The sequence below is a fragment of the Anser brachyrhynchus genome, assembly GCF_964034855.1.
Source record: "Anser brachyrhynchus genome assembly, chromosome: 3".
In the NCBI taxonomy this organism is placed as follows: Eukaryota; Metazoa; Chordata; class Aves; order Anseriformes; family Anatidae; genus Anser; species Anser brachyrhynchus.
The window spans coordinates 99,716,431-100,185,978 of record NC_137696.1 but is presented as its reverse complement, the minus strand read 5'-3'; the positions used below and the strand labels follow the sequence as shown (position 1 = coordinate 100,185,978).

At 40.1% G+C, this 469,548-nt stretch overlaps 6 protein-coding genes and 2 long non-coding RNA genes across 51 annotated transcripts; 4 read left to right on the top strand and 4 right to left on the bottom strand.

The window, feature by feature from the left end:
• Positions 1–28,788: 28,788 nt before the first annotated feature.
• On the bottom strand, positions 28,789–31,613 carry LOC308191925. 2 transcript variants are annotated; one of them, XR_013948389.1, is made up of 4 exons: positions 31,566–31,613; positions 31,041–31,096; positions 29,447–29,488; positions 28,789–29,362 (listed from the first exon to the last, which is right to left on the bottom strand). It is a non-coding gene; the product is annotated as an uncharacterized lncRNA (long non-coding RNA). The 2 variants fall into 2 exon arrangements; XR_013948390.1 differs by lacking the exon at positions 31,566–31,613 and adding an exon at positions 31,315–31,547.
• A 3,919-nt stretch (positions 31,614–35,532) lies between these two features.
• Positions 35,533–341,948, bottom strand: DST (dystonin). Of its 31 annotated transcripts, none has more exons than XM_080584837.1 (100): positions 341,573–341,948; positions 341,266–341,327; positions 326,304–326,492; positions 309,130–309,337; positions 249,354–249,415; positions 229,543–229,632; positions 226,627–226,704; positions 223,907–223,999; positions 205,797–205,963; positions 189,935–190,047; positions 189,697–189,803; positions 189,188–189,307; positions 188,511–188,606; positions 188,302–188,429; positions 185,510–185,603; positions 185,009–185,163; positions 183,678–184,140; positions 183,462–183,590; positions 183,179–183,256; positions 182,900–183,061; positions 182,688–182,792; positions 180,842–180,937; positions 179,413–179,538; positions 178,826–178,978; positions 178,419–178,573; positions 178,065–178,191; positions 176,749–176,932; positions 175,601–175,758; positions 175,333–175,511; positions 174,987–175,125; positions 174,026–174,219; positions 171,631–171,793; positions 170,888–170,971; positions 170,690–170,797; positions 170,349–170,447; positions 167,290–168,861; positions 159,071–159,205; positions 156,531–156,619; positions 155,380–155,515; positions 144,565–144,717; positions 143,905–144,138; positions 143,357–143,638; positions 133,601–134,146; positions 131,953–132,129; positions 129,152–129,275; positions 127,143–127,351; positions 126,565–126,882; positions 126,226–126,392; positions 125,357–125,513; positions 124,216–124,342; positions 121,721–121,783; positions 120,622–120,857; positions 118,754–118,883; positions 117,049–117,248; positions 115,061–115,556; positions 112,592–114,066; positions 103,186–103,347; positions 101,899–102,069; positions 100,460–100,626; positions 98,347–98,506; positions 97,767–98,093; positions 97,508–97,592; positions 96,159–96,400; positions 94,958–95,164; positions 91,132–91,251; positions 90,851–90,958; positions 88,906–89,124; positions 85,692–85,895; positions 82,561–82,792; positions 81,989–82,215; positions 81,166–81,288; positions 80,425–80,526; positions 78,351–78,452; positions 77,255–77,428; positions 76,292–76,447; positions 73,699–73,896; positions 73,075–73,203; positions 69,758–69,928; positions 68,266–68,421; positions 67,834–68,040; positions 66,040–66,159; positions 61,526–61,695; positions 60,817–60,976; positions 59,154–59,348; positions 57,834–57,962; positions 54,206–54,349; positions 53,157–53,345; positions 52,275–52,404; positions 51,302–51,465; positions 50,836–50,998; positions 50,048–50,080; positions 49,322–49,476; positions 49,044–49,118; positions 48,167–48,184; positions 44,999–45,116; positions 42,524–42,592; positions 41,569–41,768; positions 41,009–41,119; positions 38,155–38,278; positions 35,533–36,784 (listed from the first exon to the last, which is right to left on the bottom strand). In XM_080584837.1, exons 1-100 carry the CDS (start codon positions 341,751–341,753, stop codon positions 36,519–36,521), a joined length of 18,753 nt encoding a protein of 6,250 aa, XP_080440963.1. In that variant the 5' UTR covers positions 341,754–341,948; the 3' UTR covers positions 35,533–36,518. The 31 variants fall into 31 exon arrangements, with proteins under 31 accessions (XP_080440963.1, XP_080440953.1, XP_080440975.1 ...); XM_080584827.1 differs by lacking the exon at positions 167,290–168,861 and adding an exon at positions 163,081–165,840; XM_080584849.1 differs by lacking the exon at positions 167,290–168,861 and adding an exon at positions 163,081–165,840 and having other exon boundaries at positions 341,293–341,327.
• LOC308191918 (desmoplakin-like) lies at positions 159,237–163,043 on the bottom strand. Its single transcript, XM_080584871.1, has one exon. It carries the CDS (start codon positions 162,710–162,712, stop codon positions 160,622–160,624), a length of 2,091 nt encoding a protein of 696 aa, XP_080440997.1. The 5' UTR covers positions 162,713–163,043; the 3' UTR covers positions 159,237–160,621.
• A 189-nt stretch (positions 341,949–342,137) lies between the features above and the next one.
• BEND6 (BEN domain containing 6) lies at positions 342,138–365,691 on the top strand. 3 transcript variants are annotated; one of them, XM_080584876.1, is made up of 11 exons: positions 342,138–342,272; positions 344,244–344,416; positions 346,578–346,731; positions 354,574–354,802; positions 354,898–355,043; positions 355,536–355,634; positions 355,971–356,148; positions 357,474–357,691; positions 358,932–359,124; positions 360,918–361,056; positions 363,723–365,691. In XM_080584876.1, exons 4-11 carry the CDS (start codon positions 354,607–354,609, stop codon positions 363,988–363,990), a joined length of 1,437 nt encoding a protein of 478 aa, XP_080441002.1. In that variant the 5' UTR covers positions 342,138–342,272; positions 344,244–344,416; positions 346,578–346,731; positions 354,574–354,606; the 3' UTR covers positions 363,991–365,691. The 3 variants fall into 3 exon arrangements, with proteins under 3 accessions (XP_080441002.1, XP_080441003.1, XP_080441001.1); XM_080584877.1 differs by lacking the exon at positions 346,578–346,731 and adding an exon at positions 344,543–344,734; XM_080584875.1 differs by lacking the exon at positions 346,578–346,731.
• A 2,528-nt stretch (positions 365,692–368,219) lies between these two features.
• Positions 368,220–410,967, top strand: ZNF451 (zinc finger protein 451). Of its 4 annotated transcripts, XM_080584867.1 has the most exons (16): positions 368,841–369,008; positions 369,251–369,334; positions 374,939–375,022; positions 375,880–376,005; positions 383,112–383,223; positions 383,990–384,140; positions 386,278–386,404; positions 387,787–387,940; positions 389,916–390,063; positions 390,638–392,289; positions 393,436–393,570; positions 397,277–397,407; positions 398,535–398,721; positions 407,419–407,487; positions 409,142–409,191; positions 409,822–410,967. In XM_080584867.1, the coding sequence occupies exons 1-15, from the start codon at positions 368,874–368,876 to the stop codon at positions 409,156–409,158; spliced, it is 3,312 nt and encodes a 1,103-aa protein (XP_080440993.1). In that variant the 5' UTR covers positions 368,841–368,873; the 3' UTR covers positions 409,159–409,191; positions 409,822–410,967. The 4 variants fall into 4 exon arrangements, with proteins under 4 accessions (XP_080440995.1, XP_080440993.1, XP_080440992.1 ...); XM_080584869.1 differs by lacking the exons at positions 368,841–369,008; positions 409,142–409,191 and adding an exon at positions 368,220–368,834; XM_080584866.1 differs by lacking the exon at positions 409,142–409,191.
• Positions 410,968–417,351: 6,384 nt separating this feature from the next.
• BAG2 (BAG cochaperone 2) lies at positions 417,352–424,491 on the top strand. Its single transcript, XM_080584889.1, has 3 exons — positions 417,352–417,654; positions 422,670–422,779; positions 423,613–424,491. The coding sequence occupies exons 1-3, from the start codon at positions 417,488–417,490 to the stop codon at positions 424,011–424,013; spliced, it is 678 nt and encodes a 225-aa protein (XP_080441015.1). The 5' UTR covers positions 417,352–417,487; the 3' UTR covers positions 424,014–424,491.
• Positions 424,492–426,776: 2,285 nt separating this feature from the next.
• On the bottom strand, positions 426,777–443,183 carry RAB23 (RAB23, member RAS oncogene family). Of its 4 annotated transcripts, none has more exons than XM_080584886.1 (7): positions 443,041–443,183; positions 441,711–441,943; positions 440,805–440,890; positions 435,157–435,313; positions 433,599–433,681; positions 432,235–432,327; positions 426,777–431,352 (listed from the first exon to the last, which is right to left on the bottom strand). In XM_080584886.1, exons 2-7 carry the CDS (start codon positions 441,863–441,865, stop codon positions 431,213–431,215), a joined length of 714 nt encoding a protein of 237 aa, XP_080441012.1. In that variant the 5' UTR covers positions 441,866–441,943; positions 443,041–443,183; the 3' UTR covers positions 426,777–431,212. The 4 variants fall into 4 exon arrangements, with proteins under 4 accessions (XP_080441012.1, XP_080441011.1, XP_080441014.1 ...); XM_080584885.1 differs by having other exon boundaries at positions 443,045–443,183; XM_080584888.1 differs by having other exon boundaries at positions 441,711–441,907; positions 443,041–443,179.
• A 204-nt stretch (positions 443,184–443,387) lies between these two features.
• LOC308191926 lies at positions 443,388–468,441 on the top strand. Of its 5 annotated transcripts, XR_013948391.1 has the most exons (9): positions 443,388–446,040; positions 446,951–447,034; positions 447,893–447,938; positions 451,629–451,720; positions 452,465–452,557; positions 453,152–453,175; positions 454,060–454,418; positions 463,306–463,637; positions 467,471–468,441. It is a non-coding gene; the product is annotated as an uncharacterized lncRNA (long non-coding RNA). The 5 variants fall into 5 exon arrangements; XR_013948393.1 differs by lacking the exon at positions 467,471–468,441 and having other exon boundaries at positions 463,306–465,211; XR_013948394.1 differs by lacking the exon at positions 467,471–468,441 and having other exon boundaries at positions 451,629–451,835; positions 463,306–465,211.
• The last annotated feature ends 1,107 nt before the right edge of the window (positions 468,442–469,548 follow it).

Here is a 469,548-nt window from a genome sequence, read left to right as displayed (position 1 = left end):
TGTAAGATTCTGCTGGACCCAATGAGACATTTTATAGTAACAAAGATGCAATGTTTTACAAGGACTTGGTAGGTCTGAGACAAATACATCAGCTGCAGATAGAATGGATTTTTGAAGTTTTTTTTTTCCAGCTGGTTCTCTTTGACTTCTACAGATACCAAACAAAAAAAGAAACAATTAGTGTCATAGCTGAGTGGCCCATCAGCAACCATTTATCTATTTCTCCCTCTTATCCCACCTTAAGGAGTCTCCAGGGCGATGTACATGTTAGGCTATCCTGGGACATCAGGACAGAAGAATGGGACACTCTATGTCTGACCCCAGAAAGAACCCCAAAACAGGCCATTTGTGTCCGTCTCGGTGCCCCAGAATCCCCAACAAATTATGCTTGGTATTTTATTTACATGAGTATAAGAAAACTGAACAGTTGCCAGTAACTCAAAACATCTTTTTTTGGGTGTTCCCTGGGTTATATTTTGTCTGCCTGGGTAACTAACTGCAGCACCAGGGGACCAGGTAACTCTCACCAGTACCTGGCTGTATCTCCTCACTCAACACTATAATAATTCTCAGAGAATACATGTGGTAGTCATTACTGTCAGCTTCCATCAAGACTTAAAATGCCCAAAAATTCATTTCTTCCTGGTAGACCAGATACTTTAGCATGCGATGTCCAAGCCTGTGCTTTCTGTGATAGCTGCCCATCCCTCCAAAAGGAAGCAACAGCGTCTGATCATGCGGTTCATCAGAAGCTCCCCATTCTCTCATCCAGGACAGAAATCTCCTTCTTATTTTAACCAAATTTAGTGGTAGTGAACTTCTATTATACACCACCTACATCAAAATATAAAATCATTAGAGAAAACAGAGAATTATTATGTTTAAAAAAATAATACTCCCCTGATACTCCTGATTTACAGGCTTGAACTGAGTGCTTGCTGCATGTTGCACCCTCAGCAGTTACAAAGCTACAATGTAATATTCGGTAATTTCTTGACTTAAAACACTACAATTAACGACCTTTTTTTTCACAGCATATTTGTCCATAGGTTTGAGGACTGTTATTTTGTCTCCTGTACCTCTTTAATGAAGGGAGAGAGATCTATTCTTCTTAAAATTATCAGTAAAGAGTACAACACATTTCCACAGATTACTTGTTATCTCAGGGAGAACTCCTTGCAAAAAGTTAGCAAAATATATCATTTGGAGAAGCAGTGAAGCAAAAATTGAATCAGACTATTGGCATGCCTTGGTCTAATTGTCAACTGAGATAAATCAAATCCAACACAGCAGCTATTAAGCAGCCTTCAAGCTAAAACTTTAGCTGAAACCTGTTCAGTAGTAACCCTTCCAGTTACAATACTCAGATAACAAATGCAAATCACATGAACATTTGAAAAAACCTTGGGACATCCACACATGAATAACTACCACCAGGTTTCAGGCTCTTCAGGCTTTGATGATCATGTGGTCAGTTTTTGTTGCCTGCTAAGAACCACACCTCATGTCTTTGGCTGTAAACAAACAGATTAATGTTTCTCATTCTTGCTTCCACGTCCTCTGTTTCATACTGAAATGTCAGAATAAAATCTTCAGAATAAAATATTCACTGCCAAACACCAAAACTGCCCCTTGCAGCCATGGTTCATCTGTATCTGTGTTCTGCATGATAAGGATGGAAACCTAATGAGTTTTGTAGTACTAAGGTTCCCGAGGAGGTCTTCTACACGATTTTGTTAAACTAGAAAATTTGCTGCAATATACATGGTGAATATCTCTTCCAACCATCTTAGCAAGCTGGTCCTCACAAATTCTGTTTACCACGTCCATGCTAGTCTGTTAGTAGTTTGCTAGCCTTAGTTACTACTTCTCTTCTTTGCAAATACACAATCCTTCAACAGCTGTCCTTCCTCCACTTCTTACGAATTTTTTCCCCTTCATCTCCAGTGGCTGCCTCAATCTTCTATTTGGATAAAGTGACTCAAACTCAGTACGGGAAACCATACCCAACCTCAGGGCTGCCTCATTTGCCTCATTTCAAAACTGAATTAAGCAATGGTCCCCCTCACCCCACAAGCTCCTCAAGCTGCTTTCTCCACTGAATACGAGAAACCTGACTTCTAACAGAGCAAACCTAACTTCTTCAGGTAAAACATGGTGCCTCAATTATGTTTGAAGTAAAAGGACCTCACTTCTCTGTGGCACATGTATTAGCAGGGGATTTTCTCTTACTGGTCCAGTGGAGGGCAGCAAAATATTTTCTAAAGAGATTCCTCATTTAATAGTTTAATCACTGAGTTGTCCCAACAACAGGTTTCACAAAAACCTTGGAAACGTTCGGTACTTCTTTGTTTGACTTATAATATCTTACATATTTGTTTATTTTAGTTGGACTTTTAGTCCAAGTTAAGCTTTTAGAATGTTTGAGACTATTTTTCACATCACAGATCGTGCCTTAAAACAAACAACGCTTCCTGTATAAATAACTCTGTGGTGCTCCCATTCTTTCCAGGGCTAATGACATCCGCACTTGGAGGAGGAGGGTAGCAATGCTCTGCCTCGCAGCCGGCTAGTCCGCTCTCTGGAAAGCTTGCATAAATTTACCAGTGGTTTAAATCCAACTTCGTATCTCCAGCACAGCAGTATTGGCACACTGATCATCTTGCATCATTCATTTGCTATGAGCGCATGTTATCTCAGCTCTTAGTTTAATATAAAGGGGAGTCAGCAGTACTAATGGAATAGCTTGGAGTCTGTGTCCTAAGCTTGAAGCCAAATTCAAAAAGGAAAATATTTTAATGTGCCTGTTAATGGATTTTATACAATTCTCTTTAGTAAAATCTGAATATCAAATATATTAATTTTACAGTGATGTTTCATGAAAAGTTACTGATAATAGTCTTCCACGTAGGAACAGATTGACTGCGGAAAGATTGCTGATAAGAAAATACAGAATGTCTAAAAGTCTTCAGTCTAAATCACAGGACCTGTAAAAGGTCTTTAACTAAGGAGTGCACAAGTGTTTTATAGGCCATAAACTATTCACTCTCTTTACCAAATGTTTCGGGCATTCTCCTGGAAATGAGATTTCCTACTGACTTTTACAATGACAATACGGCAGAAGGCAGAACAAAGAAGCACAACATAACGATATGGAGTCAGGAAGGGAGCAAAGGAGGCTGCGCCATGCCTCCAGCATCTGCTCGTTCCCTACCCGGAGCTGGCGATACCTGTGCCACAGAGCGGCTCCAGCAGGAGCAGGGAGCAGATGCCAGTGTCCGAAGGGTGACAACTGTTGTACTTCTGGTGCTGTGTGCTCAGCAGTCAGCTCAAGATCTCATGCTGCAGCACTGAGGAGCACAAAGGGAATGGTGCAAACATTACAGTGAGAAATTTGAATCCCGCAGGTGATCTTTTTCCTGGCAAAATCCAGCGTACAACTTTAAAAGTGTATAACTTTAAAAGTTATAACCAAAGCTAAGAGCTATCAGGTAGCTGGGCGCAGGTATATACTGAGTGCTTAGACAATAGAGTGAGTGCACTGGAGAACCCCAGAAAATGGGCTGTAGGGAAAACATGACGAAATTATTTCCAGTTATACCACAGGAAATTCAGAACAGGGTAGCCTATGCAAATCTAGCAACTGTCAGAAACAGAAGGGGTTTTGCTGTGTTTCTCACAAAGGTATCATCAGCTCCTGGTACAGGCAGACTGACACAACTGCAGGCAGTGAAAGCAAAGAAAATCATCATACAGCAGAAGTGCAGTTTGAATTGCAAAGAGCAAGGACAGCAGCTGAGGGATGCAGCAAGCTACCAAGGCTGTCCTGCAGGGTTATCATGCAGTAAACTCCAGATTATTTGCAGCAGGTTCTTTCGGGCAGGTAAAATTCTTTACAGCTCAGGGAAAATACAAATTAGACAGGAGATCTCTTATTGAGATGTGATTTCAAACAGGAAAAGGGAAAGCACTGATGGAGGGCAGAATTTTATGCAGCATTATTCCTAAATTAATAAACTTCTGAGGTAGGATATTTCAATATAAAGCCAATTTGCAACTTCCTCTTGGAGCTGGATGACCTATCTGTAATAAATACTTATTGGATAGGATGTAACTGTATGTAGTACATCGTGACTCACAACTATGCACAAAGTACCTGCCTGTACGTATAAATTCTACTTTATGCTCACACTTGGCTTGTTAAGCTATTTTCATTGATACATGCTGTAGTAAATGTAATTACAGAAAACACAGTGCTCATAAAGCAAACCTTGGCACCAGAATGGAAATCTTGCAAAAGAAAACTGCTCTGCTGTACTGTATGCAAAGACTGACAGACTACCTGACACAGATCATGCAGCTTTCAGAAGACGGCAGAGGTCTGCTGAAGACCAAGAGTACAACCAGGGCAAGTTTCATCCAATGCAGTTGTTCTAAACTGGAAAACATCGATATTATTTCTAAAGCATATGAAGCTGTCTTAAGTGGTTGTTTACAGTAGTATCAATTGTTGTGGAGCCTGATCAGATGGAGATGTTGAAAGGAACAAAGCCGGAAAAGTGAAACAATAGCAAAGAGAAGGAGCGGCCCAGTGCACACAATAAGCAGGTTCACAGCTGCTAAAAAAGCCTCCCATGGAGCCTGCTCCCTGGGACTGAACTGTTTGGCCAAGGTTGTCCAAGAGACACCAATGCAAACACTTGAGATGGTCTTTCCTTTCCAGGTTTGTTGGCTTCCCATCAGGTCTGGAGGAAACGCCCTGTCCTGCTCACGGCATGCATGTTCTCTCTAGCTTCTGTTGTGAGGTTCTTCCGAACTTCCAGCGTTAGCTCCCAGGTGGCCCATCTCTGCTTGCTTACATCTAGTGCCTTTTTAGCACCACACTCCACTAAAGGGTCAGCAGCTCCTTCCCATCCTTGACAAAACACAAAACATTTGTACCGCAAGGATGACAGCACAAGATTTCTTCACAGCTGGAAACCTGGCTGTTGTATATTGCGGTGTCTCTTGTGTTGGTTATTGTCCGGACTGGTTCCCTAACACCTTCCCTGTCTTAAAACCCTAAATTACCTCACCCTTTTGCAAAATATGGGCAAAAAAAGGTAACGTCTTTTACTGTTCTCCGTGTTACTTGGCTCCACCTCTGCAACTGACTTACACTCATTGCCTTTTTCTTATACGTATCTTTTTTTTGCCCAATATTTTTGCCAGGACGCATTTAGAGCAATAGTTCTGACCTGTGATATAGCAAACTGACTGTGTATGTGCTTTAAAGCTCATCAGGGAGCTCACAAGCAGGTCTGGCAGGCCCAGCACACATAAAGCAAATTCTAAAAGCATTAGCTGCTGTGCATGATCAACCTCACATCACAAACTCACCTATCTTTCTACCTGGAAATTTCCAGGCACAAACACAGAATATCTGCTAAGAGTCTCTCAGATGTATTTATCCCTGTAACTGTGGTTGTAGACAACAGAACAAGAAATATTGTCAGAAGTAACATGAGGGTGATTTATACTGTTTTCCTGCAATGAGAGATTAATACCACTGGGGAAAAAACACACTAGGTACAATTGTATTTTAATAAGCACCTCATGGAGAGCCCAGAGACGAGCAGTAAATAAGGGACAAATAAGATGCTTCTTGCATTTGTTGGATGCTTGGGCAACATAGCACAGTCCTTTTTAGCGAAATTACTTGTATGGCAAGGGAGGGTCCAGCAGGGTCAAAAACAGCAAGGTCTCACCAGGAGGTGAGGGAGACAGAGCTACTGCCCTGGTGGAACAGCACCTTCCTGTTATGGGCTCCATTTCCTGAATTATAAGCAAGAGTGGCAAAAGCTGCAGCTGGGGAAAAGAAAAGCAGCTTGCCAAGCAAGGGAGTGAATGATAGCTGGACAGGAGGCACCTTGCAGCTGGGACAAATAATGCGCGTATGTGCAGGAAAGCAAGAAACCCTGCAGAATGGTGAGCAGAGAAGCAGCAGACAATGCCAGTTCCGCAGGGGGCATGCATGCTAAATTATTGCCCCAGCCTCAAGGAGGGAGGGAGATAGAGATGCCTATCTAACCGCTTTTGTACAGGCTTGCAATCCGAACTGCAGAATGGCTCCTTTGTCTAGCCCTCTGGCTGAGGCTAAAAGCCATGAGGCATGCAGCCAGATGGCCAGGGCAGACTCTCAGGAAAAGGAGGAAAGCTTCATTCCTTAAATTTGTACTGATCCCTGAGGCTTAGAGAACAAAACTCCATGGAGCATACAGCCTCAGGGGATGATTTACAGACTGAGGTTCTCGGACAGCTAGAAGATACTTGCGAGGAAGGAGCAGAGATGAGGATGTACCTACCTGACGTGACATATATAGTCTTAGCTGCTAAGATTTGTCTTATGAGATGTGCATGATTTCATAGTGCAGCTGGTGAATGGGATCTCCGTTCGCTTAACATGCCATGTGCATACCAGCAACAAATCAAGTTGTAAAGGAAACTCCAATATCCTTACAGTCCCCAGAGAGCACTCACTCAGGGAAAATCCCAAAATAGAAACTATATAGTGGGTGCCAGAGGCAGGGAGGCAGCGTAACCAAGAAAATGGATGAAAAACAAGTGCGGAGCAACAAAGAGGTATTTTTGTATTAACCCTGCCAAATGGATTATTTATACCCTAATCATCTGCTGTAGGTATGACTGAGCTTTTTGAAGGAGAGCTGCAGCCAGCTTCTCCGGTTTATTCAATGAAGCAGATAAGCTCACACCTTCAAGCAGTTCTGCCAGCCTTTCACTGCCTTTCTGCACATATGGGTTTTAGGATAATTCTTAAGGAAAGCAGAAGGTGGCAGTTCACAAAGAGATATTCTGGTTAAGAGTGTCTAGACTATAAAGAGACGTTAAGAAGCAAAACAACATCAAGCACTGCAAGCATGTACCTTCAAGAAAGATGTCCGTGTTATGAAACGTTGATTGCAGGGCACATGGCCTGAAAAGGGGTGGAGATTGCCCAAAAGACTGCCCCTTGCTGCCCAAGGGGTGTCAGTGCAAGCTGAAAGGTGGGCAAGGAAATACACGTAAGCAGGACAGGGTGTTCCAGCAATAAGACCACTACTACAATGTTTCTTGTTACAGCCTTTTCCCATTTGCTTTCATATCTTTGGAGAACAAAAGAAAAGAGAAAGAAGCTGGACTCAAGAAGTCACCTTGCTCGCGTCAAGGCAAGGTCATTTCTACCCTGAGCAGCAGCATCTGGCCTGCTGCACTCACGGAGCGGATACCTACCTGTGGCCCAAGGCCTGCCTCATTTCACAAAGGCCTAGAGCCCTTCTTCTGCATTACCACAAGGCAGGTGTTGCTCCCCCAGTGACTGAGAAGCACCTAGCATGGGACAAGGCCCTGCCTTTCCCTCGTTAGCTCTGTTCGTGTCATGGTAGAAGAACAGTCGTCCTCAAGTGTCTCCTTAAGAGACTATGCAGCTCACCACAGCTCATCGCTGAACTAAACCCTTCCGGTCAGACTTCGGATATTTATACATTCAGCATGCATGTATGTGTGTATATATGTACGGACATTTATTTTACACAATTCTAATGAGGGGATCCTACCACCTCCCAATACTCCTTACAAGAACTTCCAGTACTTTGCTATCCTTACCATTAGAACATTTTATTTTTCCCTGAAATTTAAGGGAAAGTTCCCTCACTTCTAGTTAAGACCATTGCTCTTGTGCTTTCCCCACTGAAACAAATAATTTATTCCCTTCCTCCTTGGAGCATCCTTTAAACTATTTTAACAAACACTGTTATCACACCTCCCCTCAGTCTTCTTTTCTCTAGTCTAAACAGCCCCAGTGCCTTCAGCTCATAGGGCATGATTTTTCATACCCCTGTCATTCTTTTTGTTTGCTTATGGACTCTGTCCAATTGGCCACATCTTTCTTGAAAGTGTAGTGTCTGCAGAATCACGTCTGAAACGTCACCAGTGGGTTAAATACCAAAGTAGTTACTCCAAAGATCTCATTATTCAGCACTCCTGACTTTGCATCTCAGTGCTGAACCTACGCTTTTAAACTTCTTTATTTTCAGGTCTTCCCCGGGAAAAATATAACTGGGGATGCTACTAAGGTAGTTGGGGACTGTAGCACAGAAGCCCAAAGAAGAAAATCAATGGTCCCGTGTAGGAAAACGGGCTAGTGACCCACGTAGACTTGGGAGAAGAGATATTACCTCTTACTAGGTGATACAGACTTGACAGCAAATTTAAGTTTACTTAGAGTAATGTGCACTATTGCTGTAGAGCAATTATTTCACTACATTACAAGTGGCAAATTAGAGTATTTCTGTTACCATTACAAATGCTTTGGGGGTTGGGTTTTACGTCTTCCTATCTTGCCACTATACCATTTCTTGTCTTCTTTTTATAAATTATGCCAAGTGAAAATCTAAGGAGGAAGAAGTACAAATAAAATTACTTATACATATATAAGTGTATGCTGAAACAGATGCCTCACAGTTACTTCATGAGGAAAATATCAAGACTATTAAAAAACTGTCACCATAACTGTAACAGAGAATTAAATAATATAATAGTTGGTTTAAGACTGAAGTTTAGTTATTCACTTTTACCAATTATCTAGTCAACTCTGGCAAAATCCACAAAGAGTCTTCACCCACTGATATTTCAGATACCTTTCTTTAGTACTGTGAACTGCAAAATTACTCCACAGCTTGCAATTCTTCTATTTCTTCCAGTTTGTCAAGAAATTTAGCATCCAATTACACTTTTTAAGTTTGGCTTATGATTGCCTACCAAACTTTTTTTTTTTCCCCCCCCCCAGGGCAGTGTCTGATTCATACAATCTGGCATCATAGTCCCTCCACAACTGCATGCTTGTCTCAACCAGCTCATCTCCACGATAAAAGCTTTTAAGCTTTCTTCCTTTCTTGGTTCCTCCCCTTTTTCTGACCCATCTCCAAAACTTCATTTTCTGGGGTGTTAAGAGTGTGCAGAATCTACGTAGTAATACCTAAAAACCAACCTCACATTATATAGACTGTCAAAAATATCCACTGCTACCAATTCAGCAACACTCAGAAAATTACCTATGTTTCGCTTCCTAAAGTATCTTCATTTGCCCTTATGAAAAGGCAGATCTCCCACTTGAACTACTTACACCTGTCAGTAAAATTTTTAGAGAATTTGCACCAGAATTGTAAGTTTATATATATATATATATTTCATTCACCATATGTCTCCTTCCTTTTCGGTTCCTTCAATGTCTACACTGCTTTCTTTCTGGTCTTGTTCACACTTATGCTGGTCTTGATCACATTTCTAAGTGGAGATTAATGAGGAGCCCAAGTCGGAATTAGCAAACAGGTGGGTTAACCACTGCTGAGGGAAGATCCTTGTGGGAGGGAGAGGTATGTACCTGCATGAGTCATGCCATTAACATCAACAATCTTTAACAACTAATTTGTACCAGACTACTCCAGGAGCGGGTTAGATTTCTGCTTTTAAATGATTGCATACCTTTGCACTCCAGATTTAGATCCTGGCAGAGTTACAAGCTTTACAATCTCTCCTTCTAATATTAGCTGTTTCTTCCACGTTTTAGAGAAATATGTGAAGTTCACACAAAGCATACAAAGATCTTTCAAAATCAGAGCACACATTAGCCTGAAGGGAACACCGTAGTGGGAAAACCCACCTATGTCTTGACTTAATTCAGGAGACTTGCAATAATCCAGAAGTAGACACAAAGACTAGTGTTTTAAATTCTCGGACATAACCAATCCTACTAGATTCTAGCTAGTACCAAAATAAAAAGAAAATAAAACCAATTAAGTAAACAAAAAGCCCTCTTTTCCTTCAAATTTAAAATTGAATGTATACCACACAGAGAAGTAAGCATCTATGTTGAACAGGCTGGAGATTAAACTTTCCATAGCCAGCACACAGTATCAAGTCTCCTCTGAGATTTTACATAATTAAAATAAACTTCACCTAAGGAAATGAGGGACTACTCAAAAGAATGAAAAACCTAAATAGTATACGTCTAGGTAGAAGGAAGAAGGAAAAGGAACGTGCTGCGCAGACACTGAAATGGCTTGTGGAGCTGGCTCCAGCTCAGCACTGGCTGTGATGAGCCCTGCCAGCTCCTCCAGCAGCACACGTGTGTGTGGCCAGCTCAAGGCTGGCAGAGCACCAAGGCTAACACACCCCGAGTGCTAAAAGTGTGTTACCACAACACCTACCTGGCTCTGAGGGAAGCAGCTGAGGTACGGATGGAGTGATGAGTACTGCCTACAGAGGTGCGCACGTTTGGCATAAGCCTCAGCACCCTTTACACCTGTCCTGGTTTGGCTGGGATGGAGTTAATTTTCTTCATAGTAGCTTGCATGGTGCTATGTTTTGGATTTGTAATGAAAATAGTGCTGATATACCAGTGTTTTAGTTGTTGCCGAGCAGTGCTTACACAAAGTCAAGCTCTTTTTTATTTCTCAAGCTGCCAGGGAGTGAGTGAGTGGTTGTGTGGTGCGTACGTGCCGACTGGGTTAAACCACACCACACCATTCCATCCAAAGCAGTGCCCAGGAAGCTCTGGCCTGCAGCCAGCACAGGGGTTGTTATCTTGTGTGGGCACAACAGAGAGAACTGACCTGCTTCTGGGCCAACAGAGATCCTGAAAGAAGCTGTTCGTGCCACTGTACCAGTAAGCTTCTTCAAAGGTAGCAAGTGTATCAATAGCAAAAATTGAAACCCAGAACTGCGTGGACCACAGAGGGTGCCAACAGCACCGTAGGATGTACAGTCAGGTCATGCCCCAGCTTGTAATTTAACATTTCTACCCAACTTGTAGAGTGTAGGGCAGCCAGCGTAAGCACTGCTTTGCAAGAATTTTCAGTGGTTTAACATAAAGCAGTATTGCACTCAATCCTGTGATCCAAATTTGTCGTTGTTCTTGGAAAACACAGCAGCATACCGTGGGAGCAGCTGTTCTAATTGCTTCCTTTTATTACCATCTATGGATTCTTCTGTCAAGCTAACCTCCTTTACTGACTGGGCTTCTTTACAGCTCTTGACCTTCAGCTTTGTGAGGGGGTTTGAGACACCAGCTACATTGTCCACTTCTGCCACAGTCTATTTTTTATCACCCTCTGCCCTGCCTGGTCATTCACATCAGTTACCCTTTTCCAGAGCTCACCATGTCACACAGCCTAAACTGCCATATTCCCGAAGAATGGTCCACACAGTATATTTTCATCTTCAAACTGGCTAGTAGCCATTATTTTTATTTGGCTTTCCATGGATGTTTGTGTTTTTTGTTTGTTTGTTTTAATTTCTACAGGGAAGAATGCATCTTTGGTGTGGTAGACATGGCAGAGGAATCTCCAAGGTTGTAAGAGATTGCCACCTCCTCCCTCATTCCCAGTACTCCGACTTGTTTTTACCAGTAATCTGTACCTAAATAATGTTTAGCAGCATATCTATAACACTTGTGGTGGAAAATCACTCCCCATGAAATATCTTGAGAAAAAATAGCAGCATTAATGCAAAAATAGTGCGGCATTAAGTCATTTATTGAACTCAGAACTGAGTTCAACCGGTACTGTTTTTCTAGACTTTGCAGTGGCCAATGGTTAATAATCAGCCATTGAAATTTGTGTAGTATAAATTTTCTTTCCCTTGAGCTCTATTTTTATTTTTTGACCCTAGAGAGTAGACTTGTTTCAGATCCTCAGTCCAACATCATGACCTGATTCCAGCAGAGAGGATACAGCAGTCCCATCAGCCAGTAGTGGTGACCCTTCAGCCTCACAGGACTGTTTTCTTGGGGCACCACCCCTCAGCTTCAGCAATTTCATCTTTGTCCTTCGGATGCCAAGAGAAAAGTGGCCAAGCCTTTCAAGGAGGCAAATTTCTCAGGTTCATCTGCAAAGCCAGTGAATTTCGGCTCCGAAGATGCTTCTGACAGGAAAGCTGTCCTCCAGCTGCAACATCCACATATACAAACCTGGCATGGGGACAGGGGACGAGAGGGCCAGGGGCAAGCCCACAAGGCCTGCACACGAGCACCATGGTCTCTCACCATCTCCACCCCCACACACTGCTGTGTGGTCCCCTCCCCTCTGTGCCAGATGCCCCTGCCAGAGGCACAGGGGCCAAGCAGTGGGGACGGAGCAGGGCTGGAGCCAGGTTTCTGTCATAACTGACAGGGTAAGTGGTGCCTGCAACATTGTTCGGCTGCTGTGTGCCTCCAGCACTCTGGTTCCTTAGGAGTCCATGTGCCCATTGCACGGTTTGTGTGCCAGGACGTTCCTGGAAGTGCCTTTGTTGTCTTGGTTGAGGTTTTGCAGAGATGATGGCAGGGAAAGTGCTTGCTTTTTTCACTTCTAAAATGGAAATGCGTCAGGACAGAGCACACCTGGGGCAGGACAGTGTTAGAGAGGCATCTGCAGGAAAGGTGTCTTACTGATAGCCAGGCTCCCTAAGGGAAGGAGACACGCACGATTCTTGAGGCTGTTGATACCAGCTGCATCTGGTGAAAGAGCTGGGGTCTCACAGGCATGAAATTCCCGCAAGTTTTGTAAGAAAGATTGAGTGTAGTGGGAAATCAGTGGACAGATCTGGTCAGCAAGCTTGGCAGTGAACAAGGAGAGAAGGGGCACTGCGGGTGACTGCTGCTCAGCAAGGACAGCTCCAGGTTGGTCTGAGGGCAGCAGCTTGCCTCGCTCTTCCTTTGTGCAGGCAGGCAGGTCCAGGCTGTCCATCTGGCTCTCAATTAACACAGACTCACGATGAGCACCACTGCTCACGAGCAGTTCTGCGACATGAAGCTATTGCCTCTGCTGTAATCCATCTGCTGTCCTTCCAGTCCACCAGAACATGCTGGACTTCACCCAGCATGTCTCTTTGCAAACATCTGTGTGGTGAACACCAAAGCTGACAAGCAGCTCTTGGAGTTTGATGTGAAGATTAGCCTCCACAGGGACCCTCCACCTGTGTTTGCCTGCTGGGATTTAATGAGCTTCTCCAGCAGGTCATCAGGGACAGAGCTTCCAGTTTTGTAGTGCCTGGACATGCGCAGCAGTGGCTCCTTCTCCCACACCCCCCACACCCAGCTCTCCAGCATCTTTGATGGTGCCTCGGCAAAGTCGTGCTCCACCTGTGTCCTGCTGAACTTGGCAAACTCTGCCTAGGAGACATCCAGACCATCAACACAGCCAGCTCAGAGTGGGGAATCATTTAACCCTACAGGGGAGCACAGCAGGTACATGACCCAGGCACGTAGTAGGCTCTGCTCCCACTGCCCCAACCCTCCTCCTTCATTTTGGCTTGCTCAAGGCCTCACCACAGCTACAGGTCTGGGTATAACTTGCTGACGGTCCCCCCACAGAAGGTGTCCTTCACTGTGTAAAGCTGGACATCCTCGTGCCAGACTTGAGCCTTCTCTTCCAAGTGGGAGGCGAGCCCCAGTACCTCATGGGAGATGGCCAGCACGCCCATGGTGACCACCTGCATGGGAAGTACTCCTTCAGCAGATTGTTGTCCACAATGTACTTGGTCTCCTCCACCTGATTCACGTGGCAGCACACGTTCCAGGCATTGATCCAACTGCTGGACTCCAGGCCTCTCTTCTCACAGTTTCTTTTTCAGGTCCAGGACCATATCCTGTTCCTTCTCCCTGAGGGATTTCAGCTTCTGAGCTAGCTCACCCTGGAAAGCCATGGGAGGCAGGTTAGTGCCCAGGGGAGAGAGCAGCACACCCAGCCCAGCCCCTGTTCCAAGGGCTTGCATTTGCACTTAGCACCTGAAAGCAATAGCATGGCATTTTTGTAAGGCTGGAACTTTTCCAGTTTAGATAGGAGCCACACCAGAACAAAGCAAGAAGATAGAGTGAAGGCATGAACTTAAAAATAGATATAACAAAAATAAATAAATAGATAGATAGATATTAAATCTACGTTTGTGAAGAAGTCCTGATCAGAAATGCAATTTGTTAGTGATCTCATAAAACTCTATCTTCACGTTTTTCACATATTCAGCTAGACAGCAGGTTGCAAACAAATGGAGAATTCCTCTCATGTGGCAAACCAGCAAAATGAACTAAAAGGCAGAAGTTGAATTTGAATCATGAGCCAATAACCCCCAAAAGCAAAACCATACGATTCCTCCAGTCAAGTATTTCCATTGCTAAGCTTGTGGAAAATTGCTCTATAATTAGAAAAAAAAATATGTTTTTTTTACTATTTATGTAGTAATACATCATTTTTCTGATAAGAGCATTGAAGAGACCTAAGAAGTTTTCGTTTTATTTACAGATTTGCAGAGTAAAGTAGCCCGACCAACAAAAAAGTATTATAAAACCAGAATATTTTAAAACACTAAAAAAAAATAATATGCACAAAGCTGAAAAGCTGGTCTACCTTGCAGAGTTTACACTCCAGCTGACAGCTTGAGGTGACTTGAGGTGAGAGGTGACTGAGAGATCCATGAAAAGGACTATGTGGGCACTACATTATTTTTGGAGAAAAAAAATCATTTGCAATAATAGTCTGGCAGGTTGAAATGATTTGTATTACAGCAGTACCCAGAGGGTCTCTTAGACTATCTGATGTGTAACGTACTACATAGTGTTGTTTTTCTTTTTTCCATGGATCTTAAGTTATGTACTGAACAGTAAACTGTCATTTTAGCAACACCAACTAACTCAGCAAGATGGTCAGGATATAAACATCATTAGCCAGAGCATCTGCTGTTGGCCAGTGACAGACAGGATATGAAAACAGACAAGTTTTGATTTTATATTGTAAGGCCAACGGCCTGCATAGAGATATTAGTTTGGGTCTCAGGGGTAGTTTAATGCTTCCAGATTGTCCATTAATCTTCCTTTTGGGCTGTACACACTGGCCAGGCACAGCCACACGGCTGCTCTTCTTCCCCTCCGGAGCCAGCACAAAATGTCCCTGCTCTTCTGGTGGGGGTCAGCCCTCGGTGTCCTCCCACTGCAGCTATCCCACATACTGCAGCACCAGCACGTGATGGAGGACAATTCAGGTCCATTAGCTGCTTGAGAAGGAGAGAAAAGATGCTTTGGGATATCTCTCTGGAGTTTAAATCTTGCTAAATTTAGGCAAGTGGTCTGGGTGGGAAGGACCTGCCTGGGGGTGCCTACGCAGGTAGCTGCTGCTTTCTGTTGTATGGAGCAGTTGTTGGAGGCCCCCTTGCAGGAAAAGCAGCCTTGGTAGGTGAGCTCATTCACTAGGCGACTGGGCAAAGGGTGCTGCAGGGAAAAAGACATGGGGAAAGAGTGAGAGAAAGTATCAGCACAGCTCAAAGACTTCTATTTTAAACACGTGAAAATGAGATGAAACTAAGGATTCTCGTGAAGAAAAAAAAAGGCTCTCTAAAACTATCGGAAGTATAAATCAGTCAATGCACTATATTGGATCTATAAAACATTATGAATGTGAGTAGCACAGTCAGAAAAATGACACGAGCACAATAATGAACACAATCACTGTGTACAAGCACAGCATGAGGATGGGAGTGTTTATCCCAGTGCATCAGGGCAGAACTAAGGACTCTGTAATCAGACTGAACAACAGGGAAAAATCAACTGAAGAGACCAAGTACCAAATCCAAAACACATGTGGCCCCCAGCTGAGAACCACACGCATGCAGCTGGCGCTGCCGGAGGACAGCGAGGCACCTTACGTGGAGCAAGGAAACCACGCCGATGAGCAAGGCGAGCAGCTACACGTGCAGACGAGCACCGTGCAGTGGCAGCTTTCAGGAGAAATCACTGTACAGAGATGGGGAAGAAAACAAGAGCCAAATGAACTCTAACTAAGACTCTGAAGTATAAATAAGACTGCAAATAAACCATAGTGCACTTGGCTGTTCGTGGGAGATGTGCTGGGATTTTCTGAGATGTTCTTTGGAAGAAAAATGAATAACCCACCACCCATCAGCTGTTGTAGGCCGCTACCCAGCAGAGTCCCCTGCATGACACGCTGAGCACTGGGCCTATGGCTGTATACTGGCCAGAACTGGGACTGTTCCCGACACAGCTGCCATAGAGCAGCTCCCAACCCTCCCACTAAAACAGCTCTCCAAAACAGAAGGCTGCATCAAAACCAGCTGTTAGCATAGGACGAAGACTGCCCCCAGCTCCCAAACTGTGACCAGGAATTGTTTACGAGGGTAAAAGTTATCTGAGGCCAAAACCACACCAGAGACCTTCCCAACAGCTTAACACTATGGATGTGACTGGCTACTGGTTCTCAGGCACTGCATAACTCTGGTGTAAACACAGAGAGTGACTCTCGGCAGAAGTCTAATTCCTGCCATGCACTGTATATGCTATAGTTCACCTATATACTAAGCTATATGCAAAGATCATATAAATCTTTCTTGGGAACTGCTATATAGGGACTAAAACAGTTCCTTAGCGGTAACAACCAATTTCAGCTACTGCATGGAGCAGTTACATTAGCAGAAAAATGTGAACTGGCAAATTCAGGGTTAATTTTTAAGAGGTCTGTGTGGCTTGAAGAATTTCTAACCAGTAAATTTGACCCCTGGATTTGAGAAATTGGTAGAAACTGCAGCAAGAAATAGAATCGGCGGACACACTGCCAAATACGATAGCCTGAGGAAGAGCGTTCCTAGAAAAGAGGGAAGTCATACCTCAACAAACTCCTAGAGTTACTGCTGGGGCGATGTACTTGAAGCGGTTCTCTTGGATTTCCAGGCTGCTTTTAACAAGGTCCTTCACAAAGAGTCCTAATAAACCCAGATTGGCATTAAGGAAGAAGGGAGATCCTTTATGAATTATTATTATTATTTTTAGGGGATGGAGGAGAAAAGGTAGAAATGAAAAAACAGCTTTTGCAGTGGAGTTATATTCTTGTAGTGACACGTGCCTTTCAATGCATTTGTAAATGGTATAGGAAGAGAGGCAGCTGAGCACAAACAAAAGTAAAGAGTTGTGAGGATATCACATAACCCAGCGATGAGGCAAGACAATGAGAGCTGAGGTTCAACACTGAACAGCCAGAGGATGTCAGGGACGCAGTTTCCCATGTGGCAAAGAGCTTATAATCAGCAAGTCATGTTAAGCAGCATTGTGAGGCTGGTAAATGACTACTGAAAACCTGGATAAGTCTTGTTATTTATGTATTGTATTATGTATTCTGAGGGTACCATAGAAGAAGGCAACAGCACAAGGCAGTAGAGCAGATGATAGCCATGCCCTCAAATCTGTGACTTTTCTGGGCAACTCTGTAAGGGTACAGCTGGAAAAAATAAAGCACTTATAAATCTGGCACCATAAATAATCCTATTTTTAGACTGTTGTCAAAATACAATGCTTAAAAACATTAGTAGTAATGGAAAGTTCTTCATGAAACCCACCTCTGCCCTTACTCATTAGCTATGTCATTGGCTGCAATACAATCATTTTTCATGGTTTTATTAGATTGAATTGATTTAGGATGGTGCGATTTTAATCCTCTTCCTCTCTACTCTTCTCTGGTAAGATCTATGACACGTCACATGCTCTTATCTCCTTATCTCCCCTTATGTTTCTGATCCTACTTTTCCAAACGTCAGTTTTCTTTCCCCAGTCTCCGTGCCCTGCTAATGACCAGTGCTACTTTTCCTTCTGTTACATCTCTACAAGAAGGGATGGGTTTCATATTCACAGGAAACATGACTTCCTAGTGGAAAATGTTTTTCCCAGTCACACTTAAGTAACAAAGGTACACCACCTAGTCAGGCAAATATGTTCTCTTGCATTTAAAATGTCTACCATATAACATTTTCAAGCTAAGTGGATTTTGCAGATACATGGAAATACTAAGCATAGCATCCAAATGCAGAACCATTTCTGTAGCTGTTATTTCTGTACTTGGTGAAATGCAGAACTTCATTGCCAGAAATTACCATTGCTCACATTGTAACCGTGGAATCAGAGTGACCCAGTCTTGAATAATTTGCAGTGAGATCCCCTTGTCTTTACAAACAGCTGAATCCTTGTACCCACTGAACTCTGCAGACTTAAAGTACATCTAAGAAATGTGCATAATGTAAAGACAGCAGAAATGTAAAGTGTCACCTGTGGCATTTACCCAATTTATTTGCTTTTATCCCGTATTACTCGGTGCAAGGAGAGAGGCGCTAGATATCCAAAATTCACTTTGGTATCAGAAAGCATAGGAGTGTACATAAGGCAAATTGGAGTGGAAAAATAATATTTTCCATTAGCAAATCTGAAAACAAGTGCATCTTTTGTTTTCTGTTGGAATAGGATCCAGATCAGGCTAGTTTATGTTACATTCCTGGAGGGAGCACGCTGTTGCAGCATGTCATATATCAGATCTAGGCATGAACCCATGAAAACTAACACTTGCCACAGGTGTTATAAATTCTGCATCTTCTGTGTTCCAAGGGATTCTTTTTCCAGCTTTTCTGGTAAATATTATCTGACAAAGCCTGAAATCTAAAATCCCGTGCTTGCAGAGGAATGACACCAAGGGTGGCTACATAAGCCCCAGCAATGTGAAGCCCTCCTCACCTCCAGCACTGTGTACCATACCCAGCTGGCTCCTGTCCTGGCAGCTGACCAGGCTGCCAAGCAGTGCTACTTGGCATTTTAGGTTTTGTCCTGCAGAACTCTGTACTAAAACCATTTGGCACAGAAGCACTGCCAGAGTAAGCACCCTATCTACTCTGTACTCATGCCTTTCCACCAAGGCTGAGGGGCACTTTAACCAGCACTCACTTCCTCAGCAATCCAGTTAGCTCAGGTAAATCTTCAGCATCCCAGGAAGACAAAACAAAACAAACAAACAAAAACATATCAGAAGAAGAGCAATCCTGCATGCTGGAGAAAGTACCATCTTCCCCTACTCTGCACCTCCAGAAGAACTGATCTAGGATTACAAAATGCCTCTGCATGTAGCAGCAAGACATGAGATGTGTGTCAAGCACATGAAAAATCATCACCAAAATTTGACATGACGGATAAACATAGGAGGCATTAACAATAGCCAGTTTTTTCATGGGCTGCTTAGATCCCTTGGATAAGAGCAGGCACAAGATTAACCTAAAATTCTAGCCAATAGCTGATGTTATTTCAGCATTTTTCAAATGCTTCAACCAGAACCTTGTCAAAATAAATGGTGGATTTGTGCTCTATGTGCTTATATGGCAAGGTTGATCCACGCTGATACTATTACAGTGTTGTAAAGCATAAAATCTAGTTAATGGTTTCTGCCAAACCATGAATCAGTTACAAAATAATGACCTGAAGTATGTTCTTTTTTCCATTCTCTAATATTTCTTCACAGCACAACCCAAACAATTGCTCATAATTAAACTGATTGGAGGAGCAGACACTGGCAGGAAATACAGTGCTGGCAGCGGTCCGATAGCACTTCATTGTACTGAATTTAGAACAATTACATCAGTTCCTTTCATTTTGCAGAAAAAGAGTAGGGGGGCTGCTTTTTTATCTTCTGCTCTTCACAAGCAAAATCAATGTTTATCAAATCTCCTGAAGCAGAGTTGTATATTTTTAATGAACAGCGGAAGTGCATCCTTTGGTACCCTAATGCCTTTGACCATCGTTGCTTTGCATTATTAGTCATAATCCATCAGGGTGGGAATTTTTTGTTTTTGTTTTCTAGAAAAGCATGAGTAGATCAGCTTTTAATAGTGGAAGAACAGAAAATGAAACATGTTGTGCAGTAAGCAAGCAAAAATATTGAGCGAAACTGAAGTTCACGTTTAAAAATACATGGTGACTTGTGAATTCCTCTACAACTAAGGATCAGAAGTCGTACATATGTATTATAAATCAGCATGATTTCCCACAGCAGTAAAGGGGAACTAAAGCCAAATTTTGCTCAAGTGGACATGTCAATTTCCAATGAAATTCAGAGACCAAAGAGTACATTGTCAGTCTATAGCACTTCATCTCTGCCGCTCCCTCACGGTCACTCCCTGCCCCTGCTCCCCGTGGGGTCCCTCCCACGGGATGCCGTCCTTCCCAAACTGAGCCTGCGGGGGCTGCCCACAGGCAGCAGCTCTTCAAGAACTGCTCCCACACGGCTCCGTACCACGGGGTCCATCCCCCAGGAGCAAACTGCTCCAGCACGGGTCCCCCACGGGCGGCAGCTCCCCCCAGACCCCCTGCTCCTGCGTGGGCTCCTCTCCACGGGCTGCAGCTCCGGCCCGGGGCCTGCTCCTGCGGGGGCTCTCCATGGGCCGCAGCCTCCTCCAGGCCACATCCACCTGCTCCACCGGGGGCTCCTCCACGGGCTGCAGCGTGGAGATCTGCTCCGTGTGGGACCCATGGGCTGCAGGGGGACAGCCTGCTCCACCAGGGGCCTCTCCACAGGCCGCAGGGGAACTTGTGCTGTGTGCCTGGAGCACCTCCTGCCCTCCTGCTGCACTGACCTTGGGGTCTGCAAGGCTGTTTCTCACTGCTCTCTCTCTCGCTCCCCCAGCTGCTGTTCCCCAGCAGTGTGTGTCTCTGTGTGTCCCATCTTAAATACGCTCTCACAGAGGCACAAAATAACATTACTTATTGGCCCGGCTCTGGCCAGCAGCAGGGCCCGTATCTAACATGGGGCAGCTTCTGGATTCTTCTCATAGAACCCACCTCTGTGGCTTCCTGCTACCAAAACCTTGCCACATAAACCCACTACATACCTAGAGAGACAAATAGTCAAAAGAACTCTGTAAAGCCATGAATCTGTCACTTGCCTTTCACAGCAGTTTGGTGCCCCAGACTAACCTTAAACCCCAGTACTTTAGAAACTTTTTTCTTAAACAAATGTAAAGACATCCAACTCTATTTGAGTACCTACAGCTCTGTACATACATAGAAGCTGTATTTAGGAGGTGCTTTAGCAGAATGAATGCTCTCTATTACATGGAGCCCTGTTTTCAATTCTCACAGCTACTCATAGAGAGGAAGAGGACCAGATGGCCCAGCAGTGGCTTCTTGCTCCCAGCAGAACACGTCCAACTTTGGGCTTGAACAGAGGTCAGTCACAGTCCGGCAGTCAGTTAGTTACTCATGCATTCAATTAGAGTGATTTTCTCTCACACATTCTTGGAGATGTAGCACTTCCCATGAGTGGCTGTGAATAGATCTTTGAAGAGGTTCTTGCAGCATGAATGTACCTCTGTTTCTGCAAGCGCTGAATAGAGGGCAAATTTGGTTCAGAAATATAATCTCTATTAGTATATTTATAACAAGTGAGATCTGTGCATTCATATCTCATCCGTTACCCATGCGGACCTTGAAACAAAATCCAGAGCATACTTTGAGGGGAAAAAAATGGTGTTGTGAATGGAGCACTGTGCAAGGAATAGGGAAGATAGGGCAGCTTACCTTCAGCAAATGATTTTTTTATTATTATTCTTTTTTGTAGTCCTAAGCCCTGTCTACTTGACTGACAGCTCATTACAAGCCATAACTGTAGCTGGTGCTCCTAGCTTTGGTATCATGATGAATATCAAATATTATTAAGAATATGATATTGTATGTTCTAAAATTGATGGTAAAATTCACAGAACCAGAGAACCTCTGAGGTTGGAAGAGATCTGTGAAGACCATCTGTCCCAACCACCCCTGCTCAGAGCATGGCCAGCTAGAGCAGGTCACTCAGGACTACTTCCAGTCAGATTTTGAACGTCTCCAAGCATGGTGACTCCACAGCTTCTCTTGGCAACCTCCTCCTGTGTTCAGTCACCTTCACAGCAAAAAGTTCCTTCTAAGTATTCTTCCCGTATTTCAAATTGTGTCCCTTGTCCTTTTCCAGGATATCACTGAGGCAAATCTGCCTCCATCTTCTTTATCCCCATCATCTCTCAATCAGGTATTTATACACACTGATAAGATCCCCCCCGAGCCTTCTCTTATCAAGTATAAACAGCCCCTTCTCTCTCAGGCTTTCCATGTATGCTGCAGTCCCTACATCATTGCAGCTCTTGGCTGAACTGCTACATCTATGTCTTATACTTGGGAACCCGGGCCTGGACACAGCAATCCAAGTGTGACCACACCAGTGCTAAACAGAGCAGAAGGGTCACCTCATTGACCTGCTGGCAGTGCCCTTCCTTACACAGCTCAGGAGGTTGTTGGCTTTCTTTTCCATGAGGGCACATTGCTGGCTTACAGTCAGCCTGCTGTCCAGCAGGACACCCAGGTCTTTTTCTGCAAAGCTACTTCCCAACTGCTCAGCACCCAGCCTAGCCTAGTGCCTGGGGTTATTCCTCTGCAAGTGCAAGATTTTGCCCTTCCCTTTGTTGAACCTCATGAGGTTCCTATCAGCCCATTTCCCCAGCCTGTCAAGGTCCCTGTGCATGGAAGCACAACCCTCTGGTGCATTAGCCACTCCTTCCAGTTTCGTATCATGTGCAGAGCATTTCCCAGAAACAAAGAGACGTGATATGGATTATAGCACAGGAGCAGCAGTACATTTTGACCTTACTAGCAGATTCTGCTTGTATGGTTTGCACAGCCACAAAGCTGCTGAGGCCACCTAGACTTTAAGATGAACCCATTTCTGTGGGCTAACCATCAGCTCACCCATCAGAGGCACGATGGGGCCACTGCACAGAAAGGCCATTTGTCTTGTTCATGCTGCACCATGCTGTTCTCAGTCATGAAAATAAATCAATTACATGGGAAAACGAAGGAAAAATAACAGCTGTTTTTGAGCAGAAGTGTGGCAGCTCTGAGATACAAGTAAATGTCAGCATTTTTAATTGGATTTTTTCCATTTTGTGAACAATCTCCTTTTGGAGTCTATCTTTCTGTATAACAAGGAGTGTGCCTACTTTCTATTTATAACTTTGCTGGGAAAGATTCAGTGTTTTGATTTTATTAGAACGCTATTAAAACAGAAACATTCCAGAGTCCCAAACTGAAAGATAAATTCATATTCCTGTTTGCGTTCCCTTCTAGCCTGTGTTCCCTAGCAGAAACACTTGATGGGCACAGTGTAGTGTTACTGCTTGACTCGTACAATTGCACCTAGCACATCCAATGTCTTCTTTATCAGATAATCCTCTACAAGCAAACGGTGACATTTAACTTTTTTTCTTTTTTAATTAAGTATAATTTATCTTTCCAGGTAACTGAGGATGTGTTTCCAGACATGGAAGACTTAACTTAGGTTTCTAAACAGACATATTAATTAAGATTGTGTTGGAAAGAGAGGGATGTTCTTTACAGATTGAAGACTCAATGAGGATTAGTGTACCGAACCAGTTTCCTGATCTACCAGCAAGTTTCCTGAGTATTCCCAAGCAAATTGCTTAATCTGTTTCTCCATTTCCTATCTGCAAAACCAGCATATTTTTACTTCCCTTCTTTCTACTCTTAAGCTATCTATCTTGGTTATAAAATGGTAAGAGAAGGCCAGTACTCTGCAGAGGTTAGAATTACTAAAATAAGAGACCAGCAGTGCCACAATGATCAAAAACGCATATTTACAACACTTCTCATAAGGACTGAGCACTTCTACCCTGTAGACAGTTTTGGCACATGCTAGCTTTTGCAAATGCTCAAAGATGTTGTTTCTCTTTGGGCCACATTTTTCAGATAGGTATTTTTCTCTTCTCATCCTCTTAATTTTAATTTTAAATATAACTTCGGAGCAAAACTTAGATAACATGATATCTCTAGCATAAAAGAAAACTTGGAAATGCACTGAATACTTATCCCTTTCCAGATCAACCACCAATTGGTCTCACCAGACAAAAAATAAAAAGTACTTCAGTACAATTTAAATTCCATTCTTAAGTTGAACTTTGTTTGTGATGTACTGGGAAGACATATGTATGAACATGAAAAAATAACCTGAGGCATACTATTGAAGATTAAAATTAGATCTGCATTTATCTGGAGTTTTTCAAAGCACTTACGTATATTGACTCATATTCTTACATAGAATTTCATTCCTTGGTTTCACTCATTAAAGGGAGCAGAAGTACTAAATACTCACTACAATTTTTCCACCCAGAACCATGAAATCCAAGAATAACAGCCCCCTATGAGCAAGAAATGTCCTTTCTATTCTTGCCAGCTCTGCTAGTCACCACTGTAGATACAGCCTTCAGTTTAGAGAGAGAGGAACAGTGCTGGCAAAGTGCCGTAACCACTTCACCAGAGAAGACAACAAAGAGCTAGAGATTTGAGAGAACAGTCACCATCAGAAGCACACAGAGTGTGTTTTATTATATTAATGTTTGTTGGAAGCATAGCATCACCAAAGCATTTTTGAGGCAAACCAGTGCGAGCCAGGAAACTATCGCATACCATATTTTTCAGATTTCCAGTAATTTGCCATTTATTTAACTACAGAATTATCACCAATATAAGTACTTTATATTGGTGCCTTACTGCACATAAGAACTGCATCAAGAAATACCAACTCAAGAAACGTCCTGAGAACTTTCAGCCTGAAACACTAGCCTGTGTCTTTACACCATTCTGCAACATCACTGAGCAAAGAATCTCCTGATGCTGTATCAGCCTGAAGAAGCACTGTTCATCTTCTTTACTGCCAGAATAGATCCCTGCCAAGTAAGAGCTATTGCAAGATATGACATTAAATCTGAGACTCCTTGTTTTCTTCTGGCCGTTGTCTCCTTCTGAAAGGCAGAAAGAAGATCTTGACAGAAAACACAATTAAACACTGACTTAAAAAAATATAAATAAAAAAATATAAATAAATATAAATATAAAAATATATATATATATATATATATAAAATATATAAAATATAAAAAATATAAATAAAAAAATATAAACTCGATTTTTAGCCATCTTTCTCCAGGCCTGATGAAGTCAATCCCAAACTCACCCCCAACACACCCAAAGCCTCAAAATCAAGAGCATAGCTTTGTGCTACAGTACTAGCAGCTCATGCTTTGACTGACAGGTTCTGTCAGTTATTTCTGCCTGAATTGCACGCTTATTTCAGTTGTGAATTAGAATTTATGCTTTAATATACTTTTTCTTTATCATCCTTCACAAGAGTATTTTCTCACTGTGATATAGCATTCTTGGACAGGATACAAACTAGGACAAAACCTTTTGTCTACAGGCACATGGATTTCAGCCTTACTTCTGCTATTCTAAGAGGTATGAATAAATTATACTATAATTTTCTCTGACATGCATTGTTCACTAAATCTCTTCAGCGATCGACACAGCTGGTGTTCCAGTCTGGGACTACATATGTGAGTTTACACAGTATAATTTACAGCAAAAATATTTCCTTGCAAGTTAATATCACAACAACAAAACTGTGTTCTCCTCTTGGATTTTAATCCAACTGATTTTTATCTCTAACTCTACCTTCCAAACCATGTACACAGCCAGGTGCTGGACTACAAATGACCTCACTCTGGTAATCATACGCACATGCACTTAACCTGAAAAAACCAACAACAACCCCCAAAACAGAACTCGACAAATCAAGGCTGCATTAATGCAGCTGCCTAAAATACTGCCCATTCAACAGGTGTTTCTAAATGTTTTCAGTACTTTAGCAATTGTGCCTATATAATTACTGCACAGTGATGTATTTTTTCAGAGTTTATTTATTTTTTTAAAAACAGTTGAATGACATCACTCTGCCTGGACTCAGACTCTCTGGAAAACATTTAATTACTGCACTCAGTTGAAAATGTTTGCCTTTATTTATGTAGATTTGGAGGCCACATCTTATACCCTAGAGTTTAATAACAGAAAATAGCATTCAGGGCCAGAGGCAGACTACTAATATCTAAAGACATCATATAAAAATACACTCCTATATAGAACAAGCCACGTATCTAGGACAAGGAAAAGATTCCCATCTCTGACATTTTGACAGCAAAAAAACTTAACTCCAGGCTGGTAATCCACCTTTTCATTTTGCATTGCTATTTAGGAAATTCCTGGGTAATATTCTAGTACTACCAGTGTTTCACTAGACAAGCTTAAAATAAAACAGAGGAAAACTTAGGAAAACAAAAGCATAGGTCTGCATTGTATATGTGCCTTCTCTGCCGAAACTAGTTTAATTCAAATCATGGTTAATAAAATTACAGCAGATGGTTCTGCTCTTTCCCATACAATGGCATTTTCTGCAAAAAGAAAATTTTATCTTTTTCACAGACAGCTTTTAGAGGAATTCCTTCTAAATTTGGGGCAGGTTCTAAGAAGAAAGGAAAAGAATCAAAGAACATACTACCTTCCATTTGGAGAAAAAAATGAATGCATCTTCAATAGTCCTTTCAATATAAAAATTAAGAAGCTTTGTGTATAAATAAACACTACTAAATCAGAAATCTGTACCACACATACAGTCTTGCCTTTGATGAAAGATTAAAAAAGAACAAGCCATATCCTACAGGGCTGAGTCCCATTACTCAGTCACTCCTACAAGGTAAGGTACACCTGGGTGTTTTGATTAACAGCAAGCTGAATCTGAGTTGGCAGCGTGCCCTGGCAGCAAAAAGGCCCAACCATGTCCTGGGGTGCTTCAGGCACAGCACTGCTAGCTGGTGGAGGGAAGTGACTGTCCCACACTGTTCTGGGGCGGCCCCACATCCAGTACTGTGTGCAGTCTGGGGCACCAGAGTACAAAAAGGACAAAACTATTAGAGAATATCCAAAGGAGGGCTGTGAAGGTGGTGAAGGGTCTAAAGGGCAAGACATATGAGGAGCAGCTGAGGTCCCTTGGTTTGTTCAGCCCAGAGCAGAGCAGGCTGAGGGGAGGCCTCATGGCGGCCTGCAGCTCCCTCACGAGGGGAGCGGAGGGGCAGGCGCTGAGCTCTGCTCTCTGGGGACAGCGACAGGGCCCGAGGGAATGGCATGGAGCTGGGACAGGGGAGGGTCAGGCTGGGGGTTAGGGAAAGGTTCTGCACCCAGAGGGTGGTCGGGCACTGGGACAGGCTCCCCAGGGCCTGCTGGAGCTCAAGAATTGTGTGAACACTCTCAGACACACAGTCTGATTTTTGCATGGTCCCATGGAGCCAGGAGTTGGACTCAATGATCCTTGTGGGTCCCTTCCAACTCAGCATATTCTGTGATTCTACAAAGTAGCACAAACCCTGGTCTACTTCCCTAAAACAGCAGGACACACGAGGTGATCGGATGGTCCTACTTTCATCTCTTCCAAGAGTAACCTGAGCTAAGGACTCACTACACAGTCATACATGTGCACCTTCAGGAGACAAGACGATTTCTCCCAAATTACCACGTACCGTACTCTTTCAGAAAGCCTCTGTGGAGGACACAAAGAGAAGATGCTCAGAGGAAGCAGAAGAGTAGCCAATAGCCTATGTCATTATTGATATCTAATCCTAACTAATTACATAGCTCATTATTTGCAGACTTTGGTAGTTGCTTGCTCTATAGATTGCAATCACTTAGTGATACAGCGACTAGCTGAAAGAAGAAGCCAGCCCTGAGCCCAACAAATCCAACTCATGGCATTTAAAAAAAAAAAAGAAAAAAAAAAGGAGGATGCAAGGATCCAACATGTGCAGAAATTTCCCAAGGTCTGGCCAGGGGAAATAGGACCTCTTATTGCTGGGGGTGAGAATGCCCAAGGATCTCAGAAGTCTTGCACCCATGAAACTGGGCCAACAAGAAGCTGACTGGACTCACGCCTCCCTGCAGAGCCACCAGGTCTACCCACAGTACCACATTCCATTATCCTCTACCCCTGGGAGGACAAAGTTTCCACTTGGGCTGACCTAATGGCATGGCTTCTGCAACAGAGAGTGTGTTTGCTGGCCATAGCCTCCTGCCCCTGTAGCTGATACAGCCTAACTGAGGATTTGGGCCAACACTGACCAGGGCTATTTTATGGGATGAGATCAGAGCAATATTTCTGGAGAGTTATACGCACATCGCTGGAAACAGAGTGGAAACTCAGAGGTGAAGAGGAGCTCTCTTGTGTGGAAAGTTTTAAAGGTACCAAATACTAAGTGCTCATACGGGGCTGAATTTTTCATCAGTAATTAAGAGCTTTACCACTAACGAGAGCTGCATTAAAATTCTTTTGCATCATTAAGAACAGTCCCCTCCCCTAAAATCTGGAAAGATTTAGTAAGACCACATAAGCCAGGAAAAAAAAAAAAAGAAAGAAAAAAAAAAGGAAAAAAAAAAAAAGAAAGAAAAATGGGGGAAAAGAGAGGAGGAAAACAGAATAAAGATTACTTCTTCACAATTTCATCTCCCCAGCCCCCATAATTAAACAGCAGGCAAATGCAGCATATAAGAGGTAAAAAAAAATGCTATTAAAAAAAAAAAACACACAGAAAAGCCTGTACTGGTTAAGTGACAACATCAGCCGACTTTAAAGACTGAGAAGTGCTGTGGTCAAGCTAATGCTCTTCCCCAGTATCGGCAGAAATAATGAGCAATCTCCTCCCAACCGGCCGCTGCTTTCCACACGGCCGGGCCTCCCGGGCTAGGAGGCAGCTGTGCCGGCAGCCTACGCAGGGACTATAATAGCATCATTCTGCACCGCGAGGTTCAGCCCGAGTTCAGGAGCCGCAGCTCACACACCCTTGTTGCCATCTGGCTGGGGAAAGCATCACTTATGCTTTTGTTGCAGAGCGACGCATACGGGCTGGAAAATTCAGTTTGCTCATTTTAATAGGAAGTGCTACAGGGTTGCAGTACGGTTCAAAACAACTCGAGCAAGTATTTGCAAATATACTCCGTGAGGAAAAAACACTAACACAATGAGTGGAAACAGAACGCACTGCGAGCATTTTGCCTTCCTTTTGAAAAATAAAGGCACTGGATGACTAATTTATTTGTGGTTTGTTTACTGCATCTCATTGTATTTTTACAGAACAAATTAAATCTGCTTTAAAATGAATGCCTATGCTTTGCCCCTAAGTCCAAACATACTAAACTGCACCCTGAATTCATTTCTAACTGAATGGAAAGCTATTCAAATAGTTTTAAGTAAATATTCATTACACCCAGAACTTAACAGTTATTTTTATTTTTCTTCCTTCCAGAGAGAGAGAAATTTATGAATGGCCACATTCAGTTGTGCTTATTCAAGATGCAAATAAAGAAAACAAAACACACTAGAGTAATGAATAGCTCATGGCTTTTTGGGAAAATCCCATTCCGTTATCTTCCTCCAATGCATAGGACACTTAAAAGGAAGAGAAACACGCCACTGTGGTATTCTCGTCAATGACAAAATTTTAAGTGGCTTGGATCTTAAGGACGCGTGTGGCCTGCCAGCATCCCATGGAAGATGTGTTTGTTTACTGCGTTGCACATGGGTCTAAGAGCTCCTGGTACGATGAGTTATCAGGGAACCTAAAGGAAATAGGATTTGCCTGTGCCTTGCAGAGGATGCACGACTGGCAGCAATACAGAGGGGAGGAATATGCTTGCTCATACCTGAGTTTGCCGCTGAAGGATCAAAGGAATGCTCCAAAGTTCCTAAAATATTTCAGAGCAATGACATGAGTGGATTCTCTGCCCCTCTTACATGTTTGCATTTCCTAAACGTGACTAGAAATGGTGCTAAATTTTGGGATGCTTCATGATTTGCATATCCCTAGAACACACGTAGTCCACCCAAAGGGTGTGTAAGCGATAAAAGCCAGCAGCAGACCTTCCAGACCGTTTGTGAAAAACCCCATCCCCTGCTACACTTGGCTAGAAATGAACTCATTAATTTGGGGTGGGATTCGTTCTACCAAAAGTTAGTTGGCGAGGGCTGAGCTAGTCACTGCGGGACCCTGGTAGTCAGCGGAAAGCAATGCGTGCCTCCCGGGAGGCGAGATGAATCACAGAAAGGCAGCGATGCTTTTTTCCAGAGCACCCTTCCAACAATGTGCGCTTCGGGAACTTCTGAGCCAGCGCTTGTAGCTGTGTGTTAAAACCTGTCAAGGGCTCCACAGCAGGCCTCTTTTTTTTCCTGTTAAAACTATTAAAATCGGTGTCTCCTACACGGCCTTTCCTAGCTTTTAGCATGCTATTTACCCTCATTAAGACCTTTCTTCTGATCCCATAAGTGTTTGCTTCAAGAACTCGTGGTGAACAACCTTGCTGAATTTTTTTGGGAAGCCATGTGGTCTATCTCAACCTTTGTCCTCACTAACTGAGCCTTTCAAAGGCTTCCCAGGCAGTCTGTAAGGCGTGACTTCTAGAGAGAAGTTAAACCAATTCTTCCACAGCATATTTATTCAGGTTTCCACCAATACATCATTTATTATTGCTTCTAACACTTTTTTTTTTTCAAGCCCAGACTGATCAGCAGGTCCCCAGATCTTACCAGAACCTTTTAAGAAAAGAGCTGGTATTGCATGTTAGACGCTTTCCAAACCTCTCCTACCAAGTCTGTACAAGATGAGGACTCCAGACAGTAGCTCAGGTACTTCACCTTTCAGTTCCTTGTAGCAGCCTGTGGTGACTACTATCTACCCCTGATTATTACCTTGTTTCACTGTTTTATTCTACTGCGTTTCTACCAACCCACGCCTGAAGCTCTTCTGATCCACAAACGTAGAGTTCCTTAGTATAAATACAAGCCTATTTTTTTCCTCCTCATTTTGAGCTCACTTGTTTCCTGTCTCATCCTTGGATCATTGGCTTTTAAATGAAGGGTTATTACTTTATCCTATAAACTCATTGCCTTTAAAAACAGCCCAGACAACGCAAACTCTTCCATAGGTCCCTAGATAACCATTACTCTGCCAATAAAAAAGGGATTTGGAAGTGCCATGATCAAGCCCAAAAAGAGAGGGGAGGGGAAATAAAAAAGTGTTGGATATTTTTCTAACCATTGGAAAGAGTGTAATGACCCCCACAAAAAGCTTCAAGTCAGCTTCTCCTGCCAGGACAGAGCTATCACCACTCGGGTTGCCTCTTCCCAGAGGAGCAAAGAGCACTGTGGATGTTGACAGGGCCTGATTTATGGTTTGGGGTTCTTACTCATATTCGATCACCCAAGTGTTAAGAACACATCTATTAACTTGCTTGTACTTACTCATCCAGGATGCCAGCTGAGTTACACAATTCACCTTCATCACTCCTTCCTTAAACCTTCAAATACAAAAACGCAGATTTAGCACCACAAGCTGCAATTCAGACTATTTAAACTATCTCACTTCAGAAGAAATACTTAATTATGAAACTACATCCCCCAAGACTCTTTTAGCTTCAGGTCAGATACCGCTTCATCTGCGGCAGCCAAACTCTGAACAAGTCCTAACAGAAGGCCTTACATCTGCATTAAAAAAAAAAAAAAAAAAAGAAAATACCTTAACAGTATCAGCCACCAAGCATTTTCATGCAAGTTACATGTAGCTTAAGCTGCTGCCTCATCCATTATTTCTGAACAGCTCCTTTTTCCTCTGCAATATTCCCCTTCTTAAAAAACATGACTTCCTTCTTTTTCTACGGAGATGACTAACCTATGGGCACTTAACCTCCTAACACTATTGTCTTCCAAGAACACTACTACCAGGAAAAAAAAAAAAGGGCAAGCAAACAACCCAACCATCCCTCCCACCTCTGTGCCTGCAAACAGGTTATTCAAATTCAGCAGATAGCAATTTTCGTTAGGAAAGCACCTTTTCTTTGTTCTGCAAAATCCCACTCAGCTTGTGTTGAGCTATAAACCTCCTAACACCACCACTCCCCACTCCAGCCCACAGCAAGAGCAAACATCCAGCTAAATTCCACTACCCTAGCACGAGATCAGGTGCTAACACACAGCTTAAGAGCTGGAAACACCTGGGAGCTGTTGGGGCAGCTGTGCTGAGATGAGGCAGGCCAGGTTTGTATTCCCAAAATGCTTATTTTCCGTCCCTGTGGTTATTTGTGCAACAGCACAGAGGGTGCTCAGCAGCATGTCCTCTTGCCACATGCTGTGACCAACCCCTGCGAGTGCTGTGGCTCCTCTCGCACACGAGCTCTTGGCCGTGGGTTGTGTTGCTGTTCCTACAGGGTGGATCACAGAATCACAGAATTGTAGGGGTTGGAAGGGACCTCGAGAGATCATCGGGTCCAACCCCCCTGCCAAAGCAGGTTCCCTAGAGCAGGCTGCCCAGGTAGGCATCCAGTCGGGCCTTGAATATGTCCAGAGGAGGAGACTCCACAGCCTCCCTGGGCAGCCTGTTCCAGTGCTCCGTCACCGTGAAGAAGTTCTTTCGCATGGTGGTGCAGAACTTCCTGTGCTCCATCTTGTGGCCATTGCCCCTTGTCCTGTCCCCACAAACCACTGAAAAGAGGTTGGCCAAATCCCTCTGTCTCCCACACTTCAGGTATTTGTAAACGTTAGTAAGATCCAACAAGGATGTGGCAGAAGCAGACACTGGTTGAAATGCTGCTGCTGAGTACAGCATAGCTGCTTGCACCAGAGTTTATTTTTAAGAAATGCATTAATTTTTAATTTAAGATCACACATAACCTCATCCCTGTGCTTTTGTAAAAGGATGTGCTGCAGGCAAAGCCTGAATTACTGTCATCCAGTACATTAGCATGTAATTAAGAGGCTCGCTGTACATCAACACCGAGCGAGCTGAAGCTGCCGAGGCCACAAGGCATGCCTAGTTCTTCCACAGGTGCATTTCTTACTTACTTACAGGTTTCGTCTGTATGTTTTACAATATCCTGTAGACACTCTCCCTTTTTGAAGGCAGCAAAACAGAAATGCAGAAAGATAAAAGCAACTGGAAAAGTAAAGGGGCTAAGAACCGAGCCAACTTTTCAAAGCACTAAATATGCCTCATTCAGCGGACAACGTGGATCTCACAGCCATTGGTCTTCCAACCCTTCTTTCCTCCCCATTACCTCCGTACCATCACTTTACTGAAGAATCACCGAATTTCTAGATACAAGAACCCAGGCCGTGCTAAAAGGTTGACTTCATGATCGGCTTCCGATATGGTTGTGGGGCTGATCCTTCCTGTATCATTTATATTGGGAACACAGAAATAACATTTTTGAATTACAGGAAGGTGGAAACAGAATAGCACTGCTTTCTTCACAAAGTGAGTTCAATAAGACTGTGCTATTTATCTCTTACTGTGGTTTGACAGCCCTTACATCCTGCTGGTAGTGTCTCCTACCACGGAGAACTTGCCTGTTAGCTGAGACCTTGCCGATTCCATTTTCTTCTTTTCATGATGGGACCCTGGCCACTAGGACGACGTTCAGATAATCCACGTTTCTATGCATGTTATTCTTAGTGAAAGACTAATAATTAAGCACGTTCCCAGAACACAGTGGTACCAAACCCTAGAGCAGGGCTTGTTACCCACAGCCGTTTGCAATAGGAGCCCCTCTTCAGTGAACTGCTCAACCTACTTGGGATGCAGAGCCCCACACTAATGGGGGCTCAGTCAAATCCTGGTTTGTTTTTGCATCACGAAAGTGCAGAGGATCCGATATTTATTTTCAGACTTCTGTCAATGTCATTTTTATAACACAGGAAACACAGTTTTAGAAAGCCTCTAAGTTTGGGGAATTCTTACCATCAATCTAAAGCATTTAAATCTTTTTTTGGAAGAAGGTAATTATGTAAAGTACCAGATCTTAAGAAAGATTTGGGCTTTTAACAGGAGAATTCCTAATCCCATTTCATTTACTATTAATCAGGTTTCCAAACTGGAACGATTCTCAGAAACCCATATTTTAGCTCCTCCACTTTCCCAGCCCCAACCTCCATGGTTTTGCCATAGACAACAAGTTACAGAAAGCGAGTTGGTCGTTCTTTTAGTCTACGCTGAATTTCTCAGAATCTGGTCACAGCTTTACTATTTCTGTGAAGTTAAAACGTAGCAACAAGTAAATTCCAGGTAGCTGTATATTTTGTGAAGTATTATAAACATGTTCAAAGCTAAGACCACAATATACATAGAGGGTGTTTCAGGTATATGCCAACGCTACCCCAAGAAGGTCGAGCTCAAAGAATCAAAGAATCACAGAATATCCTGAGTTGGAAGGGACGCACAAGGATCAAGTCCAGCTCCTGGCTCCACACAGGACCACCCAAAAATCAGACCGTGTGTCTGTGAGCATCGTCCAAGCACTTCTTGATCTCCAGCAGGCTCAGTGCCATGACCTTGTCCCTGGAGAGCTTAGGGAGCTGCTCTGTCCCTTTGGGATACAACAACTACACACCTATACTTCCAAGGCAGCGATTCAGAGCAGCCATCCCTACCCTTTCCTCCAGTGGTTATAAAATGCACCGAGAGTATCACGTTGGGCACCACCCCTCCTCCAGCCAAGGCAGCCATGCAAGTGCCTACATTGGACTCTTCCCCTCCTTCCTACAGCTGGCAAGTAGAGATGCTTCAATGAGCACCTGTAAAGTGCAGATTGCTTCTCTACCCAGGGGTGCTGCGGGGTTCCGAAATGCTCTGAAGTCACCCTCATTTACTTTAATGTTGTGGGAGAGCAATCGCTGGATGAACAGCAGCAGGAGGAGAGATCAAACACGGAAAGGTTACAGCAGAGACCGATGCTGTAACATGGGGTCAATGCGCGTGCCTGCTCCCAAACCTGCTGCAGCAGGGCTTATACCCACACTGCTTGCCCTGTGATAGAAGCTGCCCATCCCTTCACTGCTGCCTCTCCCAGTCCACGTACTGCTGGCAGGCAGGAGGTGCCCCTGGTGCAAACGGCTTCAGGAGGTGACTGGGGCTCAATCTGAACCGTGCAGCGACATCTGTCCTTCATACACCCAGCAGCGGCTAAGCGGTGAAGAGCAGTGTGATTTCTTTCCAAGCCCCACCAGCTGCAATCTCACTCAGGATCCCATCAAACTGCACTTTTCCTTTTAGTTCTCAGTGGAATTTCCTGCCTGTTTTCCACAAACACTTGTACAGCTCCTGCATGCACGTTGGGGGAAATCCTGACACAAGTGGATTTTGATTGATTGATCCATATTTTGAGAATTGTTTTTCAGTTTCTTATAAACCAACTCTGGGTTCAACTTCTGTGTCTGCAGAAAGCTCTTGAGAAAACCTGGAAAAAATCCTCTTAGTAATACTTGCAATGAGCGTTAGCAGAGAATGCGGATGTCACTGTTACCTACATGCAATCAACTGAACTTCTTCATTTTTAGCACGCTAAGGGACCAATCCTAAACCAGCCTTCCCCTAAAATTCCTAGGTACGGCTTTTTCTGGTATATCGACAGTCAGATCTAGATTATTTGGTCTGGCATATTGGCCAAATTTTAAGTGATTTTTCTGATATTATCAAACATTTTGCATTTCTAGGGATTCTGTTACTACAGCATCTACCTAGCTCTTCTGTAGCACTCCTATTTGAAACGACATCCTTGTCAAAAAAAACACATTATTATTAATCCTTTCAAAAGGATCCCTGAATAGCAAAAATGTTTCACTGACAAAAAAGTAGCCAAATTACTCTTTATGCCTTTCATACATGGTATATAAATGTCACAGTTTAATATGGAGAAAATAATTGTCACCACACAATAATTACAGATAATTTCATATGATCTGATATGTGCAATTTAGTGTTTTATTAAACAAATACAGTAGCTAACCAAAATCTGACTGCAGATAATTGGAAATTACATTAAAGTCTATGTTCCTATGGCAATTATTGGTCATTTGAAATAATATATGCCCTAAATCATAATGCAGAAAATGATCTTCCTGTGAAATAAGAAATACAATAGAAATAAAGTTAAGGGACATGTTTATTTCAGAGCTTTCTGCAAGCAAAATTGCTTTGATACAAAATGAGTTCAATGATACAGTGCTACCATCCACTCAAGCAAAAGAAAACCTCACATTTACATGAATGCACTTTATATTGATATTCTCACAGAATAACAGTTCGAATATCCAGAATGTGTCTGGCCTCGTTGAAAGCAATGGCACAGAGATGCTGCAAGGTATTGGAGTATCATATCACTGGCGAGTGCTTAATTAACTCTGTGAGTTCTCTGAGAGATGCTGTATAAATAAGGGTACTGTGACTGTGGTTTTGTATTCCTTAGTAGTTTGGACATACATCCTTTAGTGTTTGTTTTGTTAGCTCAAAATGTGTAATTGTGTCTTTTGGCTTTTTAGTTAATTCTTTTTTTTTTCTTTTTTAAAGAAAAATCTTGAGGTATCCTTTACTGTTAACTAATGACATAGTGATAGGCCCATTTTATTCAGGTTGCAGAAACTTACACTGTACATTCAGTACACTGTACATTCGGTAATTATTTTTAGTGTACTTTCTACACATTACTGTGTACAACTGTTAGTTTACATTAGAACTCTTCCCCCTTCTCACAGGATATGGGATAAACAAAAACAAATCTGACAAAAATTATACACAAAATAAGAAGACAAATACACAAATAAGGCCATCTGCAGAATTAAAAATCCACCTCTTGCAATATTTCACAATAATTTCTACATAATATTTTACATCTTACGAACTTAAATACTTAATGCAAAAGAAAAAAAAAAAACTTTACGTAGCCAATCTTATTATCTCTTCAAGGACTTGTCCAATTTGCTGGCTAGTGGCCTTCTCTGGGGAGTTGGAATTTTGGAAGGCTTGGCTGATCCTGGCCGAGAACCTGCTCGGGGTGTCGGTCTGCTTGTAGGTGGAACAGTCTCTGACATATCTGAGCATACAGACTGGATTTCTGAAATATCAAAGTCAGATGCATCACTGCCTCGGCGGCTACTTGACCTGCTGCCAGCCTTGCTTCCTGCTCGGCTCCCAGGTCTGCTTGGAGTTCTTCTGGTTTCTAGAAAGAGAAAAGATACCCAGCAGCATTAGGCATAAGGATGCAAAAGGTGTGCAGGCCTTTCCTAGGTCTTTGGCTATCCCAGGCAATTCTCATTGCACAAACTAAACTTCAGACCCCTGTCAGATAAGCTAGACAACAATCGAAATTCCTCTTGATATTAACAAACAGCATAAAACAGTACCTCCCACTATATCTCCCCCTAAAAATAAATAAAAGTGTTCACTAAACAGCTAGGTCCTTTCTTCCTTATGTCATTTTCTCAACAAACTCCAAGAATTAAATATCTTCTATGGACTCCATGAGTTCAGTATCTGGCATCTTCACGTATTCAGGTTTTCTGAATATGTAACTTGGAGATGCAGAAGACAACCCCAGTTTCTAAATGTGTGCTTCCTTCCTTCCCCCCCCCCCTTCTTTTTTCTCCATCAAAACCATGAAGTTCAAAGCTGCAAGTAAACAAGGGAAGAGTATACATGTACACATTCTCCCAAACAAAGGACTGAGTAAATGAGCTCTCAGCAAGCCTGCTAAAGTGAAAGCTTGCCCAGGCAATGTGCTATGAAGAAAAAACCACAACAAAGAATCTTAAACAGAAAAACATTAATGTGGTTTTCCATAATTTTCCAATTCTTATTGGATCTTTTTTGATCTTGACAAATCTGGATCCCTGTGTGTGCAAAGAACACCAAGTTGAAACTGAAATCTTAGGTGGCTCATTTTTTCCAATCACCCGTAACTTAAAAGACCTGTACTATTTGAACAGGATTTTCCAGTACTGCTCAGTCAGCTCTGAGGAGCTGAAGACTTGAGGGAAAGCCAGTGGTGCTATCTTCTGCTCTAAACACCCAACCCTCCCCCTCACACAGAGCTGCTCCGAGGATCCTGGAAGAGCACAGCGTCACCACTTTCTATTTTTATGTGCTGTTTTAAAAATGTCTATGGGATATTCCATTAATAAGGTCATACACAGCTGCTCGCTGCCATTCTTCTTTCAAAAGAAATGGACAAGTCATGATGAAATGAGCCCTTTGCTCTATCACAGTTGAGCATAACTTGGATACTGTGAAGTGAACCTTTTCTTTTTAAGCAATACTGCTTCCCTACTTCCTCAGACACACTGAGATAGCATTGTCAAGAAGTTTTCAGTCACGAATTTGTAAATCCAGGGCTGAATGTACCTGCTGTGCAACCATGTGAGTGGAGGACAATTATCCTGATTACCTGCATCCTTGGCAATTACTTATGTGGAGACAGCAGGACTCATCACTCCTTCCCACTCACCTTCCTCACACCCTAACATGACTCATAAGTATTCGGGTAGAAACCAAAGCAAGTGATAGATCAAGCTCTAAGGCTGAGACACTCACCTGCAAACTGAGCTCTAACTCTGGTAGCTGCAGTGGACAGGATGCCACTGTCTTCTCCAGAGTGGAAACTCTTCCCTGATAGGTATCCTGGCAGTCTGAGTTTACTTCCTTGAATAGGTGTTCCCTATTGGGAAAAAAAAGAAAAAAAAAAGAAAGAAAAAGGTTGTTTCAATTGTCACAATTGAAGATAAGGTCTGGTATCAGGTACGTAGCTTGGAATGTGATCATCTTAACAACATTCACTGTGAATCTGAAATACTGGTTTGGGTCAGTACGAGCATTATTCATGACGTAAAGGTGTGAACATTCCTTTAGCAGTTAGTTTTTGAAATAGTCTAAACGTAAAAAAAGAACACTAACAAGCTGCTTGACAGTAACTTTTTTGTCTTTTCTCTGTGTATTGCAATGCATATATAGGAAGAAAAATACTACCCTCTTACAGTTAGTCAAACACATAAGATTAGTTGATGGTACGTGACTTCAATTAACGACGACAAGTCGCTGAAGCTTTATGTCTACATTGCTTGACTTTCCACCATTCTGACTCTTGCTATAGGTGGTGAGTGCATGTTTCAACTTTATAAATACTTGATGGCAAAACAAAACTACCTGATTTCAAAAATTTTTGCCGCAATACAGAAGAAAATATAAGACTAATTCAAGAAGTCCCTGTTGTCAATACATTGCCTGAAATATCTGTACTCCACAGCTTAACCTTGCCTTTCTCATTTCTGAAATAAAGTGAGCCTTGATTTACAACCAGCCCCAAACGAGAAGATTTTTCGGTGCCACAAGAATTAAATCCTCAACTCTTAGATCTCCAAATGCACATAACACACTCGATAGGAGGTGGAAGAAAACCACAGTATTCATATTAATTTAATCAACGGTAAGTATCTGAAATGAAGACACAGTGCAGTGACAAATCTGGCCCTTCAGGTGGCCCAGATCCCAGGACGTGTGCTCCGTGCCTTTGATCCCCAGACAAAGGTGGGGTACTGAAAACCAGGCCCCAGCAGAGTGAGCTGGGAGCTGCCTCGGGCTAAGCACCGAGCAGGGGCCCAGCAGGGGCTGCCTGGCAGCTGCTTCTGGCCCTCTGCCAGCGAGGACCACTTCTGGCACGTCTGAAAAGAAAGAGCATATGGATACTATGGAGCAGACAATCTGCTGGCTCCGGCAGTGATGGTCACAATATTAAACTCTCTTTAAAGCAAAGTATAAATGCTTAGCAGGCTGCAAGTGTCCATCCAGCCACACCTTGGAAACCTCTGCTGTACGGAGATTACTGGGGATGATTAACAGAAAGGGAAATCTCATTACCCTGCTGAAGCTGCTGCACTGGGAAAGGCCTTGGGATAGAATCTCTGAGGCAAGAACAAAAAGAGATCAACCTTGTTCTTCAGCTTAGCCCTAAGCCCAAAGCCAATCTACGTGTAAAACACACAACTGCTCAGAAAACTGAAAACACACAACTGGTCAGAAAACATTGCAGAATGCCTCAGAAATTCTCTACAAGCTACCCCAACCCCACCCATTCCATCTATAATCTTAAACCACAGTGTTTTACATAAATGAAACTCACTGAAACTACTGACAGTTAAAAGAGCACGTGAGAAATATGGTGCTCCCATTTGAAATCAGTGCCATCTGCTTTTGCTTCATGCTAATTCAAAGAATACAAGACACTTTTCCATGTCTGTGAACACTGAATATTTCTCACAAATCTTTGAAGTACCATCAATTAATCTTGTAATTTAGTTACCAGCTAAGAGATGAAAATACAAGAATCTATTAGAAGCTGACAATTTTGTGCTATTGTTAATCATTCTAAGCAGCAGTCTTGTGCACTCGAAGTGATGTATACATCCAGACGCCTGCAGTGTGCACAAATAATGCGCCCAGTCGCACAGGAGGAAGTGAAAAGTTCATTATGCATCTTTGAGCAAAGCCACGCACAGGTCATGTAAACTTAGCACTGGAAGGTGTCAATGAGTAGCAATAGACGTCAAAGTGCAGACTTGTGAAAAGCAGATACAGCAGAAGTGAGGGCAGTGCAAGCTTCTCCACGTTAAGCCCTCTATCTAAACCAGGGCAAGAATAACTCCTACAAGTGAAAAGTCAGTTTGCAGCCTGATCCAGCTGCAGCCTTTTCACTGGCTGTAATGACACGAGAGAAGACGCTGGCTCCAAGCCCATTCAAATTTTTGGTCATTCAGCTTGACTGCCAGCACAACCCTAATTGCTATACTAGCAGTCTCTATGTAAGTCATGGGCTGGAAATAAGACCAAAGCTCATTTCCTGTAAGTCATCAAATAGCTATCTTATTAGAGCAACGACTGGTCGTTGCCCCCCTAAACAAAACTTTCAGCTGTTGGAAAGATTTATATATTGCCGTCAGTCTTTTGTGCAGTCTTGTTCAGAGAGATTGGGTAGTTCTCTATTTAGTGGTTTTTGCATGGGAGATAATTTATTAATCTAATTCCTGAAGTTCATGAATATTATAGTACATTACACACTCAAAGTAAACAATTTAAGGAAAGACAACCTGTGAAGTATATGAACAGCTATGTAAAAGAAAGGGAAACCACATATACTCATCCAGTTTATTGCATACTGTTACAATTTATTAATCATTTGCACTTTAAAAATAAATTCATTGAGGCTGAGTTTTTTCTAGAATTCAAAAAGTAACAGAGAACAACAAAAAAAGGAAATAATTTGCAAAGATCTAAAATAAAAATGCATTAATATGCAAGGGATGTTGCAGCACTGAAGCACTGAAACTAGTGGTTGTTAGTGAAGTGACAGTTTTAGTGAAAGATCATGAGACTAGAGTCTCTGTCCTTACTGTACCTCTGCAGATGACCCTTGATAGTCTGAGGATTCTGCTGGCTTAGAAGGAGTTGACGTTTTGCTGTTTGTCAACCATGGCTTACCATAGTTGCGTGTTAAATGATGGGGTGTCTGTATGAAACAATGGTAAATCAAAATATGAAGGACAGTAGATGGAAAACAATGTCATGGAGAAGGATACCCAGGCTTTCACAAGCAGATCAAATTTCATAGTAGAAATACAAACTAAGCAGAAAATGTTGATGAGAAATGTTCCGAAACAAAGAGATGGCAGAGCTTATTTTTTGTATGAAATAGTTCTTTTTTTTCTCTTTCAGACCTTATTCCAAAATTTCCAGGTAGCTCATGCAGCACCTTAAATGTAAAGAAACCTTCTGTTCCCGTGTTGCAAACAAACAATAGAGGAAGAACACTGAAAAGTCTTCTCAGATCCTCCCAGAATATGAAATAAAATTGAGATACTTCTTCCCTATCACCTAGGGAAAGTACCAATATTGTTGGTCGACGAAAAATCTATACCCCATTTGTTAGCCCATGCATTTTTGTATGTTTCTTCTTACCTTCGGCGTACTTGTAGCAACTGCTTGTGGGACAGCTGCCTGGCCAGCCTGACTCGACAGAGAAGTAGATCTGTTGGGAGAAGCTCCCCTTGAAGAGGGTCGTGATCGACGGCCTCGTGGTCGGAAAGCTGCCATGCTCTGACTGGCACCGTCTGCCAAAATGAACTTCTCACGCAGCTCCACGTTTGTCCTCCCTTTAGCTGCAGCAAAGAAAGATGTCGATTTAGTCAGGTATGAAAACCAGCCGCAAGGTTGCTGATTGTCATGTTTGCCATGCCAATTCCAACACATTTTTACAATAAATAAAATGCATTACTGCGCAATGCATTTATTTTGGACACAGAAGAGTTATGTGCAGAACTTGCTTATTCTAATACTTTATGCCAGCAGGAATGAACCACTGTCAAAGGAAGTCAGCGTGATAATGGAATGCTCAACGTGCTAAGTCACTGTTAATCAATCAGCTATCAATACAGAGACACAACCTGATGAGCAGTTTTGCTAACTCTACAGCTATTCATAATAAATAATACTTGCTTGGATGGCCAGGAGAAATCGCTAAATTCAAATTACAGGAAAGCAGCAAATATATTTATTCAAAACTATGAAATTATGTAGTTTGGCAACATGCAATGATGAACACAAAATCCAAACTATGAGGTAATTGGTGGCTAAGCACTCACACACACACACAAACAGATATGAGAGAACGTTCTGCAAGAATAGGTGCAGGAAATGTTAGCATTTAACTGCGTCAATGTGAATGACAATTGGTTTTGAAACACTCTTCAAGCGTGTCAAAAAAAATTAGCTCGCAAAGCACCAGCCCATGTAGAAACACATTAAGCTAAAAATGATAGGTGAGGCTTATTGTTAAAAGTATATATATTAAAAAAGTGGGAAGGAAATGAAGAGAAAGGAGAAGAGGAGGAGACAAAGAGAGGGATTTGCCAACCTATAGTAGGCTGAGTGGTAATTGAAGAGTTTGATTCCGAACGTAACATTTTACTCCCGTGATGATGAACTAGAAAAAATGACACAGGACATGGGTCACATTAAAGAAAATCGTTAGCAGGAGAAGAAATCAAGTATAGCAGCTGCATATGCAAGAGACTCAGAGCACCAGGCCAAAGGACAGGACTCAGAGCAAAAGCTGTCTCTCTAAGTGCTCTGAGGTGAGCTCTCAACGTTCTCCTAGGGAAAAGGAAATAGCCCTTGGATAGACTCAACTGCACTCCCCAGTATACTTGTGTAACAAAGGTATTTATCTGCTGACATAAAGAAGTAATATAAGCTAAAACTCTTTTACATAACTAGATCCAATACACTTTTTAAGCTGTTTATGACAACAGTTCTTTAAAATGTGACTTATTTGAACACACAAGAAGCTCTTGGTGGAAATGCAGGTTTGCTAGGCCAAGTGCTGAAGGAAAAGTCTGAACCTGCACCACTAAGAACAACGTCCACTTCGCATCACTGACTTCACCTCAGTCAGGATGATGCACCAATGTACAACTTCCAGCATCTGACTGATTTTACAGAGATCAGTATTCTTTTAGACTCACTGTGTTGACTTACACATCTGCTCATATACTTCCCGTGACAGAGAGGCAAAGTACAATAGTACATACTATAGAGGTACGTAAAATACAAGGTTTGTTAAACAAGAGGGGAAGGAAGGGCCAGTGACTAAAGTACCAAAGGACTCTTTATCTGAGGATAGAGTAATAAAGAAATCCAATAAATTAACTAGATATTAATTATTGTAGCTTTCAGCATCAACCCAAGTAGGAATTACAACAATCTACCTGTCAACAGACGTGAGAAAAATGTTTGCTATACATCAAAACTGACCAAGTTAACCCTGTCATAAAGCCTGATATTTTGAGAGACATTCATTTTCCACAGCCTTGCATTTTTGATCTAAAAAGCCATAAAGTAAGGATGGCTCTGCAGGCATAAATGACTCTGTAATAGTAGCAGATGCAGAATCAGGTGCTAAATTTCAGTTAGGCATGTGGTCTAACACTAATAAATGTAATATAACTGCTACATTTCTTTAACAAACAATATATGCAATACGTTGGTAAGCAAAATAACTATTCTTAATACTGCTGAAAAGCTCGCAGATGTCACCAGCCAGTTACAACAGCTCTTTTATGATGCTATGACCAGAAGTTTGATGGGTACCTTTTAAGCCTGTGGACAAAGGTTTCTAGGCCAGAGTGGCGTACAATATCAGCTCTCATGGCATTCTGTGGTAGCTTCTTTTTTGTTTTTACATCCTTGTCTTAACATGGCAATTGATACAAATACAAGTTGCACACCCTCTTAGGGTCTATGTTGAGCTGTTTAGAAATCTCAGCTCCCAAACTGAATTTGTGTCAGACGGCTGGCACTTTATCAAAGTCTACAGGACAGTTAATCTCTGTCTTCACTACTTTGCTCTTCTCCCCCCTCAAACTCATCTGTGCTGTTTTCATGCTGTTACAAACACTGATTGCAATTCTACAGACCCTCTGAGAGGTAAATTGGAGTAAATTAATGCTGCTACTTAAGAGGATAGAATTACCTAGTTACACAAAGTTAGTTCAGTCTGAATGCTGTAATTACAATATTCTCTGCAATTTTACCATTTTGGCTATTATTTAACTTACATCTCTTCCATTACCTTCAGAAATGGCTTCTTTCTTATCTCCCCTTATTCCTCCAAGACTGGTACCAGACAGAGCCTACTTTCCCACTACAGAAGTAGGTTTTCCGACAAACTAAGACACCATTAAGTTTCTGAGTACTAGTACAACAACCCATTCGATACAATGCCCTGGAGTGTTTGGTGATAGAGCACTCCCTGCTTCCTCAGAACACAAGGTTCTCCTGATCAGAGCAACTTCTACTTGCTGTGTAGAGGGCTCAGGGCTCTGCAAAGTGGTGCTGGGGAGAACACCAACGAGAAGAGCGGGCTACAAAGGCAGAGCCTAAAAGTGTGGGTGCAGCCACCAGCCAGAGCCGTTTTTTGTTGTCGTATTCTTTTTGATTCAACTGCCTTATTTTGATTTATGGCCTTAACATTTCTCTCTCGCTGAGAAGCTTTAATTGGATGTTTCTGTGTGTTATTTCTGCCAAGTCATACAAGCAGCTTACAAGCATAAACTCTACTTGGGCTAGGCTCAATTCTTAATTACATCACTCTAACACTGGGGAACTGCACCGAAGACACCACAGTTATTCTAGACACACATCAGTGCAAGTGAAGAGATCTTAACCATGGGATTTAAAGTTTACAAAAACAGATCATTATGGGACATTTAGTGAGATGTTGTTTACAGAACTGGCATTTTATACAATTCAATCTCCTTCTTGAGACAATGACTGGTGGCTGTATCCAAATAATTATCTGCATGTCCATTTCAACAGTTTTGTTACGTACCCCTGCAAGGATCATTTTTCACTAAGAACTCATCAAGTGCCATCCAGCCACCTCCAACACGCACCATGACCGTACTTCTTAGGATACGAACAAGGCGTAGTTGTTGAGAGTCACCAAACTGCAAGAAAACCAGACAACAATCTGAGGATCTCAGTCGTTCAGATACACTTCAATGCTGATAGGTTAAAAATCAGACACTTCAAAAAGTTTATTTTGATATTTGATTATTAGTAAATGGCAAAAATTCAAGGTTTATTTATGCAGATTATTAAAGCTGTTAAGGTTTCAAATCAGATGCTGCTGCGTTAATCCAAAGGAGACGGCAAGGTGGTAAGAAGAGAATCTCTGGTTTTATTTTATGCTTGATTCTCAAATGTCTGATTTCATACAGGAAGCACAATTAGTAACATATTATTTAATTGGTTACAATCTGCATTTGTGCAAATTAACGAAGACCTATTTGTGTTATTTTATTGTTAAAATCTTAAGCAAACTCTTCTGCAACAGTCTAGTTTTTAATGATATCAGCTGAAAGGAAGGCAGTATCACTTGAAACAATCAGTACATGGGCTGGGAATCCAATGCATTATGAGCGTTGCACTGTTCCATCAATTGACTCGTTACAGGGATTTTTTCAGGTATAGCATCGACACTGCTCACCTATAGCTAGGTACATGTGAGGAAGGGAACATTAAAGGAGCACTGAGTCATCTTTAGGTATCACAACTGTCCTTGGCTATAAACTCTCACTCCTCTGTCTACACATCAAGGTTGTTCACAGTTCAGGGATGTACAAAAAGCCCATTCCATACTATCTCTTGTACTAGATGATTCTTCCTTTGGGCTGATGGCCAGGCCTAAGGTATGTCCTGCTCTTTAAACCCGTATACCAAACCTGTACGCAGTATCGCAGTTCAAATCTGAATCAAAGAAAGTGTCCAAAATGTTGACCCCACAATCTCATGAAAATTAACCAGAAGAATTCAGTATTTTTTAGCCAACGCCACTAAAACATTTCTTTTGGTATCAGATCACCAGGCCAAGTGTAGGGCTCTCACACGCAAACATGCAGCGTTCTCACTGAAACCAACAGGAGACAACTACACATTTTTGGGACAACCTTTGACCCTCAGAGAAGGCTGCCGTGTAGTTCAACTGTACCTACTTGCTCCAATAAGGAGACTGAAATTCTTTAAAATGTAAATTACAAAGATGTACTCTCTACTTGTTAAATGACTTTAGTTGTTTGGTACTACTTAAGCCAAGGAGAGGGAATAAGTTTAAAGGAATATTACTTTTAGGAACCAAACAAAAGCAAACTTGCTGTTTAATTCGATAACAAAAAAATTTGTTATAAATAAGAACATTCAAATGATAATTATCTCTAAAGGCTTTTTAATAATTAATTCAATATCTGCATAACAAAGAATTGTTTTAAAAATAAAGATTAAAGAAGAAATGGCATCCAAATTGATAATGTTTACTTTCATTGACTTGTTTCTAAAGAGAGTATTTTCTAGTGGTTCTAAAAATCCTTTTTCTTTTCCATTCTCTTTTTCCCTTTTCAAATTAATTCTTCATTTAGTCCCTATCAGGCAACTGTACCAAGGGTCAGATGCCACATCCTTTGGAAATTACCTAGGCTGTAGTTAATTCAGACAGTGGGACTTCTGGAGAATACCAGAGGTGTCTCTCAAGGCATTTTTCCTAATAGTAACTCAGTCTATTTTCTTCTCAAAACAGCCTGGACACCAGCTTTCCTTGAACAATATTTAGCATCATTTCACATAACTGAAAATCAGAGGTAAAAAAACAGGAGGATAAAAACTTAAAGGAAGCCAAGTTTAAGCTACAAAAACCCCTACTCTTGATAGTAGCCATATAACATCACTGCCACTAGAGAAATCTTGGCCAACTTGCTGTAGGTGCTTTTCACTGTAACACTACTTTGCACCAGTAAGAGTTAGATGCTCTCAAAAAATGCTGTATTTTTCTCAGTTCTGAGAATACAGATGGCAGATAAGAGGATTAACATAATTTCAAATAATCTTTTCAAATCAAGGCATGTTCTGTATGTGGAAAACATTTTAAAGAATTACTTAGATATATTGCTTGAGGCACGTGGTAAGATTATCCACCGCTCTTTGTGCTTTCTTCCATACTTCAACAAGCTTTGTCAATAAATAAGAATGCAACTAAGTTTTCTCAGCATCTCTAGATTTTAAACGACTAATGCTTTTAACACTAGGATATCCAGAATGGATTCCACACAGTATTGCCTTAATAAAAACATGAAGAAGTGTCTAATGAGAGCAGATACTGAGTGCCTAAGGTATTTCCATTATTACCAGGCAAAGATGATTTAACAGTTTAAGAAGCTATGTGTCAGTATGTGCCACAGGAGTAAGCACCAATTAGTGCTCCCCCCCACACTGTACATATAGTGCCACTGCAACCTGACTCACTGATCACTCAACTGACCAGAAGTATTCTTAAAAATAGGCCCAATCATTGTCGATTTGCTCTTTGAAAACACTTTGGAAAAGGGAATAGCCTAAACTGGAATAGCAAGCTTACTTTGCCAATTTCCAAAATATGTATTTAATAATTCACTTGCGTTAGTTTACAATATACCAGCAATCAATTAGGTTCTTAATCAGTCTGCTTGATTGCACAGGGGTTTTATTAAAAATGAAAGCACTTTTCACCTTGAGTTGCAATAAATAACTGATATCATAGTGGCATATGTGCTTACTGTGAATGGCTTTTAATCTGATAGCCTAAAAAAACAAAACAGAGAATTTTGAGGCATTCCACTATAAAACTGGAAACTGATGAAATAATGTTATTCTAAACTTGCAGTTTAAAAGCCCAAGATTTTTAATACTTGAATTACTGGTAAGGACCATTATCTGGTTCCTTTAAAAGTAATCTCCTTAAAAAGGAAAATGGCCAAGGAAAGCAGATGGGGGGTGCTGAACAGAAGAGATCCTGAGGCAAGGAATGATCCATAGCATTTAAAGAAATACCACAGCTGACCAGCAATGAAGTAGCTGAAGATGAAAGGATGAGAAGACTGACCATTGCAAGCTTAAATCACTATGCGTTAGAGGAAGGGGGGGAAAAAAAAAAAAAAGAAACTTCATAACACATTCCACTGGTTTATACCTGATTTCCCAGGAAGAACTGATAAGAAATGAAAAATGGAAGAAAGACACGATTAGTTTACAGGAAATTCTCTACATGACTCTAGAACACATGCAAACTAACACATTAGACATTCTAAATAAAGTTTCTAGTTCAGAGATGAGCAGGTAGCTAGCTATCCGGAGTCTGAATACTGAAGAATATTCAAGGCCTTCGTTTCCTTCCCACTGCTGTTTCTGTGATCTTTTAAAAATCATCTGCAAGCATTTTAGTATTTCTTAGCCAAATATTGCGTCTTTCATCTGAAATTGTTCTGGTTATTGAATCTAGGGGTAGCAGATTTTTCTCTACAATGTGATACTTTTTTACTGTGATCTAAAATTGTTCAGTAGATATCTAACACATTTCTTGTACTTCTTCAGACGTACAGTGTGCTCCGATAAAATGATAAGGGAGGGTAAAAGTGATCAAACACACTTTTGTTAAAGATTTTTGAAGTACAACACAATACCACAGGAAAATATCAGTCACTATTTTTATGATACTAATAGAACACCAGCTACAGAGTAAACACTTTGGGTATCCAGACAAAAAGTTTGCACTTTAAGGAGCTGTTGTATGTATGTATATACATGTATGCAGAAATTCCCATACATTGAAAATAGTTTCTGTAGTTTCAGTGAAAAATACATATACGAAGCAGCATTTTCTGTATTTTTAGCCTATATGTTCTAATAAGAAAGAATCACATTCTAAAATTGAGACAAACTTACAGTAAGAAAACATATAATTGTCATACAAAATTCCTTTATATGAATATAGTCTATATCCTTGCAGAACCATATCATAGGAATAATCTTTAAGCTGAAAAAACTAAGAAGGTCCTTAGGAGACTTACCCTGTACTTGTTATCCCCAATCTGTTCCACTTGAAACCGTTTTGCACATTTACATTTAGCTACCTGCCTTGTAACCTGAAAAAGAACACCACTGGATGATTATTTTACCACTAATGTCACATTTTTAAATGATTTATATAACTGGTAAACTTCAAATTATATGGGGGGGAAGGGAAGAAACCAAATAATTAATAATTAATTTGGAAGAAACCGAATTAATTCTTAATGAATGTGACTCCAGTAGAATAGACTGCAATCTAAGAAAACAGAGAATGTACCTCATCTTCAATTTTGTCAGCATCTGTGAGAGGCTTGTAAGCATCCTTGTTTGGATGAAGAGCTGCTACAAACTCGTAATAGTCAATATACCCATCACCATCTCTATCAAAAATATCTGCAACAGCACTCATTTCAAGTCGGCTTGTTGGGAATTCTGTAATACAAAAACAACAACGTAGATAAATTGGCTTTTCTATTCCAATACAATGAATGGCTTTATCAAAAATCTTAACAGGTTTTCAGGTATTAGGTGACTTTCAAAAGAATAAAGGAATTTTTCTGAAAAAAGGCAGGATCTCCAATAGATTTTGGCCAAAAATGAATAGCATAGTCTGCCTTGAAGACAGAAACAGAAGAGAGCGCACAGATTAAACTACGCACTTCAACATTTTGACCTTCGAAGTGCATATAATACCCATGGATTAACAAGATAAACTGTTAGTGAGGAAAGGTCAAGCGAGAATTTCAATGATAATTAAATTTGGGATGCAAGGCCTTCCCACTTCAGAAACATGCATAGTGTGTTGTGAAATCCTTCTTTAGATCAAGTTCACAGCAACAGATTATTAATCCATACAGAGATTCTCTATGAAATGGTCAAGAAAAATTTTAAGATGGTAAACAGGAATTAAATCATGAGTATTTAGCAGAAACGGGAATTAAATCATGAGTATTTAGCAGAAACAAGATTATATCAACTGAGTTAAGTAAGTAAACTGTTTAACCTCTTGGTCGTATCAGGTTTTTCCCCTCAACTTCTGGCAATCCATGCAAAACATCAAAAAGCACACATCAGGACAGTATTAGCACATTTACCAAAGCAGGGGAAAAATGCATCTACTGCTGTATTATCCTACCAAATAACTTTAACGTGAGGTGCTAAAAGCAGCCCAATTCTGAATCTTCACTGCTCAAAGCAAAAAGTCCCCACGATTTGAAGATAAAGGATAACGTTGAGTAGTAGGTCCTATCTGTTATGAGTCAGGCATATGAACATGGCCATGGTTCATGGAAACACTAGTTTCAGAAATTACATGGTTTCCTTCCGTAATTGAAGCTATTCCATGTTGGCAAGTACTTTAATAAAAGTCATAAAAATCACATGAACTGGTTTTGAAGTTATCTGTAGGTTTTATGAGGTATGTTTTACTATTCTGAATAATCAATGAAAAGTAACTATCTGTTCAAGATAGTTCAAGTAATCTGTTCAAGTAGCTAGTGCATTGTGGAAATGATTGTCAGAGTCCAATAAACCAGTAAATATTAATTAACCAATAGTATAAATGTGCCATTTGTAATCTGATTAAGAGAGAAGATTCCCTAGAACTTGAGTTTCTACAATCTAAAAATGTTTTCAAGTAAAATAATTAGTTTAAATTAATCATACCTAATGACTTCAAAAAGGAATCCTGACCTTCTGACATGATCAACCCCATAGTGTACACCATACAGACAATAAGTTTTAATTAGATGTTTCTTCTAAGTTCATCTTTAAATTAATTTCAAAACTTACTTGAAGAAAGAATTCCATCAATAAATTCCTGTCTCGTTATCTTTCCATCCTGATCTTTATCAATCCTTCTAAAGAAGTCCATCACACGAGACTTCTTATGGTTCATCCATCGCATGTACTTTTTCCTCCAAATATCAAAATCAAAGTTGGCAAATTCTCTCAGCTTCATTAAAAAAAAAAGAGAGAGAGAAAACTTCTTACAGTTGAAATCAATTAATTCAGAAAAACAAGGAGAGAGAGACCATCTGCGTTCTTTTAGTTAGTTATTTAAAATGTTAATGTAGGTCCTCAAAAATCTTACCTCCTCACATTTAAAATGAGAATGACAATCTTTAAAGCATGTGTCAATGTTTTCAGTTAGCTGTATCATGCAACAAATACGGATGGTTTAAAGTATTGCCAATTTAACCCAGGTTAAACAAAATTATACAAAGAATATGTGCATTCTGTGTAGTCCATTGCTGACCTCTTCAAGTCTGTCCAAAGCATCATTAAGTTTTCTTCTTCGTTCCAAGGCCAGAAGCCAGACTTGCTGCCATTTGCTGACTAAAAGGTTTACCCGTGGATTTTTGGTTTCAATTTGTGCCTGGGCTGCTGACGGATATATGCCTGGTGTGGGGGAACGCTTTCCTGTTGAAACACGATAAAAAGTGTAAGTCTTACCCAGTTAAAACAAAACAAACATTCACACAAAGGGTACTTGACCCTCCTAAAACCACTCCTCCTTGCCACAAATAATGAGCCCAAATCCTGATATGATTCCAACTAATGAGGTTTTCTTTAACATTGCTGGGGAAGGACCAGGGCGGTTTAAGTATTCAGCTTCTCTTTAGCCCGCAGCAACTAGTAGTTGCTGCACTACTGAAACTGCACAGACTAAATAAAATTTTTGCAAATCCCTTACAGAGATCTACAAAGTAATCAAGCTGTTTTTTGAAGTAGGTTCCATATAGGTACAGGCAAATATAAAATGCAAAGGGTAAGTATATCTAAAAATACAAAAAACAATTTCCTCATTTGAAGATTTGTTCTCCGTTCAACTCCACTGAACAGAAGACTTTCTACTTAGTTCCATATAATTTCACAGACATTAAAAGCAAAATTTTGTCTACCTTTATGTAAAATAATTTGTTTGCACTTTTAAATAATGGTAGGTTGGCAAAGACTCGCTGTGTGCACGCTCTTGGAAGTTTAATAGCACAGGAAAATCTGAACACTATAAAAATAAATACTCAAGAAGTATAGAACAAAATTTAAAAACAGAAGTGTGCTATGAGAAGTTCCCTCACAGTGAAAAATACAAGATAATTAGAAAAATCCACCCTATTTCATTAGAATGTTCCATTGCTAATCAAACTTATTAGGTTATTAGTAGTCAGTTATCTTTGTAGACAGAGCGATGGTGTATATGACCTGCCCCAAAACACTTCATTACTTACTTCCTGCTCTCCCCTTATCAAGGACAGGAATATGAGATTGTACAGGAGTGGGTTCAAGTGCCTTTCTTTTATAGGTCTTTGTAACTTTATCCACATCAGGTTGTTTTCTGGTCATTTCCTCCATGAATGTCTGCAATCAGGTAGAGGTGGTTTTAATTAACAATACACAAAAGTGACCACAAGAATGTAAAACACATACAATATCAAAACACCAAAGTTACAACAACAGCACAGAAAGACTCTAATAATGCCAACTGAACAAAAAAGACAGATGAAATAGAGGTTTTGTAGGTAAAAAATAATAACAAAAAAACCCAGCAGTGTTAGGACCGCTATGCCCTGGCTGTTAAAGGAAGTCTAAATCTATAAACAGTTTGTCAAACTGTGTATGGTGAGATGCTGTACAACACTTTTAACTCAGGAGTACTCCTCTACTGTCCAGACTGCAGCTCACATAAGTGAGATACTGCTGTGCCTAAGCTGGGCTAAGCTTGCAAGTATTCACTGCACCAGCAGCATGCTCTTCATAAATATATTTTAGATAACCAATCAGTAAAGCCACACAGCAACACTACTCCTAAGCCAGCAGCACTATCACATATTTCACATGGTTACTACTATCCTTGTTCTTAAAAGGAGTTATAAGTTTGCTTTTGGAACAATACAGCACTAAATTTTTTATTGGTTGTTTTCTCACATCTGTGTTGAATAAGCTCCAAGCATATAGTATATGTAGTGAAGACTCAACTGAGCGTTTGAAAAATGATTCAGTGATTAAGAGAGAAAACAGCTAAGGAGGATTTGCACTTAATTATGAAGCCTAGCTGAACAAGAGCATCTGTTTGAACGTGTAGGACATATATGTCACTTAACATGCCTTACCTGGTGTTCAGCTATAAGTGCTTTAACTTCCTCGATCTCCTGGGGGATAACCTCTTTATCTTTTTCAGTGAGTGTAGTCTCTGCCCACTGCAACCAGGACAGCAAAGCTTCCAGCAGTTCCTGGTTAGCAATAAGTCCAGCCAGAGCTCCTGCCAGTCTTTGTTGATGCTGTTTAGCCCATGCTAATACCTTGATACAAGAACCAACACATCAATATCTGCACATCTGAAATTCTTCAAAATGTATTTAAAATTGCCCTGCTAACCGTAAACCCAAAGCTTCCTCCCAGTGCTGCTGATATTTCAATATCAAAGGTGCTAGGTGTAGTGGCTGACCACTAAATGTGCTAGGCAACTAGAATTTCCAGTTCAACCACATTTTTGCACAAATACTCAGGTCTATGTACTACTACATGCAGGAAATAACACATTCTGGTAAAAGACTAAGAACTTGATCAAACCATACTTATAAGTTGGTAAATCATATAGGATCTGGGGTCTGTCTTCCTCGTGAACACTCCTGAAGCCACACTTTGCTAGCAGCAGTATTTATAAAGTTTTTCTTTAAACTTAAAGAACACACAAAAATGCACTTTAGCAACTAAGAGTTTGGTGCACCCTCTGAGACTTACTTGTAGCCACTTGAATGATTTGGAAATCTCCTAGATTAAGAATATGTTGTATTCAAATCCTCCTTAATGCAATTAGAAAATGCTTCAAGTTTGCCTTGTATTTTTTTCCCTTTGTAACTTTTAGATTTCTCTTCCTAGAAACTATTGGCTTTTCTCAGATAGGAAGTGTCAGGCACTATTTCCTTTAATACATACAAACAAAGAAGCTTGACCATCTGCTTTAATTCTTAAAGGCCTATAAGTTTTAAAATAAAACCTGGGGAAGTATGGTATTCACATTCATCATTGTGGGTATTTTAAATGTTTAGTTCTTAACAGCTGGATCATTTCCTCCCAGTACAACTACCATGTTAGTAGTCAGCTATGTTCCAATCAAAGATGAACTGTTGCAAAGAAGACGGCTTGAGATAGTACTGACCTCTTCAAACCTGGCTCTGATGATTGTTATCCAGTGCTTAATGGTGGTGATGGAGTCTGGGTGGCAGATAGCCAGGATAGCTTCTCCCATACCTGTTGCTTTATTCAGTTCTGCCTTTTTCTCTTCCAGTTTCTTCATAAACTCCTAAATCAGAAGCAACAGTTTCAATTAGGTGTTGGCAAAAGTTGAAAGAGAAATCTGAATAAATTCTGCATAATCTGAAAGGCTCTGGATCAATCAAAGCCTGAACAGATTCAACAGACAAGAGAAAGAAGAGAGAAAAAAAAAAGTTTCGTTTCTTTGAGAAAAGTTAAAAATTGCTCAAAAAGCCTATTCCACACAAAGCATTAAATGAAGCTTTAAAATCTTTACCCCACCTTGCCACTCCACCATACTGTAAGCACTTGAAATACACACGCCCTTATTAAAAAAGAAAGAAAATCACAGCACTTCAGAAGTGCTGTAAATCAGCCATGCAACGGTTAGAATCATTACTGGCAACATTTCAGAAGACTTAGTTTGTCTGTCAGTTACAGTAATTCTTGATAATAAACTATCAGGCTCCTAACAGAGGCTGGAAATGTCCAACTATAATTACATGCTCAGACAAGATGACAGAGGACTTCAGGAGCAGCTATACTAACACAAATATGAAAAACTCAGCAGCCAAAGGGGAGAGACAGAGAGAACAGAGACAGGGACTGTTAATTAACCAGCTGTTTTCAGAGGTTCTGCCATGTGGGAAAAATCTTGTAAAAGCAAAAGGATGTTTACAGCTCTGACCATCCAAGTTCATAGCCATTGATGTTCCTAGGGAGTCTGGCAGAAGAAAGGGTGGCAAGATCAGAACTGAAGTGAGGGGGGAAAAAACAAAAAACTAAAACATTTTCCATCCTTTCTATAGTTCACTTTTTTCTTATTATTACTACAGGGGTTTTACAATTCTGCCTACTTTGTTATGTCTAAACGTTGCGTAAGTTTGCATGTCTTTGTGAGCACTGAAACTGCCAACTACTCTCAGTGCCTGTTGGAATTGTTTTTATTTATATTTTAAGATCTTTAATTGGGCCACAGAATAGAAGCATGTCTCTGAAAGTTTAACTTAACTCCCTTTCTCTCCCCCACTATGGGTTATTTTAGATTCCAGAAATTAATGATCAACCAAACCAGATCTTAGAAAATTCAAAGTCGCCAGAACATTGTAAAAACAGCTTCTACAAGTCGTAATTACATTATCCTGTGCCACTACAAATTAACTATGAAAATATCATGAAATAAAAGTGTAAAAAAATCTCTTGTACCTTGTTCTAAATGCCTGGAATAGGTAGGCTGTGTATACAGGGATTCATTACTAAGTAATTTTGAGTTAAGTTTAACGTCAGAGTTTAAGACTCAATCACGATAGCAGTCCTCTCACGAAACCCCGTGAGTTCTTACAGTATTTCAGCTCAAAATGGGTTTGAAAAAGTTGAGGTGGACTGTCGTGACAGATTACCAAAATAAACAGGCCAGGAGGAAAGCAGGCAATAGCAACACTTGTTTTCCCTGCACAATTCAATCTCACAGTCTGCAACACACGTTAAGCTTTCCCTTGGTAAAGGATACCAATTGTATCGAACTCTGTGGCAGTCCAGTGTTACAGACACATTTACAGGAGAGGAGATGGGATCCTCCTTACTAACTAATGCAGGGCATTACCTCGCTACACCTTTCAGTCCCTGGAGACAATAGTGAGTGACTTATCTCTCTGGCTGAGATAAGTAGAAATCATTAAATCATTCGCAGTGTTCAAGGAAAAAAACAAACAACACCAAGTAATGGGCATGAAGATAGACCATTTGGATAAAATATGTTAATGAAGAAGCCTTTCAAGAGGTAGCTGGATACAAATGCATTAAAACTATTTTCCAAGAATCACAGAGTAATAAAAAGAAGATACATTTCATATTTAGGCAAACAATATCACAGTAATCTAGTCTATTTTTTAGATTAATATTACAGCATAATAATACAGACATGTAGTATGATACTGGTTTTAAGCACCATTTTCCTTTTTGTTTCCTCCTTAAAAGCTAATGTTAATTAGCTTACGAGCAGAGACCACACATTCAAGCAGGACTTCTCACATGCATGCTTACTGAGTGGCAAAGAAGCAGTGCCACAATCTTTCTTAGATTGACAATTTCTGCATTTCTATTATTTGCCCTTTAAAAAAGAAAATGTGGTTGGCAGAACTTCTTCTAAAGTCTACCAGAAGATTTTAAGTATCGTGCGGTCACATCTAACGCTGAGGTTGGTTGCGTTGTTCTAGTGATTATTCTCCCCAGCTGGACAGGGTTTCTCAGAGACAAACTCTGCTTTGGTTTGAGGCTCAAAGTTAGGCTTCAGTTTTGGCAGCACGATTTCAAGCTTTTGTACAGAAATATTTTGTTAATTAGTCTACATTGCAAAGGGAGAAATTTAACACTCCATTACCACCAGTGTGTTTTTTTTTTTCTCATGTTTCAGTTTTCTAACTAAGATTTCATTCAGCTCTTTCCTCTGTACTAAGACAACCAAAAAATGTAGCAATGTGGAGGAAAGGCAGCTAACAGACCAATTTAGTTGCATCAGAGAGTGCGTTGCTACTGCCAACTTCCCCACATGGGCATACACTGGCATCTACATGTTTGCCAGCTAAAGAGTAGCACCCAGTTTTCAGGGCCCTAAATTAAGTCCGAAAACTTCTTCAAAACGTATGCTGCTGCAATATGAATACCTTCAAAATTACCTATTAAGAACAGTTAGGCAGTCATATTCTGCGTGCGCTCAGTGTACTGCTGTTCCCAAACTCAAATTGAACAGGATGCTTTTCCACTCTTCATTCCCTAAGTTTATAATGGTTACAACTTTCTTCATGGCATTAACAAACAAATCCATTATTATTATAATCTGGTCTGTAACATCATATGTGATTTTATTTTCACTTTACATTCTTTGTATTATTACTACTGCACTTAAAAGTTTTGCATGAAAAATGCCTACGTGTAAGAGAGGGAAAATACGAACTCTCATTTCTTTAGTTAGGCTCCCGACTTAGCCATTTTCCCATTTCATTACTGCAAAATCAGTTTGGTGACCTGTAATCTAGTATCTGCAGTACCTAATGCACTGCAATATTTCAGTACCTAATGTACATGAGGCATGACAGCATGCTGTTTCACCGTGACAGGAGGTTAATGGATGACAACATCATTCTGCTGACATTTACAAATGACCTTGAAAGTATGTGGTCTTCTTAGCTCAATGGTGCTAAGAAGACGGATATACTTTTGCTATCGTAACAGCCCGTGTTAGAATTGTCAGGCAGCACATATTCCAGAGGTTTTGAATTTATCTCTAAATGATTACAGCAACTTCCATAATGCCCGTTACTTTCATAACAAGCGAATATGACTCATACAGCAGCACAACACAAGAATGGGCACCAAACTGTCAAATTCATTCAATTTCTAATTTCCCAATAGAAAGAGTTGCAAAAACAAACCTTGGATGCTGGATATGATTACATGAGAGAAACTTTGCCTCCTTTCCTTTACATTCTAGTAGAGTATTAGAACAAAGAGACCCTCTTCACTTTCTTACTTACCCTGTGCTGGTCTATCAGGGTACGCAAGGCCTCTTCATCATCTGGAAGGACGCCGTGGAAGCGAAGAGCCTGCTCAGCCTCTGCCAGCCACTCCAAGAGGACATGAACAACAGAGTGGAATTCCTCTGCCTGTTAAACACAAGAAGTCACGGTCACTGATGAAGGGACCTGACAGACACACTGCAGCTTACACAAGGAGACTGAGCCCAGATTTGGAGCCATTAATCATGCAGCAGTACTGGCACATTAACTTTCCATTAAAAAGTCAGTGATATACGGTACTACATTTTCATAACCGTAAAAATATCTCATGCTTCCCAAAAAATTATAGGAAGCCTAAAAGCCTGCTCATGCTTTTAGCTATCTGATTTATAGTGTATTTGCAGCTCAGTTGAGAATGTCATGCCTTTATGCTGACAAATTACATGGGACGTGCTTTCATGGACCAGCTGGAGAGATGAGAACTGTATTTTCTGCAGAGCCTAAATCACTGGTTAAGCAAAATTAACCGAGAGCCTGTTGGTGACTGACCCTTTCAAGACTGGAAAGAACAAGAAAGTCGCACCTTTGGGCACAGCCACATTCAGACACAATCAGTGTTTGACGTAGCTCAGAGCTGTTCCTACTGAGATACCAGGCAGCCAGGTGAACACGGTACCCTGGGAAAAGCGGGGCAGGAATTCTGTACACAGTGGATACATCACTGTTACTGGAACCCCAAGCAAGCATCAACCCAAGCTGTATGTCTGCATGAGCAGTGCAGACGTAGGATCTCAGGTCTGCAACCAATACAGACGGACCTATTCATCTGGGACTGGTACCTGCCAATACTGACATGCATAGACTATTCTAGTTCTTGAGTGCACTCAGCAGGGCTCAATTTCTTCTGTAATTGTGCCAATGTAAACATGTTTCTAGTATATAAATTTACTTCTTTCTAATAAGGCACAAAGGGCGTAAGTATGACTGCAATCTCCAGCTTCCTGTGAGGGGGTCATAGTTCTTAATCAAACTTCATGCTTGTCTGTAACTTCAGTGATTTCCTTAGATGGTAAGGTTTTTGAAACATTTGGTTTTTATTTGTGGTATAGACTACTACTAATAGTAATAATAAGTACCAACAGGTATTATTTATGTGTTGTGGTAAAGGGGCAAAGACAAGGTAAACAATGCATGAGCAAGAAAATGAAAGTTTTCAAATGAAATTAAACGAAATGGAATGACATGAAGTGAAAATGAAATGAATTTTTTTCAACTACACTGTGCAGTATTTTCTCTGCTTCTCACACAGAAGACGTGGAATCAGCAGCACTCTTTTACCTGTCGGAGAGCCTGTTCCAATCGCGTTTGCTTGGATACTGACAGGGCACAAACTGTCTCCCAGCGAGTGCTTAGCTCCTGCATTTGGACTTTGACCCAGGAGGAGTCATCACGACTGCCTTCTATCAGCTCTCGGGCAGAGCGCTTCAGAGCCTGGACACTGCTCGTTCTTTTTCCCAGTTCCTTCTGGAAAACCTAGGACAACCAAATACATTTGGAATGTTTAAATCATTAATGTAATTATTATAGATAATAATAACAATTGTAGAAAATAACAAAAAAAACAGCCTACTGCTCATAAGAAGAAATCAAAATATGCATTAGTTCAGTCCATGCACAAGTGACACAATGCACAAGTTCTGCTCATTATATTTCCTATGAAGATATTTACACACTGGAATATAGTAGGGAAATGTCAGGCAGATCCTGGGAACAACGCATCCTGATGCAATGCATGGGAAATCTAGCCTTCTTACCACACTGGCTTTAAACTCTTTATCAGAGCAATTGATCTGACACAGTGATGAATGTGCAAGACTGCCACAGCACAAAAAGATCAGATAAAATGCTAACAATCAAGGAGAAGGTTGAAAAATCATAAAAACAGAAATAAAACCTCATCTGGGGGTCAGACTGTAGGGCTATAAATCTGTACATATTCATATATTTATGTGAGAGTATGCTCACATTCATGGCTGGAACAAGCTCCATTTTCACAAAGGAGCCTCTTAAAAGGAAATAAGACAATACGGAAATTGCAAATATTGTACCACTGACTACGATGTAGTTATGTTATCCACTTGGACTTCAGAAGCAATTCCAGCACATTTCAGGCTAGTTTTTACAGATAAACTGCATTTCCAAATACTTTCTTTCCTCAAAAGAGACAAAGTTGTCTTCTCACCAAGCAGTGCTCGGATACTGGAAGTCACTGGTGGAAGAACAGGGAGACCTTCATCCTGTAAGCCTCCCAGACCCCAGAGCTCTGACTGTGTCAATACTAGTAACTTCGACAGCCATTTCTTCTGACGTACTGAACTGGAACTGCAGAACTGCGATTCAGAGGCGCAGTCCTAGACCCCCTGTATGCTCCCTTCTCCAGAGACACTTCGCTGACAACATACTGCAGCCAATGTAGGTTTCCTGGGATGGAATCTGGTTGTGTACGCCCATGCAATGCTTAAGTTGTGCAACTGCTTTTCTCTGTGAATATACAGCAGCTCAGCAGGTTTGAAATGCTCACTGCTGCCTTTTCAGAAAGGCTGCTGGAGTCACAACAACTGCACTGGACATTTGGTTAGCAGATGTACTGAATAAAACCCTTTCTCTTCTTCCCCAAAAGATTTCCAGTAAAATCAATTTTGACACTTCTTTCCATATACACACATTCATAAATGCACAGTTGTGCTTTTTGACATGTTCATAAATATACAAGATAGCAGCATTAAATTGAATATCTCAAAGCTAATTGGTGCCAATGAGTTATTAACAGGTTTTTTGCTTCCAAGTCTGTTTTATAGCATTTTCCATTGTCAACATGTTTATGTCATAAATATATTCCATGTTTCTAAAATTACAGAATAGCCAAAAAATGAATTAGCATTAAAAGACTACACTTATGAGCAGTCTAGTAATTAAAAAAGGAGAGTATATTTGGAATTACCTTGTGATTGTCAATCAGGTTCATCACTAAATCAATGTCTCCATGTACCGGCTGATCTTCTGCTAGCTGGGGTTCAATTTTGTATAACCAATCAATGAGAGCTTGCAGAGCATCAGTAAATTGCCCTGAAAATAACAGGGCTTCCTCTAGTTTATTTTGTCTGGGAAGAAGAAATGAACACAAGAAGAAGAATAAACTTAGTTAAAAATCATAAGGAAAAAAAGTTTTAGCATAAAATGATAACAAACGAGCTTTAAATCAGTGTTTCCCCTTTTTAAATAGCGGGGGAAAAAAATGAAAGCTTAGGTCTGCAGTGGGATGAACACAGTGCTTCTCTGGGCTCTGAACTGTCATAGGCAATGTACACGTTCTGCTGTCTCCAAAAGAGGCAACATTCTCCTGGCTTCCCCATGCTACCCTCAGACACCGTGGCTCCTGAGGGAGACACGTAGGAGACACCGCTCAAGTGGGAATTTACCAATTAGGTTAATGGGGCTTTATCCAGTCTGCACTGACCAGCACAAAGCAGGTTCCTCAAACAGATGAGGAACTCTCATCTGTTCCTCTCCCCCTCCCTCCCACTCTTGATTATGAGACACGCTAGCCACTCTGGTTTTACTTTTGTGCAACAGAAGCCAGAACAGAAGCCAGAAGAATTCTTGTAAGCCTTATTCTTATCTGCTGAATAATTAGATTGGCTTTCATTTACCTTTCTACTGATTTTCCACAAATTGTGTCCCATTTATCCCTTAGCTCACTCAGCATATCATCAAGTTTCAGATTGTCATCAGCCAAAGTAGTTTTCTCTTTCAAGGAGCGTCCAGTCCTGTTTGTGGTATCATATACAGAGTGTTTGGCACCAAGAGATTTCTGGAATTCCTATAAACATGGAAGAAAAAGAAAACATCCATATAGCAACAACTGCTTACAGTCCACAGTTAATCAAATTTTGCCATATTATTTGCAATGTAAATAATAAATGTTGCTGCAAGAAAATGTTAAGCTTAATACAAAGTTTTTAGTTTGCTAGTGCCATAGCGCAGCTGAAATTATACAGAGCCTGATGCTAGCTGAGGCCACGCTTCATCCCTCTCTGGGAATAGAAACAGCTCTACACCTACAGGAACAACTCTAGGAAACTCCTCCCCTCCATGAGTGATTGTTCCTGTCTTACCATAATTCCTAAAACCTAAATTTCAGTAAGAGGCTGAGTTGACTGTTCAGAAGAATGTGAAAAGACTTCTAGTCTGGGAACTATGAACTGAGCACTCTTCATACTAAATTTATATATTTTAAGATTTCAAAGTAGTCTAGAGCACCCTGGAGGCTACAAACATTACTCTGTTTTATCTCAGTGTGGACAAGACAAAATGGGGAACTATCCATGAGCATTTAACCTTCCTAAGACTGAAGCCTACTACAATTGGGAAGAACTGTATGCCAAAATTACACAGATCTAGGTACAAGAAGCAGCCAGATGGCATCCCAAATAACACGGTTTGGGCTGGAAGTCATGATCACAACCAGGTTACTGTAATCTAGGAACTCTGGAAGATGATGGTGACACAGCAGCTGCATTTGCCTGCCTGCTCTGATAGCTCCTTCTGCACAGAGCTTCCAGAAGCTTTGAACAGGCACAGAGGAACACACAGAAACTTCTGATACCAGCAGAGAAGTCGACAGAATGACAGAGTAAATAATGAAATAAATGAACACTACCAAAAGATAAAGCTCTACACAGTAGTTTTTGAATGGTAGTAATGCCTGAAGTGCTTTAATTCACACCTTCATGAACTGCTAGTACGAAACCAGTATAGCAAAAAATCCAAACATCGCTTTAGGAGCTTCACATATATAAAATTTAATAAATATCCTTTTTTTTTTTTTTTTTTTTTAACTTAAGAAAAAAGGAAAGAAAAAATACCAGGCCGAAAGAGTTTGTGCTCAATGTTTGCTAAAATGGATTTTCACCTGATTCTCAGAGCAATGTTTAATATCATAAAATCCAGCATGGAAAGATTACCACTTAAAACTCCTCGTAATTCCTAAGGGCACATAAAGATTGCAAAGACTTCACATGGTCACTGCCAGCACATGCACGACTGCTCATCTCCAACTTGCAAGCTGTTCCCAGCTGCTCTGTACCAGCCTGTGCTGTGGCAGCTCATGCCTCTTTCACCAGGTTTCCTATCTGTTCACACAGTCATCTACTCATTTTAGATGTGAATTCATGTCAGGGAAAGCTCAGGTGCAGTGGAGGTGTGGGAAGTACGAGTAGGTAGGCATTGGATTATGACACGGGGATGGTATGCTAACTTTACCTAGGGTGATTCAAGGTTCCTTACTTAAATCTTACTCGATATTTTGCACTGCACTGTCCTGATTTTATGGTTATTTCAGAATCCAGAGGGAACTGAGGATTAGAATCTATCAAAAAAAAATCAGCATTTGTTTTGTAATCGAGTATCTCCCTATTGTCGTTTAATTTTCCTCATATAAAACAAGGAATCGTGTTTTAAGAAAGAATACAAACACCACTGTCAACCTAGAACTACTATAAAAATAAAAAGCCTTTTCAAAATTAAAATAACCGGATTCTTATAAGAGTTTCTTCAAAACAAATGACGCATATGTTAGTGCTCCCGTTGTTTGATGGGGCTCATTAACTACTTAAAGCTACACGCACAATGTTTCTTGATTTGCACAAAGAAACACAATGAAATTGTTGTCAGAGGAGGAGCATACATTAAAAACAGATTTAAAGGTGAACAAAGGGTTGCAGTCAATTCACTTTTTGAGACACTGCACACTCTGTACCAAATCTACTTTCATTTGATTTCACAGAGGTATAACTGAGAGTAGATTTTGGTTTAAGACATTGCAGCTGCCAAGAGCAGACAGGTAAGATGAATGAAATCTCAATAATTAATTATTTACCTTCTTCTAATGAAGACAGGACCATACAGATAAAATTAGTTAGGTTCACATAAATGTACTGTAAGGAACATTCAGCATTAGCGTAGGAATGGATTGGCTATCCTAGTAAGGGATTTTCCACTCCTGACTTCTAAAAATGAGGAAAAATTGCAGATAAACAGACCATGAATAACCCCCCAAAAGTCCCTGGCAATGCACTAGATATGACCGAGAGAGAAAACATATCTTGGCTTTTCTCTTTCGGGGCATTTTTTTTTTGGCAGTAACAACTGGCAAAGAGCAAGTCCAAATCATTGCTTACAGCACACGCAGAGCACACATTCGGTTTAGATAGTAAAATCACTAACTAAATGGAGCAAGGAAACCTTCAAGGCTGGACAGAAAAGACAAAGACAGACAAAAGAGGGTAGATGTGGGAGTGGAAGGAAAGGATTCAAAATACAAGGAAGGACATTGCAGTGTTGGGAGGTTTGACAGCTCATTAAAAAACAATTGAGTTGATTTCTGGGGGTGGGGGGGGTTGTTTGAAGTTTAAAGTCACAGAGTTCACCAAACTCCCTCTCTCATACACATTCATCTTTTTCCTCTGAATAACCAGTTTCAATCCTAATGCCCCCGTGCTACATTCCAGCCCACTCCTTACAATAAAGGAGAGACAAGCAACTTAAGCAGCTATTCTCTGCAGGTATGCTATATGAAAAGAAGCTGGAGAAAATCTGTCACTGAGAGAACTGATGAATCTGACAGCCTGTTTGAGGAAGTTTGGGCTCATAAAATGTACTGCTGTAGGTACAGAGAACAAGTAGGCTATCAAATTTAAAACTTCAGAAGAGAGGAGGAGAATTAAGACAGTGTGTCAATCCCCAGGGCCAAAAAGGACCTCAAAGCTAAGTCACAATGTGTTCACCATATTTGTGAGGAGTTTGAACTTTATATAATAAAGAAGGGAAAAAAAAAGAGTGGAAGGATTAAAAGATTGATATAGTCAGACAATACAAGAAAGAAGATCTTAATAGAGATTTTTCTAAATCCTCAGAGCTGACTTCAAGTTCTGGCAACACCACCTAGCCCAGAACAAACTGAAACTGCAGAGTTAGCATAACAGAATGTTATTGCAGGTTTTATCTAAAAGTTTTAACACCAAATGTAGGTAAAACTATTTTTGTTTGACCTGCAGCCAACTTTCCCATATAAAGTAGAATATTATTATCCTGTTTGATAAAAAATACTTAAATCATCATGGAAGCTGAGAGATGATAAAAATGCGAAGCAGACTGATGCAGTAACCAATCATTAATGCTCAGAGCAAAAACTTATCAGAGATAAAAGCAATCATGAGAAACTACACACAGAGCGTGCAGAGAGCTGAGATGCAAAACCTTGGGTATATTGTGCAGAATGAAATAATAGGAATAAATGCAGTACACTAAAGTCAACATGAAAAGTGAAAGTAAATATATGCCAAAATCCAGAAAAATAAGTGATCTTACGATACTTTTCTCTGATGAAACTGCTCCAAGATAAATCTTTAGACACAGCCCGTCTCTGAAGATTCTAGAAGTCACCCACTTGATCCTCCCTAATATATTATTTTAGGCTGTTTACAAAAGTAAAAATGAAGTAAAGACCTGTCCTTCATTTTTTTCTGTCTGCTATAACTGTAGAGCTTCCTTCACTTTTACATCAACTTTATTTGTTTGAAAAGCCATGTCAATGGCAGAAATTTTTACACTTTCTCCTCAGTAGTTGGGTTTGTGGAAAGGTGGTCCTGGAATTTTTAATCCTATACAGAGAAACTACCTTTTCTACTAACAGTGTCGCTGTACTTTCTGGAGGATTTCATCAATACTTCCACTCGACTTAAAAAGCAGCTGTCGATCAAAATACAAGATTGTTTTTTATTTTTGAGGTTGTCCTGTAGTATTAAAAGGAAAATACCAAACAAAGTAACTGGATGGTAAATCTGTGTTGTAAGGACTGAAAAAAAGCCTATAACCTCTTCAGGGATTCCTCTTCTGAGAGAGTATTACTTTCTTTTTTTAAAGTTTCCCTGGTGCTGTATTTTTATGTCTTTCCTCTTCATCATTAACCATTCTACCACAGAACAGGTTCTGTTAAGGGCTTCGTTGACTCCCCACCTGTAACATGTCACCATTTAATTCAATGCTAATAAACACTTCATTGTAGTGAGGCCATAAGTTTATTTCCTTTGCTGACTGAACAGTACAAGGTTGAGACTTACTTACATCTCAATGGGCATCTTGCATTTCGTCAGTCGTGACTCACCTTATGCTGCGCAAGCTGCATCTTTATTTTGTCAGGGTCATTTGCAATTTCAAGATCAGAGTCCAGAGATTTCTCAGATTCTTCCAGCCACTCCATAAGTTTGTGCCAGGCTTCATGGAACTGCAGGGAAGTGAGATTTGCATAGATGTAAAAATGCAATGGTACATAAAATAGTTCATAAACATTAAACCCTGACCAGTTCTTTACAGGCCAAACAAGTACCCTGCAGACTTGGGAAAGGCTTGGTGTGATTTTTCTCCCTGGCCTCTCAAAGAGGGACTGGCTCAACCATCGGCTCTACTAGACTTAGCCTCCTTTTGCCCAGTAGAATTAGCAACTTTTTATGTACATGATGTGTATGCCTAGTGTGCATCTTTCACAGACACATTGGTAACTTCTGTTGATGTGTTGGTCATTTCGATCCCTACAGTTTTAGTAATGAATACAAAATACAGCAAGAATGGGATTTAGCTATTGCCTGCATGGGACGACAGCTGTAAATCACTGGGGAAAACTGCCTGGATGATTGCCCAAGATTTTCCCTGAGACATTCATAAATGCTCTCATTATATCAAGTACTATCTTGACGGGCACAGAACAGATTCTTGATCTTCCTTCCTTTCTCAACAACAACAGTGCTTCAGGGAAGGAAGCAGAGAAAGACTAAAGATTCAACCAGCTTTCACAAAGTGGCAGCCCTTTGGGACAGGATTTTTCCAAGCCTGTCATTTCTCTCTCCAGGTCTCTTGAAATTTTTTCTTGCCTGGGCTGCCTACACATGAAAGTACAAGAAACCAGTTCAGAAAACTGTTAAGTCTCTATGACCCTGGTGTTCAGGGCTGTGGATCAGGCATAAGTATTCCTCCCCTGCTCTGCACAGATAGTTGTTATCCTAAATGAATAAAACTCATTGTATTCAGCTCTGCAAATGGATGCAGGGATGTAATTTTCTCTACTGTCCATCTCATTGCAGAACGGCCACGTGTGTGAATGCACAACAGAAACTGCCGGAAAATGAATAATGTTTGATTGGTTTATGGCCTAATTTATTGCTCAGACGAGTTCTTATTCTGTGATCTGAGTGGCAGTAACAGTGAACATGAGAATGTGGTTTGGCTGCGAACATAACCAAAGCTCCATGTGATTAAAAAAAAGCTCGAACTTCCTACTGACGTTTCAATATATTACATTCCTCTCACACATTTTGCGTCTTATCATTTATGTTCTTCAGTGAGGGAAACATGAATCTAAGGAAAAAATGAATGCTCCCTGGTGAGGAGAAGTCTGTAAAAACGTCTCGGGGTTTGTAAGGAGATAAATGCAGAAATCTTACCACATGGAAGATAGTGGTCTAGTAACTACCAAAAGAAATCGAGGAAGTGGTGCGTATTAACTAGGGCAAAACATAAACCCAAGAAGAAAATGCAAAGCAATATTCTCACAGACTACTAAAAGGGGTTTGACATGTTCTTTAATAGCTACGGGGTTGATTGTGTAACTTCTTTTTGAGGACAGATGGCACTACTAATCTACATCTGGAAGCCACACTGTAACTTTCCTCTTTCAGACCATCCCGCACTGCAGACAGAAGTCACTGCTCAAGTTGAAAATGAAGCTTTCACCTTCCAAACGAAGTGCTCCATGATTGAATCACTGAAATTGCTCCACTACCCAAGAGTCTGTTACACTAACCCAGACTTACATGAAAGTGCTTTAAAGCACCATATACTTCAAGAGTCTGGTTGTAATTTCATCTAAGTTCAAAGAATTGTACAACAGCTGTTGTTCGATTACCTGTTTGGCTCGTTTCCTTGCATCATCCAAAGCTCTTCCCCTTTCAACTAAGCGTTGGACTACTTTTTCCCATCTACTCTGTACACTAATCAGCAGATTCTTAATAAGGACAACATCCTGTTTCTGGCTGAAGTATTTCAAATGGGTTCCAGTTTTGTCCAGTTCTATGATCTGATCTCGATGAGAATTCACCTCTGTGGCAAAAACCTTGGGGAAAAAAGTAGAAAATTACTCTAAATATTATGTTGCTCATATGCAGGGTAAACACTGAAAAAACAGTCCGATATAGAATGATGCAGCAAGACTATATAAAATGCAATTTTAAACAAAATAAATGTTTCTGAGTGCTAGTGTTACAGGGTTCATTTGAACATTGTTAAAGTATCTCTGCAGAACTGGAGAAAAACATTACACATCTGTTTCTTTACATACCTTGTGTTCATCAATTTGAAACAAGACAGTGTCCAAGATAAGACTTGGCCGAGAAGCTGCAGTTAGAGTTTGCTCTGCCTGAGTAAGCCAGTTGATGAAATCTTGAAGTGAGTTGTGGAACTCCATTGCTAAATTAAGAGCTTCTTCCAGTTTGGTCTGTAAAGATAGGTAATATTTTAATAGCGTTTGATATTGTGCAGGGGCTTCAGCCAAGTAAACTATTTTAGTTTAGCATTTTGGAGTAAACCATTTTAATTTAGCATTTAGTTTAACATTTTAAAGCATTTTCCCAACTCGAAGTTTCTGAGTTTTGTATTATTATAAAATAATAGCCTGTATTTGAGCATGTTAAAGGAGATAGATAGAAAAGTAACAGTGAAACTATGTATGATATTGTTCTATGTTAGAACATTTCATCTAGTAGTTAATCATAATGGGACATGTGGATTTAAAATTTTGTATGCAAAGCCAGCAGAATATCAGAAATCTAAGGTGGCAGTACACTTGGAAGAGCCTCAACGAGGTCATCTTATTTTTTCTCTTGCACTAAAGAAAGAACAAGTTTGCCTAGACCACTTCTCTTTAACAATGCACAATTGTCATTTTGTTTGCCTGAACTGAGACTACTTTTGGATACAGGGTTTTTTGTTGACTATGAAAGAGCAGTCAGATTTTCAGTTGTACTGCTGGCTCAGCTGAGCACTCCAACCTTGCATCTTCCTGCAAGAAGGCACTCATGTTATGCATTAGTTAGTCTGATACTCTTCCATTATACAGTTACCTTAGTAGACATCAGAATTCTCACTTTAAAATATGGCTAAGTTGTGAGTTAAATATTTGTGCTTTACACACATCAGGGCTGTACAGAGAGTTTGAGTTCCTGTGTTTGTAATTATTGACTTTCTCCGTTGTTTGACTGAGGTAGAACAAATGCACTATACTTCGTGAAGGAATGAAAGCAAAATGAAATTAATAATAAGAAAACGTATGCTGCACATCACTGAAATCATGGTATTGATCTACATTAGAGCAGAAGGTAGTCACTTGAACTAAGTGGCAGAAGGCCAAGTGTTTGGGATTTTTAAGAAAAAAAATGGATAAAAGCTAGAAAAATTAACACAGCAATTCTATACAGAGAAGGAAATAAACTTGAATGATCAAATAATTTTATTCCTTCTCTCATGTCTATGATCACTGTAGTAAAAACCAGAAAAGCCCTCACCCTGTAAAGTGAGTATCATCAGTATCAGTTAACATATTTCTATGGAACAACCTTCTGCCCTTCTCACCTGCCCTCACCCTCAGAGAAGGATAATAAACATCTTGAATCCCATTTTTTCCCAGTACTTGCTAAACATATCAATGAATTCTGCAAAAATGTCTCTACAATTTTAGATCTAAAAGACCAAGCAAGTATGCATGTGTAAAAGGACAAAACATTAGCAGTCCTAAATACATGATTTACACTTCTATTTTTATGTAAAAAACATACTTTTCTTTCACTGAGCTTTGTTTGTACTGATTCCCATTTTTCTTTTAAGTTATTTATGTCCTGCTCAACATTTGTTTCGGCAGACTCTGGGCATCTTGCAAGCATCTGCTGGCCTTTCTGCATTAGACACTTATATGTCTCTTCTTTGGCTTCAAAGGCAGCACAAAGTTCCTAAATAAAGAAACCAACAAAAAATAAGTCAGGTAGACATTCAATACTCTTTACAAATGTTAGCATAGTATCTATTCCTCCCCCAACATTTTGTGGGTATGATTAAGACTAATAGAGGAAACATATGTAATTCATAAAAAGCCAAATGAGCAAAGAAAGGGCCCAATTCTTCAGGAAATGAGAACTTGTATCGTCTGTCAGATGTTTCTTCTGAGATCCAAAGCTTGGCAAAGAAAGTACTACGCACTTATCTCATTGCACAAGATTTGCTATAACTCTCTTAGTTTGCAGTCCATCTGCAGCTGAAACACAAAAAGTGTCAGCATTCGCAGCACACTGAAAGCCCAGACCTACCCACACACCTTTGAAAGCACGTGGGACAACTTGGGAGGGCTGCTTTATCGTACATCGTCTCTTTTGTTTTGCCTGTATCTTCCCTCACTCACTAGGCAAGAGCACTGAAGACATCTTATACAGAGAGCTAGAAAAATAACGGTAATAACTGTTTTACCTGCTAACTATTTGACTCACTGTTCTCTTTTAACCGTACTGAAGATGAGGTGGCATGAGAATCGGAGCTCACGTATGTCCTTCTGACTCAAAAAGTCATTTTCAAAATTTGCAACAGACTTTCAAAATGCACCAACAAAGTTGGTACAGGTTCCCAAGTGAGGAACTTCTTCAAGGAGATGAGCAATTAAGTGGCTTGCAGATGGGAGGAAAAGTACTTCTTCCTCTTACTCCCAAGAAAAGAGTGTAAAACCAACATTTACTCTAGGGTAAGAGATACTGGACAGAGGGCTGTATCTGATTACAGAGGAGGGCGGCAAAGCAGAAAGTAGGTTGAATCATGAGCTAAGGCCAGAAAGCTTCCTTCCCTTCTTCCTGCAAACCATGAAAAACTGTTGTCACCTAGCCTGATTCTTCCTATGTTCCCAAACTCAAATATTTCTGGTTTCCCTAACTCCCCAGAGCACCTTATTCTACTGCAGTGCAGGAACCCCTCAGAAGTAAACATAGGGAGCACATCGCAAGTGAGACACAACATGGCAAGAGTGGCCCCAAACACTGGGGCTGGGCTCAGTCTGAGATGGGAGGCCTCTTTTTAAGCCCCTTTTCTGTTGGTCTCCTTTAACATTGCTTCATCTCTCTTGTATTCCTGGAGCTGCCCTAGCTGGAAATGCTACCCAATCGCAACTCCATTTGTGAACTGATTACATTTGAGGGCTCTCTTATTCAGAACTGTAGAAAGAGACCTTATACTCAAGACGATGATTCATAACATTATTTCCAATGAGAAGGACAACAAAACATAGAGCAAAATTTTCTTTTCGGTTTCAGGTCACAAATGAACATGGTTTGTATCCCTTAAGAGCAATTTGAATTTGGAAGTTACGACAAATTGTTCTCAGCCTGACAACTGGCCTCAGCATTTCAGCTGCCAAAAAGCCAGAGAATTCACACAGAACTGCACAGATGGACTGAGTTTAACTAAACTGAAATCAAATCCTATTTTTTAAAGGTTAAATACATTAAAAAATAACATGACAATGTTTGCAGTTGTATGACAATCCACAGCATGGTATTGACCTGTAAAACCGTACAGTTAGCAAACAATTGCACATATAGGTTACTATTACATTCATGCTTATTCTAACAATATTACATTCAGTTTTAAGATTCCTTAACTACTCAACCTGTAAATGCAAGAAATATAGAAAACGGCTTCTTGATTTGCATAGTAAAAGAATATACCCTAAACACCCTGAACTTTTTCAGGGAAAAGCTTTTGGTCTTAATCTGATTGCCCAGAGAGGTTGTGGAGTCTCCTTCTCTGCAGATACTCAAAACCTGCCTGCATGCCACCCCATGCAACGTGCTCAAGGTGATCCTGCTTGGCAGGGGGGTTGGACTGGATGATCTTCAGAGGTCCCTTCCAACCTCAGCCATCCTGCGATTCTGTGTGTGATTCCAGGCCCAGGATGAAAAATGGAAAGAACTCCACTGACTCCCACAGGTTCTTGATTAGACAGCCCCCACCCTTGCAGGAACAAGAACGGTTGATTGTTTCTTTACTTTGATTCTGTGGTGTGGTTTTTTTTTTCAAAACATAAAATTAGAAGGATTTGAGGGAAGAGGGATGTCAAAGAATCAACGTTATTTCTGTGTTTTGTGCTGGTTTCCTGTCATAACTGATTCAAAAACTGTAAGTAATGTCCCTTCTCAAAAATAGTTTCTGCTCAATTTTGAAAAAAATGCCCCACATTTGTGGGCAATGACCTTTAGCATCATTCCAAAATAAAATCTGATTTATGAAGCTGTGACAATGCAGTGTTTTAATGGAAACTGTGTCAGGCATGTTAGAGCTCAAGGACAGTTCAGAAAATATCACTATTACATCTGAGCCAGGAGGTCAGGAGTTCAGATCCCTGGGTTTGGGCTTGTATCCAGGCCTAGCAGCACAGCGTGATTTTATATAAATGGAGCACCAGGAGCCACCTTCGAGTTACCTCAAGACTTCAAGTTAAGGCATCCTTTATCAAGCTCTATGGTTCTACAGGGGAAAAAAATCCATAGGGTTTTTCTTATAAAGGAAGGAAGTGAAGGAAGGGAATAATTCAGGCATCCTGATCAGATTTCCATTTCTAATTAAAGCAGAGTTTATGTGACCCATTAGTCCTTATTACATCTGTGCTAATGATGATTTCAATGCCAGCTTTGGTTAAAGAAAGAATAAAGGATTGAGCCCCCTTAAGTCAAGGTCCAAATGAATGTGGATCACTTTTAGATTCATCTTTGTATCTGAGAAAGAACATCAATTCTAGTTATGGGAACAGAAGGGAAAAGAAGCATACGAATTACCAAAAAATCTGTAAACACTTTCTGTTTTTGTTTCTGAAACTATGGATGAAAAAAACTTTTTTTATTGTCTCAACACTACTAATGGCTCTGCTTTGGGCACCTCCCAAATTACTACTTTCACTACACTGAAAATAACAGTGTTGTTTTGAAGGCTATTAAATTTTTTTAAGATACTGTACAGACATTGTGATATATAGAACATGCTCTGTATTTACCATAAACACTCATGAAAGATAGTTAGCCCTGAAATGCAATTTGCAAAGCATTCTAATACTGATACTTACCATATGGGTATTAAGCTGTTCTCTTGCTGTTTCTGGTAAGCCTCCAACAGGTTTTGATGCCAACAGCTGACGTTCGGTGTCTGTCAGCCATTGCTGCATATCTTCAACTTCACCATGGAAACCTTGGGCCTAAATTACACCATATCATTTTAGAGCTTACTTATATGTTTTGTATTCTAAATACTAACTCAGATGCAGAAGTATACTGGCAACAGATTCAATCAGGTATTTGCAATAATTGGAGGAAATGAAAGAAAAAAAAGCAAAGGAAAAACAAAATTTAAGCTAACTGCATTTATCATAAACAATAAAACAAAAATTATGGAAATCCTGAAAGAAGGCTAAATGAGCAACTGTGAGATCAATGTTTTCCCTGAATAATATACCTACACAGAAATTTCACCCTTTAAAAATACATAGGTCAAAGCTGAAGTCTTGATGCAGCACTACAAAAGACAACGGCCAGCTGTGGAAGATACAGTTGGTTCCAAACTTTCTCCAAATTTAGGAGTGTCTGCATTATATTTTTTTTTATTTAGGCCAACTTCTAATACATGCATCTATGTATTTCATGTAAAAAGACACTTTTTCTGAGTTATCTCTATTTGATCATTTCCCGTTCACCTGGATCAAGGCACTGTCCAGCTGCTGTTTCCTTTGTTCTGTTTTTTCCAACACATTTTGCCAGCGCTGATTCAGAAGTTCCAATTTGCTCCGTAAATTACTTGCTTCTTCAACAGCACTTGATTCAATCAGGTCACTTCCAGCTTTCTTAACTGCTTCCACTGTAGACTGGTGAGCTAAAACATCATTTTGTAGCACCTACAATTGTAACACACAGCACCTATGACTGGCCATGCTGGTAAGTTATGGAAGGAAGACAAACATAGTAAACAACCTAGTTCTAACCCAGTGACATGGCAATAGGTTAAGATCTGCACGAGTATTAGCAATTAAAGCTAATAACTAATCTTACTTTACTCAATAGCAATAACAGACCAATCTGCCAAAACACTGTATTTTATTGTTATATATTTGAAAAAATAATGCGTTCTTTATGAATAAATAACTTCCTGAAATTATGAAAGCTTTCCGGCACTGCTAGTGAAGAATCACTTCTGAGGCATCCAGTATCACCTCACTTTCCTTCATTTACTACATCCTTTTCTTTAATAACACTTTTCTTTGGTTTCGAGGGCAAGGTGTGAAAACAATGCTATACATACTATTGCTGATTACTCTTGGAGCAGTAGGCTAAGAAGAGAGAAGAGAGGGGAGCAAGAAGACAACAATCTTCTGATTGCCACTATGTCTTTTCAGGCCTTTCAGGTCTACAACCAATTTCGTGTTATGACAGGCTAGCAGGACACTTCGACTGTCCTAAGAGCTGGGGAATGACTGTAATACTAACATGATAAAATCTCCTCCATCTGTTTTAAAACCTGTTACCACCACCCACAGTAAAACCACCAAGGACAAAAAAGTACAATTGGGAAAAAGACACTGTTTTCAGGAAGATTTCATTAAGATTAATGGAAGGCTTTGAAATACTAGGAATAAAGAACAGAAAAAGAAGATGTGTGAAATGGTTAAGGGAATGAAAAACCCTACTTAAAAAGCCAAACTTTGTGACTGCTCTGTTCCAGGAGATCTGGTTCAAACTTATCTCCATCAAAATGCTAGCATAAGGAAAAAAAAAAAAAACAATAAAGCTAAATACGGAAGGACTTTTAAATAAAGCATACAAAGCACCTGATAAAAAAGCAAGTCACAAGTAGTCCTGGTATCACAAGGTGCACAAATGTGTATCACACTTGCTTTAATTCTTCTAAGCTAAGCACTAGAAGGTATTTGTTGTTTTATTTTCCGGACAGGAAAAAAAAGGGGATATTCACACAAGCAGATGAATCTTATCCCTTCCTTCCTACTGAGGCTCACTAGGAACAAGGTTTATTATGTCCAAAGTTATTCAGGAGATGGATGTTTTTCCAGACTACCACAGGATGCACTACTGTGTGAACTTTCTAACCTATAAACTCTGTTTTACGAAACGGAAGTAGATTGGCTCATGTGTTTGCTGAACTCCTTCAGTACTGAAGGCAGATGAAGTCATAAATGATGTCTGGATGCTTCTTCAGTAGTAAAACACATATAAAAGGTTCACGGAGTGGAAGCTGGGTTTGTAATTATTATTATTATTATTTTTTGAAGGGCTTGTTTCTATCAGTAGTCACACAGGGCATGCATATATTTTACTCTGCCCAAGTTCCAACTGACTACCCAAAAGGCTGCAGAAGCTGCATAATGGCACTGACACAGATAATGAAAATGCCTTAATTATCTGTGTACTGTCAATTTCAATCTATTCTCTCTAAGCCAAAAATTAACTCTGAATGAGAATGCTTTTCTCATCATATGCAAGCCAAAAACTAAATGGCAGGAGAGGATTTATGAGGTTAACATGAAATCTTCAGGCCTACATAAAACACATCATCATGAACAGCACTTAGCCACACGAACAAGTAGAGAAGATCTCTTGCTCTTTATATATACTCTTCAAAATAAATGAATAATGGAAATATTCTTCCATGGGCTTCAAAGCCACATTAGCTAGTAAATATACTGAAAAAAAATAAACAAAACAAAACAACCAAAAAACCACCGCCATCACCAAACAAAACCCCTATGTTGTATGTAGCAAGGAGAAAAAGATGAAGACATGGATATGCCTAAAATTTGCTAAGAGATTCAGAGCAGCATTCTCTGTTTTAGTTAGACCCAACTAAGATACAATTTTGCAGACTTCAGAGCTAAAAATCAAAATATTTTTTTCTGACAAGAAAGAACAAAGCTGTATAAAGGTGATGTGTGTTTTGTAAGACGTGGCCTGAACAACTAATCAAGAGTGTATTGCTTCAGGAAGAGTAAGAGGTTCAATGACTTTTGAGCTCCCTGGATCAAACAAAGGTGAATAAAGGGGGAGGCCAGGGTGCGCTGCTCGTTTTGGCTAAAACCTACGCCACTTGTGTGGTATATGCAAGGAAGAAGGAATACAGAAAACTAAACGAAAAGATGTTAGTTATTCGAAGCCTGAATTTCAGCATCTTGAAAATCTCTACAGAGAATTATTTATCAAGTGCAAAGTTTTACTACAAGACTCATCTCTAAGATAAACCTCAAAAAACATTTCAGTTCATATTCATTAATAATTACATACATGATGTTTGGCAAGTTCAATTTCAATAGCCTTGGGGTCTCCACCCACAGGTTTCTGTTCATTCAGCAAGTCTTCTGTATGCGTCAGCCACGTCAGTAACTCATCCAGGGCATGCTGGAACTGCCCCAAGGCTAACAAGGCACCTTCCAGCTTGTGCTATAGTAAAAATAAAATAAATTAACAATAAGATGGTTTCATGATGCTATTGAATCAGCTTAAATTACCATTAGTCACCATACTCTGGAGTGGAGTCCATGCACATGACAGCATAAAAAACAGAGACAAACAGTTATCCAACACAAGGAACTGCATTATAGTTAGAGCTGAGCTAGCAATTCCCTTGTAAAGCCTGACATCCTAGGCTTAAATTCCTGACCTCTGAAGATCCCATGTAACCAGAGCAGAGTTAAGATTGAAGGTCCTCCCATCAGAGATATGACAGAAGTTTTCATCATTTACAGTGTAATTTAAGTATAAATGCATCTTGGTGCACGGTCTTCTTAAAACTTTTTCTTTGCAGTTAAATGATTCAATTTAGGGGAAAAAACACACTTCAAAGCACTGCATCTTCAACTCTTTCTGACAATTTAATGTTGTGTAGAGTAGTGAAACAGTACTAAGGTTTTAAGAAAAAGTGCTTGGTTCAGCAGCTATTAATGGTTTTGCACATATAAACATGTTTTCAACTGCTACTTAAGATGTCATTAAATAGCCAAAATGAAATAATAATGATTCGACATGACACTGCCAACAGAAGAAGTGACAAAAAATACTAAGGGTTGAAAAAAAAACACATAAAAGCAACTCAGTAAATTATGAAATTCAAATTCCATTATACATAGTTCTGTAATTTCCAAACCAAAAAGACTAAATATGTAAATTGACACAAACATTATGCATAAGGAGAAGCTTTTCTCATAAATCTAAGTCATGAATGAAGCCCCCACCTTCAGGTTTATTTACCTGTCTATTTATAATTTTTTCTTCTAGGCTATCCCACATCAGTTTGAGCTCTGAGAGAGGGTCTTGGACAGTGTGCTTGTCACTTTCCTGTGTTACTTTCTTCAGCAATAGTTCTGCTTGATGGTTCAGTCTTTCCATTTCTATCTGCTGCTGATAAGCTTCTGTTTTAAATTGCTATAGTAAATAGAAAAGAATACAAATAAACATATCATAAGTAATGATCTTGAGTATAGCACAGTACAGCAATATTTACAGTAATAATGCATCGCTGTCAACTTTCATAAATCTAGGGGTTTCTTTTCCTGGGTCAAAATGCATATAAGATACTGATAAACCACTTGATTCCAGCTATGTGAAAATATGCAACGTCTTACTATCCCACCAGATATTTCTAAGTGTGAGCAGAAGATGACAAAGATTTCCAATACGAAAATCCTCTCCAATGATCTCTCTTGTTTGTATATAAAAAATATTGTACAATTCAGGAACAAAACCAAGGACATCCCCCCGGTTATTATACACCTCTGCTTTTTATTTAAAATTTGTAGAACAAACTACCAACATCAGGAGTGTACTTAGTCATAGACCAATACAGACAGGTTTCTAAGCCTGCAATTTTGATTTACAGCTTGCTGGATGTATTGGGAATGATGTGATACGGTTAGACATTTAGAGAAAGTCAGCAATGACAGCAGTGAAGCTCTGGAGGCTCTCTCCTAGAGCATCAAGGAAACTGTTTATGTTGGAAGCCAGAAAATTTAAATGTCATAGCAAAAGAACTCTCTTCATAACCTTACAGCCTTTGAAAGGGAAATAATGCCATTACAAGTATTTTTTGACTATCTGAACATAGTCACAGAATAAAACATAGTCTCATCAAAGTCTACTCCAAAGCCTTGAGTCACATATTTTAAAATGAAAACTTTGCAATGAAACATTAGTTGGAATTGTCATACAGTTACTTTTCGTTTTTTTTTTAAACTAAAAATTGAAAATGAAAATTGCTTCTCAGTCTTGAAGAATGCGGAAAACACTAAACAATGCAGGAAAATTCAGACAGATGAAAATACAAATGAAATAAATAGCTAAGTCATACCTTAAGTTCCTCTGTTTGCTGCTTCACTGTCTCCAGATCTGTTCCAACTGGGGACATAGATGCTAACTTGATGCCAGCAATGTCTACCCAGTCAAATATTGCCTGAAAATCATAGCATGAAATTCAAGTGTGAGCAGAGACAAACAGTATCATGGTTAAAAGCTGTAGTAAGTAAAATACCAGAATTTATTTTACTTCAGAACAGTATTGCTATGCTCTTTGAAATAAAATAGTTGCCTTTAATGCAACCTACAACCTAGACAAGGCAAGGGATCAAATAGTACTCCATGTAGTGGTTACAAGAATGTATATACTGCCAAACTGAGCTTCTGTGAGCAGCAATATTCCACCAGTACTCATGCTAAGTAGCACTTTACTCCTTGAGTAAGATCAGCAATTTTTATGCACACTCTGAGAAGTAAATACAAGATCAACTCCCAGTTCCATGTTCCATACTCTTTTGGAGCTAAGATGGCAAGTTGTGGCTGAACAATATAACATTTTCAACTATGATTATTAATCATCATTAAGAATCGGACTTTTATTGAAGAACAATGTTATCTGTGTAAGGAACATGAAAGGAGACCCATTAAGTACATATTTGGTAGTAAGAGCCATAACTCAGCTTGACTGAGTCTCTGTAGGATGACACAGTTAAATTTTCAAACAATAAATGAAGTGCCCACAATTCTGAGGCTTTGTGGGTACTATTTTTTTTCCTGATACAACACAGAACAAGCTCAAGGATTGCCTACTTACACATTACCAACAGCTACATACGTCTGGGTAATAGTATAATAGTATTGGGAAAAAACACCTCTGCTAGGCCCTTTTTCCCCTGCCTGTTAACCATGATCCAATATGGAAAAAGGCTTAGCAGTGCTCATCAGAGCTGCCTATAGTTGCCTGAGAAAATGAGAACTGCCCTCACCCAACAAGCTCAATAAGATAAGGCAACTGCAGTACAGCTAGCAATCTGTCCACAACACTTTTCATATTGTCTACTGCAAGGAGCACCAAAAGGCATTTAAATACAGTTCTTTCACAAAGTACCAAGCCTGTACAATGTTCAGCCACAGAAAACAAAAAACACTTAAACCAATGGCAATGTTCCTAATATAACCCTTCACGTCAGCCTCTGCACAGCATGAATATAAGAGTACTGGGAGAAAAATACATAATGAGGTGTACTGGAAAACAGGCACATTGCATTATTAGTCAGGAGTGTTCTGCTGCTAGATCTGCACTGAACACACAAACAACTTGCTCAGTGTCATGTGAAACTGTAATTTTATATTTCAAGGATTCAATGAACCAAGACAGACATTAATCCCACTGAGAAAAAATAGTTTTGCAAAATTCGATTATGTTTGGAATCTTTTAAAATGTTTCAATCTTCTAGCCACCCACTGACAGAAGATGAGAGATGTTGCTAAGCCAAAACCTACAAAGAAACCTGCAACCAAATATATAGCACATAAAGACAAAAGATATCTTTACTTACAGATTTAAAAAGTGAACATCTTCTGAAGATTTGTGATTAGATAAATTATACTATGAATTACTACTATAATAGTCCAGCAATGTTTTTTTTCTTCAAATATTCAAACTTATGTATTTAATTGACAAACAGTAAAGATAAGTTCTTTAACTGTCCTCCATTCAAGGAGAATAGCCACAATGAGTTTATAGACCTATATTCTGTTCCTTTCAGATCATGCAAATGTGTCACAACTTGCCTATCATGTGAATGGCCTATCACAAGAAAATATGAGCGGGATTACTATGAACTTGTGTGGTATCAGTAAAACTCTGGTCTCGTCAATAAACAAGGAGATTTTATCTTGGAATCTCAACATCGTGCAATGTATGAACAACATGAAGAAAAGAAATCAACAGATTTCATGTCTAATTTAAAAAAAAATAAGTAAAGATACCTGCCTGCTGAAGAAAATAGTCACTATAATCAGAGTGATACATTACGTGTAACCTACAAAATCCCATCGCATTTTTAATACAACCACATTAAATCCCATTAACTCAAGACTGGGTTAAGTATATCACACCAACTTACCTGCAGTCCATCTTGGTACTGAACAGCTGCCTGCATGGCTTCAGCAAGTTTGTCCACTCGCTCTTTCCATGTTTTGTTTAAGGCATCCCAAGCAGAGTTCAGCTGCAAATAAGTGCAATTTGCTCCAATGAACAAAAATCATTTTACTGCCATGTAATTTACATTCACTAAATAAAAAGTCACTGCCCACTAGCACCAATAAATTAACGAAGAACATTTCATATTCATTCCATATTAAAACTCTTGTTCTCCCTATCGCTGCATAGTTAGTTTCCTTCAGACTATACTACATGTTTTGTATTACAGAAGCTGTGTAATTCAATACTGACTATATTTTTATTGGTATAGGGATTATAGTGAATACGGGAAATATTAAGAAGTCATTCGGAGTTGCATCATTACAATGAAGGTAGCTTAAAAGAAACTTACATTACTTGACATGAGAGAAATCAAAAGTCCTTTGTAGTCATGTGAACAGAATTGTCTCAGTTAAGATGTCTTACTTGGCACAAAGCAAATACACATGCAGCTTATTCTAGCATTACTTTTGCAAGAAATAGTCATCTATTGTATTAATCAGTAAATATTTTTTACCAAAAAAAATTGTCTTCTACAAAAAAATTGAATCCATAAAGTAATAAAAGGAATTTATTTTCAGAATTTGTTGGGGGGGCAGGGAATACTATTTTCAGCTGAACAAGCATCTAACGTAACAGATTTAAGCATCTGCATTTCCCATACCTCATCTATACTCTTGTTGACAATAGGTTTGTCAGGCTCCCCACAAGCAGCTCTAAGTTCAGAACCAAGGCTCACAACTGTTTCTAGTTCTTCTTGCAATCCATCAATTTCTTCTTTAACAGCCTACAAAGGAAAAAAAAAAAATCCAACACTGCCAATACTAAATTTAATAATCTATGTAGAGCTTGCTTTTAAGATAGACACACCAGTATGTGACTTTCGTTTCTTTAAAGTTGCCCGGACTTTTGGATGCTTGTATTTTAAGCATCCTTAACCAGCCACTGACCTTTGCAGTGTCAGAGTGAAATCAACTGACATCAGTCTAAATTATAACAGTGGATAATGATGTCATTTTGTATGAGATGGGAGAAATAAACAGGAAGTTTTAAATTAGATTTCTTTAATCAGAATGTTTTCTTTTTCAGAGGTTATCATTCAACTTTCAAATTTTTAGCTATCAGCATAAATAATTACAGACTTAGAGCATAATACACACGTCTGTATCCCTTTCATTTAGACGTTAGGTTTAACTCGGAATCTAAAGTATGTGTAACTTTTAAAAGTCTCAGTGACATGCGTATTATACATGTTTATACACAGATATGTAAATATAATGACAAGCACAAGTTGTATGCTCATTGCAATTAAGCACTGATACGTATCATTTGCCATAGACTCTTGAGATATCATTATAGTAAATTTCTATGTAATTATCCCCCTTTGTCTCTAAAAAAAAATCTCCTGTGGTATTCCATAGCAATTCCATCTTTTCCCTGCATAGTGTGAATAGAACATTTTAAATCAACAGAACAATTGTACTGACCTCAGCAGCTTCTTGCTGTTGCTTGACTACAGATGGGTCAACTCCAGGTCCCTCCAGTTCTCGAATGAAGTCCTGAGTATCTTTAATAGTAGCTACAAGAGCCATATGATCACACCAAAACTTTTCAGCTAGTTCCATTACGTCCAACAATTTGGCCTCCCTTTCCTCAGTCAAGGTCTGGATGTCTTGCCAAATGAGGACCATTTGGTCTAGTTTATCTTGAACAGCTAAACAACAAAGGAACTAAATTACTACCTTGGCAAACAATTCTTGGCCATAAATATCTCTACAGTTCTACAGCAGAAACATATGTGAACATTTTAAAATTTAGACTTTAAAACTGTTTCTTTACAGGACTTTTTAAGATGTTAAGTGGAAACAACCAACAAGGCATTTAAAATTAAAACAAAGGTCAGGTCCACAACTATTAAAACAATGCCTTGCTTTTTTATATCTTTCACAGCTTCTTCAGAAGAACACAATCCCCAGATTAGTGAGCATCAAAACTGAAGAGCTTTATGTGATGCAGCTTCCTGCATTTCCACTACATGAACCTTTCCTCACTCTACTACCTTTAGCAGATATATCCTTGTCTGCTCCTTCTGAGCGCGCAATCATTTCCTCCCCTCGCTGTTTAAGCGTCTCATAGACCGGCTGAAGTTTTTCCAGATCCATTGACACATTCTTATTTTCACTGATTTGCTCTTTAATCTTCTCAACCTCTGCTGAGATTGAAGGTGGCTGCCTCAGACGTTCAACTATGCGTTTCAGACTCTCAAGAGTTGGATCTATCTTGTCATGAAACTGGGAGGGTGGTGAAGAACACAAGTAAGGGATAGAAGAAAAACATTTGAAAAATTGCATCTGAAAGTTCTCTTGGAATAAGGTACTTTAAAATTGACATATTTAATATCTCTTGTTATATACATGCAACTTGCAATACCCCCCAGTGGCTCTCCCCCTCTTTTAATATCTAAATTAAAAACATGACCTTGCAAAACGGTACTTCCTCTGAATTTTAGTATGAAGTCTGGGTTTAGTTCAGAGACACTCCATCTGAAAATGCTTTACACATGGCAGCACCTACCTGCCTGTAGTCCTGCAGAGTTAAAGCATCACTTTCTATCTTATTTTGGACAGTCCTGGCTTTCTGATTTCATCATTTTAGAAATATATTCACCTTAATATTAAATACATGTATTTCCATATCAGGACCAACATATCTCATATAACCACTGGTTAAAATTTGATATTTAAGGTCATTCAATAAGACATTTGCCTGGTGCCCAGGTGGTGCTCATTAGTGAAGCAAATGTGCATTTCCTTCTGCAACTAAAAGCACACAACAGCAAGTATTGCCTTCACCCATATTTGACTCAGGTCAAATATGACTTGAGCCCAGATGCCCAGAAACTCAGCTACATCTTTGTTAATTAGCATGGTTCATCCGTACTGGTCCCAAGTTAAGTTCTAATACATGTCTTCGGATCCATACAGATTGCTAAAACCAGCTTACCACCATGCCCTTTCCAAGTAACAGAAATTGGTAACTTGTGGGTAGAACTACTGATCCAGCAGGATCTACAAAGAGCACTCTTGACTACTCTTGGGAACGGTGCTAGAAAAAGTACAGCAAAACAGGGTTACCTACCCTACACAAACAAACAGATACAGCCTTTGTTTTTAGAGGAATATGGGCAAAACAAATGTAATTGCTTATTCCCAGTGTACAACCCGCTTCAAATCTGACTCAGACTAGTGTTACAGACTCAGACTGATGCTACCTGTTTTCACCAGAAGTGTGAATATCACACAAGCTCTCAAAATGCAATAATACGTAAAGGTAAGCAGATTTCTTCAAGATTTCTGTAAAACTGATTGTGGCAACAAAACCTTACAGAAGTGATTCAACCTGAAATTAAATTGGCAATATCCAGGTCTAATTCTAGGGCACACATATTGCATTTTTAAATTGTCAGTGCACTCAGTGGGCCTCACTTTACTCTTCAATGACTGAGACAAGGTGTTTTAGAACTTAAAAGGAAGAAAGGGAAGTCATTATAACCTCTCATTCTGGCTCCATAGTTCACATGCTGCCTTTGATACATAAGGCAATTTAACATAATTTGAAACCTGAAGATTTAACTAATTATTCTTCCAGGACTGTCTAGACAAACACTGACATATCCACCATGCTATAGAGTATGGTGATACATATTTAATAAAAAAGAGATTATATAAAATTACATTCTGGACATTCCAATGTTTTGCTTTCTCATCTGTGGATACATTTATGTACATGAAATACTTCAAGGTTCATTTTATAAGTAATTAAGTGTTCTTTCAACATCTGATTCTAGCTGTTACCAAAGAATGCATTTTTATTCTTGCTTTCTGTACCTAGCCTTCTGCGCTTCTCTGTACTTAAGCTCTTCATGTTAACATCTATCACATACAAAACAACAGATCGAATACTGAACAAACATCTTGGTTTTCAAACGTACAGCTGCAAACTGGGGGAGGACTGAGCATGTATGACAAAGAAAAACACTGAATCTAAATAATCAGGCTTCTTTCAGAGATGTGAATAAGGAGGCTGTTTAGAACTACTGAAAGTACAATATAATAATGTCTATAACCAGGTCGAAAATAGGATGACATCTGATGTCACCTTTTTCCCTTATCTTCTTAGATTTTGTCTATAGTGGTTAGTTAACACAGTGTTAAGTACCATGACCTATGAAGACAATTATTTAGAATGCAAACTTGATGAGAACTTTAAGGTCTATTTCTTGATTTAGTATTTTAGACCTGAGCAGAAATATAGCACTTAATTTCCAGCCAACAAAATAAAAGGGGAAGTTATCATAAAAACAGCAGTACAGAACACAGTATTTTTATTCAGGTTTTTGTGTTCATGTACACAGTTTAATGAGGTTGGGTTTTTTTTCTGAATTTGTTGTCAAATGAAAAAATTTCAGTTAGGATATAATGACAATTAATCTAATATCTAGTAATCTCTAGGATCTGATACCTAACAATACTCTATCAAGGTTCATTCCACAGAGTGATGAACCTAAGATGCACAGCAGTTAGGGACTTGATCTGAATTTTCTGCTTACGATGACATTTTGTGAAGTCTAACTTTGCTCACAATACTTTTATAAAACAGTTCAAGCATAAATTACAGTAAGTTCCTGTAGGGTCTACAATAAAGAGCAAATGCTGTTACCGCTGAAGTACCCTCTAGTTCCATCGGTAAAGGACTGTAACTAAAGCTGCCAAGTCCTAGATATAACTTTATGTAAGCTAACTGATTAATAGTGACAACAATATCAACTAACAAAGCATCAGCTAGTAACAGACCTGTAAAAAGAAACAGAATAAACTGAAAATCCCACACTTTTAGACTAAATGTTCCTTTTTTCTTTTTTTTTTTTGTTTTTTAACTTTGACATTGAGAAGCAGGAACACTTTCAACTGCAACAGAATCATCATAACAGTGACCAATATATAAAATTATAAACCCTCAAAAAAAAAAAAAATCAGCGCCATGAGCAGTGATATGAACATTCACAGGCCATTTAGTTGAAAAATCCAGATAAAACAGCAGTTTAGTCTTGATATATACATATAAGATGATAATGTCTGTGTATCTTTCCATTTGAATGAATCCAATTATATTTTAAACTTAAACTGATACCTGGGTACACTGAGAAATGGCTTCATCCAGCGCCAAAGCTCGCTTTTTGACATCTTCCTTAATTTTACTGTAAAGGGTGTCAGCTGCCACATATTTCTCTTGGATAGAAAAACCTTCTCCTGGGCTCAGCTCCAGCAATTGAGGCCCGGTTTTGTTCATCTTATCTATATGAGGCTTGTGTTCAGCAATCAGCTCACGCAGTTGCTATAACAAACGAAACAACTTATCAGTTTCTTACGCTTACACCACCACATTACAGCTGTCCACACTTCTAACACATCCAGCTGGCAAGAAATTCCAAACAAATACCCGTCATCTTAATGTAAAGCACAAATAGCATCAAATAAAGTTAATGACTGCTCTGCCAGTGATGGCGCCCTTTCCAACACCAAGCTAGCCAGCCGTGAAACATCACAATTACAGATGCACTGGCAAGGCCCAGTAGGGCATATCCCTCCTCCTGTAGGGCTATCATTACGTGTAGGATGCAAGGTGCCAGCTATGCACATGATGCTGGCAACAGGCACTCCTCGTCGTTTTTAGAAGCTATAATGACAGAAATGGCAACCATATTCCAAACATTTGCATAACACCACTATGTTTATACATTTTCATGTTGATATTTGCTACTTATCACGAAGACTTCCATTGAAGAGCGTCAGAGAAAGAGGTATTGACATTACAAGAATATTAATGCAAATTGTCCTTGACTTAAGAACAGGAAACTAGCACAAAGAGGGGGTCAAAGAAACCAGTGAAAAGGACAGAGGATAATGACAGAGGACAATGAAGACAGATCAGCAGAGAACAGTCAACCAGGTTTAGCAGTCTCCCCTGCGGCCACCAGACCACTCTGTCTTCCCAACAGTGCTGTTACTTCAAGGACGCAATGTTTAACAAGTAATTAATACGTACATTACATTTGATCTCATCTACCTACTCACTCTCATCGTCCACCCCTGAAATAAGTCAAAACTGCAGTAAACTGGGTAGAGACTGGTGGGCCTGAAAGGTCACAAGGTAACCGTTCTGTCTGCTGACTTGACTACTTATTTTGGTTTTGTTTACTTGCAACCACAGATGTGACAAAAGGGAAAGATTTGGAGGGGGGAGTAGCCCAACCCTTCCCTCCAGTTTTATTTATTTGCTTAGCTCATCCTTTCCTTTTCTGAAAAATCCCACTGTCTGTTGAGGCACTGTCCCTCTCAGTGCTGTGAACTCCACGCATTTCTAGCCTAGAGCCACTGCGCAGGAACGTGAGAGGCTGGAGCAGGCACATGCTCTGCTCCTCCTAGCTTAGGGTTTGTTTAAATTAATGAAGACACAGAAAAGGGCTTGTATCAGTCTCAGTGTAAATAAATCCTCTTCTCCTCAACTGAGGTCCTTCCCTTAAAAAGGAATCCTGTTACTGGCTTGCTTCCTTGCTCCTCCCTGGAAGAGGAGAGGTTGGGAAGATTGAACAGACATTGACCATGACAAACCACTGTTTCCTGATGAAGGAATAGCAATGAAAATACAAAAAAAAAAATCTGACCCCAGATACTTACTGAGAATGGAAGTCTACATGTATGTCTTGCACCAAGACAAATAATATTGCTTAGCACAAGAGGAAAAAGCTAAACTAAGAATGGTTGTAAAGTTTTTAGAAAATCATCTTATGTATTTTATGTTTGTGCACAAATAGATCCCCAGAGTCCCCATTTCGAGGTCCAAACCTTACGATGCTGGTACTGTCACTCTGCCAAAAGCTAAATTCAAACCAATTAACTGCATGATAATATAAGTGAATATATATGAAATATAAGGGAATATAGAAAACTATTCATATTCGGAACCCTTTTTTTTTTTCAGTATTACTACAAATGATCTGGTCTTTGCCATGATCTATGATTGGGTAAACAATTCCAGTAAACAAGCATTTCAGATCAGATTACGTGTTAAAATTGCCAGACATTAATCTTCTACTTAAACAAATCTCTGCTAATGGCATAGCCCAGGGAAAATGCAAAAATACAAGCCCAGATGAAGGGCCTCTCAAGCAAGCAGAATGATTAAAGTAGATGGGGACCAAACCTATAAGTAAAGCAGTGCGATTTGGTTCATGGTGACTAATCAAGACAGTTCGTAAAACTCCTATTATATACCTAGTGTTTGCAGAGAATGTTTGTTCTTTGTGGACACAAACGAGTGAACCCCGTGTTTACCAGTGTATCAAAGTGGCACATCTTCATTCACTGGTCTCAGAGTAAACAAGAATTTGAAGCCAGGTTTCACCCTATCTAACTTGAGTCACTTAATTGAAACAGCTAAAATTAAAGAAGCCCACAAGTAGTCACTCCGTGCTCTGCAAGGAGAGCCAGGTACCTCCAGTAGGAATATGGGCTTTGCACGTGCTAAAATCTGCAGGCTTTTAACACTGGTGGGATAAACCTGATGCCATGTAATACTAGTAGCCATCTATGAAGCATACAGATTTTTATCCCAGCTGACTGATTATTCCTCTGTGTAAGAAAGCCCATATGGAGGCCAGCCCACAACAACATTCCCTCTATTTTGCGATGTTATGTTAAACAATTATTTCTTTTCATTATAACATAACAAGCATACTATATGTGAGAAATGGTTATGGGGCTGGCTGGAGCCAAAGCACTGAATTCTTGGGCCTAGAATTATCAGTCTTTAGTTCCCAGGATATCAACAAAACAAATGCCACTTTTCAAAATATGTACATGAGGTCAATATACATGCTTACTTGTATACAGATTGTATACACAGACATTTCAGTTTCAGCAGGCTGACAGCAGGTACTCCAGTTCTTTCTGTAGTCTCCTATTACCTTTTCTTGGTTCTTTCTACATCATCCAATTTCTGTTCTTTCTGTTTATGGGTTCAGTTTGTTCCAATACTGCTTACTTTTAAATACACTTCTAAGGTATCAGCTTTTGTATGCTCAGATCTGTCACTATAATGGCATTTTTTCCCCTTTAGCCCTCTTCTATGGTTATACATTGTTTGCTCTCTTCCCAGACAATCTTGTTTGCGTGCAGAGTTTGGGTAACAGTAGAGTTATTTACTATTATTATTTTAAATAACTTTCTTCAATAGAAGTATAACTGTCTGGGTTATAAGTACTCACTAGAGTAACTCCACAGTTCTAAGCAGAATACAACTTAGCCTTTCACACTTTATTTTTTTTAAACAGCAAAATTCTTACCCGATGCTCTTCTTGTTGTTGCTTTAAAGTTTCATATTCAAGGGCTGGTGCAGGAAGCTGAGAGATGATCATTTCTGTTTCAGTTAACCATGGCCAAAGCTCTTCATAAGTCTCCCAGAACTGATTAACCAGAGACTGAGCCCGTTCCAGCTGGAGGTTTCTCTCAGAGTTCATTTGACAGACTGTATCATATTTCTGTAACAGGCTTTCCAGTTTTTTCTGTAAAATAATATTAACAAAAAAAATAGCAATGTCTGTCTTTCCACATGTCTATTACCCTGATTTCTAAACAGTCTTTGATAATTATAGCACCAAACCGCAGCGAACCAAATCTTTGTTTTGATTGTATTTCTACAGGACCAGAGTGTTTAGAGGAAAGAATCAATATCGTGGGAGATCTGAATTTGGCACGGTGCTTTCAAATTAATTAAAATATGTTTAACAATATCTGATATTTACAAACAACACCATTCACAGGACTTCCAGTCAAGCTGCAGATTATCTGACTGCACGTTGTAGCCCCAGTTCCTTACAAAAGGCACCCATCTTCAGCAGCACTTGGCAGAAGCTAAGTTTTCCACAGCATTTCTGAATCAAAGCATCACGAACAGTGCACAAAAATCTGGCTTTTGAAAATCTGATAAGAGAATAGAGTATGCTGTCCTGCTTGTAGCTTACAAACTTTCCACAGAAACCACATTATTTTCCAGGTTATCATACATTAATTAATGAGGATGTGTTGCCATTAATAATATGATGGAACTACAAGGTTTAAACATTACAAACCTACTCTGTTTGGGGATATGATAACAAAAGCATCAACGAGCTATACATTCTTCCTGTGGAGGACTGCCCATGTTATCATTTCCATGAAATATAACATGCAGCAATGCATGTAAATACTAGCCTTGGAAAAACTAAACATATAAATAAGCCATTGAATGTGAAGCAAAAAATATTTTTTGGCAGAACAAACTATCGTTTCATTTGTTATGTCTTGCATGTAAATTACGTATAGAGATGCTATCCAAAGGACAAAACAGCCTAACACACACAGTATTTTTGACTAATGCATATATTCAACAGGGACCCACCTAAAATTGCTCTCCCTTATGACTACATTTTAATAGACTGAATATCTCATCTATTTTAAATTCACTTAAGAGCAAATCAAATTTATTCAGAGATGCTGCAGCAGAGCACAATTAGTGAAGTACTGTTGGTCACTGGAAGGGCCCAATTCACATAACATATCCAGGCACATCATTCACATAACATATCCACAACTTAGCACCAAAAAAAAAAAAATCCATTATAAAATGCCAGTAGGAAAGATCTGCATGTGTGTATGCACATGTATAGATACGTTTATATGTTCTGTCAGCCCCCAACCTCAGGCTCTGTGTGTACATATAAATAAATGCATAAGAACGCCTTTCACAGTCTGTGTTAGTCAACAGGATGGAATATTCTTGGCAAAGAAGAACAAGGCTCACACTGAAATCATCAGAAATGAAAGTAAAGATTCACACTGAGGTGCCAGCCATTGAATGGGGCACAGAAATGCACACGCCCAGCCGGAGCTTCACAGACCCAAGAGAAGCGAGGACGACAAACAGCCAGATTCCACACGCATCACCCCAGCTGACTAATACCTACTCACTCAATCATCTCATTGGCTAAAACACTATTTACCACGCCAGAGACAAATGGGGCTACAAAGCAGTGTCAGACAGTGAAGTAAGTACGCAGTGCTTGCTCTTTGAACATCCTGAAGGAAGAATAGAGATACACGACAGCATTTCTTCTGGTGTTACAAACCTCAGACTAAAAGTGGATGTAATTAATGCTTTTTCATTAGTATTTCAAAGGATACGTAATAGGAATCTTCCTACTTATATATTATCTTCACGTCCACTGTAGCTGCAAACTTATGGAACTTTACCTTTATGGTCTGTTTCTCTTCTTCAGTGCATGTGTTCATTATCTTATCCCCAGATTTAACAAGTTCATCTATAGTATCCTTGTGTCGCAAGATCTCCATGGTAAAAGCCTTGAAACACAATAAGAACTGGTCAGCAATAAAAAATAAAGAGTACATGGAGCAAAAACTATTTTTGAAGTGCATTATGATGGACAGAAAATTTAATCACACTAGTACATTTTCTAGATGGAGAGCGTGCTGGCCAATAATTAACGTGACAGTTGGAAATGCATTTCTTTTACCTTTTGAACTTGTAGCTGAGCTGTGGTCTGGTCTTGCTCAAGCCTAATATCACCCAGAGACATCAGTTTCTTTTCTGTTTCTCCAATCCAGGCGAGCTCAGCATCAGCTGCTTGATCAAACTAAATGAGGGAGACATGAATTAGTTCGGTGATTCTATATACGTGAAATTAGAATGACTGTTTCAAAAATTTTAAAGGAGATTAAAAAGCATACTTTTGAATTGGTAGAAAGATGGCAGTTCACTTTCCATATAAGTTTTTTATATAAATTAAATACAAAGCCCAAAATGGTTCTGAGGGATTGTAATAAAATCAGCTTAATTCATAAGCATGACAAAGCAATGGAAGTGTATTTTTCCAAAGCCTACAGCTCTCTAACAGACATACGAAAATTAAAAGGGTTATGATTTCATAATTTTAACTGAATTGTTTCTTTTTATTCAACTTTCATGTCTTTACCATCTCTGTATTTATTATTACTGCTCCTGTTGTAATTACCCTAAGAAATAGCTGTTTGATGGTATCTTTTTGATCTTAAAAGCTGCCTTGATATTAAATGATTAAGGTGAAACAATCACAATTCAACTAAGTCAATGAAAAAAAAACACTGAATTCAGAAAAGACAGGATTTCATCTAAATCTAGACCATGGATTAAATTTGAAAATACTCTGGGGCATTTGGGTGCAGCCAGTCCTTTCACTAAAAGATTAACTTCTGAATCCTGTTAGTCAACACTTCAATGTTTCAAAAATTACCTTGAAGCACTAAGGTAATTAGAGGATTTAGAGGATCTTTTTCTTACTAATTTGAAAAGGAGAGTAAGAGATCCTGAAAAGAAGTACCTGGGGATCCAATTCTGCTGAAAAGTAAGAACTTGCTGAGAAAATTTTTAAAAATCATGTATTATATCTTATGCTCAAGTTTCTAGGCATGCATCTTAGCACATACATATTGTAATACTCGAGGCAGCTCTGAGCTTCAGCCACGTTATGCAGGATGGTCAGATACACAAAACAGTCATCACAGAAACTACAAAGAACTAACTACTTTTTTTCTAAAACGCTGATCCCTGCTACAGTTAGATGAAGATTATCATGGCTCTGAGTTATTCTGAAAGTCTGTTAGGACATTTTAGGTCAGAACTTGTTACTTGTGTTGTTGACTACCACGCTTTCTTCAGAAGTCTCTTTCTGACCGCACTCAGTCCCTCTTGTCTTTTAAATCTGACGGTCTGTGCATTTGTGGCTGTAGAACCATGACAGCGTTGCTCCTGGAACAGAGCTGGAGTTCGCTTTACCACTAAATCACTCTTGTCTTAGTGGTTAATTATGAGTCACGCAAAAACAAAAGAAGCAGTTCTGAGATTTCTTTCTTTATGAGTCAATCTTTTTCAGCCTTATTTAATCCATTTGTTACATGAAAGAGAGCACAAACATTCTTTTTCACTATATGTCATTTCTCATTTAAAGTAAAAGAAAGAAAGTTTTGTCCTAAATATTGTGACTTCCCAACAGAAAGGTATGTTCCGAAACAATTAGCACTGTAAACATTAGCACAAAGCACATCCACCAGTGGTGTTTAAATCCTGACTTTAGAAACTGCATTTCACAACCAAGCTCTTTGGAAGCCCATCTATTTATGACCCGAGTAAATGAAATGAACATGATGTCAAATGTGTTAGAGGTACAAACTAACTGCAGTGTGATTTGCTGAGACCAAATATTGATGGGCATCTCAGTAATATTGATCAAATATTGAACGGAAATAATAAAATCAAGGCATGGCACTGAAACATCCAGATTCCATAGAAGTGAGGAAGGACTGGACTCTAAACTCCATTTGATGAGGGTAGAGGTTTCAAATTTGCAATGTGCACATATAAATAACATTAAGGAACAAAAAGTGTAAAATTGGTGCTCTCTGCATCCAAAATTCAAAGAGATTTTTTTCCATTATGCCTGGCAGAGTTATTTTTGAGAGCCATGACTTCATTTAAGTCACTATAAAATCATCTATTTCATCCCTACACAGTTTAACCAACCATAGTTCATTGTGGTACTACTTCTTCTAACCAGGAAAGACTGTCTTGTGAATATGGCAGCATTGTGATTTGCTCTCTGAATGTTTTGTAAAGCATTCTTTGTGGCTGCTTTAGAGTAAAAAACAAGTAAGTCAACCGCAGAATATGACCTTCTGTTTCCTTGCAGCACCCTTTGCGCTGGGGTAAGATGCTGACCAGTACCTTTAGCATTGAGAAATAAGGATGAAAACATGCAGCTGAATTTCTCTCTTAGATAATTCTATCCATTTGGGAGGATCTGCATTGGTTTATTAAGCTTTCAAGCCTCTGCTTACAACACGAAACAATATGCTTAGCCGTTCATATAGCTTACTGCGTTTGTCACCTCAGCCCAGTAATGTCTATCAGAAAAACCACACTAGTTCCATTGAGCCCTCATGTTCTCGGTGGCTTTGTCCTCCACCCAGAAATTTTTAATAGTATAGGTACTTAAAGTAGCTGCAGGGTAAGCTTACAAAGCATCAGCTTCTCCAAAAACATTTTTTATTATGCATGGTCAATCTCTGAGCAAAATGGAGAGCAGCTTGTCCTTCACTGGAAACACGTTAAGCCACTTAACCATGGGATGTAGTACATGGGAGTATACCGGGGTGGTGTGAGTTGGGCTAAGTGGAGGTTAGGGGGATGCAGCAGTAGGGTGCAAGATGCCCTCGCAACACCAGCTAGTGGAGCAGCAGCGCTGGACCTTTCCATGCCTGGATTTGAATCTGCTGAACTGGTGCTAGGGGATGCAATGTACTCACACTATTAAGTAAGGTTGAAGGAGAGCCAATATCCACTCTTCTATCTCGCCCTATCACTCACCAGAAAATCACCCTTCATTTTTGAGGGTTTAGTTTAATGAGATGAGATAATATTCAGAGCATACCCTTTAAAAAGTTAAACACGAAGTTATTTTTAACCTCGATAATAAGGAGATCTGAGTTACTGCCAGCCTCTTTCAGTCGGCTTTCAACAAACTTTGGAAGTGTCACACATGCTTTCTCCTTGTCCCATTATAACCATTTACAGGAACTATTAGGAGAGAGAAAAATCTCCACCGATATTTTTATGTCTGAACTGTAGGCAGACCCTGCGAAATTGTGTCTCCACAATGCTTTTATAAGCACAGAGCTTAAATATGGGTCTATTTAGTGATGAATTTAGAGTGGCAGTTTTCAAAGTGTACCATATGTATACATCTGTGTGTGTTTAGAAACTTTCATGTATTTAATAATTCAATTTTTGTGTCCCAAGAAGAAAAGTGTTGTGGATATGAGTAAAAGCAATTGTTATTTAAATTCTCCTGGGCAGCTTGGGATAAGATGATCCAGCTTTTAATTGTCAAAAGTACCAAGGAGCTAGATAATCAACTGATGCTTGAAGGTATGGCAACATTAGTGATCTCGATGTTGCATCCAGGAAGATTCGCTGGGGAACTGGACCATATTTTCCTTAACACAACCTGATCTGTGAAAGATATGAGCCATTCAGTTCTTACTCAAGCAAACTCCCACTTAAGAAGCCACAGGATAGTTAGAGCAGTATTAGCTACAGGACTGAGGTTTGTGTCAACAAAAGTCAGATGATTACACCAGCGTACATTCTGGCATGCATACCTTTACAGTGGAGTCACATTCCATTCAAACAGGCCTTTTGCTGCTCGAGCACAACAAATATTTGGCAGCACTATTAAAGGACATCTTCTGTTCAGCTACAAGTTGCCAGAGACAATTTATTACGGCCCAAACCCCAGTTTTCCGTACCTGCTGGGATCTCAGGATGGCAGCGTCAATCTCATCCACCTTCTGCGAGATCGTGTCGCTCACTAATCTGTATCGCTCGTTGTCCTCTGTTATCATCTTGTCGAGCCCCTCTCTGGCCCTCCATGGCACCAGCTCCAGGAAGGCACTGCCGACTTCATTCAGGGTGTCCACTAAAGCTTTGTTGTTCTTTGCTTCTTTTTTCAGCTCCTGAAAAAGGCCATTTAAAGTAAATGTGCCAGCACATGAGCTGAACACACACACAGCTTGCACATGGTTTTTATTCTCTCAACTACCGTGTTGAGAACTGAAATGTGTTCCAGGCACACCAAAGGGATAAATTAGCACAATTATTTTCAGCTCAGTTTTATGAGCTTTTTGATACTTGTCAGTTGTTTGACAGAAAAGTGAGTGATGCTTGAAGGTTTCTATAGAATAATCCTAAAAACATTTCTCCAGTCAATCCAATACTCTGAAATTCTCTGGAATTTATTAGAGTTGTTAGTACTTAACGAAGCAACCAAATAACATAAAACTAACACATATTCTTTGCACCCTGCAACTCCATAAAGAACTAAATCACCACCAGAAGTATGAAATGAAGCAAAATATGATGAATTCAAGCGATTCCTGAAATGAGCAATGACTGGATTACATTCCAGTCAAATCATCATACAATCCTTCAGGAATGACATTTTCCTTTACAGGAAACCCTATTGCTGATTCATTTATTTTCTTTATATAAATATATGTATCGGAAATCTAATGGATTTTTTTTTGGCTTTTTTCTCTCAAAACTATCCAGCTTATGCTACAATTTAAAAAAAACACTTATTGATAAACGAATTAGTAATATATTTAAATGCTGTCTTTTTTATACTTTTTAGGATTTTATCCATGTCATAACTAAAGAACCAAAATAACTTTGTTTGACAATTTAAGAGTTTTCCCAGGATTAGGCAGCTGCTCGAACAAAAAGGAAATGTTGTGCTTCTGTGCTAAAAATAAACCTCAGCCCAGTTTCGTAAGTGATTATAACAGATGACTCTGGAAAGTGAGTTCGATTCTTAACTGCTGCTACATTTAGTCAGATGAACTGATGCCAAATTAGTTATTCACAAAACAACTTCCTGCCAAACAGAAGTTAACACAAAACCTAGTCAAATCATTCAGCAATAAATAATTCACAGGTTCTAAAACCTACTTTTTGTCTTTCTTGTGCTTGGCTTAATTCTTCACCCTGTGGTATTTGAGTTTCATATGACAGTAACTCCACTTCCACTTTATCGAGCCATTTGCAGAGCTCCTCATGGGTTGAGTGCAGTTGACCTGCAAGCTGCAGAGCCTGCTCTAAGGTCTTGGACACGTCAGAGCTCAATTTTGTAATGTCTTTGTACCTCGCTTTAATGCCTTCCAGTTTATCTTGAATTATTACAACTTCATCACCTAAAATATCAGAAGGATGTTATTTCCTGTGAACACAAATCCTTAAAAGAAAAAAAAATCCCAAACATCAACCCACACCTATTACAGCAATCTCAATAATTTAATTTATAAAATGACCCCAACAAGGTGACAGGGCAAATCCTCACCTCTTGTAAATTATTCTACTTCACTAAAAGTCTACAGAGCTACAAAGTTTACCTCAATTCAGGATCTAACCTTCTGTGGTTTTTTGCTTTACTAAAGTTTCAGAAAGTAAGGAATGTGACCCAAAATTTAATGCAGATGTTCTTTAGAAAATCACAATACTTCTTAAAAAGCCCCCCCTCAAAAAAAAAAAAAAAAAAAACCCAGATTATAAAAGTCACTGAAAATACTAAGAAAAAAATTCAACCGAATATTAACTACAGTAATATTTTATATCATTCTTTAACATGTACACTCTTTACCATCTGTTCAAAACAACTCAAAAGGCTAAAATAAAAGCAACCTCCTGAAATGTATCAGTATATATTCAGTTTTCATTACAGAATATGCATAATGTTTAAGTGTGGAATAGAAAAAGGATTCCCCTCCTTCGGCTGTGTCTTACAGAGTTCAACAACTATAAAAGTACTGGAAAATCTGGACAGATGTTGATCTACAGAACAGACACGTTGTGTACAACTGGAATGCAACTTTTCCCACAATATTAGCTCCAATGGTCAAAGCTTTCCTATTGCAGTAAAAGGTAGTCTAATATCTCATTCATCTGTGAATGGCTCCAGGGAATTGACTGTGTCCACTGCCAAACAGCCCTCCATTCTGAGTAATGCTCGTAACTTCCTATTAGGAATGGAATGCAGGTTCACTAAAATAATTTTCCACTAAAAATAATAAGGAATTCAAGGGCCAAATTCCCTACAAGCATAAATGGACTTTTGCTCACATACATTTGGTCCAAAACATAACCTACCTTGACCTCAAACCTTTATTAAAATAGACAACTGCAACCGCTTTAAGCAGTAAGTATGGACTAATATTTACAAGTTTGACTTTAATCTTCTCATAAGCACTTTCAAGTACAAGAAAAAAAAGCCTGGTGAATTGTAATTTTCTAAAAGCTCTCACCTGTTGTTTGCTTGAGAAGCTCTAAGCCATTTTGTATAGCCAAATCAACATTTTGTTTTCTAAGAAGAATCTCCTCCTGAAGATCCTAAGAGGAAATGCAATTTGTGTAAGCATGGACATAATAAATAATACTATTTTTATGTGGAGTAAGCATGTTTCCATTTTAAATAAAATATATTAATGAAAAATAAATAAAACATGGATATGTAAATCATATGCAAAACAAAATTAAATAATAAATGAACAGAAATCAAAATACCAGTAGTTCAGAGTGCTGTTTCTCAATCAATTCTGCGTTGCAGTCTTGGACTGACAATTTGCTCAGTTTATCATGGACTTCATTCAGCCAGTTCATCAATTCAACTTCGTCCTCCCCAAAAATTTGAGCATTGCAGTAGGCTTGCTGGAGAAGTTCAGACCTGCTGTTGCTCTTCTCTTGAATCTCAATGTATCGGGCCTGAGAAGAATCTAGCTTTTCCTGCACCATATCTTTATCTTCCCTGGAGCTCATAGTCTTTAGAGACTGACCAATACTAATGGCCTGATGTAAACTCTTATTGTGAGCTAGAACATCATCTTCTAGAGCCTATATATTTTTTTAAATAATGAAGAATAATGGAAAAGAAAATGAGAAAAACATAAAAGAAACGTAAGTGGAACTAAATAAAAACTGAATAAAAAAAGGACATATTGCCAACATAAACATACAAAACTCAAATTACAGAAAAAAATCAGTATGGTAAAACAACGGTACACCACAACAGCTTTCCCATTTGTGCTGTACTTTACAGATGAGTTTAGAAAGAATGGCACAAGCAAATTTGTGGTTTGTATCTTACTTTATGCTGAGCAATCTGCTGTTGCAGTTTGGAGGCCTGCGTTCCAATGGGTTCAGCATTTGCAAGCCTCTTCTCTGTGGCGGTCAGCCACTCCACCAGCGGCTCCAGAGCTTCATGAAACTGCTGTGCTACCACTGAGATGCCTTCCAACTGGCGGTTCCTACAAACAAGTTGTTTTTTTTTTTTGTGAGGAAGTATATATTAAATAGTTATAAAAAAAACGACCCTTGAATCTTTGGAAACAAACAAACAAAACCCACAATTCTGTCTTGTAGGAACTACAATATGAAATAGAAATATATGAAAATGAAATAGAAATATATCCACAATAACCAATAAAAAAGCAAGGTGAACTAAACCCAAACAAAACCTACCTCCAAAGCTGTTTGAAGTTCTTATAGCTGATAGGTAAGTTTTATAAGTAAAAGGATTAGCGCTGTATTCATATACTTTTTTTCTAGCGCTCCATTCAGCAAAATATTGCTTGATACACAATTACGGTGGTTCTCAACTTTTAGCTGTCTTTAAGCATTAAGTTACATCCCCCTATTACAAGTTTTAAAGTTACTCAAAGGCTTTATTGAACCAGAACACATTATCATGCTTACTCAGCATTGTAAAATACCTCTTAACATTTGTTCAGTGATGTGAGCAGAACTACTTGGCTCTACTCTGTATCTCTTGTTCTGGATAAAAGCTCCCAATGAAACTAATGAGACAATGTTAATAAAGCACAGAGACTTGACCTCCAAAAAAAAAAAAAAAAGCAGTATCTAAAACATTTCTGTTCCAGATTATTACATTTCAGAGAAGATTCTTGATTACAGGAATAGTCTTCTCTACCACCACTGGTGGTAGAAAGAAATCTCCCTCAAACACGCTTTTAAGAGAGATTTTTCCTACATGAAAAACATCACAATATTGTCTTTCAACAGGGGATCTTATTCCAGGTAAAAGCTATGTTTACACATGTTTCACAAGGCTTATAAACAAGGGAGACCTGACAGACCTGGCACAGTTAGCTATAGAATGCTCACAGAAATACTCTATCTAGTTTTCAAAATCATTGTCAGATCTCCTTTTCATTTTGAGAGACCAGCCAAAGAAAAATGGAGACAAGCTTCCAACTAATAGATAGCTTGGAAAAAACTGCAATTTGATTTTTAATTAAATATCACCAGACTGGGAGAAGAATATTAAATTAAACATGACATTACCCAGCTAATGAGTCAGATACCTTCAATAAATTAAAAAAAAAAAAGGAAATAATTGTCTATTAGCGGTTGACTCTACTAATTAAATAATTTTATTATTTGTATGAGGCAATTAAAGAGGCTCAGAGTAAAGGAACTATAGAGAGGCTACCAGAAGGAGTAGAAGACAACATAGGTGAGTTTAGACTCGTAGACAAATCATAAAATATCTAAGTGTCTGTATATGTGGATATTGTGTCTTTTTTTTTAATTCGAACTTGAATTGGACTGCAATCTCTTTAAGAGTGTTTCGGCATTGCTAGAATATATCTGCATAACTCAGTGGTCCTTCTTTTCTTGAGAACTAAGGCAGCTCAGCACCCTGCATAAGTACATCAGAAACTGACAGCATGAGGGTTACTAAATGGTAGAAATTGACGACATAGATGACATCAAACAGCAAAAGAGAGGAAGAGTTGAGTGCCCCCTCTGTAGCAGCATGTCAGAATTTTTAAGTTTTGAGGTAACATCATTATTAAGTGTCAAGTATGCACTTGATTCTATGCAAAATAGATGTGTTTTTTTTAATCAAGAAACTTCAATTTAAATGAACCAACAGAGATAAAATGTTCAGAGGATACACATGCAGTCAACCCTAGCAGATTGTCACACCTTAGGCTAAAACATTATTAAAACAAATTAAACATTTGTTAAAAGCTTTTGCTCTGTTCAAGGCATCTCTCTCCACTTTTTCTTCAGAGGACCTATTATATCAACATCGAGACACAATAATGTAATGTACGAACAAGAATGACAGTAGTTAAAAGGATTTCACATTAGAGTTCCACTTGCTGCTTCTAACCATCTATCTAACCGTGCTATGTCTGTATTTTTCAAAGCTATGAAAGACTTTCAAATACCTTGTTTCAGCTTTACTGAGCAATGCATCCCATCGACTGTCCAGGAAACTCAGCTGTTTCAAGATTTTCACTTTATCAGCAGGTTCTGCTGACTCTGCAATTTTCTCCCCTTCACGCTTGATTACCTCAACAGTAGGCTTGCGGTCATCCAGCAACCTCTGGAGAAGCTGGAGAGAAAGCAATCAGACAGCAGGTTATTAAGGAACATCGTAATATCACAAGTGTAAAAACAGAAGGAGCTGGACTTCTTGAAAACCTCTTACAGAAAAAAAAAAAAAACAATGCTATTTTGATGGAAGTGTGATGTTACATTGTGATGGTGTGAATAATGCTAATCAAAAAAGAGAGATGCTCCCCTCCTCCCCACCCCCAGATGCTCATTTTATTCTCTGAACCATTTTGAGACAAACAGCAGATTCTCCAAACCCAAAAGACCCCCTTGGTTTCTGTGAGGTGATAACATGTGGCAACCCTAAAGAGTGAACACAAAAGGGAAAAAGTTACATCTAATACCACTGAGGGAAACACCCTATCTGAAGTCTTTGATGCATTTTGAACATTTATGAGAAAGCTGCATGCTCTTCTAGATTTGGCAAAACAACGGTAATTCTCATAGATATAGATAGGTGAACAGAAATTAAAAAAAAAGTAAAAAAAATCTATAATCTGTTTATCACTTGCTTGACATATTATGGAGTTCATTAATCTAGTCTAATAAATTATCTTCCTCAAGAAAATATTCCACTTCTGCCTCAAGTCTTCTGTGCCACTTCTCTCCCCATTCTCTAGTAACCTTTGGTAACACGACCATTCTCTCCTCTGCAGGGATCCCAAAACGACAACCTGTTTTGGCCACAGATTTACGTTAAATATCTGCATGGGAGCCGGCCACACAGTCCAACTGCACAGACAATGTTTCATGAGCTACAGTGTGCTTCTTTTTTCTGTGACCATTCTGAAAATTCACAGAAGGTGATAACTCTGCTAGTGTTTTTATATTAGCCCAGGCCATTCCCCGAGAGCACTCCAAATAATTACTAACAATGATCAGATCACAACAGGATCAAGATCCAAGTATTTATGTCCATAGCCTGCAATATTACCTTGGAGTTATTACAATGAAAAACTTTCTGTTTTATTTCCTACTTTTGAGATTGCCAAAAACTGGCTTTTACGTTGTCTCTTTTTCCAGTGGACCTTTAACATTTCTTTCCAGAGGGTGTTAATAATTCCAGAGCTCAGATTGCAGTGTCATACGCTGCCCTATGCTCCCAGAAGACAAGCCCTTCTCCCAGCCCTGGGCAGACCCTGGAGTACCAATGGATGGCTGTCTTAACCACCTCAGTACATTTGAAAAGATTTCATGCTTTGACAAAGACTGGGAATTTATTTTCATTGCTCCAGTGAAAAGAGAGAGACTCTGAACGGATTTTACTTACTTTCTGTTCTTGTATTTGGGCCTTCACGACTTTGAATTCGGCAGATGGTGGCTTCTGATTAGCCACAAGTTCTTCTGTATCAATGAGCCAGCTAAGCAGAGATTCAAGGGCATCCTGAAATCTCCCACAGTGAAGGAGAGCTTCCTGCAATTGTGCAGCACGCTGGGCAACCTGACGAAAAAAAGAACATCTGACTGTACTCACCTCTTTTTTTATTTCCTTGAAATAAGCAGCAAAAATCTGCTCGACACCTGGCAATATCATTAACTTGTGCTCTCATTTTCATAGCTATTTGTAGCAGCACTATGGCACAATGTACCATTAATCTCTCCAGTCATCCAACGAAGAGAGGTTGACTCTCAGTAAACTAGACTGCTCTAGTAGTCCATTACAAGAGATGCTCCTGTTTTATATAGCTACAGTATTATGAAGTACACTGACAGGATGTTTGTGTTTCAGATGGTCTTTATTTTCCTTATAAAAAGACTGAGCCAGGCACCCAAAGCAGCAATTAAGGGGCAATAAGCCCTTCAAAGGAAAGAAGAAATAGGAAAGGAGAGGACAAACAGGTGAATTACAAGTGTCTGTGGTCCTTCCACATCACCCCTTCAGGAAGACAGAGAGCAGAGGAAACCAAATGCAGTTTCCACTTCCCACCCTTGCCATTTTCAACAGCAGCTACTTCAGGAAGAGAAGTCTTCAAAGCATCGGAAAAAAGAAAATCTACAGAAAGTTTTCCAAAGCAGTGGTACCTTCCAATGGCTCAGGCAACCCTCAAGGTATTACAAAGGAATTGTGCCACTAGTCACACAAAGCTGGGCTGTATCAGTGCTGCACTCCACAGGTATGACCAGTGCACACAAATACAACAGAGGGAAAAAGCATGTGAACAGAGACTGAAGAAGAACTACTCAAAAGCAGCTATCTACAAATGACATTGCTACTTTTCCCACGTATGTGTCAAAACTCCTGCCTCTTTCACTGGGTTATCAAACTTCTCTGCTTTGCTTAAGCAGAAAGGAACACACAGCCCTGGAGGAATCTTTCCTCAATGAAAAACCATGAAGGACCTACAGAAGTTTGACAAAACCTTATAAATGACAGCAATACCTCTGGCAACAAGAGATATAAATCTTATCCTTAGAATTACTGTTGAAGGTATTGTGTAAACCAACGCAATTCATAGTCTCACTGAATATTTAATTTCCTGTGTTTTGAAAGACATCAGTAAATAAGTAATCAAAATATAGGACACGACAAAAGCAGAATAGTATACAAAATAATAACCTTCTTATTAAGAGTCTTCCACCGGGTGTTAACGTCTTCAAGGTCATGTTCAAGGTTCTCTGTGTTGGTACTTTTAGCAGCGCTCTGAATAAGGCCTTGGCCCAACCAGTTTACCTCCTGTTGCTTAACTTGCAGGGGTTCAATTTCTTCTTTCTGGAATACCTGCAGTTGGAAAAACAAGGCACACGTGACTGTTAACATAAAATGCATCTGGTGCTTACATCACATTATGCAATAAAAAAAAGCTGAATTTGCTGAGGTGGTACCTAAAAGAAAGGAAACCATTCCTCACCACCACCCTCCTAAAAATAAATCAATAAACCTAAACATAACTGACTTAATCTAAACAGAATAAATGTAATACACCGTTGAGGTGAAATGATGTACATTTCCATGAGTAGTTCTAGACAGGAAGGGAAGGGAAAAAGGGAGAAAGAATCAAGGAAAACAACTGAAGACAAGGAATGCATCTATCTGTTTAATTATCTGTCTATAAACTCTACCAAAACATGGTGCAGAAGGACCATAAATTGTCCTTAAACAAACAAACAAACACCAAGACAGACATTTTTTTCCAAATTAGGGCAAAGACAAAACTTTCAAGTTAAAGAAGCAGTGAAGGAAGAATGATTTCAAGGCAGGTTTTACGAGAACATAAAGGTAAAAAGTGAGGAGGCAGCACAGATGCTGCTGAAACAGTATCACAGCGGACACCCATGAGAATGGTTTTTAATTCTGAGAGATACTCTTGCAAATTGCCAGGGCTTTGACCGTACCCAAAGAGCAATTTGAACAGTTTTCTGTTTGCTTTATTTTACTCTCTCAGGTATTTAAGGCTTTTCAGAGTCAGATTATTACCATTAGCAACAGCAGTGTAAATCTCCACTTGTATTCAGCTGAATGAGGCTGAGCTGACACCAGTGTCAATGAGATCAGAAAATGGCCTGAAGCCCCTGAATTAATTACACAGGCCAGTGAAAAATAACCAATGAATAAACAATGCTAAAGAATGCTCAACTTTTGACCCTAAATCCTTCTATTTCTATAGCAGCATTCAGTAACAGTTTTGGTGTACATTTAGAGCATTCAAAGCAACCTTTCTCAGCATCCTGAAAAGCAGAAATCACTTCAAACATACCAATGACTCCTCTTTTGCACCAAACACAGTATGGCAAGTGATTTCTTTTAAAGAGGCAGCCCCCAGCTGGCTGAGCACACTTCCAGGAGCTTGACAAGTCAATCTAGAAGCTAGAGCAAATATACTGAGTGCGAGGGGTAAAAGCAATTAAGCATCCATACGAATTTTGCTACTATGGACCAAAAAAACCTGGAAACTGTAGGACTGTGGTTCCACAAAAACTCACAGAGCACAACCAGCTGGCTGTTCCCAGAAAAGGGAAAATGCTTGTCTTTTTCTTCACTTTAGGGTAGGGAGGAGCAGAATAATCTTTTTACACAGAACCGATAACAAATTCTTCTTTTACGTCCCATAAAGCCTCATCTTTTGAAAGCAATGCCCTGCCACAGAGAGGACTGATCTCCATAATCTGCCCTTTACAAACACAAGCGTTCTTTGCAAGGAGAAGCTTAAAATAAATTACAATTATTGCTGAGGCCAAAGTTTACCAGAACAACTTAGCAACAAAGTTTGAAATATCTCAGATTTCAACCAGAGTGGGAAAAAAAAAATTACAGACCTGACAAAACACCCTTTACTTATTACCAAGCTTCGCTTTTTACTTTCTTACCTCACCCACCACTCACAAAACATTGTGAGACCCGGTGCTTGTAAAACACTGCCATGCAGTCAGATCGACTTTCTGGCACGCAAATGCAAAAGAAGGCTTTCAGAACATGCGGTGAGCCTTTAATCTACATGCCTTGGAAACCACAACAATCTGATACTGTTGCTTATACCTTTATGAGTAAGGCGGCTCAGCCTGAATAAATGGGCTGTAGCTGCCCTTGAATGGCATTGCCTTTAACCACAGCCTGTGTAAAAACTGAACACGAACATCGGCGCGCAGTGGAGGCTCTCCAAATCAAGGGTAACAGACACCATCTGGACAATAAATAACCATACACCCAACAGCTGGAAGTAATCAGCCCTGTCAGCGATTGCCCCTCGTGCATTTTCGGAGCTGACCATCTCACCTATTTTGGACGTCTTGGGTGCGCTACGCCAATGACACTGACTGCTACATCTGCTGAATTAATAAAATGTACAACTTTTCCAACGACAGCCAAGCTTAAAGACTTCTGTAAACAACTCTGTTTAAGGTTGCATTACAACTATTTCACAAATGGATTTTTTTTTTAATTACCTTATTAGACAACAGGCCATTGCAGACTGTATCCAAGGTTTCTTGGATGCCTGTAGTCCAGATATTGCCTCTACTTTTCCCTGGGATAGCTTTTGGACAGTTTACAGTGCTATCTAATTCAAGCTGTTGAACAGAAAATGCCATTTCACTTGAGCCGGTATGTGCTGTACTTGATTCCTCTGGATCAGATAAAACCTCATATTTTGCTAAATCCACATCACCAGTATTTACAGCACCATTCGTATAATAAACATCTAACTGATGAGGTGCATCATCCACATAATCCCTCTCCACTGTTGTGGCTTGCGTTTTATTCTTTTCATGAACTTCATATATATTTTCCACTTCGTTTTTGTTGAGGGAAACAATTTGTCCATCACCTTGAAGAGGATCTCCATGTGTCAGAGTTCTCTCTTTGAAACTTTGTAAGTAAGAGTATTTCTCCCCCATCTCTTCCTGATCGCTCTCACATTTGTGTGGACTGCTTTGTTTTACTTTTCCAGAGGGCAAAATGTCACATGAAGTCAATCTGCAGCTTTCTTTGACAGGGATACTGCTGCTTGCAAGCACTGGGGCTTGCTGCTCTCTGCAAAGAGCAGGGAAAAACGGTCTGAGCTGACCAACTGCCTGGATTTCTTCTGCAGAAGATAAACTCTGTATTTGGGTTTGCTCCCCTGCTAGGAGTGTATCTTGTTTTTCTTCCCTTTCTGTTGGAGGGCTGCACAAACCAGAATCATCCTCTTCCGAGGTAAGTGAATTCGTACCCCATTTGCATTTGCCTGATTTCGCTGTATCTGACATATCAGCAGTTTCATTAAATGAGCATTCGCTCTTATTCGTGTAATCTGAAAAGTTGGGCGGAACGAACATCCTCCACGAACGCCGATGCTCCTTCTTTTCTGTGTGAGACTTGGCTTTGGGCAATCCCCCTGTTCGAATTATGTCGCTGTTCAGCTTGAGAGCATCGAAGATCATTTTTTCATCCAACTTGTTAGCTTCACGACTTCTGAGCTCAAAAACACTGGAAGACGTCAGGGCGCCGTTGGAGCACAGAGTGCTGATATCCAGCGTCCTGTGACTGTAAGGCAAGGTCCGGTCCGTGAAGTGCCTCGAGGAGAGGCTGCCCTTGGAGCCCGAATCGATCTGCTCATTGAGCCGCACGGTGTCGTAGATGGACCTCTGGGGAACGTAACAGTCTTCGATGTTCAGATCTTCATCTTCCTCCCCTTTGCCTACACACGGAGGATTCTGACGTAAACAGTCCGGCCTGCTAAGTGGCTTCCCCATTTTGAAACTGTCCACACAAGGGTACCACTACGCCTCCGCTTTCAGAGATACGAGGGAAACATTTAAAAACCACTACCAGTCCGAAGAACTACAGTAAACTTGCCCTTAGCATAGGATGCATAGATACAAAATACACATCATAACTTATGAGGTGGTTAAGGTCAGAATCAGTGCACCGGTTTAAATGCAACTTTACCTGGATATGAGTTACTTTTTTTTTTTTTTTTTCTCTCGCTAAAATATAAAGTGCTTCAGTAAGAAAGGAACAGAAATCTTCCGATATCACAGGAAAACCAAGTATAGCAAACCCCAGCAGCGGCTCAACCACTTAAAGCCCTCCGTGGAACATTCCACTTATATTTTTCAGGTCAGAATTTGTCTCTTAAATCTCCAGATTAAGCCTTCCAAACGAACAAGCCTTACAGGAGGCAGCACATTATCTTCTGTAGGTGCCTGATTAACTGTAATCCATTTAACCGGCGTGCAGAAATCCATCTCCTTTATAAATAAAACATGGTACGGCAGCCCCAAAGCTCAGGCTCCGCAGCGGCTGCGGACGGTTCAGACCAAAGGCACAGAGAAAATCTCGCAGGAAAAAATAAGTTAAATCCAGAACGGCAAGAAGCATCGAAGAGCCCTTTACTTTTTTGGCAGCAGCTGTAAATAAGCCCGGTCTGAGGGGCAGCTCATTCTCCCCTCGTCCCAAGCTCTTCGGCGGCGCTCCCAGGAGCCGCACGGGCAAGCATCGCGTCCCAGAGGCACGGCCAAAAAAAAACCCCGGGGCTGCAAGCGGGCGGTGCTGGGCTGAGCTTCCCGACACCGTCCCGGGGAGCTGCACCCCTTTCAAGGCAGCGGCGGAGGGGAGCAAACCCCAAAGCCCAGCCTCCCCCCTTCAAGGCACGGCAGGTTTCCAGCAGCTCGCCCGCCCCGCTACGGCCCCTTCGCCCTGAGGCGCGGCGGCGAGGCGGCGGCGGCGGCCCGGGACGAGGGACCCGGGCAGGGCAGGGCGAGGGCCGCCGCCATCCAGCGGAGCGGAGCGGAGCCCGGCAGCTCCCCGGCGGCTGCGGGGCGGCCTCCCGCAGCAACGCCCCTCCGCCTTCCTCTCAGGCACCGTCTGCCCCCGCCGCCCGCCCCGCCCGGCCTCCCCGCACCCGGCGGAGGGAGGCGGTGCCCGGGCACCTCCTCCCCGGCCCCCCGCCGCCTGCTGCCCCCCGACGGCGACACCGGGGCCGGCACGGCGACAGGGACGGTGACTCGGCTCGGCTGGCTCCCCCCGGGCGGTGTGTGCCCCCCTCGGGCCGGGGATCCCGCCCCTGCCCACCGAACACCTCAGGGACAAGGCACGAGGCAGCTGAGGGCTGACGGCGCCGTCGTTTAATTGTGAAAGTTAAATCGGACATCTTTACGGATCCGCCCCCAATTTCACTCTTTATGGATCCCCACCATCACCACCACCAATTTCACTTTAATGTTTTTGAGTTCTGCTGAATGTTTCACACAGTTTTGTTCCCGTTCGCCTCCGGTGTGTGGCTCACAGGCACCAGGCTATGGGCATCAGGGGTCCAGCTGCCCCTCTGACCCAGCTTTCACCGAGATAAAAGCAAAAATGAAAGAGTAAAACTGCTTATATGTGGAAGATGATTTTTACCAGACTGGGAGCAGCACGAAAGCAGTGACACAGGACAGAGGATCGGCTGTTGGACATTTCCATCTCTTGAATACTGCTCAGCGCTTTGCACGTAGCTAATAATAATGTACGGGATGGGTTGGGAGACCCACAGGTAATTCGCCACTGGTACCCGAGAAGCAGCCTGCTCCACCACTATAAACCATCCCTTCGTGGCCAGAGGCCTCCCTGCCTTGGGAGAGGCGCTCTCGGTGCAGTCAGGGTTCGGAGCTCAGTTTAAGGACAGCATATGGCACTCGGTGTTAAAACTTGAGGCAGGGCATTAGCAACAATCAGCCGAAGCTTTCTGAGTTAAGCAGCGAGCAGGATGCATTTTATGCAAGACACACAAACGGACCACACTTTTTGTTGATTGATTTCTCAGATATAGTCAGCTACGCATCGAAATATTTAAGTTACATGCGGCAAATTCTCTCTTGCCCCATCTCACAAATTCTGCCTGCTCCATGAGCAACCAAAACTTACCAAAATTACGTCAAACAGAAACTCACCTCTGGGTTCTCTAGCTAAGAATCCATACTATAATAGTAAGGATGAGTAAAGCATTTGCGAGGGCCTGTCATCCGTACTTATTCTCACACCAAACAGTCACAAACAGATCTTATTCAGTGCAAAGGGTGCTGTATTGTTTTACAGGGGCAGTATATAGCTGAAATCCTACTTTTTGCATTGCAAAATTGTTTTATTAACATTTAAAAAATATTTTACCATTTTTCACCATATCCACTGAAGGCTTGCATGAGATGCACCAGTCACCTTCAAAAGCAAAACTTAAATTAAAACAGCTTTCTTTTGCCTTTGCTTTTTAACACAGACCCTAAAAGTAGTAAATTCTGTGGAAAGTTAGTAGCTTATTACAGTATTTGTAAACCAGCTCACGGGAAATGCAACACTTCCAGTTTCTTATCTGAGCATACAGAGAAACCTCAGATTATTTTTTCAACATTATCTGCCTTCAAAGTGAAAATCAGAGGACAGACACTCTCTACACAACTAACGTAAGCCAATTAAACTCTTAGCTCAAGCTCATTGGCAGGAATACTCAGGCTAGCTAAAAATTCCTATAAAGTCAAATTAGAAGGCAACCTCTTTAACAGCTACATCTACATTTCTTCTGAAAATAAAAGCAAAAATCAAATGAACCATATACTGATGAAAGCTGTAAGAGCTCTGTATAGTTTTTTTACTAAGAAGAATACCTCTTTATGGCAGTACAAGGAATTGTGCAAAGGTTTCGAGAAGTAAAGTAATTCAGCTTCTGGGGTTCTTCTGTCTCTTTTGGAAAACCTAGCTGCAATACTGCTCCAAGTGCCAACATCCCAGCACTATGTAGCTACCCAAACGCAGGGCTCTCCGTTCAGCCCCATTTGTAGAATTCTTTTGTATTTCACTTTTCGAGAAGGGAGGCAGACTCAGCGTAACTGAGCAGACCTCATTTACTGAAATTTTCTTTACTACCAGTATCTGCGTTACACAAAGACTTTGGGGGAGGGAACTTCCAATAAAGCTGAATTAATCTGTAATTAATTTTGTGTGTTTTACATTAATTGAGACAAATTCTTTGACTGATTATACTCTTCCTGGTGTATTTTGTGAAGTAACAGTCTAATGAAGTCTACTTTCAAATGAACTCCACCGGGGATTTTCATTTACAGAAAGCAAGTTTTATATCTGCATTGTAAATAAATGCAGTTTAACACTGACAATAACTACTTTCGATTTAACATTCCATCCTGGCTAGAATAAGTGGATTACAAAGAAGGAATATAAATAAAACAAATATGGATGTGTGTACGTAACAATATTTATATAAAATACTACTCAAAGTCTGTTTATTTTTTTTAAATAACTATGCATTTTAATGTCATGCCAAGAAGACGCACAAAGCTCTACTCTTATACATAAAAACTAGTCAAACCACAAAAACCACCTCTGGCCCATTACACAAGATCCTTCCCTGAAGAGACTGAAGACATCATGTGAATAAATCTATCTACCGAAGAGCATTTTGCTTTACTCCTGAGGAACAGAAGTTGCTTGTACTTGACCACAGGAGCTAAAGACATAAGGAGCTAGACTGGGGTTTCGTGGCCAGAGCCACATTTTCAGGTTGTGTGTCTGCCTACGTGCGCAAACCTGTGAGCAAGAGCACCACGAGTGGAGCAAGACTGATGGGAGCCTACAGTTTGCTGCCTCGGGTAAAACTGCTCTCTGGAAGGACAAGGGGTATGAAGAGGTGCAACACCTCCTGTCATTTTGCTGCCATGCATGCCACTAGCGCTCACAGATTAGGAGAGGGATCACTGACCCCACGCTCCTCCTCTCAGCATGCCTTTGGTACCTACCCTCACCCAGTAACACTCCCTATTCTGTTCTCCCTATTTCCACTCGTAAAACGCTCTGCTTTTTATTACCGCACTTGCTCTTTCCTTCTTTGAACAACCCCTTCACCTCTTCATCTTGTTTACCTCCTGTTTAATGGCATTGTGTTTTCACTCAGAAACAACGACATGGCCTGAAATAGTTGTTTCAAACAAAGTACACTTCTAAGCTTACAAATATCTAATATAAATACAATCCTGGAGCACTCATATAAACACTCTGCTATCGCTGCTTTCCTTTTCCCTCTTCATTTTTTTTGGTCTTTTTACCATACAAGCTCTTTGTTTACAGGGACACTTTTCCTCCACAGGCCAGACAAGGATCTCACTCCTGAATTTTGCAACCGCTGTACATCTTTTCCATTGACCTTACAAAGTACAACACCAAGACAATGCATAGGAAACTGCACTGACTATGTTATTTTCCAATTTCCCAAGTGTTTTACTAACCATATACAAAGATAAGCCATTTGTTTCCCTTTTAGATTGCGATAGGTTGGCATACGAATTTAACAGTCACAATCTAATGGAATCTCTTAAAAATGTAACCATTTGTTCCAGATTTCTGTCTCTACGCACTCTAAAAGGTCATTTCAACCGATAGGAACTTTCAGCTGAAACTCCCAGATTGAACCTTTAGTTTTCGCTTTGCCTCTCCAATATGGTTTAGTCTAAACAAGCAGAAGGCACCCTCTGTTGGGCCAAGCATGTCATTACCTTTTCTCCAAGGCTCTCTCTTCACCAGCATGGTTTATCAAATCACGTTGTGGAGGCTTGTTTTAGGATTAATTGCGTACTAATTTACAAGTCACACAAACATTTGAATGAATATTAGATTGGCATGACTCCAAAGCGGCACATGACACTGAGTGCTACTATACAGCCAGTGGGAGATCTATGAGCTTTTTCAAGTACTGCTTACGCCTGTGTAATTTATAAATCTTCTCAGTGAGCACTGCAAATTCGTTTCTTGTAGCCTAAAATCTGCAAAGATCTGCACTTCATTTCAGCACTAAAGCACCATTACACTTTACACCCATTATCGCCGCGATGCATTTTTCTGAGCTGGACAACAGTTGCCAACTGGCATATTAAAAAAGCTACGCACAGAAGCTCCCAAGTGCATTTTGGATAAGGATGCTACAATAAACTCCTTCTGTAAAAGGAGTTTCATTTAACCTGAATTCTTCTTATCAGTATATTTCTAGGTAAGGATGGGATTTGGTGAGGTAAAACTGGACAGTGCTAAGGTGTTAAACCTACAAACACTGCTGCCTATACCCGTGTGGAAAAAAAAAATAAAAGCTATTCAGATAAGTGAAGTGAAGTGTGGTATGTGAACACCAGAGCCTAAAACTCACACCACACAGAAGAGGAAGTTTGTGTGATACATGGACAGCGGAATAGAAACAATTTGGAGTTCTCAAAAACAGGTAAGGCAGATGGATTGCACAAGAAGAAAGATTAGGAAGAGAGGGAGACCTGGGTTAAAGGGACTGCAAAAATTGGGTTGCAAAGACACCAATGTCTAGCAATCAATAGCAGAGGAAAGCTCTGGAGCAAGAGAAGATATCCCATTTAAAATAGACAAAAGGCGTACAGGTAGAACTGACTGATGTGAAAGACTTGTCCAAGGTCTCAAATGATTTTACCATTTTCACACTGATATTGAATAAAGAATTGCATTGTGGTAAAACATGATAGCAGTAAGAAAGAAACCTTCCTACCTTGAACGTATCCAGCTGCTGATTGATGGTTTCTGTTTCCATTCCAACAGGACCTTGTGATTCTTCGTGCTCTTCAGCTCTCCCAAGCAGACTGGAAAATTCTTTTAACTTACTGTAAAACTCCTCAACACGGCTAATTGTACCTTCCACTTGATCTTCCCTGGCTTTTGCTCTGTCTAGGAGCTTGTTGCACTGTTTATTTAATGCTTCCAAGTCCCGTTTTATACCAACAAGATCAGGAGAAGCTTCAGCTTCTGTGGCTAGCATCATTTTACAGTTTTTATTAGCATTTTCATTATTCATTATAAGATCTTCCAGTTTTTTCAGGAAACATTTTATATCCTCTCTCTGTGATTGCAGTACAACGAGATCTCTCCCCACTGGAGCCATGCTATCAAGTTCATCATCAAACTCTGCAAATTGAGAGAACATCTCTCTGATGCTGTTTTGGAAATGGCCAATTCCCTGAAGTTTTGTCTCCAAGAACGAGCACCTATCTTCAACCTGCTGGTTCACTGCACTGTATTCCTGCTCCAAAGATTCAGCTTGGAGCAAAAGGTCAGAAACACCAGCTGAATCAGAAGCTTCTACCACCAGGTCTTGGGCAAGTTTTTTTACTAAATCAACATGAGGCTTTAAAGTCTGTAAAGCTTTCTGCTGGGCCTGCATCATTGTCAGGTGTTTGTTACTGAATGACTGAGGTCCAAGTGAATCATGAGCTTCCAGATGCTCTTTGGCACTTTTAAGCTGTTTTTCTGTTTCCTTGGATGATTCCTGAAACTCTTTCAGCCTTTGTGCCATATTTTCCAAGCACTCTCTCTTCTTATGCAATTGTTCTGTGACCATATTCACTTTCTGATTCAGTGCCTTAGTTTCTTCTCTAACAATTTCTTTATCTGTTTCACTTGCACTGAGCAAACTTTCAGCAGTGTTATTTAATAGCTCCACCATCCCATGGTGTTTATCCAGGTCCTTCTGCCAGGCCCTCACCTGACCAACAGAATTCTCTATTTCTGCAGGGTTTATGCCAACTTTTAATTCAGACAGGTTGCTTTGGCATTTCTCTATCCATGGCTGCAAATTTTCTACATGCTGCTTGTATTTGAGGGCTTTCTCCAGACAGTCTGTTAATTTATCTTGCCTTTCTTTTACCTGCTTATCCATTTCATCCCAGTTACTTCTGAGTGTGGCAATTTGGGACTGTAATGCTGCTTTGTCAGCTCCTTGAGTCTTCTGCAAGATGCTTTCTCCTTCTGCAACAATTTTTTCGTACGAACCGATTTCGTTGGTCAGAGTCTTCTTAAAATCTTTCTGTTCTTCAATTAGGGACTGCAAGGTATCAAGTTTGGCTGATATAGGACGAGCCTGGTTCAGCTCTTCTTTCTTTTTGTCTAGCCAGGCCTGGAAGTCCTTAGACATTTGCTGGAACTGATGAGAAGTGGCATAAGCTGACTGAAGCTGCTGAACATGGTTATCTACAGAGAAGAGAAGATAGCACAGAAGCTTATTATCAGAATCTCCTAGTATTCAGTGAAAAAACAGTAATATTGATTTTATTATGAATGATCTTCAATGTGAGGAAAGCAGGTGCTTAGTATGTAGCGCTTAACTTGCCGACAACCAAGCTTCTTGCAAGGTATAGTCTTGTATCTGCACCACAGCAGAGCAGCGAAGGCATTTGGACATGAACCAAAGCAGCTGAGCTCAGCCAGTTTGTGTCTACACGAATCCCACTCAGGCAGATTTGGGGGGTAAAAAGCACACAGTCATGTTTAATGGTATTATGAAGTATAAGCAGAGAATATCAAGTAATCTAGCCCAGCAGGGTCTAACTCAGCCTGCAGGCGGTACATGTTTTTAGGGAGATCGTTTGAAGTTCCTTGTGACCAGAGGAAATGAACAAGCTAAAACTGAGGCTGTTAGGAAGAAAAATGTATGATAGTGCTTGCACTGCATTATTTGCTGAGCTCTGTTGTTCACAGGATAGGAAAGGCGGCACACTACCAGCTCAGTCTTCTCATAGGCAGTTGTATATCACTTTTATACCACAGTTGTATATTACCACTACTTTTTGCCAAGCCAATCACTGGCGCATGCCTAAAAGTTACAATTTTATCTCCCTCTCTGCATCTACGCAGTTAAGTAGTTCAATGAACAGCATCCTCTGTTTTGGTATCCAAATTCAGTAAGGATGCACCTGAAGGCAGAGATGAGAAGATCAGCACTTTTATCGTGTTTCAAATTCTCTTCCAGACTACTCACTAGAGATATAAGTATTGTTTTTGCCTTTTCAAGGTACGGCGACTCTCTCCTAAATTCTAATGTGCAATTGGTTAGGGTTTGGACTGAATAAAGAGCTGGCATTAGGCTCAGCTTACTCAACATATCACTACTGACTGTAAAGACAAATGTGAAAATGATGCTTAATTTTATGCCTTTATTGCTATTTCTTTTTAAATAAATACTAACCTGATTTTTGCTCAATATCCTTAAACGATTTTAGGATGCCATCTAACTGTCTCGTAAGTTCTGCTTTCAAATACTCTTCTCCAACCAGTGTTGACAGCTCTTCACAAAGAGCTTGAGCTGCATTTATATTCTTCATTTCCCGTTCTATTTCCTCCTTCATTTCTTTAGCAATTTCCAGTTGTTGTTTCACAGCATCAGGTTGTGTGCTCACAGCCAGGCTGCTGCTCAGTTTGCTATCCAAGGCACTTAGCTTGTCAGACAGACTTCTGAGTAGGCTTTGGTACTCTGTGCTTTTCACAATGGCTTGGTCAATTCGGTCACATCTGTTACTCAGCTGGCCAGTTAGGTTGTCCCATTTTTGTGCCACAGCTGCCAGTTGCTCTTTCACAGTCTCATGAGAGGGAGGATGTTCACCAGGTCTCTTCAGGATCCCTTCACCAGCCATAGTTAACTGCTCGTACTGTGGCTTTCTGGTGTCAAATTCTTTGAGCAGAATCTGGGAAGAAAGAAAATTGTAAGAAGCATTCACCTCATGAAAAAGGAAGCAAAATGCTTCTGACAAGAACTATGTAGAATTTGGTGTAGCTAAGCTCCCTTACTGAGTAATCCATCTCTGGGTTTAAAAAGCCAGTGAAATAATTGCATCTTCTGCACATAAATTGAGTGTTGTCTCTGAGCGTTTACATCAAAGAACAACAACAAAAAAAGTTAGTTTACAGATCATCTAATGGAAATTCAAACAGTGGACACAAGTAAACAATGAATTTTGTTAATATTACAGCAATTAAGTAACTGTACCAAGTAAAATAATCACTATTTAGTTTCAAGCAGTGTCTTCTTTCCTAGACAGTTTTGATACTTGTCTTAAAATAGGACTTCAAAGAAGGTGTATAGTGACATAATATTGCAATGTATTATTACAGCACAGAGAATATTTGGATGATTCACAAAATGACAGAATGTATACTGTAAGACCTTTACAGTTTATATCACTGATTCTCAGTACTTTATTTTTTGACAATAAGTCAAACGTGCCTGTAAAAAAAGGGACAAATATCATGGTTTTACTTTACAGAGCGTTCCAAACCCTTTCTTTTTAAGTCAATGAGGTTCAACTTCTAAGGACTGCTAAGTGATACATGATGGTCTTATGCCAGCTGTCTACATTTCTGAAACATTTACAAACCAATTTTAAGTCATTTTCACATAGTGTTAGAAAACAGTTCACGTTTTAAACACTTTATTTTAATCAATATGGATACACCAGCTTTAATACTACTTTTTCAAAATAAGAATGTTATTTCTTGTCACAGTTCAAATTAACTGGCAGCAATAGAAACGTTCGCAATTAAAATTTATAGTTTCTTCAACTTTGTCTGATTCAACTTTCGTTTCTTTTGTCTGTGGTTTGCTGTGTTTCTGTAGGCAAACACTTCACTTTTTCTTTACATTTTTCATCTATCCTTCATTCTCTTGGCTCCATACATACTCAATACTACATTTCACTTGCTTTCTTATTTTTATTAGCTATTGGCACCGTCAAGTGAACAAAATCTCAAAAAACTACAGCGTAGACTGTATATGAGAACTGACCGCAAAATGTTACATATACACACTCAAATTAATAAAACTTCAAAGGACTGCTTTCATTAGACTACAGAGAAATCGCAGGACAGTTAAAACAAAAAATACATCTGAGGATCAGTATCTCCTCAAGGGTAAGTCCTGAACATTTTTTCTTTAGCTGTTCTGATCTCCATTCTCATGGTAATTTTTTCTTCTAATTGCTGTAGTCAACTATAACTTAAGCTGATATTTGCTGATACACAAATAACATAGCTTCTATTGACTGGGCTGTACTCTAAATGCAAAATACTACTTTCCAATAGCAAAAAACAACAACAACAAAAAATGCACAAACCAACCAACCAACCACCACCAACAACAAAATCTTAAATCATTAATGCATGTTGGCAGTCCTTACTCACCTGAACCTGTTGCTTTTGAGTATTCAGCATATTTGGATCGATTGACAGGGGTCCCAACACACTGACCATTAGCTCCTTTTCTACAAGCCAGTGCTTTAGCTGAGCTTCTGCTGTCTGGAACTGGGTCAGGTAATTTGAAGACTCTTCCAGTTTTTGTTGTCTCTCAGATGTAACTTGATTGAGCTCTTTCCACTTGGAATCTAACAATGATAATGTTAACATATTGCATGCATGCTCTAGCAGATGGGCTGTCAGACAGCAGACTATATACGAAATGTAAACAGAGCACTCTAAGAAGGCTTCTTGCTGATTAACTCCAGATGCCTTGTTGCAGTGACTCGGCAAATAGATCTTTTAACAGGCAGATCCATATACACTTGGATAAGGGTCTGCAGTTTAGCACTGCCACATGCAGCATTTTTAGAACAATGAATATACAACATGCAATAAAATTAGATTAGAATATTACTAGGTGAAATACCACCACATTTAGGCTTTGATTCCAAATGACATAAAAGCTGAAGGGCTGTACTCACTTATACATTAGGTGCCTGACTTAGGTCGTCTAGCCTTCGTTTTTAGTAAGTGGACACAAACAGATACCTTTCCAAGGGTGAATCTAAGCCATAATTTAGGTTTCTGCTCTGAAATGCCTCCTGAAGGAGCACACCTCTTTCAAATGTCTGTATTAGGAGCCTGTGGAGATTAACTGATTTATTTAGACTTCAGAACCAGGTACTTACGACAGGCAATGAGGATACTTCTTTACACGGGTATTTCAAAAGTGCTGTGTGAACTTAGGTTCACCTAGGCTGAACTATGATCTCTTCCACTTGTAGCAAGTGGCTTTCAAGGCAGCCGCTGAGTCTCATGGTCTTTTAAGTTCCCTCTTCCCTCTGTGATACTGTCAGTGCTTGGTGACTCAGCTCTGGTGGTTTGCTAATGCTCCCTGTCCTTGAATTTTATGTCTGTTTTTTCATTTTCTTGTGCCACTCCACCGTCTTTGATTCCTGTTCATTCTGAATTAATTCTCTTTCAGCACTACTCACATTTTCTTTGAGAAGAAACGTGCTACCTGAACTGCTACCTGCTACCTAAACTTTTGGAAGTACACTTTTAAAAAAGACGGATTTACCTTCACAATTATTATTGGTGCAGCTATTATTATTATTGGTGTATGCCTATTAGTATGAAACACTGACTGACCTATGATTTATTTAAAATATGACAAACCTAAGAAGAGTTTTTAAAAGCTTGCAACAATTACACACCGCATTATCTCAAAATCTATTGTACAAGCATGGCAATTTCCAATTTTTTACGGCAAAATTTATGAAGTCAGCTTTAGAAAATGGCAGAAAGCCATCAAAACCACAAAATGACAAAAGCCCCTAGTGCATGGGAAAGGCATTACCAACAACTCAAAGTGTTCTTTATATGAAAATAGTATTAACTTAATTTGTTTGTAGCACTTTTTGTAAGAACAACAACATATGTATCTGGAGCAATAGCTGACCTCTCAAGTCTTAGCCACACACTGTCTGAAAAAGGTAAAGCCCTCTAAAACATGCAGCCAAGCTATAGCCTCTCTTAATTGCATGGATATAAATTCAACGTCCACCAACTTCAGTGGAATTACTCCAGATCCATATAATAAAACAACTTCTAAATCAGTCTGAGTTATAATACAGCTTTACTGAAATACCTATTTTATCCAATGTTTGTCTCCATTTGGGTGCCTCGGGAGAGTCGGGGTTCTTCTCCAACAGCTCTGTCACTTTGTCCTTTAGTTCCTGCACTTTATTCGCACTTTGCTTTAATTCAGTTTCAAATAGCTGTAAAATCAAATGGTAAAATAAAAATAAATGTAACACTAAAGATAAACTGCAAAGTATTTTTGAAGTCCATAATTCTGAGATACCAAGCATGAAAGTAAACCATAAATATCTAGCACTTATATACTGCTTTTCTGCTGAGCCTCAAAACCCTTTCTAATGGCATGTATTGGCTGGTCATATTTTTTTGGAAGAAGTGACCTCATCTATGTAAACGACATTAATATTAACAATTACTGTTTAATTTGAACAAACGAAAGGATTAGAATAATTCAGATAAATAGGATCCACTAAATCTCATCCTACTTGCATATACCTGGAATCTGTTCTTGTACATAAGGCCAACTGACTAGTGCACAGTAAGGTTCAAAGCAGAAATTACCCGACTAAGCAACAATATATAAGAGCTCTGTGTGGACTCATTTACCTTGTTGAAAGTTCTGCTGTCACAGACTGACTGCTTCTTGTAGATAATCTAGAACAGCCATTTAGAGAGCACCATAGCTTAAGTGCAGACTTAAGCTCAGGGGATTAAGATGCCCAAGCAGCTCCTTGAGAACACTTCACACAGCTCTTACAGATGGAAGTGGACAGTCTTATGCCCAGGAAAGGTTTCTTATATCAACATTCTGAAGTCACAGAATTTGCACTGAGGAGTTTCATTGTAACTACCCTCCAAAAAAACAACACTACACTAAAATAAGCACTGAACATATCTGTGCTTGGCTTAGAACTTTTAGTAAAAGGTCCAATTGCATCAAAAGGATGACTCTTGCTTGAGTAATCACTCAGTTCTCCAACTGGCTAGGAACACTCTTCTGTTATTACACTGAGAGTAAGATGGTCTTGTTAGCTTTGAACAGTCTTTGTTACAAATGAAGGAAGAAGGGTTTTCCACATATAGTCTGAGTTCTGTGACTGAATATTAACCGAGTCTGAGGAAAGTCAAACTTAAGGAAAGTCAGAGGGTGTTTAATTTTTAAGGGTGAACCCCAAAATGTGTAGAGAAAAAAAAAAAAAGTACTTCAGCAGGATCAAATTCTGCCCTTGTTTATCCCCAGTCACAGACAAGGAAAGAATTTTCTCTTCAATAGCTTAGCTACCCATTACATTTCACTTTACATATAAACCTTTATATGTGTAAATGTTGTCCTTCATTGTGAGTAACATATCTCCTCAACGCTTAAGCAGGACAGAAGCTTACTCCTGATTCAGTGATTTTCTCATATCAATTAAAAAGAAGGGAGGAGACGTTTGTCCAGCTATATGACTTAACAAGCATGACATGGCTGCTGAAGAGAAACACTGCCTTGGAACAGACGTAAGCCTCTGCAGCTGCAGAGCTGGGAAGGTCTGTGGAGCGTCAGTGAACCAGCAGCTGCAGAAACAGCTTTTGGATAGATACAGCTGTACAGATCTTATGAGCAATCCAGTAAATAGGTTTAAACAACTAAAGATATCAAAAAAGTAGACTGCGCAATCAATATACTCTTACCTATTTAAATTGGCCATCAGAATTATTATTTTTTGACATGCAAAATTCATTCTCTCTGACCCAGTGCTCCTTTTACTGCACTGACACAGTTTGCCAGATTTGCTCTAAGCCTGACTGGCATGTTTACTGGATCATTTAAATACTCTCTGCAACATTAAGCTATGCTGAGACATCGATTGTTCAGATAGAATTTCCTCAATAGTTGCAATAGAGTATTTTTTTTTTTCTGAAGACATGAAGTACCTTATGTTGCTCAACTTGAGCTTTAACAGCTTCACTATCAGTTGGAGCAGCTTCCCAATCTGATGCAGTTTTGTCCATTTTTTGTAACCACTGCATCATTGAGGTTGATTCTTCCTGAATATTTTGCATTTTTGAAAGCATACTTTCTAGTTCTGAAATCTTTTCCTTCAGTAAAACTCCCAAATCTTCATAACTATGATTTACATCAGACATGGCTTGTTGAACAGCTGTCAGTTCTGTAAAAGGAAAGATGAACAAAGACTACATTAGAGATTACATATACTTCAAACAATACTTAGACTTCAAGAAATTCTAAACAGTACTTCAAGTTACCAAGGCTAATAGTTCCCCAAACGAGAAGCTGCTGAACCCATTAAGAATTATTTCTTAACTTGTTATTATTATTTCTATTATTGTATATTATTATTAATTATTTCTTAACAGTTACTAGTTTGACTGCCTAACCTTACTGCAGCAGAATCTTGCTCACAGTCAAGTACCATTATAAAGGTGTGTTATCAGCGAGAGAGCTGAGGAGGCAGTCAGTGTACTAAGCAGGCTGTAATTTAGAAGAAGGAACACTGCAGACTTGAAAAATAGTACATGGCTATCCCTAAGCATATATGAGTGCCTACATAAGGTCCTTTTTTTCTGAAAAGGAACTGGTCACATACAGCGATACAAATGTATGTAAAACGTGTGTCTTTGCATTACGTATACATACGTGTCTGTTCATGTTGTATATGTTGGTTGGTATTAAAAAGTTTCAAATCACATAAACTTCAATAATTTTCTCAAAATCCGTATGTCATATTAGAATAGCCCTCTCTATATATGTTTATAGAAGTACATATTGTTCAGAAAGCAAAGATTTGATCTGTTTTCAAAGGACATACTGAAGGCAGATATTTTTACAGTTGATTTTAATATCATAATAGTCAGCATAGTTTCCTGATGCAACAGTGACATGAAATCTGTCTAGTAAAGATTGTTGCAATCAGATCTGTATACAGCATTTAAAAATATCAACATATTTAACAGTAGTTCATAAGCACATTTCTTTATCACATCCTGAATTTTTTACTTAGTGATTACTCACCTTTATTTTTCAGAAAATCCTGAGTTCCTGGAGCTCCTCCTTCACCATTTAACACTGTGCCACCTACAGCCCAAGAAAGACTAAGTCACATGCTTAGCTGGGCCTTTTCCCACCAAAACACCAGCATTACACTTCCTCTTCGAAACAACACGATGAATAGTTCTCATTATAACATTAAAGAAAAATGTGCATGCTAACCACGTAAAAACAAACATTTTATTTAGATAGTTTTATATATTTGGAGGTTGTTTTATGTTTTAACCTGTTCCAGCCAGCTAATACTGTAAGTGGGATCACATATGCATAGCATATGCAGAGTGTGGGGGGGTGAACACATGCACATATAGTATGCATGATGCATGAGCAGTCTTATGGCTTACAATACTACGCTAAATAAATATAGTGGACAAAGGTCTACGGCCTAGCTGTGAGGCCTACTCATACCCATATGGCTAATGTCACTTCTTTGTCCCAAAAAGCAATCTGTTCCCTACTGCTCACTGAGAACATTTTTACCCAACCATGTCTGGGCATTGCCCTGGAGAGTGGCAAACACTGAAACCAAGAGGAAAGCACTGAACACCGAGCAGCAAAGAAACCCAAAGCGGTCATTGCAGACAACACAACCAAAGACACAGCTTGCTTAAGACACCTTTACCCACTTAAACAGGAGTGCACCTCTGCCCAAAAAAAACTCTTGGTATCAACAGGACAAACCCCTTCCTATCTCATCATTAGCAAGACTTGACAATATGTTCCATGCTGTTTCAGGGATTGCAATGTGGAATCCTTACTGTCACTCATAAATCCTGTCACTGTCTCTCAGAGGCAGCCAAGAAGCCCTACTAATCAAACAGCATTTCAAAGCCTCTGGACTCAGGGCTACACGAACCTTGTGAAACACCATCAGAGCACAGAGCTGGGACACAGAGTCATGGCACAGAGAAGGGCCAGGAGAACCACCTCCCGCTCTCCTGCACATTCGTATTCCCACGTGAGCAGTTAACAGGGAAAGATTAACGGTTGCCTTGGAGAAGGCTGTGCATCCAGCCCACGGTACCAGCTGGACGGTTAGGGCCACCTTAGTGGCAGCTGGAAGATGGCAAGAGAAAATAAACAGATAAGAGAAGTCACAGCCCCCAACCAGAGCCTTGTAAATCTTCATGCTCTTATTAGCCAGACTGTGTTTTTTTTTTAAACTGTGATTAAGTGATACACAGTACAGCTCTTGTCTAGGAGGGTGAATACTCTAGTCTGAGGATTGTGACTGCTCTTACATGCTATTTATTTAATTATTTTTTTTTACCTGGACACACAGAAGTAGAGAAAGGAGCAGAGGCAGGTGCACAAATATCCTATATAAAGTTCCAAAATGTTTTTTGAAGATTTTTATTTAAAATTCAAACACAAATGAAACCAGAAGTAGCTACTACCGAGAGATGTGAAAAAGAAAGTGATCTACTCTTGCCAGACAGGTATCCTCTGGAAGTCCCCATCCTTCCACTGTCCTTTGCAAATGACCACTGAAGGCCAGCACTTGAACTAACAAGGTCTGGAAATAAATTAAAGAACTGACTGAAAATGTGCTTATGGCCATCGAAATGCCCCAGGTACCACATGCTTTAAGTTATGGCTTCAATGTTACTTAGCAGAATTACTAGATTCTGTAAAACAAATGAATGGTTAAACACTAGAGTACAGAAAATCATGGAAATATATTTGTTTTTCTTTAAAATCAGATTATAGGTAAAGATAAGTCAGTCAAAGCTTCAGGCTGGAAGCACATTTTGGCCCAGGAAATTCATACTGGGATACAAAGTTGATTCCATTTCATGTCACTTTAACTAAAATACTGACTAGCATTAATTATGCTATCATCATTTGGATGAGCTAGTTAGTCTAGGTAACTTCTTAGGTAAGTGATGTCCTCATCATCTTTCTAACAAAACCTTTGTGATTCTGCAATTATGTGCTTGTTTGAAGTCACACAGAATAGCCATGAAAAAGGTGTCTCTGTGAGCAAAGATGTGCAGGTGCATCAGTGTTTGCAAAAATAGGGTTTATATTTGTCCTACTTGCAGACTTGGCAGGTATACGAAGCACTGAACACCGATCAGATTAAGTCAATTTCTCATTATCAGAAGTTTCCTGGGATGAGGTGAAAAAGACTGTGATACTGTTCATTTTATTCATTCTCTGGGAATTATGGACACAAGTAACAGGTTTTAGGACTTGTCAATCATTTACAAAGTGCTTTTACACTATTTTGGCAATGTAAAGCAGTAAGAATTTGTACTGAATTATTAATGTAGTTAGACATAGCTGAAATGAGAATCACAACAAATGATCGTCAGAGTAGACATGGCTAACTGACTTCTCATGTGCCATAATATTCAGAAACCTAATCACAGGACGCAATACATGATTGATTTATTTATTTAAGGACTTTAAAAACTCCTTAGATGTTAGATTTACCTGATTATATGAATGCATACCTGATTTTGCAACTGCTCTCAGTTTTGCAGGAGAAGTCACAGCAGTAATCAGATTACACAACAACGTTCCTCTGCTATTCATTTTCTGCACTTCAGTTGCTTTTAACGTCCATTCATCTTTTAAATTCTGGTTAAGAAAAAGCGACAGTTGTTCATCACAAAACTGAGTTCAGACTTAAAATATTTACTGTTGAGAACGGAACAACCTTGTTACTTGGGAATCCCTGGTAGTACTGTATTGGGTTTACGTGGCAGTTTTGGTAGGCTGGGAGCTGCTGGGGTGTTTTCTGGGAGAACAGACCAGAGGCTGCTCCCATGTCAGACACAGCCAGTTCCAGCCAGCTCCAAAATGGCCTTGACTGAGCCCATCAGCGATGCTGATGGCACCTCAGTTATAACATATTTAAGAAAGGGCAAAAACCGTTGTGCAGATATCCAGAGTACAGCCCATGCCACAACAGTCGGATGTGCCCCGAAGGAAGCTGCAGACAAGGGAGAGCCCACGCAGGAGCTGGCTCCTGGCAGGAGCTGGGGCCTGTGGAGACGAGACCAGACAGGGGCAGGTTTTCTGGCAGGAACTGCAGCCCATGGGAAGGACCCCACTCTGGAGCCAGGGAAGAGCGTGAAGAGGAAGAAGTGGCACAGACAAAGTGTTATGAACAACCCTACTTCCCATACCCCTGTGCCACTTGGGGCAGGGGAGTGAGAATAGTCATAAGTGAAAGACTGAAGTTGAGCCTGGGAAGAAAGGAGGGATGGAGGGACAGTGTTTTAATTTAGTTTTTGTTTCTCAGTATCCTACACTGCTTTTAATTAGCAATCTTTTAATCTTTCCCAAGTTGAGCCTGTTTTGCCTGTAACACTAATTGGTGAGCGATCTCCCTGCCCTTCTCTCAACCCAAGACCTGTATTTTCTCCCCCTGTCCTGCTGAGGGGAGGGAGTGAGAGAGTGGCTGGGTGGGTGCTTGGCAGCCAGCTAAGGTTAACCCACCACATATATCCAAACATGCCAAGGAAATGGGAATGTAAATGCAGACTGCAAGCTCCTTAGTCCCCATCACTGTGGCTGCCTATGCCTTATGTTTGTTCTTTGCCCTATTTCCTTTAGCTGTGTCTAGCCGCTTGTATCACAGTGTCTTACCAAGGTATCTTCCAAAGGCTTCTTTAACTCCTCTGTATTCAGAGAGGGTTGTGCTGCTGGAATACGTTCTGTTGTCTCTTTTATCCATTTCTTTAAAGATTCCACAAGTAGCTCAAAAGTATCCATTTCTTTCTGACAAGATGATACGTCCTCTTCTCTAGAATATTGAAAACAAAATAAGTTCAGCACTGGATGTCAATATTCCTTCTGATAATTAAACCAATAGATGTTATCAATCCAATAATGCCATTCCTGAATTCAGAGACAGCCTCAACGCTGGCTTCAAAGACTACAGATACAGATCTGTGAGTTTTCTGTATGAACAAAAAATATCCGTCTTTGTGGCATTTTGATAGAAAATGCATAGATGATTACAAAGTAGGTAGAAAACTAAGCTGTCTTGTGCTTATCCATCTAACTGGAGATGATAAAGTTACAGCGGTACCAAGGAGAGGCAAACTCTTGTCAGAGCACTTGTAACTTGCTTATCTTCTAACTGAACATGAATTGAACCTAAAGTGATACGTTGGTAGGGCTGGTGAACTAAGTATACTCAGTCCTGTACAATAAAAGCAAAGACAGTATTTCAAATACCATCAGATCAACTCTAACTCAAGGAATTGCATGACTAGAACAAGTAGCAAAATAAATACAAAGAATGCTTAAGTGATGAAAGCAAAACAGGCTAGATAGACTAGCTACAGATGTATTTCCAAACAGTTGGGCTTTTTTTAAATGAAAAAGCCTCTCTACTCTGAAGTTAAGTGTACTCTCTTGAGATAGCACGCAAGTGGATAGCAGTTATCATAACATTCACACAGTATTATTAGCCTAGGAGGTGGAAACACTTCAATAATTGTTTGACTTACTTTTCTTTTACGGTCTCCTCTACCTCTCTGAATTTTTTTGACAAAGCATTTACTTTTTCTACCACCAATGCTTTATCCCCAGGAAGAGCGTGGAATGAAAGTTCTTCGAGAAGCTGCTGCAAAACTTCCAGATCTTTCTTATGTTGTGCCAATTCTACACTAGCCTCCTGCAAGACAGAATTATAACAGAATTATATTCTTCATATTAGACTCGGCAATTGGCTGTTCAAAATTAAATGTGATTTTTGACAACCAGCTGAAGCTGTGAAATAAGCATGTCTTATTTATAGTTCAATCACTTAGATACACACGTTGTATACAAATGGACTGGTACAGTACCTGCATATACTGAGATACTTCACTAACATCCTTTCTCGGAGCCTCAGTCTCACTGAGAGCCTGGTTTTTCTCATCTAGGAACGACTGAAGTTTTTCTGTCAGACCTTCAAATAACTCCACTTTAGTCTTCAACTCCTCCATTTTCATAAGCTTTTCTTTATGCTTCTTACTTGCTGCAGAAAACCGTCCTGCAAGTTCACTCATTTTAGCTTGCAGTGAGGATGCAGTGGATGGATCTGCTGTTTCCATGAACTTCTTCACTTTCTCATTCATAGTGTTTATACTGCTTTGGCGACCTGCAATGTCTTGTTCTAGCATCTGAAACAAGCAAAAGCCACTCTGTATTGCTTATAATTAAAATTTAAGAAGTGGAACTGGTCCACCATATGAAGTAATACAATAAATCAGTATAGCAGGACCATCAGTGTAAATCTATTTCAGCTACAAAAATCCTTATGCAGTTTCAGTTCATGTAACAGTCTTCTTTATTAAGTATTCTGAGCCCATTAAAGTAAGATTTTAATTCTTTCTGAAACCTTAACTTCAAACAAATATTTCTTTCAGAGTGTGATACTTACAATACTTTTACTAATGATATCCTGAATAGCAGCAGAATTCAAAGGCACTTGATCTTTTTCTTCAAGGCTCTTTTCAACACCTTCCATCCAATCCAGCATTTCATCCAAACCATCCTGCACACTTAGGGATCGTGTCAGAGTTATTTGGAGCTTCTCATTCCTTTCATTCACAGACTTTGATAAATTGTCATATCTCTCCACAATATCATCTGATAGAGAGAAAATACATTTCAAAGTTTCCTTTAGCCAAACTAAACTTTTAATTCATTTTATTATTTGTCACCAGGTTAAGTGTGAGTCAAAAATTGCCTGTATCAGAAGTAAGCAAAACCATCAGCTGTATTCAGTAAAAACATACAACACAACAAAAGAATGGAATCAGACACAGCCAAGAAGCACATACGACAAGTGAAATGAGGGAGCAGCTTACAGCTGTGCTCCCAAATTTTTAGAAGTTGGTTCCCATGCAGCTCTAGCTTCTGGCAGCTGTTGACTGCTCCCAAGAAATAAAATAACGGTATTAAGTGAGCTACTCTACAGCTATGTCTCTTATGTTATTGTTAGAGCTGAATGGCTTTTCTAGACAGTTCATCAACACGCTGGGGATAACCCTCTGAAAGTTACAAGTTCCACATACCTCCTATGGAGTTTCATCACCAACTCCAAAGATGCAAGTTTTTTTATGTTGTTGCTGAAAGTTACTTATGGGATTCCAGTACGAGATAGAAATGTGATATACACACACAGCATTCAAGCCTCAAACTGTGATGAATGCCATGCTGTACTAGTTCTCACAACTGACAGGAAAGAGTATTCAGTGTGGGTGGCAAGGTTTGGTAGCAGCAAGGTTTTTGGGGACTGGCCCAAGCTGGATACAGCCAGTTCCAGCCAACTCCACAATGGACCTGCCACAGGACACAGCCGAGCCCATCAGCCACGCTGATGGCACCTCTGGGAAAATGTATTTAAGAAAGGGCAAAACGCTGCCCAGGAGTGAGAAGTGAAACAAACAAACAAACAAACAAAACAAAACAAAGAAAGAAAAAGAAAAAAGAAAACCAAGTGGGAGAACAACCCTGCAGATACCAAGGGCAGAGAAGGAGAAGGAGGAGGAAATCCAGGCACCAGAGCAGAGATTCCCCTGCAGCCCAAGGGCCACAGTGGAGCAGGTATCTTCACGGTAGCCCATGAAGGACCACAAGCAAGTGCAGGTGGACACTTTCTGAAAGAACTGAGGCCCACAGAGAGACCACACTGGAGCAGGCTTACCCTGAAGGACTATAGCCTGTGGAGAGGTCCCAAGCTGGAGCAGGGGAAAAATGTGAGAACAGAGCAGCAGAGATGGAACTGTACGGACTGACCTCCCATTCCCTATCCCCCCACATAGCTTGGTGTCAGGGTAGAGGAATTGGAAATGAAGGGGTGAAACTGAGTCTGGGAACAAGTGGGTGGGGGGAAGGTGTTTTAATTTTTTCACTTTCTCAACCCACAAGCTTTTCCATAATAATCTTCCCCATCATGTTGAGAAAGGAGAGTAACAGAGAGGCTGTGGGGGCATCATGCAGCTGGCCAAGGACAACCTGCCACAGAAAGTTACTTGAAATCAGAAGAAAAAAAGTTCGGCCAAGCAAACTTCAAATAATTGGTTGGAAACAGATAGCTGGAGTCACATTCCTTGAACCAGAACATATCCTTTCCCAATGGTAAACTTATGATCCTCAGCAAATCCCTAACTCTGACACGCTCATCTGTAACATGGGAATTAAACATAATCCCTCCCTCTGAAAAAAACAAGTTAAAAATAAAATGACAGGTTTTAAGTGAAAAGCACATGATCAAACATAGGAGACAGCACAACAAAGGATTTACCATGTTGTAACAGCTTATATCTCAACAAAACACAGACGTGAGCAGTGACACAGAGATGTGGAAACCCTGTATTTTGTCTCTTCTGGTATCTGCATGCCACAAGTGATAAAAATGGGTATTAAGAAAAGCAAGCATTTTACCCAGTGTTTTCTGAATCTCATCTTTGTCTGGTGTCAACTCTCCTCTCGTATCCAGAAGCACTTCAGCAGCTTTTTTAAGTTTTTCTACAGCAATTTGGTGGTTAGACACTTGTCCTTGAAGAACCTGCAAAATTCCACAATTGTCAATTATACTGTTCAGTATAGGTACAACATGTAAGGCTTGAAATATACCACACAACCTAAACTTAGTGCTGGGAATAAACTAACTTAATTTGTGACCTCCCCACAAACATTCACCACTGGCTTTGACTAGTCTTGGCCTTCTGGCCCTTGTTTTAATTTATTCACCATCTTTTTATCTTCTGTCCTACAATACACCTCTGACTCAACTGGTTTCTTGCATGTAACTTCAAAACGTGTCTTTTGGTTAATTGTTTTTTAAAGACCATTTGTACTGACTCAAGTGTTATTCATAAGAAAAATAAACTTATTTTTCAATTCAGCATCAGAGAACAGAGGGAAAAATATACAGTCAGCAGCAGTTACACACTAACCATCAGTTGTACTAACAAAGGATCAGGCTGATATTGTAGCACCAACATGAATACCTTGAAAAAAGGGCATCATCTTTACAGTTTTTAAAACCTCCTGGAGCCAGCAACACTGAATTTTTCCTAGGTTTCTCCCTCCAACCAAGGAACACAGGTTTAGAGACTACCCCAGCTATAACTTGTTCCAGAGTCAACAGAGACCGAATCAACTTCTGAAAGTGGCTTTCTCTCTCCGGTGTATAAAACCTGTTTAGGGTGAACAGTCTCTAAACTACTTCAGGTCTCTGTGCTAGTGTGTATGACGTATTTTTGTCTTGATTCGCTTGAACTTTGCAGAAGTCCAAAATGAAGGGACCTCTCATTTTTTTCTGATACACACTAATGCTATGAACATACAATTCAATCCCATCTGCTATGCTGGGACAAAGAAGTCATGTCAGTGCATTCAGCACTGGTAGCCAGAGCACAACATTATGCCAGAACATAGTGTATCTTGCTACCCTGTTGACAAAATAAAATTCAGACAGACCTGAAGAGAACTTTTCCTTACACTAGTGAAATATACTGTACTTGTACAGAAGAAATAAAAGAGAGAGAAAAAAAAAAGGCATACCAAAAACGTTGCAATGCTGGCAGAAAGCAAGCAAACTTATGCCAGAGGCACTGAAGATTATTCTGAAGAACAGTTAATCCCCATAAAAAGATTAGACTCCACCATACTGCCAAGGCCTGTGTCTAGCTGGATTATCAGCTGCATGTGTTGGCTAGAAGGGACAGCTTTAACTTGCAACACCTGACTTCTTCAGAAATTCTCTTTGTTTTGCTTTCATTAATTGTCTTCCTTTCTTCAGCCTCCTGTTTTTTCTCTTCCTTTGAATCTTTTGAATCCTTGCATCTTTGTAGTCTCTCCCTTCTTCCCTGCTCATATTCAGAGTGCTCTTTTGTGTGGCAAGTAATCCATGTAGGCATTTCATAAAAGAGCCCTAATACTCACTCCTTTTGTATTACTTGCATGAAAATTGGCATTATACAGGACATAATTCGTTTTGGCATAAGAAACAAAAGTTTAAATGGAGCTTCAAATTGTAATTGGTGTTATTTCTACCTTTCTTGTGCTTGGAAGTACAAATGCACCTCAATTGTTCCAATGTCTTGGAGTCCAAAATTTACACTTCTATTTATGAAAGAACTGCTAAGTTTCTTAAATCTTACATAATTACTATATTTTTTTTATTCCTGTGACGTGTCATATACCAAAGTGTTGAACAATTCCAGTGGCAGATTTGAAAGATAGCATGTAGTAAATGTATGACTTTCAGACTGTTTTAAGGGAAATAGTTAAAGCATCCACTTTCCAAGAGACATTGATTACTGTTTGTCAATAGCAAACATACCAGACCTGCACAGAAACTCCACATAGCACAGATCAAACAGCAATGAGATGTGGGAACAATAACCTTGCTTACTGAGAAATAAAGAATTTGCATTTTAATTATAGTATAGATAATAGAATGTGTTTATGAAAATACAAGAGTCAGTTCTAAGATAACAGACTGTATGAAACTTTAAACAAGCCACTTTACACTTGGGTTCCTAAAGCCTCCCGTAAGCCTACCCTTTATGAACCTAACTAGCGGTTTACCTTCACAAGCTCCATCACTATCCTGTCTTGCCTATACTAGGATCGACATAAAGTTGTGAGTTACTTCCTCAGTGGAAAAACAAAAAAACAACAAACACCTGTTTTTCTGTGAAGTGCAAATTATTTTATATCTGCTTTTAGTGGGGCATGTAGTGTTGGTTACAACTGGAGAAAGTAAACAGACTAGAAAAACTGTGTACTGCTGATCCAGTACGATCCCTTACTGGAGATAATGCAGTAAACAAACGTGAATAGAAAAAAGTAAGAGTCACACACAAAAAACAACATATGGTCTTCTCCATCAGGGACCTGGTCACAAGCCCTACTGTGACAATGAACTGGAATCACTAAATCCTTTGTTAGTTCAAAAACTTTCCAGATTTCACCTACTATTTGCTGAGTGATATGAAACACATCTAGTTTTCATTGCTGCTAATGGCATCTTGGTCCCTCATTTTATTTTCACCCTAGTTCTTTTCAGATAACACACTAGACAGCTGAATTTGAGAACTATAAAAGTTGCATGCAGACTTGCAAGGCAAGAATTTGGCCTGCAGCCACTTGGATTATATTAGATTATCCAGTTTTTCTGACAGAAAGCAGTTCTTTTTAGGACAGAAGAACTTCTGCTTTTTAAAGCTTTTTACCTTCGTTTCTTCCAGTTGTCTTTGGAGATTTTTGGGATCCACTGCAATTGGCTCAGATAGTTGTTTGTTAACAGCTATTTCAGAGGCCTGAAGACCCGACAAAAGTCCAGATGAGGCATCTTCATAATGCTGGTATTTATCTGCCAGGTCCTTAAGGTTATTTCCAAGGATGCTACACTAAAAGAGCAGAAAACAAAAAAGGAAATACTCAGGCATTGTACTGTGTGTTGTGTTTCATAACAATCTCACTGTCTTACTTTCATTTCCTGAAATACTGAATGATTTTTTTCCTGTAGTCATTCCACTGACTAATAGATTTTTGAACACAGGTAAGACAGTTGGGCAGGCTAGACAGTTCTTCCTAGTTTGTGCTCCTCAAGCATGATTTATGATCAGTTCAACAATACAGTCAGCAAACCAGAATTTAACCCATTGTACCAGAACAGGAAAAACTTTAGGAAGACTTTTTGATCCGCCAACTTAAATATTCTTTATCAGCGCCCTGATGCCAAAAATCTAGCCAGTAGAAGCTAGAAATTTTCCAAAAAAACAGAAGGTATGTGCATATTCGTTAAAATACAGAGAACAAATAATTGTTTTCATAAATATCTGCCTAACAAATCCAAAGCGATATTGCTCCATAAGGCACATACGCTTTGTTTTGGCAACTTAAGGATGTCACCTAACCAAGTTCCTATTAGATCGATATGTTAGCATGCTCCCAAAATGAACACAGTGAATCATCACATAAAGAGGCCAGTGGAACTCTGTTTTGGTCTTTTCAGAGATGGTTTCACATAAAGAATCTGACTGTACTGAGTCCTAATATTTATAAACAATTATGTTAATAATATTTATAAAGTGTCTTTAAATATTTATATTTTGAACCTTAGATACGCTGCATTTTAGTATTTACATTTGGTACTTCAGCTCCACCTGGTGGGCAAATATAGAATGCACTCAGTTATACAGCCAATTAAGAACTGATTAGATTCGTTCAATATACAAGCCTATAAACTCCTGTATGTGCACACAAATGCATAAATATGTTACTATTAAATACATAATATATATGCAGTGTAAGTATATAATACGTTAAATATTTTATTACAGACAACAAGCCTTTACAAAAGGCAAAAAAGTTCCTGCAAGCCTATCTACAACTTGGAAGATCTCGCTTTTTAAAAGTCTGCCCTTCAAGTTCTTGATTTAGTAAGACAAGTCTACTTTGTGTTGGTTTTGCTCTTCATAGTTAGGGTCAAATATTTAAGGTATCTCTATTATGTCTGCTAAATGTATATATGTAAAGGGTAGAATTTGGCAAATTGACCAAAGTGAGATCACAAATAAAGCTGCTCTAATATAATTTTTATGTGGATAAAACTAAGTTCTTTGAAAATTTTGCAATTAAATCTTTACATTCACACTCAAACTAAACACAAAGTAGAAAATTTAAACCATTCAGACTTTAGGTATTCTGGCACTCAACTAATGCAGACATTGTAGAAAAGCCTCTTGTTCTGTTATCTAACTTGAAGAAACAAAGAATTTACAACTTCCCACAGTAATTTGTTTAACCAATTAGCCCCTCCTTACGCAAACTGCCAAAATCATAGCAGTCTTTCCTATTTGGTATAAATAAACTTACCTTAGTATAGAGAGATTTAAAACGATCTGAAGCACTATCCAGTTTATTTTGCACTTCAGCATAAGTAGCCGAAGTATCAATACCATCTTTGTCAACCTTGACACCATCTCTTTTGCTACATGACCTTGCTGCGTCCAAAACTCTTTGTCCAGAAATTGTAATATACCGTAAATCACCTTTGTGAGATATAACGTCTTCTGAAAAACTCTTTTGCCTTTTCAATTTGACCATAATACCACTGAAGTCAGAAGCACCAGCCTCCAAATTGTCGAGCTCTTGTTCTGCCTGCTGCAGCCAGGTTTCAAATTCACTATAGTCTGTATCAAACTTCTCAAGTTCTTCCCTCAGAGAATGAGTCATCTTCATTTTCTGTTCAGATTCAGCTAAAGCAGTCTCATACTGAGCCTTCAGCTCTTTCATGTTCCTTTGCATCTTCTCCTTTTCTTCGGGGGAAAGGTAGTGGCCTTGCTTCTCAAGTAGTGCCTGAGCAGATTGAGTTGCTATTATGACAGCCTGCTGCTGTGAAATAATTTTCTCATGTTGAGCCTGCAAGAAAAAATAATTATGACCAGCGCCTTCTCAGATGATTCCATTAGACAAGTACTGTCTTGAAATCTCTGCTGAATTCTGCTTAGAAATGACAAGTAAAAAAAAGTCCATCAAAATGATTAAAAGCTTTTAAAATTTTCCTGTTATTTATTAAAAACATTTTCTGACTAATTTAAGTGAAAGCTTGACTCCTGGTCAGCATATTTCTTTGCAGTTTCAAAATTTTAAGAAATATCTGATGGTAATTTTAACCAGATATACAGTCCATGACCAAACGGAGTATTCAAATACCACTGGATATATAATTACACAAACATTTCCTCCTATAGCTCTAGAAGACAACTCTGTGTAGTTAAACTATACATTATCAATCTCTTTAGTTTTGTTTTTCTTCCTAATAGAATTTATTTGCTTATTACTTAATACTTAGGATGGTGTGCTTAATGTAATCATTTTTTTCTGGTTCTCTGTCTCAAAATTTAATAAATTAAGTATCTGAAGGTAGGCAACTTTCTAAATCAGAAATGTTCTCCTTTCTGTAACATATACTGTAGCAAGCTGTCCTGGTTCCAGTTAGGACAGAGTTAATGTTCCCTCCTAGTAGCTGGTAGGGTGCTATGTTTTGGATTAGGATGAGAAGAGCGCTGATAACATGCTGATGTTTTAATTGTTGCAGAGCACTGTTTACACCAGGCCAAGGACTTTTCGGCTTCTCGCTCTGTCCTGCCAGCGAGCAGGCTGGGGGTGCAGCAGGAGCTGGGAGGGGACAGACCCAGGACAGCTGACCCAAACTGGCCACAGGGGTATTCCATACCATCTGACGTCATGCTAAACAATATATAGGGGTGGCTGGCCGGGGTGGGGGGCCGGCTGCTCGGGAATAGGCTGGGCATCGGTCAGCGGGTGGTGAGCAATTGCATTGTGCATCACTTGTTTTCTTACACATTATTATTGTTAATACTATTACCATTATCACTATTATTATTATTATTGTTATTATTATTTTCCTGTCTTAATAAACTGTCTTTATCTCAACTCACCGGCTTCACTTTCCCGTTTCTCTCCCCCATCCCAGAGAGGGAGGGGGGAGGGTGAGCGAACGGCTGTGTGGTGTTTAGCTGCCAGCCGGGTTAAACCACAACAGTCTTTTTGGCGCCCAACGTGGGGCCCGAAGGGTTGAGATATCGACAAATCTGACCAGAGTGTGTTAAACTAAAATTGGTATAAGTATTGGACCTGCTTAATAGTTGCTAGTCACGATGTTGATTGCCTTAATCTCCAGTCTGCTGTACCTGTATTCCAAATTGAGTTTTATGGTGCGTTATTTTCTGTATGTGCTCCCTGTTGCACTGTTTATCCTTTCCGGGCCCTGGTTTAAGATTGTTATGGTACTGTGCGGTGTAGCAATGGCTTATGAAATGATGAGATATCTGGTCATGACTTTAACCTGGTATTTGTACTCAGCACTGACGTCGACTCTATACTTTGGAACCCATATCTCGGAAACTATTAGCAATTACACCTATTGCCTGTTTTCGTTAGGGAGCCAATCTGTGAAGGGGACAGGGGAAGACATGCTTCCCTACCTGTTCACTCTCCCTTTCTCCTTCACCACCACCCTCTTATCCCCCGAGTTAGTTACGGTGGTTCTCCGAGATGTTGAATATCCTTGGGATACTCAGACCAGCCTGCTCTTGTTGTTATGTCTCCTGAATGCGCTTCAGATTTTGTGGAGGGTTAAACAACTACTTAGGAATCTCATCCGGAGATCTGTCTTGAGGCGGGGTAGTTGCGAGTGGCAGGGAGTGTGGGAGGATATGGGCAGGTTTCTAGAGCAGTGGTCACCTCCAGTGTTTTGGACATTCACCCCTGAACAACTGCAAAATCCTAAAAAGCTGGCAGAATGCTTGAAAAAAAGGTGTCATGACTCTGGCAGTTCCAAAGTGACACAAATCACTGTAGCGTGCTGGGGTCTGGCTTGTGCCTATCGAGCTGCAATTGATGTTATTAGCAACCTAGCTCCAGCTCCTGCAGCCGCTCCAGCTGCAGCTCCTGCAGCCGCTCCAGTTCCAGCTCCTGCAGCTACTCCAGCTCCAGCTCCTGCAGCCGCTCCAGTTCCAGCTCCTGCAGCTACTCCAGCTCCAGCTCCTGCAGCCGCTCCAGTTCCAGCTCCTGCAGCCGCTCCAGCTCCAGCTCCTGCAGCTACTCCAGCTCCAGCTCCTGCAGCCGCTCCAGCTCCAGCCCCTGCAGCCGCCCCAGCTCCTGCAGCTGCCCCAGCTCCTGCAGCTGCCCCAGCTCGTGCAGCTGCTCCCACTCCTGTGGCTGGGTCAGAGAAACGAGCTGTAGCAGTGCAAGTTGACCCCGCAGAGGGTATCCCAACCCCTGTGGCAGACCCTGTGTCTGGGTCAGAGAAACGAGCTGTAGCAGTGCAAGTTGACCCCGCAGAGTGTATTCCAAGCCCTGTGGCAGACCCTGTGGCTGGGTCAGAGAAACGAGCTGTAGCAGTGCAAGTTGCCCCTGTAGACAAGGTGAAAAAATGGTATAGAGGCTCAGGTCGTTTAAAACGCAGACAGTCTTCTGCTAAGTCTGGGCGTAGTGAAGACGAGGCTGGGCCATCAAAGGTGCAGGAGACTGAAGATGAGGATGAGGATGGCGAAAAATCAACAGTAACTACCCGGACTCCATACCAGCCATCAAAGCTGCAGGAGACTGAAGATGAGGATGAGGATGTCGGAAAATCAACAGTAACTACCCGGACTCTACACCGGCCATCAAAGGTGCAGAAGACTGAAGATGAGGATGAGGATGTCGAAAAATCAACAGTAATTACCCGGACTCTATACCAGCGTGAGCTACGAGATGTGCGAAAAGATTTTGGTCGCTGTATAGGCGAGCAGCTTGTCACCTGGCTGCTCCAGTGCTGGGACACGGGAGCCAATTATGTGGAATTGGAGGGCAAGGAAGCCAGGCGGCTGGGATCCCTTGCTAGGGACGCATGCATTGACAAAGCAATTGGAGATGGAGCACAATCTCGCAGCCTCTGGAGGCGTCTCCTGTCAGCTGTGAAGGAAAGGTATCTCTTCAAGGAAGAACTTGTATGTTTACCAAGCAAATGGACCACCATGGAGAAGGGAATTCAGTACCTGAGGGAATTGGCCGTACGGGAAGTAATTTATAAGGACCTAGATGACGCACAAACATCCGCAGGTCCAGATGCAGTCCAGTGTACACCACCCATGTGGCGGAAGTTTGTACGGAGTGCCCCATCATCATATGCCAGCTCATTGGCAATGCTAGCCTGGAAAACGGAGGAGAATCCCACAGTGAATGAAGTGACTAAAATACTCCGGCAGTACGAAGGAAATCTCTCCTCTTCCCTAAAGGCCTGTGTCTCAGCTGTGGAGAAACTCTCTGAAGAGGTCCACCAACTTAAAGAGAATTTATCTTCCCCTCCACCTGAACGAACCAGTGTCCACCAGCTAAAAGAGAATGCTTTGGAGAAACTTTCTGAAAAGATCCACCAACTTGAAGAAAGATTATCTTCCCCTTCACCTGAACGAACCAGTGTCCACCAGCTAAAAGAGAATGCTTTGGAGAAACTTTCTGAAAAGATCCACCAACTTGAAGAAAGATTATCTTCCCCTTCACCTGAACGAACTAGTGTCCACCAGCTAAAAGAGAATACCTTGGAGAAACTTTCTGAAGAGATCCACCAACTTAAAGAGAGTTTATTTTCCTCCCCACCTGTACAAACCAGTGTCTCAGCTATTAGGGGTAAACGTTCATCTATGCAAGGAAGACAATATGGTGGGCACACACACCGCGCCACCCTGTGGTTTTACCTACGTGACCATGGAGAGGACATGAGAAAATGGGATGGAAAATCTACTGCGACCCTAGAGGCACGGGTACGTGAATTGCAAAGGAAAACAATTGGGAAAAAGGAGTTCTCTGAAAGGTTTGCTGCTCCAACTTCCAGCAGGCAGTCCTTTAAACACAGAAATGAAGATTCTGACCAGGACTAGAGGGGCCCTGCCTCCAGCCAGGGGGAGGAAAGGGACAATCGAGTTTATTGGACTGTGTGGATTCGATGGCCTGGCACGTCAGACGCACAGAAGTATAAGGCTTTGGTAGACACCGGTGCACAATGTACTCTAATGCCATAAAGCTATAAAGGGCCAGAGCCCATCTGTATTTATGGTGTGACGGGGGGATCCCAGCAGTTAACTGTATTGGAGGCTGAAGTGAGTCTAACCGGTAATGAGTGGCAAAAGCACCGTATTGTGACTGGCCCAGATGCTCCGTGCATCCTTGGCATAGACTATCTTAGAAGAGGATATTTCAAGGACCCAAAAGGGTTCCGCTGGGCTTTTGGCATAGCTGCTTTGGAGACAGAGGACATTAAACAGTTGTCTACCTTGCCTGGTCTCTCAGAGGACCCTTCTGTTGTGGGGTTGCTGAGGGTTGAAGAACAGCAAGTGCCGATCGCTACCACAACTGTGCACCGGCGGCAATATCGCACCAACCGAGACTCCCTGAGTCCCATCCATAAGCTAATTCGTCAACTGGAGAGCCAAGGAGTGATCAGCAAGACTCATTCACCTTTTAATAGTCCCATATGGCCAGTGCGAAAGTCTAATGGTGAGTGGAGACTAACAGTGGACTATCGTGGCCTGAACGAAGTCACGCCACCACTGAGTGCTGCAGTGCCGGACATGCTAGAACTCCAGTATGAACTGGAATCAAAGGCAGCCAAGTGGTATGCCACAATTGATATCGCTAATGCATTTTTCTCCATCCCTCTAGCAGCACAGTGCAGGCCACAGTTTGCTTTCACTTGGAGGGGAGTCCAATATACTTGGAATCGGCTGCCCCAGGGGTGGAAACACAGCCCTACCATTTGCCATGGACTGATCCAGTCTGCGCTGGAGCAGGGGGAAGCTCCTGAACACCTGCAGTACATCGATGACATCATTGTGTGGGGTGACACTGCAGAAGAAGTTTTCGAGAAAGGGAAGAAAATAGTCCAAATCCTTCTGAAGGCCGGTTTTGCCATAAAACAGAATAAAGTTAAAGGACCTGCACGAGAGATCCAGTTTTTAGGAATAAAATGGCAAGATGGACGCCGTCAAATCCCAATGGATGTGATCAACAAAATAACAGCTATGTCTCCACCAACTAGCAAAAAAGAAACACAAACTTTCCTAGGTGTCGTGGGGTTTTGGAGAATGCATATTCCAAATTACAGTCTGATTGTAAACCCGCTCTACCAAGTAACCCGTAAGAAGAATGCTTTTGAATGGGGCCCTGAGCAACGACAAGCCTTTGAACAAATTAAGCAGGAAATAGTTCATGCAGTAGCCCTCGGGCCAGTCCGAACAGGACCAGATGTAAAGAATGTGCTCTACACCGCAGCCGGAGAGAATGGTCCCACCTGGAGCCTCTGGCAGAAAGAACCTGGGGAAACTCGAGGTCGACCCCTGGGGTTTTGGAGTCGGGGATACAGAGGATCTGAAGCCCGCTATACTCCAACTGAAAAGGAGATATTGGCAGCATATGAAGGAGTTCGATCTGCTTCGGAAGTGGTCGGTACTGAAGCGCAGCTCCTCCTGGCACCCCGACTGCCGGTACTAGGCTGGATGTTCAAAGGAAGGGTCCCCTCTACGCATCATGCAACTGATGCTACATGGAGCAAGTGGGTTGCACTGATTACTCAGCGGGCTCGAATAGGAAACCCCAGTCGCCCAGGAATCTTGGAGGTGATTATGGACTGGCCAGAAGGCAAATACTTTGGGATATCACCAGAGGAGGAGGTGGTTCGTGCTGAAGAAGCCCCCCTGTACAACAAGCTACCGGAAAATGAGAAGAAATATGCCTTGTTCACTGACGGGTCCTGTCGTATTGTGGGAAAGCATCGGAGATGGAAAGCTGCTGTATGGAGTCCTACACGACGAGTTGCAGAAGCTGCTGAGGGAGAAGGTGAATCGAGTCAGTTTGCAGAAGTAAAAGCCATTCAGCTGGCTTTAGATATTGCTGAACGAGAAAAGTGGCCAGTTCTCTATCTCTATACTGATTCATGGATGGTAGCAAATGCCCTGTGGGGGTGGTTACAGCAATGGAAGCAGAACAACTGGCAGCGCAGGGGCAAGCCCATCTGGGCTGCGGCATTGTGGCAAGATATTGCTGCCCGGGTAGAGAACCTGATTGTAAAGGTACGCCATGTAGATGCTCATGTGCCCAAGAATCGGGCTACTGAAGAACACCAAAACAACCAGCAGGTGGATCAGGCTGCTAAGATTGAAGTGGCTCAGGTGGACCTGGACTGGCAACATAAAGGTGAATTATTTATAGCCCGATGGGCCCATGACACCTCAGGCCATCAAGGTAGAGATGCAACCTACAGATGGGCTCGTGATCGAGGGGTGGACCTGACCATGGACACTATAGCACAGGTTATTCATGACTGTGAAACATGTGCTGCAATCAAGCAAGCCAAACGGTCAAAACCTCTTTGGTATAGAGGACGATGGCTGAAATATAAATATGGAGAGGCCTGGCAGATTGATTACATCACACTCCCTCAAACCCGCAACGGCAAGCGCCACGTACTTACAATGGTGGAAGCAACCACCGGATGGCTGGAAACATATCCTGTGCCCCATGCCACCGCCCGGAACACTATCCTGGGCCTTGAAAAGCAAGTCTTATGGCGACATGGCACCCCAGAGAGAATTGAGTCAGACAACGGGACTCATTTCCGAAACAACCTTATAGACACTTGGGCCAAAGAACATGGTATTGAGTGGGTGTATCACATCCCCTATCATGCACCAGCCTCTGGAAAAGTTGAACGATACAATGGACTGTTGAAGACTACACTGAAAGCAATGGGTGCTGGGACATTCAAAAATTGGGATACACATTTGGCAAAGGCCACCTGGTTAGTCAATACCAGGGGATCTGCCAACCGAGCTGGACCTGCCCAATCAAACCTGTTACGCACTGTAGAAGGGGATAAAGTTCCTGTAGTGCACGTAAGAAACATGCTGGGTAAAACAGTCTGGGCTACTCCTGCCTCAGGAAAAGGCAAACCCATTCGTGGAATTGCTTTTGCTCAGGGACCTGGATGCACTTGGTGGGTAATGCAAAAGAATGGGGAGGTCCGGTGTGTACCTCAAGGGGATTTGATACTGGGTGAGAATAGCCCATGAGTTGAATTGTAGTATGTTAATTATTATATAATAATGTATGTCATCACTACCATGATTGCTATATATCATAGATGAGAATGGTGATTAATTAGAATGTATTGGACAGAGTGTAACCTGAGCATGACATAAATGGTATGGAATAAGGGGTGGATATCTGTCCTGGTTCCAGTTAGGACAGAGTTAATGTTCCCTCATAGTAGCTGGTAGGGTGCTATGTTTTGGATTAGGATGAGAAGAGCGCTGATAACATGCTGATGTTTTAATTGTTGCAGAGCAGTGTTTACACCAGGCCAAGGACTTTTCGGCTTCTCGCTCTGTCCTGCCAGCGAGCAGGCTGGGGGTGCAGCAGGAGCTGGGAGGGGACAGACCCAGGACAGCTGACCCAAACTGGCCAAAGGGGTATTCCATACCATCTGACGTCATGCTAAACAATATATAGGGGTGGCTGGCCGGGGTGGGGGGCCGGCTGCTCGGGGATAGGCTGGGCATCGGTCAGCGGGTGGTGAGCAATTGCATTGTGCATCACTTGTTTTCTTACACATTATTATTGTTAATACTATTACCATTATCACTATTATTATTATTATTGTTATTATTATTTTCCTGTCTTAATAAACTGTCTTTATCTCAACTCACAGGCTTCACTTTCCCGTTTCTCTCCCCCCATCCCAGAGAGGGAGGGGGGAGGGTGAGCGAACGGCTGTGTGGTGTTTAGCTGCCAGCCGGGTTAAACCACAACACAAGCATTTCAAACCAACAGGCCAAAAGGAGTGAAAGCATCAAACTTTAACAAGAATTCAGTTATTTCCTTCTGATATTCTGAGTGAACAAACATTCTTATAATCTGATTGAACAAATGTATCCGAAGTTTTTTTATTTTGTTTTTCAATTTCAAGAGCCGTGATTCTTATCTAATATATCCCTAAAACAGGGCCTTTTGACATTAAAGATCTAGCCATATTTTGCACATGTAAATTGTTTCAATATCATCAGAAAATAGTAGATCGTAGAAACTAGAACCATATGCTAAATAAAATCCATAATTTAGGTTATGTCTTTCAAAAAAAACACATCTCCGTTCTTGAAGGTCCTCAATTCCCATGTAAAATGGCTATGTAAAATAGACTAGTATGCTTCTCTTCTATATCTACACTGGACAATTATCCTGTAGGCATTAGATACAGAAGAGAATTGCGAAAGACGTGAAAGTAAATTTGTTATGAAAACAAAATCAAGTTATTTCATTTCCTTCATTTTTTTTAATAAGAAAGGAAGACCAAAATAGTAACAGCTATCGACATTACCAGTTTCAGCTACACTCCCATCAAACAACATATGGAAGTTTTTGGTTGCTCAACTGTAAGTAAACAAAGGCCATAAAACTGAGCTCTATTATTTTAAATGCCTCCAATTAACTTACCTGGAAAATTTGTTTTTAAAATGCTGCACTGTGGTTTTATGTAACTCATTCCTATGAAGCCCTGAAATAGTGCTTTCCAATGTGTTAAAGGGATAAGAAGTGAAGAGTACAATTTCAGCAAACTATTAACTGTAGCTATTTGTAATCAGTATTCACAGGGAATTGCAGGGGATTAAATTTGGCTACTACAAAGATTTTTGAAAAAATCTCATAGAGGATATGAATTTATGGTGCTGCTTCTTGCATTTTATTACCTGTAGTACTGATCAAAATGTGACCGCACTGCATTAATTTCTCACTATAAAACTTAAAAATAATAGACTCAGCATCAGATTCTCAGAATTTGCCTTTGAAAATATGCTCTTTTCTTATTTTGCAGTAAACAACCACGGTAACATTGAAGAACTGACAAATTTGCAATACATTCTAACTACTGAAATTGCTATCACTGTGCATCACTAACTTCCTAGTGACCTTTCCAAAATCTATTACAGAAAGGGTGTAATTGAATTCACTCAAGTTGTATGAAGACTGACAAGTTTAGCACATCAATGTAAATAAATGCAGTAATAGTACCTTGACTTTCTGATACTGCTGGTTCAGATTATCTTCTGTGCTTTTTACTAGTCCATCCACTTGACTTTCAATGTCTTGCTGAATATCCAACAGATTACCATTGACATCATCCTCCTCTCCTTCCAAAGCCTTCACATCTCCCTCTTCAAAGTGTGTTCCATTCTGTTCTATCGCCTGCTTAAATTTCCTACCGTGCTCTGCTTCTTTATCCACATTTGACAACCAATCCAAGAGATTTTCTATTGTATTTTTACTTTCTTCCAGCTGTTCTATGGCTGCAACCTACAATGAAATTATACACTTTTAGTTCAGAAATCTTCTTTAGGCACTACGTAATATTATATGCAAACAGACCATTTAAAATACATTAACATTAAAAATTGGCATATATATTGCTGTTTATTTTATATAAAAAACAGGAAGCAGTTTATTAGTCACCCAAATTAAATACTTAATCTGTCCTCAGTATATCAATAACAAATTGCAAGACTAATCCCTTAAAAAACATAAAAAGTTTGAATGAAAGTACGAAATGGTTGCCTAAGAACCTTTTCTGTTTCTTGCTTAATTGCTGTTGTCATAGCCTTATCCAGTTCTTTTTTGGACTCTTCTGCCTTCTGGCTAAGGAGCAAACACTTTGTCTTAGCTTCATTCAGTTTCTGTTCAAGAATAGCCTTGTCTTCTTGTGACAACTTCTCTCCATTTTCTTTCAAAAAGGTTTCAGTATTTTTCACAATCTCTGCCAACGTCTGGGCACTTGCTCTCATGTCTTTTTGTATCTCCTTTTGAGAAAAAAAGATTGCAAATAGAAGTAAGTAAATTATTCACCAGATCTTTCTGATTAACCTTGTTATAACTTCTGCTCTGGGAGCAAACACCTTTTTTTTTTTTTTTGTCTTTGTTCAGCAGCTCAATTATTTTTTCCCACGTACACAGTCAAAAATGTGCGGAAGAGGATGCTAAAAGGCAAGGTCTCAAGAGGAAAGCAAACAAACTGAAAGGACTCTGTTACATAAAGACACCAAGGAGAGTGCAAGTATTGCTAGAAGATAAAAAAGCACAGAATTGTAACCAACCCCTTGTGCAAAAACTCCTCAAAATGCTGTAAGCAGGTATAAGCATTTCAGTCTTGTTATTCAACAAGGTAGTCTAGTCACTCTCTTCTGCACTTAGTCTTTTTTACTTCATGTAACTAGAATTGTACGTACCTCTTGTTTGGTCTGGTATTGTTCTAGCTCAGCCTTGCTGTCTCCAATAATGAGAGATTCTTGCTGTCCAATGAGTCGATTTTCAGTCTGTCTAAGCAAATCACATATTTCCTGCAGCTTCTCTTTGCATTCCTGCTGCCGTTCAGCCACATCCTATATTAGATCCAAATACAATTGAACGATAAAACAAAAACTTCCCCACTATAAGAACTAACAGACACTCTAAGAGGAATTAACCTTTGAACACCAATATTGCAAAGCAATCTTTTTTAAAGTATGCTGTAAACATGATAGCAGTGGTACAAAGAGCAAGATGAACATACAGAAGTTATGGATAAACCTCAAATATGTTGTAAGTAAGAGAGACCATGTTTGATGGAATTGCCCAATAGAAGTCTGGCCATGCACTTATGTGAAAGATGAAATCTCCAAATGGCAGGAGTGAAAATCCAGTCTCTTAACCGCTTGAAACCTGTGATAAACACTATTAATTCTGCAAAAAGGATATCAAAACAGAGGTTAGTTGTGATTGTGAGTTAGCTCTTGTTGGTATGCATAATATGTTACCTGAATAGAAAATGCTGACTTCTTAAGCAGTAGAAAAGAACAAAACATGCAAGAATATTACTGTTACTACATCCTATAAAAGTATCTATGTTTCTCCTCTATTTTACATTTCTTTGGCAAAGTATGATGGAAACAAACTTTCTTAGAATGGTAAAATAATACAAAGCCCTCAGAACATTGAAACACCTCTCATTATGCATAAACTGGCGGATGAGGTGGCAACTCTGAAATTTCACCATGCTTCTGCGACAGAAGAGGAGATGTAGTTACACAGCGGCATCTATCAGCCTTCTTTGACTATGAAGCTGGCCTGTTTGCCAGCTGCAGCTATGCCAGCTGAAGAGGTAACTGTACCAACTTGACTCATGGCGCTTCTCAATGCCCATGCCTAGAATTACACATTTAATCATATTTCTGTCCCTCTAGCCTGTCTCAGTCAAAATGAGCTATGGTAGCAAAGATTTAAACAAATCTGGTACTCGCCTATAAAGACCTAAAAAAAAGATCACACAGCAGATGACATGGCAAATCGAAGGAAAAGAAAATCGTCAGCAAGACAGAAGTGATAAGCAGTGGTGGAATAGTAAACTTGTTCATCAATATAGCTGCAGCCAGAAGAGGACATGAGTTCACTGCTTTATTTAAACAATATTTAAAAGAACTGATTATAATGCCTAAAACTGTACCTGTCCATAATCTAATATGCTGTTTCTGTGACCTGTGATTGTACCAATGAAAGACAAAAATGACAATTCGCCAAACTTCAGAGGATCATAGAATATCCTGAGTTGGAAGGGACCCACAAGGATCATCGAGTCCAACTCCTGGCTCCTCACAGGAACACCCAAAAATCAAACCCAATGTATGAGAGCATTGTTCAAATGCTTCTTGAACTCCGGCAGGCTCAGTGCAGCAACCACTGCCCTGGTCACCATGTTCCAGTGCCTGACCAGTGAAGAACCTTTTCCTCACACCCAGCCTGACCCTCCCCTGTCCCAGCTCCATGCCGTTCCCTCGGGTCCTGTCGCTGTCCCCAGAGAGCAGAGCTCAGCGCCTGCCCCTCCGCTCCCCTTGTGAGGGAGCTGCAGGCTGCCACGAGGCCTCCCCTCAGCCTGCTCTGCTCTGGGCTGAACAAACCAAGGGACTTGAGCTCCTCCTCGTATATCTTCCTTTCTAGACCCTTCACCATCTTTGTCTTTTGGACACTCTCTAAGGGTTTTATACGCTTCTTATATTGTGGACCTCAAAATAGCACACAGTACTGGAGGTGATGCCTCACCAGATCAATGCCATCTTTGCAGAATTATGAATGTATCTGCAGTGAAACCAAGAAGATAAGAATACACTTAACAGTGCATGCTGGTATTAAAATTCCTCATCCCTAGACAGAAACACTCAGCACACATTTACACAGAAAGGCAAACCTTCTGATCACCCAGCTCTTGCGCTGCCTGTAACTGAGTCTCTAAACTTTTCACTTGAGATGTTATTGCTTCCTGTACTTCCTGAAAAGATTTCTGTGTGGCATTTAAGAGTCTCAGAAGCTGTTTGCTCTGATTAGGAGAAAGATCTTGGGTGTGTTCAGAAATGAAGAACTGAACATCAAACGCAGTGGACTCCAGTTGCATTTTTGTACAGCCAAGCTCTGCAGCAGTGTTCTGTAAATAAAAGACAAGGAAATGGCTAGCAAGGAGGACAAATTCAGTACAAATAAAACATAAATACCACTATCTTCTGTACTTAGCCCTTGTTCCAAAATGCTTTTGAGAGACATTGTAGCCACAGTTAATAAAAATGTGTAAGGATCATTCTGACACATTCCATTAAGGGTTTCTGAATTTGTGTATGGTTTGCCTCTGGTACAGTCCATGTGCAAGTAATAAATAAGATGATCTTGAAAATTTCTTTGTTTTCTCATGGATGTCTGTGAACATGCTGACCTTCAACACTGAAGAATTTATGGTGAGCATGCGCTGACTGAAATGGCAGCTTTGGTTTAAGTTTTCTAGATTCTTTATCTGAAGACCTAGAGATGGTAAAATATTTCCTTCAAAGTGTTCCCGTTCTTAACTCCACAATGAGAAGCCCTATTTCCAGCAGCATGGCAAATTCTGCCCACAGTTACATCCTGTTCAGCCCCTACGACAATATAACACATACTGGAACACTATTAAAGCACAGTAAAATAATGTCATTTTTAACATTCATACATACCAAGGTAATACACACATACAGTAAAATACTGTATGAACACCACTAAAAACTTGATCTGATTTGTTTTTCATAACTCGCTTCAATAAAGTGGGAAATGAAAAGGCTTTTTATCTTTCCCCATCTTCTCTTCTCACATGTAACTGATTTGGAAGGTAGCTAAACTTCAGTATAGAATCCAGCTCTTTGTTTTAAAGATTTAATTGTAATAATTAAAATATCTATAACATGAACTACATTTTCAAAAAAGGGTGAGATTTATTACAACAAATATAAGGAGAACCAATAGCCTTCTCATTAAGCCAAACTCTATTAAAAAATTTAAGGAGAAAAAGCAAATCAACAATACTTTATTAATGGATCATTGAGTAATTGTATTCTTAAGTAATGAGCTCCAAATGTTTGATTAAGCAATAGAGGTTAATGAGCAGCTATACAAACTAGCAAAAAGTTCATAATAAGCAGTAACATTTGCAGGAAGCACCAACATCTGTTATAAAGAATACTTACTTTGAGTAGTTGTAAACTTTGCTTCATATCTTCTATGTCATTAGCATTCACTGTGAAGTCATTCATGATTTTACTGTGTTCTGTGATCCAGTCTGAAAATCTCTGGAGTTTGCTTAAAAGTTGCTGGTGTGATTCTGCAAGCTTAGACTAGAAAGGGAAATTATATATTTATTTATGCCCCCAGAGTCCAGTCACATTTTCTATCATGTTAAATGGAATCAGATGTACTTTATGTTCAGATAAAACAAAACCCTTATTTTTTAGCTGAATTACCTTAAGAAAAGCAAGACAAAATATACAGATATAGAGTGATAAAAACATACCATTTCCGAGTCAATAGCACAGACTATTTGTTTTGCTCGTTTTGAAGATGTATCACAGACCACCAGAAATGCTTCCTGCAAATAGTCATAGCTTATCTTTAGCTCTTTAAGTTTCTCTTTGGGAACATCCTTGTGATTAAACTTTAAAAATTCTTCTGTCAACTTTGTGTCCTTTTTTAGGATAATTGCAAAGGTAGCCAATCCGGATTCAAATGACTACGAAGAGAATATATATAAAATGTATTAAGCTACTATGCAAGAAAGAAATTTAAATCTGATTTATTTTAATTATATTTGAAATCTCACTTTTTTTTCCCCTCGTCTGAGGTCTTTTTCTAGCTCCCATCACTGAAGTGCTAGCATAAAGAACACTTTACTGACCTCTAGTTGTTCTAATTGTTCTTTTAGTATTTCCAGGTTGCTACTAATAGGTTTCTGGTTATCTAAGTGGCTTTTCATTTCTTGAAGCACCATCAAATGTTCTCTCATTTTCTCTGTTAACTTGAAACATTTCTGTACTCCATCGACCTAAAAATGGGTTTTAACAATAAGAAAATGTTTTCCAAATTGGCAGACTGAAAATAAGCAATAAAAATCCTTCTTTTAATTTGTTTTAAATGTATTTATTTAATTTTGCAACCATTCTTCCAGTTTAATTGTTCTCTCCAGCAATTAGGAAGATTCATGCAATTCCTTTAACACAGGAAACATAGCACACACCAGCTGCTGCTACTTACCATGCTAGTGAGGTTGTCATCCACGACTGCTTCTTTGCTTTTGTAAGCAGGTTCAGTAACGCCTTTGGAAAGGCTGTCTGTCTTCTCATACTCCTGGTCACTTTTCCAAGCAACAGCTATGTCATCTGCCAATGTTTTCTCTTTAGGAATTTCAGATCCAAACTCTGGTTGTTCTGTGGAGAAAAGAGTACAAAGCCCATCTACTTTGCCTTTACCTTCATGTCCTGTGGTGATGCCAGCAACCTGTGAGCTCGTAAGCAAACCACTTATCAGCTCCTCTAATTTGCTTGTACATTCATCTCCAGATGACATTTGAAAAATCTCCGTAATTTCAGAAGTCCTAAGTTTTGCAACAGGACCTTTCACCTCTTGGTCTATTTCACTCTTCATTTCATTTGGATCATCCATCTTTTGCTTACAGGATTCCTGCTTCAGGATATCACGAAGAAGATCAGGACTTCTGCAATCAGGCCAGAGCAAGGAAAGAGCATCACTGTCCTTTGGCTCTGTGCATGGTGCAGTAACCATTAACGCTGTTCTAGCAGTACTGCTTGTTTGACTAAGATTTGATTCACAAGACATGCTGCTTCCAGGCTGGGTGCTTCTAACCATTGCAAGTAAATTTTGCATCAGAGTTTTGGTATCAGAGTAACTTAGGGGTTCACCCTCTTCCTTGCAGTAAATATGTCCCACCTTCAATTTCCTTTGTAATATATTCTTTAAGTCTTCCATTAGTGTGTCAGACATTTCTGGTGACTGTGAAAAGCCCTTCTTTACTTGAAAATCTTTGCAAGGTCCTATTTCCGTTTGTAATGATTCCATGGGCATTTGTTTTTTGAAACTGTTTTCAAAGGAAGAAGTCTCACTGGCCAGGAATTCTTCTCCCTTTGTGTTTTTCAGCCCTTCATATTCTTTCTGGTCACCATTATTCAAGTCAGCCCCTATGCTGCTCAGAACTGCAGAAGAAGCATCAGTGGTATGTGCATGATTCCCAGAAGGTAGCACAACGATCCCATCCCCTGATTCTTTGGCATCCTCAGTGCTTCCTAAAGCACCTGCTTTTGTAAGGGTAAGTTCATTATCACTGCTGCTCCTGTTTTCTGAAATGTCTTTATGAATAATGTCAATACTTTGACAGACAACTGTCTCTCCAATGTCAGGCAAAATCTGACCAATATTTACTTTTTCTTTACTTGAAAGAGGAGTTTCTCTATCAGCTTTAGATGCTGATGCATCAAATATTTCCCCAAGACTTTCCATATGTATGGGACTTTTACTTAGCTCCGTAATATCACATTCCTTTATAATATTTACTCTATCTTTATTTTCTGCATGAAATTCAAAACCTTTTCCTATCTGATCATGCTTCCTATTGGTAATTGGATCTACCCGGTCATGAAGTGAGCTATCATCACTTGGATAAGGCACATCTGTGAGGAATTTACTGTCCTTTTGGGATGAACTTGCCTTTAGCTGTTCCATACCAGCCATGTCATTTAATATTTTTTTCTCTGCAAATACTGCTTCTTTTTGTCTTTGTCCATGACTTGAGTGTAATATTGGCATAGTATTATTGTTTTTATTCATGCTATCAGTAAAGCATTCTGAGAGAAGCATATTCATCTGAGTACTTTCATCATCACCATTAGGTTGCTCTGTAATTAGGAATGGTGTTACATTAATGTCAGATGTCACAGTATCATCAAGAATCTGTGTTCTCTTGCTTTCTTCACTCTTACAGGACATCCATTTAGTGTCAAAGGTATTTTCAGACTGAATATGCTCTGTAGTATCTTGTGACATGTGTTTACTTTCAACACAAATCCCATATTCGTTTTCTGTTTTCTGTTGTCTTTCTTCTTTGCTTGTGCCTGTAACACCGGCACATCTTTCCTCATAAACATCCGAAGAAGTTTCACATTTTCCCAAGGACAGTTTACTATTTCCATGGTTAGACTGGAACTGCAAACTGTACCCCATCTGGTGGCCTAAAGAATAGCAAAAGTCATCAATATCCTGATTATTTTTGTCACTATTTTCTATGTCTCCTACAGAAATTAACAGCTGCTCATCTTTGTTTTTACACTGATGGTGTGAGTAAAAAGTATCCATTTCTTCATCACTGTCAGAATCAGTATCAGAGTCATTGTAACTATCATAATCAATACAGTCATAATCATAATCTTCCTCCTCCTGTGTTCCTTCAGATTCATCCTCACTGGAGGTGCTTTCTGCTTTCATTTCATCTTCTTCATTTCTGTCTCGCTGTACTTTTGTTTCATACAAATTCAATAAAGAAGTGAGGCATCCCTCCTTTCTTCCTTCACTCTCTGGAGTAACTGGTAATTTTTGCTTCTCTCCAAAGCCCCCTGTTCTTTCCCTTTCCTCCTCAGGGACTGTTTCCAGCGTTTCAGCACTTGCAGAAGCTGTATTTATGCTGTCAGGTAGACCTATCAGATTTACATCCCTTAAGTAATGGACACTCTCTCCAGCACTAGCTGGAAGTTCTTGAAAAGAGCTGTTCTCTTCTCTCAGAGCTATTAGACCACCCCCCTCCTCTGTTCCTAATGGAACATTCTCTGGCTCTGGTGTATCAACATCCCCTAACTGCAAGGTATCAAAATCATCATCCCCTTGAGGGGTGTCATAGGACTCATCATCATCAATTTGTGGAGAACCATAGACATCACTGTCATCATCATCAACCTGAGGAGTTTCATAGGCATCGTCGTCGTCATCATCAAACAGCGAGCTGTCCTCTTCAGAGGCCACCTCACCATATTCATGCTCCAAGTGGTTACTTTCAAACTGTGGGATGCTATCACCTCCTTCTAGTGATGAGTCAGAACTACTGTCACCCAGTAATAACCTGTCAAATTGCAGATCGCTTTCTTCTACTGCTAGACTTTGTGCTGTGCTGTTACTGTCCCCCACAGAAGGTCCATCGTGTGCAACAGTATTGCTTTCCAACAAAGGCGTCCACTGTATGTCTCTACCATCTTCTAGACAAAGCTTACGCGGCAAATCAGTACAACCCTCCAGAGACAGCCTGCCATGTCTGTAAGGATAGTCCTCTAGGGATGCCCTGTTACGCACATCAGTGTAGCCCTGTAGAGGTTGCTCACTATATCCATTATCATCAAACTGTAGCGTGTGACCACATCCACTACCTGATTCTTCTCGAAGTCTGTATTCATTATCTGCACTGACTGATGAACCAAAACTTCTCTGAAAGTCGTCTTTCTTTCCATTGTCCAGTACCATTCCATAACTGTCAGCTTCTAGTGTGTGAGGCTCATATTCCATGCACCTTTCCATGCCTCTCCAGATTTTATTATCTGACAAGTCATTCACACTCGAGGACTTTTGTAAGGTTTTATCATTAATGTTTTCCTTACACAGACTGTCTGCCAAAAGAATATCCTCTTTCCCTGTTTCTGAAATAAGATTTGGATTTGAGTCATTTAGAAGAAATCCTTCAATGTTTCCTGAATTTGCTTTCTGATCATTATGCTTACACAGCTCTACTTGCGTCCATTCAGAATCCTCCAGAAGACCTTTGAGCACATTTCTGTCTGTGGAATTTTGAGTGCTACTTTCTACATTTCTAAGTTCTGGAGGTTTAGTTAACAACATCTCCTGTGCATATTCTGATTGCTCAGTACCACTAGTATTGCAAACACCTGATCTACACACATAGAGATCTTTTCCTTGTAAACATTTATCATTCCCTAAATCATCAAACTGAATTAACTTTCTGTCATTAGAAGTGCTTTCAACACCTGAAAGATCACCTTGAACATTGCTTGCAACATTACTAAAATGGACATTGTCAGCTGACTTTTGATTAATTCCTATTGGGCTTATGTATTTGTTGCTAAACTCATTTTCATCAATATTGTACGTAGAACTACCCCCTTCCAGCAACATACTGATGGCTTCTTGCAGTTGTCCGTCATACAACAGAAGTCTTCTTCCAGTGTTTGCATCCATATAACTATTTACCATCAGATAAGATATGAATAACTTCTTAGCTTGATCTGTATTACGACATACAGGGTCTTGTGTTCCAGAATCTTCGTGTTCCTCCTCACAGTCATGAAATACAGATGGCAAGAGCTCATATGTTGATAACCATTTTGCAGCATTTTTACAAGGGGATTCTAATTCTTCTACACTGGGCATTTTATCTGGTAAAATCACACTGTTCAGAACAGACACAGTATTGATGTCTATTAACCCTGATTGTGCAGCCTGATCTAGACCGAGTACTTCACAAGTTTCTGGAATGTAAAGTGCAGCTATTTTCTGCCTATCATTTAGTATTTTGAATGCCAGCTCATTTGTTATCATCTCTTGGTGCAAAGAAGTTGATATTGGGAATATTTCACCCGTGTGAGGCCATATTAGTCCAACAAAGCCTCTCTGTGCTTCTAATACCAGCAGTGCACTGGTAGATGATATTAAATTGCATTGTACAGCTTCATCAACAGTCAAGCGTTGGCCTGAATTTGGACAAAGGATTCCACCAGCCTGAACCTGATGCGTGAGGATCCCACAAGCGGTGTCCTGATCTATCATCCCTTGTCTCATGGCCTCTTCCACAGTCAATCGCTTCCCTGAGTCAGGGTCAATTATACCTCCAGACATCATCTGAGCCCCCAGTAGCCTGAACATTGTTTCCCGGTCGATGAGTCCTTCATGGGCTGCCCTCAAAATAGTTATCTTCCTTCCACATTTGAATGTGATTCTACCTTTTTCTTGTGGTTTCACAGGTAGGAGTCTTAACCCTGTTTCTTCATGTATTATGCTTCTATGAACCATCTGTTCAAGGGAAATCTTTTCAGCACAGTTAGGGTCTATGAGATCTTTACAAGTGTCTTTTTCCAGAAGCTTTGCATATAATGTTGGAGAAATCAGGTTTCTCTGGAAAGCACTCTGCAAAGTCAGGTGCTCTCCAGTAGATGGCAAAATCAAGTGCCCACTTGAAAGCTGATTCTCAAGAATCTTAATAGCTAAAGGTTCTGAAATTAGACCTTGTTCTAAAGCTGACACAACTGGAAGGTTTGATAATGATGATTCTGAAATAAGTTTCTTTGCATTATTTAATTCCTGCAGCTGCAACAGAGTCTGCTCATCAATTAAGGCACGAGCTTTAGCTTCTTCCAAATCATAACATACTCCTAATTCTGGAGAAATGATTCCAGTGAGGATCAGCTGATTTTCGAGCAATCTAACTCCAGTGTCATAGTCAATAAAACCTTTTAGAACAGACTTAAAAACTGAAAGGACTTCTCCAGTTGTTTGGTCAATGATACCAGCAATGACATTATTCACCTAAAAAGGAATATAAAAGAACAGCTATCACTATTTTTAGACGAATCTTAATTATTTTTTAAATTTTTTTTTTTTTTGCTTTTGAATGCATGATAAGCATAAAATCGTGTACTTACCAGGACTGGATGAATGCTGTGAATGTTAGCAGCTCAAACGCGCAAGTGATCTATGTCAGTCATTGAACAGCACACGATGTGATAAAAGGTTTAAAATCAACATGCATCTGTGAATTGAAAACCTATGCTTTGCATACATAAATAGGGTTAGTGAAAGACAATAGAAGAGATGATTGCAGAGTAAGCAAACAGAACATGTACCTGAAAGGCAAATTGTCATGCTCTAAATGTCTGTGAAAGGTTAGAATATTCAGAAACAGTATGTGATTCAAAACAACCATGCTATTCATGTTTACAGCATACAGCACTTCTGTATATACGCTCAACAATATGGAATCAGATATTCTAGCACCAAATACTGCATTTAGTTTGCATGGAAAGTATGAAGTCAGTTTGGCAACATTATTAAACTAATTACACAGACGCTGCCCGTAAATATATATGAGAATACTCATTTGCAACACTTTTTTGAGAATCCCATATTTATGATTGAGATCCATTAACATATATTCGTAGATCCATTAACAAATGTATTTGCAGTGTCTCACAGTTATTAATATTATGCAGTCCCTTATTTATGTCCAGATAAATTCTAAGAGAAACTGAAAGTAGATCCCTTCTGGGACACTTCTGAGTGATATATTGGAAAGATTAACATGTTATTTTATGGTGTCCTTTTTGCAGCACACACGCAGACTTATACAGCAGTCAGAGAATGGCTTTTAAGAGAAGAGTTAAGAGATGAATGATTTGTTTATCTTTCTTCATGCAAGGCACACGTTATTAAGACTCTTCACAAAAAAAAAAAACCTGATGAGCAGAATATTCATATGCGCAGATAAGGTAACACACAGTATTTTATACCAAATACACAAAACCATCAGTCAGTTAAATCTCAAGTTCCTTTACACACAGGCAGTTAATTACAGCTTCATCTTTTACTCATCATGTATGGTTCCACAACCATGCACTAACACTCAAGAAAGCTTGAAATGTGATTTTCCATCTTGTTACCTTTTCTTCCATCTTTTCATCATCCAAATACTGTGCTTCCTGTAGCTGCTTCAAAGCTTCATTGGATAATAAGCTGTAGCTCTCCTGGAGGGATCTGACTTGTTTTTCCATTTCATTCCTCTCTTCATCTGTCATTCTATTAAAACAGAAACAAAAAAGGGGAAAGGAGATCTCTTGATAACTTGTGACAGAATCACAGCATGGTTGAGATTGGAAGGGATCTCTGGAGACCATCTAGTCCAACCTGCCTCCCCAAGCAGGGTCCCCTAGAGCACACTAATCAGGCTGAACAGGCCCAGGTCCCTCAGCTTTTCCTCATACAAGAGATGTTCCACTCCCTTAATCATTTTAATAGCCTTTCACTGGACTTGCTCCAGGGGCTCCATATTTCTCTTGTACTAGGGAGCCCAGAACCAGGCACAGTACTCCAGGTGAAGCCTCACTAAGGCCGAGCAGAAGGGGAGGATCACCTCCCTCGACCTGCTGACAATGTTCTTCCTAATGCAGTACAGGATGCCATTGGCCTTAGCTGCAGGGAATGATCTCGTTACCTTTTAAAAAAAAAGGGGGGGGGGGGGGGGGGAGGTGAAGATTGATAAAAGTAGTCTGAAAAAATATAGTATAATTATGAGGATGTTCAAGATAGCTACGGTCTGCTTATAGCTACTCAGGAAAAGAGGTTAAAATCATCTACAATTTACTTTAAATGCCTTTGCTAAGGCATTCACCACTTGCATGTGCCTTTGTCTACGTACTACCAATGAAGACATGAACTATCCCAGCAATTTAGCAGTATCTTAAACAATATTTTTGATGCAAATGAAACAAACTTGTGATATATAGTACGTAGTACTGATTTGTTAATTATTTTGACTTCAAATGAAAATTACAATCTAACATTTTTAAGTTGACCAGAGGTGCATAAATGTAATCAAATTCTTGAAATAAATAAAACCAAATCAAGCTTTTACCAGAATGGGAAATCAAAATTATAAAACAAACAAGCAAACAACAACAAAAAACACATGTATTTCTACATATAGCACAATTGAAACTGTCACATGAGAATTTGATTTCTTTTCAAGCAATCAGTACGTACTGATTATAGTAATTTACATTATTTGAAAAATAAAAGCATAGAAATGGCATACTTGTCACTGTGCTTAGCTAAAAATGCTTGAGTAGTCTGCAGAGCTTCAGCTATTTGTTCTTTCTTGGTTGACATTTCATCAAGGGAAATCTGAAAAATAAACAACCTATGTTTAAGACTTCACTATGCATATGCATAAAAAAAGAAATAACGTAATATTTCAACGTGCAACAAAACTCAATAGCGTAGGAACTTGAAATTTTCATTAAAAACAGGGGCTATTCTTAGAACTAAGTTGTATCATATACATATGGATAAGTCATTACACTAAGCCTCTTGGTAAAATAACCTGTTGGAGTTGGAAAACTGTTCAGTGAGACAAACAGAATTTATTTTAAAATGTTATTGTTTGAAATTTAATCACTTAAAACCACTTAGTGTTTGGTACAGTTTAAAGCAAATTTACAAAGATATGCATACACTCGTCACGATCAAGAAGTTGCGCACCACCATAAGAAAGAGTAATTTAAAAAAAACAACACAACCATAGCAGAAGGCCACAGACTTTCATGAAATTCAATGACAGAGAGAAATGTAATATTACTTGGGAAAAATGAATTATTGAAATATTAATAAATACGAAATAGTTATTAATACTCTCCTCTGTCATTTCTGTGTCATCCCCACTCAAGTACTAGTTCTGGCAGAGGAACTTGTAAGAATTTCATCTTTTAAGTTTTCTGAGAAACTGCCTGCAGTTCTTCAGACAAAAGCACTACCTTTGATTTTGGTTAAGCAAAGAGAAAGGAAGTACTGAGGGGCGTCCAGTAAGTTCAGTGCAGGTGTAAGTGAATGCTAGTAAGGCGCTTGGGTCCTGTTTTCACATGGGTTGGGACATAACTGATCTTCCACACAGCCTCCCTTTGCATTCAGTACCAGTGACCCACAACGCCACTATTCATGCTGCTTGAACAAAAACACAGACAGAAAGCACAGTATGCATAATATGAGATTATATGAGCAGGATGAGGTAGCAGGTGGGGTCATGGGCTCCCCTTTCCTTGGGGCACTGGCATCACGGCAGCTCCTGCTTGCGCTGTGCCACTACTGGCAGCAGCTTCCCCACCCACTTCATGGCTACACCCCATAGCCCCCAGGCATCTGTGCGAAACATATTTCAGCTAACATTAGCTATCAAAACAAAACATAAAAAGATCAAAAATTAGTTATCAAGTTTTTACAAAACTTGTCTAGGCACCTGTATTAGGAGGCGCCTTTGGAAGGTGCTTTCTACCTCACAGGCCGTAATGGAAACGCCCTCAGGAAATGGCTGCCACCCCCAGGCAGGAGGAAGCCCAGGCTGCTAAGTCATAGGTTATTTTCTGAGGGCTAAAGCTGGACAGGGAAGATGCCACCTGCAGTCACCGTGGCAGACTGAGATGCTCTAAGTTGCTGGACACTGGCCCAATGCTGACAAGTGGTTTTCATCAAAGCCATCAGAAGTATAAAAAGACCAGAACTGAATGTTTTCTGTCGCTAACAGAACTAGCACTGGTGCCTCAAACAGGTCTGCACTTTGGTAGTAGAGTGAGCACAGCCTGTATGAACAAGCAGCACGCTGGGACTGGTGGCAGGTGGGGACTGCACAGCTGCCATCCTGCCCGATGGCAAGCTTGACTCCTGTACACGCTGCCCCTCTAACTGGCACCAGTGCCCATGACCAAAATAAAAACACAGAACAGGCAGCTTAAAAGACAGGCCAAAATCACATTTGCCTGACTACATATCCAGCCTACACCCGAGTGATGTGTAAAAGACAGTGCTTCATTTCTCTGCTGTGAAGTGGGCAGGTGGACCTTCACTTGTGGAAATCCTTTTAGGTGTCACTAAGCTATTTTGTGTGACAAACCTGGCAGGGGAGCTGCTAGAAATGTCATGAAACTTCACAGATGTAAATGCACGGTCAGAGTAACAACTGTGCACAACAACAGATCTACCGAATACAAAGGCGGCATGACAGGCCCCTCCAGCAGCCTGTGGACTACTAGCGTGGTAGCAAAGAGGGCCCAGGAGTATGCATCTGTTCAAAGACTGTCAACTACCATCTCATAAGCCAACCCATAAGAAGACCCCTCAAGATAACTTTTTAATAGCAAATAAAAACAAACCTGGCCCACAGGCCCCTCCTGCCAACTCTCTCCCTCCAGGTGCTAGGGTAGAAGTCAAGAGGCTCATTCACTGAACTATGTCAGGACCAGGCAGCAGACCTACAAAGTGCCATCTTGCCAGGACACACTGTCCCTCTACAATGGCTGGATTATGGTATGCAGGGCATAGTTTCTCTAAATTGAGATTTTGTACTGTCAGAATATAACACACTCCGGGAGTGTGAAAGGCAGCTTGCAATTGTTCCTGAGTAACGTGTTTGTGTGAACATTTATCCAATCCTCCACTCACAACAAAATGTGAAATTACATCCTCAGTAAATTGTGGATGGTGATTTGGAGAAAAAAAAATATATTTATGGAATATTTTATCATTTTAATCAATACAAAAAACTAAAAAGGGGAAGTGCTATTTTACCAAAAGACATCTATGTACCTGCTGCTTAGGCAAATCTGTCTTTTCAGCCTTTTCTCCTCCTTCTTTGCTGAGTGTCTTGCTGAGGTTTGACACCCATTTCAGCAAATCCCCAGCTTTCTCAACATGTTCCTTCTTTTCTTCTTCCATTGACTTCTGACGAGCACCACAGATTGTAAAAAACATGTAAATGTAAATTGTTGAAATATTTAATATTCACATCCATAGAAACACAATTCTACCACAATGGCAGTATCACATAACCGTAAAGCGATTTCTTTTTATTTATCACCATATGCATTATTGCAACACTTTGACGTAAGAACAAAAATGCCACATAATTATACACATTAAGAGAATAATTCCTCAAAAGATATGTAATTATGATTATGGTGCTTAATCATACACATGTACATTCATTATAAAATGATTGATATCAAAAAAAATATATAGCTTCCCAGCCACTACTCAGCAGATAAAATCTAAAAAACATTTGCATATAAACTATCTTTGAATTGCTGCCTTTGCATTACCCTCAGATATGGATATCTAAAGCTAACACAGGATACTGGTATTTTATAATCTATGAACATGGATTACTAAATTACAGTTAGGAAGAATACATTGCTTCTATGTCTACAGAAACAAGGACAATAAAAGTAAAATGCTGACACATTTCATATTTTTCTGCATGGAAAAATACATATATATTTTAATAGTAACATGACCTGTTAGTAGTTTGAAATGTAATAGTACTTAGAAAACACATCTAAGCACTTCCATGTAAAAATGAAGTGCTTCCGCAAATAAAATGAAGACCTTGAAGAAGTAAAAATGAAGACATTCTATTTCAGTGGTATTTTTATTAATTGGATATGTAATAGTAATTCATTTCCCTATTAAAGTTTTGAAAAAAATTACCAAAAAAGTTACCCGAAGTGTGAAAAAAAATGGATATGCAATTTTGTGATGTGAGTAGCCTTTTAAAATTAATTAAATACTATCATGGAAAAAGCTACTTATGCATTAAGTGCTTACTTGACTGCAGATTTAGCCCTTGTATAGTACTTTTTCACCTTTGTACAATAAATTATATTTGCATAGTGATTTTTAATATTAAATGAAGTGCGTTGTATGAAATACTGCACTGTCTTCATTCACAAAATGGGCAATCTCAGTTTTTAATATAAAAATCTGATTCTTGTCTCACCTAAATATACGTATTTCGCACTAATGTTAACTCCACCAACCTCGGTATAACTTCTGTTTTGTAACACCTACATGTACGTTACGTCAGATATGGCCTTCAGGTAAACACTGAACACAGTCTGCATTTTGAAATTATGAATTTACCTAAGTTTACCTAAAAATTTAAACTTTATGAAAAGTAATAGCTAATTACAGGTTACTGGTTTATACTAATTAGTGGTTTATACTAATTAGTTTTAAAGCAACTCATGACTACACTAGACGATACCATCTATAACTTTTCATAAAAGTAATCATAGATCTTTTCCTTGACTTGAATTGACTTTAAATCAGGCCCCAAACGAGCACTAATATCTTATTCCATTACGAAGCATAATATAGACTAGAAATTCCCGTTTTCATGGGTTGAGCAGCTTCTAATAATCGTAGTCCAGTGTGGCAATCAAAAACAGCTCTCTCTAAAGCTTCTTTGTAGGTTAACTTCTTCTTTGTTTTGGGGCATGTTATAACTTTAACATACATTTTTTCATCTTTCATCTTCGTAGCTGTGACAGCATCAATAACACCACTCTTAATTGCATCTTCCATTGTTAATCTGGAGTGAGATTTTGGATCTATCAACCCACCAGTCAGGTACTGATACTCCAGGCAGCGCATACCCATTTCCTTGTCTAGGGCATTTACACTCATAGCTTCAACAGCTGACATAACTGTATTCCTTACAGGGTGAATGATCCCAGTAAAGATTAGTTCACATTGCTGAATTTGCTTGGCACAACCATCATCAATTAACTCCCTTTGCAAAGCTTCTGAAACGCTGTACTTTTTCCCAGTAAACGGATCAATTATGCCTCCTGTACTAACCTGAGCTTCAAGACACCGGAGAGCAGTAACTCTATCTACCAGGTTTTTGCGCGAGGCTTTTAAAACTGGAATTCTTTCATTGGTTTCAGAAAGCCAAAATCCTGCAATAGGACTCTTTAAATCTTTATTTGGTTGTGAACTGGTAAGTAAAATATCTCCAAACTCATTAATTGTGATTAAACCCTCCTTATATTTATTGACTACTGCTCTGTCAATTCTACCCTGATTTAAGGTCTCCTCGATATTAAACTGTACACCAGTTTTAAGATCTGTAAGCAAAAGAAAAGAATTCCCATCTGAGTCAAAACATGTAGACTCCTTCCAATCAAATTCCTGTTTTGAAAGCTCAAGATATGTAGCTTTATCGACACATTTTTTCTGATAAGCCTCATAAGAAGACATTTCAGCTCCTGTTTTGATGTCTACTACAGAAATTTTATGACTTTTCTCTGCAGATGGGCTGCTTATTTTCCTTTCACCAACTGGAAGCAGAAAACATTTACTGCCTACACTGAATAAAGACATTTTCAGCAAATCACAGTAGTACATAGCTTTCCTGTTATTTGGATTGTGAAAGCATTTTGCATTACTAGAGGGCTCATGCAAAAATTTTAAAATTGTGTTACTAAGCAAGCCAAGCTGCACTGCAGTTTCCGGAGGTACACGAACACCTCTTATAGGATCAATGACCCCTCCACTTGCAATTTGAGCTTCAAGGATATTTTTACCTTTTTGTCTTTCTACAAGTCGAGCTTCCATAGCCTGATACACAGATAGCACTTTACCAGAACAGCAATAACCCAAAACAGCTTTCTCTGCCTCATGCAGTCTACTCTTGAATTCATTATCTGCCAGCTCCCTAACAACTGAATCATCAACAGAGAATTTCTGACCTGTTGTAGGATCAATGATGAAACCAGTAGCTGCTTGGGCCTCTAAAAATGCTAATGCCAATGCTTTCCCTATGATTCTTTTCTTTACCGCTAAAGCAAAAGAGAGTATTTCTTTGCTGGATTCAAGGTACAGCCCAGCTATAGCTGTAGGTTTAGTTAAAAATTTTTCAAGACTTTTCTGAACCTCATTAATAGTTTTCTGCCCAGAACGGAGCTCCTCAATTGTAAGCCTGTCTAAAAGTTTAACTTCGGCCAACTGTCTGGCAGTCACATCATGTCGGAGACCTTGAAATTTAATATCATCATATTCCTCTGTAAAATACTCCAACTGAGTATCATCAGCAGTTCTCAAAATCTCTTCCCCTAAGAAAGAATTCATCTTTGCAAAGTCTTCTCTCCTAAACCCTTCAGATGTTTTGTATCCCTCAAACATTCTGTCTTCGTTACCAAAAGTCTTGTCATTTTCTTGTTTTAATGTTGTAACTTCAACATGCATGTCATACTGCTTGTTCTTCACTATCTGTAAATAGGAATTTTGCACAGTGAGAAACAGATCTGCAGAACTATGCTGTACATAATTCACTCCTAAATCCACCACCAGAGCAACAAAAGGCAGAACTTGAGTATGTTGGAAAGGGGAGCTGCTATTAGCATTGGACAGCACAGAAATATAGGTAGCTAGAGTTTTAAAATGCATTCACTGTTTCAAATATTTATTCAACAACCAGAATAGGAGTAGACTAAGCAACACTTGTTGTTACTATGTGAACTTACCACTGTTAATCAAAGCTCATTTTGACCAGTAATGATAGAACGGTGTATGTGAATTCCTATTTCCAACAAGGCATGAAAAATAAAGTGTTTCATATATATTAACGAGCCTGCCGCAAAGATTTAATGAAAAGCTTGTGTGATGTGAAAATGAAGGGGTACCCTTCACCAAGGTAAGAACACAAGAAACATGAAAGAGAATACAGAATACTGTAAAGCACAACTAAAAAAAATGAAATAGAGTAGTAAAAAACAGTATTAGGAAGGCAAACCCTCACAAAATGTAGTGTATACCTCCAAGGGGTGCAGTTTTACTAATCCTAATTCATGTTTCATGTCTTCTCCAGGCCTAACAGTTTGTCTGGAACTGTGTAGGTTCCTGTTTCTTAATTTGTCTCTCTCAGATGTTCCACTGATTTCGCTTGCTTTATCAAAAGTTATCTGGAACTGCGTACTTGTTTGAGAAACAAACTCTGTAAAAGATTGTGGGTTTCCATCTTCTAGTGATTGGTTTATTCTCGACATCTGGAACTGCACCTCCTTTGGTATCGTATCATCAGCACTCACGTACAGTGTATTTTCTTCTATTTGACCAGTCGTAAAGCCTGACCTCTCCTGTTTCTGCCTGAACAAAGGTGAATGAGGTTTTGCATGTGGAAGAAGTTGTTCAAATTCTCTAGCTGAGGTGTCATTCAAGTAATTCCCTCTTCTCTCACAGCTCAAGTTAAATCCACAATCTTTGAATTTATTATTTTGCTGAACTTCATTCTGAAACAAAAGAAATCTGTGTTCACTCTCCTTGACCTGCAAGTCCATTTTTTGTTTCAAGCCCTCAACCAAACGCTTCTGCACTTCCAACTCTTCCTCAAGTTTCCTGCACTTCTGGTGATAGTCCATTTCAGCATGCTTCCCTTGCTGCAGTTGCTCATGACATTTTTTAAGCCTTTCTTGCAGATCTTCAATCTGTATTTTGTACAACATGATGTTTTCCTCAGCCATATGCTTTTCCTGCTGAAGAGCAACACACTCTAGTTTTATGCCAGAAATGTCCTTTTCTGTGTTGCTATGAGATTCCAGTAGTTTTTCCACTTTTTTCCTAAATTCCTCTGCAGAGTGTTTAAACTTGATTGATTCTTCCTGAAACAGAATCATTTTCTTGCGTGCCATTTGTTCATCCAGAGTCTTCTGGTGGAGTTCATCCTGTAATTTTTTTAATTTACTACTTAGTTCTTGTATATGAACTTCCTGTAGTTGTATTTTCTGTTCACTCACTTTCTTTTCTGTAGTTAGAGCACACATTTGGGCATTTAGATTTTTAATCTCCAGGTCAATGGTTAGGGTGGAAGCACTTTGCTTATCACATTTTTGTTTATATTCACTAGCTAAATCTTTTGTTTTTGCTAGATCATCTTCTAGACTTTTGATTTTACATAGGAATTCTTGCTCCATTATTGTTTGCTTGTGCAATTGTTCGTTTGTTGTACGCAGTTGCTCTTTGAAACCATCTGCTAGGGTTTTTAATGCCTCATTTTTCCTCTGAATACTTTGTTTTTCCAAAGTCATCTTCTCTGATTCAGATTGAATTTGCTTCATTAGTAGTTTTGTTTCAGTGTTCCATTTATTAAGGTCCTCTATCTTTCGTTTCAATGTTTCTGACACCTGATTACTTTTAGCTAATTCATTCTTCAGCATCTGGATTTCCTGATGGTACTCCTTTTCTACTTTTGTTTTTTGAAGCAATTCTTCCTGTATTTTCTTATATTTGTCCTGAAGATTACTTGCTTCTCCTTTGCATGACTGTGTTCTGTGTTCAGCTGCCAGCTTCTCTTTTTGAAGAGAACTGATTTGTGAATTTAAATGTTTGATAGTGATTTCAGTTTTTGCCTGTGATCTAGTTAATTCTTCTACTTCTCTTTTTAGATGTGCCTTTTCCTGATGAACAGATTTCAGCTCCTCCTGATAGTTCATCTTAATTTTCCTAAGATCTATAGCTTCCTGCATCACCTCTTCAGCTTTACCCGTAGTTCTATGTAACTGTTTGTCAAGTTCTTTCAACTGTTGCAAATATCCCTGCTCTACTTGGTCTTTTTCCTCCAACTTAATTTTTAGGCATTTAAGTTCACTATTGACTTCATCTAATTTTTCTTTTAATAAACGAGACTTTTCCTCTGTTGATGATTTTTGAAGCTCAATTTCATTCAGTTCATATTTGAGGTCTTTAATAGTTTTATCAGCTTTCTTGTTAGCAAGATTTAGTTCATCCACCTTCTGCTTTAGTTCTTCTACTATTTTTGCTTCTTGTTTCTTCTGGAAACTTGTAATTTCAGAATCAGTCTTACACTGGCTGCTTTGCCCAGCTGTGTAAATTGGCAGGGAAGTTTCTCTAGTTACAGAGTACCTGCCTTCAACAACCTTCCTTCTGGCTTCAGTTTTCTCTTTTTCTTTCAGCTTTATTTCTGACAGATTCCCTTTACATTCAAGATCTTGCTCCATTTGCTTTATCAGTTTCATAAGTTTCTCTTCTCCTTCTGTTTTTTTCTTCAGCTCCTGCATAAGGGATTTTTTTTGTTGCTCTAAATCATGAAGATTAGTATCCTTTCTTCTCAGATGTTCTTCAAGGTTTCTTCTGGTAAAGGTGCTTTCTTCTATTTGGTTTCGAAAAGCCCGGAGGTTTTCTTCCAGTATACTTCTTTGAGTCTCCGCCTGAAAAACAAGCTGCCTTACACACTCCAACTCCTGCTTTGCATCTGCTTTCTCTTTCTCAATGCTCTCTAGATCTACACGACACTGCTTTGCCTCTTGCTCAGCCTTGGTCTTCTGAAGACAGATCTCTTCCATATCCTTTTGCTGCTTTTTCCGCTCATTTTCTGCAGCTTCCCTCAATTTGGGGAGCTCCTGCTCCACTTGGAATTTTTGTTTCTTCATATCCTCCAACATCTCCTCAAGTGCTTTAACCTTTCCCATGAGTTTTCTGTTCTCATCAGTCGTGCTATTTTGCTGTGCCATTAGATCTGAATATGCCTCACGCACTGATGCCTCCTCCTTCCTTAATATCTGTAGAAAAATAAGACAAGTTATAATGTAGTTTTTCTAATACGGCGTATGAAACATTAGGCTCTTTTAAAAGCAAAGTGGAAAATACTTACTCATATTGCATGGTACATCCAGAAAGTAGAACGAGCAGTTCCCACCACCATCACCTTCTCTTGATACAGTAAGCTTCAGGAAGTTACCATTAGCCAGATATGAAACCCTTCATAAAGACATCCGCATAACGAAGAAGTCCTGAAGCCTCTCACTTCAGTCAGATGCCTCTTAGTGATTAGCAGAGTCAAACAGCTTGCATACGCTTTTTCTCCAAACAAATATGTAGAGCAAACAGTGAGCCAAACACTATGCACAAGAATTCCCAAGCAGAAACTACCGCTTTTGGATCAGTACAGCAGGAAACGGAGGAAGCTTTTTATGCTCACAAGCAAAAGTAACTCACAAGAAGTTTGGATGTCTCCAAGAAAAGAAACAGCATTTAGAGCTAGAGTCAAGATGTGTCAGGACCACGAAGGGAACTATCCCCCAATATATCTATGTTCTGTACTGTGCTCCACAGTATCAACACATCCACTGTCTCAGCTGGGGGACTAGGAGCACAGCTGCTCTGGGGTGTAGACACAGTTAGAACATAAACATGGTAGTTAGAAAAATCCTAGTGAAAACCAGACAGTAGTCTCCGTATGTTGGCAGGTGAAGGCAAACTCTTAGAAGCACTGCATAAGAATATAGTTGAAACCATACATACCTCACCTTCAGTAGCACAATTATGGCATTAGGTACCTAGTGTGAGCTAACATGAGGTAAGAACACACCCATATTCCTATGATCATACAGATATGGCATGGAAGAAAATTATAGCAATATTTTCAAATAAACGAAATGTTGTAGTTCAAATTTACCAGATTTACCTGACTCTTCATATGATATATGAAACTAATTTCCTAAAAGGCTAATGCAAAGGCAGCTTCTTCAATTTCACTCTGTATTTCCCCTGACCCTCCACAGAGACAATCTTGAACATATCCTAGCCAACACAAAACATTTACAGTGATTTCTTATCCGATCTCCTTTTATGCTCTTTTAGGCACTAAACCTAATGTATTATGCTTGAAACGAACTGAAAATACAGATTAGTCCCAAATTAAATTTTGTTAGCTTCCATTATTTCTAACTGGCATGGCTGAGCATCAGCTGGGTGGAGAAGAGGATGGCAATTAAATAGTAATATAAAATGAACATATGGATAAATTTATGAAAACTAAAAAATAAAAATAAAAAATCAAAATGCACAGTAATTAGTATATCATTAGTATATTCATTGTTTAAATTATATTGAATCAACTTTAAATCACTTGACCTTGACATATTTTGAGATTCAAATGTTGATTTGGACTGGTTTAGAATCATTCTTAATTTAACTTTTCTGTTTGCATTGCATAAAAACTCTGGTACCTCAGTTATACTTGTGCTCCTTTTATCTTCATTACCACTGTCTTTTGTCTTTGTCTCCCTTCTTCTTTCAAGTGAGTTTTTGTTTCCTGTGTTTTCACAGAATGTTTTCTGTAGTTCAGTGGTTTTTCCAGGTACCTTTGTGTTATGACCTTTATCCTTGCTGTCCATTTCTGCTACTAGCAATAAATCTTTACATTTCTGATCCTGTTCTAACTTGTCCTCTCCACTCAGTTTCTTCTTGCTTATATTTATGTTGTCCAAACCATAATTTTTACCCTGCGATATTTTCTTCTCACTTACTTCCTCCTCGTGACTCAAAATCTTTTTTGCTAATCCATGTTCTGAAAATGGAAAATGATTATCTCCTCCAGAAATAATTTCTGAGAGGGAATTTAAATCACCTGCATTTCTCAGCAATTCTGTACTGAAACTTGGATCACTCTCCACTGGTTGATTAGATTGAGAGACTTTTGTTGTATGCTGATTCTCTGAAATATTTCCTGATGAAAAAGCCAAAATTTCTTGTGTTGTACTCCTGGCTTCATTTCGATTTAGAGTTGATTCTTCTAGGGTTTCACTTTGTTTTATGAAGTAACTTTTACCCAGAGATGTTCTGTGCAGTTTGTTTGCGTCCCTTTCAATACTACCAGAAATGCCTGGATTACCCACAGACTGCAGACTTAACTTCATTTTTTCACTTCTGTTGTGCACTGCCAGTTCTCTGAAAGTAGATGCAACTTTCTCTAAAGGTACAACATTCCTTAGACCTGATAAAGAGTCACCATCTTCACCACACACTTGAAACTCTTTGCCTTCATTACTTATGGTATTGTTGCTGCTACTTTCTGTAAAGCAGTGTTCTTTACTCTGACATTCAAAAAATGTTTCTGCTGAAAAATGTTGCTGTTTGTGAGGGCTGATGCTCTGGGCATGCTCTCCAGTTTTTGTAATAACTTCATCTTTCTTCATTGTTAGCTCAAAATTAGTTTCTGATTGCATCTCATATCCTTCCTTTGCTGGAACATTGCTCCCTGCCTTTCTTGAACAACTTTTTTCTTGATTTTCACATATTATTTCCACTTCAGATAAATTTTTTGACACTCCTTCTATTTTCTGTCTCTCTCCATTAACGATTTGCTGACTTAACCTTTCACCAGGATAATTATTCGCACTCACAGAGATCTCAGCTGAAACAAAGGAATCTTTTCTATCATTTTTGTTTTCTTTACTTTGATTACCAAAACCCATTACATTATCTTGCTCTGTATGTAGCTTATTTTCTCTGTTGCCACTAATGCTACTTTCTTGATCATTGAGATATACAACTTTTTTTAATGTTCTATCAACTTCGATTTTATCATCTCTGTGTAATTTTCTTCTGTGAATTTCCAGTGTATTTTCTGTTTGTTTAGCTTTATCCAAAGAGTTATCTTTTTGCATATATTCCACATCCATCATGCTTTCATTAGGTGCATTTTCCTCTCTGAATTCAACTGCTTCATTACACACCAACCGTTCAAAGACTTCAGTTGACTTCACAGGTTGCTGGAGTTCACTGTCATCTGGTAAGCTCTGAGCATGACAGTAACATGGATTAAACAGAGATATCACGGAAAGGATCTTATTTTTCTTTATTCTGTGCATTCTTAACGCCATTACTGAGAGTTAAGAAGAAAGACTGTCATGAAAGAAAATCTTGGAACAACCACAGATTTCAGAGGTTTGATCCGAGGAAAACATACTATTATTCCTCTTTTGAAACCTATTTAGGTTACCTTCGAAGAAGCTATCAGAAATTTAGAAGAATTCAGGAGCAAGACAGGGTTTGGATGGAGAGTATTTGATTTCCAAAAGAAAAAAAGCAGTCCTGGGGATTCAGAGCAGATGGAGACTCAGAAGCATTTAAAAGATTCCATTTGTTCTTGAGGAACATGAAGCCTATCAGCATTCACAGGATTCTTGGTCCCCATTTCAATTCTTGCTCTTTGTTTCACTTTTTATCCATTATAAAGTTAGTATTGTTAGTTAGACTAAATACTCAGTTATAGTGGCTACGTATCAAGAAGCTTATCTATTTCCATTTGCACACTCCACCACTTTAACGATGTACATTAGTGCAAAGATGCATTCTATTAGCATTAACAGTTTGTTCAAAGGTATTCAAAAGCCAGAAAGGCAATAAAAACAAAGCTAGCACCAGAATTACGTAAAATTAGTTTAAGAACTCTGTGTGTTTTTTTTTCTGTAACAACATTAAAATTTATACTTCTGAATGTTTTCCAATTTTATGTAAGTTACGCAGGACCAAATTTAATATGGGCACAATTAATCATAAGAGTATAACAGGGCTTTATTTTAGAGATTTGAAGTGTATAGATTATATTAAAACACTATAGCCCTTAAGAAACTGAATTACTTTCTGAGAGAAACAGATTTATGAAGAAAGTGAAATTTTTCATTTTTTTTCTCAATTATTTGGAATGGTATTTCTGCAGCAAGAATGTATTCTGAGTAATTTGTCTGTTTAATTTCAGTAACCTACGCTTGTTAATAAGATTCAACACTAAACATGAATAAAATTCTATTTGACCCTAAGGAATCAATACAGTAGAAAGGCAGAAGGAAAAAAATCTAAACATGTCAAAAATAATTAAGAAATTTGAGAGGACACTGCATCTCCCTGTTTAATGGGCTCTTTTATATATTGTAAGTGGACCAGAATACATACTCAGCTTAATGTCGGCATATATCCCAAAGATCGAGCCCTAAAATAGTGCAGTATTAAAATGCACTGTATGTAACTGCATCTCCAGCAGAAATTAGTAAGCCATATGATCCTTCCAGCTGGAAGAACTGGTAAAACGTATGGGTGATATGGTTTTGCTTATCTGAATGTTGTAATTTGATACTCCTACATTACTGTATAGAGCACAGTATATAGGGAATTCGGTCTTTTGTATCTGCTGCTAACTTTGTGAATAATTCCAGCAGATAGATAGATTGCTCTTTATTTGCTTAGCTGTTCTTTTTGTTTGGTTGTCTTTTAGCAGATGACCTACCTCTTCCTCTTCCAGTCTTTTCAGAGAATCACCTGCAAACTTTATGTACTGCGTCATCAGGGTCACTAAGGCAGTATAACGAGTCCGTAAATCCATGAACTGCAGAGAAACAAAATGGGAGGGCGGCAAGAGTGAAACACTCACCCTGAATGCCACGTAATGTAAAAAGACAACTACCTAGAATTAACCTTTTAAGAAGTGATAAATACTTTTCTAGAACCTATCCCAACTTTGAATCCAATTTCATTTTACTAATTAATAAATCCTAAATCTCATTCTTTTGTTTACTCCGTTTAAAGCAAAGATGCATAAAGCTTTCCTATCATAAGAAATCCGTTTACCTCTTGAATAATGAAGTCTGATGAGCTTTGCATTCTTCGACGTTTCACTGGAGATTTTTGTTGGGAGTCAACCATAGCTCTGTATGTCATAGTCTGCAATTCATAGTCCTATAAAAAACATAAAATACACAAAATGGTCAGCATTCCACATGATACAGACACTAATAAAAGGATTCTAAGTATACCAGTATTTATTACCTTCACAGCAGCTGAGTACTGTTCTGCATATTTCTGGCATTCATCTATTTTGCTTTGTTTCATCTCAATCTCAGAAACCAGCATCTGCAAAATATGAATCTACATCTTTATCTTAAAAAGTGACTCTTTTCTTATGGCTGTTGTTATTAGCATTTCTATTTTATCTAACAACATCAAATTACATAATACACACATTTCCACATGTGTACAAGTAATTGTAAGCTCAAGCCCATTTCCTGGTTTTGCTTGGTTTACAGTACAAAAGTAGTGGAAAAAGTCCTGCCAGGCTTAATACCTGGTGAGCAAAGCTCAAAAAGAAATTAGGGTTATACCATTTCACACATATAATTTGTTACATGAAAGTATTTTGTTATATAAATACATTATTGTTATAAATATATTTCTATGTCCATAATTACCAAGAGTAGCACTAAATAAAAAAATGAGGTGATAAGCCAGTAATTTTAGGCACTCTCTAAGGTTTTATGTTTGCAAATGTGAGAACTAAAACTGGTCTAAAAAATAGTAATAATTAGTGATATATTAAAAATGTTAGCTGCACATAACATATGGGAACATAAAAATGTAAATGCTGCTGACAATTTGGATTTTTACAATAAAGGCTGAGGGATATAAGCACCTCAGTTCAAGAAATAAGACTGACATCATTGGGTTCAACTGATATTTTAATTCTTCTCCAGTCATCACAGCAGCAAATTCCTACAATGAGATCCCTTACGTACCTTATGCTGGTTCAGCTGTTTAGCCAGTGCTTTGCTATTTTCGGGATGAATTTCTTGAATCTTTCGCTGAGTATCTTCCACTTGTTGAATCCAAGTGTCCAATGAATTGTAAGTATCTTTGTAGTACTTCAGAGATTTATTAATACTTTCTAAGTCACGCAACCTGATTTTGTGTTAGAAAATATATAAGGAGTAAAGATGAGTATAAATGATAAAAAGCACAACACTAAATACAACCTTCAAGGCTTTGGATGTCTTAGCTCTGCTAAGCTAAGTATAGTATAGCATACTATAAACATTGTAAAATAGCACTAACTGAACAGTAAATTAACTTCTCAAACACTGAAATCCCCAGCTTGATGAAGCCTTTTCATTTGTCATAAACAACACCCAAGAGAGATTCTACTACAGAAAAAAACCTATGCATATATTTCTCATTAGTGAGCTAAATTGCTTGAAACTCCATGAGCACAGGAATCCCCAGGCACACTGTAAGAGGAAGGTCTCTGCAACAGTAATTAATTCTATGAAGTCGGAGAATTTCAAATGTGACTTATGTGAATTAAGAAGGCAAAAAGCTGAGCTGGAGTTATGTAGCGGTTCACCATACCCCATACCTCCCACAAAACAACAGCAGTTACACTTGCTATGCTAAAGCAAGAGATTTTGTTGACCATTAAAAAGTCCCTTTTAAAATTATGTTTTTGACCTGGCAAAAAGTACGATGTATTTCTTTAAAGTGGTTCCAATACTGACAGTTATACTTTCATGATCCTTATACTGTTACTTCAAGTATCATATAAATACCACTCATCCAAAACACTGCACAATTACAGAGAAACTTACTCAATTGTGAATAAATACTTTGAATTGTGAATTGTCTGATTGTGAATTAATACTTTGAATTGCACTACTGTTGTTCTCAAGATGCCAAAAGGAGAGTAAAAAAGAGCAAGCAAAGGATAAACTATTTGTCAGGTTTCATACTTAAGCATAGTTTTACGCCAATAACCATGAAAGTAAGAAGGAATCGTGGTAACTGCAGCCAATATTTGTATATGCTTTCCATATAATGATCATCAGTGTCAAGCTGTTAGGAAGCAGCAGAGTGAACATTTGCAGAAAGCAGTTTGTTTACAGCTACATGCTGCAACCACCACAATCTGTCCTATTTACACTAGAAGTCACTTTGTATTAACAGCAACTTTTCAGTACGTTCTATTCAGAACACAGAGCCGTAAGGAGATCATTTGGTTCGTGTTTGTCCTATGAGGAAATAAGGACACTTCAATACCTCATAGAACTATTGTTTTATCATTTAATTTTTGTCACGCTATCAGATGATGAATCATCTGAGTTGATTTAAGGCTAGCCATTCTCCAGTCAGCTCTAAATCAGCCAGCTTTTGCCCATCTGCCTTTTAACTACTGGTGATGTTGAACAGAGCCAACTAAGTTGGTTAATTGCAACCAAATAACTTCAGTATTACATCTGAGCGGACACTCATCCCTTAGAAAAGGAGGACAAAAACGTGAAAGGGTGTTGTGTGAAACTTTACGTAAACAGCGCTGTATTTGATGCTCCTGTTCAAGTTATCTGTAATGACAAATTAAAGTAGATTTTAAAGGAAATAAATTCAGACTGTGTACTACAGACTTCCTTAACTTCTCCATACTACAAAGGAAACAACACTAAATAGATGTATGGACATCTCCTTCAAAATTATTGACAGCCGTGTTCTGTGATATCTGTAAATCTGTAAAGGCATGTGCATTTGAGTAACACTCTCCAATATAGTCACAACAATAAAATTGAGAGGCTTAAATTAGAGCAACATTGCAATTGCGTAAGGAGACTTCATGAAACCAGTTGCACACCAAAAGAAAATACTGGCACTTCTCCAGAAGTTTTTAATCTGGTAGCTATTGCAACAAAATTATCACAGAAGTCAATGGAAGCTAAGGGCTTCCAGACTTAGCGCTTAAGTCATTAAAAGCAAGCAAACATGAAGCCAGTCATAACTGATCAATCAGCTCATGAGTTTTGCCTGTCAGAACAAATTATGTGGAGAAACAGATGGCATTTCCATAGGACAGCAAGCCATGTCTGTAGGCTTTTTTTGGAAAGTAAAAGGACAGTTTCTCTCTACTGTGTCTCAGTAAGTTGTTAGAAATAAAACAAAGTTTCTCTATTTTGTTAATCTTTTGGTGTTCAACAGGCAGAGACAATCCCTGTGGAAACGACAGACAACAGTGTCAGCAGCACAGAAAAGATAAGAATCCCTGATCTTAGTGCATTTAGCAAATAGCTCATTAACATTCATTCTTGATTATTTTTCCTCAGAAACAAGAACATCAAAAAACACGAACAGATTATAAGAAAAAGTTATACAAACCTATTCTCAATTTGAGAATGAATATTTTGCCACCTCTCGGCTAACTGATCAACTTTTTCTTTATGCCAGTCGAAGTCAAGATCACGTTCCTTGTGCATTTTAAACATCTGATCACTGATCATCTTTGCCTTCTGCAGCTCATCCTCCAAGGCATGGAATACTTCTCTTTTCTCATCTACTTCAGATCTCCATTGCTAGTGTATGATAAATTAAATATTTTAAATAATTCCTAAATTATGACACTACTTATAAATGAATATTTTACATAAGCAATTATTTCTGGTTGCTCAAACACTAGAATGGCACCAAAATGAGTTTGAAGCAACTAATTAGCCGTGAACTGCAAAATAGTTCTGAATAACAGCATCCCCCACAACACAAGCACCAAAACACAGCCAGCAAATCAACATCTTTATCTGATAAACTACAGCTTTCACAAAATTAGGTAGGTGCCAATCGCTAACAAAAAAGCATTACTTATCATTTGAGATATTGAAATAAGCTGTATGCAGAGTATTAAAAATGCTGAACTTCAGTTTTAGCCTTTCTGAAAGATAAATGCCAAACCTCCTAAGAAATCCCAGTTAGTATACCACAGCAGTAAGAGGAATCATACTGTGGACATGTTTATATAAGAATATGTTTATGTTACCTTAAGCATGCATTACCTTTGCAGAGACAGAAAAATAAGTCTTATTGAAGCATTAACAATTGGCATTCTTCGAAGTTCGGAAACTGCAAAGCATTACCTAACTGCAATTATACACATGCAAACTATCCAATTCTCAATGTTTCAAAGTCTGTTTTTGTTGAGGTATCAGTCCTAATGCAGACTTTCCTCCAAACACATATGCCAACTTTTGATAAACCATACAGTAAAGCATAACCAGAACAAATGTTACAAGATGGATCATTTCCCGTTTATTTTTTTTTATTTGTCCAGGCACCTGTAGACTCTTACCTTTAATGTACCCATAAGATTTTCAATATTATTTTTGTCAGCAGTTACTGCCTCTTCTTCACACAGCTTAGTTTCATAAAGTTTCACTAATGATTCTGCTCCTTGGGTGTTCTTCAACACCAAATTTACAGTTTTTAATCTGAAAAACAGTAATCTCCTGTTAACTGAACAAGCAATAAAAATACTCAACACACTTGTGTTTTTCAGTCTTTTCATGTCACAGATACCCCTTTATACAGTGCTAAAATATTGTTAACTCCTCTTACTTGATCATTATTATTCATACTAATATTTTTAATTTATAGTAAACTACAGTGTGTATGATGGGAGATGGCCTATTACATACTTATCTATGTAAATGGAAGACATAGAATAGACTTGGTTCATATTCTGAATAACAATATTTAGTTCAGAGCGCAGAGTAGGAACTGAAGGTGAACCAGCAGCTTGACTGAAAAACTCTTCGCATTTATCTGTGATGCCTCCCAAGTCATCTTTCAGTCTATCCAACTCCTTCTTCAGTTTCTGTAAAAATGAACAGTGATTGACAGTGTTTTTATACTATATCAATCTGATGTGTACTCTAGGTAAAAGAGCCTTTCCCAAAGGCTTACCTCTTGCTCTGAAATCCTAAACACACTTTCATGTAGGTCATCCCTTTCCATTGGGGTTCGGATCTGTCGGATTAACCGCTCCTCACAGCTCTCCAGCCGAAGTCTGATATTTCTGACTTCTGAGATGTACAGGTTGTAAATAGACTCTTCCTGCTCCTCTGTTGAAAGAAACAAAGAACATTTTAGCAAACAAAGCCATTGTGACACTTTAACCATGTCTTCTCACAGAAGACTTTATAGAGTCACCATTCGACAGGTCTTTTCAGGAATGACTGAAATCCCATCAATTTCCATATTTTTTACTACAAAACAAATTTTAGGAACCTTTAAATTTTAACTATCATTAGATCACCTCCTCACACTTTGAAAATTAGCATTTATCATCAATTGTCCATCCCAGACACAGGCATCATCCCTTATGCAGACACTGCTAAATTCAGTAGCTGAATCTTTCAGCCAGATGATGTCAGGCATGATTCTCTAGGAAATCTCAAGGGATTTTTTTTTTTGTAATTCTCCTTCAGAGGCACAAGGCAACACATCTTTCCTTAAGTATAGTGAACTATGCTAATGCAGTAATCAGCTTTGCACTACTGTATTCCTGTAAGTGATTAGCTACTTGACAGTATCAGAACAGTTATTTTAAGCTTTTTGTGCTTGTTGTATTTAAAAACAGAGTTAAGAGAACTGTAACTACAGGTATTCTGTGGAGCTACAAAAAAATCTAGGACACTTCTCTTGCATTAACAGTGTTAAAAAATTTAATATTGTTATGAACTCAACAAAGTACTGAAGCTGAATTCAAACATTCAGAAACAGCAAGGAAACACTTACTAAACAGTAATCTGTAGTGTACAGAAAAATTTGGGGGAGGGCTAATTTTTTTCTACCACTTTGTATATTAACAATATTTTTACATAGATTAATACATGCAAGCTTAAAAAAAAGGCTTTGATTTTTCATACAATATAATTGTGCAAAATGTTAAAATGACAGTTCTTTATCCATTCAGAGGAACTATAACATTAACCATATCAATATGATAAAACAGTAATTCACTAGAGCTTGAATTTATACAGAGAATATGTATTGAGAATTACAATCTCTCTTGCGAGGGCAGCTTTCTACTTTTCTCAGCAAAGTTTTACCTCTTTCTGCAGATTTCAGAAGCTCTTGATAGTATTGCTTGCAAATATTAACTTCCCTTTCCAGTTGTGCTGTATCAGAGCTTGTAAAGATTTTGGACTCCTGGCTGTCTTCCACAAAATCATCAAAGCGGGACTGCAAATTGCTTAGAACCTGCTGATGTTCACCTGGCAGCATTGTTTTTATCTGCAACAGATCATAAACCCAAGGTGCAGTCAGCAATGATGCAACACTCATGCAGTTACCTCTAACACTTTTTATTAAAAAACAGTACTAACCAATTACTAAGATGGCAAAGTCAAAGAATTGAGGTTCTGAAAGCTTGCTGTTCCTGGACTGGGGTTCACTTGACAGGTATCAGAGTAACACCAGATAGATTATATTCAAAATAAAATCCTTCTCCAACTTTAACACCAGTAATGGGCTGTGTTAAGCCAACCCCACATCAGACACCATTTCTCCATCTCCATCTATGCCTTGTAGCAACAAACAGGCACCCAGCAAGAGTCACAGGAGGAGGAACGTTTCAGTATTATCTCAGATTCCTTCTTTCCAGTAACAACAGTGGGAAATTAGGACTTAATATGTCATTTTGGGTATTACAAAAAATTTTTGCAACCGTTTGAAGCCAGAGATACTCTGATGCTGTATAATAAACTCCTATACTAAATATCATTATGCTGTACATCCAACACTGGATAATTCAGTGATCTCATACATTGTTTTAGCTAGACAGAATAGTATTTTGATCTCTATCTCTATTTTATTTCTGACAAATTTATCCTAATTATCTACTTAACTTTTCAAATTACAGACACATGAGAAGAGGAATCAGCATTCATCTGCCTTCAGCTTGAAAAACTAAATGTAACTTTCACAGTCGTCCAACTGTTAGTAAGAAGTTGCAGCATAAGGAAATAATGGGGAGTTTCACTAACATTAACCTTAGCCTAGAGAAGCTAACCTCCCCAGACATCTTCAAGATAAATCCAAGCCAAAATTCAAATTTAGTCACTGTTCAACTGCTTTCAAGAGATCCTGTCTCTCTGCTGACAACAAGAGACTAGAGAGATTAGCCCAAAAAGAGTACTGGTAGTTTCCATGATACAATCTCTCTGCTCTTTCCCCATGTACATCTGTGTAAGTTGCTCAGATAAAGGCAGAATATTGCACAGTGGTGCACTGCCAGCTATTTCCAGAAAATGAGGATAACTGCAAAATGATTAATTATGCACTACCTCTGTGAAGTGTAGCCTACGCCTCTTAGCCTTACTTCCTAGGAAGTGGCTAGGAGGCCCTTGCTAGACATAGTACATACCGAGGCAACATTGCCAGCTCGAACGGCTTCAATTTCATTTGTAAGGTAATGCCAGGAAACCACACTCTTCATGTTTACATGTGACTCGTGCCAAAGGGCCAGTACATTCTGAAATTGCTGTTCAATCCTGAAACATAAAAAGAATCCAATTTAAGATAAGAGAATGCTGTTTTACATTGCAGTAATGTATGAAAAAGGAAAAAAAATACATTTTAACCTGAGTTCCATATTAATGAATTTAAAAAAAAAATCTGCTTCCTTGTCTCTAACCCAAAGGAAATGTTTTTCTGTGTAAGAAAACAAAAATATTTATATAAAAAACGTATTTTAAAGCTGTTTTTGTTTTATCCCTACCTGTTGGCTGTATCTATTGCTTCTTTGTTTGGTGGAGGAACTGTAAAGCATACAGATGGAACCATGGCCTCATTACCACTTGGGCTAATGACTTTCCATTTAGCACGATGGGAGTTGTTTGCTAAAACACACTCATCATCCTTGTAAATAGTTATCTAGTATTAACAGAAAAGCAGAATAATTTAATGAGCTAAGCATTACAAAATAGTTGTACAAAGCTCTTTTGTAAATGGTGTCACCAAATAAGCAACAGAACAACAAAAACAATGTTCAACACAAGGATTTGCTCTTGTTTACTAGGGTGGAAGACATTTAGAGCCCAGCATTCTCCAGGAACATGGTAATTAATGAAACTTCAGCTGAATTCTCACGTCTGTAATTGATTTGAGGAAATTCAAGTTTCTAACCTCAATTTGTCTATAGTCACAGATGGCTTTAATTGGGATGGATGTTTTCAGTATACAGTCAGGGTTCCTTGGCTTCAGCTGAATTATTGCCTTTGCTCTCCCTACAAGGCCTGCTACTGTGCTCTTATACTGCAAGAGTTGTTCCTTTTCTTCCTAAAACAGTAAAGAAAAGAACAAAGAACACATCATGAGAAGTGGCCAGAATACAGTTCTGCTTCTTTGATCCTGTTAAGCTTTTCTTTTTCTGACTTCTTTTACTGTGTTTCTTAAAAGTAACACATTTTACAAGAACGATTTATCCTTCTGAAGTCACTGGTTTCCCACAACATCTGCTATTGTAAAGATAAAGTAATAAATAATACTGTATTTTAAGGGTATGAAAAACAGTCATTACATGTGGACGGATAAAAATATTTAATTATAACTTCTAAAATATCTAAAAATATATATAAATTCTAAAATATCAGTCTTATTTTCTTATCTGCCTTTAAAAGACCAATTTTATAACATGGCTTTTATATCCAAGTACAATCTACACATATCTTCTTTAACTGTAGCTCACATTAACAGGATCCTTGAATTCTTACCATAGACTCCTGGACAAGGTCTTCCAGTCTATGAAGGCTGCTTGTTCTATCACAACTGTATTTTCGGTATATGGCATCTTTCAAATTCTTTAAATATTCCATGGCCTCTTTGGCATCACTGAAAAACTAGGAGGAGACGAATATCTGTGTTACTATTAAACAATCTAAAAAACATACAAATAGCTACATCATGAAGGTTTTTTGAAGCGTTATCTTCTTAAAGATCACCTTCCCTAGCAGTTTGAAGTGACCACTGTAGCACACAACAATATTCATGATCTCATGTTTGAATGTACGCTTAAGGGAGGCACATGTTGTAATGTCTTGGAACAGCAGTTGGTTTGAGTACTATCTAAATGCAAAACTGACTCAGCAGTTATTGAACCTTAGTTAATTATGGTTTCAGCTAACAGAAGAATTTCTGAATTCATTCTTGCTTCGTAATTACGAAGCATTATTCTTGGATTCATAATTACTTTCACATATAAAGAACAGATAGAGCTTATAAACTCTAAGAAACTAGCTGCAGATTTAGCAAGCACACCGGAGTGAACATTTTGGGAGGAAGGGGAAGTGAGCAACCACACTTGGCAGTTCTGCCTCAATCTAGGGCGCTGGTTAAGAATGACTGGGAAGGGAAATGTCCTGTGATAATTGGCAACTCATTCCTCAAGTCCAGAGTTCTCCTTTTCTTACTGTTACCAGTAGGAGCCCAAACCACTCAACTTTGTCTTCTTCAGCATCCATTTCCTAACTTTGGGCTGTTGTTCTTCTCAATCAAAAGACATTTAATCCCAATAGCCTTCCTATTCAACTGCAAAACGCAGAAGACACTAAGGACTGCTATTTATAATTTAAATATAAAATAGGAGTAGAAAATGTTTTTTCTACAAAACAAAAATCCTTAAATCTTCAATCCTCATGCATATTTGATGGGTAAGTAAAAGGGTGATAATCAGAAAGATGTTTTGTTGGACATGTCTGCTGTCAGGGTGCTCTCTGCTCTGTTCTTTATTAATAGTGCCCATTCCATTTCTGTTTGTGTTCTCCTGGAACAACAACCTGGAATATGTTCTGCCTTGGCCATCATTAACCTCTACATCCAGCCACAAAACCTTTATTGACTGCAGTTCTGTATGACATGGAGAGAACACGGCTTCTTTCTCAGATTCTCTGCTTGTTGTTATGGCATTGTTTAAAACCATCAGACCAGATTTCCATCTGTTCTGAACTAATGTAACTACAGGCAAGTCAATGCAGGTGTGGTAACACTGTGGGAGTACAGCTCATCATCTAATAGTTGTACATGATAAATTCCAATTCTACTACTACTGAGAGAGAGCAACTAGCATTTTCAGTCAAAATGGAACTTTTTGACTGTGGGCACAACTTAAAAACATTTCACACTTATATTGACTTATTTCCTTACCTCAAAATAGGCAGCATTTTCTCTCAAATGTTGTTCAACACAGTGACAGAGCTGAAGAATCCAGCTCCATTGTGTCTGCATTGCAGCTCTATAGGCCTTTAAGGGAGACAGATTTTACAAAAGGAAATGAATATTAAAACATAGATACATTTACAGAATTTAGACAACATAAAAGTAATGTTGCAAACACAAGCATCTAAACTTGAACGCCTTACCCAAGAAAAGCAAGCTGCAACAAAGAAAATTCCTAACAAATGTGCGAAATACCCTGCCATTACAGCATGGTCATATATCAGAAAACCTTTCCTGAGGGACTGGGGAATCACCATCCTTGGGTGCATTCAAGACTCAGCCCTGACACTGCTGTAAGCAGGGACTGGACTAGATTTCCTGAGGTTCCCCTAGCCTAAAGCAGTTTATGACTCCATTGCTCTATTTACTTGTTTGAATATCTGGACACCTGCCTCCATACAAATCAGATATTAAAGCAACACTGACTGCACAATAAAAATAATAATTCAGGACATGCTGCAATATGCAATTCTGTATACGTGTTGTAAAGATTTTCAAGAATGCAGTCCTGTTTGAATGATGCCTCCTATACTGACTGCAGTGCTGTCACTACGGATGTACTCTTCTAATATTCACCAGCAGAGGGGACTCTTGACTTGGTAAAAGCAGCTGAAAGTCTCAGTTTGGTAATTCTGTATAATTCTCAGGGAATTCAAAGATTTTCCGTTGGCTTCAATGAATCTCAAGTTGATCCATTAACGCATAATTTTTTCTGCACAGAAGGCATTAATTTAAGAATTTTTTCATGTCCTAATATAGCATTATTGCAGACATCATAACCTACATATGCATCTTCACTGTGATGGCCTAGTTTCATAACATGCAACTTTAATATATTAAGTATATTTATATTTATATACTGATTACCCATTAGTAACAGCATATACTTTTAAAGAATATAATTCTACAGATTAAATAAAAAATCATGCATTATAATAAAAGTAAACGCAGTGAGAAGGAAGAAAGGAAAAATTTTCTTTGTCTGTTTCCAGTTTACATTGATATAAACTCAATGAGGTGAAGAAACATAAAAATCCATCCTCTCTGCCTTTTTTCATTCTTATATAATAACACTGTTTTTTATTCTTTCCATTTTTACCACACACTGTCTGCATTTATTCTTTTCTTGAAAATCTGTAGGGAAAAGTATTCAACATTTTCCTGTGGAAACTTGTTATGTCCCTACAACAGCTACAATAAATTTTCTGTAAACAGTATAGAGCTTAGTTCAAACCCACAGTAATTCACATCACCTGGTCAGATTTTTAATATCCAAACACATTTCGTAACTTACTGACAAGAAGGCTATAAAACCAACCCTAAACCATATCAGGAAGCAATATATACAATAAGTGACTAGAAATGCATTACTGAAACTCCTTTCAGTCCAACAGGAGAGACACCATGTAAGGACTGTTCTGCGACCTCAGTCTACCAGTGCAGGTTGCATCAATAACTACAGAAGCTGCATGCATGCCCAGCAAGAGAAATGTCTGTACAGATACACTTCTGAAATTTTAATTTTAGACTTCAGTGGGATTTTATATAAGCAGTCCAAAACATAACCATCATTTTACAGAAATGTTTGTGCTTTTTGGAAACTGCAAGATGGAGTTAAAACAGAGACACTGAAGAGGAAATAAAGGCCCCATTATTCAGAGTTTTGTTGCTTAACTTCCTATGAGCAAGCACTTTCCTTCTTTTCCTCCAAAATCTATGGTCTATTAAATCACAAAATTGTTTTCTTGTTTGTGTGCTGTTTTTACTAACTTACCTCAATGGTTAGCCTAGCTGGGTGATTTTCAAGAAGCAATTGCTCTGCTATTTCTTGTACTGATTTAATTACTTCTTCTTTCTGATCAAGTTCTCTCATTAATTCCTTTTGCCAGACAAAAACAAAAAACAAACACAGAAACATTTTAGAAACCTGTTGAATTATTAAAGAAGACTGAATTTTTCCCTCTGGACTATACTAGTAATACATACTGCATGGTATTCCTTTTTTCTTGTTATATTGGGGTTTCTTTCACTCCAATCATACGCAACCTCTTCCTCTTCTTTTTCATTCAGCCATATCAGCTCTCTAGTAGCACGAGACACAAAATTGTGAAGAGTATCTAGATGCCTCTCCTGATTTCTTGAAGTGTTCTTTATTAAAAAGGAAAAACAAATAAGATTAGGAAAAAACAGAATTTGAAACTCATCCCTTTTCATAGATGATGTATATGGAAAAGCTGAACCTCAAAGACATATTGAGAAACTTACCAAGAGTTTTGAATATTGACTCTCCAGTTTGTGCAATTTTTCTGCATAACTGAGTTTAAGAGGGGCAGTCATTTGGATCTGTATTTGGTATATGAGGTCAAAAGACAAGAAAACAGACATGATAAGTTACTCTCAACCATTAGACCTCCTGATTTCATGATACGTCATTTAGAGATCAGAACTAAAAATAAGTAAGACTGTGAAACCCAAACACAATTCTACAGCACTTTATGGGTCATTCAGTAAGAAAGTAACTGAAGAGATAAAGAATATGGAGCTATACCTCACTCATTTTAGCTTCTTTAAGGCTGGATTCAAATTCTTCAATAGCTTTGTGGACATTTTTGTGATTTTCTAAATGGCTTTCAACACTTGGTAAATCTGAACCCCATTCTGCCCGATCAAGTTGCACCTTACCAAGAAGAAGGAAAAATTAGCCATGATCTATAAGCAGTAAATATAACAATTAGAAGCAGACCATTTCTACGAAGATTGTTACCTGCATTTCTTCCACCCAGTTCAATAGGTCCTGGACAAATTTCATGTTCACCTCTTCTTCTGTTAAATTCTGATCCACAAAAGCTGATTTCATAAGAGGTTTTCTGATTTGCATCAGTTTGAGTGTTTGAAGAGTCCCACTGTCTACTCCTGTCACATAGCTTTGGATTAACCGTGGTGGGATGCCAGGTGTGTAAGCAGGAGTGATGGCTGGTGTCAACCTGGAAGTAAGACCTGACGAGAGGCCAGATGTCAAGCTGGAAGAAGTCAAAGAAGGTGTTAAACCTTGGGTCATTGCAGCATTTAATTCAGGGGTTAGATTTGTTGTAAATCCTGAGTTTAAGCTTTCAGTTATTCCTGATATCATCAGCTTTGTCTGCTCTGTTGTCAGTGCATGTCCCTTGCTGTACACGGAAGAACATTCGGTACGTATGGCCATCAGCTCATCACGAAGTTTTGCAACCCTATTAAAATAAAAGAAAAAATTTAAATAAAAGAGAATGATTTCATTGAATGCTTATTATAGCTTCATCACGCTGAACTGAACAGCAATATGAATTCACATGATCTCCTATACTTCAGTTGTACTTAAATATTTATAAATAAGCATTTGTATCAGAAAGTATAGACTATGTCAGCTTTGACTTCTATGAATACAGATAGTAGGTGCAGAAGTCAGGTAATGACACAAAAAATCAGCATGGTATGGGCATTAGGGCGTACCATACACAATACCAGGGAACAATCACCCGAGCAAAAATTATACAAGATACTACATGTTGTGGTAGATAAAATTACTTGCAGTTTGCTGCTAAATAGCTGCTATGTACTTGATCTTACCCCGTCCAGAATGAATCCTGACAAACTTTAGAGCTACTTCTTCATAAAACTGAATTATGCTGCTTAAACGTATCTTTCTCCTAAGACTGTACACACTGACACACGTAAGCTAATGCTACCCCTCTTACTACCTGCTAAGATACCTACAGCTATCATGAGAAATCTCACCTCCATTTTTAAAGCCAAAGTTAGTGAATTCTAAAACCATTTTGTCTGCAATAAAACCAGCTAACATCTTTACACTCAGATAGCAGGAAACTTTAACATTTAAGTCGTGGTGTTTTTGTGAATTACTTCATTTTCACAGATGATCACAAACAGTTCCTCATCTTCAACAAAGTTTGTGGGCGATGTAACCACCTGGAACCTTTATTTGGGTACCAAGTGACAGACCGAAGCTTATCCACAGACATGAAGATTTGAAAATTATGTCCATAATGGGTATCCATATTTGGGAGATTTATTTATTGATACAAATGTATTGTAAAGTACCTCTGCACGAGCTGGTCTGCCTGATAGTATTTTCCATCAATAAGAATTTGGGCATCAATCACTTGCTGGCGGAGAAGGTTCTCAGATTCAAGAAGATACCCAGCTATCTCTGCTTCATGTTGGAACTGAAGCCCTGACTCTAATCGCTTGGTGTCCTGAATGAACAAAAGAAAGCTGTTAAGCCCTGCAGCTAGACCAAAGAGAAATAAGCTGTAAGAAACATATTTTTTTAAAACTTTTTTTCTATACTTAAAACAACTGTAAAGAACTTTATCTAACTACCAAGAAAAAATTTAACAGAACTCACTCTAGGTAATTTTGGTATTTTCTTGCAGGAATGATAAACTGATTGTAACAGTACAGCAAAAACAGAAGTATCAGTTATTAAGTATGCACTTAAAAATCCTAAAGATTTTTATTTATTTATTTATTTATTTGAAGTAGCCATCCCATTACAGCAAGTTCATGAACACAGACAAGTAAAATCACTGACTGACTTACAGACTGCAGAGCATTCCGGGCAAGTATCAGTTTGTCCTCACAGCTCCGGCTGTCCCGCTGAATTCTGTTTGCAATCTGCTGCAGCATTTCCAACCTAGGTGATGCCAGGGAATTTTGGAAAAATAAGTATTAATGCTATTTATATTTACTATACATATATGACTTCAAAACAAACAAAGAATAACAAAAACCAGCAACCACAGAGCACAGATATATATGCCAAGTTACCTGTTTCCTTCTAAGGTGGCATTACCAAAGCTTATACAAGATTTAATCAATGTGGGACCACAATTAACAGAAAGAAAATTCTCATTAGAGTCAACGCTGGTTCGAGCACTAGTACTGTTGCTAAACAGCGAATCGCTGCTATGATAGCTGTAACTAGTGCTGTTCATTTTCACATCCAGACCACAGTCCTTCTGGCTGTTTACATTTGCTGAAAAATGGAAAAAATAAAACTCCTACAAAATGTACAGCTTCTAGGGATGAAATTTCACTACTGGCTTTTGAAACACCTAGCACTCCTTCTTTAAATAGGCTTCAGTAATGCATATTCAAAACCCAGTAATTAATATTCTGCCAGCTCTTCAAAGTATTTTACCTGGGGCTATGTATGCTGCCTCACTTTTGGCTTCCCTAACCTTGCATTAAAGCTTTGCAAGTACAGACTAGGCAGTAACACTAGGGCGTCTCTAGGAAACAGATGCACCAAATATTTTATTTAAGTGTCACAAAATGTCTATAAGCCAAATAAGAATTTAAAGAAGTCTTTAAAGTGTTTCTCAGACTCTTGAATGAAAAGTTTGAAGAAGGAACAAAGTCAGAACTCCACGCTCCACTGCATGGTGTAGAAACTTCAGGCTGGGCTGATTCCTTTTGTTTCAAATGGAACTGCACAATAAAACTGCAGGAATATCACAGTTAATCAGCTCTTACCAAGTTAATTTTAGACACCTGTACACCATCCAACCCACCATCATTACTCCACTGTCCAAGTATGCATGTTTACTAACTGCCCTGTTCCACTAATCCATCCTCCTGCAAATTTCCCTTTAACTTCTTCCATACTCAGAGCTAATTGCTTCTTACTGTTTTGACCACAAAACAAATAAGAAAACTCTGATCACTGCCCTTAAGTTTATATTTTAACTTGGATTTGAGGGTTTGGGTAATTTCTTCAGTAATTCACCTCCTGCTTTTAGCACCTCCTAAAAAGCTCACCCACAACATAGATGACTGTGTTCAAGCAGAAGAGCATGGCAAAGGCACAGACACACCCCTGTGGCAATTTCAAACCCTGCTAGTTTTGCAAACTGGAACTCAGTCTGGCACTCTCCCCACTGACATCGTATTAACTTCGATCCCACCCACCAGTCTGGCCACATGCTGTTTGTCTCTGTTGATACTTTTGGATGTATTCACCAGACATGGAGGTAAAGTTTTAGTGGCTCTCCAAATTTCTTTATTAGCTAAGGTCACATTTTTGCTTGACTATCACTTTACAATCTGTCATTTTTAAGTGTGTTCACCAATCCTGAAATATGGGAAGGAGTTTATGCGCATTTATATTTATCTGTGTTCCATCTATCTGACTAGTAAATAAATAAACTAATGTCATTTATATACTCTCCCAACTAAAATAATCCAGCTTTCTGCAATTATGAATAGAATTCCTTTTGGTGAAGGCAGGCACTAACTTTGCATTGGCATGTTAGAACAGATTAGCCTACAAGATCTAGCAGGCCGTATTTCCACCACTGCTTTCCAGTGTTCTGATCCACACGGTGGGGATAACTTTGAATTCCTCTATAGGAATCTCTTTCATAGCAGTTACCACAGGGATACTGTAAATCAGTACCCCCCATTGAATCTGCTATTTCAGTCATGCTCCTGCTTTTGTAAGGAAGACACATATTTTGTGAGCATGATCCGTATCTAATCAACTCCAACTGTCTTTGAGATCTCTTCTTAAAATCTGTCTTTCTGAGGACTTACTACACAGTGGTCTCGATTCTTCACACCTAACTACAGGTGCCCAAACCCTATTATCACTCGAACGTCAGTGCCAGATTTCTCTATAACGTGATTTAGATCTTAGGTGTCTCCTTTGGATGCTTAAATTTAAGCAGAATGAACACAGAGCCAGGTAGGAGCCCAAAGAATCATTTAATTTAGGGTTAAATAAAATGATTTTTTGAATTAATGAATGGTAGCCTCTGTTTCTGCCACAGAACTCAAAAGAGGTACCATTAAAAAGCAGAAATGCTCTAAGGCTGCATTAAGATTTTAAACATGCTTGGTACGTTATTAATGATGTACAAAACAGCGTCACACATTCCTCTGCCATGGAAGACTACTATGCACTTTGCATGTCTGAACACTTTGTGTGTTTTTGAGTACAATCAGTGCAAGTGAATTACACATTTTATGTAAAGAATGAGGGTGTTGCTTATATGAAATAGAGTCCAAGCGAGACAATGAAGTGGTATCAACCTGGCCCTGACCATTTGTACAAAGAGGACAGTATATTTGTGATTAAGTGCTTTGACGATCTGAGGCACATGTACTATTTATTCACTACGACCTTCTGAGATCATCCAAGTATATCTGGACCCGCTTCTACAAAACACATAGAGAAGTTCAGGCTTGAACAAAATCAGAATTACTCAACAGGAATAGAAATAGAAAAATAACATGGATATTACAATGGAATAAAACATTCATGATTTTCAATACAGGGTAAAATAACAGAAGATATATTAACCAATCCTGTCAGATGTTCACTAGCATACCTCTCTACTTCAGGCCGAAGGGTCTTCTCTCTTTCCAGCATCGCAATAATAAGCTTTCCCCATTCTTTCTCTATATCATTTGGATGATAGCCTTGAGGAAGTTTGATGCGTCCAAATTCTATCCAGACCTTAAAAATTCATACATACTTGTTATTTTAAGCCTTCAAAAGGGAACTTTTCTATGTATTTCAATGCATGTTTAAACTTACCTCCAGCAGTTTATATAGACGTTTAATTTTTGATTTATCTATCTCCTTTGGTGGAATTTCTGTTTCTTTAAACTGTAAATATTGATTATAAAGTGCCTACAGAAACAAACAAAAAAAAAATCAACTTTTACTTACAGTGAATATAACCTTACTCCCTAAACCCTCTTTATAAGGTTATTTCATAAGATTCTTTATAAGCTTATGTTCTAATATTGTTCTACATAAGTTTTGTGAAAATGATCTGTGACAACCTAAAGATTTGCTTTTGATCGTTCATATATTAACAATGCTTTTATTGTCCTTTGAAAAGTTTAGGGAGTAGATTTTCAAGTGAGCTTCAGACAAGTGAACTTCAACATGATACTATTTTTCCTCTCTTATTCAAAAAAAAATTAAATCTAGCTTACAAAACTATCTAAGGACATCTTAAGAAGGGTTATAAAATCTATCTATAGACCCAGCCTATCCCATCTCTAACATTTTTAACATTGCATTTCAGAAATCCTGCAAAGGTCACCTAAAAACTACTTAATAAAGAACTATATTGCTATGATGATACTGTTCTACAGCTGATTTGATTGTATAAATCAACAGGCACTTCATTTGTTCAACCATGCTTTAAGTAAGTATGATAAAGTGCCATTCCAATAAGGAGTCTAAGACGCTATATATCTTACCTTCAACTCCACAGGATTGTTGGGAAACGTTCTGTCAGACATTATTGTAACATGGTGTCTGATCCACTGCATGAGGTAGTTCACCATATTCTGATACTCAACCCATTTGACTTCAACATCCTACCAAAGCACAACACAGATTACAGATCAGAAGAAAATCATCCAAGAACTCCACTTTGTTTAACCTTTGAAGTCTGAGGACTTCAAACACATAGAACAGAGATTTCTAAACCCCGTAATTCTGAAACATGTACGTGCTCATTACACCTCACCTAAAGTTTCCAAATGCCTCATTTGTACTATTCCATGTTAGTCCCAAATATTTCCACAGAAAACATATTTTTTTGTTGTTTTCAAATTTATAAGAATCAGAGAGGCACAACTTAGGTCTAAATGTAGGAGTGGAAAGTAAGAACTTGGACTATGGAAGATCCAGCTATCATTCTAGAGCTGAACCAAGAATCATTTATGATGTTGGCACACTGCACAAGTATTTTTCTCCTACTTACATTTGCACCAATGCCTTCACCACCTTCTGGTACTTTGGGAAATGCATCATAAAGTGATGACACATAAGTTATTACTGATTTCTCATCAGGTGAGGAAACATCAACATCTAGAAGAGCAAGACAGAACAGTACTTTACAACATAGTTGTAAAGATGCCCACAAATGTGCAACAACCAGCAGTTTGGACTTTATTTTACTGCTAGGGTTTTAGCAACAAAGTCCTTTGCAGCTATCTTACCTTCAGGATCCAGAAGTCTGGCAACACCGAGTTTTTCTGCTACAAAAAAAGCATGTTCTAAATTTGCAAGGTTGCTTTGAACAGCAACGGTATTCATGTCTATCAGGTCCGGCCTGCCAAACAAAAACAGTAATACTTGATTACAACTTTTTTCCAGTTTTAAATCAGTGCAGCATTAGTAATTCAATCCAAAACCATGGAAGGATACAGTAACACAGTTTTCATCAAAAAAGGATTTCATTAAAAATATGTGAACGAGCTGAGGTCAGAGCTAAGTGATAAACACAAGCAGCAGACAACTACAATATTGTCAGTTCTTCCTTCCATCTACCAGCTGACCTTTCTAACCACCCTTTTTATGTATCCCTTATGTTCTTATTTATTCATATGCATTGTACTGTCTTGCCTTGTCCTTTCCACTGCTCTTGAGGAGGTTAAGCTCACTTTTCTCTTAGGACCCATCTATATGTAGAAGTTCAATTCTCCTGCCTTTACAAGATTATAGGCGTTCTGCACCAAACTCTTCAGCGCACGTTTCTGGTCAGAATCCATATGGAAATTAGCTCAGTCACAGTAACATCACTTTAACCTGGCGGCAAGTATTCTTACCGGGCTTTGATGAAGTCCTGTTCAAACTTCACCGAAGTCCTGCTTTCAGATAAATGTTGCTGCCAGCTCTCTTGTGGACAACCCTCAGCCCCACGCGCTAGCACCTTCCCACCTTCCTCCTTCTGAACTCTACTGCCAGCCGCAACACTTTTGTTTTAATGGGATACTTGTCCTAGGCAAAACCCACCTATACACAGTTTTAAGGTCTGTAAATATTATCCTATACCAACATCACTACTTTAATATTTTAAATTGATGCAAAATTCAAATTAAATTAATTAAATATTAATACAATCCTTTAGGTTTGCTATGCGATGCCGGGTTTTTAGATCTTGCAGTTCTCAGTGCAGACAGTGGTACTGTCTGCCTTCTGCACTAGCTGCAATCCTGTTAGCCACATCAAGTAAAAGGAAAAGGGGATTTTTGAAACATACTGAGCACAAAACTCATCCCACTTAAGCCAAACAGTCACAAGGCCCTGAAAACTTTGTTACTAAAATTCTAAGCTACTGAAAACCAGACCCACATTGGGGGAAAATAAAACCAACAACAAAACCCCCAAACAAAAGATATATATATATATATATATACATAAACTTTAGTAATAAATAACTATTTTCTTAGTTTTACCTAGCAGAATCTTTAAAAAATTGCAAAACAAGAGAGAGAAATAATCCTGTTAAAATAATTACATTTTTCAAAACTAACAATTACATTTCATTTGTCAATACCCCAGATTGCCTCGATCCCCAAATGGCATTAGCTTTAGAAAAATCGATACAAGCTTGTCTTTAAATTAACTATAAGGGTACTGTAAGTAGAAATTTCTTTCCACATATTTAGAATCACTGCTGTCCTTGTGCTCTGTAGAAGACAGGTCTGTAAGACAGATACTAAAACTGCACCTATTCTTTTTTGAAAGAATGTTTAATTAATAATAAAACTTAAGCGGTGTAAAAAGAAATATAATCCTTCTAAACCAGCGGGAGTTTCCGCTTTCAATATGCTTAGTGGGAGCATGATCAAGCTCATGCCATTATTCTCTGAATTTCATTGCAGTGAAAACAATGCCATGAAAACGTTATTGTCTGTTAAACTTAGCAGTACCGAGATGCCAGGAGAAATTAAAGACAACAGTAGAAAAGGAAATGGAGGGGTCCAGTCTCCTATTTCAGCAACACTAACAGAGATGGTACGAATAATAAAGGTTGCTTTCACAACATAGTTTTTATGAGGTAAGCAGGTTTCTGTAAACACACACTGTTGCCTTCGTTATTTTTTTCACCTGCTTTCTTCACATTGGTTTCACGCTTGGTAGCAATGGCCCAGGCGTCATTTATGCTGCCTGTTCAATTGCCAACTCTCAGAACAAGAAAGGACAAGTTGCTGAAAAAGCCTCGTCTATTCCCAGAAAACAAGCTGCAAACTGCAAGCGCTCTGACATCAGAATCTCCTTTGGAATAAAGCTTTAAATTAGATGAATGAGAGGTAAGGTTTTTCTCGCAGTGACACAGGTTAAAAAAAAATCAAGAAAAAAACAACTGTCGTCGGTTGTGTTAAGACATCATTCTGGGTAGCTGCTGTGGCTTCACCCCAAACTTAACAACAGCATCCTCTGTGAGATGCCTCCCGTTTCAAACGCTTTCCCATCCCTGCAGATCGCACCAGCCAGAGTTATTCAAGTTCCCCTTAAGAAACAATGGAAACTTGCACTGGATACCACACTATTTCCAGTTAATTATATACTTACCACAGAGCATTCTGACCTAGATTTACTAGTCTATATTTGTCTCAAGTCTTGATCTACCAGAAAATACTACACAAGACAGCATTCTCTATGTCTTAGTAGCGTTTGCCTTGAGTTTTGTGAAGCAGAAACAAGGCTCAACAGCTGGTTGGGAAGAAGCCCACTGATGGCATATAAAAAGGAAAGGACAGGTATGACTTAAATGCAAAAACACCTGGTACTTGGCAAAGTGCAAAGCATACAGAAAAAGAGGAGGGTACCTCTTTTTTGTTTTGACCTCTCGGTAAAAGACTTTTTCTTAGCCACTAAAAACTCATCCAAAATCAGGGCTTATGAAATCAAGAACTGCCACGTTGTTCATTTTGTTTAAGAGTGTTTTCTCATGATTTTAAATACCAACAATTGCTTTTTTTTTCTGCTGGAAGCCTGCAGAGAGCTGTGCCCACTAACTCAGTGCCTGGGAATTTGCCTTTGAGCATGCTCGCAGGGATCTCAGTGCCGTGATCGCCGATGCCCATCCTCCTCTGAAGGATCGGTGTTACTGAGCACAGGTTGTGCACAGCACTGCTGTGCTCTGTGGTGCTGCATTAGGAAGCCTCACAAATATTTTCCAGTATCTTCAATACTTCATGTCTCAGGTGAATTCTGAAATACTGCAAACTGCATTAATTGCAGGTATGGCGAGTAACCTAATACAATTTAATTGTATTAATTTAGTTGTGTTAATCGAGGTAAATACTAGATTTAACAGCATCACCCATCATGGAAAACATTTTAATTTTTAAGGCAAAAGTGAAAACAAGCAAGGTTTGTAGATGACTGTTATTTGTCATTTATCATAACTGAATTTTATATTAATTTGCATAGCCCTATTAGGTGGTTTTATACACAGTTTAGAACAAATTAAATCCTTTTCAAGTAAAAGACAGTGACTCTAACTTCTGTCATAATATTGTGAGTCATCTTATGGCAGATTTTTCAGCAGCTGGGGCTTTGCCATCCAAAAGCACACATACACATCCCAAACACAAGGAGACTTGGAACATTCCATGCAAAAGAGATGCTCCTGCTACGGCCCCACCTAAGTCAAGGTGTTTGCTTTCCAAGCAGTGAGTCACTAATCATTTAACTCATAAAATGTTTGGTGTCTGCCGTTCCAGGTCTTAGAGTAGGTGTTAGAAATTAGACTTAATTTGTATTAGAACTGAGGAAACAAAGGTGTGGTTAATGCCACTTCAACTAGGAAACTGACCAAATTCCAAACAATTCCAGAAAACATTATATAGCACCACAAAGATAAGCAAGCGATCATTATTTGCATAAGAGCATAAAAAACAAGGTTTGTTTTTTAACGAAAGAGCTACATGTATCATATTCAAGCTTTCTACTCTGCAAATGCTCCTTGAAATGAAAGAGTTATGCATCATAAGGGAAGTTGGACACACAGATTTTCCCATAGTCAGAGCTTAGTACCAAGTAAAACAGTTCAAGATCCAAACTAGAAACTACAGAATTTGTCCGTTAAACCAAAAGGTCAGATTTGAATGAGATCTGATATTTCAAACTGGAAAAAGATAATTGGCTGAACTTTTATTTTCCCAGTCAATGATGAAAAAACTACATCCTCCTCTTCACTGTTCCCTGATGACACTTTCCCAATTAAAACGTTTAACTTTATTACTATAAATATACATCTGAGCAATATTCTACACGAAAATATGGTTAATGAGTTTAAAAGGATTTCTGACCATCCTGGAGTTATTTACACGAACAATCTAAACTGTTTAATCTGCACAACTTTGCTTTGCTCAAAAATTTGGATGGTGTCTGAGTAATGCTCAGTGTTAAAGGATGTTTCTTTCCTGGCTTACTGAGTGTAAAAATTAACACAGTAAGTTCCAAGCTGAACTCACAGAGAAAACAGGACTGAAGATGCAGAGTACAGATGCATGTGTTTCTGTAGCCTAGTTAGCTTCTCCATTGCTGTAATTAGAAAATGTCTATAAAAGTAAACAGATTCTTTGTTTCATTGTTCACAGACATTTGAAAGGGACACATACCAGAAAAAGGCATGCTTTTTTCAGGGTTGGGAGAACTACTGAAACAAAGACCACACCAGAATACATAGCCGTTTAAAAAAGCCCTTAAGAATAGAGAGACTTCTCAGTCAGGATTCACCACATGTTTTAGAAGGAACCAAAGAAATATATTATCTAGAGATTTTGATTCATAGCAGAAAGGTAGCAAACAAAGGAATTAGAAGATAAGTAATGTCTATGTAAAACAAATGAAATTTTAACTCTCTCTTAACACATCTGTTACTCTCCCAGGAACTCCACAGATGAGATGATGAAGCAAAATACATTTATTACTTATAGTAACTCCTTCCTATTCCTTAGGTTAGCTAGAAAACGGAACATGAAAGATACAACAGGGAGCCAAGTGTGATGGAGTATCTAAACGAAGAACTGGCTGCATCTATCCTTCAGAGCAAATAGGCGGTGAGAGGACAGGCAGGGCTTTTAATCTCTAGTTACAACACTATGGGGTGGAGTTGCCCAGAAAGAAAGGCTTGTGCACAATAATGTACAGCCAGGTCTTATCATCAGTAATCAGCCTTGAACATTCACAAGATAAGTAATTGTAGAACATAATGTTTATGGGGACAGGTTTTGGTTCTTATTAAGTTTAACAAATTCACCCAGACGTGACAAAAAAAGAGAAGGATTTGAAGGTACCCAGCTTTTATACTTGCCTAAGAGACCCCAAGATCTCCCTTATACGTATATGCAGATGAGGAAGGTGACAAGGAGTGGGATTCAGCTCCAGATCCAGACACCCAAACTCAGGTGTCTACCTGCCAGTGTGCATACACATTTCATTACAGTCAGCGATCAACACATCCAGTACAACCTACCTAGCAAGCTATCCAGTATCTGAGTATTACTTAGAGGGATCCAAATCCATCCGTATACTCCATTGACTGTACTGAGTAGAAGTTCAGATAGTTGCAAAGCCCTCATGAAATGTTACGCCTCACTAAGCATGCATGTTTTGAGACTGACACATCTCAGAAACATAAGAAATAAAAAGCATGGCTATACATTTGAAATGCAGAGAGCAGCTCTCAGAGACTTCATAACAATGACTGTTGAAGATTTGCTTATGACTTCTTGAAGAATTAATTTCTCATTCAATTAATGAAACAAAGTCAAAAAGGCTACCAAACATTTACCACCAAAATTAAATAGATGCATGATACGTCTTATCTAGTAGCTCATCTTTTAGCACTTTACTGGAAGTCTAAAGGTGAAAGCAGGTGAAAAGTACTCCATAAAATCCTTTGATATTGGTCAATTCACACAGACATTTTGAAGTGATTTACATAAATATTCTATTACTTATCAGAAATATCATGTTTTGGGGGAAATATAGACAGTATTTCATGTCATCTCAAATGCAAGACTAACAAATGGCTCTTCAACCATAGACTTTACAAGATCCCTAGGACTCAATGATATACTGTGCTAACTTATTCACATAATCATTATGACTTGCATGCTTTTTCTTCTTTTTGTCTTCTCTTCTGTTGTCATGGCAGGAATGCCTGTACCATTCATTATTTTATGTGCCCCTACAGATTTCATTCAATGCCTCTAAAGATGAACAATCATGTCTTTTTATGGCCTCAAGAGTTGTAAAATTCTCACGTGATCTGGACTGTTCCACCCTCATTTGTGTGTCTTTTTCTTAATTTTTGCTCTAAATTTTCAGGTATGTTGAATAATTCCAAAAAATAAAAAATAAAATAAAAATTCAACTGATGGTGACCTGCAAGTACTGTAATAAAGGGACACCACCAATACATTTCCTGTCTATTCCACAGATATCCCAGCGTGGTCTATTAAAACTTCTAATTGGAAAAGAATGTTTTAACTGCACCAAAAAAAGGGCATGTGAGGGCTGTTTTTCCTTATTTACTTAGTCTCCCTAACAATACATGCAGATAATTCAGACTATTCATTCTATTGTGTATGTCCTTAATTTGACAAGCACTGAGTTTAAAAAAATTTTTTTAACGTGAAAAAAATTGAAGCCTCATGCCCCACCTTTGTTAGCACAGCAAAACGTTACCTGTAACTTGTCATATCAATTGGTCTAGATAAAGACACAACTGAGGCATTGTAAGATCAAAGTCCTATTAGTTAAATGTGGAGCTCAGCTTTAGCAAAATGCCTAACAAAACGTGATCGTAACTTGGCAGTAGGGTTGTGATGAAGGTTTCAAGATTGCTATATGCATGAATGAAACTAGAAAGGATCTTGTTCCTTCTTTTCACCATCTTTAAAGCCAGATTTTACATTCTCTTTGTAATATGAGATAAACATCATTACAGAAACCATACTGGTACAGCAAGTTTGCCAATTTTTTGCCTATGATAAAATTTAAATAGGAAAAAGCTCATAGCTTTTAACCTCAACCCACACTGTACAATCTACAGAAATAACCATAAATCACATACTTTTCCTTGGCGTGTCTGAATACCAAAAAGACAATGAAGAAACTCAACCAAATGATTTTTCTCTCCTGTTTGGTGAGAAAACTCCTTCCAGACCCTGACGGTGACTGTCTGATACATTAGCTTGCCAATGGGATTAATACAGTTATCAACACGGAAGAAGGGTGAGTTACCGCAGTGAGTTCAAACCCGAGATTTTCCAGAGACTCCTTGTGCCATCCTGCCTTGGAAGCAACCATTTCTCCATGTGCCACAAGTTTGTCAAAAGCATTGCCAGAAGACCAAGACCTCTCCTTTTTTATTGTAAGCACATACACCATCACTGCTCAGATGCCATGCCCTTTTGGACAAAGGCTTCTGACGCCCTAAGTTGTCCTGCTCTTTACTGATCAAAGAGTAAGAGACATGAAACCTGAACCAGATACTGTCTTTTCAATCCAAAACTTTATTTTTCACTTTACCTCCATTTTGCCAAAATAAGAAAAAAGCTTTGACTTCATCCCGATATGACTTTTTCAGTTGCTGCAAAAATTAAACTGTTATCTTTCTTTCAGCTGCTGCTTCGCAGTAGGATCCAGCACAACATACAGAGGGATCATTTTAAGTGTCATTCTCAGTTAACCAACTCAACTGCCTGGAAGTCTTCCATCTAGTACCCATGAAGGCTAAACATCACCACAACACATGATGTTAAATTTGCGGGCTAGTTTCCAGTACTGTTTTAATACAACTTCTACCAGTAGCCATCCCAATTTTTTTCTGAGTGCCTTCAATTAAATTGTAGCTGAGGTTACTTGATATTTCTAAAACCATTAGCTACGTGCACATGAATACTCAGGAAAATAACATTAAACAAACATCTCTTTGTCCATATCTTTAATTATCCTAAATGCTGCTCATCTTTTCCCAAATTGCCAAGCCTTAATGCCAACTTAGTTTCTCCTATGTAACAAAAACCCTTAAAAACAGTAGCAGGCACATTTCTGAACAATGGTGGAGGGGCAAACACAACCAAACTGACATTTTCTTTTTGTTAAAGGTGGGTAACAATAAATCACACTTTACAAAATGGCAAGCCAAAACGAGCAGAAGCAACTAATCTCTTTATTTAAAACATATCCCCTAGCATTTTAAGCCTTGATACTGTGTAATATTTAGTTTCTTTCACATTTATTCCCCCAGGGTGCTCAACATGTTACTGCAAATTGAGGTAGCACTATCCCTCCCCTTAAGGAATGTATTCATGTCAGTACCTGATCTGCTGCAACATGTTTTAACATCAGAGGGATGCCATACGCGCTGCCGTCCAGGGGCTTAGTGTTCACTTAGCTATACATACACGTCATATTGTCCTGTGTAAGGCTGAAACAGCTTGTCCTAAACCAAAACAGTTGTTTCACACACAGAAATCTAGCTCACTCTGTGCTATGCCACATACTGATAAACATCCACTTCGTAATTTTCAAAGTACAGAGTTATTATTGTACTATTTCCAAAGAAAATTGCTGTGATCATGCCAAATTAGCCTCTTACTTTATTTAGCATTTATGGAGCAGTCACACTGCTACTTCTTTTTGTGACACGCTGTTCAGTGCAGCTTGCATTCCTCCTTCTTCCACTACTGCTTCTTCCACAAGAAGTATCTGTTGCAATCTCTGTCTATGCAGCAATCATTGTTAGCCTCTGTTCCTTTTTTCATTTTGGGATAATAACCATTTCCTCTTCACTCTCTCTAAATCACATGCAACTTAGAAGCATAGGCACAGGGTGGGGTTTTTTGGGTGGTCCTCTGGGGACACAGGAGTTGGACTCGATGATCCTTGTGTGTCCCTTCCAACTCTGTTATTCTATGATTCTATGATTAAGATCTTGCATAAAGTTTACCATTACCAAAGGTCCCTTTCAATCAGATCCTTGCATTTCTCTACAAAAAAGGAGTAAAAAACATTTTTCTTCTAACTTGTGCTCAAACTGCATCTCTTTAAACTACATATCACTGCTTTCCTTCTCTTGGAGCTTATCTAATACTTACCTGTTATGTTGTGGCAAAATTTGTAGACAACTGTATGAATGAGGTCTTTGTATAAAATTATATGAAATAACCTTGCTTTTTTATTGTCTCAAACCCTTTACGTGTGTGCTGCAAGCCTGTTCATCAGAATTGCTGCCTGCCCTAATCACCAAGTTTTAAGAATTCAGTTTATCCCTATCTTTTTCCTAATCAGTATCTTTTCATTTTGTATGGTTGTTGAAACTCATTTAAGAGCAAAAATGCAGACATAACTGGACATGTCTGCACTAAGAGCATAAAGAAGGCCAGATCAAGGGCCTGTGACTCTTGAATTCCTGGTCCTTCCCGCAGCATGACCCTGGCCTGTGCCAACATGCATTCTCCCGGGCAATACTTGGGCACAGTTCAAGGGACAACACTGACCCAGGACTCCATTTTAGGATCAGTTCTCTTTAATACTTTCATAAATGACTTGGCTGTAGGACTTGGAAGGTATACTAAGTAAGTTTGCGGATGACACCAAACTGGGAGGAGGGGTTGACCCCATCAAAGGTAGAGAGGCCTTGCAGAGAGATCTTGACAAATTAGAGAGCTGGGCAATCACCAGCAATATTAAGTTCAACAAGAGCAAGCGCCAGATTCTGCACCCGGAATGGGGCAACCCTGACTACACATACAGTTCTGGGGGTTCTGGTCAACAGCAAGTCGAATATGAGCCAGCAGTGTGACCTGGCAGCCAACAGGGACAGTCATGTCCTGGGGTGTATCAGGCACAGCACCACTAGCTGGTGGAGGGAAGTGACTGTCCCACACTGCTCTGGTGCAGACTCACCTCCAGTACTGTGTGCAGTTTTGGGTGTCACGATATAAGAAGGACATAAAACTATTAGTGTCCAAAGGAGAACTACAGGTGGGGAAGAGTCTAGAAGGGAAGACCTACAAGGAGCAGCTGAGGTCCCTGGGTTTGCTCAGCCCCGAGCAGAGCAGGCTGAGGGGAGGCCTCATGGCGGCCTGCAGCTCCCTCACGGGGGGAGTGGAGGGGCAGGCGCTGAGCTCTGCTCTCTGGGGACAGCGACAGGACCCGAGGGAACGGCATGGAGCTGGGACAGGGGAGGGTCAGGCTGGGCGTTAGGGAAAGGTTCTGCACCCAGAGGGTGGTCGGGCACTGGGACAGGCTCCCCAGGGCAGTGGGCACAGCAACAAACCTCTCAGAGCTCAAAAGTGTTTGGACAACGCTCTCAGACACAGGGTTCAATTTTTAAGTGGTCCTGTCTGGAACCAGGAGCTGGACTCGATGATTCTTGAGTCCCAACTCAGGATATTCTGTGATCCTATGATTCTAGGACTGCTCTCAGGAGGTTGCTCCCTGTGTGGGTGTAGTGGAGAGAATTTGTAACCATGTTGTACGATGCACCATTGGGTCAGACAGCATGGTCTGGACCCAATTTATTTGCTGGAACAAACCCAACACCTGAGACTAGAACTTAAAAACATAAAATATAGAAAGGAATGCATGCATTTTTACAAATATGGTGTGTGCCTGACATTAAATCTTTTTTTCCAACCTCTGTACTTCATTTTTTTTCTTAGAAAGTAATATGAACTGGTCTGTAACCATGTCAGTGTTTTCTGAGTACTGGTAGCTACCACTAACAAAGTGTCCATAGGTGCTATGGAGTATAAATTTTATATAATTCAGCTATTATTTTTGCTGTTTCTTAACTTCTTCTATTTTCAGACACTTTATAACAGAAATTGCCTGCAGTTTTTGTGCACCAGTGGCTCAGGTCTGTCTGAGGTCAAAAAAAGCAGCTTGGTACTTTGATGTCACTCCTGGTGACTTTTCATTAGAATTTCATTTGCTTTATAACACACGTATCTTCAAAGTATAATGTAGGTCTATAATTTAGATGATTAGCTCCAATCTGATATACAACTCGTAATGAAATAGGAGTATAGTTCATTCTCTACAGACACCAACTGTTTCTATGTATCTTAACAAGAAGGTACAGTTCTACAAAATGAGTATTTCTTCGTCCTGGGAGACAGGCACGTACACAAGAAAATGAAAACACAAATCAAGAGCATTTACCTAAAGCGCATTCTAGTGTCTAGATATGCAAGACCAAGATTCGAGTGTATACACAGCAGTATCTTTGGGAAAATCTGGGCAGTATGTGCTGATTAAAGTCAGCTTCAACTTTGAAGTCTGGTTTACAGGTTTTTGCTACGTATGATGAGATGGTATGAAAGAAACATCACGTACTTTTTAAACTGCCTGAAGTCAGATTTCTTCCAACACAATATACTGAAGCAAATAACACACGTCTTCAATGAAAAATTAAGCTATAAAAGGCCAATTACATAACAGATGAGACATACAGAATTTTCTTGAGTCTCTTGGGCTTACGTGTAACTTTTCCTAATGGACCTGATCACATTCAAAGAAAGCTGTGGAGGTTCAAAAAACAGCCTGAAAGCTGATACATTTAAATAAAAGCATATAATCAACAAACATCATATAGTTCAGTATTAAAACTGACTATTTAGTTTGATAATTATGTTTGGTGTTTCTGTGTAAAAACATTCACACAGAAGAACAACATGAAAAACAAAACCCAGGACCCGCAGTGGAGCTCTGAGGCAGTTCTTGAAGCCAGCCAGGAGCCCCATTAATGTCCCAGGGTTTTAATCACATACAGGATGTTTTAAAATGGAAGCTCTATATATTCTTCCAAAGTATAACTAACTCGTGTGCGTGATCTGGCACATGCACACTGCTCGCGTCCGCAGGCTCCTCATGGAAAGAAAAGCAGTGCCGGCATGGCTGTGGGTGCGCGCTGGGCAGGGAGGAGAAGGAATCCAGCTTGCCCAGCTGCAGCACATCAGCCTGCTGAATGCATCTGAGATGCTGCAGAGGGAAGTTAGTCATGCCAGGGAAATGTCAGGCTTACCCTGCTTTTCCCATGCACTGTGGTGGAAGCAGGGAGCCATGGTAAATCCATGCATCATTTCCTGCATTTCTGCGACATGAATCTTAAATGATTTCTACCAAAAGGTGCCGGGATCCTCAGCTGGGAAGAAAAAAATGTAGACTGCTATCAGCAGCCCAAACAAAACACTTCTCACTTGCCATGAAGTGCTCTCAGCCCCAAGGAGGGGAGACTCCCTGCCTGCTGGCAACTGATTCACAGCTCAGCTCCCTGCCCAGCCCTTGGCAGCGTTGGGAAGTACTGAAGCTGGTGCACACCTGAAATTTAAAAATTCACTTATGCCTAGACAGGAAATAATTCTAACCTGCCGCTCCAGTTCCCTGTCGCCTAGAACTAGACAGCAACATCTCCTAACCTCATGGATGACCAACTGCAGTGATAATGTTGGAGCCATATGGTTCAGGTCCCCAAAAGCACATCCAGGAAAGGCCTCTCAGTGATGGCAGCAGGGCTCTGAACACAATCCCTGTCATATTCCTGCAGTCATATTCCTGCTGAGGAGCCCCATTCACCTAGCTGATTCATCTAGCGCCTGCTGTAAGCTGACATTCCTCCTAGCCCAGGGTGGGGCAGCTGCATAAGGCAGAGGTATCTCCGGTGAGCACAGCATACCTGGCACAGGAGGAGCTGCCACGTTGCACTGTGGCTGATACACGTGCTCTCCAGGAGCACCCCATGCCCACAGGGAGCTCTGAGGTGTCAGCACCGCAGCCTCACCCCACTGTCTGGAGCACAGAGTCACAGAAGGGTTGAGGTTGGAAAGGACCTCTGGAAGTCACCTGGTCCAACCCCCTGCACAAGCAGAGATATCTACAGGAGGTTGCCCAGGACCATGACCATGTGGCCTTTGAATATCTCCAAAGAAAGAGACTCCATAACCTCTCTGGGCAACCTGTTCCAGAACTCCATCACCCACACAGCAAAGAACTGCTTCCTGATGTGCAGCCTGCAACTCCTGTGTTCCAGTTTATGCCCACTGCCTCTTGTCTTGGCACTGGCCACCACGGAAAAGAGCCTGGCTCCATCTCTTGGCACCTTCCCTTCAGGTATTTATAGTCATTGGTAAGGTCTCCCCCTTGAGCCTCCTTTAGATGGAATAGTCCCAGCTCCCTCAGCCTTTCCTCAAAGGAGAGGTGCTCCAGGCCCCCCATCATCTTAGGGGACCTTCATTGGACTCTCTCCAAGAGCTCCATGTTTCTCCTGCGCTGGGGAGCCCAGAATTGGACACAGGACTCCAGATGTGGCCTCACCAGTGCTGAGCTGAAGGGAAGGATCACCTCTGTCGAACTGCTGGAAACACTTTGCCTAATGCAGCCAAGGATAACACTAGCCCTCTCAGAAGCAAGGGCCCACTGCTGGCTCATGTTCAACTTGGTGTCCACCAGGACCCCCAGGTCCTTTCTGCAAAGCTGCTTTCCAGCCGCACAGCCCCCAGCACGTACTGGTGCCTGGAGCTTCTCTGCCCTGGCGCGTGCCAGCCCCAGCCAGCAGCATCTGCAGAACACACAGCCTAACTCCTGAGACCACCTGTGATCTGCAAAACGGAGGCTGGGAGGTACTAAAACAGACAAATAGAGCATATGGACAACCACAGCTAGAAATATGTGCATTTGTTAGCATTTAACCTGCTTATCAATCTGAACATAAGCTAAGTTTATTTTTATTCTCTGGGATAAAACACTGTAGTTAAAAATACCAGGCGACTGTTTGGGAAGACCATTCCTATCTTGTGAGCAATAGCTGGAAATTATTATCTCTATTTTAATGGCACAAAACTGCAAAGGAAAGAAACATAGAAGCTCAATGAAATCAGTGGAAGAAACTCATTGATTTCATCAACAAGAGGACTGTGTCCAAGGACTATAACCTCTCAGAGCAAAAAAGACATCAGATAAGGACTGTAAACATTCCTGTGAAGGACACACTATCCTTAGGTATAGAAGATATGTTTACAGGAACAGGAGAAACTAAATGGACACTGACATAGAAGGACGCAAAATGGGGAGTCTGCGCTTGCTCAGGAGACACTGAACCTCAGCCACTGAATTGTGTGCTCGATGCAAAGCACTTCTGTCAAAGGTGCCTGTTTTTCTCAGCTGAAAAGCTGTGAATGAACTCTCAGAGCACTGCCAGAAACAGTATTCCAGCAGAGCAACTGCAGGTAGTCAGTAATACCCTGAAGCATTAACATTTCTGCAGCTGGAGGAAAGAATTCAAGGTTTTAATTATTTACTAATTGATCTGTACCACAACTACTAGTTGCTAAGCTGTAAGGGCTATGCTGCTCTGCATATGAAGACCTGGTACAAGTCTCTGAAGTTCTGGGAAATATTTTTTTCTTATCCCATCTTACTATGCTCTTTCCTTTTTCTTTTCCTCCCCTCTCTCTGTATCTTTCAAACTGTTTATTTTTTCAAGCAGTTGCCTGTGCTATGTTCATTCTTTTGGCTGCTCTGTCCTGAAGTAAAACAGCCCAGTCCCTTGCCAGTTATTTCCCTTTGTCTTGCCAATGTTACTAAAAGAAGACTTTCTTGTTGGCATGCATCTCCTCCCTCACTGGCTACCCAGAACAGAAGCATTAGTTAGAAAAACAATTCACTGATTCAGATGCAACTTCATATTGCCTAAAAGTTATGCGCTGCCACAGCTACCTTCCCCGGGACTCAAAGCACTACGTTATGCTTACAGCCTCTCTACACAGTGCTTGGGGAATAGGACGCATCTGCTTGACTCATTTGTCTCCCATTTTACTTTAGTCTCTTAGTCTCGACACTGCATGCATGCTGGCTCTTCCTAGGCTTCCTTCTGTGGTGAGCCAAGTGGTCCCACAACAGGAAATCCAAGAAACAAATAAATCTGCACTAGAGAGAGCCAAATTTGATGTGTTTTATTTCAGACACTCCTTCAGCATTATACCAAGGAAATCCCGTACTCTCAAGCTTAAGATATACCCAATCACATACTGCACAAACTCTTTACGCGTGCTGTAATAAAACCCAGAAGTTGGAAGCCTTACAAGTGAGGGATGAATCTGTTCATGTTAATTAGCCCAGTGGCCAGAAGACTCTCCCCTGTGTGGTCCTTTAACACACAAACCTCCGAACCTCCTTGTTCAAGTCAGGAACAAACAAATATACAAATACAGCATGATGCCACCAAGAGGAAGGAACGCTGAGCAAAGTTGCTTAAATCTTGTTCCTCTGCTGAGCTCTGATGCCAAAGTCAGCTTTAAGAAGAGACACCTGTTCTTACTTAGAATCCAGATGACACCTTCTCTCATCAGTAGACATCTTCAACTGGATTTTAAGTAAGTTGATTTAGTGTTTAAGTAAGTTGACCTAGCTTCTACCTGCAGCCACCAATGGTTTTACCAATACCTGTTTATAAGAACGGGGTTACAAAAGTACAGAAAGAGAGGGCAAGTAGCAGCCCAATGCCCTTCTCAGACCGGGAGCATTCAAGCCAACTGGTCCCATTTTCCAGGAGAATGCCCTACCATTTTCTAGGAGACTCATCTTAGAGTAACCTGAGCTCCAAGCAGAAACAGTGCAGAAGCACTCAGCTCCAGAGGAACAGTAGAGTCAAATGGAGAAGAACATGGGGAATTAAGACGTATCTCATGTTGTAAGGCATATCTCAGTAGTTTGAGGGCCTTTGTTAGCAGTGCAGTTTTGGCCTGTGGTGTTTAGCTCTGCCTTGACCCTGCCTGTACCTTGATGTTACAGTATGACCAAAGGGACACTCTGCTCAGTTGGAGGTGCCCCATGAAAGATGTGTAGGATTTGTGGAGGCTCACCTCTGAAGAATGAGGGGCACCAAAGGGCTAATGAGGCACCTTTTGGCTGCTAGAAGCAAGGGACTGCCCAGGAAGGGACATTGCCATCTCCACAGCCACAGTGCTATTACAAGCAGAAACCACAGAACTCTATGTACATTATAATATTGTAATTAATATTTCTCAGGAGAACAAATGGAGCACTTACCTGTATTTATGAATGATGGCATTAAATAATCTTCCATCACGCCAGCAGGTAGTGAAATTTTCACAACGGATTCCAGCATAACCCTCGGTTGTCTGCTGCGACCACAGGAGCAATCTCTCTTTAGCAGACATGTCCTCTGACTCTCCAGTAACGTGGATATCAGATATCTAAAATACAATTAATGTAAGTATTACAATTACATATAATACTCAATAGTATTTAAAGGATTGCAGAAAAACACTCTTCAGTAGTGAATATTTTTCTTTCTTTGGCATCTGCATGTATCATCATAAATGAATATAATTATTCACATACTAAGTTAATATTTTTTCTTGTCATATCCGTATACACTCTTCTTCATTATGAAATACAAAGGGTGTAGTATCACCATTCTCGTCAGCCAATTCTCAGCCTCAATTTCTGGGGACACTATAATACTCTTACACAATGAGAAATACTTAAATATGTCTACTTAATGCTGATAATGTGAATAATAATCTATTTTTATATGTTATACCCATTATACATAAATGTTATATAATTATATATAATACAATATGTGCTATATGTAGATAATCACACCTACATAATATCCATATTTATACCATACATATTATACATATTTCATTTAGCTATAATAACCAACTGTTTCTCTCTTAATACAGGTTAAATTATATTCATCAGTTCAGTGACAAAACAGTCATTAATATTAAAAATGACATGAATGATTTTAAGAAAACATTTTCCAAGAAACATTTTAGGAATGATTGAAAGATTATAACTGAAAATTTTACCCCAGATATAGAGGATTTGGTTTTGTATTCTCTAAGTATTACCATCTTTGTGTCAGACAAAGCAGGAAAGCTGGATAGTACCGGTAATTTTACATACAAATGCTATTTTCTAGTAGATGGTCATAATGACGCTTCCTGGCCTTGAAATCTCTGAATTCAAAGGTTTCTTCCATCTGGGATCTTCCTGGGGGAATTCAGACAGGCCAGGCTGCAAATTACAGTTTCCTTCTCCCATTAGAGCCACACAGGACCCAGTGGCAGGAACAAAGAGATGCAGCTTTCCTAGCGGTGCTACCCAACACCTACCAGGAGGTGGTGGGAAGCACTAGGAGGCAGGGGACAAAAGGAAGAGACCTGGAGATGTCAGGGCAATAAAGTTACCGTGCTTGAACCACGTTTCACACTTTCAGGGGATGATGAGCATTTACAGCCACCTGGTAAATTTTAAGTTTAATGTGGGGAAAAATTAACTTCAATTATTTTCTAAGTATCAACAAAATCACAAGTTGTGAAACCAGTTCTTCCGATACTTATCGAAAGCCATCATATCTGCTGGCTCAAGGTAAGGGAAGGATATAGATAACCACTGCTAGAAAGCAAAAATCTTAACTGTTAAACTAGCCCATAAATAGCCTCCGAATAAACAAGAGCAGTTTTGCTTCCTAATGTCCACAGCTTCAACACCAACCATTTTTAAGAAAAATCAAAGGAAAAAAGTCCTTTCTTTGTTTGAAACACTGAAGAGAAACACTTGCAGCTGTGATTGTTCATAAATCTTTAGGTGTCAAAGTGCTGCATGGAATATTTACTACATGAAATCACAGGAAGTATAGGATGTATGAGTCTTAAATCTGAAATCAACAGGGAAAGCAATGTGGCAAAAGACCAACTTAAAATCTCTTTGAAAATTTTCTTGTAAAACTCTATGAAATTCATCCTCAGTGTAAAAGTTCCTTTCTTTTGGTTACCTTTATTCCATGGTACTTCAAAGCAAGAAAGCAAACCAAATATTTTTTCAGTAGCTTTAGTTTCTATTCATGACAGAACAACCAGACCACAATGTAAATGAAGTCAAGCATTTACCACTTATCCGGCCAACGCTTCTGAAAGAGATGATGTCATCTGGAAGTGCCAGATGTCTAACAAAAAAATAAAAGCGATATTTTTTTCCTGTCTTTTTCAGAAAGCCCTCTGTGTGTAACCCTTAAGAATCACATTTTTCAATGTATTTTAACATAAGCAAGTGAGCAATGTAATTTGCTAATGGCCATTCCTTGCCGCTACGTTCAAACCTTTGGTCTCCTTCACGGTTAATTGAACTGCGTTGGCTATGTACATTTCCAACTGTAGAGAGTGCAAACACAGCATATTTGAGTGCATGTTAGATTCCTCCAGCAGAAAGTGATTTCAGATATCAAGGCAATTTCTGAAGGTCATGCTTGTATCTGTTATTACACGTAAACAACATTTGTAGCTATAGTCAGAGACAGAAGGAGAGCAGTTCACCTGAAAGATACCCACTAAGCAAGTTTTCAGTCCAAGTTCTGGATGGCTAAAGCATGAATTTAGCTCATTACCCTAAGATCAACAGGATTTTGATCAAATATCCTCCGAGTTACCATTTCACAGCCTAGCTGGCCAGCTGAAGAAAAAGGAACAGACTACACTGGCTTCAGAAACTAAAGTTGTTTTATACTCACGGAAGTAGCCCCTCTCAACGTGGGTTAAGGAACACTAATATTATTAGCTTTAGATCTGTAACAACCTAAGAACTTCTGTTTCTTAATTAAAATATTTCAGATACTAAGGCTGAGATTTCAGACTTGGTCATAAACACTGAATTCATATTTTAAAAGTGTAAAAATACAAAGGAGGGAAACAGTGACTCAAAGAGCTGTATTTTCTTATGCTTACAAATAGGAGCCGTAGTTTGCAGGACACTCTGTTAACTCATAACACTTAACAGATAAAATACTACTCCCAGAAAATAGGGTATCAGAGAGAACACATCTTCCCTTTCATACACAAATAATGACAGTATAGATATTTTTCTACTAGCTATGCAATATTTTATATTTATAGTATCATTTATCATAGGAAAGAAAAAGAAGTATTAAATTAAGGAATACTGGAACTGAAAATAGTTAGGGGCAATCAGATCTTTTATTGTACAAATTTCATTCAGATATCCCACAAACCTAGCAAACCAACCCACTACAATCCATTAGTAGAAGACATTTGTTCCTTGAGCATGGAACAAATTACTGAGTTTGTGTGGGCTTAAACAGTTGCTTGCTGGGGATCCAGCTCTCCAAATTATCTCATAAAGCCTGTGAATTACAAGTTATACAAGAAAAACTGTCAGAGGTAACTCTCTGGACAGCCCTAGTATCTCATGATCAGTCTTAAATGGCACTAAACACCTTATCTCTCGTTTCTAACTAACTAGTTCACCTCTGCCACTGCAAGTGTTTGTAGCTCTGCCTGTAAATTCTCTCTGCATCACACAGTACACGAAATCTGTACACCAAAAAGCCTCAAGATCAGAAGTTGCACTGATTTCAGTGATGCAGTTTTGAGTCCAAAGAAAAGAGTAGACTAGTATAAATTGCAAGGAGTATTTCCTCTGATTCCACCCTACTCCAAATATTTTGCGGTCTAAACTGAACATAATGGACTTAACTATACAAAAGTATAGAATCAGCTACAGATGATAAACAGATGTGTGATTGTAAAATGAATAAAATGTATTTGGATGTTAGCTAGCCCTAAAAGAGAAAAGTCTGAAGAATATAAAGAAATGAAAAAAAAATACATTAATTATGAAGACATTTCAGACTTTCAAGGCCAGGCTGGATGGGGCTTTGAGCAACCTGATCTACTGGGTGGCATCCCTGCCCATGGCAGGGGGTTGGAACTAGGTGATCTTTAAGGTCCCTTCCAACCCAAACCATTCTGTGATTCTGTCATTTTAAAAAGCTTACTTGAACCAAAACATTCCTGACTATCAAACAGAAGGTGGCAATATTTATGCCCTATTTTCCATCTAAGTCGTTATGCGTTGTGTTTGAAAAGGATTGTTTGACAGCATGTTGAGGGAAGTGCAGTTATACGAATGGAATTTGAACTTGCATGTGATCACAAGAACTCATCTCCCCTGACGTTACTGTTGGACTTTGTGAATTTCCATTTGGCCATAAATGTAAATGCTTCTATTCAGCTCTATGCAAGTACTCTCTGGAGCCACGCGTCCAGCTTTGGACAACACCCTCAAAAATTTTTGGATCAGTTGGAGAAGATTGGAAGAGAAAAACAAGGAAGACAAAAATCTAAAAATGCATGGCCTGTTAGGAAGGATTGAAAAAATGTGTTTAGTTAGTCTAAAGCAGGGAAAACTGAGGAGAAATATGACAACAGTCTTCAAATATGTAAAATGCTGTGTAAAAAAAAACAGTAATAAATTAAATCTTCTGGGAATAGGAAAAGAACTGATGAGTTTAAAATGGGCGTAGGTGTTTTCAGCTTAAAAGCCGTTATAATACAAAAGACAGATAAGCACTAGAATTAATTACTCAGGAAGGATGTGAAAGGAGCAGCATGGCAGACACAGAAGATCAAGCTATGCATAACAGTCAGGAATGGTTTTCATGAAGTTGTCTTGCCTTCAGGTACAGAGATGACACAGATGACCTCTCCAGAACCTTTTCACTGCTAGTTTTGTAGTTCCATCAATTATAAATCTCCTTCATTCACCAGCACCAAAGGGGGATTGCATCTGCTTCATGTTTTACAAGGGAGAAAACAATGCCAATAAAGCAGAACTTCTGACTTTTGCACCCTTGCTCTGCAAATCACATTGCAGAACAACTGACATCTCTCCCTCCCTTAGCTGTACTACACGAAAACACCAGATTACATGATGGTGGGATGTAGTTGGAAGGTGTCTTGCTGTATTACAACTATTTGAAATGATAACTGAAATAAACAGATGACTACTTAACAAGAAGTATTTTACTGAATAAGCTGGTTACAAAAAAAAACATTTTTTTAAATTCCGAAGGGAAGTACATTGCCTCTAACCTGATCCAAATACATTTTTCTTCTTGTAGATTATTATTAGTACCACAGAAAAGACATTCACTCTGTTAGACACTATGTAGGTAGCAAAAAGTTGTCTTGGCTGTAATCTCCTCAGCTAACAGTTGACTAGTGGAAGTAGGTTATTCTGTTTATGTATTAGTTTAACCATATCCTTCCTAGAACAAAATCACATTCATGAACTGTAACTGAACCTACCCCAGATTAAGCTGGAAGAATAACAGTGATGGCAGATGCTGTGATACAGAGAAGCCATTGGTTTCTACACAAGTTGACAACATAAAAACTGGTGCTAACACCAGCTGGTAGCTATCTTTTGCTGATACTCGTTGAAAGTCATGGCTTGTTTCAACACAGTGACTGTATCCTCTATAGAGAAGCCAAAACTAGAGACTTGGTTTTCTACTCTACCTGCACTTTGCTAAAACATCACTGACAAGGGGGCTGTCATAGGAAGCCTGTTTCAGTCTTGAGTGTCAACTTCTTGATCTTAGTGCAAGCTGCCATCTGCTCTAGAACAGCCCCAAGTTAGAACAGTATCAGAGAATATCTTGCTTGTGGAAGTCAACCTCTCGTACTAGAAAAAAGGGCTGTAGAAATGAGGCCCAGGCAGAGCGTAAAAAAACTTATATCTCCATGTTCTCAGTGAACAGTCAAGAATGAACAAAACATCCCAATTGCTTGAGTTCTGCAAATAGGAAAACAGAGCTAATGCAATAGAACGTGTGTGAACACAAAATCATAATTGTGTCATATGCATAATAAGGAAAGACATATTAATGTGTCACAGAAAGAGGCTCTAAGGACAAGGACATATTCAACATATTCCAGTAGTGGTTATCATGCTGTTTCAGCAGATAAAATGTCAGACCTCTGCTACAGTGCAAATTAGCTCACTGCACTAATCCGTTTCCTCTAGTACATGCCTCTTGGTATGGCAAGCCAACATGCTTCCAAACATCAGGCACAGCTGCGGCACTGTGTAAGCTGAGCACACATTACAGCCTGAATAAGCTGACAAGGTGAGTGTGTGCCACTGATCTCTGCAATTATGGCAAAGCAAATGGTAAAACCAGTGAGACTGGTAACTGCAAACCTTGTGTATCAGCTCAGGCTGCTATCAGGAACTTTGTGGATTTGTATAAACAACAGCTTTACTGTTCTATACTAAAATACAAGATATTCAAATACCTGTTTAATTCTCAAAAGCAATCAAAGAGAAAATGGTCATGACTTTGTAAACTAAGCTCAGGTCTGGAATTTAGTTTTCTTCCTGGGTTTCTTTTCACGTCAAAGGTGGGTGCTTTTAGGATTATTTGCATTCAGAATTCTGAATGGACAAAGGGAATTAAAGTGAAAACCAGACATTTCAGCAACTCAGGTGTTTAGCCTGATGTGCCGGTAGTTTCCATATTCATATAATTAGGCAGTGTTTTACCAGTATCACCAGCACAAGCCTCAGTGTTGATGTAGGGCTCAAAAGAGGTCTTTTTTTCCCCTTTTACTGCGGTATCAAGGAGTATATGCCTGGTCGGAGTAATAGCTGGAGTGATACTAGAAGTTGTGTTACGCTGATTATACTGGAAGAAGTGGTCATGCTTGGCTGAACAGACACGGCCTCATACTCCTCTGCTCAGTAATGACGTTTTGTTCAAATCAAAGAACATCCCTAAGCTGTTCCTGAATTCCAGTTAAGATTAAGAGGGCAAAGACCTCCATTAGAGTTCTGTATTAGAAGGTTATTTGTACTAGCATGCACTCCGTATTGTAATTGAGGGCATTATCTGTATTTAAAGCCTAAGCTTGGAAAAAGTATGAATTGTGTCATGTTACAAAAGTAAATTATATAAGCAACACATTTGCCCTTAGCTTTTTGCTGGGAAGAGCACCTTTGGCATAACGCCCTTTCTCTCTGTTCAGACAACTCAAAGCTCAGATGTCCCTGTTCAGGAAGGGGAATCAGTTTTGGACCAGATCCTGGTACTGGCATTTGACCCACACTTGCAGATTTCAGTTGTACTGAAGATGAGTGGGGCAGGAGTGATATGGGTACCAACAAACAAAAATTTGCTTTCCTTCACATATTCTGCAACTAAGCTTGCACTTCAGATATACTGTAAAGCAAAATTAATCCTACCCTCAGAGGAAGATGGAATTTGAGTAATTAATATTAATAGAGCACATAATTTTGGAGGAAAGATCTTTTAAAAGTGCAGAGCATTATTAACATGATTTATGTCTGCTTTTTCTATTTCAAGCTTCCTACATTTTTCTATCATTCTTCAGTTCCTCTTGGTCATAACTAAAAAGAATTAGAAATATTCCCTTTATCTCATGCAAGACTAAAAAGTATTACAAGACTGTTAAGTGTTGATAAGAAAATCTACCACAGATATTAAAGGTGATCTAAAGCAACTCTCCAGAATTCACTCCACCTCCTAGATTTTTAACATCAAAATCTTTTTTTTTTTTTTTTTAAATTAGGAAAGACATCTAACTACAGGCAGCAAACAGCACAAGGATAAATCAATACTCCTGAAGTACAGAGGTACTGCTTAACCTATGAAAAAGATCAAGTATATATCCTGTCCTACGATTACCTGTAGCATCACAGCATGTGTTAACAGTTTACATACAGCACAGTGGAGGACATTTCTATAACACAACAAAAATACTGTTCCAGTACTTATTCTGAGCTAAATTGCAATGTTAATGTACGGTGCCAAAGTATTTACCTTGCTCCTGTTTGGTGAAATGCTATATAATGCTTTTTCTTTTGGCAATTGGGAAAACACATCATCAGAAGAATAAAACCTCTTTTGTTCAAGCAGTGGATCACTTTTGCTTTCAGGAAGAAAGTGACACAACTTTTCAGATTTATTGCTTTCTTGGACATCTTCAACAATTCTGCGAGAAGTTTTGTTCAACCCAGTTTCTTCGTGCTGTCTGCCTAAAAGGTTGATAGCAGAACTCAAGCTAGCAGCTTTTTTGTAACAAAGACCACTTGCTTTCTTCTGAAATGCTAATTCTCTCTTGTTGTCACAGTCTGAATATTTCCTCTTCCAAGCACACCGTTCCTCTGAACTCCTCTTGTCTCGTTCATTTAACCGTGCCTCTGTTTCATTAGACTTGGTGAGCCTCTGATTATCACCATGAAAACTGCCCCGACAGGGAGAATCACTGTTTGTTTCCCTCGGTAAAACTTCTGCTTTAATAAGTTCAGCCGAAAGGTCTGTACTCACGGGCAGAGCATTACCATCCACTGTTAGTCTCTGTGGGAAGGAATCAGCCAATCCCATACCCTTTGGAAGAATCTCGATGTTTTCTGAAATCCCCACTTCATATTGACTTTCTTCTTCACTTTCTTTAGGTGGTACAGAATCTGGTCTCCCGTCCACTGATTTCTTTCTCGATTTTCTTCTGAAATATTTTCTTCCAGGGGAATGTTTAGCTGGACTTAAGGGAGCTTTGGCAGGATCCAAGTACTGTTCTTCCTTTTCAGCCCTTACGCATCCACAGACATTCCCCATTTGGTGTTCAGGAACTCACAGACACACAGCCTCATTCATCCCAGTATATTTACATACACTTAAATCCTCCTCAGGACGTTAAGAACTGCAGTTTGCACCGTAATTCCTTCCAGGCTTTCCCTCCATCCTCCTCAGTACGTAGCCATTTTGCTTATGAGAAACGCACACGCAATAAATGTTGTGGCAGGGTGCCCAGGCAGGGCCTGTGTCTGATTAGACACTGTGGCTTATTTCTGGCCACCAATCCTCTTAAATAAACATCACCACGGCAGCATTAGGCTGGAAAGCTGATGGCCTTTCACAGAGATGACATAGCATTTATGAGCAAAAGAAAAATTCTTGAATACATTTAACTTCCTGTTTCATTCGGTAACTCAAACAAGATAAAGTAGGAAAATATGCAGCAACCTTTGAAACTATTAGCTCCACTCCAGATCCAAAGCAAGCAGGACAATAAATAGCTACAGCGATTTAGTTGGCAAATTTGTTTTTCTCTGCTTATGCTCTTATTATGTATCCAATGATCCACGGAAAGGAAGATTAAAGTAAACGATCAGAGATTGCTTTGGCAGCGTGTCGGGGGTCAAGCTCCTATTTGTATGTGGAGATTTCATAGCAGCTTACGTGATTTTTACTGATCTGTCAGCTATAAATAACCTGCTGCTTCACCATTATCATAAGAGCTCAGGACAGTGGTGCTGTGTACTTGGGGCTGGAACCTTGCTGCCAATTTAAAACTTCTGGCAGAGAAAGGTGAAGCAAAATTGTAAGAGCCAGTCTGTCTAGAAAATTGTCTACAGTTACTGTAAAAAAAAAAAAATGTAGCTATAATACGTCCAAATTAAACTCTACTGGTATTTTTAAAGTCAAGTTTTTTCCTCCTCCCATGCTCCTGTTCTGTAGCTCTGAAAATAATAGCCAAGAAATACGAGCATACGTATGAAAACTAGATGGAAACGTAAACCATTAAAATGCAAGCATGTCTCATCACCAACATATTTTGTTTGGAAAATATTTGTATCTACTTATAAATTAAATAAAAATGCAAGCTTCTGCTTCATTTTTGTTACCAATATACAAAACCTACTAAAACAACACACATTGGCAGGGGTAATGTGTACGGTTCCTCACAGAGAGAGAGCTACCAACTAGCTTGCAAAGCATCATCAGGTGTTGTCACTGAGTTTCCCTCATTTATTTTAAAAGGAACTGCAATAATGAAACCCAGGGACTTTATCCCCCAGGGACAAGTTCCACCAAAATATTCTACAGTATTTTACAGACGGGAGCGAAAGCAATCATGTTAAGAAAGTGCTGTCAGCAAGCAAAGAATTCACAAGAATAGGGATGCTCATTTCTGACTATTCTCAAGGCACTGAGGTAAAATTTGCTCAGAAAATTTTATACTATAACACTAACAGAGTATAAGGCTGTTAAAGAATGGTATGTACCAGTGCTAGATAAGCAGCTACATATTGGCACATTTCTTCTCCAAGCAGATGTTTATGCTATGACCACATCCTATTCCACAGCCTTGATTTCTATTTGCATTTGTAGTATGCTCAACGTAAAGGTGCGGCTGTGACATTTGCTCCCTTTACTCACAGTAAAAAGCTGCTCTCTAGCCAGCTTTGAAACCTGTCTTCCTGCCAAGGCCCAGAGGACTCGGTGATTTAAAACACACCTCCCCATGGGACTGAGTTGGGTCCTGACTTGGTCCTCCCCAGCTAATACAAAAAGCACATCAGAAAAATAAAAATATAGTCCTTGTAAAGGGCACTCTTGTGTTTGTATAATCAAACAGCTTTTACACTTGAAAATATGCCTCTCTTTCTCCCCTCTCATCAGGAAAGAAGATTGAGGACTTTGCAATGCAATTGACCAAGACTGACTTCATTTCACACAGATACAGCTTTTGTTTTAATAGTATGTATATGTATATTTAATAATATGTATAATTATAATAATAATTTATTGTACAATATATCATAACATAATAATGAAATATTTCATTATGGACTCATTAAAAAAATGACTTATTATGACTATCCTGCTAAAACAGAAATTATGCAAAAGATTAAAGATAAGAGTCCATCATTTGTATGAACAATTACAAGTTTTCATGCCATATTAACTGTAATTAAAAGTGTACTTAACATAGCCTACCACAAATACACCGCCAATGTTCTTCCTCCACAAACTTTGCAGGAGCTAAGAAACTGCTTAGAAAAATTGCACATTTAAATTTTCCAATGCAAATACATATTTAAATGAAGGCACGTGAGGTTTCTAAACAGTAACTGTATTAGCTAACTGATTTTTAACGAACTGTGATTTACTGCATGTTTATTTTAGGCTGATTCAATTTGTTTAACAAGCAGTATGACACCACCTTCTTCCAAACAAGAACCATCCCTAAAGCATTATTCACTACTTCAAAACCCTCATTAGAATTGGTGGCACACTGACTGACATAAAAATGTCAGCATAAATTGATTTCAAGACAGGTCAGAAGAAACACATGGTTATTTTACAGCTGACAATCTGTGCTTTGTAATGTCAACAGTATTTCAGAAAGTTTCTGATTTAGCATATCCCCATATATACCTTAAACTTTTTTTTTTCTTAGTAGTTGATTGGCTTTTTTGTAAAATGAGATGCCTCTGAAGTGCAACTAAAACTTGAGGCAGCAAAAATACAAGAATCAGTTCTGAAACACTGGTTACAAGCCCATCGCTTTTCCTCTGCGTGTTCCAGGCCAGTTTAGATGAATGCAGATGGCTTATCTGCAGCTATTCACAGAATTTATCTATTTCTCAATATTAGCTAGGAGTAAATTCATTCCAAATATATCTGTACAGATTATTAGCAGCATTTTTATCTCCCAGAAAAAGATAAGAAACGTGTATTTTTGATACTTAATCAATTTAACAATACTTACCAGCTGTTCCTTAGTGAGAAGGCTATCACCTCTCTTAACAGTTCTTTCTACTATTCCTTGCATTTTCTGAAGCAAAAAGTAAACTTTATGATCCCTTACTTATGTCCTCAAACCAAATAAAAATCAAGGACAAAAAGGTTTGGAAAACTGCACCTACATCAGTTGTTTTTTTAAAAAAACTAATTTATGTAAAATCACATTCAGTGTTAAGGGAAGACGTTAAGCGGACGTGCAAGCAACTAAGGACGAAATGACCGCTTTCATCTAACAGAAATTCTGTAAAGTCGTTAGCTTTTCTCAGCGAGAAAGAGACAGAGACAACAGGGTTAAACTGGAGTCTTGGAAAAGGGAAATTTAAATTTCTTCTAAAACGTGTCTGCTAGAGCAAAAAAATATGTCATCCAAGTGTAGTAGGATGCTGACCAGGCCAGGGGCTTTGTCCCAGACATCTGACTAGACCCCAATGGAAGCTCAGCCTTGGCTGAGGCCAAAGAAACAGATAATCAAAGCTGTTAAAATACTTACATGGATTGCTCTGGTGTTAGGATTTTTTGTTTTGTTTTTGTTTGTTAAAGAAACACCCGAAGATCCAAATACCAGAATTTGGATCAACAATACCAGAAAGTTTTAAAGGGAGATTAGTGAAAGACTTTTTCTAGCACATAAACCCTTAAGAAGTATAACATGAATAAAGGATTAGACCAACACTTGTCTGCAATTTGATCTGTCTTAGAGGCTGCTTAATCACAAACAAGAGGTTAACATTAAGACATAGCAAACAAACAATTAACATCAAGGCATGAAATAGCTTGTGAAGAGGTGTATGTTTTGCGTGCATTTAACCATAGGTCTCTGTAACTAATCAAATGTGGAGCTGTGAAATGTTCTTAACATTGAACAGGTGAATCACACATTAAGGTGGCAACGCTGCCAAAATAAACTAGAATCCACTGCAGGTAGTTTCAGATCTATGTTCCCTCCCCCTCCTTTTTTTTTTTTTTTAAAGCAACACAGGAAAAGCAATAGAGCTTTTACCATAAAGGTTACGTGTCATTTCATGGTACTAAAGCAGCATACCAGATAACCAGAAAGCGTTTTATTGCACAGTCCAAAGGTCATACACAGAATGACAGAGAGACAAACTTAAGTCAAAGAGAAAGTGAAAATTAAAACACAACAAAAGATGGAGAACAAACCAAGAAATAAAGGCTTTTCAGCACAAACAAAAGGTTATACTGTATAGACACTGCTCAAAATGTGAAAGAGCTGTTCAGCTACAAGGTACCACTGAGGTACCAAAAGTATCACCTGAACAGCAGATCTGGCAGGGGAGAGGTTTGATGTCCAGTGAGATGACTCTTAGCAAAGTAAGGAAAGAAGAATTTGTTCTTTGGTGGTGGTTTTATGGCATTCAGCGTGAACAGAATCAACTGAATGAGCTAACTGCTCCTAACTCTTAGCCAGCTACAGATATCCCACTATTATTAGATGTAAAGTATAAATATGATTCTGCAATGAGATTTAATGCTTCTCATCTCTGTGAATCAGATGAATCCCAGAAATTCCTAGAATTTCATGCTCATTTTCCTAACTGAGATTCAGCAATTTTCTTCAACTGCTGAAGAGTTCTGGAAGAGATAATTGGGAACTCAGCTGAGGAATAAAATACTGGAAAAGCATACCACATCAGATACGGAGTGACAGGTCTGCCGCTGGGAATCTCAAGTCCCAGGTGGAATAGAGTTTATGACCACTGACAGTCAGAGATTATACAATTAGCCTCATAGCCCCATCTTTAAATCTTTGAGAAGATCAGACCTGGAACTGTTCTAGCTATTTTAAAGCAGAGGCAGATTAAATGTCCATCTTTGGGATCCAAGCCCCAGAGCTTGGACAGGGCCCAGAGGCCAACTCCACATCCAGCTGCTCCTGGCAGACTAGAAATAGGTGGCACAAGAATGGCAAGTGAAGGTCAGACCCAACTCTCAATTCCATGTTGCCATCCCAGGAACAGAAAAATAGGCAACATGTCTCTTACCCGATGACTCTTATCACGGATTTAACATCAGAGCAACTGAAATAGAGGAAGGTGCTGAGGTCCCAGAATATCTCATTATTCCTCTTCTTTTTACAAGTCATTTGTTTGAGTGGGCCACCACCTCTGAGTTGTCTCCTTCTCTGGCCACCTCTCAGACCCCAAGTGAAGGCCAAAGCCTTCATGACCAATGCAAGAGTGCTTCAAAATAATATTATTTGTACTGCAGCCTCCAAACACCTAACTGGTAAGAGGTATCAGGAACTTGAGAAAGGGCTGGATAGCTATCATCTATCTCCGCCAAGGAACCTACAAAGAAATCCGTGCTTCTTGCCTTTTTGCCCAACAGAGGCAAATGTCTAACCGCTGACCGCTAGCCCAAATGAACAGTCCCAGGACTGCTTTGTGGCGGACTGATAACGAATGAATTTGGCTTGAAGGCTTACAGGGAACCAACAGCAAAAAAAAGTATTTGCTGGCTGACACGAGAAATGTTAAGAGGTAACACGTGCCCTAAGGAGGCCTGGGAAAAAGAGCCCATCTTCTCTAGGGGGGCTGGACAGCAACGTAATGTCTGGACAAATGCGTTACAGGCTGGAGCCTTACAAGCAGCCTTTTGTAAAAAAGGCCTGATTGCAGGGAGATGGGGAGAGTGGAAGAAAGAGTGTTTCACAGGAGTTACTGAGCTGCAAAATGATGGTGAAACAATAATAAATAAATAAACAAACCTACTGAGTCATGACTTGGAAGTTCCGGAAAATTGTGAAGGCCTCAATTCACAGAGGCCTTGAATTTAAGATGCTTAAAAGCTTCAGGTTTCTGTTTTTGCTTTGTTTTGTTTTTAAACAATTACAGATTACTCTAAAAGACTGTGAAATTAAAGAATGTTTGCAGTGGTTTGAGAAGAAATGATCACTGATTTTCACAAGAAATTATCCTACTGAAACTTAGTTACTTTCTGAGGTCCAGAATCTGCCTTTATCTATAGTTGCTCATCTCTAATGTCACCAGTGAAAATGTACTGGGTGTTGAAGAAAAAATCTTTTCAATTATTAATTTGGACATTTATACATGCAGCATATAATCATAAAAACAGTGCAATCTGATTTAGCAGGTTATAAAGATGCCACAAATAGTAACTACTGCATTATGAAACTGAAATAAAAAACAAACATATTACTAAAAGCTTGTGAAATACATAATTGAAAGCTTGCCTAAATCATAACAACACGTCTCAGGGATTTTCCATATCTACAGGACAAATTATTTTCTAATATAATTAACTCAGCAAACTACTGGATTTCCTATTCTATCATTTCTGTACCTTATATACAATTACTTGGGCCACAGAAGAATGTACATTTTTTGGACTTGTGCAGCTGCAAAAGCCAGTGGTGTAATGCAGAACAAAGCTTACATTTATCTAATTGTGGGTACCGAGTCAGAAAGCCATAAACATCTCTAGACATAACTCAGATGCAAGAGAAACTTAATCCTCAAATGCTTATCATCTCATTTTTGTTCATCATGTCCTTCCCCTAAATCATTTCTAAATTCATTCCAATACTCAGAAGGATTTTCGGTTTTGAAGAAATATTATCCCCCAGATAAGTGCCATGACTCAGAGAAACAAGAAACCACAAACAATAGGCAAAAGAATCCCTCACCTTTTGATTACATCCCAGGTAGTGATGGTGTTAAGATTACCGACAATGATGAAACAGAGGCAATAACATCACACAGCAAACAGACCCTTAGACTCGCTGAGAAACAACTACTTCTGCAAATGACCAGAAAATTTAAAGACACCTGGTGTAGGTGTCTTTGCATAGGTGTTTATATGCTGGCCAGGTCTCTAGAAGCCCATTTTATTCAGTTGAGGCAGGTTCCTAAACACGGGCTTCTAGAGCCCTGTGAAATACCTTGCTATATCCCTGCTGGCCTCCAGCTGCAATTCTAGAAGAACGTAGGTCTCTCACAGATCTGGTGTCTCATCAGAGAACTCCACATGCACGTCCTAGATACTCTCATGAACCTCAAATGACACCTATCTTCACGCAACTGATTCAAGCCTGGCAGATCTAGTTAGTACAGTCATCAGACCTCTAGCAACAAGCTATCATACCCTGAAGTAAAGACAAAAGGAGAAAGTCAATTGCCCACCTAGAACATCTGAGTCACTTAAAACCATCTAGGATATCTACATGGGGATAGCAGATGCAACAATGGACCTAAGGTAACTCTCCTCCTAGCTGCATCTGCACCTACAGGTGAGGCAGGATACGATGCATCATCTCAGACCACAGCAAGAGCCTACGCTGGGCAACTAAATTGCTCAGTAGGTACTCTAAGCACCTACTACAGGAGTCATGTCAATTGCTCCACCAAGTTCCACCCGCTGTATTGACTGGGCCCCAGGTCTCAAATCTGTTGCTAAACATGTTTACTTCCATTTAAGATGTAACTTATCCTGCCTGATCTCAGTCTCTCCCCAGCTGACGGTGTGCCTCCCATAAAACCTGTCATGCTTTTCATACTTATGTGGGCGTCTCATAAATCTCCAACGAGAACAGATGTTTATGTTTAGTCAAATGGAGAGAGGCTTCAGAAGGTGGTTAGCTGAATCACTCTCCAGGCTATACCAGCTGTATAGACCAAACCTCTATCCCTCAGATTATCAGATTACAGGGAGAATTTAGAATTGAATCTCACCACAACTTTCCCAATATATATATAGGATTACTCCATGCATAAACACTCTTATTGTCACGAAGCTTCATCTCTTTCATTAAGACTCTGCTGTTAGACATTTCAATTCAGATTTTTCCCCCATTCAAAATCTGAGTGAAGACAAAAAACTGTTAAGTGTAAGTACGCACATTCTTCTGAATTTCCTTATGTATTCTAAACCTGAATCTGACATACACAGGTGCCAACAACACCAAATTTCCAGATGCCTCAAAAGAAGTGGCATACAGGCAAATGCTAAGGTTGCACAGATAAGCACAGAGCATCCATCACTTTTCGAATCCCTTCTGCATTCAGTATAGATACTGCAGCTGTTACTACTAAAAAGACAGAAATAATTTTATAAAATCCTTTTCTTTGGTTACTTCATATGTACTAATGTGGTTTAATATTCAGTCTAAGAACTATCCATTCTTAAAAATATTTTAACATAGATTTTTTAACAAATTATTTTGAAAAAATGAAATCTGACAGATTTACAAGACCTGAATTACACTGGTAGAGATTTACGTCATGGTTATTGAGGGTCAGTATAGAGTGAAGTAAGTGTTTCAGCTACAATTTAAATGGTCCTACATATTTCACACAGAGCTGGCTACCTTACAGCGGAAAATCTTTGTCACACCAGCTCGCCTAAATTAGACACTTTATGTTTTTCTTTCTTTTTTTTTTTTACAGGTGGAAATAGTAATGCTAGCTTTCATCACTTTCTATAAGCATCCAAAACTGTACCAGATGTCCCATGCATCAGTTAGCAAGAAAAAATAAAAATTTAATCCTGCAAAAACCTATTCATGAGGTTCAAAAAGATAAAACACACATCAGTTAAAAGTTTCATTACCACTATCTGCTTCTATCCATGTTTTTAATAATCTTTACTTCTTAAAACGCAGCAACATTCATCCATGGCTTATTCTGTGGGTCATGCTCAAATATACTTATGCCCAGACTTCTTTCTCTATATACCACGTAGAAGTTAAGCTAAAGACTGAGATAACAGGGAGGTTGAGGGAACTTCAGGGCCTCGTAGATGTTGAACAGTTAGATTCTCCTTTACCCTGTGCATTGGCCTTGGCTGAGCTGCCTACCATGGTTAGACCTTTGCCACATTGGTCCTATTTGTGTCTTTTGTTCTTCCTTACAATTTACAAGAAGGGAAACAAGACCTTAGCAGCTGTTTGTGTTTTTGTTTGTTTGTTTGTTTAAAAGGTGTTTTTTTTCCAATCATAAGTCCAGTGCAGGGCATTCCTAAGTGAACCATGCTTTTTCTGTACAATCGTGTAATGTTTCGACCATTTAAAATGACTGCACAGCACCAAGTCTATTGCTAACAATGCTGCAGTCAGTAAATGGGAATTATCTGTCATCTGAATTACATCATCTACAGCCACAGCCATTGTGAAGGCCCCATTTTGAGGAGCAATTTAACACCACAGACTGTAAGGCTGCATTATACTGTACACAATCTGCCCAGTGTACAACAATTGGAGTGCCACCTAGTGTGACCCCGTGTTACCATCACGTTTATTGTACTAAAAACAAATGCTGAACTGTTACCAACTGCTTGAAAATGCTGGGAGTAGTGCTTGCCACAATACTCATATCAGAAAAGAAATTTAGATCCAGAATGAAACAAGATTATTAAACTCTTTATTTCAATATTCAACAAAATCAGTCTGTAGAATAAAACAAGGCCTATTTATCCAAGTGCTGAAAGAAATACACCAATCTCTGTCTTAAATAATGTTCAAAAACCAAGGTATTTTCTATGACTGCACAGACAAGAAATTAGACAGCAAACTACACCTTAAGATTTAATTTATATCACCAAAACAGAATCATCAAAACCTTCAAATCCACGTTAGAGGCATAATGTGTATTTTTGCACAGGCTATCTGGAGGTCCTAAATAAAGGTATGCAGGAATCTTAGTGAAAACATATTGCCAAGCAAAACTAGACTTACCTGAAAGTGCAAAATTATGGTCCATATCAACCCCAAAGTCAACTTGGGATTCCCATCTGTTATGTCATCATTTCTAATGTTAACCAGTTTCACCTGCCAATGAGGGAAGAAAACACACAGAATTGAAATAAATATGCCAAGAACACATACCGCACTACATAGGCGCGACTATGAAGGAAGCATTACTCACTTCCTGAACCTACTCCGTTATTTTCTTTAGTTCTCACAAGCTGAAAGGAATTAAATTCTGGCCGCCTGTGGCCTGCAAGGAATCACCCTCTCCCACCCACGCTGACTTGAGGAGATCCCTCAGCTGTCACTATGCCGGCAAATCCGGTCCCTGTGCCAAATGCCCTTCATCTCAGCCTGTGTCAAAGCAGGACGGTGTGATAGATGGGGAAAGGATAACAAGGACATGCAGATCTGTAACTGTGGCACATCAGTCTCAGGGCAATGCTGAATCTCAGGAAGTGATCACTGGCTTTCCCCATGCTCTCCCGTACCAAAGACAGAATCCAGCAACAAGAGAACTCGCCTGTTAAAAGCACAACAACCTAGCTTGATAAAACCAAGAATTTATTATCCCAAAAATGCCATAATAATGACAAAGGTTATTATCACCTCTGCTGTTTTACTCATTCACAATGCTGTAAACATGAAAAGGTTAACAGGGTTAAAACAAAGGTTGGTATTTTTGCCATTCCAATATACTCACATTCAGAGTAAATTTAATAATTCTATTTTCTTTGTTGTATTTTATTATTCCATTCAATTTCTCCCTATGTCTTCTTTATCCAGGTAGCCTAGCAATTAATGATGACTCAGATAAAAGGTATTTTATGCTTATGCTAGTAAAGCTACATGCATATGCTTTATAACATATGCCCTGTTATCAACACTAAACAAGTAAAGGCATGTTCTCTTTTTGCTCTGCAGACATAATCTCAACTATTAGGAGAAAAAAAAAAAAAGAAAAAAAAAAGAGAAAAGAAGAAAAAAGAAAGAAAGGAAAAAAAAGCACTCTCTCTGGAAAAAAGTGTATTCCCCAGTTCAAAAAAAGAAATGAAATACATCCAAATGTTTTCCTCTCACTGCATATGAAAGCTGTTTGTGTTTGGCAAAGCTCAACATGATAGTCAAATATGCTTCTTCTTTATTTTTTTCTTTGTATTTTATTTTTTCCCCCCAAGTCAGGCTCCAGAATTATCCATATATAGACTCTTTCTAACCTAAGTAACAATAAAGCATTGTGTCTGGAGGTTATACATCCACCCTGAGCAAGTTACCTCCTAAATATGGTTTAGAAAGAAATAACAAGAGTGCCACACCTCTTTAACTCTGCCTTTCCTTCCTGAGCTGAACCCCAGTCTCTGGAAAAGTCACTTTGCCTTCAAAACCTTTCACAGCTCTCACTCCAGGCTAGGACCCCCTCTATAAGAAGGGGAGGGGGAGCTGAAACTTTTACCCAAGAACGACAACAGCATACAATTATTTTGTAAGCTAGGGTACAGCTTACACCTTCATGAAACTGCAAGGCTGAAGAAAGCACAAAAATTCTCAGATCACAGTCAAGAGCCACATGATGGAGGCCTGCTGTTCCCAGGGAGAGAGGCTGATCTGATTTTACATGTCCTGTGACATGTACCTCAGGTCTGGCATACAGAAATAAGGCACGGTGCAGCACAAATCCAGAGGTCTCACTGCATAAAAATGCCCTTGTGATCATCAGTTCAAGTAGCCTTTCATTTACTGAGTAGCATTTTTGTTCAATAGCCCACATAAGTTCCCTCTGAATTCAGGGAAGCAGGATTGAGTTCTTGGTGCACAAATATCACCCCACAACCTAAAGTCTGTAACTACACTCACAATACGGAAAAGGCAATCTGCTTAAAAAATAAAAATTAAGTATCTGCTTATGTTTTTTCTACCTTACACTTTTTCACACTTTTAAAGTAGCAAAAAAACCACAAACCTAATCAATCAAAATCAACCAAAACAGCTCATTTCCAGTGTCAATTCATAAGGATGGGTTAGACAGAGATGTAGTTTTAATTTCCAAAAAATTTTTTGACATTTTTGAATGTTGCCATACTGCAAAAGGAAAAAGCGAGAATCCTAAATTTCTAAAAGAAATGTAAAAGAAATGTAAAAGCAGAAAGAAACTCATTCCACTGCAGTAGAAAACCACCAGGGAGTGCAGTTTTCAAGTGTTTGGTCCAAAGGTGAAATTAAACCCGAACCTTCTACAAGAGTTCTGGTTTTATCAGGAACAAGGCTCGAAAAGGGTTTTCCAAAAGAAGTACTGTCAAAACGAGTGACTCCCATACAAAGTTCTAATTTCTCCGAATCTGCATTTTGCACTAAAAAAAGATTTTGTGAAAAAAATAATACATGCCAGCTGGTGTTTGAACAGCTTGCGAGATTTTTAATCTATTATAAGCAATTCCTGTGGATCTTCCCCATAATTTTCTCCTCTTTACCACAATCTTCTACCACATGTGTTGATGTTATTGCTCAGAAAAGACTGGTGTAAAGCTACTTCTGAATACATCCCTCTTTACTGTCTCAAGCACAAGATCAAGCCAGCCCTATACCAGCAGCTGTTATGTTACAGTGTGCATGAATGACCAAGGAGGACATTTTTTTTGTTATTGTTTTTATTTATTAGTTACTGGTTATGCAACTTTTGTTAACATCTTTTATCAAAATGTTCACCGTACCTGGCGTTTTTTCAAATAGTCAAGTGCAATTTGGACGTTCTGGAGTCTGTGAAAACGCATCCGACCTTTTTCTCGGGGCTAAAATTGGAAAACAATAATTGTGAGATTTCCCTTTCAGACAAAAGAACAAACAGTCTGGCTCAAAAAATACCACATATAATGTTCTAGGCTCTACAGTTTTAATGAAGCCAATAGCCAATGTCTTTGGTGGAAAAGTGTGCTTTAATGACTTTCCTTTTTTTAAGCTGTAGTTGAAATTTTTTAGTACAATGGATGGAAAGGAAGATCAGTGTCCCAAGGTGCAACTTTGCTCCATGCTGGCAGATAGCTGTTTCCCTGTAAAGTACTACTTTGGCCAAGAGAGCTAAAAAAAGGCCCCACGTGAATCTACAGAAACCAAACTACAATATGTAATTATAAAAGACAGCATATTAAGCAAAGTAAAATATAAGTAATGTCATGGACGTTTATGTTGCTCTGGTAAACTGTAATGGAAAGCTTATCTCTGTACACACTTTTATGATTTAACACCATTTATTTATGATATGACTGCATAATCATTGTAACAGCAATACATATTTATTTAAAGGCATCTAATAAAGATAATACCTTCCTCCAAAAAGACATAATACAACATATACAGCCCTAGAGTGTATATTTAAACTCTTGACTTGGGTAAACATTATAAAGCGTGAAAAAAACTAATCACTCTTCTCAAATCAAAAACATATGAGCAAGAATCTGTGAAATGAGCGGTGTGTTAATGGAAACATGGAAAAACTGCATGCAGTTAGTGTAAAATCACCAAGAAGAATCACACAGAAAAAGAATACTTTACTTAGCTGTCACAGATCAACAATGGGAAAGCAGTTAATTTTTTATCATCATATTATCCAAATCCTTATGTTCTTCTTCCTTATTTCTGATTTTTCACAAACTTTCACAGCAATAAATTGAAGCAAACTATAATTGCTAGGGCTCAGCCATGAATGAGAGTATTTCCTCAGACAATCGCTGTGAAACGCAAAGATAAACCCAAGCCTTCCTCACTTGACTTTTTTTCCCCCTGTGGAGTATCAGATGCTTGCCAAAACAAAACATGGGAAAATGGAGTTGAATAAGAAGCATAAACTGAAACACAAAAAACTTTAATTTCCATTGTAGAACCTTTGATTTAGCTCCTTCTTTTTCACACTAAGAGCCCAGGATCAGTCCCTGCAGCCCTTGCTACTGAATAACTTCCATGGATGCAATGAAGGACTGCAGACCTGGAACTTTGCTTTACAAAACAGAGAGAGTAAAATAAATCCCAAAGTGTCACAAAATAAAGGTCGAGGATCTCAGAGGGGAAATATTTTTTTTTCTACTGTATAGCTAAAACGCAGCATTGTGAGGGATGTTATGCCTCTAGAGAAAAGCACACATATTCCACTGAAACCACAACTGCAGCACGACACACACAGAGCCAAGAACATAATTAGGCCCTATGACAACAAGCTGCTGTAGCAAACACTGACAATGCAGGTTCTACAAAGGCATGGAATGGCTTCTTGGACTAACAAGCACTCAGCATTTTATACTTCATAGGTAGATATTTCCCTTCTGGATGGTTGAAACACAGTGAAACAGTAATTCAACATCTGGTGCCAGAAAGATAAATCCTGCAAACCATCCATATACTTGGTAGCCCTACACACAGTTGTCACATAGCTTCTACTTTGACTATCTGCTTTGAAAAAGTAACTATTACATTTGATAAATTCTAAGAAATAGATTTGCGCTTCTAAATTACCTCATTTCAAAATATTATCCAATATTACATCAAATACACTGTGTGTGAGGCTTCTAACTAAGACAAACTGATTTTCTGCCATCATTTTAAAGCCTTCAAGGCTTTTTCTGAATTAATTGTAAATTGGCAATAGAGATTGCATGTATAAAAGCTTGGTTTAATGGAATTTCTGGAATTACTGTAATTCCCTAACTGAAAAAAATAAAAGTCCTATAGGATTTTGATAATGTTGCACCTTGGTTTTGTACAGCTTAGTGAAAGTAACAAACAGCTACATTAAACCTTAGCATTTTAGCTGTTCATAAAAAAGGCCAAATAAATATTTGTCCTTACCATACCTCCATTTTAAACATACGTGTCCTGGTTTACCAACATGCGTTCTTTTGTCCTTTCTATGGAACTACTGCAGAACACTGAACTAAGAATCGACTTTTACATTAGCAGACACCACACTTCAAACACTATGTTAGTACAGTTATGGGGGTCGGCACCTACCCCCTTATCCTCATCCTCCACATCCTCATGCTGTTCATATGCGCATGCTTCTGTTGAACTCACCAACCGTAAGGTCTTCAAAAAATCTCGCTCTCTTGGCTAATGAATATAACAGACAGGAGACAGGACAGCAAAGACACAAGACAGACCACAAATGAAAAGAAGAGCATGAAAAGAAGAACATAACGAAGAGAACAAATACCAAGCAAAGGAAGTAATGCTCACAAAGAAAGGAAATGACATTTGAGGAGTGTGTTAGACAATTTAGGGGACATTTTACCCTTGCTATTTGTAAGTTACTCCCTCTAATGGGAAGCGATATTAAGCATCCAGTACTTGTTAAAAGAAAAATTATAAAGAAAAGGGAAGAGCAGAAAAACTAGTATATTACCCTATTAAGAAAAGAAGTCTCACTGACCACAAGAAATGAAGCAAACAGATTGCATTCTCCTACAGGATTCATGGTGCAATATTTTACCAACAGAAATATAGTAACTTGTGTCTTTGGTATCAAGTCACAGGTTATGGGAAATATCAAAGAAGTTTCCAGCAGTCAATACCCTAAGAGTTAACAGAGTGTATGTATATATAACAAACTGGAACTCCTGCATTCTGATTTAAAAGCTTACCAAGGTGTCTCCAGAAAGGACTTCTAGAAGCGAGATTAAGTTATGTCCATCTCTTAGGTCTTCATATAGGTCATTCACATGTTTTCGAACCTGCACAGATAAATGCAAAAGTAAAATTTAAGTCCCCCGTTTATACCAAAGAATTCAGTCATATAAACAGTTATCTTTTAATATCCACGCATACACATACATCAACTTTCGCTTTCATGACAAATTTACAAATCTAAATTCTTTATAATAACAGGCAAAATTCACACCCTTGTCTGCACTCATACTGTTCCATTGTATTTTATTTAATTTTATTGAAAACAGTGTCAAGTTATATGCAACGAATGCATATAGCAACCAAAAATCAGTATCTGACAGTTTAAACGATACCAGATATTCACCTATTTTGACCTAAATCTTGATCACTTACAGATGATGCTAGCTAGACTCTGTGAACTGTGAAAAAATGCACAGAGCAAAATCCTGTCTTGGCACATGTATTACCCTCAGCACGCACGTTCACTGTTGTCAGGCCAGAAGTCGATGCACATTCTGCCTTTAAACATATTACTAATCAAGCCATATGGCCCACCAATTAACAACATGTTTCCCAGTGCTGAGTGAGTTTTCCCAACAGCTCACACATCCTTTTACAACGTTCCAAAGAAATATGATGTTTAGTTGATCCGGGGAAGCCAAGGGCACACACAGCCCTTCCCACCAGCTGCAGAGGTTAACCCTCCTGACGGCTCTGCAGTGCTCCTGTGCCCGTGGTCAGCGACCCGTTGGATCCACTTCCCCTATGCCCCCTAAGAGACAGCCAGCCTTTGCCACTTGACCTCTTTTGACTGAAACGGGTTGAGAAGAGCTGATAACCAGCAGATCCTGGGAGGCCAGCCATGAGTGAGGGAGCAGAAGTAATAAGAAGAGAGTCAGCTGAAAGCCTTCACTTTTCTGATGGGAACAACAAAGCTGAAAGATGTCTGCCCATAGGCCAACTTCTCGGTTTTTAGCGTTAGGTTAGCTAGCTCAAGTATAATCTTATTTGAAATTGTTAAAAATTTCAGCCACTCGCTCTTTAAAAGTGAAACAAAGGGCCTCACTTCTCAGATGCAGAGCTTCTTGACACTGTCAGTCAGGGCAGAGGTTGAGGGCTTTTCAGATACAATTTAATGTTGATTCACTGATGTTCCCAGTAAGGCCAGGTCAGAAATTTCCTAAGCTTCCAGATGATAAAATACAACATCAAAAGGTTCTTCTAAAGTTTTCACATCTACTAGAGGCAAACTGCGCTTCCAATACAAGATCTGTAAGACGATCCCCTGACTGCCAGCATTTCTGTGTGCATGACGAGGACAGCAGGAATCAATCCAGACCTTTGGCCTTATGCAACAGTTCTGTTTACCTGACTTTCGGGGAGATTTCTAGATCCATCTTATTGATTAAATCACTGCCTCCATACTGGTGATCAGCTTGATAAATGTTTTTTAATTCAGGTTTTCTTACTCCAACTTCTAAACTTGAAATTACCATGTGACCCGTTTTTACAAAGACCATCATCTTAACTGGGAATAGTATCAGAGTATATTTACGTTCGTGTTGAAGACTAGCCAGAACAAGCCATCTAGAAGACTGTTCCATACAGAATTACAACAGATAATATTTTCCAAACCATTTATAAAGATTCTGCAGATGCAATCAAGGTACATGCACAACATCACTCTTATACATAGCTTTATAGACTCACACACATATACAATGTAATTTAATTCTAATCCCAACTGTGATTAAAAATCCAATGTGCAATTAATTTTTAAAAAATGACACATGAAAAAATCTCTGGGAATGTGAACTGCTGTTAAGCTAAACAAAGAAACAAATGTTCTCCTAGTATATATGTGGCAGAAGAAAAGGAAAGCCTCAAAGATAACATGAAAACCCCTAATACTAGATTTCATTATGCTAAATGCTGAAAAAACTAAAAGCACAAGGGTCTTCATTTTTTAACCCAAAACAACTGTGCCTTTTTAGTTTTCTATTCAAAGAACCACGGAAAACTGAGTGCTGTACACTTTCCCACAAAAGCAGGCAATTTTTCTACAATAAAACCCTGTGAGAGGGTCCCTCTCCTCCTTGCTCCTCTGGCCAGGACGTGTCACTCTCCAGCTCCCTTAGGAGAACTGAATCCTAAGCCAGACCAGAGCCACAATGCAGGCTGGCGACTAGAGACAAGGGAGGACATCAGGTTAAGGACAGAGGAAAGGGGCGTACATCTAAAAGACATGGGACCAGCACTGCTGAAGAGCCATCGCAAGCACACAAGTCAACGTCTCCCCTCTTTTCAACACAAAACTCCTGACAATGGTAACGTGCAGAATTGTGAGATAAGAAAATTCAACAGTTTCTAATCTGTCTATTTTATTTTCTCATTAGATGCAGTATAATTTTGTGCCTTAAAGATGATTTATCCTCTGGCCTGTCTCTCACAATGTACACTTGTTTACCTTCTATCTGTTTCTTACACTCTGAGGTTTCCAAAGTATTTCAGAAACTACCATTTTCCCCAACTCATCTTTCTGGAAATCACAGATGTTTCAGAGACGAATCCATACGGTTTATGAAGAAAGTGCCGTAGAGGTCTCACAACAGGAAAACCAGCAATATGCCTTAGACTTCTTTCTTAGTGCCACCACTGACTGACAGTTATTGAGAAGATTAATTAATTAGGACATACTACTGTGACATGCTAGCTCAGGATAACATAATACAGAATTTGTTCCAACGCCCTGAGCAGCAGATGTGCACCTGAAAAGATGTATTTGGGCAATTGATGTATAGCAAGTGCGTTCACTCAACGCAGGAGGCCACATCTAGAAGAAACACTTTGTGCTTCTCAAGAGATCCTACATTGCTACTTGAGGAAAAGCTCAAAAAACCTCTCTCTCAATCATCGCTCAGGCAGGTTTTGCCTCTCAACACATATAATGAATTCTTAGATCTTTAAGCACACAAAAACCAAGTATTGTTTCACTGCTGTTTTCCTGACACATTCAGACTCCTTCAAATTGTGTCATACCACACGTATTCAGGTTCCTGGATGGATCCGCAGGATTTGCAGACCCCCCTTGCATTTCATTAAGACTTCTTGTGGCTTTTCAATAAAACAGCAGAATTGTCAGCCCTGCGCTCTGCAAGGTCCACGTGCAAAGTAGGTTACATGCTGCCTCAGGCAGCTTTTTGCAATATACCCATGTGAGTGTGGGAGATTTGATAATTTGGGCATGACAAGAGATTCTTTAAGGAAGATGTGGGAGGTATTTAGTGGCTATGGGGCATATGAAAAATGAGAAGCAAAATGGCTTCATCAGTCAAAAGGAGACAGGGAAGATTTAAGGTACTGTTTCAGAGATGATTCATCTTCTGATCTTCTTCTTCTGGCATGCATACTACAATGTTTGTGTCAAGTAAGGCTCCCCCCCCCCTTGATATGAGCATGAGATATTTTTCATATCATATATTCCCAGTAAACTTAAGCTCTGCATTGAGGAACCTGCGCTACCACTAATAAAAACAGCTTTTAAAATTGGAGCAGACACAGAACTGTAATCCTGCCCCAGACCCCAGCACATTAGGCACTCTACAAATGAAGACCGTAAAGATGGTTGCTGCCTCCGAAAGCTAGTGAATTAATACTCCACATAACTTGCATAGCTTCATCATACTGTTCAGCTGACGCATTTGGTTGACCCTGCAATCGAGTTGTTATCAGTTACAACCCAGTGAACAGTACAATTCCCCTTCTGCAGTTAAAGGCCCTGAGCCACAGGGCTTGATTTCCTTTTCTGTAGGCTGGTGTCACAACAAACCTGACACCATTGTCTTCAGTCTGCCTGGTTCTCATTTCCAGTGACAGAAAATGAAGCCGTGATTCAGCTGCATGGGCACACACCCAAGACCATTTCATGTGCTGAGGGTTATGCCACTTGGCCCAAAGCTGCTTCTCCAGAAGGATGAAGGTTTGCCGAAGTCCGTCCAGTCCATCTCTCACAAACCTGTCCTGAATACCCTCACACATCTCAACAGCCCTAGACATCTACACATCTGAACTGAATCTGCACACAGTGACCTCTGGTTTGGCCATGGGCCACAGCAAAGAACAAGCTACAGGCTGTGACTATAAGTCTTGGCAGTGAAGTCACCTAAAACCTCTTTCACTGATGCACTTCACGGAGCCATAGCCAGGTAGAGAACCTGACAACAACTGTACAAAAGAAAAAAGCGGGATGAAACTTACCCACTTCTTATTTTTTTTTCTTGATATTTTTAGTTGTGCTGTGCTGACTATGGAAAAAATCTGGCTGCTTATGCCTGTATGGATGAAATGGGAAAGTCTGTCCCTGCTCTATCTGCAAGCAAAATCTGCTTGGTGTTGAAAGGAAGGAGAGAACATGCACTGCTAAAACTCTGTGAAAACAAAACGATCTCTACCCTTTTTCTGCTTCAGAAGAAAATCTGGCAGGAAAATAGTGTTGTGGCCCTTTTTGTGTATAAAGTGGATGCACACCTGGCATGGAGACACCTCACAGACATTGGTTCAACAGCACAGCGTGCCTCAGCCCAGTACCTAAAATGCTAAGGGATTATGTTCTCAATTGAAACAGTGTAGGACGGAAAGGAAATAATGTGTTGCAGAATACTGAGGAGAAGGCAAAAGAGGCCAGAGAGAGAGAGCGTATGATCAGATAAGGCAGGAACAGGCAGCAGCTACTCCCATGTGCCAGAGGCAGCCAGGAACTCCCTCAAGGAAGTGAGGCAACTGCGCGACCCTGGGGCCGCAGGCCTTGGAGCCAAGGCAGACTTTGTGCTCACACACTTGCAATCGTTCCAGTTTGTACAGGCTGACGAAAGCAGACGATTGTAATCAGGTATCTTTCTTAAAATATTGGGATTTTTCTTATCTGTGTTACAGGTAAGCTGAAGAGATCATTGAGAGAACAAGCCAAACCAGGCCTTTCCTTACAGTTTTCAGAACTGGCAGTAGTCGAATCAAAACTGATTCCTGTTTTTGAGAAACTGAAGTTTTGCTGACAAGCCTTTATTAATAAACAGCGTTATCCCCAGGCATCATCAAGAATTACAACACTACAGAGCCAAGAGAGGCCTTTCAGGCTACACAGCCTGGGAAAGTCTTTTCAAGTACCACTTTGTTCGCTTGGGGAAGTGAAGTTAATTAAATGCACAGCTCAGATACAAAGCACTACCAACTCCTCGGAAGGAAAATGGGATAGGACTCAAAAGTTAGAGCTGCAGTGGGTGTGTTTGGAAAAAAGAAGGTCAGGCCTTAATTACCGCTGAGGTCACTGATAAATCCTGACTCAATGCCCGTAGAAAGATCATTTAAGACTCCCATTCACTTCAGTACATTTTGGATCATGTGAAGGGCTTCAGATTTTTGGCTAGAGTAAAACATAAGATAACAGACACAGACGGTTAAAAGCTGCTGTAATTGTACCATTTCACAGAAAATGTCATCACTCAGACCGCTGAAACATTGCTGTGGCCACTGCCTAAGATCCTGACATCTTCATGAGCTTCCCTAATTTTTCAGCTTCTTAAAAATGTATTGAAGATTGTTTCTAGAAGACAAATTGTACAACAAGCACTAGTGAGGAATGAGGAAACAGCTTTCTGTAGGTTTTTAAAGTTTGTATCTTTCAGTCCTTTCACCTTTTGAATACAAAGGAAGCATACTGCCAGTTCCAACTGCATGGCAAATAAATGTAAGATATGAATAAAGAACTAAAAAATCTTACACAAAGTTTTATTTTGTTTTTATGCAAAAAGAAAGATTTACCATGCCAATACACACAAAGCATGACTTATGCCATTCTTCCTAAAAGCTCTGAACAGGCTGCAACAAGATCCTTGCGAAAATGTAGCGTGTAATTGTCAGAATATCGGATTTGTCGAAATTTTCCCATGGGACTGATTTGCCAAGCAAGGCTGCTTCCTCCAATGTCTTCAGTACTACTTATTTTGCTCTGCAGACTTCTTAGATTGCCCCACACAGCATACATGAGTGTTGCTTGATACACCCCAAGGCCACTCCACCTCGGGTAATTCAGATCCCTCCAGCCTGCTCAGCACAGCCAGGCTCTGAGCTGCGGTCCATCGCCAACCCAATGGCACCCCTAAAGATCAGGGAGCAGAAGCTGTTCTGTGCAGATCAACATCCTCTCTCTGGCTCTCTCTTATGTTCTTTAATCTCCTTATTTTTAACCAAAATTTTATTTGATAGAGATTCTGGGGAAACAACAAACTCCAAATACATACCCTGGTCATGATCTTTTGTACTGAAGCCTATACTAAGCTGAACGCATTCTATTGAAAATAAGCAAACGCAAATTCTGGCATAATTTAATCACTGGGTAGCCCTGCAATGGTAACCTTCAGGCATAGCTTTTCCCCAGGGGACAGCAGTGGGTGCAGCCAGCACAAGCACTCAGCTGCAGATGGTGCTGTTCCTCCGTCTCTGTGTGAATGTGCTCGTGCTGGACATGCACGGCCAAGCAGACACTGACTTGCTTCCCCCTCGCCCAACCACAAGTGTGTGGTAAGATGGCACAAAGGGAAAACTTGTGCTCAGTCTCTTCTTCACGCCTGTTCACTGGCAAGCAAACCCTGGTCAATCCACTTTCAGGTCCAGTTGTCAAAAACTCCCTTTCACTTCATTCTTTTCCTCACCAGTCTGATAATCCATTGTACTGAAAACTTCTCTTTTAGCTACGTTGGAAATAAATCATTCTTTATTTCATACTCACAGTTTTCTAGCCATTTGTTTTTGTTCTGGATATTAATTTTCCCAAACAGCAGGCTCAGCTAATGGTACTCCATTTCATAAAATCCCTTTATGATTTCAAATTCTTTTACTAAGTTACTTTTAAACAAGTCTCCCACACAAAGCGAGTTCAATATCCCTGATCTTTATAACAGATATTTTAGAACAGAAGATTCATCCTTGGCTGCAGTCTTGGACTGATCCTTCACTTACTCAACTGGCCAACATTGTACACACTACTAGCATTGGTACTTTGTGATTTGAACACACTTAGTGTGTTCCACCCCTCTGAAACCCTGTCCTTGTACCTGAATTTGAATCAGTCAAAAAATAAAAATAATTTTTTTTTTTACATTAACCTTCACATCTCTTCCAGACATCTATATTGCCTGATTAACCCACTGCTTTTGCATACTCTGTTTTGCATCTTATCCCCCACCTCCCATAGTTTCATATGTCTCTGGATAACTCTTAATAAAGCAACATAATTAAAAACACACACACACACACACTTGTATGACTTTAAGGTAAATATACTACTGTTCATATTAAAAAAAAAATCAGGACATTGCTAAACCTTGTCCTTGTATTTATCATGTTCCTATAGTTGGTTTCACGAAATGCATTCTAATGGTCTCCTAATCCCCAAATCAGCAAGTATGCAAGCAGGTGCATAATCTTATGTATGTAGTAAGCAAGAACTAGGACACAAATATGCACATTTATCAGTTCTTTTCTGGATTTCAGTAGTTCTGTGATATCTCAAACAATTATTGTGCAGGACAAGTTTAACCAGAAGTCTTGAGTCTTTTTTTTTCCCCAAAATTCTTATTTCTGCTTATTGCAGAAAAATAAATCTTGTCTCCATTCCAGCTCCCATCTCAGATCTTTCTGAGGTAAAGGACTACATCAATTAATATGGGTTGTCAGTACTAGAACCAAGGTCTGGCCATTAAAAATACCTCCACAGATCCCACTGCACTTAGTCATCATCTTTAACACGGCACTACCTCCACTGCTTGTAACACTTCCACAGTCTTGGTTGGCTGCAACTAACTTTGCATATTGGGATCAGCAAATACATCTGAATGGAGCCCATGTTGTACAGATTCACAAGCTCAGCAGAAATGGTTATCTACTAACACAAAACAGACATCTACTCCGTTATTGCCACAATTTAAAGCCCAAAAATATTAAGTTACAGAGCTTTAGTACGTGTTTAGTACCTGTTACCAGCTTTAGTACCAATTTCACCAAAGTAATCTTCACCCTACGAACAGCTCCCAGTGAGCACGAAGGAGATGCCACACACTGCAAGTCAGGGGAGGTCCTGTGCAATGCCACGCACGCTCCCAGCCCATTAACAATTCTTGTACCAGTTGTGACCAATGCCCACGATGTCCATCCCTCCCCTGTTTTGCACCTCAGTAGCCCTTTATGATTTTTCCCCAATGCCATGCTCCTTGTTCAGATGCTTTTGTGTATAAGACTATGTATAAATCTTAGAATAATAAAAACATTAAAAGTGCATTATAAAACCCTCTCAAAATCTCTTATTTTCTGGTTGTTATGAGATGCAGCCTCAGCATATATTACTGGTGATAACTAAAATGTGACTCACAACCTGCTTAAAGCCTAATTTGTAACTTTAATTCTGTTCCCTTTTAAAAATATTTTACTTACAAATGCATTAATACCAAGTAATGAAGAATACAAAGCAAACATCATTAAATTTCACATTATCTTCACGTTGCCCACTGAAAGCAGGCATTCCCACTGAAACTGTAGGATTGATGCAGATTGAAATCAGTAATTTAATGAAAATATAAGCTTCATAAAAAACTTGTCATTGGTCAGCTCTAAGACTCAAAGTTGAAAATTATTTTCATAACAGGGTTGGTCTGTATTAGGCTTGTCACTATCCCAGAATAATACAAACGTGAGGCTAAAAAGGACTAAACAGATCATCTTATTCAATTCCACGGAGTGGAGCAGATTAAGTTTGGTGTAAATGCTCCAGAGATGCTTGTTTAACTTATTCTTGAAAATTCAAATGAAGGAAATTTTACAATATGATATGTACACTTCAATGTTTTACTATGCTTACTATCCTTTGGGGGGGGGTACTTTGCCTTGCTAATCTTCAAACTAAATCATGTGTAAACTAAGCCAAATTTTTTGTTGCTCCCTCCTTAGAGCCTGACTTTGGAAAAGACTTGTCCACCCCCACCTCTGCATAACCCCCTTTTTACATACTGAGGACATGTTATCATGTCTCTGTTCAGTTTTGTGTTTCAGACTCAATAAACACAGTTCCTCACAACCTGTCCTTGATTTTCCAAGAATACATATCTTCTTGGTGCTTTATTACAGATGGCTGCAAACTTCTTGCCATCATAATGATGAGGTGTAGCGCAGCCACATGGAGTTTCACAACCGCATGCCCACAAACGTAAGGGAGAGCTACACGTGTCTACAAGAAGGCAGGGTTATGAGCTGTTTCCTCGTCTGTGCTGGCCCACAGAGTTAATCTGCAGCTATTGGAGCTTCCTAGGCATGAGCAAACTCAGCCCAGTAGAGGAGATGGACCCTGTAAGAAGCGTGGCAGGGTGAAGGCCGCACTTCCTATTGACAACGTGACACCAGGCCTGAGCCAGAGAAAGGTGCAGCCACAGTGTTACAGAAACAGGGTAAAATTGCAAGGATGAAGTGACAGAGCTTGAGTCCTCACTTGAGGATGCAGCACAGAAAGGTGTCCAGACCCATCTCTTGATGGAAAGGACAGCAGGTCCTTGCTCACTGTATGGCCCCCCCGAGGCAGAGGACGCTGTGGCAGCACCTGATGGCAGCCATGACAGCAGCCACAATGGAAGGCCATGGCTCTCGCTAGCTCCAGGTTTGGCTGCAGTCACAGCTGTTAATGATGGCAATACCCAAGCAAATTGTATCCCAGAACCTTTCATTCAAGCTTTCTGATAGTAACCTGCTAATGAGACTACATGTGGGAGCATGTCAAAAACTTGAGGTACACCATTCACACAGCATCCCCTGCATCTGCTTGCTTTCAAAGATCAGTCGTCCAGCCAAAGGTTGGATAGATGATAGTTCAAGAATTTGCCTCACTGCCTTCCCACGGAGTGAATTACTCTGTAAGACCTGTAATTCCCCATTCTTTCCTTCTATTTGGGAGACAGGTATTGTGCTTGCTATACTCCGGACTCCTAGGAGTCCCCAGTCAGTTGTGAACTCTTAAATAAAATGATAAAATGCTATAAATGACTTCAATTAGTTTCTAACTGCTGGGTGAATAAAACTGCACAACTAGAAAGCACATAACTTCTCTAAATATTCTTTAAACTGACCTTTCCTTATCTTAGTTTTACTCTAATCTTATTAAAATGTGTTTCATCAAGTCAGTGTTATGCAGTCTAAAAAGGATGGAGTACTTCAGTCTTCTCTACACCATTCAATAATACATCTCATTTTTTCCCCTCAGTAATGCATCTGTATTTCTCCTTTCTTCTTCATATTCTGACATAATCACAGAACCTTTCACTTGTGGACTTTTATGTCACTCTCTTACCATAACTCGTTCTGGACCTTTGCTTGTCTGACTGTATCCCATCAAGTTTTACTAACTCTTTTATACAAATCTTTAGTCCTACTACCTTTATTTCCATTTTTTGTACGGCTCCTTTTCATTCGACACATCTCTTACAAGCAGCAATATGTTCTATACTGTGCCTCCTATCTGCGCTGCTCGTCTGCAGCCTGCCTTTGTGTCTTCAACACAAGCGCGTTCAGCGACTGCCAGACCTCCTGCATTCCTTCCTCTCTTAGATTACCTCCCCAGGAGACCCTACCTATTGGTTTCCCGAGTTTGCGGAGTTTGGCTGCTTAGAAGCTCGCTGTCGGTTTTTTTCTTCTCACTTCTCTCTTTTCTTTGAAAGGTGAGCCTGCGGTTTTGCAATCACTTGCTGTTAAGTGACATTCCCCTTTTATGTTTTGAAGCAGTGCTTCCCCACCAGTGGAGACCTAACTAACCAGCAGTTTCGCTAGCAACTTTATTAACCTGCTAAAACAAGTGTTATTTCCAGCATGCTCTGACAGGCTGAAGGTCTGTCTCTGGGTGGCACTTATCCCACAACACACATGCCCACACCAGGGTTAAGGGTAGCCACTCTCACTCCTGCAACAGGCCGGCAAAGAGCACACAGTGAGCCCCGACCTGTTGGGCACACCGAGCTGAGGATGAGCTGAGTTGTGCCAAAGAAATAACTCTTTTTTGCACAGGCTACAAAGGCCATGCAGACGACCAGTTTAAATGCAGACCTCTACACCTGTTTTTTCTGTCGGTTATGAGGATAAATGATTGCCACAAAGTCCTGTGCTTTGAATGCTAGATGGTGACCAAAAAACCATTGTTGACCTCCTTGTTCCAATTCAACACCTCAAATCAACAGCAGCCACAACCACCTTTTGTCTCATTTTATCTTTGGCCGGAGACATGCTTCTGTCTCACAGTGCAACCAGTTTTCTTCACCCTTCATCCTTCCAGTTTGCCCTCTCCCTTCCAGCCTTGGACCACGTGCCACCAAATACACCTCATCATGGATGAATCGTTTAAAATATTGAAATGTAATGTTAATAGCATGTATCAAACCCAACCAATAAATCTGGCTTTCACAGCTTAAAACTGCAAGGATACATTAACTCAGACGAAAGGCAATATACTCCACACCTGCCTAAAGCAGGTAAGAGGTAAGGCTGGCAGACTTAATATTCTGATTAGAATCCAGATTCTGTATCTCAGTAGGTAGATGAGGATTTCAAACATTACATTACTACTACCTTTAAATCTCCCTGTTCAAAGCACCAAAAACATCTTTAACAGACAATACATGCTTCTTTACAGGAAAAAACTTGTTTACTCAGATGTATTCTTATGTCCCCACGCAGTCACACACCTATATTACCTCAGATCAAGCCTGGCATCCCAAAGTATACAAAATATTGTTGTAGAACAAAATATTTTGGAATGTTTATGACTGAATGTTTGCGGTTGCTTACTGTCTGGAGTCCAGCTAGAGGGACAAACGTTACTCCCACTGGAGCCAATGGCACAGTTACACTGGCCCCATGGGGGCAAGATCAAGCCAGAGTATTTCTAAATTGGTATATAAATGGTTATTAAATGTGGACACATCAAAAGTATATAGATAAAATATAATTCCATGCATAATTTAACAATTAATTAAAAAGCCAACACTTAATTGCAAATGGTAGAATTTTATCTCTTATGATCTCTAAGGATAAATAATTAAATATTGAATAAAATCTGTGCTGAGAGCTAATTGCAAACAATAAACCCACAAAAAGAGAATGAATTAATATATTAGTCTATTATAGGAAACATATTGGTTCTAGTGTTTCTAGTCTACCATAGAATAACCTCACAGTAGACTTAATTCTCCTTATACTCATCCTTTCTCATATAAGAACCTACATAAAACAATTTAAAATAAATAAATAAATAAACAAAAAGGATCATAAAAACATACACTCAACTGTTCCAAAAGTGCTGCATGCCATAAAAATATCAATGCACTTAAGCTATATTTCATGCATATTTAATTTACTGTTTTCAATTATTCTCTTTCCTACTCCCAATTAGTCATGAAGTCTGCATACATTAAAGAGGATCAAATAAACTTGAAGTCTGTGGCGTAGTTTTTATTGACTTGATTTATTTATTTGCTTGCAGAGAGATTCTGTGATGTGGTTTATCACCAGCCTCTAAAACTTTCACATTTTGTCACTGCCTCACCATCCTCACCAACCCCTGGTTACCTTCCTCCTTTGTCTAAACTTCTCATAAACACCTAAAAAGTCCTGAGTTTGCTTGCTGACCTGCTTTGCAAACACCTATAGATTATACTAAGCAGATCACAGATGCTGTGTGGTTTACTTGTCAGTAGAAGATTTTTGAAAAATTTGTATACGCCATGTGGTATGAGTCAATTATAATTGTACATATTTCCAGGGATAACAACAAAATCAAATATTTCTTTACAGCATTAACAGCTGACTTTTTAAAAAATTTTGTGAAGGAATAAATCTCAAAGGAAAAAATACTTCTGCTTAGGCAAGATGTTTGAGTATAGTCCTGAACACGAAATGGTCAAAAGTTTTTAGGAGAAAAAATGAAAGAGCCTGTCTACCTAGACACAAATAGGTCCTGCTGAACACTGAAAAAATGACATAGAGGAGGAAATCCTCATACCTCAGCCACACCCAAAGACTAAAGCAGTGAGCTCAGCAAGCTGCATGCTGTGTTTGAAGTGGGGCTGTACAGTTTACAACAGCTGTCAGAAATAACCAGGAGGAACACGCAGAAGATTCATTTATATGCACTTGCACAGCAAGCAATCTTCTTACTATTTTTATTAACACAGAAAAAAAAAAACCCATGCTTTTTCAAAGTGTATTTCAGATATGAAAGGCAGTAAAGCTCTTTAAAAAAAAAGTCTGCACAGTCAGACTAACACCAAGGATTTCACGCCTTAAAACAAATAAAAATGTAGAGCTAAAAAGCGTTCATTTCTAAAAGAAGAGGTGGGGAATGTTAAATAACAGATTAACTGCATGGCTAAGAAGAAGATATCGTAGAGTAGAGCTATGTCTAACGATAACCACTAGTGTCAGTGAAGTGCCAGCTTTCAGCAAGGGAATGACTGCATCGGATCAGAATGGCTCCTCTGCCATTAAATGCATACCTGAACGTTTCACGAAGGTATTGATGCAAGATGCCATTTGCAAACCATGAGCTGTCTGAAGGACTCACAGGAATCAATAACGCTGGGTTTCTATTATGAATTATGCATTTAGTCTTTGCACAACAAAAAGCACTTATTTCTACAATGTACTACCAATGTATCACTGCAACTCAGCATGCAATTTTGAACACAGAGCTTTAAAACAGTAGTTTTAAAAGCATTTTGTCCAGCTACTTCTAAAAGCCTTCTTGACCATAATACCTTTACAAGTGACTTTTGGAGCAACTAATGACTGTGCAGGGATGCTGCCCACTGCTCCCATCGCCTGCACGCTTCTTTTCCCAGGTCTCACTGGTTGAGGGTCCCAAGCCGACCCACGCTGCTGGGGGCAGCAGGTGGTGGCACCCCATACAGTGCCACGGGCAGGACAGGCTCCCTCTCAAGGCAGCTGCTCAAGGCACCCCAGGGTCCCATACTGCTGCTGGAAGGTCTGTTAAGAGGTGCTCTACAACCCTTCCTTCAACGAAAAAGGGAACCACTTTTGCCCAGGAAAGTGGTGGCGTCACCGTCCCTCGGGGTGTTAAACGAAAGGCTGGACCTGGTGCTTAGGGACATGGTTTAGTGGGTGACATTGGTAGTAGGGTGATGGTTGGACCAGGTGATCTTGGACATTTCTTCCAACCTTAATGATTTTGTGATTCTATGAAAAGAGAAAAATCATTTTCCCTTTCCACCTTTCGCTAGGTGTCCATTACAAATATCTGTTTTCCATCAGAGCACTGATCTAACCAGCCTCTGGTCACCTTGCCATTAACCCCATTTTCTGTACGTGATAATTTCTGATAAAGAAACTAAGTACTTCAAAACATCTTGTTTAACCTGTCAAGACTAAGCTGTGGTGCTACAAAACAATTTTTTAAATTGATTTGAAAAACGAATTGAATGACAAATTTGTCTGCTTTTACTAATTTTTCATCATTACCTTTTTTCTTTTCCCTCTTTTATCTCATTTCTACTTATATTTCACACTTTTCATTCTTTTCTCGGGCTTCAGGGGATTCAAAGGAATTTAAGGAAAAATTTCTGGGCTTTAAGGGAAATCAGATTTCACTTCAGACTCTTTAACCATGTGTGAATGCTACACCAGAATGAAAATCTTTTTCTTTCATTAATTTAGCCAGTTTTGTTATGTCAGGTGCTACTTACTGCTATAGCAAGTACTAGAATTTAACATACTATTTTGACAGCAGCAAAGCGAAACACTAGAAGCAGAGGCACATTGTGAGAAGTTAAAAGATGAGATCTCTACCCCATTGCCACCCTACACTGGAATGTGAGTTTCTTTCTGGAAGCTCATACCACAGCAGCAGGTAAGGCCAATATCTCACCTCTCCAGCCTGTATGTCAACAAAAAGTAAAAGATAGCGTATAAACCAGAGCCCAACCATCAGACATTAAACAGTAGCCTTAATGAGTGCAAAACTCTTACCATCCCAATGAAAAATTATTAAAAATTATAAAGAAAATATCAGCATTTTTTAAAAAAAATGTGGTGGCAGTCCATTTGATCATGAACTGTGGTATACAAAGAACAGCTGAATTTTCTAAATAACTATTACTTATCTATCTCTAAACCTACATATCTAGAGATTGTTTGCAGGAAATATTTCTGCAATGACTGTGGCTCTAGTTTAGTAAAGTACACAAACACATGCTTAACTGGTCAGCTGAACTGCCAAGGGATTAATCTCACACACTGAGGTTCAGTACGCACTTCTGTGCCTTGAATCCAGTGCAACTAAAGATGGACAGCAGAGGGCAGAAGGGTAAACATTTCTCAGCCATGTTGTTGTTTGTGGTTACTCAGCAAGTCCCTTAAAAGCAGAACTTAATTAGAAGAATGACAGTAGGCTTCCATGCCATCCACCCAACAAATGATGGTAACCCATAAAAGCATCATGCTGTTGACCTAGAAAAAACTCTTTTGAATATACTGCTATAAAGGAATTAAAAGTCCGGTACTTCCCCAAGGACATTAGGTTGCAAGAGAACAGAAGATTAATTAAAATGGGCAAGGAAAGAACTAAACAAGCAGGGAAAAAGTAAAAAGAGGCAAGAGGAAGAAAGATGGGGAAAAACAGAGAAAAGAAAAACAAAAAAGGAACAGGGGAGAGAGAAAAGGAAGCAGGGTAGATAAAAAGTAAAGAACGTACATAGGATGGAAAAAAGATTAAAGAAAAGTGCAATCCATCCCCATGTCTGTAGCAGGAGTTCTGTCCACACACATATTGTGGTCAAGCTTTCCACAGTCTCTCCTAACTTCTGTGATCACCTTTAACCTTTCCGCAGTCTCTCATAACTTGTGTGACCACTTTTATCCTTCCCACTTCTTGTTGAACCATAGCTCAGTGACAGATAAAGCACACCGACCTTTTTCAGTCAGTGGGCTGAAAGCACCTCTAGGACACAACTCATCTGCCCCTAAGGTACTTAGATCACCTACAGACAAGGTGGTCCAAGACACACAGAAGGGTCTCTTCTTTCTGCTAACCATAAAAAAAAAAAGTAATCTAGACAACTAGCTGAAATAAATCTAGTGAGATGCCTGAAACAGGTTAGTTCTCACTTTTTCTTTTTCCTCTGCAACAAGCTATCAGCAATCTGTGAGCATGTATGAGCTGCATGTATTTTGTATTAAATCCAAGGTAACAAAGCAGAAAGCTATGACCCAAATTCAATGTAATGTATAGACCAGGAGAGCTCTACTAACTCTGCCAAAAGTGCGTTCATTTATGGTGCTACTTTCCCTGCATTCCAACCATCATAGAGTATTTTCTAAATATGTCCTTGTGTCTTAAGAGAGAGCATCTGAACGATTAATTTAATTTCCATGCAAGTCATGGTCCTAGAAATAATGCTGTAAGAACAGAAATTGACAACTGTATCATCAACTGCTTTCAGACTGAAAATTTCCAAAAAATAAAGTTGAGTTGCTACATAAATTCCCAGTTAATGGAAGAACCAGTGTCAAATTATCATTTTTTTTTGTCAAAAAGCATTAAGCCACTATCCATCATTTTGGCAGTTTAACATCTTTATCGGTGAGGTGGACAGTGGGATTGAGTGCACTCTCAGCAAGTTGACACCCTCAGCAAGATGACACCAAGCCGTGTTGTGCAGTCGACATGCTGGAGGGAAGGGCTGCCATCCGGAGGGTCCTGGACAGGCTGGAAAGGTGGGACTGTGCGAACCTCATGAGGTTCAACAAGGCCAAGTACAAGGTCCTGCATCTGGGCCGGGGCAAGCCCAAGCACAAACACAGGCTGGGTGGAGAATGGATTGAGAGCAGCCCTGAGAAGGACCTGGGGGTCTTGGTTGATGAGCAGCTCAACATAAGCCGGCAATGTGCACTTGCAGCCCAGAAAGCCAACCGTGTCCTGGGCTGCATTGAAAGATGCATGGCCAGCAGGGTGAGGGAGGTGATTGTCCCCCTCTGCTCTGCTCTTGTGAGACCCCACCTGGAGTGCTGCCTTCAGCTCTGGGGCCCCCAGCACAAGAAGGACATGGAGGTAACGGAATGAGTCCAGAGGAGGGCCATGAGGATGATCGAAAGGTTGGAGCACCTCTCCTATGAAGACAGGCTGAGGGAGCTGGGGTTGTTCAGCCCGGAAAAGAGAAGGCTCCGTGGAAACCTTATAATGGCCTGCCAGTACCCAAAGAGCGCCTACAGGAAAGCTGAGGAGGGACTGTTTGTCAGGGAGTGCAGTGATAGGACAAGGAGGATAGGGCAAGGAGTAATGGCTTTAAATTTGAAAAGGGTAGGTTTAGATTAGATATTAAGAAGAAATTATTTACTTTAAGGGTGGCTGGTGAGGCACTGGCACAGGTTGCCCAGAGAAGCTGTGGATGTCCCATCCCTGGAGGTGCTCAAGACCAGGCTGGATGGGGCTTTGAGCAACCTGGTCTGGTGGGAGGTGTCCCTGCCCATGGCAGGGGGCGTGGAAATGGATCTTTAAGGTCCCTTCCAACCCAAACCATTCTGTGATTCTATGAAATTGTATTTGTGTAAGTTAACAATCCTTTACTTGAATTCTAAAGTGAGCAATCTGAGATGAAAATCAAGGCCAGCAATACATATATATATATATATATATATTTACCTCTAACATCACTCACACCAAGAACTATTTGAAGATGAAGGCCTAATGCCACTGACCTTGTCAAGCAAGTCAAAAGGATTTAGTATGAACTCTTCACCCGACTGCCTTACAGGTTTAGAGTCTAAATCCTTTCTAAGCTACTCCCAAGAGGCAAAATGTATGTCAACGATGACTGTGCATATTTTAAAATTGTTGAAAAAAATGGTGTGTATAAACGTAATATTCGTTACACTGCTCATCTGTTAAAACAGGCATTATTTTAAACTGGTATTGAAGGATTGTTCTCCAAAAAAGCTTCAAATGGGGTTTTCCACATTCCACAGAAAATTAAACCTGCATCTTTAAAAGGCATCTTTAATACAGAAAAAGATCAGTAGCCCCTACAAACACAGTCACAATTATCTTCAATTATGAGGAGAAATGCATGATGGTTAATTTGGAGATTGCATTTTGCTGCCAGACTAATGACAATCTTCTTCTGCGTGTTTTTTTTTTCTTTAAATCTAATTTGCCTGAAGTACTGTACAACAGATAAATTTCTTATGCTGTAAATCTGGAGTAAAATCCAGAGAACTCCCAGAAGGAGACAAAGCAGGTCGGCAGCCTCTTTGTCTTTTCTCATTAGCAAGCAGACTTCCACAAGAGCACGGGACCACTTGGGTATCCCAAGACCAGGGTGAGGAGGTGTCTAAATAGATGAGGTACTGGGAGCAGCTGTTTCGACACAGCACAATTCCTTTGGGTCTAGGAAACCCATAAAGGAAAACCTATTGGTATGAGCAGTATTTAGTGCCATTCTGAGGCTCCAGACTCACCCTTCTCACAGAGAGGTTATGCAGAGCAGCTGCTCGGAGGCTGATGTCAGGACCAATCCTGATGGCTCAGTCATGGCAGCAAGAACTGAAACAGCACTTTGCAAGAGAAAGTTCTCTCTCTATTGCTAAGAAAAATGGGGAGCAACTTAACGTCTGGGCTTTGCTAGCCCACAAAGTCATGCCATTTCCAAGAGATACCCTGATTTCAAATGTTTAAAAGATGCAAAACTAGAATTCTGCACCTTCTAAAGATTTAAGGAGCCATAAAAGTTGATTTTGAACATCCCTGAAGAAATTCTGGTACGCTTCAGCATCCGATATTTATCAAGTAGCTACAAGCGCAGCCACAAGAAACAAAGAGATAATTAAGTCACCCCCTTAAAAAATGCATTTTTCTCTATATATGAACACAAGCAAATCTTTCCAACAGTGTCTGAACATTATACTCATTAATTAAATCTCAACTCTGACAGATTACAGTTATGTTTTTATTAATGGGACTTCTACGTGAATTCAACCTCTGAAAAGAAATCAAAGCCAGTTATGTTAAGTAATTATACAATCTGTTTCTCCAGAGAAATGTCTGGGCTCGACAGTTGGCGCTGAAACAGCAGATTAAATTTAGAACTGAAGGACCATGCAGTGAAGGTGAATTCACAGCCTTCAGTTCTGTGTTGACTAAAAGCTGTACATGTTGTTAAACTGATGTGCTCTGTCCCTGAGACCAAGTTCACTACTTATTCAAAAGAAAGATGTTGAAAAGTGACTTTCATCCCTAGAAAGTCTCTGTTTCTAATCCATGAGCAGCACACTGATGTCACTGGCTGATCTAGAGATATTCTTCTCAAGGTCACTTCCCTCTCCTCAACACAGTACTTAAAAATTATTTTAACCTTGTTTTTTTTTAATTTGCCTTAGCTGTGTTGCTACAGCCATGGCAGTCTAATGCTAGAAAAAAAGCCAAGCATTGCAGAAAGAAATAGTGTCCCTTAAAACTTTGTCCCATTTTAACTTCAAGTGCAAGTATTCAAACAGATCACCCGGGGTTATCAGACAGCAGTATTTCAACTCCCCCATGACTCCTCAAAGACAGAAACCTTGAGATTTACATCTTGCTAGTTTGACTTCCTTACTATATGCAATGCAACTGCATACTGAAGTCAAACATTTAGTAAAATGCATGATCACTGCTGCAATAATCAATCATCCAGACATCACAGAAATATCAACTGACCTTCATCAGATGTTGATTTATCCATTTTGTGAAGGTCTTCTTTTGTACTTTGTCCCGTTCATCTGCAGGTAAAAAGGAAAAAGAAAAGGGTTTTCAACAGCTCTACAAATGATGCAGAAGATTTTTTAATAACAGCTTTAAAAAATAGCATTCTAATAAGGTTTAAAAAGAGAATAGCTTGTAAAAGCTCTGAAATATCCAATTAAAATAATAGCATACAAATGTTTTTGGCGGGACATCGCAGAATGTTATGCAGAGGTTTCCTGAGCAGAAGTTCCAGCTGAACACCTCCAGGGCTACAGCCCTGCTGTCAGAATAGGAGCACTACTAACGGAAATATAACTTCCTAAGAAAAGTTGACCATCCGTAAGATGATTAAAAAGATCAAAGCACACTTTTAAGAGCTATAAATACCACTTCCAGCCTCTATAATCTGATAAATTATTGCAGTATTTACCAATAGAAAATCCCTTACAATATGAAAGCTGACTTTCTCATCATTGTGCTTTTTGACCGGAAGATCACCCTTGTTCCAACATGCTTTAGTCAGAGAAAGCACCTTGTTTCTTTTAAACCTCTATAATATAAACAGAGGGTTCGTTAACCTAGTGCTGAGGCCCAGCTACTGCCAACAGTTTGCTCCGTGGTGTGGCAGTTAGCATCAGTGATTGCCCACAAAATACCAAGAAGAAATAACAAGAGCAATAGGGTAAGGAAGCATCCCACCACGGACGGGATGTATGTACAAGTATTGTACAGAGCCGTGCTAAAGAAACAGCGATGCTACCCCAGCTCAGGAGTTCAGTTACCTCCAAAAAGCCTCGCGTGGTCATTAGGTGGTACGACTGCTATGGAGCCGCGCGGTCCCAGAGCTCCCCAGAGCAGGAGCTGCACTGCATTAGGACCGGGACCATCTGTGCAAGCCTAAAATAGCCAGATCCCTTAAGACCCTGTACAACAAAACTGCAGCTGTTTCATTGACTTGGGCTATTTGCAGCATGGCTGAGGAGGAGCAACGAGCTCAGGTAGCCAAACAAGACCCTTTCTTCAGCTGTGGCCATCACTAGAAGATTGAATCGCATCCTGAATTTTACATTAAAATATTGTTTTCATATTGGTCAAAGGTAACAGAAGTAAAATAGATAAATAAAAAATCGTGGGAGGTGCACATCCATGGACGTTCAAGTTGCTGGTGTGGTACTGAGGTCTTTCAAAATGGCCTGTGATCACACACGAGTCCATCCTGGGCCATGAAGAGCATTGCTTGCTGCTCCTCCCACTTGTGAGGAAGGAGTTCTCAGGAACTAACTCAAAAACAAGGCAAGCAAAAGCCTGCGAAGCTTCCTACAAGCTTGTACACATCTTTCCATGTGAGATCCACAGATGATTTTTTTGGTCTTTTTTTTTTTTTTGATCCTTTTATAACACCTCTAATTTCTGCATTCGCTGTGGTGATGAGTTCTGCAGTTAGTCTGTGCAGTGTACTCGTACATTTGGCTCTGTACAGAGCAGGAACTTTTCCCAAAACACCTTTTCCATACCACTCATGATCTCTAATTTTCTGGCATATTCTGTTTCCCTCTTCACAGCTCCACACACACTTATACTAGTCAATGACCCAAAAAGAGAATTAGGAGACCACCTAAGAGCAAAACAAGCACTGCGTGAGGGAAAAATCTGACAGAGTAAAAAACCTTTTTGCTATGTAGATGTTTTCCTATAGCCTTCATCCAGGAAGGCAGCATTTCCAACATCAGTAATTTCTCCTAGTAAGGTAGAAGCCCCGGCTTGGCAGATGTAGAGAACAGAAAAACAGAGAAATGAAAGATCCAGAACTAATTTCCCTTACAGCTGTTCCATTATGGGTAGCTGTTGTAAAAGGAACACAACTTTTCTGAACTGCAGAATTTAGTAGGTACCAGTCCACAAGCGTACAACATGCCTGTTTTCCTAAGGTAACCTTCAGCTAGTTTTGACTAACCACCACGAAAGTTTACAGTTAGGAAAATGTTACTGGGACAACAGGAAAAAAATAATAATCCCCAAAAATCCCTTCCATGCATCTTGTTAGAACATGTAGTGACTATTAATTTCAACCCTACCTTCAATTAAAATGCCAACAGAAGTAAAAAGTGATGCTTGCTCCCCATATTCCTTTTATATATGCACATATATATATGTGTGTGTATATATATATGTATATATATGTATGTATATATATATTACACTTTTCTACACTTGTAGAAAAATTGTATAGCTATGACTTATACAAATGTGTAACAAGGAAGAAAACTGCCACCTGCAATGCCGAGAAAAACACCAGAATAAAAACCACTTGTGGTTTTTAATCAAAAAACAAACACAGAAAACGCCGATTAGGATGAAGGTGCAGTGCAACAGTATTTCATGTGCTCGACCTCCAAGTAGAGCACAGCGAAGCCAAGTGAAGGAACTAGCAAACAGGCAGCCTACTGCCAAAGTAAGGCACAGCTACGAAGCGAAAGCCATTCAAAGTCTCTGGTGAGAAGTTTTCCCCACGGAGAGCCCTGCTATCTACCAGACGTAGCTCTAATGCCCTTCCATTACAAAGCAAACCCGCTGCTGAAGCTGCAGAGCTCCCAAGCAGCGATGCCGCGCTACTGACCCATGCAGCACATGAGCTCCACCAGCTTTGCTCTCCGGTCCTTTTCATCTTTAGCGAACGGTCGCATTCTTCACTTCAAAACCTCACAGTTCCCTTTCAGGGAAAAGCAAGCCAAGCCCAGGGCTTCTCCTAGCTGTCAGAAAGTAGTAACTCCCCTTTAAAAAAAAAAAAAAAAAAAAAAAAGCATGAGCAAACAGCCCATCTGCTGTTACAGCACGGAAAAACTGCGAACCCTCTGGATTTAACTCACTATAGGCATTAAATGAAGCATGTATGCTTGTTTGTTCTGAACTTTGAGTGCAGTAAGGCACATTTGAGTACAAACGTTGAGCTTTTCAAACCAGGAAGTCTGTTTTGCCTCTGTCAACAGCGAGTGGCAAGGCAAGCACGTCACCACGAAATGCGTAGTGGCGGTGCCGCCTCAGCCAAGGCAGGGTACAGGTGAGGCGGCTGGAGAAAGACAGCTCATCTTCTTGGATCATCTGATCTGTAGATCATAATACGAAGCCCTCGATGGTTAAGTAATCAACTGGAGCTTCTCCGCTTTACCTGTTATTGCAGACATGTATCAGACATACAAATTAAGTCTCCTATGCTTTATATGCCTCCGAAACTACCCCAACAAAACATCCACGGTCTTAACAGGCTGACACCTACTTTACGGATCTACACCACAGCACAGGTCCAAGTTAGCACATCTGTGGGTAAAAAGCAGTTGTCAGTACTAAGGCATCTCATTGTGTGTTCCAGGACAACGCCCTTGGATATAACCCTTGGATATAACAACGCCCTTAGCTTAACCCTTAGCTCGCCCGGGGTGAAGCCAGGAGTTGGACTCAACGATTCTCACAGTCCCTTCCAGCTCAGGATATGCTATGCCTGTGATCGATCCAAATGCCAAATTCAGAGGCCAGATCCTTCTGACACTGATGCCCCTTCCACAAATCCTCCGTGCCTGCAAGGGCTGCTGCACCTGCACATTAGAGCAGCTTCTCAGGACAGTTTTCCTACTGGAATTACGCCAAAGTCAACACCTGACATTGACGACTCTTGCGATGCCTTCCTGGAGAGCAGCAGCCGAGCATTCCTCCACGCCTAAATGCAACCCAAACCCATCTTTATCTGTCAAAACCCCCGGTTTTCTAGATGTGCTGCAAATTTCTGTACTTGTTTCCTCTTTCCAGTGGTGACAATATCAAAGTTGGGAGTTTCTCCACTACTGACAGACTTGAAAAAAATTATCTCCTTCGCTTAGGCAGCTTTTTGCATTGATAAGTTAAGTTTGCTTCTCTGCTGACATTTTGTTTGCCTACATGAATGGCCAGATATGCAACAGGTTTGTCTACATTTATCCAGGTATTTACAAAAGCCCTGACATGAGTTATTTCTTACTTATGTATTAACACACTAATTTTTTTTGCACATATTGCTTCTATTTACAGGACTTACATTAAAACTCAAAAAAAACTGTGTTGAAAGAACATTGAACATTACTAAAGTTGCAAAATGAGGCACTCAAAAGTAGAGTGAAAATTGGAATTAAAACTGGCCTTAATAAAACCCTCTTGGGAATATGCACTATAACATTTAATTAAATGACCACTTACTTTTCACTAGACTACTGTCTAGTACATAGAAGGGACGCTATTCATTTAAGGAGCAGTTATTCAATAATGTATTTCATGTTACTGTTGCATACAGAGCACCAAACCTTTTCACTGTTCACTCTTCAAGCTAGGAAGACAAAATTTGCTTCATTATAGGCTTTCCTCTGGTATTCCTAAGTATATTGATTGAATACACAGTACAGGACAATTTCTTGCTCAGAACTCCTAAGAAAGGAGGGAGATATTATTCCCATTTTGTAGAGAAAAGAAGAAAAGAAAAAGATCTAAAAAGCTGAGTACTGAGACACTGAATATCCAATTTTTCAGAGAAGTCTTCTGTTCAGGGGTTAGTTCTCATCAAGTTCTGTTGCTCAGCACTTCCACAAACTAGACCCTGCTATCTCAAATACTGCACTCTGAGCATAATTAATGAATCGCCTCTTGAGAAAACATCTGTCTTATGATGCTTCCCCAGAATAACATAGCTACAGAAGACACAAGGGGACAAATCCAGATCTCCAGGCAGTGCTGAAATGCTTTACCTAGGAGGCCTTCCCCTCTGCTCCTGCAAACTCAGCGTTACCTTCTCACATGCCTCCCAAGGCCTATACCAATTAGTCATTCTCCCTCAGGAATTAAGAGCCAGAGGGCACCCAACAAACCTATCAGAGTCGGGAGCAGTCTCCAGGAGGCAAAAATCTCAATTCAACCATGTCGAGCTTGGAGCCTGGATAGTTAAAAAAAAAAGGGGGGGGGGGAATTTCTACAGGGAAGCGTTAAATAACCTTACTAATACACAATCTACCAGCTTTCACATCGTTTGTGGGGATTCCTAATTACAGCAGGTTTTTAAAGTACACATAACTCTAGGCCTTGTGTATCAACTTGGACTATCTGAAATAATAATTCAGCAAAACCTACCCCTGTTACAAAATCTGGGATTATCTTTGATCCTGTACAATATCTTGAACTAGATAAATTTAAGAATGAACTAGAGCTGTAACATATAATACCGTAAAGTGTATGAGTACAGACCTAACACTACGAATTGTGTGCTACTGCATTACATTTTCATCAAGACATGCAGCATATAAAATCCTACCATAGTTTGACAATGATTTCTGATGATTAAAATATGTATATCCCTTCTGCTATAAAAATTTCAAGGCAGAATTAGCATTCATGTCGCTAACAAACTGGCAGCTATGGTGAGGTCTTGTTAAATTGCTAACAAGTTTCTGAAGAAGCAGTATTAGATGTCTCATACAGGGATCTCTGCATATCCAACCTGAGACCAGAAGCACTGAGTCTGGAGGTGTCACAGTTCCAGGGCCTATTTCAATGGGGGCGACATCTACTATATGATAAGAACTATAGGAAATCAGGGAACTCCCAAATTATTTTTTTTTCAAAGGTAGAAACTATTGAAAAACAGACCTCTGTGAAATAATTAACAATTTAGTCACTCATAACTGGAGTGGTAATAAAAATTCAGTGTTTGTCATGATAGAGTAACTCCTCAGCTAAAGGATCCCTAAGAAGTTCTTGTTACTTACCCGGGATTTGGGGAGGGGATAGATATGACAAGTTTTCTCAGAGTAATCAGCTCAGTTGGCAACCCAGCCTTCTATCAGTTATTTGCTTCCTTCACAAAGTATGCTTTGCTCCACAGTGTTTTAATTTTTATATTTCAGAAGGACTACCTCGTGAATTTTAATATAGAATGGTATTGTTCTTAAATCAGCTCATCCTGAAGTGCAGGAAATGTTTGTCAAGCTTAGAAGTAACATTTTATATTTTATCACCTTTATATTTTTTTTCTTTTTTAACAGCTTCCTGTTGGATTTATAAAATCAGCACTTATAACACTCCTTGTTTATGCCTCTGTTGGTGTTCCCGTAGCAGGACAGCTTGGGGAGCAGCACTAGCTGTTTGCAGGAGTTTGCCTTGGCGACAGCATCACATTACTGCTTTTTTTAGAAAGACTGAATGGAGGCCTTGTCAGCCAAATACAAAATAAGAGGATAAATGCGGACGGACTGGTAAGGTATGGAGTTTAGATACTACAGAGGAAGCCAGAGAGTAAGGGCATGGAGCAAGGGAGAGACATGGTCCGCATGTGAGAAAAAGAAATTAAAAATAAAAAAAACACGTTTCATGAGTCTAGACAAGGAAACTTGGATAGGAGAGTTGAGGATAGACATAATGATGGGATTTCACTCTGTTGGAAGAACAGTCAAAAAAATCAAGCGACTGTAGGTCAGACAAAGATTCTTACACAATGGATATATCCTACAATTTAAGAAACACAAGCAGAAATGAATGCTGCTAGACATTCGTAAGGCACAAACGGCAGAAATGCATAGCCTACTTCAGATTCACTTCTTAAAAATGATGAAAATCTAAAACCCTCTTAAAGTCTCATTTCATTCAGGCGAAGTAACTTCATTTCTCTTTCCCACTTACTGCTCATTGCCATCGCTTCCTCCTCCGTGACAAGTTTACATTCCAACTCGCCTGGCTCGCAGATGCGAAGTTTCAGCTACTGAAGTGTCCCACACATACACAAAGGTGCTTGAATAATGATACCATTGCTTATACACAAACGGAACTTTACAGGGAGAAGGACAAGGCACAAAGTGCTTCTGTCTCACTGTGTTACTCCCAAATGTCTATAAGCTGGAACCGATGCAATGGCACACAGAAAGCGAGGTTATGCAAGAAAAATACCTATCAGCAATCAGAAAAATCTAAGGGAAAGTGTACACACCCAAAATATCGAATATTTATGTTTAAACCCTAAGAGAAAAGCCTGCATTATGTGCTGGTGTTCCCATCGCTGCTATTCTCTAGCAGCCCCGAGCCACCTGAGGAAGGGAAAAGAACCACTGCCTCCTTCTCCTCCTTCTCCAAAGCATCCACTGCCAGCTGCTGCCAGCGAAGGGCCCAGGGAAGACGAAACCCTGGGCTGCCCCAGTGGGGCTCACCAACAACTGCTCCCCACACAGAGAGATGCATTTGGCAATTGTCATCATCTGACCTAGGGGGTTTTGTGCGTTTTTTTCCCCTCCAGAAAATGTCTCCCACTCAGCTACCACCCACTCTGCCAAGGTGTGCATCCACGCAGCAGGATTCTTGCAAAAGTGGCTTCTCCTCCGCACCTTCCTGTCAGGCAAGGCAGTAACGAGGCTCCGTTTTGTATGCCACGTCAGATCATATATGCACGTAGTTATGGAAGTGATTCCAATTAACTTCTATCCTGAGGTTTGCATTGTTAATTTAAGTAGCAATAAAATAGGAACCTCAGTTTAGATCTTATCCTAAACCTTCTGGTTGCTCCAATTACTCCGTTAAGAATTTATGCATCTCTCCACTTCAGTTTCTTCTCCTTGGAAAATCAATCAATTTTCTTACACTGTAGGGGGAAAGGTCACATATATAAGTTGGTCTCATTACAAGGATGGATCAGGATAAAAGTTTTGCCTGGTTATTCTAAAACCTGATGCTCTGCTTCATGCTCCGCTTCTACTAAACTGCATGGTCACTGCACTCAAGAGCTGAAGATGAGCTAGAAATTGTGTGTTGTTCCTGGAGCTACAGCCAAACAAAACTAAACCCTGACCCCACTGAAGCTGACAGTTAACCTTTCCTGAAATAAAGCCCCCATTGACTTCTACGTGATTAGTGTTCAGCCTTCACAACATAAAAGCAACCAATGTTTAGGATCTACGATACATTCTTCAAAAAGAATATTTTTATTTCTCTACCTTTCAAGAAAAAACATTATTTCAAATTAAATTTGTCAAATCATTTTTCTGGATATGCCTTTAGCTATAAAAATGCACATGCTCTCTGAAAAAATGTTCTTCATGAAAAAATGAGGCATGTAATTTGTAGGCAGAATGTGAACTCAATTTGCTGACAGACATAAATGCACCGAAGACCGGGAAGTGCTCAAATACTACAGAAGTTGCAAGAAAAACCACACGAGAAAGCATGAAGACTGAAAATAAACTGGAGAGCTTCAGTATTTGATTTTGCATTACACTCGGTCATCCCTTAAGAGGGATTCCCAATGAAGTTATGTTGATTGCAACAGCTGCAAATAGCATCCAAAGATACCAGCCTTTCATCTGCGCTCTGCTTAATGCGTGTTTGCTCACTGAACTCCAGTGACCCACGTCAGCAGCTTCCCAGCCTTACAAGTGAAGCAACGAAACGTTAATACAGATTAATTGGTGGAGAGAAGACTAACACACATACTACAGAAGTTAAAATGCTGGGATTTGGAACGACGACACCCGTCTTTGGAACTCTGCAATTCTTCATAACTAAATACCAGTACAATGTGGTTTATTAGTATGTCTGTTTATTAAAATGGACAGAATAGACCACAAAGTTGGAAATTAATAGCCTGGATATAGCAATATATAGAATATAGTAATATATATATACTATATATAGCAAGTATGTAGCAATATACTGCCAATAAAATTAAAGGACTTATAAAAAGAAAAGTCTTTAGTCCCTTGTAGACTTGTATTTGCTTTGTCATCGGCTCTTGTACAGGCTCTGAAAGACACAGCTCTCTGTCTGCAAGGTCCATTGCTCCCCTGCTATAAAATGAAATTTAACACTTGGACATTTACATCCCCACTGCCATCTGTTAATGATTAGATGGGCTTATCAGGACTCAAACAGAGAGTCAACAACAAAACCGTAACTTCAGTTGCACCTTCCCCTCCAGCTGTACACACACGGGCTGTTCAGGTATTGTTTCTTCCACAAAAGACCCAATTCCATATGCAAACAAATAAGCACGGTCCCCCTGAATCGAGGCAAGACAAAGCTCCAGCACAACTCCACGAAAGGAGGAAGGGCTGGAAGGGACCCTGGGGAGAACAGGCTGCTCAGGGCACACCTGCCTCCCGGCCACGTGCTGAACATACTCGGGGCACCCTTACATGAGCTACTTCGGGTAACCACAGGCAAATGGCAATGCCTGGGAGCACCACTGCACACCCTGGGCCACGGACACGTTTGTCAGTTCATGAAGACCTGGGCTGCTGTGGCTAAACTCTTACCAGCCTCCAAACTCCCACATGTATCAGACGGTGCATGACAGCATGAGTTTCGACATGTTTGACCGTGGCATCAATGTTCATAACCAGACTGATATAGACTAAGAAATAGATTTGCTGAAACAGAAAGATATAAGGCATAAAATAGAATATTCTTCTCTGTTATCACTACAGTGTGCTAGAAACAAACTTTTGGATAATTCTGGAAGTCTGAGTTTAATCCTCCTTGCAGATGGAGGAGCAATTGTCAAACTCCCACTGATTTGGCAGAGCTATGACCATCTCAATAATCAAAGTAAAAACCACATGCAGACAAAAACACACACACGCAAATCCTAAAACAACGGCTCATCATTTGGGTTTGTGATATTCTGTAATGCACTGCACCCCAACCCTACAAATTCAGGAGAATATGAAATCACAAGAGACCATACATGAATGCTTTGTGTCCTGAAAATATTCAAGAATTTGTTAATTGCACACCCATCTGGCTCAAAAAGAAACTGCACTCACAAAAATCCCAAATGAACCTGTTTTCTGCCACTGCTTTCCATTTATCCTTGAAGCAGAACAAAGAATTCAACTGGTCTGTCCCTGAACCATGTGGGGATAACTCAACTGCGTAAAGCTGTGCGGGTGTGCCTGGGTTTACCATCCTACATAGCAAATGCTACGTAAAACCTCAATGAGTGGAACACAAACTGTACTTCTGATATGAACTACAGGTATGTAAATTAAGAATAACCACACCTGCATGGAAGAAATGCTGTCATTTGAGTGTGTGCAGGCATCAAAATGGAGAGGAACCCCAAGGAATCGCTTGGTAATTTTATTGTTGTAAGCACCTAACTTGGATCTCATGAATGACACATGAAATAAACTCAAAAAATTTTATTCTGGTGTCTTCTAATCCCAGCAATGAGTGGTATAAAGGGGTCAGAAACACAAACAAAATCCAGGTCCCAGCCCCCAAGAGTTTACAGCTGAAGTATAAAGCAAGGAATCAACAATGGGTACATACAGCCCACAGAAGAAATACAAGAAAGTAATGGAATAATAGCAGTTGCTTGTAAGCCTGTTCCATTCAAGGGGGGGAAAAAAGTCAATAAAGCACACTGCTTTCTTATTCAGTAGCTAATTTGGTTCGTACTGTTCTCCTTTGTCTACGATCCCCATGCACTCCTACTTACATTATATAAATTCTCATCCAACTACACACCACACATGCTGTCAGGACTTGCGTCAGCAATGAATTCAGAATATCTTCCTCTACTGTTCCAAGTAGTATTCCTCTTTTTATTCAATTTCCAGCTTAAAAACCAGAAAACATGTGGAGGAGAAAACTAAAATAGCAGTTGACCCACATAACCAAAATCCTCTTGATGTAAACGTTAGTATATTTACTCATTGCAAAGACTTGTTTTGTGCAGCCCTCTCTCCCAAGCCCTGTAGCAAGACAGGTGCTGAATTTTAATTCAAAGAGCACAGCAAAGCAGAACTCCGCGGATGGCAGTGAGCATTGCTGAAAAACTGACAAATATACCGTTTTCCAATTTGCTTCAGTTTTCAGTATTACTTGATTTCTGACTTATATAGGCAAAAACAGCCATGTCAAAACGCCACATCCAGCTGTCAAGACACACACGAGCTGTACACAGCCTAAAAGAACATCTCAGTAGATGTCACGCTGCCCTGCGAGGCGTATCATAGCACTTCTTGGCTTCTGGCTGTATCACCTTTTTACATCACCACCTCAACCAGAATTTAAATTCATTTAGAAGAGGAATGTTTTATGTATTATTTCAGTGAGATATCAGGAAGCGTTGATAAAATCGGTTTTCTAGATTGCCAGTTTATATGTTTTAAAACGCCAAACTGTGTTTTAACTAAAATCCAATACTGGAAAGATCTGACTACTGCCCATCTCATTGATGATAATAAGCAGCTTTGCACTAAGAAAATCGCTACCACCTTCCTCAGCCGTCCACAAGCCAGTGGAGATGTGCACCAATTCTGGTTTGCCTTTCACTCAGCACACATCATGTCCTGCTCTGCTCACTGTGCTGTCCCTTGAGGGAAAAAACAGAGGAAAACATTCCAAAAGATCCACAGAAAGGTCCCGAGAGAAGACATTTATGGAGGGAGAACAGCAATGTTTGCATGTAACACAATAGAGCCTGTAAGCATCACAGTTTACATTGCCATTTCCTCGGGACAAGCTAAGGCCACAAAACTTACTGCAGTGTACACAGTGCACATGAACACACTCACAAGCAGAGTATGATTGTCACACACAACACTACACATAAAAAGGAGATTAATTCTGCTTGCACACAGCGTCAGGATAACCAGAACAAGAATCAGATTCACTTGACATTAAAAAAAAAAATCTCATCTGCTGATGTTTACAGCACAGACATCTACAACGTTGTCCCTGCCTTCATCAGCACACTCACCCCTTGTTCTCCCTCTGGTCTCACGAACAATAACAGATTCTACTCGACAACAAAGAAACATAAAAAGAAATACTTGGATGCTTTCTGTGGCACAGGAAGGCGAAGGACACATGCACTCTGAAACTCCTATCAGCCTCGTATTCCAGCCAATTTCAGCTGAAGACTTGGCTTGAAAGAAACTTTTATGTATTTTTTTTAAATATGCCTATGATGATTTGGAAATTTCCTTGACCATTTTTCTTGACTGCTAGGCAAAACCAAAATAAACTCTGAGTTGAACCGGTTCAATTATATTTGCCATTTCACCAGGAATACCTATACTCTTAATCCACTTCACAAGGACTTATTAGCAAAGCAATCTTTACATCTAGTAAATCAAGTAAATAAAGTAAACAAAAAGTACTTCATTGAACACTCTTGTTAAAATGTGTAAAAAGACGTTGAGCGGAAAACTATGTAAATTAACTGGAACAGTGAGATGTGACTGCTTGTCAACTGCAGTGTTGCCATACAGGACAAATAGCTGTACCAACGTCTGGAAAAGCAGTGGGAAGCACCTGGGAACTGCACGTGTGCTTAACTGTGTGCTGTGGGGGGCACGTCTGCCCAGGCAGGCAGGCAGCCCCGATTATCAAGTTATCCTTCCCATCTTAAATCCCATCCTTTCCATCTTAAACTATCCTTCCCAGCTTAAATTCTTCTAGATCCCTGAAAGCATGCAAACTTGCACTTACCAGCTTCTGGGTCTCCCCCATTTAACCAGCAGAGCAGACTTACTATACATATTCACGGTCTAAATTAGAATATACCTCTGTCTTTAATGTTCACAAAGAGATATGAAAGCTTTGTATGAGGTTTTGTACAAACACAAAATTCCTGGTTTTTAAGAAACACACACTCTACCTATGCTAATAGAAGAAGTAAACCACATAACTTCTTTATGTGGCTATGCTGGTGCTATGATATGTTAAATTTAAGAGCTGTGATCTCATGATGCAGAGAAAGGAATAACAGTGCTAATTTAATCACGTAAGAAATCATCCCAAAATAACTGTCACACTTTTTTAAAGTGAATTTCCACACCTAAACAATCAATTAAAATGGTGTATTTTCTTCCACAATCTGTTTCCTTCCCCTACCCACAGCAGCACGTACAAAGAAAATACAGCATCATTTGAATTATCCATGATAATAATATAAAAATGATTTATCGGGTCCTGCAGTAGTCCTAAAGCTTATTGAACAAAGGGTCAGAGGTGGTTGGGGGTGATGTGGATAAGGGCTGGTACCCAACTCTTCACTACTCTTATTAACTGCAGAAATGCCCCCTCCTGTCTGATCTCACTGCACAGCCTGAACCAGCCTATATGGGATTTTAATTTGTGGTGCGGGCACCCAGATAGGACTGGAGGATCTGGGGCTCTGCCCTCCTGATCCCCTGGAGTTTGGGACCACTAAACCCACCCCAGCGTGTCCTCTCCTCCTCTACCCTTCCTCATGGGTCCGTGGACCTCCGATGGCTTCATATGCACAGCAAGTATGCCACGTAGATGAGAGAAGTGGCATCTTGGAAGGAGATTTTAAAGTCACTTCTGGGAAGGCATTGCCATGTACAACGAGCAGCTGAACAACAGGCAAAGGCAGTTTAGAAAACGGCACTGTTAGAAAGAAAAAAAAAAGTTTAAGGAATGAAAAATGATATGGCAGAGAGGGCTGCGTGTGGTAGTGAAGACAAAGACGACAGGCTTGTACATATTACAGTTGGGTGAAGAGGATTCCAGTACAGCAACATAGAAAGATGATTATTTTAGTGAAAACACATGTTGAAATGACGGGTTAAGCATGGCATCTGGAACAGCAGAAGGATGGATCCTACAGCAGTCAGTACAATACTCAGACCTCTGGAGGACAGCTTACGCTGTATGGACAGAAAAAAAAACATGTTTCAAAGAAAAAGAACAGGAGAGGAAAGGGAGTGCAGTCACTTGCTTGAAAGTAGCCATGGAGGTCAAACAAGGTGAGGAAGGATTTAAAAAAGGAAAGTGGATACAAAGCCAAAACATTCCCTGGCATTAAACAAAACAGTCACACATACAGTCACTGCTAAATGCTGGATTCTCTGCAGGTGTTATTTAAATATGATATTTAGAAGATTTAATTTTTTTAAACAAAAAAGCTAATGAGTAGGAGCACGCTGTGCAATTGTTCTAATTTTCTTCCATTTAAAGATGGAAGGATTGCCACCTTTACATGTTATAATCAAACCAGGCATATAAGCAGAAAGCCAAAGCCTGGCATGTTCCGGTTGCAGCCGAAAGGTTTGTAATGAGAAAGTTTTGCTTCACTAAAGCTCTTGAACTTGAACGATTTCTCCTGCCAGTAAGGCAGCCAAAGCTGCCTGTCCCTAGAATGAGCAATACAAGGATTACCGCTGAGAGCACAGCTGGGTGCTGGTGAATGTGAGAGGTGTCACCACCACTGACGCTTCTGTCCTGGCACTTCGCAACTTCCCTCCAGGAAAAACTCTGGATCAGTAATACCGTTCACAGCTAACCCTGATGTAAGGCACAGACAGTCCAGTACTATCAAAACAAAAAAAAAGGAAAAAGGAAAAGAGGGAGAAAGATGCCATGACTGTTAGTAGAGGCTGATAATCTATGACCAAGTCATTTAAAATGCTGTTTTACCTCTGAATTTACCTTCTTTGAGACTTTCGCATCCATTCAGGCTGCATGAATTTTGTAATGCCTATATCCAATAGTTACCACTCAGATTTAATGCGAATTATTTAACAACAGTTTACCTTAAGGAAGTGTTTTTATTCCTGAAATACATGCTGACACTTAATAAACAAAACTGTCGGCGCTCCCCCCCAACATAACCAGCTACTGCAGAACTCAGGCACCTCTGCCCGTGCTGCATTTTACTAGGCCTGTTGACATCATTTTCAGAAATACCTCCCTTCAGCTATTTTATTTACCTTTTTTTTTCAGCATTTTGCAACTTTGAGCTGCACCACGAACAGGAGCATTTTCACACGTCCAGAAATAAAGCCAGTGGCATCTCCCAGCAACCGTGCAAAAATGTCATCTCTGTTACAAAGTTTGTTGGCGAAAAAAAAAATAAAACAGCATATGTATAAATCTTAGCCCACCGGTTAGCAACGACACTCATCTTGACTACTGAGAGGTCACAATTTTCTTCTTTCTTTAAGTAATTCTTACAAAGCAAAGAGGAAGTTACTAAAATGGTAGTCATATTGCTGATGCAACTGAAGAAGAAGCATGGGGAGCTCTAGTACCTGAGGCAACCTACTTAACAGAAGAGCTATCAATAAAAAAGAAGACATAAAACACATTTTAAAGTAATGGTATTATATGAATAATAACTGCAGGGTTCTCATGGTTTTCTGAAAGATTCAGAGAGCTTCAAACAAAGAGCAGAAATGAAAAAGTATTAGCAAAAGGTGCAACTGTATACTTGAGATATCCTTTTACACATGGCCGTGATCTTCCTGCCAACTTAGTCCGTGTCCTCATATGTGACCACAGAAGCCTGCAAAAATCAAGTGCCAGGCTGACATTTTGCACTTTGAAATTTAATAAGGGAATTCTGGATCTCATTTGAGGTACTGTACCTTTCAGCAATAAATGAATACATCTAAAATAATCTTCAAAGTTATAGTAATACCATTGGTCATAATTATCCTCACCTCCAGTAGGCACAGAAAAATTAAAAAAAAAAAAAAAAAAGCCACAATTTTTCCCTCCTAAGACTATTCCTTAACACCTCTGCCATGGACCATTGCAAAAGTGGGAGCAATAGGACCACGATTCATCTCGCTTAACTGTAGATGTCTACTGTGTGGATGTGTTCAACTGAGTAACTCACAGTTAGATTTCTTTATAAGCAATGGAGGAAAAAAGAACCTTTTCAGGACCATCTTCTCCCCACTAACCACAAAAGGGACCTACACAGCTACCTCATATTAAAATACCTCCATTTGTTCTCATGAAGCCAACCATAAGCCCAAGAGATACTCCAGCTACTGAATTGGAAGGCAGAACCGAGTTAGGCAGCATCGCTGTACCAGCAGAGTCCAGCTGGTTCTCTGGCACGTAGCTGCCATATGCCAGGAAGCGCCTATTTACACTTAGCAGCGGTACAGGAAGGAAACACTGCCCCCAGCGACAGAAACTGAGTTAGCCTGGAAATAAAACGCTTAAATCTTTACAAATTTTTGGTTTGGGAATTTGTACACATAACATGGTTATCCATTTCATAACCTTTGTTCTTGTTAGATGTAAATTAAGTCAGTTGAATGTCTTCAGTAAAAGCAAAAATCAAAATCAATCAAATCTGATTTCCAAACACAATGCGTACAGATACTGCATTTTTCAGCTGTGAAGGAACTTCAGTTATCTGAGATGCTTGTGCACATAGGCTGGGCATCCATTAAGCCAGAGCTGGAAGGAGCTTCCAGCATCCTTCCAATCTGGAGACCTGAAAGCATATAAAAGGTCTGTTAATCTTGTCATACCTTTCCTCTGACAAATTCTGTTACAAATATTACTGATACACCACCTAAGACAAGCTTGCTTCCCAAAAAGCACTGTACAAAAACAAAAAAACGAGCGCACTTCTGTAGTTCCTCTTTTCTGGAAGTGACTGCATTCATTTCTGAGCTCCACCCCCTCTTGCTCTGAAATAATTAAGCCTTTTGAGCCTTTCATCCCCAGAGGCTTCAAAAGATTTCTGTAGCCAATCTTCCAGCTACAGCCTTATTCCCATGTTTTAAAAGCCACCCTCTATATTCTCAACTCAGCATAACATAAATTATTCACTAAAACCTTGACGGCCGATTTCTGTTCTCATAGAGCTAAAAATGCACATATGCTGACTTCAGCGGTAGCTGATTTTCTTTACCCTCCCTAATTCCAATTTCTGTTATATTTATCTCACGGGAGGGGGATGGAACAAACAAGATGGGAGAGCACTGACAATTATCATTTTCTCTTGGAGCTGTGAAATATATAAAGCTGTACTTGAAGCTTACAGATAAAAATAATCTTGCAGGTAGAGAAAAATTGTGAAAAACTTAACTAAAATTTAAGTATTTCAGGAAATGCTAAGTATTGGCAAGAACACCAGATCAGAACAGAGGCTGAGTGGTAACTTGGTAACAAAAATCACCAGAAAATTAGTCACTATGATGATGTGATTTCATATTTGCCTGTCTCCCTCTCAATCTTTAAATATTGATAATCAATAGGACGTTTGTGCTGTAAGGGAACATGAAATACAACCTCAAGAAGCCCATGTCCTCTGAGCCGGGGTGAGCCAGCGCAGCAGACAGGATGGCAGCAGCAGGGGCGGCCGGACTGACGGACGTGGCACCTGTCTGTTGCAGACGGAGGGATTGATTACTGCCCCTGGGGCTGCCAGGCCAAAACTTGCACCTCCGTCCAAGTTAGGCTATATTTTTAGTCTTTGCAAATAGTACTGAACTATATATGGATTTTGTTCTAATAGCTTTTATAATAACACTTTATTATATGCCATGTAGAATTAGCAGTGCAGTCCTACAGAGAGGCTTAAAATCCTAAAAACAGGGATTTTACGCTGACTAAAAAGCATCACCAAGGATGATTGGTGTCACGGACGTGGGCAGAATTACCAGTATGGGGGCACAGGGCAGCTGTTAGTCCATGACCCGAAGAGCTCGCGTACCGAAGCACATGAGACAAGCGCCCAGCCCAGGCAGGTCCGTAGCTCACAGACAGAACGAACACCGTGAAGCAGGAAAGCTGTGGGCGCTCGGTATCTTGGGTGCTGGCAGAGGCTGTACGGCCGAACCGACTGAGTGAAAGCAGATGACAGAAACGAATGGGTTAGAGACAAGGGGCTCCCAGAAGAAGGAGCTGAGAACCTACCACAAGAAACAGTAAGAAACTGAACCAAACATCCACCAAGAGAGCACATTTGCCTTTTTGTTTCAGCTGTTGTCATTAACTGTTATTCCAACACCTAGGAAGGAAACGTGGTCCTACGACAGCAGGATGGAAAAGCCACCCACAGAGGAAGGGCCAGGTCCGCCCCCAAAATGAAGCACGAACTTCTGTGACAGTGAACAGCAAGAGGACTGGGTTGAATTAGGTCTGTTTTAGCTCCCTTCGTTATTTCCTCACTGTATTGAGGGACAAATCAAAGTGTTGTCTGGTACTTGGGGCAACGTGTATAAGGAACACCACAGATGCATGGTCTGCCAGGCTAAAATATGTTTTGCAGCTCGCAGACATGGCCAGGGACAACCCAGCCGCAGGGGGTGAAGGTGTAAGGGAGGTCGGGTGGTGGCACCCAGCCACACGTCCACCACCGAGCACCACGCTCCCCAGCTGAGCTGTCACGTTATCCAAACCACCCCGCGAAAACGCGAGCTCCGGTGTCACCTAAGGGAGTGCCTGCCAGTCTCCCTGTCCTCTAAAAGGCGGAAAGCTTTTTTTTTTTTTTTTTTTTTTAAATAAACCAAGAGGCCAAAGCTTGGCTTGGAAGCCTCAAATAGTTACTGTCTGAGATAAAAGGATCAAATGAATTACTGTCTGAAATGACTGTAACGAAATAAGATACAGTCTGCCCAGTCACAAGACGCTGACAAGCTGTGAACTACTCAATTTTACAGTATTGCAGAAGCAGTGAGACTACAACTTTGGGGGAGCATGAAAGAACAAATTTATTCTCAGCTGAGTGGGATTTTGTTAACAACTGACTTGTCTAACGAATCAGATTTGTCCTACACTCACTGCAGCAAATTCACCCTCATAAAATCTGTACTCTTTCTTGTAAGGTAAAAGCTATACTAAAAACGATAGCCCTGATTAAATGATCCACTAGGAAATCAGCAAGATGTTCTGCTCATGAAAATTAAGGTGGTATGAATGAACCTCAACTTTGACAAAGATGCTCCATCAACCACACACAGACGTGATCCAGCAAAGCCCAAACACACAGATCTGCAACTGGCCTGGTGCCAGAGTAAGACTGTATTTCGTCCACATAGATTACCACAAGCAATATCAATTTCTATGAACCTCATGGAGGAATACTAGATCCTCAGTTACACAGACCATAAACCTTGTAAAACAAGGAGTAGTTGGGTAAGAGCTGCAGCAGTGGTCCATGACTGACAAGTCGGTGAGCAGGACAAGATTTTTCAAGCAGAAGTCCAGGGCACTTGTGCTAGGAGAGATTTTTGAAACGCTACACTTTATGACTAGAGAAGTAAAGACGACTGGATTTTAACAACTGACAGGTAAAGAATAAAACTGAATAAAAGGCAGGCCTGGCACCGTTACTCTGCAGAGGCCAATGTTTTATAGGCTAATGGCTTAGTGAGGTGGCACACCGTCACAAAAATAGAGTATTTATTAACATAAGGAAGTTTAAAGGCAGGATCAGAGCCCGGTCTCCCAGGCATATCAGTATTTTTTTTGGTCCATTTACCTACTGCTGAGGATGGCATCTGAAATCCCTGCGGGATACGTGACCCTACCACTGAGGGAGAAAAAGTTAATTCAGAAAACCTGGATTTTGTAAAATATTTAGCATGGCAGCCCTGATAGAAGTCCTAGCTTCTGTGGAAGTATGACTTTTCATGAAGGGACAAATTTCATAAGATTGGTTCGGACAGTATCTCTGGGGAGGTTTAAAAAAAAAAAAGTGAACTCATTTTTTAATTCTTTGGTTCAGTCTGACCAGTGAGCGTCCGGGCCAAGTCAGCAGGACACTGGCTGTGTTTAAAAGCAGAATTTTGTCAAGTCGCAAGAATATATTTTTTTGTATTTATTCACACAGCCCACAGCTGGGACATTCCTCGTTCTCAGGGATGCACAGACACCGTAGGTGTGATGGATTCTGTCTCCCCAGATCCCACCCAGAACAGCTGCACAAAGCCAACTGACTACTAAAGGGCAAGAATGTCACCCGACATCACCAGCTCCGATTACAACAAGATAATAGTGATTGTTAAAATATTCAATTTTAGGCAGCTTGCTGGGTTACAGATATATCACCTAGACTTCCAGGCTGATGGTAAATAAAGGGAAAAAAAATGTAGGAAAAAAATAATAACTTAAAAAAAAAATAAGAGAATCATGTAGGAGAAAAATACATTCACATTTGCAATGTTAAAAATAACATATCTGAGTCATGGTTACCAACAGCAAACAGGAGCTCATGCCCTGTTGTTCTTTTCAAAGTGGCTAGTTCACACATCGTTCAGCAAGAAAAAAAATGAGTATACAAACACACCCACACTCAAAATAAATAAAACCATATCTGAAATTTAAATCAGAAATAAAGTGATGATAAATGAAAACAAGTAGCATCCCCATTGGTCCTTAGCTGTAAATATTTAGGAAACTACCAGTACAACCATACTGGCTTGTGGCCACATGAAATGTTTTATGGTATTTTGTGAATATGCTGCAAAATATCTAAGTTGCATCTAACACACCTAAATAAATAGGTAGTTAAAACGAAGTATTTTTATATGAAAAGGAACAATAACAGACACCAGAACTATTCACATAGTTCCCCACGATGTGTCCTCCATTCACACCTGTGAGGGCTTAGCTGCATCTGTCCTGTTACCCCACTGGAGCCCGTGCTTCCACTACAGCATGAGCGGCATTTCACCCTTCTGTCTTCCCATAACTAAGTGGGGAGAGGGAAAGTTAGGAGAAAGACGGGAAGAGGATAATAATGTATTTGACTGTGTGTGTTTGTTTATACTGTGATAGTCACTGATTGTTCTCTATTGTGCTATGTGCTGCATAAACACAGGGATAGACAGCTATTGCAAATGTGCAGGGGGCGGTTGTTGTCATTATTTTTGTGAGGTTTTTTTTGCCATTAGGCAACCCTTCCAAACTGTTTTAAATCAAAGCCCCCACAGAAGAAAGGTTAAAGGAGGTAAATGGAAATAATCTTCCATCCCCATTCGTACATCTCTTTGTACCACCCAATCCATCAGCAACGAACATCAAAAGCAAAGCAAGATGAAGTAACACAACGTCTGCACAACAGAAGATCAGAGAACAACCTGAGTTGGAAGGGACCCACAAGGATCATTGAGTCCAACTCCTGGCTCCACAAAGGACCACCCAAAAATCAGACCGTGTGTCCAAGAGAGTTGTTCAAATGCTTCTTGAACTTCAACAGGCTTAGGGCCATAACCGCTGTACCTTGGGGAGCCTGTCCCAGTGCCCGACCCCCCTCTGGGTGCAGAACCTTTCCCTAACACCCAGCCTGACCCTCCCCTGTCCCAGCCCCATGCCGTTCCCTCGGGTCCTGTCGCTGTCCCCAGAGAGCAGAGCTCAGCGCCTGCCCCTCCGCTCCCCTCGTGAGGGAGCTGCAGGCCGCCATGAGGCCTCCCCTCAGCCTGCTCTGCTCTGGGCTGAACAAACCAAGGGACCTCAGCTGCTCCTCATACATCTTGCCCTCTAGACCCTTCACCATCTTCACAGCCCTCCTTTGGATATTCTCTAATAGTTTTATGCCCTTCATATAAAAAGGTGGTGCCCAAAACTGCACACAGTGCTTGAGGTGAGGCCGCACCACTGCAGAACAGAGTGGAACAATTGCTTCCACCAACTAGCTAGCAATGCTGTGCTTGATGCATAGATATATAGATATAAATAAATATATACATTCTTTTACACACACGCACACATGTATGTATGGTACAACAATTATAATCCCACATTTTCATGCAGTGGAATCACAGGAGATAAATGTAAATCCAGAATGAAATAGCTAAGGCTATACTCCATAAAAAAATCACAAAGAACCTCTCTCTCCAACATTTATTTTAGCGTAGCATTTTATACTTCTAGTAACAATAGTGCAAGGCCCATCAACAGGAAAAAAAATGACTTGGGAAAGAAAGCTCTGGCTCAGCCATATACCTACACATCCTCATTCGGAAGGCACCTACAGTATCCATGCTGCACAAGGGTCAGCTACAATCCCTCTGAACTAACTCTTAAGTGAGATTTCCATACTACTGGGAGCTTTGCTATAACTTTTAAAAAGGTGCAATCTCAGAAATGCTATGTTTTTGTGTTTGTTTGTTTTTTGTTTGTTTTAATGATATGCCTAATTCTCGCAGCTACAAAATAGGGAGCACTGGTTCCTGAAGTAGGCGATAAACAAAATAAATTTATGTATATTTAAGCAAATCTCACCTAACCTGATGAATACCATCACCTTACGTAACTCCAGTCAAAAGTGAACTAGATTCCAATGGATTAAGATCAACAGAAATAAAAACATTCTTCTGGAAGCAGCCCCTCCACCCAAAGAATCCTGGAACTGCATGTATAGATAAATCCTTTAAATCCTGCAGTTAAATTTTAAAGGTTGCTATTAACACCTACTTAGTCTGTTTTAAAGGCTTACTTATGTACTATTTTGGCCAGACCTAACTGTAAAAATCTTATCTCGGATTTGCAACTTCAATATTACCATTTCCCATTCCAACTCAGAGTGCTTGTTTTTTTAATAATATTGTCTTTTAGCACAGACTTTTAAAAAATGAAATAAATGCAAAAAAAAAAAAAGAAAAAAAAGTTCTTTACAGACTGTGTCCTGTCTTTCCTACCACTTGTTTTATTAACCTAAATAATGAGAATAAGAAGACCCTTATCTTCTATACAGAACAGCCACTAAAGGAGGACGACACACTCTGTCTGCAGTTTCTGTGTACTTTTGGACAGAAAACTCATGTACAGACCAAGTATTCTTAGATTCTATCTTCCAGTGTGCTCTCCAAAACCCTTTCTTCACCTGCTACTCTTCTCATTCCTCTTCTGCAACTGCCTGGCCCGTTATGGCTCTCCTTCCTTCCCCCTGCCACACCCCATCTCCTCCTCCTAAATGTCCTATTCTTTGTCTCCTGTCCTCCTCCACCCCACTGACTATTTCCCGTTTTAGGTTTTTGCCAGCCAACATCCATTTCTTCTGTTTGTTTCCATCCTGTCCATGCACTCTCAATTTTGTCTCCCTCTCATTACTATATTAATCTCTCTGTCCACTGTACTGCTCAGCCTGTGTCCCTTTTCCTCCGTGTTGCATGGAAGTCAGCAGAAGGAATTGATCCACAAGAGGCAATCTTGTTAGTGTAATGCAATCAAGCAGCATCTAAGCATCATGGCTCCACCTATAAAATACATTTAACTGCATCTTCTAGGGGGGTGTGTGAGAGTAGTCTTGCTCTGCCAAAGCCAACAGAGAAGCTCTCAAAGACATCACATCTTTGTCCTATGTTTTACAGACATGAAATAAAAAGTTAACTGTCTCAGAGTAATCCTTTTATTATCATTTTTAATTAGCTGCAGCACAAAGTTCCTTTGTTCTGACTTTGAGAGCTAGTGTCTTCCTATTATTTTGTAAATGGTTTACATATTTACTGTATGTTAACTTCAGCTACTAATTTTAGTTCACTGTAACTGAACATCATCTGGCTATTCATCACATGCTGTTATTAAAAATGACAGCAGCAGTGTTTGTTACCAGCAAAGAAGATGAATTGTTTACATTTTCTTTGTCACAAAAGCTTTAGTAAAAATTGTCATCAGTCAAGTCCCTCAAGTTCTCCAAACCCAATTCTCCTACTTGCGAAACTAACAGTTTTCTTTACCTCTTTGAACAGCTTTGGCTTAGTAAGTGCATTTGTGAATACAATTACAGCTCTTGCACTTTTCTAACCGTGAAAACAGCCTGCATCAAGGGAAGGGAAGGCTTCTGACATTGCTCCCAATAGCTCTCACTGCCAGGGAACTGGCTCTGTACTGATAAGTGGCAGCCATAGCATGGCTCATCTCACAGCCAGCTACCATCTTCATTAAAAATCCAAATAAAAAGACAAATCAAACTAAGTCAAGGCAATTTTTTTTGCCAACATCACTTATCTCAGCAGTTTTCGTTAAAGTACAGCATTCAGAATGAGACAATACAGGTAATAGTATAATTAATAGAGTAAGATAGTATAAGCAGCTGTTATTCAATGAATATCTACACAGGCAGCTGATGTGAAATTAGCTTTAGTTATGCTAATAGGAAGCTGTAAGACAAGGAGCAGCAGGGACAAAGCAGCAGAACTGAGCTGATGGGATTTGCATGGACAGGAAAACCAGAACAAGCCCTGGTGCAGAGCAGGCAGCAGATACGACTGTGATATATGGCCTGTTCCTGCACCATGTTAATAGTCAGGCTTTGCAGTGGCAGCGAATCTGCGCAAGCATCTGTACATACTCCAATATCCTCCTTGAGCATTAGACTCCCAAAGCAAGATTTACGTTCATCTCTGGATCAAATCTATTGAGACTGATAACATACTAAGTGTAGTAAGGGTAGAAAAATCCATCACTTAAACATACCACTAGAGTAACAGCAGGATGTAAATGTGCAGACAGAATTACTTTCAAAATTGTACTCGAAGAATTAAGCATTATCACGTATACTGTTTCCCATTCATGATAAGCCAGTGAGTAAGTATCAAGGATTCACCTGTATTCTTATGGATATATTTCAGGAAGTTGTTTTGCTAGGATTTATGGAATTGTGGCACTCAGAAAAAAAAGCACGTACTCTAGAAACTGGAAATCACTGAAAGTTACAGCAGAGATTACTTTTGCATAGATATATGTACTGTTGACATCATTTTCTACTCCTCTTAATCAAATCACATGGTGTTCAATCAGAAAGGGAAAAAAAAAAGGTGTGACAACTGCATTAGCTGAGGATATCCAACATTCAAAACAACCAGGATTAAACATGTACCACTTAGCAACCAGACACCTGTAACAAAATTGGATTCTAGCAAATACTACTTTTACAGGTTTGCCTTGGACAGGCATGCTCGAAACAGCATGGTTTTTGTTGTTGTTGTGCTTTTTTTGGTGTTTTTTTGTTTGTTTGCTGCGGGGTGGGGGGGGGGGGGGCATATTTTCCCCCTATTGATGCTTATCACCTAATTAAGAGTTAATTCTGCTGTTTACTTTGTTTTCATAAGAGCAACAATACAGCCCTGGCCAAAATTGACAGTTACTTAAAAACATAAAATTAACTTTCAGGTTCTGCAGGTACATTAACAAAAAGCTGAAAACAAAAGGGAGATTCTCACAAAGAAAGGTGAGATGAAGCGAAGACAAACTGTGCATTTTCTGTAGAAAATAAAAAATAAAGAGCTGTCCTTATGAACGGGCCCAATATTGTATGTCGTGCTGCAAACCCTTGGGTTCAATTCCTTTCCCTGAAACAGTGCGCTGACCTTTCCACGTTGCCTAGCAGGAAGACTGAAACTTCCTCAGCTGACTTTCAATCGGGCATGGAAGAATCTGAACGTATGGCTCCATGCTGGAGACCAGCCAGGGAGAGGAAAAGTACCCACATTGTACAAAGGTTGCCTTTTCACAATCATAAAGACTGTGTTAAAGAAAAAGAGTTTCCAGAAAAGCTGCACTGAGAAAAATGACTGTTCTCCCCATCCAGATAATTTTATTACATTTTCTAAGGCTTTCTGCTAGAGTTGGATGAGTGGTGTTGAAACTTGATGTGAATGAACAATAAAAAGACAAGAAAGCTATCTAAGAAACGGTGCCTACATTTTTCCTGTATCTCACTCTGACAGTCTTCTGTTCACACATCTGAAATTTTAAAAAGTCACAAAGCATGAATGAAAAAAGGCTAAGAATTAATGTTTTCAAAGAAATAAAGATTATGAGAAAACACTTTATATTATTATAATTACATAATTTTTACGTGTGTAATCTTCTGGTCAACAAATCTTTTAATTTAGTGATATCCGGCTGAAATCAGAACAGGCACTCATCATAACAAATATGCAGAATTACAAGTAACAACGGACACCAGAATGATATGGAGAATGTTTATGGTTCTTGTTCTGCTTTTAAAAGAGATCTTATCTTGCAATTACTACTCAAATTTATCTCTCCACTAAATATTCTGAATGGGGTTGAAAAACTACAAAAAGAAATTTTTTTTTAGTTATACTGAAAAGTTCATTTAACAGTAAATGGAAAACAAAAACTGCCAGCTGGTTTTTAATTTATTACATATTAATATTAAACAGTTTTTTAAGAAAAAAAAATCTTTCTTGAATTTTACGCTAATTCCCATGCGCAAAGATGTTGTCTTTGGCTTCTCAGCTTCGTGGTTATTAAATACAAAACACAGGATTATGGAGAAAGAGCGTAGCCAGTGTATGAATGAATAAAAAGAAAAATTACTTTCAATTTATAACGCCTGCAACCAGAAGATCTTACCTGATGAGGCAGGTCTTGTTCACTAGCAATATAGCTCTTGTAAGAGAGATTTTAAAGTAACAGATGAAACACGTGATGACCTACTACATCGGGTGGATATGAATTTTTGTATTAATAGTACGTATTCATCTTCTGTAACAATTAATCCCTATGGTAAACAATATTTATTTTTTTCCTCCACAAAGCTTACAGAAAAGAGAACATTTTCATGTTGAAATGTACAGAGAAAGTAGACTTCAAACTTGTTAAAACAATGTATTTACTTTGTTTCCATTAAAGAAAGGTGTCTTTGTTCAAAAACTGTATAAACAATATTTGCATACACTGTCTGTGTGACTTACAGGACTAGCTTGCCAAATCTGCCCAGATCTCTTTTCACATTGTCTTTTTATCCCATTACTCCACCCATTTCTACGCCCTTTGTTTCCTTCATCCAGGACACAGATGCATCCTCACTTCCTACCTCTCCAAGTGGTACTGAAATGTAAAAACTTCTGGGATAACGATGGGCGAGTCTTGCATCCCCACAGCTCTCATGTGGCAAAGTTAAGTCACCACTGAAACCGAGGGATTTGCATCGCTGCTGAACAGAGGTAAAACAACAACCAGCCACGCCAAAAATGATGAAAAGAAACGGACTGTCGTGTCCCAAGCACAACAGCTGCATTTCCCTCCGAGCTATCACATAAAATATTAGGAAGATTCATACATTTTTAAAGAATTTTCTGCTTTCAGTTGCACTTCTTCAGCTCTTTCATAAAACCAGGTCCTGCACGGGATCAGGTTCCTCCTCCCCATGTAATACACTCAGCGTTGTATAAGGAACACGCTGCATAGTCAGCTGTGTTCTCCCCCTTCTGTGGCAGGTCACAGCAATAATTTTGCATGATGTATGTAATACGTGCATCGTGTAGAGTAAGATGAAGCCATGTTGTCGCAATGACTTTTGAACCGATCTTCCCTAAGTTGCTGAGCAGTAAGAGATTTGCCCAGCACAAAGGATAGATCTTTACAGGCCATCACACTCAGTGCATCATTATTACAGTCTGGGAATGGTCGGAGACAGGCCGAAGACTGAGAGCACGCATCCTTGTAAGACATTCCAGATTTAAAAGCATAACAGACATTTCTTCCAGGCGGCTGCTGCCAACTCCATTAACTGAGGTGTAACAACGAACATTACTTCAGGGCAGGGTTACAGACTGTAGCTGCAGTCTAGTGAGCTGGTCAGAAAGAACTTAGGAGTCTGACAGCATCCTCTGCTGCTGCAGCAAGTATACCAAATGGCTTCTCTTCCTTTAAGTGAAAAAATAAACTATGATTGTTAATTTCCTTTCATTTTTCAGCAACATCTTTAAAATATTACACTACAGCTTAGAAATTCAGAACGCAGGTCATAAGACTGGTCCAGAGATCAGCAAGAGTTTCATCTCTTAATCTCTTTCCAATCATCTGTAATAAAAGTATGAAAAGCACCTCCAACGATCTGGTTTTTCCATCAAATTCCTAATAACAAATGCCCTGAGTCTATTCCACAGTGCAGGCTATATAAAACCTCAGGCATCCCGTTATTCAAACTGTCTGCATAGTAAGAAGTCCACGTTTTAGATAAGATTAATAATAATAAAAAGAATCAAATTATCTTTCTGACTGTTTCTCATCCTTTCCAACACTACTGGTTTTAGTTATCTGCCACAAATGGGAAATGTAGCAAGTCCCCAAGTATGGTGCCCAAGTTATTGAAACAACACCTACCACTGCAAGTATTTTTGGCCTTACTTATCACCAACAATAAACACGCACTCTGCCAAGCCTCCCCAGTACATCTAGCCTTAGCTTTAAATTGTCATTATACAAAGACTCCATAGATACCCAGGGCAATCTCTTTTTGCAATTCAACCTGAACCTCCGGGCATCAGCTGCATTTTGGTATTTATTTTTTTTCTCCAGTAACTCAATTTAAACCATTCCAACTGCCTGTGATCTGCAGCTCATCTAGGTTTTGACTTTCATAGTCCTTCTAGATTTTTAAGCTTTACCGATACCCAAAAATAAAAAAATTCCTGGTTTAAAATTCAGAAGGTTCCCCTCTCCACACCCCCCTCCCAGCCTCTCTTCCCTTGGTTTCAATTTTTGGATCTTTAGGATTCGTATTACCAAAAATTTCTCTCACCCAAGTCAAAATCTTATTTGTACATATAAACTGGGATTCCTCTCTCCTATGGAGACAGGCTGAGGGAGTTGGGGTTGTTCAGCCTGGAGAAGAGAAGGCTCTGGGGAGGCCTTATAGCGGCCTTGCAGTACCTAAAGGGGGCCTACAGGAAAGAGCAGAGGGACTCTGTCAGGGAGCATAGAGATAGGGCAAGGGGGAATGGCTTTAGACTCAAAGAAGGTAGGTTTAGGTTAGATATTAGGAAGAAATTCTTTGCTCTGAGGGCTGTGAGACACTGGCACAGGTTGCCCAGAGGAGCTGTGGATGCCCCATCCCTGGAGGTGCTCAAGGCCAGGCTGGATGGGGCTTTGGGCAACCTGGTCTGGTGGGAGGTGTCCCTGCCCATGGCAGGGGGTTCGAACTGGGTGATTTTTAAGGTTCCTTCCAACCCAAACCATTCTGTGATTCTATGATTGTCATGAAATCATACAAATCCAGAAAGACAAGCTTTGATAAGGGCAGTCAGTGTTCTAAGGCACAAAACAAGGTGACCAGTGATAGCAATTTTTTATTTTATTTGAAGACATACTAGGAAAACCCCTAGAATTCTTATCTCAAAGGATGAAACAAGGAAGTATCACTTACTGCATTTATGTGACAAGTGCAATACAAACTGAACAATGGGATTCAAATCATCTCAATTAATACTAACATTAATATAACAATGAAATCCTTGTACATGGCTATCTCCTTAAAAGCCTGAAGTCCAAACAAAACCTCCTGCAATCAAATGCAAATACTTCCATTAACTTCAGTGACTGGGACATTACTGTGCTATTTACAAAAACCACTGCCTGGGAGCTGACTGTGACTCAAGAGCACCATCCATGTAACAACAGCTGTGTGGCCACCAAGACTGAAATGCCCAGTGGCAAAACCCCACTCCCATGACCACAGTATGATGGGCATCCTAAAATGCTCTGGCATTTTCAGAAGTGCCACCAGCCCTAGAGATCTTATTCTGATCAAAGAGAGAGAGTGACCAAGAGGGACAGAGTGAGAGGCCAAATGCCCAGCATCTGGCTTCAGTTGAATAAAACTGGGAAAACTGAAAGGTATGTTTTCAATTACAGCCATTGGAAAAGGCAGATTGTGAACAAGCAGTAATGCTTCAGAACTAGAGGCATATCTAAAGTGAAAAATAATAACATCAATTTTTAGTGGTGCCCTTTTCAAGTAGCTAAGAAATGGAATGATGACTAAGACAAGAAAAAGCAGTGACAAGTGTAAATCCACCACGGATTTCAATACTATATTTAAATTATATTTTTATGGCAGTGGAGTAATACTGATAAAAATGAAAATATTTTACACTGACAGCTGAGGAGCATGGAAAGTTTCTCTCTCTGATAATGAAAGTTAGCACCTGAGTCAGAAACCTGAAAGTTTCAAGTCCTTCAACTACCACTTCTCAAATGTGTCGCATACACACCTGGTATCTTGGGAGATGAATGGTGAGGAGGCCAAAATGACAAAATGACTCTGACAAAGAGTTTTCCCTGCACAAGTACACTTCAACAGTAAACCTAGCAGAGAGAGATTTTCCAGCTTAAGTATTTTCCGGAAATTCATTTCTTTCTTTCTGTTAATTTGTGAATTATTTTTTACAGTGTATTATTCCAAAGTGCATTTTTCGATAAAAGCAGACCATTTGTCTTTGTGTACTATTAGGAAGTGGTATTTGTCTGAATATACAGTTTTCATACGCATTTATTAGAATGATAATGAAGATGAAGTAAAAATGAGAATAATCTACATTACCACTGCTCTCTTGGTGACAAATTCCTGTCAGAGAAAACAAGGATTCGGAATTACGTAGGGAACCACTGTGACCCCTGGGTACCGAGTTGGCTAGCTCTATGGTACATCAAAGCTTAAAGACAGATATAATACAAGCAAGGCAGAAGAGGCTTGGGAACACACTGCTCAGTTGTTGTTGAGTTTCTAATGAAAATACACCTGTTTTTATCTCCAATTAGGTAAAATGGAGGCATCCCAGTTTGATATAAAGAAGCAGAGTAGACATCAGCAAGAGGACATAAGCTACAGAGTCACCCACCCTCTGAAATAAAGCATATAACCTTTCTAAAACCAAATGACAACAGATAAGCAACATAATTATACAGTCACCTGGTTCAGATCAACTACTAGTTCACACGAATCTACATTTTGGGATTAGAAGACAGTGCGCAAGCACCACATGATCTAATACCAAATGGTGTCCCACTATCACACAATTCATACACATGCTTCTGAGCACATAAACAGTTAACAGACAGACACAGTTAATAAATGTAGAGGAGACACATTTGGAATCCGCTGCGGCAGCCAAGAAGGAAATGGGATTTGAAAGCAATTTTGGAAGATTTAATCTTCAATATCTTAAAGCTTCTCTTTGGAGTATCTAAAACCTGGGTGCCAAAGTAAGCACAATTAATTCAGCTTTTTTTTTTTTCCTAAAGCAAAAAAATAAAGCAGCTACACTTTAATGTATCTTGTGTATCACCTTAATGCTTACATTTTAGAAAAGAAGCCCTAAAATACTTCTGTGATATGATGACAACACATTTCAACTGAATAAATTCACTTTCTCTTCTATCAATCTCAACACTGTTCATCTACTACATATTTCAAATTACTAGATACTGACTAACAAAACCCTAAAGTTTTCCTGTGAGGACAATTCAGTACACAGAGTGTTATTGCAGGAATTACTTTGTAAGAAAATATTTTTTTAAATTTGTTTTAAAAACAAAAACAAACACCTGAGCCTTCTGATAACCATTAACTATTACCATCTAATAACATGTTATACCGCTCATAGTCTCTCATTTTCTGGAAATCATTTCCAAAAATACTGCTCAACATTTTTATTATAGAAAGCTGAGAAGTAGGGTTAATATTATTAGACTCGTCTATGTTTTAATCCAGCGGAAACCTGGCATTGATCTGATACAGTTCAGGATGATGGAAGGGATGCAGAAATAGCCAGAGAATGAGATTAATTCCATGTTCAGGAACCTGATCTGAGCTTCCTGAGCCATATGTGAAGTAGCAATGCCAGAAGGCAATAAGCACTCCCACCTAGAAAATGGATTCTGCATATTTAAAAAAAAAAAATCAGCAAAGAGGTTAAAATGGCCAACTTCAACTTTTCTCTTCCAAGGATGAGAAACTGGAAAGTGCCGAGGGATTTTGTCTCATTACCTAACCACTTTTAGGAGGCATCCCGTTACAGAGCTTCCAGAACCAGAATTGGCATTGGGAGAGCAGTCTGCACAGGAGCCACATAGCTAGCAGCAGAAATCTTCCAGCTGTGCAGGATGAACAACACAGTTGTGTTTTCCCAAACTGGCCATCTTCCTAATTCAAATTTCCTCAAGCTTCACCCCTAGACCTTGAAGAGCACTATCCTAAAGAGTAGGGCAGGTGAAAGCAGGGACCACAGCTGAAAGTTTATGCTTTTTCTCTTTTGTTTTTATTTGTATTCATATTGCTTTCAAATAGCATTCAAATTAGTGCTCTAATTCAAATTGCCTAAAAGACCACCAGAGAGAAAGAATGTAAATGTTAGTGATTTAGTATTTCTACTGCTTCTCCTGAAGAAGGAGGGTATCACAAAGCACCTGTGATAGGTTCAAGTGGTCTTCAATGAAAGTATATTTCTAAGGACAAAACAAAAACAGGGAAAAAAATGCAGGCCTTTGCAATCACCATAAATGATGAATTACATTATGAAATAAATGACTGGGGAAACAATAGAATATTAAAGGTTTAATAGTTGTTGTAATTATGTGATTTTAGTTCTAAGATTATCTTTCATACAGGCTGATTCCCTCAGCTATCTGACTATCTGATCCCACCAGATACACATTTTCATGGTGTTTTTTACCCCTTAAATCTCCGCCTGTCTACAGAATGACAGAGCAGTATCTTACCTCCTCCAGCCAACTTGGTCTCCCTGTTTTTGTGCCCCTCCAAATAAACTGGAAAAAATCTGACAGATAATAGCAATTACTTCATCAGTCATGCGCTCACGCTGTAGTTGCACTACAGCAATAGACACTAGGCTCTGCAAAAAGATTTTAAAAATACAGTGATATCATGAGATTAATAAGAGTATTTATAAGCTTAAAATGAACAAAACAGAACAAGCTCATGATACTGGTTTTGAACTTTTTGAAACTATTCTGCAATTGAGTTTGTGCTATTGCCACAAGGCCTAAGACGACCTCTTGCAAGGTATTTATCCAGAGCCAGATGCAAGGTGAGGAGCCAAGGTTCATCTGGGACACGTAGGTACCGAGGAAATGGAAAGCAATAATTAAAATAAGGAAAAAGATTGAACTATAAAAAGACAAAATCCACTTTAAGCCTATATAATCATCAGACTTAGAACAAAAAAAGGATGTCTATCACTGATGGCTTGCTGTATCAATCTTATTTATTGTGCCTTGGCCCAGGGTGTAAATCAGTTGCAGAGACAGGAACATTCCAGTCTCCAGACTGATGGTAAAAGGCTGTAAACGATTTCCCAGATGCAATGAGAACGAAGTTTGTATCCCATCTAGACACACAGAGTGCTTTTTCCAAAGGTACGGGATAGGTCAATGCTCCTTGCCAGGAAGCTCTGTCTGGCAGTCTCTCTTTTCCAGCCCTCCTCTAGCCAACAGAAAGGCCAAAACAAATTTGTCATATTTACCTGCCAGCTTCTGCCTTCCAATTTTCCTAGACTTTTCATTAGCAGATTGAAAATTCATTACTGCAGGCAGCATAATGGGAAATCAGAACGCCGGTGTCGTCCTCTTTACCCAGAAATGCTTAGTCTCAATGTGCACCAGCAGGAAGCAGTGATCTTTGCCATTCTGCACTGGCACATTAACATGGTGTCTAATATTTAACATGTCGACTTCCAAAGTTACTCTGCCAATCAAAAATTATAGAAAATATAAATGCTTAAAATAGACATGTTTGTTGTTTGTTTTTTTCTTAAGACAACCTGGGAATCAGAAGCACAGGGAATTTTTTACAGAAAGTTGGAAGAAATTTTTTTCATGGGTGTGAATGAATTGGGAAACATCTCTATTCGATATTAATTAAACATTAAAATACTTTTCTATGAGCAAAACCTAGAGTCTTTTCCTCGCTAAGGAGGAAGAGAGAGCAGTCACGGAGATGAATCAAACATCTCACATGACAAGGGGGGCTACCATGCTTATAAAAGTTAAAGGCACTTACTCCTAAAGAAGAAAAAATTACAGGTGGCCTGCAAGCTCCAATACCCCAGTCAGAACAATACAACTACTGTTTCACCGTTTTCCAGTTTTAAAAAGCCAGTCATTTTGTCAATTACTATTTTTCAAACTCCTGACTATCAAATACCATTAAAATGGTATTACTTTCCAACCATTTAAAAGAGTAAAAAAAGACCACAGCTTCTTGTAAATAGTCTTAGCAGAATTAAAGAGTATCATCCAGGATTATCACAGTCAGATGAAATACAGACTATATAGGACTATATAGGTCAGTGCAGTGTATTTGCTCTCTCTGCTCTACTGTACTCTATTTTTCACTATGAAGTTATCTTTCAAAACATAACCAATATACTTTCAAAGTTTTCCCACTTCTTCTTTTCTAGAAAAAAAAAATAAAATCCCATTTTACCCTTTGGTGCCAAGTTTCTGTCTCTCTGTTAAACCACTAGAAAAAAACCCTCAATCAATGTGGTGAAAAAATCACCTTTCACAGTGAAACCCAAGTATTTAGAAGGTCAAATTTCAACGTTAAAGAAGGAAAATCATAACAGACCTTTGTAGCAGACAGAATGACCCAATCAATGTTTTTCCCCAGGACAATGGAGTTGCATGAGAACACAAGTGAGGTGCATTATTATTTGGTAGGCTGCAAAAAAAATGGCTACTGGAAAATGATAGAGTTTGAACTTGAAATGATTTGTTCGTGTTTCACTAACAAGGGTTCTCTCCTTTTTGCTTGTATCAGTTTTCTTCTCTGCTTGGGACATTTGAGGTTGTTGTATTCTTTTGTTTGTTTTTTAATAAAATTTCTTTAAAAAATTTTAAAGAAATTTAAAAAAAAATTTAATAAAATTTCTTTAAGGAAAATCAGATATAACTTTGGAACTAGATGACTACGCTATTAGTCTCCCCATGAAACACAAGTGAAAATAGTTAAAGAAATAGACAATTAGGAGCATACTTTGTCCAAAGTCTGCTGAACACGTAACCATGAAAGGTATTGTAGATGTAACGTATCTCAGCCACTGATGTGTGTTTCTGAAACAGAATGCCATGGGACCCCACTAGATAAGTTTAAATGGAAACAACACATATGAAAATGGCTTTAAAAAAAATCACTTAATCACATGATAAACATTTGAGTACAAAAAATGTAAACTGTGTGGTAATAGAGATGTATAAATTAAACCAGCAAAATTCCAGATCATAATCAGCAAGAAGCACCTGATAGTGTTTTAGAGAAGCTGGGAACCTCCCAGCTTTTGTCCACTGGCCCTGAGGAACACAGGGAAACAATTCTTGTCTACTTGCCCTGTCTAATGCCTAGCCTCCGCTTAAACCATGCAAACATTTTTTGCATTTGGATGCTAAAATACATAACCTTTTAATTCAAAGTATTTGTGAACTCATATCACCTGCCAGATAAGAGTCAAAAAAGTATGCAGCAAGTGGTTTCAATGCAGACTAGCCTAAGTGACACATAAATAAGGTCTCAAGAGGCCCTCCTCTCCTGTGCACGTTGCAGTAAAATAAAACAAGGTTGTTTCCTGAAAGGTAACCTATTCCAGCACATCACAGAATTGTAGGGGTTGGAAGGGACCTCAAGAGATCATCGGGTCCAACCCCCTGCCAAAGCAGGCTCCCTAGAGCAGGCTGCCCAGGTAGGCGTCCAGACGGGCCTTGAGTATCTCCAGAGAAAATATCTTACTATTTGCATTAGTTATATTTTCTTCCATTTCAGAGTTGCCTACTTTAAGGTTTTACATTACTGAAATTCTCCTGGGGCTTAATTCTGCACCCTCCAGGAATACAGGACCCTTTGTGATGGGGCATAGGCACGCCATCGTAAGCAAAGAAAAATCTGGAAGTTCTTAGTGGTATTCTAAATGTGCAAGTGGAAAACCCCAAACATACAGCTCCTTCCTTTGGAACTAGATTTGCCCAAATCACAAAAAAATTTCTGGTTGTTAAAATTCTTTCTGAGTTTGGTTATTGAATAACTTTGCCTTGCTTCAAGATGGAAAAATCTAGTATTTCTGGATGTTAACTGAAGCAAGTTTTGTTCACAAAGCACATCTCTTCTACTAAGACACAAATAATTATAAAAAATGAAAATATTACATACAACTCCGATCCTCAAGTTCTTGTTTTCTCCCTTTTAGAGTTTTCAGAGAAACCTGGTCTGTCATTATACTATTGGGTTTTTGTTGTTGTTTTTTTTTTTTTTTTTTACACGGATTGACATTTTTACCCCCTTAAAAAATATATTATTGATTTTTTTTTGCCTATTTACATGTTGTAAGGCATAGTCATATAATTTCTGTAATTGCATCCTACATTTTCTGTACTTGACATCACAGTGATGATGCTGGACTAAATAAAAGACAGACCAGATCCCTCCAGCAGTAACTTCTCTGCAAGTGCCCTGACTTCCATTGTGCTGAAGACAAAATGTAAACTCACCAGCTCTCAAATTCTCATCTCGCATTTATTCCAAAGGAACTGATCAAAAATTTGGGGAAGAGAATGATGGACTTTCAAATGTTTGCTAATAATCTGCAAGAATATTTGGCAATTACAAGTTAAGTTGCAGCACTCAAAATTGCTATTGGTACTTAAAAATATAAAGGTTCTAAATAACATGAAATGCAAACCTTACAGAGATCTCTGGAAATATAATACTTCCTCATATAAAGGGAATACAAGGATGAAAAAACATATGTGCAAGTAAGAATGTCTGTCAGCCTGTAGAGAGATGTCATTCATAAGGACTAGTGGCAAAATTAGCAATTCTAGGTATTCAGATACTTTTCTCCCACGTGTATCTGCCACAATTATTAAAGCTACCATAGGAAAAATTTCCAGGAGTAGGCAGAGAAGTCAGTTCACAATTACAGGCAGATGTTTCCCAGGACAGAAGCAAAACCCAAACTGTTTAAGTTAGCAGAGAAACACCAGGTTTTCAGGGCTGAAATCTTCCATGCTGAAGACTTGCTTCTTTGTATTATGTTTCTATAATAAACACCCTGATGGCCTTTGAACATCAGCTGCTTCCTGTGCTCAAAATTCACCATCACCACCTACTTCTACAGTCCTCCTCTTTTATGTTCATCAGCCTCATGAAATATGTTTGGTAGACATCTGGTCTTGACCATCCTAACTGAAGCACAACCATGTTCTTATATTACCTCAAAAATAGCACGTGAGATCACTTCCTCAAAATAAAGATTTTGTTCTTCCGTACTGATACCAGCAGACTAATAGCAAGTGCTGTTCAGCAGCCATTTCAAGGCTGAATCCACGGTTCTATAATGGAAATGCTCCCTAAAATTTAGGCACCACACATTCTGCAAGTGCATGGCTTTGCCAAACAGTGAAATAGAAAATTATTTTTTTTCCTCTGCCAAACTCATTGTATTTGCCTGTTATACCATCTTAGTCACCATCGTTCTCCATTTTCAGTGGAGATCTTGATGAACGAGAAAGAATCAGCAGACATCCCTGGTTTTCAGGCTGTACCTATGCTGCACAGTGCCTGTGTTCTCTGATGGGCTGTAAGATCATTCAGACTGAGGACCTGATCTGAGCACAGTATGGCTTTCTTCTACCTATATGCCCAGACTGCCTTTCATTGGAAAGCAGGGTTCAAGTTGAAGGGAGAAGAAAATGCAGAGGAAAAGAGTAGTGCTTGCCCAGGGCTCACCCCAACACTAAACGAGGACATGGACATGCTGACAGGCAGGGCCTGGGAAGTGCTCCTGAGTCCCAAAGTTCAAATATCGCCAAAACAGGAGAACAGTCAGAAAGCAGAGAGAGAGGGGCAGATCCAAAGAGTGGCTAAGAGTTTAGGTCCCACACTCTGCATGCTGACAGCTCAGTGAGCTGGGATTACTCTTGATCATGCCATCCTTGTCTTAACCCTCTGTATGGCTCTTGATATCATCATAAATGGGAGAGTGGAAGGGGATCTTTACAACAGCAAGCTCAAGAAGAAGCCAAAACACATCCATTTACCCAAGCGAAAGACAAAGCTATGAACAGAATGGAACATTTTAGAGATTAATATTTTAGAAAAGTCACAAACACTGACATCAGACATACCAAGGTCTTTCATTCTGGCTATAATTCTGGCTTTAATGCTGGCTACCTATACTGCTCAAAGTGGCATTCCCTAGCATTCTGCCAACAACACATAGTTGAAGTATAAATATCCAAGCAACTTTTAAATACATTAAAACATGAATTAAATATCTTAAGAAAAAATTAATCTGCAATGAAGTGATTTAATATCAGTTCTTCTGTAACGAGTATCACAGATGTTTTTAAAATCCCATGTCTGAAACAGTGCTTATGTGGTTTTTTTCATTATTAATAAAGACCTTCAGAAATATACCTCTCAGCAGCACTACTTAACATACCTTCCTCTCAAAATGATTTATACAAAAAGGTTAATTACATTCTTCTACCAAAGAAAGTGTCCATTATGGAGTATTCTTACCACTACTAGATATGAACAAAAAGAATTATTTGTTATCAGATAGAGCAAGAGCACTTTGGGGCACCTCAATCTTAAACTATGTATCACAGTAAGTCATTGAAAAGAGATTTCAAAGGCAAACAACAGTTTTAACTTGAGTTCAAATACCAACTACGTACACTAACTTCAAAATGCTTCTCCAGAATGACTTCTCCTATGATACCTACAGGAAATCAGCCAAAATTCAATGACTAGACAAGGGAAGTGAAGCAGTGTTATTGAAAGTCTTGAAATTTTCCCGAAATTCCTCATTTATTTATATAATTGCAAAGCCCTTTTAAAATATCTACCAAAAATATATCTATTTTTGTAGGTAGAAATGCACGTTGTCATGATCTCACTCAGGAGAGAAGAAAGCACCTACCTTTCCGTTGCAGCAGTCCCTGGGCTGCCCTTTCTAGGACAGCCAACAAAGACCAGGTTCTCGACCCAGATGAGCTCGATTCTACAGAAAGGCTCCTTTTCCAAACCTGAGAGAGGAGGAGGAGGAGGGAAACACCTCCCTTTCCTCACCAGAAGAAAAGCAAAGCAAAATGGCTACTTTTACGAACCTTCCACATAATCTCCTCCCTCATTTGTACAGCCGAACACTTGCATTCTAGCTTTGCCTCACCACATCAACCACCAGGACAATAAAAGCCTCTCTATATACATACCCATATGCATAATTTCATCCTCCCCATCTTTTAATTCTTGGTCAGTTGTAAACTCTTCATGTAAGGATTATATTTTTACCTTTACAAGACTAGCAGTAGCAGTACTATGACATTTCTCAAGGTCTCCAAGTGATGACTGAATTTAAACACCTCATGACAACAGGGATCTGTTCAGCCTGCAGTGTGGGAGCCCTCTACACCACCTGATGATTACATATGTCAGGAAGATATATTTAAGGAAGACATTCTTTTCTATGAGGGTGGTGAGGCACTGGCACAGGTTGCTCAGAGAAGCTGTGGGTGCCCCATCCCTGGAAGTGCTTAAGGCCAGGTTGGATGGGGCCCAGGGGAACCTGGTCTGATAGGAGGTGTCCCTGGCCATGGCAGGGGGGTTGGAGTTAGATGGTCTTTAAGGTTCCTTCCAACCCAAACCCGTCTTTAATTCTATGATATATACTGATAGTGCACCTTTCACACCTCCTGTTAAAGCCAAGTATCAGATGAACAGAAAAAAAAAAAAGCCTAAACTTACACAGAAACCCCCTCCTTCTGAAAGCACTCTCTCAGTTGTCCACATAGGGAGCACAAGTGCTTAAAGAAATTCACAACTAGAAGTAAGGCTGACTAGATGCCTGTTCCAGTTTCAAAAATGAACCTTGTCTGCTTATTCCTTTAAAGATTTTGAAACCTTTTTATTTGAGAAACTACTGTGTTCCTTTTTAGAGCTTTCCTTCCCACAAACTCCTGGTTGCACGATTATTTACCTTCTCCTTATAAAGTCTTGATGAATCAAAGAACTGATGCTCAATTAATTTTTCCATTCCTTCTACAAACTTAATTCTATGCAGTGAACATGTCATAAAGGTTTTTCAATTATGCAATGCAATTGTACATCCAACATGGTACAAGAGTCACAAAGAAAAAAGATTATTGTTTTAACAGATTTCTCCTACCCACTAAAGAGATAAGCTTTCCTAGAAGTGCCTGAATATCACTTTGCCACAAGTATCATGTCAACAGTTGGTTGCATGACGTCTTCGTTTTCAAGGGCTCGCTTACACAAACTCATATGCTTTCAGAGTATTCCACCTTAGGAAGAGATTAATTGATCCTCTTGCTTCAAAAGGACAACCTAACAGACAAAATACAGTGGGGTATAAAAGGGAAGCACTGTGAGTTGTGTAAAGCAAGCACTGCCTTTGGTCTTACCTGCTACAAATTTAGCTACCCCGCATAACTTCTGAGAGCGGGTTCTGTGTTGTGGAGCAGAAACAAGGTATTCATGTGAGGTCCATGTTTCAGCTAGCAGGTGACCTCTGCTGCTTGGTTCACACAGGCATTTAATGCTCTTTCAGCTTGCAGAGAACTACTCAGGAAAAAAACCTGATTAAAATGATAAACAAGCAAAAATCTACAAATTTAAGATCCATGTTACTTCATATTATGGTTAGATTTTCCAAGTCTGCCACGTTTCCAGTATGATTTCAAATGCTTGCATTCTTTTACTGCTACTACATACGGCTCTATAAGCATAACAAACACTTCAGAGTAAATATTAAGCTTTCCAGCATAGCGTGATATTCTGAGCTCAGATCTATTCACTCACGATAGCTTTCAGATCTTTGTTCTGGTATTTTTAAATGGATCCTATTTTGCTGAAAAAGCAATTGTATTTGTGTATTCAGTACCACTTATCTACATTTTCATTTCCTGCTGATTTAGCTCCATCTTTAAATTGCTCACACAGTGCTGGCAATTCCATCTAATTTAGGGCTTTCACTGCCTTGGAGTAGATTAGTGTAAAAATTTTCCCAAAGCCAGTAAATCCACCAGCAGCATCTAGAGCTGAAGAAACGGATGATTGTGCATTTGATCAGATAATACAAAGGTATCCAAAATCTGGATACATGCATTTGATGCACTCATAGCCAATATGCTCTTTGGTCATCTTTCTTTATCCCCCTGTCTCCACCACAGAATTAACTCATGTTGAAGTCAGTGTTAACTCTAACTGACATCCTGTGCATTGAAACCATTTCTTCTAAGGGCCTAATGCTTACTACTCAACTCATCTAATCCGTGAGAGGATACAGTGCAAACCAGTGCAACCCATTGGCTCCTGACTCAACACCTTCATGTAACAGTAAAAACAATACCTCTGAGCAGTAATCCAATTTCACCCTTCGCCTCCTACACTATTGTTTTCTTTGGCTGCTCTCATTTTAGCTAGGCTAACTTCTCACAAAGTAACGCGAGCAATTTAAGCTTTCTCTCAAGTTATAACTGGGAACCAATGTATAACCTGACTAGGACAAATTATATGTGGCCAAATGACAGGGTCAGAATGTAAAATTAGGTAATCAGAACAAAGTTAGGGTAAAGAAAGTATTTCCTACACCTGAATGGCAGGGATGTTACAAAGCGCCATGCCACAGACCAGCTGCAAAGCAGAACAAGTAAATTTAATAGCTGAAATTCACGCACAAAATAGTTACTATTCACAACTAAAATAAGAAATTCCATCAATCAGGCCAAACACATACACCTCACAAATCAAGCTACGCTAAGCAGGTACAAAACCAACAACCATGGCACAGGGAGCGAACTCCTGTCTTAATTTATGTACACAGTACAATAAGAAAAAAAATCTACCTAAACATGAGAAGGGTCCTTCCAGATCCTTTTTGAGTTATGCCTAGAGAGCAGCACTGGCTGCATTTAAGGTGTGCCCGTGCTCCCTACCATTCCTTGCAACCCAAGGCACATTCCCAGGCCCCTCTTCATGTCCCACCCAGCGACCGCTAATCCCTGAGTACCAGTGACATCCTGGCAGGTATTTCTTTAACAATTTTATTATTAGGGATTTTTTCAGTCTACAAATGCCATCTCAGGCATTTCAGCACAAACAAGTGCTCTCTGAAGGACCACTGAGGAAGCCTTAAATCACACTTATTCTGCTTTAAGCAGATAAAAGATTTTTAGAAAAAAAATGGTTTTCCATTTTCCTCAATTTTGAGGAAACAAAATTCATTTCTTCCATATGAAAAAAGGCTACAAAAATCCTTCTTCCATACAAACCACCGTTCTTTTAGGAGGTAATAAGCCTCTCAAAAAACACAATGTTTTTCACACTTTGCAAACTCTGATTTGGAAAAACAATCAAGGAATACGACGCTCCATCAACACAACCAAGACAAAATTACTTCTGGATTTTTCATACCTAACCCTGTGAAAGGCGAGGGGACTGACCACGACAGACCTGCTGGTAAACAATTCACATCCTACAAATTTTTTTGCTATGTTACAATTTGCAAACATTCATCATCTGCAAGGCCTGAACTTTTAACTCTAATACAGACTGCTAAGTATTCTCTTTTCCCCTCTAAACTATTAGGCATCTTTCCACTCCGCTAAGCTCACTCCAGTGTGTACTTAACATACTTCAACGTTAAAGCAACTTTTCTACTACTGGCAGCATCTAATTATATGTATGTAGGTACAGATGCTTGGGGCGCAGCCCTTTCCCTCCGAACCTAAGTAGAAAGCCAGCACCTCTGTTCGGAGCAATCTCATGATCCTATGGCAGTTTCTCAGGCGTGCACCCAGCTTCTTCAATGCTCGTTTATGACTTTCTCAACTACTTAAGCATTGCTTAGAAACTAACACTTGTCTGACAAATTAGAGTACTCACTTATAAAGCATCCATTTTTGCTCTGATTTTTTTCAGTCCTACCATCAGGAGTTCTCCTAAAAATATGACATCAGAATTTAGATTGCTTGCTTAACGTGAGTAGAAGCCAACGTTCAATAATGACACTAATTACAGTCTAATAATTCTGAAGAACTAAATTTGTAAAATTCTTTATAGGACAGCTCTCAGACTACATCTATCCTAGCAAACCTGCTTAAAATGTTCCTGGGCACTGGAATTAAATCCCCAATTCTAACAATTTTTTGCCAGCTTGCTTTCAGCCTATGCTGGCTGTTCATGCCCCAGACAATCCTCAGGCATTGTTCAGGCAGAGCGTGGGCCATGCACCATTCCCAAGAGAGCTTGCCTGCAGCCCAGACTGGAGAAAAATGGGATTTCAGAGTATGGATGCAGCCTCCTCCCTGCCAGTGGGCATCAGTAACACAGAATGGGCCTCATCCCATTAGTTTACTAGTATGGATGTAACCACAGGACAAGTAACTTTTGCCTCAGCTTTTTAATCCAGGTTTCAAAATACCTCAACGACTGTCCTCAAATCCTTACCTCTAATCCTTGCAAGTACCAGTCATATTCCTGCTGCATTCTGAAAAAGTAGAATATGCCTTCCCAAGGCAAGGAGGTTACTCTGATGTCAGGCAACAAAGGGACACTGAGCGTATCAGCTCCACTGGGGTTACTTTGAGGCAAATGCCAGCCCATTCCTAAAAACACAGTCCTCATTGAGAGAAGAGTAAATTAATCACATTTCACCACTGTGCATGTCCAACACACAAGGCCGTTATCAGAGAATAGCCCACATGCTGTAAGCACTCATTTTATCTTACTTCAGAGCAACTCACCCGTTTTCCAACACCGTAGAGTAACTAAAGTCCCTTCAGACATGGCCAATAGGTGCATAAACCTGTGATGCTTGCGATGCTGGGTATTTCTGAACAGCACACACACAGCAGAGGCAGACAACTATCACTTGGTCTCCTCAGAGCTTGAAGCCTGAGGATTACTGTACGCAGGGCTGGCCAGGTTCCCTAGGACAGGTAAATGCAGCAGCTGCTCTCCCGGAGTGAGCCCTGATGTTCAGCTGGAGGAAAAGGTTACCAGACAGCTGCTATCTTGGCAAGATTAACTAGGTTGTCCATTTTAATATTCATCTGTGAAGACACAGCTGTGCCTTCTTAACTTCCAGACGCCATAATAAATAGATGAGGCAATAGGCGGTAAAAGAAATCAGAATCTTGGGAACGTTAAACCTGTTTCTATTTATTCTGTACTAAATGTGGCTCTAAAAAGCAGGGAAGTTTTACAGGAAAATCTATCATCCAGGAATGAACCATGAGGGACTTTCATGGTCCTGGTGAAATGATGTTACTTGGGAATTCAGGTAGAAATTTGCGGCTGAAATGACAGCTACCAAAATAGCTCCAGTGATATTTGATTCGGCATAAGGTCACAGAGACAACATTGACACGTGAGGGAAGACTCATAAATTTCATGATCACTGGATCCCAATCTGACCTCACATTAAAGGACTTTTTGATGGTTAAGAGAAGCTTTGCTATCATGAGATGAGTACAAGATGCAGAAAGTCTGTAGTATTGGGTAGCAAGCTGAAATCTAATAAAACTAAGAAAAAAAATTTACTATTTGCTTCAAGCAACAAATAGTCAAGGACTGTCAGTAGCAAATCCTACATCCAACAGTTGCTGCATCTACTCCAGGTCTTGCTGGAGTACCTCCCACATTAGGATGGGACACCAGGTCACGACTGTCAAGGAAGCGTATCAGGAGCCACAGAGACAGAATGAAAGCATTTTCTGTTCACTTCTGTCAGCCCTGATCAACTTGAGCCAACTAAACCTTTCCCTCCAAGCTGACAGGAAGCTGCATAATGGTCTCAGGTCCTCTGTCCAAAGAACCTGTAACAAAATTGGAAATAACCACTCCATGGAGGGGAAAAAACAAACAAACAAGGACTTGGTATAGGGCAGTGGGGGAATGAGGGGAATGACATGCAGTCAGATTCATCAGTGAGGCATTTATTAGCCTGTGCTGAAGGGAAGCCAGCAATGGCACTACTGGAGACTACTCAGCTACGATAGCTCTGCAAGGGCCCTGGGCACATCCCCAGCAAATCAGGGGATCCGAATTGTCGACTGAATCTGGCTGTTATTCCCAGGCCCACCCAGTGCCTGAAGGCTGTGGGGCCAGGCCCCAGTGGGCAGGGTCTGTGCCTCCGCCAGCCTTGTTATCACACCCGGCTCCCAGCCCTCTGCAGGGCAGTCAGCGCTTGCTGCTCCCTGACAAGCTGCTCAGAGTTTCCATCCTCTTATCTGGATGACAGATTAGAAGGTATTACGGAGAAGAAAAAACATGGTTATCTTCCAAATCCTCACTATTGTTTTTCTAGAAGTTCTCCAGCTGCCTGCCACAGCCTGATTCTGCTGGAATTTGTAGTTTCCCAGCACAGCTCACTATGTGATCCCCCTGCTCTCAAAGGAGCCCAGGACACTGTCAGTGCTTCTGATGAAGGTCTCTACCTGTTTGAATGGGAGCTCCATGAACCTCTGTTGGTATTCCTGACGTTCACAGCAATGTTTTATACGAGTGGCCAGTGTTGAATACATCAGTGGAATTTTCTTGCTTTAGCTCTTTGTGGAAGTGTTAACATATCCTAGAGTTCAGTTCAGTGTTTCATCCTGTTCTTTGAATTTTGTATGTATATAAACATCAACGAACAAAAAGCAATGACAGCCCTAGAAGCAAAGACCAGAACCGACACTTTCCTCTCTTCCATGCCCATCTAGAACTTGCTTTTCTTTCACCCTTCGTACTCCTACATGTTTGCACGGCTACTCAGTTTTAATAGAAAAACTCTATATTCCTACCCAAACATCCCAAAACTTGTAGCATTTCGGCTTAGATATAATCAAAACGCTTCAAGCTCAAAGAGGCCTGAAATTAGTTCCAATTCAGGAAAATGCTCAAATCACATTTATTCTTATGCAAATGTACACAGAACTGTCACTGCAGCATTCAGTTTTGGCTCAGGTTTCCCTGGTTAGTAAACCAGAGAAAACATACAAGCAGCTTTTTATCTGACCCTTAGCTTACAGTTAACCTTAGGCAGAAGATGAGAGCATAACCCCCAAGAATTCATTCTTTTTGAGAAGACACAGATACCCAAAGGCCTTTTAAGCCAAACACTGATGCTCAAAGCAAATTCAGATCCCTAAAAAATTTGGCAGCAGTGGAAAGCAGTTAACCTGGACTGTTGTATGGAACATCCCAATTTAGGATGGATTGGATTTAGGACCAGATTGTGCTCTTTGTCTTGTGTATGGTCAGGTTACAGCAGCCCTTACTGTTCAGCTTCGCTCCGTTTGCACTAAGGCTTTACCACCTCTCAGCCCTCATTTCTTGGTTACACTGGACAAAGGAGTTTTCTGTAGAGTGGGTGGTCTGAGGCCTGGGTATCAAATTAGCATAACAACACACTGCAGAGCATTTCTTCCAAGGATCACTGCATTTTCCAAACATTAACTAATTATTTTGCCAACTAGTGATACATATTCATGAAGAATGAGGCTGTCCTAGCTCCTGGGAGAGGTCTCTTCCTAGCTCCTTAGTGTCTGCAAAAGCTTCTTTCTCGGTAACTTCTAATTGGTGCAATGAACTTGCTCTACAACTCTTCCATCTCCATCACTGGTTGCTCAGGCTGAAGGCCGAAGTAATTAAGCTCTGCTAATAACAATAAAGGCATTATCTACAAGCACGTTTGACTGATCTTCCTGTCAAGCCCTCACATGAAAGACAGCGCCCTTGTCTCAATTGTCCACACTCCCTTCTAAGGCTCTCATTGCTTCATATTTTCCTAAACGATTCCGAGATCCCAAATGAAATATTTTACTGGTGTTACCATTTAGTCTACTCAGAAATTGAAAGAAAAAATAATATAAAAAATTAAACACCAAAAAAATATTTAGTCTAATTTACTTCATGAATAATCCAAGAGTCACTACAGACACTTCATAACTATTCCTAGAGTACCAAAGACCAACAAGAGCCCCCCACTGCGGCCATGCTCCCTTGCACATCGCCCAGGAGAGCCATGAGAGCTGCTGACCACCGGGTCTGTCTGTGCACAGCGAACACTGAAGTCACAGATCAGCCCTAAAGCTGGACTTCTACTCTTTTCTGACCGAAAACTCAAAAGAACAAAGAGAAGGGAGAGGCCTATTTTTCTTCCCCCCTTTTCTTTTCCCCCAAAACATCCATAGTTCAGAAAGTCCTACATAGATACCTGTCAGAAAAATGGAACCAAGCTTTACCAAGGCTGGATAAAGAAAATAATTTTATATCCACAGAAACTGCATCACCACTGCTGTCCCGACATCACTCAAATGGCCTATTTTCACTGAGCAGTTCCTCAGCCACACAATTTTTCCAGCTCCCAAATCATTTGCAGAATGGCAGGCATTAAGCAGGCCACGATATCACATAACTGGATCCAGCCGGCCAGGAGCGTACAGAAAGCCAAGCACGAACCACTCTCTTAATATGAAAAGTTGCCATGAACGTATCACGAGGCCAGGAGAGAAAACCACGTTACGAAGAAAGGAATTAAGAGTGAAAAGCCAAGTTAGAGAAGTGAAGCCAGGTGAAGCAAGCAGCGGGCCCACACAGAACCGTCACGGTGCGGCGGGGCTGTGAGGGCAGGGCCCGGCAGCAGGGCCAGTCCCAGTCCCACCAGGAGCAGGGCAGTGGGGGTACCGGGGCAGCCCCAGTCCCAGGCACCCCCTTGGGGCCAGGCTGAGGGTCCCTGGGTCGGCTCGGGCTGTGGGGAGCTGGAGCCCGGCCCTGCTGTGGTGTAACTGGGGCTGGCAGCCCTGGGCGCTGAGCTGGGGTCCTGGGCAGGTGGGAGTCCTTAATGCAGTTAAGGTTTCACAGGGTAAAACAGTGATGTTGGATTTCAAAGAGGCAAATATTAGTGTCTCTAAACTACTTACATTAAAATTAACTGATATTTTTTAGTAGAAAACAGAATAAAGCATATAAGATAAACTATGTGCAATGTTGATCCTTTTTCACATGAACACTATGGACTACAATTTACTTTGGTACCAACAGGCTAGTAATCTAAATGTCCAATCCCAGCAAGTAAATGGGCACACGCTATAAAAGTTTACTGTGCCAGAAAGGTTTGCTTAGCAAGACAGAAACCCTGCCCAAGCAGTGGCTGGAAAATCAAGATAACAAACAAAACCAGAAAGCAAACAATATTTTTTTAAACAAGTAAGACCATAATGCGCATGCTCGTGGATCATCAAAACCAGTGACACAGAACCACATCATCAACTAGGTTGGAAAAGACCTTCAAGATCACCTAGTCCAGCCATCAACCTCACCTACCAAGTCCCATCATTAGCCGTGTCCCTTAGTGCCACATCCAGGGGTGGGGATTCCAGTGCCCCAGGTAACAAGTTTCAATGCTCGATCATCCACTCCATGAAAAAAAAACTTTCTAATACTCAATCTAAACCTCCCCATTTAGTCCATTAAGCAAGCCATTACAATGGCTAAATATCTGAATAAACACTTCAATTAGCAAGGAGCCAGTCTTTAAGAAGATAATTTGCTCTTCCTTTTTCTCCACAGCATCCTTCACAGAAAAATTCCCATGTTCCATCACAAGAAGGAATCTCAAAGAAGAAATTATGGAGCAACACAAAAACCTAAACACAGCCACCTTTAAGCAGCTTACATAGACTGCCACAATCACCTTTACAAATTCAGAAAGAACCAAGATATCAAAGTGAAAGGCTGCTTATAAAAATAAACCCTTAAATATATCACTATCCTCCAGATAGTGATTTTCAAGAAATAAATGAAGAAAGAAATCGCTGATGTAGCTCATTCATTCCACAGGAAGTAACAGGAAAGCACAGCTTAAACCAAACCAAAAAACAACAACAAAATACTGGGAAAGACATTCAGAATATAACACCAAACTCCCATAATTTCTGCAATGACAAATCAAATTCCTCTATAATTGTTTAGCCTTTTCTGAGTTAAAAACAAAAAGGTGTGTATATAACACACACACACAGGCACACATACACACACATATACAATTTTATATAAAGAGAATGGACCAAAGGTTTTCCCAAAGGTTTTGGCAAGACTTTTATGAAAAAGCTAAATACAACTAAAAGCAACTCAGATATAGTGTGTGTGAATGACTTACAGAATAACTAACATCCTGAATCTTGGCTGCCTCCCAGTTAAAGAGTGGTGTGGTTTTCCAGAAATCATCAACGCATTCTGTATTTATTAAAGATTTGGAGAAGGAAGCAAACAAAAAAATGGGATATTCTGTATGGGATGATACAAATGTTTTCTGACAGGATGAAGTCCAGAATTTAAAGTCTTAAAAAACAGCCTATCAAATCTGAGAAGATTATTAGACAGAATTATAGGAAATGAAATATAATTTGAACAGAAAGTAAAAAAGTATTGGGGATAAAAAACAGAAGCTGAGCATTACTGAACTACCAAGGCCATCACTGGAAAACTGTCCACTAAATGTAAAGAGATCAGTAAAACACTACCTGCAATATAGAACTATCTAAAAGAACCAAAAAAAATAAACCAGAGGGAATTCTTGCATACATATCAAAGACATGTAACATAAAACAGTAACACAGCAATGCACTACATACAATCATGCTGTTTCATCTCACAAGGTACATCAGTAGGAGGAGCATTAAAGTGCACGTACAGTTATTAAATGCTTGGCACTATGGCATGGAGAGAATTTGCAACTGTAAAGAGACTGCAGATGAGATTTATTTTTTTTAATCATGATGTACTGAACTAAAAGCCTTTTGATTGAAATACAGAAAATAAAAAGACCCAAAATGTTAATTAGCCTCTCTTTCTCTTATTTGCTAGCCTGACAAAACCAAATTGCAAAAATAATCCAGTATTTCACATACCATCTAAGCCATTTGTCAACGCTAAGTGCCAAAACGATTCGGATAAATATTGTAACAGACTGTTTAGTTGTAAAGGAAAAAGAATAAGCAAATAAATAATCTCACAATTATTTATCCGCTGAGTCATTACACTAATACATGGAAAACAAGTCTTGGGCATTTAAAATGCAGATGCAGACGACCTTTTAGTGCACTGCATAATCAGTTGGCGTTGCTGCACACAGCAGGTAGGGAGCGCTTGCTTTCACTGGCACTGAGATACAAGCACAGAAACAGCAACTCTCATCCTAAAGAGCAATGCTCAGACATCCAGGTGTGGGTTAGAGTACTGAAACCAAGAGCAAAATAAATACAACAACTTCAAAAGAAGTGGTGATGCTAACAGCATTCCCAGTCGTGTCTGTTGCCTGGATATTCCTCTCTCAGCACTTTCACTGCGAGGGATTAAACTCAAGACTTGAAATGCTCTCGCAGTAGGACACCAGCACGTCAGCACACAACCTGAGACTCAAGACCCAGCCAGGCTTTACTCCGGCTCTAGAAACTCGAATTCACGGCAGGAACTAGCACACGGGCACATAACCTGAGAAGACTTGTCCCACATACATGTATTTTTTACTTTAGATTGATGAAAGCTGAAACACAATTCAGGGAGCGGGCAGACTTCCAGCAGGAGCAAAGCCCGTGTTGCTCAGTCTCTTGGACTAGGACTAACACTACTGATCCCCACTCCAGCAGCAGGCAAGGAGGGGACTAGAACAGAGGTTTCCTCTTTTTCCACCACAAATGGGTGAAAAAGTCTGAGGAAGAAGTTCATTCCACTGTGAAGATGGTGCACAAGGAACCCAGCCCAAAAGGTAACTTGAAAGGAACAGCACGAAAAAAGGAAAAGCAAGGGTAGAGTAACAGGAGTCAGATTGTATCTTTCATGAATATTATCTTGGAACAAAGCTTCTTTTTTTTTTTTTAAAAAAAAGGGGGTATTTTTTTTACTAGGAAAACAGAAGTATGCAACCTTCAATGAAGAAATATGCACTAAAGAAGGTGAAAGAGAGAAGACCAGAGGTAGGTGAACTCAACAGAGCATACCGGGTGGAGAAACACAAAGAAAAATTCCAACATCCAGCAGAAGCTATACAAAGACCTATCAATATTTTAGTCATGCATCTAAACCTCCAACAGACTACAAGAGACCATTCACAACGCTGCTCGCTGAAACGACTATGTGAATTCCAGACAACTACTTGTAGTACCAACTACAGAACACATTTCATGCTCAGAATAAAGATGATCCCCCATGATCAGAGATGATTCTAACGCTGTTTAATCAAATCCATACATTTGGTATTAAATTGCAAATTATTGTGGACATGCACATGCTCTCAAAGTGTAAACTTAATTCTTTAAATTCCCTTGAGTATTACACGGTTTACAAAGACAAAAAATGCTTCAGTATGATAGCCAAAATATCAAGACACAAACATGTATTGTTTTTCAGACACAAATGTAATCTTTATAAACTAGACTAATGTAGATTAAAAGTCTTTGATGCTGCTCGGTGCTAACGTAAACCCACTTTGAACAGTATGTTGGACTGATTCAGTGACAAGACACTGAAGGAAAGCCATATCCGTGAGAAAGCGAAAATAAATGTACGATGTAAGTAAAAACACATACACTTCTATGAACCGACTTGATTTCATTTAACACACGTTGCAACAGAAAGAAGCAGCAAATTAGAATTTGGGTTCATATTCTCAGAGGTTGGCTAGATCTGGCCTCACAAGGAGTATATGGATTCCATTAACAAGGGCTTTATTCTAGCAAATGGAAATAGAACAATGCAAAAGTATCCTGTTAAGCATGATAAAATTATAAGGTAATTTCATCAAGGGACCTAATCAACTTTGGCTTTCTTCCTGTAACTCATCTGTGTCTCTTCTTCTCTCCTTTAAAGAGATACTGAGCCAAATTCCATTTCGGCTCTACTGTAAATTGGAAGTCAACAAAAATTATCTGCAAAGAAGGGAAAAATCTTTGCAATTGTTTTGTTAAAAACTGAATCAAAAGATAGAAGTCACAGAGCCTGAGAAAAACGTTTGCTCTACAATACAAAGGCAACATCAGCAGTAGTTTTGAAAACGTCATTTTATTTCTGAAATGAACTTTCTGAAAATTATGGTGAATTTACCTCCAGATTAAGATTTCATATTAAAATCCTTCCAAAAGCTGAGTTTTAGATGCAGAACTAATCTATAATACAGGGTATTATGATTTGGTTCCAGGCACTAGGCTATAATCTGAACAATGTAGTCACTGGGAGAGAATTTCAAAGGCACAAACAGCAGCAAAGTGCCTAATTCCTATTAAAAGTCAGCGGGGCTAGCAATCTAACTGCAAGATCTGCTTTTTAGAATATGCTACACTGAAACCAGATCTTAGCAAAAATACCTTATTCCCAGAAGTTATGGACAACTACACAGTTGCAGCTTCTCCAGACAAATGCTTAAGTCATTTCCTAATTTCTAGGACATAATGTAAATCCTTTATCTCTAGATTAAAAATTTATCTAAAGGCAGGGTAATTTAAGGCATTAAATATTTATAAACGTCAATAGCTAAGTTCCTGACTCCTACCAAAATTAACAGAAGTTTTGTTTGAGTAAAAACCACAGCATCACAAATGCTGTTTAGGTCTCAAAAAAAAAGGCTCTTCTGCAAGAACTGCTCAGGATGCATTATTATATTATTGCTGTAAAATGTCTGTCCAAATTACTACACGCATTTTCTAATGCTGCTTCTGCTGTGCCTAAGAGACCGTGTCACATGAGGAACGCAGGGACTGTAACCTGAGCAGGCAGAGCAAAAGTCCGTGAGCAGGACGAAAGGATACCCTGCTCAGCATCCAGCAAACGACTTTTGGGGTCTTCTCTGTTCACCCATATTCTCAGCTGTACCTCCTCTGAAACGTCACTCCGGAAGATGTGCGAAGAGTCAGACTCCTACTCGTTTTGCGCCCTAAAACATGTACGCTTCTCTCTAATCCCAGTATAGAAGGGCTCTACTAATTTTAGATCCAAGTGGTGTAAAGTGTCATAGCTGTCAGATAGCTGGATACCTGAATCTCAGTCCAAAGTAACTTAGTTTTCCAACGCCATTCGACTTTTAACCCCACTTAACTGCTGACCTGTATTTATATGAAGTTTAAATACATGAAATATAAATCTGTATTTATATTTATCTGCAGTAATTTTGAAACCAAACTATTAAAATATATGTAAGAGCCAACCAAGTTCAGACAGGCCATGTGGCTATAATCAACAGCAGATTTTGGCCTATGCTACTGAAAAGCCCATCAGAGGCCTAATCCTCCTTGTCTTACAGAAATAGTTACACTAATTGTGTAATTGCAATGTGCAGAATTTAACCCTCGATATAGTTGCTCAGAATCCTTGTCCTTTCTCGGATTTATTTGCAGATATTGTTGGTGTAACTGTACTTGCTTAAAATGCACCCTAAAAAATAAAAAAGATGAAAAAGCTGATAGATGACATTCTGCAGCAAAATGACGTATACACAAGCATAATAAAATTAAATCCGGAAACATGCTAACTTACTTTCATTGCAGCTAAGGCTAAAGTCTAATGTCCTAAGGGATAACTGACCTCAGCAAGAGTATGCCCTGTTAAAGACGGAGCTTTTACTCAGGCCCCGATCTTAGGAAGGGGCTTGTGTGGGTGGATCACCAAAACTCACAAAAGCACCGGTGTCTGCCTACACGGATCGACTTGTAAGATCTGGCTATTAACGTGCCCTTCAGGATCTGACCAGTGGACTGAGTTGTCTTTGTGAGCATTGTTTCACCTGTTTGAAAGCTGGGTTGACTACCAGCATTCAGCACATGAATATTTTCACCCACCACAGAAAAATCACGGCTTTGTTAAATTAAATGGCTTTAATGATGTTTTACAGAAAACATTTCAGGCATGCAGCAATAAGCCGCATTCATATTTGACATTTACAAAACTTTATTCTTTTAAGCCTGAACATATAAAATACTTGCACTTAACTTTAAGCATGTGAATAAGCCCATTTTTATTCAGTACAAAGCACTGAATTCTAAATACATGTTGAAGTTCTAGCAAAAAGGTGGAATAAATTCTTCAAAATAGGCACCTTTTAAATAGTGTAGAGGAAAAAAAAAGAATGCATAATCTGGTTTTCATGCAAAAGATCACTAGAGATTAGCGAACTAGATCACAGCAAATAACTAATCCCCCCTTACCCAAAACCATAAACTGGGCCAAAACAAGCCTTTTAACACAGCGATGACTGAAATTTATTTTTTCCATGCTTCAACATCTCCTGGTTTGGACCAAAAAAAAAGCATAATGGAATATTCCTGTGATTGCTATTTAAAAGGTGTTTCTGACTCAGTGCAAATTGGGAAGTACCAGAAAGGCAATACAACAGACCTTTACTGATCTCTGCCCCAATTCACGTACCAAAGATACTTGAACCGATGGCCAAATTCTGCCTGCCTTAGTCATCCAAGCAGGTATCTTTTAAAGCCAGAGAGACAGAACCACAGCTTACGCATACCATCCAACCCAACTTCAGAAACCACCATCCAAACCTTGAGACCTCTACACAGACAAAGCCTTGCTGAATTGGCTAGCATTCAGGTTCTCAGTATTTTATCCCCCCAAAATCAAGACCCCTTCGACTTAATTCAAGTGAACACAACTCCACTCAGCAAGATCTGCTTCATATTTAGGATGAGATGCACTGAATAAAATCCTGTCTCTACACAGTATGAACCAAAACGTCAGTGAGAACTTGTTGCTTAAAGAAGAAGGAATGTTGAAACCAAGGAAAAGTGCATTCGTACATTTTTTACACAGCGTCCATTAATTTTGTCTGACTTCATACCACAAACGCCATTACATTTCCATCCTTAACTGAACCGACTTTCTGTTGGCTCAAATTTGTTCTCAGGAGGCTGAACTGCTGTAGGACACGTGCAAGGAACAGGTGAAACTACGTCACCATGATGAATACCTGGGTGGTGGCAAAAATAGGATTAGGTGATGTGCAGCCAGATAATCCACGCGCACCCTGCACTGTGCAACAAAAGAACAATCCTATTTGTCCAAATAAAGAGGTGATCGGTTTCAAGGCTAGAAGCTAGCAGCACCTGAAATGAGGTGTGACAAAACCACCGGAGATGGAAATTCCTCATACACCCTACAAAACTAACACCTATATGCCACTGGTTTTTGTTAATGCCACAGAAGAAAGAAAATAAATTAAAAGCGTCAAGTCAATTACTCACTCGGGTATTTCTGAATTCAAAATCAGAAGCCCTGAAGCAGAAGGTTTGATTAGTTCAGAGCCTGGAGCATAGAACAAGATTTCTGCTGGCTGTCGCTTAAGGCCCTTGAGTTCAGAGTATAAATAAGGAGTCTCAGCAGTTCACAGATTTCAGAATTAGGACTAAGTCTGATACTGAACACATTTAGGAGCCTCCAAATTCCTGAAACACTGCAGCTTTTTGTTTTCAGACATACAAAAAACTGTTCTGAGTAAATGGTCCCTTCCTGAATTCAGGTTTAATCCTGGTTAAAGGAGACAGATGACAAGTACCCCATTTTCAATCTGAATTCAAAAACCATCCCCACACAATGTCAGAACAGCTTTTCTTGAAGCTACCCTCAATCGAGCACTATGACAGGCAGATTGTGTTACGTCTGAACCCCTCACAGGCAACAAAGCACAACAGATCACTTGCTAGCTCTTGCCCACCTCTGACTTGCTTCTCGGAGCACAGAAAACAGACCTGCTTGCTATGCTTCAGCTGAGTTCGTGGTGTGACAGATTTCTTCAAACCAAGAAACACCAATACTGAAACACAAAACACATCTTAAACAACCCAACCTGAGCTGTGCCCAGTCCCAGACCTGCCCCTCCTGCAGCAAGCAGTCTAAGGAAGCAGCGGTCAGGCATCCAACCTAAGGAAAACATTTATGCGATACCTTTCCTGTTGTCAGCAGCTAGTTAGGCCAGTCCTATAGAGCCAAAATTCACAGCTGTAATAAGTCTGCATGGACCAGAAAGCCTTACATATTTTAAACTTCTATAGTTCATACAGTTGAAGAATATTCTTGAATAACTGTGATTTAATACTTAACACTATGAATTAGCTCTTTTTCAGAGACAGCAATCACAGGGTCATTATGAGGTGTTCCTATTTCAACAATGATGTCAAAGGGAGGCAACTTGATTGTGTAATTGTTCAAAATTTTGCAGAAAAAGAGGGCTGTTACAACTCCTATTTAAGTATTTGTTACCTGCACTGAAAAATACAGTTTTGGAGGGGTCGTAAGTTTAATTCTTGGTGCATTATTTAAGATTTATGCCAGAGCAAATCTAATGAATGCACTGTACTTAAAGACTCTGATCTTTAAACTGGAGATCTTCAAACCTTTAATGCTCAAATCATGTTGGAATGCAACAAGGCATACTATACCTACCCCATCTGGTTGAGATGGCATCTAATATTTTTTAAATTAAATGTATACAAAATACTACTGGACATTTGCTTATCAAAAAGTCAAAGGGAGAAGCTATTTACCAGGAGCAGCTAACAATAACTTTATTAATTTTTGTTCCCAGGCAATGGTGGTATGACGTACAAAGCACCAAGACTAATTTTTAAAGTTCATTACAACCTCCTGAGCAATAAAATAATAGTTTTTGAGACAAAGCTGAACTGTTAGTTATATTTGTGTTACTTCTCCTCTTCCTATCAGAAACAAGATGTGAAATGTGTCAAATATTTCTGATGAAATATACCAGACATATCATCGCTCCTATCGCAATAGAGGCTTTGCCTCTGAATTTCTATAGATGCTACTGACAAAGCAGCGATTTTTGCCCTAAATATGTAGCTTGATTCAACACGATTTCTGAATCATCTGAGATAACGTGACTTTTTTTTTGCCTCTCCATCAAAACGCTTTGAAATACTGCCAGTGAGTTGCTATGTGAATCAAGAAGAAAAATATGATGGCCAGTGACTGAACTGACCAGGAATCAGAAAACAACGTTTTCTCCCATAGCAAACAGCTCCTCTGTGCTATCACAGACCTAGCGAACAGTTGCCTGATTATTTACTGTCACAGCCAGGGATGTGGTCAGCAGCCAGAATTTGGAGACATAAAAATATCCTGGTTTCGACAGTTAAAGCAACAACGTCCTTTGTTTTGCACAGCCTTTCTGACCTGCAGCCTACTTTGGCTGTAGAAAAAGATGGAGAGCAAAATCTGACTTCTCTACATTTGAACAGGACTGTTATTTTTTTCCCTAAATCAAAAGGCCCACATGTCTTAATGATGAGGCATCATATGATTCCAAGCCTTCCAAGACAGGCAATGAATTTTGTACAGCTGACTCTGCTAGTTACAGTACTCAACAGCTGGGGCATAGATAATTTGGCACCCTGATAATGCCCCAGATGAATACAAGAGCATTCTGCAGACTGTAAAAAGGAAAAGGGAAAAAAAAAAAAAAAGAAACATTAGCATTAATATTACTCATTGAAGCTCACCTTAAAACCCTAAAATCAATATGTTTTGCATTTGATTAAGAAAACAAATAAAGGCAGTGTTTACAAAACTGGGAAATTCAGAGAAATGGCACTCCCTCTTCAAAGCATATATTGTAGCAATTCTTTTCTGATTAGATCAGCTCCCATAGCAAGTCGTCAGAACAACAATCACTGTAGTGAAGTCATACTACTGGGACTCGATGGGAAATCATGAGCGGCTTGGAAACACATTGTGAAAAATAATGCATTTTCCAGGCTTCCAATACATTGTAATTAAAACAAGTCCAAACCTTTACCTTTGCTCCCAATGGCTGAATAAAGCATACCTCAAACAGCAAAATAAAGCACACTGATGCACTCAAAATGACACTAAAAATTAAGACAGCAGAAAGTGGATCCTTCTGAACAATTTCAGGATTTAGCTATCACCAAAACTAGCACATTGACGGACCTGACATGGCCCCCACAATATAAAAAAAGTCAAGTATTTCCCGAATTTATTTCTAATAAAAACATGAATTTGTTTTAGGAGTTTATTTTAACTAAAATCCATTTATCCACTAACACTTGAAAAACAAATGTTTCAGTCTCTACACAGACAAAACTCTCACTGAAATTGGGAAAATTAGGCCTAATATCTTTCCCAGATTTTTAAGCTAGTCGACAAACTGGTATGAGACCAAACCTTATTAAACCTGAGTACAGCAGCAAATCAAAAGTAATCTAAAGCAGAACAGCAGTGCTTTAAATTAGAACCAGGATAGAAAAACAAGTTTTCTCAGTGTTCTTTTTTTTTTTAATTTACAATGTGATGTCTACTTGCATTTTTTTTTGTTTGCAAAAATTAATTCAGCCTCATATGAAGTAATTGATAAAAAATAGGGACAGCATAGAATAAAGATGTCCTTTTGAAGACGATCTGTTCCAAACCATAATTATTCCTCATCTAAAATGCACTAATGCATTTCAGTACTGAAATAGTGCACATGCTCCATAGCTGCATTGACACAATGGGCAACAGACACAAAGAAGTCATTAGTCAATACTGTTAATGACACACGAGATTGCAAGTGGCACAGGTATAAAGTACTCTCAGACCTGAGAAGTTCCCATTTCACGACAACCATCTGTAGGTGTTTGTTTTTTTTTTCAAAATCTTACCAATGACAACCAGGATCAAATAAAATCCACTATCGATATCTTCGAATCAAGCTGTCTTAAACTGTGCCACTCCCATTCCCATCAGTGGGAACCATTTACCTAAAACCTTCAGAACTGCCTGGAAGCACACAGCTGAAAAACCACGATCCTTCAAAATACATGCTTCAGATATAAAATCCAACCAATCTTTTCCCCAAATATCGCAGAAGGACTCAGCACAGCAACTGTCAGCCGTGACACGCTGTGAAAACTATTTCTGGGACGCGGATCCAATCTGAACGGTAACTCCATACCTTTTTACTTTAATTAAAATCAGACCCGTAACACTTTTGAAAAAACGCTTTCAGATTCAGTGTTAGCGAATGTACTGCAAAACAGTCAGCCATCACGTCTCCTAAACCGCCTCCTCCATCCCAGTTAATTAAAAAAGCAATGTAATTTACATGTCTAATAGGATAGATTTAGTCGCATGCATCGATGTTGTGGCAAACGTTTCTATTTTCCCCTATTTTTCCCCGCATTCAGCGATAACAGAAACCACCTCAGGTGCCATATAAACCAAGATCCTTCTTCGCCCGACTACCAACGCAAGGTGAAAGATAAGCTCCAAAGATAAATGGCCACGGAGACGTAAAACACTGTCCGCGTTTCACTCGGGGGAAAAATCACCATCATCACCGCGTCTCAAGGCGAGGAGTCACACACACGTCGCCCACCAGAACTGGTTTGGTGTGGGACCCGCAGGGCACCTGCCGGTGTCCGTGTGTCTGTCGGTGTCCGTGGGGCCGCCCTACCTTTGTATCTCTCCAAGACATCCTCGTAGGCTTGCAGGTACTCCTGCTCCTCGGCGTAGAAGTACGCGCCGGGGGAGAGGTAGCCGGCCATGGCTGGGGGCTAGCGCGCACTGCCCGCTGCCCAGCTCGGCTCCAGACAGCGAGAAGGGAAAAAAAAAAAAATAGGGAAAAAAAAAAAAAAAAAGAAAAAGAAGAAGGGCGGGGGGGGCTGCTAGCGGCAGGAGGAGGAGGAGGCGGCCGAGGAAACGCCCATGCCCCCGCCCGGCCGCGGCGCTCGGGTTTCAGCAGGGGGCGGCCGGGCTGGGGCTGGGGCTGAGGCCGGGTGGGGGCCGCCCCCTGCTGCTGCCCTGGGGCCGCTCCTCGGTCCTGGCCCCGGCCCCTTCCCCTCGTCTCCTCGCCAGCCCCCGAGTGCCCTCCCCGGGCGGCTCAGCGCCTCCTCCCCGCGGCCGGCGCCGGCTATCGCCATGCCGGGCCGCTGCCGTGAGGGGGGACGCGCCCCGCGGCTAGGAAATGGCCGCCCCCGGGGGAACGAGGGGGCACGGGGGAGACACAGAGGGGGGCTTCGGGCTCGCCCCGCGCCTCGCCCGCTGCACCTGCGGGCATCCATCCATCCGTGAAGGCCGGGCAAAGAGCTTAGTCACCCCGCCTCGCTCCCCGGCTGTGTGGGGGTCCCCCCGCGCCCTGTCCCTCCCCGTCCCCCCCCCGTCGCCCCTTACCGGCGATGCGCAGCACGGCTCTCTCGGCGGGGTCCAGCACGGAGCCGCCCTGGATCTTGCGCTTGGACCTCTCGTGTTTGGGCAGGTTCCAGGGCAGGGTGTCCCCCGGAGCCGGCGACACCGTGCCGGACTTGTGGCTCGAGTCCTCCTCGTCGGAGAAATCGGCGGACGACGACATGGAGCAGCGGTGGGACGCGTGGCCGGAGCTCTGCGCGGGGAGACACACACACACACACGGGGGGGGGACGCTGCGGGGGCGGCCCCCGGGGTCCCCCCTCCTCGGGGGGGGGAAAGAGGCAAGTAAAAATAATAACGATAATTATAACGAGGGCAGGGGACCGCCGCTCACCATCGCTGGGAACGTGGTGGTGATGGAGGGGTGCGTGTGAGGTGTCCCCCCCCCCAAAAAAAAAAAAAAAGCAGCCTCTAGGGGAAGCGCACTGGGGAGGGGGGATGCGGGAGCATCGTGGGCGACCGGCTGGCCAGCGGTCCTCCGGCTTCCCCCACAATGAAGCCAGCAGCAGCGACAACAACAAGAAAAAAAAAAACCTTCCGGGCTGCGAATCGGCAGCGTCTGGCTCCCCCGCCAGGACGAGGGAGGGCTGCGCACCCGCGCCTCCAGGCAGCTCCGCGGGCCCTCAGCACCTCCCCGGCGCTGCGCTGGGCGGGACGCTGGGGGCTGGGGGGTCTGGGGGCTGCCCACCTCACGGCACTCGGTTTTTGCAGAGACAGCCCTCCTCCAACCCATCTAGATTCCATTTATATATATTTTTTTAATACTAAAGGTGCTAGGATTTTAAGGCTTCCCTTGTTGCGTAGCCCTCTGTCTTCTGTGGGGAGGGCACCTTAAAATTACAGAAGAAATTGTGTTGTGACTAGGATCCGGTAAAATTTACTGTTGCCGTCTGAACAGATCCACTGCTGCTTTTCATGGGATAGAGAAACAAACCTTTATGGTTACACTGGGGGTATTTCACCCTTAGAAAAATTGCATAACCCAGAGTAACAACTCTGGGTTATATATAGGTGCACGCTATGCTGCGCAGAAAACTGCCCGTGATATACTGGTAAATAATCTGCTGAATAAGAGGGTCTCCCTTATCACTGGGTGCTCCTCGCCACGTCATTCATCTCCACGCTAATCCTTTTTTCTCTTTTTACAGTGCTTGATGGTAAAGTTCAGAGGGGAGGGAGGGAGGGAAGGGATGCATAAAGACAACAGCTAAATTTCCATTCTGTACGGTGACAAAGGGAAAACACCAGGTAGCACAGATAAACAGGAACAGGAGATGCCTGATCCCAGCCCCAACTAGCTTTGCAATTAGTTCAAGGAGCCAGAAACATTTTGCTGCCAGTTTATACAGGAAGGTAAAACTCTTCATCGAATCTCATAAATCGTGAGGGTCACAGGCAGGTGTCTTGCTGGCAGCCCGCTGCGGGGCAGGGAGGGCAGCCGGCTGTGCCGCTGCCGTAACGGGGCCTGCGATGTGCTTTGGCACAGATGGGGTTTCCTGGCGCCTGGCCGTAGCTCCAGATTTTGCAATGAAAGAGAAAGTGTTCCCTTTAATCCCAGCGCTGAGCATCCCTCTCTTGGCTGCTCAGTAATCCTCAGTATTTTTGGGTCACACATGAAGACGGAGACAGATTTTGCCGTGCAATGTCTTCACGTTCTGCATTTCTAGCTTTTAACATGCAAACTGTAAAGAGCCCAGCCATGGTGTTGGGAGGGTGCTGGAGTGATACTTTGTTAGTATTTAGATAGCAGCTGGGAACATACAAGGACAAAGTAAAATACCAGTTGTTACTGAAGCTTCAGAGAAAGAAATCTCAACCCTACGTTTACCTTTAAAAGAACATGTTAATTTTTATCCAGTAAGTATCCCTTTTCTCAAAAGAGACCTTAATAGTCATTCTTGTTTGTTTAAATAACCGATTTTAAAGCTCTTTCTACCCTTAGAAACCAAGAGCACCGTCAAGGGACGGTTCCATACGTACCACTGAACGTGCCACACCCTCTATTGAGAGGTCAATTTTAGGAAAAAGGAGATTGTGCTTCTGGTCAGCTGTGCTGCTATACTGGAAGATAAGCTCTGTGACAAGACCCAGCTCCCACATTTTTGAGAAATTAAACTCAGCAGGCAAAGGTAGAACAGTCTTTGGCATCCATGTGCATTCCAATTAGCTCTGCTCTTTTAAGTTGTCCTTCAACCTTACTTAATGCACGCACTAACAAAACTAATGAACAAAACCCAGTTTAGCTTACTAACTCTTCAGGAATCACGTTACCTCATTTTCTGAAAAAAAAAAAGGTAGGATTCTTGGAAAGAAATTTTTCATAGTAGGGAGGTCTGGCAAACTTGCATCTAAGAAGCCACGGTAATGCCAACTTTTAACTTAATTACAGTCTAAATTTTTTACTCAGCATGGAGATATTTCTGAGTAATGCATACACAGAGCTATTGAACACCTGAGTATTTTTAAGAATCTGGACTTTGCTATTACAAAGACGTTTATAATGAAGTTGAACAACTGCTTAGCTTTGCTTGAGTAAATTTACAGCTTTGATAAGAAGTCTGTAATTATTCTCTTTTGCACAGCCGCTGTTCAAAACATGCTTAACAGTCCTTCTGCTGGATTGTTTGTTTCTAGCAAACACGTCTTCCATGCCATAGCAGTAAGACCTGAATAAGCATTCCATGATTACAGCAACATGTTCACCAATTTAAAGAAAAAAAAAATCAGAAAACCTGCGATATCCTGAAAAGGGTTCCTGGCTGATTAGGATCGAACAAGAAAAAAATTGGTCATATTGTATTAAAATCAAAATATGTAAGGCACTTCTGTTATTTTTCTATAAAGCACATCACTGTATGCAAGGGGAAAACATACCTGTTAGTAATACATGACGCATTTTTTGGTCACGGGTGAAGTGTCTTTTATAACCACCAAAATATTGATCAGGCACATCCTTACTTAGCCTACCCTGAGACTTAACAAGGGTCAGGGCTTGACCCTGCTTAGCTGGAAGGCCCGTAGGGTCACACTCCAGCTGCTATAGCTGCTTATTCTATGCCTCCGATTATGCATTCCTTCTGCTCATTAGACTAAGGATTTATCTGTAGCCTCTGTTGTTGGTCAGGGGGAACCAGTGAATTTGCATAATATTTATGCATCTAACAGCTTGTGCATTGAAGCCTGTTGGTCATACATAAGCAAATCTAAGATGAGTTTTGTCCGCATTAGAAGTACAGGATTAAATTTAATGCATCGCCTCACCGTCAGGGCCACAGGGGGGTGCAAAATGCACGCAGTCTCCTCGCTGCTGTGTTTCAGGAGGCAGAGCGGCTGGGGCCACACAGCATTCAGGAGAGCAGCATTCGTTGCTGCCAGTATCTCGGTTTTTCTCTGAAATCAGGTGACTTGCAGCAGCGGAGAGTCAGGCCTGCTACTGTGCTATAAAAGCACGGCAGTTTCCAGTAATGGGGATGATTTCAAAGAAGCGTTAGTATGCTTCTTGTAAAAGGGATTTGGCGAGGTATCAAGTCGTGATTTTCCTTTGAGGAGGGAAAGAAGGATCGTTTGTTGTAGGTAAGGCACTGCAGATGATCAAGTGGAAAACAGGTGAAAGATGGTGCAGCTGGAAAGCAGCGTAAGCTAACACACAGCACCATGTACCGGAGAAGCCACACCTACAGGATCTGATACCCTCCAGAACACCAGTGGGATTTGCACTGTCATTCCTCAAGGGGGAAACAGTAGCAGAGATTTACTTTAGCAGTTTTTGAATTCTGTCAAGCAATCGAGCTGGCAAAAGCAGCTAAGAGGCTGATACCGAATCATACTGGAAATGTTCTCCATCTTTATGACGTTGGAGATTGCGCTGCCAGCTGAATTCTGATAAAGCAGTAGGAGTTATCGGTATGCTGTACTTTCCCATCTTATCTTTAAGAAGGATTTCCACTGCAGTGGGTCCTTTCAGGCTGTTTTTTGGAAGCTGTTGGGAAGTAAAGCTCAACATTGCTTCGTGTTTCTGACTGAGATTAAATTCTCAGTTTAGTTAAGAGTTATTTGTACTTCATTCATACTAAACTATCGCAGAATTCCAGGAATACATTTTCTTTTCCTTCATCATGCTCACTGTGGACAATGAGTAAACATGAACAGATATAAAGAAACATGGTTTTACTGAATGTGTTTCAACAAAATTCCTCCTAATTTAGAATAACTTAGATATCAGTTGAGTATAACATGCTATTTTTGTCTTTTAACATCCCAGATTGAATGATATTAAAGTGGATCAACTTTTAAAGTGAAATTACTTAGTAAATTTAAGACAAAATCTAGGGCAACTGAATGTTCCCATTAGTAAATCTTTACCAGTTTAACCTGATTAGATGATAATGCCATGCAGAATACAAAACATCCAATGTATGTAATCAGGCTACGTGAGCCCCTTGGGACTGTATGTTGTCAGAAATTATCAAAATTCAAAAAAGACACAGAAATGAAAGTACAAACAAGGGCAATGTAAAACCAACTATGCTGACAAAGAAAGGAAGAGAGAAAGAGAAAGAAAATCCACCAGTGGGGTCTCAGTTGTATTTAATAAGTATTTTCCTTCTAGTTCTGTGTCAGTCATTTAAGAGGACATCCATGTTTGAAAGTGCCTACACTACCGGGATATGCAAACATAACTAGTTCCTGGCTTTGTATATAAAGTTATAAAGTAGAAAAGTGGAGGGCAAATACTCTAAATACCAACCTCCTAAGCATCAAAGGTCTGGTTCTCTGTTAAACTACCTTAGTGAACAGTTAGGTTTTTCATGAAGACAAATTATTGCTTTGTAGAGATAATTTACATTGTCTGTCTTTCTTAAAGGCAAGAGGAGACGGAAATAAGCATTCAGTGTTTATTCTATCACATGCATAACATGTATTTTGAGCCTGTGATTGTATTTATAAAAGGAAATCCTGATACTTTCATAGGCTTTCAAAAAGAGATGGGTTCTTTTCTAGATGCTTGTCAGTCAACTTCTACCATTCCTCCACTTTGGAAAAAAAAAATTAAGGAGGCAAGAAGAAAATAAGTGTGTTATTCAAGGACATGAAATTCCACGGTGCATAAAGGACTAGATCCACATATGTACTTGGATATTACAACACATTTTTCTAACTTCAAGCTAATTGGATAACCATCGAAAACTCAAGTGATGCAAAACTGAGTTTTTTGGTCAGAACTAAGTAGACAGAAAAATGTGCTCACCCAGGACAACACAGTACCTCGTTCAAGAGTTCAAGACTTCTTGGCGCAGAAAGAGAAAAAGAGTGCAGCGATCTGCATCAGAGCCATCAAGGCTCTCTGCGGGAAGAGGAAAGTGCTGCGTTATGATCCCTGCTCCCACAACTGCTTATGCAGTCTGCTTTAAGTAATAATCGGATAAAATACTGAAGTAGTCGCTGGATGAGACGTGCAATGGAGGCAAAAGAAACCACAATGCAGCTTGTGTATCACTTCTCTCTACTACGGGGATACACTAGATATCAAGTACTTATGGTCTGAAGTGATACTGTCTTCTGTAACTTAACAAAATAACAATAAATTAGTGAATATTATGCCACAGAGATTAGAGTTTCTGTTCCATTTACTTCAGGTATTGGTGATCTCTTTCAGGAGCAACAAGTTGAGAGATGCTCCACATTTGTAATTCCCTGCTAACAGTGAGATGAGCTGAGGGTTCACATACTGCCACAGTAATCTCCACAGGTCTCAGCAATTTCTACCACTGACAATGGGCTAAGAGAAAAGTAAAGCAGAAACTTTTCTGAGTAAACTCTCTGGAATTTGAAGTATGTTGCTGTGCAGGGAAAACCTGCTTGGTTTTTTGTTTGTTTGTTTCTTTTCTTTTTCAAATCAATAGATTGGAAAGCAAGGCATACTTCATTCTGTGTAAGTAAGAAGATCTGTACACAAGTGGAGCCAAATATGTTCAGCCGAAAGTAGCCGCTTTGTGCCAAAGCCCGGTTCTCCTGAAGCACTGTTTAGTAAAACCGTGCTAATGAAAGTCTGGATTCTTTCTGAATGTAGCTTGAAAATGAATAATACCATCAGCAAGGCAGCCTTGATGTATTCCATATTTAATCCATTCCCCTATTTCTCATCCAATTCTCTACTCAATTTTTCAATATGAATTGCAGAATTTAGTCCCAAAATAGTGTATCTACATTATAGAATTAGGTACTGAAAGGTACTGAAGATTTTGCAGATGGGAAAGAAATATTTAGAGCTCTGAGCATCTGGGAAGCACGTGGAATAGGTATTTTAGTTGAGGTTTATGCTAAAACCATCAGCAAGACAGGAGTGTTACTCCCTTTAAAATTATCTTTTCAAAATCAATGCTTCATAGATATTAATATGGGAAGTACCTACAATGTCGCAATTTCACAGCCTCAAAATTCAGTCTCGTGAATTATTTTTGTAGAAGAAATGCATATACCTTAGATGACTGCTGTACACAGCTGTTGCAAAAAAACCCTCTCATTTTCTAAAAATAAACTTTGTATTAACTTATATCTATCTTGCATTCATTCAGATCCTCCTAGTCTGCCAGACACAAAAGAGAATAAAGTGACAGATAAGCTTATGGTCTGAGGAGGGCACACGTAATTTTATCTGCTTACTAAGCCCACAAGACTGATCGTGCAACAGACAAAGAGTCTGGAATAAGAAATCACCTAGCCTCAATTGCTTTTCTCAGCCTTCTATACTTTTCACTGTAGATTATATATATTGCTTTAATAAAAAACAAATTACTCCAGCTGTAAAAGGTGGATCAGAGTATGAAAGCACTATGGACAGGAAAAAAAGCAAATTAAAGTTTTAAATGATTTTAGAATCTGTGATGGGCACAGGTTGTTTCAAGGGGAAAAAAAAGGAAGACTTAGAAGATTTTTTTTTTAAATGACATAATGAAAATCTAAAATAGTAGTATTGATATTCTGCTTTTAGTCATGAATGTTAAAATTCCTGACTGATAGGTTACCCTCCTCTTAGGATTAAACATTCATTTGTTCTTTTTAAGCTGTTTTAATCCAGTGTTTTAAAACAAAGTTTCATAACAGCATTCAATCAACATTTAACCATTTGAAAATATAACTTCTTACATTACACAACAGTAGTAATACTGTTAATAATTATCAACTTGTTTTCTCTTGTAAAATCAATTTTTAGTTGCCTCATCTTATGTTTGGTTGAAAACATTCCCTGCCCAAAGCTGGATTTTCCCCAAAATTTTCAAAGACTGACTCAGAAGCCTGAGAGCAGGACTGATGAAAATATCCAGGAGGTTTTCTGAGGACTCGGGGCTTCGGAACAGATTTCAAATCTCAATATTCTTCATGCTAGACACAGACCTTTTGTCCTCCTTCTTAAAGGCTTGTCTAAATTTGCCAGTGCTAAGTCTTTAAAATATAAATATCATCTGCTAGCCTTGGCATCAGGGAGTATGAAGTAAAGCTCTTGAAAGTTTGGGTTTGATCTCACTTCTCTGACTAGAAAGCTGATCCAGAACTTACTGTTCTCTTGATTAGATGTAATTTTCTTTTAGTTGCCCCCTGAAATTCATACCTGGTCTTTAGCTTTTGTGACAACAGTGTTCATTTGCTTAAATCTTTTTTTTGCTTCCCTGTGCATTTGTAGCCTGCACTGTACCTCCTCTCAGTGTTTTTTGTTTTTGCTGAGCACGTCAACTTCTTTTAATCTCTTATCTGCTTGTCCCTGTCATCTAGTAGGCCTTCTCTGCAATGTTAAGTTTCACTGTTCCTAGGGCTCAGGTGACTACCAGTCTGATTTTACCAGAACTTAAAAAAAAAAAAGAAAAAAAAAAGAAAAGCAAGGCCAAATTGCCAAATTTAACGTTTAAATTTATCTATACAGCTAAAATCTCTTCAGGTTGGCACTCACTGAACAAAGACTCTGAAGACTCCTACAGCTGCCGGGCCAATGCCCCACCATCACGGCCTGACCACCAAGCAAAGTCCACCCTCGCAGCCCTTCCCTCCGATGTCAGGACACCTACCATCCTCGCTGAGGAGCTGAACGGGATCCTTCCAGCCTGGAGATACGGAGACAGAACTGATCTCTCCATCTAACAGCTGCCTGCTGCGGTTGCAGGCTGATGGCAGCGTGAGCAAGAAGCATGGAGAGCAAGGGAGGGCAGGCAGCAGACCTGACAGGCGGGAGGCTGTTTCTTTTATGCTCCCGGTGATTTGCTCAGCCGTGCTCAGGCAGCAAGCGGAAGAAGCCGTATGATCTGAGCGCAGGGAGGACAAACACCGGAACCAGCACGCTGGAGGAAAGGGCTGGAGAAATACACCAGCACTGACAGCCTGAGGGACAAACACTGAGACTGGCTGACTCCAGAAATAAAGTCCAGGAGCTGGAGCTGGAGAGAAGTGTTCAAGGGCAACCAGGCTGGATAAAGACTAGAGGAGAAACGGAGACGTGAGACAACTGCTGGGACAAGTAACCAACAATGCTGGAGAGAAGGGACCAGGGAGAGCTCAGGATCTGATGTGCTGGCGTGAAACTGGTATTGCCTCAGCAAACGGCTCTGAACAAGGTTCTCTGAGGAACGAGGAAGGTAGGAACTGAGGAGAGGCAAACAAGAGCCAAGGAAGCTAACAAGGAGCATGCAGCCAGAGGCCACAGGGAGAGACAGAAATCAAAGAGCTGGCTGAACAAATAAGTGCCTCTGAGCATCCAGCTGACTGAGCAGGTGAGCCTGGGGATGTCACACGCAGAGGATGTGACACAGAGGAGTGATTCAAGGGCTGACAAGGCGACAGACAAGGGCTGAGGTCGGTAGAGGAGTAAGGACGGAGGAGCAAGGCTGAACAAGGAGGAGAAAGGAGCCAGTGGTGGGACAGAGGCAGGTCAGGAGCAGGCTGGAGGGGACAGGATAGAAAAATGGAAGCTTGGGAAGAATGTGCACAAAAAAAGCACGTTCCCCTAAGGGGCCTGTAGGAAAACTGGGATTTCACCTAACTCCACCACCTGAGAGCTCCTCTAGGAACACTACCTCCATCCCTTTGGTACAGATTCACGAGGAGGAATACAAACGTTGTCAGTCTCTGCCTGAGCTCCAACAACAGAAATTTCTGTGGTGTAGTTCAAGCGTCAAAACCTGCTGACGAGCCACACAACAGAGCTTTCTTTTTAAGTTTACTTTTTTTTTTCCTTCAACAGTAAGGAGTTAGACACAACGTTCCTGCTAAAGTACTGTTTTTAAGGTCAAGCACTAAAATGTTACCGCATCCCAGACTCAAAGTTCACCATGCAACTTTAATTCAGCCTTTTTTTTTTTCCTATCATGGTACAGTCATAATGATGTGGTCATATGCTATTACGTCCACAGTCTTTTTCTCCTATTTAGTATAAACAAAGAGTGATATTCACTCCATAAACAGGTGTTCAGTATTTTGTTTTGTCATCCTCTGTTCAAAGGGCAGCCCCTAAACTTATTTCACACTATTCAAATAATATGAAGAAAAAATTATTTCCTAGACTTTTTGTTGGGCTCATCACTACAGTAGTATCTCACTGCTTTGTAAGTATGAATGATCTTCCACATCACACAGGGCACAAACTGAAAGCAAGAAGACAGTTTTGATACCTAGGTCATATTGAGATACCAGGGATCTCATTTTTAGGAGTTATTAGGATTATGTATCAGTAACACGCAGACCACAGCAAACGGGGAGTTCAGTGGTGAATGGCAGTTTGAGAACTTTAGTAAACCCAACTACATGCTTTAAATCGTGCCCTTAGAAAACGGAGAATAAAAAAATGTTTTAAGCCAGTTGTTTGGCAAGTTCAGAGTGACCTTGTGCCCATCCTTCACTCTTCAAGGCAGCACTCGCTGCTTTTTATAGAAATAAAAGATCCTTTCTCTTCTCGCAATCTCCTGTTTTATTCATTTACACACTCTACAACTTCTGCAGTAGAACTCCTACACATAAGAGTCATTCTAAGAGCACTTCCATCCTGCAATGAATACAGCGTACATCCTGCGAAAAAACAGTATGCCATCATATATTTAAAGTCTATATGACAATGCAGATGCATAGTCGACCGAAGTAAAGCTGCATGGGTTACCTTAATTCCAGCATTTCCTAACATTTCAATACTTGCCTTTGCCAAACTATTCTTTTAGCATAATACCCATGTGCAATGTTATATATAAATACTAATGGATAAGGGAGTCCCTTGCTATATAAAGATGCAGTGTTTATGTGCCACAGTAGGATGTTATACAATAGAACTCTGAAGACTGACTCCTGAGGCAGTGAAGGAAGAGGAAACATCTGCATTTAGACTTTATAATTACTAGGCATCTGAGAGACAATTACTGGTCATTTTTAGTCGTGCAAACAACACCATCATAACAAAATCATAGCTGATTAATGATTTTTTTAACCTGCCTTCTGCTACTGTACAGAATTTAATAGCTGTGATCATCTACATAAAACTCATTTTGGTACTACTAAGACCACTAGCATATTTTAGCAGCTTGGGTTTACATTACCATCTTGCAAGGAAAGACACTGGGATTTAAAAAAAGAAAAATTCTGAACAGTTAAAAATTTAATTTCTCAGTGAGGCTACACTGCATACACGTAGTGTAATTTCACCATTGAACATAAAATCCCAGTTGCTATAAATCACGGCGAAAAGCAACAGTGGCAAAAAAAAGTATGAGATGTTTTTCAAGCAAAGATTTTACAGCTCTATTTCTTTGATACAACAGTTGAAGAATATTTTATCTCATTCACTTCTAATTTAGTAGAAAGTTAACTTCAGCTCCAAGGACCAATTCTGAAAGCAATATAATGCAAACCCAGGTTTATCATGAAGCTGTTGCAATTTCAACAAAAATATAATCTACATTTTAGAAAGGGCAAACCACCATACCGGTGAGTGATGTCTGATAGGTGCTAATCTGACAGTAAGCACTATTTGCTATTTTTACATCAAAAGAACGTGATTGGCTATGCTGCTTTTTTCTTTTTTTTTTTCCTCTCCTCCAAGACTGTCTATGCTGCTTTCATTTTAATACAATTGTAAAAAAGAGAACAGAACACAAAGTCACGTCCTACAACAAAGACTGCTGTCTTAGCTTCATGCTGATGGTGCACTTTGACCCTCTTTCAACACCTCAGATCAAGCAGAGACTTGGTTTAAGTTCTCATCCCATTTTCACTAAATAAGAATTTGCCTTGGGAATGAAAATTGATACAGACAAAATGAAAATTGTATGGAACCAATTCAGCTATCAAGAAAAAAAACTGTCATAATACAGGACTTCGCCCACTAATGCAGGATGATTTGAAGCTGTGTATAGAAAATTAATATAGATTTGATGCTATTTTCAACCACAGAAGAATAAATTTAAGTAAATATACTCCAGACAAGCATGATCATGCCACCATAGTGGACAATTAATTCAAATGACCTTAACTTTCTGAATAAGAGTTAGCACCGAAGAGACAATTCAGGTACTCTAAATGTGGAGTTGCACAGTTACTGCTATCACTACACTTATGTCTATGAATTTTTACATACATGTATCATCAATAACTATTTTATTTCTATGTATTTTTACATACATGTATCATCAATAATTATTTTCACTACTGCAGGTAAATACTACTTCTGCACTATGTTTAATAGATTTAGTAACTCATGCATAGACGAAAATCATTAGAAAAGCAATAATCATTTCAAAACTCAAGTCTAATTCTTAACGCTTTACCATTGTGTTTTAACAACAAATATTTTTCAATTTGTAAAGTCAAAACCTTCCTGGCATACAGGAACCCACGGCAACATGCCTTTAAGAAATCCCTTCAAAACGCTAAAATACCTAGGAACTGGGCAGAAGGAATGGAAGAAACACGCAGTTGCTAGCATGCAACAGATGAGCTGCAGGGTGGAGACGGAAAAGCAGCCAAGAGGAAATCAGGAGCAAGCAACAAGAGAGGAGATCACAGAAACTAGCAGAACAGTGGGGAAATAAAGGCTTTGCACAAAAGTGTTTCAAGAGAAGACTTTATCAGTGTGGATATTTATTTGCTGTAAGAAAAGCAATAAAACGCAACAGTCCAAGAAACAGATGCGAACACTCTCTTGGTAGACATGCATATGTTTGGAACAAGAAGAGGGACCTTTAAAGTCAACCTAATGCCCACTGAAGGCTTTTGATTAATTTCAGAGATGACTGGACTTTACATTTACAGTCGTATATGCAAAGATCCTACACACTTAAAATAGGGGCCTAGAGGTATGTTTAAAGATGCTTAAGATGACCAGACGCTTAAGTCTTGTTAAAATCTTTCCAAATCAATCCCCCAGTAAACCCTCTCAGGTTCTTTTCAAAATCAGCTTCAGTATTCTTTAGGTATTGAAGCAAAAAATAGTCATTGCTTCATCTTCACACATTTGGTGCATTTCTTCATTGTGGCTGCACTCAAATTATCCTGAGAGAGAACACGTGTGTGTGTGCACTGTGTAACTCAGATTTGTCATACGTTCTGAGAACATTAATATAATGTTAATACAAATGCCGAAGGTGAAAGATGATATGATTATGCTCTGCCATATTTGCTTCTAAATGTGATTCACAAGAGACACAATCCAACACAAGCAGATGTCTGCAAAAGAAAGCTATGAATGTAATCTACAGATTAAATAGCTAATACTTGGAATTAACCAAATCTTGTGCAGGGTAATGAATAATTTTTGTATGATGTCTGTGTTAGGTCACTCAAAATGACAAGTAAAGTACATCGTGATATTGGAAAAACAGTAAATAACATCAGATTAAGAACAAGTGGAAACTAGCAAAATCGGATGGACATTATTCAATGACACTTAAAAAACCACCACGTAAAAAGCCCTTCAGAACAATTTTACCCACACGAAATATTTCATCTCAAGTAACCCAAGTGTCAATTAATATAGAGACTTCTATGAATGATTTTGTATCAGACATTTAAAAAAAATCATGTTTTTCTTAGAATATTTTAATACTGTTTTTTTCTCATAAATTTGAAGGCTTAAACACATAAAAGCAAAAATCAGGATAGCTGAATAAGACTAGATACGACAGTTCACAGTTTCAGATACATTATAAACTGATTAACTTTGCTTTCAAGTTTGTATAATCAGACTTTTTACAGTGTAAGCTTCACTTCAGTCACGGGAGTCTCAGTGGAGCCAAATGAGGCTGCTTACATCAGTAGACTTTTTATACGTGCATCTGAAAGTGGAGGCACCAGGCTTATTTATGCCCCAGGCTCCATAGTCTCGTCTGCCACTTGTAGCAATACTGTTATGACATATGCAAGTGCAAATTTTGGTACTACATATCATCTTAAATAATCTGGGTGGCTGCATGAGTCAGGCAATTTAGAAGCCCTTCAAACTGTTTAACAATGAAGATGTCAAAAGACACTGCTTTGACAGCATCTCATTTCAGCTATGTACTTAGAAACACAGGTGAGATTAGAACTGGCAGAAGTGTATGTCTGACTGACCCCACAGCACAGAAGCCAGGTATCTTTACAGAAACTCAGGGTCATCTTTTGGTTCCAGGCCATCACAGGCAAAAAAAAAATTAACAATTTACAGAGTTTTACACTCTTGCTTCAGATTGGGCCACTATGTAAAATACAGATAATATTTGCAAAACATAATAAAACCCCACCATTTTAACAGTTTAAAATTTGCCCTGGAGGAGTATTGCTAGACAGCAGCAAACTCATAACAGGATCTATTTTGCACATCCTTCTGCACCTTCAGAAAATTTAACTACCATACAGAATCAGCTACCTGTAGGTATGGCTCCTCTGACTTCCCTGAAGTCACGCTAATTTAAATATCACAGTCGTGCTTCTCAAGAGTCCTCCATTGTGTTCAAAAATTCAAAGCACATTTCAGTAATAGAGATCTGTACTCTCCTTGGTGTGAAGTTGACATAAAGTGTCACCTATACGGAATGTCAGCACAAATAACGCAGCTACCAATGAGGAGAAGACCTACAGGGCATGAGATTTAACACCGTGTCATAGAAGAGGTAAGCTACACAACATTATGCTGATGTTGCACTGCAGTAAGATGAATGAAATGAAGTTGAAAGGGTATGAACTCTGTCTTGTAAGGTTCACTTTTTGGCCAAAATGTATTTAACAGCTTCATTAATGTCCTGGAAAGTATAAAAAATAATAAGAATTTCAGAAGAAACTAATGCTCTATTTCTGCAAGCATCTGCTCATGTAGATTTTCAAAGAGAAAATTGTATTCAGTGGGATTACTCCCATACACACAATTACACCTAGTTTAGTTCTGACACGATACTGGAAAGATCTCAGATTACTACACAGGAAGTGAGAAATAATCCAGGCAAATTGAGATAATTATAGTCATGGCTAGGAAACTGCAAAAACAAGATTTAGATACAATAATATCAAGTAAATACAAAATAGCCTGAAATAGCAGGAATACCTAGCATCTAAACATCCAACAGAAAATTTAAAGAAATATCTGAAAAATGTTTCAGTGTATAACTTAACACAGCAGCAAAACAGGCTAACATACTTTAAGGCTAATTAAGCAAAAATTTCCTGGACTAAAGAAACATCTTCCCATAAGGCTGTTTCATAATTGCTTTGGAAATACCCTTCTCTCTCTGCAAAATATAGGGATGAAAAAGCAGAAATAGACAAAAAGCAACACAATCAGAAAGATAAATGTTTTCTGAGGAGAAATTATATCTTTTGATTAGCAGACATCATACATCATTTTTTCAAGCAATGACTAAGCAGGATATAGCCATATCTGCCTACAAATAGTTCCATAGTGTAAACATCAAGGCAACAGATGATTTATTTAAAGTGGCTCAAGTGGGTAGAGCTAGGAATAACAGGAAAAAATAATGGGGAAAAAATATGCAGGCTAACAAGAGCATTTCTGGCATTGAGTCACATAAAATTGTGCAAAGGCAAGGGCCAAAAGTCTCATATTCGAGACGTCAAGACAAAGCTGAACAAAGCCATGCTGAACTGAGGGATGGATGACACTGTGATTCTGAGAAACTTTGCAATGCTGCAGAGATTTGTCATGGCATGAACCTTACTCACACTATCACCATGACGTTAATAATACATTGAGAATAACTTAAAATGTCCATAAGGAATGAAATCAGTAACTTATGTTTTCTGGATCATAGTCTAATAAAGATAATGATATATTCTTTTTTGTATGATGTGAGTTCATCAAGGCTTTAGAACGAAACGCTATCGGAAGAACTGTATAACACTGCGTAAGAGATGTACTGCAAAAGCAATTTCCAGATAGTGACATAACGCTGACAGCTCTGAGAGAAGTTTTCTCTAAATCTGGGATTTATTATTGTTTCGGTGCTAGGTCTTGTCAAATACAGCGTAGACCCATGAATCAATATGAAACTGAAGTTATACAGTAACTTTCCAGGCTTTCTGTTCTTTATCTTTGCCGGTCCTGAAGTCTCCGACGTGTTTGATTTAGGGGAAAAGCAGGGCTTTGTTAGCCTCACTAAGCCACTCTTCAGAGCCTGTTCTGCTGCCTAAACCATTTCCACAGTTTTAGCTCTGTAATTTAGCACCACTTGTTGCTTTTTTTCCCCATTCTGGTAGTCAGCAGCAGCTGGAAATAACCGCAGCAGGTACAGGTGAGCCTACCTTCAGCACAGGCCTACCATGGAAGAAAATTAAGAAGAATCACACAAAAAAGAGAATGCAAAAAACAGGGGTGGAGTGGAAAATAGTAAAGGAGATGGAAGAGAGGAAAGAAGGACAACAAAGGAAAGGATGATAAGCAAGTAATGAACAGACAAGAGCATGGTTAGAGGCCGGAGGCCTAACAAGAACAACGGAGTCAGACAAAGCAGTCTGGACAGCAAGGTCGGATGGGAGTGAAAGGACACAGCAGAGAGGCAAAGGAACATGTTTTAAGAAGAGGAAAAGACAAATCAGCCAGATCAAACTGCACAATAAGAACAGCAGCAGAGTAAAACAAATAACGGAGAAGCAGAAGCATGAGAGAACAGAGAAAACTGGGGAGCAGCAAAGTGAAAGCAGAAAAACTAAGTGCATCAGGTAACAGGTAACAATTCTGGCTGGCGTCTGCAGCTCTGGCTTTCTTTTCTAGGCAGAAGTTTCTTGCTCTCGCAAACAACGTATTTCCACCAGGGAATGCTCTTTTTCAAACCAACTTCAGACCTTACTGATAATTCTTGGTGCTGAGTCAATAGAAATCCAGGAAGGTTCAGTTAGGCTGGTGCAACCTTGAGACAATCTTTTTTATGGTATGCTCAATGGTTACCTTTTTAATAATACTGGCTTAATGTAGTAGTAGTAGTAGTTCTTGAAGCAGTACTTGAAGTAGTTCAAGCCCCTTAACATTGGTACAGATAGGTTAGTCAGCAAATGCATCAAAGCGGTGAACTCTCATTAAAAAGAGAAATGCATTATGTCTGCAGGAAGTAACTTTATATGCATTCACATTAGGAACTGTACAAATGTTTCAATGAATAGTCATATTTCGTCACTAAAAGTAGGACGTCAATATTAAAAGAACTGTGTATATATAGATCTAGCTGAAGAGCAAAGAGCAATTACAATTCAATTCAATTTTTGTTGAGCAGAAAGATTGTAAAGACTGTATAAAGTAGAAGAGACCTCAAAAATTGTATGCAGTAATGAGATTTAATATAAATTGGGTTCAGTACATAGAATCTCTGATAAATCTGGGTGAGGAATTTCAATAATGTGTGCTATAAAAATCTGTTAAATAATACCAGTGTAAAACTATCAAATGAAATATATGAATATTGACTATTGACTGAACATTAAATCAAAATCAAAGTTGAAAAAACCCTCTTCAAAATTGGATTTTTTAGAGTTACAAATCAATGTTAAATATAGCCTAACCCACTTATATCTAGATTCACTGAATATGAAAACTGAAAAGCTTTTTAAAATTGAGGAACAGCATATGCATGGCCCAAAAATCAGAATTATATTACATGCCTCTATAATATACTTTCAGTGCTACTTATCCCTAAAGGTAGAATACTTACAGGTTTTCGAGTTGGGGTAACTTGAACAGAATGATAGAATTCTGGTTGTACTCGGCTGCTTTTCTTGATTTTCCTTTTTCTTACAGAGGTTTCCTGCTCGCTTAGATGGTGAGCTTCCACTAGAGGTTGTGTTTCCTCAAGGCGAGGTGCTACGCGTCTTCTGGCATGACGAGGACTTGATCTAAAGCCCTGTAACCAAAAAAGCAATCATCATGTTTGACACCTCACAGAACGGAGCCACGTAACAACAGAGAAATCACAGAGGACCTTAACAATTACAAGGACTTGAGGTACAAGCATGCTCACCTTAAATTAGTATAATGCCCATATATAACAATATGCATGTAACAATAAAGAGATGGTGTCAAGTGCTGCAAATGACACATTTATTTTATACTTCTCAGTTATGTATATTATTGACACAGCTAGTAGCAGTAACTCCTGTGGCTTTTCTTTATAAGCCCACACTCTTAGTTGTAACTGAATAGTTATAATCTAAAATTTATAATTAAAATTTTCCAGGTTCATTCACTGCCTCAAGAGAAATTGTTTTAGGGAGTATGAGCAGAAAATACCCATTTTCTTTTCTGAGAATTAAAGTGAAGAGAAATCAGTAGCTAGCAACACAACGATGACTAACTGTTCCTGTTAAGAGTCCTGATGCTGCTAGATCTGGGGGGAGACCTTGCCATTTGGAATAAAATAATTAAGAGAGACATCTGTCTTTTGCTATTGTCTGGGAAATGCATGCATAGTTGGCCAAAATAATAATCTCAGGAAAAGCTGCCCTTCACAAATGCTTTATAGAGGTTTGCTGTGAAAACCTCTGAACATCATCCAGAACCTCTCAGCCTTACAGAATTTCATTTACTTAATGGCAACAAGCACAATGCATGCCCTGTATTGCTACCTGCAGAGCATTTACACAGAGCATTTTCTCATTTCACTAGGTTCCCTCTGCACCAATCACCACGAGCATGCAGGAGCCTGCCATGCGTCATCTGTACTGAACGCAACGTTGGTTGATATTAAACCTGGCCAGGTTGTAAATAAGAGTTTCATTTTCTTGGTCCTATCAGCTTTCAGAATAAATGGGCCAAACCTACGTCCTTGGTGACAGTCTGCAGTTCAAGGGCTCCATTCCCTTTCAAAATCAAGAATAGAAGCAACAGTTCCTATTTTTCTACTTTCTTTTTCCTTCCACTAAAATATTTCCACCAAAGTCTGTTTTCAGCAATGACTGGATCAGAAATGACTGATCCATATAAACAATGCAACTGTTACAAATAGAGATTTTAGCTAAAACTGAAGCCATCTATGATGAATTTCAATGTCCTGAGCTCCAGCCAGTTGAAAAATAGGGGAAGCGATACATTTCCTTGTAAAGCTGATGGTTTTTTTTTTCTCCTTCCTTTTTTTATTTTTTAATTAGAAAATCAGCATACAAAAACTATGCTCAAATGTTGTTATGGTCATAGATTGAAGTAATCAAAAGTCAGCTGCATAGCTCCCTGTGCAAATTGGATTTATTCGTATAATGTTCATGCCACTGCAAGTGGAGAGAGATGCAGTCTATTCTGGGCACTACAAGAGACAGGCAGTTGGTTTAGTTCTTTAAAGGTATGCTCTATCAAGTAACAGCCAAAACACACAAACACATTTACGTACACATGCCAGTAGCTACTACAGATGTATACAGCATGCAACATGATGTGAAAAGGCTGAAGTGCTAAGATGAAGCATCAGAGCTTGTATGCTGATCTAACTTCTTGTAGCAACATTCGGCTTCTGGACAGGAATGGAGTCCAGCTCTACTTAGTCCATGCAAGAGGTTAAGTTCATACACGTGCCGAATTAAGGCTATGAAACACACATGATGAAAAGATACAACCAAAATTTCCTGAATCCTGATATACAATCCCTCCTTATACCACTGAAGCAAGAGAGCTGTTCAGGCTATATGTAGGACCCAACTTTGATTCCCAGTATCCTTCATGGATGCAGGACCTTGCCCATATCAGCCAAGACAAGCAGCAGGAAAGCTCCTGCAGCCAACAGACCTGCGGAAGATCTAGGAACATCTCTAAACATTCAAAGATGTAAATCTGTGAGATGCTCCATCATACTACTGCAATGGGAAAAGCTGTTGCCCCTTTTTCTCTACACACTGTGAACAGATACTCACAGTGCATATCCATGGTACGAAGACATTCAGGATAACAGGGAAAAATACAACTACTCTTACAGAGCTTACTTGTTGCAAAAAAAAAATATATGAAAAAATGTTAGCGTGCATCAGGGATTATTCCGTAGTAAAAGAAAATCCTCTTTAAGAGACCAAAATACTCAGCAAATCTATTTTGATTTTCTAAATGTTAAACAGATTGTGATTCATTCACACATAATGGCTACTGGGTGAAGCCTGGTTACATACGCGACACTTCAGATGCTCCCCTACCACACTCCCATCCCCATTAGCTAGATAAAACTCTTTGGGAAAGTATGTTTACGTAACAGAAGAATTTGGTGGAAGCTAAGCAGCTCTAAAAGTGCTTAGAGACACATGCCAAATAGGGACTTATGTATGTGGGTCTCTCACTGAATGACTTCACTTCAAAATACTTCAGGGTTTACTAATTGAGTATTGTGCTTCAGTTCTGAAAAGTCACTTGTGACTTCCAGAAAAGTCTGTTTATGGACAGTACTTCTCCGTTGTATTTTCTAGATTTTTTTCTGTTTTGCTGTTTATTACTAGCGAGAAAATGGGATCTTTATCTCTTTAAGAGCTCATCTGCTTCTACTGCTGCAGCTTATTCTTTACTTGAAGTCATAATCTGTCTGCAGTATCACAAATGGTCGCTCTGGAGAGGATTATAATGCGATAAAGGCCGAGGATCATGATTTCAGGTGGAAAATTAATTCCTTATCAACAAAGATAATGTTACGAGGGCAGAGTCCTTAGGCCAAAACCTGAAATGCTTACTCATTTCTGCAACAAGACTTTGCCAGAGCAAAAACCCAAATCTGGAAGATTTCAAAATCTGGCAATCAAAAATGCAGAAATGACTCAAAAATGATGTAATGCATGGGAGCCGCTACTCCCAGGCTCAGTGCAAAACCAGAGCAGCCAGTGATGCCTTCAACAGCTAAACGAACAGATGCTCAGCGCGTCACCTGCATTTCTTACCCTTCAGTTGAACCCAAAGTTGAAAATAGTTGAAAACTTGTCATACTAACATAGCAATCAAAATTAAAAAAAATAAAAATACAGTGAAAATAACAAAAGTATCTGTGCAGTGAGACAGAGCTCACACAGGAGAGCAGAAAAGTAATACAAAATATTCAGGGGGACACACAGTACACCATCTGACACCAAATCACTGAGGAAATGCTAGAGATCTTAAGATCAACCAGGCAATACGAGGCTGCTGTAACACCGATAAGCAACTGGTAGTTTCGGGTGTCGTGTGAATGCTGTGTCACTGGACAGTGACAAACCTTTTCTCGTTCTTTGCGTTGAGAGTGAGCTGTTCCTAGACCCTGCTGCCTGACTCATTTTTTATCCCTACAAAATTACGACACAACAAACCGAACAAGTACAACTTCAAATTCACATTTGTGTTGTGTTTTTTTTAACTCTCTTTTCTTCTAAATACTAAAATAACCACACAAAGGGCATAGATTTACACCACAGGATATTCTTCCTTAAAGAACTCAAATGACCACCAGAACCAGTTTTAGGTATCACAGAGGAAGACAAGAAACAAGAACGATTTGGGATTATCTTCTCTCCAAAATCACTCATGCTCATCCTTCTGGTTAACTCCCTCAAGGGAGCATTTCTGCCTCTGGAAGGAGGCTAGGAAGATCTGCCTTTTAGCTGAACTTTGTGAATTAATCCTTTTATGTCTTCTCTACAAGTTGTTTTTTTCTGGAATGAAGTGTGGTAATATTGAATAGACCTTTTGTGCCCGTCTTTTCATCCTACCCAGTGATGAATGCTCCAAATCTGGGCACCGCGTTCCAGCGTGCACAACCGACTGGTTGTGTAAAATGAATTCCACAGCAAGATGCTCAGTTTAAAATAAATAAATAAATAAATCTTCTTATCCTGCCAAATTTTAGCTTCACACCTCTGATTCAGTGCCTGACTTGTGTACAGAAACACAGTGTGTGATCCCTCTCAGCAGAGCTCCCCGGGCTCCCTTTGGAGCCAGCAGGTCAGAAGAACGGCGACTGCTCCCCTCCGCTGGCCATAAAGGCAGCCCAGGCTGACTGCTTCGCTCTCAGACAATCGATGCTGCAAGCGTCCAGAATTAGACAGGACGGATCTGACCTATGATGATCACACGAAGGGTGCAGTCTGCCTTCTACATGATATTCATCTTCCCATATATTTTTCCTCTCTCTACATGAAATAATTCCACTCCCTTGCACCGCTTTTTTTGTCTGAGATTTTTACACGTACTTATTCACAGACATAATCCTTGCTGGATCCCCATTCAGCACTGTGTTCTTATAAATTAGTATTACTGATGTAAATATAATAGTATTGTTTAAATATTCTGTTTAAATATTTCCCATTCCATCTTGCTTTTTGATCAAGCTATACATCCAACAAAGCTCATCACTGAATTATCAAGAGTAATTCAAAAGGCTCTTTCTGGAGACCATAAACTTAAAACTTGATAATAAAGTGTATACATCACTTTTTCCTGTAATATGCCCAGCATTCCATTTATTAACATTGAACAGCGCATGTATTCATTTGTCCTGTTCCTCAGAATTTCTTTGGTGTGCTCTGGTGTTTGACAACCAAGTACGTGACACACTGCAGGCTTTGTCAGGCCACTGCCTATTCCCCCTATTTCCATTACAAGACCATTAATACAGAAAAAAAAAATAATTGAAACTTTCTAAACAACTTGTTTAATTTTTGCTTTTATTTATATTTATTTACAGATGGGGACATTTTGGATAATGTGGTAAACCTTTTTCTCTCTTTTCTCTTTCTTTATTTTTCTGTATCTCTTTTTAGTTCTTCAGCTGCTACTTTAATAGAGCCATATGAATACAGCAGTGCTATCTCATGAGTGCGTTATTGCTTTGGTGACTTGAATCTTTGACTGCTCCATTCCTTTGATGTGCTATTCTGTAATTCACCAGATCCTTTTTCCCTCTATGCTAGTTTTTTTTTTTTTTTACTATCCCTACTGCTTTCATCATGTTATCTGCTATTTTTATGCTTGATAAAAAAAAATTACTGATCCTTCATTTTTTCCCAATCTGTACTTTATGCAAAATATATCAAGAGTCTGAGTTCTTGTAACCCCATCTTTCCAACAGGTATGTGTTTTCAGAGTCACCAGGCATTAAGAGAAATCCGAGTGCTTTACAGGAAGTCCAGCTGCGTTAATTTCAGCAGACACTGGCCTGTGACCCAGTTTACCTTCTGGCAGAGCTTCAGTAAACTGCAGAAAAACTGCTAGTCAGCAGTAAGCAGCTTTTCATAGCAGGAATGACAACACAACTCAACTGTATTGGCAAATGCCTTTACAGATTTTTGACTGAGTTCCTTAGATAAATGCACTTTAGCAAGTACACTAATGAACATCAAAACCAAAGGAAGCTCAGATAGGATATCCAAACTTGAGTGCTTGCTTTTTTTTTTGACAGTGGCTGCGTATGCATGAGAATTGTCATCTATTACCCTTGTCAATTAATGGCCTCAGGAAACAGTCTTTGAATTGTCAGTTACCGTCTGCTTAAAGCTTGGAAACTTTCATGTATATGCAACCTCCAACATCTCACGGCCTGGAGACATCAGTATGCACAGCACCAGAGCCCCTCTCAAGATGCCAGAGTTTTGAGCTGTTTGCAGACAGGCTAAAATAGAACCCAACCCTACAGCTGACCTGGCTACTGGAACTCAAAAAGCAAGTTTAATTAAACATTAAATCAATTTATTGTATTAAATTCCCCTGCAGGCTGAGAGAGAGAGCTTTGGAGTATATTTCTGCTTCACCTACATAGGTATATATGCATCTGTGTTGTAAGACCACCTTTAACTTTGAAAGTGACCAAGACTGTGTTATCTCCCTTCTTCTCCCATGGTTACTTCCATGTCAAATATCCTCAGTTTACAAACTAATAAAGAAACAAAACAGAACAACAACAACAAAAAGGGTAACTATTTAATTGCCAGTCCTGAAAATTCAACTCAAAATCCAGGATTCAAACTAAGTCCTCCAAACTAGTAACACAGCTTGTCTAACAATAAAGACTGCTAATTAAGGCTGGGTCTTCGTTTTCTATAGCAGGAAGACTGCCTGCTTTCACTCAGCATATTACCTCACAAACATACACAGAGGGAGCAATGGTATTTGCTCATTCTTGGTTCTAACAGCTCTCAAAAAATACAATGCAATTTTTAAAAAAAAATTTTTGATGCTTCCATTGACCTTTTTCTTTAATCTTAGCTCAGGGTTACCCCTATAAAGACCTGAATCAAGAGTTAAAACATTAAATGCAAGATTTCACGTTCAGTTTCCACTCCCTGATTAACAAGCCTTCACTGATGCTTCTTTGCATGTATTCAATTTATTTTAGGAGATATTATTCTTATCCTCTAAAGCCTAAATTCCAAACGCTGCAGGAACTACTTCTCGAATATTGAAGACTATGATTTGGCATGTGTCATATAATATTAAATTTTCCAAGATAAACCCAAACATTCAAAGGGGATTACGAGCTATTGTCTTTTACGTAACCTGAGCAAGATTACTTTTCAAACTGGGTTCATGAAATACAATACCAATAACCTGCTTTCCAGCTCCTAAATGGGCCCCCAAGTGTATACATAAAAACCTTTGTTTGATCCCAGGGTTTAAATGTGAATTGAGAATGTAACTTTTAATAACCCCTGCTGTATCACACTGCTGTTTCACATGTTTTGTTGTTGTTGTTTGTTTAATCACGGGGTTAGGATTCCTATCAGAGCAAGTAAGATTTGATAGAAAGACTTGATGTTGTGTAAGCAAATAACCAGTGTCCCCAGTCATGCCTCAAGATACCCTTTAAATACTCTTTCCTGTCTAAATCTATAAACCACAGAAGCTGGCCTGTTCTCTCAGATTCCCTAACAAGAAGGCTTGCAACCCTCCACTGCTGTCTTGCCTTTGTGATAGCTTGTCCCAGTTCCTTCCCTATTACCTCGGGGCACCACAAGCCTACAGGAGGAACAGGACAACTCTCTAAGAACAAAAATAAATCAGAGTACTGCTTGATCAGTGGTCTGCAAGGGCCAATGGCATTTAGAATATACCAGCACATTTCCCAAGCATGTCCCTTTTCCGCTTCTGCTTTCTCTCTTTTCCACCTCATCATTTCTCCTTAGCTTGGATGGTATATATCCTGAGCCTACCAGGAGCAATTAACTAGGAAAATGACCTTTTAAATATTAAAAATACAGTAAGAAGGAGAGTGAGAAGTGACACAGATTGCTAAATCACACAATGGCTGCACAACATCTAATAGAAAGAAATCACTCATCTGTCCAGTGCACTTGTTTGGAGCGCAAACTGGAGAGAGAATTTATGCCACCTCAGCACGTGAAGACAGGTGTCAAGTGTAAAACAGACGCATGACAAATGAGAGATTTAATAGGCATACATATATATGTATGTAAATAAAGATAGCTGGGGAGGAATTTGGGTGTCTATTAAGATACCTAGATGCAGATACCAACATTTTCTCCTGGAGCTAGTCTAAGATCCTACTACAGCCAATGAAAAAATCAGTCAACAGAGTCAGTGAGGCTTGAAGACCTATTCAGTTTCTCCCAAGGCAGGCACCTACGCCGGGTCAGCTGAACAGCTCTGCAGACTGTAAGCTGTAAATGCTTACAGGGAGCTTATCCTGCTGTGTAAGAGGATGCTGTTCTCGCAAAGTCACTTTCCGACTCCAGCTGCACTTTACACGCATGAAGGTGGCAGCAGCAGATCAGAAGGGAACGATGCCTTGACCTAGTTGTATCATTTCGTTCTCTCTAGAACAAAGGAGGAGGATAAATATAATACCTCAATCTGACATGATTATGCATTTCAGCGTAGTTTAGATATCCATAAATTAAGCTCTGTAAGATCTGTGCTTCCCTTCCCGTTTGCACTACTGAAGCTGAGCGCTGTCATTCAAACTGCTGAGTGGACAGGGGCGATAAGGACGTTGGCACGAGCTGCGAGAAACGTGTCTTTGCCCAAATGTCAGCTGCAGTTAGTTCCTACAGCTGACATGGTATTTTCACCCTTCAGCTGTAACTCGTGTTTCACGGCTGCTGACGAGTCAGGAAGAGCCAGCCACTGCCTCTCCTTGATGCAGGGCCGGAGGGCACAAGGGAGCACAGCTGGGGCTTGGAGGCTTTGGACAGAAGCAGCACCGAGATAACAGGTACCCAGGCACACAGCTCGCAGGTGAACGAGAAGCATGAGGAATCAACTCAAATATGACCGGGCAAGATAGCGCTAGGTCAAGATGAGCCGTATAAGCAGTGGGTGTGAAGAGCAACTCAAGCATCTCTGCAACACAGTACTGTGTCCTCGTCCAGGAGACACGGAGGAGCCCAAGCACTTCTCCTCGAGCCAGGGCTGGGGCCTGATATGCCCTCCGGACCACGCAGCATGGGAGCAGGTTGGGAAGCCGCAGCTCTGGATCTGTTCACTTTTGGCATGGCTGAGCCTAACAAGCCAAGCTCAACTGAACCTGCTTCTGCACGAGAAGAGCAAAGTGACCTTACCCTCAGCACGGTCTTCCACAGCATATCCAAGGGGCCTCTCTTTCAAGAAGTCCACAAGTGGCATTTCCATGCCCTAGGAAAACGCGTACAATAGTCCAGGAGCTGGAACAGCCCCGAGGGTAGTGCTACCCTGTCCATGCACTGCTTTCTTTCATCGGATAACCTCAGCCTCAGCTCAGTACTGAGCTATTTCTGAAAGTGCGTCCACAACCCAACCTGTTGCTCTTACAATCTAACCACAGTAACCGAAAATTGGTGTAGATGGTTAGGCTTTTCTGAACGGCATGTGGTCTGTGGACCCCTGCACGATCCTTTCTGTCTGTACAGGAAGAGTCGTTTCTCCAGCTGATGTGGTAATACGCGTGGTCACCACAGGTATGGCCTCAGCTAAATTTAATTTCAGCCAGAAGATGACAGTTCCCATTCAGCACACCGGTACAGACAGACGCAGGCAAGCCGTGCTCCACCTGCAGCCCCTTAAAACCAGGGCTCTGCTTGCTTGCAAGCAGCTGCTTGCATGCACCAGGACTGTCAACTGCAAACTGGCATACAACATACCTGAAGCTGCAACCACCACTAAAACCTACATTTCCAGAGAGAGCAGGGGACACCGAGCCCTAACCTAAGTATGTGAATACCTACGTGACAGCTAGGAGGCTGTTGATACGACTGTATTAATGGGAAGTTAAATAAGAAGAACTTTGATTACGCAGCAGATCTCTATGCAGTGGTTATCCCTGTCCTGTCAGAGCTGTGAGGATGTGCTCATTTGAATGCAGGTCCCATTAGGCAGCGCGCTGAGACCATGTCTTACCCATGGATGCAGACTGTGACACGATGTCAGTACTCTATCAAGTGATTGATGGAGCTGAGAAGAGATCCCCTCAGCATTTCAATGCTCTGCCTACCGTCAGAAGCTTCAATAGAGCTGCAGGAAACCGGGTGGCTACAGAAACATATAGGGCATTTCTATACTATGCTGTAATGCAGAGTAAAGGCACCTGGGTTACCTCATACAGAGTTAGTTTGGGAACCCAAGTGACCTTGCTGCAGCAGCCGGGGAGTTGCCACTAATTTGTGATAGGACTGCCAAGCAGGCTGCTTCACAGCTCAGCCCAGCATCAGTCCAAGTACAGTTCTGCCGTGAATAAAACCAACAAACAGTAATGGACAGACAACGTACAATAACAGAAACTCAGCGGTAAAAGCTGACACATACCTGCTATGTGATAGCGCAGTGTGACTTATTCTGTTTGGGGCATGTTACGAAAAACAGATAGGAGGACTTGTCCTTATACAGTACAACCTGCATTCGTAGACCTCCATTCATTCCCATACATGTGCATTCATACATCTAAGAAAACAATTTCTTTTTGTCTCCAATTTGTTGTCCATTGAACTTGTTCCTTAACTCTTAAGAGAACTAATGGAAAAACAGTTAAGATAACCTGGGGGAAAAACATGTCAAACACAAAGGTAAAACATTTTCAGACTGATGCAGCTCTGCAAAGACAAAGAGACAGCCTTTGAATAGGTGAATTAATGTATTTTTCTGGACAGCCCTGTACGTTTCTGTAGCTCTTTGAATGCACTTCCTCCAAACAAACAGAAGAGGAAAATTAGAGGCTTAGACCCAGCTTAGAGGGTCTGCTGATTTCTCTTTTCAGTGGAGCAGAGCATATCTGGAGCAGTTTATAAATAACTCTACAACGCTCATGATGAATTATAGCACAAGTCTTCAAAGACTACTCATTATTGTTTTGTAAGATATCAAGAACTGTATTTTTAGGCAACTGTCTCACAATCAGCCCGAGAAGAAGGGACAATTATGACAAAGCTATGCTTAAGGATAAATACACGAACACCTTTTCTGGGCATCCATTGTTGGCAAAGTCAATACATGCATATACTGGAAATTGTTGTGCTGTAGCTTACTTATTGTATGACAATAGATGAGTTAGCAAATTTGTTTGCTCTTAAAAATCGTCATTGGACTTGGCTGACCTACGAAATCTTGTAGCGACTACTCAGTAGTCTACATAGAAAACAGGAGGTCTGCAAAACCCAAATGACAAAATGTTATTCCTTCACTACAGCTGGGGGTTAATATATGCTGCCATCCCTCCCCAGAGCCTTTTCATAAAGGGTCAACTCCTGTTTGGTTTCCTCATGTGACTAGTCCCACCTGGCATGCACCTGTTTTAAGTGAAGTCGGGATTTACAGCAGACTGTAAAACTTGTATGAATTTGCTTCCTAGTAGGATTATACCTGCAGGTCCCAGAGGAACCATTCACATAAAGCTCGCCCAAAATATACGAGTCAAAATAAAATAAATAGAGAAAGATACCATAGTGTTCCTGACTGCCCACAGACGCTGAGACCTTCTGGTCCTGACATCGTCGTATTTCTAATTTAAAAGGTGAGATAAGGGAAAACTGTAAAGCTGAGAGAGAATTTCAGGCTAAAGATTTCTACATCTATTGGATGTTTTCCCAATAATATGATAACCATCAACAACTGGTTTAGCAATTAGCACAATTATCCCTTAACAATCCCATAAAAAGCCAACTACTTAAAAATCCTGAATGAGAACCTACCCATTCACGAATTCTTGCCCTTGAATAATGAAGTTTTAAGACTTGTACCATTTGTATTAATTCTATTAGCCAGACATTTGCAGCAGGCTAGTCTTCTAAAAGCTTGTGAGAAGCTTCTGACCTGCGTATGTTCAAGATCTCTCTGCAAGCAAAAGAGCTAGAAGCTTACTTCTTTTTTTAATTGAAAGGTAGAAATCTCACATAATCCCATGACTTCAGAGGCTTAGAAAATAAGGAAAACTCATTCAGGAAGGAACGGAAATCACAAGAAGTGGCAACACAAGCACATTAAACAATGCTTTTAAATTGTAAAGTACAGAAAACATTCAAACCTTTTTGTAAAGTAGAAGCTGCTAAACACTTAAACCTATCAAGCCCCCAAAGTACTCAGAGAAAATTCCTATACTTCATGAAGAAACAAACTCCTACAGAGAACAAGGGAAGCACAAAGTAACTGGATCACTAATATCAAATTTTTCAATATGCAAGGAATTTAAAAAAGGATCGTAGTCCTTATTTTGGCAACACTCTCACTGAGTTAGTTGTTATTTTGGTGTGGTTTTGGTACAGCACAGACATTAAATTCTGCAACTGATTCTCAAAATAAAGAAGGGAGAGAATAGTTCAAATAGCTACATCAAAGTCTGATTTGTCATGTAAGCAATGAATATTTCTGCTGGAAATTTACTTGTTTTTCTTCTTTACAGCTCTGGCATATCTAGGTCTACCTCAGATTAGAAACGTTAACTATTCTGGGTGCGATTCTTGTCTTAGTTCAGGGAATATCTCTAATGCCTGAGAAATGGAGGGGAATCCTAAAAGCAGTTACAGTCATAAAGAACTTTAAGGACTGAAACAAAGAATACATAAAAACAGGCCTGACAAACTTCAGATGGTAGGAAATTAATGTTAGTGGGGAGGTGGAGACACAACTGTGCTATCTTGTAAACTCTTGCATCTTCTTGCTAGTTAATTCTGCTGTTATGAAGCACCTTTAACAAAGCCAGACTTTAACCTACTTGATATTCATAACAACTCAATGCAAATTTACCTCCTTTTGAGGCAGGGGGTCAAGTGTTTCAAGTTCCTTCTACAGTAAGGAATATCTGCATAGACTTTTGCGGTATAATAATGAGACGGGTTTCGCAGAGGCACTCAAAAACAAGACTCACAAAAATGGGCAAAGTAATGGTGGATTAAATGCCCAGTGGCATATAAAACTCAAAACAGGATATCTGATAAGGCTCATAAATGCATTTTCAAATATAGTATTTACTCTTCCATGGTCTTTTTACTATTTTTATTTTTTTTTTTAATGTGGGGTTCAGGACTAACGTGATTAAATAGTTCTCTGCTGTAGACAGACAAAGACAATGTAGGCATGCACCACGACAGCTATGGCTCTGGCAAGGAACTTGAACATAAATTTGCTACACATCTATTTTTCCAAATATAAGGCTTTCCTGGCTTGCAGCCAATCATGCAGGAATTGCCAACCGCTCTGTAGATAGCGCAATTATAATTCTCTGTGCAGTGCCACTAGACCACCTGCACGTTCATGTGCGATGCAAGTCGTATTTGAACACAGCTCTCAGGAGATGAATGCCAACCCATTGCTATTTACCATCAAACTCTTTTTCATCACCTTTTATCATCATCAAGGAACACCACTTATAATTGCACCTGACAAACAGCTAAGCGTAGTGGAAGCTAGCAGCTGGACCTTGTGCTATAAAATTTGGAGTTGGGATGCTATGTTTATTTTTGGAGGAAAAATAAAAAACCTATGCAAAGCCCACATTTTCATGTATTGTGCTTTGCTTTCATTAACGTCCTATTGGAGTTGGAAGCGCATAATATTTTGTGCTGATATAGAACGAGAATGTCAAATTCTGTTTCAAATAATGTTGCCAATATTTTCATGAGAGCATGCCTGTAATTTGTTATTAATCAATTCAATTAGATTCATTAAAATAAGGTTTTACTTGAAAAAAACAACTGGAAAATGAAAATTTAATGATGTCAAATGAGTCATCGTTTTCTCTTAAGAATAAAAAGCTTATGATCAGATAACGATTGGGAAAACAGCTCCACCACTTACTTAAACGGGCAGCTTAGACCATTAGCAGTGGCGCTACTCTGTTTAAAGATAATGTAGAAAATTATGAAGGAATCCAATAGTTCTTTTTGGTCTGTATGGTCTAGTATGGTTCAGTAAATGGAAATATCTAGGAAATATTTTGAATGCGTCTGCTTTTTATTGCGTGATAGACAAGTAACCGCACACCAGATTACTAAAAATGAATTAGTCACTTTGCAAACTTCCCTTTTAAGAGTCAGCATTCAGGACCACACGTACCTCAAAACAGAGCAACGCATCAACCTTAATCTCTGTCCAGGCTCAATGACAAAATAACCTTACATGGAAGCCATGTACTTCATATTGGAAGTACTGAACCATGAAAAAATTTCTTGACTTCTGGAAGGTCATGTTTGTTAGCTTGCTTTACTGCAGCACTAATCGTTCAGTCATAAAATCTACAGAAACAGACTTCTCAGGGTTTAAAGACATGAGGCCTCTCCAATGACTACGCTCCATGAAACAGTTAGGAGTTCCAACTGATTTCCAACAGAAACCACATCACAAAACCGTACCACATGCACGCTTTTGAAAACATTACTCATAATCAGGTAATTTTCTCACCCACAACTGGGTAAGGAAAAATGCAAATAATTTAAAACAAAAGACCATTTTAGTGCGAAACTCTCTAAATGCTTCCAGGATTGCAGTCAGCAGCATGAAGACATGCCTTAAATGAATAGCAGGAAGCCAGGCAGGAGAAATATCTAGGCAGGAGCTCTACAGAGCAGCATGGAAGCAGAGTAGGGGCTAAGACAAATATTATTTTCCATGTTTTCCCAGCAATTACGGTCCTCATTCAGAACCACTTAGGAGGTGGCTGGGTTTTGTGTTGCTCTTCTACCTCTGGCATGCAAGACCTTGGACTCCCCTGACCTCTGAGGCCAGAGTTGTGCAATGAGGTGTCTGCCAAGCGATCTGGGGCTCTGGATCCCTCCAGGATCTCCCGCAGCGGCGCTCGAGTGAGGCGTGCAACTTTCCTTCCTGACAGAGACACGCAGGTGAGGGCTGAGGGCAAAGCAAACGCGAGCTCTGCAGCTGCACAAGGCACCAGCTCTGCACATCCTTCCAGTGTGGTCAGGAACGGGGCTCGGGGATGCTTTTTGGGTTCTTTGCGGTGAGGTGAGGAAAGGGGCTGGGGGGTGCTTTTTGGGCAGAGGTAGGTCTGGCACGTAGAGCGAGCGTAGCTCCTCTGGAAGCGGCCGATTGCTTTGGAAATAGCACGGATCAGCAGGCCGGCCGGGATGGTGCAAGTGAAGAGCTCGCGTTTGGCGCGGAGGGTTTTATTTGAGACGCAGACATGAAATAAAAACCAAAAGATGAGGGCATTGTGTCGCTCGTGCAAAACGAAAAGCGTGCTACGCGGTTTTAAAAATAACACAGAACACACGACGATAACGGTAAGTACTCGGGTAAAAAGAACAACTTCTGACCTTGAAATTGCGTGCTAAATAAATTACCTCAGAGCGAAAGTGATGGGTTCTCATGACAGCATCTGGAAGGGAAGCAGAAAGAGGGGGGCTGCACCCGGCTGCACCTCGGGCTGGCCCCGGGCTACGCCGCCGCCGCCGCGCCGCCGAGCTCGGGCTCCCCCCGGGGTTTTATTCATATTTAATTCCCCGGCACGAAGTTGAGCATAAAGTTGCGCTGTAGTGGAGACACCGGGGGGTGTTCCCGGCCCCCTCTCTCCCCTCCCGGCAGCCGGGGCCCCCCTGTCAGCCCCCCTCCCCGGCCCCTCACCTCGGCTCCTGGAGCGCCCCGAGAAGACGGATTTGATGGGGTGCCTCCCCTTGTGCAGCCGGCGGTGCCAGCAGCAGAAGAACACAATGGTAGCGATGGTCCCCAGCAGGAGCAGGAGCAAGAAGAGGGCGCACTGGATGCTGTAGGGTCTCAGCAGCACCAGGAAAGCGGCGGCGATCATGGCTCAGGCGTGCGGCTGCCCCTGTGCGAGCGAGGCGCTGCGGCGAGCCGCGGGGGGCCGGGCAGCGTCTCCCCCCGGCAGCGGAGCGGGCATCGCCGCCGGCAGCCGGGCGGGAGGAGGAGGAGGAGGATGAGGAGGAGGAGATGGAGGAGGAGGAGGAGGAGGATGAGGAGGAGGGGCCCGAAATTCGGGCCGTGACTCAGCAGCCGACCGTTGCGGCGGGGTTCCCCCTGCGCGGCTCCGCGCAGCGGGCGCGGCGGGATGGGCGCCCGCGGGCACCGGCGGGGCGGGGCGGACGGCCCCCGCCGCGCAGCGCCGCATGGCAGCCGGCAGCAGCAGGAGGAGGAGGAGGAAGAGGAGGAGGAGGAGGGTGCCTGCAGGGAGGGAGGAGGAGGAGGAGGAGGAGGAAGGGGGCACTTCGCAGCCCCGCCGGCGCGGCTGGGACTCGGGGCTGGGGCCGGCCGCTGACATCACGCGCTGGAGCCGCTGCAGAGGGAGGTGGAAAATGGCCGCGGCGAGGTACCGGGGGTGTGGGGGGGCGGCTTCACACCGGCTTGGTTTCACCTCGGCTTCGCCCCGGCTTCAGCCCGGCCCTCGGTGGGGAGAGGGGAGCCCCCGGCCCTCCTCCGTGAGGGGGGAAGGAGCCGCCGCGAACAGGTGATGGCGTGCTGAGGGCTGCCTGTGCCGGGTTTCCCCGCGGGCTGGCTGCGAGGTGCCCCCCGGTGAGGCGCTGGGGTCTCTGGATATCCCTCTGCTTGGGGCTGGGGCTTCGGCAGCGAGCCCTTCGGTGTCCCCCTAACCCCCCTCCTTCCCCGGGGGGACCCCCCGAGTCGTCCCCCCTTGTCCCCGCCGGCTTTCAGAAGAAGATGGGGTCCCCGCCGTCGCGCTGCTCCCTGAAAAAAAAAAAAAAGGAAAAAAATTAAAATCTTTACACGCTGAAAGCATCTCCAGGGAATGCTCCGCACTACGACGGTGTAAAAAAATAATAATAATAAAAAGTTAGGATTGATTTGTGGCAAAATCCGTGCACCTTTCGTGCCTCTTGGATGGGAGGGCGGGAGGAACGGATCTGAAGCTCGACAGAAATAATAAAAATCGCTGTGTATACATTGGGGTAATATTGGGATGTTTCTGCTTTATAGGATGGCCATAAAACATACATGGAAGCATATGAGATAACATTGGGATGTTTCTACTTTATAGGACATCCATAAAACATGTATGGAAGCATATATCCGAATTTAAATTGCAAAACACGCAAGCAGGAAGGAGAGGGAGAGAGGGATGCGCATCTGTGGTAGCTTAAATAAGAATGGGAAATGGATGATCTGTGTATTGCTAAATTTCACTTATCGCTGAAGGAATATCACTGACTCGTTGCCCTTAATGTCAGGGGAAGACTTTTTTGGGGGGAGATTCCCTTGATACCAGCTCTGGTGGCTACTTTAAGAAAGAAACAAAACAGCCTTGTTTTTAGGTCTGCAATGTTTTACTCCAGGAATCTTGTCCCATTTTATAGCATACACCGACATATTGAGACGAAACAGTCTGTCATTTGACTTGGTAGCATGGGAAGTTGCTATATGGCAGCTTTTGATTTAAAGCTTTCCTTCACTGCCCAGGAGCTGACAAATGCTGTGAGGCTGTGTTTTGTCATGTGATGCGATACTGAAATCTCCTAATACCGCAGTACACTGCAGTAAAATGGTTTTAATGCAGATTACCTGGAGATTATTAAACCGCTTCGTGTCACCTCGCTGTAACATGAAGCGAAGCAGAGTGATCTTCCCAGCAACACGGAGCCTTGCTGCAGTGTTTCACTGCAGTCTGTTGCAGGGACAAGAAACTTTTCAGCACCTTTCGCTCTGCACTGATTTATATTATTTCATAAGGGGGTATTCCAGGAAACATAGCATAGAGGTGGCTGCATAGTAAACTGCAGAGAACTCGGGGAATTTTCTGCAGAATTCACGTTTTCTATGCAGTTATCCAAGAACAACGTTTAGACTAATGACAGATCTCTAATTAGTCACCCTGCTTGTTTAAGGTTTACAGCTTTTCCTTTCTAAGTCTTAAGGCGCACTGGTGTCCGGAGGATAACATTTTGCCAAAAGGCTATGATAAATTACTTGACAACAGCTTAATTTTTTTCAGATTCTGAAGAGAATACAGTTTAGTACAAGAAACGCTGACGTGTGATTTTTTCAGAGAGCCACTGCTCTAGGCTTCTGAGTCAACGGTCTCATGCATATGAAACTGCTGCTATGGTTTTCTTTATGCTCATTGCTACTCTTTTTTTTATAAATGCAGTGGGTATGGGCAGTGTGGTTAAAATGTTACTTCAATGGTGAATACAGTTTAAGTAAATTAAGTGATTTCATGTTAAAAATAAGCAAACAATATGCAGCTAGCTTATTCCAAATAGTAATAAAGAGAAATTACAGTAAGTTTTATATGTATGGTGTTTTTTTAATATAAGCTTCTTTATAGAATGTTTTTCAGGGAACTTTTCATAAATCTTAAGAATGAGAAACAGAGAAGAGAAAAGGAATGAAGAGAAAAGGTGAATAGAAAGCCGTTGGCTCTCAGCTGAGATTTGACCTCAGAAGGAGAATCCTGGAGGTGAATAGGAAGCTATTTCGGAGAAGACGAAGTGAAAGAAGGTAACCAAGTTTTTAAGACTATCTGTGGCAAGAATATGTGGTGAGGAAAGGCAGGTCAGAAAAGAGATCTGAGTTGTTGAGAGTCTGAAGGGGTCTTACAAACTTTGACCCTGAAATCTTTTGCAGAGATGTGAGAAGATGGGAGGTAGCATCCTGTGGATGCCTGTTTTGATAGGGCTCATGGAGCAGCTGAGCAGCCACAAAGTCACGAGCACAGCTGCAGTTTGCAGCAGGCAGCTTGGAAGAAACCTTTTATTTGGGCAGCACTGAGGGAGGAAGCAGTGATACGTGCTTGGGCAGCAGAGGCTTCATAAAGAGGTGACCCACAAACATCTGTAGTGAAAGGGGACAGGGCAGTACAGGAGGATGTTCTTCAGGTTGCAGTTGCTCCTCAGTGCAGCTTCTTACCGTATTTTACAAAGTTGTGTAAAGCAGGGGAGCAACAACCTGTACATCAAAGTTCTCCAGTATAACGGAAAAGTTGAGCAGGGAATGTGATGCAGCAACAACAGCCTTCCTGCAGGAAAACAAGTCAGTGTTGACCTAAAATATTCTCTCACTCATGATAGCCTCTTCTGACTTAGCAGTCTTGCTAAGGCAGAAGGCAGGGATATTTTCTTCTCTCACCCTTGCCCACTATGCAGAATTGCAATGCAATCTATGGCCTAATACATATTCCTCAATAATTTACATGAGGTTCAGCAGCTCTTAGAAAGAAACTAAAAATCATAGCTGAGTACAATGGGTTAGGCTGAAAGGAGAAAAAAAAATGAAAAAGAAAATATTACAGCATTTTGAATGGAGAACCCACATCAACAAAGATCTGACCTCCTGCAAGGTGAGCTGTGGAGTTCAAGGGCACTCAACAACTCTGAGAAGGCACCTCTCTGCTCCTGCAGGTTCAGGCTGTGTGGACCTCATTTTACAATTACAAGACTCCCTGTATCAGTGAGCCAAAGGAAAGTCACATGTTAGATCTGGTGGTATGGACCTAAGAATAGGAGTTTATATAAGATACGATTTTGGAAGAGTAGCAAAAAAGTAAAAATTTTAGCTGAGTAAGTAAGTGAAAGAGTAAGGTCGTTTCCTTTCACCGGTATGTAGATGTGCTTTAAAGACTGTGTTTCTACTACTTAATTATAATTAAGTAAAATATTCTGCTTAAATGACTACTTAACTGGTTAGAAGGATTCTGTAATCATGTAATACTTCTTAACAAAATATTTAGTTTTTCTCCTAATCAAGCAGGAACCTAGAAGCAACCTAAGTAAATAAAGAAAGTACTCTAGTGTCTGGGTGGTAGCAACTTAATTCAAAGACATAATTGACATTTCCTCTCAATATTGTAGTTCTCGGGTCACATACTGTCCTTAGTGCGCTGTCTGTCAGTTTTAGTATGATGTTTGAGAATATGTTGTGGGAGTTTCTGGTGGGTGATTAAATCTTATAAAATACATTCTTCATCAACAATCTCTAGCTTGATTTAAGCATCAGGTTTCAAAAATCTGTTATATGAAATGATATGTTCTAAGTTCATCAAGGGTATTGCAAATATTTGTTCTGCCAAACAGGTTAAATTGTTTGCTTCATGCAGTGCTTCGTATATTTGCATGGCACATCAATTAGTTCTTGCAATATCCTCGAAAGTTAGGTAAATACGTATTATTGCTTCAAATCCTTTGAAAAGAGAAATTAAACTGCAAAGGTTATATGGTCCACACAAGACCAAGCTGTTTGATTCAAGCACTGCAGATTAGACCCCAGACATGACTGGAAAATTTTGCAGTTTTAGGTGTTTCAGGTGACGATGGAAAACCAAATACCTTTCTCCTTTATATATGCTGAGGTAATTGTTCTTCTTTTGTAGGTTCATTAGCTCACACAGCTTGGATATTTTGATTCCCTCTGTTTATTGGACTGAATGTAAATCACGTGGTGTAGGAGCCATGCAGTTGTGAACTCACAGCATAGAGCATTGCTGGAAAAATGCTGGCAGGAATTCTCTGGGCATAAATTGACTTTGCAGACAGACAAGCTGATCTTGAGCCTAGATGGAAATATACTGCTAAAGCTCTTATGGCTTTTCTTTTTTTTTTTTATTACAGCAGTGGTTTGCCCCTTTGTCCTTGGTTAAAATTTGTTCTCTGTTCATTTTTGGCAGTGTCTAATGTAGCAGTTGTCAATCTGAATATGGCCTTGCATCCCAGAGGGAATCGCACTTCATTAGTATTATGTATATAATTGGAAGTTGCTTAAGGGTTTCTTCAGACCAATATACAGTATTGGTCTTTCAGCTATTGCCTTAATTTCTAAAGGTAGGTTGAATATTATAATATACTGTGAATGCCAAAATGACGTTTAATTTTACAGGAGGGGAAAAAATAGGTATAATAAGGTCTGAGGTTTTTATCCTCGCAGGGAAAATACCTCCCCATAAATTCTCCTAAGTGCATTCAGAACTAATCTTGGTTGCAGCAATATTCCCTGGAGTAAGAGGACAACATATATGTCTCTTGTTCTAGCTCATGACCTTTAATAGCAATAAGGATTATTTTTTTAACAGGAGATTATCGAGTTCATTCCCTCCTACCAGTACGTAGCAAAACCAGAGGGACCGAGTAAGAGCTTTGGAGTAAAACAGCAAGTAGTTTGAGTATTATCAGGCATGACTTCTAATCTATCATCACTCGCCTATGACAGCCAATAAAGATGTACAAGTAGAGATAAGTTTCCACTGGATTATTAAATACTGACCCAAGATCAGGCTTGGAATTTCTAGATGTTTTTTCACTTCTGTGCTCTTATAGTTGAAGGGAGAATGCCATTGATAGTAATGCTTTGGTGCAGCACGGTTTATCAAAAGACAAAAGATATAGCTTATGCCACCAAAAAAGTGAGATGCCTCCTCTTACAAACTCTCACAATGGATTACCAGTGGGTTTCTTTGAACAAATCCAATTTGAAACTGCATTAATTGCATATGAAAAGTACTTCTGATATTTTTTTCAGCCTTTTACACATCTCTTCAGAATACATTAAGAAAATGGTATTTGCCTGCTTGGTTGTTACACAGAGCAAGTGCACAATTTTTGCACCTCAGCACAGATCTGCGTGTGGTCAGACTTCCCCTGATGACATCGGCTTCCCGTAAATGCATTTAGACAAAATAAGTAAATGCATTGCTCCTCTTTAACCTTCATCATTTGGGAGCTGTTAAGATGCATTGTGTTGAATTACCCAAGCCAAATCACGAGAAAGGCCAGCTGTTGAACTCTATAGATCCGTGCTGATTTGTTTCTCTTCCCAGACTAATTACTACATCTAAGAGTTTGGATATATTAACTTGCATGGAGAGAGCTTTCACGCGACTATTCAAATTCCAGTAGCTTAGGTATCTCCTCCAGTTCAATAAATAGACTATTTTTTGTTGGTCTGTATATGAGTACGTTTTGTTGCGCATGGTGTTTGTGAACAAGCAAGTGAAAGTGGGTATTAGTTTTCCATCTGTCAGCTGTCTAATAAAGATACTAATCCATGATGGAGAATTAAGGCAACTTCCTGCATCTTGTTATTTGGCATCTTGCTGTCTTTATGTGGATCTTTCATGGATGGGGAGATGCAGTTCAAGAAGCAGTTATAGGCATGTGAGGTATCTGAGCTCCTATTTAAACTTGGCTCAATCATTGAATCCCAGAGCATAATTCTTTTCCCTAAATTTTTACATTTAATGCCATTTGAGAAACCTGGAGTTAGTAACCATCCTCATGAGCCTGGAACAGGGTCCTGGCCCTATGTGAGGTATGTGCCCATAAGAAGGAAGGGGCATTCAGAGGACAGGTGTAACAATTTGTGATCCCTTAGCACCATACATTTATTTTTAGGCAACTGACTTGGGCCTTAGAGCATCTGAAATGAGCTGAATTGCCCTCCATATGGCTTTGATTGTATTCGCTAGGGTCTTGACTCTTCTGACTGATGGAGGCGCTCTGCGCTGAGGCATCTACAAAGGGATGGCAGTTGTGATGAGAGACCTATGGGAGATTTGCACAGCTGGAGTAGGTGCTGAAGGCCAAGCAGAACAGAACAGGACACTGGCACTAGACACCTATGTTTAGGCAGCCAAAATGATCCCTAAAAATCCACAGATTACAATGAAAACTTAGATACCCAGTGCACCCGTAACTGCACACGTCAGCAACTGAATCCTGTTCTAAAAGCCCAATAATGATCTCAGGTTGCTATCTTGAAATTTAGTAAAATCAACACCATGTTTCAGTGTTAGCTGAGGAAATTATTAGTTAGAACTAAAGTTAGGTATTCCTAGAGATATTAAATATATCTGTTCACTGAATTTATTATTCTTCCTTTACTGTCACTCAGTATTACACAAGAAAAGTACATGATTTGATGTGGAAATTAGAGCATTTCCAATCAATTTCTGTGAACTTGTAATTTAAGCCACAGTCCTATGAAGATCTTTGGCATATTTGGGTGTTGATATTATTTTATAGAACTTCTAGGTTGCTAAAGCTCACAGCATGAAGGACACTACTGTGAAAAATAATAATTGCTTCATGAATTCTGTGGGCCAAACCCGTGGATTTTAGCATCTGGGACGAGATATGGGCCAAATTCTGCATGTAACCGTGTGGATTGCAAGTGCTGATGCGGTTTCGAAGTCAATTAGACAAGCTATGTAAATAAGGCCAGAAGATGTTGCTGAACTATGAATACCACCACTTCTTAGAAAAGTATCTGAGGTTATTCCTTGGCTTGTTTTACAAGAGTAATGATCTATAGGCAGGAAGTGAGCTGTTAGTACTAAGAATCATGTAGTTTTATCCTTCCTGTTAGTGGAAGACAAGTGGGGTCATTTCCGTGCACTTACAAACTTGAAAGCTACAGCAGTGTTCCTATAGATGCTCCCCAAGATTTCTAGCTCAATTTGGAACAGAGTAATATTGATGACAAGAAAGGTAGACCTGTGTGGTGCCAGGAGTTGGACTCGATGATCCTTATGGGTCCCTTCCAACTCGGGATGTTCTATGATTCTAATGATTCTATGGTCTGTACTCTGTATTTGTGCTTTTAAGTCATACTTTTCCCTGAAATGACTAAGATACCACAGTTGAAATATTTTGAGCAATAAAAACACTTCTGCATTTTTCTGACGCTGTCTGATTCCACTGAAATCTTCCATTGGTTTCAGGGGAATAAGACCAGAACCTCCAAAAGGGCATATAGCGTATTTAAATAAGGTAATATTTTCCATCATAAATTTGTTAGGGAGAACCAGGAGTTCTGACACGTTAGTGTAACCCAAGAGTTTTGCACCAGCATTGTGTGTAATGTCCTAGCAAGTTCAGCATGAAATGCAGTAATCAAAGTAACTCAAACCAAATTTAATACTGCTACTAATCGTGCTGAAGTAAAATAAATAATTTTGCATGACAGATGATTTTCTAGTCCAGTAAAGAGTTGTGCTGTTCTTTTTTTTATTCCCTAAGAAAAACTGGGATTGTTAAAGGGTGAATTTAGAGGGTAGACAATATAAAATGTCAGAACTTTATTATGGAACCGTGTTTGCATAGTTGTGGTACAGTTCCTTGTTTTGCTAAAATTAGTGGCAAAGCTTTTATTTTAAGCCACAGCAGAATCAGACCCATTGAGTAGGCCTACAATCTCATGGTGTAAATTTGTAATACTTTACACTGCATTTACTGAAAGGAAAGAGAAATAATGATCTCAGCATGCCATCTGCCAACTCTCCAACTGAATGGAACAGACTATGTCAGTCAAAGGGTGAGATATGTCTTTAAATGACTCTTGTGGGTATTTTTGTTGTTGTTCTGGCTTTTTGGGTTGCTTAGCAACAATATCCTGTGTGCAAATTTGTAGCATCTGTGCCGAATGTGAGATATTAACATGTTTGTAAAAATTAAGTCCAATTAATGTTTCATCTGCAGAGCTCTAAAATTAAATGGCTTCTTCCTTTTCCTTTTTTCCTTCTACAGATTACTTGGTTTTAGAAAAAGTGAAGTCAGATTTACGTCTTAGAACAGTGATAAATCAGAAGTTGGTATTTCAGTACTTCTCAAATAAGTAGCTGGCGTTTTCAAATGGAGAATACAGCAGAATTAAGGCAACTTAAACATAAGTGGCTTTCAAAGGTCATGTAATTCTATCTCTGTGGTTAGCAGCGCAGTGCGCTGGGTGAACAATTGTCTGTGAACGATTATGTATCTTCCAGTTAAACCGCTGAACAAAGCACTCAGTGTCAGAAATCTTACTCGATGACTTGTAGAACTGTGTAAGAAGGATTTAAAAGAGAGAACCAGATACACTTCAGCAGACTTCATTCTTCATCCTCGTAGCTCCATATATCAGGAGTTCTACCAGAATCTACCCTGCAGCTTCAAAAGTAGAAAAAGCTAATATAGGAGGGGTTGGACCCAACCAGCTTCTGTAAGGAGACATAGTGTGGTCACTGAATGGTCAGCGGAGAGGAATGGGCTCCCACAGACAGTAAGTCATCTGCTCTCTGAGATGTGTCTTAGGGCGAGATGAATCACCTCTCTTTCTGCAGTGACAGAAGAGAGCCAAGCATGGCTAGACAACCTCTCATTTTCAAGGTAGTAAAAGTTCGGTAAGATTAATCCCACTCCACAGAATTTTATTTTTTTTTTCCGTGGTGATACAGTATATTTTGTCTTTGATCTGTTTTGGCAAAGAACATGTTTTAGAGGGAGGCATCTGCTGCAGTCCTTACCCAGGGAAGGTTCACATTGACTCCAGTGAGAGGACAGGGTGAGAAAACACTGCTGGACTTCTCCAGTAAGTGATGTATTTTACTGTTCCTTTCCTTCATTAGAGACATTTGTTCTACCTTTCCATTCCCTTTAATCACAGGCTGGAGATGATGCCAGCAGACGGTTAGATATTATCCCTAGGGCCCATGAGTTGTCACAATAAATTCTGGGAAAAGACATAGTTTGATTAATGTATATTGAGGTAGCTGAAGCCATGGCTTCATCACAGAAAAATACTAACAACCAACTATTGTTCTCTGCTCCTTCTATTCGGCAATATAGTAGCTTTGTTATTTTATGTGTAGGGTAAGCAGTTGAGCTGATGCCCAGCAGGGCCGCAGCAGAGGAGAGAAGGCCTGGCCAGCCTGTTGCTCCCCACATCTGCTTTCCTACTGTAGCCTCTCCAAATGCAGCAAGAACAACAGGTCTGAGCAGAAGCCTCATAAAGGTGCCGGGAAGTTTTCTGACTCCTTTCCGGAGCTACAGGGATGGATCGGTCCCATCCCTCTTCCCATGACTTTGTGAAATCCATTCCTAATTTCTCTCAGCATCGTATGTAGCTTATATTTTAACTTGGCAGCTGTTAAGACTTCTAGTGAAATCAGTTTAGCTGTTTACTAGTACACCCTCCCACCACAGGCAAGAATCTTGACAGCTCAGAAGGGCTTTATAGAAAATGTAGACAAATCACTGAGCTCTGAGTCCTGCAATGACCGTGGTAAAACTTCTCCCTAGCTTTGACTAGTGGGCTGGATTTGTCAGCTCTTCCTGTTTGTCTTGCCATCATCCTGTGGAGCTCTTTTCATGGATCCAGATGCTTGAGGGCCATGCATACCTCTTTCTTTTCCCCCACCTTGCATAGCTTGTCTGGTGTAAAGACTGAGAGGGATTTACTGGCCACGTGCCTCACGGTGTCTACCAGCCACCCCATGCTGCTCTTGTGGGCTCTGAACATCCAGAAGTTGACATATCCATTGACCCTAAGCTGTATAACATACATAAGTCCAATACCTCCTGAAAACTGTTAGACTTCCTACCAGTGTGCTCAGTAGTCACTTTGGGGAATCATCACTGCTCTTCCATGCTCTGAATCCCTTGTGTGTTTGGTGCTTATCTGACTGACTTGGTAACCAGCACATACACAGACCACAAACATCAGAGAGTGTTGGGCTGAGTACAAAATGAGGGACACCATACAGACACAGCCTGTTGAAGGGCAGCACGGAAACGTTAAAAAATACAGGTTAACAGATTAACATCAGCTGTTAATCTTAGCACATTGGCAGCTCTAACTTTGCTGCAACTCTGTTAGCATTATGTGGGCTTCTAGGATAGCAGTGAAGTAGCTCAGGACAGTCAAGGGCCAAACAGGAAAGCTCAAAGTATTTCATTTGAAAATTGAAGAGCTGGGTGATGGGGATTGTTGTGCTGGGTTGATCAGGGATAAACGTCTATCAGCTGAGTCTGCCCTGTGATTCTAGAAGTCAACATCTTCATGCTGGATAAGCAGTTTGAAAAAGAAGGAAAAATACTGATGTTCAATGTGATTGCATATACGGGTTGTTTTAAATCTGGAATATTGTTGTTTGAACAAACATGCCATTTTGTTTTGGATCTTACTTATTGAAGTCAGTGCTGGAACTTCTCTTCCTTTGGCTCCTGCTGCGTCTGTGCATTTATTCATTTGAATGATTCCTTTCTGTGGGGCGAGGATCCACCCAGCATGGATAAGTGGCAGAATTAGGCCTCCAGTGATTCATGCTAAGCATAGATATTCAGGCTGTCTCCCCTCCAGTATTTACATGGGATGGACTTTTTCTTTAAAGAAAATTAATGTGAATTCCTGCAAACAGTCTCCTTTTTTAGCAGTTCAGTACTTAACAATCCTACCACAATCGTACTCAACACATTCTGCAGAAAAGCAAGATTTAATATTCTCCTTTTTAGTGGCGATTTCTTATGCTGCTTACCTCATTGTATCAGTAAACATGCTGACAAGAGCACAGTTGTCTTGTGCAAATTAACAAGTTCACCTCTGTGAAAAGCCGTCTTTTTGGAGGCTTAGCACAGACATGGTGAATAGTGGTAAGCTGGGCTTCTGCAGATGAATTGACATTGCTTCCTCCAGCACCGCAGCCAGATTTTCTCACTTTGACATAACAGCCCCATGTAATTCTCCTCTCCTAGCTCCGAGTTACCTTTTTGACAGCCTCTGCGTGAGACACTAGATTTGCTTCTGACTGATTGAGGCCAAGTAAATCACAAATCCCACTGTCACATCTGGGAATTCATGAGTTTGCTGCTCTATAAAATTATTTCACCCCTATGAACTGACAGGCCAAATCATATGTTTGTTGGAAAGAAGGCCAAGGCTTGACAAAATCCGTTTTTCTATTTATTGGTTTTATCCGTTTTAAGAATTTTCAAGTAGCAAATATCTTCTCCGAGTATAATGGAAGCACTTATATGAACTGATTACATGTTCAGTAGAGTTCAATAACGTATATTACATTTCACACTTCCGTGTAAAGCATATCAGCTTAATTAGAAAAATAAAACGTACAGTATTACTTGATTCCTTCTCCCTGTGTACAACTTCATTGCTTTAAAAAGTCTTAAAGTGGTCCTTTGCTTTACAATATTGTTTCAGATAAGCAAAGGCTTTATCTGTGTATTTGGGTCTGGATTTTCTTTGTTGCTGTTTCTCTCCATGAAGCAGCCCAGCTCACTTCCAGTCCTCAGCCTGTCATTTCTTCTGTACATCAAGTTTTCCACTGCTAGAATGTGTCATCCCTCATCCAGTCAGTTGTCCTGGGTTGTTCTGGGCTGTTTTTTATGGGGCCGCAATTGTAGATCTCAGTGCCCGCAGGATGATTAATACAGTCCTGGAAGTCACGCATCTCTTTTAATAGCACATAGAGTGAGTGCTTTCCCTCATTCTAGGTGAAGTTTTTATCATACCTGTATCTTTTAGTCTGAGGCTAAGGGTTCACTGGCACTGAAAACTTGTAGGGGCAAATGTGGTAATAGAGATCATGGGCAGGAGATGGATTAGACATGGTAGTATTATGAAAACAATTGTTCCGTGAGTAAAAGATGTCTTGTGTGCATATTTTGGGAGATAATTATTTTACTTATGTTAATGTATTGAGCAGACCATCTCCCATCTTTCAGGGAAGATAAAACATGCCGCTTGGCTAGCTTTCACTTCCTTATCCAAGATATTTTCATACAAGATAAATATCAAAATTCAGGAATAAGTGGTTTTGGGGAGGCTTTTTAAAGTATTCTTCTAACATTCCTGTGGGATGACACAGTAACAGCTGTTTTTCCTATGATGTCCTGCAGGTTGTGTCTGTGTGACAAGAAAACCAGTTAACAATGAAAAAATTCACACTGTTTGATTTTGTAAATGACAACTCGCTCCAAATTGGAGAGACTTCATGGATTCAGGATCTTCCCAGTGATGACAGTGAACTAGAAAGACTTCTGAAACCAAATGAGCACGTGCTAGTAAACTGGCCTGTGGGAGAAAGAAAGACAGAAAAGCACCTAGTAAAAGTTGTGTACATGAGTGGTAAGTGCTATTTGAGTGATAGGAGATTTTAATCTAGTTGTAAAGTATTGCTACATTATTTTCTGTGCTTTGGCCTTTTTTTAACTTTGCTTCAGATGACCCCCAAGAGTTGGTGGAAATGATGCAAAAGATATTACAAGCAGATGAAATTACAAAAATACAAGTCGTTGGAAAAGGCAAGAGGAAGAGAATAGAAATGATATTCTCAGAAAGTGAAGACAGTGACCTGGATAAAGAACAGGTGAGTTTCTGCCTTTGTTGCCTGAAATTGGTATGCTCGTCATGTAATGAAATAGACCGTAAATATTGATTCTTCATAGTATAATGCACTAAATGCCGATAGTAATGGTAGGAATAAAGGCAGTCTTCATGTGATACCTCAGCATGATAACCTGTCAGATTAATCAGGCCAATAGATTTTCTTTTTTGCTGTTCAACAAGAAAAGTATTATTCAAGTCTCCAGGTGCTGCATTTTCTCCCAGGGGATGGACGTCTGACCACTGCGTAAGAAAAGTAGGGACCAGGTTTTGCATTGTCCTGAGATCTACAGTGACAAAATATGGGAAAAGAAAGCACATATTATTAACTTTTTGTTGGGATTTATTTTTCCGTAAATACTAACTGTCAATGTTACATGCAGAGTGAATAGAAGTTTATAGTATGCCTTGAGATACTACAATGAAAGTCTCTATACAAATGCAAAGATGCTATTTATTACACTCTTGTTTACAGGAGAAGATGATGAAGCATATAAAAAGAAAGAAATCATTTCAGGCATCTGCCCCTGCCAACATCCTCAGTCAACTTGAAACATCTTTAATTAACAAACAGGTAAACATCTCATCTTCAGCAGTTTTAATCTATTAAGCAAAAGCAAACGGAAATGTTTTAGTAAAGTTAATGGTTCTAAAACCATGTTAGAAAATTGGTGAATAGAGAACATAGAAGTACGTAACAGTTATGTATTGCTTTGACATTTCATTTTGAATTTTAATAGGAATGGTAATATTTATGTTCAGTAACAATTATGATTACAATGCACCAAGTCTGTTTATACATTCTGAGTACAAATGGAATATTCTGTTTTAGGTAGATATTTTAATGGTAGGTTTAATGCTTTATTTTTGTGTTGTTGTTGCTGTAGATAGCACGTTCTGTTTCTTTCAGAGAGAACCATATTCAGGAAGCAACTTTCTGTACAGTGAAAGTAGCAGTGATGATGAAGAGCCTTTATTTCAACTATCCAAGGTAGAACTGTGTGCCAAAATAAAAAGTCTCAAGAGGAAGCTGACAGACACCATGAGAGAAAACTGCCGCCTAAGGCAGTCCCTGGTAATGCTTCAAGGTAAAGTCAGGGGAAATTTTTTGATGAAGAGGAAAGCCTGAAGGTCATGAAAAGCTTGATTTATAGGAGGCTATTTGGATGGGAATTATGGATGCTCAAGCTCCTGACATGATCAAGGCCTACCATTATCACCACAGTCTTTGATACATAGCAACATTCAATTCCAGCAGCACTTAGAAAAAACTGCCCTGTGTGGAGGCCATGCAATTATAGAGTTAAAAATGGAAAAATGTAACTCCTGTCAGTTGTTGCCAAGAGAACCTTTCTGTGTGCCATGTATAGCCATCATCTAAGCTCAAATACTCCACTGACCACTCCAACTATCATTTATTAAGGAATTTTTATTGGTCTCCTGAGATTTTCTTTATTCTGGAATGATATCATTTCAAATCACATTGGTAATTCCTCTGAGTTCATTCTAGGTACAAAAAATTGTGTCCTAACTCCCAGAGTTGAGCCATTTTGTCTTTTTATAAATGAACCCTTAATCACTTGGTGATCATATCTGAAGCACCTATTACTTGTTCTTGTCCCTTACTCTAGGACAGCAAAGACAGACTCTGAAGTTTCAAACTGTTAGTGGGTGAATAAGGTTTAAAGAGGGCTTTCTGCTTCCCATGTCACTGAATTATAGCATCCTTAGACTGCCTAATATCTCTCTTCTTTTTTTATTTGTCATACAATCTTCTATGTGCTTATCAGTTTCATTGCCCACCTGACTCTGTTGCATGTTATTCACCTTGACTTGAATCATTTTTCTCCACTTTTCTGAATATTAAGTATTTTATCAACATCTGACAACTTTCCTTACATATTTATACCATTTCCTTTGCATCTTAAACAGTTATGTTAGTCTTTTACAGTCTTAAAATAATTTTTAATAATAATTACAGCGATTCTGTATCTTGCTGATTCTTTATCCCTTGCATCCTTTTTGCTTTGCTGAATTGATTCTTCTTAATTAACTAAATAAAAGTTTCTATTTAAAAATAAATATTATTCAGAGAAAGGGCTATTTAAAATCTATTTTCTATAGAATAAAAGAGGGAAAAATGTCTACACGACTCCTTTGAAACAAGCAAGCAAATATTAGATATAACATTTTGTAGCCTATATTCAGTAGCTTTACGGACTTGCAGAGATTGTAAACAAAAAGGGGAAAAAAAAATAGCAAGCTTAGTGCCCTGATGGAAATAAACTAATGATTCCTCTCAGCCTTGCAGAGAACAGGTCAATCATATTCTAACAGCAGAGGCCAGATCTTCATGGGTGGGGGCTGAAAGCTTTAATTACTATTTTACCCATCACTTTCCATTTGATTTCAGTGTTGCCACAGGCAGTCACCCATTTTGAGGAACTGGTAGGAATGGCTGAAGCACTGCTCAAAGGGGGAGTGACAACATCTACATCTAGTCTTCATTCACATGCTGTTTGGAAAGCGTCTAACAGCTCTCTAGCAGATACATATGCAGCTATGCATAGTAACTCCAGCTCACCAATAACTTTGAATGGAGAAGATGAGGAACAACAGACTGAAAAACAGGTCAGTTAAAAAATAATTTCAGGCATAAAAAATAAGTCTCAATATAGTACAAATTTTACGGTTACAGTATAACAAAAATAAGCATCGGTAACAGTCATTTTATCATGATCCAGCTGATAATATAACTAATGAGCTCCTTTTGTACAGAAGGCTCTTTCCAAGAGAAACACTAGGCTTAATTCAGCATGCTGGTACACTCTCAAACTGATTTCAGTGGCTTTGCACATATGTGGATTCATGAGTTAAATACTGAGACCCTGGGGTAACTTCCAGACTAATGTTTTGGATTCCAAAAGGGAACAGTAGTGTTTCAGAGGTAATCTAAGAAAAATGCTAGCAATCTGTTTAAACTGTTAATAAGCAAATGGAGAATCATATGTTTCTGTTCTTGTTCCCGAAGCTGGCCAGCAGTTAAGCAGAAATACATATATACATAGTTTCTGAATGAAGATGCCCCCTTGTTCTCCATAATTATAACAGAGCATAACTGAGAAATCTGAGGCCAGAGGCTGTACAGGAAAAATATAAAGACCCAATCAAAAGAATAGTTATTGGCGTCTCAGAAAACCGAAGTATTCTATTAAGAATTATCAAGATATGATGCTTTGACTAGACATTGCAATACACAAAATCTGACCTAACCAAAGAAATATAAAGACCAGTCTTTCTAAGCAACCAAGCCTTACCTTGATAGGGGTGACTCAAAATTGCACATTAGAAGAGTTCAAATACTTTGGATGTAGAACTGTGGTGTGCAGAAATCACTCTCAAAGCCTAGGACCAGATGTCACGGTTCTTAGGGCATGTCTGCTCAGAGGCAGAAATATTAGTTTAGGCATATTGCCGTGCTCCTGAGGCTATACAGATTCCAGGACAGAACTGGACCACATCCAGCCTGCGTGGAGTGCAAGCAGGATTTAGGTATGTCTGAAAATGGCCTGTCTCTACTAGTGAGTAATAAGGACTGCTTCGTGAAGTGTTTGCTAGTGTGAATAGGGGTCCATAGCCTGCTCCACGCTGGCTTCTGAAAAAAAAAATAAAAATCAATATGTGTGTACAGTTCCAAACAATGAATGGTATGCAAGTTTAAAAATTGATCTCAAGTGCACAGCTGCAGGGATTGCTTCTGAAATTGTGGTGAAAGAAAGAAAATACGCTTTAAAAATATTTCAGAGATAATACTATATAATATTTCTAGTGAACTGCAAAAGTTATGTCTATGACCAATTTTGTTTTCCAGTTCAAGATCGAAAAGTGGCAGATTGCACTTTGTAACAAGAGCAAACCTCAAAAGTTTATAAATGACTTGATGCAAGCACTTTACACACATGAGTACATGGCTACGCACAGCCTGACAGGTGCAAAATCCTCCTCTTCAAAGGATAAAGCAGCGAAACCAGCTATGAATCAGAATGAAGTTCAGGAAATCATAGGTGATAACTTATTAACATTACTCAATATGGCACTGATTTGACAGAGGGCTTTCTCTGAGGGAGGGGCACTGATACTTAACAGCTGGTCTACTCAGCTTGTGTTCTGTTTTATATTTCCTTCTTCGTCTCCATGTTTGCTTTTTAACCCATCGGTTACAAATCCTGACAGTGAAATACTAAGTTCTAGTATTTCTGTTGTGTGAGTTTTGTGTTTTAAGTGACCATTCAGGAACAGTAATGTAACTTTTTAGATTTTGAAGAGCTAATCTGCAGTGATCAAACGTGGAGCATGGTGATAACATAAGGAGGGAAGGCAGAGAGGACACACTTGGATCAAATTTACAACAATGTTTGCTATATTCTGAGTTATCAAATGTTATAAATTTTGACATTTTAAATAGTGCTTGTGGCAAAATGAGACACTAAGTATAGGAGACGGGAACAGTGATCAAAGAAGCAAACAAAATTTGTTTTATGCTGAGGTTTAAGGCAGATGATGTTTGGTGAATAGGAGAGAATCGTCTCAAATGTAAGTAGCAGCCTTAAAGAAAACTGGTTTGTGAACACATGAAGCCTGACTTTTATTGGATTCACACCAGTAGCTTAATACCTTAACAACATAGCTCAAACTCCTGTACCAGAAACTCTCCCCCATGGTAATTCCCTTGGACTACCCCAGTTCTGTTTCCTTCCCAACTTGGTTTTAGTTCATGAACCTTCATCTAGTTTTGTTGAAGTTAACCAGCTATCAGTAGGGTTATCAATAGGGCATTGATGTTACAGTTGTGTAAACCTCTTTTTCTTAAGAACCTACCCAGAGAAAAAGTCCCAAGGGCAAAATAAAAAAAAAGAAAGAGTGTGTAAGATGGTGAAAATACTGAGGAGTTAAGATGAGACAATTTCAGAATGTAGTATGAGAAAAATGAAAAAGATTTATTGGGATGAGAAGATCTACTAGTGACTTTTCTAAAGGTGGATTCTGGGGAAGGGTCTAAGCAAAACTGAGGAGAGAAACAGGGAATATAGTCAGACCATTGAATATGGCAATCTGCAAGAGAGTTTGGTGAAAAAGGGGAGCTTAATAGAGAAGTTAAAGAAATTTGTTAGGTTCCCCTAACAAATTCCCCTAATGAGAACCCTCCTGAATTCAAACAGGAAAGTGTCAACATTATAGGGGAGAAGAAGAAAAACATGGAATGTCTGGGAATTCTAGGACTGTAGAAAAATACTTAGCTGATGAGATTAGTTAAAGAAGATGGAAACTGTAAAACTTCAAAATTAAATGAAAGGAAAAAAATCAAGGGAAGCGAGGGTAATGGAGGAGAGCAGAAATTTCATTCCTGATGTTAAATCCTGTTAACATTGCATTCAAAAAATTTAACCATGCAGCTAGAGGAAAAACAGAAGGGAAATGTTAGGGGAAGGAGACGTTATCTGCAAATGCAAAATTAATGAACAAAGCCTGTAAGATTCAGAAGCATGAGAACTCACATGGATATGAACAGGTTTCTCTGATCAAAAACAGAACAACGGAGGAGAAGATAAACACACTTACTGCAGGAATCTCTCCTGGAGTTCTCTTTGAGTATGCCAAGAACAGGCATAACATACAGAAGGCAGAGAAAAAAGCAAGGGCTGACAAAATTAATGAAGTAGTGAGTAAAGACAGAAGAGTAACGAGATGAAGCAGAAGTAGCTGGAAATTTCAAAGATGCGATAAGTGCATTTTAGATCATGCCTCTCTGGTCTCCCTGATGTGGAGGCTTCATATATGTCATCTCTTTGTTTTGCAGGCATCACAAAACAGTTGTTTCCAAACACAGATGATGCTTTAATTAGGCGAATGATGGGACAAAAACTGAACAATTGCACCAAGAAGCCCATTTTAGGCAAAGATCTTAACTCAGGTGCTTTTCAGAAGCATGGCTTTTGGTAAGTCTTAAAATATGTATACAGAAGTTGTAGCCTGCAATGTGGAATTCTGTATGCTACCTGGTAATAACAAAAACTGAAAGCACTCTTAAAATTATGAAGATGCATGTTCACGTATGCATTGCCAAATAAGTAAGTATTTTTGTAGCCTTGTACAAAGAGTACGTGATGAAGCAGTACAGCTTGGCATTACAGCACAAAAAAAAGTTGTTCATTCTGTGCAAAGAAGCACAGGGCTAGTAAGTTACGGGAGGAGAAGACAGAAGTGGGTTTACTATGATCAGTATGTCCGTTTCAGATTTGACATTATCTACTTTTTTTACTATTTTCCGTAGTCTCTCCAGAGACCAGGCAATTCCATTTTCTTGTCAGCTGTTGTGCCTCAATTAACCCACAAGTAAAGATAAAGAAAGTCATACCTCTTTAGTTCGTACTGATAAAACTACTGTAGGAGAGCTAGATTAGCATTCTTTTACCAACAGAAGAGTCTAAATTATTGGGGTAGGGAATTATTAAATAACGTCTCTCTTATTATGGGCATGCTTCACCTTGCAAACAAGACTAGTCTAAAACTGCTCAATTTATCCTTACTGTCAGGGAGGTCAGCTATTAGCATAGTACTGGTTCCATGTATATGAAACATACATACAATAATTGGAGTTCGAAGGGACCTCTGGGGATTTTTTCAGTCAAACCGCTGCTCCTCAATGCACAGTTGCCTAGGACAGGTTGTTAGGAGCTGTCTGCAGTTGGGCTTTGAATATATACCCAAGGATGGATGCTCCACCACCACTCTGGGCAACCTCTGCCAGTGCTCAGTCACCCCTCACAGTGAAAAACTGTTCAGACAGAACCTCCTCTGATTCAGTTTGTGCTTGTTGCCTCTTGTTCTGTCACTGGGCACCACTGAGAAGAGGCTCCATCTTCTTTACACCCTCCCATCAGATACAGAGAGAGCTCAGGGTGATCCTGTCCATCTAGGCTGAGCAATCCCAGCTCTCTCAGTCTCTCCTTGTACTAGAGATGCTCCAGCCCCTTAAGCATATATTCACTCGTTTAACAACTTCATACTGAAATATGATGGTACACATCTTAAGCCTCTACAGAGAAGAATATCCTGTATATGTTATATTGTGTATATATAATTCCGTGCGTGTATGTGTATGTATAGTGTGTATATATACAACAGAGTGTAGAGCGTTCTTCTGGGAATGCCGGGAAGAACAGAAAAAGAGAAGAAAATCAGTGAGACATCAGGGAGAACAGATTTGTTCTTTCTTAGACTTTCCATGCCAAAGTAATATATTACTTCTTCCTAGTTTAGTTATAACGTGTTTCAAATATATACTGTACTGTAATACACTGCATAACAAAACACAAGATATTTGACTGTTACAAACACCATCGTTTGATAAGTAGCAGTGCTTCACTATTAGAATTCCTCTCTAAGCCACCTGGAAGTACTCCATGGACTTGAATTACCACTATGGTGGTTTTTTTTTTTTAATTACTACTATGGTCTATGAATTACTACTTGAGAAATACTCGGATCGTATCTATAGGAAGAATCTACACACACAGGTTTTCTTATCTGGAAACAATAAACAAATGCACCAGCCTGGCTAGAATAAGTTTAGTGTGTTAATGTTTTTCTTCTAGACCTTACAAAACAAAGGCCCTCTGCATTTGTAACATACAGTGTGCATTGATTCACTGTAGTACTTTTGCCTGTCCTTGACACGGGTGGTAAAAATAACAGCATAGAAAGACAGACTTGGTCTTCTCTGATAATATTGAATGTTAAATATATTATATATATGATCTTTCTCCTCATCAGATGAATCCATGACTTTTGCTAATTCCTGAGTCTCATGCTGCACAGGCACAGTATTCCTGTAGGCCTGGCAGGAGGATCTGGAGCTAGCACAAGTACAGTTCTGGGTTGCTGTTCCATACTGCCTGAAGACCTTGCAGCTTAAACGTAGTATCTTAAAATAGAAATGTCTTTGTCTGTCATTGATACGTGCTTATGTAAAATTCAGCCCAATATCCACTGAAACCAATGTGAATATTGTTTGCACAGTCTCTCTTGAATGGACTTTTATTAGAATGCATTTATAATAGATTAGTTTCATACGTGTTCAGAATTTCCTCACTGTAAAAGCATTTAAACACTGTAAGTAATCATCCCTAAGGTAATGGTGGCGTTTCCTTTAACTCGGATGACACAGGTTTCCTCTGCAAGAAAATTAGGAAAATTTAAAAGTGCTTCACAATGTCACAGTTCCACCTTTGGTTCACCTCAAGAAAAAAATCCTGTTGTGCAGGGACCGTAGTAACAACTTACAAGGTAATAACAAATCGATTATAAACTATCGAAACCTGGTGATGCTGCAGTTACGATCTCTGTTGTAGCTTCACCTCTTCTACCTTTCCCCGGAACACAGGTATGATTCAAGAGAAGGAATTAGGATTAAAATCCGAGACAGACAAATCATCGTTTCAGATTCATTAGGCTGAGGTGAAACAAGGAAAAAGGGAACGTGTAAATGAAGCTAACTGGTTAACTAACTAATAAACTCTGCTGCTCAGAAACTAAGAGCAGTCAGTAGTCATTGCACGTTGAGTGTTAACATTGCAAGCTTAGTTGTAAACTGTCTCAACAGTGGTTCAACAGCTGCTCCTCAGGGCATCATCCCTTCAGCTGTTCCTCCCCGCACCCAAGACCAGCAGGATGACGATTCACCAGCTGCTACTGCACAAATTCAGCAAAGCCCCAGCCGCCTGACTCCACCGCCCCCCAGCACACCAGGTCAGCAGGAGTGTTCCAAATCCACTTCTTCCAAGGTGGAGTCTCACCCCTCCAGCAGCTCCCCAGCGCCCTCTGCCAACCAGGGTTGCAGGCAGGACCTCAGGAATTCAGATAAGGAGTAACGGGATGTGCTTCGTACCAGTTCTTCAATGGAGACGAAGGAGTAGTACAAAATTAAAATGAAATAATATTTATGGGGCCTAGCAACAGTGAACAGAGGTACTGCAAGAAGAATAGAAGCCTGGGAAGCTTTTTCTCAAATGAGTGAAAATCCCACAGCATAGAAAAAAATGAAGGCATATTAATATCTTTGTCTTTAAGATATTACTAAATATATGCATGTTATACTGTATTTCAGAAAATATAAACTTGATCCAAAGAATACAAGAAGAGTTCCCCTTAGTTAGAAAAACACTATATTATTTAAAGTAACACCAAAAGAATTTGTAAGAGGAACCTTAATTCCCTTGCTTTCACCTTGACAGCTGATGGCAAACTGCTTTACCCGTTAGAGAAAGCTATTGCATACTAATACAAAAGAGCTACAGAGATATAAAAACAGCAGAAAAAAAACCCTAGTGAATGAAAACTACGACCAGCACAGGGTTGGAACACACAGGGTCACGTGAACAGAGAAGTAGTAGTACAATAGGTATTTAAGGATGCTGTTAACTTAAAAAGAAGAAAATGTTTTCAGGGCAGTGAAACTGCACCTCCCAAGATGTCTGCGAGAAAGAAGCAGCTCCTTTTTAACCTCCGGAAGGTGGAAAGACGATGAAAAAAGGCCCATTCCTTCTTAGCTCAGGGAAGAGTCCTCCAGGATAGCCTGTGGAGGCCACGGCTTCTCTCCCAGACCCTTCGCTGCTACTCTGGTTTGGCAGCTGTCGCTCTCTTCCCTGAACATCAGGTCCTGAGGTTAAGGGTGACAGATCCCTCCAGTCAAGGGATGGAGGATTATCTCTTGGAAGCAACTAGTAAGGGACAGAGGTGCCAGCTCCTGCTCCCTCTGTCTAGATTTTGGTATGCTGTGGTTTGGTTAGAGAGTGGGTGGATGGGCAGAGCATTCCTCGTGGGGTTGGTACCAGAAATCCCCCAGCAGCTGGGCAATTTCTCTGGAGCTCTCCGACACCACTTGTTCCAGGGGCACAACTGGAAGTCATGCACCCAGTAACTGCCTGTGGAGGAGGAGTGGTACTTTTTTTTCCTCCTTGTTGACTGATTCCAGTTTTACGGTGTCCTGTTAGCATGGGAAGGAGAGAACACTCGGATTATAGCTTTCACGCTCGAGGATATTTCTCCCAGAACAGAGAGTACTAACAGTTAAATCTATTTCGTACTTGGCAAACAAGCAACTAATGAATCAAGATGGAGGGGAAAAAAAAAAAAAAAAACTTGATTTGAGGAGGATTTCTAGAATTAGAAATAGGGTAAATGCCAGGAAAAAAAAATCTGAAGACAAGTTTTGCAGCTGAATAGCGCTGAAGGGAAGTGCTGCAAACTACCTTTATTAGAACAATGCAGTAATCAAATGCACTGTAGAGAAGACTTCTGGATGGGATGGGGTATGACTGAAGAGATCTGCTAGCCTTTTTCATCTCTCATGTCCATCAATTCCTTGTAGATAGGATTAAGATGAAAGCAGGTATGACAATATGATGTATGTTCTAGCTCATGTTATTAACTATCATCCATAAAATGTAACAGGAGGATGTTTGCTATTATGTATATTTTGTATATGTACCTGTATGTACAGCATATAAGGATGTATATAGTTAATCATATTTTTGAAGCAACTTTCTATCAAATAAAATGAAATATTACTATCTCTTAGTTTTTGTTTTTAACCAAAGGGTAAAGAGTGAGCAAGCTGCTAAGAGTCGGTTCCTACCTCTCCTTCAGAGTATGTGGCTGATGTCCCACCACACAAAACAAGATAAATACCTTTTTACAAGTACATGGGTAACAGAAATGCTACAGCTAGTGCAGTGTGACTGAAAAGGAAGTATGAATGTTTTTCCAAAATGATGCAGACAAACTTGGAGAACACAAAATTGAACACCTAATAGTAACAGATTAGAAACTACAGAAATAAGAGAATGGGAGAGAGCAGAACAGTCTAATGCTGCTTCTCCCAAATTTTGCAGTAAAATCAAAATTGGTGATGTGTCACAGTGTAAAATTTTTCTGATGTGTGTGATAGAGGACACATCTGCATCAGAGAAGGCTGACAGCTAGTGCAAAAAAGCGTAATAGCGATATAACTGCACAGCATAGAGAGACTACGGGAGATTCAATATAGAAAACAATACTAAAGCCAATCATTTGAAAAATTTGCTTTTATTGCTGCATTTTAGATTGAATTTGAGGATTACAACAGCAAAGAATTTGGATATTGTTATGAACTGCTCATTAAAAACACCTGCTGTCTAAGGAGGGAAGATATTAAGATATATGAAGAATGAGATAAACTCTGTGAAAAAATACACTATTGAATAAGTAGTGTTTTCAGTGTATTTTTCATGCATGTCAAGTTCACTTATAGTATGTAGATGAGAGTCAAAAAAAGACATCCACATTTTCTAGATCGAGAGTAGGTGGTAGCATGCAATGGTAGTACAAGAAGGAAATCAATGGTTAAAAAAGGCAATGTTTCACTTTAAGAAGCAAGGATCTCTTTAAGTTCTATAAAAGAAAATAATTGTTTTAAAGACATATAATGAGTATGCGGAGCTGGCTGACTGTGTTACTGAGTCTATGTGAGAAGATCTTCTCAGAAACAGCTTCCAAATCCTATATAGTCCCCAGACATGGCTTGGAGGTTTGGACTTGGAGACTTTAACTCATCAGCAGACCGTGATTACCCCCTGCTCTCCTAGGTTTGTCAGCTGCTACCTTTGGCAAAAAAAAAAAAAAAAAAAAAAAAAAACACAAAAAAAGACAGTGAATCTACATTGCAGTTGGTCCACCAGCCAAGTCCAGCGGGCTGCATTTTTTCTCTTCTGCATGGAAAAAAATCTGTATAAGAGCTGTCCAAAACTTGCCCAACAACCTGAGAAGCCTGTGCTTTCCCAGATATTACCTAAAATACTGTTATTTTGGAAGTCAGAGTTTCATTAGCATACTGTCAATGCTGACATGATTACATGTATCAATTCTCTTGCTATTCTTTTTTTTTTTCCTTAATTGTTTGCATAGCTGGAAGATGTTTGGATGGGTCACTGCAATAGCAAACACGCTTCATTTACTTGAGTTACTGCTGAAAGTTTCATATTCAAATTAATGTCATTTTCATAGAGGAGCAGTTTCAAAAAGTAATGCCACCTTGTTCTATTAACCCATTACTATTGCACACCAGATTATTTATCCTCAAGAATAAAAAGTAATTAAGTGCAAATACAAGCTTCAAACAGAATGGCTGCTATCAACGTTCTATTAGCACATATAAGTTACAAATGCAAAATACGAAATTTTAGGCATCGACAAGGACTTAAATTTTCTAAGTGGTAGTAGTTTAGTTTTGTTTATACAACTCAATAGTGATTAAGTTGTACAAATTTGTTACCTAGTATATTTTAATCAGTAGTCAAACGATAAAAAAGAAACAAGGATTGCATCTCAGAGAAGGGGCTAATTCTGAGTTCACACAACATCAAACCCAGAAAATCTATACAAAAATATTTCGGCCTTTTTTTTTTTTTTGCCATTCAGCATCTCAGTACGTCTACCAGACAGTTGTGTTTTCATTCACACATGAAATGAGGCTTAAAACTAACAGTATAGTAACTTGTGTACAAGAAAAGTAAGTGCACTAAATTAATGCTGACATTAAGTGCCCTGTGATGTGTTCTTTCTTTCACAAAGCTTCCAGATCATCAGAACTTAACATGCTATCCTCAAAACTTTGCATGCTATCCTCAGTTCTTTCTCGGGTATACAGAATTTAGTAAGAAGGAATAGTGACGTGCTTTGTGTGCATTCAGGTCTTCCACGTAGACACACAACTCAGATGTGTCATTACACGTTCCTATTTACCCAATATTAATGCATTGAGCAAAGGCAATTCATACGTACTTGGGGTGGCTCAAAGTAACTGTGGGATGAAGGGAGGAGAGCAGTAGCATATAAACAGCAAGAAAACAGGTTGAAAAAAAGAAAAACACAACAAGGATTTATCTTATCTGTGTCATTTTATTTCAGGATCTCATCATTTAAAGTTACAGGTGTCCAACACGTTAACATTTTATTCATGAACGTTCACAAGACCATTTATCTTCCCTCTGAGCATTTTTTAGCAGCAGAGCCCACCACAGATGTCCTCATCGCCCACCCTGCCCCACCACAGAGCCTGGTTGCTGCAGTGCGTTCCCCAGCCAGGAAACTCAAATTTTAAGGGAAAGGGGGTCACAGATCCCCAGATTAATGCTCCTTTTAAGTCTTCCCACATGCTCTAAATAGCCTGGTGCATGAGCTTTCACCACAGATGCTCTTCGGACAAGCAACACCAGGAGCGCAGGGAGCAAGGGCCATGCCCCAAGCATGCCAGCCCTACAAGAAGCCACCAGAGGCGAGGCCTGCAGGTTACCACACACAGCTCCAACCCCCTGCCGCCACCTGACTGAGACGTGGAGCAAGCGGGGCAGGGAAAGAAGGGAGCTTGAGGAGGGAGCCCCCGGGGGGGGTCACACGTCTTGCCCCCCACCCCTCCCTCAGAACCGAAGCCTCTTTCAAGCAGGGCGGTAACAACGTTCCCCGCCCGGCTACCAGTGCCGGGCCAACGGCGTCCCCGGGGCCGAGCAGGGCACGGGAGGCACCGCGGAGCCCAGCCCAGCCCCGCCGCCTCAGCGCGGCGCCACCGCCCGGCCCCGCGGCCTCCTGCTGCTGCTGCTCCCGCCTCCGCGCCCTGGCCGCCGCCCGCCGCCATGGCCGGCCCCGGCCCTGGTCCCGGCCCCGGCTCCAGCACCACCGCGTGGGTCCCCCGGCTTCGTGCACCGCCAGCAGGGAGGGGATGGAGAAGGGGAACGGGGCGAAGCCGGGCGGCGACTACAAGTCCCGGCAAGCCGCGCTGCCGCTCCGCCTCTCCCCCTTCCCCGCCGCCCCCGGGAGAAGAGGAAGCGGCGCTGCGGCGGGCAGCGGCCCGAGGGTGGGTGCGGGGGGCAGCGGGGCCGGGCAGCCCCTCGGGGCGGCCCCCGGGGCCACGTCGAGCCCCTCGGGGTGATGCCGAGCCCCCGGGGGTGCTCTGCCCCCGCGGGAGGCTGGCACTGGGGCGCTGCCTGGGTTAGGCCGCGGATTGGGAGCGGGGGGCTGGAAAGGTGAATTCCCGATCAAACCGAAAGCGCCGCAGGCGTGGATGATGAAGCGTGTTTTGGGTTTGTTTCTCCCTAGGTAATGGAGTCTTACGACTCTGCCACCGTTTCCGAGAGCAAGTCGTCGGTTTCCGAAAGCGAGGATGAGATTGAGTTTGTTGGAGTAAGTAGATCCCGCGCCTGGAAGCGGGCTCGCGGCGTGCTCGCAGTGAAACAGGGGCTTTGGGTTCTGCGTTGGGTCAGAAAACTAACGTGTGCCTTTCAAACGTAACCACGATCGTCAAAAATTGCTTCATCTGGAAGCTGTTGGCTTTAAGATAACAAGTTTATCTTAAACAGATAACAAGCTTATCTTAAAGGGACGTTCACTGGGAGGGCGGTAGGTGATGCCAGTTGGTCCTACAGCGGGAACCTAGAGCCGAGCATCCCAGCAGGTGAGTGGGGGATGCGAAGTGGTCGGGGAGGTACACGACAAGGTCATTCCTTGTCAGTTGCATGGCGTTTTGCTTAATGAGTAGCCTCGTTGAAGGTAATGAAGTAAAGCACTGCTCACTCTGCAGAACGCCGTCCAAACCATTATACGCTGTCTAAAACTGGAAGGCCTTAAGCAGCCTTCTCAAATGGTGAAGCAGTGTGTCATAGCTACAGTACAGCACCTGACGTGTGGCTCATGTGCGAGTAACCTTAAGATACTTATATCTGTTAAATACCCAACCAAACAGGATGTTTTTCATGCTGCCAGTGCTCTAGCCTCAATCCATCATCAGTCAAATGGTGCTGGATGGCAGGCGCATGTGCAAGAACAGAAAGATGATTTCTCCTAAAGCAGAAGTCACACAAATAAGAAAGAAGCTGTTAATTGATGCTAGGACTGAAAAAGGATGGCTTCCTATGGATTTGTCTTATTTTTAATGCTAAAAAGTAACTGGCAGTAGCTTTCTTCCTGTTTTTCATGATGTTTGATAAAGTCTAGATTCAGTGTACACCTTTCTGCACAGGTATGTAGGTGCAGAGGTATAAGGGGCATATACATATTTTTGCTAAACCTATAAGTACTTGATCATCTCTGAGATGTCTTGATCTTTTAGTTGAATTTTAGCAGAATTGACTAATGAGTTCAGAGTTCTTTAAATAAACGGGCAAGCATTCATGTGTAGCATGGTTGTATAAGCTTCACTTTCTTAAAACGCTGGGCAAAGAATGAGGAAGTTAATATAGCTTTGGGCATGTAATGATTGAAGGGCTGGTGTAGAACCGAGAACACCAACTGATAGAAAAGAAACCTATAAAAACAGTGGTTCTGCTACCTTTTATTTCTTGTTTTTGCATGTGCACAGACGCTTTGTGGTCCAGTGATGACTGATTTGAGACAGTCTGGCCTGTATGGGAGGAGGACTGCTTAGGCTTGTTTGTGCAGGGTTGGTGTCCTGGGGTGAGGAGGTTGCTGTGGTCAGTGATGAATACAAGGGGAAGGGTGTCTGACACTGGCTGCATCCTCATGTCAGCCATGCTTCCTCTTCTCAGGTCACTACCACACGTCCCTGTAGTAAACGTGCACCTTTCAGAAGGATTTCTAATTTATTTGCCTAGCTTTTAGATCAGAGTTTCCATATAATAATGTGTATGGCTAGATGTGTAGGGGCTTCATAAACATTGTGTATGAATGCTACCTGATCTTTTAAGTACTGCATGTCTCAAGGAGACAGTGCACCAAGTGGTACTGCATAAATTGGGTTGGAGAAGCCCACTGAATATCTCAACATGTTCATATTCCGGTTAAAAACAAGTAGTTGTAGGTCACCTGGTCTCTCTTTTTCTTCCTTTTTCTTGAAAGTTGTGTTTTTGTGTACATGTGTGGTATATTTCATATATTTATTTTCATTCCATAAACCTATAGGAAGCTGCCTGGACATGGTCCTGGGCAGCCTGCTCTGGGTGGCCCTGCTTGAGCAGGGGCTTGGACCAGATGACCTCCACAGGTCCCTGCCAACCTCAACCTGTCTGATTCTGTGTTTTAGGAAAACTAATACAATTTTTTTTTGTGGAGATCTAGAGAAGGGGTGTGGTATAACTGCATAAAACTTTCTTGCCTAAAACACTTGGGGGCGACCTACATATTTCCAGTTACTGCTTGAACTTAATTCAAAGTCATTATTAGTCATAATTCAAGTGGTATAGACACAGAAGAGTGTCCTATGGAGCGAAAGGGTTGGGAATGCATGACATGAAACATACCGAGGGAAGTGAGCAGGAACTGCGAGGAACCAGCGATACTAGAAAAACTGATACATCAAAAACAATTGGAATTCTTTGAATCCCTACGGAGGTTTTAAGGAGCCCATGAATCTCTTGCAGTGATGGAGTCCTCAGGGTTGGTGCTGTCTTTGCACTGTGCTACTATTTAGTTTAACCAGTTGGGGAAAAAAAAGGAAGTAATTTTCATAATGATAATGTTAAATATGGGACTAGATAGCTGCTGAGGTGAGCCAGCAGAGCAAAAGCTAAATTCCTGCTGTTCAGACCTCTCCCTCCATAATTAATACTCCTGGAGTATTAACTGGGCATGTTTACTGGTGGTGCCTGCTCTGTCCCTGTAAAAAGGCCATGTTGCACCTGGCACCGCCTCTCCAAGCAGGATAATAAAAGGAAAAAGTCCATGTGAAGCTATTGCGTGCATGAAATTCTCAGAAGGCCTCTGTGAACATTTAAGGAAGGAGTCGTCCTAGAGTCAGTCTCCCTCCACGAGGACGATTTCAGTCCAGAGCCACTGAATTAAGAGGCTTTGACCTTCACTTTCCGTTGTGGTGTCAGCATCCTCTTGGTGGAGAGGAGCAAGGCTGTAGGGATGAGCCTGGGCTGCAGCCACTGGCGCTCTCGGAGAAGTGTTGGAGTCACTTCTGTGAGAGAGGATGGATCTAACCCAGGCTCTGACGTTTGATGACAGCTTTCATCAAGGGTTCTCATATGTCAACCTCAGCAGCTGCCAGGTAGATGTGCTCGGGACAGAATTTCCCCGATTTCCCTGATTTTCACACTTTCTCAAGGTATCTGTTTTAGTCCTGTTGAGTTGTTGATCTGGCCCAGGACGGTAGTTCTTTTCAGTATTTGTTTTTTATCCTAGTTGGTGGCTTAACCTTTAGGTGAATGCAACACAAACTAGCCTAAGTGCTACATTTGAGATTTGCATTATTATTCAAGAGTGTATACAGGCAGATAGATTTTTTTTTTCATTTTTTTTTCTTATTTTTCCCTTTTCCACAAAAAAAGGGGGGGAGGAAATAAGGATGTATATCTTTGAGAAGTATTAAAAAAAATGTCGTATCACATTTGTATTCAAGTCGGAATGCAAACTAACAAATACATAAAAATTGTTTAGTAAAAGGTACAAAATGCAGAAGGAAAAATAATGTTTTGTTCATGCAAACAACACAAAAAAAGTGAAATACTACTGGTATGTAATTGAATTTACTATTCTGATTGTTAGGCTTGAAAGCAGGTTGTTATTCTGCTTTTCAGTTGTCAGTTCCCTAACTTTTGAGTAGTTGGTTGTGGAGCTGAACCAAGGGAATCAAATAAAGAGAAATAAGGAAAATCTTTGCGTTTGAGGAAGCCACAGCTGTCAGAATCAGACTTGAACATTTCAAAACACCCTGCTGAACTGATGAGACGGTCAGATGGTCTGATTGCATCTTTGAACTGTAACATGCTAGCACCTGTTGTTTCTTCTGAGGATTTAATTTCTTACAGATTTATAGGGGCTGTCATTTTTTTACAAAAGATGATCCATTGTGGGTTTTTCAGATTTAGTTTAGAAAATCATATTCTCCTTATTTAATTGTTAGAATTTAAGCACTCTTTAGGGGTAATGTGAGTCCTGCAGCTGAATTCATATAAATTTTGTCCTTTGTCCAAGGTCTCATCTCTGTTCCTTCCCAGTGAGAGACAGTGAGGGCTGTTTATGCCTGCCCAGCTCAGCAGCTTTACGGCCTTGAAAGGTGGAAGAATGGAAAGAATGAGATGCAGTAAACACAGCGGAGAGAACTGCATGCTGCTGCAGTTTTCTCTGCTACTTCTCATGAGGCAGTAAATCTGCGTAGCCTGCCCTACTTGGTTGATTTTTAAGACATTCAGGACACTGCCAAATACATGACAGAGGTAGTGGGTATGGTACTGTGCCTCTTCAAGAAATCAGTAAATTGTTGACTGTCTGAATTCCTTTTTCTGCCTAGAAAGTTTAGTGTCTAACAATAAGGAATGTCTTTGGAGTTAATAACGGTTGTGTGGCACCTGCCAGCAGCATTGAGAGACAAATGGGTAATACTACAGCTCAGTCAAAGACCCTGTCGCATGGCGTAGATGGAATTGTATGTACAGACTTAAAAGAAAAAAAAAAACAACAGAAGCTTAAACTATCTTTAATTTTGTTTCTTGTCTTTGAGGTTAGATAATAGCTTTCAGAATCTAGCAGGATTGGGAATAGGGTGTAATAAATTTGGATGGGAAGATTTTTACAGTGTGTGGAGATTTTTAGTTAACTTTGCCTCTCTTCTGTGCATAATTGTCATAAAAATGAGGCCAACGTAAATACCAGGGAAGATGTGTATGTACCCAGGCAGTGACTAGGGTGTGAGTTAGAGTAGCTAGGCATACTTCTGTTTGGTGTATGTAGGCTTACTTTTCCTATTGCAAATTCACTGTACTGATTAGCTAGTTGACATGTGGTGATGTTGTAGCATGATACCTTGTTTGTTGCTGTTGGTTTGTTTGTTTTTGTGTGTGTGTGACATCAGACTGTGGACGTAGTGCTTCTTTTTGCCTTTATAATTGAAAGACTCATCACAATGGGTGTGCAGGGAGCTCGAGACGTATTGTGTGTCTTCTCCAAAAATACAGGACCTGGTTGCTTGTTAGAATCTCATTAGTTAAAGCATAAAAGTATGATTTCTTTTTTATTTGCTTTTTCATGTTTGTGACGATGTTCTGCTATCTGCCCAGTAGCGCCAGACAAAATGTAAACATGGAGGGATTTGAGGGCCTGTAAATCATCAGGTGTTGCTCATATCTAGACCAGCAGGTCATTGAGCTCACAGACAATCAGTGTGAAGTTTCTCAAGATGCTTATATCAGGAAACATTCAAGGACAACATCCTTAGAAAGTAGTAGACTTCAGGATTTAAATGTGTATGAAACTATTTCTCACTTTCATAATATCTGAAGTTCCTTAGGAGTTTAATTTCCTTTGGAGTCAGAGTTTAATTTGTGTCTTCTTAAAAACAAACCAAAAAAAAAAAAAAAAACAAAAGTGAGTCTGTGAAAAACCTACCACCATTTAGTTGTGTTTAGTAAAATCTAAAACTATTCCTTTCTTGGTGATAGTCTGATACCCTAGTACCACTGAAGTAACAGCACAAGCTGAGCATTTCCAACTAGAAATGTAGATTTTAAGTTGATTGAGGAGGTGAAGAGTATAAGGCTATTAAGCAGGCCAAGATTGTTCATTTTATTTTTGGTAGTTGATATTTATATGTTAAGTTGATACTTGAATTATTTGTGAATATTTCATATATGTGCATGTTTTACCAATTTTGTGCGCAAGTCTGTTAAGTTGTCCTTCAGGAATTTTGTTCATATACTCTCTTGGAACCTTGGTGAAATTCCCCTTAAAATATCCTTAGTGCTACCAATGTTCTCTGATGCGAGCAATATTTTACCTTCAGGGAAAACAATTTAATGCTTTTGTATGTGTGTGTTTTTAACACTTTTTCAGGAAGGACCCTTAAGACCTGTACTTGAATGCATTGATCTGGTCAGTAGTGAAGATGAAGAACCTAACAGCAGTTCTTACGATCATGTGAGTATGTTGTAACATATCTTGGGACTTCACAGTTAAAAGAAAAAAATAATTTAAAAAATTAGTCTCTTGTATTTTTTCCCATCATCTACTCTTCATGGAAAACTTGTTAGAGGTAATTTAACAAGTAATTAACGAATAAGCTACTATTTAAGTCTTCTATTTTTTTTACCTAATGTTGAATAATTAGGAGAAGTATGCTAACACTTCATTTTTTCCAGAGACATTTTCTGCCTTCTTGTAATGAATTTAGAGCCTTTATTTGTCTTTCAGTGTTTTTGACAAGTGTAGTGAAGAAAAGGGAAGGAAAATGTCACTTTAAAAGTGACTTCAGAAGTCAGTTTGCAGTCTGGAGCCTGCAGATGTATCTGCCTACTCTGAGACGTTTTCCTTCTACAAGGACTTTTTAAGAGGAGTGTTGAGGCTGTAGGATCTTACTCTGTTGTCAGCCTGGTCCTAACTCAGCTTCATGCTTTGTAAAGAATGTTTGGATTTGAGCCAGAAGCAAGCTGGTCAATTCATGTATCCCCTAAGCTTCTTGTGTCCACCCTGTGGGACCTTTGAGAGGGACAGTGACTGAGAACGAGCTACTGGAGTCATTTTTGTCAGCAGTGCCCGTCTCTTGACTTCTGATAACCACTGTTGCAGTAGAGGATGTGTGCAATAAACCTGGGTCATAAGGAAGGGCAGATCTTCTGTACGTGCACTGGCTCACTCCCTTGTGATGATTTTGGAACTTAAGATCAAACTATCCGTACTGAATTATGTCCTGATTGCTTGGCATTGCTTTTTACTGTATTAAGATCTGTTACTAACGTAATAATTACCAGATAAAAGTTTTAACTTTTTAATTGTAGAGAAATGCTAGGCGTAAAGATCACATTGACTATCAGAAAGAAAGAGTTGCATCAACACTGGATCGTCTGGCACGCCACGTTGAAGTAGAGAAACAGCAAAAGGAAGAGAAAAACAAAGCCTTTAAGGTATTGGATGTGTTCTTGTTTCAGTAGAAGTGCATAGTACAGTAGTCACAGCTGTATTTTCATTACTAAGTAAATAAAAAATTGGTGAGCCTGACCTGGAACTGACACCTAGATTTTTGTTTCTGGGGCATTGTTTGAAATACAATATGGACTTTCTCTCTTCAGTGGCCTTTAGCTGATGATTTTGATAGTCTTATTGCAATTCTTAAGGGGAAAAGACAGTAACTTCATGCAAATGGCAAAAACTGGTTCACTTGTTAGTGTGTGTAGCAGAGGGACCTTTGTATCGATTATTCTGGTTAAATAAGCAAAGAATACCAGTTACCACAAAAATTTGACAAATCTAGTGAAATATTTGCTTTTGTCTGAGATTTTTAGAATGTTATTTGCTACATTAAATGTCTGTATCAGGTATTATTTTGTAATGAGACAACACTTTGTAAATTAAAGGCACAACTGCAGAGCCAAATCTTATTAATTGTATAGTGCAGTCATATGGAAGACATGGACTTTTTGTGTTTGTAGTACCAGCTAGGAAGTGCAGTCAGTAGGCTCAGTGGCAGGGCTGCTCGCAGACAGACCTGGACAACTGGAAGGAATGGACTGACAAGAACCTCATGAAATTCAACAAGGATAAGCGCAAAAGTCCTGCACTTGGGACAGAGTAACTCCCTCCACTGATACAGGCTGAGGACTGACTGCCTGAGGAGCAGCTTGTGGACAAGTACCCAAGTGTCCTTGTGGGTGGTAGGCTCAAAATGCAGACAGCGTGCCCTGGTAGCAAAGGGTTACAACAGGATCGTGGGCAGTATGATCAGGAGCACAGTACGTGGATGGAGGAGAAGGGATTGATTATTGCCCTTGGCATTCATTTGACCACATGTGGGTGGAATGCTATAACTGGATTTGGGCCCTGTGGTACAAGAAAAACATTGATAAATAGGGCAAGTCTATCAGATGGTCAGAGGCTGGAGCGCTTCCCTGTGAGGAGAGGCTGAGGGGGTTGGACTTGGTCAGCAAGGAGAAGAGGCAGCTTCAGGGGGACCTAACAGCAACACCCGGTGCCTACAGGCAGATTATCAAGGACACAAAGCCAGGCTTTTTATTTATGTGTGTGCCAGAGGATCATAAGACAGCGGTCATAAATTGAAAAAGGAAAAGTTCTGTCTGGGTATCTGGTAGAGAGGAAAAGAACTGAATGTGAGGATAATGAAGTATTGGAATAGGTTTCCCAGAGGGGTTCTGCAGACAGTGCTTGGTGTTAAAGACCCAAGTGGATAAAGCCCTGAGCAACCTGGCCTGCCCATAGCTGACCCGCGATTTCAGCACCAGGTTGGACTAATTCCTCTTGATACCCCTTACCAACCTGAAGGAGTCGATAACTTTATGAAGTATTATGGAATAATTTCATGAACCAAAAGTTTTTTAAATTGCTTTCCGTAAAGGTGCTGGCTCTCTAGCTCAGTTTTCTGAACCACTATTAATGACTTTTAAAGCCACCCAATTATACTACAAGGGCTATTATAGTCCACTACAGACTCTGCAACTGTAATGCAACAGAGTAAAAGTCTGCTGGATGTAGTCTAAGGTAGCTTTGATGAGCAGAGGCCTACATCCCTCTCCTGCCTCCTCCACGTAGAATTTGGCAATTTGTTAACGTCTCCACATACAGTTTTTGAGCTATAAAGTGGAGTCAGCGATAGCTGTGTAGCTTTTGAAATAGTCTGAGAGCGAAGGATAGGAAACCCTTTCATGATGATGAATGTTTTCCTGCTGGGTGACAACAGGTAATGCAGTTTGCAGAGTTACAATTACTTTTCATAGTGAAACTTGCCCATTTTTTTCTTTTTTTGGCCTGGCAGTGGAGCAAGCTGACTGTTTGGTTTCAGGGACCATTTTCTGTTCCATTTTTATTTTATTTTAATTCTTTTTTTTTTTTTAATCAAACTTTCTGGCTGCTTTGGTGACATGAGGAATTACCAGGATTCTGAGTCTCTGTTAATCTGCTGTTTCTAGCACAGAACGTCTTGTGTGACCCTCCTCTGCATCATGGTCAAAGCTGCAGAAAGGGCTGTGCATAAATCTTCGGGCACCTTTGAGCTGAGCCTTGAGTCTGAGCTAAGGGCGTTCCCACCGCCCCAGAGCTGTGTTAGCATCACCGTGCCTCTTACCTCTGGCAGGGAGACTGAGCTGAGGTTGTGGGGTTTTTCCACAGAAAGAAGAACCCCTTGTAGCCAGCTGCCAATGATTCTGCCAGGCGTGTGCTGACTTTGGTTCTCCAACAGACATTTGTATCTTCAGGCGTTGGAAAACGCAGTCATTTGTATTACTGAGCTCTAGTAGAGGATTCTTTTCCTTCTCTGTCCCTTCTCTTGAAAGCATATCTGTTGCTAAATCTGGCCACTGAAGCAGAACATCTTACTGTCAAGATGCATATAAGGAAGAAATCTTCAGAATCATCAGAAATGTCAGAACATTTTTTTTCATTTTGCATATATTTTTATATATGAAGAAACAAAATATAGGAAACAAGAATAAATCTAAAATTTTTTTATCAAAACAAAATACTTTTATTTACCGGAAGCACTGCTTCCTTAAAACATTTTCAGGATATTTTAAAAATTGCTTTTTATTAGTCATGAAATATACTACAAAATGGGAAACGCTGTTGCAGTCCCAGTCTGGCATTCATTTAATTCTGTGTCAGGCTGCACTGTAATGGGAATTACCTCTTTGCGAGCTTGTGAGCCAGGTTTAACTGTGGAGCTAAAGTTATCTAGCTTTAGGAGATGAGGGGAATTGTGTGTATAACCACGTATCTGTCTTCTTCAAAGAGCGAACTGTATGGCCCTCACAGATACACCAGTGTGTGGTTTGTGGGAGATAAGGCATCCTTTTCATGCTCACAGCTGATACGGTATTTGATCACTGATCAAATTTGATCAAATGATCAAATTTGATCGTTTGATTTGATCACTGTGCAAATACCTGCATGCTGTAGGGGAAAGAAGGGAGTCCATTTGCGCTCCTGGAGCCATGGAGTAGGTTCTTCCCTACATATACCAGAACATTTTCAGTGGAAAGGTTTCCATCCCAGTCTTGGTAACTTTGATTCTGTCTGTAAGAGAGGTATTCTGTGCTTACCACAGAAAAATCACAGTCCAAACCAGAAATAACAAAAGCTATCTCTTGAGGTAGGTTGCCTTTAGCCACCTTGCACGTACATGTTTTTTGGTTCTTGTTTGCTTTGGGTTTTGTTTGCTCTAGAACTCTTCCTAAGAACCTCAAAGCAAGCTAGCAGTTTTTCTAAAGACGAAGAATAGTTTTGCTTTGAGGGGAACACGTGCATTAGGTGCTAATGGTATGCTGTAAAGCAATGTAGTTTGTTCAAGCTATTAATGTAATATCTGTAATGGCTTTTTAAATTGACTAAGAGAGATTTATATATTTGTTTTTGTGAAAGCAAATTTGACTGAAGTTAGTAGTAAGAGAAGTTGACCTTAACACTGACAATCAATTGCTAGAGGGGTGTAGTTGTTGAAGGGATTGAAAAACCATTTTTGAGGGATGTGCTGGGTGGGCAAAATTTATTCTTGATCTGACCAGGAACATAGCTGAACTCACCTTGAAAGTGCACACCGTGGTCATTGAACAGGGAGAGATGCTGTTAACAGAAGATAGTGTTGAATAAGAATTTTAATCATTAGGATAGATTTTCCATTGTAAGATAAATTACTCCAAACTGTTACTTTAAAATGTTCTGTCTGGTCTAGGTGAGGTTTGCAATGGGTCCTGGCTTTACTAAGTAACTTGAGAAAATGTACTGCTAGAGTGAGTATATACTGACAGAACTAAGCTGACACTACTTTGAAGCATTCTTTTTGTGTAGGAGATACCTAAACAGTAAATATTTGAAGGTGCTGCAGAGCATTGGATATTTTCAGAGTTTCTTATAATATGCTTGGGGGATCTTTACTGTCATTTTGAAGAATTCTTGCAATCTGGGATTGGAAGTGATGATAGAAAAATCTTACATGATCTGCAAATCCTTGTCTTTATGCCATGCCGTGCCTTTTTGAAAGAGCTGAAGGGTAGCAGAACCTGGGGAGCTGTGAGCAGCCAACTTGTGAAAATGAACAAGCCGAAAAGGCAGCACGCTGTTAAGTGGAGAAACGTAGTCATTGCCTTGAGATGCTTTTGTATGAGACTGCTCGGGCTGCATGCCTCTAATTTTTTCAAATATAAGATGGCTCTTTGTAAAGAAACTGTCATGTCTTGTAATATTTGGCACAAACATTGTTTCTTCTTGAAAAAAGAATCAAAACTGGTGTCACATCAGGGGAGGCCTGTTCTTAAAATATATGTGAGGAAACAGGACTGTCTACTCTGTCATGTGGCTGTTGCCTAAAATCGGTGAGGAGAAAAGGAAGTTGTGCTCTTGCTTGCTAAAACGTAGTAGGATTTATCTCTTGTTTTTCAGAGTGAAAGATTGTACATTAACACCCTCTTCATTACCTGTGGCATTTAATTCTTGTCTTTAAAAATCTATACTTTTTGTGATTTATTGGGAAAGTGGTCCTTCACAATAACATCTGTTGAGGAGTACTGGGTGGACTACTCCTCATCCTCTTGTGCCCTCCAAACAACATTTTCATCCATCTCTCCTTTCCTGAATGACCGCATTCTCTACAAGAATTTCCGCTGATCTCCTTTTACTTCCAGAGCAGCCAGGTGTTCAGCACCTTACCTGGAGCCAGCAAGTAAAGCCCTTAGAATACAGAAGTTGATGTGTTTGTGTTGTGGACGTATGGCAGAGGCAACTTCTCATTTTTTTTTCAGCACATAAAGCCCTCTTTTCCTACATTTTGAAATGTGTCTCTTAGTCTCTGTGTAATATAAGAAGTAGATTTTTCAGTCAATTGCTGTACTGAGGTAACGTTGTCTTCATTTATACTGATGTTGAAGAAGGTGTGAAGGTTAGAATTTGAGGTATAAACACCATCTTTGCAAAGGAACAAGTGATCACTGGTTACCATTACTAGTAATCAAATTCTGGAAGATGTTGTACTGATACAAATTGCCCAAAAAGCACAAAGTGCTCTCCTCAGTCCGATGATTTGCTGTTAATCCAGTATGGTACCAGCCAGGAGATGACTAGAGCAGAGGATGAATAATGTGATGTGCACAATGCTATGGGAAAGGACTTAATATGCTGCAGCCTGCATGCCAGGCTGAACACTGGAAGTATTAGCTGTCATTTGCAAACGCACCATAAGTTTTCACCTCAGATACAGGAGGCTGCTGGCAGTGGAGCCCTGTGCAACACCCAAATATTTGTAAGTGCAGTGCTTGAAATTGGAGATGTTTACAAATGTTGCTGTTGTGTACTTTTAGGTGTTCTTTCTGATGTCTTCTCAGGAACAACAGTGTAATAAGCCCTATAATTCTGTGATTGTTAAGGCAGTGGTTGGACTGTAGCTTAACTGCCCTGGCCACTAACAGATAGCATACTGTGTTTTTGCTATAGCAGTAAGTATTTTTTCAAGTGAGACACATTTTTTCCTGCCATTTCCTGCCAACCTCATGCTGTAGCGAGGTAGGGGTTGGTCTGTTCTCCCACGTGCCTGGTGACAGGACGAGGGGGAATGGGCTAAAGTTGCGCCAGGGGAGGTTTAGGTTGGATATTAGGAAGAACTTCTTTACTGAAAGGGTTGTTAGGCATTGGAATGGGCTGCCCAGGGAAGTGGTTGAGTCACCACCCCTGGGGGTCTGTAAGAGACGTTTAGATGTTGAACTTAGTGATATGGTTTAGTGGAGGACTTGTTAGTGTTAGGTCAGAGGTTGGACTGGGTGATCTTGGAGGTCTCTTCCAACCTAGACGATTCTGTGATTTTTCCACTCTTTGACTTTTTGACATGTGATATTTGACACAGAGAATAAGAAGCATAAGGAGTGCAGAGTCAAGACATTACAGAATCTCAGTGTGTGTATATGTGTAGCATGAGTGACAGGGAGCAAGGAAAACACTGGCTGGGCTAAACTGTGTTGGTGCTGCACACGGATCATGGCTCTGTACCGTACCATAGCCCGATGGTCCTATAATGGTATGCCATCAGATAACTGGTATCTGGAAAACACACGCATGCCTCTGTAGAAAAAAGACCAGTGGGTAAAATGGGATGTAGCTGAGTCAGGTTGGCATGTTTCGTTCGGTATCTGGAATTACCTTAGGATAATAAGCTGTCATAGTTAGCTTTAACCCATCTAAGAAACTAAAGAAGTTTTAGTAACTCATAGAACTTGAGAAAGTTTTCTGTTTGTGGTTTTCAGTGCAGTTTCCTTTTTTCAAGCAAATACATAAAATCTTATGTCATCAAGGGTGCTAGGAAAAGCTTTTTCTTATTTATTTTTCATTCTATTATTTGTTTGTACAATCTTCTTGGTTATAGATACACTTCACAAACTTAAGTAAGTGTGGGAGAAGTAAGTTAATTGACTTTTTTCTCCTACAAAGGAATTATATTTTGTGAATAGTTGCTATATAAAAGCAACTATTAGTTGCTTTTTTTTAGTTAGAAGGTGGTATTCCTGTGGGCCATATGAAAACATGAGCTGCTCTTGTTATCATTCTTGAATTTATATGAAAAGAAAACTATTTCTTTAAATTCCAATTTGGCCAGTCTGGTCAAGTTTTATTAGCTGTATTTCTTGGAAGATACTCAGTACAGGAATATGTTTTAATTGACTGTGATATTAGTGGAGATTTTCTTTTCTGTATTGTCAGAATTAATACTAATAATGAACAGGGAAAAGATCAATATTTAAACTTTTTCACTTAGTTATTTTCAGCAAGCATATTTCAAGAGCTGTAGCCTTTATTTGGGGCACAAAAATTAACACTCTTCTGGTGTTACTTTATTGCTGTTATATTCCACCTTTGTGTTATATAGAAATCAGTCAAATCATTCTAAGTTTTTTCTTTACTTTTTTTTTGAAATGTAGAGAGCCACATGTAAGTTTTGGAAGTCTAACTTGATATATATATTTAATTTTGAATTAAAAAATATATATATTTACTACCTTGCCTTACATATTTTCACCTTCAGGAGAAAGTCGATTCCCAGTATGCTCACGGGTTGCAGGAACTAGAATTTATTCGGGAACACAGTGACACAGAAGCCGCAAGACTATGCGTGGACCAGTGGTTAAAAATGCCAGGTAAGAATAGGAATGATGGGGCTTCAAATACTTAATAAGGTAGCAAAGATTAATAGTGAATATGTAATAGGAGTAATCAGCATTTATTCGGGTACCTTGAAGCTAGGTTTTGGTGATATGTTTTCTAAGTCACTGCTTATTCACTTAGTAGTGATTATTTCTAAGTGCTGCATTGCAGAATAGAAATCTGATAATTGCATTAAGCAATACTGACAGTGAGCTTGCAGGTGCCTCTTATGCATAACCAGATCTTAGAATCTGAACTTTGTAATAGTTTCCACAAAAACTATTCTTCTAATGTTTTATTGCTTAGAAAAATAAGTATAAAAGCCATTAAGGCAGCGCTAACAACTTTTACCACAAAGTTGTTGGAAGGAAAACATTTATTGAACTGTTGCTCAGGAAAGTATGCCTACATAAGTAAGTATAACTTCAGTTTAAAATATTTTTTTAGATTGCAATTTTAAAATATTTCCTGCAAGACCTGGAGGAAGTATGTCGAAGTGTTAGAGAAGTAATCTAACTGGGGATTGAAGAGACAGATTCTTCAACTGAAACAGGAGACTTTTTGTAGTAGGATTGCATTACAGTGCATTGCTAGCATGCTTCTAGAATTGATGTAACCTGATTTCTAAATGCTTTAGGTTTTGTGGTTTTGGTTAAGTTGGTTTTGGTTTTTTTTTGTGTGTTCCTTTTCTTTTTTTTTTTTAAAAAAAAAAGCCTCTATAGTTGAGATTGTGGTTAAGTGTTTTGTTTTCTAACACAGGTCTCAAACCAGGCACCGTTAACAGTGGAAGAAAGGGTGCTTATCAGAGAGGAGGTCAGACACAAGTCAACAGCAGTCCCATTTCTTGTCCTGTGATGCATTGCAACAGAAATTTTGATAATGGGCATCTTCTCCTAGGTCACCTGAAAAGGCAAGGGCATAATGCAAGAAATAGTAGTGAAACTGTGTTCAAACTTAAGACATATACATCAAATCTACTTTAAACTGCCTATAGTGACAAAAACTCATTTGGAGGCTAGGTTAATGTGTTGCAGATTTTATACAGATGTTGTGAGAAACTTCCTGGTTGGTTGTTCTTTTGTAGTTGTTTTTGTTTTGTTTTTCATTCAAAATTTATTTATTCTGCTTGCTAAGCATTTTTAGTATCTGGTTTTCTGAGAAACAACATTTCTGTGCTCTAGTTATATTACTTCTTCATCCAAACTTGAAAAAGAGCAAAAGGTTAACACATTAAAAACATACAAGTTAGAACTGTAGAATCATTAAGGTTGAAAAGGACCTCCAAGATCATCTGGTCCAACCATCCCCCTACCAGTATCACCCAGTAAACCATGTCCCTAAGCACCAGGTCCTCCCTGGGCAACCCGTCCCATTGCCCGACTGCTCTTTCTGAAAAGAAATGTCTCCTCATTTCCAACCTGAACCACCCGTGGCGCAACTTGAGGCCGTTCCCTCTGGTCCTATCACTGGTTATCTGCGAGAAGAGGCCAACCCCCAGCTCCCCACAGCTTCCTTTCAGGCAGTTGCAGAGAGCAATAAGGTCTCTCCTGAGCCTCCTCTTCCCCAGACTAAACACCCCCAGTTCCCTCAGCTGCTCCTCATAAGACCTGTGGTCCAGACCCCTTACCAGCTTTGTAGCCCTTCCCTGGACACGCTCGATCACCTCGATGTCCTTCTTGTACTGAGGGGCCCAAAGCTGAACACAGCACTCAAGGTGCAGCCTCACCAGAGCAGAGTACAGGGGGACGATCACCTCCCTGGTCCTGCTGGTTACACAGTTTCTGACACAAGCCAGGATGCTCTTGTCCTTCTTAGCCACCTGGGCACACTGCCGGCTCTTGTTCAGGCAAGCATCAATGAGCACCCCCAGATCCTTTTCCTCTGCACAGCTTTCCTGCCACTCTGCCCCAAGCCTGTAGCGCTGCATGGGGTTGTTGTGGCCAAAGTGCAGGTTATAACAAACTTGATGGTAGGATAAAAAAGATGCTCTTAATGAAAATAAAGATAAGCAAAGAGTAGCTATAGATGTCTGTTCCTAGCTGATTGTTGCTAGTCACCACTCGCTATATTTCTGGTCAATTCCAGCATATACTGTGTTTCAGCTAATGGTAGTGTCATGGGGAAGCTGGTAAGGGGAAAAACTAAGGGGGAGTGTTGTGGGTTAACCCCAGTAGGCAACTAAGCACAACACAGCCACTTGCTTACCCTCCTCCCTACACTGGGAAGGGGAAGAAAATCAGAAAGGTGAAAGAGACCTCATAGATGCAGATAAAGGCAGCTTAGTAGGTAAAGCAAACGCTGTACCCACACACAAAGCAAAACAAAGAATTCATTCACTACTTCCCATCAGCAGGCAGATGTTCAGCCTTTCCAGGAGAGCAGGGCTCCGTCACGCATAATGGTTACTTAGGGACACAAATACCATAACTCTGAGCATCCCCCCCGCCTTATTCCTTCTTTCCCCCAGCTGTTATTGCTGAGCATGACGCCACATGGTGTGGGACATCCCTCTGGCCAGCCTGGGCCAGCTGTCCTGGCTGTGTCCCCTCCCAGCTCCTGGTGCACCCCTAGCCTCCTTGCTGGCGGGGCAGCACCAGGAGCTGAAAAGTCCTTGGCTCTGTGTGAGCACTGCTCTGCAACAACTAAAACATCAGTGTGTTATCACCACTGTTTTGGTCACGGGTCCAAAACACGGCACCATGCAAGTTATTGTATGGAAAATTAACTCTATCCCAGCCAAAAACAATACAGGGAGGTTAAAAAAAATATCTTTAGGAAATGTAGATTTGATTAGTTCTCTCACTCTCAAAAACAGTATAATTCCTCTACCAATAGATCATTATAACTGATAAGCTGCAGAGAGAATTGGCTCTGCATGGGATATGTCAGCTGATACAGCTAATGACAGGTGAGGAATTTTGCAGATTAGGTTGATTTGATAAGTTGTTGTCCAGTAGCTTCAAAAGACCTAAATTTTCCTATTAAAAAAAAACCATTTTTTCGCTGTTGAGAGGGGCCTAGTTTGTTAATTATTTCTTCCTCTCTAGGTTTGATCACTCTCCTTGTGACCCAACAGTCACATTGCATGGACCCCCAAATAATGCTGTTGCCTGTGTGATATGCTGCAAAAGATTTTCAACCTTACAGCAGTACACTGATCATCTTTTATCTAAGGCAAGATCATAAGGATAAGTAACTCACCTGACTGAACATAATAGAGGGTTATCAAGATACATAATTATGCATTTTGTTTTTGTCCTTTAAACCCTCTTCCACCCCACCTCCATTGATTTAGTCTTCCAAATAGTTTTTCTTATTCTGCTGTGTTTCAAACACGTGGTGTATCCTGACAGCACTGCCATTAAATCTGACCATTACGTTGTGCTCTGTGGTGTACTTCCAAGAGGACTGTAGATCTGTCTTGAACCTTTTGTCCTTGTTGATGCTGTCGAAAGGTATTCCCGTTTTTGGTGTCTCCAAAACTACAAAAGATGAAGGCACGAGGTTAGGGTGAAGTAAGGGGAGGTAAAGAGAAGCAGCAGGGAAGAGCTCAGAAATAAAGGCAACAGCAGGAGAAAAGAAACGTGAGTGACTCAGGTGCAATGGTTTCTTCCCTGTCTTTAGTCTCTCCATTGATAAATGTGTTTACCATTACTTAGTAGTTAACTTATGGAAGAGAACAGGATAATCTAGCATTTGAGTTTTGATTTGAATATAAGCTAATAGTACTTGTTTTTTATGGTGTTGTTCCTTGCCTCCTTTCTTTTCCCTTCTTTCTTTTCTGATGTCCTCTGACTTTCCCTTCAGTTCAGTGACAGATGCTCAGCTGTTACCTTCAGGGTGCCTGGTTGTATTTAAGCAATCTGGTGTTGAATTGGATACCAGATAGCAACTTCAAAGATGCTTTAATAACAAATACGGTTATGTCCAGGAACATTAGCAGGAGTTAGAGACAAGTTTGGTGAAAGGAAGTGACTCTTGCAGCAGGTGTGAGGATAGGATTATTTTGGTGTGAAAGGAAGGGGAGATAGCAAAGTGAGTTATCACTTTCTAAACAAAGTTTTGGAAGAAAGCATAAACATGTCATGCAGATTCTTTGACGAGACGGAAGAAAAGAGTAAGCAAAAACATCATAAGCAGAATTAAAGGATCTTTGCCCTGAAAGCAGAGATTTGAAGTTGTGTAGAAGGCAAAGAGTGTGGAAAGAGTTGATTTTAAGAGTCACAGGTTGGTCAGGAGCTTTCTTGTGAGAGCCTGATAAAGGACTTGTTAAGAATTGATGGAAGGGAGTTGCTACCAGTGGTGCAAGAAGGGAATGGAAAAGTTGCCGGTGCAGTAAGGATGAGTTTACTACAATGGCAGTTTGGCCATTCCCTTGTGTCTCACAAGCTGAAGCACATAGCCTATACATACATGTGGCATCTGAAAACCTAAAAATAAAAATATTGCTGGGTGGGGGGGGAGGCAGGGCATGGGGGGAATGAAAGGACATGAGGAGAAATGGAACTGCTTTGTTGGCTGAGTGTTTTTCCTCATCGGATGATTTTATTTTCCAGCTAAATGAAAATGACGGACATAAAAAAGATCTCCCTCCACAGCATATTCAGTGTTTTGCGTGCCCACAATGTTTCTTCCTCTTCACCAAAAGAGACGAATGCTTGCAGCATATGTCAGGAAAGAAGCACTTCCTCCAGGTTTATAAATTGCTCGGTACGTTGCTACTAAGTGTACTTTGTGTGCTTTTCATTCCTTGTGATAATTTCTCCTTACAATGTGAAATGATTTAAGCTTTTTACACAGCAGAAAAATCTAAGGCTTTTAAGTTTGTTTTTAATTAATTCTTATTTTTCTTTTAAGGCATTACATATTCTGTAAGGTGTTACAAGTTCTGTAAGAGGAGACGCTTTGAAGTTTACATTATTTCTGTAGAAGTGATTCCTCAGTCCTGTCATACACGCTTCTAATCCTCCAGTGACCCTGTATTAAATTGACACTGTCTTAAATAGGTTTACATTTAACGTATTGATAGAAACCTGGACCAAAACACATACATGTCTGTTTCAGTCCAGTCAGGCTGTGATGTTCCTGCCCCCTACTGTGCTGTCTGAAATCTGCTGGAGATTATTTTTTCTTGTCTGTGTCCTTGACACACCTGATGAGCTAAAAAAAAAAATTCTGAAAGTTCCTTCTCCATATAACTGCAGATTTCATCACCTTAGCTGGAACAGTGCAGCCGGGCTGGTGCCTTGCACTGGCAGTGTTGCTACTGAAGGCTAAGCTACTGGTTATGTTGTGAGCTGATAACATCCTGGGCCATGCTTTCCAGATTCCACAGATGTCTGAATAATCATGCTCTTGGGAACAGGGTCGGTGACCTGTGAGGCTGGGTTACCAGCCATCAGATCTGTACTGACATCTCAGCTTTGACATATGCAATAGGCATTAAAGCATTTACTCTAACATTAGGTAAGTGGCTGAGGTAGATGACACGTAGATGGAGTTGACTTCTTATTCAAGAAGCTGCCCTGTTTTAGATAGTGTAGCTTTCAGGGTAAGTCTACATGGTCAAAAGGACCAATACAATTTCTCATCCTTGTAAACATATCTACCCTTTGTGGCCTCCCCCAGTGTGGCTGCAGGATTTACACAGTAAAGAGAGGCTTTGAAGGAATCTTCCTGCAGGCTGCATCGGTTCTTCCATCTGCATGGAAGTGTCTGTCAGCTGCACTCTTCGGAGTTCTCTTGCATTTTGTAAATCTGACGTACTTGTATTCTCAAATAAGTTATTAATCATGAACATGCTGACTTGTGTTGAAAACCAGGTTGTAGGTTTAAAATAAAATTTACTGGTAACCTGTTGCTTTGGAAAGATTAATAGCACAGAATAGAGAGATGGATAGCACTTAGCTCAGAACAAAAATGCTCCTTTTTTTTTCCTTTGCATTGGTACGTCTTTGATTATTATTGTCAACATGGTCTGTGAGATCTGTTTAGTTGAAAGGCCCAAACTCAAATTACTTTCTACTGTTCATTACATCTTACTAAGCAGAAAATTAAACTAGAGTTTGCCTCCTAAGATCCAGAACATTGACAGCACTGTGCAGTTTGTAAGCCATCTACCATTCTCTTTTCGACAGAATAGTTTTTGTATTTGGCTAGTACTGGAGTTATCCATGGATCATGCTCAGAACAGCAAAAAATTCTAAGAATACAAGGAAAAGTAACAGTAAGAATGGGAAAGAGAGAGATGATCAAACTTGTTAATGAGTTGCAATATTTTTTTTCTTTTTTAAATGCACCGTGGCTTTAAGTAGAAGCGTATGTAGTAAGAGCAGACAGGTGGTGATAGGTTAAGGTGAAGCAAGTCAGTAAGAACCTTCCTGGGAGAGGTAGCTGACCTGAACTTGTAGAAGGACAAAAAGGGAAACAGTCAGTCACTGAACATGAAAAAAACAAGATGCTAAAGATGCAGATATGAGATTGTTACAGAAGTTTAACATATTAATGCAGTTTTAACTTTTAAAACTTTTATTGCACAAATACTGGGGATCAGCTGACACATGGTAACTCAATTTCTGAACCCTGTGACAAACGAACACAACTGTAGAAACCTTGTCAGAAAGCTGAAATATTATGAAAGAACTCCTTAATGTATGGTTGCATTTTCTGCCATTCTGCATTACAGAAGAAACGAAGGATGGCCTTCCTCTACCTTTCCCGTCATATGCAAAGAAACTGCTGATATCTCTCTGCAAAGAGGTCCCCTTCCAAGTGAAGTGTATATCCTGCTCCCAGATACTACGCTCACATATGGAATTAACAGCTCACTTCAGGTGTGTGAGGAGCGGCTGTCTTTGTAACGCGAATATCCATGTACTGATAACGGGTGTGCTTGTATAACCTACACAGATGTATCTTGTACAGGTGCTAGTGGATTTCACGGCATCTAGGACCATCTGAATGTTGACTTAATGGGTAAACTATCCCAAAAAATACTTAATTTCCATGTCTTTTACCCTCCCTTACTCTATGCAATCCACTGCAGAATGCTGACCCTATCCTTTTTGTTTATATTCTTCTTGTAACAGAGAACAACAGAACTTTATTGGTCTCAGTTCCACTATTTCTAAGTTGGCAACATTTGATTTCTAAAATGTACTTTCTCAAAAACATAAGTGCTAGTGTTAGAAATTAACATCTAATTCTGTTCAAGGTGCAGAGACTAGCTAAGCATTGCATAGTCCTGTTGACAAACTAGTAAGTCAGTAGAAGTAGACAGAGGACACTACTTCAACACGCTAATTGCTTAGCTACTAGGAAAAATTTCAGAGTACATCTGAAGGTTTAAAAAAAAAAGTTTGAGGTTGTGATACAACACCTTAATTGTGCTTTTTTAATCCAATCTAGAACACGTTGTCGTAATTCTGGCCCTGTGACACTGTCCAAGAAGAGCATCTCCCAGATTGCAGAGGTATTTAAGACAAAAGGTCACTGTGAGAGCTGTGATAAGCTGCTTGCTGATGAGAAGCAGATCGCCCAGCATAAGCAGAGCACTCAGCATAACGTTAAAGTTCATACTACAATGGAAGAGTCCATCTTGATGTTCTGTCACGTCAATGAAAAAAATAAAGACTCATCTCATTTGAGCCATACCATGGATCGATCAAGAACGTTGCTCAAGAGACATTTGACATCGAATGAATCAACCAATGAAAGTGGTTCTCCTTCAAAACGGAAGAGTGAACTACAAGATAAGAACGAAGATCACGTAGGAAACCAAAGTCAAGGCAATGCTAGCAAGGTAAAAGCCTGGTTTTGTGAATGCCTTCAAAAGTTTTTTACAGAAGAGGCAGTAGAAAACCACATTTTGTCAGCAAATAGAATCTGTTACAAGTGTGCCGTGTGCGGAAAGCTTGCTGAAAATTCAAGCATTATCCACCTGCATATGAGCCGATTCCATGGGGGAGCACACTTGACTAACTTTCTTTTCTGGTGCAGAGCATGCTCTGTAGATCTCCTCAAAGAAAAGGATATTATGAGGCATGTGACTGAACGTCATGGTGGACATAGTTACTATTACGAGCAAGAAGCTCTAGCAGATGAACCTATGCCATCAGTTTCTGACACCGCATGCATTTACACAGGTGAAAGGAAAGACTGCACTCCTAGTCCTATTGAGCTCTCCCCTGAAAAAAGTCCTATTCTGGGAAAATGGCAATGCCGCATTTGCGAGGAGATGTTTGAATCTGAAGACAGCGTTAAACAGCATTGCATGTCGCTAGAAAGCCACGCGTTTCACAGGTATTGCTGTGGGTTATGCAAAAGCCACTTTCGGAAAGTAGGAACGCTGCAGCGACACTTCCAAGAGCATCATAAGGAAGAAATACAAATTAAATTTTTCTGTGGCCTTTGTGGTAATCTCTTCTTTGACAAAGAGGAAGAATTTCTAATCCATTATAAAGAGCTTCATAGCATGGACTATGCGTTTGTGCCTGAACAGATGGAAATATCAATAAAAGAAGATGATGACTTCCTGCCAGTAGAAAAAGGAGACCGTTTAACCTGTGGCTGCCGGACCAGTTACGTCTCCAAAATAAACAGGAGGAACGACTATGTGAATTGTCAGAAAGCCATGCTGCAAAAAGGAAACTTATGGTTTCGCTGTTGCTTCTGTTCCAAAACTGCACAGAACGTTGCCGATCTGAACAGTCATCTCAACTGCCACGCGTCAGTGAAAAGTAAGCAAGAGATCTATGTTGTTAGATGTGCTGCGTGCAACAAAAACTTTGACGATCTTCACAGCGCACATCAACACTATCACATGAAACACTGCTTCTTGCAGAAACCTGATATATCAGGTCTAACACCGGAATTGGAAAATACAGTATTCAAGTTCACAGCAAGTGGGGCTTGCGTGGACAAAAAGCCCCACGAAGCAAAATTGCATGCATATCCATCCAAGACTCAGGAAAAACCACAGTCTCCTCCTCTGCAGGGACCATTCCATGTAAAGAAAGAAAAAAAAGAAAACTCTGCACCCTGTGAAGAGCCTGGTGAAGGTATGTAGAAATCGAGAGGTTTTTACATTAGAAGAATATTGCTATCTTTAACATACTCTGTTTGAATGTCAGTATAAGTATGTAACATATCATTTGCCTATATCCAGTCTACAAATCAGTTCACAAATAACACAAAGAATTATTCACAAATAATTTAATTTGTTATTTCTCAAAGTTGCACATTGAATTCTTGAGATTTAAGTTGCCAGAACTTGAACTCTACATTTTATTGACATATACCTCATGCATGAAGTCTTGAAAAACAAAAAGGCAGACAAATGTTTCAGTCCAAAGGCTCTCTCATTTAATTTTTCAAATTGCTTGGGAGCCTAATTTGGTGATAAAAGGAGGAGGACAATTAATGACTCCAGGTGGAGATCAAATGCCTAGAAATGCAAAATGGACTGGAAATATACACACACACTCAAAGGAAACTTTTCCTCCTTTGTATGTATACATATTTGTGAGGCTGATAGTGCTTTCTGTGTGGGCAGTTCTATTATAACACCAGCTTCTCAGTTGTGCTTAGCTTGCCAAAAAAACTGTGGCTGAGAATTTCTGTTCTCAATATGTGTTGGGTTGGCTTTGCCTAAAAACTCCAATTGTGTTTTTTTTTTAATTCTTGTTACTTCTAAGAATGACGTAAAGAATGCCAAAGGTGTGTCTTATGAGTTCTTGGAAGTATTTTTTAATTACTCGTGATGTCATTTTTTGATTTAAAGGTTGACATTTCTGTTAGATATACAGCAAAAAGTATGTTTCTAAACATTTTATGTGCTTTTATGCATGTAATTAAATGTCACAGACTCCCCATAGTAGGGGGGTGTATAGTTGAATGTGCTGTTAAAAGCATCAGTGTCTCAGTGAATGACAACGGCTCTGTGCCTACCACATCTATCCAGCTCTTCACCGTCATACCGCTAGATTCTGCTGTCTTTAATCTAATTTTTGCATTACTAAATGCTACTTTAGTTGATGTAAAAACACTGCTGAAACAAAGCAGCCCCCAAATAGCATCATGTTTTGTTACTGTCAGCTTATGGAATTCTTTAATACCTGAATTTTAAAAGCGTGTCTGAGTTGATGTGTGTTGGTTGACCAGAAAGTCAGGTGAACTTAAAATGCCTTCTTTTTATCCCCTTGAAGACAGTGAACTTCCTGATCTTGACTACCTGAGTACCATGACTCACATTGTGTTGGTGGATCTGGACAACTGGGGAAGCTTATTCACACAGCTGCCAGCTAACCTGAACCAAGGGACGTTTATCTGGGGCTTTCAAGGTAAGAAGTGGTCGAGGGAAACAGGAAGAGAAGTTTAATGAGTCCACACAAGTACTCAAGCAGCAATTCTTTGAGAGAACAAGCAGCCACTAGGGTCTCAAGTCACAATATCACAGGCACCATGAGCAGAAATGTTCTTGACCTTTTCTAACTCAGGTCTGCTTCTCCTACTGTTCCTTGTAGACTGTCCTGTAGACAGAGTCACTAAATGGTTTAGAGGTCTTTTTAGCTTCCCTGCTCAAGCTGCTTAGGCAGTATCATACTAGTTTTTCGTAGGTATCAGGACATCCATAATACTCACAAATTATTTTCTTTCTAGCTAGTTTCTAGCTGCCAAGTCCTTGTCATAATGTTTTTTGGTTTTAGTTCCAGAAGACGTGATTTTACATGCTTATACTCGAATTTTGTTCAGTCTCTGGCTTGCCTCTTGGGGAGGTTCCTGGTCATCCTGCACATCACTAGGTGTCTCACATCCGGAAGACATTAGCAGTAGTACCAGGTGATTGGCAGAACTCACATTGTTACTGGTTTGTAAGAAAACTTCTTGGGAAGTCTACCAATACCATTAACTCAATACTTTCTTGTCCAGCTTGTGGCTTTTCTACTGATTTTCTTAGTATCTGCCTTCAATTATTTCCCTTGCAGCAGGTATGTCTGTTAGCATGAGTTCTTCAAACAGTCAACGGTGCTCCTGGACCTGTGGTCTAATGTCTTGTAGCTTAGGAATTCTGGGGAGGAAACCTCTGGTCTTCGTGATCAAAGCAGGTTATGCTCCTCACTTTTGTGTTCTGCTCAGCCATTGCTTCTCTGTCATTCTCCCTCTTGTCATTATTTAGCACTTGGTCTCCCTGTGTGGTAACAGGTCTCCATGTACAGCAAAAGTCTTCTTGCATGTGTGTGCATACGCCACAGAACCACAGAAAATATTGACTTTGGGGGGTTTTAGATTATGCCAAATTATCCTTGGTTTCTGTTTCATTCTCACTGCCTTGCTGCTGCATTGTTTTTCCATATATAGTCTCTTTTCTATATGGCTGAACAACCTATTTTGCTTCTCATTATCATAGAGTCATAGAATATCCCGAGATGGAAGAGACCCATAGGGATCTCTCAAGAGGATTGAGTCCAACTCCTCTCTGTTGTAATGCTTTGCCCTCATTGACTTCTGGTCAAATTTCCCTTTACTTCCACATGCCTTGATTTCTAAGGCTGCTGTGAATGGGGGTGGCAGGGCCTTGATGCAGTTGCAGAAGGTTGTTTGTTGATTTCTAGTTATTCAATAGGCTTGGCCTTGGAACAACATTTTATTTTTCTACAGATTAAAATAAGAAATTATTAGGAATCTGACTTGAAGAAATGTCCAGCCTGGCTCACATCTAAAATCAGGGTTACTCTGTCTGGGTTTTATAAAGAATTCCTTAGTAAATATTTTTTCACAGTTAAGTGAAACTTTACCCGCTTGAATTCTGACCTTTGCTTTCAGTCATACTTTGCCTGCTACTCTGCTTAAACTGGCTTGTCATTGATTGACCCAAGCTTGTTTCTTATGGGAAGGTCTTCTGTGTGTTACTTCTTTCCAAGGTTAAATGCCCTGTTTCGATTCAGTAAGGAAAGGATTGATTGAGCCTGTCTGAACTGTATTCTTGTCAGAAACGTTTCTTCTCTGACCTGAGAAATAATCCATAGTACAGTCTTAGTGCTACTGATCTGTTGTTAGGAACCTCTGTTGGTGGGGTAGGCTAGTTAAGACAACGTGCCCAGGGATGCTTTGAATCCTCAGGCCTGCTGGCCCTGAACAGTCCGTGCCAGTGCTGCTAAATTTCTTGTTTTCCAAATGGGGTTGCTGCATCCAGGCTGCCTGGTGGGAATGGTTACTGGAGGATTTGAACTGAAAAACCTTGCTGAAGAGTTAGTGGTCATTAAAATGGGCCAAATCTGTATCAGAGAACATTTTAACAGTTTCTCAGTGTCAGAAGGATTGTTACAGAGCCTGGGAACAGTAAGGCTCTAGGAGATGTGGGAGACATCAATAACACGTGGAGACATTGTAGATGCTCTCATAGAAGTGGTTTACAGAGTTACATAGTGCATGCTATTCTTGTGTTTGTTTAGCCTTTAAAAATACCAACATCCCTGTCTCTTGGTTTTTTTTTGCACTTCCAAACAGCATCTCTGACTATTTTTTAGTGATACCTATTGCATTATGTCTACTATTCCTGTTGTTAATACAGCCCTAGCTTTTCTTTGAGGTTCCTCCATTGTGTTGCTCAGGTTCTATATTGTTTCTGTTTTCAGATTTTCAGTTTTCCTTCACCTGTTCTGTAGTCTAGCTCCACTAGAGTAAATACAGCTCTGCCAGCTGTTACGTCAAAAATTCATGTTGTACGTTTATGCTACCAAAAAGCAGGGTTGATGATTACAAGTCTTCTCTAAATGGCAGTGGCCAAGGCTGTCACAGCAGATGAGAACAACTCAAAGATCATTTTGCTCATGGACAGGTACCTCTAGATCTTTTCTGTATAGTTTGTTACTGTATCCTTGAGTTTTCTGATCATTTTTGGTAGTCTTTTATAGCCATTAGGGTGAAAAGAAAACAAAACCAGGAGAAATCTGCTGAAGACTACTTCTACTTCTTTGTCAGATTCAGGGAGAATGCGGAGTTCTCCATGGGCTGTTCATGCGAGTCTTAGTTTCACAAGTCCTCATATGAAGTGCAATCAACGACTGGTTTCACTTTCCAGTCAAAATCCTTTCTTATACCCAACCATTATATCACCTGGCAGATCAAGCAGCGTTTTTTCTCCTCCCTGTTGCAGACCCATTATTTCTTAGCAATTGGGAATGTCGTGAAATTCTTATTCACTCCCTTCACATTGTCCTTCCATTTGTTTTTCTTTTTATGTTGTCATAGTAACTGCAACCTCCTCTGGTTTTCCCTTTTTTTCTTGAGACAGTTGCTACTCCTTTCCTTTCCCTTGCAACCTGTTTCAGCCTTTCTTTTTATCCGTAGCAAGCCATTTACTCAGCTCTTCCCTGTTATCCAGCTGTGTTCTCAGCTAGTAACTACATGTTTCAGGTTACCATTGTTGAGAAAATTCCTGCATGTTGTGTGCTGGTGGTTTTTTTGTTTTTAAATGTAGCCTCATTTTACTTATCCTTGACTGCATCCAAGTTTTTGTCAGGACTCCAGCTGCTGCTCCAGTTCTTGGATCTTCTCTTTAAAGAGTTCTGACATGCAACGTGTCAGGAAACTACAGATTCTGCTGGAAACAATCTCTGGCACTGCATTAGTGTAGAGTTCCCTAAGAAAAGCATTTCTGTTATTGTACTGCTTTCCCAGAGCACCTCTGTTTCTGTAGATTGGCCACTAACTGTGTATAAAGCTGGAAAAGATATGTTACTATATCCAAACACATGTAATTTCTGGAAAATATTTTTTTTTTCAGAATTAGTAGAAAAATGCATACAAAATAGAATGAGAGGCTTTGTGCAGGATCAGGCTAGCTCCTTTCCATTTTTTTGTTTTCTAACCCACCAACAAGGCCTATGGGGGTTTTAGAGTAATGTTTTATTATTTTTATTTTTTTTTAGCTTTTACATTGGTCAGAATAAATTTCGTCTTTAAAGCCAGTTGTACCTTTACTTTTGCCTTTCATTCTTAACTCATGGTGACAGTGCTATGCATTTCTTTTCTTTGACTGCTTAGGAGGACACAGCAACTGGAGACCTCCAGTGCAGTGCAGAATTTATAATTATCTTAAGAGGATTGGATGCTTCTTCCTTCATCCACGTTGCGGTACCAGAAGAGAGGCAGCAGACTTTGCTCTCTGTGTTCATGTAAGTTAGTGCACAATGTCTTTGTTGTTGTTTCTGCACCTAGAGAAGGGTGGCCAGGTGATGTCTGACATTGGTGTTAAGTACTAATCGCATGTGAGATTCTTAGATTCTCTTCACAAAACTTCTGTGTCCACTAAAAAGAACAAGAAAACCTGTCATTGAATTGGGTAGAGACAGCCTGTTGAGAAGTGATTTTTGAAGCACTCCCCCTACACGTTTGGATAAACCTGAAAAATTACACATTTACTTTTTTTCCGTGTGAATTGAATTGTGGATTGCATGAAGATCATACAGCATAACTTGGCAAATATAGTACACTTAGGTATCATTATCACTTTGCCCTATGCTTTGCTTCTTTTTCATCTTTTTTTCGGAATGAAAATGTTATCCCAAGTAGGACATCAGTCTGTTGTGAAGGGATGGGAGGCTGGTTAGGGAATGAAGACTTTTTTTTTTTTTTTTTAAAGAGTTCTTAGAGTTTCTGCTTCAGAATGAAGTGTAACTTTTGCCTCTCCCTTCAAGTGGCCCAAATCTGGAGCTAACTATAAGAGGGAGTTGGATGTGTGTCAGTTTCAGAGACCCTGCTGAGCTGGCAAAGAGCAGTGCCCATGTTCAGTACCATGTTGAGTAGACCTAGGGCTTTGGGCTGGGAGAAGTGCAGGAGAAGGACAGGAATCTGGGGTCTTCTGGGGACTCAGCTTATTAATACAGTGTCTTATCATTTAGATAAAACCTACCTGAGGTTGTAATTGTAAGTTTTATAAATGTGTTTTGCAACAGTGTTTATATGTTGCCTTACTTTTTTTTTTAATGGTTCTTAAAATGCTCTGCACATACAGCTTGTTTGTAGTGGAGATGATTCTGAAATGCTGGTTTTTAAGAATTTTTCCATACTGTATCTGTGCTGTTCTGGTAGCCGTTCCCTATATCTATTACCATATTTATAGAATAAATGCAGTGTCAAAATAACACCTTTTGCAGTCGTATAACTTGCATCTGATGATAAAAGTGGAGGTAAGCTGCTGTAGAAGGCTTTCCTATGAAGAGCTGCCTTACAGAAAGCTAGCCAAACTCCACAAGGTAAAACTACGATCTCAGTTCAACACCTGTCCTTTGTTTCCGTGCAGGCTGGTCGTCTGGATGAGCACCTGCCCAAGCAAATTCCTTTCACTATACTTTCCGGAGACAAAAGCTTCCTGGAACTGGAAACTCAGTTTAAGATGACTCAGCGGTCAGCTCGCATCCTAAATCCCCACCACATTGAAGGAGACATGATGTGTGCCTTGCTAAACAGCATTTCAGATACCACAAAAGGTAGAAAGTCAGCATTAAGCACAATCTTTCCAGTAGACTAGTAGTCTTCTCAATAAAAGAACCGACCACTTTTGCTGATAAAACAAGTTGGTACTTGGTGCTTCTTGTAGTGTACTTGCATTTTAATGATATACAGCTCAGAAGATCAGTTTGCTTGGGACAAGTTTTGAAACCAGACTTAACTGCACATTTCTGTTCTACCTAACAAATCTGTCCTATGTTTTATGTTACAGCATGCAACAAACAGTTATTTCAGTCCTTTCTGGTTAAAGAAAAGCTGTTTAGAGCACTCTAGCATGCATATTTATTGACTTGTGTTCCAATCTGCTTTGTCTGATTTGTGCTGGGTCTGAAACAGATATGACCCTGCTAAATTCGTTGTTATTTCCCAAAATATCTCTGTCTATTTTAACTTCAGTTGTCCTGGCCGCTTCCAGTCACTTGATATTTGTCTTTACTGACACATGACTCACACCTCTGTTAGGAGGAAAAATGTCAATGGAACTTTTAATGCCATCTTCTAGTTAATGGCATGCTGAAATGATCACACTTTTTTATATAGAATAATCAGAGGTTTGAGCAGCCTCATTTTCGTGCAAAGGATATTGGAGCTGAGATGAGTTTAAATACTTCTCAGTATTTTAAAACAACTTGACGTAAAGTTTTCGTAGAAGACAATGCATTTCCAGTTGTTTTGTTGTGGCTTTTGGGCGTGTAAGTTGAGTGGATGTTACAGAAAGCTCTTTCTGAAGTAGCCTATTTAACTATTATTAACTATAATTAATTATTATTAATAAGTAACTATTTTGAGAAAAATACCCTACTAGTATGCAGGTATAGGAGAACTGTCCTATGTTTCTCCTGTACTATCAGGAAGATCGAAGTGGTGTGCTAGCACTGAATAGTAAATTGGCACTGATCGATTAAAGTAGGGAAAAACAGATGGGATAATGAAATGGTTGGATCTGTGGTCAGCTGGAATTGATCTGTGTGTTTCTGACACAGAAGAGGTGCTTATAGATTTTTCTGGTCATGCTGGACTAGATTTGTCAACTAGATTATGGAGATGTCATTTCCATCCAGAAGTAGCCACACCAGTAAAATTTCTTCTTGTAGCTGGTTAGAGAACCGTGATTTTCACTAGAATAGTCCCCTTTGCTTAAGGAGGAAGATGACTTTTCTCCTCAGTTATCCATAAAGCTACACATTGTGTCATTACGTTCCCACTATTAATGTTTTCTTTTTAGAGCATACTGAAACCCCTAGTTTGATAGAGCTGTTCTAATGTAATTATAACTGCATATATTAATTGGGAAGATGGTTTTGCTTTAATTTCAGAGAAGGAAATACTGGAAGAGAAGTGTAGCTTCCACGCATTCAGTTTAAGTTGTCTTATATGTAGAGACTTCTTTCACGTGTGGTTTGTTGTGTGACTTACCAGTACCAGATGGTGAGAAGAGGGGAATGACTGTGTTGCTCCATAAGGGTATTCTAGCTCCCTTTTGAGTGGTTTTGCTGGTATAGCTTCATTCACCAGGGTATTCTGGCTAAGAATGATGAGTTTGAGCTAACCGAAACCTTAATTTGCTAGCTGTTTGGTCATTGTGCATCCCACTAAAGTTATGCATGTGGTCATTACCGAAAATATGTGTGCATATATATGTTTTAAGCAGGAAGTTGCTGGAATCATGCTTGTGTCCTGTTCTCAGGCAAACTCATAATGAACAGAATCAACTTGAAAACTCGGTTTTGATGACAGGACTATGTTCTGTGGGTAGTGGGTTGATGTCACTGCCAAAGGTCTATCAAGGTCTTTTAAAAAAGACATAGCCATGTCAGAATACGTGCTTCACTGGTCAGCAGCATCAGCAAGCATTCACAAATCTTACTGTAGCAAGGCCAGTATCGGAGGGCTGAGGTGGAAAGTTGTGCTATGTATTGTAGGCTGGTAAAACCTGTTGTCCTGTTACAGAAACACAGTTGAATATAAGGAAATAGAAATGAGATTTTCTTGATTTCCAACAGTCTCAAACCTGGGGGCAGTATTCTAGAGGGAAAAATAGGTGAAAAACAACAACAAAAAAAGTTGTGTTGAAAAATATAAGAGAGTTTTTGGGACTGAATGAGCTTCAAAACGAAGAAGCAATGTCTCTGAATCATCTTCACAAAGCTATCATTAGCTTGTGAGCATGTGGTGGCAATCTCTGACTGTTGCATCTTGTGAACTGTTTTACCATTTCAGCAGATCTGCTGTGGCAATTGTACTATACGTATTTAAAAAAAAAGGGGAAAAAAAGAAGTTATTGCATATATTGGAGCAGGCTATCAACTATATGTTACATTAGGAGACCATGAATTTCCTCTGAGGTATGAAAAGAGTAGGCAAGATGTTTATTACTTATTTCTTCTGCTGCTTTTAAACCTGAGTTCATAAATACAAGAGTTTTAATTTCATGCTGAAGGCACAACACATGATGGGAGATTCATGCATGTTGATAGAGTGGTTTGAGAAGGGTAAAACGAATTTTTCCTTTACAAAGAAGGGTTTGTTGCATGCAGAAAAACAGCACAATCTCTTGTCTGTATCTCGACACCTGATATCTCAGAATGCCAGCACTGCTACAAATTACAGTTCTAATGAACGCTGGACAATGTTGAGGGCATGCTGACACCAGTATGAATGCCAGCACTTCTCAGTTGACAAAAGTGATTCTTGTATAAAATGAGGGCTTTAGCTTAGCTGTATTTCTCAGAAACTCATGTTGTAATGAGATCCTTAATTGACTCAGCTCTTAAGTAAAAGAGTTTTTTGATAAGAAGACAACCACAAGGAGACTTTTCTTCTCCTTTCTTTAAAGAGCCAGGCTGCCTCATGAGACTGTCAAAATCAATGGCACAGTGATGCACGATGCTTTTTTTGAACTTTCAGCTAACGCAAGTGTCAGACTGCAAGCGACTAAAGACAGGTCACAACCTCCAGCCCCTCACGTCCAAAGAGATTGAACACGACTGGCATAAGCATCTGCAGTGTGATGCACACTGCCTGCACCACGAATGAACTATGGGAAGCATTTATTCCTTTATGTACACAGCTTTTACAATGGCCACAGTCAACTGCAGGAGGGAGTAAGAAGAAAGTCAGCCTTGGGTTGTAGCCTTGTGTTAAGCTACAACAGGAAGTTATTAGCTTTGGTATGTCGGTGACATCTGTGTGTACATTTGAATATATGTATGTATGCCCTAGGCAGAAAGCCCTTAGGTATATTAAGACCTCAGATAATGAGCCTTAACAAAAATTCTAGCCAAGTGGATGAACTGGGAAGACCTCACCACCCAGGTCATGCCAAAAAAAAATATCTTCAAGGTTTAATTTAACCTGGTTGTGATTTTTTTGAATTTTTTTTTAGAGAGATATCTAAGATGAAGGTTAAATGAAAGTCTGAGTGAACGTCATGGTATTATCCATGTTATCCAGTTTCCAAAAAAATGCAGTTGGAGCAGGGTCAGGGATTAAGAGCTTTATTTGTGTTCATGCTACACTTGAATGCACAGATGAGGGAACATCTGCAGGGAGAGATAATATAGAATGAGGCTTTGGTTTGCATGTAGGAAGAGATGGTCTTCTGTATTTGTGAAACCTCGACAGGGAGTAGCTGCACGTGTATTTACAGATGATATTGCCTAATGAAGAAACAGACAGCAGAGCAGTAAGTACTGGGGAGGAGTGTATGGGGAAGAACCTCCAGGGACTTAGTGAAGAAGGAATCAAGGAAGGGATTGTGGAAGCCAAGGAACAGTATTTTAAAGGCAGCATGATCACACACAGTGAAGAGGATTGATAAGGGTGGGGTGCCGATCTTATGTTTTTGGCTAAGTAGTCATTAGGATCCTGAATGAGGTAATTTCAACAGTACCCTCAAGGGAATGTAGCACTAAAACTTCAGATGTCAACTGTAAGAAGGGAAAGTGGCTGGAGAGAGAGTTAAGTGTGATAGTTCTGTGACTGTGCATCGGGACGGTAAAGAGGCAGATGAAACTGGGAGTCACTGAGACTAAGAGTGTCATAGGAGAGGGAAGCGAAGGTAGGGTGCAAGACTGCTCAACGTGTGAAGCAGTCCGGAGGTGCGTTAACAAGTTTTATGACAAGGCAAGGGAGAGAACGACAAAGGCCAAGAGAGGGCAATCATCAAGTCTTCAGTGTGACTGAGCAGCCAGACACCTGATGGGAGCTATTAAGGTGATAGTAGTAACTGGGGAGGTTGCAGAAGAAGAATAGTGTCAGGTAGAAGAGGGGATTTAATTACTCTGAGATGTGTGGGTCACTGATCCAAATTCCATCTGACACTTGGATGTCAGGACAGTGGGTGGCGCTTGCATTCTGTGCAAGCTTAACAGTTTCCAGAGTAGGTTTCTGAGACCGGGGAAATATTGCTGTACAATGTCTCTCAAGGAAAGTTACTGCATTTACTCCCGTCTCTAGGGTTAACCTTCCTAATCACTGAGCTCTGTTCTCATACAGAATTTGCATTCCTGTTTTATTCCTTCCAGCAGGAACTTGGCAATATGTGAGGACAACAGAGAGCAGCAGGATTTCTGTGAGAGAATAGGTACAGAGTTTCTTAGCTGTTTATCTAACAAAATGTACTGGAGAAGAAGCTATATCTTAAGATGCTCTGGCTGAGAAATAGGGCAATTGCTGCTTCTCTGTGACCCCAGAGGAGCTGGGAGCTACAGAGTGTGCTAAGCGTTTTTAACAAGAAAAACAGGACATGCCTGATTTCTCCAAGTCATGTGTTTTCATTTACCCTACGTCTTCAGAAGGTGCCAGCAGCACCAAAAGTATATGCTGATGAAGTACAGGCTGAGGAAGTGTGGGCTGGATGAGTGGACCGCGGGCTGGATTAAAAACCATCTGAATGGCCAAACCCAGCTGATCAGTGGCGTGAAGGCCAGTAACTATGGGTGTACCCCGTGGGTCAGCGCTGGGCCCAATGCTGTTTAACATCTTCATTAATGGTTGTGCTGAGGAGGCAGAGTGTGCTGATACCACAAACCTAGGAGGAGTGGCTGTTACACCAGAGGGTCACGCGGCCATCCAGAGGAACATCCACCTCCTGGGCAGGCTGGAGAAATGGGCTGATAGGAACTTCGTGAAATTCAGCCAAGAAGTGCGAAGTCCTGCACCTGGGGAGGAGCGACCCCAGGCATCAGTAAAAGCTGAGGGTCAACCAGCTGGAAAGCAGCTTTCCAGAAGAGGACCTAGAGGTCCTCGTGGACAACCAATTGACCGTGAGCCAGCAATGTCCTCCTGAAGCAAAGAAGGCCACCAGTCTCCTGGGCTGCGACCTGTGGGCTGAGGACTGCCAGCAGGCTGAGGGAGGAGATCCATCCTCTTTACTCAACGCTGGTGAGGCTACACCCGTCCAGTTCTGGGCTCCCCGGTACAATACCTGGAGATACTCCAGAGCCATCTGGACATGGGCCTGGGCAGCTGTGGCTCTAGGTGACCCTGCTTGAGCAGGGGGGTGGACAAGATGACCTCCAGAGGTCTCTCCCAACCTCAGCCGTTTTGTAGTTCTGTGATACTGGCGTTGGGCACGTTAACTAGAATCCAAGATCTTCTTCAAAGCGGAGTTCAGCCACAGGATACAGGCACACCACAAGCAACGTTAGGTCAAGCACAATGACCTGTCCAGCGTGGGAAGTCAGCCTGGTCTCTTCTGACTTAAAAATGCATCTGTTCAATCCGTTGGCCCTTCCTTCTTGGTTGACAAGTGATGACTTCCATGCTTAATTATTGCTGCCTAGCCCGTAAGGCAAGCTGAGTTCCTGCTCCTCATCCCTTTATTTGTTGAAACATTTATATTAAGATTTTTGCCTACAGACAGTCTTTATTCTGATTGTTAGTTTTATTCCTGATTCCCGCAGAGCCGTATCAGAATATCTTACAATTTTCTGATCCAGAAACTTTACTCCTTTTGTGCCTGCCTCACCAGACACTCAACGTGACACCTTTAATCTTTGCTTTGTGTAGGTTTAGGGGCAGAGGGTGGTATAGTGGACAAGTGTTATCATGCTTTTGGTTTTGCATGGGGAAAGTCAGTACAGTTTGAGATACTGACAAGCCTTTGCCCAAAAAAAAAAAAGGTAAAAAAAAGTTCTAGATTAGATTTCTTGGCTTCTTAATAGGTTAGCTTTTACCAACTCAAAGATTTACAAGAATCCAGCAACTGCCTGTGTGGGAAGTTGAACATGCGTTAATGTAGTTAGGTAGAGGGGGGAGAAGTCTTGCAAATAATGACCGAACTTGAGATCAGTGGATGCAGAGTGTAGCTCGTGAGACTTCTCATGCGCTTTGGAAAAACATTTGACTCTGAGGTGATGTTTTCCTCTCTAACTAGGCAGAATATGATCTGTACTAATTGTTTTCAAGTTTCATAGTTTCTCTGAGCTCTTCTGGCTCAATTTATCTTAGCCATAGCTGACTTGGTATCAGTGTATTATATTAATTGAGATGCAATATGTGGAATGCCCAGTCTGTAGGACACAACTGGTTACCTACCACTTACTGTGTATGAACTGTGCTTTCATTTCCAGAGGCTTGCAAACTATATGCCCTAATAAAATAGGCTTGCTTACAGGTGTAGGTAGTGGAATGGTGTTTCTTCAACTGTGCTTTAGGCAAACCTGCTCTCTGTGCTGTAACTATTGAGCAGTGTTCTGCTATTGCATATAAGTAGCATGATAAATCATGAGACAGGCAACTTGTTTTTAAAACATTTAAATGTTTTGCATGCCAGTTTGCACATACCTCTGTTCCAATATGGACGTGTATCCCATGTTATTACAGGGGGGTAATTAAAGTGGTGTGACTGGTAAAACATTTTGGTAAGATGAGAATTAATACGTAAGATGAATCCTTAATTTTCTTAATGAACTAAAATAGTAACTCACTTACAGATTCTTTTCAAATATTCATAACTATCCCAGTTGACAGTAAAATCCACTTTAGCTAAGGATCTGTATTCTGAAAAACTGAATCTCAGGCAAGCCAATTGCCTGGGCCAGAGAAGCCAGGAGTAAGCAGAAAAGTGCTGTGCACATCATACAAGTGGGTTGCCATCGTGGTTCTTTCTGTGGTAAATACTGACTGATTGTACAACCAGTTCCAGGAAAGCTGACTTCTTTAGCTAATATCTGAAAGAAGCTGCTGAACTTCTGACTGCTCCTGTCCTCTGCTGTATAGCTGTCTATGCAGGTTGCAATATGCAGAATTTTGCCTTTCCCATTTGCCAACATCTTCTGTCAAGTTGCCTGGAAAAAAAAAAACACCTCCAGGAAAGTGCTCTCGATGCACTTTTATTTGAAATGGCAGCAAACCAGAGAATCTCTTGTACTTTGCCTTGCTACTTACTGGTCTCGAGATCTCAATTCTTCCATTATACTTATGCCAAGAAATGAGTTAGGGAGTGATTGCTTCAGCTGTTACATCTCTAACAGGTACAACACTGTAGAGCAGTCAGATATATCTTCCAGGCTGGAAGATTAAAATGGTCATTGACAAGGGGGAGGCCACTTGTGCAAAGCCTTTTCTTTGCACTTTTTCTCTCATAAGTGATTTAAATGACATTTGTTTGGGGTTTGTCTGGGTTTTTGTTTCTTATATTTTGTTTGCTTTGGATGGTCATATACAGGGAGGTGTATCTTCTACCCAGAGATAGTAGGCAGCTCCAAAAAGGATGCACAGGCAATCAGCTAAGCGGCTGGAGAAAGACCTTTCTAACTTTAGTACGTATTCAGAAGTCTCTGGCATCTTTGTGGGCTCCTGAGTTCTGCTTGATAGGAGCTGTTGGTGTTTGAATTCCTGGAGTCAGGAGAGTCAGTAATGCTGCTATTCAAACAAGGTGTGTGTGTCAGAGGCTTGAGGACAATGTGTGTGGATAATGTGTATTTGTCACTTCAAATACTTAAATCATTTAAAATGCCTAAAGTCACACAGTTAGTAATTTAGATGTCCATATCAGAATCTTCCTTGCCTCTAAACATAACCAGAATTTCATTTATGTACTAGTAAATGAACTGGTTTTAAAGGGAAGTGCTTCTGTTGCTGTGACCGTCGGAGACCTAGTTCACTGTGAATATTATACAACCTCATTACAGAGACCATCTCCCAAAACAGCACCAGCCTCTAGCGGGAGAGCGAATACATGATGTGACTAATGGACTTCTTTGGGTGTTAACCTGTAATTTTCTGAGTCTCCATTTAAAACAAGTGGGGGGAAAAAAAGTTTAGGTACACCAATCCCTGCTAGACATTTCAAAATACAGCTGTCATTCTGGAGCTGGAAACCAGCCTTGTGAAGAGCATTACTTAGAAAGGAAGTGGTGGTAGGATTTTGGCTGGGGTTGGCTATGACAAATTAACAGATCAAACTAAGCATTTCTGCTGGTTTCTGTGAGATTTGAACAACATCTGCTGAATTGTATTGTTCAATTGACGCATTGCACTGCTGAGTTTAGCTGTAGCACTCTGTTGCTCAGATGGAGTATTTAGGCAAGAAAACATAGCTAAGTTCACGTGTAGTTCTTAAAATCCAAACTACAATGTTATTATAGTAAGATAAGTGTAAGAGGTGACTGACTTATTTCTTAGAAGCAATGTGTAATTTACATTTAATCTATGCAATTATTTTTCAGATAGTGAAGAGGATGAAGATATGGAACTTACAGTGAAAAGGAGCTTAGAAGAAAAAAAGAAACAGGAAGGTCCGTTTTAATTTTTACTTCTCTATTTTCAGGATTGCTATTAGTTACAGAAGATACAGAAACTCAAAATCATTTTTCTGGCAAGTGACCTCTTAAGAATACTCTAAAATATTCTGGGGAATAATGAGTAGTCGAGAATACTGTGAGTTAAAAAGAAAAAAGAACGTCCTAGGCCGAAAAGTATGCCAGCAGACTTGAAATCTATTTTTATTGGTGCACCACTGGGCATTGTGCTATTTAAGATGTGACTGAGCTCACTTCATACCAGTTTAATATGACTCTGACTGCGAGTAGAACTGCGCAATAAATAGTTGAACTTCTGAATAAATGGTTCAGAATTAGGTACTATATCTCAACCAAGCCCTCTCGTCTCCTAAAAGTGAGCTGTAGATTTATGCACAAGTTTGAATCAGCAGTACAAGTATCTGCTCGCATCATATCTTACCTTATTTGAAATTGTTTTCAACCTTTTGCTGCTGTGCTTAGGGGTGATGTTCGTACAATGTAGTTACTTAATTTTAGGGACAGACTGCAATGCATTTGAAATAATGTTCTGTTTAAAGACTTGACTCTTCCCCTTCCCACTTCTAAAAAGAACAAAAATATTGATAAATACTTTGTACAAATGCAGTGATAAAACTAAGGTAACGATCTTCCCAGAATGTATTCAGTGATAAATTTAACAACTGTTGCTAAATAGCTATTAAAAATACATTCATCTACAGTCCTGAAAGTTTGCCATGCTCAGGTGCTGCTAAGCACTGGATGTTGCCATTAATGATAGCGGTGGCATTTGGCGCGTGCAAGATGTCCTGGGTCCAGATGTCTTCTGTACTTGAGGCATCAGGACCAGCCTTATGAAGCAGCCTGGCTTCAGCTGCCGCGAGCTAGCTGTGTGCGTGGCTAACAATAGCCCTCGAAGGGGGTAAGAGGGAATGAGGAGGCAAAATCAACTCCAGAAATGGATAAAAATGAAAAAGCACCAGCAGCTGCTAAAAGAGGACAAAGCAAAAGCAAATGTTGGAGGCAGAAAAGGTTGCTTCAGCAGCTCCAGGGAATACAAGCCAATCCGGGCATCACTTTGGGAAGCTGTGTGCCACGAGCAGCAGAGTCATGGTTTGGAGCTTAGTCTTGGTAGCTACACAGAATAGTGGATTACTGACAACTTACATTAGTGCAAGCAGTTGTCTGTAAGTGTGCCTTTCTGCTTTGTTTTAGTTTCAGAAATCCATCTTTGTTTCTGTGACCATGTAATGTTTTCCTTTCAGAAACTAACTTACCTCTTTGTCATTAGTATCGGCTGTTGCAAGAAAGTCCAGCTGAATGAAAATGGCTTAGCAGACACCAGAGAACATTCATTGGTGTCATTTCTTTACAAAGCTAGGCCTTGCAGAAATCTCAGATGTGAACTTCAAATACAGCAATAGCCCAACAGTAATCAAAGTTTCAAAATCTATTAGTGTGTGTGTATACGTAGCTATTCACTTTCCTTTGTCATAAGAGTAGACCTAAACCAGTCAGCTTTTGTTGTAGACTGTGCTCCTGTCCTCCTAAAGCAGAAGATGAACTGCTTAGGAATTATAGTGTGCCTGAAGGCTTTTATAATTTTTCTAACTATGCCAATAGTATTAATACTGACCTTGTTTATCTTCAGGATGTTTAATTCACTAACCCCAAACAATTAGTGCCTAAGACAACCTAAAGGTAAGGCCGGAGCAGAGCTGCTGTTCTGAGAATTACGGGGGGTGTTTGAGACGTCGTTAACAAATCAGATGAGCACGGTGCAGCCTTGCTCCCACCATCAAAAATATTACAGCCCTGAAGCGGGCTGCTCTTATGGTTAATATGACTTTATCATGACTTTATCTATGCTTCATGTCTTCCCAGTGGGAGTGACAACAATGGTGCCAAGTCACAATTTAGGTACAGGAATATCTATTGACAAGGAACTGGAGCAAAAACACTGCTTGTTTTGTGTGTCTGTCTTTTTGTGTTAAGGTTTTACTTATTTTTCTTGATGCATAGTGCTAATTGTGGTTATTCGTTTGACTGATAAATATGCAGTTGCATTACAATCTTACACGAATCACCAGGCGGCCCCTAGTTAACACAGTGAAGGGTTGTAGAGGTTGTTTCTGTTTTGGAGTGTTTAAAAGGTGGTGTAAGATGTAAGAAGGGAAATAACTTCCTTTTTGGTTTTGTAACTTATTTTCAGTCTACTGGCATTGCCCACAGAAGTAATTTGTTGCTTTATGCGGTAATAATAATGCAATTGTGTCTATGACTAGTTATCAACCATAGTTTGAGATTATAATTTTTTTTGTATTCATACAGAGGAAGATGCAGAATTAGAAGAAGCTATCAAGAGAAGCCTCGAGGAGATGTAAATGAAGATACTTCCATACACTAACACCATGTCATCAAAGCTGCTCACAAAAATGGAAGCTTGTTCATCTATTTACAAAGGTTTAGAAATACTGCTTCAAAAACATGTCTGTATCTTGAATTGTTAGATTTATAATCTTACATTCTCTGTCGTGCTGATGAACAGCTGGAGTTTATGGATATCTGCTGCAATATATTGTGTATGATAAGAATAAATTTTAAAGTCTTTTCATTTTCTGTTTCTGGCGGGTGATGACTAAGTCTCACCAGTCTAGTTGTATAAGTTGTTGCCTAATTAGTAGGCTGGTCTTACTATGTGTTTTGTTTTTGTTTTGTTTGTTTTTTAATTGTTAATGGGTTCTGGTATTTAATTCTTCTGTCACAAAATGTCATCGTCTTCATTTACTTTTCCATGTGGTCTTTGCAACAGATACAAGTAGTAAACTCCAATTATCTCAGACTGACTTGCCTAGCTGATCTTGTTATAAAGAGAAGCTTAGTCCCCAGCTTTATGAATTGAACATATGGTCTGACTCTTGTCTGTGGACAGTCTTGCCTGATCACAATTTTGTCTGTGGACTGTTTGCTGTAAATGGCAAAATCAGGACCACGCACTGTACAGTTAGTCTCTGTTAGCTTTATTTTCTTAAATGTGTGTATTTTTCAGTGATGGCATGGTAGAGTACTGGATTTGATGGCTTAAAGTTTGACAGGTTTGATACCTCTCCCTGGTTTAAGGAAGGAACAGATCTAAGTGGACAGAAGCTAAATAAAATTTCCAGTTCCTGTTTGAAATAGATGTGAAAGAATTTAAGACGAATCAATCCTATACACTGGTTGTCTTTGCTCCTTTCTGTTCATGAAGAGGTGGCCTTGGATGAAGTAATTGTGTTCATTATTTTTGTACTGTCCTTATTTTTAGGTGAATAATTCTTTCCATGTCTAAAATTAAGCTGTCTGTGCCACCTTTCTCATCTCCTTCTTTAAAAATACCTATGCAAGCTGTCCAGCTTTATGAGCTTATTCTACTCCAATGAATGATTGTTGTCAATCAGTAAGAAACCTCGATGTAATAAAATGCCGGCTTTTTTTTAATCATTAGCTTGTGAGTTTGCTTGCAACTGCTATAAATCTAAATACTTACTATGCAAAGGAATACTTATTTTTGGAGAGTGAAAAAAGGGGAAAGCTGGATTTTACTCGCTGCCAGCTCCAAAGAGTCAAACTAACTACAGCTGTGTGCCATCATGGTTAGAAAAGTTGGAAACTGATGCTCTTTTATTTCTGCTGCTTGCTGTCTCTCAGGCAAATAACTCACCAGATTCATTAATTTTATCTCAGAACTTGTTAGCAATCATACAACTTGAAGAAACCATTCAAACCCCAGAAAATTGTTTGAATGCTTCCAGTTCGTTGGCTCTGACACCAAAGTGCTACAGATTGAACAGAACCTTGTGAAGTTTTTCCACTGTGTCTGCTGCTTGCTTTTCTACTATAAATGTTGGGTTACTAGCATGCCTGTTCAAATTTGGGAGTGTAGTACCATACTGCTGCTGAGGAAGCACTATTCTAGAAGACTTTGAGTTGCCTTTAGCTAATGACTCAACCTAAATCGATTTCGGAATTTTTCACGCAAAGTTCTTCTAATATAAGGTGGAATGAGGCAGAAAACTTTCATCCTTGAAATCTTCTTTGCCCAAATTAGAGGTTTGTGGAAGTTTGTTTTTTTTTCAGCACTGGCAGTAAAGTTGCAAATTCTTTTCACAGAAAGAGATGCTTCAGCTTGAGAAAGTTCTTTGCTTAACTCAACAAATGTTTCAAACCTTGGTGGACAGTCTTCTCCTGAGTCTACTACATTCGGTTTTGAGCATAAACTTTATTCCTCGTAATATTTTATTCTGCCATAAAATTTAAGGTTGGTTGTACCTGATAGGCCTTGACTTAATCATATGCATTAAAAAAAGAAAAAGCCATGTGTGCACATAGATTCTCTGTCCTTGGAGCTCTAGTTATTAAAGCTAGGCATGTTGTGTTGGCCTCCTCATCTGCTTACCAAAATAAGTAGCAAATCCCAACTACTACATCTGTGGCTGTTATAAAACCAGCTAGAGTTCTAGTCTCTGTATTCTTGCAGTAAAAGTGCTCTACAGAATTACCAATGTCTTGAAATTTGTCCTTTTTTTTTTTTTTAGTCTCTTTGATGTTCTTACACTCTCTGAAATTTTTCTTCATGAAGTTTTCTGCTGACGCAGGCCTCCTCTAATCCCTTTGTTTCTAGAAGAGCAGAGAAAATGTGGATTCTTAAAACTCTGCGTGTACAGACAAGTGACTTGTTACTCACCAGCTTCTCATGGTACTGCACTTTGTTCTTCAGCTGAAAAAGATGTCTTGTAAACGGCCGTGTTTCAGAATCTAATGTTTCTGGCTGGAGAATCTTGTTTAACTGGCTGAAATCTTTGAGGTTTGCCCTGGATATTCTGAGATTTGTCTGCATTTACAAGCACAACTCACCTGCTAAAAGAAGTTTGCCAAGCATCCCTTTGTTTGTCTTTTCTGTTTTAAAGGTAGCTTGCTTCTGTGGTGATCTTTGAGTTCACCGTTTGTAACTATAAACTAACCAAATGGTGCTTTCTTGCATTTATCTATAATGAGGAAAGTCTTATCTCTACCCGGCTTTCCACCAGCAGTTTATTTTAATGCTCTTAGTTTCAATATGGTGCATGCCCAAGTTGAACAAAACTTACATTGTGGCAAGTCAAGATTAGCACAAGGTTTTTGAGTCTTTGGTGCTTTGTGTGCCATATTCTTTCAGATCAAAGAAACCTTCTGTTTTGGTCATGTTCAGAGACGAGATGAGATACCAGATAAGTTGGTGCAACTGTTATGAAAGACACTGTAGCCTTGAACTTCGTGCCTGCCTGGTTGCTTCTGTAGAGTTCAATAACAAGAACAAGAATAAGAAGGAATGAGATTAGCTTACTATAAACTTCTTGCTTTGTATAGATAGCAGGGGCATGGATTTGGGTGATGGCTTGATTTTCTTAGCTCTTTGAGATGTGCAGGCATGACCACTGCTGTTCCTGTAGGAGTAGTGGATTGCAAACCTTTACAGAATCCTTACCAAATAAGGTGAAGTTCACGGAGGTATGAAGTTACGCCGTCCTCTTTCTTAAAAGGAAAGTGCTCTACCCGTTTATGCTGTCCAAGCCATGTTTACAGTGACTGCTGTAAACTGGGAAGAGGTGAAGAGGACGGATGATGAACTGCTTCAAAATTAATTTAGAAGAAATGGTTGACAATAACAGCAAGATACATTCTGACAATTCTTTCCAGCTAAGTAGCCTTAATAAAGTCTACAGATGCATGTTTCTTTGACACTTCTAAACTTCGTCAAATTTCCTCTAGGAGTTTTAAGTCAAAAGGTTAGAGTTCAGTTGCAATGTCGTGGGTCAAATGATGTGGTCCAAGTCGTTACAAAAGTGGGTGTAAACAAGCCAGGAAATTTATGGTAAGCAGTGAGTATACAACAAGTGTGCACTCAGATGGCAAAGCTATGCATGCATGGAAATTTAGATATTAAATTCCCTTTGGAAATCTGCGGTGGTTTATTTTCGCTGACTGCAGAATCCTGTTTTCTGGGAGTCCTTCAGTTTGTTTTTTGCTCAGAGCTCCATTGAAAACTTCCTCAGTATCTGTGGCTGTGCAGAATTTGCTGGCTCATTTGCTAAGCATTTTGCTAAGTATTGTTCCTCTCCATGAGAATGAAGTGCTGCATGCCCTGAAATGGTCATACCAGCTTGGAGATCGATCCTCAGATAGAGGACCTCGCTCAGACTTCTGACAGCCTTGGGACCTCAGGGCTTGCCTACACAGTGAAATGACTGCGACGTGTGTAGGCAAACACGGGGCTAGCTTTAATTAGCATCGGCAACAATAGCAGTAGACACGGTAGCACAGGTTCAGCCGGTGCTAAGTGAGGGGCCAGCCTCCTGTAATAGCCAGCATGTATTCTGATTGAAAACATACCCTAAAAAACCCTAAAAGTTGGCCCATCTTTGCTGCTGCTGTTACTGTGTTCAACGCTGCCTTTGGTTGGCTGGCCGAAGCCTTGTGGAACGTATGGGAAGCGGTGTGTTTCCATTACACCTGCGGATAAAGAAGCTTCTTCGGATGAAGGGCCTGTAGGAGAAGGGAGGAGAAGAATCTGGCATGGCATTTCCATGGGTGTGGACTTGCTCTTTGATCCTCTTCCATGACAGCTCATAGGTAAGCGTTAGGGTATGTGACAAGGTATATATCAGGGTTTGGAATAAGGCAACGTTGGAATGGGACACTTTGTGCTGCTTTTGGGGTGGATCATCTCTCTGGCTCTGAACTTCTATAGATACGTCAGGTGCCTGAGTCCTGGGAAAGCTGCTTTCTGCTGCCTGAACAGATCTTGTGCGCGTGAATGAGAATCCTCTGCATGTTGCTCTGGTTTACAAGTGGCATGAATTTTTTATGATGCTGTAGTTTACACAAAAGATGGCTGGCTACTTCGCATTCAGATATGCACCTTCTTACAGGCTTCTCCCCGGTGCCTGCAGCCTGAATAGAGCCGTGTGGTGCAGTCACACAAACATAGCTGTGGACGAGATAAGGAGAGAGGGACAGTGAGAGGACTGCGTGGCAGCAGTCTTGACCCAGCCGTCACCTTTCTTCACCACAGGCCATAAGGAGTGTGAAATCTGTGCTTTGTTTCAGACATGAGGAACCTTCCTCATCCAATTGTCTGTGGCCCTGAGGGACCTAATTGCTTCCTTCCTTGTGCCCTGACTTCTTGTCCCAGTTCAGCCATGAGCCACTTCCCTTCCTGCAGAGACTGGCCCCTACCTCTTCAGCCCAGCCACCTATTATTTTGGAAAAGTGGTAACAACATTCCCTTTATATATTTCATAGAAGCATAGAACAGCTTGGGTTGGAAGGGACCTTAAAGATCGCCTAGTTCCAACCCCCCTGCCATGGGCAGGGACACCTCCCACCAGACCAGGTTGCCCAGGGCCCCATCTGACCTGGCCTTGAACACTTCCAGGGATGGGGCAGCTTCTCACAAGCTTCCACAGAAGCTTCCCCAGAACTTCTAAGAAGCTTCCACAGAAGCTTCTACAGCTTCTCTGGGCAACCTGTGCCAGTGCCTCACCACCCTCTGAGTGAAGAATTTCCTCCTGACATCTAATCTAAATCTCCTCTCTTTTAGTTTAAAACCATTCACCCTTATCTTATCACTATCTGCCTGAGTAAAAATTTGCTCTCTATCTTTTTTTAAGTCCCCTTTAAGTACTGAAAAGCTGCGATGAGGTCTCCCTGGAGCCTTCTCTTCTCCAGGCTGAACAGCCCCAGCCATCTCTCAGCCTTTCTTCACAGGAGAGGTGCTCCAGCCCTCTGATTGTCTTTGTGGCCCTCCTCTGGACCTGTTCTAACAGCCCCACATCCTTCTTGTGCTTGGCCCCAGACCTGGACACAGTACTGCAGGTGGGGCCTCCCAAGGGCAGAGCAGAGGGGGGCCATCACCTTCCTCAACCTGCTGGCTATGCTTCATTTGATGCAGCCCATGATGCAGCTGGCCTTCTGGGCTGATCTCACCAAGAAATAGAGCACCTGAGGCGAAAAGGGGCCATCTATCCCTCTAGAGAGCAGGAAGAGAAGTTTCCATGGTCCTTCCAGGTTTCTAAATGGGAAAACACTCTAGGCTGCCCAGATGGTAATGATGCAGTCAGTCCAAAAGACCAATTTTGCTTTTAACATGCATTTTGGTTCCATTGGTTGTGTTACTCTCACTCCTAGGGTAGAAGAACATTTTGCCATCAGAGGATAAAGTCATATAGGTTTCATTTGTACACGACTAACAACTGTTCCATACCTGCATAGTCTTAAACCCCTATGCAAGGAAAAAAAAAAAAGTCCATTATAATTCAGCTACTAGCTATTTGATTTCTGCTTTTTAAACACAACCTGACTGATATGTAATAAATTGGCATGGAAACAATGGCAGGATCCTAGGAAAAAATGGTTACAGAGTGTGCCATGGCTACAAAGGCTTTCTGTTTGTATATGTTTGGGGTGGGAAGTGGTATTTAATCACCTTCTACAAAGACTGTAGCGAGATGGATGGAACAGTTGTTCAAATGAAGTTATTTCCATGAGCTCACAGGCAATGAGCCTTACTTATCCATCTACGTAAAACAAAGGAAACTCAGGCAATTAATTTAACAAGAGGGCTTGGGACATGATATCATTCTGAATGGACAAGCCTGAGAAAACAGCTATTTTGAATCATGGCCGGGGAAGCGTACAAAACAATATCCCATGCAACAAAATCCCTCTCAACTGGGTGCCAGAAATCGGTCTGCTGGAGCCGTGCAGTATTTGCCCAAACCTGGAATTAGGGATAAGCAAATTCCTTTTCAAACAGTCACAGAAATGGCAAGTAAAGCCCAAGTACAACTTGAGTTGCTGGAAGCGACGCAGGTTTCTGCAGGAGCCGCTGCCTCGGCCCGATGGGCCCCCATGGGATGGGCACCGCTGGCCCGGGCAGGAAAGTGAAAGGAGGGCTCTGAACACAGCACTGCCAGCTGTGGTTTCCCTCGCTTCTGACCCTTGAGGCATTTTAACTAGCACGGGCTTGCCTGCTAGGGTGTTCCCCTGGTTTAACATCTGCTTTTGGTACCATAGGTGTGGCAGAAGTGCAAAAAGCTTTCATCTTCGGAGATCATCCCCACTCCATCTATCGTTTAACTGATGGATGGCATTAGGCAGTCATAGATGCCACCAAGACTCATAAGTTTTAGCAAATTGCTTGACCAGCCCTTTGTTCACTCAGCAATACAGAGTAAGCATCTTTTCCTCACGAGGGGAGCGGAGGGGAGTGAGGGGAGCTGAGCTCTGCTCTTTGGGGACAGCGACAGGACCCGAGGGCACGGCATGGAGCTGGGACAGGGGAGGGTCAGGCTGGGTGTTAGGGAAAGGTTCTGCACCCAGAGGGTGGTCGGGCACTGGGACAGGCTCCCCAGGCCAGTCATCACAGCACTGAGCCTGCTGGAGCTCAAGAAGCATTTGGACAATGCTCTCAGACACATGGTCTGATTTTTTTGGTGGTCCTGTGAGAAGCCAGGAGCTGGACTTGATGATCCTTGTGGGTCCCTTCCAACTGGGGGTACTGTATGATTCTGTGTTTAAACACTTTTCTCTCCATTAAGCCTTTTATTTGGGGGGTTATTAGCTTGGACACAGGCGGTGTAACAGGGCCGCCCCGCGCCCAGGAGGGGTTGTCCCTGAGGGGCTGTCCCTGAGGCACCGCCATGGCGGCGCGGGGCTGCCGGCCGCCCCGGGACCACCCTTTGGGCTCCCGCTACGGGACAAGCGCACCTCGGCGTGGCTCGAGCGGCAGCCCAGCGCCCCGAACCCCCCCGGCGGCCCCGCTCCGTGAGGCGGGGCGCGGAGGAGGCGGGGTGGCCGCGGGGGCAGGCGGCGGGCGGGCTCCATCTTTGGCCATGAGCGGGGCGCCGGCAGTCGGCTGCCGCCGCCGCCTGCGGGACGCGGGGAGGGAGCCGCCGCCCGCCCGCCGCCGGCGACTGCCATGGCCCAGGCCAAGATCAGCGCCAAGGCGAGCGAAGGGCAGCAGCAGCAGCAACAGCAGCAGCAGCAGCAGTCGGCAGGGCAGCTCCGGGGCCGCTTCTACCGCTCCACCTCCATGGCGGACCGCTCCAGCCGCCTGCTGGAGAACCTGGACCAGCTGGAGCTCAGGTGTGCCGAGGGGGGGACATGGCGGGGAGGCCGGGAGGCGCGCCCGCCTAAAAACGGGCTTTTTTCAGGGAAAGCCCCGCCGCCTGGATGGGGTTTTTCCAGTCAGGAAGGGTCAGGAGGGGGACCTGACGGCGCCCAGGCGCTTTGGGGTGGCGCTGGGTGCCGGGGGTAGGTGACCAGCCTCACAGACCTGCCCGGCTCCAGCCGTGGACGCAGGTGTGAGGAGCGCTGTGAGGGCTCCCACCTCAGAAACCGAGAAATCTGTGGGCTACGATGCTGACAGGGCTGCCCTCTGCGGCTTAGTTATGGTTTTTCCTATGGTTTTTAGTTATGGTTTCCTCAACGCGGACAAATAGGGGCCGCATTTCATCACCGCACCATGCCTCGTCTCCTCTTCTTGCAGGACGTTCCCCAAGCGACCCATTTCATTTTATTTTTCTTTCCCCATCCCTGGTTTGGCTGCGTGAGAGATGATTCGGTGCCTTTAATCATCTTCCTCGTCCTCCCAGCTCTCCCTAATTACACCGTGTCCCTTTTGAGGTGGATTGCTGCCTCGGTAATGTGAGTGCACCCCTGATTCACCTCGTGGCGTTGCTGTTTCAACACACCCTTTCTTCATTACAGCTGCATATTGATCAGTGGCTTTCACAGAGCCACCCAGCCAGGACGTTTCTAGGCCTTTCCTATAATTAAAGGAGCTCTGGGAGATCTAGGAGCTGTGTTTTCCCCTTTCTGCCTGCATCGCTTTGCATTATTCAAGAGCGGACTCCGTGTAGTAGTCTATTACCCTTTCACTTAGCTTGATTAAATCTCCTTGAAGTCCTTCACTGACTTCTCCGAATTTGCCTAAACAAAGTGACTGTCTGCAAACAAGCCTCGCCGCTCGCATCCAGACCTGGTGCGTGAATGTATGATTACAAAACGCTGAGCCAAATAAGCAGTAGACTATGCAAAAACGTGTTTTAAATTTGCCGAGCAGCTCTGAAACAAAGCAGACAGATGGGTTAACCAGAAATTAAGCCCGAAATTCAACTTTCCAGTTTGCTGTGGGTCTTTCAAACAGGCGTATTTCTAAATGCGGAATGATGGCAAAAGAGAGTCAAGCCGCTTTGATTAAAGTCACTCAGGTTTTATTTCTTTCTGCGTGTATCTAATCAAGATGCCTAATCTGAAAGCTAATTTGGATGCTAGGAGGAAGAGCTTCCATGCTTCTTCCTTCTCCAGCTGGTTTAGTTTGGCTATAATCCCTTGAGATGTGACTTGTAAATACAATAAGTGATTTATTTTTTTTCAAAGTGTACTACAGGATCATCGAGGGGTTTAATTAAAGACTCAGCCATCGAGTTGCTTGAGGTCGGCTGAACCCCTCGGCAGCCCTCACCCCTTCGGGAAGCACTCTGCTTTGAGCAGCCTTCCCTTTCCTCCCCTCCCTCCCACCATGAAAGCCAGAAACCGCGGCTGGAGAGGGACTGCAGCCCCTCGAACACCCCTTCTCCGTAGATCAGTGCTCGCTTCATTTGCTCTGGGGCAGAAGTGCAGTTTCACAGTTTTGTTCTTAATCCCCAGGCAGGTTTCTCTACCACAGGGACGGGCTTCCCAGCGGTGGGAGCAGGAGCAGGAGCAGGAGAGGTGCTGCTGGGTGAAGCTCTGGGGCTGCCGGGCAGCAGGAGCCCAGCAGCGGGGCCGGTCTGTTGGTTGCGAAGGCTCAGACCTTCTGCCCGTATTTGCCCTGCATTGCCAAGAAATCTCAGCAGCAGTTGGAAGCGGGACCAGAGTTTCTGTTCATGAGTCACCGTGCCCCGGTGGCTGTGTTATGAACATGGAGTTCTAGGTATAGTGACACATAAGGCAGAAACGCAGACTCCTGCTTTTCTTTTCCTTTTATCCCCTTCTTAACTTTATTTTTCCCCTTCTGTTCCCCATCAGGACAACCCTTTTCCCCCCTCATTCGTTCCCGTGTTTATGGGACAGCTCAGTTCAAGCAGCTGAGGATGGCAGGGTGAAAAATGCCGCTTTGTCTTAGCACAATGTGTTTAGCTCTGTTTCGGGGGAAAAAAAAGCTGCACCGTCTTTAGGCGTTTCTCATTTCCTTTGAAAATTTACCTTCACCTCCAGCACACCAGCCTTAATAAGCTATTTAAGTAAGCCCGTAGCTTACCACGCCGCGTTATTGCAGCTGTCTCAAGAAAGCGGGTATCGGATTTCTTGCCTGGAAACAAAAGCGCAGGCTGGTCCACCTGTTCCTCAGGGGAATGCTCTCCTCATGTAAATGGTATGTAGGGAAAAAAGGCCCTGCACGTCTAATTGCTCGCAGACCAAGGCAAATCAGAAGTCTGGAGTGGGTTTTTTTTTTTCAGTCTTAGGCGATCGATGGAACACTGAGTTGATGTTCAAAGCAACAAATGCGCTCCAAGTGAAAATGCGACTGGGTGTTTCCCTCTGGTAGGAAGAAGACGGCGCGGACCTGATGGTCCTGCAGTGCGTAAGGGGAGGAAGGCTGCCTGCGCCGGGGTCTTCCTCGGATGTGGCGCGGGAGCCGGAGCGAGCTGCGATCCCTCAACTTGATACCTTCTCGTGACCTTTTCTGGGTTCCATTCGGCGTGGCTAAAGGTTATACGTTGCCAGTTTAGGTTATATTGACGTATGGTGGGTTCTTCCTTTTTTTTTTTTTTAAAGAAAGCTGTTCACTGAGATAACTAGCACTAGGAATTCAAAATCTTACCTTGATTCAAGCCTGTCCGGCATCTTCTCTGTGTGTAGCACTGTCTTCCTGACTGCCTAGGCTTTGGTTTTCTCCTTTGTCCTGGAGCACAGGTTTCTGAAACCATCCTGCCCTGCCTAAGACCAAGGTCCCCAGTAGCTACAGCTGCTCACTTCCTCCAGTCTTGCCTTTCTCAGCCCGTTTCCCTCCATCTTCTGGCAGAGCACAGCACTGGGACGCTGCCGCGCTCAAGAAGTCATCCCTCCCTGTTCCTGAATGAATTTTCACAGGTTTTGATGCCCCTGCGGTAACGCTGGATGGTAATTCCATCAGCAATAGTGCTGGAAACCACGCGAGGATCCAAGTCGCACAGAGCCTTGAGGGTGAGGCCCCTGTTAGCTGCTGTGGGAACCAAAATCCTCCTCTTAGCCAGAAAACCCACGAGCCAGGGTGCGCCGTGCTGCCACACGGTGCCTCCATCTTGCCCTCCAGGGGTCTGCCAAAGTTGAGTTTATTTTTTAAGGTTTTTTTTTTAGCCTGGCACGCTGCTAACAACAGGCCAAACTGGACATGTTTGGAAGGGATAATGTAGGATTGGGGGAGCCGTGAGGAGCTGCTTTCATGTCCATTTCCTCTGGCAGGAGCTGGTGCATCCCTTGCCAGGGTAAGCATTCATTTTGGCCGCTGTTTATGGAAGCAAATGCACCAGAAAAAAAAAAAATAATAGAAATCCCAGGGGCACTCTGTACTGCAGTTAAAGTGGTTAAAATAATTCCCAAGAAGTAATTGTTACAAATAAAGTAGTTCTCAAAATCTGCTTGTATGAGCTTTATAAAGTAATGTCAATCAAAGCTCGAACTGCTGTGTTTTTTTTTTCCATAGTACATTTGACTGTGCAGCTTTTCACATTCTTTATAGGACCCATTAAAGCCTGCGGAAATCACGGCTCGATCCGTTCCCCGACGGCAGACCTTTAGTTTTTCAGTCAGGGCAGTGACATACCTGAGCTGATGTAAAAACTCTGTTAAAATTGAAATTCTGCACTTTCAAATTTTAAGCTTTCTGGGGACCAAAATGGATTTTCCAAGTTGTGAAAATACAGTGGTTTTTTTAAGGGCACGGCAAGGCCTTTATGAAAATATCGCTAGGCTCCTTAAATTATAAAGTGCAGACGTCTGAGGCACGGGGTGACTCCACCTGCCTCATTGCTCTTACTAACCCGTCCAAAATAATAATTACAAGTATTTCTTCTTGGCAAGGGCTCGCTTCGCATTAACTTTTCCCACTCCTCCGTAGAGTTAACGTTAGAGGAGAGGCCCGGAGCGTGTGCTTTCACTGAGCGAAGCAGAGCAAGTGTTTGGTAAAACAGAGCCGCGAACGTGGGGCCTGTGGCGTGCAACTCCAGCCTGTTTTTGAGGAGGTCGCGCTGGCCCCATCCTGATCCCGGCGGATCTGCTGGTGGCCGTGGATGGGCCGTCTCCATCCCACGGTGCCCGGGAAGCGCGGGGCCGGGAGGAGCGAGTCGCCGCGCGCCGGTGCTCCGTTGTGTTCCCAAGCATTCGGATGAACCAGGAGCTTTGGTCGGTGCAGCGGCTCTGTGAAAGCACGCGGGAGGGAAGAACCGAAGAGGATTTGGCTTGGACTTGGGCTGAGGAAGGAGCCCGATGTCGGGAGGGACGTCCATGGTGGTGCTTTCCTGCCAGCCCAGAAATAGGAGCTGATCAGCCGAGAGCTTCATCCCGCGTGAATCACCGAGCCTCCTCCTGCCAGTTCGCTGCATCACTTCATGGAAAGAAAACCCCCGTGGCTGCGCGGGCAGGCGGTCCCGCGTGTTCCCTTAACAAAAAAGGCGTGCCGCTGAGCAGGGAAGGCCTTATAAAGTTAACGAGACGTGGCAGCCTTTCGGTCTCTCCCATTCTCCTCGCCATACAAAGGGGTCGCTGGGTCACAAGCCCCATAGCTCTTGGCGCTTTGCAGGCGGGTGGCAGCGATCCCCAAGGCTCTGCATGTCCAGGCTCACCGTGGAGGGGGACAGAGCCGCGCTGTCAGGAAAATAAAAGATTTAAGTCGGAGCAAATTAGTGTGATGCTTTCTTTTTAGTTTTATTTTTTGCTTGCTTCATTTTTTTAAAATTATATTGTGTCTTGAAAACCAAAGATGGAGAAGGTCGTGAAATCAGACTGTACTTCTTGAACTGAAGGTTGGTTTGGGGTTTATTTTGTGCGTTTATTTTTTTATATTTTATTTTTAAAAAGGACTTTGAATAATAAAATAGATGTTCACCTAAGATTTTATTTGCTTTAACCACGTTCAGGGTAGAGGCTTTCCGTGACGCGGCGTCTGCTATGGAACAAGAGAAGGAAACCCTGCTGGAAATGATCCACAACATACAGAACAGCCAGGACATGAGGCACATCAGCGAAGGTGAGCAGCTGCTTTGCCGTCCTCTCCGGACTGACCCCAGGTGGAAACAGCCCGTGCCTTCAGTGCCGTGGCACCGGCACCAGCTGAGGTTCCTGAGGGGCCTGCCCGTACCTGGGGCGCCCTTCCGAATCAAAGCGTTTTGATGGCTTTGATTGCTGGACAGGCAGGAGTGTGACACGGTTTGTGTGGCCTCCAAGAACCTGATGATTGAGGTATTTGTCATGGGTGTGTGATAGACGGCTTTAAATATAGTCCCTAACTCTATATCTTTTATATTCGGTGCCTCAAATTGGAAGTTTGTTGGTTCTGCAAGGGCTTACATGTAAAATAGGTTGTTGTAATCTGTAGTTCAGGAGGAAAAAAAAAATCACAAAATAGAAATCCATTTTTTACTAACCCCTAATTGCACCTCGTAGTCAGGAACCAGTTTCCTCTTTGTGGCCTTTCAGGGTGCCGTGTAAATCTCTTGTGGCTTAGATCCTTAATTTGCCTGGTTTGTTACTGGATAAAGTTTCCTGATGGTATCACATGCTTACTTCAGTGTGACAGAGCAAGCATTCTAGCAGCAGTGCAAAAGGATTGCTTACATTTCTAGTGAAGCTTACTGCCTCACTTCTAATCATAAGATGTTGGTTTTTTTTAATTTATCTGCCTAAATCCTATTTACTTCACAGAATCTAACCTCTGGCTCCTGGTAATCTCACAGACTGTCACTTGTTATTAAAAAAAACACTTTTTTTGTTGCAAAACTGTAGTAGTTTGATTGTCTCGATGTAATTTGCCCTGGGAAGTACCAGCCTGTAATGCAGACCGCTTTCTTTTTTCCACTTGAGGTGAGAGAGAAGAACTGAATTTGACCGCCAATCGCCTGATGGGCCGAACCCTCACTGTGGAGGTGTCTGTGGAAACCATCCGGAACGCGCAGCAGCAGGAATCCCTGCTGCACGCCACCAAGATGATCGACGAAATTGTCAATAAACTTCTGGATGATTTGGAAGACGCCAAAATCCGACTAATGTCGCTTTACGGCGCGTGCACGTCTGACGTGCCGGCAGGACCCATCGATCAGAAATTCCAGTCCGTTGTGATTGGGTGTGCGATCGAGGATCAGAAGAAAATCAAGCGAAGGCTAGAGACTCTGCTCCGAAACCTGGAGAATTCTGAGAAATCCATCACGTTGCTGGAGCACCAGAAGTCGTCCGTTCGGCAGTCGTGCAACAACAAACAGGATTAAGCTGTCCTCGGGGCCGCTTCTGGCAAACCACAGCGTGGCGGGGTCCCCGTGAAAAGCCCACGGAAGCTGAGACCGATTCTGTTTACGAGTACACGCGCATATAGACGCCGCGCACGCGCACCGACGTATCCTTGGTTGTGAGGTGCAGGCATTTAATGGGTTCTGGTATTTTAGTATGGTATTTGGCATTTTAGTTCGGCAATAAAGAACGCTGTCAGGATTTCTTCTGTAGAGTTGACGTTGCTCTATTGCAAATTGTAACGTGCTTCTGCTGAACTGTCAGAAACCATCGAAGTCTCGCCTTTCCTTCGCTCTCCTCTTTTTTTAAAAAAAAAAAAAACTAAATTTGTTTTGTCATATACTGAGATTTCAGCTTTTCTCTGCTGTATACATAGCGTGTGCAATGGACTTCGGGGGAAAAAAGACAAATTATGGAAATAAACCAAAAAAAATGAATAAACTGTATATTGTATTTTCATAGACAGTGCAGTGTCCTGCTCCTTACCAGTTGTCCTGCTCCTTACCCTGAGGAAGTTCAGAGCAACAAACCTATCCGGGGGTTACAGGCGGGACTAGGACCAGGCTCCAGCTCTGGCGCTGTGCCACTCCGCGCCTGCCTAGCGAACCGTCCTGCCTCCCACGATTTGTGGTAGTTTGTGGCTTTGTTTTAAAGCTAATAGAAAGGGGACCTGTATTTTGTCAGCTGCTGCTCATCATCGTCTGTGGATCAACAGAGCCAAGCGTTTCATTTCTCAGCTGGCAGATGTTGTTACGTGCAGGAAGATGTAACGTTTAACATAGCTTACTCCTTCAGGAAATGGTGTTGCTTCTGTGTTTGTTTTTGCCTCCTGCTCTCCCACTAGTTCACCAAGGGGCACCATTCCCCTGGGGAATGCGGGGTCTCTGCTGCTTGCCCCTGACCCCGGGCTTCTGGGCTGCTGCTCGGAGACACGGCCTCCGGGAGGATGCCGAGGGCCAGAGCTGTGCCCACAAGTGCGGCTCCCTCGGTGTGTGGAGCTTCTGCCGCTACACGGGCGGTGTTCCTGCAGCTCATCTGCAGAAATGGTGCTCCTCCAGGTGGGTGCTTCCAAAACAACCATGCTAGTTCGTGAGAGTAATTAATTTTATAATCGTATTTCAGAAATTACTTTTGGTTTCGATGCTTGCAAACTTTACCAAGAGAGGTAAAGCTGTTGACTAGTTAACAGCATTAAAGCCCTTAATGCACATGTAAGGCTCTCAGAAACCACACTGGAATAGTTAAGTTGAAAATAGAGTTTGGATGCTTAAAATAGTTCTTCAATTATTTTTTTTTAGAGTCCATTACAAGGTTAGGCCAGGAGGGATTTTTTTTTCTTCCTGTTTCTGTAATCCTCTTCACTGTATCAAGAGCTAGAAGTATTTTTATAGCACTCACTAGCACAACTGTGATTTTGCTCTCAAGGACAGAGTAAAGCCATCACGATCTGCAGATCAACAGATGAGGTATTAGTGTAGGCTCATATTGGCCTGTTACTGGTTAATTTTTAAAATTATTTGTTTGCCACTTCCCTAAATCCTGCATCATCTGACCCACAGGAGGGCTGCAATGCATCCATTGTTACCGTCTTCAGTGCTGGGTAAGAAGACACGCTGCATCCATTAGGGATCCCCTAGATCAAAACAATCTAGTTTTAAAACCAGGGGTAGTTTCTTTCATACATACAACTGTAAGACACAGGAAAAAAAGAAAAAAAAAGACAACTAGACTACTGAGCATTTTGCTGCAGTTTCATACTGACTCTTTAAAACCCCACTGTTAAAATAAAATAGCTAACCATAGTTGGCATCCCACAGATGATCAAATCAAGAACAGGTTATAAAAAAAGTGAAAGACTTCCAAGCGCTGTCTGTTGTAAAAAAAATAAATAAAAAAAAAATCGGAACACAGCAGACATGGTTCTATGGGCATAAGGCAGCTGGGACAAGACACTGAGCTGTAGGTAGCCACTTACCTGACCTAAAAATTCTGACCATAAAAATGTGAGTTTTCTCACATTTCAAGTTCTCGCTTCCCTAAAACATCGCTAATTAATTCCTATTTGGGTGTTAAGGAAGCAAATTGTTTGTCTGTGTGCTAAATTGTATGGAAGAGGAAGGAGCAGCGCATTACTTTCCAGATTCCTGAGACGCCTGGGTAAGAGGAAAACCCAGATGCCGTGAGTTCTATTTTACTTTAGAGAAAATATTAGAAAAATAAAAGAGAAATCAGCAGACTGGTTGCCTGTTTCTTTTCAGAAATGCATCAGGCCCATGCATGGGCTGTTGATTTAAGCCCTGTCACCATACGAGCCACATTAATTGTGATTATTTTTGATTAAATGACCACAAGGAGCAGAACAGAATCCGTATTTTCTCTGTGGTGAAGAAACTGAGAGGCGAGAGCTCAGAAGAATGTGTTAGTTGGATTGGGATGCCCACACTTACTCCGTGGAGGGTACCTCAGCGGGCGCTGCCTCGAATCCCACTGTTAGCAGCACACGAACTGGAGTCTGGCACGCACACGCTCCTGGGCAGAGTCAGGTCGCACAGCTACAGGGTTACAGCAATTTCTTGCTATTTAATACGGTGACAATTTAATATAACCACAAAAATAGTGACCTGCAATCAGACCAAACAGTAATCAAAGAAACGCGCTAAGTCGCATGATACAACTAATGTCACTGACAAGAGACCAGCAGAACTGACTTGGAGGAATTTGACAGGAACACCACACACACAATATTCATTTTTAAACATTTATTTGTCCACTTGAGGATTTACTGTAAGTTATATTGACTTTTTCTAAAAATATAATACATTTACTTGAGTTCATGAAGGTGATAAAAACAGTTATGTGTATATATATAATGTTTTAACCATTTAGAGTCACGGGAACTTGCCAATAAGAGTAAGTCACTTCTTAGTTAACAACACATCTTTAGCTTTACAATGACAACGGTTTTTCTCCTGGTCCTATTTTTATTTTTTTGAGCAACTTTAGTTGGTTCTGCTGAACCACATCTGTGTCAGGAAGAGGAAACAAGAACGCTCACTCCACAAGTTAGTTATCAGCATTCCCCTTTGGCTGCAAACCTGAGGATGAGGCTCGCGCAGCACTAGGACTCGCCTGGCTTTGAGGTGACTTGTCCAGAACCCCTCTTTGACATGGAACTGCTTCAAAGTTTCTCTTAGTTTACCATAGCACCTTTCATCTTAAATTTAATAATTCCTGCATTTTTTCTTTTATGACTTTGATTACCTTTTAGGATGCCATATTTAAGTGAAAAGTATTTTCTGCTGTTAAATGCCACTTGAGCATGAAAAAAGAAAGATTTGCACAACTGTTACTTTCTACAGAAGTACAGTGCGGGGGTTTTGATGAAATCACGCCTCTTGGGCCGTGGTTGCTCTGTTTGATGGACACCTCGTGCTCAGGAACTACAACTTCAGCCAGAGGTTTATGATTAGATTTACAAAAACAGGAGCGGCTTAGGTACCGCCGCTGGAATCCAAAGCATGTTTGTCAGTTTGGTGTGTGACTGAGTTCTCCCAAGAGGGTCCAGCAGTGCAAATAATTAATTGCATTAGTCTGTTAACTGGTAGCTATACACTTGACTAATGAATTAACAGCATCAAAGTGCACGTTCACCAGGTATGTGCGTATACCCAGGCATAACCTCAAAGCAGTGCGTGTCCAGCTACTCAATTCCCTCCACTACAACGTACAGCTACAGAAGTGATGCAAAGAAAAACTACATCAGATGTGCTATAGCCCAACAATGAAAAAAAAAGACAATTTTTACTGAAGTATAAAAAAATTCATCAGGAAATAAGACTGACGGTATGGTAATTTGTGCATTTTGACCAAAAAAAGGTAAGCGTTGCCTTAAGAAACGCTGAAAATAATAAAGCTCCAAAACTGTCTTATGTGGAATGCCCTGTTTTTTTTTTAATTAACCACAGACACAAGCACAAAAATCTTACTGTGACCAGTCTTACAACCTTGAGGTCTGTTATTTCCAGTTGGAAACATGTCCTTAGCACTACTGCTCCGCACCAAACGATGCCCCACTTGCTGGGAGAACACCCATTCACTGAATGGATACGACACGGCAGCAACAGATGCTTGAGAGCTGTACTCTTGAGTGAATGCTTACTTCACTGAGGCATTAAGTTACTGAAGTTTTCTACTACCTTTATCAGCTTTATCAGCTGAAAGCAAAGAATTCTGGCAAAATTTAGATCGTGTATCCAATGAGCTACTCAAGAGACATTAGCAGATGTCAGAGGAGCGCAGCTCGCTCAGTCTCATGGAAGGAAACTGCGGTAGGTGCAGAACTGCACCCTCTGCCACCACGCAGTCAGCAGGAGCACGAGAAGTGACTGCAACGTGGTATTTTAGTGAGAACATGGAGTGAAGAATGGGGGCGATGTTTATAACAGTAAAAAAAATATAGAAAGGACAATGTGAGCGCTGGAAGTGCAGGCACCTCTCTTCATCCAAAAGTCAGGAGTTACTCCCGCAGAGCAGTGATACGAATACCTAAGGATTCCTGCAGTATGCAACTCGTCTGGTTCACATCTGTAAACTAAAACCAGGGGGATAAAAATTACGTTTTCAAGCAGAGCACATGCAGAGTGCTCCCCAGAAAAATGCTAATTTGGACAGTCTCCATCTTGATCGTACTGGAGATTAAGCACTGCAAAGTCACAACAAAGAAAGAGCCACTTTAGATTTAAGATGGGAATGAAATTAAAACTCACTGTTGCCTGGTCCTGCAAATATATGTTCCTAGATTAAAGCACATACATACAACATTTCAATGTATCCTAAATTTAGCAGGTCTGTCAAGTCTCCACCTATGAAAATTTCTATCGTTTTCAGTCCTTAACCACCTTAACATAGTTGTTTATAGTGACAAGACCTCAAACGCAAATGGCTTCTGTAATAACACAATGATGTCTGCTGTAAAATACGTAACAGTACAAATGGTCGTTACACATCAGAAAGATTTTTCGGTACTCTGTACAAAGTTGAACAAGGCAAGAAAGATGTCTCAGACACTTTGCGGGCTTTTTCAAGAAAAATTAATAAAAAAATGTTAAACTGGCAGACAGACAATGAAATGTAAAAGTTCCCATGTTAAAAACAGTTGTCGAAATTCTTCAGGCGTACCCTCTATCCTACATCGTGACACTGTAAGATGGCCCCATTGTGTACAATCATAGGTCTCTGTTACCAAATGCTACGTACCTTACTTCTTAAATCGTTAAAGACAGGTGGGACTCGACTCCGTTTAGACATACATACATACATACGTGATTAAATGCACTTGTTAAAAAATAAAGGCATCTATCCAAGAGAGGATACAGGAAACACGACAGCGAAGGACACAGTTTTGCTGCAACGGCAAAGGGGCCCGAGCGGCTTCTTGCCACCACCGGGCGATGCTGTGACAGCTTGTCAAAGAAACAACGGTACTCAGTAGAAAGTCTAACACAGTAAACATCAAACGCAGAGTTCAGAGATCTACACTGCTTGTGCATAACTTGCCACCCACTTCTCTCCCTGCAGACAGTGGGACAAGAGGACATTTCAGTTTCCATACTCATTGACTTAGAAACAAAGTAAGTCAGGCTTCCTATAGGAATTCACACAGTGAAAAGTCCTTCCTCCAAAAATATACAGGATCAGTCGAGTCGCTTTCACTCTCATACACTGTTTAAAAAACTATTAAAATTCTACATTTTTTTCAAGCAGCATATTTTGCATTTGTCACTGGCAGGTTTGTTGTAGAAATCCTAGAAAGTTAAAATTATATCATACCATACAAAAACATGTAAACAAAATGGATATTTTTAAAAGGCATGCATGCTCTTGAAGAGGATTAAAAAGTGTTTATTTTTGGTAAATTAGATATCTTGCTTAGCAGTTTTAAAAGCACCTTAGTGATTTAGGAGCCTAAACCCAAATACCTTTAATTTAGATTTGGGCTCCCAAATGTCTAAATCAGTTCTGTAAAATTATTTATGTACTTGATTTTTTTTGCCATGTCTCTGATCTTGCAGAATTAGATTTTCTGTAACTGTCAGCTAATTTTGAGTCGGTGACAACATTAAGGAATGCCTCATTAATGTAATTCAGTTATTAGCTGCAGTTTTTGGATCCTCCATAACCTAGCTTACAGTACCTACGAAAAATTTCTCCAAAGAAGATAAATATTTTGTGACGCCACTTTGCAAGTTCCTTTTTCATAGATAACACAGGACACAGCAATCAAACTTGGGACAGGAATATGATTACGTTATGTGTTCCATCTGGATATCTATTAGTGTTAAAGACTTACTTGTTCAACCTGTTAAGACTGAGGAAAAACAAACTTACAAAAACATCTGTAGCACAGCATTAGGTAAAAGAGGAACGTTTTTGGCACCATCCATTTTTAAATCTAAGCTTTTAGGCCCAAGTATAGCAAGTTAAACATACACAGCAGCAGCTGGGAAAGCCTCATCAGAAATGTAACGTTTTTAAAGGAAAACCTTTTCTGAAGATGCTATTTCATAATCATTAGCTGATCTCCAAGTAATGTATACACTGGAATTTAGCCTAAATATTCATACCAAATGTTTACATATATACCGTAACAACCATATATAGAACACAAGTATATTGCACCAACAGAACTGCCAGAATCCACGTTAACACAGTCAGGCATAAAACGTCACATCTTCATTCTGCTCTTCATTTAATTTCTTAGTGTCCTGGCTAATCAAGTCTAACATTTCCTTTGAGTTGCGAGGTTGCTACTGTACCTTGGGCCATAAGGTTACGGTCCGTACCTATACTTGTAAGTATTATCCCTACATTATGTGCTTCACAATTCAGCAACACCTAGTTCAGAGCTCTGTAAATAATTCCTTCAAAAAGATGCTTATTTTTTTTAAAAGAGTGCACAGGGACAGGCATGGTTCTGTGTTTTGCCACCAGGTGTCTCACTCTACATACCAAAACCCACTGCATCAGCAATTTTAGACAAACCCATCATCTATCAAGGATCCCATAGGCACAAGATTTGCTAAAGCACTGGTAAAATACCTCTAAAGCTGACTTTTTATTCTGTATTCAGTTGCACAACTTCATCCAATTCACTGTTACTCTTTTTTCCTCCAGAAGTGGTCTAAGGTATGCTGCAGTTGCTGAAAGGACTTCTGCTCTTCTTGGTCCTCTGTTTGTTTGGTTTAAGGTTGATGACATCTCCCCCGTTGAGAGTGCTAGAATTTTGGTTGGGGTGACTTCCAGCAGCTGTGTTAAAAACACCTACAGAATTTAAAGACAAAAAAATATTTATATTTCTTCACTTCCTGCAGTATAATACATTAACACTGAAGATGCAACAGTTACTAACTCACAGTACTGGAAAAAAAACAACAACAACAACAACAAAACCACCTTTTATCTACTTTGGGGACAATATTGCAGCTAAATTTGATGCAGAGCCAGCTGGAATTACTAGGCAGGCAGTATTTAAAGCCAGTATACAACAGCTATGTAATTGAAGGGTAGCAGATTCACTCCTCCGAGTATGTGTATGCTACTAATTGCACAGTAACAAAATTATGGTTTGTTGAGTAATGCAGTAAAAGAAAAACACGAAAATTTTAAAGTTAGAAACTTTGCAGAGAGAAAGGTATGGAAGAAGAGCGAACACAACCCAAGTGCTTTAAGGAAAATTAAAAAAACAGACTCGGGATTGCTTTAAAGAAGGGCTCCGAAAGTTCAATGTTCCCTCACAAAAGGCAAAGTTTACAAAGACTTTATTGCGTGCCAGATTCTTTCACAGTGAGTCTCTTGTACATCTGCACTAAGATGAGTAACGCTAATACTAATTACATTAAAACCACCACCAAGCATCCCTTCTCAAGCCCTTACACAATGTTTTAAAGAATTTAATAAAAGGGCACTTGGCAAACATTAGCCAGAAACTTCAGTACATCAATTTGACAATCTTGTAACTTTAGATAGTCACCAAGTTATTTTACAGAAGGAAAGGACACAACATCCTACCATAGCAAGGTAAAAATTACACCCCGTTCACCAGCTATTAACTCCGTAAAGCAACAGATGGGACCAGAAGCTCTGATGGCACAAAATACTCTCTTCTGTTTTTATTATTATTATTGTTTATTACAGCATACATACCAATCTTGTTACTGCTTGTATGTACTAGCTCTGGTTCTTCAGCTGTTTGTTGCTTGAGCCTTTGAAGGTATTTATCAGCCAAATACTTGAAAACTGGAATGTTAAAAAGAGAAAAGGCACATCAGGGTATGCTTAAAGATAATATTCAGATCAATAATAAAACCTTCATATCCAATTTTGGTTGGTGACAAAAGCACATTTGACACGATAGGTTTAACACAGTCTAGCAAGTGATTCTCCCTTGGCAGGCCTGGCTGTGTACCTGACCAGAATCCAAATTAGTCCCGTGCCAACCAAATCTTACAGGCTGCAGTACTACGGTCTTGGTCTTGCATGGCATACAAAAACATCTCAATACTCCTCTAAGAAAGCTGGCATATAAACATTGCTGAATGTTCCAATTCATGCAACTTGAAATTTGTAAAGTTATGTAGGAATTATTATAACTATATTATTTTTTTTTCCAAGAAGTTTTAGAATAATAACAGTCATATAAATCAAGGCTATTAATATAACTCGGAAAGAACACTTTTCTAATTAACAAATGCCACCCTCATTTGTATAAGGGTATAAAACGTCTATCTAAGACACTGAAAACCCTACAGCTGTAGGCAAATTTTCATTTGCAATTAATAACTCATTTAAAGATGATACAGAAAATTTTTACAGTTTTTATGGTACAAATTTTATGTTCCAAGGTGAAAGTTTGGAAAGTTGCTAATGGAGGAGAAGCAATTAGTTTACTTTTAAGTTTGCCTGATTAAACAAATGAAAGTTAGCAGAGACTATAATTCCTGTTTATTCAAACTTAGCCCTGAAAAGACAGTGACTGAATTGTATAATGATATTTGTATTAAATACATACATTAAAGCTGAACTTGGGAACTACTAAGGTATCACCAGCAGACAAAAGGCTGCAACAGATGTAATTTTTAAATGTACTTTATTTAACTAAACTACGAAATAATTTATACCAATTATTTCTTAACTATTAACAATTGTGAATTAAACTGTTCAACAATTTCTATATTGTAATAATTGAACTTCTACGTGTACACTTTAAAAGCCCAGTGCTTACTGACAGTCAATAGGACGAAGAAGCCCCCAAAATGCTGGCACTTCTAAATCCTGAAGCTACACACCACTCGTGGAAAAGAAAGGAAAGATGTACACAAATAAAAAACAGGCGTAACACGCTGATACCAAGCCATAATAGCTATGTTTAAAGCGTGCTGCTAAGAAATATAAGAAGGATTGCCAAGAGAATGCAAAAGCAATGTTATATACATACGATATACAGCCATGGTATGTATATGATATACAGCAGAGGGCAGGACGGACACCTACTGTGTTGTATCTCGTACCTTCACTTACGTTTAGGTCTTCCTTCACCGATGCTCGGTAGAACCGTAGTTTTAGCTTTTTTGCCAGTGCTTCTGCCTCTTCACTGCACAGTAGAAAAAGACTTTTAAACACTAATTTCTATAATTTGTCAGCATTTATCAATTCTTATAGGCAAAACGCTTTGCGGTAAGTTAAACATAGCAAGGTGGGCAGACAGTCAAAAACCACCTGATCCTTCATTTCTTTACAGTATCTCTACTATGGCAACAAAGTATTTCACATGCAGTTTCTTTATGAACAAAAAAAAAATTCCTTTTCAATATTTATTGACTTCATTAACTAAAATTTCCCAATTTCCCAATTTCACTGGTGTCAGTGAAACCAAAAGGAAGGAGGTTGTAATTAATGGAGCTTCAGAATCAGAACAGTTACCACCGTAAAGTCAAAACAACCAAAAAACGTATTTCTTAACTCTATTTTAATAAAGCAGTAGATGATGCAATCAGATGAGTTCAAGAATTATTTTCTTTTTGGTGAAAGAGAATTTGTGCTAAATGTTAAGGAAAAGCTGAGAAAACATGAGAATTTCACCAAGAGAAATCATGTCATTAGAAAGATGAAATTACTGTGGCAGATGGAGTATTCAGAGAACAAACCTAAGTGACATACCATAAATAAAGGGGGAGTTCAAATGCAATTTTGCTTTTCCTTTGAAGAATACTCAGTATTCTTGGCAGAGAGAATACAAGCTGATTTATGCCATCAAGGAGAGCAAACACAGAAAAAAGAAAGCCAGTGTAGGAAACAACAAAAAGACGAAAACTCCAATCTCCCAGGAAGGTGGTAGAAATAAAGTAGTGGAGAATGATCAAACTAATCATGCATCACTTTCCACACTATGGTAAACAGGAGTTAACATTTGTTAAACTGATTTTATAGCAGGAATGAAAACAGGCATATACACAAAGGCAGAATAAACTGACAGTAAAATCTATGAAGTAAAATATAATAAAGAAGGATCAGCAATGTGCAGATGTAGGTTTCTATAGTTACAATGTTTTGATAAAAATGAGCAATAAAAACAAACTGAAGAAAAGGGAAGCAAAGAATATGAAGATACTTTTTCAAACAACCAGTTTAATATGTCCTGGCCACTCTAGCAAGCCTTTGGTAACTAAACTGGGCAATGCCCAGCAGTTTAACAGTAACTGTAAATTTGTAACAGGAGGGCAAATTTACAGTTTTACAATCTCTGATTAAAAAATAAATATCACACCATGTCAGAACCAAACTCTTGATGCTATTCCTCCATTTTTTAGGCCGATACTTCAGAAGGCGGCATGAAGCTAACAGAGTTTTTAGCCTGGCAAACACATCTGCCCAAGCAGCTACGCTCCTGCAGTAATGCCAGAAATCTGTGCTTCTAGGGCAGGTTTTGATGCAGAGCCTAAGTTCGATAACCTAGATATCAGAATTCTTCACCAAAACCTCCTATTTTTGTTTGCCTTTTTTTTTTTTTAGCATGTGTATAAAGGGGACATTAATTGTTCTTTGGAAACATTAAGATAAAACTCTTACTTCTTTATACAAGAGTCATCAAGAAGATCAATCTTATTCTGCACCAGAACTGTGGGAATGTCTCCAACTTCAGACACCACTTTTTCCTTCCAGGTAGGGATTGCTTTGAAGGACTCTCTGTCAGTTGTAGAAAACACAAGAACACAAGCCTGGGCTCCTAAAAATACAAAAAAAAAAACAATTACAAATGCATACAAATCAACCATCAAACCAATATAATAATAATAAAAAACAATAATATTGAATATATTTCAAGCGTGAGGGGTTTTTCCTGGTTTCTTCCATAAAAGCACACTTTTACCACCAGCTTGTGACAAACGAATGTTAGAAAATTCCCCAAATGCAAAGGAATAGATTGGCATATTATTTCAACCATTATACCAATTCTTCCTGATGGCTGAGTCTGGTACTTTTCAAATCATCTCCAGCAAGGCGTACATTTGCAAAGGAAGGAATAGGAAGGGCCATGGAAAAGACTGGAAAAAGGGAAAGTGAAGTTTGCTTATTGCTCACTGCTTTTCAGACGGCTTAACTGGAAGCCAAAAGGCAACTATTTTTCATGATTCAGTATCTGAAAAGCATAATTCACATTTTCTTTAAAGTACAGTAATTGGGATTTTGAAAAGCAGAGAAATAACCACAACTTTTTCTAAAAATTGTAAGTAAATTGTTTAGTAGCTCTTTAGAGAAATTTCATGCTCATTTGGTCTCAGCACTTTGATATCCACGCGCACACAGAAAATGTTTTGTAATATTTTTGTTATGGTTTTATAACAGCCTTAGGAAGTAACAGTAAACCCATAATAAATAGTGAAAACCCATGGATTCAAAAAGTACTTCAGTAGTTAAAATATTAGTGAGTAGTCTTTTGACTGTCCAGTGGCCCTTTGTTATCCTCCAAAACCTACTTGTCTTTGCACATAAACACATGGCTGTTACTTATATGCCTGAAATATATTTGATATTTAATAGTAGGATTTTGCCTGCTTGTAAAAGGATTAGATAGCTAATGTTTTGGAGAGCCTAGCGGTATCTTGTGGCACACATCCCAACCTACTTACATATAGCATGAAAAAAAATATTTCATCAGTGTGATTTTTCTTTTATCCATGAGTTTCATCAAGTATCCCCCGTTCCTGTATTGTTTGCCCTTATACTTCTCTGACACAAAACCCTCAAGTACTTTTATTAAATTTCCTTTTATTTATCTTTTCAAAGCCAAGTTCAGTCTACCTTTACCAAAGTTTTCCTATGCTCTTTAAGCATTCTTTCACCTGCCTTTATGACTCCTCTGATATGGTTTTATACAGAGTAATAAGAACTGCCCTCAGAAATTAAGCTCTACCAATAAAGTAGTAGCAATGTAGCCTTTCATAATCCTCCCTATCTTATTACCTGTGTTCTAAAATTCTGTTTGTTTTCCCTAATGTCCACATCATGTTCTAACCTGATGTACTTAACATCCGATGAGGTATGTATAAATCTAATTATTCTTTCTAAGGCAGGTTACCTTGCATCTGTCAACGCTGACTTTAACCCATCATCTTGCCATCTAGCCTAATAAAGCCTCTCTTAAGTTCTTTGATCTGCTGGAGTGGGAACGTGTACAAGGCTCTCACCATCTGCAAACATCATCTCGCTCGGTTTTAAGACTAAGGAATCCATTGCGAAATTTCCACTCTAAGGAACTTTCACTTCATCTCTCTTTCCACCCATTCCTTCTGAATGCTAAAACAGAGATAAGTTGGCAACAGTAAGCGTAGAGGGAAAAGTTCTAGCATGTTAGTAAGTCAAGAGGGTGGCTTACAAGAGCAGATTTATTTATTCAATTTAGATGCAATACTTCTGTAACACGGTGGACAGGGACAATAAAAATAACGGTCAGCTTGGCAATACTGCTTTTAAAGGAATTATATAACAGTCTCTAATCAAAGTGAGATATTTTTGAGGGCCTTCCAGATTCTGGTATTTGAAGGTTCCTACCAGGAAGTTATTAAAACAAACAACAGTAAATGGAAGTGTCTTTCATCATCAACAATGCCTATCAACAATGACAAATTATACACACTTATGTGACTGTGTGCTTCCAAGCTTCTGCTGAAGGTTTTGACCACTGGCTTGTAAGAAATACCAGAGAACACAAAAGGAGTATTCTTCTCAAGCTCGATTCAAAACATCAAATACAATCTTTCTGAAAGGATGCTTCATTACAGTGCAAAAGTTAATGTGGCATCAGAGTGCGCTAAAAGATGCTGCAGGACAGGTATCTTACAAGGCAGATTATTTTCATCTTCTAAGAATACTGCTAAATACTCAATATTTTTATTGATAGTATAGACAAGTTTAAGAAACCATAATATCCCTGGAGGAGTTCCAAAAAAAAAAAAAAAAAAAGACAAAACCCAGGATTTAGGCACAGAAACACCTCTCTGTAGTGAATGACAGTATTTAAGAGAGTCAGTAACATCAGTACCTCACTCACCCAATCCTGATGGAGTCCTGCACTACCTCTGTCACACAACTGATTGTGTACAACAGGCACCAGCAGCAAAGGCACAGGGCAACACCAGACACGAACACAACAACTAAAGCCAACAGGCCCTCTATGAATGTTTGAAATGAGACTTCTTTTGTAAGATGTTTTGCAAAGTGACTCTAAGGTATTAAGGAAAAGGATACTGGATTTTTCTGGGTGTGATTACTGCTTTGATAATCCCTATACTGTCCCGACTGACTACAGAATCACTGAACTGATATCCACACCTAGACTAATTCAGAAAAAAATTAACAGTAGTGCTGGCATCTCTAGTTGATTCAAGCAGAGCATGAGCTTGGCAGCTGAGTAGGTCTCAAAGACCCTCAGCAAGCTGTCCCATCCTCAGAGGCTGTGTAACTGTATCTTCTCCTTTCATAAGGACACAATGCCTGTATAATAGAAATCAGGTAAAGAAATTCCTTGCCACGGGTCGACTCTCACAGGGCTTTATACCTCACACCTATTCATTCCTCTGTTCTTGCCCTCAGCTTTTTCAGGCTATGACAAAACCACATTCACTACAAAATTGACGGTGGCCTATTCGACCTTAAACTGAGATCAAAATCCGAGGTCAATGATATCATCATCCAGAAGTTCTTGTTAATGTTGACGGTCTACCTGCTGTGGATCCTCGCTACCTTGAGTACGTTTCTAACTTGACAAACAGGACATCTGGCTACTGGGCTACAAAACGAGGAGCCTGGTAATTTGATGCATCAGCGACAGACTAATGAGCAGGAGGTGTCTTTTCCTTCAAAAAACTAACTCAAGACAACAGTGGTAGTGTTTGGAGGGAGATGCAAGCACTAAGAAGCGATCAAACACTGCGTTGCAAGACCTGTAACGTGAACAGAAGGCATGGGGCTGCTAATGACAGCCACTCGTGTATTTGCTTAGCTTACAAATGAAGTACCCAGCTGCATAGAGAATGCATGGCTTACAGGATAGAAAAGGAGATGCATGATACGATATAAAAAAAGAAACCAATACATATAAAGCTTCCTTCAATTATTTGAATTTAGGCTGCTGGACAGTTTGACTCATCGTGTTATATGATGATGGGAACGCAGCTACACTGGCTGCACATATTCACCTGTGCAGAGAAAAATACATGACAAGTCCACTGACAGCTCCGATTTTGTTTCTCTGCAAGGCTGAATGAATTTGGTCCCCAGACAAAGGCTCAGAAACAGACTCTGAAGCATTCACTGTGCCATCACGGATGAGCAACTGATCCCTGAAGAACTGACAATGCACAGTGTTCCAGGACAGCACGCAATCCCTGGTGTAATGACAGTGGTCAGCGTGACAGTGATCTGCGGGAGGTGCAGGACTGGAAGAAACAGCCCCTCCCTTGGAGGCATCTTTCCCTTATCAGCACTAATTCACATTGAAATCCTTGCATTTATAAAGTAACCTTGACCTTTTGCTCTATATAAATGTGCTTGCAGACCTGATGCTAAACCAAAACTGCATTCCAGCCTCCTAAAATCTCCCTCATCCTTCAAAGTCCAGTGCAGAACAGTCACTGTGTCTAACAGCTCGTGCTGTTAGGAGAACGATCACATTGTCCACAGGATCCACAGGATGCTGCCGTTCTGCTCCACAGCAACACTTTCAGTATAAAGATCCTGAGGGCAGAGCTCTAACTGTGCTACATGGGGCATGAGTCATGAGCAAGATACCAAGATTCTCGTGGTGATTATTTTTCAAACCACCAGGTTTGATGGTAAGTGAGGACAGTAAGTGTACTGCAAAGTTCTGGACGCTCTGTGCTTTGGCATAACAGTCCCAGTAATGAGGAAAAAAAGGCTTTGGTTTGAAACACCTAGGGACTGCAAGGCACACAACAGAACTAAGGGCAGGAAGAGTAAAAGAGCTCAGAGATAATCAAGAGCTACCTTCTAAAATTCATGTGCTCAACTTGTTAGCTGTAAAATAACAGAATGATCTATTTCCACATGAGGGTAAGAAGAAATAGGAAAAGAAGTATCTTTTGCCAAAGAAATGGCAGCCATCAATTACAAGGGACAACCAGAAATATTACTAAAAAAATACTAGTTATCAGAACTATCATGAAATATAAAAAGCTCAGAGAACTGAAACACCCTGAAACATCAAGGCATAACTCAATTTGTCTCTAAATGAGATAATATTTCTAAGATTTTACATCATAGCAACATATTTTTCCCAGCCATCAGGTAATTTTGACAAGCAGCAAATGACATAATTTCTTAAGTCATTTGTATCTCTTGTTAAAAAAAAAAAAAGGGAGGGGAAATATTCACAACCACTGTTAAATTATATGCAAAGAAAGCATGCAATTTGTAACTGGCTAAATAGATAGGCTGCCTTTACATGGCTGAATAATACAGTTTCTATTCTATGAAGTAAATACACTTTCCTTATTACTCTCTTATGTTAACGTGTTCAAAGCAGTCAGTACCAGCATGAGAATTACTGTGCTTAATAAACTATCTTTCCAGGATAACTGGTGGATTTTTTCTCCCTTGCATTAACTTGTAAGTGCCTCAGACATAGTTTTTGGAACATTTACAAAGGCACTTCTTACAGAATTAAGGCAATACTTTTAGGGGGAAAACACAACTACAGAAAAGCTAGCAAATACAAATCAAAATGAAGAAACAAATTTCTGAACTCTGATTCTAGTTTTCCCAGACCTTTTCCTTATTTCTATTATTGACAGTTATTATGCAGTATCATGATCAGAGTTCCCACCTGAAACTTCAGAACTGCCTTAAAATATATTAATAGTGTATATTGGATTATAAATACATCACTGACATTAAAAACAAATTAAGTTTGATTTTGAGTTAGACTGTTTGAACAGCTCCATAAGAGTTTCTGTGCAGATATTTGCCTTATGTTCTGTTTTTTCAAAGGGCGCTACTGAGCATAATGCATAAAGTGGCACTTAACTAAGACAAGGATCTTACATGAAGGGGAAAACATTCAAGAACTGAAAAAAAACGAGCTATACATGCTTTGCACACACATGAAATAATTAAAATTCTTAATAGATAGAAAAATATCTTAAAGATGTGCAGACCAAAACCACCCAGCCACCAAATAATAAACATGGTATTTTCACCTCTGTAGTAGGCCTTAGTTATGGCATCAAATTCTTCTTGACCTGCAGTGTCCCATAACATTAGCCTGACGTCTTCATCATTAACTCTGAAATAAACGACACCGTTCTGCGATTAATACAGAACAACCAACATAAAAACATTTCCATCTCTACAATATAAGAGTAATTCAATTCAAATTTAACTTGATGTAAATATAATGGAACTTAGTATTGATAATGGTTCACCCCCGTACCATACTATGGCAATAGAGCCTCAATTACATTAGTGCTCCTTCTTGACAACCCGTATTTTCTTTTTCCTTTCCTCTTCTTCCTCTATATTCTCTCCATGAAGAGAAATAACAAGAAATCAAAACAAAACTTAGGCGGCTGAATAATGGTCTTTTTGTCTTTTTAATCAGCTTACAGAATGTATAGATTTTTCTTTATTATTACCATCGTATTTTCCATTTTATCAAACATTATTGGGTATTACCTGCTTATATTACATAGAGACTAAGTCTATAGACTAAGTCTATAGTGTATTTAACTATTTTTCCCAGTTATTTAATCTATATTAGCTCTTAAACTTGTGCAATTGTTTAATCATAAGCACTTTTACTTTAAACAAGAAATCACAAAGAATATCAGCAGGTGGTAGAATACGTAGGAAACTTGTTAAGAAAACTTAGAATGACAGAGGTTCCAACTTTTATTTTGCTTTTGATTTATAATTCTAAATCTTGATTAGAAAATGGAGTAGTATAATTTTAGCCCTCAGTCCAAAAGAGAAAACAGCTCCCTTTACTTAGATTCAGAGACTGCAAGCCTTGTGTTTCAAGTCTTTGCATATCTTTAGATTTCGACAGAACAAAGAAACAGAAGGAAAGGTAAAAATGGATAGCACGACATCTGTTTAATACATACTGGATTTGTCTTTCCAGGAAATCTACACCGATAGTTTTCTTGTAGTCTTTTGTAAAAATCCCCTTGCAATATCGCTGAATCATACTGGACTTCCCAACAGCTCCATTTCCTACTACGACCACCTTGATGGCCACCTCCATATCTTCTTCCAGCATCTCTGCAGCTCAGGTGACTCTCTAGCTTATTCACGACCAATTCTGTAAATAGAGTAAATAGCTATGTTCATAAAAACACTGTGAACAGAAAGCAAGAGGAAAGATGATTTCACGTTAGGATTCACAAAGACTGTACCACTTATTTCCAGCTCTTCTACAGACTGCTTAGGTGACCTCGGGCAAGTTATTTCATCAGTCAGCACTTCAATTTGCCACTTACTAACTGGACACGAACAAAACTGTTCATAACATTGTCCTTTCACTCTATGAACGTATGGTATGTCAGTTGTATGCCTGATGCTCTACCTTTGATGTGCAAAATGCCCAAGTGACCAGTCCAACGCGTACCATGGGTCTGAGGCACACAAGGTTCACTTCAGCCCCCGCCCCCGTACCTGCCTCAGGTGCCGTCACCTCACAGCAGCAGTGATGCTGCCTAACCCAGTGACCACATCCCTTGCTCCACTTCTTGAGAATTTGCCTAAATTTGTCTGAAGAAGTGGACAAAGAATCATCATCAAATAAGTTTGTGCGCTATTATGACTAATTTAGGTTTGGGCACGTGAATCAGAACATGAAAGGTACTAAGTATCACTGGGTGATTCAGGAGATGTTGCATTTTTCAAGAATCTTTTTTTAAAAATTAAGAAACTGGATAACCCAACTGCCTTAAAACGTTATTTTTAACGTTTAAACCGTTAGACAGCTTCCTTATAAACGTTTAATGAGCAAGTTAAGCTAGGAAAGCCTGCACCCCAGGAGCGAGGTGTGTGAGCGGTGCCCGCCGGGGCTCGGCAGAGGCAGCAGCCGCCCTGCTCTCCCTGCGGCCGTACTCAGGCGAGACTTTTACCCCAAAAATCCGGGGTGGAAAAAAACCAAAACCACCCGCAACCCACTGTCAGCCGCAGGTTTTTCCCTCAGGCTTTCCGCGCTGTTCGGCGCCCGGCCCCGCGGGGCTGCCCGCCAGGAGCTCGCCTCACGGCGCCGCCGCCTCGGGGCGCGGAGACAGCCCCGGGGCAGGCGGGCAGGGCTCGGGGCCCCGCCGAGGAGGGACGAGGGAGGCGGGGGAGCCTCTCCCGGCCGCCCCCCGGCCCCTTTCCCCGCTGCCCCCCCGGGTCCCTTCTTCCCCGCCGCCTCCCGCCTCGGGTCGCCCCCGGCTCCCGCTCCCCTCTCACCGACCCCCCGCGGGCGGCGCTCCCTCGGAGGGCACGGCGGCGGCTCCGCCTCAGAGACAGCGAGGGAGGGAGGGAAGGAAGGAGGGATAGAGGAGGGAGGGAAGGATGGAAGGAGGGAGGAAGCCGCTCGTTGGGGCCGGCCCAACCCGGACGCACATCCCCGCTCCCCCGCCCGGAAACGCCGTCAGGGCCGCGGGGGCCGCTCAGGGAGGTGCCCGCCCGCTGCTGCCGCCTCCTCCGCCCCCCCGGCGCCCGGCAGGGGCTGGAGACCCTTCGCCGGGGTGTGGGGTCGGGGCTGGAGGTCCTTCACCCGGCTTTGGGGTCGGGGCTGCAGCCCCCTCGCTGGGGTTTGGGGTCGGGGCACGGCCCCGCTGGCCGCCCGCCGCCGAGGCTGGGGCGCGACCGGCAGAGTGGGGAGCCAGGGGGGCCCTGAGGAGAAGGCTGAGGGGGACCCGCGGGGCTCCCCAGTTTCCGTTCCCTCTCTGCTTCGCCTCTGTGCATAAGATGTCCTTGGACATCACCGGCCTCCCTCAGGCTTTCAGAGTTTTGGGTAGTCCTCATGGGAGGCAGCTGGCGCTCCTGTGAGTGGTGCGCTGGGTATCACCCAGAATTTTGGCCAAATGTGTGAGACCTGGGGACTGGGGAATGGCTTGGGTTGGAGGGGACCTTAAAGACCACCTAATTCCACCTCGCTGCCATGGGCAGGGACACCTCCCACCAGACCAAGTTGCTCAAAGGACCATCCAGCCTGGCCTTGAACACTTCCAGGGATGGGGCATCCACAGCTTCTCTGGGCAACCTGTGCCAGTGCCTCACCACCCTCTGAGGGAAGAATTTCTGCCTAACACCTTGTTTGTTTTGGTAGTGGCCGTTTCTTTAATATTTGGTATATTCACCAAGCCCAGTGCCTGTAATTCAGACATGAATTGAGCTTAGTTGGAAATAAAGTGGGGAAACGTGCTAGTAAGCATAAGATAAACTCATTTTGTAACTGACTGTATGTTGAATTCTTGTTTTCAAAACATTATATAAATAAATACAGTATGCTTTAGCAGAATTATTTACCTGATAGTCTTAAGATCTGAAAATGTTCCATTGTTTCAGCTAGATTGCTGAAGTTCCCTGACCTAAAATCCTTTTTTTTGTACTGCAAAGCCCATCGTGTTGACTGCAGAGGCTACTCCCAATGCCCAGTCAGCACCTCCACTTTTCAAGTATTTCCAAATAACACTCAGGTATTACCAGTTTAAAAGCTCCTTGCACAGCTGAGGTCTCTTTATCCCTTCCCGAGGCTACATCTTCGTTCTAGTGAGCTGATGTTGTGTATGCTTGAGTACATACCTTTTGGGTTAGCACATTTTGCAGCTGCACTTCAGAACAGCTAAGTTGTATGCCTTGTACTTTTTTGTGAAATTTATGCTTTTGTTTTGTTCATGCGGGTCCAGGCTGCTAGTCTCAGAGTCTTGTCTGATGCCAGAGCTTTTGTGTGCCAAAAGGCCTTGAATCAGAGAACCCTCCTGTTAAGTCTTCGAGAAATCTGTTGCATGCCTAATACTAAAGTAATATGTGGTACACAGCTATGCCACATTAGGTTAAGACAGCTTCCTACCTTCTACCTTGTATTCCCCTTTACAGACCTCCGAAAGGTCATGTTGCCATACCCTTTCACCAAGGTCACCTCTTCAGACAGTTTTCTCCACGTCCTCCTGTGATTACTGCTTTCCAAGGCAGTTTTTACATGAGCATATAACCCATAAACATTTTTTCCAGATGTATTAATTTGTACTTAGCTACAATGAAATTATTTTGTTTGCAAGGCACATCAGATCAATCTATAACAGAAAAATAATGGCATCCGTTAATAAAGTCATCTGTTTGTTAATAGCAAGGTTTACATGACTGTCACTGCCTGGATTCACAATAAAAATGTTAAATAATCTTTCACTAAGAATCCTTGGGAGTCCCATGAGGGTCTTTAGTTGCTTATATCTCTGTCATTACAACTATGTTTTGAAATCTCTTAGTGAGCCAGTTCAATGCATCTGCTGTGTGCTGTTTTTCCAACAGAATGTATGCATTCCAGCCAATGCACTCCTGAAAAAACAACAGACAGCAACTTGATATAACTTGTTTTCTGTGAAAATGTAACGCAAGCTGTACTTTAAGCATTATATTTTTGTTAATGTGATGAGTATATTTCCACTAATCAACAAGATCAGATCAATTTAGATGTGTTTCATCATTTTTTATGGCATTTTTTGTAATTCTAAACATCCTTTTTTAAAAACTGCAGGTATTAATGCATTGTTATGTAAATATTAAATATGCCCATCAAAACCAAACATGATATATGAGTGGAAGTTAATGAGTGTTGAGATGTCCACAGTGCTGAAAACATTTTTCATGCTAAAGGCAATCGTTTCTATGCTTAGTTACTGGGCTGTAAATAGGTTAAATAAAACAAGTTGCTGAAGGCAGTACAATCAGATGTGCAGCTGAATTATCAGCTGCAGGCAGCGTGTCATATGATGAGAAGGCAAAATTTATAAATACATTGTCTATTTCTATTTCTATTTCTATTTTCTATGTCTATTTCTAATTTCTGTTAACATCAAAGCCTGATAAAAATAAAAATGCTTGATCTGTGTGCTGTATGTGAAGAAGAGAAAAAGTGGAAATAAATGGGGACAACATCAGGATCGAAAAATTAAATGTTAGTTAATTCAGTTATTTGCATTGAACAGTCGTGTAGTTTGAATATTTTCTCTAGCTTACTTAATCTGGAAGTTGATTTGCCTGAAGAAAATGCTGGAAGTGGTTAGAGCTGCGTATATCCAGAGTTTCTGATAGATCACTATTAGCAGTTTGCGCTAATGGACTTGCTTCTCTTTTCAGCTCTTGTTCCTGTAAGCATGTATTCAGGGAATGAAATGTAATGGCTGTCTGAGGAAGAAGGATTTGCCACTAAACAAGAAGGAAATTAAGACATTCCTTAATAGGGTAATAATTCGAAAATATTTCCCAGTAGCATGGAAAATGTTTACTAAACAGTTGACAAACAGAGATATGAAGGCATAGATAGCAAAGGAGGAAGAGGCTGAGTCAGAATTAGCAATAAAGAGCTTGAAATTAAATATTTGTTATGGCATTAACCATATTCCCATGGAAAAGCGGGCTCTGAATACTGCTATCAATCTTTCATAAATGACAGATCTCCAACTAAAAAATTCAATGTCCAGGTAGCAAAAGGAGGAGCACTAGAGGTAGAAATCATATGGGAATAAAAAAACAAACTAAACATCCTTCTAATTAGTATTTACTGCTGAGATATACTGAAGACTCACAGGAAATCAGTGGAGCTGGGTTCCAAGTAACCTAGAAAACTGCTGTCTGTATACATCCATACATAGACAATATAGGTACCTTACAGCACGTATGCAAATGTTGACTGAAATATCTTGTGAAAATGCATTTTTTAGCTTTTGTGTATTTTGTGAAGAAACATTTTGACAGCATTTCTGGGGTGAATTAAGCAAGTAGAACAAAAATGAGAGGAAGGTGATAATGATCCTGGGAAATTAAAAATAGAGTCCGATTAACTAGTCTTTTAACTCTGTGAAATGTCTAATAGAAGTCATTTGAAATATTGGCAGCAATCATTTCTGTGGGGAAATTAGCTTGCTATTCAACAAGATAAAGTCAGAGGGCTAAGAAGGTCAGGGGAAAGCAGACACTTCCATTGCTCTAGTCCTGAGAGCTTGTTATGAAAATAAGTACAGTTAATTAAGAGAAACCTACCCAGAGTCCTGAGCTGTAAAGATTTTTTCTTGTTAGTCACTGTCATTTGTCAGTTCACTTGTGTTATTCAGACTTTCTGTAGTGCTGTATTTTAATCCTCCTGAATTTATAGGAAAATGTTCCTGTGAAGTGTGAGACCTTCCTAGCGACAGACCAACACCAAGGGCTGCAGTCACTGGAACGTAGCAACGTGCGGGTAGGTGAGGCAAACTCACAGGTAATTAAGGGTTTTACAGAGGTGGTAGGATGCTTTTCTTCGTAGAAACTTTGTCATTTGTCAACATTTAGTTGCTTCCAATTTCTTTTTTTTTTTTTTCTGAGTTCTCCTTTGAGTCCCTGAAGGCTCCGTAAGAAATCCTGGATTTGAGAAATGGCTTGTGTGACCTTTTCCCTCTTTTATGGCCTGATCTTGGCAGTCAGGAAGATGTACTTACCAGTGCAATAGCATTTGAAACTTGCATGGAGAAGGTTAGAAAAAAGAAATTACACATGCAGATCCCTGTAGCTAGGCTTGTAATGCTCTTGCCTGGTTGCCAGAGTTTTATTACATGAGAAAATTTTCAAGGACTGGAGTAATTCACAGTTGTCACATTAGCACAAGCAGAAAAATTCAGCTTTGTCTACAAGTCATATGTATGCAAACTTTATTGAAATCAACGTGAAGATAATCACCATCTGAATAAACCTTTGAAATATTTCACTACTGCTATCCAAAACAACCAAGTATTTGGGGAAAAAGTTGCTATGATCTACCACAGTCAGGAAGAGTGTATATATTTACCATATGTTACAAATTTGGCGACATGATATCTCATCTTGTTTCTACTGTGAAATGCCATCTGTTTTGTACTCAAGTTCTATGGAAGAGTGACTGCTGAACTCTGTAACTATGAGATTATGGATATATATTTTTTGAGATTAGTGCAGATCTGAAGGTATTTTATATTATTAGCTTTATTTAGTTGTATAGACGTACAGTTCTTTTAGCAGAACAAAATGGAAGTAAAAATTATTAATTACCCTTAATTATTAATTACCCTTCTAATATTTACAGTTAAAGGAGACCTGTGAGATACTTCTGATGCTGTGACCAGCTACGGGTAGGTTTGTGGGCGGCTGGTATCTAATCAGGTATTCCATCTGTAGTTATGAATTAAACTTCATAATGTTTTGAGATAAAGGTGTCCTATCATCCAGTTTTATAGATGGGAATGTTTTCCAATAGGACACTTTCGGCAGAGACAAAAATACTCTATTTACAATCTTACAGAAACGTGGATTTACTTTTTCCCATGGCTAAGCCAAAGAAATTGCAGTTGTGTAACGGTTTTGGTAATGGGAACTCCAGGAAGTTGTTTGCTGAAGTCTTTCAGGACTGAGTTTAGATTGTTTTTTAGATACTTTTGTATGTATATTTACAAAAATTTAAAAAATATGTTTAAAAATACTGAATTCCACTTAGAGCCCTTTTCTTTTCATAAACACAAAGGAGACTGTTAAATAAAAATGAAGATGCTAAAAAGGACACTCTACAGAGTGAAATGGGATATTTTCCATTAGAGCACTCAGAAAACTCTCAGGCAGAATTTCTGGGACAACTGGTGCAAGGATTATAGGCCAACTTGATATGAAATTTATATAATTTTACTTTAATTCATATTTACTGGCCTAAACTGAATATGTCTGCTGCAAATGAAATGAAACCTTGCATTTGATTAAGTGTACATACAAATGAGTGTCAAGTGTTTTTACTTGAGACCTCCTTGCATCTTTTCAATATACCTCAAGGGGGCTCAGAAGAAAGATGGAGAAATACTTTTTGGCAGAGCCTGTAGTGACAAGACAGGGGGTTAGGGCTTTGAGTTGAAGGAGAATAGATTTAGACTGGAGATAAGGAAGATTTTTTTTATGATAAATGTGGTGAGAAACCGGAACGGGTTGCCTGAAGAAGGTTTAGATGCTTCATCACTGGAAGTATTTAGAAGTCGTGTTGGAAGAGGCTTTGAGCAACCTAATCTAGTAAAATATGTCCCCACTTATGTTGGGGGTGTTGGGCTAGGTGATCTTTAAAGGTCCCTTCCAGCCCAAACCATCCTGTGAGTCTGTGATTCTGCTGCAGACTGGATCTATCCACTACTGAAATAGCCACCAATGGAATCACAGCATAATGTAGTCCTTGTTTTTTCTGTGGATCCATGCAAAAAAGTCAGATTTTTTTTTCAGACTCACACAGCCAAACAATTTGTGTTTATCAGCAATAGAAATAATATGTTTTTCATCAATGACATGTTAGAAGAAAATATATGAATAGAACAAGTGTTATCTTAGTAGGTCCTTTGAACCTCTTTATTTCTACACATTTCTTGAGACATTGACTATCAGGTGAATCTTTTTTTCTCATCTCAACCAAAATTTGTTGTGAATACCTAATTAAGTTCAAATGAAATAAAGGCGAGTAAATAGAAAATTCCATATTAATCTAAACTTTGTTTTTTGAATAATATTGCAATTATATTAGAAAGCATGTCTGAAAAATGCAAATGTTAATTTCATCAGAATTATTACCCATGTGCTCCAAGTTTAGGATTTTTATATATATGTATTTTTATTAAACTAAATTGTTTGGGACTAGAACTACAAATTATAAGAACTGAAAAATACAAAAATGTTTAAAGTCATTAATTGTACTATAAAAATAACATAGCATAACAACTTGTTTTCTGAGATTTTATTTAGTATTTTAACCAAGAATGGCTAAGATTTGCCTATTCTCTGGGCAGGAGTGAGATATTAAAACAAAATTATGTTCAAATATATTATAATAGAAATGGCATGAAATATAAATATACAGTCTTGAGAGTAGTTACGATTCTTTCTATGCCTACATAGTTATTTCAATTGTTTTCAACATACTGTATCTGAAACCTTAAAATGCTATAGGCTTGTTTCAAAGAACTGCTGAAAAGAGCAACAAATATTTTACTTGGTGAAAAAGTTGATTACTACATCCTGGATCCCAGCTGACCTCTCTTTTGTGCCCTTTACGTAACGTGTTTTTTTTTTTCTTGTACATTTGCCATCAAGTAACTGTAGATTTCCGAGGATTTTTTGTGTTTAGGTGGAACTGGCTGTTCTTGGGCAACCTTTGTGATTACACAACATGTTGAGTTTGGAGGGAAATTTATGCATGTTAAAGTTGGTGTATGTGTTTCATTAAAAATGAATTTTCATAAATGAATAATTTGTGTGGGAATGTATTAACTGAGAAAAAAATGTCATTCGGTCAAACCTTCCCTCTCTGACCAAGTAACTTAACGATGCGTGCTGGAGGGGCATGCTGTAGGCATAAAAGATTTGAGTTCAATCAAGCAGAAGAGGAATGTGAACTAGATTTCAGTTTTCCAAATTATAACACTTAGCACCAGGCGAGGAAGTGTAAAGAACTGCCAGAATGCTGCCTCATGCTTTTTGTGAGGTTGGAAGCTCACCAGATGATGACTCCTAGGGCAAATGGTGCATACTGTTCTTGTTTCGCTGACCTTGGACGCAGGCTTTTTTGTCTGCTCCTTTCCCAGCCCATTCTTGGTCGTGGATATTCAAAAGGGGATATTAAGAACTCATGCGGATGTAGTTATGAGATTTAGGTGCAGTTGCAATATGGCCCAGGGATTCCCAGGGCCTGGGCGAGTGCTCAAAAATTAAACCTTTATGTGGAAGACCATCTTCCAAAGAAAGCTTTTTTGAAGCCCGAATAAAAGAAGACACTTTGAAATGGCAATTAGTTTAGGTGTCTGAAACCACCAAAATAGGACCACAGAGGAGAAAATGTTTAGGCACACTTCTTGGACGTCTGTTATTACCTGGGTCGGTCATCTCACTGTGCTGGTTGCTGTAAATCCTGACCTGGGAGGGTTACTTTCTGTCTAACGCTCAACCATTTCGTATGTAAGATTAGGCAGATACTGAAGTCAGTTTTGTGGTAAGTCTGGTTTCAGGAAAATAATCACAGTAATTCATAAAGTAGAATGATGAAGAAAGTTTGTGGTCTGTAAGCAGATTTTAGTGCTTTTGGAAATATCTGTGCAATAAATCACAGTGGAGTTAAAAACAGCCTGAAACGCATGACACCGTAAGTCACTCCTGAGCATCAGATTGAGGACTGACTTCTCCTGTGTTCTCTTTCACATTCATGCATTGATTATTTATACGGTGTGGCTGGTTACAGCTAAGACTGGGTGAGAGGTCTTACCTCGGTGTTCGTTTCAGATGTTCATGCGCATTGCCAGTTTACTACAAATTTCAGGAAAACTCGCAAGTATTTTCACCAAATGCTTGTGGGAGTCAGTTTTATAACTTACATTTCAATGCAAAATATACATTGATAAAATTTATGTCAACTAAAATGTCACTGAAAATGGAAGAAAATTACTGCCTGGCTTTTTACTGAGAGATGCGGTAACCTGGTACAGTGCTGCGGGTTGTCTTACAGGAGTAGGGTTTCTGTGGCACCTGTCAACAAAGGGATTGACTTTCTTTGCAGCTGGCTTTGTGGAAATGAATACTGCTCACGCTTAACTTCCTAGAGACACAATGAGCCTCTGAACTTCTGCTAAATGAATAGACCGTACCCTCAGTGGGAGCTGTAAGGAACGAATGTGTGAAAATCCACCACTGGCTGACATGTCAAAATAATTCCGGCTGATAAAACTATCCCTCCTCTGATACCAGTTGGGTTAGAAAAATATTGTGTTTAGCCAGGCATAACTACGTGGTTATTTTTTTTTTTAAAGAATCACAGAACTGTAGGGGTTGGAAGGGACCTCAAGAGATCATCGGGTCCAACCCCCCTGCCAAAGCAGGTTGCCTAGGGCAGGCTCCTCAGGTGGGCGTCCAGATGGGCCTTGAATATCTCCATGGAAGGAGACTCCACAACCTCCCTGAGCAGCCTGTTCCAGCGCTCCGTCACCCTTACTGTGAAGAAGTTCTTTTGCATGTTGGTGCGGAAATTTCTGTGCTCCATTTTGTGGCCATTACCACCTTGTCCTGTCCCCACAAACCATTGAAAAGAGGTTGGCCAAATCCCTCTGTGTCCCCACACTTCAGGTGTTTGTAAACATTAATAAGATCCCCTCTCAGTCTCTTCTTCTCAAGGCTGAACAGACCCAGGTCTTATTAGACTAATCTTTGTTAGTCTATAGATGAAATTTCTTTGTCTTGGAAGTGTGAAGTTTTGTACGCTAGGGTACCACCAGATTCAAATTCCAAACATACCTCTTAGCACTACGTTGCACTTCTTATCTTGGGGACACATTGCACTTCTTAACTTTTCATATGAGCACAGGAACAGAGCACCCAGATCATATTGTGCACTACTGAGAAATTCACCTTGAAAAATAAATTCTTAGAAAATTGCAAGAACCTGTTCTTGGAGCCCCAGTTGTATTTTTGAGGCCTCAGCACTATACTAACCACCTTCCTTCTGACATGGCATCCATTACATGAGGTGTCTGTCCCATGTGGGTCCAGCGATAAAATAAGGGTTTTGTATTTTTTTCCATCTCTGTTCCACACCCAGATGCTCCTGGAGTGTACTGAAGTTTTGTTTTTATTACTGACTTATTTTTAGGCTGCCCTCCCCCTCGAAAGGCTGATGAAGCTCAGTAAGTGCCAGTATGGGTCTGGCTAGACTGAACAGTTGGGACAACTAATTTACTTACAGGTTTGTCTTTTATAAATTTGCTGCAGTACATTTCAGTAATAAAAGGAAAGATATATTAAACTCCTTAAACAAAATCTTTTTAAAAATCAGTAAAATGTTCTTGAGGAAAAGACTTAAATAGACAACCTTAACAATGTTATACTGAATATCTCTGCCCCCCTGAAAGAAGAATAAAAGCAGAATGTACTAGCCAAATGGCAATGACAAAGAGCCCAATATATCTCATTATATGATTTTTTAAAAGGTGACTGGGAGAGTAGGGAGTGCATTTTTATGGTAGAGTGGCAGCAGAAAATGAAAAAATGGCTCTATTCAATGTTCTCACTAGCTTAATTAAGAGAGGTATGACGAAGCATTTCATCTGTCTGGCTTTTACAGCCAATGGCAATAGTAAGTCTTTTAAAAAGAGAATAAAGGAAATACTGCACCTCTGTGTTCTGTGGGGAGAGGCTGTGGCATAAAGAGGATTGATAATACTGGAATTTCAGGTGCAGAAAACTGAAAAGATTATTTTTGCTGGCTACTTTAGACTTAGAACTTTGTTGTTTTATCCTGCAATCACACTAATTTTGTGCTGCTTGTTTTCATTCCTAGGTTACTGATACTTGACAACTTCAGGTAAACATCAAACCTCCTTGGTAGCGTTCTTGTGTTTGCAGAGTGCCAGCCACAATGGGGCTGTATTTTTGCTCATCATTTGGACACTACCCACTAAACACAATCAGTAACAGTACACTAGAAATAGTTTAAAGAAGTTAGGGTAGGTTGTGGCATGTCTGTAAAGAAATAAATCAATAAGTTGCTTTTATATGATAGATTAAAATGGTGTTATTCTGCAAGAAGTAGGATTAGGAAGACAGTGTCAGTAAGCTTAATTTGGATGGAAAGGTTCAAGTCAACTGGGAAAGTTTGTTTTCAGTGTCAAAAGACAGAAGGAAAATATGGAATGTTAAAATAATAATAATAATAATAATATATATATATATTTTACATTGACTCTTGCTTCTGGCAATAAAATCCCAATTTCAACAAACTTACCAATTTGATTAAGTTATTCTTAAACTGGTTTTGATTACTTATGATGCAGGAAGTGTATTATGAAAAACTTATAAATTGCTGAAAAGTATTAAGAGCTGAAAAGTAGCAAAGAGCATTTTAAACTACCAGTTTGATGCAATAACAATTTATTGAAATGGTTCATTCCTTAAAATGGCTTGTAATGGTTCTCATTTGATGTTAAATCACTGGAATTTCTGGGTTGAGATAATCTGATCTGCCTTTTGCAAAGAGTAAGCACTCATATGGCCAGTTTTCAAATGGGAAAGTGAACAGAGGGAACTCATATATATTGCTTATCATGATTATCTTGTTCTTCTTTCTGTGTGGAGATAACAGTCTGATCCAGCCAGCCACACTGTGTGATCTTGCCTTTAAAATATTTAATACTGTCATTTATGTGGACATCCTTGCTTTGTGGACTGGTCCTTTCCTTTTTTCTTTAGATATTAGAAGTCTTGGATCACTTCAAACACTGCGATCATATATCAATCTGTCAAGATTTTGATTTTTAACTTTTTTTTTCCATTCCATCTGTTATTTTCACTTTGAATTTGAGTAATTGTGTTCATATGTGAAAAAAATGATAGCACAGATACTTGTGTAAAAGAAGTTTTGACAACACTGAGTACTACACATCAGAAAGGACTGGTACTGGGCACAGCCTTCATTAGTGCTAAACTGCAGCAGGGCTAAAAGATGGCTAAAGGAATCTGTTCAGGAAGCTCCACCAACGCCACAAGCCAGAAATTTGGGAGCTGAAAGCACTCATTACACACAGTAAATAAAGGAGGCACAAATACAGGTATCGTATGTCTGTGGGAGTGATTTTGGGCTTCCTATGTGAGAGGCTGGAGCAAATCCCCTTGACTGTTACTACAAAACCTCCATTCCTTGAGGGGATTGCGTAAAATGGAAGACGTGCACAAAATGCAGTCTGGTTTCTTTGCAGCTGATCGACTTGACTGCTTCCCATGTAGGGGACAGAGGATCTGCAAAGGAGTTTTCTGGCCTTGGCAGCATCTGCTAACCGAAGATTTAGAAAAAAAGGTGGCAAAAGGAGAACAGCTTCTCTTCTGTGGTTTCACTGTAGTTGGTTGTGAAAAGGAGACAAAGCAGAGCTAGCGAAGTTGTGCTGGAGCATCCGGAAGGGCTGAAGGAGTTTTTCAGTTATGCTCACTTTGTTAAAGAAAGGGAGCAGGGAACGTGCATGTTTAAAGGAAATGGGAGAATGGTAAATTAAGAGTTAATAGAGGGTGCTGTGGGACTGGAAGAAAACAATAACAGCTCCCTGTAAGGACATGTGTTATATTTTGTTGTGATTTATGGCTAAGTGATGCATTTATTTAGTCTGGATAAATAAGGAAGAGATAAAGGATGCCCTTCACATTTTTTCACCAACTTTCTTTATATCTTAATAAAATCATTCCCCAAGACAGCCCTCTCCTGACCAGTCTTCTGGTCAAAAAAAAAAAGAAAAGTATTATTTTATGCAGGTTGTCTTGCAAATTCTTTAGTTCAGAGGGAAACTGATGGGGCAGTTAAGTTAAATCCTGATAATTTACAAAGACCACATCCCATTTTAAAGACAGTCAGAATAAGCCAACATGAAACAGCTTGTTTTCTTGAAGTCCCAGCACTCATCCTGACAACTCCAAGGTCTCATTCTTTTTCCTTTTTTCGGCTTGACTTTCGTTGTCTTCATGGTATGTGACTTCTCTGTACATAGGCACCTTAAATGTTTAGATATGATGATACATATGATCATCTCCCAGTGATATCTCCCCCCCTGTAAAGTTCAGCATTTGACCGCCCTCACCTGTGGACTTGTGCTCTGGGTTTTTGGTGATGTTGCCTACTGAAATTCAGCTCCCTGTCCACCTCCAGAAAAGAATCTGAACTATGTTGAGCTGAGCAGTCACACAAAAGACACATTCACCAAATTCAGTGAAACTTCATCCAGTTTTAATCATAACACTGCAAAAGACAAACACCTGTTCTTTTTATTTGGTTTTGAGTAGAAATATTAAGCTCGAGTCCTACATCTCTAAAATACTATGTGATTCATCTCGTGATAATGTAAGTATGAAAAATACATTGGAGATCTTTGGGTCTCTGAGATCTCTCTCTGCAGTAACCACTGAGGCAGCCCAATCAAATAGCTTAAATTAGACACAATCTTTAGATAGCTAAATTAGGTGAGTGAAAGTAGTTAACAACAGTATTATGTTTCAGAAATCTTCATTTTTATTACTGCAAAATATGATCTCATGAAATATTATCCATCTGACTGCTTTGTCCAGTGTAACTGAACAAAAATGCTTGTAAAAACAACCTAGACAAAGTTGTGGGCTATCTGCTCAATAAACTGCACATACATGGTGCAGCTAATGACCTGTGGTGAATCTGCTAAAAATGCCAAGGGTTGAATCACTGCAGTATGAGTACATCTGGTGGTAGGAATTGGCTGATTTTGCAGAGGTTGAAAAATAGTATTATAAAAACAACATGTTGAAAAAGATTTGCTTCAAAGTGGAATCTGCAGCACAGACTCAGAAATGTGCAGTCAGTCTCAATTTATACAACGTCCAATGTTTTATGCAACACGTAATCCATGGATTGGATTGTTCAAAGAATTATTGAGATTAAGAGTCCATTAGATTTCAGGAACAAGTGTACATTAATTCTTCAATTCTTAAGGTCCTTAATTTGATTTTTTGTTTTGTTTTGTTTTGTTTTGGGGGGGTGGGGCATAGATAGCCATGCCTGATATTCTACAAGCAGGATATGCACAATTTACAAGTACCAAGCAAGTGCCTATTGACTCACACAAAAAATAGCTTGTATTTAATGGCCTCTTTGGTTAAGGATTAATAAACTCACTGCTCCACATACGGCACTGAGTGTCTTTGCTCCCCAGCCAGGCAATGGTCACGAGGGGAAGGGCAGGCTGCCACCAGCCTGCCACCAGCCCCAACACTCAAAACTGGTCACTTGACCCTGTAATTTCTGACTGGGCTGATGAGCCTCCTTCTCTTTTATTAACTAAGGATTTTACAGCTTTCCATGCCGGTGTTTTTGCTCTTGAGCTACTTACGGTCCTGTCTCAACAGTTCTAGCTCTGCCTGGAATTTTTATTCTTCTTGCCTCTGTACAGACTCATAGCTGCTTTTTCAGCAGCCTGAGCAAAGGTTGTTACGTGGTGTCTGAGCTGGCCCCTGACCCCTTGGCACACAGAATGCTAAAACCCTGCTAGTGGGGGAAGCTTGCAGAAGGGCTACAGAAAGAAAAAGAGGGGGTCCGCTAAACAGAATGCATATTATTAAGGGCAGAGTGAATTTGGAAAGGCTGTGAGATGCCAACTTTCAGGGCGTATGCCAGCTAAATGGCAAAGTTAGGAAGAAACTGTTGTTATAGGTCAGGTCGTCCATGGCTGCTTACCTTGTGGATTCTGTGGAAATTTCCTCTGCAGCATCTGGTACTGATCACCGTCAGAAACGCTGTTGTAAATAGATGCTTGGGCTGCTCCTGTATTTGCAGCTCCTGCATTTTCTATGGATGTACTACGTACGCATGCAAAACATACTATCTTCCATATTGTCCTGATGTTAGTGAGTAGAAAGAAAAATCAGTTGATTGCTTTTGCTTACTGATAATTCATCAGGCAAAGCATCAGTGCTAGCATATAGCATGGTAAGTTTGGTGCAGAATATTCCTGAGAGTTGTAGAAAGTGACTGGAAATGAGACATCGGTTGTTACTGATCTTTTTCACCAAATAGTTCAGCGTTTCATTTGTCAACGTTACAGATGGAAAACAAGCCAGTTCTGCTTCATTTTTAGCAGTGTATCTGTCTGTTCACATTTTCACATCACGTTTTTTATAACCGATGTCCTTGGTGATGGTTGCTATGAAAGGATATTGTCACTTTAATCCAGTGTCCCTCTTACAGGGCTAGCGCACAGCGGCCCTCTTGTTTTAGATTTAGATTTTCTGCTTTGAAAGCTTTAGATGTCCTTAAGTACCAAGCCTCTTTGCCTAGGTTATTAGTCACCTTGACATTGGTAGCAGTTAATTGTTATCTTTCCCATTTCTTATGTTGACTTTCCCTTTAGAGCTTGTCTCTTGCATTTGAAAAGTAGACGTAAATGATTTTTCTCCTAAGTCATCATGTAGCTCAAACTTTTTTTTTTGAAAGACATGTCGAGAGGACACGTATTTGTCACTCAGAAAAAGAGTTCAATCACTAAGTGTTTCCCTTTATGTGCGAATTTGTGGTAACTAAAGCTAATGCTACCTTCAAGGTAGAGTAATTACGGTGATGCAGAAATTACGCCCACGAGAAGACTGCTCAGGGTCACCCTGCATGACAGCGATCATCTGATGATCTTCTGTTAACTGAGAACTGCCCTGTAAGTCTAGCCTGATCCCCTTGAAATTTATAAAGGGACTCTCATGAGAGTTGCATTGTGCTGCTCTTATTAATTCTTTACTGTGCTTAAGGGCTCTGGATGGTAAAGACTCTTGATTCTGGATTTTTGTGGATGTGAACTGATGATCTCTTTTTTCCATCACTTTTGTGGCTATGTTGGTTTGGTATCTATGCATCTTTAAACCACTTAGCCCTTCCCTTTCCCAATGTCTTTTCCCCAGTAACTTTGGAAACCACTGGCCTAATTAAACCAAATAATATAGATGGGTAAACTTCTCAAAGGCGGCAGCATTCAACATGTTGTCTGAAAATTGGCAACTCAGTAGAAGTAAGACAGTAGAAGACAGTAGAAGAAAGATAATGATTAGATATTAAGAACAGTCAGATAATTAGATAATAACACTTAGATAATAACACTTAGATCATTAAGAACACTTAGATAATGATCTCACCAGGGGCGAGACAGCAGAAAGCTCTGTCACATTTGATCACCACTGCACAGCTGATCAGCCTTCAGGTGATGCTCAGCACATGTACTACTTTTTTTTTTTTTTCTGGAAGGAAGAAAAGAAAGACCTGGGAAAAAAAGAATGGGGAAAGTGTGAGGTTATTGTGTGTGAAATGGAGCCCTGGGCAGAGGGTTGTAGGCACACTGGGGACAAAAAAGACAATGACCCATATGAAGCCAAGTTGTGAGTCCTTCTTATCACAGACTAAGTGATTTATTTCTGATGCCACACAGAGCTCAGGAATTACTCCAGGTCCTAGATGCTTTAAGGAGGAAGGGAAGGGAAGGGAAGGGAAGGGAAGGGAAGGGAAGGGAAGGGAAGGGAAGGGAAGGGAAGGGAAGGGAAGGGAAGGGAAGGGAAGGGAAGGGAAGGGAAGGGAAGGGAAGGGAAGGGAAGGGAAGGGAAGGGAAGGGAAGGGAAGGGAAGGGAAGGGAAGGGAAGGGAAGGGAAGGGAAGGGAAGGGAAGGGAAGGGAAGGGAAGGGAAGGATCCTTAACCATGTTTTTAAAACTTTCACGGATTATTAAAAAGAAATGGAAAGATGTAAATGATTCACAATTAATATTTTTTTTTCTTTCAGTCTTGACGATAAAATCAGGTACAATATATCCACTGTATCACTCTAAGGTTCTTGCTGTGATCTGTGAGAAATGTTTCCTTTAGAAGCAACTGTTTCTATCTGTATGGTGAAAGAGATTAAAAGATTTGTAAGAACTTAGTTTTATAAAATTTGGTTCAAATTCAATATTTAATTTGACAACATTCTCTAAAGACATTTAAATGATTTCTTTCCTTAACATACTGTGTCGTTCAAAGGTTAGAACTTCAGTTGTTGGCATGCCGATGCAGCAAGCCTCATAATTCAACCTGCTAGTTAAAATAATGCCAGCTGGGAACTGATGCTGTGCTTCTTAAGCTCCTACCACTGTAAACGAGCGCGGTAAGAAGTAACACTACTTTCCCTCCCAGGGTCAGGATGTAGGTGTTTCTATACTATTAGTCACAGAACTTATTACATATCCAACTACCATTGCTGCATTTTAAGATGTTGATGCCATGGCATCCTTCAGACGTGCTGGTGTGTAGAATGATTTGCTTCTCCGAGAGCATGGCTCCTGCAATCCACTGCAGTATCAATAACAGTGAGAAGGAAGAAAGACAATTTGCTGCCTTTGTACCAGTGTTCTTAGCCAAAAATGTAGCCAGCATACATAAAGCCTATCCTTTTTTTCAAAAAGCCAGTTTCAGATAGTTGAGCAGATCTGAGTAACAGCTCCAGTCAGGCTTGTGCAGCAAGCACAGCTGGACTCCAGACACTGACTCATTCTCCAATTACCACTACCCAGCTTTTTTTTCCAACAGGCTCTATTCTGCCAATAAATCTTCCAGCTTCCCATAACGTACTGTCAGGCTGAGGTCATGTCAATGTAGACATAAAAACTAAATATATGTCCACACCCGTAAAGAGGAAAACAAGGCAAGAAACTTGGAACTAACTAGCACTAATAAAAGAAAAAGAAAACCAACAAAAACAACTGGAAAGCATACAGACAATTTTAGAACTTCTTTGTACAGACCACAGTGAAATATTCTGCAACTTTCTTTAGCAGGCCACCCTCTGCAACTCTTTTGTATTTCTGTTGCATTTAGCTAAGATACTCTTAGTTAAAAGCAAAAAGACAACAAAATTGGACTTTGTAAGTTGTTACACCCAAACTATAAGGGAAAAGGACTAAATTTTGCTGTGTGGTAAATCTAACAGAGTAAACAGTGGTCTTTGCCAGCCCCAGTTTCACTGTAATATGTAAATAAATAAACATTGACCTGAAGGACTGTTTGCAAAATCTTGCTGCAAATTTCAGGTAGGTAATATGTTCCATGTTCTTGTGGCCACGGTGTGTGGGCTTTACTAAGTTTTAGCACAACCAGATCTCTCTTTTACTTCCAGTATACTCCAGAAAACTTGAATTTGAGTTTAACTGAAACATTGTAAGATCAACTTTTTTCTAAAACAGATATCTTATCCCAACTTTAGCTTAGTTTCATCCATACAGTGGATGAAATTCTGTGGCCTCTCTTACGCAGGCAGTTTAAATCAGGTTCCTTTTGGCTCTAAAACCTGGTAAAATAAAAGAAAAACAATGCAGAAAAAGTATATCGTAGAGCATATTTTATTTTTTTGTAATTGTGGGACCAGTCTATTTTGTAGGCTACCAGTAAGCTTCTTACAGTCAACCCATTATCGATTGGTAGACCACAATTAAAAATAGCAAATTGCCACTGATGAAAAATGATTTCCAGTCATAGAAGCAGTACAGAAATTGCGCTGTTGAATTTCCAGAGCTATCTCATTTGCTGAGGAGTTTTCATACAGGTATCCAGAGATTCTAGCCAACTGACTTGTTAGTCCTATGCAGCATGGGAAAGATAAGATCCTGAAGTAAATGTGGTCGCAAAATGGCTAGCAGAGTCCTAACAGCAAAACCAAATTGATATTAAAATTTGGTTGGTTTTGCAGAATCTCTGCCAGGCAGTTTTTCGGTCTTTTTTGAAGTTCAAAAATGTCTCACGGAATGAGTTTCTGACATTTGCTTTGGCTGCTAACGAAAACTCATGTATATTCAGGCTATTACACTTGAACTTTGAAGAGTCTGTCATAGCAACCTTAAAAAAAAAAGTGAATGAGTCCGACTTTATCTTATTGTGGGTGACAGAAACCTTATAACTGAAAGCAGGTATTTTTCTACCTGGCCAGGAGGAAAATGCTCAATAAAAATCACAGAAGGAAAACACTGTGAAGAATGGTAAATGAAATGGGAAGTCATGGTAAGGGTAAATTAAGGGTTTTAGGGGTAAATTTCATTAAGGGTAAATGAAAGGGCAAGTCTTTTCCCTCTGAAGCCAATAATCTGTAGGAACAGATGTATTTGTAATCATCTAAAATGTCAGAGATGCAGAATAAGCAGGTCAGTAAATATGACATGGGTGAAAAGTAGTGTGGAAAGTAATGGGGCTGGCTGTGTAGGATACAAGAGAGGGGAAGAAGTGAACTGTGGTGGCATTAGCAGGACATTAGCTGTCTGTAGCCCCGGGTTACTGCTCTTACTCTTATGATTGAATTACTGCTACCTACAAGTGAGGGATGCCCACATATCTGGAGCTGGGGAATCTCTGCAGGTGGTAACGCAATCAATGCCTATGGAGGAGACAGAACAGGGGGAGGATATAGTAGTGGGAAAGGGAAAATGAGCATCAGTAAGTGGTTCCTTGGACCCAGAAACTGTCCAAGTGGACTAGAAATGTCGTAGGTGAACTGGGAAAGCAGACGAGGAGACTGAGGAGGTGGGGATGGCAGCCTACGCAGCGTATTTCTGAGGACTGCTGGGGCTTTTTCAGACTACCTGCTGTGTACTGCTCTGCTACAGCTTCTGCTTTCTCAGCTCCCCGTGTACAATTTGCAGGCTGTTGTAGACATACAAAGCAGAAATGAGAAGTTCCCAGACGTGTAAATAAATTCATGCTCTTGGCTCTGTTCCCTGAGAGCATCACCTGCTCCCTCCTGCAGGGGAGTGAGTTGGGTTCAGCCGAGCTGGATAAGGAGGCGTACCACAGAGGGTGCTGCCTGCTCACTGCTTGCCACCAAAGGGCTGCTGGAGGCTCTGCCACTACCATGAAACTGTATTTTCTTGCAGAAAATACTCTGTTCACCTCTCTGCAAGAGGTCCTTGAGTGATGATACTGTGAAATTTTAAACCCTAAGCATGATTTACCGTCACGGAAAAGCACATTTAAAATTGCTTGATTTTTTCCATTGTCTTTCTAATCACATCAACCAACTAGACATTTTAATCAACAACAAATGTATTTTTTCATTTATTACTCTTCTGGTGTATTTACTTTGTTCTACTATCACTGCCACTCTATATAGTTTTGTTCTATGTAGTTTCTTGTACTAGCCTCACTTCTCTAATGTGTAAACAACTTCAAGTGATTCATCCAATATTATGAATTTGTTCCACGTGCTTGGTTCTTTCTCTCCTACTCTTACCAGAGACAGAACTGTATGTGAAGTTGTAGCTTTGTTGCTACATGCTATTGTTTTATTTTTAAAAAAGTATTTCTATTTATTTAAAAAATGTATATATTTAAAATACAGGAAGGCAAAGAAATTTTGTGCATGACGGAATGTATGGAAAACAGCCTCCCCAAACTCCTATCTTCCTCTACCTTTTTAGAAAGATGCTTTAATCCTGAGGAACAGAAATATCAACCTTAAACTTGGAATTTAAGTGATCCTTTGAGCATAGAAGTTTGTTTGTCCTCAAGAGTAAGGGAAAGACTTTGCATTCAAATAGAGACCTTGCACAGGGAACAGAGAAAAGACAGATTTTCTTTAAAAAAATAATAAAATATCAAATAAATCTGTTGGAATATAATAAGCACTTCAAACTAGGCACACAAACTAATTCACTTTGAGAGTTCTTTGTATGATGTGACCCCTCAGCTGTGGAATTTGTAGAAAAAAAGTCCTCTGTTGCTTTGAGACTTCCACTCTTTAGGATTGTTGAAAAAGATCTTTGAAATGGTAGGTGATTGTAGGCTGCGACAGCTGTAACACATGGGATTTTTCTGCTATTCTAAAATAGGACTTGGCTGGCTCTCTGAAATGGAAAATTCAGTATTTTTGTTGTGCAACTGACCAATTTTCTGCAGTTAAACTATGCTAATTTTGTTTTATTTCCCTGTCCTCTAGAATCTGCCTATAGATGCCTGTTGCTTGGTAGCTTTCCTTGCAAGGTGAAGGCTGCAGTGTGTGCACCCTGTGCTATGCAGTTGAGGGAGGAAGGAAACAAGAATATTCAGGCTGCCAGAGAACAAACGGCAAGGACAAAGAGCAAAGAGAAATACTAGCAGTGATTTTACCCATGATGACTGTCATTACAACCATTGTACCTGCCTGCCGGAGCTTTGCTTTGTGCTGCTTTCAAAGTCTACTTTTGCCTAAGTTTGGACTAGAAGACCTTGGAAGAACACTGGCATGGAGTGTCAGTTTATCATGGAGATCATCGTATTCATCATAAATTGGTGAGGTGCTCAATGCCTGCACAGGTACTCAACACTCGATATGTAATTACGTATCTGCCATCATTTGTGCCCATGTTTAACAGTATACATTTATTTTATTGAAAAGGCAAAACTACATGCACCAAAGCATGTGATACCATTCAGATATCCATGTAAGCAGCGGGCTCATAAAAAATAAGTATAATAAATATATATAAAAAGAACACATTTACTTTTGAAAGTATTTGGGACACTGTGTTCTATTTTTTTTTTTTTGGTGAATGCATTAATACCACCTAAAATATAAGAGTAAGGTATACCAAGTGGATCCATTTAGATTCACTATGGTGTTACTGGATTTGTTATAAAAATGTTAGGTCTGCAACCTCGTCTAATAACTTTGTTGTTGTGAAAGTTCTGTGTAGTCAATTGTGTAACTAATATACTTGGTTTCTTACTTCCAAGTGCAAACGTAGTAATCTCCTCTACCCCATATGTCTATATTGCAGGCAGATTTACTGGTTATTTAAAAGCTGCTTATTATTATTATTTTTTCTGCAAAAGTACCACGTAGTTTTCCAAACAATAATGGGTGTATAAGATCTCTACATATTCATGTAGGTGGTCTGAAGAAAGATTACCAAGATGCTGGTGGCAATAGTTATTCTAGTTCTGCAGTCTGAAACTAAATCAACAGCTTTATCAGCAAGGCTGAATTTTAAGGAGAGCTACACTAGGAACTGATGTCAACAGCGGGAGGATGGGCTTTGAGGCTTAAGTTCTGAGGCTATACTTTCCTTCCAGTGAAACCAACGCAGTTTTAGAGAAGACTTAATGGGAAGAGGGGTCTTTATTTGAACTTTTCACTGTTGCTTTTTAATAAACTAGTTCGTGTGGCCTCTTTAACACAGTTTCTGCTTCTACCCTCAGTCAAAGGCGATGCTATAACAAAATGAAAGTAATAGAAAGACAAAATACTAAGGAATAAGACAAAGTAATCCAAGTATTTAGTTTCCAGTAGGAAGGCGGCTAAAGAATTAGATAGTATGTTAATAGTCTTGATTTTGTATGTCTTACTTAAGCAGCTTCCAATTAATTTGGAGTTTTGCTTGCATAAGGAATGTGGGATTTACCTCTAACTCCTTATGTTGGTGTTAATTCATAACAGGGAACAGGACCTGGTATTACATACAAGGGACACTCTTTTCCCCTGACTTGCAAAGATGTTTAAGTTTTCACTTCCATGCACCATCTGCATTTGAAAACAAAACAAAACAGAAAAACAAACAAACAATCTTGAGGTAAACAAATGGAAAATAAATCAGCTCTGCAGGCACCTAAATTTACACAAACTGGATGTCCTTTTGGAGGCCAGCAGGATACCTGCCTCTTTCCAATAATCCCATAGGAAACTATTCCTTTTGAAAGAAGAGCTTAAAAGATAGGTGCAGGTTTAGTGGCTAGATTGGGCACACTGGATAATCCCAAGCACTTGTTTTTGGGGTTTCCACTTGTAACAGTGGAAGTGCTCTGGGTAACCCTAACACAGCTGCCAATTACTTTTAGGTTGGAATCTTACAGACTGTTTTACACAACGGCTGGGTATTTGAAACCTCAGTGTGTGTCAGTACTGAATAGGACATTTTTTCATCATCAAGTCATAGGCTAAACATGGGAAATCTGCCTGGCCAAGTCTGTATTATTCAGTATCCCTAAATAAACACTGAAAAGGCTGAAGAAAATCCTCATGCTGTGGTGGGTTTCCTTTAATGCAGACAGAATCATATTTTTAAACTTTCTGATAATAAGAGATACTCCTTATAAAAAATATTTTAAACCTTCTTTGCATTACTCTGAATCTGATAATTAATTCTTTATGTGGTTCAAAAATAGATAAAAATCCTAGATACATAGATTTGATGAGGTTTTATGCAGTTTCATTTTACTTTGCATAGCAATATTTTGGGGGTTAATGAAGATTTTCAGTTACCTACAGATCACTTGATAAGAAAGGATGCTATTCTTTACCGCTATGCAGGTACGAAATGGATTAATCTCAAAAGAGTATAAGAAATGCAGCAAATATGTAACAAATTTTCTTCTTGTAAATTAATTTAGTGGTAATAATTTCCAAGAAAAGAGAACATCAGTATCTATACATGTAGACAGACTGATAAACTGGTTTAGGTGTTTCAGAAGCTCACAATTTAAATATGGTAAAGATAGACATTACAATAGGAAAACAAAAGAAGGGTTCCTTGTGCAGCAGAATATACTCAGCCTACAGATTGATTCTACTTTTTAAGCCCTGATGCTCAATTTTTCAAATCTTCCTGTCTCTTTGTTTAGAAACAATCATTCAGTGGCTGAGCTGAAGCTATGTTTATGCTGATCAGCCAGGATGTTTGTGTTAACTGCTTGGTTGCTGCTGCTCTGCACACAAAACTGGCTGAGTTCTGCTTTTCTTTCCCATGGTAGAAATTCCAGTCTCTCCTTTTTTTTTCCAGGCTCTAATTTCTCAAATCTATGAGAACTTGTTAATATAGACTCACAGACTCACAGAATGGTTTGAGTTGGAAAGGACCTTAAAGACCATCTTGTTCCACCCCTCTGCCACGGGCAGGGACACCTCCCTCCAGACCAGGTTGCTCAAAGCCCCATCCAGCGTGGCCTTGAACACCTCCAGGGATGGGGCATCCACGGCTCCTCTGTCTAACACTGGTCAAATACTCAAAAATTATTAGTGCAAAAAAAAAAAAAAAAAGGTCAGAAAACTCCAGAGCCTCAGAATGTCAGGCAAAAATTTTTAGAGCACCTGGAACATCTTCTAACAGAGTATTAAGTGTGGCATCCTTTCAGAGAAGTCTAGCACAGGGACAGAGCAGATCCTTCCTTGATATGTAGCCTGAGAAATGATGGATGCTCAGGGACTGAAAATAAGATATAAAATGGAAAAAGGAAGTAGTGAGCATGTTCATTATGGCATCCTAAACGTACTGAAGAAGATGCATGCAGTGAGAGGCAGACCTGTCGAGATAAATTAAAGATGACTGTGAAGTTGTATCTCTTGTGTACTAGAGATTTGTGCAGGGAGGTTGAGAACTAAATCCAGTATCCAAAAGCACAAGTGGAGCCAGAGTGACTTAGGACATCACAAGGGATGTAACCTCGCTATTTAAATAAATTAACATCGAGAGACAGAGAATGTATTCCAAAATAGCCCCCTGAACCTCTCTTCAGTGCATGAGTCATGCTTTACTCACTGTGGAGCCTGAAGGAATTTAAAGGCTAGCACAGAACATTTACCTTGCTATTTATAGTAAATACAGAGGTATCCGTGCATCACAGTCAGAAAAAAGTATAACCTGGCTGGAAAATATTTAATGAGCTAATATAAAGCATGGAGCAGAGAAAGCTACTGCAAAACAGTCATCCAAAGAGAAGGTGGATGCAATGACACAAATACACTACAACAGAAGTGTAAACCAGTCAAGACTTCTGGGAAAGCCAGGTCAGTAAAGGAACTGAGTTAAGCCATGGAGAAATCTAAAAACTGTGTAAATTAAAGTTTTAAAAAATATTCAAGTAGGTTTTTTTAAGAAATTGAAACATCAAGAAAACAAGCTATGAATATATATAAAGACTACGTTATATGAGGATTCAATCAGACTGGTGATGCAAGCAGTAAATAAGATTATGGATAAATTAACAGTAAGAGCTGGGAGCAGAGAAGGGACATTTTGTGCTGATCCCTGCTATCTGCCGAGGTCCAAGCACCCTAGACTTGAAGGATGAATGGGGCAGTTTGAAGGAGAGACAAGATGCTGGCATCACCCTGTTTACTTTCTTTTTAGGAGCTGTAGGTATGCAAGTAGAAAAGAACTGGGCTCCAAAAGATTTGCACTGGACACTGCTGGTTAGCATAACAACAGTGGGAGTAGAAAATGCGCAATCATACATATCTAATGCAAAATAAGTTATTTTTTTAATTTTTTATTTTTTAATTAGGTAGCACAACAGTAGGAGTTTGGGGTATGTAGATGGGACTGTGTTTGGATGGGGTGATGGGGACAGTTTGACAGCTGGCCATATGGATATTGTTGCAAAACATTTGTGAGGTGGGTTGTTGGGAACATCAATGATTCTGTAATAAAATATCTTCTAAACAAGACCCTACTGGTCATGTTGCTGTGGAAATGATGAAAATATAAATGAAAAAAAGTAAGCAAAACACTATCGTGAGAACTATCACCATCTACAGATTTTGATAAATAAGTCAGTAAGAAAGTTTGGGTTATGACATTGAATTGTGGTTTGGGAACTTTGCCCCAAGATGATCTCTTTTCACTTCGTCTGTTTTCTTTTCCCAAGAATAGTATTTTTGTGTGAAAGGGCTGGCAACCCCCTCATAAGGTTTTTATACTGTAAGATTTGAGTCTAGTAACATAGTTGTTAATTTTGCTTCTAAATCATATGATTTTTTTTGCAGTTATGTCTGTGTAAACAGTTAATTTAATTTTTTAAAAAGAAACAGATTAGGTCTTCACCTAATTGCAGACAATTTGAGTATCAGTACTCAGCATTAGATGGAAAAAAACAAGCAGAGCAACAAAGAAAGATAGAAAGTGGCAGGCACTGACATAGCTGCTGACTCGTGAAAAATCAGCAGGATGCGGTTCAACAGAAGAAATGGTGATAGCCAACAAACTGCATGGCATGGGTTCTAAATGTGTGGTACCACTGCTTACGTGCCAAACCCTAAAACATTACTTTAAATAAAAATTAAAAACATTGCTGGTTTCTGCAGAGGGCCCCTCGGCATTGTCAAACTTCTCCCCCTCCTGTCCAGGTCATGTACAGCACTCAAACCAAATGTGCAGGCTCTTACCTTTCTCCTTTACCTGCCCTGGGCCATGCACTGCCAGTCTGAATAAGATCTCTTGGGTATTAAATGACTCTTGGGAATCAAACATCACACTGCCAAAAGCAAAACTTCTGCCCCCGTGCAACGAAGATGGATTTTGGCAGGTTCACTCCTACTCCAGAGAAACTTTTGTGGCACCCACCTGGAAAAGCGAAAGAAATCATGCAGATATGAGCACTGGCTATTTGAGGAAAGATAAAAAAGATGCTTTGGGTTACGTATATATATAATATTGTTAGTATTTTTATTTATTTATTTATTTATTTGTTTGTTTATTCATTTTTCCCCTGGAAAACTACAGAGCAGACCTAAAGAGCGAAGGTTATTTTATCTGTTCAAACTATTCAAATGGTCCCTGCCAGAGGTTTGGCCTGGACCAAACGGCACACTTCACAGTCTGAGAAGTAGCATGGGCACAGGACTATTCTCAGTAGGCAATTTGGATGGCGCTGCCTTGTTTCAAAGATTAACTGGAGCGGGTTATCCCATATCGGGTGAACTCAACACCATCTTTAATTGGCTAATATAGAGACAGTCTACATTTTCAGGCTTGCTTCTAGGGGGCCCGCTTGTTAAAGTTGCTATCCAGTTACTCTGCAATATCTTAGGTGTTGCCCATGAACATGAGAACAGTACGTGTCCTGGTCCATGGTAGGCAGCTTCACTGTTCTTAAAAACAAGTTGCCAGCCTAAGCTACTGATTTTATTTATTTATTTATTTATTCACTTTGTCGGTATAAGCCGCACGGTAGTTCTGATTTTCCATCCCTTTATACTCACTTTGTTGCAAGATGATCAACCAACATCTCTTGTTTGGAACTGTCTGGATGGTGGCATTCAAACAGTTGTGATCACTGGCTCAGCGTGCAGGTGGAGATCAGTGATGAGTGGCATCCCTCAGGGGTCACTACTGGAACCAGAGCTATTTAACATCTTTGTTGGTGGCATGGACAGTGGGATCGAGTGCACCCTCAGCAAGTTTGATGATGACACCAAGCTGTGTGGTGT

Bases quoted from the DNA above. Each gene is read 5' to 3' on its own strand.
- LOC308191918 (XM_080584871.1), bottom strand. From the start codon at position 162,712: ATGCATTTTAAAACTCTAGCTACCTATATTTCTGTGCTGTCCAATGCT.
- DST (XM_080584827.1), bottom strand. From the start codon at position 341,753: ATGATCGCCGCCGCTTTCCTGGTGCTGCTGAGACCCTACAGCATCCAG. The intron at 183,257-183,461 runs GTATAGCTCCAT...TACCAAATACAG, and splicing joins AAGAAGCTAAAATGAGTGAG to ATCCAAATGACTGCCCCTCT. The intron at 117,249-118,753 runs GTATTTCAGTAA...TATCATTGTTAG, and splicing joins ACAAACATTGGATAAAATAG to ATTCCAAGTGGAAAGAGCTC.
- BEND6 (XM_080584875.1), top strand. From the start codon at position 354,607: ATGAAAAAATTCACACTGTTTGATTTTGTAAATGACAACTCGCTCCAA. The intron at 354,803-354,897 runs GTAAGTGCTATT...ACTTTGCTTCAG, and splicing joins AAAAGTTGTGTACATGAGTG to ATGACCCCCAAGAGTTGGTG. The intron at 361,057-363,722 runs GTAAGTCTTAAA...CTGTCTCAACAG, and splicing joins TTTCAGAAGCATGGCTTTTG to TGGTTCAACAGCTGCTCCTC.
- ZNF451 (XM_080584866.1), top strand. From the start codon at position 368,874: ATGGAGAAGGGGAACGGGGCGAAGCCGGGCGGCGACTACAAGTCCCGG. The intron at 369,009-369,250 runs GTGGGTGCGGGG...GTTTCTCCCTAG, and splicing joins CGGCGGGCAGCGGCCCGAGG to GTAATGGAGTCTTACGACTC. The intron at 390,064-390,637 runs GTGTGTGAGGAG...AATCCAATCTAG, and splicing joins GAATTAACAGCTCACTTCAG to AACACGTTGTCGTAATTCTG.
- BAG2 (XM_080584889.1), top strand. From the start codon at position 417,488: ATGGCCCAGGCCAAGATCAGCGCCAAGGCGAGCGAAGGGCAGCAGCAG. The intron at 417,655-422,669 runs GTGTGCCGAGGG...AACCACGTTCAG, and splicing joins CTGGACCAGCTGGAGCTCAG to GGTAGAGGCTTTCCGTGACG. The intron at 422,780-423,612 runs GTGAGCAGCTGC...TTTCCACTTGAG, and splicing joins CATGAGGCACATCAGCGAAG to GTGAGAGAGAAGAACTGAAT.
- RAB23 (XM_080584886.1), bottom strand. From the start codon at position 441,865: ATGCTGGAAGAAGATATGGAGGTGGCCATCAAGGTGGTCGTAGTAGGA. The intron at 440,891-441,710 runs GTATGTATTAAA...CGTTTATTTCAG, and splicing joins TTCCTGGAAAGACAAATCCA to AGTTAATGATGAAGACGTCA. The intron at 432,328-433,598 runs GTACGAGATACA...TTAACATTCCAG, and splicing joins AGACCTAAACGTAAGTGAAG to TTTTCAAGTATTTGGCTGAT.